This window comes from Thamnophis sirtalis, unplaced genomic scaffold, assembly GCF_051295495.1.
Source record: "Thamnophis sirtalis isolate CommonGarterSnake01/CBP01778 unplaced genomic scaffold, rThaSir2_p1.2 scaffold_3, whole genome shotgun sequence".
Classification (NCBI taxonomy): domain Eukaryota; kingdom Metazoa; phylum Chordata; class Lepidosauria; order Squamata; family Natricidae; genus Thamnophis; species Thamnophis sirtalis.
In genome coordinates this window covers 125,196,336-125,717,457 of record NW_028261383.1, presented here as the reverse complement: position 1 = coordinate 125,717,457, position 521,122 = coordinate 125,196,336, and the positions used below count along the sequence as shown (strand labels likewise).

At 42.7% G+C, this 521,122-nt stretch overlaps 5 protein-coding genes and 1 pseudogene across 22 annotated transcripts; 1 reads left to right on the top strand and 5 right to left on the bottom strand.

The window, feature by feature from the left end:
- Positions 1-2,791: 2,791 nt before the first annotated feature.
- MIF4GD (MIF4G domain containing) lies at positions 2,792-26,881 on the bottom strand. Of its 5 annotated transcripts, none has more exons than XM_087709960.1 (7): positions 14,842-14,876; positions 13,935-14,056; positions 8,134-8,270; positions 7,556-7,665; positions 5,864-6,019; positions 5,411-5,503; positions 2,792-4,454 (listed from the first exon to the last, which is right to left on the bottom strand). In XM_087709960.1, exons 3-7 carry the CDS (start codon positions 8,213-8,215, stop codon positions 4,227-4,229), a joined length of 669 nt encoding a protein of 222 aa, XP_087566086.1. In that variant the 5' UTR covers positions 8,216-8,270; positions 13,935-14,056; positions 14,842-14,876; the 3' UTR covers positions 2,792-4,226. The 5 variants fall into 5 exon arrangements, with proteins under 5 accessions (XP_087566086.1, XP_087566087.1, XP_087566088.1 ...); XM_087709961.1 differs by lacking the exon at positions 14,842-14,876 and adding an exon at positions 14,515-14,751; XM_087709962.1 differs by lacking the exons at positions 13,935-14,056; positions 14,842-14,876 and adding an exon at positions 26,740-26,881.
- A 4,165-nt stretch (positions 26,882-31,046) lies between these two features.
- Positions 31,047-39,719, bottom strand: SLC25A19 (solute carrier family 25 member 19). Its single transcript, XM_014064338.2, has 7 exons — positions 39,575-39,719; positions 39,098-39,287; positions 37,399-37,554; positions 36,377-36,547; positions 34,289-34,472; positions 33,884-34,014; positions 31,047-32,517 (listed from the first exon to the last, which is right to left on the bottom strand). Exons 2-7 carry the CDS (start codon positions 39,227-39,229, stop codon positions 32,317-32,319), a joined length of 975 nt encoding a protein of 324 aa, XP_013919813.1. The 5' UTR covers positions 39,230-39,287; positions 39,575-39,719; the 3' UTR covers positions 31,047-32,316.
- A 23,502-nt stretch (positions 39,720-63,221) lies between these two features.
- GRB2 (growth factor receptor bound protein 2) lies at positions 63,222-149,172 on the bottom strand. 2 transcript variants are annotated; one of them, XM_014072499.2, is made up of 6 exons: positions 149,080-149,172; positions 148,707-148,975; positions 81,721-81,818; positions 72,628-72,750; positions 70,831-70,999; positions 63,222-63,641 (listed from the first exon to the last, which is right to left on the bottom strand). In XM_014072499.2, exons 2-6 carry the CDS (start codon positions 148,941-148,943, stop codon positions 63,456-63,458), a joined length of 813 nt encoding a protein of 270 aa, XP_013927974.1. In that variant the 5' UTR covers positions 148,944-148,975; positions 149,080-149,172; the 3' UTR covers positions 63,222-63,455. The 2 variants fall into 2 exon arrangements, with proteins under 2 accessions (XP_013927974.1, XP_087566085.1); XM_087709959.1 differs by lacking the exon at positions 63,222-63,641 and adding an exon at positions 68,429-69,155 and having other exon boundaries at positions 148,707-149,100.
- Positions 104,365-120,766, bottom strand: LOC148048162 (uncharacterized; annotated as a pseudogene).
- A 45,948-nt stretch (positions 149,173-195,120) lies between the features above and the next one.
- Positions 195,121-301,143, top strand: TMEM94 (transmembrane protein 94). 10 transcript variants are annotated; one of them, XM_087709958.1, is made up of 34 exons: positions 195,137-195,268; positions 216,448-216,533; positions 217,255-217,385; positions 253,757-253,832; positions 254,446-254,565; positions 256,066-256,193; positions 257,417-257,553; positions 260,564-260,766; positions 261,608-261,759; positions 262,081-262,183; positions 263,428-263,514; positions 265,037-265,153; positions 266,540-266,596; positions 268,576-268,680; positions 269,459-269,623; positions 271,863-272,075; positions 274,243-274,558; positions 276,103-276,276; positions 277,680-277,782; positions 278,877-279,094; positions 280,235-280,416; positions 281,146-281,284; positions 284,590-284,705; positions 286,267-286,366; positions 286,968-287,076; positions 288,948-289,137; positions 289,668-289,745; positions 290,340-290,425; positions 291,077-291,158; positions 292,727-292,887; positions 295,309-295,403; positions 295,538-295,631; positions 296,626-296,796; positions 298,828-301,143. In XM_087709958.1, exons 5-34 carry the CDS (start codon positions 254,452-254,454, stop codon positions 298,898-298,900), a joined length of 4,068 nt encoding a protein of 1,355 aa, XP_087566084.1. In that variant the 5' UTR covers positions 195,137-195,268; positions 216,448-216,533; positions 217,255-217,385; positions 253,757-253,832; positions 254,446-254,451; the 3' UTR covers positions 298,901-301,143. The 10 variants fall into 10 exon arrangements, with proteins under 10 accessions (XP_087566080.1, XP_087566084.1, XP_087566077.1 ...); XM_087709951.1 differs by lacking the exon at positions 253,757-253,832 and adding an exon at positions 220,252-220,322; XM_087709952.1 differs by lacking the exons at positions 216,448-216,533; positions 253,757-253,832 and adding an exon at positions 220,252-220,322.
- Positions 301,144-302,535: 1,392 nt separating this feature from the next.
- Positions 302,536-464,991, bottom strand: CASKIN2 (CASK interacting protein 2). 4 transcript variants are annotated; one of them, XM_087709945.1, is made up of 21 exons: positions 464,417-464,991; positions 442,946-443,469; positions 350,455-350,506; positions 341,586-341,683; positions 340,615-340,760; positions 338,960-339,055; positions 336,790-336,920; positions 335,690-335,798; positions 334,508-334,616; positions 334,047-334,141; positions 332,526-332,643; positions 329,641-329,835; positions 328,305-328,426; positions 324,811-324,889; positions 323,724-323,806; positions 322,299-322,409; positions 321,987-322,088; positions 321,120-321,258; positions 308,481-310,601; positions 306,789-307,119; positions 302,536-305,072 (listed from the first exon to the last, which is right to left on the bottom strand). In XM_087709945.1, the coding sequence occupies exons 2-21, from the start codon at positions 443,037-443,039 to the stop codon at positions 304,976-304,978; spliced, it is 4,428 nt and encodes a 1,475-aa protein (XP_087566071.1). In that variant the 5' UTR covers positions 443,040-443,469; positions 464,417-464,991; the 3' UTR covers positions 302,536-304,975. The 4 variants fall into 4 exon arrangements, with proteins under 4 accessions (XP_087566071.1, XP_087566072.1, XP_087566073.1 ...); XM_087709946.1 differs by having other exon boundaries at positions 328,305-328,423; XM_087709947.1 differs by lacking the exon at positions 329,641-329,835 and having other exon boundaries at positions 464,417-464,987.
- Positions 464,992-521,122: the final 56,131 nt, after the last annotated feature.

The window sequence follows — 521,122 nt, the reverse complement described above, 5'->3', positions numbered from 1 at the left end:
TCCAGAACTAGGTTTTTGCATAATTTGTCCAAACTAGGATTATTTGATTGTGATCATGTGTGCTTCATATGAAAACTCTGGGTTGATTTATTCAATGATCCATTTTGGTGTTCTACTACTTCGTTTCCTTTCATCCTCCCTGAAGTCACAGGGAATAGCATTGCTGCACTATTCTGTAAGTATTGACACATCACAGCATCTGAATATTTTGTCCAGTATCTTCATAGCTTGCTCTAGTCTACAACCTATTTCTTATTTTTTGTTTATTAATTTGGCTGAGCCTAAAAGGCAGAAGATACCTTCCTTATCTCAGTTCTAAGGTTGATTGTTTAATCTGGCTGGTCTCGACCAGCAGGGAGGTGACACGCGGCTGGATCCAGACGATTGTGAACACCTCTCTCCGGGAGGGAATCTTCCCACCCCTCCTAAAGGATGCGGTGGTGAGACCCCTCCTGAAGAAATCGTCTTTGGACCCATCCATCTTGAGCAACTATCGTCCAGTCTCCAACCTTCCCTTTGTAGGGAAGGTTGTTGAGAAAGTGGTGGCCTCGCAACTCCGACGGTCCTTGGATGAAGCCGATTATCTAGACTCTTTTCAGTCGGGATTCAGGCCTGGTTACAGCACGGAAACTGCTTTGGTCGCGCTGATCGATGATCTCTGGCGGGCCAGGGATAGGGGTCACCCCTCTATCCTTGTGCTTCTTGACCTCTCAGCGGCCTTCGATACCATCGACCATGGTATCCTTCTGCGACGGTTGCGAGAGGTGGGGGTGGGAGGCACCGTTTTGCGGTGGTTCTCCTCCTACCTCTCGGACAGGTCGCAGTCGTTGTTGGTCGGAGGGCAGAGATCGACCCCTATAAAATCGATACCTATAAAGCCCTACATGGCATCGGACCTGGGTACCTGAGAGACCGCCTCCTGCCGATTACCTCTCTCAGACCAATTAGATCGCACAGGTTGGGTCTCCTCCGGATTCCATCTGCCAGCCAATGTCGGCTGGCGACTCCCCGGGGGAGAGCCTTCTCTGTTGCAGCTCCGGCCCTCTGGAAAGAGCTCCCTGTTGAGATCCGGATCCTTACTACCCTCCCGGCCTTCCGCAAAGCCACCAAGTCCTGGCTGTTCCAGCAGGCTGGGGGGAGCTGAGAAGCATCTACCTCCATAGAAATTGTGAATGTTGGTTTTGTTTTTAATATGTTGTCTTTGTCTTGTTCCCCCCTTTCCCTTGTCTTTTGTGAGCCGCCCGGAGTCCTCCGGGAGTGGGCGGCATACAAGACAAATAATAATAATAAAATAAATAATAATAATCTGTTGTCCTTAGTTTGGAATTCTTTATATTTTGGTTCCAGATTCTTACTGTTCTCCTTGACCCTTATTGCTAGAGCTTGTAGATCCTTTGTATTTTTCCTAATCAGAATAGTTTTATTAGCATATTGGAGGTTATTTATGTCTCTTCCTCTAGTGTTAAAAACATACATAGCATTTTCCAATCTAGTGTCCCTCAATAAATAGGCATATAGGTTGAATAAATAAGACAGGAATATACAGATTTGCCTTGCTCTTTTGCCAATCTAGAGTGTCTGTTTCACCATGTTATGACCATTTTGTGGCTTATTGATCTGTGAATAGGTTTCTCATGAGGACAGTGAAATGTTCTGGGATTCCTATTTTTCTAAGCCCCTTGCACAACTTGACACAATCACAGAATCAATGGCCTTTCTTTAATCAGGGGAAATACATACTAATTGCTTTTCAGTATGCTTTGCCTTTCTCAGTTATGTAAAGTACATGAGGAATAATGTCTTGTATTCCTTGGCTTTTTCTTAAGGCAGCTTGAATATCTGGCATCTATTTTTCATGTAGAACTCTATTGAATGTTCCTAAATGTTATTTCTGTAGCATATCAAATTAGATATAGTGTATAATACTTGCTGTTTAACTGTTAAATCCCCTTTATTTGCTATTGGAATGTAAACTGACCACTTCCAGCCTCCTAGGCATTATGCTAGTTTTCAGATCTGCTGGCGTAGCTTTAGAACAGTTATTCTTTTCTGATTACTTCCCATATTTCTGTCACAATTTCATATGTACACAACCCTATTGTCTCTTTGAACAGTAAATATCCTCACAATTTTAGTCAGCTTTTGTTCTTTCCTTGATAGTGGTAAAGAGACATAAACTTATGAAGTGACTCTGCTGAAATCCTATTAATGTGATTTGCAAAAATACAGATGTGTCTTACTTAGGAATGGAATTTACCCATTTATCTTTGGAATACAATTTGATTGTCCTCTGCCATGATTGAATTAGCCCATAATCCACTTGTATCTATTCAGCAACATACCATGCATTAATTGGATACTTTCTGGTCCTTTAATTTTTCCACATATAGAACAGGGTGAGGAGTTGTTATATGATGCTTTGAGAATGATAAAAGATTATAAAATTAGTGAATTGATAAATGTTGTTCTACATACTGATACCCTTATATCAAGTGCTTCCATGGCAAAACTACTGACTACTTTCCAAAGAATAGTACGTAAGGTTGACATACCACTATATATGAGTTGTCAGTTAAACTCTTTGTAACTATAGTATTCTTGGAGAAACCTTCATGATCATGTAGAAAGACAAAATGAATAAACTGACAGGCTTAAATATTGAATAAGCAGCACTTCAGGTGCTGATTCCATATAGGATACCATTTCTGTCTGATAAAAGGTCATTTCATGCCTCTAGCTGAATGATTATTCCCTGATTTAATTTGGTCTAGAATAATAATAATAAAAAGAATGGAGGCAGAAGTGTAAAATATTTTATAAAAGTTCCAAACAGAACCAAGTCTCTTTCAGATAAATTTACAGTACATTGGTTTAAAGTATTGTGGGAGAGAAATGTTATAAAATGAATTGTTACCTATTCCCCAAAAGGACTAATTCTGCTGTGGCTTTGTAAAAGTCTGTGGCTTTACATCTTCTGGTGGCAGAAGGTGCCACCTTAGCTAAAATCTGACCTAGCTTGGAAGAAAGCTGAAGGTTGCAAGCAGAAAATATTTGCATAGTATTTTCCTACACTTGAAGAAAGATCAAAGTACCCAATCATAGACTCTTTTTCTTTTAAAAAAAGTGCTGTTGGAGGGTCAGTTAGAAACCAGAGCTATCCTCCTGAAGCGTCAAGCATTGCTGGGCAGTAGCTTCCTGGGGCATACTATACTCTGATGGACTTCCACAATCTGGTGCTTTGGATTTGAACTTCCTTAGAGTTGAAATTCATACCTGAAAGGCATTGTGTTGAAGAAACCCACGTTAATAAAAAGATTTGTCCCTTGAATGTAGCCTTTAAGGAACCTAAATTACATGTTTAATTACCATGGTTGTTTTGCTTTAAGGGGAAAAGGGAGAGAAAAACTGTCTCTTTTCTCATTCCCCCCGCCCCCCTAAGATAAGCCTTTTGTATTGTGATAGATTTTGCATTTAAATAGGTAAGGATTAACTATCAAAGTAGCCCTTCTTGGATTATGCCATTTTATATGCTGGTTGGAAGTGATAAGGTTATCCACCAAAATCTCCCTTATTATGCAATATTATCCTCTCCCTGTGAGACGAGTTTCCTATAGTTGTGGAGAAAACATTTTGATTTCAGACTAGTCTTGTCTAGGCACAGCTTGGATTCCAGAGTGATTAATAGTTCCATTGGAGAAAGCTTGGTTACAAAAAAGCAAATAACACTTGAGCTTTGATCACAGAATTATTTTCCTTTTTCAAAAAAGGAATAAACTGAAGCCAGTTATCAAATATTAAACGAAACAAAAGCTTACCAATACAGGCCAGAATGAGTTGCTATTTTTTTAAGTTGATGTGAAATGATTCCTAGGCTGGTTTTTAAAACCTGCCATTTACATTGCTAAATTGAAAGTAAGGGAGAGAAAACCTCCCTGCGTAAAATCCCAGCCCAGCCTGCAAAAGGACATAATAAAAAGCCAGTATTTAGTGCAATACAACAGGAGCAGCAGTGGCCAGGTATCTGCTACTTTTTTTCCTTTTTAAAGTGTTCTCTCAGCTCCTCAGTTTTAGGCAGCAGTTCCCTGGCACAAAGGAGCAGGGCACATGTTCAATAACAAAAGGTTTAGGAATAATAATTTAAAAAAACATTATACAAGTTGCAGCTTTGGTGTAAAGTTTGCTGGTGGAAATGGTGCGAATGCAGGCTTTGCTGGTGGTTCAAGTGTTCAGTCAGTGACCTCACTGTAATAATACTTCTGGGCTGCTTCTGTCATTTTCCAATCAGTGGCCCGGAACTCAATGATCTCCAGGAGTAGCAATTGGGACAGGGAGCTGAGACCCTTCTGCAGAAGGAATCCATCACGCAGAAGGGAAAAGAGCTCATCCATCCTCTGACTGTTCATCTTTTCCAGCTGTTCACCAATGCGATGCAGCTGCAGCACCAGGCAGTCCACCTTAAGGCAAGAAAGCAACATGTATTACCACACATGTCCTTGAGGCTTCTCTTCCAGATCATTATCCACTGACAAAAATAAACACAGTTCAAGGGCTACCTCACCTGTCCTCAAGCTAGTAGTGCCATCCAGATGTGGCTATTCCGGCCAAGGATTATGGCAAATTGTTTCTTTTCCGGGTGCATATAGGAATAGTTTTATACTTAAAGTATGTACTTCTAAACATATTCTCCCTCATTAAACAATACCCATTTTCATTCCTTCTTAGGACTCTGAAAGGTTCAATAACCTTTTCAGTACTCTTGTTACAGTATATATTCAAAATATTTTGCAATTGCATCCAAAAGTTTTGATTTTTTCATTGGAATTCCAATTCAATGGAATGTAACATGCATCTGACACTAACCAATTGATCCAGTTGTGGGATTAAAATTTTTTTTACTACCGGTTCTGTGGGCGTGGCTTGGTGAACGTGGCATGGTGGCCATTGCAGGGGAAGGATAGTATAAAATCTCCTTTCCCATCCCATTCCAGAAGGTTACTGCAAAATCCCCATTTCCTCCTGATCAGCTGGGACTCGAGAGGCAGAGAATAGATGGGGGCGGGGCCAGTCAGAAGTGGTATTTACCGATTCTCTGAACTACTCAAAATTTCCGCTACCGGTTCTCCAGAACTGGTCAGAACCTGCTGAATACCACCTCTGAATTGATCCCTTCTTTCATATGCCCCCACAACAATCTACTTGATACCAATTCATACTTTCTAACATACACTGTAACCCCTTGATTCATAACTACCTTACACCTTGACTTCCTTGCATGTAATCCCCAATTCCACTACATAAGATAAGACTTTCTTCATTTATGTTTATTCCACCTTTCTCTTTTCTTTAAATTCACCCAAGCTGTGAATTAACAGAGTCCATGTTATCCATGGTTTGTTCCAAGAAAACTCACCTCTTCCTCTTTCTGCAGACTATCAGGCTGTGCCAATCGGAAGAGGCAGTCATAAACAGGATTCACCAATGCCATCATGGGCATATTATTGACCTGTTAACAGATTGTGGACTTGTCATATCCATAAGCATGTTTAACCCTCACACACCCCCGTCTTCAACTTCTTATTACCACTTGGAGATTTTAAAAAAACACACTAAGCAAGTAAATGTATTTTTAACTAAAAGCAGTGCAGAAAAAAAAAGCTCACAATGTTTTTCACTGATTTAGATCACAACAAAAAGTGTAAAAAAAATGGCTCTGGTCATATGATGCCTTGGCTTACAGTTGCAACAACTAATGACTGAAATTCTGATCTCAGTTGTGGTGTTGTGGACTAGGCATGAATCAATACCAGGCCAACTCTGAATGTTGCTCTGAGGCATTTGGGTGTTCTCAATAGGATCCCCTTACCCTCAGGTAGTCAAAGACATTGCAGATAAAAGTGACATAGCAGATCCAGGCTTGGAGGGAATGGGCTCGTAACTCATCACGGTCCTTATACTCTTGCTGCAGTCGGTTGAGAAGGCACCGCCGGAAGATACTTTGGCCTGTTTGTTTGCTTTCCACCTGTGATAAACATCAAGCTGTTAAGCCCAAGGGAAAGCTATATAAGCTATATGCAATCAAAAGAAATCGCTGTCCGTGTTCCCTTTACACTGTTCACATGGACACCATTGCAGCAGTTGTTGCGCACAACTCTGACCCAGACAGTGTGCAAACACAGAGACCAAGAAAGGGGTCATGAGGGATGGTGAAGGGAACTAGTGATCCCCAGCTATCAAAAGAGAGTGACATGCACCCAGATGCATCTCCATTCCTTTTGGAACGGAAATTTGAAAGCACCTGACATGTACAATTAGGGCCTCTGAAGTTTTTCTCCTTGGTTTGCTTGGACTATCTCCCAGCTTAATAGGCCCAGGCATAGAGGAAGAATCCAGTATTTTTTCTATGCCTGTAAGTCGTGAAATTAGGAGACCGGAAAAGAAGATTAAAGGTTAAAGTTACTCCAGCAAAATTTCCTATAAACTTCCTCATAGCCAGTAGATAGCAATAGCACTTAGACTTATATACTGCTTCACAGTGCTTTTATCGCCCTCTCTAAGTGGTTTTGCAGAGTCAGCCTATTGCCCCCAACAATTTGGGTCCTCATTTTACCAACCTCAGAAGGATGGAAGGCTGAGTCAACCTTGAGCCGGTGAGATTTGAACTGCTGAACTGCAGCTAGCAATCAGCTGAAGTAGCCTGTAGTACTGCATTCTAACCACTGAGCCACCTCGGCTTATATATTGTATAATCTTGCACATCTGCTTCCTAGTCATGAGGGAACATTGGTGGTAGCACAGGATTTTTATCTCGTAGGCATTTGTATAGTGGTGAGGAAAAGCAAGTGACAAAACACATTTGATATTATAATGCAATTCTGTCCCATGTACTTGAATACACTAGAAATCTGCCCGATTTTTGCTATTTCAGTTCTACTGGGCTTGGAAAGGAGATCTGTGCTCTACCTCCATTTCTCTCTCTCACCCACACTGTCCAAACCCCATCCATAGGAAGACAAAATGTGCCTGAAGAAGCAGGAGCCTCTAGGGACACAAAATGTGGAGGGAGGCAAAACTTAAATGGGTTATTTAATGAGTTTTGCTCACCAAGTCAGGGGTTGTAGTTGAAGGGATAGATTCAGCTTCTATCCTCTCCTCTGGGCTGGATGCCAAGCATGTTCTGTGGGTCAGGTCAAGCCAAGCTCCATCTGTGGAAAGGAAGCATGGCTGCTGAATGACAGGCATGCCCAGAACCCTGCTTTAATGCCACCTACAGGTTCCTTTATATGGAATGAATTAATTACACTGCGTAGTGTTATATTATTATAGTATATGTCATATTATAAGGGGAGGATAGCATTATTGTATTGTTATTACTATCTCATTATATTACTTTATACAAATCTATCTCAAACTGGAAATGGGGACAACATTCCACCCATTCATAGGCATGAAACAACGCTGAGGATTGACAAACAGAATCCAAAGTATACCATAGTTGAATGTGGAAAATGGCATTAAACTTCTTACTAATTCTCAGAAGGACTATTCGGTCTCTCACCTGAGTGATGGCATAACAGATGCGTCCTGCCTCTTTACTGAATACACAATCTTTTAAAGACTGGTCCACAATTATATTGGCCACTTTCTCCAGATCCACGCTGCTGGGATCTACAGAAGAGAAGGCAACACTCAATTCTAGATCGAAAGAAATGTAAATCCATTTGACAGAAATTACATCAGCAGTGCCACATAAAATACCATTCCGAGTGAACTTGGAGACATGCACCAAAACGTTCAGTGGGCAAAATAGGAACTGGACATGCCAGTTTTTTCCTACTTGCATGCCCTACAGGTGTGCTGAAGTAGTGTCCAATAGTTCAATAACATAAATACCAAGTGTGTATTTTGGATTATATTAGTCAATAATTGGATGCAACTGCAGAAAGTCTTACATATGCGTGTGCCCTCCTTAGTTCCTGAAGAAAAAGCCTCTGGGGCAGAGTTTAAGGAATCAGAAGAGTTTCATGGCAGCAGACAATCTCTTCGTTTGTTTATAAGCTCTAAGGATTGCGTGCTTGGGGGCCATGGAAGAAATGGAAAGGAAAAGGGAGGGGGGATAGAGAAAGAGCTACTAACCTTTCAGTGCTGTTTTCAGTAACTGCTGAACTTCTGAATCAAATGAATATATTTTATAGTCCTCTTTGCTTGTCTCCTCCATCCCTTTCCCTCTTTCAAGTGCTATTAAGCCAGGGAAGCTGCTGAGTTAGCAGGACCTATGGAGAGAGGTGAGATCATAGAGTGTTTCTTTGGACCAGGGATATTTGTGCATTGGTTCTTCCCTAGATAGGCTCTCTAATCCGTGCAAAGAGAAAAAACAGTACTACTAGAGTTGATAAAAGGAAATAAAACCCTTGGATAACAAATGAAGAAAAAACAAACTTGGGGAAGATTCTCTTCCAACACAGGCAGCTAGTACTCCAACTGAATAATTGCTGTTCCTGTAAAGCTATCTCGCCTTCCTCTTATTATTTGAAAATAAGATGCTTCAGTGTGCAAAACAATCTAACATCATTGGCTCCCCTACTCCAGTAAGCCAAATACAGTTTCTGAATCCAGGGCCAAGCAGACTGCTCAGTCATCAAAATTCCTCAGTTTTTGCTCAGTCATGCAAAAGTGAGTTGACAAGACATGACAGAATCCACGGAAAACATTTTGGAGATCTGGAATCTACTCAAAGAATAGAAGTTGGAAGGTATGTTCAAAGAAGAAGAGCAGTTGTGTTAATATACTATTAACTTCCCAGTTAACATCTAGTACTGGGGAATCCTGAGTATTCTACTTTTTGGTCCCTACATTTCTAAGCCCCAGTTACAGCCAATTACCTTCCAAAGACTGATTCGATCGCACAGACTAGGCCTTCTCCGGATTCCATCTGCCAGCCAATGTCGGCTGGCGACCCCCCGGGGGAGAGCCTTCTCTGTTGCAGCTCCGACCCTCTGGAACGAGCTCTCCGTGGAGATCCGGACCCTTACGACCCTCCAGGCCTTCCGTAAAACCACTAAGTCCTGGCTGTTCCGGCAGGCCGGGGGGCTGTTGAAGTATCCAGCCCCACGGTAACTATGAATGTTGTGTGTATTTTAAACTGTTGTTTGTCTTATTTATTCCCTTCCCCTTTGTATTGTAAGCCACCCAGAGTCCTTCGGGAGTGGGTGGCATACAAGATTAATAAACTATGACTATAAACTATAACTACAGCATCTCTGTTTCACTTTCCTTGTTCAATTTCGTCTGTTCATTTGTTCACTTTTCCTCCCCAAATGTTAACAATTCTTTGTAAAGTACCATTCTTGAAATCCATCCATCAATATGTTCCTTTGTCTTGAATTCTTCTCCTTTAACTTAATGGAATCCTTGCTTGTATCTCTTCTGCTACCTAACCACTGCCTTTCCCATTTAACATTTTTGAGTTAGGGTAGGATATCAGGAATTCCTGATCATTCTGGTATCATGACTCCCTAAAACAATAAATGGATCTGTGTAATCTTTTAGAAGCTGCAAAACTGCAACTATCTCAGCAGCTCCAGCCTGTCTGGCTAAGAGGGGGGAACGCTGGAGTCAGCGCCCTCAAAAGGCTGACAGGCAATCTATATATGTACTTATTTCTGCTACAATCATACTAATTGAACATGTACAGCTCTTTCTACTGAAGACAAATGTAGAACAACTGGAGTATTCCTTGCCTGGCCCTGTTCCCTGACTTTTTGCAGTTGGGCCAAAGGAAGAGAGAAAATGAGAGAAAAAAGGTGAGCCAGTATTTCCTCTTTTTCATATCTATAACTCTGATTACCCCTTGCCCACCAAGCCCCCCTTCAAGGAAACAAAGCACTGGGGAAAAGTAAACTCCTGCCATCCGCTGGAGATAGAATGATATGTGCAAAGCTGAAAGTCTTTCAGATCACACCTGTATTCTGTCTGGAAAAGCATTTTCTTGTGCAAGTCTAAAAAAGACAAAGTATGTAATCTCCCCCAGATTTGCCCAGGAGTTCACAGGTTCATTGTATGTGATGCTCTACTTGATCGCTCTTGATTTCCAGTAATGCGATAAGAAAATACTGCAAGAGGTTTGCTACCAGTAAATTGAGAAAAATAGGGAGATACTTTAGCACAGGAAGACACACACTACTCTAAGCCATAATATGGGTGGTTTAGTTCTGGCTTAGTATGTTGCATGAACCCTAGATAAATGGAACGTATTCAAAGTATGAATGAAACAAATTATGGCCTAATTCAGTGAACTCAATTCCAAAAAGAAATGGTTGGAGGCCGCAGTCAAAGGCCTGCTTTTGTATAGTATTATGGTATCATCAAAACACAACAATTATTTCAAAAAGCGCTGTTGTTAATATTTTCTAGTTTTTATGCTTCATAACAGCTATTATTAATCATATATAATTATACTGAATTACTGATAAACAAACCATTTTTCAAATGGCTTCCTCCCACCCCCAAAAAAGTCCACAATTTTAAAAAGTCATCATTTGAAATAGATGAATAGCAGCGTAAGAATTCCTTAGCAAAGATAAAACAGATACAAGTTTAAAAAATCCAAAGGTTTGAGAAATTAAAATCTTCCTTAAGCAACAAGATATAATCAAAGAGACACCAAAGCTTTCTGTCTCAGAAAGCTTTCTGTAACTGAGGCATTTTTATGGATATCTCTATTTTTGAGAGTCCATGAAGGGTCACTTCTCAATATATAAAGAAATGCATAAGGAGACAGGACCATGGAGATCTTCAAACTAGTGCCCTGAATTGAGCTGCTGAGTGGATTTGGGGCTTGCTTCATTTTTTACTTTACAGAAGGCAGTCTTTCTCACAACAATTTGTTGCTTTACTGTTACAAAGTTTAGGTGTGTAGAGTCTAGTGTGACACCTAGCTGTTGTTGATGTACTGCTTGAATAAAAAGGCAGGCAATCAATCAAACAAAAGATAAAATAAAAAACTTACCTGTGTAAAATGAGCGAACTGGCCAGAGGTACAGCAGCCTCCATGTACAGCAGGGGTGTCAAACTTGCATCATCACAGCGGAGTCACGTGATGTATCAGGATTTCCCCCTCCCCTTCGCTAAACTGGGCATGGGCGTGGCCAGCACGTGATGCATCCGGCCCATGGGCGGTGAGTTTGACAGCCCTGATGTACAGTCAATCAATATACACCGCCATGAATTTACTAAGGGTATGAGAACTCCCTTTTTACGACAACTGCTGTCATTACACAGCAATGCTATTAATAGAGCACAGCCAGCTTTGTTATTGCATGGAGAATTCCCAACTGATAAGTCAGTTTCAACACATACCAGAGCAGCCATACCAACCTTTCAGAGCATGGGACATCTAGCTATGTTTCAAGAGCAATTACTTCTCTGCACAGCAGTCAGCAGTCAGTATGGCTGCTGATTGTTCTGTGATTGTTCTTTTTTTTCATATTTTTATTTCAATTTCATAACATACAATCACATGTATACTATACATAGCCAATATCATATAGTATTAAATAGCGATTACATCAGTTCCTCTTGTCCTCAACACCCCAAAAAGATTAACACCCATTATTAGCTCTTCTACTCTCCCTACACCTCTTTCTTCTACCTCTCTCTTATTTCCTATCTTCCCTCCCTCTTCCTTTCCTACTCTATTTCCCCTTCCTTTCTCCTTCTTCTCTCTCTACATTCCACTCCTCCTTATCCTCAACCTCCTCATCTTCCCCCATTACCCTCTCTCCTATCCCTCCCTTCCCACTTTTCTTCTCCCTTCTGCTTCCCACTCTTCCTTTCGTTGGTGTATTTCCGCTTCCATACTACTCTATTTCCTCTTCTTTTCTCTTTCTACTCTCTCCCCTTACCACTCCTCCTTATACACCTCATCTTCCCCCTTCCCCCTCTCTCCTATCCCTCTCTTCCTATCTTCTTCTCTCCTCTACTTCCAACTCTTCTATATCCTGACTTCCCTCCATCATTTTCTACTCTACTTCCCCTTCCTTTCTCCTGCTCTTCTCTCCCTTTACCACTCCTCCTTATACACTTCATCTTCCCCTTTCACCCTCCCTCCTATCCCTCTCTTCCTATCTTTCTTCTCTCCTCTACTTCCCACTCTTCCTCTGATTCACTTAATGTGTTTCGGCATCTGAGCAAAATCCCTTTTGTGTTGATGGTATTTATAATTCCATTTCAATATACTTAAAAAAGAAAAAAAATAACAGTATACATGTACAATCATCCAACATCCCTCCTCCAGCTTAGTAAACTCCACTCCCTCCCACCCTCCCCCCAAGCCCCTAACCTTCCCCCACCCTGACTTCCCAGAACCAATACAAGGTATAAATCTTTAACAAAAACAGTTTAAGATATACTTAAGAGAAAACGTAGAAAGTTAATAACATCTTTGAATTCATATTAGCTCCTCCTTGCTAGGCTAACTATAAATAATTTGTATCGTTTCTGATCTTAGTCATAAACTATCTGAAATTTCCTAGACCCATATTATTTTGAATATAGTCAGTCCATTTTTCCCAGTCTGGTTTATATCTCTCATTTGAGTTATCCTTGAGATATGCAACTATTTTAGCCATCTTTGCTAAGTTTGTGATCTTCAATATCCATTCCTAACTAGTAAACAAATCTTATTTCTTCCAATATTGCGCCACCAACAATCTAGCTGCAGTTATCAAATGCAAAGTCAAGTTGATCTCTACTGCTGTTAGAGTCAGTAATTATACATAACAAAGACATGTTCTGTTATTGTTCTGATGTATGTATAGAAACCAGAGTTACTGTTGCCTGATGCCCGACCTCTGGAACATTATCCCTCCAGAGATCAGACTGGCCCCAACCCTATTGGCCTTTCACAAAGCCTTGAAGACCTCAAATTAAATCAAAACTTTATTGTCAATGCACAACATGTGTACAATGAAATTGAATCAGCCCCTCCTTGGTGTAGTCACCCACACCCGCCCTCGCCCCAGGAAACACAGAATACATCTCAATAACTCAAAAAATGAAAGAAATAGAATTCCTAAACCAATGGTGAGTTCTTACCGGCTCGGTCCGGTTCGGCTGAACCAGTAGTAGCTAGGCGGCCTGAGTCGCTGGAACCAGCAGCCATGCCCCTGAACCGGTTCTCCCAGCAGTGCCTATGGCGCCACCATCTTGTTTTTTGCTTCTGCGCATGCACAGAGCAATTTTAGTTGTACTCTGCATATGCACACGCGTGTGTGACACACCCCTGAGCGAACCAGCAGTAGTCTTTGCCGGAACGCACCCCTACCTTAAACTCAAATAAATAATAAGTAACACACATTCCCATATACCTATAAGTATGTAACATTATATTATATTACATTTGCATGAACATGTTGCATGTTGCGCTGGCCCTGCAAGTCTATCATATTAAACCAAATTGTGATGTTATGTTGCGTTCAGAAGTCTGACAGCCCATGGATAAAAGCTATTTTTTCAGCCTATTCATTTGGCTGGCTATGCTTCTATATCTCCTGCCCAATAGCAGGAAAATAAAAAAATGCTGACCGGGGTGTGAATCATCCCTGAGGATCTGACAGACCTGATTCTGTGCCTGCCTCCTCCTCATGTTAATGTCTTTTTATTATTTTCCCAGCTGTGTTATATATACATATTTATTCATTTTAACATTTCGAGTCACTCTTAGAATCATGTATTTGAAATTGGTGCCCACACAGATTAAACATATGATGAATGTGGTTCTATTCCAACTCCTGAAAATAATTTTTGGAGTAAAGGAAAAAAACAAACCTAAAGGCAAACCACTTAAATATTGTTGCCCAGGATATGACACAGATATTCAACAAGTCCTTGGAAAGGAGCAAAATCAGAGAAACACTTCATTTCTTTTTCATACCTACCCATAAAACATTGGCTGACCCAGTCCAGCAAAGCAATCACAATGACTTTGAGTGTGGGTGGATGGCTCTACAGGCCGTCCTTACAACAGTTCATTTAGTGACCATTCAAAGTTATAACAGCACTGAAAAAAAGTAATTTAGGAGCATTTTTCACACTTACAAACATTGCAGCATTTCTACTGTCACATGATCAAAATTAAATAGCTTGGCAAGTGATTCATATTTATGAAGGTTGCTGCCCCAGAATCACATGATCACCTTTTGAGATCTTCTGACAAAGTCACAGGGGCGGGGGACGGGACCAGATTCACTTAACAACAGCAGGGATTCGCTTAAGAAGTGTGGCAAGAAAGGTGGTAAAATGGGGCAAAATTCACTTAACGTCACTTAGCAAACATACATTTTGGACTCCATTGGGGGGGTTAAATCAAGGATTACCTGGGCTTTTAAACCCAGTTTTTCCAACAGGGAAGCCAGTGTATCAAGGGAAGGGGGGTGGGTAAATTGGTTTCTCGCACCCCGAATTTCTCTGGCAGGCAGACCCAAGAAAGAGAGAAGGAGAAGTCGGAAGGACCCCTACCTGCTTTCGCCTTTCACGACTCCGATGTCAGCAGGAGCGCGCCGGCATCTTGCCGCGGGAAAACGCCCCGGGGACCCCTAAACCTTTTTGGGGTCCGGCTCGGGTCGTTGGAGGTATATCAGAAAAAAGCCCACCACCAAAAAGAGCAGCAGCAGCAGCAGGAAAGGCAGCAGCTCAAACATAGAGTGCAAGTGCAGGATGGGCATCCTTCGTGTATTGGCACCGGCGCCCCCCCCCCCCCCCCGCACCGTCAAAAGCGCCCAGCTGACCCGGCCCGAGCAGCCACCGCGCGTCCTACCGGCAGGCAGGCCCTGGCTTTTCACTCACTTTGGGGTCCGACGTCAACTCCTAAAACTCAGCTGCTGACTCGGGTGCGTTTCCCCCCCCCACAACCTTCCCCCTTGTTTGTTTGCACAGCCGGAGGCTTCCTCTTAGGTCATTTCCTCGCCAAACGGTGACAGTATACCGGCAAGCAGCGCCTCCTGCTGGCAAATGGAGGTACCCTCCTTTAAACCAAGGTTCTGAAGAGTTAACCTCACGAATAGACTAGAATAACAGAGTTGGAAGGGACCGTAGAGGCCTTCTAGTCCAACCCCCTGCTCAGGCAGGAAACCCTACACCACTTCAGACAAATGGTTGTCCAATCTCTTCTTAAAGACTGTTAGAGCGCTCACAACTTCTGGAGACAAGCTGTTCCCCTGATTAATAGTTCTGTCAGGAAATGTCTCCTCGGGTCTAAGTTGCTTCTCTCTTCGATTAGTTTCCACCCATTGCTTCTTGTTCTACCCTCAGGTGCCTTGGAGACTCCCTCTTCTTTGTGGCAAACCCTGAGATATTGGAACACTGCTATCATGTCTCCTCTAGTCCTTTTTTCATTAAACTAGACTAAAGTGACCAGATTTTCAGATTGGTAAAGAGGGACACCTTTGACCGGGGATGGGGTGGGTGGGGGTCATTAAAATTTTTATACGGAGCAACAATATTTTCATACAACGCAAAAATAGTATTGTAATATTTTTTTTATTTCAACATAACTACAATTTACAAATATAATACATTTATTTACATTTATATTTATAAAATATATTTACAAAAATTATGTACAGTATTATTTTATTCTTTGGCATATTTCTCATTTGAGTGATTTTTTTTTAGTAGATTGCTGTCGTCGTTTAAAAGGTCATGAAATTTTTCACAAGAATTTATTAAATTATATTTCACACATAAAATGGCTTTCAAAGTCTCAACACTTATTGTGATTTTTCTGATGTCCACACTTTATTTACCGTAGAAAAAACGTGTTCAGTCGCAGCATTAGTTCCTGGTAAGGACAACGCGTATTCCACAATTTTTAGTTTATTATTGTATGGAACAAGGTTTGTTTCAAAATGATGAAATATTTCTAACCATTTGTTCTCTATTGTGATTTTTGCTGATGCCCAAGTTTTAACCTTTTCCTTATCAATATATATATTTTTAATAATGATACTTCATCAAAAATATCACTTTCAGAAATATTACTATTTGGGAAATTTTGAGTAATATGATCGAATGATTTTTGCACATCATTCCAATTAAGTTCTTGTTTTAATGCAACCCAATGAAAATGTTCAATATCATTGTAATGTACCGTCCACTCTTCTAAATAATCTATGCAGTTACTATAGAACTTTTTAATGTGATTCATGATATCTGCACGATTTATTGCACCTTGTTCTTCTAGCTGGCTTATACTATTACGGATAGTTAACGGAATAAAAATATTTTCTAAGCGCTGTTGATACTGAAAATTTAAATTATTAATTTCATTTGCTACTTCGATTACCAAAATTTTGTCACCTTCAATAAGTTTTATAGTATTTTGAAAAAGAGCTGCTTGATTGTGTACAAACTCTAGCCAAATTTTTGAAAATTCTTTTTCAAAAAACTCTTCTAAAATTCTAGGACATTTATCCTGTGATAGAAAGTAGGATTTCAAAGGATCGTATATTTTCAAAATTCTTTCGACAGCTGGCAAAAGCGCTAACCAGCACGTTTTACTTAAGGTGACCAGATTTTCAGATTGGTAAAGAGGGACACCTTTGACGGGGGGGGGGGGGGGGCTTGATTAAAAAATTTATACAGAGCAATAAAAATTTTCATACCACGCAAAAATAGTATTGTAATATTTTTTTTATTTCAACATAACTACAATTTACAAATATAAATTGTAACTGTTGGCAAACATCAAAATTTTGATCACGTGACCATGAGAATGCTGCAACGGTCGCTAAGTGTGAAAATGGTTGCTAAGTGTGAAAAATGGTCATCAGTCACTTTTTTCAATGCCATTGTAACTTTGGTCACTAAGCCCATTATACAACCTTATTCTTAAGTGAATAACTGCAGCTGATAAGTTAACATAAGTGAATCTGGTTTCCCCATTTGACTTTGTCAAAAGGTCACAAAAAACAATTACATGACCCCAGGACACTGAAACCATCATAAATACGAATCTGTTGCCAAACATCAAAATTTTGATCACGTGACCATGAGGATGCTGCAACAGTCGCTAAGTGTGAAAATGGTCGCTAAGTGTGAAAAATGGTCATCAGTCACTTTTTTCAATGCCATTGTAACTTTGGTCACTAAACAGCCATGTTTCTGACTTAACAACCACCATGATTCACTTAACGTGGCAATAAAAGGTCGCAAAATGAGGCAAAATCATTTAACAAACGTCTCCCTTAGCAACAGAAATTGGGGGATCAATCCTGGTCGTAAGTCGAGGATTACCGGTAGCCAATTGCAAAAGGCAACTTTACTTGGAACAGGTGAGATTGTGCCCAGATCCCTTTCATGCCAACATCCCATCCTGTCCATGGGGAGAACTCCACAGGCGGACAAAAGCCCCAATCCCCTCTCAACCTCCAGCTGACTCTGCCATCCGCCATAACCACACATGCCCTTCAAAGGCAAAACTCAGGGGGCTGAATTCTACAGGGGGAGGAGTAAAGGGGGGATTTGAGGGGCAGCCCAAAGCACCATCTGTCTAAATTTGCATCAGGCAGGCAGTAACATTTTCATAGACCATGATCAGAGGAGCAGCTGATCCTATGGAGAGACTCCTCCTGCATTCAGTCCCAGGCCTACAAGTGGAAGTACCCCCCCTTCCTTCCTTCCTTCCTTCCTTCCTTCCTTCCTTCCTTCCTTCCTTCCTTCCTTCCTTCCTCCTTCCTTCCTTCCCTCCCTCCCTCTTTCTTCCTTCTAGCCTTCCTTCCTTTCCATTCTTTCTCCTTCCTTCCTTCCTCTTGCCTATCTGCCTTCTGTCTTTCTGCTCTTTAGATCTCTCTTCCTCCTTCCTTCCTCTTTCCATCCTTTCACCAAAAATCAGGATGTTTTATTAGCATCAGCATCATTCTGCTGAAAATGCCAGATTCTGTGGTACTTCTGGATGAGATTTAGAAAATTACAGAGACATGAGGAACCATTATATAATTTCACTTGGCAAAACTCTGATTAAAATAATAGCAACAAAATGTAAGGTTTTTTCATTTTAAAACTCTAGCAAAACATAGATTTATTTCCAGTTTAGTTAAATAATGTCATTATAAAAAGGAATGCAATGGATTAAATAAAAATGACTTTTTCTTTTATTAAGAATACTTATTCTACATTAAACTAGAAAATATTTCATAGGCCCTTCAACAAGTTTGTTACAGGTTTTCAGGAATGCATGCATTCTTGAAACTGATACCATGTAATGTTAAAAAGCAGATGGCTAACTAAGTACACTAAAAACCATGTTTAATTATTTGCTACTTGAGGCCAACAGCAATGATGAAGAAATTTCTGTCATCCTCAGTGACAATATTTTTAGGGCCCAAAAATAAAACTCTGTATATTGGATCTGTTGAATGGAGAAAGGCCTGCTCCCCCCCCCCCCAATGAGACGCCTTCCACGATAATAGGAGAGGAGAGCCAGTCTGCAGAGGGGAGGGGGAAGCAGGCCTTTGTCAGCTTCTGCTTTGCTGTTGCTTCAGCTGCCATGAAACGGGGAGGGAGGGCATGGTATTTGGGTGGGGTTACTCGATGTGCTGGAGGAATATTCTGGAGTTCTCTGGATGGTCAGACTACGCATGCGTGGGTGTTTCCCGCCTGGACTAACGGCACCGACATTCCATCTTCGTGATGCCTTTTGAAGTTATCTCACACCTGACACTTGAAGGACTTATGATTGGACTAGGCCTATGATGCCAGGGTGTGTGGAATGGGCTATTCTATATATCAACTGCTTTCGCGCCTAATTAATCAGACTTCGCTATGCAACCGCTCTTTAACCATTTTTAATTAGTAAAAGTACATTTGATTTTCCACGTATGGAGTCACATGGTCTTTCTTTCCTAATTATTAAATGGAGAGGTGCTGACAAGTAGCGAAGTCTCAAAATCACCTTTCCAGGAGATCACCATCTACCGTGGAGGGTGCAAATGTCTTCGCCAGCCAGCGGAGAAAAGGAGGGAGAACTCCCCGCCGAACTCTTGCTTCATGAAGAATTGTCTCAGCTGCAGATATCAAGCCCGGCTGATCCACCTCCCCCCCGGTGGTCCACCTCGGTAGGACAAAGAGAGGAGGGGGCAAGCTGGGATGCGGGGGTTATCCGAAGAAGACACCAGGAAAGACCGCTGGAGGCGGGAGCCGAAAGAAGACCCCAGGGGGGAGATCAACCTGATTACTTGGAACAAAGGTACTTTGGGCAAATATGTGGGGAAGACGAAGAGGTCAGGAGGGGCTGGGAGCGAGAAAACCCACGCGCTGATTCACCCCCCCTCGTGCTGATTCACCCCCTCCTGCTGGGCCTTTTGCCAGGCTAGGGGGGCCACCTCCCAGAAGACGCAGAATGGCTAAAATTCCCCCCTTGCCTGTGAGATATGATGGAAGCCCTGCGAAACTGGGGTCTTTTATCATGCAAGTTTATAATTACATGGAGATCTACGGCCCAGATTTTGAATCAGATACCATGAAAATAAGGATGATTTTACTATCATTAGACGGAGAAGCGTCTGACTGAAGTACTGGGTTACATCAATCGACTTCCCCCCTCCTGAGGAATTTCAATAGGTTTATAGAGGCTTTCAAAAGACGCTTTGATGACCCCCTTACTGAGAAATGAAGCAAATTAAAATGTATAACCCTTGAGCAAGACGACAGACCGGTGTCCCAGTATATTCAAGAGTTTCAACGCCTTTCCCAGTACATGAGGGGGTGGAGTGAAGAAGCCCTTTTGGACAAATTTGCTTTGGGCTTGGATGAAGATATCTATCAGCAATGTGTCAATCGAAATCTCCCCAAGCGCTTAACCGTTTGGTTTGAACACGCTGCTGACATCGAGCTGGATTTAACGAGGCTCCGTTGTGCAAGGGAGGAGAGACAGAAAAGGAAGGAGAAAGCTGCAAAATCCATGCCCCCCCTAGCCGGAAAGCCCCGTTCGGAGGGAAGAGCGAGGGGAGAGGTGGCCCCTCGGGGAAATCCAGGCCAGTCACGTGTTTTCGTTGTGGAAAATTAGGCCATCGCGCACCCGACTGCCGTGCTAAATTACCCTCAACCACCCAACCCCCGTCCAAGCGGGAGGAGAGATCTGGCAAGTCCTCAGACAAGAGAAAGAAGGAAGCTGTCTTCGCTGTGGATTCCAGACCCCCTCGCTTCAGCCAGGCCTTGGAGGGAGAAGCGGACGCCCCCCCCAGCTCTTCTGATGACTCGGATGACGACACATCGCCTCGCTGGGTGAGTTCAAACAAAGGCCCCATGCTAATCCCCATAGAATTGAAAGTTCCGCCCGATGGGGGGCCGGAGTCCCTTCACGCCTTACTTGACTCAGGGTGTTCCCGGTCAATGATCAATCCTGCTATAGTGGAAAAGTTGGGCCTCAAATTACGTACTTTAAAAAACCCCATTGTCTTCTGCCAAATAGATGGGTCCATCGCGGACGGGGCCCCCGCTCATTTCTTTACTGAGCCCTTGGAAATGAAAATGGGTTCCCACACAGAACTAATCTCTTTCATTGTGGCTCCTGGGATGGACAGACCACTAATTTTGGGCCTCCCTTGGCTTCGGAAATGGAACCCTCGCATAAATTGGAGGGAAGGCTGGTTACGCATTCGCACGAAAGAGCCTCCGGAAGGGGAGGGCGTTCCTGAGAAACCTGTTAATTGCAATCCTGAGGTGGCCGCCAGAGGGCAGGAGAGGATTGAAGGAGAGGAAAAGATTCCTAAAGTGTATTGGGACCTGAGGGGAGTTTTCAGTGAAAAGTCTTCCGACAAACTTCCACCCCACAGACCTACTGATTGCTCCATTGACATTCTTTCCGGGGTTAAGCTACCAAAACCCCAAATATATTCCATGTCACCCAGAGAGATGGAAGAAATGCGGAATTTCATAGATAAAAATTTGGAACGGGGATTCATTGAACCTGCTCGTCCCAAGGTTGCTGCCCCTGTACTTTTCCGTGAAAAGAAAGATGGCTCTCTCAGATTATGTGTTAATTTTAAAAATTTGAACGGGATATCGGCCCAAAATGTATACCCACTTCCATTGATGAAGGACATGTTGGCCCAGTTGGGGAAGGGCCGCATTTTCACTAAATTGGACCTCAGGGAAGCTTATTATAGGGTCCGCATAAAGGAGGGAGATGAATGGAAGACTGCTTTCAACTGCCCTCTTGGTTGCTTCCAGTTCCGGGTCATGCCTTTTGGCCTGCAGGGCCCCCCTGCAGTTTTCATGCAATTAATCAATGAGATCTTGCATGACCACCTCTACAAAGGAGTTATCGTATATTTGGACGATATCCTTATCTATACTCGCTCCTATGACGAACATGTCGCACTCGTGCGCACTGTTTTGAAAAAACTCAGAGCTGCTGATCTTTATGCCAAATTATCCAAGTGTGAGTTTCACCAAACTAAGATTGACTACCTTGGATATCGCATCTCTCCAGCCGGCATTGAAATGGACCCTGAAAAGGTGAGGGTGGTCTCTGAGTGGGACGCGCCTAGAACTCGTAGACAATTGCAAAAATTTTTGGGTTTTGCTAATTTCTACCATCAATTCATTCCTTCTTTTGCCAAAATTGCGCTTCCTATAACTAATTTGCTGAAATCCAGAGGTGGCCCTAAACCTAAGCCTAGCAAGCCTCTTGACTGGACCATGGACTGCCAAGCGGCTTTCGAGAAACTGAAACGCCTTTTTGCTGCGGAGCCGGTGCTGAAGCATCCCGACATGGACAAGCCTTTCGTCGTCCAAGCTGATGCCAGCGACGTCGCTGTTGGGGCCGTCTTGTTGCAATCCAACGACCAAGGTAACCTGCAACCTTGCGCGTACACCTCCCGCAAGCTCACAGACACTGAGAGACGTTGGGCAGTTTGGGAGAAGGAGGCGTTTGCGGTGCGGTGGGCCCTAACCACGTGGCGCCATTTTCTGGAAGGCGCTAAGCACCCTTTCGAGGTGTGGACTGACCACAAGAATCTGGAGGCTTTGAGAATGCCGCGCCGTCTCTCCCCCAAACAAATGCGGTGGGCCCAACATTTCAACCAGTTCAATTTCACACTCAAGTACATCCCTGGTGGGAAGAATTTCATGGCGGACGCCTTGTCCAGACTCCCTCAATACAACTGCTCTAAACTGAGCATCGTGCAACTGGTGGTTCCCACTTCCAGCCTGGCGGCTCCGGTGATTACTCACCAGCAGGCACGAGCAAAAGTGGAAGTGACTCAAGATTTTCTTTCTGACCTCAAACTCGCCCTTCCCCAGGATGACTGGTTCCAGAAGCATCAAGATGAGTGCACAATGAGGGACGAATTGCCATGGATCGGCGCCAAATTGGTGGGTCATTTTGGTTTTGTAAAAACTTTGCATTTAGTGAAGAGACAATTTTGGTGGCCATCTTTGAAGAAGGACATTGAACTTTATGTTGCCAGTTGTCCCGCTTGTGCGGCCGCGAAACGGCCTCCAGGTAAACCGCAGGGATTGCTCCAGTCTGTCGCCCGACCTGTTGCCCCTTGGAAGGAGATCTCTATGGACTTTATTGTTGAGCTCCCCGAGAGCCAGGGGCACACCGTCATTTGGGTCGTTACGGATTTGTTTTCGAAACAAGTTCATTTCGTGCCCTGCCACAAAATTCCTTCCGCTAAGGCGCTAGCTAAACTCTTCATTTCCCACATTTACCGTTTGCATGGGGTGCCTGATCGCATCATCTCCGATAGGGGTGTCCAGTTCACCTCAGTGTTCTGGAAGGAATTTCTCAAACGTATTGGCTCCGCCCAGGGCCTTAGCTCCGCCTACCATCCTCAGACTAATGGCGCTTGTGAGAGGACTAATTCTGTTCTTGAACAATATTTACGTTGTTTCATCAATTATCAACAAGATGATTGGGTGGACTTATTGCCGCATGCTGAGGTGGCCTACAACAATTCTGTCCATTCCAGCATTGGTTTCATGCCTTTCCGTGTGGTGTATGGTCAAGATTTTGTTCCTATTCCTGAATTGCCTCGTGACCAGCCGCAAGTTCCGTCCGTCGCTGACTGGAGCGAACGTCTCAGCCGTATTTGGCCTTTGACCCTGGCGACTCTGGATGCTGCACATCGTGCCCATAAAAAACAGGCGCATAAAAGGCGTACACAGCCATATGAATACCGGGAGGGTGACTTGGTTTATTTGTCCACGAAGTTCCTTCACACCACGCAGAAGTCTAAAAAGTTGGGGCCGAAATATGTGGGTCCGTTCCCCATCGTGAAAGTCATCAATCCTGTCTCTGTTCGTTTGCAGTTGCCCAAGCACCTTAATCGAGTTCACCCGGTATTCCACATTAACCTCATTAAACCTGTTCGTGTTTCACATTTACGTCCACCCGATGACCCTCCGCCTACTCCTTTGCTGATCAATGGTGAACGACACTTTGAAGTTCGTCAAATACTTGATTCCTGCAAGCGGCGTAATCGCATCCAATACTTGGTGGCTTGGAAGCATTTTCCTCCCTCTCATGCGGAATGGGTTGACAAGTCCCATGTTCGTGCCCCCCGGCTGCTTCGGAGGTTTTATGATGCGTATCCTGACAAGCCTTAATTTTTCTCTTTTCCCCTCCCTGTTTCTTTTTGTGTTTTGTTGTTCGTCTGTTTGTTTGTGTTTTTTTTTTTAGCCCTGAACGCTTTTTTCCGGGGGACGGCCGGATGTCAGCTTCTGCTTTGCTGTTGCTTCAGCTGCCATGAAACGGGGAGGGAGGGCATGGTATTTGGGTGGGGTTACTCGATGTGCTGGAGGAATGTTCTGGAGTTCTCAGGATGGTCAGACTACGCATGCGTGGGTGTTTCCTGCCTGGACTAACGGCAACGACATTCCATCTTCATGATGCCTTTTGAAGTTATCTCACACCTGACACTTGAAGGACTTATGATTGGACTAGGCTTATGATGCCAGGGGGTGTGGAATGGGCTATTCTATATATCAACTGCTTTCGCGCCTAATTAATCAGACTTCGCTATGCAACCGCTCTTTAACCATTTTTAATTAGTAAAAGTACATTTGATTTTCCACGTATGGAGTCTCATGGTCTTTCTTTCCTAATTATTAAATGGAGAGGTGCTGATCCATTTCAAGGAGCTGCCACTTCTTCCACCACCTCCTCCCCCCCACCTCTTAGAAGTCCAGCCAGCTGCCCGCCAAGCTCTCCACCGAGACTCACCCAGAGTTTTCACCGCGATTTGCCTGGTGAGGGGAGGCGGCAGGTTGATGCAGACCAAATCCACAGTATAATAAATACAAGTATAATAAATACCTTCCTCCTCCTTCTCCTCGCTGTGATCTGGATGCCCGATGCGCCTTCCTTTCCTCCGTGTTCGGCCCTTTCGCGTGGAGCCTCAAGATTACGAGCAATGCAGGGTTGCTATGTTAAGGGCGCCCGGCCCCAACTGGGAACTGCTGCTGCTGCGGCACCCGATCCCTGCAGCAGTGGCTGGCTCTGCTCCCGGCCGCGGACCCCTGCCCTGCCGCGTCCAGCGTGTCTTCAACAGCATGACCCGGGATCCCAAGCAGAGCTCCCCCCACCTAGCTGCGTTGTGCACACACGTGGGGATTCAAGGAATCTGGCCGGATTCCTTGAATGCCCGCGCGTGTGCGCAACGCAGCTAGGCGGGCTCCACTTGGGATGACCCGGCTATGCCCTCCATTCTGGCGGCTCCCGGGCGGCGATCCCACCACCATCTGCTCACGGCTCTTCTCGCCCGGACGCCCAAAGCCTCCCAGCCCGCCCGGGGCGAGTCAGCTGCAGTGCAGCCGGTGGTGGGCAGGAAGGCTTCTGGTGGCTATCCCACCGCCATCCGCCCGCTCACTCGCTACACTACTCCGCCCATGCGAGCGGCAGCGGATAGGCGGGGGAGCGAGAGATCGAAGAAGGCGCCAAAATTAAGCGGGATCTTTTGGGAACGGCCTGGGACGCGGGAAAAATTAGGAGAACGTGTGCCTGTCCCGCCAAATGCGGGACGTCTGGTCACCTTAGTTTTACTGTAACCAAGTATTTTGTGATATTCGACTTCAACATTTTCACAAAATTCTTTAAGCATTTCAACGCGCACAGTGTATATATAGAAATAAGAATATATTTTAACAATAATATTTTCCACATCTACGGGCAACAAGTCAGCAGCTGTTTGAATGGCGTTATGTATTATGTGCGCTGCACAACCAACACCAATAATGTTTTGATTAAGGTTTTTGTTTAATTTATAAAAAATATTATTTGTACCTCTTCTCGCTTTTCCTCCAAAATTTGCATTCATGTTGTCTCCACAATATGCAATTATTTTATGTTTTAAATTGTTTTGTTCCAAAATATTAATAATGGAACTGAAAATTATTTCAGAAGTTTCGCCGGGCAAAGAAACAAAATCTAAAATTCTAATTTGTATTCCAGTTTCCGAATCAAAAAATCTAATAATGGTTAGAAATAATTTTACATCCTTATGATTAGATGCATCATATATAATGGATGGATATATGGATATAAAATTAATTTTCTCTAGATTTTTGTTTAATTCTGAAAATGCATATGGGGAAAGCACATTACACACAATTGCCTCGGATTTTGTTCCAGCACAGGCAAATTTTTTGTTGAATAACTTTTTGACAACTTATGATGTACAGTCCATAGATCTGAAGGAATGATTGTGGTTAATAGCATGAAAAGACATAAGTCCTTCTGCTAATGCTAATTTCTTTTCTTCGTCTCCATAAGTAGTTTTCCGAAAAAATTCCTGTATTTTGGAGGAAGATGCAGCAGTATCTAAATATCTTTTATGTTTCTGTGTCTCCAAGTGCTTTGAAATATCATTCTTCCCGACGTGCGAAATAGAAAATTCAGCATTACATTTCTCACATTTTACTATGTGATCGCTTTTGGTTTTTTTAAGAAAAGGAAATTCACTTCTTAGATCATCATTGAATTTGCATCCTCTTTTCTTACTCATTATGTTAATAATCTAAAAAAAAAAAATTATACGATTTTATACGATATAAAATTCAACGAGGGTGAAACACACTAAATCTGCCAAAGCTGCCTTGCACCAACCTGGTCTGCCCATAGAATAGCAGCCACTTTGAGACACATAAACCTGGTCTGAACATATTGCATCACAAAGAAAACATTTGCAAAAAGGAACATTTCTTGTAGTAAATATATTTTATAAACAGTTAAAAAATAAAATTTCCCCAAAAATAATTTTAAAAAGATATTCTATAAATAAAAGAAATCCTTAAAAACCATTGTTAAGTATTACACCAGCAATAATTTACACTGTAACCATTTCAAACTATTCCACACAGAATAAATTGAAGTAAAACCATTTTTAAAAATTCTATACATAATATCTTTTTTTAAAAAGTCTAAGACAATTTTAAAAAAAAGAATCCACACAGAATAAATTGAAGTAAAACATTTCAAACTATTCCACACAGAATAAATTGAAGTAAAACCATCTTAAAAAATTCTATGCACAATACATTTCAAAGTATTGTGCATAGAATTTTTAAAAATGGTTTATTTCAATTTATTTTGGATAGAATCTTTTTTAAATAGTCTAAGACAATTTAAAAAAAGAATCCACACAGAATAAAGCTATTTTAAAAAATCCTATGCACAATAAAAAAAATTTATTTTAAAATACATCAAAAAAATAAAAGAAAAAAACCCGGCTCACTTACCAGCAGGCAGGCAGAATCAGCAGAACTCCTATGCGATGGATCCTCGCAGCGATGGATGGAAGCAACAGGGAGCAGGCAGGCAGAGACGCAGCAGGAACAGGTAAGACACTGGACTGGACTGTGGAGGGACAATAAGGCTAGGGTTACTAAGCAGGCGTGGAGGGCGGGGCGGGGGGGGGGAAGCTAGGCGGCGGCGGCTACTGCCAGCCCGCAGCCTCGTTAGGAAAGGCAAAAGCTAGGCGGCGGCGGCTACTGCCAGCCTGCGGCCTCGCTAGGGAAGGCCTTTGCAAGGGAAGGCCTTCCCTTGCGAAAGCTAGGCCGCTGCCACCCACCCGAAGCCTCCCGAGTCCCACCGCCGGAGTTGCTTACCTGAAGCAGCAAGAAGGCGAAGGCGAAATGAAGACTCGAGTCAAGCAGCGCGAAGCTTAAACTTTTCTGCCCCCAGCCCGCTCACTGATTGGCTGGACTCCCGCCAATCAGTGAACGGCGGCTGGGCTGGCTTAGACTAGTGCGGATGGGCGGGGGAGTGAGCGAGCGAGCTGCAACGCAGCAAAAATGGGAGATCGAGCGAGCGAGCGAGAAGGCGCCAAAATTAAACATGAAAAATCGGGACTTATTGATAATGACGCAGGACGCGGGACAAATTGTAGAAAATCGTGACTGTCCCGCCAAAAGTGGGACATCTGGTCACCTTAAACTAGACATACCCATTCCTGCAATCATTCCTCATATGTTTTAGTCTCCAGTCCCCTAATCATCTTTGTTGCTCTTCTATGCACTCTTTCTAGAGTCTCCACATCTTTTTTCCATTGTGGCGACCAAAACTGGATGCAGTATTCCTAGTGTGGCTTTATCACACTTGGAATGAAGGCAAAATATTGCATGTCTTGGGATAATGTTGCAGGATCCAATCTGGGTCGGTCACCGGGACCAGAGGGCTGCAGGATGAGCTCCAGCATGAGTCCGAAGGCTTGGAAAAACTAACTATCTGGTCCCGGTGACCGATCCAGATTGGATCCTCCAAGAGTTAATCTGTTTGGTTGCCTTTCTGTATTATTGCTGATCCAACAGCCAATTACTGATGTCTCGTGAGTGATATACACTAACTGAAATAATTACTGGTGCAGATTGGCAATATGTAGTCTTTATTTAACTTTCATAAATTCAAACCAACATAGATAGTTTTGAGGATTAATGAGAGTTGTAATATAACATGGGGAAACTCTGACAGAAATTCAGGAGCTAGAGACCATCATAATTAAAACTAAATATAAATGGGTAGATTACTTACCTCTCAAAATATATAATATAAATATTATAAATATATTCATTAACATGCACAACACTTTCAAAGTCCTTTTTAAAATCTTCTCGCATATCACCACATCTCCACTAATGCTACTGCTGCATATTCTCAAATGCTTTTCTTGAATCACCATAGAGGCCAGGGACCGCATCCTCTACTATAATGCGCTACATTACAGTACCTGAATTTAGAAGGAACACTACATTATACCTGTCATTGGACATCAGAATTCCCTTTCTATGGAGATAATATCCCATTTTTTAAAAAAAAATCTGCAAAAGAATACATCAGAAACGGAACACAAGCAGGTGGAATATGCCTGCCTGCTCTGCCCAATTGTATTGGTTGAGCTGAAGCTGGGGAAGAGAGATAGTCTTTTAGATAACCACGTCATCAAAGCTTTATAAGTGATAACCAACACCTTGAATTATCTCTGGAAACCTGTCAATATTCAGTGCAGCTCATAGAGCAAAGGTGCTATGAGCAACATGTGTCATGCCCATAATTGCCTGTGTCACTGCATTCATATCCAGCTGTAGTTGAATGGCAACTCCATGCCCATCACATTGCCCAGTAGCCCAGGTGTAAGGTGACTAAAGCATGTGTGGCTTCTAAAAGAGAAGGGTACAATTGAGACATAGATTGGATTTATGTGAACAATTTTCAGCCACGAACAGAAGCTGTGCTTTCATAAAGCTATGCACAAGCCCCAAATAAGCAAGTGCAACTTAGTTCAGGACTAAAGATAAGATCCCTATTGCTGGAGGTGGGGCACAAAACCACACAGCCATCCAGTCTTATCAATGTTGAACTTGGCCTTTTCCTCCCCTCCAGGTTTCCAACACCAACAGCCTCTCAATTGATATCTTTTTATTTGTAACAGACTCCCAAATACAATAACCAGATTTTAAGGACACTGTTTATAAAAAGCATTAATAGTCTTTCCCTGCCAAACACCAGCTGCCTTTCCCAAGTCCTTCTTAGGTACTGTTTAGGTGCACTACAATGAAAAGGGATGTTTACCTGCCTTACCTCCATTGAATTCTCAGAAGAAGTGTGTTGTGATTGCAAAAAGAAAAAAAGAATCCACAAATTTATGATAAATATATTTATATATTTATTTTTCTTTCAAGACAGACACATGTTCTATGCTAGAAAACTGGATGGTCCAAACTGTCTCAGCCTCACACAAAAAAACTCTTTATATGAAAAATACAGATACAGTGTTATAGATTAAGCATTCATGTTAAACACAGGGAGTGAACAAAAATCTCAGTAATGGAATCTGAAACCTTGCACAACCCTAGATGTCAACAAAGATAATTTAGATTACAGTACTAGGAGTACAAATCTGTACTGGGTTCTCATTGGCATAGGTGCCCAGCTAATAACCATCAACCATTTTGGAGGTTTGGAGAGAGACCTGCTGACTGCTGACCTGGCAATGTTATGTTGTCTTGTAAACACTGAAGTATTAAAGTATACACTGATTTTGGCACCGTCATAAGGCACAATATCTTCCAATTAACATATTTGAGGAAGCAGATTGAAGGAGGCACTAAAGGATAGAGGAGAACTGAAAGATAAGTGACCCAGCTTATATTTGGAGACTACAAATGTGAAGTGCTCCTTCTTTCTTTGGAAGGCTGTAACTTCATGCTTGCCTGCTTGACAATTTTAAGATGGGTGGACTTCAATTCCCATAATTATTCAACCACCATGCTGGGGCAGGGAAATTCTGGGAGAAAGCTGGCTGGGGGATTATGGGAGTTGAAGTTCACCCATTTTAAAGTTATCAAGGTTGAGAAACACTGGTCTAGTCAGTAGTGTTCTTATTCATATTTATTGTCTTTTGTCTTCAATCTATCCAGATTCATTAAGGAGCCAATGGCTTCAAAATTTGATAAATGAAATAATAAATAAAAAACATGTCAAGGACAGTTGTTGCTGCGCCTCTGGTGAACCTGTTGTTTGCCTTTTGATAAAGGAGCCAATCCTTCCCAAGTGCACTTTAGAAAGAATCTGAATCAGCAATTCCAATCTCAGACAACAAAAGAAGGAAAGGCCTATGAACACTTTGGGAAGAGAACCCACCTGTACAAAACAAACATTTCAGAGAGATACAAGCAACCTTTGTTCTTAGGGTACATAAAGCAAAGTTTGCACAAATCAGGGCTGTTCCAATGGTGTGCAATGTAGCTGGAATGTGACTTTCACAGCTCTTATGAAAATAAATACAGATAAGAGTACAGGGAACAACCTGACCCAGTAGGTAAGCAAAAGAAAGTAACTTGAAACTTTCCTGTTTGCTGTCTCTGTGCTTCCAAACATCAACGGTTCTGATCCTACTGATTCAGCATGGTTTGATACCAAAAGAATTAAAATCCATCCTGCCAGTACTGGAAGTTTTATAAAAATAATTTGCAGATACTGCTGGAAACAAATCTATTTTTTTAAACCTCTCTCTTTTCAGAAGCTTTGCTTATATATCTATCAGGTATATATCAAACTGGAGTGTTCTTGTGTATTACTACAGTACCTTCAACTTAGTAGTATATCTGAATGTGGATTGTCTTATGCTGAAAGGAGGTCATGGAGTGGAAATCAATTTCATTGTTGTAAGAAAATTGGTGATTTCCCAACTCTTCTTATCCTGTCAGGTTGCTTTTTCCCGAGATACCATGCAAAGGTTATAGAGTACCAAAAATATCTAAATAAATAAATATACATTATTTTTATGCTTTTAACATTTACATTTTACAGATAAGTGCATAAAAAATGGGGAAAGAATCTTCCTGTGTGTGAAACTGGGACTATGACAACTCATATATTTTATATCAAGCAAAACTGAATTTGTCCAAGAATATTCAACTTGGGAGAACAACGCCTTAAAGCAAATTTACTTACTCAATTGCTGTGAACTTTTTAATGAAAATACAGAGTATGTACCAGGAAATGAGAAATCTATCAATACTTGGAAAGTAAAGGCTGCAATTCTAAATGTGCATAGTGGAATTTATTTCTGAGTAAACTTCGACAAGATCGCACCAATCGATTAATTTCCTTTATAGCTTTCATCATATATAAAATTGGCCAAATTCAGCCAGGTAAATGGTCTTCTTCAACTCCTTTTTCACTAAATGTTAAAGAGTTTGCTGAAAAAAATTATCCTTTGTTATTACAGAGCTTTTTTGGTGGGGGGGGCGGATAACATCAGGGGATAACATTGTTTAAGAAAATCATTACAATAATTTAAAAGATGTATCCTATCACAAAACGAAACTGACCTGTATAGTCAACACTATTTTTTTTCATCACTTTGATTCAAAATGGAAGAATTTAAAATGAAAACTTCTTAAGAATTTAGATCCAGCATGTGTGTTTTAGGAAGAAGGGAGAAGTCGATAGTGCAAAACTATAAGTGTCTTAATTTAAAGGTCCCTTATATGCTTGCCCTCTATTTTTAATTTGGAGTAGTGGCAAAATATATTTATGCATGAGCAGGGCAAGAGGAATCATGAACACTAATTGCCCTGCTAACAGAGAAGGGAAAGCTATACATGCAGAGCTTCCTCTACTTTCTTTAGGTTTTTGGCAACAGATAATTTCCACAGACTCATTAATGAAACACTGCAAAATCACAAGGCCTGCAAGAACCTCGGCCAAGAGACAAGGGATTGGGGGAATCACCTGACAAAACAGCTATTGCATTTTTACTGCCGGGCTGAATGGCCAAGGCAGGTATTTGTCTATTAAGCAAATGTCCCATCGGCACTACTGAATGCCAGGACCTCCAGCTTATCACAGACTTTGCAAATTGCCCATGCTGGAGGAGTCTGACCATCCAGTATCAATATATGGTTCGGTTTAAGGGTACCAAGTTTCCAGGGTCACAAAAGGGGTTTTTGATATGTGAACTGGGGTCTGATTCAAACTCTCTGTTGTGAAACAATAGAAAAAGTAGACACACCTTACACCTTTGCAACAAAGATCTTCAGAGGCCTTGATGATGAACCTCATCAAGACTCACAAATGCAGTAGCTGCAGACTAACGAGACAACCTGAGCAAGTGTTGAGGTGAGCCACCGTTTCTGTTTTGAACCAAACCAACAAGCGATGTGCATTGTGGGCTTGGCCAAAGAGTCACTTGTCTCGACTCTTCAATCCCATATGCCATGCCTCACTCTTCAGTCTCTGACAATGATGACTGCAGCTGCCAGAATTACACTCCAAGAACATCCACTGGAGGCAGGCAGCAACCCTTGCTTACATTAGCCTTCTTGCTTCTTGGAACCACCGGAGTTTTGCATTGTTAGCAGAAGATTGCAAAAGAGCTCATACCAGAAAAAGGTGAAGCCGGTGGAGAAAGCAGCCTTCAGCAAACTTGGGGAGAGGCCCTTGAAGAATCCCCTGGGTCCCTCATCGATGATTATCTGTCGGGCACAGTCCATGATGCTAGTGTATGTTCGAACCTGGAGACACAAGAAGTGAGTGAACCAGAGTAGAGATTCAGGCTGGGTACAAAGTCTTTTCTCCTAGACATAACAGGTCCAGGGGTGGGTTCCGGCTGGCACTACTGCCGGTTTGCTCATGTGCACGCTTTGCGTGCACGCATGCCCAGTGCAATTACAATTGTTCTGTGCATGCTCAGAACTGAAAAACAAGATGGTGGCGCCAATGGCGCCAACAGGGGAATCATTTCGGGGGCATGGCAGGCCTGGGTCACTGCTGGTTCCAAGGACTCAGGCCGCCAAACCACTACCGGTTTGTCCGAACTGGTCTGAACCGGTAGGAACCCACCAATGATTCAGTCTCATGTAATTGTGGGGGAAAGTCATGGCAAGAAATGTTTATGTCCGTGCTCTCTTATGGAAACTGAAGCACCGCACAGCCAGATTATGCATATGGGTCGCCAGACAGAAAATGAAAAAAAGAATCAGGAGCAGTATACTTAAGAGCTATGGATTGAGATTTAGGGGGAAAAAGCCACCAAAAACTGGCTTGTTGAACAAAAAAGAAACTTAGCACAAACATTTATAACACAGGTTTATTGTGAAAGGGTGTATGTGCAATACTTTGAAAGAAGGTGGTTGAATAAGGGGGTACCAACTAAAGGCAAATATAGGTTGTGCCTTATTATTACATGAACAAGATGTGAAAAGCCTTGAGTTCAGGTGCTCCCACTGCTTCTTCTTCTCTTCTTCACACACAATTTAAAATACTAGGCTCTGTGTATAACAAAGCAATCTATGTCAAAATATGGGCAACTGTGGTTTGCACAAACTGTAGTTCATTCAACTGCAAACCGAGCAAAAACACAATGTTATAAACTCCACCATTCTGCATGGAACAGGAGAAAGGGGGAGGAGGGAAAGCATCAGTTCCAGGTTCTCATCTAGAAATGGTCGGGGCGGGGGGGGCAGCAATGGCTCCATTACAAGCAATGCATCCAGCATTAACTTGGAAGCTACAAGCATCAAAGCCACAAGTTCTCAGTGGTGGGCAGAACATACTTCTAGTAATGTCTTCATCAAAGGCAGTGTTTCCCAACCGTAGCAACTTCCAGGTGGGTGGGACTTCGACTCCCAGAATCCCACAGCCCACATGGCCATTGAGGAGAATTCTGTGAGTTGAAGTCCACACACCTGGACATGACATGGTTGAGAAAGACTAAAATAAGGGCAGGAGAACAGGTGAGGCAGAACTCCTCATTCAGATGTTGCATAAAAAGGGAAAGTCTGGTTGTTTCAGCAGATACACACTACTGCCTGATATACTTGGCACAGAAAAAGAGGAAGGGGGACAATAAAGATTTCCACAAGCCAAATCCCCTCTCACCTGCCCAAAGGCCGCCCTGGCTTGTTCAAAGCCACCCACTTGCAGCCGCTTCTTGAACAAGTCAAAGGGATAGGTCAGGGTTTTGCTGAGGACACCAGCACAGCTGCCGCACACTAAGTTTTTAATATTACCTGAAAAACCAAGAGGTTAGAAGTGGAGGGAAGCACTCCAAAGCTAACACTGATCCTGCCCTTCAAAGCCCTGGATTGGTCAACACAGGAAAAGCCCAAGTCACAGGGCTAGGGTTATCTTTATGAAAAAGCTCTCAATGGGTTCCTATTTACTTACTGATTTCACACTTACAGTTTTGCCGCCAACTGATTTCCAACCTTGAGGCAGCAGACTTTCTAAGCCCAACTTAGACCTGCCCCCTTTTCCCTGCCCAGCTCCACCATTGGCACCAACCTTTCTTCATCTCTTCTCTTGGAGCAATCCAGTTGTACACCCTCTTCAGGAGACTGTAGAAGGAAAACTGGAAGCCGGCATAAGGAACAATGGCAATAATGGTTGGGGTCAGTCCCCTATAGAAAGTCAGCAGCCCTTCCTTCTGGTACATGCTGACCACAGCGTGGCGAAGGTTCCTGTAAATCTAAAACAATTTAAGGAGGAGCATCTTTCTTTGACCATGATGCAAATTTTGCTCTCAGTATAGAAGCCAGATTTCAGCTATGCTGTCAAAAAGCTCCAACTATTAAGAGGTGCCACTCCTGCTAGTTACCAAAAATGGTTATCTATCTGTCCCTTAACACTTTTGGTCATCATTATATGTTTAGACTGGATTTGGCATTTTTCTCCACCTATTGAATCCTTCCCAAGGACCCGAGATAGGCAGATGTTGTTGTTTGATGTTCTTAAAGGCATTATTATCATAGGCACAACATGTGAAATCACAGGTATCAGTTCATTAGCTTCGTGGTGAAATTCAATTTTTTTTGCTACCAGTTCTGTGGGCATGACTTGGTGGGCGTGGTCTGGCTTGGTGAGCGTGATTTGGTGGGTATGGTAGGGAAAGGATACTGCAAAATCCCCATTCCCTCCCCAACCTGGGGGAAGGATATTGCAAAATCTCCATTCCCACCCCACTCTGGGGCTAGCTAGATGTGGTCTTTGCTGGTTTGCCGAACTACTCAAAATTTCCACTACTGTTTCTACAGAACCTGTCAGAACCTGCTGAATTTCACCCCTGCATTAACTGCTGTTGGCCTTCATAGTCATTGAGTTCTTCTCAAGAACATAAGACATTTTAATATATTGGAAGATCCTAGCAGTATGGCTATTATCATTCATTTTTCTCCTCTGAAGAGCACTCCAGTTGACTAAGAATTTTTTAAAAAGAATATAAAGCTTCGAAAACACATCACAATAAAATCATTACCAAAAGCAATTAACCAGTTAAAAGCTTAACGAGAGAGAGAGAGAGAGAGAGAGAGAGAGAGAGAGGGAGGGAGGGAGGGAGGGAGGGAGGGAGGGAGGGAGAGAAAAGCATCCCTATGGATTTTCTAAAGACTGATCTCAGGGAAGCCCCTCTCCCATGTGCCAGGCATAGATCTCTGGCAGCAAAGGCCCTGTGACTTTTTGTCATGACCAGACAATGCTCATGCTACCCTTTGCTCTTCCCATGCAGCTGCCTCTCAACGGGGTACTGAAAAGCAAAATGATCTATTATGCAAAGAACGGTTTCTATGATGCCTATCTGCACAACAGTATATAGACTTGCATAGCTTATTCTGCAGCCATAATACTTTTTCTGTGCAGAAGTAAGCATTTCTGAGCACAGAATTTCAAATTTGTGTAAGAGAAGCAAAGACTGTTCCCACAGAAAACTTAACGTCTGAGGGGAAATTTAACGTGTTTTAGAATAAGGAGCGTCTTAAGTTAAAACACATATTTTCTTAGGTGAACAGTGACTTCTTTTACAGAGCTGTTGACAGATAAAGAGACCTTGACATCTCTCCCACTTTGCATCTGAATACTGCACACTAAAATGGCTGGTTTCAAACATGTTAAGCCAAAATAACTCTGCTTTGGTAAATAAGTCATATTGATCTAATTCCCACATACTGTACATCTTGATGGATGGTGGTTGCCTATTTGTCAGGTTGCTTCCCTATCAGGATTATAGCTTTTCTCAAGATGCAGCTGTTTATCAAAGACTTCCCCTCACTTGTCCCTATCACGTGATCTTCACCCTTTGGGACTCTGCATACTTATTTCTCCCTCAGCCCCAAGGACTCCTCCTAGCCTTGCCTGTCAGTTCCCTGACAGATCAACCAAGAATCTTGTGACACATAAAGAGGACATCTCCTCTTATGAAAGCTTATACCATAATAAATGCATTAATCTCTGTTGCCCTAAGACTCTAAGTAGGAAACAAGTCAGAATGGTGTCATTTCATTAAATAAATACTGTTGGTGTAAAGTAAGGAACCAGAATATTGTCCAAGTAGCAAGAGCAGAATTAATCTGGGTGGTAAATCTTTCATCCATCTCTTACCTTCGGTTCTCCTTGGGCAGCCAAGCGTGTGCGCAACGTGTCAAGGGGCTGAACTGTCACAGTAGCAGCACAAGCAGACAGTCCACCACAGATAAAGTGTACAGTGAAATCACGGGCATCGTAAGTTGTGCCATGGTGCACCAGCTTTGTCAGAAATTCAAAGCTGACAAACTAGGAAAAGAAAACCAAAACAATCAGAAATGCACATATTTGATTTAGGAGAGCCACCAATCACACAAGGATTTTTTTCAAAGAATAATTTCTGTTAATGCATGTGGTCCAAAAATTCAGGTTTTACATCTCTGAAGTAATTCATTAATTACTATTTTTTTTTATGCCTGAATCATTTTTTCACTTATTTCATTTATAGGATTTAGGATGGTGGATGTCTCTGAAAGTGCAAAAATCTGAACCTTAATAACTGGGCAAAACCTGCCTCAATTTATACTGTTAGCATTTTACGTGAACATATCCAACATTTGAGAAAGAACTTAAACTCCTCAGAATTATATCAGTTTACAAACTAGTATCCAACATAATTAAATAATCAAAACAAGAAGAGGCAGCTGCTGTGCTTCTCATCATTTGGCAAAAATCAACAGATTTTATTTTGCATTTCAGGATCTGGGATGAAAAGTAGCAGGAAAAATACAGCAAAGAGTTTTTTGGGCTCTAAGAGAGGGATTGACAGAGCACAAAGACTGGACAAAAGAAAATAGGATATTACTCTTGTGAAAACATGGAGATTCTGAATTAGTATTTAAAATTACTTAAATTAACTTATTACCTGAACAGAAAGTACACAAAGAAAAGTTAATATGAAATCCCAAGTTTTGGTAAGAATAAATCTTTAGTCCCAGAGTCATAACATTCCATATTAACAACTCAATTGCGTCATATTAATTTTTTAAAAAGTCAGTTTTTGAAAAGAAATATAAGAAGGCAGCTAAACAGATCACTCTGGAAGTTAAGAAAATTGTCAGTTTTCAGGCTTAATAGATAAAATATTGTTTGATTCTCACCTGCACAGCCCCATATGTGATGGAAAGAAGTTGAGCGGGGACATGACCTTTCCAAAATGCAGTGACCCCTTCCTCCTGAAAAATTTTACCAGCAGCCTGCCAGATACCATGATACTTCGCATGTGGATTTTTGGAGGAAAGCTGCTCTATCTGAAGCTGAAAAATGACAGCATGAGTAAATTTCTAATTCTTATCTGGAAAATTTAAGTCTCCAAAATATCTTAGGGCCATGATATTTATCATCAGAAAGTGTGATATTGTCTGATATATACTTATTTATCTGGAAATAATCACTATTTATCCTGGCAGGAAATATATAAATACAGGTAGTCATTGACTTACAACCGTTCATTTAAAGACTGTTTAAAGTTACAAGGGCACTGATAAAAGTAACTTTTTTATTTACACTTATGACTGCTGCAGCAAAATCGTCATTTACATTCAGATGCTTGACAACTGGTTCATATTTATGAAAGTTGTAGTGTCCAGATGTCATGTGATCATCTTTTTTGACCTTCTAACAAGCAAAGTCAATGGGGAAGCCAGATTCATTTAACAACCGTGTTACTAATTTAACAATTGCACCAATTCACTTAACAAATGTGGCAAGAAAAGTCATAAAATGGGGCAAAACCTCTCTTAGCAAATTTCTCACTTAGCAACATAAATTCTGGCCTCAAGTGGGGTAGTAGGTTGAGGACCTGCAATTACTTTGCTACTTTAGAATAGGCATAGACCCAACCTAGCCTTCCAGCAACTTCTATCACCTGGAAGGTCGAACATACAACATTGGCCTCTAATTTCAGAAGGTTCATCCCAAATGTTGTGCCAATTAGAAAGGGAAAATATTAGACTACAACATCTTCCCCAAAGCTTAGACTATATAGAAAGAAAAAGTTAATCATCTTTTAAAGGGGCCAACATATTTTTTTTTTCAAAAAACAAACCCTGGAGTAAAAAGGCAAACCTTCAAAAAGCCCTAGGTAATAATCATCGGGCTTCCTTACCAAAGCTGCAACACCCAAGGAAAACCACTACACTAAGTTGCACAATACAAGCAGAGAAGCAGCGATGCTAGCTCAGGCAGGAAGTCATTCCTCAGATGCTGGTGGAAGTCCATCTCAAAAACCAGATACATCAGGAAAGATTGCCTTCTACCTTCTCCTAGAAGCCACCTGCCTCCGATTCCATATACCTATCAGAACTACCATAGTAGCTCTGGATTGCTGCATCAGTGCCTTCAACTGAAGAACCACCTTCTGTTCCTTTACCTGAATACCTGACTCTGTGGTTTCTTCCCCAAACCCCAGAAACTTTAACCTTAGACTGTCTACCTTCGACCTCACCCCATTCCAAAGAGGTCTTTTAAGGGGTGTGCATAAGCGCACCAGATGCCTACCGACCCTATCTTAATATTCCCTTGTATTCGCATCCACTTCCTGTAATCATAATCATGGTTATACTTATATGTTATCTAATCCATGCTTGAAGAAATTTAAAAAAAATCTTCAGCTGCGTTTCTGTCTTGAAGCAAACATTATGCAAGCAGCAGAGGGGGGAAAATAGCAGGCTCTGTCATTAAATTAAAGAACTTCTGGAAATGCAAAGCTAATGGCCAAATCAGCTCCTTAGATAGAAGAACGGAGGGTCCACCTTCAACCACCTTCTTCTGGTTGATCCAACGTCATAAAGAGAATACCTGAAATCGAATCTTCAGCACATCAAAAGGGCCGATCATTGCCCGAGTGACCAATCCGGAAGCGGATCCTGCCGCTGCTACCTTCAGAGTCGACAGGGAGCTACACTCGGAATCCGGATCATAGCCAACCATCCCTACCAGGTTTACGGACCTTGCTCTCCATGCACGAGTTCCCCTGCGGGCACCAACACTAGAGGCAAAGAAAGTGGGGGGGGGAGCTTAAGCTACAGCTGAGACACCCCCCCGGGGGGGTTGTCTTTACAAAGAGAAAACAGTGCCTCTGAGCATGGTTAAAGTTGCATTCCTTGCAGCACTGAAGAGCCCCGCGGCGACTCTGCGTGACCGTGAACCGAGCACGCGTCGTCTCCTCCATCAGCCTGCCCGGCGGCTAATTTTGTGGCTGCCTTGCAAAATAGACACTCTGCGACCCGCGACCCTCCCTCCCCGGGACCCTCCTTCGGCTCCAGCGAGGCTCACCCAGAGCACGGCTTCCCACGGCAAAGGGAACGCGGCGACCAATCGGACGGTTGGCGAGGATTCAAGTCGGCTCCGCCCGAGGACCTGGCGGCAGGTCTTGAAGGACGACCTCACGCGGCTCTCGCTTTGCATGGCAGCCGCCGGGCTCTCTGGGAAATGTAGTCTGCGATGCTGTGACGCCTGAGGAGGGAGGCGGGAGAAAAGGGGGAAGCGAAGGTTTTTCTTTTAAAAAGGCTCTGATGAACGGGCACAGGTGGACGCATTTTAAGTGGACTGGGATAGCTTTCTTTAAAAATAGCCAAAGAAACCGCACAACCCGGAGAAGAACTAAAATACACATCCTGCTGGATGCCACTCCCCGGTCATTTATTCTCGTCGACGATCTTCGGTAAAAAAAAGTCTCAATTTCTCTGGAAATATCTGTACGTGGGACGGCACAGCAAACCTTTCCGATGTTCTAGTTGCAGGGATGAGAAAGAAGGGAGGTGTGTAAAATTCCCTGTTTCTTGTGCGCTTTTTATTAAGGCTTGGCAGTATGAGCAACTTTTTGAAGACGCCTTTTCCCTGCCCCCACTCCACATAAAGGTAAGGGTAAAAGTTCCCCTCGCACATATGTGATAGTTGTTCCCGACTCTAGGGAGCGGTGCTCATCTCCATTTCAAAGCCAAAGAGCCAGCGCTGTCCAAAGAAGTCTCCGTGATCATGTGGCTGGCATGACGAAACACCGAAGTTGCACAGAACGCTATTACCCTTCCACCAATGTTCCCTCTAATTTTTTTTCAGTGTGGGTGGAAAAGTATAGTGTTTGAGCGGCACATTTTCATGCTGAGCACCTGAATTTTTTTCACAGATGTCACCCAAGACAACAATGAAATCAGTGTTATATCAAATCAAACTAATAAAAATTTAAAAATTGTAAACGAATAAATTTAGAAATATTTGTTCAAAAGCAAACTCACCACAATTATCTTTTTAAACTCATTTTGGATTAAATAAAAAAGAGCTTTGAAATGAATATATAAATGGCACTTAATACTAGCAATATTAAAATAGTAAATGTTTGATATACTTCATTTTAATATATTATATGCAATTTGCTATTTTAAATGAGTAAAATGATTAAAATCCCCATGCATAAAGTCTCATTCACATCTAACAGTTTTCTTCCATCATTAATTTGTAAACTCAAGGATTTATTGCCTGTCTGTTCAACAATGTTTGCTGATTGTTTAAAAAATTGTGGCAATTTGTTCCTCTCTACACAGGTGGCTTCAGTAACCTATTACTACTGAGCTCTGGGAGACAATTCTGCATATAACTAATGATAGTAACTAGTGACCCAAAATATCCAACAAAATTGCACAGATAAACTGACAGATAGGAAGTGTAATTAGCTTAAAAGCAAAAATATTCTCAATGGCTTTGAAAATCCCAATGAGTTATCAAATATCACGTGATGTCACTTGACCAGTTGGAGACTCAAAGATAGCTGAGATTGCAGCCAGGAGAGGTAGAACAAGGAAGATTTTCTTTGAAAGAGAGAGATGCACAAGGAAACAGATCCTGCTTTCTGCATTTGGATTCTATGGCGTGCACGCTCTAGGTGGGAGTCTAGGATCGCTGCCGTGCCGCCCTGGATTTGCCAATGTGAGCCTCAGGTGGGTAGCATCAAGAGAAACAGCCTTCACTTTCTACCTTGTTGCGTCACTGCCGCCATTTCTCTCGAGCGTGGGTTGCTCTCTGCGGAGCAACCCACGCTCGGCTTAGTTGGCTCGTTCTTGGTTCGCGACCAGCCCCCACCCCCACCCCTTGTGGGCTTTTATGTATTAATCGAGGCACGGATGCTGGAGAGGAAGAGATAGCCGGCTGCTTTCACACAATGCGTTTATCTCAGAGGCTGAATTAATCATGCGGATCAGAAAGACACGGAACTTTCTTTCAGCGAGTTTCGGCCAATCACTCACTCCCCCCCCCCCCAACGAGGCAAATTTAGCCTTCTTAAACTTGTGCAAAGGCAGCTGTGGGCAATGTTCCCTCTAAATAGTTGCTCCAGGAATCCCGAGCCACCTCAAGTCCTCAACCCAGTCACTTTGCTGCCCTGCTACACCTCAAGACTCCTGTTTAGCTGGAGGGGGTTTCAATCGTGATTGTGCAGCCACTCTGCAGACTGCAGTCCGTGTCGGGCAAATTACACTGCACGGCAGTTAGAAACTGCTGCGCGGTGTTTACTTTCCATGTGTGTGCCCGTGCACCCGTAGAGGGAACACTGCCTCCCACCAAAACCTGTTGTTTCCACCGTTTGTAATACCTGGTGAAGCTACTTCAGCAAGCAGTCCCAATCTTATCCTATCAGAGTTTGAGTTTTTATTCTTAACTCCAGGTTAGGTACAAAAAAATAGTATTTAGCTATGCATAATTTGTGTAGTTGAACCTGGTACTCTGCAACTGTGTTTGATTTTAATAAGAGCTGATGTTATAAGAAAGAGTTGAAATCTAATGCCATCTGAAGATGCCAAGTTTGGGGGAAAGTGCAAATCAAAATCACCACATGGCTGAATTCACACATCAGACTAAGCTAGTACAAAATTATCAGTTTGTGAAGTAATGTGTTATATTAATACATTATTCAATAAGGTATGGTTAAACAAACTAGTTTAGGATAATTAGAAATCCATCCAGACTTTTGTGTTTCACTCATCAAACCATTATTAAGTAAATCAGGGTAATATATGAACTTGGCCTCTTTTACCAGGTAATGCTAGTGTGGCAGCTACATCCTTCATAGATGATCTGGAATCCGTGAACTATTTTGGCAATCTAGCTAACAATGTACCATAAGTTTACTCTGATCATAGTATAGAAATTGTACTGTTTTAAAGACATTGTGCAATCGCATAGCAGACTGCTTTGAAGAAGAAGAAAGGGGGAAACTGTAACTTGCCAATAAACTGCCATTTTGAGCGGTCCCTAAGTATCATCACATCATACCATTGAAATAAAATAGCAAACAGATTTGTGAGATGAGATTTAAAAAAATTCAGAAGTATACACTATTTGTTCAGTTCAGTTCCTTTATTTGTATGCCGCCCTTTTCCCTGAGGGGACTCAGGGCGGCTCACAAGTCAGGGGAGGGGAGGACAAACAAGTCATGAACAAAATACAATACATTGTTAAAAGATAACACAACAGTCATACCATTCGGGTGGGGGTTAGGTCCTTAGCCCCAGGCCTGCTGGGATAGCCAGATTTTAAGGGCAGTGCGGAAGGTCTGGAGGGTGGTGAGGGTACGAATCTCCACGGGGAGTTCATTCCAGAGGGTCGGAGCAGCCACTGAGAAGGCCCTCCTCCGGGTAGTTGCCAGATGACATTGGCTCGTTGATGGAATTCGGAGGAGGCCTAATCTATGCGATCTGATCGGTCTGGTGGAGGTAATTGGCAGTAGGCGGTCTCTCAAGTACCCAGACCCAATACCATGAAGGGCTCTCGATTCGGATTTACTGGATCTCCACTGGTGCTCTAGGCATCTCTTTCGGCGCTTCATCTCCCGGAGTTCCTCAGTAAACCAAGGAGCCCTCCTGGATCCACTGCCTCGGAGCGGCCGTAGAAGCGCAATCCGGTTAAGAGACTCTGTCGCTGCCAAATTCCAGGCAGCAACTAGAGTCTCCGCCGGACTGCGGGCGAGGGTATCAGGGATAACCCCAAGCTCCGTCTGGAACCCCAAAGGGTCCATAAGTCGCCTGGGGCAGAACCACCTGGTCGGTTCCTCCTCCCTACAGTGGGGGTTTGGTCTCCGAAAGTCAAGTCTCAGTGGTCTGACCACGACAGGGGTATGATCTCACTACCCCTCAGACCAAGATCACAAGTCCACTGCTCCGAAAGAAATACGAGGTTGAGCATGTGACCTGCCGAGTGGGTTGGGCCCTGAACTACTTGGGTCAAGCCCATGGCTGTCATGGAGGCCGTGAACTCCTGCACTCCATCAGAGTCTTCACCGAGCGAAGGCAAATTGAAATCCCCCAGAACCATAAGCCTGGGGATGTAAACCATTTCAATCAGAAAAGACTGGACAATGCACAACAGGAAAAAACAAAATCTGAAAATATTCATACTAAACGATAAGTTTAATAAAGAAGCCATAGCATGCTCAGATGCCTGTCCATAATCACATCATAAACCAAAGATTCACTTTAATGTTTTTAAGAGACTTCCAGGATGCAAGGAGAGCTGGAGCCTGGCATCTCATCTGAGGAAGAAAGTTCCATAATGTTGGGGCTTCCCTTGGAAAAGTCTGCCTTCTGGCTGACAACTTTGTTCTAGCAATATCCTTAGTAGCCCCTTCTTTGGAATTCAGACTGGATGGGCAGAATCATGTATGGCAAGAAAAATCCCTACAATGGAGAGAGAATCTGAGGTGTATGTTTATATATGTGTGGCATTTGTGTGCTGTTGACTCCCCCAATGATTCTGGGCATTATAATAAGAAAATTATCCAGAAAATTATAATGCCCAGAATCATTGGGGGAGTCAACAGCACACAAATGCCACACATATATAAACATATACACCTATATATATGTCCTATTCAGTCTATTTACCTTACAACCCAGAAATCTCTGATGCCTTCAGAAGCCAAAAAAATCCAATATATAAACTTTGCCATCTCCATGGAGCCATAAACTGATATACAGAACAATGTGGCTAGCTTTATATAGTAGCGTACACTGAGGCAAAAACCAAAAACCACCTTATGGCTTACCATAGTCACCTGAACTTGAACATTGAACCACAAGCCTAGATGAAATACCATTCACAAACCTTGTTTTTGTTAGTGAAGTGAAACTTCATCTTTCCAGGCCAGACTGGATTGAGAAATCCCTTCTCAACAGTATTAACTGGATCCAAGAGTTTGGATGAACTAACCAGGATAGAGAATAGTGTAAGTACAATTCCCTGTATATCCATGACCAATGTTCCCTCTAATTTTTTTTCAGGGTGAGCGGAAAAGTATAGTGTTTGAGCGGCACAGTTTCATGCCTGAGCACCTAAGAGAGCCACAGTTTGAACTTCTGTCTCGTCTGCTGGACATTTGCGCAACATTCCAAGCGCCAAGCACCAATTGTGAGCGAGGTTTCAGCCTGATGAATGCCAGGCATGAAAATGTGCTACTCAAACACTATACTTTTCCGCTCACCCTGAAAAAAAAAAGACTTCTGCTCAGCTTTTAGATCATTAGACTGGCTAGAGAGAGACATGGCACCAACAGGTCCTGGGTCCTGGCATTTTGCAGGCAACCTGTCCTCTCACATTCCTTTGGAATGCAACCCATCACATTTGAATTAGATTTTGCCAATTATCCTATTAAAAAATAATCCTATTATTCTAAAATATGACTAACTCGATATTAAAAATGTAAATATTTAATGCTGATAAATAATAGCAGTAATTGTTATTTAGTATGATTAAAATCAGTATTGATATATCAATATATCTATCAAAATTGACAATAAACACTAAAATAACAATACAAATATATAATGTGGAATATAAATGTAATAAATATAATATATAAATACAACATAAATGTAATAAAATAATTTATCATGAAACTCTCCCCCTTTAAAGTAATAAGATCAATTAAATAGTCTAGCAAGTTTGGACAATATGCTATATGTTATGTTACTTAAGAATATATATGCCTCAGAATCAGATACAACATCCACATCATTTCCAACTGAGTCAATAAAATGATATGCCATGCCAAAACTATTTTAAATAAAGATATGAAATTAATCAAGTATTGCATTTATTTTTCAAAATGAATGTAGAATTTTTATTATTATTTAAGTTTTGTACCCTATCTTTTCTAACTAACGTTAACTTTAAAAAGATGTTACATCAGACTACAATACAAGTAATTAAATGAAGACTAAAATAAGTGTTTTGGCATATTGAGCTTTTTATATTTCTTTCTAATATTGCTTCCTTAGTTGAGAACTTCCTCCTCAGCTTACTTACGCATTAACTGTTTGTTGCTTTTATGGCTTATTCATTCACTGCTCCATCTTCAGTTTTTTTCACAGGGGGCAGGGCTTCCTTCCTTCCTTCCTTCCTTCCTTCCTTCCTTCCTTCCTTCCTTCCTTCCTTCCTTCCTTCCTTCCCTCCCTCCACTCCTTTGGCCACCAATTTTGATCCAACTCTCTCTCTCTCTCTCTCTCTCTCTCTCTCTCTCTCACACACACACACACACACACACACACACACACAGAGACACGTGTTCTTTGGGGGGGGGGTTGAATTACTCCGCCTCACTGCGCAAAGTCGGCTCAGCATGTGTTCGGCCCCTGCTTACGCTGAATCAAATCTGCAGCCGACGGGACCATTTCAAAGCCGCCAGTCCTCTTGCTCCTTCTCCTTCACCGGCAAAGCAGCGGCGGTGGTGCCTCCCCCTCCGCTCGGAGCACCTCAGCTGGGCTCTGGGTTATCCCTGCCATCGCCTCCACCTCCGCCGCTTTCCTACTAGCTCCCGCGGCCTCAAAAGCACGGCAGAGGAGGAAGGGGGAGGGATAACGCGGGGGCCAGCTCAGGTGCTCCGTGTGGAGAGAGAGGCACCACTGCGGGAGCTTTGCTGGTGAAGGAGAAGAAGCAAGAGGACTGGCGGCTCATCAAAACAAGTCTGGGGAGGTCCTTTGCAGGCGGCCAGTTCTAGCTGCCTGCAAAGGACTTCCCCACGTTTGCTTTGGTAGAAAGCTCTGCGCGGCAGTTAGAAATCTCTGCGCGGAGGTTTCTAGCGACGTGCGCGGCCGCGCACGCGCGCACCTTAGAGGGAACAGTGCCCATGACATCAGCTGAAGGACAAGATGCTTGCATTGCTTGAATTAAAGTACAAGTAGTCCTTGACTTATGACTATAATTCAACTCAAAATTTCTGTTGCTAGGTGAGATGGTTGTTAAGTGAATTTTGCCTCATTTTATGACCTTTCTTGCCACAGTGATTAAGTGAATCATTTCAATAAAATTAGTAATACAGTTAATGGAATTTGGCTTCCCCATTGACTTTATCAGAAGATTGCAAAAGGCGATCACATGACCTCAACACCTCAACTTTCATAACTATGACTCAGTTGAATTTTGATCACATGACCAGCTACGACATGGGTGTCAAACTTGATGTCAGCGTTCCAAATACCATGTAGAATCAAATCAGAATCGAAGGCAAAACTATGATTAAAGTTCCAATTTAATAAAGCAGGCATGTTGGCACATAGCTGTGGGGATCCCAACTCTGGAAGTTACATCAGAATCCCACCCAGTTAAAAGTTCATGATCTTGTCCCCACACCCACAGTCCATCACATGGTCCAATCTTCTTCCATGCTGGCGTCCATGCCCAGTTTCTTCCGGTCAGGTGTGAAAGTGCGGAGACAAAGGATGACCTTGACTTCTAGCAAAGAATGAAAACAATACATTCCAAAATTCTAATCCTTCTAATCCCCCCTCCCATTGACTATACTTAAAGAAACAGCATAATGAAATAAGAGAAAGTGTGGCAGGCCAAAATTCTAAAAGGAATATAAATGCAGGCCTGACAGGCGGCCTCTCCTCAGAAGAAAAATCTTTCCTGAAAAGAGAACAACATAAAAGTTAACATATAAAAAATTAACCACCTACTTCCCCCCCTAGGGGACCCTTTGGCTTATCGGGAAACTTCGCGTGGAATTGTTCTACTAACTTTTCCACTTTTAAGTTCCAACTTTTCACCCAAGTGGCTTCAGACAAAGGGTAGCCCTTCCATTGCACTAAATACTGCAAGCGACCCCTATTCAACCTAGAGTCTACAATCTTTTCCACCTCAGATTGTGGTTCCCCTCCTATCACTATAGAATAGATGGTGTTTCCCCTTCTATCTCTAAAGGAGGAGAGAAAGTTTGGGTGGATGCTCTTATGCTAGACCCATTTACTGGTTTCAACAAGCTACAATGAAATTCTGGGCCAAATTTCCCTAGACTTCTGGGTAGACTGAGCTGAACTGTAAATGGGTTAACTATCTTCACTATTGGGAATGGACCTAGAAATTTTGGACCAAATTCCTTGCTAGGCATTCCTAATCTTAAGTATTTGGTAGACACAAAAACTTTGTCCCCTACAAGGAAGGGGTTTTGGAGCGAGCGGTGTTTCTCAGCTTGCTTCTGGTAGGCTTCTGCTGCATCTGCTAGAGCCTTCTTCGTATTCTCCCAACCTTTCTTTAGTATGTCCATCCATTCATTCAAAGACATGGAGGAGGGCGTTTTAGGCAGCTCAGGCATGGGAACAAATTCCATGCCACTGGTAATCTGGAAAGGAGTAAATAAATCCAGTGCTGCTGTGAACCGCATTGTTGTACGCCACTTCGGCGAAGGGTAGCAAGTCTGATCAGTTGTCTTGCTGATAGTCCACAAAACACCGGATGTATTGTTCCACCAACGCATTGGCTCTCTCTGCTGCAGAGTTCATGCTGGGATGAACCTCTGAACTCAGTTCTTGTGTGGACCTCATGGATCTCAGGACCTGGCTCCAGAACTTAGCTGTGAACTGGACTCCACGGTCTGAAATGATCCTCTTGGGCAATCCATGCAGGCGATAAATGTGTTTTACAAACATTTTCGCTAATTTCTTTGCAGACGGCAACTCTGAGCAAGTGATGAAGTGCGCCTGCTTAGAAACCAAGTCCATAACTGTCCAGATTACTCTGTTTCCACTGCTGTCTGGGAGTTGCACGATGAAGTCCATTGCGACCTCTTCCCATGGTCTGTTAGGGCTGGCCACTCGTTGTAGCAGTCCAGATTGGTTTGTTGGGAGCGCCAATTTCATAGCTGTCATCAGCTTATCCTGCCTTCCATTACTATCATGCTGCAGTTTTCTCGACAAAACATTCCCCAACAAGTTTTTGGGTTCTTGTTGGACAGCTGAGGTTTTTGTCTCTGATGCAGGTTCTGGGCTCTTGGATTCAATCTTCCCTGGCTGGCCCTTTTTCTCCATCGGTGGTATTGGCTCATCCACAATCATCAATTTCCTACCACCGTCTTCCCACTTTATCGTAGGTTTCCACTTGTCAAGCCATGCAAGCCCCAAGATTACTTTCTCCGGCATCTCTGGAGCAACAATGAATCTGAGAAGCTCGCAGTGGCGGCCCACTTGTAACTTCACCAGTTCAGTTACTAGCGTGGGTTGGGCTCCTTCAATTAGCCTTCCATCTACCTATTCACCCCGAATGGGACAGGCTAGAGGTCTTGTGCTTATGCCTAGTTGCTTGACAATCAACGTGCTGATTAAGCATCGAGCGCAACTGGTGCTCACAACTGCTTAAACTTCCCCCTCCAACCCCGTCTTAGGCACTTGGAGGTTGACTTGGAAGGCGAAGGGGTGGATGGGTGCATTCACCATTGGGTCATCTTCAGCAATTTCCTCCTCCGAGGTCTCCCCTTTGGTAGGACTCTTTGTCACCTTAAGTTGGGGATCCTCTTCCAGAGGTTGGTTGCCCTTTTCCTCCTCTGAGGCCTCCCCCTTGATAGGACTCTTCATCACCTTAAGTTGGGAATCCTCTTCTAGAGGTTGTTGGGCCAGATGACTCTTTTGTGGTGGCATCTGGGGCCTTCTCTTTTCCGCCGTGGCGGTTGGTGCACACATTTGTGGCAATGGGGCTGGAGCCAAGCACTCTGACGCTTTGTGGCCAAGTTGACAGCAAAGGTGGAATTTTGTTGGGCCCCACGAGGAAAGGGACCTAGTTACATCTCTAAACTTAGGAACTGCCTCATCACAATTTTCCACCATCCATTCTGTAGCTAACCCCTTGGTTATCCCTTCTTCCATTGTTGAGAACCTTTCTCTGTAGGAAGGTTGGGCAAGAACCTTTTGGGGTGTTGCAGGGGAGACTGGAACCGGTGGGGAGGTCAATCCCTCGGTTGGCCACTGCCCAGTTGTCTGCCATGGTGCCATCTGCTGAGGAAGGGCAGGTACCAATTGGAATCCCTCCCATCCATGACCTGGGATTAAGACCCATCCTGAGGGTGCCTGATTCACAGGTTGCAGTTCACCCAATGATGGCTGGTTAGGGGGTTTTATTTGCCAAAGCCCTCTCTGCTGGCTTGGGGGACTTTCCCATGTTGATGGTCCTGGAAGTGCCCACTGGCATCTTAACCATCCACACTCTGGGAAGAAAATCCAATTTAATGGTGGCTGGCAAGTGAAGGATGTTTGCCAAATCCCTTCTTGTTGGCTGGGTTGAAAATCCCATCTTGCTAGGGATTCTGTCTTCAACTCAGTTGCAGGGCATTGGCTCATTTAGAAGGAGTCAAAATCTCCACTCCAAGGTTTTTTCCAAGCCTTGGCTGGGGGGAAGGAGGGGTAGAATGCACTCACATTTAGTTGTCCAGAATGGTCCGGGAGCTCTGTCGGAGCTGATTGCATGAGGGTGGCTAGAATCTCCATTCATCAGATCTGCATTGAGAATAAGCTCCTCCATGCCACTTCTTTGCATCCCCCACAGACAGTGCCGGATTTAGATGAAAAGAGGCTCTAGGCTATTCCACTTATGTTCCCTTTCCCGCGAGGGAGGGGTGCTGGTGATTTATTTTGAAGAGAGAGTTGGGATGATGTCAGCGTTCCAAATACCATGTAGAATCAAATCAGAATCGAAGGCAAAACTATGCTTAAAGTTCCAATTTAATAAAGCATGCATGTTGGCACATAGCTGTGGGGATCCCAACTCTGGAAGTTACATCAGAATCCCACCCAGTTAAAAGTTTGTGATCTTGTCCCCACACCCACAGTCCATCACAATCTTCTCCTTCCATGCTGGCATCCATGCCCAGCTTCTTCTGGTCAGGTGTGAAAGTGCAGAGACAAAGGATGACCTTAACTTCTAGCAAAGAATGAAAACAATACATTCCAAAATTTTACTCCTTCTAATCCCCCCTCCCATTGACTATACTTAAAGAAACAGCATAATGTAATAAGAGAAAGTGTGGAGGCCAAAATTCTAAAAGGAATATAAATGCAGTCCTGACACTTGTGATGTCACATTGCCAACACATGATGTTCCGCGATGTTTTTTCCCTTCATGGAGCTGGAATGGGCATGACCTGTGCATGATGCATGCAGCCCGTGGGCCGCCAGTTTGACACCCCTGAGAGATAGCAATGGTTGTAACTGTAGAAAATGGTCATGTCACTTTTTTCAGTTCCATTGTAATTTCAAACCATTTCTAAATGTTGTAAGTTGAGAACTACCTCTACTGGCATATTTGTGATTGGAGACCCCTGGAGACTGCATCAGATGAGAAGGGCACTCATGCTGGATCAGGTCTATTACACGTCCCCTTCAGATCGCCAGCACATTTGAGGGCTGAGGATCCTAGTGTCTACTATACTTCATGCCATATCAAGGCCCTTCATTCCATTCAACATATGCTATGGCAGTATTAATGCAATTTTATCATGGTGTCTTGTAGATAATAAATACTTATATGCTCTGGTACTTAGATCTGGCCCGTGAGGCCACCCTGGAAACAGTGAAAGAGTGGCCCACGGTGCTTCTGCCAGTGAAAACAGGGCTAGGGAGGGCAGCACGCGACCCTCCCGAGCTGCATTTTATCTGGCAGAGGGTTGCAGGAGGCCATGGCAGCCAAAAACGGGGCTGGCCACACCCACCCTGGCCAATGCAAACACCTCCTCCCGAGGTCAAACACAACCCTGATGCAGCCCTCAATAACATCGAGTTTGACACCCTTGCTCTACACAAAGCAGAAATGACACCCTCCCAATCCTGAAGAAAACAGATTTCTCCTCAGACAGATAGGTCAAAGAATCACCAATCAAACTGTCAGCATCGACTTCATTTAGTAATCAGGAAAGAAACCACTCAACTCCTTACTAATTATAAACGAACAGTTGGAAAGCTAAGCTGAATCTGGTTAATTAGGCGTGAAAGCGAATAATATCATGTATAACTCAATCCCCACCCCTTGGCACCCCAGTCCATAGTCCAATTATAATGCACCCAACTGTCAGGTGGGAGATAACTTCAAAAGGCATCACCAAGATGGAATGCTGGACAGTTAACCTTGGCGGGAAACTCCCTTCTTCCACATGCGCAGTAAGATGGACAAACAGCGTCTAGAAGCTTCCTCCAGCACATCATGATTCCCCTCCAGTCAGCATTGACTTCATTTAGTAATCAGGAAAGAAACCACTGGACTCCATTTGAATTGAAATCAAGTGTACTTTTACTAATTATAAATGAACAGTTGCAAAGCAAAGCTGAGTCTGGTTAATTAGGCGCGAAAGCGGATAATATCAAGTACAATTCAATCCCCTCCCCTTGGCACCCCTGTACATAATCCAATTATAATGCACCCAACTGTCAGATGGGAGATAACTTCAAAAGGTGTCATCAGGATGGAATGCCGGACAGTTAGCCTTGGCAGGAAACTCCCTTCTTCCACATGTGCAGTAAGGTGGTCAAATCAGCGACTAGAAATTTCCTCCAGCACATAATGATTCTCCTCCCAGATACCATGCCCCCCCTCCCCGTTTCAATGACAGCCAAAGCAGCAGCAAAGCAGAGGCTGACATCCGGCCCTCCTCCAGAAAAGGGTGGTCAGACTTGCAGAAACGAAAAGATCACAAACAAACAGACAGACAACAAGACACGAAAAAGGGAAAGGGAGAGGGAAGAAAAACAAGAAAAAGAAAAAGGAAAATTAGGAGAATGTCCAAATTCAGGGCTTGTCAGGATAAGCAGAGTAGAATTTGCGGAGCAAACGAGGCGCCCGAACATGGGACCCATCAACCCATTCAGTGTGAGAAGGTGGGAAATGCTTCCAAGCCACCAGGTACTAGACACGGTTTCGGCGCTTACGAGAGTCCAAAATCTCACGGACTTCGAAATGTTGCTCACCCTCAACCAAAAGCGGAGCAGGCGGAGGAGGGAGAGGCGGCCTCAACGACGACGTGCAGACAGGCTTCAGGAGGTTAACATGGAAAACAGGGTAAACCCGGTTAAGGTGCTTGGGCAGCTGGAGCCGGACAGAAACAGGGTTGATGATTTTGACAATGGGAAACAGGCCAACATACTTGGGCCCTAATTTCTTCGACTGCTGAGGTGTTTGAAGGAATTTAGTGGACAAATACACCTGATCACCAACCTTGTAGTCATGAGGCTTAGTCCATTTCTTGTCAGCCTGTTTCTTATGAGCGCGATGCGCAGCATCTAGAGCCCGCAGAGCCAAAGGCCAAATGCGCTGAATGCAGTCACTCCACTCGGACAGCGACGATACCTGGGGCTGTTCATGGGGAACCTCAGGAATGGGCACAAAGTCCTGGCCAAACACTACACGGAAAGGGGTGAAACCAGTGCTGCTATGCACGGAATTGTTGTAAGCCACCTCCGCATGCGGCAACAAATCCACCCAATCATCTTGCTGGTAGTTGATGAAACAAAGCAAATATTGTTCTAGAACAGAATTAGTCCTCTCTCAAGGCCCATTAGTCTGAGGGTGGTGGGCGGAGATTAATCCCTGGGCGGAGCCAATCCACTTCAGAAACTCCTTCCAGAAAACGGAGGTGAACTGCACACCTCTGTCCGATATAATGCGGTCAGGCACCCTGTAGCATTTAGGGTTCCCGAGGCTGAAGATGAAAGGAATGTCCACTCACGGATAGAATCAACCAAAGTTTATTGAGCATCCAGAATTAACATGAGAATCAACAGCAAAATTATTAATCATGAAACATCATTCTTATAGTGTTTTCAGCTTCTTTGAGCTCTACCTACTTTACATATTATATCATTATTGGTTAAAAAGTCTCCAAGGCACAATAATTGGTTAGTCCTTACATCATTGGTATTCGTGAGAACGTTTACGTTGTAATAGCTAAGTAAATCAAGTGTTATCAAATGAGTGAATAAAATGTTGCAGGTTATTACTTTGTTTCATCCCGTGTCCTCGAACATGCCTGGGAACACTGCAAGCAAAGAATAGCTGACAGGCAAATATTTTCTGCAGATTGCTGCAGTTTTTACTTACATGTGTAACCTCAGTTCTAAGGACCATCCAGATGATTCACTGTAAAAACCCTACAGCACCCCATGTAAGCGGTAAATGTGGGAGATGAACATCTTAGCAAGAGACTTAGCAGAAGGAATCTTGGAGCAAGGGATGAAATGGACCTGTTTGGAGAACAAGTCGGTAACAACCCAGTTGTGTGTCCCTGACTCTCAGGAAGTTCGACAATGAAATCCATAGAGATCTCCTTCCAAGGGGCCACTGGGTGAGCTACTGCCTGGAGCAACCCTTGCGGCTTTCCTGGCGGGCGTTTAGCAGCAGCACAAACGGTACAACTGGCAACGTATTTTTCAATGTCCTTTTTCAAAGAGGGCCACCAAAACTGTCTCTTGACGAGGTGGAGCGTCTTGACGAAACCAAAGTGCCCCGCCATTCGGGAACCATGAGCCCATTGAAGAACAATGAGTCTAAGAGACGCAGGAACGTATAATTTCGTCCCAATCCAAGGCAATTCATCTCTCATAGTGCATTCATTCACATGCTGCCAGAACCAATCATCATCAGCGAGGGCTTTTTTCAGGTTGGAAAGAAAGTCCTGAGACACCTCTATCTTAGAACTCGCTTGACTCCTAGTAACAACAGGAGCAGCGAGGCTCGTCGCGGGAATGACAGGCTGGACCACACTGAGTTTAGAGCAGTTGTATTGAGGAAGTCTGGATAAAGCATCAGCCATAAAAATTTTTCCCCCTGGAATGTATTTCAGGGTAAAATTAAATCTATTGAAATGTTGAGCCCAGCACATCTGTTTAGGAGAAGGTTTTCTGGGTGTTCTCAAAGCTTCCAAATTCTTATGGTCAGTCCACACCTCGAAAGGGTGTTTGTGCACCCTCTAGAAAATGGCGCCATGTGGCCGAAGCCCAGCAAACAGCAAATGCTTCTTTCTCCCAAATGGCCCAACGTCTTTCCGTGTCAGTTAGTTTGTGAGAGGTGTATGCGCAGGGTTGTAAATTACCTTGATTATTAGCTTGAAGCCACACAGCCCCCACAGCGACATCACTGGCATCAGCTTGAACCACAAAAGGTGCGTCCATGTCCGGGTGTTTGAGGACTGGTTCTTCCACAAAAAGCCACTTTAACTTCTCAAAAGCAGCTTGGCATTCCATGGTCCAATCCAGCAGCTTGCTAGACTTGGGTTTTGTCCCACCTTTAGACTTCAGAAGGTTAGTTATGGGAAGAGCTATTTTAGCAAAAGAGGGGATGAACTGGCGATAGAAATTAGCAAAACCTAAATTTTTTTGCAATTGTGCGTCTCCCACTCGGTGACCGCTTTTACCTTAGCGGGGTCCATTTCAACACCCTCGTGGGAGATGCGATAGCTCAGGTAGTCAACTTTCTCCTGATGAAATTCACACTTGGACAATTTGGCATAAAGTTCAGCTGCCCAAAGTTTCTTCAGCACAGTACGAACCAGTTTCACGTGTTCTTCATGTGTTTCCGTGTAAATAAGGATATCATCTAAATAGACGATAACGCCTTTGTAAAGATGGTCATGTAAAACCTCATTAATTAGCTGCAGGAAGACTGTTAGCGCCCCCTGTAGGCCAAACGGCATTACATGAAATTGGAAACAGCCAAGGGGGCAGTTGAAAGCAGTTTTCCATTCGTCCCCCTCTTTAATTCTGACTCTATAATACGCCTCCCTTAAGTCCAACTTAGTGAAAATACGGCCCTTCCACAGGTGGGCCAACATGTCCTTCATCAGTGGCAACGGGTAGAGGTTCTGGGATGATATCGCGTTCAGGTTTTTGAAGTTCACACATAATCTCAGGGAGCCATCTTTCTTTTCTTTGAAGAATACTGGAGCTGCTACCTTGGGTCTTGCCGGTTCAATGAAGCCCCTTTCCAAGTTCTTATCAATGAATTTCCTCATTTCCCTAGGGGACATTGAATATATTTGGGGCTTTGGAAGCTTTACTCCAGGCAAAATATCAATGATGCAATCTGTGGGTCTGTGGGGGGGGGGGTTAATCTATCAGAAGAATTTTCACTAAAAACCTCCCTGAGGTCCCAATACTCCTTTGGAATTCTTTCCTCCCCCTCGATTCTCTCCTGCCCCCTGGCTGTCAATGTGGTGGTAGTAGTGCCAGAGTCTGGAGTCTCAACCCTCCTCTCAGGGGGTATGTTTGTGCGAATTCGTAACCAACCCTCTCTCCAGTTAATGCGTGGGTTCCATCTACGAAGCCAGGGGAGTCCCAAAATAAGGGGTCAGTCCATCCCAGACGCCACAATAAAAGTTATTAATTCCTGGTGGGTACCCATCCTCATTTCTATGGGCTCTGTAGAAAAATGAGCAGGGCCGCCTCCCGCAATAGAACCATCAATTTGGCAAAAAACAATAGGGGTTTTCAAAGCTCTTAATTTCAAGCCCAGTTTTTCCACCATCTCAGGGCTTATCATGCAGCGGGAACAGCCTGAATCTAGCAGAGCTGAAAGTTTTTCAGTTGCGCCAGAAGATGGCACTCTAAGCTCAATAGGGATAAGCATAGGGCCAGTTCTGGAACTTACCCAGCGATTAGATTCCTCCCCATCCAATTCATCAGACGAGCTGGGGCTCACGCCTCCCTCCTCCTCTGGCTAGAAGTGTTGGGAAACATTCTCAGTGGCGAAAGCAGGTTCCTTTCTCTTGCTTGGAGTTTTCACTGATTTTCCCTCCCTCAGGGGGGGGCTGGGGCGGTTTGAGCCAATTTGACGCAGCAATTCACAGCACGATGCCCCTCCTTTCCACAGCGGAAACAAGTGAAAGGCTTGGCTTTACCAGCAAAACTTCCCTTGCCCTCACTTCTGGGGCAGGGTGGGGTTTTTGGGACTGCTGGGGGGGATTTCTCCACATCTCCCCCTTTCATGCACTGAAGCCTGGCTAAATCCAATTCCACGTCTGCAGCGTTTTCATACCAAACTGTTAAACGACGGGGAAGGCGTCTGTTTATGCACTGTTGGTATATTTTTTCATTCAATCCCTCAGCAAACTGATCCAGCAAAGCCTCTTCCGACCACTCCCTCATATAAGCTGACAACTCCTGAAATTCCTCGACATAATCTGGCACAGTTCTGTTTCCCTGCTTCAGAGCCATAAATTTCAGGCGCCCGCGTCTTTCGGTCAAAGGGTCATCAAACCTCCTTCTCATGGCTGCCATAAAGTCATTAAAATTCCTCAGGAGAGGGGAATTGCATTTGTGTAGGCCGACCATCCATTCAGCTGCCTTTTTCTCTAAAGCCATCAACACCATCCTCACTTGCATTTCATCTGTCTCCAAATCAGGTCCATAGATTTCCATATAATTCCAGACCTGAATTATAAACAACCCAAGACTTTTGGGATCTCCATCATATTTTACGGTTAAGGGAGGAACTTTTGCCATCCGGCGTCGCCTGCCCCCCCCTGCTCTTTGAATGACTCTAGCCGCAGGGGGGGGGAGGCTGGTTCTGGGTTTTCTTGCGCACAACCCCCCTCGGCCCCTTCACTTTCCCTTAAACTATGCATTGAGTACCTTTGTTCAAATTCCTCTGTCAGCTCCCTTTCCACTGCTCTCTCACGGTTTTTGCATTCAGTCCAGGCTTCTTCGAGAAGTCTCATGGCGTGGGAAAGCTTGTAATCTTCTTCTCCAGTGTCACCCCAATCAGCTGATTTTTTCTTTGGCCTCCTTCTCATAACTCCAGCATACAATTCCTCAGGCTCCTCTTTTTGTCCCACACCCCAAGTCCATCTGGGACGAATAGCAGGTTCTTCCACTCTTAGTTCAGCCAGCCTTTCGGTTAAAGATGGTCCCGCCGCTGCGCCCTCCTCTTCCTCCTGATCACTTACATGCAAAGACATTTCTTTTCTTCTTGTGAGGCCACCCCCCTCAGTAGGTTTTAGCTCTGGGATGGGTGCGAAAGGAGACTTAATTAATGTCAGCATCGACTTCATTTAGTAATCAGGAAAGAAACCACTGGACTCCATTTGAATTGAAATCAAGTGTACTTTTACTAATTATAAATGAACAGTTGCAAAGCAAAGCTGAGTCTGGTTAATTAGGCGCGAAAGTGGATAATATCAAGTACAATTCAATCCCCTCCCCTTGGCACCCCTGTACATAGTCCAATTATAATGCACCCAACTGTCAGGTGGGAGATAACTTCAAAAGGTGTCATCTGGATGAAATGCTGGACAGTTAACCTTGGCGGGAAACTCCCTTCTTCCACATGCGCAGTAAGATGGTCAAACAGCATCTAGAAGCTTCCTCCAGCACATCATGATTCCCCTCCCAAATACCATACCCCCCCTCCCGTTTCAATGGCAGCCGAAGCAGCAGCAAGCAGAGGCTGACACAAACATTGCAGATCTCTGAGTGGCTTAAACAGTCTTTACATTCACCACATTCTAAATGGGGCCTTTGACCATCTAGCCAAATGATCCTATATATCTGGTTCCAGAAAGAGTGTAATTTATTATATAATTGTTTCTAGGGACCTTTTCCCTTTTGTCAAGCCCTACGAGTTATTCCTAAATTTTATAGTGATCATCTCCCAATTTTGCTTTATTTAAATGTTTTCACTCAAGGAACGCATACCGAGTTCCTTGACTGAAAATATTTAAATAAATCCTGAGCAATAAGGGTTGCTACCAACCCTTATTAATGCCATTAGGAAGAATTTACCATCGGGATAAGTGGACCCCATATTTAAACCAAGTAACTGAGCTATGGGCTTCAGATCACTGATGGTGCCTAAAGTTTGCCCTGACATCAGCTGAGCCTCCTGATGCACTTTTAGAAAATTTTAATGCCCATATCTAAGAGCTCCACCAACATCTAAACCATGGTAATAGTGCGCCCTGAAGACAACAACAATGCCACTCCAAATCATGGTTTGACCAAGACTGTGTTAGTGGCAAAACAACAACAACAACCCTCTTACCAGGCTTGATTATCCAACACAGCATAAATTGTACAGGATTTCCTCCAACAGAAGAAACACATAAAACAATGCTGACATGCAAGAAAAAGGAAGCCATGAGAAACAACCGGGCACATCTCAATCAGGAGGTCAAACCCAAAGACTCAATTCCATCTCATGACATCAATAACAATAGCACTTAGACTTATATAACGCTTCACAGTGCTTTTACAGCCCTCTCTAAGTGGTTTAGAGTCTCAGCGTATTTCCCCCCAAAATCTGGGTCCTCATTTTACCCACCTCGGAAGGGTGGAAGGCTGAGATGAGATTTGAACTACTGAACTGCAGCTAGCAGTCAGCTGAAGTAGCCTACAGTACTGCACTCTAACCACTGCACCACCTCGGCTCCAAAGTGATGGTCCATCCATAGTGGATTTGGGAGGCACATTTTCAGGAACTATATCTGGACACTGTGAAAAGTGAAAGTCCTAGCCAAACTATAGAAAATCCGGCAATGTGTGGACCAGTGACAGTGAGAGAGATCAAGAATCTTATTGTTCAATTAAGACCAGGAAAAACCACAGAAGACCTGATCACTGAAGGGGCCATTAAAAATAACTTGAACTTCTGGGCTCCCACTCTGGGCTCCCTTTTTGCCTGCATAAACACCCATGGCTGAATCCCCAAGGATTGGGCACTTGCAACCATTGTCCCCATATACGTATCTAATCAAAGTGTGTCACATTTTTCTAACATTGAATGAGGATTTTTAAAAAAAAATGGATTTGGTAAGGCCCTCTAATGCTGCAAGTATACAACCAGTCCAATACATATATTAAAAACACTACCAAAAACCTCAGAACTGCCTGGACCAAAATGACACTCCCTAACTCTGCTCCACAGCCACTCCAATCCCAGACCTGGGACCACAGCTAGTCTAAGAGACTTCTAGAAAGTGAGGAGAGCAGAGGAGGCTGCCAGAAAGAAGGCATGCTTCCATTGTACCATAAGATGACAAATTTAAGTGATGGTATTTGGAGAAGACTGACTCTGCCTGAACGCCTATATTGCAAGTTTGTTGTTGCTGTGGTTACTTAGTGTCTATTTAGAGTAGTAGAAGCATAGGCCCAGGAGCAGCCAAGATTTAAATGTCAGCCATATGCCTTCTGCTGCACAGCTAACAATTTAAGTAACAGGTAAGTGTATGTTTTTCCTTTTTAAATATAAGCTTGGATGAATATGTCATCTAGAGAGATGATATTTGCCCAAAATACATTTTGCATGCCGAATGGAACATAATTTGCAAGCAGAACTCAGCAAAGATCACATTGGTAACAGGTTATTCAAGTGAACCTTAAAGAACTGTTTCAAAACAGTTTTGCTCTTGTCTTTTAATTTCCTTGCAGCATATCTCAAATTGGGGTGAGGTAAAGTATAATATATATATATAAATTTCATTCTGTAACAATGCCAAATTAAGAGCTTTTTAAAAAATTTGAAATCAAGCGGACAACCAGTCTCTCCAATTTGTTTGTCTGATGGGCCCATCTGCATTTTGGAAAGTGTGATTTACTCAATTGATATCATTGCAACTGATCAACAAACTGGCTGAGTGCGCAAAACACACTGGATAAAATGTGATTGGCTAATTTACAATTCAGCATGTCATGTACATATACAGCCATTTGGTCATCCAAACTAAAATAATTGTAGCCTTTACCTTGGAATTACAGAAGCTGGTATACAAGGTTATAATCTGATTTGTTGAACTCAAAATCATTTTTTTTGAATCTGGAAAATGTTTAGTTAAAAAGCTGGTAAAATCACAAATAGACCAACCTATATGGTTGTGCAAAGTGTTAAAAAAACCTATTTGCGTGATTAGGTATAATTAAACATATTGAAAGACCATACTATATACTGTGTAATACTTGGTTATTTGGGGAATAAACAAGAATCTTAATTGGATAAAAATAGGCAAATCCTTAAGAAAGTTATGCTTTTATTTTCTGAGCCATTTTGTTAAAATCATAGTAGTGAAATTAAAGCATTCAATACAAGATTAATTAAAAAAAGCAGTCCCCAGGTTGAATGACACAGTACAGGTCTAATAATCTATAATCTATTATGGACCTTTCGTAAAGGTCCATAATAGATTATGCCTTTGTCCTCCAAAACTGGTCCTTAGATATAACAAATTTCTCTCAGGATAGAAAGCCCTCTGCAATGCATTCAATAAAACTGCCAAAGTGCCTCTTCTTTCTAGAAAAGCCACTTTCAAAACTTATGAGAAACCAAGGGATAGCTGTGTGCAGCAAGGAATCATTCTGGATTAAAGCACATAGAGCTGTGGAACTGAACACTAAAAGTAGAAGATAACAAATAGTGAAGCTAATTTTGTACCCTGATCAGATAAACAAACACCCATATACACCCAGGCCCTAATTATCCCTGGTGAGAAAGTGCAGATTACAACCATTCTTTTAGTGACCACTTGAAGTTACAACGGCACTAAAAAAAAAGGACTTTGTCATAAGTTTTTCTCACTTATGATCGTTGTAGTATCCCCATGGTCACAAGATCAAAATTCGGACACTTGGCAACTGGCATGTATTTATGATGGCTGCAGTGGTGTCACATCATCACCTTTTGCAACCTTCTGACAAAGTCAATGGGAAAGCCAAATTCACTTAGCCGTGTTGCTAACTTAATAAGAGTGTTTCACTTATGGCAAGAAAGATTGTAAAATGGAGCAAAACTCATTTAACAATGCTTGCTTATCAAGGAGATATGCTCAGCAGGCTTTCCCTGCTTTATGTGCTCCAAAGGGAAGCTAGAGTAACAATTTTAATTTAAATCAAAAATTAAGTTTTTACCTGGTCCTTCCCATTTCTGAAAGCATGTTACTATAATCAAACCCCCACTGATTCCTTAAATGTGTTATTTAATTGCAAGTGTTAATAAAGAAGACACTGATATTCAAGTGAAGAATTTGTTGTATATTTATTATTCACAGTTAATTACTATCTACCAAATGCTGCTGCTGCGTTAACGGATTACGTACATAGGCCTGTTTTATTTAAACACTGATTTAATATATATATATACACACAAGACATTATGTCTGCAAGGCTGCATGATATACACCAATTCCAAAATAAGAAAAAAACAATCAAATGGTCCAAATGTAGAATGCCATAATTCCTTTTCCAATAATTTTAAAAAAGAAAGTGGGGATGGGGAGAATGGAGAGAAAGACAGCTAGCAAGAAAAACATGAGAAATTAATATGCTACAGGGTAGCTTTCTTTCTTTTTTTCACCTGCTGAGAGAAATGGAAATATAAGGCAGAGTCCATCTCAGGAATAATACCTGTAACACTTAGTCTAAAAAGGCACCCACCAACACAGGGTCCCCCCCTACCCCGATCTGGACAGAACAGCGCTTTTCTGTAAGGGAAGGTCTCTGTGGTAGTTTTGGGGTCCGTTACTAAGGTACAGAAGTTCCAGGTATGCAGCTCAGCAAAAGGAAATAAGGTAACTGGTTGGCACAGGAGCTCTGCAGGTTGCTCTCCCTGGTCTTAGAAGTCTAAGTCATTCATAATATTATGCATGGCACCTATGAGTTTTATCAGAATAAAAAGTTGAATATAATCTCCCTTCTGGGATTTTTGAGTAAGAAAGAGGATTCTTCCAGCTACAGTAATACTGGTGTAGAAAATGGAACTGCTGGAAGGTAGTCACCGATTGCAATTGTGAGTCAAGCCAACTCAAGAGGGGACTGGACTGCTCCTCCCCAAGCATTAGGGTCAACCATTGGCTATAATTAAGCTCAATTTCTTGAGGCCTTACTGTCTTTGGGGAAAATAATTTGGAATTTAACTCTAGGCTTTGTAAAATATGCCAATCTCCCCCCCCCCCCCAAAAAAAAAAACAAAAACAAAACTGGAGGTATTTTCTCTGTCTTGCTCAAGAACCCCAGGCTGCGAGTTTTGGGGCATTATATGCCTTTTTTCCCAACTAGTATGAAAAATATCAAATGTGTATACATATTTTAAAGCTCCATCTGGTAAATGGAGATCTTTTTATGTAATAAAGTTACATTCCTCTCATTCAATTCCTTAAATATTTACATAAAAACAGAAACAAACTGAAAATTGTGAACTGTTTTTTTTTTGTTAAACAAGGGAAAAGGCACTAATTAAAAAACAGAAGAACATGCTTAAAGTCACATGATTAAAAAGAAAATTAAAACCTGTCACGGTTAATGAAAACATGATCTGGTTGTAATGCAGGTTTTCTCAGAAAAATCCTACAACCTATTTACCATCTTCCCCTCTGCTCCACAGCCGAACAACTTTCAGACTGAAAAGCAGTGAGGAAAAAAAATTAAGACCTTATCTTAGGCAAAACACTGAAGGTAGAAGCATAATTGGTGTGTGTGTGTGTGTGTGTGTGTGTGTGTGTGTTTAAACTGGCTAATGTATTTGGCTTGCTCTCTCAGTCCCTTCCCGAAGACTGTATGCATGAGTAGCAGATACCAACAGAGCTTCCTCTCTTCCTGGCATAGCATGGACTTCATTTAGCAGTAACACTTCATACACTGATGCACTGGTGTTGGGGAGAAAAAGGACCAGTGAACAAAAAGGGCCACCCCAGAAATAACCAAAGAAATCTGTTAATATCCATTTTAATTTAAAGAAAAGTTTTGGTGCATAAGTTGGACCCTTCTCCTGTCCCCTCCCCACAAAGTTCCATTCTGAGTGAAAAAAAGTGTTCCCCCTCATGCAGACCTGAGGGGATTCAGTTTTATGGCCTGATGACTGGAGATCTCTGGCTGCTGTTCGGTTCTGAATGTGGACTGTACTGTTTTTTCCTCTTTCCTTAAATAATCTTTAGCCATCTGCTCTAGATGTTCCGGTTCACAGGGGTAACGTAGTTGCGTGGAAACATGCCTGTTTGTCCGTGGCAGGCTCCTTTCCACCAGTTGGGGTCAGAATTGTCAAGGACCTGGATAAAGTCTCCGCGGCGAAAGCCCAGCTCTCCCTCCTCCTGAGGGTCGAAATCAAAAAGAGCCTGTACGTATGATGGTTGCTGTAAAGAAGAGAAGAGGGGATTAATTTATTGAGGCCTCCAAATCACTCGTGGTTTTTTTTTCTGTGGCACGAACTATGGTCTCTCGCCTACAGTCAGTACATCTGAAGCTGTTGATACTGACAGATGACAACAAATGGCATCTTGGTTTGCGAGTTAATTCATTCAGTCATAGAAACAGCATCAAGTCTTACTTCTATATTGCGCTTATTTTGATATACATAAAATGTCGAGACTGAATTTTATAACCAACTACAGCTTTAAAGTGTCTTATGATAAAAAGTGAGCAGCATTTTCAAATTCTTGAGGTTGTATCTAAAATATGAAATAGATCTACAAACATTGGGCAGTGAAGTATTAACTCTTTATCATCTTACTGCGCAGATGTGATTTGAATACGCATGAGGCTGCTTTAACAACAAAGGCTATTCAAATAACTCATTTATACAGGTAGTCCTCAACTTATAACCGTTTCTTTAATGGTGGTTTAAAGTTATAATGGCACTAAAAAAAATGACTCACAACCAGTCTTCACAATTATGTCGCAATGTCATGATCAAAACTCGGGCAATTTTGGGAACTGGCATTTTTTTATGACGATTGCTGTGTTCTGGAATCATGTGATCACTATTTGCAACCTTCCCAGTTTGATTCCGACAAGCAAAGTCAATGGAGGAAGTTGAATTGGCCTAATGACTGCATGATTCACTTAACAGCTGCAGTGATTCAATTCAGTGGTTAAAATAGTTCATAAAATTAGTGTGATTCACTTAACAACTGCCTTCTTAGCAATCTAAATTCTGGTCCCAATTGTGGTAATATGTCAAACACAATCTGCACAAGTAAAATTTTAATGGTGACAGGAGGATTCATGAAATCCAGAGATGAGAAAACTATGCCTTTCCAGATGTTACTTAATGGTAACTCCCTGCATCAGTTACCCCTGACTATGATAGCAATTAGATAATATAATAAAAAACTGGAGCACCACAAATCTGCTACACTAATGTAAATTTAAGCTGTCAAAATAAAATTCATTTTGCATCTTCATGTATCCACCTCTTCCTCTATTTCCTTCCTTCTTTTATAGCTTGATGAGGAACTTCGTATGTGAGATTCATAGACAAAATGAATAAAAGGTTATTTGTGGTTTTATTCTAGCAGACAAGAATATGAGAGATTAAGTCTTTTTCCACAAGTAGTTCATCTAATAAACTGTAGAACAGTGATGGCTAACCTTTTTGTCTTTGTGTGCTGAAAGCGCGCATGTGTGCACATACCTATAACATAATGTGTCCGTGACCTCCCCCCCGCCTCCTGAACATGCGTGTGTGCTCCCCCTTGCTCTCTCTCGTCACTCCCCGTTTTGGGCCTAGCAGGCCTCCGTGAAGCCTCCTGGGACCAAAAGGGGGGGTGCCCCCCGCCCATGCCTAGGCTGTTACAGGTGTTATGTCTGCCTTCTATGCAGATTATTCTTCTCTAGTATTCATCTCCATTGTTTAGTGATGCATTTCCTGCCTCTCTAGAAATCACCTCTACCTGCTCCTGTGAGGCACTTCTGTTGGATGTATATAGTTATATTCTCGATGGCTTGTATAGTGTTTTAATTGCATTTTGATTAAGCAACACATGCTGCAGAGACCCGAAAATCAGCTGGGAGGCGGGAGGCCCGTGCGCATGCGTGGTAGAGCTCAGCTGGGGTGATGGCTCACATGCTGGCAGAGGGCTCCGCGGGCCACCCGTGGCACCTGTGCCATAGGTTCACCATCGTGGCTCTAGAACATGATGTTCTATGTACAAATCACAAATAACTCCAGCTCTGCCTTTGATCAGATTCAGGTGAGCCAGCAGAAATGCTCAACTAATGTCTACAATCAATAATGGACTGTAGGGATTCAGACTAGCTATGATGGTAACAAATTATTCTTTTAGCAAGTGATTCATCTAACCAGAAGTTGTTATTCCAACTATTCTTGCATTTCATCTAAATAACCCGACTCAAGATTAAGAGGGTGGCTGACAGAGCATTGTTATCATTTGAGGCCCAAATGGCATACAATGCCTTCTGCTTTTTCCTAGTGGTTGCCTACAACTATAGATCTGTTGGACAAAGGCAGTCTGACAACAAATATCCATATACTAGCAATCCTGAGATTGGAGTAAGATAAAACATAGTACATAAGTCTTAGTGCAGGTCCATGGCTGCCCTGAACTCCTGTGCTACCTCAGACCCTGGGCCCAGGGAAGGAAGAGTGAAGTCCCTCAAAACCGTAAGCCTACGGAACTTCTCCACCAACCTAGATACAGAGTCCAATAGCCAAAGCAGGGATGTTAACTCTGCAATGAGGAAGGTAAGTGAACAACAATCCTCACTGATACCACACAGAGGGTCTCACAACCACTGTTCCCTCTAAGGTGCGCGCCTGCGCGGCCGCTCACATGGCTGCAATACCCTGCTCAGTAGTTTCTAATTGCCGCGCAGAGGCACGTGGGGCAGGTATCTGGACACGAACTACAGAGCGATCGCAATCAAAACCTCCTCCAGCAAAACCTTTTCTACTGCAGTACATTGCCGCCCGACTTCAGGATTCTCTAATCAGTGTAGGTTGAAAAGAAAAAAGGGAAAGGGGAGCTTAAAGATTTAAAACACTGGAGCAAATGCTTCAGAGGCAACAACAGTTTTCACGGGGAATTAGAACAGTCAGAGAGCCCTGCCTGGAGTTTGGCTCCCCCCCCTTCAGACCTGCTGGGAGATCGGCTAATTTGCTATTGCCTGGGCTGGCTCTCCCCGGTTACATTTAGCAAAAATGTAGCTCTTTTGAGCTCTTTTTCTCCCTCCTCGCTTCTCGGGGCTCCACCAATGGGGGAGCAAAGCCCAGCGCCAGGCTTTGGGCTAACACAGGGGGCTGCAAAGTTGGCTGTTTTAAGACTGGTGGACTTCAACTCTCAAAATTCTGGAAGTTGAAGTCCACCAGTCTTAAAAGAGCCAACTTTGCAGATCCCCTTGGCTAACATGATTGATGCCCTCGGAGTTGGAAAGAGGCGAGAGAGCCCGGTCACATGAGTCATGACACGACATCAGCTTTGTGACCACATTGCTGAGTAATAAAAATTCCAGTCCCACGTTGTAACGAAGGAGTACCTATATTTAATAACTCATTGGGATTTTCAAAGTCATTGAGAATATTTTTGCTTTTAATCTAATTAAACTTCCTATCTGTCAGTTTAAAATAGTGACTTCCATAGAGCAAACTAAAATCACTACTTTATAAACAAAAGGAAGGCGTTTTTTCTCTCTCTTATTTGGTTATGGTAGAGCCATTTTAACAATCTATTTATGTTTGCAAGTAGTATGCAGTTTAGAAATTAGTTTTGCAGTAGTAGTAGGTTACTGAAACCCTCTGTACAGAGAGGAGCAAATTCCCACAAATTTTTAAACAATCAGCAAGCATTGTTGAACATGCAGGCAATAAATCCTTGAGTTTACAAATTAATGATGGAAGAAAACTCTTAGATGTGAATGAGACTTTAATTATGGTGATTTTAATAATTTTACTCATTTAAAATAGCAAATTGCATATAATACATTCACAGAAGCATACAGTGTATAGACAACTTTTGCAATTGAATGTTAACTCATTAAAATGAAGTATATCAAGTGAAATTCATTAAAATGAAGTATATCAAACATTTACTATTTTAATATTAGTGGTATTAAGTGCCATTTATATATTCATTTCAAAGCTCTTTTTATTTAATCCAAAATGAATTTGAAAAGAGAATTGTAATAATTGATAAACCCTAACCCTATAGGTACATCATCAGTCAGTGCTGATGTCAAAACATAAAGCTGGAGTAAATGTTGTTACGAAGAAAAAGTGCAGCTGGAAGTTTAAACTAGAATGGTTGGAAGAGTTAGTAGAGACTGAACTGCCAACTTCGTCTAGAAAACAGTTAACAAAACTGGGTGATATCTTCACTTATCGTGAAAGTAGTGATGACATTGTTTGCCAAATATGCCAAGAAGCTTGTACAGGTGGCACATTCGCCACTGGAAAACGATGGAACGATTGGAAAATTGATTATTTGAAGCATCATATCAATCAGAAGATTCACCTGGATTCGATCACTAAACTACGATGCCAGAAATCTGGAGGGCTGCCGAGGGTACTGACTGAAAGTGCAGAAGACAAAGTGAACAGAAAAGAAGTTTCACTGCGCAGAAATGCTAATGCTGATGAAGTCAAAATTTTGATTGATAATGTGTTGCTGGCCATAAACATGAATGTGTCAATATTATCAGTCAAAGCCATACATGACCACATAGGCAAATATGTATCCATTCCAGAGAGCTGGCGCAGCAAGAATTATGGCTTTGAGTTTGTAGAGTGCATCAATGCAGTTGTTCAGAAAGAAGTCATGCATGATCTATGTAATGCCAGTTGTCATACTCTTATTGCTGATGAAAGCACCGATGTATCAGTCACCAAAATGTTGATTTTGTATGTGAAATTCCGCCCGTCTAATGCTGCAATTTATAAGACCGTGTTTGCAGGAATTTTACAGTTGTCAATATGCGACAGCACAGCAATCACAGCAGCCATAAAAGAGTTCTATGCTACAAACAACATCAATCTTCAAAGGATGGTCATGTTTGGTGCGTCTGTGATGCTGGGTAAGCATAATGGTGTGGCTGCTCAGCTTCGTCAAGATGTATCTCATTTGGTTGAACAGCACTGTGTGGCAAATCGAGAAGACCTGGGGATTGATGATGCATGTAAGCACATCTCACTTATGAAAGACATTGAGACTTTACTGCGCACTGTGTACACTCTATTCTGCCGCTCTTCTGTGAAGAAAACGGCATTTGCAGAACTAGCAGAAGTTCTTGACTGTGAAGCAGTAGCCTTCAGACCGTTGAATGAAGTACGATGGCTTTCCAGACATTTTGCATTGCGAGCATTAATGAAAAACATTACAGTTTTGGTTGAGTACTGTAAAGAGCAAGCAGAATCACACAGTGACCCAGTATGTAAATATTGTTACAAAAAGTTGACGGATCCACAGATTCGTGCTGCATTGATTGTGTTTGATGACGTTGTTCGCGAATTAGCCGAGTTGAACAAGTTGTTGCAAAGAAGCAACCTGACACCAATAGAAGCCGTTCAGTTTGTGAAGGCCAGAATAGCCAAGCTTCGCCTGCAGTATTTAGGTGAAACGGTTTACTGGAATAACGAAGCTCGCGAATATATGGAGAGCAACCCAGACATTGACACGGCTCCTATACTCAGATTTATTGAACGTTTGTGCTTGCATCTTGACAGTTGTTTTCCAGACAATGAGCTGACAGATTGGAATATATTCGAAACTGCTGCTCTGTCGAATGTGAATTCTTTTAATTTTGGGGAAACTGAGATTGCAACTCTGGTTGGAAAATACCAGCATTTCTTTGACGATTTGGATGAAGTCAGCATCACATCAGCTGTACAGTCACAATATCGTGACTTCAGATTTCTGGTGTCAGAGAAATTCAAGTCTGGATTAATGCACTCATTTGATGATGTAGTTCAGTTTGTACTAAGAGAGCAACAGTTTGGATTGCTGTCACGTCTGCTGGACATCTGCGCAACATTCCAAGCATCAAGCACCGATTGTGAGCGAGGTTTCAGCTTGATGAATGCCATCAAGACCAAAGCTCGCAATCGGCTGCAAACTGAGCACTTGGATATGCTGATGCGAATCCGATCTTACCAGACTTCAGCGGTGCAGATTGATCTTGACAAAGTGTACTCGGAATGTTGTTAAAGAAAGACAGACATGAGAAACTTTAAGATGAGACAGACTTTCAGTGAATAACAGTGTACATTACCGTAAACACTATACATAATTAGAAAAAAAATTAGAGGGAACATTGCTCACAACTGGGCCAATGTCCCTAGCAGCTATCAGCGTTACAAATAATACAACCATACTTGGTGCTGCAGACTGAGTCAGCCCCCTCATCCACAGTCAAGTTATGGATGAGGGAAACTTTGTTACAGACTGAATGGATATGAGACACTTACCAAATCCTGGATGACTTTCCTACAAAGTTGCTTACTTGCTTCAACTTCTGCAAGCAACTAGCTGTCAAAGTCCTCTACCACAAGGGCCTTACTTGCCTACATGTTGTCATCATTTCCACGCTACCTCGTTGCAATGCCCCAGATTCCTCAACCTCTTAATTTTCCCAGGGCAATCTCAGAAAGGAGGGTAGAAGCCAAGTGACTGCCTCCCTGCATCTCCTCCTCCTGAGAGAAAAACAGCTGACCTGCAGTACCGCTCAGCTCCCCCCCACCCCAAGCTAGAAAGCTCTCCTCCACAAACATTGTTAAGTTTAGTAACTCCTTGGCACTTGGCAATGTTTTTTTTAAATTGCCCAGGCATTTAAGCATGTTGAGCTGCATCCTGTTAACCTCACCAGAAATAGTGCATTCAAATAATGCTAGGGACCTCACTGCTTTTCTCTTCAGCAGATTCATGCATGTCTCAAAAGCTTATCAGCTACTTCAGAAAGAGGGTGTTCTGTTGTACTTTTTTATTATATAATTTTTAGAAATCCTTGAGAATCTGGCGTAAGGAATGGGTTATATATCTTTCTAAAATAGTGTCATTATTGAAAACAGAATAGAGCCTAGCACAATTTGTCCTCTTAAGTCACCAAGGTTTTACTTATCCTTCATGGAAACACCTCCACACGCAAACTAAAAAAGACATTCCTACAGGCATGCATCTATCTATATAAAGTCGTTGTGTGTATGTGTATGTTCCAGCATAACTCTGGAATGCCTTGAGCAATTTCTTACTCGAGAGAGTAAGTCATCTATGTACCAAGATGACTTACTCTCTGGAAACAAATACTGTGGGGGTAAGACTCCCCTAACACCCCTCGGGATGTGTTTTCTGTTAAGATACAGCCTGTTGTGCCATACTGGCTTCTACTGTACAGTGCAGTGGAGTTGCTATGGTAATGACTTCACAGTATTCCACAAGAGGGCTCCCTCTGGTAAAGGGGAAAATCCAACATTAGAAATTATGTTTGGTCCGGGCATTTTCCCCCTATAAATAAATACCCAGGCAATGCCACATTGTTGGCTAGTAAAGAATAAAAGTAGTATTGTGATTAGGAAAACTCCAAAGATTTTCTTACCTGAGGCACTTGCTCAATGTCTCGGAGGAATATCTGTTGGTTCCTGGAGACAGAGGTTGATCTGTGATAGTCTACCAGCTCATTCAGAGAATTGAATTTTACCACCCAGAGGAAATACTTGCCCGCACCGTCTCGAAGCACCTTGAAGTGCTGCACATCATTTCCGAATCTAAAAAGAAGGGGAAGAACATTCCAGATGTACTCACTGCTTTAACATTTCTCCCAGGAAAGGAATATTCTTTTCTTGCACATCTACAGGGTTAATCTTCAGCCAAGGGAAATGCACATTGGGGTTTTTGAGGATTTCTAAACATGAGGTGGCAGTACAAGCCAGCAGTCAATGTCACAAGTCAAGGAAATAAGTGCATATAAATTGTGTTAAACGAAAACTCTATTACTTTTTGCAAGTCTTGAAATTCTCATTACTATCGCACATTTATTATCTGTGTTTAGCAAAAACTGAATACCGGTACCTAAAGTTAAATCCAAGAATGAGTCCAGTCTGGTTGACCAAGGTCCTTTTAAAAAAAAAACAAAAAACTCTTTTATCTCTGTGTTTTTTTAAGCCATCCATAGTGGCTAAGGAGTTAAGCAAGCTCTATATGTGGATAAACAAAAGCACGATCAGGCTATTAAGCTTGGATATTAAAAAAGGCCCCTCATGCCTTCTTTTTACATTTTAAAACATTGCACAACACAACAATGATTCAGCAAAGTACTTTATTTTTTCTGTTAGGCCACAAGACTGGGAGCAAAAAAACAACCACACATATTCTGAAAGCCTCTTTTGGTAGATAATGCACTTGAATTAGAAACAGGTAAGTAGCTATGGATAACTTTTTAAAAAATTCCAATGCGTGTGATCATGTATCACTTTGGACTGGAAGGCAAAAGAAGGTCTGAATCCTCTGGCACAAACATAGCATGTATCTGCTACTTTTTAACACAATGCATTTTCTTTGGATCCTAGGGCTGCCTCCTATAAAGCACCTGAGTTTTAGGGAGTGGCTGACAATCCTAAATTCATTGCCAGTGGGCTGAGGCACCTTCCCCCCCCTTTCATAACTTCTAGTGCAGTGATTGCAAACCTTTTAGACAACGAGTGCCCAAACTGTGCGCAGACCCAAACTAAAAGACGTGCATGTGCACAAACATGTGCATGCACTGACATGCATGCATGCGCAGCAGAGACCCGAAGACCAGGTGGCCAGTGGGAGGTGGGGCATCTGAACAAAGTATCCTTACAAATTCTGGCAACATTGAATCAACTTATGGCATGCAAATGGAACCTTAAAATGTTAACAGAAAATTCTTAGCTATACTTTGAAAGTTGAGAAAAATGGAATTATAAGAATATAAAAGATGCTTGCCTAGTTGCAGCACTACTTGGTTTTAATAAATGTTTTCAATTCTCCAACAAACTCTATCTTATCAGTTTCATTGTTTGCAAGGAAACAGACGCTCACAAAAGAAACGCCAGAGAGATCTGACCTGGGGCAACAGCCCGCGTGCCAGCAGAAGGGGCTCTGCATGTCACCTCTGGCATGTGTGTCATAGGTTCACCCCTACGGCTCTAGGGTGTCAGTATCCAAAGAGAATCACAAACCAAACATCTTCAGAACTGCAGTACGTTAGAAGGTTTTTGGACTATGAAAGGCTAATACAGCCATCCTTGCACTGGAGGAAACTTTTTAAAACTCACTTTCTTTCTTTGTTCCAGCCAATAACAGAAGTTTCAAAGACTGAAGCCAGGGAATCGTTAAAATCAGATCAAATCAATCCAAAAGTAATACTCACTTGACTGAGAGGGAGAAATCACCAGGAGCACTTTCACTCTCCCTGATGAGGAAGGCACCATCATGTCTTTGTTTACCCAACATCTCCTCAGCCCTTGCTCGAGGAATCTTCCCAAAAAACCACCTGCGCAAACACAGAACTGAAAATTAAGCCCAATTCAAATTACGGGTAAAGAACAAGTTTGGACAGGCTTGTTCCAGAGTAGCAATCTGAGAAATAACACCAGCTAAACTCTTTCTGGAATGGGCATACAGGATATATAACTGTTCGATTTGAGAAAAGTTGGAATAGTTGAGCATATAACATGCTGCTATTTTCAGAATTCATTATCTAGTATCCTTACAAATTCTGGCAATATTGAATCAACTTATGGCATGCAAATGGAACCTTAAAACGTTAACAGAAAATCCTTAGCTATACTTTGAAAGTTGAGAAAAATGGAATTATAAGAATATAAAAGATTCTTGCCTAGTTGCAGCACTACTTGATTTTAATAAATGTTTTCAATTCTCCAACAAACTCTATCTTATCAGTTTTGTTGATGAAGTAATATCAAGAGTCCAGTAATTCAGATCAGCATTGTAGGGAATAATGGAAAATCTACAGAAATATGGCAAAGAAAAGAATCAGTAAACGTCCTAACCAAGCAATGACAGCAAATCTGAAGAATGGTGCAGTTGACCATAGACTGGAAGAGATCAATCTATATATCAGTAACAACCAAAGGAGACTTAATAGGTTGTGCAAACTATTGTACACTATGTATTAATTTAAACACTAACAAAATAATTTTTAGACTCATCCAATGCAGGCTAGACTTTACATGGAAAAGAAGATGACAGATGTTCAATCTGGGTTTAGAAAAAGTGAAGGAAGGCAAAACATTATGGTTGATGCACATTAGATAATTAAGAAAGGCAAAGAATACCAGAAAGAAGTTAGAATATGTTTCATTGATTCATTGGGTTGTGTTCATTATGTCAAGAAGTTGAATGTAATTAGGAAAATGGAAATCTCACAACATTTCACTGAGTTTATGTAAAACCTATATACTGATCAGGATGCCATAGTACAGACTAACATGGAAAAACAGATTGGCTCCAAGTTGGCAAAGGAATGAGACAAGCAGTATACTGTCCCCCTATTTATTCAACCTATATACTCAATATATACTATACTGAGGGAAGCTGGATTGGAAAATGATCAAAGAAACTGGAGGAAGAAACATCAATATTCTGCATTGTGCTGATAACAGTACCCTGATTGTGAAAAATGCAAATAATTTACAAAATATAGTAATAAAAGTGAAGGAGCACAATGAAAAAATGGATCCAAAATCAATCAATCTATCTATCTATCTATCTATCTATCTATCTATCTATCTATCTATCTATCTATCTATCTATCTATCTATCTATCTATCTATCTAATCTATCTAGTCACAACCCCTGGTATGCCCAAATATGGGAGGAAGATCACACTTCCATTCTCTGTCCTTCGACTCGTCACAAGAGACCATCCAGACAGAAACCCAATATTTTTTACTGTTGCCTTTTTGTTACATTGTTATATTTGTGCTGATAAATAAATAAAGGGAGACTAGTATAGATCTATTTCAAGCTATTTAGCTCTCATCAGCTAGCCATACCCTTGCTGGGAATCGAATCTGTGCTCTATTGCCTCTTAGGCAGATGTGTTAACCATATGGCTAGCTGATGAGAGCTAAATAGCTTGAAATAGATCTATACTAGTCTCCCTTTATTTATTTATTAGCACAAATATAACTATAACTATAACTATAACTATATATAACTATATATATAACTATATATATATATAACTATATATATATAACTATATATATATATATATATATATATATATATATATATATATATAACTATATATAACTATATATATATATATGTGTGTGTGTGTGTGTGTGTGTGTGTGTGTGTGTGTATCAGCATAATTCTGGAGCACCTTGAACAATTTCATCCAAACTTGGTACATAGATGACTTATTCTATGGAAACAAATACAGTGGATGTAAGACACCCCTAACACCCCTTGGTGTGTGTGTTTTGTTACGATACAGCCTGCTGCACCTTCAAATGGCTTCTATTATACTGCCATAAAATGGCTTCTACTGTACAACGCAATGGAGTTGCCATGGTAATGGCTGCACAGTACCCCACAAGGGGAAAAATCCAACATTAGAAATTACGTTTGGTCTGGACATTTTCCTGCTATAGATAAATATCCGGACAACACTGGGTTATCAGCTAGTTAAGTATAAAGATGACAAAACGAATGACAACAGGTAAAACAAACAGTGAAGATTTTGGAGTAGTAGATAGCTTCTGCTTTTTAAGATCAACAATTAAAGTACAGTGTTCACTGAAATGCTTGTACTTCAACATAACCTTCCTTTGGACAATAAGAGCTCTGACAGGCTAGTTTTGGGATTAACTGTTTCCAGTCCAAACTGCAAAGGAGGGCAGTCTGATAGATAGCATTTTTCCAATACTTGGGATGTCCCACAGAAAAAGATCAAGAACTGCTTTCTCTTGTTCTAGAGTACAAGACATGGAATTTAAAATATAGAAAAGTGGATCCTGATTATTAGGGGAAAATCCTGGAATCAATAGTCCTGTGAGACTGTGGTTTGTTTCACTTAATGTGTAACAGGAGAGGTTAGATATACATCTGCCTGTGGTGCTTTCAGCTGAATTCTCAAACTGAGGAGAGATTTGGACTTGATGGTCCCTTCCAACTCTATGACTCAATGACTCTAATCATCACTTGCTGTATTGAGCTACAAGTGGTTAACCTAATTTGGGTTGGCATTACGATTAAAATGATTGAGCTACAAATCAGAAAGTCTCCAAGTATGAATTGTATCACTAACTCTTTATACCCTGAAGCTTCTGTCCCTTCCTATCTCTAACAGGGTGATATTAAGACTAGCTTGCAAGTTTATTTTAGGGACCGCAATTAGGGAAGATATGTGTTGTACCCTAATAGCTGAAAAATTATTATGTCCATAGAAAATGCTGCTGCCTTCTGTCAGAAGAGATTTAAGAATTACAAAAACCTGGATCTTATTGGATATAAACAAAAATACACATTTGGTGGATTACTTCCCAACATTATCTCATCAAGAGAACTGCATTTGCTCATTCTGTTTACTGTAGGAATTGCCAAAAAAGCTGGGTTTATTTTCATATCTGCTCCATATAATAGCTTACTTTTTTCAGAAATAAACTGAGTTTTCTTACAAATGTTCTTGCAAAAAAGTTCATCTCTTGCAAATATATAACAAACAAAATAGAACTGTGATATACAGGTCCCACAAATGAATAAATGTATTGTTTCTTTCATTTTACTTTATTTTATTTTAAAAGTTTACATGACTCACTCTCAGTGACTTCAGGCGGCTTACAAAAATAACAATGTCATATGAAATAAAAATAAAAAGTGGTAACTACTGCCCCTCACCCTAACAACCGTCAATCAAATAAGCCACTTAATGGGCTCCATCCCACTCTGTGTTCCTTGGCCCGCTGGCAAAACTAGGTCTTTGGGGCCTTGTGAAAGTGTATGAAAGTGAGAGCCAATCTTATCTCCATAGGGATGATCCATGGATCACAGGGAGGGAGCTACCATAGAGAAGGCTCTTCTTAGTCCCACTGGAAGTACCTCTTTAAGGGAGGGGAACCACAGTATCCCATCCCCCCCCCCACACTCTTGTAGATGTGACCAGGAGATGATGATCCTTCAAATAACCAACAAATAATTTGGCAAATATATAAACTTCATTGTGTGATCTGCTGTTTAAGCAAATCTAAGGGCAAATACAGATTGGGTATTTACAGTTATAGCAGAAAAAAATATGTTACAGCATGTACACTGACTTAAGTTTTTGGCTCCAAAATGTAGCAAATATTATTTATTCCTATCACCACCAAAGAACCTCTGAATCTGTTTGTGGTCAGTCACTACGGTGCCACATTATGCAGGGCTCAATTTGTTTCACATTCAGCATGTGAAGCATGTCAATAGAATGTAATTTTAGGCATGCTATTTATTACTAGAGTCAGCCAATTCAAAACCACACCACACTATTTCACCAATGAGCAAAGCAAACTAACTGAAAGCCAAGAATTACTCATTGCAATTTAATTGCATTAAATAAAAAGATGCTGAGTTTATGATCCATTCAACATTTTTATAGTGGTGCCTAAAATCTATTTTTCCTCATATCAAATTTTTAACCCAGTATAAAATGTAGGAGTTGCTCAAAGCTTATTAAGAAAAAAATCTCTCTCTACCTTTTGGGAGGCTCTTCCTTTTTTGTTGGAACTTTGGAATTAAACAAATAAAGAACATATTTATATTTTGGGGTTTTTAATGCACATACAATTATTTTCAACCTTGGCTAAAAAGAGACATCTCTAAATAGCACTTTGCTTTATTTTTATCCTAGGTAAAACAAGACCTATCCAACTGTACTTTAGAACTATAGTTTTCCAGAATGATTGGCAGCAGAAGAAAATGAGTCAGTTGAGAGGCATTTTGAATATGTATTTTAAAGGTCAGAATTAGAAAGGAGGAAACAATGTTATTTTTTTTAAAACATTAAGAGTACGGGTATTCCTCATTTAACAACAGCCTTGGGGGGTGACTGCTTGCAACCATGACAGTGATGAAAAAGTAATTTTGCATTCAATTCTTGCATTTATGACCTTCACAGGTTTGTAAAGCAAAGGAAAGCTGAGGTAAGATCAAAAGTATTGTCATAGTTTCACTTAGCAACCACTTTGCTTAAAGACTGAGTTGTCGGTCCCAATTGGGGTTGCTAAGGGAGGACTACCTCTGTATATATTTTACTCTAATGCATTATTGGGAAAGAATAAAAATAAAGGATTGCTTATATAAATAGGGTTTAACATTTATTTATTTAAATATATATAATTATGAAGTTTATACTTTTTTAAAATTACTGAACTTTGACCTCTGAAGTAATCAACATTTAAGTTTTGAATGGCCTAAACATTTAACAAATTAATGGCTGTTAAAGCCATAACGCAAGTGCTTAATTAGCTAACAATGACAGTATGGCACCCTACAGTTCCTGGCCCTGTATAACCTAATTTCAATGTAGTTTGCCCCTGTTAACCTCACCATTTCTTGTGCTTTGCAATCACCTGCTGAATCATCTGAGAAAGAGCTAGAACTGAATAACTGGAAATGTTGGCCTGCTGGCCATATTTGGCCAGAAAATATTTCTCCTTCGGCCCAGTCTCTCCTTTCATGCTTAGCCCCTCTTCCGCTTTGGGCCCTGGAACAAATCTGAGCAATCTCTCTGACCCTGCTTTCCAAGAACAGCTTGTTGCTTCTGAGAAAATCTTTCTTTAATAGAAGAATGTGCATGCATGTGCGAGCATGCATGTGCGCATGTGCTTGTGTACCATCCTGAGAGATTGCCTGGGACAAGATGTTTAGAAGCAGAAGTGGCTACAATTTCCTTTTCCTATTCCCTGCCATTCCAATTGTTTACTGAATATGGGAGGCAAACAATCATTCTGGAGTGCGGTGGAGTAGTTCGCGAGTCTCCCTTTTGCTTACAGGACTGGAAAATACCTCTCTTCCTTTTCTATCTGCCCTTTCTTTGCCCCTCGTTCTCCTTGACAAGGGAAGCAAAATTCTAACCCAGAGATAGAGAATTTTATTCTTATGCCTACAAAAGATTCTTCTCTGGTTGGACTAATCTCAAAAGGAAAAGATAAAAAATAAAAATACAGGCAGCCCTCGACTTACAACAGTTTCATTTAGTTGTAACAGTTCAAAGTTACGACGGGACTGGAAAAAAGTGACGTATGACCGCTTTTCATACTTATGACCGTTGCAGCATCCCCATGGTCACATGATCAAAATTCGGATGCTTGGCAACTGTACTCCTATTTATGATGCTTGCTGTGGCCAAAGGTCAAGTGATCACCTTTCGTGACTTTCTCACAAGCAAAGTCAATGGAGAAGCCAGATTCACTTAATAACTGTGTTACTGACTTAACACCTGCAGTGATTCACTTAATGACTGTGCCATGAAAGGTCGTAAAATGGGGCAAAATTCACTTAACTTCTCAATTAACAATATAAATTTTGGGCTCAATTGTGGTCATAAGTCGAGGACCACCTGTAAGACTGAGGGATATTTGCTTCATGTTTCTGTGCAACTAAATTGTTTCTTTCAAGCTCTCTGAAAGCAGTATTTTTCTTTCTTTCTTGATTTTCAGGCTCTGGAGTTACACTGACAGATATTTTGAGGAGGGGGACTTATTCTTCTGTAGGACTGAATCAGATAGTTGGAAGGGGCTAGTTAGCTCAATCACCATTCTCCATTTAGTACAGTAATCCAAATTAAACCAGATAGACAGAGGGCTGTGCCTGAACAGGTGCAATGAGTGGGTGGAGTTTACCACCTTCTTTGATCCACTGCCAAAATGCTATTCTTATCTTTGAGAAGGCTTGGATTTAGATGACACATGATTTCAGAGTAGAGCTACTACATTTTGGATCATTGAGGTATTAGTGGGGGAGGGGGGTTGGAAAGGGGGAGATAACTTAGAGAGTGAGTGGTGTAAGGCACCAGGCTAGAAACTGGAAGACCCCAAGTTGTAGTATTGCCTTAGGCAGGAAACCAGCTGGGTGACCCTGGGCCAGTCACTCACTTTCCCATCCTAGGAAGGAGGCAATGGCAAACCTCTCCCCCTCCCCTGGAAAAAAATCTTGCCAAATAATTGCAGGGATTAGTTGCAGGCAATCACCCAGAGTCAATGTGAAAGCAACCCTCCCCAAAAATATTATTTCAGGAGAATACGGGTTGTAGAGCATGAAAGGCTGAAGATGGCAAAAAGAAAAGGAAAGAGAATGATTTCATTGATTGCTCTGTATTCTTCTGACTTTACCACTGAAGAAAAAGTATAGAAAAAAAGATGCCTAGTTCTGAATTAACATTCAGTTTTGATTTCATTTTACATATGAATTAAGAAACAGCTTCCCACAAATAAGAAATATTAATCACAGAAATTTTAAATATCAATTTCTACAATTTATTCCATCTTCAATAACAGATAATTTCTGGGTGTTGTTATATTACATTATTTCTTAGAGTAATCAATACTTGTGACAGCCAGAAATGAGTGGAAAAATGGTAGCAGGAAAGCAGGACAATGGGCACCCTAAAACCTAAGAGAATTAGAGATGAGAATGAACAAAAGTTGCAAAATATAAGCAGTAAGAACAAATTTGAAAAGCAGAGAGTTCAATATTAACTCTCCCCTGGAATCATTTTTCACTGAAAGCTTTGGAATGTTTACTGCATCATGTTTTTAGGCAGGTCATATGTTTAATTTTTTCTGTAATGATGTGATTTCTATTAACAGTTTAATGAGTGTGAAGCTGCTATTAGAATTTTTCAGTACAGAGACCAGGGCCATGCTTACATTGCACTACTCACATCAAGACAAAACACCCTACGCTTTTGCTACTGCTGACGTGTTACACAAACTTAAGAGCCGAAGTGGCACAGTGGTTAGGGTGCAGTACTGCAGGCCACTTCAGCTGACTGTTATCTGCAGTTTAGCGGTTGTAATCTCACCGGCTCAAGGTTGACTCAGCCTTCCATCCTTCCGAGGTGGGTGAAATGAGGACCCAGACTGTGGGGGCGATATGCTGACTCTGTAAATCGCTTAGAGAGGGCTGAATGCCCTATGAAGTGGTATATAAGTCTAACTGCTATTGCTATTACTAAACTTTCTGAGAAACTAAGATTTTCTGTAGGCTTTGTGTAGGCGTACCAAAAATAATGTTGTCATGGATGAAGGAAAGAAATAAGCACAGGAAAGAATTTTAGTTAAAAAATGTGTCCCCCACCCCACCCCAGCTTTCTTTTGAATACATCACTACTGTCACTAGACCAGAATCAAATATTGTACTGGTTGAAAAGCCATAACTGCAGCAAAAGCAAACAACCTGGCCTTAACTGCTGATTCTGCAATACTAGCTATGAATGCACTAACAAGGAACTCAGGTTCACATGATCTACTTCTCTGCTGCCAATGTAAACAACCAACTCTGTTACTAGCTTCACTCTCCAGCTTGATGGTACCTTCTATTAAAAAATTGTGTACTGCATTAGATCATAATTTTTCTCATGAGACTGAAGATGTTTTTCTTTAGATATACATGTCAGAAGATGCAATCCTCACTTTTTTAACTTAAAGAGTGTTTTCAAATGAATTTTTGGCTGGAGTTATCACCTAAACCTTATGCTTTAATGGTAGAAAATCAGATTCCCTCCTAGATTAGAATTTCCATGAGTCACAGCAAGCATGGCAAGTGACCAGTTATTGAGAAGAGTTGCAGTTCAAAATGTTTTGAGGGTGCTGTTGCTTATCTATGTTAAACATAGATCCAAAGTTTGTGGCAAAGTAACTGAACTATATGATTTATAAAACAATAATTATTCCACTACAAGCAGTCCTTGACTTAACACAGTTCATTTAGTGACCGTTCCAAGTTATTGAACTGAAAAGTAATTTATGACCGTTTTTTACACATCTGACCCCTGCAGCATTTCCATGGTCATACGATCAAAATTCAGATGCTCGGCAACTGACTCATACTTATGCAGTGTCCTGGGATCATGTAATCCTCTTTATAACCTTCTGACAAGTAAAGTCAACGAGGAAGCCAGATTCACTTAACAGCTGTGTTAGTAACTTAAAAACTATAGTGAATTTGCTCAGCACTTGTGGCAAAAAAAGCTCATAAAATGGGGCAAAACTCACTTAACAAATGTCTCACTTAGCAACAGAAATTTTGGGCTCAGCTGTGGTTGTAAGTCAAGGACTACTTGTACATTGGTCAGTCTTGTCTCAATTTATAAGCAACTATGCATTTATTTACTAACAAAATTGCTTTTATATTGCTCTCTGCATTGTAATTTAATAAAGAATTTTATTCCTCTGACCACAGCTCAGTCAGTAAGTGTGCCAAATAATTGAGGAAACAGTAATACTTTACTTACGGATGTGGTTTCATTTCTATATAATTTTTGGGAATGAAGCCATCTTTGCCATTGAGTTCTGCCTTGTACCAATTTTGATCACATTCTTCATTCAAAACCTGGAAAAAAAGGGAAAGGAAGATAGGTTCTATTTCTGGATAATATGGTAACAAACAATATATCATTTCAGGTTTATTTTGCTAACAGCCAGCTAGTTTCAAAGAAAATCTAATTATTGAAATGGGCAGAAGTAAAGGAGAAGTAAAGGAGAAAAAATAACTTTCTAAGATTGTATTTATGGGATAAATAAGTACATTCCAAACAAGTATACCCCAATTTGCCAGTTCCCATATTTAGTCTTTCAGCCTCACCATTTAGGAGTTTGGTTAAAGTAAATCAAATGTTTAAATGTCAAACTTTTTTCTTTCAAGCCTAGTGTCTTCCCTCTCCCCTTGCCTAAAACATTCACAGAGTATTTTCAAATGACAAAGCAATTCACTTATTTTTACTACATGGCCCAAAGGGATATTGCAAATGCATATCTTGCTAATTGAAAAGAGTAAGAATTCCACCCACAAATATTGTCCTTATCCCCCACCATGGGATTTTTTTCAACCAGTCCATAAAAAGTCTACATCAAACCGTAACACCTTTTAACAGTTTCTATTAAACATTGAGAAGAAAAAAATATTAATTTATACAGAAGTCAAAATTATGTAAATATAAAAATCATTATACAAGTAAAATAGAGATTGTGTTTTGTACTTTACTTTTATTCTAGCACATACAATAATTCAAAGATACTCTCAAATGTAGGTTTGAAAACCAGGATAATGTCAGAGGCAAATAATCAGGACAGCGTAGAACAGAACATTTATACAAGCTTGTACACAAGAATCTGCTCAACTAAAGTTCAACACTAAATTGATTGATAAATAAGGATCAAAAGAACTCAGGAGGGGTTTGACCTGGAGCACTTGTGGGAATGCAAAAACTCTAACCTGATGACATGCTTAACTCACCCAGCTCTGCCTGCTCTTCTTCTATGGAAGTGGCTCCCAGCCTTTTTGGGCATTAGGGACCAATTATGTGGAGAAAGGTTTTTTCATGGACCGGAGGGGGCGTGGTTTTGTCTGCTGCCTGCACCCTGCGAATGGGGCTTAGCTTGTTTGTGCGATCTGGTTTCTGGCATCCCATGGACCGGTGCTGGTCCATGGACCGAGGGTTGGGGATCCCATTCTACAGTAATGTTTGTAATGCTTATATGTGTACTAAGTCCCAAAGATAGTGTGTCTTTCTATATTATTAAAATCTCTTACTAAATACAGAATATAAGTTTATGGAGAGTTGATACTTGACTGAAAATTTAACATGAGCTCTTTGTAGAACAAAGTTTTATAATATATTGAGGGAAAATGAGAAACTGTAAACAATGAAGATAAAAGCTCTAAACATGTCATAGGTCAGAACTCTTATCTCTATCTCTACTTATAAAATGTGCCAAAAATAACTGTCTATAGTTACTTATTAATACTTTCAATTTCCTATTAACTTTTACATAGTATAGACATGCCCCATACAACAAGTATCCTAAAACTAGAATACTAGAAAGTAAACCTGTCCTTTTTAAAAAGTGCACAGCTGCAGGATCTCAAGAATGCTTTGTGTGTCATATATGCAAGATGGTGTATGGCTATCACTGAAAGTCAGCAATACGTCTTCTAATGGAGCAAAACTCACTAATTAAATCTAACCAAATTATTGGGGAAGTGAAGCAATTTCTTTTATGTTGGAAGATCTCCAATTAGGCTAGTTTCAGCAGTTACATTTGAGTTATGTGTACAGCAATGATGAAATTGCTTAGGACTCTAAGGCAATCTTAAAATTAATACCCTAAGAAATTTTGATGTTCTGATAAGTATGATACATATGTGTGCAATCAATGATTCTTGTTTTTACTTTTAAAAGCAACAACTTTTGGTCACTGCTTTTGGACCAGTTCTTTATCACTGAGCAAGAATCCTGGTAGAAATCCCTTAAACTTTTCGTTATTTCATGGAGAAAATAAGATGATGTCACCTAATTGGGTACTGAAACGTTTGCAAGAAAACAACCAACCTCAGAGAGCACCAAGGACTCCACAGTTCAACCCTGAGCTACAAATATTCTGCTCTATTGAACCACAGTGTTTGGTTTGTATTTCTTATTTTGGCACAAAACATTCAATGAACATAAGAGTATAAGAAGACTCCTCACTGTTCACATGTTCAAAGACTTATTTTACATTATAAGATTATAATTGTACTGTTTCAATTATTACTTCATTCTGTGTCTGCATTATAGAAGACTGTAAAACTGTAAATAAAAACCACCCTACTCTCTGCAGGCCTCTGCAAGTATATTTATATTAAGTTGTAGCATTAATCCTCTTAGGTCTAATAACTCACTCATTTTAATTTTAATATAGTCCTTCATGTATAATCGTTTCCAATATGCTATATCTCTGAATTAAAGCAAACATGGGGAATTTCACATAGAGGTCTATGATAGACATATTGATACAGTGTTATCACTTCTGATGATTAGGAACTTCGTCAGTGGCAGTTTTGTCAATTCCCAGTTTTGTAATCTTGAACTTAGCAATTATCCACTTCTTATTATTTTGACTTGTAAGAATGAAGTCTACAAACCCCACCTCTCATTATCTGCTATATGATCCAATGTGAAATTACATCAGATTTATATAACACATTCTACTTCTCCACAAAAGTTCCTTACTTGATCCCTCCCTCTCTTACAGACACACAGGGAGGAGGGAGGGAGGGGGAGAGAGAGATTTCTATAAATATGCTCTTGAATCATGTGGATGGAAGACTGTTAGCTATATATGATCCTAGACAATGTCTTCCCAGAACTAATTATCCAATGACTCTGAATTTCAGAAATTTCCAAGATCTAAGAATGGCAGATACAATTCATATTGGAAGATGTTACTGAGTAAGAGGATGAGATATGGAATTTGGTCCACATATTTATATACTGAGAAAATGCCAGCATTCACTGCTCAATCACTTTCATTCTGTATTTATAGTAGTCACTTAAAATATCTTTATTCCTTTCATTGTTTCTGGAAAATGTTCCTTTTCCTGACAAAGAAAACTGAAGAGTATCTCAAATAAGCAAGCCACTGTACAGTGAAGACCAAGAATTCTTCCCCCAAAACACAAGAAAAATTTAATGGAGCATCTTCCCTAATTTGTATGCCCTCCAGATTTCAAAAGACTACACTTTGGCTTTCTCTCACAGTTGGATATTCTGAGGTAGTTTGGATACGTATATGTTAACAAAACATTATACATTTCCTTCCAAAATTCCCCAGCCTACATTTTATTCTGGGAGTGGTCAGGCAAACTTTTAGAACTTAATCCTTCAAATCAAACTGGTTCATTGTGCTCTGAATCTGGGATAATGCTGGAACAGAATTTTGTCTGAAGTAATAGAAAATGCTTCCAATTCAGAAGATTTTCAAATAATTGAGGACGATCCTTAGAATATTCAGATCTGTGTGATTGGGGCAGAAAAGGAGTAATTGGAGCAAGATTCCATTTCTGAACACAATAGGTTTTGTATAACTGTTATTTGCTTCTGTACATTATTCTTCCATGCTGTGGTCTTCTAGCTAAAAATGGAGGAGAATGTTAAAATAAAAAGGAATCGTTGCATGCTTAGATTAAGATCTTCAAAAAAAAAAAAGCTTCATGATCTTTGCAAGGTAGGATCAGCCAGGAAAGGCAATGGAACTCCTCATCTGGTGAAACCAAGACACCAGGAGACTATGCTTTCCTGAAGCTGGAAATGGTGCATTACACTTCCCTGAGGAAAACCTAGGCCTTTTATACAAAATAACAAAAGTTTAACACAAGCAATGCTATAAGAGATTCAGCTACAACAAAAAATATATCAAATTTAGACAATAAAACAAAGTTGATATACCTCCTATGTCAAATTGCAACATGCTTTGGACTAAATACTACCTTATGGAAAATGAATGCAGAGTTGAGCTTTGGAATGACTTCAAATACAGCTTCCTTTTTTTTATGGGCAGAACATTTCGATTCCTACATTTTATTCATCAAAGATTTTTTGGAAGCATATTTCCTGACTGTCGAGAATAGCTGAGGTCCATGTCCATTGAAATTCAACTTGTTGACCTGAGCACACAGACCAGTTGTAAATCTGAGAGTTCAGGGTTCAAGGGAACATTATTTATCTGTCACTTTTATATGCCACTTCAGGGTGGAATACATGGAGAGGCAGGGAAGGGACATCTGAGGATCTCATCAATATATCTGTATAATTCTCTTTCAAACAAGATGCAAGCACTTCATCACTACTCTCTTCTATATGTTCATTGTTGTGTTTCTTTCAATTTCTATGATATGTGCTTTGTATTCTTTGGTGGTCATCCCTTCTGAACCTGCTTAGCTTTTCAAGATCAGCCAAGGATGGCCATGAGTTCCATCTAGCTGGGCAACATATCTTCCAATTTTGTCCTTGCAACCATTTGTTGCAGAGAACCCTGAGACATCAAGACATTTCCTGGTTGAATGGGACCCTGAACCTGGCTCATCCTGTCTCGCATTACAGCAGGCATGTGTGTGTGTGCACATGTGTGTATACACACATGCTCATACTAAACTAATACTTGAATTTCTTTATGAGGCATGATTAACAATGAGGAAATATTTTTACTCTAGAGCAGGCCACGGCCACCCTAGCTACGCAAAGGCAAAAAACATTGTGATACATCATGATCCGGCCCACGACACGATCGAGTTTGACACCCCTATTCTAGAGGGTTAAGAGACCCTCTCACTTCTCATTAGCACCCTAAGTGGAAATATCACCAATGCTGATAATAAAACAACTTAAAAGCTTCCAGGAAGCAATTCCTTTCTATAGTAGCAGTACTTAACATGACAGCTGAATTATGAGTTGTATTTATATCGGTAGTATCATTATTTCACAACAATTCAAAGCAAGCCTAGAGACAAAATCATTTAGCAACCTTATACCATCTCTTATTGATGTACAGATCTTTAAAACAAGATGAAAGGCAGTTTGTCACAAACAAGTTGCAGATTATGCACTGGAAATTGTTATAAAAGGAAAATGGGAATACTAGTTCATTTTCAATTATTTTTCTGAAGTCCTGAATTGTCATGAATATTATAAATAAAGCCAATAAGCCATTTATTGGATATCCTTTTTTTCCTCCTTTCATACATAGTTGAAAGTTTATTTTATATTTTTTTCTGCAAGCTGACTCTAAAAGTTCAGTCTTCCCCATAGCTGCAAGTTAAATTCCAAGAACTTCCCCATAAACAGCTTCTTAAAAAGAGGAAACAGATCTCTTTGACAGAGAAGTGGGTTTTCTGTGTGAAGCCTAAGGCAATAGCAGTTTATAACTAACTCTAGCATTTGGGATTTTATCTCGGAAACAGAAGACAGTACATCCTTCCTTATTTCAAACTCAATCTTCATTTAATAGCAGCAACAAGGAATACTGTGTTTATATAGGGAACAGTACAAAGAAGTCTCTAATTAGTTATATCCCATATATACCCTTTATTTAATTTCTTCTATGCTTTACATCAGGTTCATTTTTTTAAAAAAATGTTAATTTTAAAAAATTGCTTTGGTCAGTTAATCCTTCATGGAAGAAGTCATAGATTTATACAAAAGATATTTTATATACCCCGAGAACATATGCACCAAAGGCAAATTCCTTGTGTGTCCAATCACACTTGGCCAATAAAGAATTCTATTCTATTCTAAAAATAGTATCTCAGGAATACTAGTTTATCAACTACATTAAGTGCAAAATCCTTCAAGTAAGTGGATGGAAGTTAACAAAAAGTAAATTTCTTATTTTATATGTTGAAACAATTTCCCCCCTATAGTAGTCTTTTCTTGCTGTAGGGCTTCTTAAACTGGTCTTTAAATTTCAAATGCACAGATTTCTTTAATTTTATATTATGTCAAAATCTGCAAGTCAGAATACTTCCATCCTCTCTTCTTTCTCCTAGTAATGAAAAGATTTTTTAAAAAAAAATTAGGAGCATGTGTATTTCACCTGTACTTATGGTAACTACATCACTGATTCACTTATACTTACAACACTGTATACTTACAATAATACACTCAAGCATGAGTATAGGAAACTAAGTAAAAAGACATTTCCATGGGTGACATAGCATTTACCCAGATAACTGTACTCTTAAGAGATCTTTCTGTGCCTTGGCAAATTATGACTATTTTGCCATGTCAGTAAAAGTGACTTGGAATTGAATAATCAGCAATGGGTTGTTGTTGTTTTTTGTTCCAGGCATTCTCCACAAAAATCTCTCAATATGTTATAAATTCTTCAAACCCTCATTTTAATGTTGAAATAGTTTTGGCAAATTAACGTTTAAGTTTAATGTTTAGTAACTGATACTTTTAATGTTATTATTTCTTAATTTAAGTGCATTGGACGTTTTAGAAGTGCACTGTGGACCTTTTAAACCAATCAGCCAACTCTCCAGAATGTTAGGATAATGCCAGTGATAACCTTTGTGACACAATTGTAACAAACATTCATTATATTCTGTCTCTCTTCAATGCCTTTTACATAACACAGTACTTGTCACCAGAGGGAAAGTCAATGATCCACTAATTATAGGTCTTTTGTATAATCCTCCATTATTTGCTACTTGTTGCAATTAAATTCAATGTTTGTAGTCCTTTTGTAATCTTCCTTTACAAGGATATGAAAGCAGGCAAATAAAGTTAACTTTAAATATGATTCTAAACAACAAATTTATGAAGTTTAAAAACATGTGTTGGTCTAAAAATGCTCCAAAGGGCATTAAAGATTCAAAGGCTAGATAGAAAAGATATGTTTAAGTTATCTATGAACTGTTTTATGATTAACACAAACAATCCATATACAGCAAAAAATGAATCTGCAAATCCAGAAGGAAATTTACCAAAGTGTATGTATATGTATTTAAAATCTAAGAAAGTCCTACTATGCTTTAAAAAAAGACTTTGTCTAACTTTGTTTCTATTTGGAAACAAACTTGGGCTTCTGGCTAGAAATGGAAAGAAATAAACATTTAATTTTGGGATCTGTCGGTTAGAACTGTTTATGGTTATAGAAATAACACGTATTATTGATTTTAGAGTAAGAGGTTAATGTATATCTGTATTTTACCAAACAATGTTGGAAATTACACTTTTCCCCCTCTTTTCCTTTTTCTTTGCACTCCTAATTTTGCTTTTTCTTTAACCTGTCTTTTTTTCTTTATCCCCTTTTTTGCTTTTCATTTTTTATCCTTTGCCTAAACTTAATAACATTTAGGGGGAGAAATCTAAGAATGTTCTACAGTGCAGTTAGTTTTGTGACTCATTGGATAAAGGATTTTGTAAGAAGTTCTTCCAACCAACAGTTAACGTAATGAGATCAGAGTAATGAGATAACTGCAATCTGCCTCACCCATATACAGCCAGAGTTCTATCTAATCATTCCATTCACGACAAAAGAAGCACAACACAGATAATGGGCCAATTTCTTAGAAAAAACAGCACTGCAAGTTTACTCCTACCATAATTACTGAAGTTAGTCAACCTGTTTTGCCAGCTCCTTCAATTCTGATCTGTCCAAAATTATGAATTAGGAAGTTTTCAATTGCACACGAAGAGAAATCTTTCACTAGCTAGGTAGTAAGTCAAAAAGAGCCTGGTAGCATCTTTTCTGGCTAACAGATGTTATTACAAGGCATAAGCTTTTGTGAGCTGCAGCTCATTTCATCAGAAGGAAATGGATGGTCTCATATTACTATTTCTCAGAAATGCTATTGAGAAATAGAATTGCATCTGATGGTGAGCGGGAGCTCACAAAAACTTGTGATCTTTTATATAAAACATGTTAATCGTAAAAAATGACGGTTAGATTCCTTTTGATCCCCCCACAGATTAGCATAGCCCCCATGGATTAGAATCCTCCTTTTTAAATAGATTGGTTTCTTGTTAGTCACTAAAAATGTACCACATTATATATTTCAGTGAACATATTTTGTTTTGAAATCAAACAAGAAAAAAGTTAGTTCTAAGCAACCGGCAAGAAACCACTGGTTTGCACCCAAGTATGAGATAATATGTTGTTGTTATTATTACAATTAAATTCAACTATGAAATTACTGCTAAGCGCAATTAAACACTTATCATAAGGTCAACCATACTGACTGTAGTATAAACATAAAGGTAAAGGTTCCCCTTGCACATATGTGATAGTTGTTCCCGACTCTAGGGGGTGGTGCTCATCTCTGTTCAAAGCCAAAGGCCAACGCTGTCCAAAGAAGTCTCCGTGGTCAGCATGACTAAACGCCAAAGGCACATGGAACGCTGTTACTTTCCCACCAAAGGTGGTCCCTATTTTTCTACCTGCATTTTTACATGCTTTCAAACTGCTAGGTTGTCAGAAGCTGGAACAAGTAACGGGAGCGCACTCCGTTACACGGCACTAGGGATTTGAACCACCAAATTGCCGACCTTTCTGATCGACAAGCTCAGCGCATTAGCCATTGAGCCACCTAGTATAAACTTAAGTATAAACATAAAACAATTCAAATACTGTAGAAGGGTATTTAAGTAAGAATAAATATGATTACATAAAATAACCATACATAAAATATTCAAATTATGTATTGTCCCCCAAATCTGAAAGTAAGATGCCTTTAACAGCCTATGAATAAGATAACACCCTTTGATAAAAGAGTTGACATGTTTTCTGAGGATAGTACAGTACAGTGCTAGAACATAATGTGAAGGACATGATGAACTGTTTCAAAATTTCTCAAGGAAACCTTTACATTGAGTAGTCCAGATGTGTTTTGAACATTTCCTCCATGGTCTTTAACTCCTCTCTAAAATCTAAAACAACAGTTAATATAGCTAAATCTACAATTCAATACCATTGGAAAATATAGACTACTAAAAAATAATTGGGAGAACGACCATTGGTCTTACCTGAAGGGTCCTTCTCTGCACACCGCGGGAGAGTCCAAGCAATGGGTTATTTCAGTCTGGTTGCCCTGGAACTGAGGAAAGACTTTTCCTTGGCCATGCCTCCAGGCATGCCTAATCCCCAGAAATTTGAGAAACTTTGGCCGTGGAGATGCGGCTGAAGATGACCGTAGAATGGTACCGTGTTGACACGACGACCCCGTATCCCCGGACAGGCCAGGGTGGGTTGGACTCTCCCGCGGTGTGCAGAGAAGGACCCTTCAGGTAAGACCAATGGTCGTTCTGCTGCACACCGCTTGGAGAGTCCAAGCAATGGGACATACCCAAGTTAATGTCCAACTGGGCGGGCAGAATCAGAGTCACGGGGTACGACAGAAGAAGTCACTGCCTGCAGCACCCGCCTGCCAAAGGCCGCCTCAGCCGAGGCAAATGTGTCCAACTTATAGTGTCTAACAAATGGAGACAGTGCAGACCACGTGGCCGCCCTGCAGATTTCCTCGATTGGGGCTTGCGTGGCCCAAGCCGCTGAGGTCGCAGCACTGCGTGTCGAGTGAGCTGTTGTCAGCCCTTCTTCATTCAAAAATCAGGAAAGACAACCACAGGACTCCATTGGTAGCAATCAAGTGTACTTTTACTAATTTTAAATGAATAGAAGCGAAGCTAAGCTAAGTCTGAATATTTAGGTGCGAAAGCGAAGAATATAATGTATAATTCATCCCCCCTCCCCTTGGCATCCCGTGCACAGTCCAATCATAATTCTCCCAAATGTCAGGTGTGAGATAACTTCGAAAGGCATCACCAGGATGGAATGCTAGTCCGTTGGCCTTGGCGGGAAACACTCCTCCTCCACATGCGCAGTAAGGTGGACAGTTCAAAATCTAGAATCTTCCTCCAGCACAACGAGTCCCCTCCCAAATACCATGCCCCCCTCCATGTTTCAATGGCAGCCGAAGCAGCAGCAAAGCGGAGGCTGACATCTGGCCCTCCTCCAGAAAAAGGCGGTTAGACCTGGAAAACGACAAAGCACAAGCAAACAGACAAACAACAAGAAACGTAAAGAGAGAAAAAGGGGAAGGGGAGAGAGAAAATGTCAGGATATATGCCAAACTAGGGCTTCTCAGGATAAGCAGAATAGAATTGGCGGAGCAATTTAGGGGCCCGGACATGGGACCTGTCCACCCATTCGGTATGAGAAGGGGGGAAATGTTTCCAAGCCACTAGGTACTGAACACGATTCCGCCGCCTGCGGGAGTCCAAAATTTCGCAAACTTCGAAATGTTGTTCACCATCAATCAACAGTGGGGCGGGCGGTGGAGCCACAGGCGGATGTAAAGATGAGAAGCAAACAGGCTTTATGAGGTTAACATGAAAAACAGGATAGACTCAGTTGAGGTGTTTAGGCAGCTGCAACTGAACGGAAACAGGATTGATGACCTTGATAATAGGAAAAGGGCCAACATACTTAGGCCCTAACTTCTTGGACTTTTGGGGAGTCTGAAGAAACTTGGTGGACAGATAAACCTAATCACCCACTTTGTAATCAGATGGCTTAGCCCGTTTTTTATCCGCCTGCTTCTTATGTGCGCGATGCGCAGCGTCCAAAGTCTGAAGTGCTAAAGGCCGAACATGCCGGAGGCGATCACTCCACTCAGAGAAACGAGACTTGCGGCTGCTCATGAGGAACCTCAGGAATAGGCACAAAATCCTGTCCAGACACCACCCAGAAAGGGGTGAAACCAGTGCTGCTATGCAAAGAATTATTATAAGCCACCTCCGCATGTGGCAACAAGTCCACCCAATCATCTTGCTGGTAGTTGATGAAACAACGTAAATACTGCTCCAGAACGGAATTAGTCTTCTCACAAGCCCCATTAGTCTGAGGGTGGTGGGCGGAGCTTAAGCCCTGGGCGGAGCCAATCCGCTTAAGAAACTCCCTCCAGAACACGGAGGTGAACTGCACACCCCTATCTGAAATGATGCGGTCAGGCACCCCATGCAAGCGGTAAATGTGAGAGATGAACATTTTAGCGAGAGTCTTAGCAGATGGAATCTTGGTACAAGGGATGAAGTGGACTTGCTTGGAGAACAAGTCGGTAACCACACAAATAACGGTATACCCCTGGCTTTTAGGAAGTTCGACAATGAAATCCATAGAGATCTCCTTCCATGGGGCGACAGGGCGAGCTACAGTCTGGAGTAAACCCTGAGGTTTCCCTGGCGGGCATTTAGCAGCAGCACAAACGGGACAACTGGCGACATACAGTTCAATGTCCTTTTTCAAAGAAGGCCACCAAAATTGCCTTCTCACGAGATGTAGCGTCTTCACGAAACCAAAATGGCCTGCCATCCGGGAATCATGAGCCCGTTGGAGAACTACTAGATGAAGAGATGCAGGAACGTAAAGTTTCGCTCCAATCCATGGCAAGTCATCCCTCATGGTGCATTCAGCCACATGCTGCTGGAACCATTCATCATGAGCGAGGGCGTTTTTGAGATTGGAAAGAAAGTCCTGGGACATCTCCACTTTAGAACGTGCCTGAAGTCTAGTAACCACTGGAGCAGCGAGGCTTGAAGTGGGAATGACCGGCTGGACTATGCTGAGCTTAGAACAGTTGTACTGAGGAAGTCTGGATAAAGCATCAGCCATGAAGTTTTTCCCCCCGGAATGTATTTCAGGGTGAAATTAAAACGATTGAAATGCTGAGCCCAGCGCATCTGCTTAGGAGAAAGTCTCCGGGGAGTCCTCAAAGCTTCTAAATTCTTATGGTCAGTCCAGACCTTGAACAGGTGCTTAGCGCCTTCTAGAAAATGGCGTCATGTGGCCAAAGCCCAACGAACTGCAAACGCCTCCTTCTCCCAGATAGCCCAACGTCTCTCCGTGTCAGTTAGTTTGCGAGATGTGTATGCGCAGGGTTGCAAGTTATCTTGATCATTGGCCTGAAGCAACACAGCCCCCAATGCCACGTCGCTGGCATCAGCTTGAACCACAAACGGTGCATCCATGTCCCAGTGCTTGAGGACGGGTTCCTCGGCAAAAAGCCGTTTTAACTTCTCAGAGGCAGCCTGACATTCCATGGTCCAATCCAACGGCTTGTTAGGCTTGGGCTTCGGCCCACCTTTGGACTTCAACAGCTTAGTTATGGGAAGACCAATCTTAGCAAAAGAAGGGATGAATTGGCGATAGAAATTGGCAAACCCCAAAAATCTCTGCAACTGCCTGCGCGTACGAGGGGCCTCCCACTCAGTGACTGCTTTAGCGGGATCCATCTCCACACACGCGTGGGAGATACGATAGCCCAGGTAGTCAACCTTCTCTTGATGGAATTCACACTTGGACAACTTGGCGTAAAGCTCCACGGCCCGAAGCTTCTTCAGTACAGTACAAACCAGCTTTACATGTTCTTCACATGTTTGCATGTAAATAAGGATATTGTCCATATATACGATAACGCCTTGGTAAAGATGGTCATGTAACACCTCATTAATTAATTGCATAAAAACCGTAGGCGCCCCCTGCAGGCCAAATGGCATCACATGAAACTGGAAACAGCCAAGGGGGCAGTTGAAAGCCGTTTTCCACTTGTCTCCCTCTTTAATATGGACTCTATAATATGCCTCCTGCAAATCCAGCTTAGTGAAAATGCGGCCCTTCCCAAATTGGGCCAGCATATCCTTCATTAGGGGTAGCGGGTAGAGGTTTTGGGCGGAGATTCCGTTAAGGTTCTTAAAATTAACACAAAGATGAAGAGAGCCATCTTTCTTCTCCCTAAACACTACAGGGGCCGCCACCTTGGGTCTAGCCGGTTTGATAAAACCCCTTTTCAAATTCTTATCAATGAATCTTCTCATTTCTTCCATCTCCCTAGGGGACATCGAATATATTTGGGGCTTGGGAAGCTTTATTCCAGGCAAAATATCAATGGTGCAATCAGTGGGCCTGGGGGGGGGGGGAGCTTATCAGAAGATTTTTCACTAAATACTCCTCTCACGTCCCAATATTCTTTCGGAATTTTTTCCTCCCCTTCGATCCTCTCCTGCTCCCTGGCTGCCAAAGCGGGGTTAGAATCAGCAGGGTCTGGGGTCTCAACCACCCTTTCAGGGGGCGCGCTAGTGCGAATGCGTAACCACCCCCTCCTCCAGTTAATGCGAGGGTTCCATTTACGAAGCCAGGGGAGCCCTAAAATAAGGGGCCGGTCCATTCCGGGTGCCACAATAAAAGTGATTAATTCTCATCTTCATTTCTAAGGGTTCAGTAGAAAAATGAGCAGGGCCCCTCCCCCCGTGATAGAACCATCAATTTGGCAAAAAACAATAGGGTTTTTCAAAGTTCTTAATTTCAACCCGTTTTTCCACCATTGCCGGACTTATCATACAGCGAGAACAGCCGGAATCCAGGAGAGCTAAAAGCTTTTCAGTCTCGCCAGCAGGTGGCACCCTTAGTTCAATAGGGATAAGCATGGGGCCCTTGTTCGAACTCACCAAACGATGCGAGTGGTCGTTATCAGATTTGTCAGACGAGCTGGAGCTGACGTCTCCCTCCTCCTCCGGCTGGAAATGCTGGGGGATATTTTCAGCAGTGCACGCAGCCTCTCTCTTCTTGCTCAGGGCCTTACTTGCCCTCCCCTCTCTTCTGGGAGGGGGTGGAGCGGTCTGAGCCATTTTAACGCAGCAATTCATGGCGCGATGGCCTTCCTTCCCGCAGCGGAAGCACGTGAAAGGCTTGGCTTTGCCGGCGAAGCTTCCCTTCCCTTCCCTTCTGGCGCGGAGCAAGGCTTTTTGATCCGATGGGGGGGCCGACTTCTCCTCTTCTCCCTCTTTCATGCCTTGAAGTCTGGTCAAATCTAGCTCAACGTCTGCTGCATGTTCATACCAAACAGTCACCCGGCGAGGAAGGTGTCTGTTAACGCATTGTTGGTAAATTTTTTCATTCAATCCCCCAGCGAACTGATCCAACAAAGCGTCTTCTGACCATCCCCTCATATAGGCTGACAACTGTTGAAATTCCTGAATATAATCAGCCACCGGTCTATTTCCCTGCTTCAGGGCCATAAATTTCACCCTCCCGCGTTTCTCAATCAGCGGGTCATCAAACCTCTTCATTGCAGCCATAAAGTCATTAAAATTCCTCAGGAGAGGGGAATTGCATTGGTGTAAGCCCACCATCCATTCAGCCACTTTTTTCTCCAATGCCAGTAAGACCATTCTCACTTTCATATCATCAGTTTCTAAAGCCGGACCATAAATCTCCATATAGTTCCAGACCTGTATGATAAACAACCCTAAACTCCTGGGATCACCATCATATTTTACTGTTAAGGGAGGGACTTTTGCCATCCGGCGTTGCCTGGGGGCCCTCCCTACTCTTGGAGCGGCCCTAGCTGGGGGAGGCTGGTTCTGGGTTTCCTTGCTCTCAACCCCCCTCAGCCTCTTCACCCTCCCTTAACCTGTGCATGGAGTACCTTTGCTCAAATTCTTCAGCTTGCTCCCTTTCCACTGTTCTTCCAGGGCTTTTGCGTTCGGACCAAGCTTCCTCGAGGAGTCTCATAGCGTGGGACAATTTGTAATCCTCTTCCCCAGCGTCACCCCATTCCGCTGATTTTTTTTTTGGGTCTCCTTCTCGTGACTCCCGCATCCAACTCCTCTGACTCCTCTTTTTGTCCCACACCCAAAGTCCATCAGGGACGAACAGTAGGCTCTTCCACGCTCAGTCCAGCCAGCCTTTCAGTTAAAGATGGTTCTGCTGCCACCCCTTCAGTTTCCTCTTGATCACTCACATGCAAAGACATTCTTTTCCTTCTTGTGAGGACACCCCCCTCGGTAGATTGTAGCTCTGGGTGGGGTGGAGGTCAGACTTAGCTTAAATTGTCAGCCCTTCTTCATTCAAAAATCAGGAAAGAAAACCACAGGACTCCATTGGTAGAAATCAAGTGTACTTTTACTAATTTTAAATGAATAGAAGCGAAGCTAAGCTAAGTCTGAATATTTAGGCGCGAAAACGAAGAATATAATGTATAATTCATCCCCCTCCCCTTGGCATCCCGTGCACAGTCCAATCATAATTCTCCCAAATGTCAGGTGTGAGATAACTTCGAAAGGCATCACCAGGATGGAATGCTAGTCCGTTGGCCTTGGCGGGAAACACTCCTTCTCCACATGCGCAGTAAGGTGGACAGTTCAAAATCTAGAATCTTCCTCCAGGACAACAATGAGTCCCCTCCCAAATACCATGCCCCCCCTCCCCATTTCAATGGCAGCCGAAGCAGCAGCAAAGCACAGGCTGACAGCTGTTATATGTAGATGCACCATCCTCGACTGCAATTCATACGCAGATGCGATACAGGCCCTGCAGCACACCCTAGGAATCTTGCTGAGTGGAAGTGAAGGGTCGCCGGACCAAACAGTGGACAAGGCCGCCACCTGGCGACGGAGCATGGCCGGAGCAAGACCCCTCCCAAGGCCCCCTTGCAGGAAATCCAGCACCCTGGCCACTGGAGCGGTGACCGGGTCGAGTTCTGAGTCCTCACACCATTGGGCGAAAGTAGCCCAGGTGGAGTCGTAGATTCTAGTCGTCAATGGACGCTGAGCCACTTGGATGGTGTTGACGACGTCCTCTGACAGACCTTCAGCCCTTAGCAGGTCCCCCTCAAGTGCCAGACGGCCAGCTGAAGCCACTGGGGTTCCGGATGGACAATGGCCCCCTGGCTGAGGGAGACTTGATCCGGGGGGATCCGCCACGGCAGCGACACCGACAGGCTGACCAAGTCGGCGAACCACGATCTCCAGGGCCAATGGGGAGCCACGAGAAGCACTTCCGCCCTCTCTTCTATGATCTTGATTAGAAGACGGGGGAGGAGTGGAAGAGGAGGAAATGCATAGAGGAGGCCGCGAGGCCATCTGCAGCGAAGAGCGTCCGTTCCCTCTGCTCCTGGACTGTGGAAGCGGGAAAATAAGTGCTGCAGGTGAGCGTTGGCTTTTGTCGCAAATAGGTTGTCCTGAGGGAGTCCGAACTTGCAGGACAGTTGTTGAAAGCCAAGGTGGCGCAGTGGTTAAATGCAGCACTGCAGGCTACTGCTAGATCAGCAGGTCAGCGGTTCAAATCTCACCGGCTCAGGGTTGACTCAGCCTTCCATCCTTCCGAGGTGGGTAAAATGAGGACCCAGATTGTTGGGGGCAATATGCTGACTCTCTGTAAACCGCTTAGAGAGGCCTGAAAGGCCTATGAAGCGGTATATAAGTCTACTGCTATTGCTATTGAAACAGAGCAGGGTCCAGCCGCTATGTCCACGGGAGAGGGTTGGAGCATTGCGGTCATAACAGGGAGAGGCAGATATGGTGGGGACTTTAGGGCAGGCCATCATCGGGGAAGGAGGGCTCGCTGTGTTATAGAGATCCCTCCTTCCGGCCCTAGGAGTCCCACTCCAAGGTCAGATGGCGCGAGTACTCAGGACCCTGGTCTCAGGCTGCTGTCGCTAAATGCCAGGTCTGTCGTTCATAAGGCCCCCCTCATCCGGGACTTGATAACTGATGAGGGCGCAGACCTGGCATGTATTACTGAGACATGGCTGGGCACGGAGGGAGGAGTCCCCCTCGTTGAGATGTGCCCAGCCGGATTTCAGGTGCTACACCAGCCGAGAGCCCAGAGAAGGGGTGGCGGTGTGGCTATTGTAGTCCGGGAGTCTTTAGTACCTCGTAGGATCCCTGCTCCGGAGCTTGTCGGGTGTGAGTCCCTGCTGGTGAAGCTGGATCTCAAGGGTCAAGTGGGTCTGCTGCTTACGTACCTGCCTCCCAACTGCGTTGCAGCAGCCCTCCCCTCGCTCCTCGAGTCAGTAGCCGAGCTGGCAGTTGAGTTCCCTAGACTTATAGTTCTGGGGGACTTCAACTTGCCTTCGCTCGGTGAACACTCTGATGGAGCGCAGGAGTTCATGGCCTCCATGACAGCCATGGGCTTGACTCAAGTAATCCGAGGCCCAACTCACTCAGCGGGTCACACGCTCGACCTCGTATTCCTCTCGGAGCAGTGGAGTTACGATCTTGGTCTGAGGGGTAATGAGATCGTACCCCTGTCGTGGTCAGACCACTACCTACTGAGGCTAGACTTCCGGAGGCCAAACCCCCACCGTAGGGAGGAGGAACCGATCAGCTGGTTCCGCCCCAAGCGACTGATGGATCCTGTTAGGTTCCAGACGGAGCTTGGGGTTATTCCTGATACCCTCGCCCACAGTTCGGCGGAGACCCTCGTCGCTGCCTGGCACTCGGCAGCTTCGGAGTCTCTAGACCGGATTGCGCCGCTACGGCTCCTCCGGGTCAGCGGCCCCCGGAGGCCTCCTTGGTTTACTGAGGAGCTCCGGGAGGTAAAGCGCCGGAGGAGACGCCTAGAACACTCGTGGAGATCCGATAGGTCCGAGTCGAAACGGGCACTTTTAACAGCATGCACCAAGGAGTATATTCGGACTTTAAGAACAGCAAAAAGAACATATATTGCCTCCTTGGTAGCGTCCGCCGAGTCCCGCCCAGCCACCCTGTTTAGGATAACCCGCTCCCTCCTAAATAGGAGGGAGACGGGGGACTCCCTACAGGGTAAGGCTGAGGAGTATGTCCAGTTCTTGGCGGACAAAGTTGCCCGGTTTCGAGCGGACCTGGACTCCACCCCAGTAGATCCAGCCGAGACACAAGGAGAAGACTTGGCAAACCATCTCTGGGTTGAGTTTCAGGAAGTTGCCTCCGGGGATGTGGACAAGGCTATGAGAGCTGTGAGTGCCTCCACCTGCATACTGGACCCGTGTCCCTCCTGGCTGGTTGCCAACAGCAGTGAGGTGACACGAGGCTGGATCCAGGCGGTTGTTACCGCCTCTCTTCGGGAGGGGTACTTTCCCACCGCGCTCAAGACAGCGGTGGTAAGACCCCTCCTGAAGAAACCGTCCTTGGATCCAGCTGTTCTTAATAACTATCGTCCAGTCTCCAACCTCCCCTTTGTAGGGAAGGTTGTTGAGAAGGTGGTGGCTCTCCAGCTTCAGCGTACCTTGGAGGAAGCTAACTATCTTGACCCCTTCCAGTCTGGCTTCAGACCCGGTTACAGCACAGAAACCGCTTTGGTCGCATTGACTGATGATCTCTGGAGAGCTAGGGACGGAGGCCATGCTTCCATCCTAGTTCTCCTGGACCTCTCAGCGGCTTTCGATACCATCGACCATGGTATCCTTCTGCGACGACTGCGGGAGATAGGGGTGGGCGGCACTGTTTGCAGTGGTTCTCCTCCTATCTCTTGGACAGGTCGCAGTCGGTGTTGGTGGGGGGGCAGAGATCGTCCCTGAGGCCCCTAACTTATGGGGTGCCGCAGGGATCGGTCCTATCCCCCCTACTATTTAACATTTACATGAAACCGCTGGGCGAGATCATCCGAAGGCACGGGATAAAATACCACCAATATGCGGACGATACACAGTTGTATCTGTCCGCCCCGTGCCAACTCAATGAAGCGGTGGACGTGATGAACCGGGGTCTAGAAGCCGTTAAAGACTGGATGAGAGCAAACAAGCTGATACTCAACCCAGACAAGACCGAGTGGCTGTTGTGTTTTCCTCCCAAAAATTTGACCAACATACCATCACTCAGGCTGGGGGGACAAAACTTACACCCCTCAGAAAGGGCCCGCAACTTGGGAGTCCTCCTGGACCCACAGCTGACTTTTGACCACCATCTCTCAGCTGTGACCAGGGGGGCATTTGCCCAGGTTCGCCTGGTGCGCCAGTTGCGGCCCTACCTGAATCGGGAGGCCCTCACAACCCTTGTGATCTCTAGGCTGGAATACTGTAATGTGCTCTACATGGGGCTGCCCTTGAAGAGCATCCGGAGACTTCAGCTAGTCCAGAATGCGGCCGCGCGAGTGATTGTGGGCGCACCACGGTTCGCCCACATAACACCGATCCTCCGTGAGCTGCACTGGCTACCTGTCGATCTCCGGGGGCACTTCAAGGTTCTACTCACCACCTATAAAGCGCTCTATGGTAGTGGATCTGGCTATTTGAGAGACCGCCTTCTGCCAATTACCTCCCTGCGTCCCATCAGATCGCATAGAGTTGGCCTCCTCCGTATTCCATCCGCCAGTCAGTGCCGACTGGCGACTACGCGGAGGAGAGCCTTCTCTGTTGCGGCTCCGACACTATGGAACAATCTCCCCGTGGAGATTCGTACCCTCACCACCGTCCAGGCCTTCCGCACAGCCCTCAAGAACTGGCTAGCCCGTCAGGCCTGGGGATAAGTTTACTTTTGCCCCTCCCGAATGTTGAGTGAACGTTGAGTTTTACTATTTAATTTACTTTTGTGCACATTTCTTTTTGTATTGTCTGACACTCCCTTCCCTTTTGACTGTAAGCCGCCCTGAGTCCCCTCAGGGAAAAGGGCGGCCTATAAATGTCTAATAAAACAAAAAACAAAAACAAAACAAACAAAGCCATTCCGCGGAGTCGATGGTGGTCCTGCTCAGCCAGTCCGCCTGGGTATTGTCCACGCTGGAGATGTGGTTGGAGCGGATCGACTCCAGGTGCCGCTCCGCCCAGAGTCCCAAGGCTTCCGCCTCCGCCATCAGTCTTTTGGACTTGGTGCCGCCCTGGCGGTTGATGTGCGCCTTCGCGGCTACGTTGTCCGTCATCAATAGGACATGACAGCGACGTATGTAACGATGGAAATGACGGAGGGCCAACCTCGCGGCTCGCAGCTCCAGAAGATTGATGCTGCAACGCAACTCCGCCAGGGACCACCTGCCCTGGACCACGAGATGATCCATGTGCACTCCCCAACCTGCGAGACTGGCGTCGGTGGTAATGACCAGCCGGTCGGGCTCCTTGAACAGGTGTCCCTTGATCAGAGCTGGAGATGTCCACCACCGGAGGGATCTCTTGATGAACGGAGGTACTGGAATCAGCTGTGGCGAGTTGCTCCTGTTGGCCCTCTGATGAGGTAGGAGTAGCCACTGCAGGGCTCTGGAGTGGAGGCGTGCCCAGGGGACGATCGACAGGCAGGAGATCATCTTCCCCAACAGCTGTGAGAGGAGGACAATCGGAACCTGCCTTGCTTGCATTACCGTGCGGGTCATGGATCTGAGGGCCTCTAACCTGTATTGGGAGAGGAACACCCTGCAGGAAATGGTGTCTATCACCACCCGCAAGTGATTGATCTTGGTGGTGGGGGTGACTTTTTTCAAGATTCAGGGAGAACCCGTGGTGCCTGAGGGTCCTCATGGTAATCTGGAGATCCCGTAAGGCCTGCCGCCTGGACGATGATGTCGTCTGGGTAGCATTGGAGCCTGCGGCGGAGATGGGCCACCACCACTGCCAGGACCTTGGTGAAGGTTCTGGGGGCCGAGGAGAGGCCGAATGGAAGGGCCCTGTATTGGAAGTGGCGGCCCGCATAGAAGAAGCGCAGGAACTTCCGGTGACGGGGGTGAATGGGGATGTATAAGTAAGCCTCCCGCAGATCGATGGACGTGAGGAGGTCTCCCTGGTGGATCCCCGCCAGGATGGACTGGAGGGACTGCATCTTGAACCTCCGGTAGACGATGTGCCTGTTGAGGTTCTTGAGGTCCAAGATGGCCCTCCACCCCCCCGAGTTCTTCGGGACCAGGAAGAGAATGGAGTAGAACCCACTCCCTTCCTGGTCCAGGGGTACCTGCTCGATGGCATTGATCTCCAGGAGGTGGAGAACTTCCTGGTTCATCTGCTCCCTCTTGGTGGGACATGAGGGAGTGGGGCACCTGATAAAGTTCCTGGGAGGGGGAGACAGGAATTCTAGGGATAGACCCTCCCGGACTACCTGCAGGACCCAGGCATCGTCTGGGCCCAATGGGAGGCGAACAGCTAGTCAGCCCCCAATGGGTGACGAAGTCGGGGAGTCACTTGGACTTCCGGAAGGGCCTGTTGGAGGCGCCTCTGCGATTGAACTTGCGGAAGCCAAACTGTTGTCTCGCTCTATCACGAAAGGAAGACCTGTCCTGAGCCCTCTCTCCCTGCTGCCCAGCTGATCTGTTAGAGGGGTAGAAGGAAGTAGACGTGGATGGCTCTGAGGGACGAAAGGACTGCCGCCTCGCATAGGGTGTAGACTTGCGGTCCTGTTTCTTAGAAGTTCAGGGAAGGACCTTCCTTTTGTCCTTCGATTCGATAAGGAAGGGATCCAAAACCTCACTGAATAATTTAGACCCCTTAAAAGGGGCAGAAGCCAATTTCCATTTGTGCTTCTGGTCCGCTTGCCAATGTTGGAGCCAGAGCAGACGGTGGGAGGTGACATTCGCAGCTAGAGCCCTAGAGGCGAATTTGGTGGCATTGAGGGCCGCATCAGCAGCGTATTGCGACGCTGCGATGAGTTTGGTCACGTCCTGATGGAGCCGGGCATCCCCTGCGGGAATCTTATTTAAGATGTCATGTGACCAGATTACAGCGGCCCTACTAAAGAAGGAGGCGGATGTCCTAATGGGGTCCTAATGGCCCAGGCCACCGCCAAGTGAGTCTTGTGACAGACTTTTTCGGCCTTCCTGTCCTCCGCCTTGAGACCTTCAGACAGGTCCGCAGGTAAGGAGGCATTAGAAGTGAGGGCCGTAATGGGTGGATCTACGACTGGGAGGGCCAGGAGATCCTCCAGGACAGGCTCCATGGTATACAGCTTCTTGTCCACTCTGCTAGGAGAGGACAATGTGGCCAGCTGGACCCACTGACGTTGGATGAGGTCCAGGAACAAGCCCGGAACCAGAAGCAATTCTTGTTGGGAAGTTGGAGCGTCAAACATGACTGCATTCGGGTTGACTGGGGCCGAATCAGTCTGGGGTTGAGTGGGCTTGGGCTTAATGCCTACCATGGTGGTGGCCTTCACCTTGCGGAGGACCGACTTAAACAAGCTGGGCTTGAAGAGGCCAGAAAAGGAAGGAGCATCCGGGGAGAGATCCTCATCCTTGGACAGGCCCTGCTCTTTAGGATCCGTTGCCTCCAAGGCCGAAGCCTCACTAACAATGGAGGACTCCAAGGATGGATGACGCACCCACTTGGCCGGAGGAGGTCCACCCTGAGCCGGGGGAACAGAAGGAACCACCTGCTTATCATGCGCCCGCATGGCGTCAGCTATGCCCTTTGCTATGGCATGCTCCACTATCACTTGCATTCTAGGAGAGAGCTCGGAATCTTGGTCCGAGTCAGGGTCAGCATCTGTAGGTCCCTCCCCCTGGGAAGGGATATCCTCCCGTGACCCTCCCCCAGGAATAGCTTCCGGGGCCGGTTCCTGCTCGGGGAACCAAGAATTGACTGGGGAAGGGGGCTCAGAAAAGGACCGGTCCGGGGACAGGTTTTGAGAGTCAACTTCTTCCGCCATGAGAGCTGTCAAGTCCCTTCTCGGGAGTGGCAGGACAAAGGAATCCCCAGAGGGAGCCTCCTTAGCCGCCGGTGACGGGCCTTCTCAAATTGCTTGTCAAGCGCCCGTTGGCACCTTGCGGCATCCCTAGCCTCAGCAGCAGAGGGGACCCTAAGAGGAGGGGTCTGGATGGGGGCCCTGACTCCACTAGCCCCACAGCCCAAGGAGGGGGAAGGAACCTGATCCAGGCCCTGGGAGAGTCCCGGTCTACTGGACAGAGGTCCCAATTTTTCCATGACAAGACTGCACAGGCAAGCAAGTGCAGGCCGAAGGAGGAAAAGCTACAGTAGTTGTAGGCTGCTCTGCAATAAAGGACAAAAAGAGAAAAATGTCATTAATCAGGACACAGCATTTAACACAGATACAAGTCACGAAGGAATTCTGTTAGTGCCTTAACTGGAGGTTTCTGGGCCTGTAGCCAGAGACTGGCAGGCCATGCAGGGATGAGGGGAGGCCTGGGCCCTGAAGGTAGGCCCGGACTGTGAGAGGCCTCCCCAAGGCCGGGGCAGTGGCCTTTGCCTTGACCAGGGCCCCAGCTCTGCTCGCAAGGAACAGTAAAAAAGAGTAGGAGAGAGGCAGAGGCCAGTGGGCCTACTGCCTCCCAGCGGTCCCTGTTTTAGCGTGGCTGCGCGGCCTGCAGCTAGGCCTAAATGGCGCGAATTCGCACCTAAAATGGCCGCCGTGCTGTGAGGGAATCTAACGAGCCATGCGGCGATCGCCCTAGCCGTCGGGCGATCGCTCGCACTTCCGTGGCAGATCCGACGTTTGAGGTGCTTCAAAAAATAAAAAAAAACTCACAAGAACACAAATAAAGGGACCACGAGGGATACGCTGGCTCCTGGAGCCTTCTGCCGCCGCGCTGTTTTAAAGGCACGGCAAACCTCCGAGATCGGCCTGAGGAGATCGAAGAGGGAGGCCCTTCCCCCAGCCAAACGCTTACCTCCTGCCTCCTGGAGGCTTGTAGAAACCTTAACTGTTAGTATAGGTGAAAGAGAAGGCAAGGATTGCCCAAGGGGAAAATTCTCAGTAGGAAAAGTCAGGAAGAATAGAAGAGAGTCCAAGCAAAGAATTATTTCAGCTGGAGCTCCCAAAAACAGCTTCCAAACAAGCCAAACTGCGGAAAATTTCTGGGGATTAGGCACGCCTGGAGGCGTGGCCAAGGAAAAGTCTTTCCTCAGTTCCAGGGCAACCAGACTGAAATAACCCATTGCTTGGACTCTCCAAGCGGTGTGTAGGAGAATTTCTAGTAGAATCCATCCCTTCATAATGTAAAAATACAAAAAGGTATCAAATAAGTATGAGAAAATGAATTTTAAGCAAACTCCAATCACCTGAACTAAATTAATTAAAGAGTTAACTTTGCAAGCTGCCAGACTATAATTTCATGTGGCTAACACTATGGAGGAACAGATCACAGCTTGTAAAATAAAGACCTTAATTATATGATGTAGTACCGATCAACCAATCCAAATGGCATGAAAGATCTTAAAGTGTATTTTAAGAACAATTATCTCTGCAATAAGTATTTGTGCATTTTTTGTTGTATCACTGACCTTCTCTTTGCGTAAGAATATTTTTTATTCATAATGACTTTATCCAAATAAAAGATAAACTTCACCTAAGGGATTGCCTCTCCCGTGACATCTACCTGTCCCATTCAGCAGGAGGGGCATGTTATGGGTTGTCTCTACAAAGAGTGTCATCTGGGAGGACCCAGGAGAAGATCATTAATGGCATCATACCCACCGTTTGATATCTGATTCCACTGAACCTTAGATTGGTCCGAAACCTCCTGGATTTAGGATGGCCTTGATGACATGGCTTTGCTGGTATGTATGTGGGGGGGGGGGTTAGGGTAGGGGTCTAGTAGCCGTGGAGAGATTCTACAAAAGTTGCTGGTTAAGGTCAATTTTTTAAAAAATGTGGTTTTATTGATATTTTAATGTTTGTATATTTGTTTGTAAAGTTTTTCTATTTGGTTGTTGCTCTTTAATTATTGTGAGCTGCCAGAGTCAATTAAGTGACTTACAAATCAAATTAATTTTAGAAGTAAATGAAGGAATTTTTTTAGAGGAATCTATCACTCGTCCTTCTTAATTCAACTATGATGCTTACTTATGTACACATAGCCCTAGAAATCATGTCAATGAAAAGCAGGGACACCAAATCGTGTAAATTGTAACCTTAATGACACAGATTTAAAAATATATATGTTGGAAATGTAGGCAACGCAAAGAGATATTCTATAATGGTGGGTTCATTTTTATCTTTTTCTTTGAATGTACTTATTATATATATAGGGTAATAAAAACTATTTAAAATAAAAATGCTTCAAAATTTTTTTACTAGTTTCTATTGCTCTCATGTTTTTAATATTATATAAGATGTACCATATTTTTTGCACTATAAGACATATATCCCCCCACAAAAAAAGTGGATGGATATGTCTATGTGTCTACAGTGAATATTATGATGGGGGGGAAGGGGGTTGATGCAGTGGCGTTCGTTGCCACTGCCTGTCACCACTGCCACCATTTGCCGCCACAGGGAAAGCTGGAGCCTTCACTGCCGAGGAGCTGATCGGTGGTTGGATGGGCCTGTTGGAATACCACAGATCAGCTTTTCTAGGTGCGGTGGCAGCTATAGGCGGCAGCAAGCAGTAGTAGGCGGCAGCAATCCATGCCACCTAGAACAGCTGATCGGCAGTATTCCAGGAGGCCGATCCAACCACCCATCAACTGCTTGGCAGCGAAGGGTCTAGTGTTCCAGACAGCAGCTCAGCTCAGTTGACCAGTGGTGGGCACAACGAGCGGAGCCCTGACGAGTCACATGCTGGGGTTTCGGTAATGTGCTGAAGCTGACCAGGCTGTTTGCTGCAAGGACACTAGCCAGATGAATATCGGATAGATGCTGGGAGGCAGAGGCACATTTTTTTTTTTTTTTTGCTTTCCTCCTCTAATGTGCTTCTTATGGTCCAGTGCGTCTTATAGTGCGAAAAATACAGTACTTCTGTTTCTATTTTCTTCTACTTTCTCTACATTTATCCCTAAAGAGCTTTGATCCTGTCAAATATATGAAAAAGTAATATAATTTCATTTTTAAAAGTTAGGATGCGAAAGCTTATGAATTCTTCATCCTGTTAACTGATTTTGTTGCTCAGTCTCTTATTTTCCAATGATTTTCCCCAGTGAGTTCCTTTTTTATTCGCTACCCCAAACAAAAACTATGACAACATTAACTGAGAATATGTGAGAAAAACATTTCACTCCTTGCTTGAAGCTTTAAAACAAATAGGGACAATTTTTACTGAAAATATTACACCAATGACAGATTTACTATTAAAATACATATGAACATTATAGGTGACTATTTTTTGCCCAGAATCTTGAAGTCCGTGTCTCACAAAATACAAAACTGCTATACATACAATAAGATGTATATGTTGTTTTTTAATCCCCCCAATAAATAGAAATAATGATGACTAATTTAGTGGGTAGTTGAGAAATTCAGTCTACATTATGCTAAAAATAAGCATACATGCCACAGATTATAGTTAACGATGCTTTCGTACCAGCAATTCCTAAAACAAAATTCCATCTCTTTTTATCCTCTGTACGGTGTATATAAATAGTAGGGATGTGCATGAAAAGGAAAGTTGTTTAGCTTTGAAACAGCTGTGTTTCAGAAATTCTGCCAATCTCTTCTAAGTTGATCATGGGCTGGCAGGGACAAAATCCCAAACAATTTGCCTGCTCTGCTTCAACAGGAAAAAAAGGAAAGAGTCTTTCATTTGGTTTCGTCCTAGGAACACTACAATTTATAGCAAGCTTTGTGGGCTACTAAAATCCAAACCACTTGATAGCAGGCATGGACTCAGCAAACACTGCTCTTCATTGCCATCAAATGGTCATTCAGAGATATGCTAATGGAGGGGCATGCATCACCACCACCACCACCACTACCACTTGCATTGGAGTGGAGGAGGAAGAAAGCTTCTCTTCCAGCATTAAACTCTTGTCTGAACCCATCATGATACTAATTGGTGACACCACTGTTGCCTTCAAGAGGAGTGGGCATAGTCCTAAATTGAGCCTCTTTACATCAACTCTCTACCTTCTAGACTAGCAAGCCCTAGGACTACTTCTCACTGGCTGGCCCTCTAACATGCCCATTCATAGTTTATACAGTAGGAATTTGACAAGGGGGGATAGAGTTTGGCTAATGTGCCTAGCTAACCCTAAATAGTAGAATCGGCAAGAAGCCTTAAAGGCAAGCCTCTTTTTAAAGCAGTAAAAGAAACATTTTTAAATTTTCTTTGCACACGTTTCTAGGAAGCAGTAATGCTATCGGTGCCAGTTTACACAGGCAAAAAGAATCAGAAGAATTAAACCTCCCCAAATTGGCCTTATTTGGAGGTAGGACATTTTTGGAGGGGCTGGGAATGTTCTTTTCAACTTGGAAAGTAAAGGTACAGGAAAGAGCAAGGGAATCTTTATTCCTTTCTCTCCCAAATTTCCAACAAACCCCCCCCCCCGCCCCAATATACCTAATAGAAACAAATTATAAAGTAAAATAAAAGGCTATGAAAGTTGCCCAAATTGAAACAATACTATTTATCACTATTTTACCACTTACCGCAGACTCCAGTAAAGGGATTGTGTCCAGTGGACTCACACAGGAATTTCTTCCCCTGAAGCTCTCTCTCCACAAATTTTTCTAATGGCAGTTAGACCAGAATGAGTCCTTTGGTGCCATGTATTCCTAATTTCTCAGAATGCCTTTTTCTGTATGCATGTATTTATTTAGTTATTCAGATTTTGAGCCTGTTTAATATCAAAAAGGCTGAGGTTTACGCTAATTAGGAACACACCATTTAAAGAAATATGACCATTCCCTCCCTCCCTCTCTTACACATGTGTGCACACACACACAGTAAAAAAAAAAGAGGGTCTCCATAAAAATCTTAACCTCTAGGTCTGGGAACAATTCCAGATTTTAATATACTTGTAGAATGCTTACAAGTGTGGAAAACATCCAGAGGACAGGAATTGCAATAGAAAAGGCAAGTTTCTTTGCCCAGTTGCTAGATGGCAACAATTAAGTGAGGGGACTTAAAGCACACCTTTCTGTGCCTGAGCAGACCAGATACGCAGAAACAGTTGGAGACAGGCAAGTTTTTAAAATAATCAGGGCTCTATATATTGGGAAGGGTTTTATAGGTGACAACCAGAACTTTCAATTGCACCTGGAAAATTATAGTTACCGGTAAGATTAAAACATGGACCGAGCAAGGAATACCTATTGCGGTCCCTGCCACTGTGTTTTGGATCAGCTGCAGCTTCCACATACCATATTTTTTGGAGTATAAGACGCACCTTTTTACCCCTCAAAAGAGGGTGAAAATCTGGGTGCATCTTATACTCCAAATGTAGCTCCACCCACCCGCTCCGCACGTCGCATTTTGGGGGGATTCCATGCGGCAGGGATCCTCACTTTCACATGGCGCCTGATTTCCGAAGCTGCCTGGGGAACTGCGATGAAAGTCTTTTCAATGAAAGCTTTTTTGGGCTGTCCCCTCCCCGATTCCAAAAAAGGAGCATGCAGAGGCCAAACAAGTGCATCGTGTTTCAGGTGGCAAGCAGTTCCAGCACGCGCTGTCACCTGCAAATGCTTTCCTTCCCAGTTCCCTGGCGCACATCGCAGAGCCACGCCTCCTCCTACTCCTCTACAGACTCACTGCCTGTTTTCTCCTGGCCAGCACCGTCAGCTGGAGGAGGCAGAGAGAAAAGCGAGAGGGCAGTGCAGTCGGGCGAGGACGCAGGAGCCGTGCATGGTCACAGGGCAGGACGATTAGAGGCAGCCAACCAATTGCTGGCTTGGCTGCTGGCCACCCAGAGGGCGCAGGCAGCAAGGGAAACCCACATCGTGGCCGCCGCTGCCTCCTGCCTACATGCCTCAAGGAGGCTGAGCAGCAACAGTGAGTTGTTTCCCTGCACAGAATAGCCAAGAGAGAGAAATGGTGAAGCTGCCAGACTCAAGAAAGATGTTCAGGCACAATTTGGGGGTGGCAGGTGGGGCAGGGGATGGGGCACGCTCAAGTCTGGCAGCTCCACTACTTCTCTCTCTCGGCTGCTCTGTGCAGGGAAACATCTTGCACAGTAAAGAAAAACTTCTCATGAAGTTTTTATTTACTGTGCAAGGTTTTCCCTGCAAAGACCAGCCGAGAGATGCAATGGAGCTGCCAAACTGTATTAAGATGCACATTTCGTGGTGGAGCACAATTTGGGGTTGGCAGGTGGGGCAGGGGATGGGGTGCCCGGCATCCCTGCCAGTGGCGAGGAAGTGCCCGGGAGCTGCTGGACTCTCCCATCCCCTCACTCGTTGGGGCAGGGTTGGTGAAACTTCACACGGTGAACTGCTCCTCTCCTGTGGGCTGTTATCCAGAAGAGGGGGCGTGAAACCGTGGTTGCTGGCAGCGACACTTAAGGGCATGGGCATGGGCAGTGGGCTCCAAGAAGCGGCTGCCAGGGCACCCCATTCCCTGCCCCACCTGCCACCCCCAAATTGTGCCCCATCGTGAAATGTGCATCTTAATAGAGCCACGACACAGGTTTCCTTTGCTGCCTGCACCATCTGGGTGGCCAGCAGCCAAGCCGGTAATCGGCCGGCTGCCTCTAATCTGCCTGCCCTGTGTCCGCGCCCAGCTCCTGCACCTTTGCCTGACTGCGCTGCCCTCTTGCTTTTCTCCCTGCCTCCCCCAGCCAATGGTGCTGGCCAGGATAAAACAGGCGGCGAGTCTGTATAGGAGGAGGGCAAATGGGTCTATGATGTGCACTGGGGAACTGGGAAGGAAAGCATTTTCAGGTGGCAGCACATGCTGGAACTGCCTGCCACCTGAAACACGATGCACTTGTTTGGCGTCTGCACACACCATTTTTGGAAGGGGAGGGGACCCTACAGCCCAAAAATGCTTTCATTGAAAAGGCTTTCATCGCAGTTCCCCAGGCAGCTTTGGGAATCATGCTCCAACTGAGGCAGCAAAGATGTTAGCCAGATGAATACTGATGGATGCTGCTGGGAAAGAGGCAGAATTTTTTTTTCATGATTCCCCCCACAAATTAAGGTGCATCTTATACTCCAAAAATACAGTAGTTTTCAAGGGTACCCACCCCATGCAGGGTGCATTGCAATTGTCTAATTATGCAGTACTGGGGCATGAATGACCATCAAAACAACCTCCAAAGTGAGGAAAGGATAGAATTGGCACACAAGGTGAACGTGTGTAGAAGTTCCCCCAGCCACTGCTGCTACGGGCTCTCTGAGCAGTAGCTGGGGGAGTGGAGGACTGGGCTCTCAAAGTTGGAAAAGTAAAATCCCATCCAAGACCAAAAGTGACCCAGACCCAGAGGCCCAAATAGCTACAGCCATTCAGTCTTGTTAGGATTGGACCAAAGTCTCTTCCTCCCCACCCAACCTCTGCTAGCTACCCTAAGTTGGTAGCTTCATTTTCATAGGCTAGGATTGAGGTGTATCATCTGCACATTGATAATACCAGGCTTTAACTGACAGAGGACTCCATCTATAAGTTTTATGTAGAAGTTAAACAGGAGCAGTGAGAATGTTGAGCCCTAAGGCATCCCAAAGTGAAAAATTGCAGGTGTGATTTCTCCTCTTCTATCAACACTGGCGGCAGTAGCAGCAGCAGATGGGAGATAATGTTTTCTAGCGACCACTATACAAAAAACTATGCAGCTAAGAGCATCCTTAGGGCTTGCACTGCGAGGGAGGAAGCCGGGACATGGCTTGAAATTCCCCATCTCTGTATTTCAGGTATGGCTTCAAGGCAGTCCTCCATCCAAGCAATAGAACAAGCTAGGATGGTTTAGAGATGAAAGGGACATTTGCATCTAAGATGTAGCTTTTCAAATGCAAATTGCAAGCAGAAATAGGGAGCAATTAGCAGGCAAGGTTTTCCCCATTGCTCTTAATGATGATCTGATTTTCTCTAGACTTTTCCTATCAGTAGTCCTAATGAATAATTTATTACTCATCAAATGAATAATTTATTATTGGTTATAAATGATGGAAGCCATGTGCTGATGCCAAGAGAACCCCGAGGTTTTTTTTTGGGGGGGGGGCAAAATTTGATGTACTTTTGACGGTTCATGGAAATTGCCAGAGACTAAAAAGCTTTTTGAAAATGTCTTTCCAGGCTCCAATAACTTGGGTTACAAATAGCATATTGCCACTGCAGAAGAACAATTGCATGGCCTATTCTGTTAGGTTCTTGTTTTTTGAACTTTGTTCTTCTTGCGGTAATTTTATTACTAGGCTAGTAATGCAATCATCATCATCAATGTGAGGAAGATTACCACCCACACTGCTGGAGCCACAAAATACAGATAGTCCTCATTTAATTGCCTTCTTTAGCAGCGATTCAATTAAAACAATGATAAAAAGTAACTTTGCGACCAGTCCTCACATTTGGGACTTCTGCAAGTCTGTAAAACAAAGATAAACTGAAGTAAGAGCATATGCATAATCATGATTTCGCTCAGTGACTGCTTTGCTTAATGACCAAGTTGCTGATCCCAATTATGGTAGTTAAATAAGGGCTATCTGTATTCTGATTTGGGGAAATTCATATAGAATACATGAAAGATACAAGTCTGCTTATTTCTGGTTTACACAGTGATTTCCAACAACATTCCATGGGGCCTGTTGAGTAGTTTTGACAAATCACTGAAAACGCCCTGGGTATAACATGTGGATAATCTTTTGGCAAGGACCACATTCTTGAAAGAGTACTTTGTTGGCAACCTTGCTGCATGTCAAAAATGAATGAGATTGAAGCCAAAGGAAGCAAGGATCATAATCACACACTCCTGGATGAGGCCAGCCACTTGTTTTCAATCTTCAATCTTGATGTACCCTTTTTGTCGTTTCCTCAACTTTCCTCCACTACTCCTATGTGTCATACAGTAGGGCAAGGAAATTCCAAGGGAAGAAAAATTCACTTTCCATAGAAATCCATAGCAGTTTGTTTTTCAAACCCTGCAACTTTAAGAGGTATGGATTTCAACTTCCAGAATTCCTGGAGTTGAAGTCCGCATATCTTTTAGTTGCCAAGTTCCAAAATCACTGATCCTTCTGAAGTCCATAAAATGAGGAACCAGATGGTTGGGGGCAATATGCTGACTCTGTAAACTACATAGAGAGGGCTATAAAGCACTGTGAAGTGGTATATAAGTCTAAGTGCTATTGCTATTGCCATATACTCTAACTGTTAGGCTGAGGGCCATGCTGGATTCCAGGTTTATGATTTTACAGCTTCAACATAGGCTGATCCTAGTCAACTGAGAGCATCACCAAGGAACTTGACCATGATGATGCAACAAAATATGCTGAAAGAAAGCAACATAGGAACTAAAACAGGTAGTTTTATCAAGCAAAGTCTGCATTGCAGAACAATATTATTTTTATACCATGTGTTCACTGTAGACAGCACAGTAAAATATATATAAATGGCTGTTTGTATATGTGTATGTTCCAGCATAACTCTGGAACGCCTCGAGCAATTTGAACCAAACTTGGGACACAGCTGACTTACTCTCTGGAAACAAATACTGTGGAGGTAAGACATTCCCCCCGGGGGGGGGGATGTTCTGTTATGATACAGCCTGTTGTGCCTTAAAATGGCTTCTACTGCACAGCGTAGTGGAGCTGCCATGGTAATGGCTTCACAGTACTCCACAAGGGGGTTCCTTCTGGTAAGGGGGAGAATCCAACATTAGAAATTACATTTGGTCCAGACATTTCCCCCCTATAAATGACTATCTGGGCAACCCTGGGTTATCACCTAGTAAACATAAAGACTGGCTCCTGTCCTAAGATGCCTATCATAAAAATTCAGATAGAAGGGAGACAAGGATAAAGATGATGACATGAGTCAAGAAGATTGCAGAAAAATAAGCTTTTTCTTTTAGCTATATCTACAGTGCCCTGGTTTAGTGATTTACAAACTATTGTATTTTTTGAAGTATAAGACGCACCGGAGTATAAGATGCACCAAGATTTTGAAGAGGTAAATTTTTTTTAAAAAGTTTTTGCACTCTGCAGACCTCCCAAACCCCCTGCATGCCTCATTTTTTGGGGAAAAACAGGGCATGGAGAGAGTTTGAGAGGCCTGCAAAGTGCTCCAGGGGGCTGGGGGGGAGGCAAAAATGAGCAAAAAATGGCCCATTTTTCGCTCGTTTTTGCCCTTCCCAGCCCCCAGGAGCACTTTGCAGGCCTCCCAAACCTTCTGCATCTCCATTTTTGTGAAGGAGGTGGGGTTTCCGGAGGTCAAAAATGCTGTATTTAGTGTATAAGATGCACCCAGATTTTTACTCTCTTGCCGGGGGGGGAGGTGCATCTTATACTCTGAAAAATCCAGTAAATCAAACCTGGTAAAGGTCTACACCTGTTTAGAATTTGAAGTACATGCTATCACAGCTTCAATAGGTATGAAGACAGAAAAACAAGTGAGCCACAAATTACAAATGTCTTCTGTTGAGGTGATATACATACTTTACCTCTGTAAAAGGTGGAATCTGGAAATTCAAGATGCAATCCAGATGCTGACATAAAATTGACTTTTATACTTGGATGTTTAAGTAGAGCATGTCTCTTCATGTCCCTGACTCTTTTCCTATCTAATGTAATAGTTAAAATATATTTTATTACATTTCATGCGTATGGATATTACTAATTTTGTAATAATCTCTGCACACACAATTCCCTTTTATCCATCCAATCCAAGTTTTGTCACCAATCCAAATTCCATTCATTGGCTTTTGCCATTATGCTTGTCTTCTGCAGTGTTCTTTTTTAAAAAATTTTTAGTGCTCTAGGCTGGAAAATGAAAATGGCAAACCATTCCTGTAATACTGCCAAGAAAGCTATATGGATGTTTCTAGGAAACCATTAGAATTTGAGATCAGCTTTGAAAAGATTTGACATCACTGCTTTTATTAGCACTGACTGGTACTCTGAGATTTATTTATTAGAATAGCATATTAAAATTAAAATAATTTTAATAAAGAAACAAAACAATTGTTACCAATAATAAGGAACTTCTCTGCCATGTAAACAGCTTCTTTCTATTCATTAACTAGGAAGTTTGGTGATCTATTTGTCATAGAAAAGATTGATGCAATCATTTTTTTACTTCCTGATAGAAATTAAACAAGTAGTCAACAATCAGGGTCACATGTCTTCGGTTATTGCATTTTCATACATAGGCAGGAAGATGGGGGAGAAATGTATTCCACAATTATATTGAGGCATTTTTTTTGTAATGACCTTTCAAACATGAGGAAGTTACAGAAATAGAATGCAAATAAATTTGTAGATGAATGCTTAACATAGAAATTATTTTGTTTAAATTTGTATACCTCCCTCCCCTGCTTCCAAAGGTATAAATATGCTTTGTCCCATTTTATAGGATTTTCTTTTTACCCCAGTCACCTTGTGAGCTATAGTAAAAGACAGTTATTCTTCTCTATAACTTTGCCTGTTTAAATGGAGATCTGAACCAAACTACCTCTTGTCCAGGAACAATAGTTTTCCCTACTACATTATTCGTGACCCGACAAAAGGGCGAACGACAAAACCGCGCCCGACTAAACCGCGTCGCTGACGCCATCAACGTGGTGACAACAGCCAGCGCGGAGAAAGAAGGGCGCTTTAAATAGCACGTTGAAAGAAAGCCGATTTAACTTAAGGTAAGGGTTAGCTTTAGGGTTAGCTTTAGGGTTAGGTTATGGGTTAGGGTTAGGTTAAGGGTTAGGTTTAGGGTTAGGTTTAGGATTAGGTTAAGGGTTAGGTTTAGGGTTAGGTTTAGGGTTAGGTTTAGGGTAAGGGGTTAAGTTTAGGTTTAGGGTTTACAGCGTGCTTCTTTTGCCGCGCTGTTGTCGCACTGTTGTTGATGTCAGTGACGCGGTTTAGTCGGGCGCAGTTTTGTCATTCGCCCTTTTGTCGGTGAACCACATTATCTAAGCTGGGAGAAAGTGGCAAGAAGGTGACAAGCAACAGGGAGAAAGCAGAACTATTTAACTCATTCTTAGCATCTGTCTTTACACAAAGGGATAAAACAGTCCAATCTATCAAAAACAGCACCACAAAAATCAGATTAGGAACACAAGTTGAAATAGGGAAGAAAATGGTAAGTGAGCAACTGTCTACCCTAGATGAGTTCAAATCACCAGGACTGGATGGATTACACCCCAGGGTTCTGAAGGAACTGGTAGACGAGGTCTCAGAAGCACTGAACTATATCTTTCAGAGATCCTGGAGTATTGGGAAACTGCCAGAGAACTGGAAAAGAGCTGATGTGATTCCCATCTTCAAAAAAGGGACAACTAGCCACATAAAACTCAATGCCTTTTTTCAACGAAGGCCACCAAAATTGTCTCTTAACGAGGTGCACGGTTTTGACGAATCCAAAGTGTCCAGCCATGCGAGAGTCATGAGCCCATTGGAGGATGACGGTTCTAATGGACGCAGGGACGTATAATTTTGCACCAATCCAAGCCAACCCATCTTTCATGGTGCATTCATTCATTCATTTCATTTCATTTATTGAATTTCTATGCCGCCCAATCCCGAGGGACTCTGGGTGGCTTACAGAAATGAAAAAAATTAAAAAGAATTTTTAAAAACAATGGGACACAACAAAGTTAAAAAAGGAACACAACAAACACCCAATCGAAAGGGGGCTGGACCTCAAACAAGGGGTCAACAGCCCCAGGCCTGCCAGAAAAGCCAGGTTTTAATGGCTTTGCGAAAGGCCATGAGAGTGGGCAGGGCCTGGATCTCTGGGGGCAGCTCATTCCATAGGGCCGGAGCGGCAACAGAGAAGGCCCTACTCCTAGGCGTCGCCAGCCGACATTGTCCCGCTGAAGGCACCCGGAGAAGGTCCATCCTGTGCGATCTTATTGGTCTAAGGGAGGTATGTGGCAGAAGATGGTCTCGCAGGTATCCGGGTCCTAGGCCATGTAGGGCTTTAAAGGTGATAACCAGCATTTTGAATCGTGCTCGGAGACCAATGGGCAGCTAGTGCAGCTCGCGGTGGATAGGTGTGATATGGGTGTACCTTGGCACACCCAGTATCGCTCATGCGGCTGCATTCTGGACTAATTGCAGTTTCTGAACACTTTTCAGGGGCAGCTCCAAGTAGAGCGCATTACACTAATCCAGTCTTGAGATGATGAGGGCATGAGTGACTGTCTGAAGTGCCTCCCGGTCCAAATAGGGCCGCAACTGGTCCACCAGGCGAACCTGGGCGGAGGCACCCCTGGTCACAGCCTACAGGTGGTGTTCCAAAGTCAGCTGCGGGAGGACCCCCAAGTTGCGAACCCTCTCTGAGGGGGGCAATTTTTCTCCCCCCAGGGTTAAGGACGGACTGGATGGACTGTCCTTAGGGGGAAACATCCACAGCCATTCGGTCTTGTCAGGATTGAGTGCGAGTTTGTTCACTCCCACCCAGACCCTAACAGCTTTCAGGCACTGGGACATCACTTCCACCGCTTCACTGAGTTGCCACGGGGCGGACAGATACAACTGAGTATCGTCCGCATACTGGTGGTATTTAATCCCCTGCCGGCGGATGATCTCGCCCAGTGGCTTCATGTAGATGTTAAATAGGAGGGGGGACAGGACCGATCCCTCCGGCACCCCATAATTGAGGGGCCTAGGAGTCGACCTCTATCCTCCGACCAACACCGACTGCGACCTGTCGGAAAGGTAAGAGGAGAACCACCGTAAAACGGTGCCTCCCACTCCCACCTCTTCCAGCCATTGCAGAAGGATACCATTGTCGATGGTATCGAAGGCCGCTGAGAGGTCAAGGAGTACAAGGACAGAGGAATGCCCTCTGTCCCTGGCCCGCCAGAGATCATCAGTCAGTGCGACCAAAGCGGTTTTGGTGGAGTAACCAGGCCTGAAACCAGACTGAAAAGGGTCTAGATAATCTGGTTTATCCAAGGTCCGTTGGAGTTGGAGGGCCACCACCTTCTCAACAACCTTCCCTAAGAAAGGGAGGCTGGAGACTGGACGATAGTTTTTAAAAATAGCTGGGTCCAGAGAAAGCTTCTTGAGGAGGGGTCTCACCACCGCCACCTTAAGAGGCTGTGGAAAGGATCCCTCCAACAAGGAGGCGTTCGTGATTCTCTGGAGCCAACCTCGTGTTACCTCCCTGCTGGTCGAAACCAGCCAGGAGGGGCACGGATCCAGTAAACAGGTGGAGGCACTCATCGCTCCCATGGCCTTATCCACTTCATCAGGGTTGACAAGCTGGAACTCATTCCAGAAAGTCTGAGCAAGACCCTCCCTCGGCATCTCTGCTGGTTCTGTCCAAATGGAGTCCAGGTCTGTCCAAGTCTGAGCGATTTTGTCCGACAGAAACTGAGCAAACTCCTCAGCTCGACCCTGCAAGGCATCCCCCGTTTCCCCCCCATTCAGGAGGGAACGGGTTATCCTAAACAGGGCGACTGGGCGAGATTCTGCAGACGCAATGAGAGCGGAAAAATGTGCACATTTTGCCACCCGTATCGCCACTAGATAAGTCCTAATAAAGGCTCTTAGCAGTGTTCAGTCGGATTCGGAGTTACTAGCCCTCCAGCATCGCTCTAGGCATCTCTTTTGGCGCTTCATCTCCCGGAGTTACTCAGTAAACCAAGGAGCCCTCCTGGATCCACTGCTGCGGAGAGGCCGCAAAGGCGCAATCCGATCCAGGGACCCAGTCGCCGCTGTATTCCAAGCGGCGACCAGGGACTCTGCCGGATTGTGGGCAAGAGAGTCAGGTATCTCCCCAAGCTCCTTCTGAAATCCCAACGGGTCCATCAGGTCTCTGGGGTGGAACCACTTAATCTGTTCCACCTTCCTGCGTGGAACACATTCATGTGTTGCTGGAACCAATCATCCTTTCTAAGGGCCCCCTTTAGTTCAGAGATAAAGTTTTTTGTAACCTCTAGCTTAGAAGTTGTCTGACTTCTAGTGACAACAGGAGCAGCCAGACTTCTTGTGGGAATGACAGGCTGGACCACACTGAGCTTTGAACTGTTGTACTGCGGAAGCCTGGACAAAGCATCAGCCATAAAATTCTTCCCTCCCGGAATGTGTTTCAAAGTAAAATTGAACCTATTGAAATGTTGAGCCCAGCGCATCTGTTTGGGAGACAGCTTCCTGGGGGTTTTCAATGCCTCCAAGTTCTTATGGTCAGTCCACATCTCAAAAGGGTGTTTAGCGCCCTCTAGAAAGTGGTGCTAGGTTGACAAAGCCCAACGAACAGCAAAAGCCTCCCTTTCCCAAATAGCCCAGCGTCTCTCAGTGTCGGTCAGCTTGCGAGAGGTGCAAGGACAGGGCTGTAATTTACCTTGGGCATTTGCTTGAAGCAGTACTGCCCCCACCGCCACATCACTGGCATCAGCCTGGACCACAAAAGGCGCATCCATGTTTGGGTGTTTCAGGACCGGTTCCTCTGGAAACAGGCGTTTCAACTTTTCGAAAGCAGCCTGACACTCCATAGTCCAGTTCAACGGTTTGCTAGGTTTGGGCTTTGCTCCTCCCTTCGATTTAAGGAGGTTAGTGATAGGGAGAGCTATCTTAGCGAATGAGGGAATAAATTGACGATAGAAGTTAGCAAACCCCCAAAACCTCTGTAATTGCTTACGTGTGGGGCCTCCCATTCAGTGACAGCCTTAACCTTTGCTGGGTCCATTTCTATTCCCTTGTGGGAGATCCGATAGCCCAGGTAATCAACCCTCTCCTGATGAAATTCGCACTTGGACAATTTGGCATAAAGTTCTGCAGCACGGAGCTTCTTCAGAACAGTGCGAACAAGCTTTACGTGTTCTTTACGTGTTTCCGTGTAAATAAGGATATCGTCTAAATAGACCATCACGCCTTTGTAAAGATGGTCATGCAAAACTTCATTACTTAGTTGCATGAAGACTGCTGGCGCCCCCTGGAGGCCAAATGGCATGACTCGAAACTGGAAACAACCAAGGAGGCAGTTGACAGCAGTCTTCCATTCGTCTCCCTCCTTAATTCTGACCCGATAGTATGCTTCCTATAGATCCAATTTAGTGAAAATTCTCCCCTTCCCTAGTTGGGCTAGCATGTCCTTCATTAGTGGTAAAGGGTAGAGTTTTTGGGCAGAGATGCAGTTCAGGTTTTTGAAATTCACACATAATCTGAAGGAGCCATCTTTCTTTTCTCTGAACAACACTGGGGTAGCTACTTTGGGCCTCGCTGGTTCAATGAAGCCCCTTTCCAAGTTTTTATCAATGAAAGTCCTCATTTCGTCCATCTTCCTAGGGGTGAGCCGAGATGAGCCGAGGTGGCGCAGTGGTTAAATGCAGCACTGCAAGCTACTTCAGCTGACTGCAGTTCTGCAGTTCGGCTGTTCAAATCTCACCGGCTCAGGGTTGACTCAGCCTTCCATCCTTCCGAGGTGGGTAAAATGAGGACCCGGATTGTTGTTGGGGGCAATATGCTGACTCTGTAAACCGCTTAGAGAGGGCTGAAAGCCCTATGAAGCGGTATATAAGTCTAACTGCTATTGCTATTGATTGAATATATTTGGGGTTTTGGGAGCTTTACCCCAGGTAGAATATCAATGGTGATATCCGTAGCCCTATGAGGGGGCAACCTATCAGAAGATTTTTCACTGAAAACATCTTTCAGGTCCCAATATTCCTTCGGAATTCTTTCCTCCCCCTCAATTTTTTCCTGCCCTCTGGCTGCTAGTTTTGGAACAGTGTCATCAGACTCCGGAGTCTCCATTTTCCCCTCAGGGGGTGTGGCAGACCGAATCTGCAACCACCCATCTCTCCATTAAATGCGTGGGTTCCATATACGGAGCCAGGGGAGTCCTAAAATAAGGGGTCGGTCCATCCCTGGGGCCACAATAAGAGTTATCATTTCTTGGTGGGTTCCCAGCCACATCTCGATGGGTTCAGTAGAAAAATGAGCAGGACCGCCCCCGCAATAGAGCCATCTAATTGGCAAAATGCAATTGGGATTTTCAAAGCTCTCAGTTTCAAGTCCATCTTCTCAACTATCTCTGGGCTTATAATGCAATGTGAGCAACCAGAATCTAAAAGAGCCAGAATTTTCTCCTTTGTGTCAGAAGAGGGCATTCTAAGCTCAACTGGGATAAGCATGGGCCCCGAGTGGGAACTTACCCAGCAGTCTGTTTCCTCATAGTCACTGTTATCAGATGAACTGGGGCTTCCGCCCCCCCTTCCTCTGGCTCGAAGTGTCAAGAAATCTCCTCCCCCTTCAAAACAGGTTCTTTTTTCTTGCTGGGAGGCTTCTCGGGTTTTTTCTCCCTCAGGGGGGGGGCGGAGCAGTGTGGGTCATCTTGACTCGGCAATTCACAGCTGAAGCAGGTGGAAGGCTTGGGCTTGCCTGGGAATCCTCCCCTTCCCCCTTTCTGCACCTTTGGGAGGGGAGATTTAGTGGGGGGAGGGGAATCCTCAGCTTCTCCCTTTTCCTTGTAATGAAGTCTAGCCAAATCAACTTCAATATCTGCAGCATGTTCGTACCAAGGTTCTAAGCGGAGGGGAATTCTTCTGTTTACGCACTACTGGTAAACGTCTTTGTTCAAGCCATCTGCGAACCGATCTAGCAAGGCTTCTTCAGACCATCCCCTCATATAAGCTGATAATTCTTGGAATTCCTGTACATATTTAGGCACAGTCTTTTTCCCCTGTCTGAGGGTCGTAAATTTTAGTCTAGCCCGGTGCTCGGATCGTCAAAGCGTCTCCTCATTGCTGCCATAAAGCCATCAAAATTCCTCAGGAGAGGGGAGTCACTATTATGTAATCCGACCATCCAGTCAGCTGCTTTCTTCTCTAGGGCCATTAACACTATTCTTATTATAACTTCATCAGAGTCCAGATCAGGCCCATATATTTGCATATAATTCCAAACCTGAATTATAAATAACCCCAAACCACTGGGTTCTCCCTCATACTTTACGCTTAAGGGTGGGACCTTAGCCATCCGGCATTGCCTGCCCCCCCCCCCTTGCTCTCGGAATGTCTCTAGCTGCAGGGGGAGAGGTCGGTGCTGGGTTTTCTTGTGCACATTCCCCTTCGCCCCCCCCCCCCAGTCTCCCTTAAGCTAAGCAACGGGTACCTTCTCTCTAGTTCCTCCACCGGTCCCCTTTCCACAGCACTCTCTCTCTCTCGAGCCCGTAGTTCGCCCCATGCCTCTTCGAGGAGTATCATTGCTTGGGACATCTTGTAGTCTTCATCCTTAGAGCCACGCCAGTCAGGAGCTGGTTTCCTGGGCCTCCTCCTTGTGACTTCAGTTAGTGGTTCATCAGGTTCCTCTTTCTGTCCCACTCCCCAAGTCCACCTGGGTCAAACAGTAGGTTCCTCCAGTCTCAGATCGCCCAGCATTTCTGTTAATGATGGTGCCGCCGTTGCTCCCATTTCTCCTTCCTGGTCACTGTCGTGTAAAGACATCTTTTTTTTCCTGTGAGGGTACCCTCCTCGGAAGGTGTTCACTCCGGGTTGGGTGCGAGGTGAGACTCAGCTTAATGTCAGGTGCTGCTTCATTTAATAATCAGGAAAGAAACCACTCAACTCCATTCTTAGAATTAAGTGTACTTTTACTAATTACAAACGATGAGTAGCAAAGCAAAACTGAGTCTGAGTAAATTGGCGCGAAAGCAATGGATATCATGTATAATTCAATCCCCTCCCCTTGGCACCCCATTTCATAGTCCAATAATAATTCACCCAACTGTCAGGTGGAAGATATCTTCAAAAAGCATCATCAGGTTGGAATGCTGAACAGTTGGCCTTGGCGGGAAACTCCCTTCTTCCACATGCACAGAGAGATGGTCAGGACAGCTTCTAATAACAACCCTCCAGCACATAATGATTCCCCTCCCAAATACCATGCCCCCTCTCTCCCTTTCAATGGGAGCCGAAAAGCAGCATCGAAGCAGAGGCTGACACTACTATTATTTCTTTTTCCATAAATCTAGCGGAGTTGTATTTTATAAGTCTCCTACCTAAACCATCAACATAGCTGGTCTGCATGCAACCAGCGGTAGTAAAATTAGACAGAATGCATAAGTCAAAAAAGGATGCCATTAAGCATGGATCAAAGTGACCACAGCCACATGCCAATCTTGACATTGTATAATAAAGCGACTGCTTGTTATAAGTTGGGGAGCTCTCCGTTATAAGCCCCCATTCTTCATCATTCCCAGTCATGATGTGTAGAGCAATTCCATTTTTTAAGGGCTAAGAAGAATTTCGGAAGCCATGCTCTGCATGCTTTCTCTATCTTGTTATTGTCTTTTGTTTTTCTCACTGAACATGCAACCCAACACAAAATCTGAAGCTTCAAGACCAATTATGCATTTCTAAGAGAACATTTATGACATTCAAAACTTAAATAAGGCAAAATAACTGATCGATATTGTTGTCCAAGTACAAAGAATTCCAAATCCTGACTAATATACTAACCAACTCATTATTACTTAAGCAACACTGCTCACAATAGCTTCATCAGATACTTATGAGGGAGTACTTTTTACATAACTGCACAATTATTATTTACTTAGAAATCATTTTCTTTAGATAATTTTCACTACCTATAATTCTCTATTTTTACATATACTAACCCAACAATCCTTTCACACTGTATTCCATTCATCTGCTGTTGGAGGAAAGCGAGGACAGAGAACAATGCAGACACATATAGAGTCAGCAGACCAATATCACTTCTGTTTATTCTTATATACAGCTGCTTACAGTAATATGGTCATAGTTTACATGCAAAATGCTAAAATGACATCCTCGATAATACCTTAATAGTTCTTTGTCAGCAAACCTTTTTCACCTACTACCCACCTCATTCCACCACCTCCAATTACTTATTTACAACTTTTGGAAAGTTAATTGTGTTCCTTTGCTACCTATTTGTGCTTTTGCAAAAGAGCAAAGATAAATTATTTCCACTTCACCCAAATTAACTGGGTAACCCAACTACCTGGGTTTCGCCTTGCAAGGGTACTCAGTTCAAGTCCTGGTTTCAATCCTTTTCTCCCCCATTTGGTGCAGGGTCCCTTTAGCTGCTTCATACTCTTTGAGTCATGGATCATCCAGGTCTCCTGTTCCTCTGGTCTGGTCTCCTCTCTTCCTCATGGGCTGTAATCTGGCTGTTTCTCACACTCTGTGCATACAGGTAGTCCTCAGGTTATGACCATAACTGAGTCCACAATTTCAGTCATAAATTGTGATGGTTGTAAAGAGGATCACCCCATGACTGGACTGATTTTATGACCTTTTCTGAAGTAGTCATTAAGGGAATCTATTGTTTGCTATGTAGTGGTTTTCATGGAAACCAGAAGTAAATGTCAGTTTGGGGGGGGGAGTTGTATATCACAAGTACAAGTGGGATGTATCAACCAGCCTTAAATGCAGGCCAGTAGTCGAGTGCCTAAATTGTGGCCACATGACTGCAGGGACGTGGGGCAGAACTTCTAAGTCAGGTCATAAGTCCGATTTTCAGGGTCTGTTGCAATTTTAAAGATCACTAAGTGACCAATTATAAAACTATACTTTTATAATGAAATGAGCTGCAGCTAATGAAAGCATATGCTTTTTAGTATAGTTTATTAATAGGGAAAAATCTACCAGACCCATTCCCATTTTATGTGATCATATCAATGTATGATATCAAACACAACTCTCCTATATCTCCTCCAGAATCTAAAAGACACCCCACCTTTATGGAATTCATTCTATTTGGCCTACATATATTATCTCTGGTCTATTTATGTGCAGAACACGAGGTGCTTCTAAAGAGTTTCTTCATTCCCCCCCCCTGCCTACATGTATCTTTCACAGTCATCTCTTTCACAGACAAAAATACCATAGATCCTGTGTGCGCGCACACACACACACACGTCTAATAAATTTCCAATTTTCAACAACAGCATCTCACCTTGCCATTCCTGCTGCAAAAACTTTCATGATAGACAAATATTTATGCAACAAGTTTAAGTTTTCACAAATGTTTTGATGCTTTCTTACAGAATTTTAAAAAATGATAGTAATAATTCTTCATCTCTTTTCTGGAAAATCATAGGAAGACGTCAATGTTAAGAAAAAGGTTGTGCTGCTAAAAAGTATACAGTACATCCTTACAACTATTAGGTTTCCTTACCTAATACCGTGTTTCCCCCCAAAATAAGACAGGGTCTTATTTTCTTTTGACCCCCAAATTAAGCATTTGACTTTATTTTCGGGGAGGTCTTATAAGTTTTGAGGTACAGGAGGCGGCGAGCGTGGTCACCTCATGGCTACTGCTGTGTTGCAATATTTTTGGGGACGGCTTATTTTCGGGGGAGGCCTATTTTCATACACATGCTCAAAAGCCCAATTGGGCTTATTATCCGGGGAGGGCTTATTTTCAGGGAAACAGGATAGCTTGCTTACCCATGAAAGCATCTGAATATGTGTGCAAAAACATTCTACACTGTTTGATTCTGACACATCACTTTGATTCTGATTCAGGTTTGCCAGATAGCTACGAAAAGATGAAAGGAACAATTAAAAAAGCAAACTAAGCAAACTAAGCAAAGCAATCTGAGCCAAAGGAAAGCATATCTAGATAAAATATCTAGGCAAGATAATAGCTTGAAGATGCAAAATTACGGCAGAGATGCTATCAGAAACAAAAGCCAAATAGTAGATATTGTTCCTCTCTTGGTTTTCATAACATTTAAAGGCTTTTATAATCTAGGTAGATCTCACAAAGGCTCAACTGTTAATTTTTGGCATGTCACATCTGTAAAAATTACTCATCAGAAACTCCTTTTTCTATAAATGATACTAATTATTGAGAAACTGCTTTTGCAGCTAGCATTTCTTCACATACCACCCTTCTGAATTAATCACTACGTTTTGTAAATTATTCTAACAAACATTTTGAGGAATCTGGGGGAGATTACTAAATCTTCATTTCCATACACTGAAAGAAAGATTTTCAAAAATTTCCACCATTTAAAAAAAAGTACATTTCATTAGGAGGGATGAGTTGCTATAATGCTTACATAAAACACATATACAAATAAAAATTTATTCCCAATTGAAGTGTAGCCTCAGCATGCAACATAAAGCCCCGTAGAGCCCTTGAGCAAAAAAAAAAAAAAAAAAAGTTGTGCACTCCCTTTTCTAATGAGTTTGGGCAATCAGACTCATGAAGCTCTTACTCATTTTCAAATAATAATTCAGACAAAGGGATAATGACTGCCCATCACCTAGAAAATTGTTGCAGACTTTGAAAGGTTCTTCCTATAATATGGTTGCTCAGTTGTTTTAACAGCTATGATTAGAGATAACGTTCTCCCAAAAAAATGAGTGTGCAATGTAAAACACCTCTATGAAAATTATTTGAATATTACCAAGTGGCCATACCTCATATTAAACAAACAAACAAAAATTCTGAAGAGATCCTTTTTTTCTCACAGCAGACTTTGGAGAAAAGATAGACAAACCATATAATAGGAATTTCATCTTCATAAAACAATGACTATCAAGACAGCAATTACATAAATCAATACACATTATGACTTAGACTTTAAGAAGCAAATAAAAAAACATTTCCAAGAGGCACAGCTTCCATGCAATACAATTCTAAGAGCCATTAAAACAAAGAATTTAGAAATTGGGAAAATAACCTAGTCTGCTTTCTACAGGTTTGTTGTGCTTTCAAGGGCCAGTAACGTAGCACCCAAATCTTATTGACTATAGTAATATAAATATTAAACCCACAAGATCAATAAAGGGCTATCTAATCCTACATATGATTAAGCAAGATTTGAAAACGCCTATGGCCAGTAGCATCATTATTGTTGTAATAGAAGAGCCCAGTGGGAGAACATCTTCTCATTCTTATTTTCTCCAAGATTTAAAACAGAGCAAAAAGGCCTACAAATTGTCGTTCAAATAAATAGCTACAGATGCTTCTTAGAAATCTTATGATCCTTGAACGCCTACAAATTAGATGTAATCTTAACTCACAAGTGAATAATACAAAAGCAAAGAACAAAGGTTTTATTGCTTAAACTTAATTCACTAAATGATAGTTGGATAGCCAACAACCTACTATAAATCTCAATATCAACATAAGTGAAATATATTTCACTTACATTTGTATTTGCTATGTTGTTAGAAATATTTTAAATTCTAACAAATCAGAGGTGAATATAAGAACTTAGTATCTTTTAAAAGCAAAAATCATGCCTCTGTAATATTTAGTTTAACTAAAATGTTGATACTCAATTTAATACAGGACAAGATAGCAGCTGACTCTAACAAAGCAGCAGCAACATTACTAACAAAGCTATAAACCTCATCAAAATTACAGCTATTCGATTAAACCAAATGCAGAAAAATATTTGGAAACTGATCACTTCCATGAAATCATCCTTAATTCTTTTTCATAACTATATTATGTGGAAAATAAGCTTTAAGACAAAACATAGAGTTAGATGTGGTAGTGAAGTGACATTGCTAACATGCTTAAATACATAATTTTAAAAACATATTAGTAATATCAATCCATAGTTGTATTTAACATAATGCTCCATGTCCATAAATTTTAGAACAGGGAGATCTTGAAATATCTATGCAGGTTCTAATGTTTACAAACAGCTGATGATGGAAATACATTTTTAAAACTGTTGTTTAATACACCACACTGATTTCAAAATTCATATGCAGTGTAAGATGTTTGTTGGCATGCTAGAAGAAAAAGTAACTTTTAAACAGGAGCCAAATTTGAAAAGTTTTAAAAACTGGTTGATACAGCATTATGGGAATTAAGGAGGGAATATAATTTCTTTTCTCATAGGCTGAAGTGTAAAATTAAATTTAATTAAGATTGTTGCATGCAACTTTCCAATGTGACAGACCAACTTAGCCCTGAAAAATACAATAAACACATTCATTTTACTATCTTAATACTGAGTTTGTGATTGAACATCTATATGTATTTCTGAAAATTACTCATGATTTTAAGATAGGTCAAAGATTACATATAAGATTTAGGAGACTGCATTGGAAGCCATTTTATATGTGTTGGGTATCATGTGGTCCTTCCAGCATTCAATGAAAAGTCTTTGGTTTATGTAGGGTGTGTAATTAGGCCTCAAAGGATTAAAATCAATGCTTTTAATGTAGCTGTGGTGGATCCAAACTGAAGTACGTGTTGTCCAACAGTTCATTTAGTGATTGTTCAAAGTTACAACAGCACTGAAAAAAGTGACTTATGCCATTTTTCACACTTATGACTGTTGCAGCATTCCCATGGTCACATGATCAAAATTCAGATGCTTGAAATTGGTTCATATTTATGATGGTTGCAGTGTCAATAGAGAAGCCAGATACACTTAACGACCGTGTTACTAATTTAACTTCAGTGATTCACTTAACAACTAGGGCAAAAATATCATAACATGGGGCAAACCTCACTTAGCAAATGTCCCACTTAATAACATAAATTTTGGGCTCAATTGTGGATGTAAGTCAAGAAGTAGCTGTAATAGATAAGGCAATCTTTATCAACTGAAGTTCCATGAAATTTTTAACTTTGCCCACCGCTAATACTCACTACGATGGACATTTTTACGCACCAAGTCTATTGCTTTGCTATTGGTATAAACATTGCATATGGATTGTATTGTACAGCTATGCACAGTGTAATCTTTGTATAGTTTGCTATCTTTATGCAGGGTTTCCCTAATATCCAAAAATTATTTCAAGGATTCTTCAAGAGTAAAAAGATTGAAAGGCCTAGATAGGGTGTGTGATTAAGGCTGGAAAAACCAATGTTCCAAGTCCATCAATATCATGAAAAGCATGCTGGGTTAATTTTGGACTTAACCGCTCTTTCGCAGCCTAATCCACCTAACAATTTGTTGTTGGGGGCGGGGGGGGGGGAATGGAGTAGGGAATGCAATATATGCTGTCTTGAATACATACCATTCTGGAAGAAAGGCAGGATATAAATCAAATTATTAAAAAATGACTTTGTGTTGCTTTTGATGTTATGATTCTATTTTTGGATCAACATGTTTGTACTCCTTTTATATTGCACAGATAATTACAAATGCAGTTAATTAATAATGCAAAAGAATTAAGTAAATACTAGCCTTCATTTAGATGTAAGAATCGGGGAAAATAATAGCCTCTCAGATGTATTTAATACAAACAAAATAACTTGAAAATAATTGCAGTCTTTCAAAATGTAGCTGTAATTGCTTAACCGTCTGTTCCAGGTTTATGCACTTAGCCTACCTTACCTCATACTTTCCATTTTATTGGGTGCTACTGATATATTGGCAAACTACCAGACATTATTTGTATGAGGGCTGGGCAGCACTTTGGACTCAAGTGCATGAAGGTGTTTCAGAGTGCATGGAACCTCTTATGTACAAAACCTGTCTGCAGCTCTTTAAAGACGTCTCTGTTTTCCTTTGATTTTGTGGCTGCCTTCTGCACCTGCAATCTGATGCCCCCAAATCCCACACAGTCACTTTAAAGGTGTGTTTGGCAGGCATTACCTGAGTTCTCCTGCATGCTCTGAAACCCTTTTTTGCATTCAAGTCTGAATTCCTGCAGAACCCTAACCTGTATTGACTGCTTAGGTGCCCTATCTAACTCCTAGCTTATCAACTCCCTCGATATAAAAAGAACGAACCAGTTTTATGTAACCCAAATGCACTACTTTATTAATTCCTGGTATCCTTGAAAAGGTCCAAAAGCCTAATCAAGCAGTGTTCTATTACCCAGGTTTACCCATACTGCTTCCGAGAACAATGTTAAATATTAAATGGCTGCTATCATGAAAAAGTAAAGTTGATTTAGTCAGACATACTAGTATTGTCTATTACAACTGCTAACTCAGCAATAACTCAAGAGTAATCTTTCACCTCCCAAAGTAAATTGCATGAGTGGGCAAGCTCTCATATACAATCCAGAAACATTATGGTACAAATATAAGAAAAGCATTATGCAGACCCACACAAAACTGAATCTACAGACATTTAATTAAATGTCTGGGAATATAATGATACTATTGTAATGTAAGTCAACTGAAAGCTTTTCTCCACAATTAGTTGTTGCAATAACTCCAGCATACTTTGTTTTTTTCTTTATAAACACGCTATTAATTTTAAGGACCAGCAGCACTGCTGGAACCCTATTGAAAAAGTTTGTTTTCATCAACACACACAAGCATGGCAATTCAGATAGAATAGGACAACTCCCTAGCAATCCACAACATAGGGCAGGTAGTGTGGTTGGTCTGTCAGCTGCCTCTTTCCTGGCTTTTGTGCCTGCTTCCTCTCCCCCCCCCCTTCCTGAAGCAGTCCTTGCCTACAAATCACCAAATAATATCTTTGAAGTTTTTAGCTCCTTTTCTAAACCCACGATAGCAATATGATTTCTCCTCTGCCTGCTTAAAGCCTTCCTCTTGCATTACTTTTGAGCTTTTAAAGCAACAAGACATTCAGTTATTTCTCTGCAGACAGGTGGGGGTGGGGAGTGCCCCTTGGAAACCAGCTAAGTTTCAGTTCATACATACTCAGAAATAAACCTAGGTTTTAGGGGAGCCTACAGCCTTGCAAGTGCACGCATAACTGAAGCTTTACTCTGCTACTACTCTATTATTATAGAGTAAGGACTCTACATGGGGCTGCCATGGAAGAGTATACAGAAGCTTCTGATGGTGCAAATTGCAAAAGTAAAGTTATGTGTGCCCCTAAAGTGGTATACCTCTGCTTTGTTGCTAGTTTGTTTTCAGATCCAATTCAAGGTGCTGGTTCTGATCTTTAAAGCTCTTTATGGCATGAGGCACTTTCCTGCCTGTGCCGGATTACCCTCCACCCAACCCATCTGTCTGACAGAGAAGGCATGCTACAGGAAATTGCATTGGCCGAATCACTGGATGTAGGCCTTCTCTGTCACAGTGTCCACTGGAAGTGAGATTAGCTCCATCCCTTCCAAATCTGTGCTAGTCCCTCTAGACCCGGCTATCCTATCAGGCCTGGAGGTCTCAAGGAACCAGAGAGATTTTTTTTTTGATAGAATTTTTTTTTATTTTCCATTTTCATAGCATATAATCACATGTATACATAGTCAATATCATGTTGTATTATTAAGTAATTACATCAATTCATCTTACCATCAACTACCAAAGGAAAAAAAAACCAGTTATTGGCTCTTCTGCTCTCCATACACCATATTTATGCCTTATACGACACTTTCTTCCCCCTCTCTCCTCCCCCTTTCTACATCCTTTCCTCCCTCCATCATTTTCTACTCTACTTCCCCTTCCTTTCTCCTTCTCCTCTCTCCCCTTACCACTCCTCCTTGTACCTCCTCTTCCCCCCTCACCCTCTCTCCTGTCCCTCTCTTCCTATCTTTCTTCTCTCCTCTACTTCCCACTCTTCCTCTAATTCACTTAGTGTATTTCAGTTTCTGAGCAAACTCCCTTTTGTGTTGAAGGTATTTATAATTCCATTTCAATAAAAAGAAGAAATAGCAGTGTACATGTACAATCGTAATACCTTAAAGTCCAACCCCCCTCCTCCAACTTAGTAAACTCCGCTCCCTCCCCCCCTCCCCCCAACCCCCCCAAGCCTTCCCCCTCCCGACTTCCCAGAACCAATACAAGGTATAAATCTTTAACAAATAAAGCTTAAAATATACTTAAAGAGAAAGTAGAAAATTAATAACGTCTTTGAATTGAGCTTAGCTCCTCATTGCTAGGCTAACTATAAACAATTTGTATCATTCCTGATCTTAATCATAAGCTATCTGAAATTTCCTAGACCCATATTTATTTTGAATATAGTCAATCCATTTATTCCAATCTCGTTTATATCTCTCGTTTGAATAGTCCTTAAGATATGCAGATATTTTAGCCATCTCTGCTAAATTTGTGACCTTCAATGTCTATTCTTGGATAGTAGGCAAATCTTCCTTCTTCCAGTATTGCGCCACCAACAATCTAGCTGCAGTTATCAAGTGCAAAATCAAGTTAATCTCTACTGCTGTACAGTCAGTAATTATACCTAACAAAAATAGCTGGGGGGGTGAACTTTATCCTTTTTTTGAGAACATTTTGTATAATCCACCATATTTTTATCCAAAATGCCTTAACCTTTTTGCAAGTCCACCATATATGAAAATATGTAGCATCCATACAATCACATCTCCAGCATTTAGATTGTAAATTCAAATACATAGAAGCCATTTTTTTAGGATCTAGATGCCATCTGTAAAACATCTTGTAAAAATTTTATCTCAGGTTTTGGGCATGTGTAAATTTTACATTTCTCACCCATATCTTCTCCCATGTATCCAACATTATTGGTTCTTCAACATTTTGAGCCCATTTAATCATGCAGTCTTTAACTAGCTCTGTTTCAGAGTCAATTTCTATTATTACATTATATAATCTTTTATATGCATTGAACTTTGGTCTCTAATTTGTTTAAATAAATTATTCTCGACTTGCATAAAGCCAGTTTTTTTATCTATTTTCCATCTAGCCTGTAACTGCCCGTACTGAAACCATGTTTGAATTACCTTTTCCTTTTTTAATATATCCAAAGATTTCAGTTGTGGTATACCTCTCTCTACAATAAGAAGCTGCCTATAAGTAATTATATCCTGTTTTTGTACAATGTTCATATTTTCTATTGCATGTCTAGGGATAGCCCACATAAGTAACTTATCATTTAGTTTATATTGATATTTTTTCCAAACCCGCAGTAAGGCATTCCTTAAAATATGACTTTTAAAGTTCTTATCCACCTTTTTGTTATATAGCAAATAAGCATGCCAACCATATACCAAATCATACCCTTCAATATCGAATATTCTATCAGCTGTTAAGTTGATCCAATCACTAATTATAGATAAAACTACTGCATCATAATATGGTTTTAAATTGGGTAATTTCAAACCTTCTCTTTTGCACACATCCTGCATTATTTTAAGTTTTACTCTCGGCTTCTTACCTAACCATACAAATTTATTAATACCCTTCTGCCATTCTAACAAATTTGCATCATTTTTAAGTATTGGTAGCGTTTGAAAAAGAAATAAAAATTTAGGTAAAATATTCATTTTCACGGCTGCTATTCTTCCTAACAGAGATAACTGTAATTTCTCCCATTTTTTCATTTCTGTCTGTATGCTATACCATAGTGGTTCATAATTGTGCTTATATAACTTCCCGTTTGAGGTTGAAATATAAACTCCTAAGTATTTGACCTTTTTAACTATTTCACAACCTGTCTTCCCTTCTAGTTCTTCCCTTTGTTTAGTATTCATATTTATAGCTAATGTCTTTGTTTTCCCTAAGTTTATTTTAAATCCTGACACTTGACCATATTAATTATATTCATTAAGACCTTACCAGATTCCTGTGGTTGTGTTAATGTTACAACCAAGTCATCCGCAAAGGCCCGTACTCTGTATTCTTGCTGCCTAATCCTGATTCCCTGTAGGTCCCCTGAACCCCATATTTTATTCAACAATAATTCTAATGTTATAATAAACAATAATGGGGACAAGGGACACCCCTGCCTTGTACCTCTCTCGATTTTAAATGAATCTGTTAAGCTTCCATTAACTATAATTTGGCCTGTTTGTTCCTGATATATTGCTTTGATTGATTGTAAAAAGTGGTCTCCTATCTGCATTTTTTGCAATGTTTTCAGCAGGAATTGCCAATTCACTCGATCAAAGGCTTTTTTAGCATCTAAAAATATAAGCGCCGCAGGGATTTGATTGTTCTTCTTTAACATTCTAATATGTTAAGGATTAATCTTATGTTAGTTCTCATAAGTCTCCCTTGAATAAAACCTGTTTGATTGTTATGAATCAATTGTTGAATAACAAACATTAACCTATTCGCTAGTATTTTAGAAAAGATTTTATAATCTATATTAAGTAATGATATGGGTCTATAATTTTTTGGATGAGTAGGGTCTTGATCTTCTTTGGGGATCAGAGATATAAAGGCTGTCTTCCAAGATGCATTCCCTTCCACTTGGATCTTATTAAATAATTCCTTAAGTGGTTCTACCATTTCTAACTGCAAATTTTTGTAATAAACCGCTGTCAGGCCATCTGTACCTGGTGCTTTCCCTGCTTTTAGCTGTTTAATTGCCTGTAGAATTTCCCCCAAGGTTATTGGTTGTTTCCCTCTGCTCATCTTTAACTATGGATATTTTTTCTTTATCCAAGTATCTATCTATATCTAAGCTTTGAATTTTATCGTTCGTATACAATCCTATAAAAAATTCACGAAAAACCTTTTGAATCTCTTCCTGTTGATACATTTCCTTTCCTTTAAAATGTAATTTCGGTATGTTACGAGACTTCTGTTTTTTCCTAATCAGATATGCTAACCATCTACCAGATTGATTTGCATTATAGAAAGTGTTGTGTTTTGCGTATAGCAAATTGGTAGCCACCTGATCTGACATTAACATATTAAATTGCTCTTTTAATAATGTGATTGTTTCTTTGATCTTTTTATTTCCTGGGCTTAAGATTAACTCCTGTTCTCTCTTCCTAATTTCATTCTCAAGTTCACTCCTCCTTTCGCCCTGTTTGCGTCTATGTAGTCTATTCATATTTATCAGAACTCCTCTCATGTACGCTTTACTTGCATCCCATACCATTTCCATAGATGTACCCTTGTTCATATTAAAATCAAAATATTCTTTTAGCAACTTTTTACATTTGTTGATGTTTTTCTCGTATCTAAATAAGTTTTCATTCAGTCTCCAAGACCTTCTTACTCGCATCCCCACCCCCAACTCCATCCAGACTGGGTTATGATCTGATAAGGCTCTGGAACATATCTTCGTCTTCTTTACCCTAGAAAGCAAATCATTGGTTGTTAGTATAAAATCGATCCTAGAAAAGGATTGATGTCTATCAGAGAAAAAGGTAAAGTCATATTCTTCTGCATTCCTTTCTCGACAGATATCTCTCAATTCAAAGTCCTCTATCATATCAAAAAAGGACTTAGGTAGTTTCGCTCGCTTTGGGGTGCTTTGGCGGAGAGCCTTCTTGTCTTTCTTGGTATCCATGACACCATTCCAGTCACCCAGTAATATACAGGATCTAAAGTCCCAATGTACTAATTTAGCATGAAGCATTTTGTAAAATTTATCTTGTTGTTGATTGGGAGCATATATTCCCAATAGTAGTGTCTTTTTCCCTTCTAAAACCAAATCTATTGCAATATATCTTCCATGGGGATCTGCTTCAATTAATTCAGCTTTCAAATCCTTCCTTAAGTATATAACAATACCATTTTTCTTCTCAGTGGAGGAAGCTATGAAGTGTTGTCCAAGTCTTGTATTAATCAGGTATTTTTGATCAGTTGATCTAATATGAGTTTCTTGCAAACAAATTATGTCATTCTTAAATTGTTTAAGATAGTGATTAATTTTCTTCCTTTTCTGTGCGGAATTTAAACCATTGACATTCCAAGTTAGAAACTTAGTTGCCATCATTAGCCCCCTGAAGCTTTTTAAGAGCCACCTGAACATCTTGGAATTTAAGCTTTGGCCTGGCTCCTCCCAATGCTTCTGATGTAACGCCTGTAGGGTCCTGAATGGTGGCTTGTGTTCGTTGCGTTTTTAATTCCTGTTCCATTCATCTAGTAACCACACAGTCTTGCCTTTGTTCCTTAGCTTCTTGTACCTCTGAGAGGACAAGTTGATCCCCCCTTGTTAATACTTGAGTGGTTTGCTTTCCATCATATCCTTCTTGTTCTCTTTCTCTGAATCTAGAGGGAGGGGGTTGTCCAGCTTTCAATATGTTGCTGTAGAAATCTTGGGCCTTCCATACTGTGTTGAGGTGATGTCTTTTTCCAAGGTATCTAAATGCAATGCCGGCTGGCGCGTCCCATCTAAACTGTATCTGGCGATTTTTAAGCTCTTCAACTAAAAAGGCATAGTCTTTCCTAGATCTCAGCATTTTAGGTGGTATCTCTTTCAAGACAGTCACCTCCTGACCCCTGATTTGAAGCTTATTTTTATAGGACTCCTGTAATATCGTGTTCCTCATATCTCTAGTGGCAAAATAAACCACTATATCTCTTGGTAAATGCTTTTCTCTTGCCTGCCAGGAATTAACACAGTAAACCTTTTTGATTTGCCAATCAAGATTCCCTCCTGACCTTCCCACCATCAGGTCGAAGGCTTCAGAGAGAATCTGTTTCAAGTTCTCTTGTGTAATTTCAGGGAGGCCCCTTATCCTTAAAGCAAATTCCATTTGTCTATACTGTAACATTATGATTTCATTTTCTGCATCGCTGACCTTTTGCTGAACCGCCTTCATCTTCATTACCAAGTTCATATTAGAGTCACTAAGATCTTCTAACTTTTCTTCAAGGCCATACACAAAACCAGATAGAGAATTCAGAGCCATCAGAAAATCCCCTCTAATCATTTGGTTACATGTCATAAGTTCTTCAGACATCTGTTTGTTAGAAGCAACTATCTCTTCCTTAAGTTTTGCTTCCATCGTATCAGCATGATTTTTTAACGCATCGATTAATTCCTTCTGCAAAATTTCCCTTGTCAGGGGGTCCCCTGCAGAAGTAGAAGGGAGTAATGATTGTAATTTAGCAGAAGGCGCTGGTGAATTTCCGGCACTTTCGATGCGGGGGGAGGAGGAGGGGGAAATTTTTGCGTAGAAGCCATCTCAAGTTTAATCTTCTTTAGTCAATTAAAAAGTCCAGGCAGTCCAATTATGCAGCAATTGCTATTTGTTTTGATAATAAATCACTTCTTGGTAATAAATCACTTTTAGGCTTCGCAAAAGTTCTATCCGAGTCACGCCCCTCCTACACAGCTCGGCGCCATTTTTTTATAGAACTTTCAACAAGTAATCAGCAGAAGGAATTCTTTGCAAATGGAGCTAAGGATTTATACATACAATTAAGATGTTCACAGATATTGGTTCAGCTCGGTTTGAAGTCCATAGTAAATCATTGTGCTGAGGATGAGCGAAAACCTTCGTTCTGCAGCAAAAGGCAGAATGAGCCTCGGCTCAGAGCAGCTATGCTACAGCCGGTGCCCTCTCCCTTCCTCCCAGCGTTTAGGTGACTTCTGGTGGGCGGAGCCTGACAGAGGGTTGTTATTCTTAACAGATCTGGAATCTTGGCGTCGTTAAACTGTCTAAACAGCAATTTATCAAGCTGTCTAGTAGTTTATTTACCCTCTCTTCGGGCCTAGAAGAGAGAGGTGAGAAGTTATGCATCGGAAGCCCTCTATGGAACCAGAGAGATTTTGTGATGGTTCCCTTACTATGGTTAGTATCATCCTTTCCTATTTCGTGTGTCATTTGATAGTTTTTTAAAATGTATCTATTGATTTACTTTATTTGAGTGCTGTATGCTCTCCAGAATCATATGTGATTTGGGTAGCTATACAAATATGACAAATAATATATATATATATATTGAATGATAAATATGGTAGCAGAATGCCTGTAAATATAGGATTTTGGACTTTTCGTGTGTCAGGACCTGGTGAAACCCAGGTTCTTTGTTGAAATGATTACAGGAATATAAAATGTGAAAGGCTGAGCTATACTAAAAGAAATGCAATTACAATTATTTTAAGAAGTCAGATGCTTGATTTTATGTAATGATTGTAATGTTCTACAGGCACTTTATGAGTCATTTTAGTCTACTTTAAATATACATGCAAATTAAACAAGGGCTATGGTAACCAATATGTTATTAGAAAATTTAAGAAACAGTGTTTCCAAATATAGAAGCTACATTTGTGCATTTATAATGCAGCAGGTTTTTCCTAGCTAAATAATTACCTTCATCATTAATATAGTTTTTGAGTGAAATTCTTCATGTTGCTGTTAAAAAGAAACTGCAAATGAATCTGTCTTAGGTTCTCTCTCTCTCTCTCCCTCCCTCTCTCTCTCTCCCTCCCTCCCTCCTTCCCTCTATCTCTCATTCATTGGCTGTCAATCTTACTACAGGGAGGCTTACAATATCAAAAAATAAAATTATATAAACAAAATGCTACAAAGGTATAAAAATGCAAAATATAAAATACAAAATACGATAGCTAAGAGAGGATGGCACCAAGATGGGGGGTGGGGGTGGGGTGGAGATCTGATATTAATCTATACGCCATCTCCAACATGAAGCCCCTCCTTTGGTGCCCCAAGCCAACTGGCAGAGCCAGGGCTTTCTTTCCTGTTTATATCTGACTGTTCACCTTGCTAACTACAAACCAAATCCACACAAACCACAACACCTTTATTTCACCCTCTGATGATGCCGGTGGAAAACCATGAGGCCTTAAATCAGACTGCCTCCAAAGTGTGCTCTTGTTACATAGCCAGAAGGGATCTGCTGTGTGTTACTGCTCACTTTGCTTTATTGGCTCCAAATCCAAGGTCGATAATTGGCAATTCCATGCCCAGTTCCAGCTCACATAACCGATTGTTTGCAAAGCCACCACCAAATTCCACCTTGCAGTTTCTGCCATTTATTTTATTTTTATTTTTTGCTCCATAGGGCTGTCAATTATACAACCTTTATAAATGAACAATCAATCAATTCCTAAAGCATTTAATTCCATTAAAACAATTGCCAAACATTTAGCACATTATTGCTTTCAACAACTTCAACTATTTTATAAAGCATCATGCCACCATAAAGTGACTAAAAGATGGCAGGTCATTCAATCCCACATAGCCATGTAGCCACTATCACCAGAATGTAACTACAGACATACCTACTGACCCCCTCTCAGACTGAACTGTTGTGTTCAGGAATATAATAAGGCAAGCAACAGCAGCCCAGCCCCACCTGTGTTTGGGGCAATAAAAAATAGTTTATGACATGACATGACAATATCACCGAATACTAGGCAGCCACCGAGCAGAGCCAAGTTCTTACACTATAGTTCATTTACAATTTACAATGTATTTATCAACCCAGCTTTTAAGTATATCAGCTGCCCGGATAGCCACCCTGTTAATCAACAGGAAAAGAAAAGTAACAGTGAAACCTGGAAATCTAATCTTCCTTATAGAGGATTGACAGGTGGGAGAGGCAGGCAGAGGATGGGAGGAAGTCGTCCCATAGGAAATCAGCCAATTGAACCACAATAGTCACAGGAATCAGAAGCTATCATCTCAGGCTACCACCCCAATTTGCACTAATGAGTCCTATATTACTTACATGCAGATTCTTGAGTTAAGATCATATGGAAATCACTGCTACAATGGGGAAGCATGAGAAACCATCTTTTAGCTGCTCTGGCTGCAAGGTGATCTCAAATACAGGTGGAAGTAATAGGCCATATGCAGTGGGATCAGTGGGAGGGGTCTGTTCTTGGCAGGTCAAGGAGGCATTGTGAGCACGGCTACAAAACAGTCCCCTCCCCCTAAAAATAAAGGCCACTATAAGCAGACACGCTATAAAATGTATGGCCCACTGTTGTACCGCATCACCATTTTGATCCCTGGAGAAATACAGTAAAAGGAATGGAAGAGAAGATTAAAATAAAAAAAGCCTAGTGAGACTGTATATAATTATTAGGCTCACAAGATTGGGGTGGGGGGCTGTTACCGGCTTACAACATTATTAAAAGGATGTGCACTTGTTGTCAAGAATGGTATTTTGTCTCTCTGATCAGTCACTGATCAGCTCCAGGAGCAGCATGTTAAAAAGACATTAAGAATTCTAACGTACGGGGATGGTTGCAACATCCATCCATTTCATCTGCATCATGTGAAAGGGGGGAAAATACAATAAACGATGCTGCTCAGCTACAGTTCAGCACTAGCAAACTGTTTCAAAAGAGAGGCAGAGATAGGCTGAACTGCATACAAATAGGGGACCATCAGAGAAAATAGAGATTATATTCACAGGCATTAGATTAATACTTATCGGTTCTGCTCCTCCAACCCAACAACTGCAAGATGATTAGGGGACTGGAGACTAAAACATATGAAGAATGGTTGCAGGAACTGGGTATGTCTAGTTTAAGAGAAAGAAGGACTAGAGGAGACATGATAGTAGTGTTCCAATATCTCAGGAGTTGCCCCAAAGAAGAGGGAGTCAAACTATTCTCCAAGGCACCTGAGGGTAGAACAAGAAGCAATGAGTAGAAACTGATCAAGGAGAGAAGCAACTTAGAACTGAGGAGAAATTTCCTGACAGTTAGAACAATTAATCAGTGGAACAGCTTGCCTCCAGAAGTTGTGAATGCCCCAACACTGGAAGTCTTTAAGAAGATGCTGGATAGCCATTTGTCTGAAATGGTATAGGGTTTCCTGCCTAGGCAGGGGGTTGGATTAGAAGACCTCCAAGATCCTTTCCAACTCTGCTATTGTATTGTATTGTATTGCACACAAATAATGCCAGCTTGCTAATAATGCAATTGTTTTTAAAAAAATGCACCATAGCAAAGCTCCTCAAATTAACCCAAAATTTCCCTTGTCCAGTCGTGTCTGACCCTAGGAGGTGATGCTAATTTCGGTTTCTTAGCTGAGGGAGCCAGCATTGTCCAAACACATTTCCGTGGTCATGTGGCCAGCATGACTATATGATGAGGTACACAGAACACTGTTACCTTCCCACCGAATTGGTGCCTATTTATCTACTCACATTTGCATGCTTTCAAACTGGTAGGTGGGCAGGAGCTGGGACGAGTAACGAGAGCTCAACCAGTCATGCAGCACTCAGGTCTCGAACCCAGGCAGTCAACTTTCAGGCTGACAAGCTTACTGTCTTTAACTGTTGAGCCATCGTGCTTCTAAAATAATGAAAAGCCAACTGAATCTGATGTAATATTTCAAATTTTTCTTTAAGAGATACTACACTGCACTTGAAATAATAATGCAATAGCACATTGTTTCATTCAAAATCAAGTAATTTTTCTGCACTGGATTGTTTTAACCAAAATAAAATAGCTACACAGCATAGTGACCCTTAGCTAACAAGCACCCAATGTCATGACTGCATCTTCTGGTCCTTCTCCCTTCAATATTAACCAGTCTAGGAGACAGCAGGCCCTATATGGTAGCTTTAATTGTAGCTACATTAGGAAGGCATCACCTTTGTTCTCTTCAATGTCATTCCTATGACCAACAAGCCAATCTGCTCCTCTTGGCAATATCGTCCCTAGATCTCCTACAATTCTGGACTCCCAGAAACAGTCAGATTGTAATCTGTCTGTTGTAATCTGTCTATCTTCATACCTTATCTGGGGAGATAGTAAATCCTATAGTTATGTTAGCATCAAGGGTATGAATACCAAAGTTGAGAAATAATGTCCTATAACATAAGTACATTATCTTTTTCTCCCAATAATTTTATTATAAATACATTAAATTATAATTATAAATATATTAAATTCTGTTAATTGTTTTGAAAATAGGTGCAGATTTTTCACTAATTTTATGCTTCCTTACAATTCCAGTAGTGGCTCTCTTACACCCCCAATTAATACTGTTTTTCTTATTTCCTAGAATGGTTACTCCATAAACCCTTCAAAAACATGAACTGAATTTGAATGGTGAAATGTCATTCAGAATTCATGTAGCACCAACCAGAATGGCCTTTAACTATATAAATTTCTCTTGTCCCCAGATTGCACAGCAGCTGCTCAATCTCAGGAAAAGACACAACTGCTTTCAGGTGTTCCTGAGAAGTGCAACATGTTTATACATTCCAAATCAAGTTTTGCTATTTGAATCTAGACCTATGTGGAATCCTAATTATTAACTCCATTATTCATTTCTAACTCAACAATATGGCATTACAGAAACTTTTAATGACAATTCAGTTTTTATTACTTTGTGATTCAGAAATGAATATACAGTATATAAACATGAATCTACAGAGACCATGGAATATGGAGATGTGAAATTTATAACAAACCATACATTTAACTCAATGCTTCACCATATAATCAATAACTACAGATATGAATTCAAGAAATAATTGTGATATATTCATATAAGATTATTTTAAAGATTGTTTCAAGTTTAGAATGTTGCACGAACCTATTCACTTGTTGTAAATCATGGCTTCTGGCTTAACCAATATGATATATTCAATAAACTGTGGTTAAATAAATCATAGTTTGGGGTAACACAGCTCATTAGTTTTAAATATTAATAAAGATGCCATCGCTATGTTGGGAAAGCATTTTCAAAAAAGGTTTAAAGATATTTTTCCCCACATTTTAAATGATAAGGCAGATCATATAGCAACTTTTGGGTCAAAAACATTTCAGAGAAAAAGCTAAATTAATTTCCAGGATGTTAATTTGTCAGGTACAGAGAATGTTTGACATTAAGAAACATGACTAAGCAATCCACCACAATCAGGTTACTATGTGTAGGGTTTCCATCTAGCAAACACAAGAGATGTATTTAATTTGCTGTTTTTAGAAGTGAGCTTTTATCAGACTGCCAACCTCAACATGACTCTGCAGCAAATAACAACCATCACACTGTGAAATGGAAAAGGAAGCCTAGGTAAGAAACCCTATTATTACTTGCTGACCTCATTCATCTTATGTTACACAAATATGTTCCTTATACAGTGAACTTCAAAATGGTTTTTATGCGAGAACTAAAAATGCAAGATCAGCAATAAGTCTTTGGAAACATACGATTCTATTTGACTTCTGTTTTAAAAGAAACAGAACAAGCATATTGAAAAATAATAATGTGAATGCCGTTTAAAAATGTGAACATTAACATACATGCCCTTTGCAAAAACAACAACAACCCAGCTGATATTTGTTGATTAAAAAAAAAAACAAGCAACATATCTTCAGTTAGATGACAATGCATCTTCTTGCTCAGGTTTGTCAACATAACGATCATGGATTTTCAACACCTCCAATATTAGCAGCCTACTAAGCACTTTACACAATGTTTTCTATCCCTACTGATATTATCTAAGTAGTGAAAATATAGGGCATTTATCCCTAGAAAATAAGCTGATGCCTATTCTTATGATGTGCTACAGTATATTAAATCAAGATAAAGGTTGGACTTCATTTCATTATCAACCAGGGGGAAATATGGACATCTATCCTTTCTCCACCATGTGCCAAACCATAAGCAGTATCGATGCATTTTATATCTGAACAGTTGCCAGCTGGCAGAGATCTCAACAGAGTAAGAATTTATTTGCCAGAAGCACATTAGGTTTTAAGCAACAATACCGGGTAGCCTATTGGTCTTCTGAGTTGCAGCCTACAAAAGCTAAAGTATTACCGAAGAAGCATAATGAAAATAGCCTACATACAAGTTACAATAAGACAGCATGGTTAAAAATTGACCCAACAAACACCTGAATATGCATTCTGCTCTTTTCATCTCTAAAATACAACCATATCAAAGATACACAGGAAATGAATGTCGCATTTTAAAATGAATGCATTTATCTGCATGTACTAAAGCACTATATTTCTATGTTAAATTTATATTTACTGACAAAGAAATAAAGGGAGACTAGTATAGATGTATTTCAAGCTATTTAGCTCTCGCCAGCTGGCCATACCCTTCTGGGATTCAAACCCAAACTTACATATTAGGTAGATGTATTACCTCTAAGCATCTCCTCACTTTGTCAGCTATACCATGGGAGAGATTAGTGTTTTTTATCAGGGCAATATGATAAAAATATGGGATGGAGCATAGTGCTTCTGTTTTCGCCTTTCAGCCGCAATCCAGAAGGTTTCATAGGCAGTCGCTTTTGTGACAAACTGTTGTTGGGTTAAATTTATATTTACCAACAAGAAATAAAGGGAGACTAGTATAGTTCTAGTTTTCAATTCCTGCATTGAACACTATATCGGCTGATACAAGTTGTCATGAACATGTTTTATATTCAATTTGGAGGTTTCACCATTTCTTAGGAATGCAGAACTTGCATAATATTAACATATCAAAAATTTTAAATTATTTTTCATTCAATTGACATCCTGCTTTCTACTCAAAAGAATATTGAAGAGAGGTTAACATTTATAAACCACAGAATGAAACATTATACAGTTAAAATACTAACATTAAAAATCTTGGAAAAATATATTTATTATTTGAAATATTTATATAGCTGCCCATCTTAGAGCAACTCTGGGCAGCTATCAATCAAGAATTAAAACACCACTAGTGAAACAACATAAAAACCATATTAAAACTACTAAAACAATACACATTAAAAATAAAAACCTAGCACCATGTTGTGTTTCCAACATGTAGTCACCTCCTCCTATCTCAGAGCTTAGGCTAGGAGGGTAGAAGCAAGAGTGTTCAATAGGGCGGGGAACAGACATGGAAAAGATATGCTTTCTAGCTCCCATAAGGTGGCAATATTTAAGGGAAGCAACTAGGAACATGTAATCTGATATGTATCTTGCCATCTCTTCTAAAGGCAGAGAGGTTGGGGATCAAATGTAATCCTATAGAGGTTATGATCCACAACTCACATTCCATGCATTTTAGGCTCTTGAAAATGATCCAGAACATACTTGAGTTTTAGATGTGACAAAAATGTTGCAGCCCATCTTCTTATAAATCAAAAGTACATTTCTTTATTCTTAAATATTGATCATCAGTTCCTTTGTTCAATTTAACATACTGGTTATATATTTTGTGGCCTAAGGACAAAAACAGGAACAATTACTAGTTTCGAGTTCTAACATAAGACAAACACAGGATGTTTTGTTCCGAGCTCCTACTCTGACTTTTAATATATGATTTTTGTCACTCTCTCATTTTAGGGCTGTTCTCAAATTATATGGTATACCTAATTATTTTTCCTCTTTTCTTGATTTTATTATGTATTGACCTATATGCCTAGTTGGCAGATGTTGTTTATAAATACAACAAATTATGTCAAACAACATGCCTAGTTTAATGTCACTTGGGAGAAGTATGCCATCTGAACATGCCATCTGAACAATACAAAAATAGTCTCTAACATTTTGTAAGGCAAATTAAAAGAAAATCTGTTTTCTTTGCCAGACGGCACTATAGTGTGACAGTTGATTGAGAATAGACAAATTTCCCTATTTTCAAAGTGAGAAGCAAAATTGATCATACTATACTCACACATACAAACACAGAACTGAACAAATTTACACAATTTTCAATCAAAAGTTCATTTGCTTTCAGAACATAACCACAAAGAAGGTAACAGTTGCAGTTCAAGTAACAGCCAAGAACTGAATATGTGCATTTCCTGCAGTGAAAATACTTAAATAACATTTTTAAAGAGGGCTTATTTAAAATCTGTCCAAGAACATACATTTTGTTTTCTTCCCCAAGACTAACTTTTCTTGCCACATTTGTTAAGTGAATCACTGCAGTTGTTAAGTGAATCTGGCTTCCCCATTGACTTTGCCTGTCAGAAGTTTGTAAAAGCTGATCACATGACTCTGGAACACTGCAACCATCATAAATATGAACAAGTTATCAAGCACCCAAATGTAAATCATGTGACCATGGGGATGCTGCAATGATCAGAAGTGTGAAAAATGGTCACAAGTCATTTTTTTCAGTGCCGTTGTAACTTTGAACGGTCACTAAAATAACTGTTTTCACTTGAGGACTACCTCTATGTATTCATCAATATTCTTCAGTGTGGCTATATGAGAAATAAAAGGTTAATTTAGCAAGATTGCAAATCGAAACATATTGTTAACTTCTATGCCCTTCTTTTTATAATTCCAATGTTTTATAGATATATTTTATTAGTTAATAGAAAAGGCAAAAAGAAAATAGATTGGTAAAAAAAGTACAGCATATTTAATATTAAAATAAATTTAATAAATACCAAAATCTAAATATGTTTACTTGGAAATTATTATGCACATATGCATAATAAGAATTAATGAAATTGAATGTATCTTATTGTCAATTCCCACCAAGATATGTTTAATAAAAGATTGATGGAGTAGAGAACAATATCACAACATCTGTAATTACTTGCTAGGTTCCGAACCTCTTGCCTAAATCCCGATCTGAAACAGAAAGGTTCATTAATTTATATTATCTAACAAGAACTGTGAAGCATAATGATAAATGTGTTGGACCCAGTCAAAATTATTAAATTGTCAGATATTAATTCTAATAGGAAATAAGTACAACTGACTTTAGACAAGGGTTTCACTAATATTTTATTGATTTTGACCTCAATCAATCCATCCATATTTCAGAACATTTTCTTCTTCAAGAATTGATGAAAGTAAAAAAAATTTTTTGACTGGATATCAGACAAAAATATCTAGGTTTCAATTATGCTCCCACTTAGTACTGATGAACAAATTTTATACTTTCCAATTGTGATACAGAAAACACATCAAAACCTAACAGCAATAAAATATTTCTCTTTTGAAGTACTAATGAAAAAGAACTTTGCTAATTCAGTTATCAGACTATAAAACTAACTGGATAGTTTGAACCAGGTTATTTTTAATATGTATTGTGAAATTAGATCACGGCTGAATTAAAAGCTAAAATTTAATTAATTCAGTAGAATTAATTATTTTCAATACCAGTTTTATAAACCATATAACACCTATTTTTGGATCCAAGTGTTGGATGAAACCAAGGAAGCAATGCAATATGAGATGAAGTAAGGCTTCAATGCATTTTTTTTTAAATGATTCAACAACTGTGCTCCTATATCCAACTTTGCAGGCAAAGATCATTTTAAATAGGAACTTGAAAGGAATACCATTCTTCAAGGCACAGTTGGGGTTTCCCTATGATTTGATCCCCTTACTAAACCATATTGGAAAGAATCTATGAATATTAGTTTCTCTTCCCCACCTCACCTGTATTAGATGTACCACATGATTAACATTGAAAACCATTGAGTCTTAATGTCAGGATCATATATTAATAAATATGTCATCGGTTAAAAAAATAAGGAAGTTCCAAATATAATTAGTGACTAAACTATTCACATTAATATTTACAATTCAATCCAACATGAACCCAGGAAAAATAAGGCTAATCTGATTTCTTTTAAGCCCTCCAGCCTCTTTTTTTGCTCCTGGAATATGGCATCTGAGTTTTATCTTTTGCTAATACAAAGAAGGACCAAAGACATTTATAGTTTGACATTATAAATCTCCCATCCTAGAGCTTAAGCAGACTGATTTAACTTTTTAAATACATATCCATTTATTTTTAGTCAACTTGTAGCCTCTAGATAGAATACACATATTTTTAATTAAAACTACTTTATTGTCCTGCTGCAAAATTAAATAGTTGTATTTTGTTAACCACAAACTGTTCCAAGACTTTATATACTTATAAAAACTATGAACTATATTCCAGAAAAGATTAAACGTACTATATTCTAAATGTACCTGGATGCTCAACAACTATTACTGTTTTATTAGCTTAACAAAATAAATTGACAATGAAGTTTGTACAGCAAATAACCTATTCCTTTACTTTATTAACTGAATTTATAAGCTGTTTCTGTCTTACTTTCTTTGAGAGGAAACACAGAAGAAAAACAGAGTAGCTTTTTTTAAAACAAAGATCTCCAAGATCTTTCCTCAGTAATTCTAAGAAAACAGACTAAGAAAAATATAAGGAAAGCTGCAATGTGTTTATGGGGTATATTACTAGTAAAAAAGTAGTAGTAGGAGAAGACACTATTACTTTCCATGAACTGTGGCAGTAGTTCCCAGCTAGGGCAACTTCCCAGTCTGTAGGAGGCCTTCAATTCTCAGAATCCTTAACTACAACAACCCTTGCTGGGAATTCTGGGAGTTGAAGTTCACCCACAAAGCTTTCTTTTCCAACACGCATTAATGTGACCTCCGATTGATAGGCGTACAACATGCACATAAGAAACCACAGTGTGAAAAAAATAACATCGCCAAAAGAATCTGGATAGCACAGGGCAGCAGCAGCAGCAGCAGAAGAATATTTCCAAGCAACCCTGTGATAACAGCGCAAAGTCAAACTGCTGTTGTTCGCCCTCCCTGGAGCACACACAACTTAGTAGCAGGGAATCTGACACTACCCAAAGCGGAGGAAACATTTAAAATGGGAAGGAAATAATTGACAACTACCCAAACCTTGCAGTATCACACAGCAATCCGTTTATATCTACATCTATATATATATATATATGAACCTTAGCGCAGCTCGACCACCCCCACTACCCCCCACCCCCGATCTTGATACAAAAACAGTCCAAGCCAAACACTTGAAAGGCAATTTCTACATCAACTTTGAACAAAGCCAAATTCAACGTGTGGGAGGCGGGGTAGCGCGACACCAAGCAAGGGAGGTCTCGGGAACGATGTGACGGAGTTTCTGGAGGCGAAGCCCATTTCGGGGAAAGCCTGAAGAGGGCAACCTCGGCTTCTTTGTGCCACCACCTACCCCTGCCTGCCTAACCTTACTTACCTTCAGAATATCTCCCCGTTTGAAACTGAGCTCATCGTCCGCGGTGGCTTTGAAGTCGTATTTGGCGACAGCTTCCATGCTGGGGTCGCTCTCGGGTGGCCACGAAGAGGAAAAGGCGCTCTTCCCTCTCTCTCTCCCTCCCTCGAAAGCCCTTTTCTCTCCGGGAACGCCCGGTTTAAGCTTTGCCTCTCGTCCGCGCCGCCCTTTCTGCCCGACTTCCGGCTCGGTCTTTCGCATAGACAAGGGAAAGAAGCGAGGGCCAATCCGCCCTAAGAGGGAAGGAAGAGAGGGAACATTGAGGGAAGTAGCCCGGATCAATGACAGGGACCGCGCCCTGCACCTCTTCCCTCCTCTCGACTCCGCTCGGCTTTACCGCTTCCTCTTTCTTGCAACCTCTCTCTCTCTCTCTCCCTTCGGCTCCCGGCGCAGGCAGGAAGCGTCGACTGGCATCCTCTACGGCCAATAGCAGCCCTTCCGAGGGGACGGGCCCAGACTCCCCCCCCCCCGAACAGGATAGGGAAAGAAATCGGGCCTGCTCAAGCCCCTCCTCCTCCTCGCTCTGCAAGCAGCTGGTGCTGCCCGCCCGCAGAAGCGGAGCCGACGCATAAAGCCGGGTTTCTGTCGCTGAAGGGACGCTTCTTTAGAGTAGGGAGCAGCGGCCAGCGAAAAAAGCGACTGCCCGCCTTGAATGCAGACACCGGAAGTTCTTTTTGAAGAGATAGATGTGAAGTTTACACAAACGCACACACAACACACATGTAGATGCACTACCTGACTCTGTTGTTACATCCTCAAACCCCCATAATTTCAACCTTAAACTGTCTACTGTGGACCTCACCCCATTCCTAAGAGGTCCGTAAAGGGAGCGTGCATAAGCGCACCGCCATGCCTTTTGTATCTTGGAGCGAAGGGAAGGACGCGACAAGAGTTAAGAGGAAAGTGACTTTATTCAGCTCATAGTAAACTGCGATTCAACGTGGCGTGTTTCGCGCCCTACATTTATACCCCCGGGTTTGAACGAGGAGCCAATGGGGCGTCGAGTAGCTCGGCCAATCAGGGCGAGGATTGAACCGGCTCCGCCCGGGAACCAATCAGGAAGGAGTCCTTTGTTCGCGCGCTAGTTTTCCCGCGCTAGTATTCAACACCCCTCCCCCCCCAGTCAAAGAGTTCTTTTGGGAAGGGCAAACATAGTCTTGTAGGTAGGCGGGGCGGTGGCGTTCTCGCCCTGACCTTCGTGGCTCCCCGGCGGTCGTTGACGGGGAGGAACCCGCTGGCGGAGGCGTGTCCGTGGTAGGGCGGTGAACCTGTGGTTCGGGCCCGCGGGAGAGAGCTGGCCCCGGGTCCCCTGTCCAATGTCCAACTGTCTGGGGTGGCGTTTCCGTGGCAACCGGAGTGTCCGGTTGCGGTCCCGTGCAGTCTGGTTGGGGTGTAGGTTCAGAGTCTCGATAAGGGCTTCGAGGAAAAGAGTAGCCGGTTGAGGCGTGCCTGTCCGGAAAGTTCGCATCGGCTTGCCTCTCGTTCCCCGGGTGGAAACGGTCCGATGGGGAAAAAATCAACGATGTTGGCTCCTGGTGTGAGCGGGTGTGCGCAGGGCTCGGGCCGTCTGTTTCCGCGGGAAGGCGACGCCTTAATTGGTCCACGTGGCGCCTCCATTGTGCTCCGTCGGCCAGGCCGACCCTGAAGGAACAGGGGCCGGTCAGAGCTGTGATGGTTGCGGGAACCCACCGTGGATCCCCGGAAAAGGAGCGGGCCCATACCGGATCCCCTAACTTAAACGCGTGGGAAGGGAGGGCCCCCAGGTTGCTCGGCAGATCCCCTGCGTAGTGTGGATGGAGCCTGTCTAGGGAGGTTCGCAATCTCCTACCCATCAAGAGCTCTGCGGGACTTTTATTCGTCGTTGGGCAGGGTATGGAGTGCTGGCTCAAGAGGTAAGCCGCCACTCTTTCTTGCCAGTCGCCCTGGCCCATGCGGCCCAAGGCTTCTTTCGCTGAGCGAACTGCGCGCTCCGCCCGGCCATTGCTAGCTGGGTGATAGGGGGCTGTGGCCGCGTGTCTGATTCCTTGCTCGGCCAGGAATTCTTGGAACGTGGTGGAGGTAAACTGGGGGCCATTATCGGAAACTATCACATCCGGTAACCCATGGGTAGCGAACATCTTACGGAGGGCCCTCACTGTACTCTCCGCTGTGGTGGAGGTCATGATCACCAGCTCCACCCACTTAGAGTAAGCATCTACCACTATCATAAAGTTTCGGCCGTGAAAGGGACCGGCGAAATCAATATGTAAACGGGACCATGGGCCTCTAGGGATTTCCCACTCGCGAGGAGCGGCTGTGGGGGGATTCGGCCTAGAACTTTGGCATATTCTACATCGGCCTACATAATCTGCGATTTCGGAATCTAACAAGGGCCACCACACATAGCTACGGGCTAACGCTTTCATTCGCGCTATGCCTGGGTGGTTCTTATGGAGTGCAGGCAGGATTCGTGCCCGCAGGGCTGTGGGGATCACTACCCTATCCCCCCAGACAAGACACCCCCCGTGAAGGGCGAGTTCGGCTTGTCGCACTTTAAATGGACGGAATTCTTCCGCTACCTTTTCCGTGGGCCACCCCCTCAAAACCCATGAAGCAACCTGAGATAGGACGGGGTCAGCCTTTGTGCAGGCTGCAACGTCCGCGGCCGAGACAGGGAGGTCGGATTCGGCGATGGACAGAACAGAGAGCGCGGGCACGTGGGCTGTGTCCGTCTCTGGCAGAGGGCAACGGCTTAGCGCGTCTGCGTGTCCTAGCTGTTTGCCCGGACGGTATAACAGCGTATACGAATACGCTGTTAGGAACTCCGTCCACCGAGTCATGCGGGGGGACAAAATGGGGGGAGTTGGCTTGTCGCCCGCCAGTAGCCCCAGGAGGGGCTTGTGATCCGTGACCAGGGTGAAATTCCTACCGTAGAGGTAGTCATGGAACCGCTTAATGCCGGAGACTGCAGCCAGGGCCTCTTTATCGATTTGGCTGTAGTTCCGCTCCGTGGAGGAGAGTGTCCGGGAATAGAAAGCTATGGGGGCTTCTGAGCCGTTCGGGAGGATGTGGCTCAGAACCGCTCCTACGCCATAGGGGGAGGCGTCGCAAGTCAGAATTAGAGGCATCCTATCGCTGTACTGGATTAGGACTGCCGATGAAGTTAAAATATCCTTTATAGCCGCGAACGCGTGTGCTTCACGGCTGCCCCATTTCCAGGCCGCTGACCGGTCAAGTAGTCGGTGTAGCGGCTCAGCTAGTGACGCCTTGTGGGGGATAAAAGGGGCGTAGAAATTTAAGAGCCCCAGGAATGCCTGTAATTCCGCCCTAGAGGTGGGTGCGGGCGCGTTTTTGATGGCGGCAACTTTGGAAGGAGTGGGGTGGATGCCTTGGGCATCAATGAGGAACCCCAAGAATTCAACTCTGGGAACAGCAATTTCGCATTTGCTGCGCTTTAATTTCAGTCCTGCCTCCCTGAAACGTGTGAGGACCTCCCGCAGTGTTTTCAGGAGTTCCGAGTGACTGGGGGCTGCGACCAGGACGTCGTCGAAGTAGGGAACGACGCCTGGGAGCCCGTGGAGCAACCGCTCCATGAGGCTCTGGAAAATCCCAGGGGCAACCGAGACGCCGAATTGGAGACGGCGGCAACGGAAGGCCCCACGGTGGGTGACGATGGTCTGGGCTGTAGCCGCATCGTCGTCTACGGGAAGCTGCTGGTAGGCCTGTGCCATGTCTAGCTTGGCGAAAATGCGGCCCTGTCCTAAGGAGTGGAGTAGGTGCTGCACTACGGGAACCGGATACGGGTTTGCCTGCAGGGCCAAATTGATGGTCGACTTGTAGTCGGCACATATTCTCACCGATCCGTCGGGTTTGACCGGGAGGACTATGGGGGTTTCCCAACGGGCGTGATCTACGGGCTCGAGTACCCCTTGTTCAATAAGTTTGTCCAGTTCTGCGTCTACTTTTGCTCGCAATGCGAAGGGAACCCTGCGTGCCTTTAGTCTAACGGGAGCGACCTGGGGATCGAGGCAGAGGGAAATGGGGGTGCCCTTATAACAGCCCAATCTCCCATCAAATACGTCTGAGAACTCGTCTAGGACGCTATCTACGGCGAGGGGAACTACCCTGTGTACCCCTTCTATGGTGAGGCCCAAAGCGGAGAACCATTCCAACCCCAGGAGAGCGGGCAGGTTGTTTCTAACGACTAAAACTGGGAGTTTCCCTTTAAAATTCCCGTATTCCACCCGGATGTGGTATATCCCGGCTGTGGGAATCCCATTTCCCTGGTAGTCTAGGAGGGAGACCCGGGCGGGGCGCAGCTTTCTCTGGGGAACCCCGGGGCAAAGGCGGGAGAACAAAGCCCAAGATAGGAGAGAACGGGATGAACCGGAGTCCACCTCCATTTGGCAAAGCTGACCTTCGAGCCGGACGGCGGTGCTTATTTTCCGGTGGCCGGCAGGAACGTGGGATGCCTGGTAGACCACGCAGTCAGCGCTGGAGGGCTGGTAGGTTGAGTAGCAGTCCTCAGTGCGCTTCGCGGGACGTGGTTGCTGGCGGCGTTGCGGCGCCGGGCGCTGGTTGCTGGGTTGCATGAACGACGGGGCTGGCAGGGGAGCCCGGCATACTCTGGCGAGGTGCCCTTCTCCTCGGCAGCGGCGGCAAACGGCAGAGCGGTACGGGCAGGCTGCGCGGCTGTGGCGGCCGCCACATCCGCGGCAAGGTGCGTTTGATGCTGGCTGAACGGGCGCCGGCGGTTGCTGGGGTGGCCTCTGCTTCGGCTGCATCCTCATCTGGCCAACGATTTCCTCCTCCTCCTCCTCGTCTTCGGCAGGGGAGAGATCGTCGACGAGGTTCGTCTGGGTGGACGGCCCCGCGGCGGGTTGTGCGGGGGGGTTTAGCTGGAGGCGTTCCATGTCGGCCGTGGATTGTTCGGAGAGTTCGGCTGCTCGCGCTATCTCCACGGCTTGCATCAGGGTAATCTTGTGATTCCGGAGTAATCGGCCGCGTAAATGTGCGTCGCGGACCCCGCACACAAACTGTTCCGCAAGATTCTCCTCCAGGTCTGCGAAATCACACTGGGCGGCCACGGTGCGCAAAGCCTCCAGGAAATGGCTAATGGACTCGTTGGCCCTTTGTACTCGGCGGCGGAAAGCGAAACGGCGTGCAAACAGAGAGGGTGAGGGAGCGTAGTGGTTCCTCAGCCTGGACATCAGCTCGGCCCACCCAAGTTTGTAGGCTGGCCTCGGGGCGGCCAGGGCTCTCGCAGAGGCGAACATGGACGGCTCACAGCAGGACAGGAAGAAACTGCACTTCTCCTCGTCGGTCTGAGCCTGGTTTTTCGAGGCGATCAGGTAGCACTCGAACCGCTCCATGAACCCGTCCCATGATTCTCCGGTGGCTCCGCCGAATGGCGCGAAAGGAGGAAGCGATGACGCCATCGTGATGTGGAGCCGGAGAGAGGGAGAGAATGACGGAGAAAATTTCGCGTTCGCTGCCGGCGTTCTTGGTCCGAGGATAGCGTGCTAGCTGGTTCAGACGCGGTGGCAGCTGGCTGTTCTTCTCCGTGGTCGCGGGAATCGGGATCCCACCTTCGTCGCCAGTTTTGTATCTTGGAGCGAAGGGAAGGACGCGACAAGAGTTAAGAGGAAAGTGACTTTATTCAGCTCATAGTAAACTGCGATTCAACGTGGCGTGTTTCGCGCCCTACATTTATACCCCCGGGTTTGAACGAGGAGCCAATGGGGCGTCGAGTAGCTCGGCCAATCAGGGCGAGGATTGAACCGGCTCCGCCCGGGAACCAATCAGGAAGGAGTCCTTTGTTCGCGCGCTAGTTTTCCCGCGCTAGTATTCAACAATGCCTACTGTCCCTGCCCTACTGTCCCCATTTATTTGTACCCATTTCCTGTGTTCTTATTTCATGTTTATTCTTATTCCTGTTGTACTTGAGTGACAAACTAAATAAATAAATAAAATAAATAGAGGTTTCTAAAGGGAAACCCTGAAGTCACCTGTCCCAAAAGCAAAACGTGCACGCATTCTGTTCTGAAGAGATTCCAACTCCACCAAAAGTCTAGCTTTGCAGAATTAATTCAAATATAAAGCACCTCCCGTGGTCTTATTCCTGCCCTCCTGTTGTAACAGGACATGGCGTTCCCTTTGCTTTGTTCTATGAAGCAATGATGAGATCACAGTGTGGTTCTAAAGATGCTTTATTAACTAACAACTCTGGTAACAGAACAACTGACAGGAGGTGCCTGACAGCTATTTATATGGAGGCTGTCAGGCAAGCAACCAATCAAAAGGCTGTGATTCTCCTGCCTGAAAACCGGCGCGTCACAGCTGATGGGAACAGTCTTAAACTTGCGCTGGTCGTAAGTCTGAGGACTTGACACTCCTTTTCCCCGGAGCGTGCATGTGTAGTCTGCTAAATAGGCGGGGCGATGGTACACCCACCAAGACCTCCGCAGTTCCTAAGTGGTTGTCGCAGGAGGAGGAGTCAACTCTGGTGAATCAACATCAACTGGAAACTCCACCCTCGAGGCCAAAGCTGCCTGTCCAGGTAAGTTCTCCGCTGAGATCGCCTTGGGTGTTGGTGCCGGCACGTCTGGAGCTGGAGAAGTGGTGTGCCGGTGGGCGGCATCAGGAATTACATCGGCGTCAGTTCTGCTTAGAAAACTCTGGCCTTCGTCCGGCAGGTGGTGGGGCAAATGGTTCACATGGCGCTGCCATAGTCATCCGTCATCGAGCTGGGTCCTATAGGAACATGGTCCAGTTATTTGAGTCACTCGCTGCAGCACCCACTTAGAGTTGCCCGTAAAGCTCTGAGCAAATATCCAGTCCCCAATCTGGAAAGACCTAAGTAGATCAGTCCCACCCTGGGGATCCACTGCCACATACAAAGGGTGTAATCTGTCCAATGTGGTGCGCAACTGGCGGCCCATGAGGATCTCTGCTGGGCTTTTCCCCTTGGCCTGGCATGGGGTGGTATGCTGCGCTAAGAGATAGGAAGCTAATTTAGATTGCAGATTTCCTTTGTCTAAATGGCCTATAGCCTCTTTCACCGAATGGACAGCCTGCTCGACAAGACCGTTCCCTGCAGGATGATAGAGAGCCACTGGGGCATGCTTGATGCCCAGGGTGGCAAGAAAAGTTTGGAACGTGGCAGAACCGAATTGAGGCCTGTTATCGGATACCACCGTATCTGGTAGACCATGTGTGGCAAACAAAATTGAGAGCACTCGAATAGTAGTGTCAGAGGTGGTAGAGATAATAGGGAATACTTCAATCCATTTAGATAGGGCGTCTACGACAGATATGGGCAGGTGTAAGTCATCCACCAGGAGGACCTGAGACACTGGGGTAGATCAGTCACTAATGTAGGCAGCGGGCAACCGCTAAGAGTGTCCGCATGCCCAATGTGTTTCCCTGGCCTGTACATTAGCGAATAAGAATAGGATTTGTGGCATAGGCCGATCCCCTGCCAACAGCCCTAGCAACGGTTTATGGTCGGTCACTAATTGGAATGACCAGCCATAAAGATAATGGTGAAACCGCTTTACTCCCACAACAGCTGCCAAAGCCTCTTTATCGATTTGGCTGTAATTGTGTTCAGCCTTTGATAAAATGCAGGAGTAATACGTGATGGATGCCTCTATGTCATTGGGCAAAACGTGACTTATAACCGCCCCCACACCAAAAGGAGAGGCATCACATGCCAGAATCAAGGGAAGGCGCTCACTGTACTGGACCAGCATAATAATAATTATTTGACAGCCTCAAACGCATGTGCTTCGCGGCTTGTCCAAACCCAATGGGCTGTGCTGTCCAGCAGGCAGTGGAGCAGCTCCGCAACCGTCGCCTTATGGGGAATGAAAACTGAATAGAAATTTAGAAGCCCTAGAAAAGCCTGCAGTTCTGCTTTGTTCTTTGGAATCGGGGCGGCCATAATAGCCTCCACCTTAGCCGGGTTAGGGTGTATTCCCCGGCCATCAATTAGATAACCAAGGAATTCCACAGATGGAACTCCTAATCTATATTTAGCTTTTTTTAACTTGAGACCACATTCCTGGAAGCGATGGAATACGTTCCTCAGTATTCTGACGAGTTCTGGTTGGCTGCTAGCAGCGACCAGAACATCGTTGAAATACGGAATGACTTCAGGGAGTCCTTGGAGCAACCGCTCCATGAGACTCTGAAAAAGTCCGGGCGTGATGCTGACTCCAAATTGGAGCCGGTGACATTTAAAGGCACCCCTGTGAGTTACGATCGTTTGCACAGTTGCAGTAGTGTTGTCTACCGGCAGTTGCTGGTAGGCCTGCGCCAAATTGAGCTTCACAAAGATTTTCCCCTGGCCTAACGAATGTAATACATGCTGGGCTACCGGGACGGGATAGGGGTGGGCTTGTAGCGCCTTGTTCAACATCAATTTGTAATCCCCACAAATTCTAATTGAGCCGTCGGCTTTTAAGGGGATTACAATAGGGGTTTCCCATGTGGCATGATCAACTGCCTCCAGCACTCCCTGTGCTACCAATTTAACCAGCTCAGCGTCCACCCTCTCCCGCAGGGCCAGGGGAACGTGCTGCACCTTTAAACGGATGGGCACTATCTGCGGGTCTAAATTAAGTGACCAGGAGTTACCCTTATATTCACCTAAGGAGTTGTCGAAAATGTCGGCGAACTCCTGGATCAGGGTTTGAAATTCATTCTTGGATTCTGTCGAGTTAATACCCTCAATAGACAAGCCTAATGCTTGGAACCATTCTAAGCCCAGGAGGGACGCCAACGACTTCGCCACCACAATTAAAAGGAGGCATCCCTCAAATTGGCCGCATTAAAGTGCTCACAGCCAATAATAGGAATTGGGTTGCCCTGATAGTCCTTAAGACGGCAAGGGTTGGCGGACAATTGATTTCGATTGACGGAAGGTAGGATTTTGCGGAGCGTGTCCCAGGAAATGATGGACTTGGCCGATCTTGTGTCCAACTCCATTCGACAGTGCTGCCCTTCAATGGTCACATTGAGATGAATTTTAGACCCGCCATGGTAGCTGGTCGTGGCCGAGCTAACAGACCATTCACCGAAAACACTGTCTCTCTCAGAAACAGTGAGGGAGTCTTCACGAGGCTTGTAGATGAGATCACGACAGCGGCCATTGGTTTTATTGTCAGCGGGAACCTGGAACAGCAGAGGCACGTGGCACACTTGGGCTAAATGTCCTTTTCTGCTGCAGCGCCAGCAGACCGCAGACTTAAATTTACATTGAGAGCGGAGATGTTTTCCCCCGCAGCTCAGGCGGTAGAATAACCGCCTCGGTTGTTAGCCATTCTGAGGGGACTGATTTTGTGACCCCCCTCAGAGTCCTGGTAGTCTTCCCCATCTTGATGATGAACAGAGGAAGGGGCCAAAAAGATGTGGTGCACTCTGCGATCTCAGTAGCCCAAGCCTCATCTACGACCAAGTTGAGGGAAAGTTCTGACCGGGCTAACAGCCTGCGTTGGAGTCTCATATCACGGACTCCATAGATGAACTGCTCCAACAACACCTCTTCTAGGTCAAGGAATTTGCAATTCACCGCCGATGCCCTCAGAGATGCGATATATTGGTTGACAGTCTGGTCCTCCCTCTGCGTGCATTGGCGGAAGGAATGTCTGTGGGATGGTGCAGGGGCGTGGTGCCCTTTAAACTTCGCCAACAATATGTCCCACTGCACGGCATGAACAGGGGTTGGTGCTCCAGAACTCGAGCCATAGCGAACATCTCCGACCCGCACGAGCTAAGGAAGAATCCCCTCTTCCTGTCAGTGGACAGCTCCACAAAATCTTGTGCCTGAAGGAAGCACTCAAAGCATTCAAGAAACACTTTCCAAGCTTCCCTTTCAGGGCAGAATTCGGCAAACATTTGAGCTGTGGAGAAAGTCGCCATTCTCATCGCCAGTACTTTGTTCTATGAAGCAATGACGAGATCACAGCATGGTTCTAAAGATGCTTTATTAACTAACAACTCTGGTAACAGAACAACTGACAGGAGGTGCCTGACAGCTATTTATATGGAGGCTGTCAGGCGAGCAACCAATCAAAAGGCTGTGATTCTCCCACCTGAAAACAGATGCGCTGCAGCCAATGGGAACAGTCCCAGAGGTTGCACTGGTTGTAAATCCGAGGACTTGACAATCGGGAAAGTTTGAATCCATTTATTTTCAAGTGAAACACAGGATCGTGCTCAGTTTTCACATAGTAAACTACAAACATGTTATGACAAGTTTTCAGGTGGGAAAAAGCTTTCTTTCAAAAAGAGGCGAAATGAAACTTTTCCCCTATGCTATTGGCCTCTACCACTGGTGGGAGAAAATATTGTTCCCAACCTTCCAGAGCCGCAACGGGTCTTGCTTATAGTATCCTTTGAGAAAAAGAACAGTGGTGCCAGAACTTTAAAAAGAGCCATACTGTAAAGAAGAGGATATTTTGAAAAGAAAAGTATGGGCTGAATTGCCCAGTTACTTTTAAAAATTTACCAGACACTCTTTAGCTTAGTTCTGTTTGAAATCTGATGTTCAAACAATAAAAAAACATTCTTGAATTTATTGCATGAGATGAAAAACATAATATTCAAATATGATAAACATAAACCATAACTATAATGTGGCAGCTTACAAACTAACCCATTCATTACTGCATAAACTTTTACAGACACACTCCCTTCAAAGAAATGGTTTATTTTAAAGGATGCATAATCAACTATAGTGTTTCAGAAAGAGCCTTACTTTTTAGATTAATTATTATATTATTCAATAAATTTGAAGGCAATTAAATCCTCTGCTGGGTCTGAGTGATGAGAAATACCTATCTCAGCAGTACTACTGTGTTTCCCTGAAAATAGACGGTCTTATTTCCGCTCCGCCCCCCGGAAATAAGCGCTTGGCCTTATTTTCAGGGAGGTCTTATTATTTTTGAGGTGCAGGAGGTGGTGAGCATGGTCACCTCAGGGCTTCTGCTGTGTTGGAATATTTTGGGGGAGGGCTTATTTTGGGGGGGACAGCTTATTTTAATGCATGCACTCAAAAGCCTGATTGGCTTATTATCCAGGGAGGTCTTATTTTCGGGAAAACAAGGTATTACCTGTTATAGCAACTTTGGTTTTACTAAGCAGAACACTGAAGTTCTCCCAGCTTTGTAGAATTAAGCTAAAAAGCTAAAAAACAGGAAGCAGGGTGAGGCAGTTCATAGAAAAAGGCAGACATTTTTCATTACTTCCTACCATTTTAATAATACTTAGTTCTTGAAATATGGCATACTGATTTTCTTTATCTGCTGCTTCTTGGTTCCCTCCATAAACATATGTAAAGGTAAAGTCACAGAACAGTGTCTTGCTAGTGACTCCCATCCATGTCTCCGCTATTCATCAGGTAGCAGAAATCCATCCCAACTCTGTCTCAGCTCAACTCTGTCTCAGGACTGATCTATTCAACTACCACTGCTATCCATTTTTACTGTGAATAGTCATACTATATCCAGTAGGCATGACTCATCCAGGGATGTTCAAAGTCCTCTAGTCCAGACTATAGTGCAGGGAAGTCAAAACATTTCAGAGGATTTTCATAATTGAAATCTTACTTTTGCTTCTATCATTTTTCCACAATGACAAATAGGTCATCAGGGGTGAAATTCAGCAGGTTCTGGAGAACCGGTAGTGAAAATTTTTAGTAGTTTGGAGAATTGGCGAATACCACCTCTGGTTGGTCCCCGAGTGGGGTGGGAATGGAGATTTTTTTTTTCAGTTCAAAAGTTTTATTTCTTTTAAAACAAACATTTCATCATTCCTCAATCAGTAAGACATTGAAGTACAATTTTTTGTGTGTCACAATAGTTCTAGTTTACCACCAAATTCTTGTCTAGTCTAATGTATACCCATCCCTCCCTCCCCCCTCCCCCCAACCCCTCTCCTCCTTCCCCCCCGACTTCCCAGAACCCGTACACGGTATGGATTTTTAACAAACACAGTCTAAAATCTATTGAGAAAAAAGAAATAAAGAAATTAATGACATTCTACATTGACCTTAGCTTCTTCTTGCTGAACTAACTTTAAACAATTTAAATCATTTCTGATCTTAAGCATAGGCTAACTGGAATTTCTTGGTCCCGTATTTATTTTGTATATAGTCAATCCATTTTTTCCAGTCTCGTTTATATCTCTCATTTGAGTGATCTTTAAGATATATTTTAGCCATCTCGGCTAAGTTTGTAACTTTCAATGTCCATTCTTGAATTGTAGGCAAGTCTTCCTTCTTCCAGTATTGCGCCACCAACAGTCTTGCTGCCGTTATTAGGTGCAGAATCAAGTTAGTCTCTACCACTGTAAAGTCAGTACATATACCTAGTAAGAATAACTGAGGAATAAACTTTATCCTTCTTTTAAAGATATTTTGCATAATCCACCATATTTTTATCCAGAATGCCTTAACCTTTTGGCAGGTCCACCATATATGATAATATATAGCATCGAGAGAACCACACCTCCAACATTTAGGCTGTACATTCGGATACATAGAAGCCAGCTTTTTAGGATCTAAATGCCATCTATAGAACATCTTATAAAAAAAATTTCTCAGATTTTGAGCTTGTGTGAATTTCACATTTGTTACCCATATTCTTTCCCATGTATCCAACATTATTGGTTCTTCAATATTTTGAGCCCACTTTATCGTACAATCTTTAACTAATTCTGTTTCCGAATCCATCTGTATTAATACATTATATATCCTCTTTATATGCATTAAGCTTTGATCTCTTATTTGTTTAAACAAATTATCTTCAGCTTGATCTATTTTTTGATCTATTTTCCACCTGGCCTGTAATTGCCCATACTGGAACCATGTTTGAACTACCTTCTCCTCTTCTAATACCTCTAGAGATTTTAGTTGTAGTACCCCCCTTTCCAAAATGAGAAGCTGTCTATAGGTAGTTCTATCCTGTTTTTGTGCTATGTTCATATTTTCAATTGTATGTCTAGGAATTGCCCACATGGGTATTTTGTCATTTACCATAATTTATATTGGTATTTTTTCCAGACCCGCAGTAAAGCATTTCTTAAAATATGACTTTTAAACTTCTTATCCAGTTTTTTGTTGAATAACAGGTAAGCATGCCAACCATATACCAGATCATGTCCCTCGATATTCAATATTCTATCATTAGTTAAATGAGTCCAATCACTAATTACAGATAGCGCCACTGCATCGTAATATAATTTTAGGTTAGGTAATTTCAAGCCTCCTCTCTCCCGTACATCTTGCATTATTTTCATCTTTACCCTCGGCTTCTTTCCTGCCCATACAAATTTGTTGATACCCTTCTGCCATTTTAAAAGATTCGCATCTTTTTTAAGAATAGGTAACATTTGGAAGAGAAATAAAATTTTTGGTAAAGTGTTCATTTTCACTGCCGCTATCCTACCCAGCAAAGATAAGTGCAATTTCTCCCACTTTTTCATCTCTATCTGTATACTATGCCAAAGTGGTTCATAATTATGCTTATATAATTTCCCGTTTGAGGTTAAAATATTGACTCCAAGATATTTGACTAGGCGTCCCTCCTAGTTCTTCCTTTTGTTTAGTATTCATATTTATAGCTAATATTTTGGTTTTTCCTAAATTTATTTTAAAACCAGATACTTGACCATATTGATTAATCGTATTCATTAAAACCCTACTGGATTCCTGCGGTTGTTGGGAATGGAGATTTTGCAGTATCCTTCCCCTGCCAAGTCCACCAAGCCACACTCAAAGAACCGGTAGTAAAAAAAAATTGAATTTCACCACTGTCTAGCATTCTATCAAATAACGGATGTATGTATTTATGTATGTATTCAATGTATTTGTTGTTTTAATCTCCATGCAGTAGAGACAAAATAACTTTGAAGTAAGAGTACCTGGTTCAAAGTTCAAAGAAATAAGCCTAAGAAGAGAAAATACCCAATTTCAGGATAAAGTTGCAAGTAACAGCCATTTTACAGTACTAGCATTTTCCCTTCAGTATTTATTTTATAAATTTTATTTATAACTTGCCTTTTGTTCAGAAAGGCAACACACCTATTGTTCCTGCTTATTTTTTTCCACAATGACCACTCTGTGAGGTAGGCAAGACTGAAAGAGAATATTGGTCTAAAATTACTGAGGGCTGATGGAATAACTAGTACCTGAGTGTCCTCATTATTTGACTCAAATAAGACAAATTTAGCTAAAATATTTTACATATGTTAAATGTATAAAATATATACTATGGTAATAAATTCATTAAACATTTTAGTCTAATTAATAGCAAAGTCACAAACGAAACTGCAATCTGTGTATCTGCAATCTAGACATGGAATCATAACAATCAAATATATATCTAAAAGAGGATTTTAATTCCTGTGCCAAATTGCATATATTTTAAAATACATTAAGTAAAGTCTGGCACACATATAAATATGATAAATCTATGGTCTTAGTCATGTTTATAAGCAATTTCCATAGGTTGCTAGAATTAGAACTACAATTAGAACTAGTCATTCTATATAAAAGCACACATAATCTGGAATATAAGCCTAGAATAAAAAAATATTTGTGATTATATATATTACAAATTGGATATAAATTGTGATTAGTTATGCAGTATTTTTCCAAACCAGAATTGGGGGAAATTGTACAATCCCAACACTATTCTTTACCACTACAATTCAAGCAAACATACGTTTTAACTGTAAATCATTCTTCTAAATGAACAGCCATGGTTTTAACTATAGTTTGTTGAACAAGCTGTGATAATCAATCACAAATAGTAAAATACAGTCTATGGTTTCTAAATCACAGTATCTGGAATTACAGTTTCATTAAACCAAGTAGCATATATAGTTTAATGCAATTTGCAAAGCTTCTAAGAGTGTTCCTGCTATTTCTTACCTGATTAAAAACCGCAGAGTAGACTGGACTTTGAGAAACTAACTTAAAACAAGTCACAGCTACAAACTGTAAATAATGTGGAAAGAAATTCAGTCCCAGACATCCAACCCAAATATACTTTATTGTGTTGTATAAAATATCCATTCTATCATCCTGCTTCTTGTGAATTGATTCACTCATAAAATTAACCCAAAATACTTTATGGTTTAATGCAATGTGAGAATCCAGTCAAAATACTTATGCCAGGTTAGATACAGCTCTTTTTCTTTCCTCCTACTTGCATAACAGAAAACTTGAGAGAAGGTTATGATTTTTTTCCTCTCTGGCAAGGCAGAAACCTCCTCTTTTTCTGATATTCTAAAAACTTTGAGGACACTCAGGTGATAATTCTTTTTTCACTTTCTACTACACAAAATGCATTAGTGGTTGCTTGATGGATTTGTGGCTGGTACCTGCTGGCATTAATACATTAATTACAATAGTATAATGCTTGAAAACCAGGTCTACAAATCTAAATTTTATTATTGTTGTGCAAACAGTAATACAATAACAAGACAGTTCATTGTCTACCTGAGCCAAAATGTTTTCAATAAAGAAATGCTGGACTGTTTTGTCTTGAATGGGCTTCCAAGAATCAAACTATTCAGAGACTTTAGCATTACACTAAAAACAACAGCAAGCAGACATATAAAAACATTGGGAGAACAATGGGCTAAGAATGAAGGCAACAATGTTTATTGAGCAAAACAATTTACAAAACTTCTAGTCTTATTTGGATAGATATTTTAGAATATAATTTCACTTTACAAGCATAAATGAGGCATAACGTATTAAACAAATAGTAAGGAAAGCTAGACTTATCAGGAAATTGCTGACATGATTTAATATGACATTTTTCACCCTGTCGCTTAATTTGTTTGGCTATAGAGTATAGACAGTGACTATGAAACTCTGAAGAGCAAACCTTTTGCCTAAGTCATTGCAGGAATGCATATTACAAAATGATCTGTAAAGGAAATGCGTACAATTTCCTCTACTTGCACATGACTCAGTTTCCAAACTGCATTTTTGGTAAATCCAATGTGAGTTAATAAGAGAAATAAATAATGCAGAAGGAAGTTATTTTGAACTTATTACCTCAGTTATTAGTGATATATATGGAAACTAGCCAGATGTGCATGTACAAGCAATTATAAAAAGAATAAGTCCCATGGTACATAATTAAGAATACATTCAAAAAGTTTTTTTGGGGGGAGAAGGGGCATAGGACAGTAATGGTAGCGAAAACAGATAGAAATTCATTTTTTCTTCCCATTTCATAACAACAAAATTCAGACTTATCCAATGAGGCTAAAAAGTGGGGAATAAAGGGCAGAAAAAAACCAATTGTTTTTTTAACAATTTAGGGAGTCTGATACCACAATATGTTATAATAACAGTTTATAAGACTTTAAAAAATAGACAAATTTATTCAGAACATTGCTAATGTGTACTAGCTCTGACTATAATTTCCAATTCCAAGGTTAAAATTCCTAGGAATATAAATTTTATTCATACATTAGAAGTTACTAGCATGACTAGCTAGTTAGTTACTTTGGGATTCTGACTGGCAATTAAAGGAGTAGATTTTTTAGATTTTTTTTTTTTTTAGATTTTATTTAGCATTTATAGGCCGCCCTTTTCCCTGAGGGGACTCAGGGCGGCTTACAATAGTAAGGGAAGGGAAGTGAAAGACAAAATACAAAAGAAAATGTGAAATAACTAAAAATACTAAAACACAACATTCACTCAGTATTCGGGAGGGGCAAGAAAATTTATCCCCAGGCCTGACGGGCTAGCCAGATCTTGAGGGCTGTACGGAAGGCCTGGACTGTGGTCAGGGTACGAATCTCCACGGGGAGATTGTTCCATAGCGTCGGAGCAGCAACTGAGAAGGCTCTCCTCCGGGTGGTCACCAGTCGGCACTGACTGGCGGATGGAATACGGAGGAGGCCCGCTCTATGCGATCTGATGGGACGCAGGGAGGTTATTGGCAGAAGGCGGTCTCTCAGATAGTCAGATCCACTACCATGGAGCGCTTTATGGGTGGTAAGTAAGACCTTGAATTGCACCCGGAGATCTACAGGCAGCCAGCGCAGCTCGCGGAGGATAGGTGTTATGTGGGCGAACCGAGGTGCGCCCACAATCACTCGCGCGGCCGCGTTCTGTACTAGCTGAAGTCTCCGGGTGCTTTTCAAGGGCAGCCCCATGTAGAGCACATTGCAGTATTCCAGCTTAGAGATCACAAGGGCTCGAGTGACTGTCGTGAGAGCCTCCCGATTCAGGTAGGGCCGCAACTGGCGCACCAGGCGAACCTGGGCAAATGCCCCCCTGGTCACAGCTGATAGATGGTGATCAAAACTCAGCTGTGGGTCCAGGAGGACTCCCAAGTTGCGGACCCTATCTGAGGGGTATAAGTTTTGCCCCCCCAGCCTGATTGATGGTACGGTGGTCAAATTATTGGGAGGAAAACACAACAGCCACTCGGTCTTGTCTGGGTTGAGCACCAGTTTGTTCGCTCTCATCCAGTCTTTAACAGCTTCCAGACCCTGGCTCATCACGTCCACCGCTTCATTGAGTTGGCACGGGGCGGACAGATACAATTGTGTATCGTCCGCATATTGGTGATACTTTATCCCGTGCCTCCGAATGATCTCGCCCAGCGGTTTCATGTATATGTTAAATAGGAGGGGGGACAAGACCGACCCCTGTGGCACCCCATATGTTAGGGGCCTCGGGGACGATCTCTGCCCACCCACCAACACCGACTGCGACCTGTCCGAGAGGTAGGAGGAGAACCACTGCAAAACAGTGCCGCCCACTCCCACCTCCCGCAGTCGTCGCAGAAGGATACCATGGTCGATGGTATCGAAAGCCGCTGAGAGGTCGAGGAGAACTAGGATGGACGCAAAGCCTCCATCCCTAGCTCTCCAGAGATCATCGGTCAATGCGACCAAAGCGGTTTCTGTGCTGTAACCTGGTCTGAAGCCGGACTGGAAGGGGTCAAGATAGTTTGCTTCCTCCAAGGTACGCTGAAGCTGGAGGGCCACCACTTTCTCAACAACCTTCCCCACATAGGGAAGGTTGGAGACTGGACGGTAGTTGTTAAGAACAGCTGGATCCAAAGACGGTTTCTTTAGAAGGGGTCTCACCACCGCTGCCTTAAGCTCGGTGGGGAAGTGCCCCTCCCGAAGAGATGCCACAACAACCGCTTGGATCCAGCCTCGTGTCACCTCACTGCTGTTGGCAACCAGCCAGGAGGGACACGGGTCCAGTACACAAGTGGAGGTACTCACAGCTCGCATAGCCTTGTCCACATCCCCAGAGGCAACTTCCTGAAACTCAACCCAGAGATGGTTTGCCAAGTCTTTCCCCTGTGTCTCAGCTGGCTCTGCAAGGGTGGAGTCCAGGTCCGCTCGAAACCGGGCAACTTTGTCCGCCAAGAACTGGACATACTCCTCAGCCTTACCCTGTAAGGGGTCCCCCGTCTCCCTCCTATTTAGGAGGGAGCGGGTTATCCTAAACAGGGCGGCTGGGCGGGACTCGGCGGACGCTACCAAGGAGGCAATGTGTGTTCTTTTTGCTGATCTTAAAGCACGGGTATACTCCTTGGTGCATGCTGTTACAAGTGCCCGGTTCAATTCGGACCTGTCTAATCTCCACAGGTGCTCTAGGCGTCTCCTCCGGCGCTTTATCTCCCGGAGCTCCTCGGTAAACCAAGGAGGCCTCCGGGGGCCGCTGACCCGGAGGGGCCGTAGTGGCGCAATCCGGTTTAGGGACCCCGAAGCTGCCGAGTGCCAGGCAGCGACAAGGGTCTCCGCCGAACTGTGGGCGAGAGTATCTGGAATAACCCCAAGCTCCGTCTGGAACCTAACAGGGTCCATCAGTCGCTTGGGGCGGAACCACCTGGTCGGTTCCTCCTCCCTACGGTGGGGGTTTGGCCTCCGGAAGTCTAGCCTCAGTAGGCAGTGGTCTGACCACGACAGGGGTATGATCTCATTACCGCTCAGACCAAGATCATAACTCCACTGCTCCGAGAGGAATACGAGGTCGAGCGTGTGACCCGCTGAGTGGGTTGGGCCTCGAATTACCTGAGTCAAGCCCATGGCTGTCATGGAAGCCATGAACTCCTGCGCTCCGTCAGAGCGTTCACCGAGCGAAGGCAAGTTGAAGTCCCCCAGAACTATAAGTCTAGGGAACTCAACTGCTAGCTCGGCTACTGACTCGAGGAGCGAGGGGAGGGCTGCTGCAACGCAGTTGGGAGGCAGGTACGTAAGCAGCAAACCCACTTGACCCATGAGGTCCAGCTTCACCAGCAGGGACTCACACCCGACAAGCTCCGGAGCAGGGATCCTACGAGGTACTAAAGACTCCCGGACTACAATAGCCACACCGCCACCCCTTCTCTGGGCTCTCGGCTGGTGTAGCACCTGAAATCCGGCTGGGCACATCTCAACGAGGGGGACTCCTCCCTCCGTGCCCAGCCATGTTTCAGTAATACATGCCAGGTCTGCGCCCTCATCGGTTATCAAGTCCCGGATGAGGGGGGCCTTATGAACCACAGACCTGGCATTTAGCGACAGCAGCCTGAGACCAGGGTCCTGATCACTCGCGCCATCTGACCTTGGAGTGGGACTCCTAGGGCCGGAAGGAGGGATCTCTGTAATATAGCGAACCCTCCTTCCCCAATGATGGCCTGCCCTAAAGTCCCCGCCATATCTGCCTCTCCCTGTTATGACCGCAATGCTCCGACCCTCTCCCGTGGATATGGCCCCCCCAACCACCCCAATGGCCCCCATATAACCCGCCAGGTCCTCCGAATCACTCATACTCAAACTCTCACACAAGCAGTCCTCACTAAAAGAATTAAAACACAAATACAGCTAAATAAAATAAAAGTGAGATCATTCATGCAACCAGACAATCCCATGCACTCAACATACCAGTTAAAATTAGAAAATGATAGGGTTGCGCAGGTTCAAGATAGTATTAAGTTCGTAGTAGTCCAACGTAATAATCCACCCTCTCCTGAGGGGGGGGGGTCACACCCTAATGGGGGGCTCCATTCTTCTCCTTCTTCTATGCCCCAAAGAAAAGTCCACAGCTGGAAGGTCAAAGTTCGATAGTATACAAGGCAATCGTGTGTAATAAAGGGAAGGCAAAAGTGCCTGATGTTTATAAGCAAGGATTGTTCAGTCTTATTCCCTTTAAAGTCCCAAAGAAAGTCAGCGGACCACATAGGAGAAAATCTATTTCCTAGGGTTATATAATGTCCATAGTCCGGTGGGCCAAGATCTGAAGCTGGCCCCAGCTGCTCAGGGTGAAGGGGAGGAAAGCGATGGTTTTCTTGATACCCAAACCTTGTCCCTACTGCTGCCATCATCTGTTGTTCCCAATATTCCTAATAAACAGTAACAAAGGAATAATGATTGAGGCAGCTGTGATGGTAAATGGGACAAGGCTGGGGGAGAGGGAGGGGCGTCCAGGCCTTCTTCCTCCTCAGATCGAAACGTCCTATTCAGGGCTCCGTCTTCCGTCCTCCGTTCAGTCCCCTAGCCAACAGGCAAGCGGCCCAGGGACCCTAGGAGTGGACAGGCAGCTGGCAGCAGAGTCAGCAGGGTAGGACGGGAGGGGGATGTCCGAGGGGGGGGGGGGCTGCGAGATGGTAAACGCAGCCAATCACCCCAACCACCCCAACCACAACTCCCAATGGTCTTCAGCAAGTTAATCCTCACCGGTGGAATGCTAAGCCTTGTAAAAATCCCGGGACTAAATCCTTCCAGGGGGCTCCGTTGGTAGTCCGAATGGACTCCGGAGGCTCTAGATATCTTTAGTCTTTAGCACTGGCTTCTGAGGAACAGGAGGCCAGGCAGCCATCCGAGTCCCGCGCATGCGCAAACAACAAACAGAGTAGAAAGCTCTCTTTCTCTTGTCTGATCTAGAAAGGCTTTAGGTATAGCTAACTGAAGCATCTTTAATCATGCACTAGTAAATTACCAGTTTGGTAATGTCTGTGGAGATTCTCAGTCATCCAGGTCATAGTTGTCTATGTTGTTAGATATTTGTTCTAACTACAGTGGTTTCCACCAAAGTTTAATCCTATTGGTCGAAGGGTCTGACAACTCCCTATAAAAGGGCTGCTGTCAGACTCAACCTTCGCTGGATTGTTCTCACTTGTATTTAATAAAGAGCTGTTGTTACCGTTAAGCCTGTGTGTGCCTATCCATTACCCAAGGTAACACTGGCGATGAGGGTAGGATTGGAAGGCAACTAGGCGAACCAAAAAGAGCGAAGCAATCCAGCAAGTACATCCAGCCCAGAGCTCAGCACAGCTTTGAGCAGCCATTTTTGAGTGGCAAACTCAAAACGCCCTCTGGACACAAAATGGCCATGCACACCCCACCAACTCCATATGACCCAGTCACTGAGCACTGGAACCCGTACATGCTATGATTTGACTGCTTCCTCGAGGCAAACAACCTCATGGGCCTTTCTGAAGGCCGCAAGAAGAACATGTTCCTCGGATACTGTGGCCAGGAAGTGTTCAAGACGGTGAAAGACCTCTCTGAGCCGACACCGCTACAATCAGTCACCTGATCCGTGTTCCAGCAGACGCTGAGGACCCACTATGCCCCCAAGCCGTCCAAGCACGTTCGCCGGCATGAGTTTAACATCAGGAACCAGAAAGAGGGCGAGTCGATAAATGAGTACGTTGCAGCATTTCGCAAGGCTGCTGTGCACTGCGAATTCCGAGACCTGGACAAGCTGATTCTGGACTACATAATTTGCACCGTGCGGGACATTAACCTACAGAGGAGGTTACTTGCCACGTCTGACCTCACTCTGCAAATTGCCTTGGACAAAGCCAGGGCATCAGAATCGGCCGCGAAGTCTGCAGAAACCCTGCAGCGCCAGGGAGTTTCACAGGACGCACGGAAGAGCGCACACTCACATCACACGGCTGAAGAGGCTGAGAGCTCAAAAGGCGAAGAAGATGACAGCTGCCACATAGGCAGTAGCCGCGTCCAGCCGGCGCGCAAATTCAAACCGTGTCTCCCAGCTTGCGCTAGCTGCGGAGACCATGCCAGATTGTTTTACTGTCTCCGTGACGCTATCTGCCAGTGCTGCAAGTGAAAGGGGCACATCACCAAGGTTTGCTGAAGCAAGCTCGCCCCGACGACCTGGCAGCCACGAAGCCAACCTAACCTCCAGCAGAGGCCTGACCAAGGGGCATGGCAGCCACCACCACGGCACTCAGAGGGCGACAACAGAGTCACCTATCACACCTCAATCGGCCAAGCCCGCACAAGGCAGTCAAAGAAGCTGAAGGTCACAGTCCTCATAGAAGGCTCTCCATGCGAGATGGAGATCAGCACCGGGTCATCACTGACCATCATGCCGTGGTCTACCCTGAAGCAGGCTATCCCTAGCCTGAAGAAATAACATCTACGCACCCCTGACATCCGCCTTCATGATTCCAGGGGAACCGAGTCCCCATCGTGGGCCAAGGCACCTTCCAGGTCAACTTCAACAATTTCAGCGGCCAGCTCTTGGTGATGGTGGTCAGCGGAAACCTGCGGAGCCTCCTGGGGCTTGACTGGTTCGAAGCCCTGGGGCTGGAAGTGACCAGTGTCAATGAGAGCACCGACAAACTACTCGCAGACCCTACCCCCGAGGCGCCAGTTTTTTGCATTGACTGTTTAGAGACTGGTTCCATCTCGCTTAGTGACATTGCCCACCACTCTGCCAGAGACCTCCCCGTTGAGATCCGCACCCTCACCACCATCCAGACCTTCCACACAGCCCTCAAGACCTGGCTCTCCCATCAGGTCTGGGGATAGGTTCCCAATTTACCCGCCCGAGTGTTGACTGTTGAATGCAAGTTGTGTTTTTATTATTTTCTTTCTTTTGTTCACATATTGTTTGTCTTTGATAGTGCACCCCCTTCCCTTTGATTGTAAGCCGCCCTGAGTCCCCTCAGGGAAAAGGGCGGCCTATAAATCTCAATAAAATGACAAATGAAATGAAAGAGACTCCATGATCAAACAGGTTTTGAACTGGGTGTGAAGGGGGTGGCCCAAGGGACCTGTTGGGTCTGATTTCAAAATGTATTACCATAAGAGAAATAACCTGTCTGTTGTTAAAGGGGGGACCGGGTCATTGTTCCACCCAAACTGCGCATTGCAGTATTAGAGGCTTTACACATACGGCATCCTGGAATTGTCAGGATGAAGTCTTTGGCTAGAAGTTATGTGTGGTGGCCTAACGTGGACAGGGAGATCGAATAATGGGTGGCTACCTGCACACCATGCCAGGAGTCCAGACCAGCTCCCCCAGAGGTGCCCACAAAGGAGTGGGAGCGACCTCAAGCACCATGGTCCAGGGTGCACATTGATTTTGCTGGCCCAGTTCATGGCCAGACATTTCTCGTAGTTGTGGACGCCTACTTGAAATGGTTAGAGGTAGTCCTGATGACCTCCACTATGGCAGAAGCGGTCATCAAGGTGCTACAGAGACTTTTCTCCACGCACTGCCTGCCGATGTCTTGGTCTCTGACAACGGGCCCCAATTTACGGCCATACAATTTGAGACCTTCCTAGCAGCTCAGGGAATCAGGCATGCCTGATCTGGCCTCCAATGGTCAGGTGGAGAGAATGGTGAGATCTGCAAAAGAGGCCCTCACTAGGATGGGCCCAGGAGATTGGCAAACACGGGTTGACCACTATTTGCTAATTCAGCACATCACACCCAGTGCCACTACAGGGAGAAGCCCCTCATGGGTTGCCGGCTATGGTCCCACTTAGACCGGCTACACCCCAATTATTCTGCCCCATCGCCCCCAGACTCCACAAGCAAGATTCGGACATTTAGCGTAGGGGATTCGGTATACGCCAACAACTATGCCGGGGGAACTGTGGATTCCTGCCACAGTGATAGGCATCACCGGCCCTCGCTCTTACCTCCTAGAGCTCGAGGACGGTAGGAATTGGAGAAGGCATATTGACCAACTCCGTGCCTGCCTCTCCAACTCCACTCTTAGACAACCAGAGTTTACTCCTGCATGAGTAAAGCCCTACCCAAACAGAGCAAACACTCACTCTAACTACAGTGGTTTCCACTAAGGTCCTCTGTTCCAGCGGGAACAAAAGTTTAATCCTATTGGTCAAAGGATCTCACAGCTCCCTATAAAAGGGCTGCTGTCAGACTCAACCTTTGCTGGATTGTTCTCACTTGTTGTACTTAATAAAGAGCTGTTGTTACCGTTAAGCCTGTGTGTGCCTATCCATTACCCAATCTAACATATGACTAGGACAACTATGATCTGGTCTATGACAAATGGTCCAGCCGTACTTTATCAGCAAGGTTTAGATACTTGATAGTTCATGCACTATAAATCACATGTACTAGTGCCATACTATTATGGGAGCCAGTTTGGTCTAGTGATTAAGGACCAGGCTAGAAAGCGGGAGACTGTGTTCAAGTCCTACCTTATCCATGAAAGCCAGCTAGGTGACTTTGTGCCAGTCATTCTCTTTCAGCCCAACTCACCTTATAGCTGTTGTTGTGGGGAAAATAGGAGGAAAGGTGTGTTGGATATGTTCATGACCTTGAGTTATTTGTAAAAAAAGAAAAAGAAAGGTGAGATATGTACAAATAGAAATACATTTATTTACAAAATGATGCTCATGGCTACAAAAGTGATTTATAAATATTTATACATTATTTATAAATATTGAATAGCAAGTTATTTTTTCATCCCCAAATATTTTTTCTATTAAACCATTTTCTCTTGTGTATATGTTTGTAGATTCATGAATAAACAACAGTTGTTTAACCATAATATTGCTTTCCTTTGATGATGTAATTTTCAGTGCATTTATTATTTAGCACTGAACATTAGAGGATTATGAGTTGATCCATATACAGTAAACCTAAAACTCTATCTTCTAAATATATCACTGTTTCAAACTTTGACAATCATCACATATTAGCTGTCTTCACTCAAATAGATTTTTCATTACATCTCTATGATGATGTTGAACTGACACTGAAGAAATTCAGGTTCAAATCTACCCTTAATCATAGACCTTCACTAGATAACTTTGGACAGTGCCAATCTACCTGACAGGGTTGATACTGCAGGAGAAACGAGATCTATTCAATATACAGCTTCTGAATAAATAGTAGTGTATAGATCAAACAAGAAAATAAAAAATAGGAAACACTGATACATAGGCATAAAAAAATTAGCTAGTATAAATAAGGTGACCAGACGTCCCGCTTTTGGCGGGACACCCCCGCTTTTTAATGCATTTTCCCGCGTCCCGCACGCTTTTTTTAAAAAGCACGCTTTTTTTGGCGCTGGCAGCTCCCACCCATCAGCTGCTAGCTTGCTGGGCTGGCTCATCGTTCTGTTCTATCTGCTACCTACAAATTTAAGCCAGCCCAGCCTGCCGCTCACTGATTTAATTGGCCAGGACTCCAGCCAATCAGTGAGCTGGCTGGGATGGAAAATTTTCCATCCCAACCAGCTCACTGATTGGCTGGACTCCTTAGCCTGAGGACGCCTGCGCAAGTCTCCATTTTCCTTTCGTCTTTTGGGGTTGCAGCTGCGCTTGTTGGTGAGTAATCTAATCTAATTCTAATCAGAGAATTTTCCGCTCGCCGCAGCAGGAGGAGAGGGTGGGGGCAGCGGCAGCCGCCCGCAGAGAACCTCCTCTCGCTTCCGGGGCTCCCGCCGCCCGGCGCTCTCGTTCGTGCAGAGAATTATTAGCCTCGGCTGCTGAAGGGATCGGGCCGCCACTTTAACTTTCTCCTCCTCCTCCTCCCCTTCCGCCCTCAGCAAGAGAAACGGCAGCCCGCCCGGGAAACGGACACTTTGGCAGCGCTTGCACAGCGCTGTGCAAGCCCTGTCAAAACGCACGTTTCCCTCCTCGGCTGCTGAAGGGATCGGGCCACCACTTTAACTTTCTCCTCCTCCTCCTCCCGCCCTCAGCAAGAGAAACGGCAGCCCGCCCGGGAAATGGACACTTTGGCAGCGCTTGCACAGCGCTGTGCAAGCCCTGTCAAAACGCACGTTTCCCTCCTCGGCTGCTGAAGGGATCGGGTTGCCACTTTAACTTTCTCCTCCTCCTCCTCCTCCCGCCCTCAGCAAGTGAAACGGCAGCCCGCCCGGGAAATGGACACTTTGGCAGCGCTTGCACAGCGCTGTGCAAGCCCTGTCAAAACGCACGTTTCCCTCCTCGGCTGCTGAAGGGATCGGGTCGCCACTTTAACTTTCTCCTCCTCCTCCTCCCGCCCTCAGCAAGTGAAACGGCAGCCCGCCCGGGAAATGGACACTTTGGCAGCGCTTGCACAGCGCTGTGCAAGCCCTGTCAAAACGCACGTTTCCCTCCTCGGCTGCTGAAGGGATCGGGCCGCCACTTTAACTTTCTCCTCCTCCTCCTCCCGCCCTCAGCAAGTGAAACGGCAGCCCGCCCGGGAAATGGACACTTTGGCAGCGCTTGCACAGCGCTGTGCAAGCCCTGTCAAAATGCACGTTTCCCTCCTCGGCTGCTGAAGGGATCGGGTCGCCACTTTAACTTTCTCCTCCTCCTCCTCCCGCCCTCAGCAAGAGAAACGGCAGCCCGCCCGGGAAATGGACACTTTGGCAGCGCTTGCACAGCGCTGTGCAAGCCCTGTCAAAACGCACGTTTCCCTCCTCGGCTGCTGAAGGGATCGGGTCGCCACTTTAACTTTCTCCTCCTCCTCCTCCCGCCCTCAGCAAGAGAAACGGCAGCCGGGCTTTTGCCACGCCCCCGCGCCGCCGCTTTTTCTTCTTCCCCGGCCTTCCCAGTTAGCTTGCTTGAAGCTCCGAGGAGGCGGGAGGAGGGTCGCAGGAGTGGAAGTGGGGGGAAGTCTCCCCGGCCGGGAACAGCTGAGAGGCTGCCGGCCCCTTTCGCAGGAAAGTTAACTTTTCTTGGCGAAATCCTGCCCCCCCCCCGCGTGGTTGAGTGGTCGGCTGTCCTCTTCCCGTAAGCCGCCCGGAGTTACCTGTGTGTGAGGTGGGCTGCCCTATGCATTTGCGTGTGTGCGCTGGAGAGAGAGTGAAAAAGAGAGGGAGAAATAATTATATTAATTAGATAGATCAGTCTTTCTCCACCTTCGAGACTTGAAAGTGTGTGGACTTCAACTCCCAGAAAGGGAGTTGGGAGAAAGGGAGAAAGGAGGAGAGAATGAAAGGATGATGGAAAGAAGAAAGAGGTAAGGAGAGGAGGATGGAAAGGAGAGAAAGAGGGGGAGAGAGGGTAGAAAGGGGAAGAGGAAGAGCAGGAGTAGGAGAAAGGTAAGGGAAGAAGGAAGGGAAAGGAGAGCAGGAAGGAAGAAAGTAGAGAAGGGAGGAAGGGAGAAAAGAAAGGGAAAATAAGGTGGTGTTATAACAGGAGGAAGGGATGGTAAACAAAGCAACCCAAACTGTATATTATAACCTATTAAATGAAATAATAAATGTATAAGAATGATAAATGTTAAAACACTTGTAACCAAATGACATGCTATATGTGATGATGGGTTTTTTTCTTTTTGTTTTGTTTTTATTGTTGTGGGTATGTGTCGTCTATGTAACAAAAAAAAATAAAAAAAGTTGATAGGCAAGAGGAAGGAGGAAGGAAGGAAAAAAGAAAAAGAGGGAGAGAGGAAAGAAGAAAAGATGGAACTAGAAAGCAAAGAAGGGAGGGAGGGAGGAAAGGGGAAGACAGGGAAAGAGTAGAAAGACAGAGAAGGTGAAGGTAGATAGGCAGAAGGAAAGAAGAAAGAAGAAATAGGAAAGGAAGGAAGAAGGAAGGAACAGAAGCGAAGAAATGGAAAGAGCAGAAAGACAGAGAAGGTAGATAGGCAAAAGAAATGAAGCTGGAAGAATGGAAGGAGGAAGGAAGAGAAAAAAAGAGGAAGGGAGTGAGTGAGGAAAGAAGAGAGGATGGAAGGAGAAAGGAAGGAAGAGAGGGAAAGAGCAGAAGACAGATAAGGTGAAGGTAGATAAGCAAGAGGAATGAAGGAAGAAGTGAGGAGTCTCGAGGAGGGGGAAAACATTTAGTGACCAAAGTTACAATGGCATTGAAAAAAGTGACTGATGACCATTTTTCACACTTAGCGACCGTTGCAACATCCTCATGGTCACGTGATCAAAATTTTGTTTGGCAACAGATTCGTATTTATGCTGGTTTCAGTGTCCTGGGGTGACCTTTTGACAAAAAATTTTTTTTTAAATCAAGCCCCCCCCCCCCCCCCGCCCGGTCAAGGGCGTCCCTCTTTTCCAATCTGAAAATCTGGTCACCTTAAGTATAAAACACTATGTGCTACTGGAGAATGAAGCTCCATGTTTTTGCTGCTGTTCTAGTAATTTCTATGCTGGCCAAATAAGTTGGGCTTTTCCTTTTGCATGCCCAGAACAGCATGACAATGGGCTACAATAACAGAGGACAATTTGTTTATCTGCTGGCAACCTAAATAGCTGAACAAGAACATGATGAGAAGAACGTGATGAGAAGGTGGGCAAATAACCTTCTCTATGTCCCTCACAGACTAGGAGAGTGTCAGAAGATCTATTCCACTTTTGGCAGCCAATTCTCTTACTTGGATAAAATTCTTACCTATTCAAAACTGGTTAATGAGCAAACTGGTTAAATTAATGGCTATTGCAATACACTCACTTTGCAATTAGGAGGCTCATATTTGAACTAATCTTAACAGATGACCAAAAGAAGAAACTATATTACGTAGTAAAATATTATCACCCTCTTATTCAACTGAAAAAGATAGACCTCGATTAAGCAAATACTTTTCATTCTTAAACTTCCTGTACCATCCACCATAGTTTACAAAATACTGCAGGGAGAACAGGCCTTAACCTAGGAACAGGGCAGTAAAGTTATTCATATTTTTCCATGGAACCAGATTAATCCTAGCATGCAAAATCTTTAGCAGCAGAAACAATAGTTCACTTCCTCCTTTTTTAAGGTGACCAGATTTTCAGATTGGTAAAGAGGGACACCTTTGACTGGGGGGGTGGGGGGCTTGATTAAAAATTTTATACGGAGCAACAAAAATTTTCATACAACGCAAAAATAGTATTGTAATATTTTTTTATTTCAGCATAACTACAATTTACAAATATAAATTGTAACTGTTGCCAAACATCAAAATTTTGATCACGTGACCATGAGGAGGCTGCAACGGTCGCTAAGTGTGAAAATGGTCGCTAAGTGTGAAAATGGTCATCAGTCACTTTTTTGGTTAAAATGGTTAAATAGTCCCAGGGAAATATTTTTCAAAGAAAAAAGAAGTGCCACCATTTTTCCCACATGAGCAGACCTCCAAACTTCGTGTCCCTCCCCTCCGGAAAATCCAGGAAGTAACAGTCGCTTCCCTCTCTAGCTAGGTATTTCCTGCAGCTCTATGGTAATGGGTCATTTTTTCTTATAAAAGTGAGTAAAAGGGGCGGGGGGGGGGTTTCCATTTTCTTGCTTTAAAGTTTTAATATCTTCAATGAAAGTACTGAGACAGAGAGAGAGGTTAGTTAGACAGGGTGTCTTTTGTCTTGCCCCGGTTAGGATTTCTTAAGCAAATCCACTGCGCTTTTAACATGAAGCCAGAAAATCGGGATTTTTTAAAAACGCGCCGGGAAACGGGACAAATTGTAATAAAGCTGTTGTCATGCTGAAATCGGGACCTCTGGTCACCTTATCCTTGTTCCTCTAGTCAGTAGTTCCAATAGTAGTAGTCGTCGTCTCCTCCTCCTCCTCCTCCTCCTTCTCCTCCTCCTCTTTCAGGACTGAATATTTGAATGTAATATAAGATAAGATAAGATACTTTATTTGTATGCCGCCCTTTTCCCTGGGGGGACTCAGGGCGGCTCACAGTTCAGGGGGAGGGGAGGACAAACCAAGTTACATATAAGACAATACATCGTTAAAAGCACAACATTCATACTATTCGGGGAGGGTTAGGGTCTTTAGCCCCAGGCCTGTCGGGATAGCCAGGTTTTAAGGGCTATGCGGAAGGTCTGGAGAGTGGTGAGGGTACGAATCTCCACGGGGAGTTCGTTCCATAGGGTCGGAGCTGCCACAGAGAAGGCTCTCCTCCACGTGGTTGCCAGTCGACATTGACTGGCTGATGGAACTAGGAGGAGGCCTAATCTGTGGGATCTAATTGGTCGAGTGGAGGTAATTGGCAGTAGGCGGTCTCTCAAGTACCCAGATCCAATACCATGAAGGGCTTTGTAGGTGACAACTAGCACCTTGAAGCGTATCCGGAGATCAACAGGTAGCCAGTGCAGCTCGCGGAGGATAGGTGTTATGTGGGTGAAACGAGGTGCACCCACGATCGCTCGCGTGGCCGCATTCTGGACTAGCTGCAGTCGCCGAATACTCTTCAAGGGCAGCCCCATGTAGAGCACATTGCAGTACTCCAGCCTAGAGGTCACAAGGGCACGAGTGACTGTTGTGAGAGCCTCCCGGTTCAGGTAGGGACGCAACTGGTGCACCAGGCGAACCTGGGCAAATGCCCCCCTGGTCACAGCTGACAAATGGTGTTCAAAAGTCAACTGTGGGTCCAGGAGGACTCCCAAGTTGCGGACCCTGTCTGAGGGGCGTAGTATTTGACCCCCCAGCCTGAGAGATGGAACACTTGGCCAATTAGTGGGAGGGAAGCACAGCAGCCACTCGGTCTTATCCGGATTGAGCACAAGCTTGTTAACCCCCATCCAGTCTCTAACAGCCTCAAGGCCCTGGCTCATCACGTCCATCGCTTCATTGAGTTGGCACGGGGCGGACAGATACAACTGTGTATCGTCCGCGTACTGGTGGTATTTTATCCCATGCCGTCGAATGATCTCGCCCAGCGGTTTCATGTAGATATTAAAAAGTAGGGGGGACAGGACCGAGCCCTGCAGCACCCCATATGTTAGGGGCCTAGGGGTCGAGCTCTGCCCTCCGACTAACACCGACTGCGACCTGTCCGAGAGGTAAGAGGAGAACCATCATAAAACAGTGCCTCCCACCCCCACCTCCCGCAGTCGTCGCAGAAGGATACCATGGTCGATGGTATCGAAAGCCGCTGAGAGGTCCAGGAGTACCAGGATGGAGGCATGGCCTCCATCCCTGGCTCTCCAGAGATCATCGGTCAATGCGACCAAAGTGGTTTCTGTGCTGTAGCCAGGCCTGAAGCCAGACTGGAATGGATCAAGATAACTAGCTTCCTCCAAGGACCGCTGGAGCTGAAAGGCCACCACCTTCTCAACAACCTTCCCCACAAAGGGGAGGTTGGAGACTGGACGATAGTTGTTTAGAACGGCTGGATCCAAAGATGGTTTCTTCAGGAGGGGTCTCACCACCGCCGCCTTAAGAGCAGGGGGAAAGACCCCCTCCCGAAGGGAGGCGGTAACAACCGCCTGGATCCAGCCCCGTGTCACCTCCCTGCTGTTAACAACCAGCCAGGAGGGGCACGGGTCCAGCACGCATGTGGAGGCACCTACAGCTCTCATGGCCTTGTCCACATGGATGGTTATGTAAACAGACTGCTACAGAGACTAGTTTTTTTATAATATGGATGTTCCCCCAAAAATAATCAATAAGAAAACCAAATAATAATTATAGCATAGCAAAGAAATAGTTTCGAATAAAGTGAAAAGCATTATTATTAGAGAAGAGAGCTTTATGGCATTTCCCCCCTTTCCTTAGAAGCTTGTAACATCCTTCACCTAAAATGTGGAAAGAAGTAAGATATTATCCTATACCTTGCTAACAGTTGTCAAAATATGCACAGAGGTTGGCTTTGGTATACCTTTGACACATATTATATACCTTATCCTGCCATTATCCTGTAGAAATAGTCTTAATGGTTTTGTACAATACATAACAAGAATTTTTTAAGAACTAAGTTTTAATGTCGTTGCAGAAAGTAACTTTTGCAAGACACCACCACTGCCAGTTGCCTGGCGCACTCCTGACGGCTCCCATGATGGCACGCTGCCCTCTTCCACAGCCAGCCTGCCACCGATTGCTCCCCCATTGGCTGATAACTTCTTGTGCTGTGCAGCCAAAGACCCAGGTAAAATGGTGTCTGGGTGAATGGGCAGGGATGAAGGGCGAGGGGCATAGTTAAAGATAAACTATCTGGATCTATGAAGTTTAATACCATACAATACAGTAGTTTGATCTCTTTCGATGCAATCTTACCAGGCGATGCCACTGGAGACTGAACTCTGATTAATTCGCAGTATAGTCTAGCCTAGCATACATCGGACCACTGATTTTGTTGTTATCAGGAATGCCGACAGGCTAAGCAATAAAATTGCCTAGATAAGGCTGCATCTGCTATCACGGGAAAGTTAATAGTAGTTAGGAAAGTACCTAAACAATACAAGAAATAAGTAATCCTAACATCTCTTTGTATTTTCCAGGATTCCCTTTTTTCCAGAAGGCAAAGTATTTGTATGTATTTATTTAAAAGATTTTGATTATTTACCTATTAAGGTGATCAGTTTAAACCTACCATATCATTCAATGTGTATTTCATTCATTGGCAATATTCTATGAAAAATTGGGTTGTTGAACATTTTGAACAGGAAGCACCCTTCCTTTTAGCCAAACCAAGTCCTAACTCACAGAGATAATCAAGACTTAAATATACAAATTTGGCCATACTGTATGTAAGCATAATTTAATCAATTTTGTCCATAAAATTAGTGTAATTCAAGGTGCAAAAAGGATATATTTTCAAATTGCACACAATTACATGTATTTTACAGGTTTGCATATATGCAGTAATTGCAGATATAGTCATACTAAATGTCTATGCATGTGGCTCTAAATAGCCACTACTCTCTAAAATTGTTCCATAGGACATATGCCAGTACAGATAGTCTTCGATTTACAACAATTCACTTAGTGACCATTCAAAGTATCAATGGCACTGAAAAAATGACTTATGTCCATTTTTCACACTAATGACCATTGCAGCAGCCCCATGGTCACATGATTTATATTTGGACACTTGAGAACTGACTCACACTTATGACGGTTGCAGTATCCCAGGATCATGTGATCACTTTTTACAACCTTCTGGCAGGCAAATTCAATGGGGAAACCAAATTCACTTAACAACCATGTTACTAATGTGACTCACTTAATAAATGTGGCAAGAAAAGTCGTAAAATGGGGCAAAACTAACTTAACAAATTTCTCATTTAGCATAAATTTTGGTCTCAATTGTAGTCATAAGCTGAGGACTATCTGTATTAACATAACACTTGAAAATTAGCAGTACTAATAGCGTAGGAAAAAGTTACCCTGGTATCATGTCCAAGAAATGAAAAAATTAATTAGCAATTATACAGGCTGTCAATAAATAAAATACTAGGGAAAATCAGTTGTTAGTGGAGTCTCTATTTCATCCTCACAAATGCAACATCTATATCAACAGTGACTGGATTCATCATGCTAAACTGCAATGTGGTGTGGTTTTGATTTTGTTTTTGCATGTTGTGTGGACATTACTATTGTGGTATAATCAGAAAACCACGGTTAAAAAACATACTTTGCCGATACATGAGTAAGTCCTTTGGATGACACTTTCTGAAGCTTCCAGAGTCATTAAAAGCTGCTGTCTTGCAATTTCATAGAAACCTTTATATAGTACTGTATGTGCAAAAACTAAAAGACAATTTCTCTGCACTGTAATTGTTTTGGATTTGCAGCATTTTAGCATAAACAGAGTTTGTCTTTGTGACAGTTTACTTACACTGAAACTTATTTTGCTTAGCACAGACTTGATTAGGTTAAATATCAGACTTTCTTTGAAGATTTATTGATCCCTATCAGTCTGTACTGCACTAACATAGATTTAGTGGCCTGAACAACTATGACCTGGATGACTGATAATCTCCATAGATATAGATTTGGTGACTGTTTGCATGTTGTCACTTTTTTCCCTTCAAAATTATTTTGTTATTTACATGTGTTGTTTATAGGTCCCTGAGCATGTACATAAATCGTATTTTTCGGTGTATCAGATGCACTCCCCCCCAAATGGGTGGAAATGTCTATGTGTCATATATACACTACAGCAAATATTACCAAACCCCACCCAGTAAGACAAGGTGTGATTCAGAGTAGCTTTCATGATCACCTTAAAGCAGCTGCCCCTTTTCATGGGCTCACATTTTCTGCAGCTGGCATGTGATCTGTTTGTGATCTAATACATTTGATTTAAAGTGCTCCTGATCAATGCTACATGTGTGCCAATGCACATCCCTGATAATTCTACCCTTTGAATCTGAATTGATGTAATATATAGTACCCCCCCTCCCATAGGTTACTAAAAGGTTCACAGACAGTTTAGAGCAGTGATGGCGATCCTTTTTGGCACTGAGTGCCCAAACCGAAATGTGCATACATGCGTGTGCATGTGTGCACACCAGAGTGCTGGAAACCCGAAGATCAGCTGGACAGTGCATGCATGCCTGCTTTTTGGGCCATTTTGGGGAGCTGTTTTTGGCCTCTTTTTGGCCTGTTTTTCCGGCTGCTTTTCCGGCTGTCTTTCAGGCCATTTTTTGGGCCGAAAAACAGCCTGAAAATGGCCCCAAAACAGCCTAGTTTGGGGGCATTTGGGGGCTGTTTTCAGGCTGTTTTCCTGTGCTCTTGCACCTGTGAAGACTAGCTGGCCAGTGTGCATGTGGACCAGAAACCAGAAGAGCAGCTGACGATGGCATGCATGTCCACAGAGAGGGCTCTGCATCAGTGGTGGGTTTCAAATTTTTTTAGAACCTATTCTGTAGGTGTGGCCTGTTTTGTGGGAGTGGCTCAGTGATCATGTGACCGGGTGGGCGTGGACAACTTGTAAAATGTGGTGAAACTCACTTAACAACACTCTTGCTTAGCAACCAGAATGTTGGCTCAGGAACTCTGGCATTTGAAGCATGCAAGTCTTAAGGCTGTCAAGTTACAAGACCCTTGCACCCTTAACCCTTTACAAAAAAACTCCAGGGATGTTCAAACTTGACAGCTTTAAGACTTGTGGACTTCAACTCCCAGAATTCCTCCTCCAGTCATGTTGGCTGAGGAACTCTGGCATTTGAAGTGTGCAGGACTTAAAGCTGTCAAGTTACAAGACCCTTGCACTCCTAACCCTTTACAAAAAAACCCCAGGGGTGTTCAAACTTGACAGCTTTAAGACTTGTGGACTACAACTACCAGAATTCCTCCTTCCCTCGCTCAGCTGCTATCGCTGGGGTGCCGCCAGGACAAGGGAGATCTTGGGAGGGATTCTCCCTCCCCCTTCAGAGAGTCCATGCCAAAAGCTTGGGGAAGGGAGCGCTGGAACTGACTGCACAGGTTCGCCATCATGGGTTTAGAGGAATCTATGTATGTTTACTCAGAAGCAAATCTCATTAGCTTCAGAGACACTCCCTCCCTCTTTGTGTTCTAGAGGTAATCGGTAAATTATATTGGCCATCTAGGCTCCCTTCCACGCATAAAGGCTGTGGCAATCTGGGATTAGTGCTATTCTTGCACTTCCCTGCACTGTGGGTTTTCAGCTGTTTTAGGAAAACTAAGGCAATTAATTCCACAACTTAATAGACTTGGGTCCTATGTTAGAGGAAATGCTACACCAGATTTCATGCTGTTTCCTCAGAGATATGAGATGGGGTGAGTTTTTTATTGGGGAAAGTAGTCTCTCCCATGACACTTCCAGTCTTTACAAAGACCATAGATAAGCGATGGCTAACATTGTCCGAGTGCTGAAAGCGTGTGTGCATGTGCAAAAGTGCATGTGCGTGCATACACACTCATAATGCAATGTGCGACACTGTGCAACACCCCCCGCGCATACACGGCAGAGACCCGAAAATGAGCTGGCTGATGAGAGGCACGTGTGCATACATGGCAGAACTGAGCTGGGGCAATGGCTCGCATGCCCACAGAGAGGACTCTGTGTGCTACCTGTGGCACGTGTGCTATAGGTTCGCCATCCCGGCCATAGATCTTCACTCCCCTAAACCTTTTCTACCAAACCGAGCAGCAGCTTTGCCATAAGTCCTGAAGCTTGCTTTTATAGCCCCTTCTCGCCTTGCAAAAGAGACAAGGAGTGAATATAAAATTTAAGCTTGCAATGGGTCATGCATTATTATTTGTTTAAATGTATTAACCACTCAATTTCCATGGATTCTACTGCTGCTTACATTGCCTGGTGATAGGGTGTGGAAGTAGGAGCAGTTGCTAAGCATCTTACAATAGCATGAAGATGATCAGTACAGTACTACTAAGTACTACTAAGAAAGCAAATCTGGTTGTTATGTTGAAGAGACCTGTATTTTCTCAGATAAAGTTAAAATAAATATTATATAAAATATTTATTCTGAAAATAGAGTGGTGGTACTTTTTTTTCTCCAATGTCCTCACCAGCTTTAAGTATAAGAATTTCAAATTAGGAATTGAAACTTCTAAAATGCATCTTCACTGACAGGAAATTTTTTATTTGCTGATTTCTGCTTATTACGAAACTGTTCACATCACACAAGTCTCTTGAGAAAAAGAACCATTGGTAAGTTTCAGTCCAGTTAAATTCATTTATGATTATAGCATTATAATACTATCCGAGTATCCTACCTTTATTTCAAAGCAATTTAGTTTCCCCCCCCCATGATGGAATTTGTTAAATAAGCATGCTTAGGGCTGCAGCATTACAAACCAATTTTATGCTTCACTATGTCCCATTGTAATAGAAGGGATGACTTGCATTTTAGAACTTCTGCCCTAAAAAAATAATTTCCTTTATCTCCACTTCTACTTGTGTATGCTGTAATGAAAAGCTACACCCATTTTGCACATGCATTGTGACATTGCACAGATATGTAAAAAGGGCATTGCAACACTTTCATAAAAGTTTCTAACCCTGCAGATGCTCCTGATAGATTCTGAATGACAGTGGTTTCCTTAGAAGAGCCCAGAGGTGGTATTCAGCCAGTTCTGGAGAACTGTTAGTGGAAATTTTGAGTAGTTCGGAGAAACAGCAAATAGGCTGGCCTTGCCCCTGCTGCCCCCCCCCCCTCGCCTCCCAACTGATTTTCTTTTGTTGCAAGTTAGTGGGGTGGGGAGAGAATAGGGATTTTGCAGTATCCTTCCCCTGCCTTGCCCACAAAGCTACACCAGGCCCACAAAGCCATGCCCACAGAACTGGCAGTAAAAATTTTTGAATCCCACCACTGCAGAGAGGTGTCAAACTCACGCTGACATGTTGTCGTCATGTGAAGTATCACAACTTTCCCCCCCTTCACTAAAATGAGGCTGGGCATGGCCAGCACATGACGCATCTGGCCCATGGGCCGCGAGTTTGATACCCCTATCTTAGTGGTACATACAGAACTCTTATGTAAGGGGTTTCTTTTTACCTTGCTCCTGGATTGGTCTTTGCTTTTCTCAAGCAAAGGGAGATAAGGTGATGAGCCCAGAGGTCATCGGCAAACACTTAATACTGATTCTGGTTGTGGGATTTGCAGGTACTACACAACATTCTGCTGATTTACCACATCCTATTTTGCTGAGAGGGTCCTTGGTGCTCTCTGAGCTTGCTTGTTCCCTTGCAGATATTTCATTACTCAAACTAGGTAACATCATCAGTGCTCCAAAGACCCCTCATGTCAACCCTGAGCTACAAATATTCTCCTTTATTAGTCCTATTTTGTGCTTGTATTATTTTGTGATACTTTTTTTCATGCACTCACTTAAATTATGTCATTTTTCTCCCTGAGAGGGAGGGATGTCCTTGAGGAGTACCATAAGAAAATAACAATTTCCTCAAATTGCTTGCTTCCCTACAAAGTGTACTCCTGTACAAGAAAAGTGGCCACAAAACTCTGAGACAAATTGTCAAGAATATGCCCTTCAAATAATATTTTCATTTAATTATTTTGTCCCTTCTCACAAAACTCTTCAGAACTTTAATAAGTCTCTTTTGTAGATCTAATATAAGAATGTTATTCAAGTCATTCTTTTGGTCATCCCTTTTAATTATTAAGACAACAGCTATTTTATTTGTAAATCCAGTGTAGCATCTTTTGCTAATATCATTCTCATAGCTTGTCATTTTTAAATCCCTTTTCAGATCAGTCTTAAGTTTGCCTGGTAAAATGTGTTCCATGACACTTTTTAAACATAACCTATCTGTAAAAGCATTCACTCTTGCGTGCATGGTTTAAAAATAGTCTCCGATATATCCAATATGAAAGTATTTTACTCTATTCTGTGTGAGTGAGTCAAATTTAATCTTTAGTTGTAATCTTTAGCCGCTCGGGTTCCCTCTAGTGCCAAACATTTTAAATCCTATTGTGTGTTATTTTAGGAATTGAAAATAGCAGCATTTTCCCATGGGAAAGATTCTTATAGTTAATGTTATTCAAAGCCATCCATCCACCCTTACTCTGTTTATAACTTTCCAGAATTAATGTTCTAATTACCCTTTTACTGATTATTCCAAAAGAGAGGGTTTTGTTTTTGAGTTTTTAAACTTCTATGTCAGCCTCTGCTTTGCTGCCATTGAAATGGGGAGGGGGGGCATGGTATTTGGGAGGGGAATACTAATTGTGCTGGAGGAAGATTCTGCTGCCTGTCTTATTGCGCATGCGGAGGAGGTTTCCTGCCAAGGCCAATGGCACCGACATTCCATCTGGGTGATGCCTTTCGAAGTTATCTCACACCTGACACTTGGGAGAATTATGATTGGACTGTAAGTGGGATGCCAAGGGGAGGGGAATGAGTTATTCTATATATCATTTGCTTTCGTGCCTAAATAATCAGTCTTTTGCTTTGCTACGCTTCTGATCATTTGTAATTAGTAAAAGTACACTTGATTTCTATCAATGGAGTCTCGTGGGTTTATTTCCTAATTATTCAATGGAGGAGTGCTGACAGTAAGCGAAAGACTCATTCACACCCCACCAGGAGTTTTCAACCTACCGTGGGGGGTGTACTCACAAGAAGGACAGAGAAAATGTCATTGCAAGCGAGCGATGATGAGGAGATTGAAAGAGAAACTGCAGAACCAACTTTACCTGGAAGGCTAGCTGGCCTAAGGATAGAGAAACCTGCGGTTCAGCCCCGATGGACTTTGGGAGTGGGGCAAAAAGAGGATTATGAGGATTATGAGAATTTGGATGCAGGAGTCACCAGACGGAAACAAAGGAAAAACCCAGCAGACTGGGAAGAAACTATGACCAAGCGGAGGTCCCGGGAGAGAGAAATGGAAAGAGAGCAAACGGAAGAATTTGCACAAAGGTACTCCTTGCATAAATTTAGGGAGGGTGAAGAGGCTGAGGAGGGATGGGAGCAAGCAAACCCAGAAACAGTCTCCCCCCCAGCCAGACTGTTGCCAGAGTAGGGGGGTCCCCCAGAAGACGCAGAAGTGCAAAAGTCCCTCCCTTACTAGTAAAATATAATGATGATACAAAGAGGTTGGGTCCTTTCGTCATGCAGATTTGCAACTATATGGAAAAATATGGCCAAGGTTTAGAATCAGATGAGATGAAAGTGCGAATAGTTTCACTTTCTTTGGAAGAAAAAGTGGCCGTTTGGATGGTGAGCTTACACCAATGTAATTCCCCTGTCCTGAGGAATTTTAATGACTTTATGACTGCGCTTAAGAGGAGGTTTGGTGACCCGCTGATTGAGAAACGAGGGAAGGTGAATTTTATGGCCCTAAAACAGGCAAATAAGCCAGTGGCTGGAAAGGTTCAGAATCAGTTTGCATTGGGATTAACTGAGAACATTTACAAACAATGCGTTAACAGACACCTTCCTAAGCGAATTGTTGCTTGCTATGAAAATACAGCTGATGTTGGACTAGACTTGATTAGAATTCAACGTGTGAAAGGGGAAAAAGCAGAGAGATCACCCCACCCCCCCAGCTCAAAGGGGCCCATTCCGCATCAGGGGTGAAGGGAAGGGAAGCTCCGCCGGCAAAGACAAGCCTTTCATGTGCCTCTGTTGTGGAAAAGGAGGCCATCGAGCCATGGATTGCCGCGTTAAACTTCCTCCGCCCGCCCAACCCCCTGCCAAGAGGAAAGGGAAGGCAAGCAAGGCCCCAGGGAAGGAGAAGGGAGCTGCGTTCGCTGCTGAAAATACCCCCCAGCGTTTCCAGTTGGAGGTGGAGGAGGGTGGAAATGGACCCCGCTAAGGTCAAGGCAGTCACTGAGTGGGAGGCGCCCCGCACACGGAGGCAATTGCAGAAATTTTTGGGTTTTGCTAATTTCAGTTCATCCCTTCTTTTGCCAAAATTGCACTTCCCATCACTAATTTGTTGAAGTCCAAAGGTGGGCCGAAACCTAAACCTAGCAAACCGTTGAATTGGACCATGGAGTATCAAGCTGCGTTTGAAAAGTTGAAGAGACTTTTTGTCGAAGAGCCAGTTCTGAAGCATCCAGATATGGACAAGCCTTTTGTCGTTCAAGCTGATGCCAGCGACGTGGCAGTGGGAGCCGTTTTGCTTCAGACTAATGACCAAGGTAATCTACAACCTTGTGCCTACACCTCTTGTAAACTCACAGAGACGGAGAGACGTTGGGCGATTTGGGAGAAAGAGGCATTTGCTGTACGTTGGGCTTTGGCCACATGGCGCCATTTCCTGGAGGGCGCTAAACACCCATTTGAGGTGTGGACTGACCATAAGAACTTGGAAGCTTTGAGGACTCCCAGGCGACTCTCCCCTAAGCAGATGCACTGGGCTCAGCATTTCAATCGTTTTAATTTCACACTTAGGTACATCCCCGGGGGGGGGGGGAAGAATTTCATGGCTGATGCTTTGTCCAGACTCCCTCAGTACAACTGCTCTAAGCTGAGTATTGTACAACCCATAGTTCCTGCATCCAGCCTTGCTGCTCCTGTTGTTACTAGGCAACAGGCATGCACTAAGGTGGACGTGTCTCAAGATTTCCTTTCCGACCTCAAAAAGGCCCTTCCTCAGGATGATTGGTTCCAGCAGCATCAAGGTGAATGTACAATGAGAGACGATTTGCCATGGATTGGAGCGAAACTTTATGTCCCTGCATCTCTTCGTCTCGTGGTTCTCCAACGGGCACATGATTCCAAGTTGGCGGGGCACTTCGGCTTTGTGAAGACGCTGCATCTTGTCAGCTATCCTGTTTGCGCAGCCGCTAAGTGCCCGCCGGGGAAACCGCAGGGTTTACTCCAGACAGTAGCTCGCCCTGTCGCCCCCTGGAAGGAGATTTCTATGGATTTCATTGTTGAACTTCCTGAAAGCCAGGGGCACACGGTCATATGGGTGGTTACAGACTTGTTTTCCAAGCAAGTTTATTTCATACCTTGCCCTAAGATCCCATCTGCGAAGGCGCTCGCTAAACTTTTCATTTCTCACGTTTACCGTTTGCATGGCGTGCCTGACCGCATAATTTCTGATAGGGGCGTCCAATTCACCTCCGTCTTCTGGAAATAATTTCTTAAAATGCATTGGCTCTGCCCAAGGTCTAAGCTCCGCCCACCACCCTCAGACTAATGGGGCTTGCGAGAGGACTAATTCTGTTCTAGAACAATATTTACGTTGTTTCATCAATTACCAGCAAGATGATTGCATGGATTTGTTGCCGCACGCGGAAGTGGCTTATAATAATTCTGTACATAGCAGCACTGGATTCACCCCTTTTCGTGTTGTGTTTGGCCAGGACTTTGTTCCTATTCCCGAAGTTCCTCTAGAGCAACCACAGGTCTCATCTATCTCCGACTGGAGTGAGCGGTTGCGGCATATTTGGCCTTTGGCACTTCGCACTTTGGATGCTGCGCACTGTGCGCATAAGAAACAGGCTGACAAGAAACGTTCTCAACCTTATCAGTACAAAGTGGGTGACCAAGTTTATCTATCCACAAAATTCCTTCAAACTACGCAAAAATCGAAGAAGTTGGGGCCTAAGTATGTAGGCCCGTTTCCCATAATCAAGGTCATCAATCCTGTTTCGGTTCACTTGCAGCTACCCAAGCACCTCAACCGTGTATATCCTGTTTTCCACATTAATCTCATTAAACCTGTTCGTTTTTCATCTTTACGTCCGCCAGTGGATCCACCACCTGCCCCCCTACTGATTGATGGTGAACAGCATTTTGAGGTTCGGGAAATATTGGACTCTCGTAGACGGCGGAATTGCCTTCAGTACCTGGTGGCTTGGAAGCATTTTCCTCAGTCTCATGCTGAGTGGGTGGACAAGTCCCATCTACGGGCCCCCCAACTGCTCCGCCAGTTCTATGCTGCTTATCCGGACAAGCCCTAGCTGACTCTCCTTCCTGACTTTCTCCCCCCCCCTATTTTACTTTTTCTGTTTTTTGTTGTTCGTCTGTTTGTTTGTGTTTTGTCGTTTTCCAGGCCTGACCGCCTTTTTCCGGTGGAGGGCTGGATGTCAGCCTCTGCTTTGCTGCTGCTTCGGCTGCCATTGAAATGGGGAGGGGGGGCATGGTATTTGGGAGGGGAATACTAATTGTGCTGGAGGAAGATTCTGCTGCCTGTCTTACTGCGCATGCGGAGGAGGTTTCCCGCCAAGGCCAACGGCACCGACATTCCATCTGGGTGATGCCTTTCGAAGTTATCTCACACCTGACACTTGGGAGAATTATGATTGGACTGTAAGTGGGATGCCAAGGGGAGGGGAATGAGTTATTCTATATATCATTTGCTTTCGCGCCTAAATAATCAGTCTTTCGCTTTGCTATGCTTCTGATCATTTGTAATTAGTAAAAGTACACTTGATTTCTATCAATGGAGTCTCGTGGGTTTCTTTCCTAATTATTCAATGGAGGAGTGCTGACATTCTAACTCTTCTAATATATGTTTCACTAAGGATTAAACCAGAGGTGGTATTCAGCAAGTTCTGACCATTTCTGGAAAACCAGTAGTGGAAATTTTGAGTAGTTCGGAGAACCGGTAAATACCACATCTGACTGGCCCCGCCCCCATCTATTCTCTGCCTCCCGAGTCCCAGGTGATCAGGAGGGAATGGGGATTTTGTAGTAACCTTCACCTGCAGTGGGGAGGGAATGGAGATTTTACAGTATCCTTCCCATCACACCCACCAAGACATGCCACGCCCACCAAGTCACACCCACATAAACCAGTAGCAAAAAAAATTGAATCCCACCATTGGGATTAAACTCAGTTCTTCATAGTTAAAAAGCAATTAAGAAAAAAATTAAGAAATTAGGCTCGGCAAAACTTTGGGTACATAACACTGTATTTCTTTTGAAATGTTGAAACTTTGCAAACTTTCTAGGTCATTAATTCTTCAGTGTTTGTACAGTCTCCCCTCATGGTTTTAGACATGTTATTTTCACATATAACTTTTAAGAGGAAATAAGATTTAACAGCATTGCATCCTAGCAACTGCTCAGAGTTTTAACACTTGACCATATAGATGCATACAACATAAACTAAAAATAATCACTGGTTATTAAGTTTCTCCTTTATGCTTTCCATATCTGCAAAAACAGCAATAATGACAATTACTCAAAAGAAGTTGACTTGGCTCTAAACATTTTTGCGTTTGCTTCAAAGTACTTTTGAAGGAGTGTATGTGCTTGTGTGCATGTGTGCGCGCAGAGACTACCTATAATCTCTGGGTTTCTAGCCTGATGCCTTAATCACATGACCACCATTCTGAATTTGAAGGACTAGAGAATGGAATTGTGACAATACAGAAATGCTCAAAATATTATGAAAAAACAAAGGAGCATGATACAAGAAGACCCCAAGTATTCTTTCTTTTGCTTTAACAACAGGATCCGAAGATAATACTAGACCAATAAAAGTATAAAATGTGAATCTGCTGCTTACATGCTATATTGATAAAAAGATTCATTTATTTCTCTGTCCATTTTAATATGTGTATTTGTGTGTGTATAAAATATATAAGTATGTATGCATGTGAATGGAACATGCTGCATGTTGATCACTTTTCCTGTTCGACAATGGACCCATCCCCGAACAGGCTATATTTATTAGTAGATAGAAATTTGTAGCATTGTAGATTACAAAAGAAGTAAAGCCTAGAGACAAGGTGGATTCTCAAAGATTACACATCCATGAACACATATCCATGTAGTTCTCTTGGCAACAAGAGGAAAGTGGATAAGTAGGCTTGAAATTTCAGCAGCTGTTAGACAGCTATTTATGTGTTTATCAAGGTGCTATGGTAAGTGAGAACTACAGGGCGGGGCATAACCTTTTCCTAGGGGGTCACAGCAACACTTGTAATAACAACACAAATAATTCATACACCATTCGAAAGCCCATCAAAAACTGAGTTTATTGACACGATTTAATAGTCAGTATGACCACCATTAGCCCTTCGAACAGCATTCAAACGAGGTGGATAAGAACACAACAAATCTTCAAACAGTTCCGTTCGATTTTCCAGATTTTTCAACACAGTTTCCAAATTCATTCTCAAAGTTTCAACCGAATATCGATTTTGACCTTGCTCCTGAATCATCAGAGCTTCCACTTCATCCTTAATTATGGCCCCAATGTTCTCTGCCGGATTGAGATCTGGCGAATTTCCCGGCCAGACGTCATTGCCCCAAAATTCGACATTGTTTTCCTTTAACAATTGCTGAGTCGCATTTGCACGCATGCAAGGAGCTTTGTCATGAAGAAAGACAGCCTCACCAACCACCAAGACATTGTCTGGATCACTGAGAAATGGAATGACATTCTCCAATAAAATTTTCTCACGGAAATAACTGCCATCCCAGGATTCCCCTTTATCCTTCAAAACCCAATGCAGTTTCTTGGCTGTGAAAATGACGAAAATCGAAAGGCAATGCATTTTATTCTGTCAATGATCCTTTGTTCTTCCGAATCGAATTTTCCAGCCATTCTTAAAGCAAATTTAACATTTAATAGCTCATTCAATTCAGTTTTTTATGGGCTTTAAAATGAGGTGTCGCGGAAGTTGTAAACTGCTGTCGATCTTGCTGTGACCCCCTAGGAAAAGGTTATGCCCCGCCCTGTAGATTGGCCTTTATTACAAAGAATTGTCCTGTCTTGTTCTAAAAACCAAACAAGACAAAATAGCATTAGAAAATTGTATACTTTCTCTTTTACGATTTCCACTTGTTGCAAGATATGTTGTATCCAGAACAGGTTGCACCTACAAGTTACCAAAATACCTTTTGCCTCAATGTAATAAAGAATGGCTAGCTTCATATCACACTAAGCCATGTTTTTTTAAATATTATGGTTTGTTGAATAATCCAACATGGCTTGCCCCATACATGTTAAGCCATTAACTGAGGTTTATTAATCATACCTATTAAATGCATTACATCCCAATCTGATGTGTACATTAACTCTTATTTATAGGTAAGATTCACAGATCACACTAAACCACGGTTTTTCTAAAGTGCATCAAATATTCTTATTATGCAAATCAATTATGGTTTCACAAGACAACAGGGGAACAGGAATCTTCACAGGCTGTGACCTGTAGATCTGAACAACTGCTAAAATATCAGAAGGCCTCGTATATGAAACACAACGTGGAGTTATCTTGCCATTAGTCACAGATAGGCCTCTTCTCTGGTTCATTCTCTCTCACCTGACATTTTACCTGTATTTTGTCTTTTAGGGACCTATTGAAGCTTCCTTTGTTCATCCAAGGCTTCCCTTTGTCGATGTTATAAATGGATGGTTTTGTTTGGTTATTATTTTAATTTATTGTTATTTATTACTGTACTTTAAATATTTTTTAAATGTGCTTTTCAATATAATTTGTAATCATGCATTTAATAAAAACACAAAGGGAAAAATAAATTGTCAGACCTTGTGAAAAGGAAAATTCACAATATTATACTCAGTATTAAAAAATATGGTGGTTTGATTCTAGACTTTTGTCTATGCTGAAAATAGTGACTTCTGCTTTCTTAATATGAACAATGAAGAGCTACTAACACAGTATTTCCAGTTGTGATAGAAGTTCCTGTGTGAATATAGGATCTCAATGATATAAATAGACGCTAAAACAAATAATAATAGTATCTATCAGGAGGACCGTGCTGACTCATAAGCGAAACACTTTCAATATGAAATAGCCTGTGCGCCAAGGTTGTGAGAAATCATATAATCACATAAAGATCTGTTGCTTAAAGAAACACTTGCTAACTACGATCAACAACCAGCTCCTGTTTCAATTCCTAAACCAGCCACTAGAGCTTAAAGTTAGAGCATATGCAATGGTAAGAAGGGCGGAAGAATAGCGTCAATACTTTCCCTAGTTTAACCTACCACCGCTAAAGCGCTTAAAATATTAGCCAAACACAGCCAATCCAGACGAGGTTTGCTTCACTGTACTTGAAATCATACACATAAATCCCCGGAGGGGAAAGCGGGCTATTTGCCAGTAGTAAGAATGGCGGAGCTAGCGATGTTGGACGAGGTGGAATGAAGGGTTGCTTCGGGGCTTCTTGAAAGAGTTAGTGGGAAGAAGGTTCCCCAGGATATGCCCGCCACTCCACGAACAGAAAAAACACTGCAGATTAAGCTGGTGAGTAAGTTTAGCCTTCACGAAAAAGAGCGAGGGAGAAGGTCGCGCTACCCACCGCCTTGATTTTAGCCCTGGTCTTTGCAGTGGGGTTCAAATTAACACAGCAACCCCACCAAGAAGCATCCCCACAGGCCCCCCTCTTTGGTTGAATGGGGCTTCGCCAGGCGTTAGAGTGAGACGGCGTCGCAAAGCCGAGGAAGCCTTCCCGGAGAAACAGCCAAGAGTCAAGTTCTCCGCCTTGCTGCTGCTTTATATACGGACTGTGCTTCTGCCTCCCAAAATATGGGTGAAATATACGGTAGGCCGGATGGATCCGGCTCTCGCCGCTCAAGACATGCCTAACGGAGACGGAAAGTCATTGCAGGAGCAATAGGAAGTTCCCGCTCAACGCGGTCCCTTACAGCTGCAAAATCCTCGCCGCGTACTATGCACGTCTGAGACGTGCCCTGCAGAAGCGGCGGAGCCGAGTTGTTCTTTGACTCTGGCGCAGCTGCATTCCCCCCACCCCACCCGGCGGCGATGCAGTGGCAAAAATTGCTGGCGTTTCCAGAGTTTGCTATCTACCTCCGGCCACTGTTTTTCCCTTGGAAGAAAGGAGGGGGGGGGGGAAGGCCTGGCTGCCTTCGACATAGTCCAGTCTTAACATCTCCGAATTAGTAAATTCAAACGGAGAGTTTATATAGGATAAAATAGGCGACCCGCATTGCCGCATTACGGTGCGCGTGGGGATTGTTACAGGAAGTTCTGAACAATTGCCGTGTCTTTCAGCGATGGGTTTCCCTAGTTGGCTAGTCCGGGTCTCCGTTGTCGCAAAGTATTCGTTGAGCAATTCCAGCTTTGTACATATAGAAACATTCTCAAATGTCACCCTGGCTTAGTGTAAACTCGGTGTCTGGATTACTTCAGTAAACTATGGTTTAGAGTTTTGTAAACAAATCTCTCTCTTTGGATTTCCGGCTGCTTTTTAAAACTCTTTTCCCCCTAAATTGAAGAACATCTGCTTTAATCAATCGTTTCAGTACCTGAATGCGTTCAGACAAGGCTTCTTAAACTAAATAATGCAGACGTTGCAGACCAAAATGTGCCTTTATGATGAGAATCAATTCTCAGCGCTGCAGTCAACGGTATACTACTTTCCTCTCCAAGTTTAGTTTAGCACTTGCGTTTTAAAATGTGTAGTTAGTAAATTGTTTTAAGTGGATTGTTTGGTGTTTCTAGATGTAATTGCTGGCTATAACAAGAGTAGTAAGCAAAATTACGGTTAAACACTATGCTAACTCTCTGTGGTTTACTTTAGTTTTTCATGTCTGTGTGTTGCCTGGGATAGACACCCAATGCTATGTTGTATGTCTTTTAAGAACCAGTGGTGGAAATGGTATGTTAATTATAGTTTTCTTCTTACCTTACTTTATTCTGGCCAAATGATTGTATTTGATCTTATTTGGAGTGAAATAATTTAAGCAATATTACCATTTTTTCAGGAGATGCAGTTTTGGTCGCCACAATAAAAAAAAGATGTTGCGACTCTAGAAAGAGTGCAGAGAAGAGTAACAAAGATGATTAGGGGACTGGAGGCTAAAACATTTAAAGAACAGTTGCTGGAATTGGGCAAGTCTAGTTTAATGAAAAGAAGGACAAGGGGTAACATGATAGCAGTATTCCAGTATTTGAAGGGCTACCACGAAGAAGAGGCAGTCAATCTGTCCTCCAAAGCATCTGAAGGCAGGATGGAAACTAATGAAGAAGAGAACCTAGGAACCTAGAACTAAAAAGAATTTCCTGACAACAATTAATCAGTGGGACAACTATTCTCCAGAAATTGTGGGTGCTCCAACAAGGTTTTTAAGAAGCGATTGGGCAACTATTTGTCTGTAGGGTTTCCTGTCTGAGCAGGGGGTTGGAGACCTCAAAGGTCCCTTCAAAATCTGTTATTCTGTGAAGTTTTATCAGATTAATAATTTCATTTTTTTATTCTATTAATTTTCTTAGTAGATTCTGGGAATGCTAAAAAAAAACATCTTCAACAGACATTAGACCAAGTACTTTGGAGGTCTTCTACTCAAATCTTCTACCTAAGGCCAGGAAGATGTTTGGATAAGAAATATCTTAAAGTGAATTATCAAATTCTGTGAGGCCATAACCCTCACAGTAATAGATTAGTGTGTGAACCTATTCCCCATTTCAGGCAAAACAGGAACTAGGAGTTTGCACCAAAACAGAATCATTAGAACTTGCCCCCAGAACCAAGACTTGCTGTCAGTAGCCTTTGCATTTGTAGCTACAGCCTTCAGCAGGAGGCATAACTCACTTCTGAGTGCCACCAAGTAGCCCTGTTAGGATCCAATTGCTTTTGCTAATCTTGCCTTCCCCTTTTTTAAAGGCGCAACTGACCTCCTGCAAGACAATCCCCTCCTACAAGAAATAGGAGGGCTGTAGCACTTGGCCCACCTGGGAATGGGTGCAGAAACTCAGCATCAGGATCCAGGGTGATGCTCTCTAAGAAGAAGCTGGGAAGAACTACCCTGTTTCCCTGAAAATAAGACCTCTCTGGATAATAAGCCCAATCAGGCTTTTGAGAGCATGCACTAAATTAAGCTCTCCCCAAAAATAAGCCCTGCCTAAAAATATTGTAACACAGCAGCAGCCATAAAGTGACCACACTCACTGCCTCCCAAACTTCAAAAATAATAAGACCTCCTGAAAATAAGGCCAAGCGCTTATTTCGGGGTTCAAAAGAAAATAAGGCCCTGTCTTATTTTTGGGGAAACATGGTACTCTTGAAAGAGGGGGAAGATAAGTTGGCAAAAGCACTTCGATCCTGACTGGGTTGTTTTGGGTAGCACTCAGGAAGCCTCCCATATGATTTTGTCTGATGCCAGCTGCTTGTCTATGACCAGAATGGGAGTGGGTTGCAGCCCCCTTCCCCAGTCCGTCTGAGAATCTCTTCCTTAGAAGGCAGAAAAAAATCAGAATTAACTTTTTAGAACTGGATTGTAAATAAGAAATTTATATTGAAGAGAGATCTGTGTAATTCTCTTCATTGAAGAAAAAGAAATCATGTAACAAATTATAGAACATGAGACATCAGACACAGTAAACTTACACCTGGCATAGTAGTTGAAGCTAAATATGGCTCAGTAATATGATGTGATTGCTAAAAGGAGGAATGCAAACTTTACACACTTTGTGCTACTTCTGGATCAGTTCTGGCATGACAGTCATCTTCAAAACGGGTTTATTTCAAGAGCTTATTCAACATTTTTCTAATATGCAAATTTAGCTGGAAATGGAACAGCTGAACCCTGCTTTCAGCAAAGCTGAGGCTTGTGACAATTCCTATTTCTGTTGACCTTTTTTGTTAACTTAATCATACCTTTATCATACCAAGTTCTAAGTACAAGCCAACAAAAGTGAAGGTGATTGAAATTTAGGTTCAACCTTATTTTTAAGAAATTGGGGCTTGGAAATGGAGAGAAAGCTGTCTAGCATGGAAGAATCAGTAGGCTGCATCAACAGAAGTACTATTTCCAAATTACATGGAATTATAATTACATTATAATTGTCATTGGTCATACTCCCCTTCAATTAGTGTCCAATTTTGGATATCACAGTAGGATTCAGACAAGCTTGAACAAATGCAGGAAAAAACCCCAAGGTAATTGGGGGATTTTATGAGATTGAGGCATCTGGATATATATTTTTTTCTTTGAAGAAAGTGATTGATTGGGGATCCAATAGCATTTTTCAAACACCTATATGGGCCCCAAAGGTGCTTTTTTCAAGAGACAGCTGGACTTCCTGGTTTTTCTTTGAAGATGTTTCGCTTCTCATCCAAAGAGCTTTTTTAGCTCAGAACTAAGAGAAGCGAAACATCTTCACCCCCCACCCCCGAAATCTAGTTGCCTCTAGAAAAAAGCACATTTGAGACAACCAGGACCTGGATGACTGAGAATCTCCATAGACATTCACCTATATGGGTATTAATAAAGAAGAAGGCCTAATTAATCTCTAATTCCGGGATGTTGAACACAGAATAATGGATTTAACTTGTAGGAGGACAGACTTCAATACAGAGTTAGAAAATATTTCCCAACTCTAAGGATGGTTTGAAACTGCAAACAATTCTCCAGGAGAAATCTTCATTAAAGAAAGCAGAAGAATAACCAAGACAATGGCTATCCACTGGCAGATTTAATGCCTCCCATGTAACAATTGCAAAGGCAACTGGTAGATTTAATCCCCAATAAATAACTGCTTTGTTTTTTGTGGTTTTCACCTGCATTTTTCCTCAGAGATTGCAGAAGTGATAGGTTTGAGTTGATTTAAAATATCTAGGGGTTGTTGTTTTTGTAAAAAAGGTAAATAGATTTGTTTGCCCAGTGATTTCCCACGGAAAGTATTGATTAACTTGGATTCTCCCCAAAATATTTTTCTTCATTCTCATTGATTAACTTGGATTCTCCCCAAAATATTTTTCTTGATTCTCATGTTCAAACCCAAGGTATCAGATCAACAGACTTGTTCCCCTTTTAGTGGGAACAAAACTTTAGCAAAATTCTGACTTCTGTAAGGTACAGTATTGGTTGAAGCCGCACCAAACAATGTGCACTTGCTAATAGTCTGTGTTTTTGATACAACTCTTTTCTTCGACAAAGGAATTGACCCCATTCTAAAAAAGAAACATAAGTACACATCCTAACTGTAGTAGCAAATATGTAATAGGTTATTCCTCAGGAGCTGCTGAGTTTGCTCAAATTTTAGCTCCTGTTGCATAATTGTTGAGCAACGGGCAGCTTCTTTGCAATAGGCTTTTGTGTTTGGATCTCTACGGAATGTCCATGTGCAACTTCTTACCACATTCTTATTCCAACATGTCCCTAATTGCTTTTTGTTTTGTCTCTTTACCAGAAAGTAATACTTTAGTTACAGAGTAGCAGACTCAACAGAGGAGTTTGCTTATGAGCATCTATGAGAGACAAGGGGAGAAAATGGCAATATGATGCAAGTTCCGCCCCTTTGCACTTGTGTGCAAAATTGGGATGCAAGTGTGACAGGGAAGAGCTTCTCTTGTGTAGTCACAATGCCAATGGAAGTGACACTAAGAAAAACAGCAGCCCAGTGGCAACATTGGGTGATACCATCTGTGGCTGGATGGGATACATGAAGAGGGGGAACCATAAACCATTTTTTCCTCTCCTAGGTTGGTTCAGTGGGGCTTAGTAGAAAAAGTCAGCTTATCAACTAAGACTCAGAAAAGAATATATTGGTTGTGGTAGGGAGAACAAATAACTCTTGTTAAAAGGCCTGGCTGCCCAGCTATTTAAAGGTTGCCCTGGTTTTTAGAGTGATACTAACATATATGGGTTTTAGATATACATAGTGCAGATGGTGGAGGCCTGTCTTTCATTTGAGCTTAAAGATTCATCTGGGTGTTAGGGATCTTATAGCCTACCTATAGTAAGAGTGGTTGGTTCCAATCAGTGGTTATGAGAAAGGATTGTTCCAGAAGATGTTTTTAGATAAATTATCAAAGCAACACCCTCGGATAAATTATATGCTGTTCTGGCTTGAGAATGAAACTGTTTTTTTTAATTTAACTTACTATATCATCAATTATTTTAATATGAAAGCTTTTGAGTGCCACTAAACATCTTAAGACTGTAGCAGTATAGCAATCTAATTAGTAAACGAATAGTAATATTGATAATATTGACCTGGAAAGCGGGCCTTGCATCTGCGGAGGGAAAAAGCTAGGATGATGATTGATGGTGATTATCAATAGTAATATTTACATATTATCATATCTGTATACAGTAGATCAATGTGTGAATTTCAGAGCAAGATTAATTTCCAGAGAAGGGCTGTCCTTTAACATATGGGCCATGACAGAGATGGTGGGCAGGAAAAGCCCTTTCCTTTTTCTAATTTGTAGCATAGAGATATTGTAGTAGGAGATTCTCCCCACAGTCAACTTTTCCTGAAAGTAATTTTGGTTTGGTTTGATTTTCTTCCTTTGGGTTCTCTTCCTGCTTTTTATTCTCTAACTAGACTGATGGAGGAAGCAAAGCCAAAAATAGTTTCAAGTTTTAATTTTATTTATAGGCCGCCCAATCCCGGAGGACTCCGGGCGGCTTACAGAGAGGGGAAATAAAATAAAATAAAAATAAAATAAACAAGTTAAAAAACAACACAGATACATTCATTTCAGTCGGGGCTGGACTTCAACAATGAAGTTGGCCGCACAAACCGGGCAACTAGCAACATACTGTTCAATGTCTTTTTTCAAAGAGGGCCACCAGAATTGCCTCTTTACGAGATGCAAAATCTTCACGAAGCCAAAGTGACCCGCCAACTTGGTATCGGAAGCGCGTTGGAGGACGACGAGATGAAGAGAGGCGGGGACATAAAGTTTGGCTCCGATCCACGGCAGGTCATCCCTCATCGTACATTCATCCTGATGCCCCTGGAACCAATCGTCCTGAGGAAGGGCGCATTTGAGGTCAGAGAGAAAATCTTGAGGCATGTCCACCTTCGAGCGCGCTTGCTGTCGAGTGACCACCGGAGCCGCCAGGCTAGAAGTGGGAACAACCGGCTGAACAATGCTCAGTTTCGAGCAGTTGTATTGAGGGAGTCTGGACAAAGCATCCGCCATGAAGTTTTCCCCCCCAGGGATATATTTGAGTGTGAAATTGAAACGGTTGAAGTGTTGGGCCCGCCGCATCTGTTTAGGGGACAGACGGCGCGGGGTCCTTAATGCCTCCAAATTCTTGTTATCAGTCCACACCTCAAAAGGGTGCTTGGTGCCCTCCAGAAAATGGCGCCATGTGGTTAAGGCCCAGCGCACCGCAAACGCTTCCTTCTCCCAAATGGCCCAACGCCTCTCAGTGTCCGTGAGTTTACGTGATGTGTAAGCGCATGGTTGCAAGTTACCTTGATCGTTGACTTGTAGCAAGACCGCACCAACAGCGACATCACTGGCATCAGCCTGGACAACAAAAGGCTTGTCAATGTCGGGATGCTTCAGGACCGGTTCCGCAGCAAAAAGGCGCTTAAGTTTCTCGAAAGCAGCTTGGCACTCCATGGTCCAATCCAAAGGTTTGCTAGGCTTAGGTTTAGGCCCACCCTTGGACTTCAGCAAATTGGTGATAGGAAGCGCAATTTTGGCAAAAGAAGGGATGAATTGACGATAGAAATTAGCAAAACCCAAATTTTTTTGCAATTGTCTGCGCGTTCGGGGCGCCTCCCACTCCGTGACCACTTTAACTTTCCCAGGGTCCATTTCAATGCCGGCGGGGGAGATGCAATACCCGAGGTAATCAATCTTAGCTTGGTGAAACTCACACTTAGACAACTTGGCATAAAGTTCAGCAGCCCTGAGCTTCTTTAAAACAGTGCGCACTAGAGCGACGTGTTGGTCATAAGTGTGAGAATAGATAAGGATATCGTCCAAATATACGATAACGCCTTTGTAAAGGTGGTCATGCAAGATTTCATTAATTAACTGCATGAAGACGGCAGGGGCCCCCTGCAGGCCAAAAGGCATGACCCGGAACTGGAAGCAACCAAGAGGACAGTTGAAAGCAGTTTTCCATTCATCTCCCTCCTTTATACGGACCCTATAGTATGCTTCCCGGAGGTCCAGTTTAGTGAAGATGCGGCCCTTCCCCAAGTGGGCCAACATGTCCTTCATCAATGGTAGCGGGTATAAATTTTGGGCAGAAATGGCGTTAAGATTTTTAAAATTAACACATAAGCTCAAGGAGCCATCTTTCTTTTCACGGAACAGCACAGGGGCAGCAACCTTAGGGCGGGCAGGCTCAATGAAACCTCTTTCCAAATTTTTATCGATGAATTTTCTCATCTCCTCCATTTCTCTTGGTGACATAGAATATATTTGGGGTTTTGGTAGCTTAACCCCGGGTAATATGTCGATTGAGCAATCAGTAGGCCTTTGGGCGGAAGCTTGTCGGACGATGTCTCACTAAAAACTCCCCTCAAGTCCCAATAGACTTTCGGAATTTTTTCCTCTCCTTCAATCCGCTCCTGCCCTCTAGCGGCCAAATCAGAACTGCAGCCAACAGGGTGTGAAGAAACTTCCTCCCCTTCCGGAGGTGTGGCCGTGCGAATCCGCAGCCATCCCTCCCTCCAATTTATGCGAGGGTTCCATTTGCGAAGCCAAGGCAGGCCCAAAATGAGTGGTCTTTCCATCCCAGGAGCCACAATAAAAGAGATTAGTTCCGTGTGGGATCCCATTTTCATCTCTAAGGGTTCAGTAAAGAAATGGGCGCCCCCCCCCAAGCGATGGACCCATCTATCTGGCAAAAGACAATAGGGGTTTTTAAAGTCTTCAGCTTGAGGCCCAGTTTTTCCACCATAGCAGGGTTGATCATTGAGCGGGAACAGCCCGAGTCAAGTAAGGCAGAAAGGCATTCAGACCCCCCGTCGGGCAGAACCCTTAATTCTACGGGGATTAGCATAGGACCTTTGTTTGAACTCACCCAGCGAGGCGAGGCGTCGTCATCGGAGTCATCCGAGGAGCTGGTGGAGACATCCGCTTCTCCCTCCAAAGCCTGGCTGAAGTGGGGGGGTGGGGTGGAATCAGCGGCAAACGCAGCTTCTTTCTTCTTATCTGAGGGCTTGGTGGATTTCCCCTCCCGCTTGGAAGGGGTTAGGGCGGAGGGCAGTTGGGCGCGGCAATCTGGAGCGCGATGGCCAAGTTTCCCACAACGAAAGCAAGTAATCGCCCTGGGTCTTCCAGAGGGGCCTCCCCTCCCCTCGGCTTTGCCTCCGAAAGGGGTTTTGCGGCTTGTGGGGGAAGATTTCGCAGCTTTCTCTTTTTTCTTCTGCCTCTCCTCCCTAGCACATTTGAGCCTTATTAAATCCAGTTCAATGTCGGCCGCGTGTTCAAACCAAACAGTTAAGCGTTTGGGAAGGTTGCGATTAACACATTGTTGATAAATATCTTCATCCAAGCCCAAAGCAAATTTGTCCAAGAGGGCTTCTTCACCCCACCCTCTCATGTAATTACAAAGGTGTTGAAACTCCTGAATGTAATCGTACACTGGCCTGTCCTCCTGCGCGAGGGTCATAAATTTCAGTTTGCCCTGTTTCTCAGTCAGGGGGTCATCAAACCGCCTCTTGAAAGCTCCCATAAACGCATTGAAATTCCTCAGGAGGGGGGAGTTTGATTGATGTAATCCTGTCCCCCAGTCAGAGGCCTCCCCGTCTAATGCAAGCAAAATCATTCTTACTTTCAAGGTATCTGAGTCAAAATCGGGCCCATAGATTTCCATATAATTATAGACTTGCATGATGAAAGACCCCAGTTTCTTAGGGTTTCCATCAAATTTTACAGGCAAAGGGGGAACTTTAGCCATTCTGCGTCTTCTGGGGAGTGGAGCCCCTGGTCTGGCAGCATCCCTGGCTGGGGGGGGGGTGAAGCTGCTCGTGGGTTTTCTCGGCCCCATCCCCTCTCGGTCTCCTCGCCTTCCCCAAAACTTAGCCCAGAGTACCTCGGTTCCAAGTAATCAGGTTGATCTCTTTCCTGGGGTCTTCGTTCGGCTGCCGCCAACGGCCTTTCTTGGTGTTTTCGTCTGGTAACGCCTGCATCCCAGGTGGCTCCCTCCTCAATTTGTCCCACCGACAAAGACCAACGGGGAGGGCTAGCAGGGCACGATATCTCCAGCTGAGCCAATTCTTCAGGAAACAAGATTTCAGTGGTCTCTTTTTCTTTTTCACCATCACTGGTTGGCGCAGACATTTTTTCCCCCCCTCTGTTGTGCCTCCTTTGTAGGTTTTTTTTGCACCTCCCATGGTAGATTGTAGTCTCCTGGAAAGGTGTTGATGAGACTTCGCTAACTGTCAGATCTTCTCCATTTATTAATTAGGAAAGGAAAACCATGAGACTCCATTCGTAGAAATCAAATGTACTTTTACTAATTAAAAATGGTTAAAGAGAATGCATAGCGAAGTCTGGTTAATTAGGCGCGAAAGCAGTTGATATATAGAATAGCCCATTCCCCACCCCTTGGCATCACCATCCCAGCCCAATCATAAGTCTTTCAAGTGTCAGGTGTGAGATAACTTCAAAAGGCATCACGAAGATGGAATGTCGGTGCCGTTAGTCCAGGCGGGAAACACCCACGCATGCGCAGTCCGAACAGTCAATGAACTCCAGAACTTTCCTCCAGCACAATGAGTAACCCCTCCCAAATACCATGCCCCCCTCCCCGTTTCATGGCAGCTGAAGCGACAGCAAAGCAGAAGCTGACATAAGGTTAAACAGGCCATGCAAGAAGCTCTAAAAATGCTTCAGCCAACCAAAGATGACAACTAAGATCTTAACATGGAATGTCAATGGATTGAATTCCCCACAGAAGAGAAAGAAAATACTTCACTATCTCAAACAGTTTAAGAATGACATAATTTGTTTGCAAGAAACTCATATCAAATCAACTGATCAAAAATATCTGATTAACTCAAAACTTGGTCAACATTTTGTAGCTTCTGCTATGGAAAAGAAGAATGGTATAGTTGTATACTTAAGAAAAGACATGAAAGCTGAATTAATTGAAGCAGATCCCTTCGGAAGATATATCGCTTTAGACCTAATCCTAGAAGGGAAAAAGACATTACTTTTGGGAATTTATGCTCCTAATCAACAGCAAGATGGATTCTATAGAAATCTTCATGCCAAATTAGTACAGTGGGACTATAGGTCCTGCATACTATTGGGTGATTGGAATGGTGTGATAGACACTAAGAGAGATAAGAAGACTTCTCGCCCAAATACTAAGATGCGAGCAAAGCTACCCAAACCTTTTTTTTGACATGATGGACGACTTTGAACTGAGAGATATTTGGCGAGAAAGAAATGCAGAGGAATATGATTTCACTTTCTTCTCTGATAGACATCAATCCCTTTCAAGGATTGATTTTATACTAATCACTAATGATTTGCTTTCTAGGGTCAAGAAGACAAAGATTGCGGCTAGGGTCCTTTCGGACCATAACCCAGTTTGGATGGAGTTGGGAAGGGTAGTGCAGGCAAGAAGGTCTTGGAGATTGAATGAAAACTTATTTAGATATGAAAAGTATATTAATGATTGTAAAAAATTGTTATCTGAATATTTCGTTTTGAATATGAATAAGGGTACATCTATGGAATTCGTATGGGATGCAAGCAAAGCGTATATGAGAGGAGTGCTGATGAATATAAATAAAACACATAGATATAAACAAGGGTTAAAACGAACAGAATTGGAAGAGGAAATTAAGAGGAAAGAGTTGGAGTTAACAATGAATCCAGGCGATACAAAGGTTAAGGAAGCTATCACCATATTAAAATCTCAATTTGACATGTTGATCTCTGACCAGGTAGCCACTAATTTATTATATGCAAAACACAATACCTTTTGTAATGCAAACAAACCTGGCAGATGGTTAGCTTATCAGATTAGGAAAAAAAGGAAAACTCGAAATATATCTAAACTGATTTACAGAGGGAAGGAGGTGTTTCAACAGGAAGAGATTCAAAAGGTATTTCGGGAATTTTTTACAGAATTGTATAAAGGGGATAAATTTAATGGTCTAGATATAGACAAATATTTAGATAAAGAGAAAATACCTTCAGTTAGAGAAGAGCACAGACAAAAATTGAATCAACCAATAACCTCGGGGGAAATTTTGCAGGTAATTAAGCAATTAAAGTTAGGGAAAGCACCAGGTACAGATGGTTTGACAGCGGTTTACTATAAAAATTTACAGTTAGAAATGGTAGAACCTCATAGAGAATTATTTAATAAGATTCAAACGGAAGGTAAAGTGCCTCCATCTTGGAAGACAGCGTTTATATCTTTGGTACCCAAAGAAGATCAAGATACTACCCAACCAAAAAATTATAGACCTATCTCATTACTTAATGTAGATTATAAAATCTTTACTAAAATACTAGCAAATAGGTTAATGCTGGTTATTCAACAATTGATACACACTGACCAAACAGGTTTTATACAGGGGAGACAGATGAAAAGTAATGTCAGATTAATTATTAATGCATTAGAATATCTGGGAAAGAACAACCAGATCCCTGCTGCGTTTTTATTATTGGATGCTGAGAAGGCTTTTGATCGAGTTAATTGGCAATTTCTGTTGAAGATATTGCAAAAAATGCAGATAGGAGATAATTTTTTACAGTCAATTAAAGCAATATACCAACAGCAAACAGCACAAATTATAGTCAATGGAAGTTTAACAGACTCTTTCAAATTGGAAAAGGTACAAGACAGGGCTGTCCTTTGTCCCCGCTATTGTTTATTATAACTTTGGAAGTATTGTTGAATAAAATGCGGGGCTTGGATGGTCTAAAAGGGATCAAGATTAGGCAGCAAGAATACAGAGTGCGTGCCTTTGCGGATGATTTGATCATAATATTGGAACAACCGCAGGGATCCAGTAGGGTTTTAATGAATACGATTAATCAATATGGTCAAGTATCTGGTTTTAAAATAAATTTAGGAAAAACCAAAATATTAGCTATAAATATGAATACTAAACAAAAGGAAGAACTAGGAGGGATGCTAGGATGTGAGGTGGTCAAAAAAGTCAAATATCTTGGAGTCAATATTTTAACCTCAAACGGGAAATTATATAAGCATAATTATGAACCACTTTGGCATAGTATACAGATAGAGATGAAAAAATGGGAGAAATTGCACTTATCTTTGCTGGGTAGGATTGCGGCAGTGAAAATGAACATTTTTCCAAAATTTTTATTTCTCTTCCAAATGTTACCTATACTTAAAAAAGATGCGAATCTTTTAGAATGGCAGAAGGGTATCAACAAATTTGTATGGACAGGAAAGAAGCCGAGGGTAAAGATGAAAATAATGCAAGATGTACGGGAGAGAGGAGGCTTGAAATTACCTAACCTAAAATTATATTACGATGCAGTGGCGCTATCTGTAATTAGTGATTGGACTCATTTAACTAATGATAGAATATTGAATATCGAGGGACATGATCTGGTATATGGTTGGCATGCTTACCTGTTATTCAACAAAAAACTGGATAAGAAGTTTAAAAGTCATATTTTAAGAAATGCTTTACTGTGGGTCTGGAAAAAATACCAATATAAATTAAATGACAAAATACCCATGTGGGCAATTCCTAGACATACAATTGAAAATATGAACATAGCACAAAAACAGGATAGAACTACCTATAGACAGCTTCTCATTTTGGAAAGGGGGGTACTACAACTAAAATCTCTAGAGGTATTAAAAGAGGAGAAGGTAGTTCAAACATGGTTCCAGTATGGGCAATTACAGGCCAGGTGGAAAATAGATCAAAAAATAGATCAAGCTGAAGATAATTTGTTTAAACAAATAAGAGATCAAAGCTGAATGCATATAAAGAGGATATATAATGTATTAATACAGATGGATTCGGAAACAGAATTAGTTAAAGATTGTACGATAAAGTGGGCTCAAAATATTGAAGAACCAATAATGTTGGATACATGGGAAAGAATATGGGTAACAAATGTGAAATTCACACAAGCTCAAAATCTGAGAAAAAATTTTTATAAGATGTTCTATAGATGGCATTTAGATCCTAAAAAGCTGGCTTCTATGTATCCGAATGTACAGCCTAAATATTGGAGGTGTGGTTCTCTGGTTCCACCACAATATTGCGAAGCCCTTCTGCGCGGAGACATAAGCGCAAAGGTCTAATCCGCGCCGTCCGAATCGCTGAAGCGAAATCGACCTTAGCACGGAGACATAAGGGCGTAGGGCAAATCCGCGCCTTTCCATACTATCTATTAGCAAAATGCGACGCTAGTGTGGCGTCATCACGCAGGCGCAATCGCGCTAACATGTTGCAGCTGTCAACTGTCAAAGAATCGCGCGCGCGTTGCAACTGTCAAAGGATTCAAACCATCGCGCGCTGTCAAACCTTCGCGTGCACGTTGCAACTGTCAAAGCTGTCAAATGTCAAACCATCGCGTGCACGTTGCAACTGTCAAAGCTGTCAAATGGCAAACCATCGTGTGGAACTTTGCAACTGTCAAACCTTTCAACTGTCAAACCATCGCGCGCACATGCTGCAATTCAAACGGCTGTCAACTGTCAAAGCTGTCAACTGTCAAATGCTGAAAACGTTAAAGAGCAGCTACCCTCACAGGTACAGTTTGCAGTTCTAAACGCTCTGAAAGCTGTCAGGTTGCTGTTCTGAAGCTGTCAAGTGTCAACTGCTTAAAACTTTAAAACGCTGACACAATCTCAAGCTGTGCAAAACCTGTATAATTAACTGCACTGTGCCACTAAAAGTAATTCTCAATATTACTTTAATTTAAATTTAAAGTGGCATGGAGATGATAAAGTCACAAAAAGGCAAACCTCATTTACTCTATGAAGGCTATAGATACCGACAGGACAAATTAAATTTAGATAAGTCTTCTTCATGGAGGTGTATTAAAAAAGAGTGTGCAGGCAGACTTAAAATGAAGACAGATGGCACATTAGAAACATCTTCTGAACACATGCACGCTCCAGACAATGCCAAAAACGAAAGTGAGAAAGTAAAAGCTACTATACGCGAAAAAGCGGAAAACAGTGTCGAAAAACCACGCCAAATTATTCTCAGTAGCACAGCTGGAGTCTCACTAGAAGCAGCCCATCTTTTGCCATCCTTTTCAGCAAGCCAGCGTACTATACAGAGAAAATGGAAGAGGCCTGATGTCACCCATCCAAGACCACAATGTGTTCACGAAATTATTATTCCAGACTCCATGAAGGTGACAACACGTGCAGAAAATTTTCTTCTCTGGGATTCGGGTGAGCAAGACACTAATAGAATATTTATGTTCGGGACTGCAGCAAATTTAAAATTGCTGGAGGAATATCCACACTGGTTCATGGATGGAACATTTAAAGTAGCGCCTGAAATATTTCTCCAGGTATTTACCATTCATTCCTTAATTGACAATCGCTCAATACCACTAATATATGTTCTATTGAAAACAAAATCACGGGCTGACTATGAGAGGGGTTTCCGCAAAGTAATTGAACTGCAACCTTCTGTCACGCCTGTCAGCATTCTAATAGATTTTGAAATAGCAACTATGAATGCACTCACTAGTGTATTTCCAAATGCTACCATACTGGGCTGTCTGTTTCACATTGGTCAGTCCTTATGGCGTCGTATACTGACTTGACTTACTGACTTAATCTTCGTAAATGTCAACGACCATAAGGCAGTGACCGTTGCATTGTGAAGGCCAGGGGCAGGACGTCACGGATTACAGCACGCCATTGCTTCCGATTTAGGGCGGCTTGTTGGGCATCGGTTATCGAGAAATGGAGTGGTTGAAGATCGTGAGCCACTTGGGATATCCACGTTTTCTTTGGGGCATTTCGTGCGATTTTCCACCCATCCGGTTGCAGCGAGTTAATCGATCGGTAAGGTAATCGGCTATTGTCCATACGGCAAACGTGTCCAAACCATCTAAGTCGTTGTCTTCTTAGGTAAAGTTCGATTGTAGTTTGGTTTTTACACAGCTGCAATACCGTTTCGTTTTTCCATCGGTCCCGTAGAGTTATGTGCAGAATGTTGCGCAGGCATCTTAGCTGGAATCGTTCTAATAGGTTCAGGTCGCTTTTAAGTAAAGTCCACAATTCCGAGCCGTACAGTAAGATTGTGCGGATGGAAGCATTAAATATCCTCATCTTGGTCGCAATCGTCATGTCGTATACAACACGAAGGGTTAACCAATTTATATCGTGACGATGATAAATTTAAAATGTACTCAAAGATGCTGATTGGACTGAGTTTTGTTCCTCCAGAAGATGTTGGCTCTGCCTTTGATGAACTTAATGACACTAAACCTGACACTCTACAAAATATTTACGATTACTGGGAAGATAATTACATCGGCCGTTGGAGACGCAATCGAAGAGCAAATCCATTATTTCCCATCACGATGTGGAACATGCGAGAACGTGTTGCTCATGGCTTGCCACGAACCAATAATTCTATCGAGGGTTGGCATCACGCTTTCCAAACATCTGTATCATGCCACCATCTAACCATCTACACATTGCTTCATCATTTCCAGCAGGAGCAAGACATGACAGAACAAAACATCACACGAATTCAAAGCGGAATCACCAACAGTCAACCAGCCAGCAAATCTAAATATATACAACTTTCAAGACGTCTTGCTGCAATTCTGCCCACATATGCAGGGCGTGAATTTACAGATTATCTACATGCAATATCTAATAATATTGACTTCTAAATTAATTGATTTGTTGACATAATAATTTTGAGTAATTTAAAACTTAATTTATTTTATCTTATTTACTGACATAATATGCTTCTACTGTTGACTTTTTGTCTTAGTGACATAATAAGCTTATAGTTCTGACTTTTTATCTTATTTACTGACATAATAAACTGATTTATTGATTCTGTATATTTACTGACATAATATGCTTCTACTGCTGACTTGCTGACTGTTTATCTTATTTACTGACATAATAAACTGATTTATTGATTCTGTAATCGATATCTTTATTCCATTTGATGCAACAAAATAAACTTTTAGTACTACATTTTACTGTCTGTAATTGATATCTTTATTCCCTAATCCTAAACCTAATCCTAAACCTAATCCTAAACCTAAACCCCTAAACCTAATCCTAATCCTAAACCTAAACCCCTAATCCTAACCCTAAACCTAACCCTAAACCTAATCCTAAACCTAACCCTAACCCTAAACCTAACCCTAAACCTAATCCTAACCCTAACCCTAAACCTAACCCTACACCTAACCCTAAACCTAATCCTAAACCTAATCCTAACCCTAAACCTAACCCTAATCCTAACCCTAAACCTAAACCTAAACCTAAACCCCTAAACCTAATCCTAAACCTAATCCTAAACCTAAACCCCTAAACCTAAACCCCTAAACCTAATCCTAAACCTAATCCTAAACCTAAACCCCTAAACCTAATCCTAAACCTAATCCTAAACCTAAACCCCTAATCCTAACCCTAAACCTAACCCTAACCCTAACCCTAAACCTAACCCTAATCCTAAACATAATCCTAAACCTAATCCTAAACCTAACCGTAAACCCCTAAACCTAATTTATTTAGTGACATAATAAACTTAATAATAAATAATAATAAATAAATAATAAATAATAATAAAACTAGTCCTAAACCCTAAACAAAACCCCTAAACCTAACTTATTTAGTGACATAATAAACTTAATAATAAATAATAAATAAATAAATAATAAATAATAATAAAACTAGTCAACAAAACTGATCGATTTGATGCAACAAAATAAACTTTTATTTACATTTCACTGTTTCAAAACATTCAAAAGCTGCATTTTACATTTAAAACATTTAAAAAATACTGCGGTTAAAACAAACGTTAAGTTTAAATAGCATTCAAAAGCTGCAATTTACATTTTTACAATCACTTTTTCGCGCGCTTAAAACAAACGTTAATTCAAAGCATTCACTTTTTCGTGCGCTTAAAACAAACTCAAAGCATTAAACAAACATTAATTCACACTTTTTCGCGCGCTTAAAAGAAACTCAAAGCATTAAACAAACGTTAATTCAAAGCATTCACTTTTTCGTGCTGCCGTCGTCGCGCTGATATCGACGCGGTAATGTGGGCGCGCTAATGACGAAGCATACTTGTCGATGCGTATTTGTCGGCGCTCTTTTGCCTAGCGCGGTTTTGTCGTGCCACGGGTTCTCTCGATGCTACATATTATATATGGTGGACCTGCCAAAAGGTTAAGGCATTCTGGATAAAAATATGGTGGATTATGCAAAATATCTTTAAAAGAAGGATAAAGTTTAATCCTCAGTTATTCTTACTAGGTATATGTACTGACTTTACAGTGGTAGAGACTAACTTGATTCTGCACCTAATAACGGCAGCAAGACTGTTGGCGCAATACTGGAAGAAGGAAGACTTGCCTACAACTCAAGAATGGACATTGAAAGTTACAAACTTAGCCGAGATGGCTAAAATATCGGCATATCTTAAAGATCACTCAAATGAGAGATATAAACGAGACTGGAAAAAATGGATTGACTATATACAAAATAAATACGGGACCAAGAAATTCCAGTTAGCCTATGCTTAAGATCAGAAATGACTTAAATTGTTTAAAGTTAGCTTAGCAAGAAGAAGCTAAGGTCAAGGTAGAATGTCATTAATTTCTTTATTTCTTTTTTCTCAATAGATTTTAGACTGTTTGTTAAAAATCCATACCGTGTACGGGTTCTGGGACGTCGGGGGTGGGGGTGGAGGGAGGGAACATTAGGCTAGACAAGAATTTGGTGGTAAACTAGAACTATTTTGACACACAAAGATTGTACTTCGATGTCTTACTGATTGAGGAATGATGAAATGTTTGTTTTAAAAGAAATAAAACTTTTGAACTACAAAAAAAAAATAGTGTTCGGTCAGATTCGTAGTTACTAGCCCTCCAGCGTCGCTCTAGGCGTCTCTTTTGGCGCTTCATCTCCCGGAGTTCCTCGGTGAACCAAGGTGCCCTCCTGGATCTACTGCCGTGGAGAGGCCGCAAAGGCGCAATCCGATCCAGAGCCTCAGCCACTGCAACATTCCAGGCCGCGGCTAAGGCCTCTGTCGGGTTGTGGGCAAGGAAGTCAGGTATCCCTCCAAGCTCCTTCTGAAATCCTTCCGGATCCATCAGACGCCTGGGGCGGAACCACTTAATCAGCTCCACCTCCCTGCAATGGGGGAGTAGCATCCCAAAGTCAAGCCTCAGCAGGAAGTGATCTGACCATGACAAGGGTGAGATCTCTATTCCCCTTAATTCAAGATCACATCTCCACTGCCCCGAGAGAAATGCAAGGTCGAGTGTGTGTCCCGCTCTGTGAGTTGGACCCTGGACTACTTGGGTCAAGTCCATGGTTGTCATGGAAGCCATGAACTCCTGCGCTCCATCAGAGTGTTCGCCCAGGGATGGCAGGTTAAAGTCCCTCAGTACCATCAGTTTGGGGAACTCCACCACCAACCCGGCTACCGCCTCTAGGAGTGCAGGCAGGGCTGTTGTGACGCAGCTGGGAGGTAGGTACATCAAAAACAAGCCCAATTGAACCCCTAGGTCCAACTTCAGGAGAAGAGACTCACACCCCACAATCTCTGGGGCAGGGATCCTGCGAGGAGCTAACGACCTTCGGATAATAATTGCCACTCCCCCACCCCTTCCCTTGGTGTCGCATTTGGTGTAGCATCTGGAACCCATCTAGGCACATTTCCGAGAGGGGGACTCCTCCCTCTTGGCCCAGCCAGGTTTCAGTTATACATACCAGGTCTGCCTCCCCGTCTAAAATTAAGTCCCGGACGAGGAGAGCTTTATTTACTACAGACCTGGCATTTAGCAACAGCAACCTGAGACCAGGGCCCTGATCTCCTCTGCCACCAGGCCCTTGAGTTGAGCCAGTGGGGCCGGAACAAGGAATCGCTGTAAGGTAGCGAGTCCTTCCCCGATAACGGCCAGCCCTACAGCTCCCGTCATATCTGCCCCTCCCAGTCGTAACTGAAATGCTCCGACCCTCCCTCGTTCGCCATAGACCCCCACCCATCTCCCATGGCCCCCATTCTTCCCGACAGGCTGCGCTCATCATTCATACCAGGACGGGGGGCGAATCTGGGCCGCCATCCACTTCTGCATCTGCACTCAGTGGAGGGGGCCTCAGGTCGCCCACCCGATCCTATCATACACAACACACAGCCACTCTCCTCATACACCCCCACAACAATAGTTAAAATACAGAGTAATAATATAAAAAATTAATCAAATTTAAAAGTTAAAAGTGGGAACACGCTCTCACCCATTCATACAAACATTCCCTCAACAAGCAAGATAAGCGCAATTCTTGACCCGCAAAAGCGGTTGGCGCAAATTTAAAATAGGTGAAGTTGGTAAGAATTTGAGAGAGGGAAGCTCCACGCTATTAATCTTCTTCCCTGCGGAGTCCAGAAAAGTACATGAAGTCTGAGAGTCTAAAATGGCTGAGGGGGTTGACGCCAGTTGGGGGGGGGAGCAGGCTTTCTGTCCACGTTCTCCTCGTCCCATCCTCTCCTACGAAGGTTGTATAACACGGGATCAAACGTAGAACTATCAGCGTGGCCAAAGGTCTCCATGGCTGCAGCAACAGTTAGAATGATAAGCAGAAAAATCCCTAAGGACGAAGGCGGGGGCGGCCAGAGGGCGAGGGCGACCGGAGAATACTTTGATTGATGCTATGCTGCAAGAACCATAATGAACATACGATATGTTTTTCACATGGATGGCCATTTTGAACACTGGACAGCATGAAGCCATCTGAATATAACAAAAAGAATTACTAGGGGATACAGCAAGCTCCTTCTTTGTTAAGGACAAAGAAAAATGCATAATGATATTATAAATTCTTATAAATAAATAAATTCTGCAACTTTTAAGACACTGCAGAGATCAATATTTATTTACAGTATTTATTTTATTAATTTATTCTGCTTTTATGTAATTTGTTTGTTAGAGGGTCTGCCCACAATGAATTCTGGTTAGCAGCGTTCCATTTTCATCCTACTATTGAGATCACGTATGGACATTCTTGAATAATGCATATTAACTTTGTCCCTTTTAGCTCTCTAGATATGCTCCTTTTTCAGCAGTGATAACAATATTGATATTGATAGGATTTTCAGTGGAAGAAGTACATGTCTCCATTGTAAGTCATTTATTATTGATAGTATTAAAATATTTTCCTAGATACTTTATTAGATAGCAAAGTAGAAAGAACTTAAATGCATTATTTCACCTAACTATATAGAGTAATGCAAAGCACTATGAAGCAGTAAGTGCTATTGCTATTGTTATTACTTGAACTGTAGCTATTTGCAGGACGTAATATCTGTAACTATACTGGGGTATATATACAGAATTAAACTTTTTTAAAAAGCTTAGGGTTAATTTTACATACCAAGGCAAAAGAATTCTATCATGCTTTAGCGTCTAATACAGTGGTTGGTTGCAGGCGGTACGCCCTGGTACGGGTGTACCAGAGCCTGCCCGGACCACTGGGCACTCTTATCTGTCCTTTAAAGTTCCTTATGTATCCTTTAAACCTTAGGTGCTTCCACGCACGCGCATAGCGCATACAACACCTGTGTGACACTCTGCTGAGCAGCTGGAGCGTCGTGGAGGCGTTGCTGGAAGGTACGACACAGGCGTGTGCCTCACGCATTCATGTGGAGGATGCCGGGCCCTGTTGCAACCATATCGGTTGCAACAGGATCCAGAACCCACCACTGGTCTTATATATAGGCTAAGGTGCAGATTACGACTAGACCTTGATCCACAGGTGTAAAAATGCAAATTGGGAGAGGAAGCTTCCCAGCTAGACACTGATAGTCCAAATCATGCTTAAAATATGGCATGTTGATGATCTTCTGGCCCCCTTTTTTTAGAACCTGAGGTCTAGCTAATGATACCTCAGATTTAACAAACAAGGTTTAGGTCTGTTTTCAAAAGAAAAAAGAAAGATTTGTTCCTGCAGAGATTATTTGTGCAGAGACTTGGGTTAGAGATTTAAAATAAAAGATAAAACAAATGACCATTAATGATAGCCAGCTCTATCCTATCTGGCATTTAAAACCTGCTATTCTTCCTGCACCTGATGAAATCTGGCTTCTTGTTCTGAGGCAGAATTTGGCAGTTTTCCTAGATATATCAAGAAAATCTTCAAGGTGTTCATCATATTATGCTGTTTTTTTAACCATTTAACCGATGGCTTTAGAAAATGCAGTTAAGAGCTGAAAAAATACAATCAGAGTGATATTTTTCTTTCAGACTATCGGTTTGATCTTAAATTGTGTAAAGTATTTTCCTTAAAGGTGCAAAAGAAAAATAAAGATTCTTACCCTATTTGTTTCCTCAGACGGTGTCACGAGCATCCATTAGCTGACCACATACTTTATTTGGAAGAGGACCTCTCTTAGAGTGGTTCCTGTGGTTTTCGGGGTATGTACAGTGCCCCGAGTAACCATGGACTCCAAGGAGAAGCATCAGGTAGGTTTTCTGATCATGCTTATCTACTGTAGGATGACATCTAATGCTGGTTTAGCTTCAGTACTTGTTTCATTAGAATTTAGGCACATCAAGTGTGACATAGTAACTTTGGAGGATAAAATAAAGGCATATAATTAGTATCTACACACAGTTAAAACTCTTCTGCTTATTTCATTGTAACGTTCCATTGAGGAAAATAGCGTATCATAGAGGGCAACAATTTTTGAATCAATGTACCTCAAATAGGCTGAGAAAAGTGCCCCAAATCTAGAAAAAAACTGTTCTCATCGGATTGAAATTTGACAAATTTGGCTCTTTCATTGCTGCCACACTGCTGCATTGCTGTGGCCAACCATGGACATCATTTCCAATGCTTTCTACCAGCTTCCTACAAGGAAAGTCAATGGAGAAGCTGACAGGAAGTTGGAAATTGCTCCCGCTACCATTGCTTTAAGGAAATATCTCTAAACCGATGACTCAATACCTCATGGGTTGTCTAGTTAAGTAATAAAATGCTTCTGAGCTTTTGATCTACCATAATTTTGTTGTGCAACTCCAAAATCCACTTCTATTTTCTCTTTCTAATCTCTGCATTTTTAATTTCTAATTTAATATGGAAAAACCACCTTTTTGTTACTACTACTCTTAAAATATATGGAATAGACATCTCTTGAGCAGTCTTGTGCATTTTTCCACTGACCTATCCTTATATTTTGACCTCTACTGGTTTACTTGTGATTAATTGGATGTATTTTAAGTAGATTTTAGTGGGCAAAGAGTTGAGTAATTAGGCGCTTTTCATCATTTTAGTTTCCATTTAAGAGAATCTGGAAAATGAATGAAGTTCACTAAGGTGGCAGAATCATGTACAACCTAAAACAAGATAATCCTCATTTAGTGACTGAGTCATTTAGTGACTGAGTAATCTGGATGACCATAAAATGGCATCAAAGCTATATGGAAAACTCTTTAATTTTAATCTATATTTTTGCCTCCTGGAACTGGTAGCCCTAACCAGAAATAAGCTTTTAAGGTCAGGCAAAGGGAAGCTGGGGATATATATATATCAGAAATAAGCTTAGTTGTAAATTCAGTTTCCATGGCTGTTTAATCTGCATCCTTCTCCAAATTAATTTGCTCAGAATGCTGATAGGAAGGAAGAGCTATGAAACTGTTCCTACTTGAAATTGATATTACTACATTCCCTGTCTTAAACCAATCTGGCAGTTTATAAAACCGATCGTATGATTGACTGATATTGTGTTGTAGACTTCAATTTCAAGGCTTGCTGTTGCAAGAGTCAGCTAAAGGCACTTCCTATGAATGATAGCAACGTCTTACTGACAGGACAAATTGGATCTAATTTTTCATTGGACCTATCAGGAAAGTCTTCATTTGCCCCCACTCAGCCCACTTCAATTCTCAGTTAAATTGGAATAGCAATAGCAGTAGACTTATATACCGCTTCATAGGGCTTTCAGCCCTCTCTAAGCGGTTTACAGAGAGTCAGCATATTGCCCCCAACAATCTGGGTCCTCATTTTACCCACCTCGGAAGGATGGAAGGCTGAGTCAACCCTGAGCCGGTGAGATTTGAACCGCTGAACTGCTGATCTAGCAGTAGCCTGCAGTGCTGCATTTAACCACTGCGCCACCTCGGCTGGAAATAGAACTGCTAACATGTTTGAGCATCCTGCCGTTTTGTTGTTTCTTTATTTAATGAAAAGTTTGTCTGCAGTTGCTGTCTGGCAATATGAGATACTGCCTCAAGACAATTGGGGAAAGAGAGACAAGAATAAAAATTACAATCTTGTCACTAACACTTCCCTCAGTGTGAATCACAAGCAATGTTGAGATATCTTTGTTGGATCAAAAGAGGATGTAATTCCAACAGTGGTGTATTCTTGTCTCCTGTCTTCAGAGAGGTGGCTAGGTAGGTTGAGGATGGGTACAGGAAGGAGGAAAGAAAAAAATGTGATGGGCAAAAGGAAGTATGGCAGAAAGACAGGTGGATTTTTATTGGTAGCCATCAACATGCCTGGTTGCTTAGGAACCATTTGAAGTTATGACAGCAAAAAGTACTCATGACCCAGTTTTGAAGTTCTAACAATCATCCCTACCAGTCATTTGAACATATTTTGGGTTCTTAGCAACTGCCCTGTATTTATGCCAATTTGCAGCATCCCCTAGTTACATGATTTACAAAGTTTTTGCCAAAAACTGACATTTATTTCTGACTAGCTGATAATCTGGTGTTGTCCGGGTATTTATTTATAGGAGGGAAAATCTACAGATCTAACGTAATTTCTAAAGTTGGATTATCCCCCTTCCCAGAGGGCTCCTTGTGGAGTACTGTGAAGCTCTTACTATGGCAACTCCACTGTGCTGTACAGTAGAAGCCATTTTACGGCAGTACAGCAGAAGCCATTTTAAGGCACAACAGGCTGTATCTTAACAGAACACACACACTGTGGGGTGTTAGGTGTGTCTTACTCCCACAGTATTTGTTTCCATAGAATAAGTCATCTGTATATCAAGTTTGGTTGAAATTGCTGGAGGCGTTCCAGAGTTATGCTGGATCTCTCTCTCCCCCCCCCCTCTCTCTCTCACACACACACACACACTGAAAACACTCCAATAATGGACAGATTGTTGTAATATTATTGTTGTAAGTCTAGGACTGTGCTGGGAAAAAGAGATTGGAAATTTGCAGCCATTTTCTGCTTCCAGGCTCCAAATCTCAATTCAAGAGGCAGGTAGATGGGTTGTTGAGAACTCTGAGGTCAAGATGATAAGAATATGTGCCAATTCTGTTTGTAATAAATGCATCCTCATCCATGACATGATCAGCCTTAATTTGATCGTAGGTGAGAGGTCACACCTGCATGGCCTGAGTGAGCGAAGGTGGGGAAATTCTCCTGTCTCACTGGAGTTTCAGGTATTGGATCAATCTGATGAATATAATGTTGAGAGAGGCTGTATAAAAAATAAGGTAATAGCTTTTACAGGTAGTCCTTGTTTTAAAACAGTTTGTTTAGTGACTATTCAAAGTACAGTGCCAGTGAAAAAAGTCACTTATGACCGTTTAGCACAATTATGACCATTGCAGCATCCCCATGATCCCATGTGATCAAAATTCAGATACTTGGCTACTGGTTCATGTTTTCTGACTGTTGCTGTATCCCAAGATCATGTGATGCTTTGCTTCTGACAAGCAAAGTCAATGGGGAAGCCAGATTCACTTAACAACCAGGGTACTGACTTATCAACTATAGCGATTCACTTAACAACTGAGGCGGGAAAAGTTGTAAAATGGGGCAAAACTCACTTAAAAAATGTCTCACTGAATCACAGAAATTTTGGATTCAATTGTGGCCATAAGTGGAGGACTACCTGCATTTTAGTAACAAATTGATTTGGTTATCACAAGCCCATTCATGCATCTCTCCCTGGGATGTTTTGCCCTTCAGATGAACTCAGAATTTGTACCTGATGTGGCTCTCCATTATATTATTAGATATATGCATAAGTCACAGTTGCATGATTTTTCATTTGAGGCCAGGAATGTATGCTTTCTTCCTGAGTCATAGATGCATGTGCTATTGAATTATGCATATCTTTTGTTCTAACTGAGTAGCCCCAGGAGCCACATTCCAATGAAGCTAACAAAGCTAACCAAAAAATGGTTCAGTGACCAACTTTAATACTGATCAGTAGGAGACATAATTACTGCTCCTTGAAGAAATGTTTTTATGAGTTCAGTCATGTGGTGCATGTTTCTGTTTGTAAATTGATTGATATGGAAGTACATTTTTTTTTTGCATAATATGAGGCGAATCTGTTCAGGGACCAACCACATATGTACTCACTCCAGTTATTGATGGCAATTTTCATTAGCAACTATACTTTCCCAACAAGTGGCATTTCTGAATGACGAATGTCTCTTGATAAGCATTCAGAGTGCAGACACTTTCAGATTGTGCTAGGAATAAGATTCCCCCTGGGCATTACAGGAGCTTCTTTGCTGCATAAATTATGAAAATATTTTGTATAATTGCTTTTAGCGTGTCTCAATTTGTTTAACATTACTTAATCATAATGTGACTAATAGCTATACATCTTCATAGGTATCAATCATGGTTCTTCGTTCATTCAATTATTTTAAAATCCTGGCTAATGAACACTGTATGACTGTATTTACCACTGACTAGTGAACCAGTTAGCAGAATGCTGTTTTCCTATTTCATCTTTGCCACCATGCTGTCATACTTCTGCTGCCTTAAATACAGGCAAGCTGCTTGTTGCTTTTTCTACTCTTGTTGTGTAATATGCCATCTGATCTTCTTCGTCTCTTTCCTTTTCTTCAAGCTGAAAAACATCATTTTCCCTTTTTCTTTTCTTTTTTTTAAAAAAAATACAAATTTTAAAATACAAATCTGGGGGAAATCAGCGGAAAAGAAATAAGCACAGCAGAAAGAAAATAGAAAATAAATATACAGTTTAAAACTGAATAAAAATTTTAAAGTAATATATTAGATCCGCGCTACAATAAAAACAATCAAGATCATTATTAAAATCAAGTCAGTAATTAACAAAGGCAGCCAGTGTAATGAGACTTATAAGTCAAAATAAATGAAGAAGAAGTAAAATGTTCTACGTTTCTATCTTTTTTTGAGCAATGTTTTTGTTAACTTTCAGCAAAATGTAAAATTCAAAAAGGAAAAGAAAAAGTTTTTAGGGGAAAAAAGAGATTAAAGAAAAACCAGGAGCGTAAAAAAAGAAAGGAAAAAAAGGAAAAAAAGAGAAGAAATTCCAACTTTATTTGGTACAGATATAAAATATATGAATCTCTTATTTAAAAATCAACAATATATAGTATTTTTATAATTATAAACAATTCTATGGTCAAATCCAAAAATTAAATGTTTTTTAGTTTCTAGCAAGAAGTCCAAGTTGATTTTCAAGCAAAAACAATGTTAGACAAAGAATCAACCTAGTCAGTTTAATTATCTTAGCCAATTCCATTAGCTTCACCATTCATTCTTCCATTGTAGGAATTTGTAAATCTTTCCATCTTTGTGCATACAAAAGTCTTGCTTCTAAGATCCTATAGAGAAAAAAAATCCCATGTTTTCTTTCAGTCTGTTTATCAATTAAATCTAAAGGGGGAAAAAATGCTCTGTCCTTCCATCAAGTCATGCAGGACTTATCAATTAAAGCCTTAAGTTAAGAGAAACCTAAACTTTCAATTCTATAAAAGTCTATATCCAAAGTTATAGCCTATGAATGGTTTCAAAGGTGAATTAAATTTTAAATCAGATTTATTTTTTAAATATGAAATTATTATTGATATTAATTCATATTCTCACAGTGTAGTTTACATTTGTTTTAAGAGGAAATTCTATGTGAATGCCAGTAAGACACATAAATATCATGGTAACTGCTATCATACAGTATACAGAGCTATCTCCAGATATTTTGTAGAAATATTAAGTTTGCTGATTAACAAAAAAATACCTGACAGGAAAGAAAATATTTAAAATTTGTTTCATTCTTGAATAATATTTCAGACATTGCCATCAAGTATGAATTGATGAAAGATGAACCAAATGTGCAAAAAAATATTTAAGTTAGTGGACCAGAGGAATGCCGTCAATATAATTTACTTGGACTTCAGTAAGGCATTTGATAAGGTAGACCATAACCTACTACTAGATAAAGTAGAAGAATGTGGGTTAGACAGCATCACCACCAGATGGATTCGTGACTGGCTGACCATCTGCACTCAACGTGTAGTCCTCAATGGATCTGCATCTACATGGAGGGAAGTATGCAGTGGAGTACCCCAAGGCTCTGTTTTAGGCCCAGTACTCTTCAACATCTTCATCAATGATTTGGATGAGAGAATAAATGGGGAACTCATCAAATTTGCACATGACACCAAGCTGGCAGGAATAGCCAACACTCAAGAAGATTGGCTTAAGATACAGAAGGATCTTGACAAACTTGAACATTGGGCACTATCTAATAAAATGAAATTCAATGGTGAAAAGAGTAAGGTTCTACATTTAGGCAAGAAAAACAAAACACACAGGTACAGTATAGCTTGCTCAATAGTAGTAACTGTGAGAGGGATCTTGGAGTCCTAGTGGACAACCATTTAAATATGAGCCAGCAGTGTGCAGCAGCTGCCAAAAAGCCAACACAGTTCTAGGCTACATAAACAGGGATAGAATCAAGATCACGTGAAGTGTTAATACCACTTTATAATGACTTGGTAAGGCCACACTTGGAATACTGCATTCAATTCTGGTCGCCATGATGTAAAAAAGATGTAGAGACTCTAGAATACATGCAGAGAAGAGCAACAAAGATGATTAGGGGACTGGAGACTAAAGAATGAAGAACAGTTTCAGGAACTGAGTATGTCTAGTTTAATGAAAAGAAGGACTAGGGGAGACATGATAGCAGTGTTTCAATATCTCAGGGGTTGCCACAGAGAAGATGGAGTCAAACTATTCTCCAAGGCACCTGAGGGTAGAACAAGAAGCAATGGGTGGAAACTAATCAAGGAGAGAAGCAACTTAGAATTGAGGAGAAATTTGAAGAGAAGATGTTGGATAGCCATTTGTCTGAAACGGTATAGGGTTTCCTGCCTAGGCAGGGGATTGGACTAGAAGACCTCCAAGTCTGCTATTGTATTGTAAGTTTTGTTTTATTCTATAATAAATCACGTTTCAGACATTGCCACCAAATCAGGGGTAGTATTCAGCAGGTTCTGACCAGTCCTGCAGAACTGGTAGCTGAAATTTTAAATAGTTTGGAGAATCGATAAATATGACTGGCCCCACCTCCACCTATTCTCTGACTCCCGAGTCCCAGCTGATCTGGAGGAAATGGGGCTTTTACAGTATCTTTCCCCTGGAGTTGGGTGGAAATGGAGATTTTACAGTAGCCTTCCCCTGTAATGCCCACTAAGCCACTAAGCCATGCCCACAGAACCGGTAGTGAAAAAATTTCAATCCCACCACTACGCCAAATATAATGTTTTATTGGAATCTGAAAGTGTGATCTAACTGGATTACTGTATTTCCAAATGTTTTCAGAAAATAGATTATATTTTTATCGACTAACTAAAACTAACTTTGCAACCAACCCTCATATTTATGACCTTTGCAGATCTATAAAGCAAAGGAAAGCTGAAGTAAGGTTATGAGCACAGTTGTGATTTCACTTAGCAACTCCTCTTTACTGACCAAGTTGCCGATCCCAGTTATGATTGCTAAATGAAGTCTACCTGAATCTGTTCTGACAATCAGCACAGGAGTAACATACAAGTGCTAAAATATTTCGACTCAGAATCAAGATAAATGTATAATTATCTTCCTTTGATATTCCCATTGTTGTATATTGATTGCCCTATTTAGATTATGCAAATATTTAATCAGTCTAACCAGTTTCTGAGACATATTTTGAGTTGTCAATAAGATTGATTTTTTCTAATTCAATCAAGCCTCTAAATCCTTGTTTTTATAATTCTGTTTGGACTATGCTACTCATTTGAAGATATTGAAATTAGTTAGGTGGTGCTTATGATTTTCATGAAAGAATCTTAAAAAATAAACTTTCATTTTTGTTTTATTACGGGTTATGTTTTACAAACTAGATGTGTTACTGTCTCTCTGATTCATTTTTTTATGACAAATGTTTAATATTGAAGTGATCCAATACTTTTTATAGGGTTTATTGTATAATCTCTTCCAAATTATGCATTTCTGTTGTTATTCAGCCAAAAATATTTATGCAAACCATCTGTGATTCAGTAGCCTTTAGTAAAACAGCCAAAGGTGGTATCTGCAGCTTAAAATTTGGTACTGCCAATTCATCTCATTCTTAGTAAAATATCAGGCTTAATCCTTTATTTTTTGTTTGATCATATAAACTTATTATTTTTCTCTCAACTATTTAACATGGAAATTATTGGAATAGTTGGATCTAAAAAAAATTAACCAATTTTTACTAAAATGTACATTAGGTAAAAAAAGTTTCGCTTCAGATGTATCTAGGCCCGTGATGGAAAACCTATGGCATATGTGTCGGAAGTGATACACAGAGCCATCTCTCCAGGAACATCAGCTGTTGCCCATTGCTTTTCCGGGTTCCAGTGCTGGAAACCGAAACAACAGCTGAGCTTCCAATTTCTGGTGTGCACATGCAATAGTCTTTGCATGCACATGCGTGCCAGAAACCAGAAGACTAGGTGGCTGGCTCATATGTGTGCGTGCTGGAAACCGGAAGCTCAGCTTCCGGTTTCCAGTGCCCCCCCCCCCCCCGTGTCCCTGCGTTCCCGTTTCGGCACTCAGTGCCAAAAAGGTTCGCCAGCACTGACCTAGGCTGCACTACTTCAGATTATAACTGGAACACGTTGGATGTTCTTTATCAGAATGGCTTTTTTATGGACGTTTCCCCCCCCCTCCCACATATGGGCAATGGGCTCTTGACATTCCTTCTTGACAATCTGAGTGCTATTTTTTTCCTTTAGAGAGAATATTCAATATTCAAACCTTCACTTAATTCTAAAACACCACAACTAAATTTTGTTCAAACATGATCTGAATCTTTATGGCTTTTTAAGGATCGAGTACAAACAGCTGTGTCCTCAAACATCCAAAAGATTAAGAAGAAGCAGTTGACTTTTAATTCCAAATGTAGGATAACCTCCGAAGATGGTAGGCAATATGTATTTATGTATAGTTGAACATTTCAAAATTATTTTTTTAGAGGTATTGAAGTTCATGAATTCTGCTTTGTGCGTAGCTGCTTTGTAGTGAAGTCCAAGAGTCTGAAACTTAAGAGATTTGATTTCTAGTTCCCATCATTCGTAGCCAACGAAGGATGAGATTCAGTATTTATTGCATGCTAAATTGCCTGGAAAACCGTTTAGGCATCTCGAAACAAGAGAGCAAATACCCTAAATGATTGTTCAGGTATCTCTGAAATCCAGTTTAATTGTCAGCATCCCTCCATTATATAATTAGGAAAGAAAGACCAAGAGATTCCATGTGTTGGAAATCAAAAGTACTTTTACTAATTACAAATGGTTAGCGAGCAGTTGCGAAGCAAAGTCTGTTTAATTAGGCGCGAAAGCAATTGATATATAGAATAGTCCATTCCCCACCCCTTGGGATCATAGCCTCAGGCCAATCATAAGTCCTTCAAGTGTCAGGTGTGAGATAACTTCAAAAGACATCACGAAGATGGAATGTCGAGGCCGTTGGTCCAGGCGGGAAGCACTCACGCATGCGTAATCCAACCATCTGGTAAATACTAGAACATTCCTCCAGCACATCGAATAACCCCTCCCAAATACCAACCCTCCCTCCCCGTTTCATGACAGCTGAAGCAACAGCAAGGCAGAAGCTGACATCAATAGACTCAATTTCTAGCCATTGTCTTCCCCAGCCCCCTTCTCAATTAATTGGGTGTATACAAGCCTTATCTACAGCTGATAAGCTGCAGTATATTCATGCAAAGGGCTAAAACACAAATAAACAATTATAGCTTTATATAGCATGATGTTTAAACTCAGCCTAAATGTTGTATACATAATGAACTTTTGTTAAAATCTGCAGAGGCTGATAAAATCAGCAAATATTTGTTTTTGCTTAGGGATGGGTAAATTTAAATTTTTGTACCTTCTATGTGTTTTCAATAATCTAAATTATATTATATTCAGCTTTTATAGCATGGCTCATTATAATTCTCTATGTTCAGGCTCAATAAATTATATATTGCAGGCCTATGTACAATATTTTATGACCTCCAACGTGGTCTCCAACCTGCCCTTTGTAGGGAAGGTTGTTGAGAAAGTGGTGGCCTCTCAACTCCGACGGTCCTTGGATGAAACTGATTATCTGGATTCCTTTCAGTCGGGTTTCAGGCCTGGTTACAGCACGGAAACTGCTTTGGTCGCGCTGATCGATGATCTCTGGCGAGCCAGAGATAGGGGTCACCCCTCTATCCTTGTGCTCCTTGACCTCTCAGTGGCCTTCGATACCATCGACCATGGTATCCTTCTGCGACGGTTGCGGGAGGTGGGAGTGGGAGGCACCGTCCCTCGGTGGTTCTCCTCCTACCTCTCGGACGTCGCAGTCGGTGTTGGTCGGAGGGCAGAGGTCGACCCCTAGGCCCCACAATTATGGGGTGCCGCAGAGTTCGGTCCTGTCCCCCCTCCTCTTTAACATCTACATGAAGCCGCTGGGTGAGATCATACGCCGGCACAGGATTAAATACCATCAGTATGCGGACGATACGCAGTTGTATCTGTCCACCCCGTGCCAACTCAGTGAAGCAGTAGAAGTGATGTGCCAGTGCCTGGAGGCTGTCAGGGTCTGGATGGGTATGAACAAGCTTGCACTCAATCCCGACAAGACCGAGTGGCTATTGATGTTCCCTTCCAAAGATTGGCCAAATACTCCATCTCTCAGGCTTGGGGGTGAAATTATACGCCCCTCAGAGAGGGTTCGCAATTTGGGAGTTCTCCTGGATCCGCAGCTGACTTTAGAACACCATTTGTCGGCTGTGACCAGGGGGATCTTTGCCCAGGTTCGCCTGGTGCACCAATTGCGACCCTATCTGGATCGGGAGGCCCTTCAGATAGTCACTCATGCCCTCGTGACCTCAAGACTGGATTACTGTAACGCGCTCTACATGGGGCTGCCCTTGAAGAGTGTCCGAAGACTTCAGTTAGTCCAGAACGCAGCCACGCGAGCGATCCTGGGTGCACCCAGGTACACTCAGGCACTGGTTACCTATTGGTCTCCGGACTCGCTTCAAGGTGCTAGTCGTTATTTATAAAGCCCTACATGGCATCAGACCTGGGTACCTGAGAGATCGCCTCCTGCCAATTACTTCCCATAGACCAATCAGATCGCACAGACTAGGCCTTCTCCGGATTCCATCTGCCAGCCAATGTCGGCTGGCGACCCCCCAGGGGAGAGCCTTCTCTGTTGCAGCTCCAGCCCTCTGGAACGAGCTTCCCATAGAGATCCGGACCCTTACTACTCTCCCGGCCTTCCGCAAAGCCACTAACTCTTGGCTGCTCTGGCAGGCCGGGGGGGCTGTTGAAGTATCCAGCCCCACGGTAACTATGAATGTTGTTTATTTTTAAATTGTTTTGACTATTTATCCCCTTCCCCTGTTTATTGTTAGCTGCCCGGAGTCCTTCGGGAGTGGGCGGCATACAAGACCAATAAACTAAACTAAACTAAACTAAACTAAACTAAACTAAACTAAACTAAACTAAACTAAACTAAACTAAACTAAACTAAACTAAACTAAACTAAACTAAACCCAACCCAACCCAACCCAACCCAACCCAACCCAACCCAACCCAACCAAACCCAACCAAACCTGTGGAAGTAATGTCCATTTATACATACATAACATTGCTGTGATGTCTCTTTCCAAACCCCCTTATTTATCTCTTTTACAGTATTAATTTCTATATCTCCCACTGTTCCCTCCCTGGCCAAATGGCACATTATTTTCTGTGGTTTAATTTAACTATTGTATATCTGAATTAAGCCCTGTTAATATATTTCCTTGACAGACAAAAGAAGGGAATGGTTTGCTATCCTCTCCCTTGGTCTTATTTTTCTGAATTGCTATGCATCAGCCTAGTGTTCCAGTAGCCTAAAACTATGATTTATAAAAGTAATAAGAATGTGCAAAATAGTTATATTTATAATGATGTAACGCCGTGATTTAATGGCTAAGAAGCTGAGCTTGTTGATCAGAAAGATTGGCAGTTCGTTGCTTCGAATCCCTAGCACCACATAACGGAGTGAGCTCCCGTTACTTGTCCCAGCTTCTGCCAACCTAGCAGTTTGAAAGCATGTAAAAATGCAGGTAGAAAAATAGGAACCACCTTTGGTGGGAAAGTAACAGCGTTCTGTGTACCTTTGGTATTTAGTCATGCCGGCCACATGACCACGGAGATGTCTTCCGACAGCGCTGGGTCTTCGGCTTTGAAACGGAGATGAGCACCGCCCCCTAGAGTCGGGAATGACTAGCACATATGTCCGCGGGGAACCTTTACCTTTACCTTTACCTTTGTTTAACTATTATATAAGAGAACCATATCTTAGGATATTGAGCCAGCCTGTGGAGGAAATATAGTTTGATCCATTCCTGGTTCTGAACATTGTAGATTCATAAATGTTGAAAAGGATTAAGATAACTCATGAATTCCTGAAATTGTGAGGTTGTGGGTTTTTTTTGCTGTTTATTAACTTTGTTATTTCTACTAATGTTTTCACAAAGAGAACTCATGCCCTTCTATTCTAGAGGACATATTCTGGGCAATAATATAGTTTAGATGGGAAACAACCAAATGGCAACAGTTAAGGGGATGGTGGACAGGTGTTAACACACCTTCAATTAAATGTGTTTTATTGCAAAAAAAACCCAGAGACTAAATTACCTTCTTCTCCTAGAACATTCTTCCTGTTTCAGTAAATTTGGGTTCATACGTGGTTTAAACCACAGTAATCATATGATGAATGAGCTGATGTAGCCAGATTTTTAAAAAATTAGATAAATTCAAAATGTAACAAACCATATTATGGCCTATTGCTGAACTTCTCCTGCCACTTTTGTTGTTTTTTTTAAAATAGTTTTTATTGGACATTTTCAAGTTTAAAAAAGAACAAGGAAAAAAAGAAACTTTAGCACCTGCTGCAGTTATTCCCCTTTTTTCTAAGTTCTGTAGTTTTTACACTCTTTGAGGGTTTCGTCTTCTGAACTTTTGCTTTCAGTATGAGGAACCTTGTGAATTATGCCTTGCTGTTCTTTTCTGCATTGACTGCCAGTCCAACTGCATACAGGACAGTGATGAAGTTCAAATTTTTTTACTACCAGTTCTGTGGGCGTGGCTTGGTGGGCGTGACGGGAGGGATACTGCAAAATCCCCTTTCCCTCCTCACTCCTGGGGAAGGATAGCAGAGGTAGAAACAGGATCTTTGTGATAACTGTGCACCAAACTATTTTGCCATGAATAAAAGACACCCCAGAATTTGGTACCCTTTGTTAAAATTTCAACCTTCCTTAACTGTGATGCTTACACTGTGTGAACAGGATGGAGATGAAATGGCTTTAGGGCTTCAGGTACCTCTTCTTTTCATTTCTTATTTTAATCAGTGGTCCATATGCCACTCCAACCCCCCAGCCATGTCCCTCTGCTCCTTTGGGATAATTCTTATTTGATAAATACCAGTTTTTCTTCTTTTGGATTGACCCTCTTATCATAGACAAGTATACATTGTGCTTTTTAAAGCTCCTCCTATTAGCAGCTCAAATGCTTTTGTGTTGTCTTCAGCTAGAAAGAATCTGGGCTTTTTATCAAGGGAAAAGTTCTTTTCGTATTATTATTTAACAAGTTTTATAAAAAAATGTGCATTTGTGCGCGTGCGCGCGCACACATACACGGGAACCCCCCCCCCTAAAAACAAAAAGAGATCACAAACTTTCCATACATTTCACAGATCAGTCAAACAGTAAACAGAATGTAAATGAATCCAAATGAAAGAGAGTATATATTCTCATTTATTTATTAAGGAAAAAGTTCAGCCAATGTAGACAGCAGGTCTGCTAAGGTGACTGCCAAAGCACTGGAAGAAGACCTGGCTGCCCATCAAGCTTAAGGTGCTCCTATTCTGTTTAGCTGAAACAGCGTAAAAGCATCCCTTAATGCTATCCTCCAGAGTCCTGTCATGCAGTCAGTCAAAATTGTGATGAGAGAGCAGTCACAGGACCATTTGCCAGGGAGCGTTTCTCTGGAGAGATCAAAACTCATTTAACTGCTGTGTTTGGGACTGAAAGTTTCCCAGGCCAGATGGCTTCAAGACTCTCCTCTCCCCCACTTTCCCCCTTTCTTCTGCAATCCCACCTGCCAATAGCTGTGCTTCAGCAGCCCTGGAACTTCCTAAGAATGGTGTTAAGGAATGGGGGGGGGGGTGGCGTTGCTGGGAGGTTGTGGAGGGAGATCTGTGCTGAGCAAAACATTGTGTTCCTTTGTGCAGCTCCAGAGTGTGTGTGTCGTCTAGGAAACACAATGCCCTGGAGAAAGATGCTGCCTCTCTTTCCTTCCCCTCCCCTTTCTTCCCCACTGGGCTCCTTTTGTAATCAGCATCACAAATGTCCTCTTGTTTTTCTTGAGCTTTACTTCTAGAATTATATATATTCTGGCATTTTGATCCTTCAAATGATGATAAGTAAAATCTCCAAGTTGAATAAAAATCCTGGAGGCTACCCAGCCCTGTAGATTTTAAGGTTCTTTGCAATCCACAGTTTGCCTTATCCAAAGAATGGCCAGATGCAGAGCTAAGTCTCTCGATTGCTCTCTTTAACGAGCAACACTTTCAGCATCTCGAGCAAAGCGTATTTTTTTCAAGTCTGGGGATGTTTTCATCAAACCTTAATACTCCTATGATTTTGGACTATGTTGGGAATATAATCTAAAGGTTGGGTTGGCAATATATAAACCATGTAACAATGCTATACCTGTTTCTTTAAATCATACTGTAAAATGTGATTGGTTGCTGTTTTCCTCAATCGGCCATAAGAAGGAGCCAGAATGACTATTAGCTCTCTGTTAGATGCTGGGCTGATCTGATCTGAGTGTTTTGGAAGCTGGCTGTTAGAAAGTGCCGTGAGCTATTGTAAGTTTTGCAACTGCTAGCAAACTTTGTGTACCAGACTGTTTGTATGATTATGGACTATGTTATTTGGATTATCCCTTAACTGAAAGACATTGATGACTGACAGTCTTATCCGTGTATGACTTGGACAGTTTGATGGACTCTGATACCTCTATTTCCACGAAAGTAAAAGCCTATTTAAACTGCAGTGTCGCTGTATGCTGGTTTGTGTGTTCTCCAACACCATTCTCACAATGCTTCTCTGAATGCACTCACTCTCCCAACTTACCAAACAGGCTACTTAAGATGCAACATCCAGTAGCATCTAGGGGCCTGTTGGAAGAAATGTCCATCTAGGTTCAGTTCCAAGTGGGGAGAAAGACACTGGAAACAATGGTTTGGATAGATGGTTTTTAATGGTGGACAGGATCAAATGGTTTGAGGTTCTGGACAAAAGAGGGAAGCGATGCTGAGAGTGCCTGGGTTTTATGACCTCTCTGGGCTTTTGAATTTGAGCTTGTATTCTGATTGGTTGTCAGATTCCCATGGGGCCATGCAGGGGTAACTTTGTAGGTTGTCTGTAGTCCCAGGCTTGGTTGAGCCTTGCTGGGTGATATAATCTTCCCAGGTGCCATGTGGTGAGTTCTATTGCTAGATGGGTAGAAGGTTAATCCTACTTTTGTTGGATCTTGGGTGAGGACATTTGCCTAGGAATAGACCTAGCTATCTCTTTATCTCTTAAGTGCAGACATCTGCTGTGAGCTATTGATGAGGGTGGGGACTATTAAGAGTGAGTCTGTTTCCTGCCTAAAAACATGTTTCTCCATTTCTCATCCAGGAAAATATAATAGTCTGCCTTTTTAATATTCCCTAGAATATTTCATTTTTCTAGGAGAGTGGTGGGTGCTAACTTCCTACAGGCCCAAAGTTTTTTTTAAAAAAGTATGTTTTAATCATCAGTTCTCTGGATTTGAGATTATTTTAGCACAGGGATGGTTGGAAGATTGTAAAAAGTCCCATGGCTTGCTAGTAGTTCACATTGCTTCTTCTTTTCATTAACTGGGGAAAATCCACTCTTCTAATAATAGCCAGTTTGGTCTAGTCTAGTGGTTAAGGTGCTGGCCTAGATCAAAGAGGCTGTCCTGCCTTAGGCACTAAAGCCAGCTGGGTGACTGGGTCCATCACTCTCTCTCAGCCTTACGCATCTCAGAGGATTGTTGTGAGAAAAATAGGAGGACGAGGGTGTGTTGGACATGTTCACCACTTTTGAGTTATTTGTAGAAGTAATGAATGGGTATAAATAATCAAAAACAAAAATGTTCACCGTATTGAATTATTCATACAAATATTTAAAGAGGCATAAAATAAATAAAGTAGTTTTTAAATATCTTTTTGGAGATAAATATTTATTTTGGTCATAATATTGAGCTCACCATATCCTTCCTTTTCATTCTGACTTATGGCCAGTCTAACCTGTATTTTCTTTTTTTAAAATATTTTTTTTATTTTTAAAACAAACACAACACAAAGAATCCTCCTTCTGTACATACTGTAAAAAGTGTAACAGTTGGTTACAAAAGACTTTTGTGCATCTCTTCCACAGTCATCAACCATAATTCATGTTAACTCCAGTATTTTAACTCAGATATTTATACATGTTATCATACCTCCCTTTTCATTTGACTATAATTGTTTAAATGTCCTTCATCATAAAATATACCAAGATTTAAAATATAACCACATACTGGCATTTCATTTGCTATTTCTAAAATCCTTGAATAACACTGAATCCTTATGGCCTATTCTAGCTAAACATCCATAATATTTAGTAACAAAAAATTCTAATCCTCCTTTCCAAATCACTTTACAATTTACATCCACTTTCCTTATGTTGTGTATGTGTATGTATGTATGGGTGTGTATATATATATATATATATATATATATATATATATATATATATATATATATATATATATATATATATATATATATATATATATATATATGTATGTGTATATGTGTTTTTATTTGTGCTGATAAATAAATAAAGGAAGACTAGTATAGATCTATTTCAAGCTATTTAGCTCTCATCAGCTAGCCATATCCTTACTGGGATTCGAACCTGTGCTCTATTGCCTCTTAGGCAGATGTGTTAACCATTGAGCTACAGAGCTCGACTCCTTATCAGCCATATATATATATATATATATATATATATATATATATATATATATATATATATATATATATATATATATATATATATATATATATATATATATATATATATGTTGTTATCATTATCCCTCCTGTATTTGACTGTATACTGTATCATAACATTTCCCCCCTAATAATCAAAAATTAACTAAATTTAACTTAGTTCTTTTTTATTATCCTTTATATATAACCAAAAAGATTTCTAATCTTCCTTTCATGGGTACCTGTTCTGACCCCCCTTGACGGCTCGTTAACAAACGCAGACAATTAAACTTAAAAGGACTTTTCTTTATCAGTTTTCAGTTCAAACTGGCTTCGAGCCCAGAAATAACATAAACATCACTCTCCGATAAGAATTCAAAACAAAAGCTCTTACAAACGCAGCCCTTCTTCCACTGTCTCCACGGATCAGATTTACATGAAAACACCAAAGCATTTATCCAAATGTAACAGGCATAATCACGAGTAATAAGCAAGCAATATTGTACCAGACATGGAACATACGAAGGAACGTTGACTCCAGCCACTGGGGCATGGCAGCATCCCTCCTTTTATCTCCCAACTTGCTTCTAACCACTCCCAGCTGCCTAATGAATCTTGATCCCGAAAAGACTCTCAGCAGAACTGCTGAGTCACAACAGGTACCATTCAATATTCATATCCAATTATTACTTATCATAACAATACATATAGCAATAGCAATAGCAGTAGACTTATATACCGCTTCATAGGCCTTTCAGGCCTCTCTAAGCGGTTTACAGAGAGTCAGCATATTGCCCCCAACAATCTGGGTCCTCATTTTACCCACCTCGGAAGGATGGAAGGCTGAGTCAACCCTGAGCCGGTGAGATTTGAACCGCTGACCTGCTGATCTAGCAGTAGCCTGCAGTGCTGCTTTTAACCACTGCGCCACCTTGGCTCATATGTATGCATTATTATTATTATTATCAATTATTTATTTAACTATATCTATTGTCACTAAATTTCACTAAGTTTAACTAGTTTTAAATTATACACTTTCATCTATCAACCTGTATCTTTCCAGTAGCAAAACAGTCGTGTCTTCTGCCATTTGTGGTATCAGTCCTCTAATCATCTCCTTAATCAAATTTGTATGGACTTCTCTTTGCAACTCATTGCTTATTAAGTCTCTCATGTAATTTTGATGCCCTTATTCTGTTTCCTTAATCAGCTTATCTTTAATTGTCAGTAGTGTTATCAATGGTGTTGCTAATAAAATTTCTCTCTTTAAATCCATAAATTCTTTTGTTTTTTTCTTCTTGTTTATCTTGCCATCTGGGGTAGAGTTCCCTTCCATTTAATTCCTCTTTCAGTGTTCCACTCTTTCTATTTCCAGACACAAACCAATCACCATAGATATCAGCGGATTTAATTTCTTTATGGTCATTTTCCTTTTCGGTTTTTAGGACTCTAACCTCCCCTTTTTTCACTTGATAAACCTCTCCAACTTCTTCATCATATTTTACTGTTAGATGCTCTAGGTTTTCCAACTTCTTCTCCGTCCTCTCAAATGTGTTTGATAATTTCTGAATTTCTAACAATATCTTTTGCAGGCTTAAAGTTTCTTTCTGCTGTTGAAATTGTGCCATTATTTTCAGCTGACAAACACTGCTGCTCTGGCTTGGAAGGTTTTTACAAGATTAACATAAATTCACAATAAGGTCTTATTTTCACTTTTCTCTGGTTAAAGATATACTTCAAAGGAACATTTGTATGCTTTTCTTCTTATCACTCTCTATAAACAAACAATGAGACCTTTTGCGAAGCCAGAATAATCAGTGAGGAAAGTAAAAGTGTTTTGTTTCCAATACACAAACCTCCCACCTCCGAGTAGCAGTGTTTTTCTTTCCCTCTGTTGTTACAATTTTCTTTGTTTCCTTTTGTATCTTTTTTATATTCCAAGTTGAAAAAAAGTCAAATTCTTGAATGAGTTAGAGAAGAAAAGGGGAAAAACACCCGCAGTAATGAAGAAGGAGAATTTTAATCCATAGATTACAAAGAATAATAATAAAAGAAAAAAATACAAGAAGAAAACTTAATCCATTTATTTTAAAAGGCTTGCATAAATTTCATCCATGAACATAGCATTTAAAAAGTAAGATAATCCACTGTCCAAAACCATTCAAAGCTTAACTCCTTATTTCTTCTGTTCTCAAATTTAAATTAACTTTTAAGTTTTTTATAGGCAGCCTCTTTTAAAATAGTAAAAATTCCTCACCATCTGGAAACACTTTCTCTTTCTGTATCCTTCTGTTTTGGAGCCACCCATCCAGTCTAATGGCTGGATTTTTTGTTGCCGGCTTGAAGAACTTCTCTTGGATCGATCAGGGACGATCGATTTACGATGTCCCTGAGGTCAGCAAGACATATTCTTTCTGTTCACCATCTCTGCGGGATGGTTTAGGTCCGATTGGACCACCCAGCAGCAAAAGTATTGGGTGCAGTCTCGGAGCATTGAGACCGCACGTCCGTAGCGTCGCAACGTTGGATCCTCCACCTGTAATTTCTGATATACTGTAAATTTAATAAAGTTGACAATGATTATGATGATTGTGCAGATCAAAGCTCACAAATATTAATTAGTTTTTTTTTCAGGGAAGAGGAGCCTGTCAGGAGTCATTCCTTAGTAGAGAGCAGGTCCATGGGATGTCTCTTTTCATGTATAGGAGATTCTGGGCTCATGCCCAGGGTATCTCTAGGTGGGCCTGACCTGAAGCAGACTGACTGTAATGCTGAAAAAGTGAGCTTGTGCAGGATTTATCTCACATTTTAATGCACCTAAATTTGTTATCCTTTTGGGAGAATAGCAATAGCAATAGCAATAGCACTTAGACATATACACCGCTTTACAGTGCTTTACAGCTCTAAGCAGTTTTACAGAGTCAGCATATTTCCCCCCCAACAGTCTGGGTCCACATTTCACTCACCTCGGAAGGATGGAAGGATGAGTCAACCTTGAGCCTGGTGAGATTTGAACTGCCAAATTGCAGGCAGCTGGCAGTCAGCAGAAGTAGTCTGCAATACTGCACTCTAATCACTGTACCACCGTGGCTGATTTCTTTCTTCTTTCTTTCTATTTTTTATACCATGATGAGTAGTATGTGCATTGACATGTTAAATTGAAAAGATTGGTCCTTTTATTGCCACTTTTCAGCCTTGACAAGATCATAGGATAATTCTGGAAGTTTCAATTCACTCATTCTAAATGCTATGTGGTCAGGGAAGACGGCTGTTCATGTTGTATTCTGTAACAGCCATGATTCCAATAGAAGAGAATATTTGTGGGTTAAACCGTGGGGTCCTTGGTACTCTCCGAGCTTGGTTGTTTTCTTTCATGGCAAGGTAACATTTGAGCAAACCTCACTCCCTTTTAGCACTGATGGTGTTACCTAGTTTGGCAATGAAATGCAGCAAGAAAACCTCCAAGCTCAGAGAGCATCAAGGATCCCACAGATATTATTTTTTCCTCAATATTGAGTCACCTTTGATTATTGTGACTCTTGACCGCACATTGTGTGAAACTTTGGGGCAAGACAATTATCTATCCAGCACTAGAAGAGAAGCTTTGGGAGAAGAAGGAAGAGGAGTTGATTGAAAGAGCTTTCTGGTCCTGAATTCATCAGACTGGTAGAAAGGCTACCAGAAAGACCTTGGGGATATTAAAAAAACAACAACAACCCTTGGCGTTCAATATTCAAAAGAATTGTTAATTTCGCCCAGCAAGAATTTTCTATCCAAAACCACTGCAAACATCACCTGCTGCTTTTTTTCAACTGGGCAAAAAAGTTGGAGATGGTTAGGATGCTAAAGTATGTATGCTAGAGAGATCCTTATAGTTGGATAAGGAAAAAAAAGTCATCCAGAGATTGCTGAAAAAGCAGGTGATCTTCATTCAGCATAACCAACTCTATACTCAAGTTGCTGACGTTGATTGGTCATTCACACAATTTTTGAGTAGGGCTAAAATGTTAACTTTTAACATCCTAAGCCCCCTAAGAGGAGTTGTGTGGCACTGTCCCTTGAATAGGATGTAGCTTAAGTTGGCCTGACTCTTGTCAGTTATATAATTCTTCTTTTTTGCTACTTGAGTATAATATTATGACAGTTCTATTTGTTAGCTCTATGTCCTTCTCGTGTCCCCTGCATTGTTGTCTTGGTGAGTGGCAAGCCACAGAACTATTGGGTTGTTATTAATAACACTATATTGCGTTTTCTTCTGGTGTCTCGTCTTGAGATGATATGAATATTTGATGCTTGGTGGTGGAGAAAAGCTGTTCCCCATTTGGATGACTGCTGGGAAGTCCTGCTGAGAGCAAAAGGATGTTCAGTAGACAGCACTAAATATCCACAGAGCTCGGCAAATTGAGGATCCTCTCTAGACTTTTCCTATTGCCTTGAAATAATTGGCATGAGAAATACAGAATCTGCCATTTGATTGCCCCCTTATTTATGAAAGTATGTTTTCAATTTGTACAAACATTCCCAATCCTTCTCCGCTCCCACGGTTGATTTTTCCCTTTTGAGACTAGCTCTCCTATCTCTACTGAGCCTTCATCAGCTCGACATGTATATGACCTGGTTCTCAGCCTAATACCATCTCTACATAGATAGTTCATGGGGATTATTTGGTTTGATGTGCATCCTCCTGCCCCCCACCAAGGGAAAAGAACTTCTCCATCTTTCTCTTCTCATTCCTCCCTTTCTTCTGTTTCCAGCATTCAGCAGCGTGACTGGCAACAGGCTGAATTAATCAGTGGCTTAGTGCTTCACTCTGCTGTTCCTCTCTCTCTTTCTCTGCAGCGCTGTGCTCTGTGCACTCTCTCTCTCTCTCTTCCTTCCTCTCTCCCTCTTGCTCTCTGCTTCTCTGTGGGTAGCAGCATTGGAAGTTGCTGTTCAAGGTTTCCAGTGGTGTGCAGCAGTCTTAGCCCAGATGCTTTTCAAACAGCCAGATCTATGGATGTCTCAGCAAGCCAAAAGTGGCAAAGTAAGTTAACCTTATTTGGGGTCCTCTTCCCCCCCCCTAATATTTTCATTCAAGATGGCTCCCACCCCCACCCCAAAAATTCCTGGATCGTTTCTTGAGTTACTAACATGTTTCAGGGATTGTCTATGTGTTGTATGTGTGTGAGGGAGATAAAGAGAAAGGGGGAGAGAACATGTGAAAGAGCCCTTAGCCTTGGTGAACTGTAACTGTCCTCCGATTAGGGATAGGATTGCTTTCTTGTAGATGGCATTTTCTTATGTGAATGATACCGGCATTAAATACAGTAGATAAAACCTGTCACGTTTTGTGTTGAAAGGAAACCCTCTTCCTATTCCGCGTTTATGATTTGCCTGCTTCTTCTGATGGCTGTGCACTGCAGCTGAATATTTTTTGCGCTGGAATGCATGGATTTGGGTTAAGGCTGTATTTTAAAGTAGCAAGCATGGTTTGTACTAAATTTCTTGAATTGGAAGGTCTGCCAGCTCTATTCAGGGGAAGCAAATATGGCAAGGATCCATCCTTGCAGATTAATAAATCTAGGATTACATTCAGCAGTGGTAGAAGGGTATGTAATTCTCAACAGTACTCTTCTCATGCTTCAGAGTTAGGGAGCTACAGAGAAGAATATTTCGGCTTTCATGTTAGATTATGCAATACGTCTTAAAAAACAAAACATAAACACTTATCCCCATGGCATGTGTTAGCTAGATTGTGATCTGGCCCTAGGGTGATACATCAGGGGAAAGAGGACCAGAGGGATGGAGCAGAGAGGCTGCATAGCACATGGTTGCCCAAAGAAAGGTTTCTTCTCTCAGTAGTCTTAAATGAAGGGGAAATTGCCAAACAGAAAAAGGCTTAGGTGAGTTTATCTTGACTATTGGCATCCAGCCAATAGTTTTGTACAATCTTGAAAATGTGATTATCCGGGGGGGGGGGAGTATCTCTATCTGTAGCAGGAGTCGTGGCCTATGGAGACAATTTAAATCAGCCCTCTGTAAGGAATTGTAGGTCTGCTTTCTACTGTGTTGCTAAGTTAGAATGGCCAAATTTTTTATGGGACTGTCGTTCCAATGACATGTCTCTTAATGTAAAAGAGAATTGATGCAGTGACCTGGAAGCCAGAAGACCCTCTTTACCAGAAACAAGCATGTCGTCTCATTTTGCCTTTGCAGCTTGTTCTTGAAACTTGGTTTCTTGAGCAGGGCTCCTCTCTAAGCCATAGAGTGCACTCTCTTTTAAGGACAGAATTAAATTGGATTCTGCTGTGGATTTCCCTGAGCTGTGAATTTGATTTGGTTGAGATTGAGTAACCGGCCAGACTCACCCGTTGACCTCCAAATCATCTGACTTGACTTGGGGAGACCCAGATCAACTTTTTAATCCATGTGCCACACAATATAGAGTTCTTGTCTAAACAAGGGGTTCTCAACCTTATTTTGCTCAAGATTCTCTTCTGAGCCTCATTTACCTCTGATGACCCCAATATGCTGACTGCTACCTGGTACATATGTATTGTAAAGTATAATAATTTTCAGTATTTCTGCTGCTGAGATAAGCAGACAGGATGAGATGTGAGGTTTATGACAAATGGATCATACACCTGGGAGTTAGGTTTAGGTGGCTCCCTCCAAAACCTACTATACCCCAAATGGCCTACATTGAGAACACTGATCTAAAACAATACCAGTGGTTTTAAACAAAATAATACTTTCCCCAATGCTCATCAAGCTAATACATTGTCTTCAGACTTAATTAATTATCAAAAGCTATTTCCCCGAATACCTGAAGTTGAGGGGGGAATATCACACATATTTGCTTCTTTAGTGAAGAACAATCTGACTAGTCTGTGTGTCTCACAATAGTTATATAACTGCCATCAGTGTGTTTGTGTGTATATGCATGTGTGGTTTTTGTTGAAATGTTCTGCATCTTGCCTCAGAGGGGTCTAAATCTATGTCTTGGATTTATAGACAATAAAGCAGTGTAAAGTGACACTCTTTGTAGGAGGGATGCAAATAATAAGAAATAGCCAATAGCATTCTTTATGTTACCAAATTGATTGGACAAATATGGAGGAACGTCAGCTTCTTAAAATATTATAAACTTGAGACAAACAGTACAATCTCAGATTGTTTTTGGATCCTGCTCTGATAGCTATGGAGTGATGGCTTCTTTGAAATTTTCAAAGGTGACTAAAGCAAATAGTAATTTTACTTATTACATAATACTCATACCCTGACGTTGGTTTATAAGCACAATTGGCCATAGGATTGCATGCTCATACTAACAATAGTGAAGCTCAGGGTTGGCATTCTTTTAAAAATGGTTAATGCCAACTAGGTTTGCTTGTTAGCCTTTTTTATTTTCCTTTCATTACTAAGGTAAGGTTCTTTCTATTTTCTCCACCTTTAGGATGTAAATATCTGCACCAGAGCCAGTTTGTGTAATGGTTAAGGCGTGAGGCTGGAAAATGGGAGAGATTGAGTTCTAGTCCCACCTTAGGTACAAAACCAGCTGAGTGAACTTGGGCCATTCGCTACAGAGGTATGTTGCTCCTGGTTTGGCCGGGATTGGGCGAACCGGTAGTAGCAGTGGTGGGAAGCTCCGCCCACTCACCTGGATGCTTCTGCGCATGCGCAGAAGTGTCATGCGTGCGCCCAAACTGGTAGTAAAAAAATTGGCAACCCACCACTGATTCACTATCTCTGAGCCATAGGAAGAAGACAATGTTAATTCACTTCTGAAAAATGTTGCTGTGAAAGTTGCAGAGAGTAGTTCAGGCAGTCGCCAGCAATTAAAAACTGGGAAGGATGGAGGAAGGAAGGATATAGGAATTGTTTAATTGTCCTTGCATTGTCTGTTTATCATTTTCTTTCTTAATTTCTTACTTCCTTTCTTAACTATACTTTGCCAGTAAAACTTTATTTTATCATGTTACACTGAAGTTGTGAGCTATCCTGAAAGACCTTGTCAGCATCACTCCATTATATAATTAAGAAAGAAAGACTAAGAGATTCCATGTGTTGGAAATCAAAAGTACTTTTACTAATTACAAATGGTAAGCGAGCAGTTGCGAAGCAAAGTCTGCTTAATTAGGCGCGAAAGCGATTGATATATAGAATAGTCCATTCCCCACCCCTTAGGATCATAGCCTCAGGCCAATCATAAGTCCTTCAAATGTCAGGTGTGAGATAACTTCAAAGACATCACGAAGATGGAATGCCGAAGCCGTTAGTCCAGGCGGGAAGCACTCACGCATGCGCAATCCAACCATCTGGTACATACTAGAACATTCCTCCAGCACATCGAATTACCCCTCCCAAATACCAACCCTCCTTCCCCGTTTCGTGACAGCTGAAGCAACAGCAAGGCAGAAGCTGACATCCGGCCATCCCCCGGAAAAAGGCTGTTAGGCCTGGAAAAAAAAACAAACGAACAGACAAACAACAAAACATAAAAAGAAGGAGGGGGGGGGGAAAGAGAAAATTAAGGCTTGTCAGGGTAAGCAGCATAAAACTTCCGAAGCAGTCGGGGAGCACGAACATGGGATCTATCAACCCACTCCGTGTGGGAGGGAGGAAAATGCTTCCAAGCCACCAGGTATTGGATGCGATTACGGTGCTTGCGGGAATCAAGAATTTCACGAACTTCGAAGTGACGCTCCCCATCAACTAGCAACGGAGCAGGCGGAGGGTCATCAGGGGGACGCAATTGGGAAACCCGAACAGGCTTGATGAGGTTAATGTGGAACACTGGGTAGATCCGGTTGAGGTGTTTGGGTAACTGTAAACGAACAGAGACAGGATTGATGACCTTTACAATGGGGAAGGGCCCCACATATTTGGGCCCCAACTTCTTAGATTTCTGCGTTGTGTGCAGGAACTTTGTTGACAAATAAACCAAATCGCCAGGCCGGTATTCATAAGGTTGAGAGCGTTTCTTATCCGCTTGTTTCTTATGGGCCTTATGCGCAGCGTCCAAAGTGGAGAGGGTCAACGGCCAAACACGACTGAGGCGCTCACTCCAGTCCGCAACTGAAGGAACCTGCGGTTGGTCCCGAGGCAATTCAGGGATAGGAACAAAATCCTGACCGTAAACGACCCGGAAAGAGGTGAAACCCGTGCTGGAATGAACAGAATTGTTGTAGGCCACCTCAGCATGTGGTAACAAGTCTACCCAATCATCTTGTTGATAATTGATGAAACAACGTAAATATTGCTCAAGAACGGAATTAGTACGTTCACAGCTGCCATTAGTCTGAGGATGGTAGGCGGAGCTAAGGCCCTGGGCGGAGCCAATGCATTTAAGAAATTCCTTCCAGAAATTAGATGTGAATTGGACACCACGATCGGAGATAATGCGATCGGGCACTCCATGCAACCGGTAAATATGGGAAATGAAAAGTTTAGCCAATGCCTTAGCGGAAGGAATTTTGTGGCAAGGCACGAAATGAACCTGCTTGGAAAACAAGTCAGTGACCACCCATATGACCGTATGCCCCTGGCTCTCGGGGAGCTCAACAATAAAGTCCATAGAAATCTCCTTCCAAGGGGCAACCGGGCGAGCGACAGACTGGAGCAGCCCTTGTGGTTTCCCCGGCGGTCTTTTAGCGGTTGCACAAACTGGGCAACTGGCCACATAAAGTTCAATGTCCTTTTTTAAAGAGGGCCACCAGAATTGCCTCTTCACTAGATGCAAAGTTTTGACGAATCCAAAATGACCCGCCAATCTGGAATCATGTGTGCGACGAAGGACCACGAGCCGTAGGGATGCGGGGATGTACAATTTGGCGCCGATCCACGGGAGATCATCCCTCATAGTGCACTCGTCCCGATGGTTCAGGAACCAGTCGTCGTGAGGAAGCGCTTGTTTGAGGTCAGAAAGAAGATCCTGAGGCACATCCTTTTTTGCGCGGGTCTGCTGGCGCGTGACCACTGGAGCCGCTAGGAGCGGTTGGACGATACTCAGTTTAGAGCAATTATATTGAGGCAGTCTGGACAAGGCATCTGCCATGAAATTTTTTCCCCCCGGGATGTACTTAAGTGTGAAATTGAAACGGTTGAAATATTGGGCCCATCGCATTTGTTTGGGGGAGAGACGCCGTGGCGTTCTCAAAGCTTCCAAATTCTTGTGGTCAGTCCACACCTCAAACGGGTGTTTAGCGCCCTCTAGGAAATGGCGCCACGTGGCTAGAGCCCAACGAACCGCGAAAGCCTCTTTCTCCCAAACTGCCCAACGTCTCTCCGTGTCAGTGAGCTTTCGGGAGGTGTACGCGCAAGGTTGTAGGTTACCTTGGTCGTTGGCTTGCAGCAAAATGGCCCCCACGGCGACGTCGCTGGCGTCAGCCTGGACGACGAAAGGCCTGTCTAGGTCAGGATGCTTTAGCACTGGCTCAGCGGCAAACAGGCGTTTAAGTTTTTCGAATGCCGCCTGGCATTCCATGTTCCAGTCCAGAGGCTTATTAGGTTTAGGTTTTGGCTCCCCCTTTGACTTGAGCAAATTAGTTATAGGAAGAGCAATTTTAGCAAAAGAAGGAATGAACTGACGGTAGAAATTAGCAAAGCCCAAAAAATTTTGTAACTGTTTACGAGTTTTGGGCGCGTCCCATTCAGTGACCGCCCTCACTTTCTCAGGATCCATTTCAATGCCGTCTGGTGAGATGCGATATCCAAGGTAGTCAATTTTAGTTTGGTGAAACTCACACTTAGACAATTTGGCATACAGATCAGCGGCTCGGAGTTTTTTCAAAACAGTGCGCACAAGAGCGACGTGTTGGTCATAAGTGCGAATATAGATAAGGATATTGTCTAAATATACGATAACTCCTTTGTAGAGGTGGTCGTGCAAGATCTCATTGATTAATTGCATGAAGACTGCAGGAGCCCCCTGTAGGCCAAAAGGCATGACTCGGAACTGGAAGCTTTCTCCTTCCTCTTCTTTCTTTCCTCTTTGGCACAACGGAGCCTGATTAAGTCGAGCTCAGCATCAGCTGCGTGTTCAAACCAAGTGGTCAAACGTCTGGGCAGGTTGCGATTAACACATTGCTGATAAATGTCTTCATCTAAGCCCGAAGCAAATTTGTCCAAAAGGGCGTCCTCTCCCCATCCTCTCATATATTGGGACAGACACTGAAATTCTTGGATGTATTGGGCGACAGGTCTATCGTCCTGCTCGAGGGTTATAAATTTCAATTTGCTCCGCTTCTCAGTCAAAGGGTCATCAAAGCGTTGTCGGAAAGCCTCCATAAATCGATTGAAATCCCCCAAGAGGGGGGAGGCAGACATATGTAATGCCGTGGACCAGGTAGCTGCTTCGCCGTCTAAGGATAGGAGAACCATTCTCACCCTCATGCCATCTGTCTCAAAATCACGGCCATAAATTTCCATGTAATTAAAAACTTGCATAATAAAAGAGGCCAGGCTAGCAGAATCACCATTGTATCGCACAGGCAGGGGAGGGATTTTTGCCATCCTGTGCCTTCGGGGAGGTGGGGCCCCTGGTCCAGCAAAACCTCTAGCCACAGGGGGTGAAGCAGGTCGAGGGGGGGCGGTGAAACCGCGCGTGGGTACTGTCGCTCCCAGCCTCTCCAGTCTTTTTCATCTTCCCCACTCCTTTCCCCAAAATACCTTTGTCCCCAATAATCAGGTAATTCACTCCTCTGGGGTTTTCTCACGGCTCCCGTCTCCAGCGTTCGTTGTCGGGGTTGCCTTTGGGTGACCCCTGCATTCCAGCTTGTCTCTTCCTCTCTTTGTCCTACCGAAGTGGACCATCGTGGGGGGGGGGGGGTCAGGCTGGCTGGATATTTGTAGTTGAAACAAATCTTCATGAAGTGAGAGGTCGGGAGGTCCGGGCTCGTGAAGCGAAAGTTTGGGAGGCCCGGCTCCGCTGGTATCCACATCGCAAGCGGCCCCCTCCTCTTCCCTGATCAGTGAAGACATTCCTCCCTTCACGGTAGACGTAAATCTCCTGGAAAGGGTTTTAAAGAGACTTTGCTTCTTGTCAGCATCACTCCATTATATAATTAAGAAAGAAAGACTAAGAGATTCCATGTGTTGGAAATCAAAAGTACTTTTACTAATTACAAATGGTAAGCGAGCAGTTGCGAAGCAAAGTCTGCTTAATTAGGCGCGAAAGCGATTGATATATAGAATAGTCCATTCCCCACCCCTTAGGATCATAGCCTCAGGCCAATCATAAGTCCTTCAAATGTCAGGTGTGAGATAACTTCAAAGACATCACGAAGATGGAATGCCGAAGCCGTTAGTCCAGGCGGGAAGCACTCACGCATGCGCAATCCAACCATCTGGTACATACTAGAACATTCCTCCAGCACATCGAATTACCCCTCCCAAATACCAACCCTCCCTCCCCGTTTCATGATAGCTGAAGCAACAGCAAGGCAGAAGCTGACAGACCTCTTGGGTAGCTGCTGCCATCATTTTCTGTTTTAGGGCAGTGAAAGTTTTCAGAACTGCTATGTGGGATAGAGAATCAGACAGCAGGATGCAAGTGATATTTCTTGCTGCTAGTTCCTTGATTAGCCTGTATCGCTGTCATTGTATGGATGAGTGTTCTTCAATAGTATTTTGAATAGAATAAGATGTTATTTTCACATGCAGTATTGTGGGCTGTAATTGCTTCATTTTGGGATGTAGTCTGTAGGTGCCACCATCCACATATTTCTTTACATTTGGGAGCCGGGTTGTAATCTAAATTTAAGAATTTTATTTTGGCCCGTCAATTGAGCAAAGAAGGCAGATGCTGAGTTATGATTGATTGCTTCCCATGTTGGAAAACAAACACAGACTAGACAGTAGGCACCAGTACTGGGAACACAATTGCATTGTCGTACTCAGCATTCTCTTTCTAACTTGCTGCATTTATATTGGAACCAATCTTGAACGGTTTTGCCACTTTGCTTTTCTATTATAATTCCCGCTGTTTTCCATTTTTCTTCAGCAGAGAACTGCTATTTTAGCGAGACTCTGGGGAATTATTTCTAAGCCAAAGCACTAAAGTGTAATACATTAGGGCTACAATACTGTTTTTTCATAGACTGCTGTGACAAATTATGGACTAATTAGTTTATTTCAGCAGGTACCATACAGTAGAGTTGCATAACCACTAAATTAGGTCAGTGAAAGGCCTAGTAAATATGTGTGCCCAGCCTATAAATTAGTTTTTCCTAGTTAGGTTTTTCTGTGCTTAATGGGTAAATAGTTTGTTGGATAGTTAATGATTTGATATCTTATGTGACCCCATAAAATGGGTTAATTATATAAATTGTGTAGTATGAAGTTAGCTAACGACAAATTCTTTGCGGTTTATAAGAGTTAGATCTGCTGACATAATTAATTTGCTATGCCTGCATCATGTGAGAAAGTGAAAGTAATCATGGGAGGCCAGAGAACATGATTTCAAGGTCTGAAAGGGAAACTCAAATCAAGGGAGAAATGTGGGGTGGGGGGGGGGGAGGAAATAACTTCAGTGTCGTTCATGTCTGCACTTTGGGCTCCCTCAGTTTCTGGTTCAAGTAGTTCACAGTACTATATAGAGCAGTTCCCAACCTTTTTTTGGCCATGCCCTACCTAAGTATCTCTAAAATCCTGATGACACCCCCCCCCCCGTGACATATAATTTCGTAGTTTTTTTTTCGTAGTTTTATTAGAATTTGTAGGCCGCCCTTTTCCCTGAGGGGACTCAGGGCGGCTCACATAAAACTGGGAAAGGGGGAACATAAACAACAAGATAGAAGACATATAATAAAATAGCAGGCAACATGCATTCATCATTCGGGGGGGGTAACTATCCTTATCCCCAGGCCTGACGGGCGAGCCAGTTCTTCAAGGCTATGCGGAAGGCTTGGACGGTGGAGAGGGTACGAATCTCCACGGGGAGCTCGTTCCAAAGGGCTGGGGCTGCTGCTGAGAAGGCCCTCCTCCTTGTAGTTGCCAGCCGACACTGGCTGGCCGATGGAATACGGAGGAGGCCTAGTCTATGGGATCTTATTGGTCGCAGGGAGGTAATTGGCAGAAGGCGGTCTCTCAAGTATCCAGATCCACTGCCATGTAGGGCTTTATGGGTGATTAATAGCACCTTGAAGCGCATCCGGAGATCGACAGGCAGCCAGCGCAGCTCGCGGAGGATGGGTGTTATGCGGGTGAATCGAGGTGCACCCGCAATCACTCGCGCGGCCGCGTTCTGTACTAGCTGAAGCCGCCGGATGCTCTTCAAGGGCAGCCCCATGTAGAGCACATTGCAGTATTCCAGCCTAGAGATCACAAGGGCCCGAGTGACTGTTGTGAGAGCCTCCCGATTCAGGTAGGGTCGCAACTGGCGCACCAGGCGAACCTGGGCGAATGCCCCCCTGGTCACAGCTGCTAGGTGGTGGTCAAATGACAGCTGTGGATCCAGGAGGACTCCCAAGTTGCGAACCCTCTCTATAATTCTTACTTTATTCAAAAAGTAAACTCTACTGGGTCTCAACTGGTTCCCTTCCCTGGGGCTGTCTATTGGGGGGGGTGCATAGGGTGGGTGCCTCTTCCCTGGAGGATGTCCTTGCGGAATTTGCAGACATTTTCGATGGCCAGCTGGGTTCCTACATGGGCACCCCTATCTCCCTTAACCTCGACCCCCAGGTTGCTCCAATTCGGCTGAAGGCTCGCAGGGTGCCTTTTGCCTTAAGGGCCAAGGTTGATGCCGAGCTTGATAAGCTTTTGGCGCAGGGCGTACTCGAACCTGTCGACCACTCGCGATGGGAGACCCTGATTGTGGTCCCTGTCAAACCAGACGGGTCGGTGCGGATCTGCGCCGACTACAAGTCGACCATCAACCTTGCCCTCCAGGCAAACCCCTATCCAGTCCTTGTTGTGCAGCACCTGCTCCATTCCCTGGGGCGGGGCTGCACCTTTGCAAAACTGGATATGGCGCAGGCCTACCAACAGCTCCCGGTGGCTGCTGCCCAAACCATCATCACCCATCGTGGGGCTTTTCGTTGCCGCCTCCTCCAATTTGGCGTGTTCGTGGCCCCGGGGATTTTCCAGAGCCTCATGGAACGCCTGCTCCATGGGCTCCCTGGCGTGGTTCCGTATTTCGATGATGTTCTGATCGCTGCTTCCAGCCGCTCAGAACTCATCAAAATGCTCAGGAAGGTCCTCCTTCGTTTTAGGGGCGCGGGTTTAAAACTCAAACGCAGCAAATGCTCATTTGCTGTGCCTAGGGTGGAGTTCTTGGGGTTCTTAATTGATGCCCAAGGAATCCACCCTACACCTGCTAAGGTTGCCGCCATCAGGAACGCCCCCACTCCCTCCTCCAAGGTGGAGTTGCAGGCGTTCCTGGGGCTTCTAAATTTCTACACGCCGTTCGTGCCTCACAAGGCGTCACTAGTCGAGCCGCTGCATCGGTTGCTCGACCGATCTGCGGCATGGCACTGGGGCAGCCGCGAAGCGCATGCATTCGTGGCTGTCAAAGACACGCATACGTCAGTGGCTGTCTTAGTACAATACAAGGACAAGCTGCCGCTGACGTTAGCCTGTGACACCTCCCTCTATGGTCTGGGTGCAGTCCTGAGCCATGTCCTCCCAAATGGCTCGGAGGCCCCCGTGGCTTTTTACTCCCGAACACTCTCCACTGCGGAGCGTAATTACAGCCAGATAGACAAGGAGGCTCTGGCTGCAGTGTCCGGGGTTAAGAAGTTTCACGACTACCTCTATGGTCGGCACTTTACCCTTGTCACTGACCATAAGCCACTCCTTGGGCTTTTGGCAGGCGACAAGCCAACCCCTCCCATTCTTTCCCCTAGAATGACACGATGGACGGAGTTCTTGGTGGCGTATTCTTATACGCTGTTCTACCACCCGGGCCAAGCAGCTGGGGCATGCTGATGCCCTTAGCCGCTGCCCCTTGCTGGACCCTGACCCGGCCCCGGTACCTTCTCTGTCCGTTCTGCTTATTGCCTCCTCCGGCCTACCCCTTTCTGCCGCAGACGTCGTGGCTCACACTAAGGCTGACCCTGTCTTGGCTCAGGTTTGCTCCTGGGTCCTCCGTGGATGGCCCTTAGGAAAGGTGGCTGACAGCTTCCGGCCTTTTAAGGCCCGGCAAGCTGAATTGTCCCTACATGGCGGGTGTCTTATTTGGGGGGATCGGGTGGTGATCCCTTCCATGCTGCGCGCCCAGGTCCTGTCTCTGCTCCACAAAGACCACCCCGGCATAGCGCGGATGAAAGCGTTAGCACGCAGCTATGTGTGGTGGCCTTTGCTGGACTCAGAGATTGCGGCCTACATGGGCCGCTGCACTACGCGCCAGCTCTCTCAACCTAACCCCCCAGCCGGGCCTTCTCGTGAGTGGAAGGCTCCGAGAGGCCCGTGGTCCCGCCTACATGTGGATTTTGCCGGCCCCTTCCATGGCCAGACATTCCTGATAGTGGTGGACACCTACTCTCACTGGGTGGAACTGGTCCTCATGGCCTCCACCTCAGCTGAGAGTACGGTCAGGGCCCTGTGCTGTTTGTTCGCAACCCACAGATTGCCGGACGTAATTGTCTCTGACAATGGGCCCCAATTTACTTCCACCACGTTCCAGGAATTCCTGGCCTGTCAGGGAATCCGGCATGCTCCCACAGCACCGTACCATCTGGCCTGCAATGGCCGGGCGGAGCGCGTGGTCCGATCGGCCAAGGAGGCACTTGGCCGGATGGACCGGGGCGACTGGCAGTCGAGGGTGGCAGCTTACCTGCTAAGCCAAGATTCCACCCCCTGGCCAATGACCAACAAAGGCCCCGCGGAGCTCTTGAAGGGCCGGCGCCTGCGGATCCCCCTGGATATGCTTCACCTGCTCTATTCAGGGGATCAGCCGTGCAACTTGGGGGTTTCCCCTCCCCGCACTTTCCTGGTGGGGGATCCGGTTTGGGCACGCTCGTTCTCTGGGGAACCTAAATGGGTGGCTGCCTCTGTTGTGTCCATAACTGGCCCCTGTTCCTACAGGGTTGTCCTGGCCGATGGATCCAAGTGGAGACGCCACATGGATCAACTAAGGAGGCGTCTCCCCGCGGAGACCGGCGCCCTGACGGATCCAGGGCCCAACGACGCAGCTGCCTGCCAGCCGGTCCCAATGCTTCAGTTCGAGGCCTTTCCCCAGGCAGGCCTCTCCTACCCCCTTGTTGCAGGGTTCCAACCTGCTGTTGACTTTCCTCAACCCGACACGGTTTCAAGCGACAGGGCCTTCCCCAGTTCAGGCCCCACCTACCCGGACACCCCCTGTCGGCCGGCGTCCCCACCACAAACTCAATCCGGTCCGGCCGTCATTCCAAGTTCCTACACCAATCCTCCGCCGGTTGCCACCTCCCGGCAACGCGACACTTCCCCCATTGCCACGCCCCCTCGGCCCGGCCTACCTGTTGTGCTGAGCCTGTCTTCTGGGCAGTCCCAAGATGGCGCCGCTCGGAGCTCCACTCCCTTCGGGGAGGAGCTACGACGAGCAGGTCTCATCCCTCCGACGACTCCTGGAGAACTGAGACGTTCTGGGCGGGTCCGGTGCTGCCCCGCCTACCTCGCCGACTACACATGCTCAAGTGTTGGGCATGCGCTCTAACTCGGGGGGAAGGGGTGTTGAGGACTCATAAAGTCCTCGAGTTACGACCGGGAGGCCAGCAACAGACCAGGCTGCACCCTGATTGGCTGAGGCGCAGCATAGCCTGTTGCTAGCCGCCCAAGCCTTCCTGATTGGTCAGGGCGCAGCGTCAGCAGTTGCCAGACGCTGGGAAAGCGCCCATTGGTCTGTTTGTTCTTGCTGCCTGTATAAATACAGTGTCAAGTAAATGATACATTTGAATCGCTGTCAAACTATCTTGAGAATAAACCTGTGTTCTGTTGAAGTCCTGGCTCTCGCGTCGTCTCTACCCTCGATCCACTAAACTACTCACACAGAGGAAGCCTAAAAGACTATTCACTTGGTTTAAACAAGGTTCAAATTGCCCACATTAAAAATCAAATTGCCCTCCCTGTGGGGCATGGGGCCCACATTGGGAACCACTGGTAAAGAGGTAGGGAATGCTCTGGAGATATGGAACTGAAGGCTGTGTAGGTGATCCTGATCTCTCTGGTAGAAGACCACAAATGCTATGGCTCCACAATGGCTAATGTCCTGTATGAACTCAGACACTGTGATTTCTAAACCATAGCTTATCATGTAAATGCCATGACGAATTAAAATAAATCCGGCCAAGTATGACTTTTTTTAGTTAACAAACCATAATTTGTATACATTAACCAGGTTAATAGAAGCTGAGTTTTGCTAATGTCTACAGTGTTTGATCCTAATAACGGGGGGGGGGGGGAACCTATTGAACTATCCTAATGTTGCCTTTTTGCTGCCAGATGAGTATCACTTCTGCACTTTGTAGACTAAAAATCTGAGAGATTTGTGGCAGCTCTTGTTTCTCACATCCATTTGCCATAAATTGCCATGTTTGGGAAACTTGGCCTATACTTATATTCTGGCATTAACCAGATCCCATGTTGCATCAAGAAACCAAATCCATATTTGGCAGAGAGTTTTACAATATTTTACATGTTCAGAGCAGTACAGATAAATAGTGGAGTTATACAATATATAGAGGAGGTGATTAGTGTTGATGCAGCGCTTCCCAAACTTGGATAAATCCCTCAAATTAGTTAGAGGTATTTTTTTCTTTTAACACATGAACCCATTACCCAATCACAACAGGGACATCAAAATTGTCTTTAAATGTTTTACCTATGTTGGGTAGAAAAGATGTTCTGGAAAACAGTTTTGGATAATGAAGGAAAAAGTTTGGGAACATTGGTCTAATGGCTGAAGAAGCAGTTTGTCTGGTGCTCATACTTTTAGTGATCAGAATTCTTGTACCGTAGTTGTAAAAGATTTAACTTAAAATATTCAAGAAGAAATTACCCCTGGAGATATTGAATAAGCGTTTCATGGAGATGGAGAATCTTGTTATGGAATTGAGCTGTATTGAGAATTGGGAGAAGGTATCAAAAACTTAATTGTTCTATAGTCATTCATTATGTCTGGATATCAGTCACCAGGCTTGGTAGCTTCTCCTTACAGATCCTATTTCATAGCTACTTTGTAGCTATGTTTGTACTTATTGAAAATCCAAGCAAGACAATCTTTGTTAAGTGGACCCAAAATGGGATCTGATTTTTTTTTTTGCTTTATGCTTAATATAGGGAAATTAAGTTTATTTGCCATAATGTTGATGCGGTCTGGTTGTCTTCTAAAAAACAAAACAAAAAGGAGCAATTATTTAAGTCCTAGAGCTAGCCAAATAAGAACATTGCATCAGGCTTTATTCTTAGTGTGCCAAATATGAAATATCCTAATTTACCTGTGTGCTATGACAATTCCTTTTTTTACATGTTCATTTTTGTGGCTGAGGGATTTCCATTTTCATATTCCTAAAAAAAGAACAAGGCAGAGCCAGGAGAGAGAACAGCAGCAAATCGTTTGGCTTGCTGGTCAAAGCCAGAAGTTTTACAAGAAGGTTGATTGTTTGAGACACTCGTTCTTTGGCAGTTGTCCTGGGTCTGTCCTTGGCAACTTTGGCTTCTCTAGATCAGCTCAAACATTGGTCTTTTGGACAGGGACAGAAGCTGGGACAAGTAGCTCAGCGTCTTAGCCATTGAGCCCTACGAAAGCACTATAAGACTCTGAAAGATGCAATCTCATACAGGAGCAACTTGGGAACAAAGTCTTTTGGAGATTAATATGGTTAGGGTGGCATTTCTGTTTAGATATGATCAGGGATTAAGTGATCCCTGATAAAGGATCAAGTTCAGGGATCTCCAATCAGGGATCATAATCAGATGTCAACCAAATTTGAAACTATAGTATTGGAAAAAAATAGGAAGAAAAGTAGGATCCCCCCCCCCTCAATACTTTGAAAAGTGAATAATGTCATCCCATAAGAAAAAAAAGAAGAAGTGAAGGTTTAAGCTGCAGTACTCTTGTGTTTAAAGTATTATTATTATGGACCAAAGATATACCAGTTTTTTCAGGAGATAGGTCACTGCTAAGTATAACTTGTTTGAGAAGATGACACAGAACTTGGTAGGAAAAATTGTGAAGAAATACTAGATTTACCTTTTGCTGTTCAGGATGAAATGACTACAAATTTGGGTCTGACCACAACAAAAGCCCTAACTATTCTGAGAGACCAACTATCAACACTGCTGGAGGGACATCAGAAGGAAAGGAAGAAGGTGATTTCATGGAAGGTAAGCTTTGCAACTTTGTGAAGTAGGTATCCCTTTCAGTTTTGCGTGTTTTTATGTTTTTTAAGAGCATCCTGTGCATTTTAGGTAAAAGTTAAACAATAAACAAGGGCACTTATTGTAGAATAAGTAAGAAAGCAAGATTGTTGTCTATTTATTTATTTACTATAGAAATGCATATGGCCATATATCTTATTCAGATACCTCCGGACAGCTACCGTGTTTCCCCCAAATTACGACATGTCCTGATAATAAGGCCATGCCATATTTTTCCTGTGGGCAAAAATAAATGCCGTCCCCAATAATAAGCCCCCTGGACAACCCCCCTCTAGCCAGGCAGAGCACCACTCACCAACCTAGCGATATCCCAAAGGCACAAAGCCACAGGAGCCAGGGGGAGGGGGGGCAATGGGGCTCACATTGCTTGACACCTTTGGTATACCACTAGGTTGGTGGGTGGCGCTGTCCCCAGCTGGATTGGGGGGTTGCCGGGCAGCTGCTCTCATGAGCAGCCGCCTGGCAACGCCCCTTTCCAGCCGGGTAGAGTGCCACTCACCGACCCAGTAATATCCCAAAGGCGCCAAGGCGCGTGGCACTCTGCCCTGCTGGAAAGAGAGGTTGCACGAGCACTTGTTCTGCCTCCAGCTCGTGTGCCTCCCAGCCTCACCATGCCCTGGCCCAGCTCTCACCCCAAACCAATAAGCTCCCCCCCCCTGATAATAAGGCCCAAGCAACTTGGGGGGTGTCAAAAGAAAATAAGACCCTGTCTTATTTTGGGGAAACACGGTAGCAAGCATAAAACAGAAACATACCTATACAGTGGTACCTCTGTACCCGACTGCTTCAAAACTTATCGAATTTGGTATTTGATGCATTGTGATAGGAAGATGGGGATAGCTGCAGAGAATGGACAGGAAGTCAGCCCTGCTGGGAAGGTTGCTGACATAGGAAAAAGGACAGATATGAAGTTCTCAACAGTCAAAACAAAGGATCAGGTGGTAGGTCACATGGTTTGTTTGGTACCCGTCATTTTTAGACTTGTCACATCTCCCCTACACAAATTATCGCGAGTACTGAAGTACCACTGTATAAGGATTGGGAAAAATAATAAAAAATGCCAGATTTATTGTTGTAGAGGTTGCTAGAACCTTTACCATTGAGGGAAGGAAAAGTGATAATCCCAGGGTGTCAAATTTCTATGGTATTTCCTGCTGTTGTGAGGCCAGAATAAAGAACTAGCATTCTTTGTAGACTGGGCTTCTGAACATCTGTCCATCTGTCTGTTTCTTTGGCTGTCTTATCTGTCTACCTATATCTGTCTATCAGTCTATCAATCTATTATGCATGGAATATGGATAACAAGAATATTGCACCTACTGTCCTTGCAGTCCAATGTAACTTAGTTCCACGGTTGTTTCTCTTGATCTTTGCAGGGATAATAAAGTCTAGTTTCCATTTGTGTTTCCATCTAGTTTCCCATTCTTTATACTTTTCCTATTGTAGGAAGTATGGAAGGCCAGTTTTCTATATCATGGCAACCGTTGTTCCTGTTTTCACTGGCCAGGGGCATCTCTGATGCTTCTAACTATGCTGTTACTATTCTGCTGCTATGGGAGCCAACCCCAAGGAAGGCAAGTAATCTATACATTTTCTTACCCTTCAATTCATATAGAAAACCGTTGTTATTCTAAGGAAAACCATAAGCATGTTTGCTTTTTTGGATAATCATACTTCAATGATTTCACACAAATTCAACCTGGATTGTGTAGGATTTATCAAACTCATGAACAGTTTCCACTCAGGTTGAAAGCACATTACAATAATAATATCTTGTGTAGATTATAATGGATTCTTCAAAAGCAATAATTTATATGATCATATATATTTATTTATGGTTTCCACAGTATGAGTCCAAGATCCACCCCAAACCTTCTGCTTTTGCCTTGACCAACATGGATATGGAATAAAAACTGTGTTAAGACTTAAGTATGTGGATAGGCTCATAAGCGACCATGTGATTAATGGCTGGAAACTAGTAGGATTGTTGATTAGGCTATGCAACTGCCTAATCGTTCTTCAAATTTCACACGTTTATTTCCCTTTGTTGGCTGCCGTTGTGTTTATGAAGCTGACCCAAGTATTTTTGACTGCTACAAAGATTTTTTTTCCACCTTGCTTCACAACTGGGCATTCAGTTTGGTGGAGAGTCTTGCGGCTACCAATGCCTGGCTTGAAAGGATCTTATTTTTTTTTTAAAAAGGAAGTTTATTCAAAGAAATTTCGACAGCTGTGGCTTCCTAATCAATTATTTCCAACCAAAGGATTCAAGCTGTTTATTTTCAGGAACCTGAACAGTTTCAGCCCAAGATGCCTTGTGACCTCAAGTGAAGGATAAAATGTTACGTTTAAAAATGTTAAATGAATAAAATGTTAAGGTATTTCGCTGCCTTGAGTTATTTATGGGAAATAAATAAATAAGTAAATAAGCAGGCAAGCAAATAAAGTATTCAGAAGTTGGTCAGACTGGCAGCTTAATTTTATTCTATTGCAGGAGATGCACATATAACTGTTGCCTCACATTCTTTTATGAACAGTCGACTGAGACATAGGGCTCTCTCTAATGGTTGGCTGCCCTGAGAGAACTGAAGAGAAACATTTTATGTGTTATAATCTCATTTACTTTCCTGCTATGGTTGCATGATTTGAATGAATTGAAGTTGTAAATCCTTTTTGGGTTAAAGCAGAGGTTTCCTTACTAACTCCTGTTGGCATTTATAGGTAGAGTCAAACCTGTTCTGGATCTGGTCATAATTCTTTCAGCTACTTAAAAAGCCTCATGTTTTGCTTTAAACAGTGAAGGTTCAGAAATTGTAAATGCCTTGGCACTGTTCTTCCTGGTGCTACTTGACCTCTTTGTGATTGGACGGCAAGAGAGGATGAAACGCCGAGAAATTGAGAGGAGACTTCGGAAAATCATCAGCAGAATAGATGGTAAGATCCCCTCCCTTACTCTTCCTCCTCCTTTATTATTTTTGTTACCCTATGTCAGGGGTGTCAATCTCGTGGCCCACAGTGCGAATGCATCACATGCTGGCTGTGCCCACCCCCAGTTTAGCAAAGGGGAAAAAAGACATGATACATCACATGATGACAGCGTGACGCCATGAATTTGACATGCCTGCCCTATGTAGATGTAGCTACATCCTTTTTAACATCAGATCTTAGAACCTTTGTTGTTGATTTTATTTCATAGATTTATATCCTATTTTTCATTCAAGAGCTCAAGACGGTACATAAATGTCCCTCCCTTCAATTTTTTCTCCCCAGGAATAACCTATGAGTTAGATTGTTTAGGCAGAGAGGGAGTAACTGGCCCACTGATTCCTGGAGAGATATTGTGAGTAGGAAGTAGTACCTGGATCTCCTTACTCATAGTCCAACACCTTAACCACTGCACCATGAAGACGCTCTACTTTTTTTTTTGGCTGAAGCAGTAATCTATTCTTAATTAATGGCTGATAATTCCCCAGAAGATCCATATAGAAATTGTGTCCAAAAGTTATATTCTTCTGCTTTCTTCCTTTGTCTTTATTTTTCTCCATTGTTGGTGGAGATAGCATCCAGGAATGGGTTAACTCCATCTGTTATCCAATTGGACTGAGTCTGCTAACTTCAATGTCCCGCCTTCTCTGGTAGCTCCTCCCAGCTTTTAGACTCAGTCTTCCTTAGGACTGGGCGTGTTATTCTTTCTCTCCTGATCAAATTTGCCAAAACGAAAAGAAAAAACATAACCTTTTACTTCCATCGTTCTTCCCTGCATCCCCTTCCATCTATCTGATGTTTTCATGACAGATTTGAACCAGGCATTTGGTTAGATTTTGTTTTCTCTCATCTGATGGTATTTCATCAGAGACTGTTGTAAAATAGGCAGTCAAATAAATTATACATACAGAAATATATGTAGAAATATCCCCAGTTTTTCCTTATTCCAGTTATTGCAGTGTTGCCGCAGTATTCTGTAACTTATATTTTAGGACAGTAATAGAAATCCTTTATTCCTTTTTTAAATTTTTTCTACTTGTAAATCATGTCTTCATCCAAAAAAGCAGTTTGGAGTCATATGCCCCAATATCAGAACAGGTAGTCCTCAACTTACAACCATTTGTTTAGTGACCATTCAAAGTTATAACGGCACTGAAAAGAGTGACTTATGACTGTTTTCCCAATTACAACTGTTGCAGCTTCCCCATGGCCCTGTGATCAAAATTCAGGCGCTTGGCCTCACTCAGTGGTGGGATTCAAATAATTTAACAACCGGTTCTCTGCCCTAATGATTTCTTCCAACAACCAGTTCACCAAACTACTTAGAAAGTTACCAACCGGTTCTCCTGAAGTGGTGCGAACTGGCTGAATCCCACCACTGGCCTGACTCATATTTATAACAGTTGACGTGTCCTGGAGTCATGTGATCCCCTTTTGCAACCTCCTGACAAGCAAAGTCAAGCAAAGTCAATGGGGAACCCAGATTCACTTAGCAACCTTGTCACTAACTTAACAACAACAATGATTCGCTTTAACAAATATGGCAAGAAAGGTCGTAAAATGGGGAAAAACTCACTTAAATATTTCACTTAACAACAGAAATTTTGGGCTCAATTGTGATCGTAAGTTGTGGACTAGCTATATTAAGTGCTACACAAAAGGAAATAAAAGCTAAGCATCAGTAGCGATCTATGACAGTAACTATGAGAAACATAAATATTTAAACTAAATAAAACATAAGCTTGGAATTTAAAAATTCTTTGGTAAATAAATACATTTTAATCTAGCACCAGAAATGCAGCAAGCATACTTTCTGTGGCTGGATATTCTGAAACCAGGCTGCCATTATAGAGAAGAATGTCTCATATCTATGGACAGAGGATAATCTTAAAGCACATGAAACTTGATAAGGACCCCTGGCCAAATCACTGCTGCTGTTTTTGTTCCCTTATTTCCCTCCATCCGGATCTCCATCCTGTTCTGTCTTCTGTTAACAAACATATTACTTGCCAAAGTTATCCAGATGTTGAGATTTTGGATGCACTACAGGGAAAGCTGCAAGAACCACTGCTGCAGTTTACAAACTCTATAGGAAGACTCGGCAGATTATTTGTAGCATGTATTAAACTAATGAATGGCACTGATGTCCATTAAAATGCATGTTTTTGGAGGTGTGTGTAGGAGTTGTTGAAGAATGAATGATTAGAACACAGAAAACGGGGAGAATATAACTCCCTTTTGCCATGGTTGAAATGAATATAGTTTCTCTAAAATGGCATAGATGCCAACAGATTCTGGAGGGTTGTGTTAATTAATACTGGGGCTGGAAGGATAAGGTTAGGCTTTTAATTTGACCTTAAAATGAACTCAGAATAAATTCCTGCTGCAACTGAAATCTGGATCAATGTTTAGCAGTATGACCTTAGTGGATGGGACCTCATCAAATAATCCCTCATGCATGGAGGATGGCCAAAAAGAATTATTTCTACAACATTGGAAAGAGAAGTCTGCACATGATTTGCAGTGGTGGATTGGCTGTATGTGTTGTTTTTTAACCTTGAATGACATTTTTTCAAGAGAGAGGAAAGGAAGGAAGCTAACAAACTATTTATTCGAATTTTCTGGTACTGTTCTGGTGTTGCCTGTTTCCTCCCTCCCTCCTGGAATGTTTTTCCCATTAGTATTTTAGTTATTATCTATATAACAATGATATGTTGATATTGATTGTTTCCTGATTGCTTATTTGTACCCTTTGACTATCATTAAATGTTGTACCTTATGATTCTTAACGAATGTATCTTGCCTTTTTATGTATACTGAGAGCATATGCACCAGAGACAAATTCCTTGTGTGTCCAATCACACTTGGCCAATAAAGAATTCTATATCTGTTTGATATCTTTATTTTTCTACCATTACTACTTGTTTAATAACCATTTCCTGTTAATCTGATATTTCAGATGCTTTAAAAGATAGCAAAGAACTCATCTGGACAAAAACTATGTACCCTGACCTTCATATGCCCTTTGCGCCATCCTGGTCGCTCCATTGGGTCTATAGGGATGGTCACCTTGTCAACCTCCCAGTAAGCCTGTTGGTAGAAGGTGATATTGTTGCTCTGAGGCCGGGCCAGGAATCCTTCACCTCTCTTAGAGGGATTAAGGTAACTCAGATTTTTCTTCTGGATGCTAATGATGATTCTGATGAACAAATAAAAACAGAAGAATTCGGTATGCGCAAAGTTTGATTCTGGGGTTTTTTGGATTCAAAGTATTTCATATTTTTCTACATACACGTGAGTATTAGAAACATCCATAAATTTTCTTCCTAAAAAGGGCCCTAATTAAACATTTCTTTTAAAAATAGAAACCAAATAGTTCAGAAAACATCAGTATATATAGCTTGTGACAAAGTGGCTTCTTTCTGTAATGAGAAGAACATATTTAAAGCAATAATAAACAGCAATAGCAATAGCACTTAGATGTTTCATAGTGCTTTACAGCCCTCTCTAAGCAGCTTACAGAGTCAGCATATTGCCCCCAACAATCTGGATCTTCATTTTACTGACCTTGGAAGGATGGAAGGCTGAGTCAACCCTGGCTGGTCAGGATCAAACTGCTGGGAGTCAGCAGAGTTAGACTGCAATACTGCATTCTAACCACTGTGCCACCACAACTACCGTGCATTGCATGTCATTGCTTCTTCAGCTTAGTGGACCTTTTCATTTGAACTTAGTTGTGCTTTTGTCTGTTTTCATTGTTTTAGGAAGTATGCTTAATTTGTTGTTGTTAGATACCTTGAAAGTTCTGTGAGCAAAAAAACCAGAGTTCGTATAATAATGCTATATAACTATATATAAAAGACTATTGTGCCAGCTAAGCAACAGTAAATTATATGTTTTAGTAAAGTAAGGTGTATTGTTATTGGTTGCTTAAAGAAGTTTGAACTTTCTGTAAGATACTTGAGTTGCCTGTTTGTTAGACAGTCTCATCTTTTTCTAACAGGATGATGAACACATTGTCTTAGAACCAGGGGATCTGTTTCCTCCTTTTTCTCCCCCACCCTCCCCCAATGGGGAAGTAAAGAAAGGACCCCAGAATCCCCAAATGTTTCGACTCTTTCGGGTCACAAAAACCCCAGTGATTGACAATGTTCGGTAAGTTCTTAATTCTTGGAGAGAGCTCTTCTCAAAGCATAACAGAGATTTGCTGGGTGGTGTTACAATAGGAGGAAGGGATGGTAAATAAAGCAACCCAAACTGTATAGTATAACTTATTAAATGAAATAATAAATGTATAAGAATGACAAATGTAAAGAAGAATAACAATTATGTGAATGTATACTTAAAATGGTATGTAAAAGAATAATAATAAAAACATTTTTTTGAAAGATTTGCTGGGTACAATGCTAGCAAAAGGTAATACATTATTGACAGTGTTTTAAAGATCCTCAGTGACTTTTCATTTGTTTTTTTTAGGTTATGTTTAGACATGGGCTTATCACGGCGTGTGACTGCTCTAGATAATGAGAGATTCACAGTACAGTCAGTGATGCTGAAGTTTGCTGTTCCTGTGGTGCTGGTATGTACAATTGGTTGTAAGAAGCAGCTCTTTGGTTTTGGTCCAGTCAAAGTCTAGGTGACTAAGAGTATCTCGATGAATGATGGTTTTTTGTGCCTTTGAAGAAATAGTCCTTGATTCTTTTTTGCAAGTCCTGAGTATTCATTTGTAGAAATAGGAGGAACTGTTTTATGTACAGGAGAGAGCTAAACAAAACGGATGGAGCAGTTTTGTGGGGAGAAAGAGAGAGAGGAGATAATTGTTACAATTGTAGACCAACCCAGAAGAAGAGAAGGTAGCTTAACTAAACCTTAAGGTGATCCCTCTCTTTCCCTCTTAATCTCTGTAGTAAGATGGGTGTATTGGGTATCCAGGTTTTAAAGGAAGATGGAAATGTATATGCAGAACTAAACCAATATATCTGCAGTGTCCATTTTTAAAAAAAATGTCTGATCTGGATACAGCAGTGCATGACATAGGGACATCTTGTTTTGACTACCATAAATAAGACTGTGTTGTAGACTGGAAATAGAAGATGTCATATCTCTCCCTCTCTATTGAGAGAGGGCTGTTCAAACACAGTCCTTTCAACAGTTTTAAGAAGGCTCCACACTCATTTGCACCACTCAGGTGACCCTGAGGACACAGAGAAACCTCCAGGTGGCCTCAACGACTCTCTGAAAGGATGCAAAGGCTAAAAATCCTTCCATTCCCCACCATTCAGTTAGACCTGAAGAAGCTTCTTGGATGAGAAGCGAAATGTCTTCAAAGAAAAAAATCAGAAAGTCCAGTTGCCTCTTGAAAAAAGCACCTTTGGGACTAGATCTTTTTTGTGGTTGAGGGCAAAATGACTTTTATCCATAGCTGTATTTCAAAATCAAGCTTGTTAAAGCACTTGCTGGCAAATGCTGTTTCCTTAGGGTGTTATTGACACATTTTAATTACATTGTTTTGATGTTTGAAACTTAAGTGCTGTTTGCCTTGAGTGCTGTTTTTCAGAAAATTGCTTGTCTATTTTCTAAAAACTATATAATGAAAATGACGAAGTCTGCATTACCAGGCTCAGAGTCATCTCTCTGTTTAAACTACAGTAGTGGCAAATAAAGTGAACCAATCTCTTTGTGTAATGGGTGCTCTAGTTTCTTGGATTCATTCGAAATCTGGTCCCTGTGTAATAACCTTTCAAAGAACAATTATGTTTGATATAGAAGGGTGGGAGTCTGAAAGCTGAGTTTTTAATGTTGTTTCATTTCTTTAAATGGCAGCTTGGCTTCCTGATTACCAATGCCATGCGTTTTTTTTTCATGGTTGGTGGAACAGTCCCTTGGCAGTACATGTTTCTTCAGCTTCAGGTAAAGAAAACTATGCTCTGGTTATCCCCAAATTATCAAAAAGAAAAAGAGCACTTTTTGCATTTACTATTAAATAGCAATAGCACTTAGACTTATATACCACTTCATAGTGTTTTTACCGCCCTCTCTATGCGGTTTACAGAGTCAGCCTATTGCCCCAACAATCTGGGTCCTCATTTTACCCACCTCGGAAGGATGGAAGGCTGAGTCAACCTTGAGCCTGGTGAGACTCAAACTGCCAAACTGCAGCTAGCAGTCTGCTGAAGTAGCTTGCAGTACTGCACTCTAACCACTGCGCCACCTCGGCTCTTACTTGTGTGATGTTCATACTTTTGTATATGCTATGTTCCACTATTAAGCTGTGTTCGTTAGGGATGCATTTCACAGTGAAAAGGGTGAGAAGGATACTTCAGGCTGTGCAGAATGGGATTATTTGACTTGTTGAAGAACTTTGGAGGAAGCAGGACACATTTTGCTTCTATTTTGCATTCTGATTTTGGGCTTCTGTTTTGTTTTTGACAGCAGAAAGGGGGCATTCGTGGGAACCCAGTATAATTTGTTGCTGCTTGTGTTCAGACCTTTCTGGGAAGGAAGCTCAATACCTTTATATGATGTCCTGAGATTCCAGCTTTAGGGAACTGTGGCACCTGGGCCTATTAGCAGCCCCAGGTCGTTATTCTAGTTCTGCTTATGTACAACTAAACATGGCAAGAATAAGAAAATGCATATTTGGTTGGAAAAGATGATTAAGCAAAATATAGATCTGAAACCAGAAATATTTTTGTTGGGTATAATGCTGGGGGGTTATAATAGTTTTGCATGTACTGACAGCAGCAAGGATTGTGTTTGCACAATATTGGGAAAGATGAGAAGACTCCATCAGATGAGGATGTAATTCGGAAAATAGACTCTGCAGAGATGGATAGATTGACTTCAAAAATAAAAGACAAAGAAGACACAGAATATTACTTGTCATGGAATAGATTTTATGAGTGGTTAGAGATAAGAGGTAGAAATTAGATGAAGAAAGATTAGTGCTATGTAGCACTAATATGTAGCACATATAAAGATGGTTTATAATTATAAATATACTAATATAATTAACAGAATTATGAATAAGCCAATATAAAGAAAAAAATGCACCAAAATTATTCTGTTATATTATTACTATTGTTACCAGTATATGTGTTAATATTTTCTTTTCTTTTTTCTTTTATAAATGATGTACCCTGATAATACATTCTATTCAAATGTTTATGAATTTGAAAAAAGGTCTTTTATGGAATTATATGGTAGGGTTTGAGGCTCTTGGATTCCACCTGTAATTTACCTTCTCTTGCATTTTTCCTTTATTCATGTTTATATTCTCGTATATGTAATTTCATTAAAAACAGGATGCTTCTGGGACATCTGTAGAATGCCCTTATGGCTTTGGTCATCACTGAATATCTGGGGAGGTGCTGCATACTTAGCTATCTATGCAAAGTGGTTGAACTCATTGTGACTTGGAATGGCATTACAGGTTAATGGAGTCTTGCCTATCCTCCCACTCCTGTTTCCAGTCCTGTGGATTCTGGCCACAGCTTTTGGTGAAGCCAGGGTTCTAGCCCAGATGAGTAAAGCTTCCCCTACATCGTTGGTAGGTATTTTAACAATAAAGAGCGGTGGGAGGATGGATTGGGCAAAAAAAAAGGAATGGGAATTCTCAAATCTCTTAATATTGAGAGAGGGCGATCCTATACTCCTTCTTTCCCTTTCCCTTTCCCTGCCTTTTCTTTATCATTCTTTGGAATTGGAGATGTTCCTGAGGGAGCGGTTAAAGGGATAAAGGGGCAAAACTGAAACTGGTTTGGGCTTTGAGCATGAACAAAATGGGAATTGTTCAGAGGATCTGATTGACCATTTGCTGGTTGCAATTCTCAATTGTTTTATTTTCAGACTTCTGTAGAACGTAGTTGGTAAGTTTCCATTTTAGCTTGCACCGTTTTTTTGATTCTGAATTGTTTAACCTCTCTAATGAATAACTAGATATTATATACGTTTTTAGAATTGCAGAACTTATGGGGGTTTAGCAATAACAGGAATAATATTTTTTTCTTGATTGTGTAGGTTCTACTGTCGATCGATGTATATCATTCCTGCTTTTTTCTGCTTCTCCTATTCAATCTTGTTCTGCCTCTTCCATTCCTTCTGCTTCCATCTCTGCTTGCTTGCTGTAGGCATGTGAAGCTTGGTGTCATTATTTTCCTCTTCCTTTCTCCAGCGTCTCCATTGTTTGCTTCAGTGCTCGTATTCTCCGTGTTTCCCTTCTCCATTCCAGAGTCCAGAAATGTTGGCTCTTTGGGCAATATGCTTCCATCCCAAATGTAGACTTGTATCATCTGTAAGCTTAATTGGGTCTTTGCCACTTCTGCTTTGGCTTAGAGTTAGTACTGTCTCTTGTAGCACTTTACCACCAAAATCATCTAGCACAATTACATGCTTCTGTCCTCTTGGTTTATATAGCTCTTTTCCTTTCCATTCTTTCCCTTTGTCTTGGGGTTGGAATTAGACTCTTTGTTCTCCCAGCCTGCATGTTTCTGCTTCTTCTCCCTGTCTCTTTAATTTTGCCTTTAACTTTCCTGACTGGTTTCCTCTTAAAGTCTTCTTCTGAACCACTTTCTACTTGATGCTGCTCCTTGCGTTCCACCTTGATTACCTTTGGCTCATTTTTAATTTAGGAATGTGTTTGCTTTTAACCAAAAGCTCATTTAAAAATTTAATATTAGTCCAAGATTAAGTTTCTGTGTCCCTCAATATCTTTCCATGGTCAAAATGGAGACTCGGTTCTTTTGGGCTGTGTTTTTTTTTTCAATTTGTAAAGGAATATCTGAGGCAGCTTACTTTTCATGTGGAGCTTAGCCTACAGAGATCCCCTTTCATTCATGTATCCTAGTGGTGACAAGTATTTTCAGAAGGATTTTCTTCATGCATCCCTTCCAAATATCTTGATAGTAACCAATTTTATTTTATTTTTTTGCTGCAGCTGGCTAAGTTCTCAGAAGACACACTCAGTAGCTACACAGAGGTGGTATCTTCCCAGGTACTATTTTATTGAACAGTCTTGCATCCTGTTCTGTGTTCTTCTGTGCAGTCCATCCTTCCTTGTTACAAAATGCTTGGCCTCTTCTTCTTATTTTCTGTATCTTTGGCTTGTGGGCACTTTCATTTTGCTATACTGTGACCGTCTGCACGCTTACTGCACACCTTTTCTATATGCTCTTTCCTATAGTGAATGTCGGTTTTGTCTGATTTTTTTTTGAGAACAAAGGGGCATTTGAATTAAGCCTGTGGAATTTTTCAAAAGTTTATTTTAAGGAAGCACATAATTCACATTGCTTGTCTAGCTGAGTGAAAATAACCGACAGATGGTCCAAGGGACTGGAAAAAAGCATCCTAAGAATTTCAGGCTGCATACTCTATATCTGTGTGTCAGAATCAGATTTAGAAGAGTTAAATATGAGAAACTGGGTATTTCTTTGAGATTAGATGGAACAAATGGGTGGTAGAATTTCAAAGTTTATCCAGGTAGTCTGTATGTTATAATCTGATTAATGGGATTCACACCCCTATCACTCATTACTTCAACGTCTTTAATTGTTCTTTCTTAGATGTTCAGGTTGCATCATAAGGCCATCTAAACTGAGAAAAGAGAATATGCTTTACCATTATCTACAAAAGCCACAGTTTTACCAAAGCAAGAAATAGTTCATCGGTGCAACTTGTTGCTTTCTTCTATCTAAATTAAGAAGCAATGTGGATTGCCAATTGCATTCAGTAATGATTGTATAAGAAATGGTAGTATTAGTGGGCAAATTTTCTGTGGTATCAATTCAGGTGGGTGATGATGAACTGGTGTCTACTTTTTAGTGCTTTGGAGCAAACCTTTGTACTTTGAAACAATACTGCAGAGAGGGAGAGGAAGGGAGGGAGGGAGAGAGAGAACATTTATTTTCCCACGTTGAGTTTTTTTTTAAAGAAATGTAGCTAACTTAACTAAATATTTCTTCCATTTTTTTGTGTCACATGAAGATAGACTAAAGAAACTGCATATTTAGCTTTGAGAAAAAAATGACTGAGGAAGACATATGACAGCACTTTCAAATAGCTGAAGAGGTATCTTAGAGAAGAAGGTCAAAACCTGATACCTATTGTTCCAAAGTTGTGGGCATCAAACAATGGTTTCAGATTACAGGAAGATGGATTCAAATTGAATTTTAGGGGGGAAAAAACTATTTAATAATAAGGGCAGTTTGACAGTGGAAGCAAGGGAGATAATGGACTCCTGTTTACTTGGTGTCTTCATGTGGAGGCTGCATATCCTTCTCTTGTGGATGCTCAAGTTTGGATTCCTGCACAGAGCATAGGTTGAACTTAATGAGCTAAATAGTCTCTTCCAATTCTGCAGTTCAAAATGGTATTCTAGCCATGTGTAGATGAACAATGGAATCCTAGCCATAATTGTAGCCATATGAATCCCACTGCACTAGACTGAAAACCTGTTTGTCCAGAATCTGTTTCCCACATACTTTAACAAAATTTAACATAATAGAGGATATGTATCTATGTTTTTTTAAAATATCCCAGATTGAACAATCCTCTCAGAATTGTTCTACAAAGCTGAATCTAAGGTGAAATTCAGAATTCTGCCGACACTGATTTTTTTTAGATACATGTTTGTCAAAATTCAATTTTTTACAGCTGTATTTGTCACAGTACAAAATAAAACAAGAAATATAATAACAGAAAGAAAGAACAGAAGGAAAGAAAGACAGAAAAAAAACCCTCTGAATCATCCTACTTCCTGTACATATTTGAAGTCTGACATTCCCTATTAGCTTTGTCATGCACTAGAGATCTGATTTATTCACAGGCTGCTATACTTAGTTTCCGTGGAAATGTTAAACTGTCACTTGTTACCAATCCTGTCTTTCTGGAAATAACCATGTTCCTATGTGAAGTGTCTTTGAACTTGCCATTCTTCCTCATTTAGCTGACTAATTGTTGTGGCTTTTTTGGTAGGAAATGTTACGGTGTATCTGGAGCCACTTCCTGCAAGTTCTGAAGGGCAAATCACCCACTCTCACCTTCACCTCTAGTCTGCTTCACAGTCTGGGATCTGTCACAGTAAGTCTGATTGCAAGAAGAGTTGCAAAAAGGAGCATAGAATTCCCTGCCCTTTATCTCATTGGCTAGTTTCCTTTATGGCTGCAAACAGTTCTTCTAAAATCTATCTGAATCTGTTAGCTAGATATTGATGAGATAATGGTTCAGAAATGTGGTCAGATTGATTTTAGGATGAGGACCCAAGATATCAAGTTGCTACTGATTGGCAAGCTCTTTATCTTGGCTGGACTGACAGTAGTCTCCTCTATGTAGAAAAAGAAAATGATAAAGCTGTGGTGTCTAGTTTTAAATCAATAAACTACAGATGAGCAGTAGGCATGCCCTTGTCCTTTTCAGCTTTTAGAACATTAACATTTTAATTTATTAAGAATCTATTCTTGGGCTTTACTTTCTACCTATTTTTCACAGGAGTCTTCACTCCTGTCCAAAATCTGAAATGTGATAGAAGATGGCTAAGAGTTATAAAGGACACCACATGCTGCCAATTGTCATTCTTTTTGGCCTTAGCTGATCTCTCACTGAGCTAGGACTGTGCCTTGTCATCTCCTTACTTTGCTTTATAGTGTTTTATGGCATCTGCACATATGGGGAAAGTATTTCTGCATTCAAGCATATTAAAAAAAAGTCTCGAGAGATGGAAGATTATTTGGAAATGGCCTTTTGTCTTGGGTTTAAACGATGGAACATTGTGTCTGGCTCACTGATTCAGACATAGCCTTGCCCAATAGTTTATTGTATATCTCTGGGGTTTTGTCAGGTGTCTTGGGCTTGTTTTTAGGTGCTCTGCTGTGTGGATAAGCAAGGAATTCTGTCCTGGCCTAACCCCAGTCCAGAGACGGTTTTGTTCTTTAGTGGCAAGGTGGAACCTCCTCACAGCAGCCATGAAGATCTGACGGACGAACTCTCCACACGCTCCTTCTGCCACCCAGAGATGGATGAAGAGGTGAGGGATGGGTTCATAAAGGATACTCTGTCAGGGTGCTCTGAGCTGTGTCTTGGTCTTCCTGACCTTTGTTTCATTTGCAAGGTAGTGCCAGTTAAACACTGCAAATGCATGCTCAAATTCTGCAGTTAAATTATAGCAATACAATACCTTAGGAAACTTATTCTCTCATCCAGCTAGTCTACATGAGCAATCTAGAGTATTTAAGGAAATCTGAAACCAATATTATTATAGTATCTTTGAAGACTAATAGAATAAACACAGCATAAGGTGTTGAGAGGTAGAACTTATTTTATGGAATATACCCTGTTTCCCTGAAAATAAGACCTCCCTGGATAATAAGCCCAATTGGGCTTTTGAGTGCATGTGCTCAAATAAGCCCTCCCCTGAAAATAATCCCTCCCTGAAAATATTGCAACATGGTAGCAGCCATGAGGTGACCATGCTTGCCGCCTCTTACACCTCAAAAATAACATGCTCCCTGAAAATAAGGCCAAGTGCTTATTTTGGGGGTCAAAAGAAAACAAGACCTTGTCTTATTTTTGGGGAAACATGGTATATATTAGGTCTGTGTTTCTGTACAAAGCTCAAATGTATAAAAGATAAATTCCTATTCATGTATTTAGTAATGATGTCATATTCCTACCTTTGCCAAATTCAACATAAGAAGTAGGCGAGAATTCAAGTTTTAAAGATTAATTAAATTTATCAGACATTTATTTTGGTTTTTGAGTATGATTATAGTCCACCAAAACCCAAAAGCATATTCTTTGCAGGTGGAATAAGAATTAAAAATTATTTTCTTAATAATATTTATTTTTTCTGAAGACTGATCATGAATTTGAACAGGAATTTTATTTTGAAGAATTATGAAATGAGCATTCTTTTGACATGAGATTTTAAAGTAATATTCCATGTACCCTCATGTATAACCCCTCCTGGGAATAATCCAACTTTTGAACATTTTAGTCAAAATACCGTGAAAAGATAACCTGTGGATAATTCAATCCTGCATTTTTCATGGTATTTTGGTTAAAAATGTGATGGTCTGCTTATCTGTGGATGGGGTTATATATGCATATATATAGGAAATAGAAGTACTTTAAAAAAACTATGACCATATATATCTGCAGGTTACCCCATCCTCAGATAAGTGAAACCTGAATTTTTTTCAATCCTAATCCTTAAAGTTTAATAAGGATCATAAGAAGAGTAAAAGTGAATACACACTGCAAAAAAAAACCAAATAGCAAAATACAAAAGAAAAAAGTGTAAAAAAAGAAAAAAGGAGAAGAAAAAATAACTTTCCCCTTCATCCCAAAAAGTGAAAACAATTTTGACAGCTTATCTCTAAATGCAACATAAACTCTCTTCTCATAGCTCATCTCTTATCCAAATGCTTCATTAATCATTCTTTGTTAACAAAAGTCAAATAAGAACAATCAGATATAACTAAGTTCTTTATCTGGCCTTGATCAGATAAGCCAAAGATAATTTTTGACACCTAAAATACAAGTAGTCCTTGACTTGACTTACAACAGTTCATTTAGTGGGTGTTCGAAGTTACAACAGCAGTGAAAAAAGTGTCCGTTTTTCAAATTTACAACCATTGCAGCATCCTCCCAGTCACGTGATAAAAATTGGGATGCTTGGCAATGGATTCATATTTATAACAGTTGCTATGTCTCAGAATCATGTGATCCTTTTTGCGACCTGACAAGCAAAATCAATGGGGAAGTCAAATTCACTTAATAACTGTGTTACTAACTTAACAATTGTAATTGGGTGGTATTCACTTACTTTCCCTACCGGTTCGCAAATGTGAGCGCACGCCCCACACGCACATGCGCTTGGTCTTCTGCGCATGCGCTTTTATTGCATGCACGGGTTGCACGTATGCACGCGGCTTGAAAACGTGCCCAAATAGAAGGGCATGGAGCTGGGGCAGATGGACAGGCCCACTTGTGATTTCCACTACCGGTTCAGGCGAACTAGTCCGAGCTGGCTGAATACCACCTCTGATGGTAATGATTCACTTAGCGACTGTGGCAAGAAAGATCATAAAATGGAACAAAATTCACTTAATAAATGTCTCACTTAGCAACATAAATTTGGGGCTCAATTTTGGTCGTATTTCAAGGACTACCTATACTCAGCTTATCCATAAATATCTACGATAGTCCTTGTTTCTTCTTGCAGGGGTTTTCTGCTTACCTCTTTTACTTATGCTTTATTACAGCCTCATGAAAGGGATGCTTTGCTCTCAGGGCCCTTGTTGGATGTGATTCGCATCAGCAATGAGCAAGACAGGGCTGAGTGGTCCACCAGCAATACTCTTAAGTCTTCTGATACTCAGATTCACAAGAAACCAGCATGCCGCAGCAAGCACCCTTCGGGATCTAATGTGAGCTTCAGCAAAGACATCGAAGGAGGAGAGGAGGAGACAATTCAGGTAATGAAGGACGGGTCACTTCTGCCCATTTTCTTCATTTCATGCGGGAGACCATGCCAACGTAGAGCAGTGATTTTCATACCTGGCTGGGGAATTCTGGGAGTTGAAACTTGCACATCTTTTTTTAAATAAAATATTTTATTTTATTTTAATACAAACAATTCTTCTTCCATTAAACAGTGTGTCATCTGAGTACAAATGTCTTATGCAATAACAATTAAAATTTACAGTCATGTCATTATTTATCTACTCTTAACTTAATATACATAACACATCTAATACTGTAACAATCCTCATCTTAACTTATTTAATTATTGTGATATATTTTCTTTACTTCACTAATCTACTTTTATTTCTAACTTTCATATTTATTCTCTAGCCTTCGGTAGAATAGTTCCCATATAATATAGTATTCAATTTGTTCCTTTTCTTTAATTGCAAGTGTTAACCTATTCATTTCTGTACATTCTAATATTTTCCTAATCACCTTCTCATCTGTATGAATCTTTTCACTTTACCGGTTTTGTGCAATACAATTAGCTGCAGTTAATACATGAATAATCAAATTTACGTTTTCTTTGCTATGAGTTCCTGGTAATATTCCCAATAAGAGTATTTCAGGTTTCAAATCAATGTGCGGATGTATCATTTTCTCGAAATTAACACAAGTTAAAGTTTCCAACTTAAAAAACACATTGATCCAAAGGAATATGAGTACTGCCCCCCTTACTCTGTGTTAACATTACTTGTATTAGTGAGGATTTCCATCATAAAGTTACCAGACAATAGATTGTGAGGGCTTTGGGATCTGAGACTGGGGTGTGTTATAGACGATAAAGAAAAGACCTGGAAAATATTTGGGAACTCCCATTTTAGAAGAGGTTTTAAAAATCCGAAAGAATATGGTGAGCATCTTTTAAAAGGTTTCAGGGAACTGTTTACTTGGGTTGTGCATACTTCAAAAATTATTCAGAAATGCCTCAGTCTGCAATCGTTACAACAACTACCCCCTTTTTCAGCATCTCTGGAGGATCCATTCAAGAAACAGGATTTTTTTCCTGCCTGTTTAGAAGTCTGAAGGCACAGAGAAATGCTTTGCTTGCATGGAATTTGAAGTGCTTCTGAATCATGTTTGCATAACCATTTCATTTGTAATGTGGGGTCATTTTGGTTAACTTCAGCCACGTGACTCCCAGTTTAGGTTTCTTATGTAATATATAGACTGCAGTTCCGGGATTCCCTTTAATTTTTCCCTCCTATAGAAAAAACATAAAATTTAAAGCTTAACACATGGAAGCAATACTTTCATGTTCAGCTTCATAGACCTGAGGAGGAGAGTACAGCTACTCTTACATGTCCTATTATTTTCACAGTTGCTACTCAGCCGTGACCAGTAAACAGCTGAGAAATCAAATAGGAACTGGTTTGTTCAGTTTGTTAAACAAAGCTATCTGCCATTTGTTGTTTTTTCTTTAAAATCCAATTAGAGACAGATTTCTTCAGGCTCTTGAGGCTGTTTCTCATATGTCTTTTGACTTTATGTCCTGCCTTTATTCTCCAGAGACTTATGACACCAGCAGTTCTCTGGAGAATTGTCCAAGTCTAAAAACCATGCAAACGGAAAAGAGAGTTCAAGTGACCCTTCAAATTTTAGTTTCAATGTTTTTGCCTGTAATTTTTACTATCATCCAATCCTTTTGATTGTTTTCTCTAAATCTGAATCTTGCTTTCTAATATGAAAAAGTAATAATATTATTCTGGGACCTCAATAACGAAATGGAAGAGCCTTAATGGGCATGTGTAATCGCCTATTAGAAACTTTAGGCTAACAGATGAATATTTATAAGGCAGGGGTGGGTAACTATGGCAACGTTACGACCTGTGGACTTCCATTCCCAGAATTCCTGAGTCAGCTGGTTGGCTCAGGAAATCTGAGAGTTGACGTCCCCAGATTATAAAGTTGCCCCACTTACCCACATGTGATATGAGGGAAGGAGTGGCTGGCATTTTCTCTATCACTGTAGCCATATTGATTTCAGGTGTTTAGGTTTAGGTTTAGGTTTTATTTAATTTGTATGCCACCCTATTCCCGAGAGACTCAGGTGAGATACCTGTTTTTTAAAAATCCTGTTAGAATTGACCAAGCCTATCTTTATTACGGGCCCAGGTGGAAAGTGACATTGACGGACTAGCCTGCGAGGCTGAAGACTTTGTCTGCGATTACCATTTGGAAATGCTTAGCCTGTCTCAAGACCAGCAGAATCCTTCCTGCATCCAGTTTGATGATTCCAACTGGCAAATGCACTTAACCTCTCTGAAGCCCCTGGGCCTGAACGTGCTGCTCAACCTGTGCAACGCAAGTGTGACGGAACCCCTCTGCCGCTTCTCTGACCACTTGTGTAACCTCGCCTTGCAAGAGACACATCATGCTGTCTTGCCAGTACACATACCATGGGGGCTTTGTGAACTTGCTAGACTAATAGGTATGGGGCAGGCAAGGGTGGGCTTCAAAAATTTCAGCAATGACTTCTCTGCTCAGTTGCTGGGTGGCCGTGGGCATGGTGGGCGTGGCCTAGTCGGCCTCCTGCACCACGGCGGGGGGACCCTTTTCGTTTTCCCTAGGCTCCAGAGGCTTTCTTCGAGCTTCTGGGAGGGCGAAAACTGCCTCCCCCGGGCTCCAGAGGCCTTCTGGGAGGCCTGTTTTCCCCCCCTTCCTGAGATTCTGCTTGCCCCTGCACTTACGTCGCATCCAAAACATCTTTGGTGGGGTGGGATGGGGTGGCAGGGATGGAGCCGGGTGTGGTGGGTGGGGCCAACCAGGGGTGGGATTTGGAGGTTCTCTGAACAGGCCATAACGTTGGCTACGGGTTCTGCTGAACCCGTAGCAGCCCCTCCCCCCCGGGAGCAGGGATAAAATATCTCCCTTGTTTTTAAGAAGAAGTCTCAAAGTGCACAGCTCCCTTGTTAGCAGAAATGTCCATAGTCATGGACATTAGTGCAGGAGATGCTGGACAACTGAGACATAACATCTCTTTCTTAATTCTCTTAAGGTAGGAATTTTGAAACTTAGAGAGTTCAGTTTCATAAAAAGTAGATTCCATCAAATCTTGATGGTTTCCGTGAGAGACTAAGGGTGGATTTTAAAAAATCAATTTAAACAAATCTTATCTATTTCTATCAATACAACTTTGCTTCTTGTTCAACAGTTTGGGGATTTTTTTTAACTATAAGAGGCTCTGTAGCCTGAAAAACAAACCTAACATATTTTCATTTGATTTCTTAACGTGTTAACATTCTGATAACACATATAGGGAGAAAGTGCCACTTGGTTTGGCTTGTTAAATTCCAAAAGACAATAGTGTTTATAGGTAGTCTTTGGCTTACAATCACAACTGAACCCAAATTTTATGTTGTTAAGTGAGTTTTGCCCAATTTTATGAGCTTTTTGCCACAGTGGTTAAGCAAATCACTGCAGTTGTTAAATGAATCATGCAGAGGTAAACTGTCTGATTTCTAACTTCTTTGTTTTAATCAAGAGATAGCCAAAATGGCTGTACAAAAGAGGATTAGGGCCTCCTATAAATGTTTTCGTTTCCCCTAATTGGTTTAAGCCTTCAACATTCACCCATATCAGAAATGGGTAATACACCTTGCCCATGTCTGACAATCATATGCTACTCTCATTTGTATAGTTACCATATTTTAAGAAAGACTTTTAGAATGCTGCAAATTCAGTTAATTGTAGGTCTCCGGGACAAGATCAGTCACCCACAGAATCATCCCTTGATCCCAATCTCTGATTTTAAGGGCAATTTTACATGGTCGTGTGTCTGTTTTGGCACCCAATGTTTTGTTTTGGATTGCAAAATAGCAGGACAGAAAATTCAGCAGGAGGTTCTATCTGGAGGATGGTGCTGGCCAGAAGGGAAATGGTGTGTGAATGAGAAGAGCTGCTGCATATTTTGTGTGATCTGGGTAATCTTTCCTTGTAGTGTCCTCCTTTTTTATTGATGGTTTTCATTCCTAGGGTTTACACCTGGTGCCAAAGAGCTTTTCAAGCAGGAGAACTACATGGCCCTTTACCGCCTGCCTTCTGATGAGATGGTGAAAGAAGTGATGCTTGGGAAGCTCTCCTTCATCACCAAGAGGAGGCCGCCTTTGAGTCACATGATCAGCCTTTTTGTGAGAGACACTACAACCAGTAAGATTGTGAGACTGATCGCTGCTGTGTCCAGCCTCTGGGATTTCAATTTGACAAGCAGCCCCTGTAGCTAATTCCAAGATTTAAGACATGCACATGAATATATAGTAAAATGCCAGGGGGAAGAAACGTTGCTATTCCACTGACATCACAGAAGGTTTTCCAAAATGAAGATTAACTAACTTTTCTTGATTGATGCTTTAAAATACAACTTTGGGTCTTGGGTCTAATTCCATCTGAGAACTAGAATATTAGGATTTTCCCAAGTATCACATTTCAATTTAATCTCTGTTAATTCCCATTGTCTTTTATTTTAAAGAATTGAGTATATATTCCACACTTGCCCTGAAGGTATGTAAGCTCTGTAAAATGCTAAATAGGTTTGGAAAGCAGAATTGATTTTTATTACAATTATTTTAATGCTTAAAAGCTAGTTGGACTTAACAACTGTATTAGAAATAGTTGTTAACAACGCATTTTGGTTGCCTTCCAGGATTACCAAGAGATAGTTCTCTAACTTCTTGGCACAGTGCAGCTGTATTAGGACAGCAAACCCAGAATTTCCTGCCAGCAGAGCTGTGTTGACTAAGTATTATAGTCTGGTTGCATCTAAAGGGCCCATGAGGGGAATGGTTGGTTTCTGGAGGAAGATAGGAAACAATAGGATTTCCAATTAAACGAATCTTCCTTATATAGAAGCAGAAGAAATTCATTTTCGACACACCAATGTGTTAAGAAAAGAGGACATCTTTGTCCTGTTTTCCTTTATTAATATTTATTGCTTTTTAATTAATAAAAAGTGCTTTAACAAATCATTTTAACAGTAAACTATAACAGTTCTTTATACTTATCTAATGCAAATATTATTCAGGTGTATGTATATATTTCTAATACAAAGCTTTGCCCTGCTTTGAGACCCAATGTTGGAAAGAGATAGGACAGGTGAGAGATGACAATCGATCCCTGGGGACAGCCATTTTTTGCTATATAGGTGTCCTGTATTTGGCACTGAATAGGTTAGAGGTTCGCCTCAAAGAAATGTTGCTTATAGATGAGGTGTGCTTTTTATTGTAGACCTTGCATAAGTCCCTGAGTGTGGAAAAAATGATGGGTACTTTGTCAGTTGCACTAATATGACTCTAATTGACATAAGAAAACAAAACATAATTGTCCAGGAAAGCTGGGGTTGCCCAGCTGTGGCTCCTGACAGGCGGTGATCTCCTGTGATAATTTGATGACAGGCAGTGGGTTATTTTTAGGGCCTGCTCTGTTCGGTCATCATCATTTTCTCCTTTTGTTCAGTGCAAGAAGATGCTTGTGAGTGATGTGGAAGCTGTAAAATAAATGAGCCTGCCTGCAAGCCACCTTCAGGCTTGCTATAGAGGTCCAATTTTCTCTCCTAGGCACAGAGCAGATGCTTTCCCATGGGACTGCTGATATCATCCTGGAGGCCTGTACAGATTTCTGGGATGGCTCGGATATCTACCCACTTTCTGGTTCTGACAGGTAGACAGACTGCTCTTTATGCCTCTTTATGCCTCTTAAGGGACACTGGCTTTGTAATACAGATTGCTGGAGCAATGGCTTCTCAGGATGAATGTTTTGTGCCAGGGATTTTTCCTTCAGTCTGAAGAGTGCTAATGGCGTCAATCGGATCCTGCTTCCAGAGCTCAATTTCCCTACTGAGGAAAATATATTTATTTAGATGCCATCTCCCTCACAGAAGAACTCTTGGTGGAGTTCAAATAAAATGTTAAGAAATAAAAACTGAATATAAAAAAATAAAATAGAGGCAAGGATAGTTAAAATTCAACATTAGTGTCTTCATGACAGAACAGTATTGCAGGTAATCTTCTCAAAGCCTGGAGTTCAATCCTTATTGGAATCAAGGTTGGTTGACTCAGACTTCCATCCTTCTGTGGTCAATAAAATGAAGACCCAGATTGTTGGGGGCAATATGCAAATAATGTTTCAACACTGGAAACTGCCCAGAGAGTGCTTTAAAGCGCTATGGGGCAGCAAAGGTAAAGGTTCCCCTCGGACATATGTGCCAGTCGTTCCCGACTCTAGGGGGCAGTGCTCATCTCCGTTTCAAAGCTGAAGAGCCAGTGCTGTCTGAAAACGTCTCCGTGGTCATGTGGCCAGCATGACTAAACCCCAAAGGCCCATAGAATGCTATTATCTTCCCACAAAAGGTGGTTCCTATTTCTTCTACTTGCATTTTTATGTGCTTTTGAATGGCTAGGTTGGCAGAAGCTGGGACAAGTAACGGGAGGTCACTCAACCTAACCCTCATGAATTACTGCAGCTTTCCCAGGATGCTCCATTCCAATTTTTACCACTACCATGCTTTTCTATTCTCCTTTCCAGCAGACTGACAGCCTCCCTATATTTTCATTCTTCACTAAGCTGTTTTAATCTCCCTGACCTCTCCAGAACTATTGAAGGGATGAATCTGAAATAATATTTTTCAAGGAAATTCAGTATTTCAGCTATTGCTCATGTTAACACATGGGTTTGTTATGCAACAACTAACAACAACAGCAACAGTAATTTAGTGTGAAATTGTTTCTAATTGCTTTTGTCTTCTATTTTCTCAGGAAGAAAGTGCTGGATTTCTACCAGCGTGCCTGCCTTTCGGGTTATTGTTCTGCCTTCTCCTACAAGCCCATGCATTGTGCCTTGTCTTCCCTCCTGAATGGCAAATGCATAGAACTGGTGCAGGTCCCTGGACAAAATGCCATCTTCACCTCTTGTGATCTTCCAGGGACCATACCTATCAAGCAGAGCAGCCGCCGAAATAGCTGGAGCTCAGATGGTACGTGCTTCACCATCGTAGTTGAGATTTGCTGCAGAAACAGAAGCTGAAATAGATTCACCATAGCTTTTAAAAGATGTTGCAGGGAGGAAAATAGTATTTTGGGGGGGGGGGGGGAATAATGAAATTTAAAAATACAGGGTCAGATTATTGTCACCTTCAATTACAATGTTATTTTACAAAATGCCAGTTAAGGTGCTGTTATAGTGAACACAAAATTGCTTGTGCTGCAAAATATATTGTCTCATTGAGAATTCTCTGTTTAAATAAAGTTTATTTCTTATAGAAGGCACTGTAATTGCACAAAGATCTCATTATCTTTGGATTCATTTTTTTTTCATGGTTAGGGTCCTTTCCTGGTCACCATCTGATCTGGCAAATGTGAAAGAATTCTGCTTACCTAAACTTTTGATGTTTGCTTTTTTAATAATATTTTTATTGAAATTAAAAAAAAAAGAAAGATAAAAGCTAATACAGAGTAAGAAATATATATATGTCTGTGTGTGTGTTGTATTTGTGCTGATAAATAAATAAATAAATATATGAAAAAGCACTGAGAAGGGGAAAAAACCTTGATGTTTGGACAAGCTTGCCCTGTCATTGGAAAAAGGTTTAATTTGATCCCGCATCAGTCTTGCTCCTTTAGCTTGGCAAGATCCTCCAGCATCTTCTTTTAGCTGATTGTAAAGAACTAATTTAGACATCCCAGTTAGCATAAGGCAGGAGAAGCAGAATAGCAGTGGTCTCTTCCAAGTCAATTTCCTTACTTTCTGCTGATGTGGATGTTTGCTAAGAAGATATTGGTCATCCAAACCTTCCCCCTAGCTTTTTAAAATGTTCTGGGATTTGAGTGTTCTCTTAATCACTTTGCACATAACTTTTCTGTTACTGATTTTTTAATAATTGATGAGCATTTTTTTTTCTTCCTTTCTGTGTCCCTCTTTCACTGGATACTTGCATATGTGTTGTGCTGGGGTCTTTTGGCCATGACTGATCATACTTCCTTCTTGATCCTTTAAATGGATGTCCTGCATGTTCTCTGGTGGATGTCTGTCCCTGTCCCTGCATTCCACCTTGGCTGCCCATGTCTCCATGGCGTATCTGCTTTCTGTGCATTTGCTCTTGTTCACATGCCCAAAGAAGGGATCGGGGAAGTGATGGAAAAAGAGGACTGTATCCAGGCTTTGAGTGGCCAGATCTTTATGGGCATGGTCTCCTCCCAGTATCAGGCCCGATCGGATGTCGTCCGCCTCATTGAAGGACTAGTTAATGCTTGCATTCGTTTTGTCTATTTCTCCCTGGAAGATGAGCTGAAGAGTAAGGTAAGCTATTCCTTTGCATCATTTTTAGCATGCATTCTTCCTTTAGCAGCCATGTCAAGGACACAGTGGTCCTCTTCATCCTTGGACAGATCCTGAACTAAAGTTAACTTCTTCTTCTTCTTTTGATATGTTTATTGTCTTTTAGCATTTATGGGTTTTGTGGTAGCTAATCTCTTTTAAATTGTGATACTTTCTCCTCCCTCTTCTCTTTCCTACAAATACCCCAATTAATAATTTAGTAATGGAATGTTCTTCGGTTTGTGATCATAATAAATTTTTCCCAAAGTATGTTGTTATCAGGAAGATGTATATTAAGAAAGAATCTCACTAAATGCGCATTAGACTTATTTTAATATATATTACTATAATAGTAAATTTGACATAGTCAATCTAGATTGGCTTGTGCGTCCCAAATGGGAATATATTCATTCTGCTCCAAAAATAGTTCTCCTGCTATAGTAGAGCCAAACAACATTTGGAAATATGTATACATTTGGAAATATGTATACATTTTTAGAATATGGATAGTTTTTAATATACTATTGATGACTTTTTAATCAGAATAACCAGAAAGGTTTTGATCAAAATACACAGTTGAATATCTTGTAAGATGTGATCTTGAAATTGAATCTAGATTGTAGGCCCAAATCAATGCTTTGATTTAATTTTCTCTCTTGCCTTCCATTTTTGCCTAGCATATAAATTTAATGAATAAATAATTTTTTACAGGTGTTTGCGGAGAAGATGGGTCTTGAGACTGGCTGGAACTGCCATATATCTTTAACGCCCAATGGAGATGTGCCTGGTTCTGAAATCCCTCCCTCCAGTCCCAGCCATGCAGGCTCCTTGCATGAGGACCTTCCTCAAGGTGAGCGAAAATAGCTTGGCAGGGTTTGCAGAGCGTAAGCAGAACATTGGCTATGACAAAGGTGTCTGATTTGTTGAAGCAATTTCTAATGTGCTCTTGCTGACCGAATGTTGCTCTATGGGACAGCCCCACTTTACCTTTCTTAATTCCTCAATACCATAAGTGTCTAAGGACTGAAAAGACAAGTCAAGTGGATTAGAGGGCCCCACTGTTTAATCACAAGCACCATCTATATGGGCCTTGAAGTAGTTTAAAAGTAATAATCTTGAATTGTCTATGAGGTCTTCAATCATCCGGATCGTGATTGCACCAAAGGGGCTTTTCCAAAAGGCAAGAAGAACTGAAGAAGCTTTTTGGGTGAGAAGCACAATGCTTTCAAAGAAAAAAAAACCAACCAAGAAAACCCAATTGTCTTTTGGAAAAGCACCTTTGGGACAATAACCTTGAATTCTACCTGGAAGCCAACTGATAACCAATGCAACTCACAAAGTAATAATGTCATGGTCATACTGAGGTGAGTCATGCTGAGGTTTTGCCTGACAACGAGACCTAAGACTAAGACTAACCCCAATTTCCTTTGACAATAGGAGTTTCACATGTATTTTATATGATCCAAGAAGAAGTCTGAACAAAAAGCTATAACTGTCCCTTTCCTTGGAGAACCTCTAAGAATCTATTCCTGAGATCAGTTCTTGACTAAGGCTCCAAAGAGATCTAACCTGACCCTAATCCTAACCTCTAGCTTTAGTATCATTGGAAATGGGAATTTCCCAGGTGTTTTACAGTGGTTGCCAAAGGTGCATTCATAATTAACCTCTCCTGCTCCATTCTGAATTAGCTGTAGCTTCTAGAAGATCCAAAGACAGCTCTGTGTAGAGCATGTTGCAGTAATGAAGGCAAAAAAGGGAATAGATAGGAGTGACTGTTGATAGGGCTTCCAGATCCTGGAATGGTACATAAAATGGATTTCAGTCATGGCTGCCACATATCTTCAAACAGAAGTCATGAGTGTAGGAGTGCCCTCAAACTGCACACTTGTCTGGGGCAGCACAATTCATTCAGAACCAAGGATGGAAAATCTTTGGATCTAGAAAGCAATCTTTACCTTCACCATCCTCCATAAGTATAGTCAATACCATTATGGGATTGGGCCAAAATCTGAAAGCTGACTGGAAGAGATCCAGGTAATCAGTTTCTTCCAGAGATCTTTGAAGCTGCAGTCCAAACACTTTCTCAACAACCTTTCCCAAGAAGGACAGAAACGGATAAAAAATTCAGCAGAACTGTTGGATCCACTGAAGGCTTCTTGAGGAGTTAGTGGGGCATCTCCTCCTTAAGCACAGAAGAATGGCCCCGTCAAACAAGGTTGCATTCACCATTTGAACCTAGCCACAGTTATCTCTTCGGAAGTCTTGACTAACAGGGAGGTATATGAATCCATGAGTAAGCCACTACATTCTCAGCTTTGATAATCCAGTTCCCTTCCTTGAAACCAAAAGACTCAACCTGTTCCCAAACAGCCACACCAGATCATGCTTCCAGCTATTTACCTTCACCTGTGTAGCTGAGGGCTGTAAAAGCACTTGAAGCTGTATATAAGTCTAAGTGCTATTGCTATCACCTGTATAGCTGAAATTCAGCTTATAGTGATTATGGTATTTTTATATGACAAATTTGTCAAAGGTTCTCACAGTGGTCCTTCTTTTGACCCATCCATCCCTTGGAGGGACCAAGTCATCTTAAACAGGGCTACTAGATGGCAATCCATGGAAGCAATAAGTGCAGAAATACAATTGTGTCTTTCTGCTCTTATTGCCACAGTATACTCTTTATTAAAGACTGTGGCCAACATTTTGTCAGATTTGCTCTTCATTGTATGTTGGATCTCAGTTATCTGGGTTAATACTCCACTATGTGGATACCACAGCAGGAACTCCTCCCCCCCCACTACTGCTTCGAGTAGTCAAATGTAGCTCCCTAGATGATGGAACCTGGAACATACCCATTCTGTTGGATCCAGTGGGACAAGTCTATGAAATCTGGAAAAGGCAATTCCTCAAATGACCTGATCCTATGCAATGTGGAGCTTTAAAAGTCAGCACCAATAGCTTGAAGTGGGTCTATAAATAAACTGGTAACAATGCAGTTGTCAGTGTTCCAAGTAATAGATCTATCTCAAGCAAAAACTCTGAGGCAGGTGGATTCCTTAAAGAATAGCTTTATTGGAAATATCATATTGGCACATATCTGGTGAAAACCATCTCTGAGGGGCCCCTTGGTTTTCACGTAATTAAAATGGAAAGATTTCCCTCAATCCCAAACAGTCAGTCACATGGATCAATCAAGGCAGTGTACGTTGGTCTGGTGACATCACTCCTCCTTTCTCCGGCCAGATGTGAGAACGTCCTTGGTTCCCAAGAGAAAGCATTTTATTTTGACTATGTAACCCCAGCTATCTCTAATCCCCCCTCCCTATCCCTCGCTCCAGTGTGGAAATGGCTTCAGCCAGATCAGCCTGAGGGTTGACAGCAGCTCATGCAGCAGAGGTGTAATGTGCCCTGTAACAGAAATACACATAACTGCTGGCACCTTTTGCACTAGCTGAAGTTTCCGGGTAATTTTCAAAGGTGACTGCATGTAGAGCATATTGCAATAGTCCAATTGGGCAGTGCAACAACACCATCTGGTACCAAAGACGATGCAATCCTAGAACCAAAGAGCCACAAATCCCAAAGCCACAGAGTTCAGTTGAAGTCTGTTGTTCCCCATCCAGACTCCCACCTTCCCAAGGGTAATCTGCCCTCTGTCTTCTACTATATCTTCCTTTGCCCATCATCACTGAGATATTACTGCCCGCTACTTCCCCCCTTGTTGAACCAGCACTCCTCCCAAACGTGCCACCTCTTGCCCAAGTCCATGGATCCCATCCAAAATAGAGATATAAAGCAAACATTCCCTATACGGCTACCTGTCTTTTCACTACAGAATGCTACCAACCATCCATCTGGAATCTTTTCTACTTGATATACTCCTTTAGCAACCATTAGATGTTGTTAAAAGTTGGGTGAATATGAGATCATGCTTTTGACACTGACTTAAGATGAGTTATTTAAGACGCCTTTTATTTTAGGAATGTTGAGTGGGATTTGTCAGCTGATGTAACACAGAAAATCAGAATTTGCACTTCTGGGCTGTCACAGTGCCTTGTGAGGAAATGTTGGGGAGGGAATGCCCGATATGAGAGATTCATGAAGAGCTGCTAGAGCAGTCTTCTGTTTTCACATTGTTGTCTTCTCTGTCCTCAGTGTCCCGAGAAGATGCAGAGGGGATTTTGTTGATGGAAGAGGAAGGTCACTCGGATCTCATTAGCTTCCAGCCAACAGACAGTGACATCCCCAGTTTCCTGGAGGACTGTAACAGGGTACGGTTGACATTTCCTTCCTGGCCAGAATAGATTCTCACTGATTTTTGCAGCTTTGGATGCTTGCATAATCTCATGCTTAATAAGTAGGGAGGAAGGTGGGAAGGTATCGAGAAGAAAGCTTTGCTTATTTATATTTAGTGCATGTTACCTAATCTAACATTTTGCTTCCTCAAATTCCCATAGATGTATTAGCACATGTAATGGGAGATTAGAATTCATTATGACACCTTTTATAAACTATCCAAAAAGCAGAAGCCAGGTATACCAGTGAAGTTCAAAGGATATAACTATTTGTCGCAAGGAAGTGATGCCTACTGGCTGCAGAATGTAGCTGTACAACTTTTTTGGCACTAAGAACTCTGAATGTAGAGTCAAGGCAAAGTAGGCAGAGCAAAGACAAAAAAGCTACATTTGATTGATTTAATGAAATTTTAATCCAGTGCAATTAATACAACGGCTCTTTCTGTATTTAACAATATAGTTAATGAGATCTCAGATTCCTTTTTTTCACATTAGAAATTACAGTGCAACATCACTGTACATGAACTTTTGGAGGATTTTCAGAAACTGCAGAAAAGGAGGTGTTTTTCTTTCCCCTTCTGAAAATTATGTCTTGAAAAAGGAGAGTAAAGGTTATTTCAGTGGCTTAGAGAAAAATAATTAGCTATCTCAGTCTCAAAAATTAACTTTAATTATTTGCATATACACATGAACATGTCTACAGTAAATTCTCATTATTTTCTGTAATTATTTTCTGTGAAGTCCTCATGAAAGTGGGTAAAGTAAGCATCTCAGAAGGGGCTCTCCCTAATTCTATGGAAAGTAAAATCAGGGAAGGAGATAAATTCTTTCAGACTTGCAAGCGTCTTATACTATAATCTTACGATTATAGTAAGTATTAGGTAGTTTTAGTATTTGATTTCCTGTCTGGATTACCTCAAAGAGTTGGCAAGATCGGAATCTAGGAAAAATGGATCTAGAACTTCATAATTTATGTAAAGAACATATTTTATTAGCAAAGAATCTCATTCATTAAATACTTTATTAGCAAAGAACCCCATAAATGAACCAAATATTTATCAAAACCCAATTTGGTCTAGTGGTTAAAGCACCAGGCTAGAAACTGGAAAACTGTGAGTTCTAGTCCTGTCTTAGCCATGAAAACCAGCTGGGTGACCTTGGGCCAGTCACACACACTTAGCCCAACTCATCTCACAGTGGAAAATAGGGGGAGGAAGGAATATTAGATGTGTTCACCGCCTCGAGTTATTTATTAAAAATAATAAAAGTGGAAGGAAGGGAAGGGAGGGACAGAGGGAGGAAAGAAGGAAGGAAATGTAAGTTGGATCACTTGAGTCTTTTTGCAAGAGATACCAACTTGATCTGGTTTGTAAGTTCCTAGATTACTGGATGTTAGAACTGAATTATATTGCACTGAGTTTGGGACATCTTGATTGATAAGAGGAGACAGTGGCTTTCTTATATGGATCCGCAGAGCATCTGACTATAGGACTATGGGTCCTAATAAGTTATCTTTCTTTTGCTTTGTTTATTTTAGGCCAAGCTACCACGTGGAATCCACCAGGTGAGACCCCACCTGCAGAACATTGACAACGTGCCTTTGCTCGTTCCTCTGTTTACAGATTCCACCCCAGAAAGTAAGTGAGGGGCAGGCTGGCTGGATTCTTTATTGCTCAGATTGAAAGGCCCTAGGAAAAGCTAGAGGGTGAAACAAGAGCTCTCTATGGATAGTTGTTTAAGAAAGACTTATGGAAGATCGGTGTTCTATATGGTAACTGCAGGCAGATTATTATATGCACAAAGAGAGAGGAATACTGAAATACCCACAGTGAAGGAATGGATGGTGAAGATAGTAGAGCTGGTATTGTTAGCAAAACTGAACTCTATATCAGAGACAGGACAATACACACTTCTTTAAAAGATTGGGAAACCTTTTATGGACTTTTTGCTGAAAATTTTTTAAAAGTGAAATGGTGATTTCTAGATTTGACAATTGGAAAAAAATTAAGCGGCAGGAGGGATTATTATAAGGTACGGGAGGAGGGAGAATGAGTTCCTTTGCAACCGCTTAAAGAAGGATGGAAGTCCCCTCCGTAACTATTTTTTTTATTTCTTTAACTATTCTTTTCTGTGTTTTTTCTTTTCTTTATCATATTTCAGTGCTTATTTGTAAAAATAAAAATTAGTCAAAGCAAAGAAAGCTGGAGGGTAAGTTCTTTTTTCCTTTTCTCTTGCCAGCCATGTGCGAGATGATCAAGATCATGCAGGAATATGGGGAAGTCACTTGCTGCCTAGGTAGCTCTGCCAACTTGCGCAACAATTGCCTTTTCCTTCAGAGTGATATCAGGTAAGAAAAAGAAAGCAGCAGCCAATGTTCTGATTTTGAGAAATATATGACCTCATTCCTGATTTTTTTGCCTTTGGGATGATTTCTCTGCTGTTTCTCAAAATTTTCTTTAAAATTACCATTTTTCTTTGCTTTGCCTCAGAGTGCATTTCATGCCTTTGAAAGTACAAGTTGCATGTTCTCCCTTGCAACCAATAACAGAATGATTCAGGAGTGGGCAACCACAACCCCCAAATTTAACTTTTCTCAGAGCAGCGTAAGATCACAAAGCTGAAGTTTAGCACTAAATTGATTTTTCCTTTCCTCGACACTTAATCTCCTTTATGTGGTCTTGAAAGCTGGGCATTACAGGATGCAGTGGCTCTGTGGCTGAGATGCTGAGTTTGTCAGTCAGAAAGGTCGGCAGTTCAGTGGTTCAAATTCCTAGCACCGCGTAACGGAGTGAGCTCCTGTTACTTGTCCCAGTTTCTGCCAACCTAGCAGTTTGAAAGCACATAAAAAGGCAAGTAGAAAAATAGGGACCACCTTTGGTGGGAAGATAACAGCATTTCGTGCGCCTTTGGTGCTTAGTCATGCCGGCCACATGACCACAGAGACGTCTTCAGACAGTGCTGGCTCTTCGGCTTTGAAACGGAGATGAGTACTGTCCCCTAGAGTCAGGAACGACTAGCACATATGTGTGAGGGGAATCTTTACCTTTAAGCTGGGCATTACATTTTTCTTAAAGTCATGAGCAAATGTACTTCCATATGTAAAGAGATTCTGAACTGGAAAATCCAACCAGAATTGGATTTTCCAGAATTGGAAAATCCAATTCTGAACCTGAAAATCCAAATCTTTTATACTGATGTATAGAGGATACGTTAAGGAGCCATGAACATTATATATTAAGTCAACTACAGTTTTGTCTTCCAGGATCTTTGAGCTTTAATCTGTCCCTCAACAGCCAAATTAGTCTCTTGTAGTGTTATAACATCTAGCCTATTATCTATGGCCAGTCTTCTTAGGTACTTGCATTTATTTCTACTTAAGCCTTCTATGTTTAATTGCCAAATATGGATTTAGGGTCCGGTATCTTTTGTCAGTGAATTCTTAAAAGAATTGTTGTAGTCGAATTGCTGCCTCTGTAGCTTTTAACTATGAGGGATATCCAGTTCGGTCGCCATGTGTATAGACCAGGGGTATCACTCTTGTGGCCTGTGGGCCAGATGCATCACGTGCTGGCCACGCCCACCCCCAGTTTAGCGAAGGAAAAAAGTTGAGATACGTCATGTGACGACAAGGTGACACCACTAGTTTGACACCCCCGGTATAGACTTTTAGCTGCTCTGTTAAGACAGATTGTTGCTGGGGTTACACCATCATGGAGGTAGTCTGCAGTTCATACCCCTTAGATTCCTTAGATATTAAATTATAACATCTATCCCATTGCCATTCTGTGGCTTCATATTATGGCGATTTTATTACAGTTTTATCTTAATTTAATACATTATCTCCTATATTGTACTGACCATGCATCCTATATATGTATACATTTGCTGATGCTTTATTTAAACTAAATTTGTATAGCAGTGATTGCATGACCTCTGTAGATGCCATATGCTAAATAAACGTATGGAGGAGAGCTGAGGTGTAAGGCAGTAGCAGCTGGGACACATTTTTTCAGTGAAATTACATTGGAAATTGTAGCCTCAGATTCTGGAAGTGGTACATAGACACCCTAATTAGTTGCGAATGATATTGGTCAACATACAATCTACAATTTTCATTGTTTGCTTACAACCAGTATTATTTTAGATCACTTTTTATTTCATTGTTTCTGGTATTTCCCCTGTGGTATTAATCTTCCTTATGTCATATTACCTATATAGCATAGCACTGGATCCTCTCTATCCCTCTCGATGCTCCTGGGAGACCTTTGGTTATGCTACCAGCACAAACCTGACCCATATTTCTGATGAGCTCACGCCTCTTCAGCTCTCTGGCCAGCTGAATAGCTTATCCTGCTCCTTGTCTATTTGTCCTGAAGAAACCATTGGGATCATCAGACTTATAGAGCAAGTAAGCCCACTTTTCTTTCAAGAAGGTAGAAGATACCATTGTGACATCCATCAAACTATCATCTTAATTATGAGCATAACTAATTAATATTGCTGCTAGCGTCTAGCCTAAATTAGACAAAAGTATCCTACTTCAATTCAATCTAGGTAAATTTCCGGTATGCTTCCTTTTACTGCTAATATAAAGTGGTATCTGAATATAATTCAGTAGGTTAAGAAATTTAGTGGTTCATTTCTTAAAATTATTTTGAATTCTGAGAAAGCATTTGAAAGGCTTGCATTTTTTTGAAAACTCATTTGGCTTGTTTAATTTTGATTAATTAAATCAATTTATTTTCAATTAATCAATTAATTTTGATTAATATTGTATTAGTTGTCTTCCTCCATACCTTTTTGGAAAGCATTTGCTCTGAAAAATTGCTCCATAATAAAAATATTATCTGTTATTGTAGCAGTAGCCTCTGGTGTAGGTAATAGATTTGCTGGTTTGCTCATACATTCATAATATCCTGAATGTGTATTCACTTTTAGGCCCGCCATGCAACCTATGGCATACGGAAGTGCTTCCTTTTTCTCCTGCAGTGTCAGCTGACCCTAGTCATCATTCAGGTGAGTTATCCTAAACAATTTCACAAAGCAGAAAAGGCATATTGGTAGAAAAATTTACCACCACCACCAGGGATCCAATATTAGAAATTATTTATCTGAAGAATTCAGTTTTAGCTTACTCTAATCCAGTCTAATTTGTTATTTCCTGATTTCCCCCCCCCCCCCAAAAAAAAATGTTAGGGAAATGAAAGAAATGTAGAGAGAACTTTGGAGGCAATAGATTTTAGCAGCTACTTTTTAGGGGAAAAGAAGCATGGCAACAAATGGATGTATGTGTTTCCAGTAAGCAGATATCATATCTAAATTCCTCATGGTCTCTTTGCCAGTTTTCCTGTAAGTGGCATATACAGGCATAATTCTGAGTTTTTCAAGCAGAGCTACAGTATGTCACTATGGGATATGTAGTATGCCACTAATATTTCTCTAAAAATAAGTAAGTTATTTTTCTTTTGAAAATAAATAAAAGTTGTTTTTGAAACCCTCAGAGATAGTCAGATCTTCATTATACATTTCTTCTAGATGCCTTTAATGTTTTGTTGATTCTTCAATTTCCAGCTTTGCTTCTGATGATGCCTTTTGCTTTGTTGTATATAGTTCTTGTCTTGCCTGGCACAACTGCCTCCCATTCTCAGTACCACTGACATATTGTGGCTTTCGTGCTTCTGCTATCCATTGCTAAGGTAAGCTCACATAGTGGGCAAATATTGCATGTCTTTGCAGAACATAAGTTGATAGATTTGAACTGATTTTATTGATTGCCTCTGTCATTGTAGACCAGGGATGGGCAACCTAAAACTACTATAAGCCCCAGTTTGGTGGTCCTCTGAACAGCACCACTAAAGTAAATGTTGGTTGAATAATTTCCTGATTATTGGAGGGTGGTGGGGAGAGCTGTGGCAACTTTTCAGTGAGTTACAATATTGATCACAAAAAGTTTATTCATTTCAAATGTAGAAGTAAATGGAGGCCACCTACAAAGGAGGAGGTGGTATGATGGATTACAGTGAAATGGCAGTTTCCCAGGAAGGAGGGAACATTCTCAGGAAGGGGGCAAAGCAAGCGGCAGCACAGTTCCATGCTGGGTCAAAGACAGAGTTAAGATTACCACTCCTTAAAATCTGCCATATCTGCTGGGGTGAGAATAGTAAAGGTTTGGTCTGGCAAGATTCTGTCTATTGGTATGAGCAAATAAAGAATTGAACTTAGCCTGGCATCTCTTGGAGGTGTTCTTGGAGGTGAGCCTGACAAGATATCCAAACAGCTTCATATGCTTGTTGCATTCAAATGTTCTAGACTATCTTTCACATTAATGACCTCATTATTTTTCCAAGTGTGTCCCTACTGGGAAAACCTCCTCATAGTTCCATTATGTCAATGGCTACTGGGAAAAACTTGATCTTCATTCCTAAAAAGGTAAGGCAACGTTTCAATTGGATGTCTCATTTGCATGGAGTACAAGGAAACTTTACAAAGGGTTAATTTTTTGCCAGTTGCTTATAAATGATCCCTCCTTCCTTTCCAATAGATGCCTTATTGACCAAGCTCCAGCTTATGCAAGAGAGTTCCCTTAGATATCTGGCTGGGACTAAACAAATTTTCGTTCTTCTTTTGCATCAGACAGATCTAAATCCAATTATTTATCAAATTTCTTTGCTGCTGACTCATAAACAATACAGTACTTTTAAACTGTACTATATCATACAATGTCCTTAGTACCAAACATCATGAGCTTCTGCCTATGAGAATGTGAGGGCTTAGCTTGGAACTGTGGGTTTTGGATAGTAGTGGATTCCGGATCCCGTTGCAACTGGTACGCTGCAACGGGCCCCGGCGTCCATCACGTGCATGCACACACTGCACGCATGCATACTTACTGCCCGTGACACTCCAGCTGTTCGGCGGAGCGTCGCACAGGTGCCATACATTCTGTGCGCAAAAGCCCCAATTGGCTCAAATACAGTTAAGGAGGGCGGGTGGTGGGTGGGCCCTCCGGAACACCATACCGGAACGGTACTCTCAGCAGGCACTGTAGTATCCCACCACTGGTTTTGGAGACTATACTGGTGATGTTGAACCAAGCATGGAGGGTCTGTTTTTGAACCTGGTTGGTCTGTGGATATTGATGGTTTCAAATGCTTTTGTTTTTAACTTCAGAGGAATTTATTGCCATGATAACGATTTTCTCAGTATTTTTGTTAGAAGTTCACATCTAATCTCTGTGGTTGATTTTCAAGGGCTCTTCTCAGTAACTGAGAAGTAACTGAATCTTCTGGACTCTATACCAGTGGTCCCCAACCTTTTTATCGCCACGGACCAGTCAGCCTTTGATAATTTTACCGTGGCCCGCTGAGCGTGCGCAGGGGTGAGGGGCGTTGTTCGCGATGACACATTGATTGTTTATATATCAGATTGTTTTGATTAAACTTCCCTGGAGCCTTTGCGCACGGCCCAGGAGCTTTTGCGCACGGCCCAGGAGCCTTTGCGCTGCAGCGATCATGGCCCCCGGCCGCTGCAGCGATCATGGCCCCCGGCCGCTGCAGCGATCATGGCCCCCGGCCGCTGCAGCGATCATGGCCCCCGGCCGCTGCAGCGATCATGGCCCCCGGCCACTGCAGCGATCATGGCCCCCGGTCGCTGCGCGGCCCAGTGCCAGGTACTCCACGGCCCGGCACCGGTCCGCGGACCGGGGGTTGGGGACCACTGCTCTACACCATTGAGAAAGCCACCTAAAAACTCAGCAATGCATTTCCTCCAAAACACTAGCAAGTGGCTAATTTCATCCTTCCCAGACCACAGATCATCACAACTAACAGCAGCCATGTGGCCTCTATGACAATCCAGTTTATTTTAAGTAGCAACCCAATTGTTTAGTGGTACCAACTGGTAATTCGGTGCTTCTGCAATTGCAACTTGGCTAGTGCAGGGAGAGTGTTTGAATCATCTTCCCCACATAACATTGGTCTTGTTGGCATTGTTTGTAGACTCAGCATTACTTCCTCTTCTGCTTCCTGTTGAAGTTCAGTCTCACCATCTGCTCCTGCTTGGCTTGTTTTGGCTACTTGCTGCAAGATTACTGTGCAAACTTCAACTCATCTTCCTTCAGCGTGAATGTCACAGGCTGCTTCTCCCTCGTGCTGCAAAGGTAGGCTTCAGGGATCTCTCTTTTTTTTTCTCTTCAAAACAAACATACAACTCCTCCTTCTTTACATATTGTAGAAAGTGTATCAGCTGGTTACAAAAGGCTTTTGTGCATCTCTTCCACCGTTATCAAATATAATTCATATTAATTCAAATATCTTAACTCAAATATTTATTATATTAACATCATCATACCTCCACTTTTATTTGACTATAGTTATTTAAACATCCTTCATCCTTAAATATACCAAGATTCAATACATAACCACATGCTGGCATTTCATTTACTTATTTGTAAAATCCTCCATTAACATTAAGTCCTCATATCCTGTTTTAGCTAAACATCCATAATATTTAATACCAAAATTTTCTAATCCTCCATGTATATAATTTATTATCATTATCCTTTATTTATTTAACTATATCCTATATCATAACATTTTCCCCTATTAGTTAAAACTTAACTGTATCTAGTTTTGTTTTTTATTATAATTATTATTGTTATTAATAATCTTTATATATAGTCCAAAAATATTTCTAACCTTCCCTTCTCATATCCAATTATTACTTATCATAACAGCTCAACATTGTATACATTACTATCATTATCAATTTTTATTTAACTATACCTATTACCACTGGATTTAACTAAGTTTAGCTAATTTTGAATTATACTCTTCCATCTATCAACCTGTATCTCTCCAATAACAAAACAATCTTATAACTACTGCCATTTGTGAATCCAATTCTCCAGACATCTTTTTAAACAAGTCTGAACGACGTGATCTTTGCACCTTCTTGTTTGTAGTATCTCTCATATAATGTTGACGCCCTCCTTTTGTTTCCTTTATCAACTTGTCTTTAATTCTCAGCAATGTTATCAAATATTTTGCAAATAGTATTTCATAGTCCATAAGTTCTTTAATGCTTTCTTCTCCTTCTATGTCCTGTCCTTTGAAATAAATTTTCTCTCCATTTAATTCCTCTTCAAATATTCCATTCTTTCCTCCCTCAGAAATAAACCAATTGCCATGAATATCAACAAGCTCAAACTCTTTATCTCCATTTTCCATTTTAATTTTTTGAATTTCCATCTTCTTATTTTGTATTTGATGAACATCCTCAGTTTTTTCATCACAATTTGTTGCCAAATACACCAAATAATCCAATTTTCTCTCAATTCTTTCCTCTGTATCAAACACCCTCTTCAAAGCTGAAAGTATCGCTTGGAGAGATGCTTGAAGAGACGCCATGTTTATACACAGTTGTATTTTTTCTTAAAAGCTCAGCAAGACTGAAACACTCGCAAGTGAAAGCAAACTACAAAGGAACAGCTGTACAATCTTATCAGATCTTAAGCAGAACAGCCAAGCAATAAAAGTGTCGAGATGTAAACAGTCAATTTGTAGCTTACAGGGAGTCAGAATTAATGTTAGAGTAATCAATCCATGTAAATAACATTTAAAAAGTAAGATAACCACTGTCCAGAACCATTAGAAAGATCAAAATTGCCGCTAAGTTCTTCTATTCTTTGATTTAAGTTAGTTTTAAATTTTTTTAGGAAGTCCGGTTTTTTTTAAACAATAAAAGTTTCTTACCAGCTTAACACTTCTCCTCCATATTGCCCTGACTTTGTCAGCCTTGAAAGACTGGAATATTTACTGCCAGCAGAAGACTTTAAACCTGCTTTTCTCGGAGATTTTGTGATATCCCCGAGATCAGCAAGATGTAATATTCCTGTTCACCATCTCTTCGGGATGATTTAGGTCCATTGGAACCCCCCAGCAATAAAAGTATCGAGTGCGATCTCAGAGCTTTGAGATCGCACGTCGTCTCATCACGGCATCCAGGCTCCGCCCCAGGCTTCAGGGATCTCTTGAAGTTCCTAAATGTAGCAGCTAGAAGCATTGTGCTGTAGGTATATGCAATGTTTGGCTTGACATCTTTTAATATTTTGTTCCAAGTAGGTACAATAGTAGTGTACAATATTTTTTCACAGAGGTAAAAAAAAGAAGAAGTGCGGAGAGTCATAGAATATATGCTTTTTCCAGGCTGTGTGGCTAAGCATGTAGGCAAAAAATTCAATTCCTGGCTTCTAGATACTGGTTATGTTAATTCACCTCTGCTCTTTCTGGATTTGTGAGATCACCTCAGATTTAAATCTCTCGTTTTCAAGAGGCTGTTGATGCCATAATTTAGTCTAGAAGGTACCTTCCTGACATTGTGATTGTTATCATGTTATAATGCTATATCCATGACCATCTGTGTTTGGCCAGTTAATCCAATAAAAGAAGGTGTCTAATTTGAATTGCAGAACCCATGTCACCTACAGATTACTCATAAGGCCCCTTCCTGATCCATCCCTTTACAGAAAGTGTGTTTATGCCTTCAGCATTGATCCATCCATTTTGGTTGTTTCTCCTAGTGGAGCAGAACGTCCCCCGGATTGGTTTGGAACTTTTTCCAATGTTCTTCTCCTAGCCCAGAAATTTACAGCTGGAATGATCGTCTTACACATTGGTGAGCAGTTTTTATTCCTTACTTCATATTGTGTTGAGGAATGATCTTGCCTGCATAAAATAGGTGGTTGGGTAGATTTTGGCCTACCTGCTGCAAAGCTGCAAATAAAAAAACAAGTTGGTTTTTCTTTGCAGTGTTTATATCAGTCACCCATGTCCATCGTACCAAACCACTGTGGAAGAAAAGCCCCTTCACTAACTTCTGGTGGACTCTGACAGTTGTGGTTGTGTGAGTCTCTTTTCCTAATTCTTAGAAACTGTGGCTGAATCTAGTTAGCCTTTTTAAACAAGTTGGCTTTGTTTTTAACCAGTACTCCTTTCTCACCTAAGTACTTCTTTTGATGTATTCTATATAAATATATATTTGACTGGGAAACAGCATCACATTTCAGTCATTTTATGGATATGTGTTTCTGGAATGTCCCAATTTTCTGTGTCTCTTTTCAGATTCCTAATTCATTTCCTTAGTCTTGGCACTTTTAAGGTATTTCATGGTCTAGACCAGGAATTCTTAATCTTATTGTATAATGACCACTTTGAACATCTGGTGAAACCTACAGATATATTCCCAGAAACTATATGTTTAAGTGCATAACATAAAAGACATAGATTTTATAACAAAAGCAGTCAATATATGCTCAATTTATGTATAAAAATAATTTAAATAATTTTAGGTAATGATATTTATTGAAATTATTCATATTTTTGCAGTCTAGATGCCACATATTGCTTTGTTGTCTACATTCTTTATTAAATGAAGAAGTAAAATTTAATTAGTGGTCAGGAATATAATGTTTTCCCATCCAAATTCACAGGCCTTTCTGAATCTATCCATGGAGACCTTAGGGCTCTCTTGTCCCTAGGTTAAGAACTCCTGGCCTACACCATCATTTTGCAGTTTTTTTGTGGATGTGTCAGGAATGGGCAACCTGTGGATCTTCAGATACTGTAAAATACAATTCCCAACAACTCCAGCCATCCAATCCGGTGGTGAGGAACAATGGTATCTGCACTTCAGCAGCACCTTGAGGTTTACAGGTTGCCCCCCTCCCCCCATATGAGGTGGATTCCACTGACTCTTATTAAAATTCAGCACCAAGGTTTCCTTCCTGCTTCTGTATATTCCACTAGGCATCCTCTTCTGCCAGCAGCCACATTTGAGAGATGACAGTATCTCCTTTCCAAGAATGATGTTACTCACGGATTGTTTCCATATATTACAGGTTGCTGGGCCAGATTGTTCAGACCTTCCTGGACTTGAAACTGTGGGTGAATCTTGAGTCTCCTGTGACTTACCAAATGAATGACATTCCCATGGCCTCCTGGCTGCTGGGTTTGCTCTCCCTTGTCCTTGTGGTGATAATCAATGAGACTGTCAAACTCCACGAAATCAGGTAAGAAATCTAGCACTTCAGGTATTTTGTATATATAATAAGTCTTGGAATTTGTTAAAGCAGGTAGGGTGGTACCTCCTTCTTCCTTACGTTGGATTGATGAGAAATAGAGAAACAGCATCCCTTTGTCCAAAGAATGTGTGACGTGCAAGAGACACCCCCCCCATGTTGACACCTCTTTATGGCCACTGGCTTCTGCACAGTGGTGGGATCCTGCTGGTTTAACACCCGGTTTGGTGATCGTGTGTTTTGCGTGCGCAATTTTAACAAAACTTACCTTCCACCTTCCACGTTACTTCTGGGGAGTAACACAGCTGAGGCGTGGCAATCAGCTCTGCCACGCAAATCAACAGGATATAGGTAAGTAAAGCACAGGGGTAAGTGGGGGGGGGGCACCTGATTGTCGGAGCGAACCAGTCCGCTCCCAGCTGAATCGTTGGAGCTACCAGTTCGCCCGAACCAGCTGAATCCCACCCCTGCTTCTGCAGCACCTTCATACAAAATGATACAAAGCATCCCATCATGCATAGAAACCTTTCAGCCTTGTGAGGTAGACCAGAGAGGAAACATGGCTAGATGAGCTAATTCTACTCAATTGTCAGGTTTCTTTAACAGTATCTTGTAAGTCTGAAAAATATATCTTTCTCCACATTCCCTTTACGGCCCAAGAAACTAGGGATGGTCTCTTGTGAACCTCTCACCCTGCCCACATTCATGCTGTGGGCTAAGTTGCTTTTTTGCCTTGCCTCACAAGGTCATTTCCATATACCATGACATCATCAAATAGACCTATTTATATAGACAAAATGAAAGGCATTTGGTGAAAGTTGAAGATGGGTGGCTGTTGCCCACAGTATGCCTAGAGTAGGCCAGAGCATGTGTGTTGCAAACCTGGACTGCGAATGAAGTGTGTCCTGCTAGTTCAAACAAACACTGCTCTTTTCAGCAAATAGCCTTAAAGCCCGTATGGTATTCTTATCTCCTGTTTCCCCCTTGCTCTTTGTTTCTCTTGTTAAAAAGAAAAAAATCCTATCTTGCTGAAAGAAAAGATCATGATTGTCCTCCTCCTCATCCCTCTTCAAAGGGAGAATAATTTTGTGCTATTTAGCCATAGCAATGGCAATAGCACTTAGACTTATACACCACTTCCTGATGCTTTACAGCCCTGTGTAAGCGGTTTACAGAGTCAGCACATTGACCCCCTATAAACTGGGTCCTCATTTTGCCAACCTTGGAAGGATGGCAGGCTGAGTCAACCCTGAGCTCCGTCCGGATGGAACTCCAGGCTGTGGGCAGTTTGCCTGCAGTACTGCATTCTAACCACTGAGCCACCAGGTGCAGAGTTACTTATTGCACAATGGTAATCTTGTCTCATTGTCAAACTGGAGCCTTCGGAACATCAGAAATACATTGGCAAGGATTAGGGGCAAAAGAGCTATGAAAGGAAAGAAGCATTAACCCATGGCATGGAGGGAGGCCTGCAGTAGAGGCCAAGAAATCAAGGCACCTTTGGCAAATATGCAGTGTGGAAATATTCTGCAGGTCACCATGATATAATTGGAAATCATTTTCTTTCCAATTATCAAAGAAGGCTTATTAAAAAGAGATACTCAAGTCACAGAGCCTCCAAATTGTGCTGTGTATGCAGTGTGTGTATCAGACAGAACTGTTAGTGCACCTAGGTTTTTGTTTTTGTTTTGTTTTACTAATGGGCTAGGTTGCTGTGTTTCACTGCTGACTTCCTTTACTGAACTTTCCAAACAAGCCTGTGTGGTAGCTAATGTGGTAGATCAGTACTTGTATCACAGATTTACCAAGGGGAAGCTGCGTTTGCCGAAAAGCCTATGTTAACTTGAGAAATTTCTAACTTTCCAAAGAGCTTAAAAACAGCTGCAGAAAATCATGTGAATGTTTGTATTGTATATGTATTAAAAAAATATTTGAGCAAAGTTTAGGGTAGCTTAGATTGTAGGAACAACACTACTTCCTGTTTTTTTCTTCTTCATTTGTTCATTTTTTTTCTCTTTGTAGGGTTCGGGTGCGTTACCAGAAGAGACAGAAGCTGCAGTTTGAAACTAAGCTGGGCATGAATTCTCCTTTTTAATCCCCTCAGGTTGGATGTGCCCTAGAGGGCTGCATGCCCCTTTTGTGCCCAGCCTTGTCACTTAGCAGAGAGGGAGAGCAACAGCCCCACACAGGAATCCCTCTATAGTCTGACTGAGAGGTCAGCAGGGGTCCAGGCGAAGGGTTGACATTGGGACAATGACACACAGACAGCTGTCCTTGCCATTATTTATTTCACGACCTCCTCCAGTGATGCTTCTTGCAATCCCTTGGTTTGGCCTGGATCTAAGAGCAGGAAATTGTCCATGATACCTTTTTCAGGCTCCATGATTTGAATCTGTAATTTGTCACTTGGTGACTTCCCTCCTGTTGGTTGCTTCTGTTCAAGTGTGTCTGGCTTTCCAGTCCTGCTAGGCCCTACAGGGAAGGCCCCAAGAAGCCTCAAATTAAACTCCCCTGGGATGTGACGTCTGTTATCCCTAACTAGCAAGCCAGGCCTTTCATCTATATGGTGAGAGCATTGATGGGGAAAGTTAGTTTGTAGGTTTCTCAGCTCTGTCAGGTGCCATATTTTCTTAACGCTCCATACTAGTTGGCTAGATTGGGTTATGTGTGGTAATGTCTCTCACATACGCACACTCAAGGACTGGGAAGCCACAAGAATCCATGGGATCCTGTAAACATGGAAGTCAAAGTGTCCCACAAAGTCGCCTGAACCAGAGCTGTGGCAGGAGTTTGTATTTCCTTCTGTGAGAGCACATTTGCAGGCAACTGTCTCTGGCTGTTTTGAATAAGTTGAAGGCAGGCGACGCTGGCCGTATCTCTTCCTGCCTCAAGTCCATGGGCTTGGCTGGTCACTTGTCAGGCCCAGCAGAGAGACACCTTTAGTTGAATGTTGTCCTTGCCTATACTTCAAAGCATATTTGAGCGGAAGCTCAAGTTAGTGAACTTACAAACACAAAATACCTCATTCCAAAGTCTGTTCCCCAGAAGGGAGATTTTTCTGGTGGGAACCTGCATACCCCTACACCTATCTCTTTTCTTAGAGGCCAGTTTAGCTATGAAGAGTAATTATCTCTAAGCAGAAGTAAGTGCAACTATGTTCTGCTATCACTTTTCACTTCTTCAGGCTATATTATATGTTCCATATTAAGACTCTCCCAGACATAACATACAGGCGAAACGGTGGGAGATGCTTAAATTAAACACTGTTTTGGTCAGATTTTTGAGCTGCAATGTAACATACCCAACTGCCATAGATATGAGTGAGACAATCTCAATTCATTTCTCACTGCTGTATTTAAAATTACTGATTGATTGCGACTAATCCCACAATGCTCTGAGGGGACATTATCTTTCTATAGTGGGCAAAATGATATTCAGCTTTGCCAGGTAATAATCACAGATTGATGCCTGACAGTATTGGGACACTTTTCTGAAAAAAAAAAAAGAGGTTTTCTAGCGGGAAGATTTTTTTAGAAACTTGATCTATGGTCCTCCACATACAACAAGCAGAGTTTACTGATTTGTGACCTCTAATTGATTTGGTCTGGGAAAATGATCAGTAACTTATTACTACATTTCTAAATAGTGTACTGCTTAGACATTTCCTGTTGTTCAACTTTATTGCTCTCCACATAAAGCCTGTCATTTTCTCAATTTATTATTATCTAGATTTCTAAGAATATTGAGGTTTGGAATATGTATTCTGATTTACACAATCCTTTTATTAACAAGCTATGGTCCAGGATCCGAATCCTTTTTGAGGTTGAGAAACCTGCTCAATCCCAGGTTAAAATGTCAGGATGTGGACAAAGGGAGGGATTCCTTTGCTGAAGGAATAAGGATTCTCTTACAGGTTTTTAAAAACCCAAGACAGCCATTTTAATATATAACAGTGGATGAAAACCAAGTCTCCTAGAGAGGGTGCTTCCTATAATTATTTTTCTCTCTCTGAAAGCTGAAAATGACCCCCCCTCCTTTCCTACTCTCGTCTCTCCTTAGTGATACTCAATAAGAATTAAACCATGACTGAAAAGCCTTTTTCATGGCAGTCTCCTGAAGAACTTGCTGCCTTTAGTCAGACAGGGCTTCAGAAAAGTATGAGGCATCGCCTTAGGAATGAATTTCACTTAACAGTTTGTTTTTAAATAGTGTACATTTTATATTTAAGATTTTTGGGATGGATGTAAAAATAGATTTGTATTAAAACTTGTAAATTGTATAAAGAAACCAAGATCACCTGATATGAATGGCAATAAATGATTGTCTTTGATACAGCAATCCCCCCCCCCCCCAATTGCCTTCTTTGGAGAACAAACTGGATAGACTTCATTGTAGACCACACCACTCCAGAGCACAGTTCTGGACATGGACAACATATATAGCTGAAGAGCTCTTGCTCTCAAGAGTGGGAAAATACAAAGATTTTATATTGTGGAGAAAGCAGTTTTATGAGGCAGTTTTAATAGCCTCTTCAAGTATGTTCCTTAATATAACTCAGAGTATGTGCAAAGTATATTGCAGAGGAAGAAATTGAAAGAAATTAATGCCTCTTAATTAGTCCCCAGGTAAAGTAAGACATGAACCTGAGGCTTAGTGATTGCTACAGAATACACGCTAACCTAAGAATAAGTTCCATTGAATTTCAGGGAACATATTTTCAACCAGAGACCTTTGTAAGGTTGATTTTTTGGAGGGATTGACTTATTTGTGATGTGGTTAAGTGACAACTGGCTAGATTTGTTGTTCTCCTCTTCCCACCACCAACTTTTTAAATCAAAATAACATTATTAAATGAGATTTGGAGTCAAAAGGCCTCACAAAGTGGCTAATAGAACAGTGCCTTTATTAGCGGTGGACTATGAGGTCTGATGTAGTGGGCCAGCCTTTCACCACATATAGAAAGGTGCAGGAATTTCTTTAAAATGATAAAGCCTTAGTAAGACCACACTTAGAATACTGCATCCAGTTTTGGTCACCATATTATATAAAAGATAGAGACTCTGGAAAGGATGCAGAGAAGAGCAACGAAGATGGTTAGGGGGATGAAGGCTAAAACACATGAAGAACGGTTGCAGGAGTTGGGTTTGTCCAGTGAAAAGGGCAACGGGTGACGTGAGAGCAGTGTTATCTGAGGGGCTGCCACAAAGAAGGGGGGGGGGTCAACCTATTTACCAAAGCACCAGAAAGCAAGACATGAAGCTGTGGTTGGAAACTAACCAAGGAGATAAGCAATCTAGAACTAAGAAATTTCCTTACAGTGAGAGCAATTAATCAGTGGAACAGCTTGCCTTCAGAAGTTGTAGGTGCTCAAACTAGAGGCTTTTAAGAAGAGTCTGGGCAGTCAGTTGTTTGAAAAAGGTCTCTTGCTTGAGCAGATGATTGGACTAGAAGACCTCCAATGTACCTTCCAAGTCTCTTATTCTGTTAACGTGCAAAATAAGAAGGACCTATTTCTTCTCTTTGGCAGCTCCTTTTAAAATGTTTTACACACTGAGACCTGAGAATTTGTATACTTACACGGTACACGAATTGTAAAGTCAGCACTCGTGGTTTTATGGTCTCCAAAGACAACTTGTAAAGTCCCTTAAGCTCTATCTGCTAAAGCTAATAATATATTATAATATATTCAATTCATCTGAAAGCAAAAAGGAGACCCAACTAGCCAGGCAAGACCATCAAAAGGGAAAATTATTTCCACTATTTAATACCATCAAATTGTAAGGTGTGTTAATGGAAAACAATAAGCCATGATTAACATTTAACAAGATTTAAACTTCAAAACTGTCAGGTGTTCTCATGAAGTAATTTCCCTATCATTTTCTACTCCAAGGCTGGTTAGATTCGGCTGCATCCATACATAATTTACACAGCATACAATATATTTAAAATAAACTATTAGTTCTTTAAAAAATAAGCATTTTTTGAAAGAGCAAATAAAAACCAAACAGATTGGATTCTCTCAGCGATAAGGAGAAAGAATAGCATTTTACTGCCTCCTAGTGGCTCAGACAGTAATGTGGTTCCACCCAGATCATAAAATACCACAGATCTTTGATTAGTAAATATATAACAAACCCACTTTTAAAAAATATATACATATCTTTAATTTTTTTTACAGTTTTATCAACAGTGGGGAGGAAAAATGACTTCTAGCCAGTCAGTAAAGTGTGAAATGTATAATCTATTTAGAAAAAAAAAGTTTTATAGGGACTCTTTTTGAAAAGTGCCACCGGTTGCAGCTATTATTCTTACAGCCCTAGTCATCAACCAAAGGCTGACTAATCCACTTGACACTGGATAAAAAGAGTCAAACACGAAGAGAAACTAGACCTATGGCAAAGAGCTGCTAAAAGGCTCCTTTGTCCTGACAGCCCTATTTGCTACTTTCCTTCCCCACTTTATTTCTAAGAAACCAGCACTTGCATTGCCTGATTCATGGCTGAGAAAAAAAAGAATTGTGCTTTCTTGGTTCCATCAGCAGAGGGCTTCCTCTTGCCATGAAAGGAGAATTTACCCTCCTGGTAAACCCTTTAAGACAGCAAGAACCTTCAAAAGGGAAGGGCACTGTCATAGTTTCAGGCATAATTTTAAAAAAATCTTGGCTGTAAGCCTATTTGTAGCTTATAAACAATTTGTTTGCATCTTCTCCCTTTTTCTCACTTCAGAGATCATTTTTTTCTGAAGTGCAGTAGGGTAACATAGCTGTAGCTTGGCTCTTCTAGATTCTTATTTGTGGGTTTAATAATAAGCTTGTAGGCCAGAGGTCTTCACACTTGACAACTTTTAAGACTTGTGGAGTTGCCAAGTTTGGGGACCCCTGTTGTAGGCACTCTTTGAGCTGGGAGGGTGAGTGAGAAAGGACTAAGGGGCAGTTTTGCAAACGTTTGGAGCCCAAATGCTGCCATTTTTCGTTTCCCTAAAAAGGCAACAGCTCTAATTAGCTGTCAAAAGTGTTTTGCTCCTTGCAGGGGAGAACACTGTAAGTTAAAAAAAATGTCACTTCATATGGCTACAACAGAAACTCAGTTGGCATGTTAGCATATTCATAGCATAGTCATTATCACTAGGGCAGCGGCCCCCAACCTTTGGAACTGGTTCCATGGAGAAAGGTTTTTCCATGGATCTGAGGTGGCATAGTTTTGTATACTGCCTGCATCCCACTGAAGGGGCTTTGCTTGTTTGCACAAAATTGGTTGCTGACATGCTGTGGTCTGGTGCCCAAGAGTTGGGGACCCCTGCATTAGGGGATTTGCTAAACTAGCCAGTATTGCTCTCACAGAGTCTACTGAAAAAGGGGGAAATGGAAGACAAATCTCTTCTCTGCTCTCTGGTCTTCCTATCCCATGCATTGCATAAGTCCAAAGGATTTGGGAGAGGTCAAGTAGCTTCCCATTTTTCCCAAAACTTTGCTTTGAAATGATGTGTGCAATTTTTTTATGAACCACAAGCTATGGCATGTACTTTTTGAACAGGAAGGAGATTTAAGCCCACTGGTTACATAGTGCTTTCTGTATTGATATGCTGAAAAGGCCTCAGGGATTTTGCCTTGTTCTGCAAGCTGCCAACAACCAACCAGTGGACCACTATATCTGAAAAAAAATTGACACAATGCTTCTACTATTGAAATGACAAAACTCAGGAACAAAGAATGAGTTCGTCTTGAGAAGAAATGTAGGTCTGTGTGGCAGGAGGAGACCTTTTGAGGAGAAGCTCACAGTGACACTGATCATCTTATTCCACAATTAGCCTGAGTAGAGATATTTCTGCCGCTTTGTAACTGCAGTGTGGTGTGCACCATTAGTTCATAAGGCAGCACATTTGTTCTGGTGTATAGGTAGAAACCAAGTCAATCTGCATTGGAGTGCTTGCTTGTGGTCAAAGAACTAGGAAGCACCAGAGCATATGTAGCTTTTTGGGGCGGTTTCCAGCTGGAAGTGAAGATCTGGGAGCCTCTATCCAGCAAAACATGATGAGGAAGCAAGATGCTAAAGTGCAGGCAGGGAGAAGAAACTAGAAGTACTTGTGAGACACATCTCAGAGGTTGTCCGTCTGTTATATGTGTCAGGTTAAAAGCGTAAACCTATAATAATGCAAGCCAAGAAGCTGGTGCTCAGTCCAACATGGCATCCAGTTGCTCAGCTAGGTCGTTGAACATGTTGCTGATGTCTTCAAGAATGTTCTTGGCTGAGTGTGTTGTCCCATAACAGCTGCAGAAGAAGAAGAGAAATACCAAATGAATGCAGGGTTTGAGCAAAAATTAACAGGTCAGCTGGATCTCCCCCTTTTGTGGGAACTGAAAATCATTTCATTCACACGCTTGATACAATTGCTTATCTTTGTTATGGGAATGTCTTCCCAAAATGGACGGCTTTCATTCTCGTGACAGATTATATTGTATAGCCGTTTCAGTCTTTAAGATACTGCTGTTAAATTACTGTACATTTTTCAGATTAACAACACCTAGACCAACTCTTCCATCAGAGAGTGAGTGAGAGAGAGAGAGACTAGAGATGAATCTGATCTTAGAAAGAAGATGCCAATTATTATTTAATTTAGTGGGTTTGGAGTTTTATTCCTAGGATTTTGTATCTTGTCCAGCTATCATGCACAGGCTTTGGATAATATGTACCCCAACACATAGTTGCAACATGTGTTTATCTGAAAGAAGAAAATAGGAAAAAAGATGCAGGGCTGAATATGTTGGATGTTTGCCTTAAGGCACATCTTTGAATATATTATAAAATATGTCCACATGAAAAATTCAAAATGGCAATTTTTATTTTGAAGTACAAAGCTCATGAGTAATTTATATTTGCAGCTTTCCATTTCCCCCAGATAGCTCAGAAGACAGTTTATTTGGGGGGGGGGGGAATGAAAAATTACAAAAACAATTAAACCACAAGAAGCAATCAAAGTAATGGGTACTTTTCAGCATTTACATCAGTAACAAGTTTGGCTCCACCTCCTTAGGTATTGGGAGGTAAGGCAAGTTGCATCTCCCTCCCTCTCCCTTTTCTCCTCTCTCTCACACACACTTTCACACAAACAGTTTTCTTTATCTTTTCAAATCATGGGTAGTCTTGGTGGTTAGATATGGCTAAAAAACTAAATCTTGACAAAGTAAAGAAAATGCTGGTTGGTTATCCCACTGTTCCAGAGTGGTAGTTCTTCCTGTAATAGAAGCTATGTTTCCTCCTTTTAAAACAGATACAGAAATTGTCTCCAAAACTCTGCTTTCTCTGGAAATAGATAATAAAGATTTATCATTAATAAAAGGTCATTTATTAGCTGTGTCTTTTATATAAGCTGTGTCTTTTATATACTTTTTCTAGCTCTATCATGCTGATCTATGCCTTTAAATACCGAAGATGACTGTGGCAATATACTTTACAATAAGACTGGCCTAAAGCTGACTTGGAAATTCTGTTAATATAGATTAATGCTATCCATCAATAACAGAGGCTGGAAAAGAGGAACATAACCAGCTGAATTTTTGGCAACAACTTCCAGGCTTGGTATAAGAGATTATCTTCCACCCATATATGCCCAGCTATTGAATAGGTTTTGTTTGCTTTGAAGTCTGAGCAAGAATAGACAGGGTGGTGGTGGTGGTATCACAATTCCTATTGAGAAGAATCAGTGGCCCTTTTACGTTGCTACGTGGTTGCAGTTGGGGAAGATAAATTTGGCGGATGCACCATAGCTTGGGAGAAATGGGAGAGCTATTACAGACAAAATGTGCGTGCAATTTCACACAAATCTACAGCTGAACTTGGAAAAAAATATGCACACATATGGTCCTAATGAATCAGAACGTGATGTCTGCTCCTAAGTGCTCTTTGTAACAAATGGAGCATCTGTATCCTGCATCCTACCTACTCCAGTACCATTCGAAGATGTTTCGTTCAAAGCCTTCTACTCACCTCTCTGCTTTCTCTGCAATGATCTCCTTTTCGGCAGCCTCCAGGTTGGATGCCAAAGATGAACTAGTTTGTTCCAGGCGCTGCTGAGTCTGTATTACACCAGGACACAAGCTTGAAGGCCTTGGTGGGTGGGGCACCCCAAAATTGAAAGCAGGCTTATTGCTGAGACCCGGTTTTATGGGATAGGGACTGGATGTTCCTGACGCCATCTCATGGGCTGCTCTGGAGGGACCTGGGTGGTGGGAGTTTGGCAAGACTTGCTGATAGATTGTTTTGGGTCCTGAAAATACCAGCTTGGTGGAAGCAATGGATGTTGGCATGGCTGTCATGTCTGAAATAGAGAAAAAAAAGCTAGTGCGTAGTGTCCTATCTAATACAGAAGAGTGCAGAGTGTCCCTTGGAGTTCGGGCAATAAGGTGCAGCAATGACAGGTGACCACATTCTCATAGAAAGCAAAGAGTAGCTGAGTCCCCATAGTTCACTAAGCCAAATCCCGTTTTCAAATTGAAGGGTCACCCTCTCTAGACCAGGTGTAGCTTCTATAAAGAAGTGGGCCAGACCAGGACAAAAACTACAGTTAATGTTATATCAGAGGTGGGTTGCTACTGGTTTCGGCGAACTGATAGTGGTATGTTGGCAAGACTTGCTGATAGATGGTTTTGGATCCTGAAAATACCAGCTTGGTGGTTGCCGAACCGGCAGCGACCCAGGCTGGCCACGCCTCCAAACCAATTCCCTGGTCGCCATGGCATGTTTTTTTTTTGGCATTTTTTAATGTTCTGCGCATGCACAGACCTATTTACAGGCAACTGCACAAAGCACACACGCCCCGAACTGGCAGTAACGCCGGCAGCAACACACCCCAGTGTTATATACATTTAAATTTATCAAATGTAAATTAAGTAAAGTTAATAGTGTTTACCAAAAATAATTTCCCCACCAGAGAATAGCAACTTAAGATGATCAAAGGCCCGGAGACCAAAACCTAAGAGCAACGGTTGCAGGATTTGAGCTTGGCTAGTTTCTAGAGAAAATAAGAATTAGAGATGACATGATAGCAATATTCCAATATTTGAGAGGCTGACACAAAGAATAGCAATAGCAATAGCAGTTAGACTTATATACTGCTTCATAGGGCTTTCAGCCCTCTCTAAGCGGTTTACAGAGTCAGCATATTGCCCCCAACAACAATCCGGGTCCTCATTTTACCCACCTCGGAAGGATGGGAGGCTGAGTCAACCCTGAGCCGGTGAGATTTGAACAGCCGAACTGAAGAACTGCAGTCAACTGAAGTAGCTTGCAGTGCTGCATTTAACCACTGCACCACTCAGGGGTTAAATTATTATCCGAAGCACCAGAGGGCAGGACAAGAAACAATGGCTGGAAACTAATCAAAGAGAGAAGCAACCTGAAATTAAGGAGAAACTTCCTAACAGTGAGGACAATTAACCAGTAGAATAGCTGGCTTCCAGAAATCGTGGTGCTTCATCACTGGAGGTTTTTAAGAAGGGACTGGACAACCAGTTGTCTGAAATGGTATAGCTTGGGTTGGACTAGAAGACTCCAAGATCCCTTCCATCTCTATTCTATTTTATTCTTCTTCTAATATTAAACATTTTAGTAGTAATCTTGGCAGTAGCTCTGGAAATTATTGCCCACTTTCCCAATCCAGTGTCAAAGCTCGCAACCTACCTGTTACAGAGGCTGGTATTCTTAACTGGGCTGATCCTCCATGCCGCTCGCTGTGCGATGTCCCTGGACTGGCTGGTTTCAAAGAGACGGGAAGCTTGCTAATTCCCTTCTCCAGGGACAGGATGCTTTTCTCTATCTCAACTATTTGGAATGCCATGTGGTCATCCTCCAATGGGCCTGTGGTAGGGAGCGCTTCCATCATGTGCAGCGAAGGTCCACTGATGCTTACCGCCTGGGCCTGGGCATACTGTGGGGCGGTGGTCATGCCAAATGCCTTCAGTACATTTTGGAGAGGTTCCCTCTCTTTGCACCGGGGCCGCCTCTTGACCGTGTCGGATTCTGTGAGATTGAATTCCAACATTGGGCCTTCTTTTGCTGAATCCTCTTGAGACTCTTTTCCATTGGACTGAGCAGGAGCAGAGTCTGAGTCTGGAGCTGGGGCATCGTTTTTCATCTGCCCCAAAGGCTTTGGTCGCTGTTTGATGGTTAGATTGCCTTCTTCTGCAAAGGGGATGCACTCACTAGAGCTGTTTTGAGAAGAACAAGGGGATTTGGCAGAGTCATCCTTCTCAACTGGACCATCTTCCTCAGTGTCTGATCGGATATCTTCAAGGTTATGCTGCAAAGCCTCCGTCATGGTAACTGCTGATTCACTGAATGTTCGTCTCCTGGGAGTGTTACCTTCCAAGACTTGGCTTCTACCATTCAGGGTATTGGTGTTAACAAGGCCTCCTTGGACTGAATTGTGTAGGCCACCTTTCTTGGTACCTTCCTGACCACAACTAGGGATCTGGGAAGACTGAAGAGGCTGGGCTGGGCTCCCATCATAGATTGGCCTATCAAGCTTAGCAGCTGTGTTTTTCTCCAAGCAAGCTCTGTCATTAGTATTATCCCCATCGTCCTTGGAGAGCGAGGATCCATTCTGTGTCTGTTGGCCTTGTTCAAACTCTGCATCAACTGCTAAAGGGCTGGAGACCGAACTGAGGCGTTTAGGAGGAGGAGGAGGAGGGCCTTTCTTCCGGGCACGGATAGCAAAAGACTGACTGCGCAAGACTTTCGCTTCTGAAGGCGGTTGTGTCCGTGCAACCTGACTGCGCCTGGGTCGCCTGGTTAGGGTAGCGTAAGAACCCACTGAGCTACTGGCTGGTTCTTCCTCATCGGGTTCCCCATCCGACAGTGCATAGCGGTTCAAGCTTTGTGAGCGTTTCTTGTGCTTAAAGCCCTCGCCATTTTGCTGCTCAGGCCTAGGCTTTGGGGGCACCTGAGGTGGCTCTGTAGGGCCACAGTGGGAATGAAGATAGGAGAAAGCTTTCTGGGCAGTTGATTGGAGGGCGGTCCTCTGGACTGACAAATGGGTAGATGGCTTGGCCTGCTCAGGCATAGAAGGTGGAGGAGCCAACTGGGCCTTCAGTGATACATGGGGATACATGAAGACATACGGGGCTGTTCCCTTGCTGGCAGCATGGGGCAATGTGCAGGGGGAGGGGACTGATAGGGGGCTTGATGGCTCTGGTGAAGCACTTGATCTATGAAAGTGATCCATCCCCTCGGGCAGATTTCTCTCCCTTAAGGGACTTCCCACACAACTGCTGGAATAGCCATTGACTCCATCTGGTCCATTGAGCAATGGGATGAATTTCCCATAGTGGTCTGGGTTGGGCCGACCCTGGGTAATGGCGGAATTCTCCACAGGATGGAGCTGGGTGAAAGAATGCCCTCCACTGCTCCCACTGCTCCCTTCGCCACTATCCAAACTCTCCTGCGAATGGCTAGAGGATGTGCTTTGGGACAGCATGTTCTCCTGGGAATGTCCTGATCCTCTAGATCGGGCACCAATGCTCTCTTGGCTCCGTGAAATGCCTTGTGTACTCTTGATGGTCAATGTCCCTTGGCAGCTGTTGGACATGGCTGTCTGGAGCTCATGGCTCAGCTCGCTGTCCTGAAAAGTGGTCATTTTGGGGGTGAGAGGAGAATGACACTCCCCAGTCTCCACGGTCTCAATGGTGACTATTTCCAAGGTACCAGGGATCTTGCGCCTAAGAGTGTTGACTTTAGCCTGGCTCTGACTCTTACAAAGATCTGTCAACCTCTTGACAGCCAGCATGATCTTCTTTTGGTGGCCTGCATGTCACACAAGAAAAACAAACTCAGCATTTGTATGGGAGCCAACAGACTTTTTGGCTTGGAAAGAATTCTAAATATAGGCTAAAATATTAAGCTTTATCTCTATATTTGCAAATTTGTTAGCTTAGGAGGATGAAAATAAATAAACAGTAAATTTGGGATATAGAGCTTCAACAAGACAAAGGTTTCTAGATTGCCCTGTGCAGGGACCATGATAAATATTAGGTCAGCATTTCATTAACATAGCAAATTTAAAACATCAGCAGGCTGTTGGCAGTTCAATATGCTGCTTTTAATGTTTCTATCAAGTAGGTACAAAAAAAAATCCTCTACTCCCTATTTGCCCATACTTCAAAATGAAGTTGAATTTTTCATTATAGATATTTTGACTAATAGTTATTTTAAAGGATCTTTCAGTCACAGAGATTGCATGTTAGATAAATTACCCTTTAGCAGCTGTAACAATGACTCTACCAAGTGAAGCCAAATTCTTTTGTTTCTACATTAGAAGCCATCTGCTATTAGGGTTTAATTTTATATATCTTTGGGTTTTTTCTTGCAAGTATAATTAGCTAGATGTTTGTCATTCATATACAATCTTTTATGCTTCTCGTTATTGAATTAATCCTGGAGAAAATCTATCTGGTTGCTAAGAGGTGATACTAACTTCATGGCACAGAATCAATCAATAGTGAATTAAAGATAAAATTCCTGGTGATATAATTAATATGTCAATGTAGTTTTCCAGCAATGTGCAGTTGGTTTTCCACTGCTTTCTTCAGCAATATTCATTCTCCTATAGCCAACAATCTTGGGATTTCCTGGTTCAGGGCTGTTTAGTTTTTTTATGAGCAACCAAAATTAATACTTGGTTGTGCAGTTAATGTATTGAACCCTAACAGACTTTACTGTTCAATATATAACCTTCTCTCGTTGCCTGAAAGCTTAGTGAACCCTCTGTAGCATTCACTAGGCTCAAGGCTTTTTTCCCCCTGGAGTCTAAAGGGACCTCTCTAAGCAGAGCAGCCTGGAAGAAGCCATTTTAGCTGAGCAGCTAGTAAAATAAGACCCCCTTTTCTGCATCATCTCTTTAAAGGGTCTTTTCCTTAATGCCTCGAGGGTATTAAGTGCATTTACACAAAACAAATGATTCAGCAGTCACCTCCACCTCCACATACATTCATTGCTGAATACCAGCAGTATACAACTTGGAACGAATGGGTTAGCTTTTATTTATCCATTTATATGCCACCTCAACCACTACAATAACTCTACTTTGCCTTTCATCCAGTGGTGGGATTCAACATTTTTTACTATCTGTTCTGTGGGTGTGGCATGGTGAGCATTCCATGGCTTGGTGGGCATGGCAGGGATGGATACTGTGAAATCTCCACTCCCTCCCCACTCCAGGGAAAGGTTACTGCAAAATCCCCATTTCCTGGCAATCAGCTAGGACTCAGGAGGCAGAGAATAGATGGAGGCGGGGGCCAGTCAGAAGTGGTATTTACCGGTTCTCCAAACTACTCAAAATTTCTGCTACCGGTTCTCCAGAACTGGTCAGAACCTGCTGAATACCACCTCTGCTTTCATCTCTTCAGTCCTCATGCATATGTCTCCCCCCCCCTCCTTTTTTTTCTAAAAAAATAACAATTAAAAACAACAACAGTAATAATATTCTTTTGCCCGAGTGGGAAAAACAATGTCAGTGGCCATTTTCTGGTTTCACTTCATTCTTTGCCTCTGTACAACCATGAGCCCGTTAAAACCAGAAAAGCCATAGATATAGAATGCCTAGAGAGGCCCTATTTTGTAGGGATTTCAACAATTATTCAGGCAATGCAGTATCTCTGACTGGAAAGAGTTACTTTAATGGAATTAAATGTCTATGATTACTTGGCAGAGTAAACGAAGCCTTTTTTTCTACTCCTATAACCCAGTTAAGCGTGTTATGTGAGTAGGCCTATGGTATTGTTTTTTTGTTTTTTTAAAATTCATGACTAGAGAATGGGGCTACAGTTCTTGACATTCTATACAAGCCAGTGGGGGAAGCTGAGGAAAGCAGTGGGAAGGGTAAAACTGGAGCAACTGTTTTAGGTGGGTCAGAGGTGGGTCATTTGCTTTTAAAAAGGGGTCCCATCAACAGCTATTTGTCATGTACACCTAATTATGTATACATTTGGCTGTTTGGGGATGAAGCCAGTTGGCATATTTAGGTTATGCTTATGCTCATGGACAAGCAAGGCTGTCTTCACTGAAAACAGGATTCAATTACTCTGGGAATTTGGTGCGGTGCCAAAAATTGCACTAATTCCTGCCTCCGAAGAATAGGGGCAAGCTTTCTCCCCTATTCTTTTTCTTCCTCATTGTAAAATATGGCTTTGGTAAGGAGCCAGCCAAAGGTTGATGGGGTGGCTGAGCTGCCTAACTCATCAAATCAAGTCTTGACAGAAGGCAGGGAAGACAGGTTTACAGGAATGGTTAAATGCTATGGTATCGTGTTCCATGGAGGCATTGCAACCTGTTCTTGTTATAAGGATGGTTTACATCAGTGTTTCTTCAAGTGTAGTCCTAAGACCCCTGGGGGAACCCCAAGCTCCTCTCAAAGGTCCATGAAATCAAAATTAATTACCAGCCTATGTTGAAAATTAATGTAATATTAAAATCCCATCAAGCAATCATTAGTGATAGTGAATGTATCAATTTTAATATGATAAGTGCTGTATTTCCCCCAAAATAGTCTTATTTTCTTTTGACTCCCGAAATAAACGCTTGGCCATATTTTTGAGATGCAGGAGGCAGTGAGCATGGTCACCTCATGGCTGCTGCTGTGTTGCAATATTTTCGGAGAGAGCTTATTTTAGCGCATGGGCTCAAAAGCCTGATTATTTGGGCTTATTATCTGGGGAGGTCTTATTTGGGGGGAAACAGGGTATCAATGAATATAATCCACACAAACAAAAACTCTTTTGGGGTCTTCCATCATTTTTAAAAGTGGGAAAGTATCCTGAGAGAAGAAAGTTTAAGAAGCACTGAACTAGGTGTAACAGTTCTGAGACATGCCTTGAACTCAGCTTCGATGAAACAGGAGAAGGCAGTTTCCTAGACCAAGGTAGAAAAGATGAAACATGGCCGCTTCGACAGAAGGAAGAATGAGCAGGAAGCTTTCCTATAAGCACGACAATCAGTCCCTGAGGGAATAAACACCTAAGCATTTTTCTGCTGGTCCATGTCTGTGTCCTTCACAATTAATGCTCCGTATTGATCAGGTGAAATTTTAATTTTTTGTATTGATCGATTTTAAGGATTGGGATGTTAGGGTATCTAAACTTATTTATTGCAAATTACTTCCAGCTCCTCCAGGAGGAAGAAGGTTAATGTCAGCTGCGACTTCATTTAGTAATCAGGAAAGAAACCACTCAACTCCATTTGTTTGAAATTAAGTGTACTTTTATTAATTATAAACAAACAGTAGCAAAGCTAAGCTGAATCTGGTTAATTAGATGCGAAAGCGAATAATATCATGTATAATTCAATCCCCTCCCCTTGGCACCCCAGTCCATAGTCCAATTATAATGCACCCAACTGTCAGGTGGGAGATAACTTCAAAAGTCATCACCAGGATGGAATGCTGGACAGTTAACCTTGGCAGGAAACTCTCTTCCTCCACATGCGCAGTAAGATGGTCAGGTCAGCATCTAGAATCTTCCTCCAGCACATCATGATTCCCCTCCCAAATACCATGCCCCCCCTCCCCGTTTCAATGGCAGCCGAAGCACAACAAAGCAGAGGCTGACATCCGGCCCTCCTCCAGAAAAGGGCGGTCAGACCTCCAGAAACGAAAATAATACAAACAAACATACAAACAATAATACATTAAAGGAGGAAAGGGGGGAAAAAAAGAAAAGGAAAATTAGGAGATTGTCCAAAATCAGGGCTTGTCAGGATAAGCAGAGTAGAACTTGCGGAGCAGATGAGGCGCTCAAACATGGGACCCATCAACCCATTCAGTGTGAGAAGGGGGAAAATGCTTCCAAGCCACCAGGTACTGGACACGGTTTTGCCGTCTACGAGAGTCCAAAATTTCACGGACTTCAAAATGTTGCTCACCCCCAATCAAAAGCGGAGTGGGTGGAGGAGGGAGAGGTGGTCTCAAAGAAGAAGTGCAGACAGGCTTCGGGAGGTTAACATGAAAAACAGGGTAAACCCGGTTGAGATGCTTAGGCAACTGGAGCCAGACAGAAACAGGGTTGATGATCTTGACAATGGGAAACGTATTTGGGCCCCAATTTCTTCAACTTTTGGGGAGTTTGAAGAAATCTAGTGGACAAATAAACTTGATCACCAACTTTGTATTCATAGGGTTTAGTCCGTTTTTTATCAGCCTGTTTCTTATGAGTGCGGTGCGCAGCATCTAGAGTTTGGAGAGCTAAAGGCCAAATGTCCCGAAGGCGATCACTCCACTCGGACAGCGATGACACTTGGGGTTGCTCACGAGGAATCTCAGGAATGGGCACAAAATCCTGGCCAAACAGCATACGAAAAGGGGTAAAACCAGTGCTGCTGTGCACGGAATTATTGTAAGCCACCTCAGCATGAGGCAACAAATCCACCCAATCATCCTGTTGGTAGTTGATGAAACAACGTAAATATTGTTCTAGTACAGAATTAGTTCTCTCATAAGCCCCATTAGTCTGAGGGTGGTGGGAGGAGGTGAACCCCTGGGCGGAGCCAATCCACTTCAGAAACTCTTTCCAGAAGAGGGAGGTGAACTGAACACCCCTGTCCAAAATGATGTGGTCAGGCACCCCATGCAAGCGGTAAATATGGGAGATGAACATCTTAGCAAGAGATTTAGCAGAGGGAATAGCAGTAGCAGTAGACTTATATACCGCTTCATAGGCCTTTCAGGCCTCTCTAAGCGGTTTACAGAGAGTCAGCATATTGCCCCCAACAATCTGGGTCCTCATTTTACCCACCTCGGAAGGATGGAAGGCTGAGTCAACCCTGAGCCGGTGAGATTTGAACCGCTGACCTGCTGATCTAGCAGTAGCCTGCAGTGCTGCATTTAACCACTGCGCCACCTTGGCTCTTCGTGGCTCGAATCTTGGAGCAAGGGATGAAATGGAACTGTTTGGAGAACAAGTCGGTAACAACCCAGATAACAGTGTGTCCCTGACTCTCAGGAAGTTCGACAATGAAATCCATGGAGACCTCCTTCCATGGGGCCACTGGGCGAGCCACCACCTGGAGTAACCCCTGGGGCTTGCCCGGAGGGTGTTTAGCAACAGCACAAACAGGACAAGTGGCAACATATTTCTCAATGTCCTTTTTCAAAAAAGGCCACCAAAATTGCCACTTGACGAGGTGGAGAGTCTTGACGAATCCAAAATGCCCTGCCATCCGGGAGTCATGAGCCCGTTGAAGAACAATGGTTCTAAGGGACACAGGAACGTATAACTTCGTCCCAATCCAAGGCAACTCATCTCTCATAGTGCATTCATTCATGTGCTGTCGGAACCAGTCATCTCCAGTAAGGGCCTTTTTTAAGTTAGAAAGAAAGTCCTGAGTGACCTCTACCTTAGAAGTTGCTTGACTTCTAGTAACAACAGGAGCAGCGAGGCTCGTCGTGGGAATGACAGGCTGGACCACACTGAGCTTAGAACAGTTGTATTGAGGAAGTCTGGATAAAGCATCAGCCATAAAATGTTTCCCACCTGGAATGTATTTCAAGGTAAAATTAAATCTATTGAAATGCTGAGCCCAGCACATCTGCTTAGGAGAAAGTTTTCTGGGCGTTCTCAAAGCTTCCAAATTTTTATGGTCAGTCCATACCTCGAAAGGGTGTTTGGCGCCCTCCAGAAAATGGCGCCATGTGGCCAAAGCCCAGCGAACAGCAAAGGCTTTTTTCTCCCAAATGGCCCAACGTCTCTCCGTGTCGGTTAGTTTGCGAGATGTGTAAGCGCAGGGTTGTAATTTTCCTTGGCTATTAGCTTGAAGTAAGACAGCTCCCACAGCCACGTCACTGGTGTCAGCTTGGACCACAAAAGGTGCGTCCATGTCCGGGTCGTTGAGGACTGGTTCTTCCGCAAAAAGCCGCTTTAACTTCTCGAAAGCAGCTTGGCAGTCCATAGTCCAATCTAGCGGCTTGCTAGGTTTGGGTTTCACCCCACCTTTAGACTTAAGGAGGTTAGTTATTGGGAGAGCTATCTTAGCAAAGGAGGGAATAAATTGACGATAGAAATTAGCAAAACCCCAAAACTTCTGCAATTGCTTGCGTGTACAAGGGGCCTCCCACTCAGTGACCACCTTGACCTTAGCGGGGTCCATTTCAATACCCTTGTGGGAGATGCGATAGCCCAGGTAATCAACCTTCTCCTGATGGAATTCACACTTGGATGATTTGGTGTAGAGTTCAGCTGCCCGGAGTTTCTTCAGCACTGTACGAACCAGCTTCACATGTTCTTCACATGTTTCCATGTAAATAAGGATATCATCTAAATAGACGATAACGCCTTTGTAAAGATGGTCATGTAAAACCTCATTAATTAGCTGCAGGAAGACCGCTAGCGCCCCCTGTAGGCCAAACGGCATTACACGAAATTGGAAACGACCAATGGGACAGTTGAAAGCAGTTTTCCATTCGTCCCCCTCTTTAATTCTGACTCTATAATACGCTTCTCTTAAGTCCAACTTAGTGAAAATACGGCCCCTCCCCAGTTGGGCCATCATGTTCTTCATCAGTGGCAATGGGTAGAGGTTCTGAGCTGAGATTGCGTTCAAATTTTTGAAGTTCACACAAAATCTGAGGGAGCCATCTTTCTTTTCTCTGAACAATATGGGAGCTGCTACCTTGGGTCTTGCTGGCTCAATGAAACCCCTTTCCAAGTTCTTATTAATGAATTTCCTCATTTCCTCCATTTCTCTAGGGGACATTGACTATATTTGGGGCTTTGGAAGCTTTACTCCAGGTAAAATATCAATGGTGCAATCTGTGGGTCTGGGGGGGGGAGGGTAATTTATCAGAAGATTTCTCACTAAAAACATCCTTGAGGTCCCAATATTCCTTTGGAATTCTTTCCTCTCCCTCAATTCTCTCCTGCCCCCTGGCTGCCAATGTGGGGGTATTAGTCTGGAGTTTCAACTTTCTCCTCAGGGGTGTGTGTTTGTGCTAATTCGTAACCAACCCTCTCTCCAGTTAATGCGTGGGTTCCATCTACAGAGCCAGGGGAGTCCCAAAATAAGGGGCCGGTCCATCCCAGGCGCCACAATAAAAGTTATTAATTCTTGGTGGGTACCCATCCTCATTTCAATGGGTTCTGTGGAAAAATGAGCAGGGCTGCCTCCTGCAATTTGGCAAAAAACAATAGGGGTTTTCAAAGTCCTTAATTTCAAGCCCAGTTTCTCCACCATTTCAGGGCTTACCATGCATCGGGAACACCCAGAACCTAACAGAGCTAAAAGTTTCTCTGTTGCACCACAAGAGGGTACCCTAAGCTCAATTGGGATAAGCATAGGGCCAGCTCGGGAACTTACCCAGCGATGAGAATTTTCATCATCAGATTCATCAGACGAGCTGGGGCTTACGCCTCCCTCCTCCTCTGGCTCGAAGCGTCGGGTAACATTCTCAGCAGCGAAAGCAGCTTCCCTCCTCTTGCTTGGAGTTCTCTCCAGTTTCCCCTCCCTCTGGGGGATGGGGTGGTGGTGGAGCAGGTGGAGCCAATTTGACGCGGCAATTCACAGCACGATGCCCCTCCTTTCCACAACGGAAACAAGTGAAAGGCTTGGCTTTGCCTGCAAAACCTCTCCTGCCCTCACTCCTGGGGTGGGGCGGGGGGTTTAGGAAGTGCTGGGGGGGATTTCTCAACATCTCCCTCTCTCATGCAACGAAGCCTGGCTAAATCCAATTCCACGTCTGCTGCGTTTTCATACCAAACTGCTAAACGACGGGGAAGGCGTCTGTTTATGCATTGCTGGTAAACATCCTTATCCAAGCCATCAGCGAACTGATCCAGCAAGGCCTCTTCCGACCATCCCCTCATATAGGCTGATAATTCCTGAAATTCTTGCACATAATCCGGCAGAGTTTTCTTTCCCTGTTTAAGAGCCGTAAATTTCAGCCGAGCGCGACGCTCGGTCAAAGGGTCATCGAACCTTCTTCTCATAACTGCCATAAATTCATCAAAATTCCTCAGGAGAGGGGAATTGCATTTATGTAGCCCGACCATCCATTTGGCTGCTTTCTTCTCCAAGGCCATTAACACCATTCTTACTTTAGTTGCATCTGTCTCTAATTCAGGTCCATATATTTCCATATAATTCTAGACCTGAATAATAAACAACCCAAGGCTTTTGGGGTCTCCATCATATTTTACGCTTATTTTACGCTTGCCATCCGGCGTCGCCTGGGGCACCCCCCTGCTCTTTGAATGTCTCTAGCCACAGGGGGGGAGGCTGGTTCTGGGTTTTCTTGCGCACAACCCCCCTCGGCCCCTCCACTTTCCCTTAAGCTATGCATTGAGTACCTTTTCTCCAACTCCTCTGTTGGCTCTCTTTCCACTGCTCTCTCTCGAATTTGACGTTCAGTCCATGCCTCTTCGAGGAGCCTCATGGCATGGGAGATTTTGTAGTCTTCTTCTCCAGTGCCACTCCAATCAGCCGCTGGTTTTTTCTTTGGCCTCCTTCTTGTGACTCCAGCTTGTAATTCATCTGGGATGGACGGCAGGTTCTTCCACTCTCAGTTCAGCCAGTCTTTCTGTTAGAGATGGTCCCACCGCTGCCCCCTCTTCTTCCTCCTGGTTGCTTTCATGCAAAGACATTTCTTTTCTTCTTGTGAGGGCACCCCCCTCGGTAGTTGTTTGCTCCGGGATGGGTGCGATTGAGATTCAGCTTATTGTCAGCTGTAACTTCATTTAGTAATCAGGAAAGAAACCACTCAACTCCATTTGTTTGAAATTAAGTGTACTTTTACTAATTATAAACGAACAGTAGCAAAGCTAAGCTGAATCTGGTTAATTAGGCACGAAAGCGAATAATATCATGTATAATTCAATCCCCTCCCCTTGGCACCCCAGTCCATAGTCCAATTATAATGCACCCCAACTGTCAGGTGGGAGATAACTTCAAAAGTCATCACCAGGATGGAATGCTGGACAGTTAACCTTGGCGGGAAACTCCCTTTCTCCACATGCGCAGTAAGATGGTCAGGTCAGCGTCTAGAATATTCCTCCAGCACATCATGATTCCCCTCCCAAATACCATGCCCCCCTCCCCGTTTCAATGGCAGTCAAAGCAGCAACAAAGCAGAGGCTGACAGCTAAGAAATGAGCTAATTAACAAAATAATTGCTGTCTGAGGTGCTAATCAGGATGCGGAATTTGCTTTGATGCTTCCAATTGTTGATGTCCAGTTACACCATCCCATCCCTTAGAGCTGTCACAACTGTGCGGGGGGGTGGGATGTTTGCAAGGGGGGGCGCGTGTGCATGCATGGGGGGGGCGTGGGGCATGGGCCACACACTTTATATTTTGGGGGTTCTGGCATGCATGCGCTTTGGTCATGCGGTCCAGAAAAAGTTAGCCACCACTGGTCTAGGAGGCTGTCTCCTTTTTGCGACTGTCCTTGGCAAGCTTTGCTGAGTCTGTCACTGTGCAAAAATGAAGACTGCATCCTGGGCTAGGTCCAATGTTCTCCCCCAGCTACATATTACAAAATGAATTGGAGTCAGCCAACAAAATTTGGGGAAACTGTCAATCTATTTGAATAAGGAAACACTTTTCTTAGGATTCCATGGAATCTCTGGAGTAAGTTTAAATCAAATAGGTTTTGGAGTGTAAAAGCTTTTGTGAAGTGCTGCATTATTCTTAGTTGGTTATTAACTTTTTATGACTATCCTTCTTGGATTTACTTTAGGCCAAAAAGCTGGTAAACTGACACCATCAATACTTTAGATTTCAACTCCCTTTATGCCAAGTTAGTTACCAAAGGCTGGGAGCCCTGGTGGTGCAGTGGTTAGAATGCAGTATTGCAGGCTAATTTGGCCCACATCCTGGAGTTTGATCCTGACCAGCACAAGGTTGACTCAGCCTTCCATCCTTCTGTGCTTGATCAAATGAGGACCTGGATTGTTGGGGGCAATAGGCTGACATGTGTAAATTGCTCAGAGAATGCTGTAAAGCACAATGGAGTGGTATATAAGTCTAAGTGTCTAAGTACTATTGTTATTTATAATTGCTAATACATTTTCTAAGGTTCTTATCCTTGCCTGTAAGTACCACAGTCACCATAATACTCTTCTAATGGATAGCCAACTATACAGACTGACTAGATTCTCCATTCCAAGTCAATTAAAAAGTTCTGAGCGATGAATCACTGAAACACGATCAAGCTGAGGTGCGGTGAATATTATGTTATGGATCCAATTTCCCCACCCTTACAAGAACAGTCTTGTTAGTTACATACGACCAGAAGTTCCCAAAGCCCCGGTGGTTTTGCTTTTGGCTTTTGATTTCTTCTCACCAAGTTTGTTGATGCCAATCTCTTGCAAATCCTCCCAAGTCAGATCGGTCACAATGTTGATGGAGTCATAACCGTTGCTCACCAGCTTTTTGTGGTACTGTGGTAGACCAATAGCACTCAACCATTCCATCAAGTCATCCTAGAAAATAATACAATCACACTGAGTTTCATTAGAAATCTCTCTGTTTCTCTCCAAGCCTATGCAACTTGGGAGAGTTAGGAAACTGAATGGATCCTAGAAAATACATATGTCAGATCAGGTTTTCGGTTAGAATGCCTGCATTCCCTTGCCACTTTTTATGCTTACTGGAAGGCACCGTGAAGGATATCTTCCATGGATACAAACTAAGCAGGAGAAGCAAAAAAAAAAAAAAGCAGTCTTCAAAATGCCACCATCTTTATATATAGCTCAAAACATTCACTCAAACCATCAATTTATCAGAATAAGCAGCTTATTGGGTTTGCATTTGCAAATACTCTATGATATCTCCATGAAAAGGATGCAGCACTCTGGGGAAAGGAATGGGAATAGAACAATGTTGTAGATGCAACCTCATTGTATGCAGAAATGGTCAACCAGTGGTGGGGTTCAAATAATTTAACACCTGGTTCTCTGCCCTAATGATTTCTTCCAACAACCAGTTCACCAAACTGCTCAGAAAGTTAAGAACCTGTTCTCTTGAAGTGGTGCGAACTGGCTGAATCCTACCACTGTGGTCAACGATATGATAGCATTAAATAATGATTAGATTATAATATGCCTCACAGAGATTCTATAGTGTTTTTTGGGGTCTGGGAGTGTTTGCTTTCAGATAGGATATAGTTGATCACAGGCTTCTTGTAGATCTTGGTAGGTGCCATACTCACAGGAATATAATTTGGGAGCCATTCAGCAATGCTTAGCTGTCCAATCTCTGTCGAAATCTTCTTCCTGTGGCCTGGTTTGGTTACCCCAATTGCTGTGAGATCCTGGAACAAAAGAGCCCAGGTACATATCTACCACAAACCAAATGCATGGAATATAATCTACAATGGAGAACTAAGCATCTATGCAATGTGTGTACAGCAGTGTCTCTTTTGGGAAGATGGAGAGGTTCTTATACACCCCAAATAATAATTGCATGGAGAAACTAAAAGACACTTTCCCACCTTTGCCTGGTCTTCTAATTTATTTTTTACCTCTGGAGTCATGCGGCTGATTGTTGGCACATCATAACCTGCATTCAGGAAGTTGGCTGTATAACACTCCAGCTGGAAATTGCTTAGCCAATTGTAAATGGCTGCAGCATCCTGCAAAAAAAGAGAAAAGAAAAGTCCCTTTTGAAAAAAGACCACAATGATCTTTATATCCCTATTGCCCTTTGGTTATTTTACCAAAATATTAATAGTGTGCTTGAGCATGTGTATTAAAACAAAACAAAACAAGAACAGTCAAGCAGCAAGGCCACCTATCTCCAAATGGGTAAGGATGATGGGAGTTTTAGTTGAAAACACAAGAGGACATTAGGTTACTTATTTTGGCTGTAATTTAAGCCCCACTTTTTCTGAGTGATGAGCCACACATTAAGCTCCGGGAGGGGTGTCTATTTGAAAGTAGCAGATTGTCAGCACTTATACCACCTTGGAGTTAATGTGAAGCTTTGCCATTCATTGGCATGCTTGGCATGCATTTATTTCATGGATGTAATAAAAATTTCTCTTGATAAAGTGAAAAAATATGAACTAATTGTTATTCTTTGGAAAGTCTTTGTAAATGGTCTTCAAGTGCACTTTACAAATCAAAAGCAGAGTACAGAAAGTGCCATTTAATAGTTTCAAATGTACTGATTTAGTTCCAGCTATTAATAATATGGTTTCTTGGAAAGATCTCGGGAAATCTAAGGAGTAATTTTATTATGTAATTCCTTTGTTTACCACTGCAGTCAATATAAATGTTAATCGCAACGTTTTCTTCGGAAGAGTGATCTCTGCCATTGTACAACTCTTTATAATAGCCATAGAAACATCTGCTGCCCTTGGCATTCTACTCTTTCTATTCGGATAGCAATGCCATAAAAAGAGACCTTGCCAGGGAAGGTTTCTAGACCAACTGATCAGGGGTGTCAAACTAGATTTCATTGAGGGCAGCATCAGGGTTGTGTTTGACCTGGGGGTGGGGAGGCATGGCCAGAGTGGGTGTGGCCACCTCAATGTAACTTGGGTCAGGGGCGCCTGTGGTTGCCTGAGCACTCTGCCAGTGAAAACGGGCTCCCGAGCTGCGATGGCCTTCTGCAACGCTCTGCCAGAGAAAATGGAGCTTGGGAGGGCCGCACTAAGCCCTCCCAAGCTCTGTTTTCCCCGGCAGAGGCACCCTGGGCCAGTCCTTCACTGTTTCCAGGATAGCCCCACATGCCAGATCTAAGCACCCCACAGGCTGGATCTGCCCCTCAGGCCTTGAGTTTGACACCCCTGAATTAAATCCATTAATACAGCATGCCTCTTTGCTGACACATTTTCTAATTTTAGGCAAGAGTGGCACCAGATGATTTTTAAGGAATCTTGAGGAATACCTGATATCAACATTTCTAAGGGTTGTTCGTTCTTTGACCAAAGAAATTACAATACCTTCCCTTCCAGGAGCTTCTCTGGGCGTAAATATTGGTGGGAGAAGGGCCTGTCGTTGGAGAAATTCTGATGCGTTTGTGTCCCTGCAAAGAATCAAAGCAAAAATCAGAGCAGGCAACAGAGCCTTGGAAGAATCAATGCAGGACACGGTCATGCAAAAAGGCCTCTTGCTACATAACATTTGTTTGTTTGAACAGGGCATGGAGGAGAATTAGAAACCCATACACTGTGATGGTGGCCCTTTCTGCATTTAGATCCATGGAATTCACCAATAGGGAATGTGCACTTTATCTACATTTCTGTCCTGTAAATGTTTTAATTTAAAAACCCATCTTTTCTCAAAAGCTACCAGCAGTGTCTTGGGGGAGTAGGGGAGTACAATTGAACAGTGTACTCAATTACATTTTAAACAATGTTTTGTTTTAAAGTCATTTCTCACATGCTCTTGAATTTCAATTTTTCATTGCTTATACCAAAGATATTCAGGCATCGATTTTCATGGGCATCTGCAGCAACCTTCTGCACCATACCTTTCAGAAGTGTGGAGCTTCTCCTGTCATAGTTTCCAGTCAATATGGCCAATGGGAAATCTGGGAGTTGTAATCCAACTCAGTTAGATCCAACTCAAGCTGGGGAAAGCTGTTGTATAAAAGCTGCATTTGACCCTGCAGGGCAGATAGCAAGAGCCCTGATCTAAGTCTTACACATATTCTCCAAAGCACCTGAAGGCAGGACAAGAAGCAATGGATGGAAACTAATCCAAGGAAATAATCAACCTAGAACTAAGGAGAAATTTCCTGACAGCGAGAACAATTAATCAGTGGAACAACTTGCCTCCAAAAGTTGTGATTGTTCTAACACTGGAAGTTTTTAAGAAGAGATTGGACTAGAAGACCTCCAATAACTCTGCTATTCTGTTTAGAAATTAATAGCACAGTCTCCCTGCCATTCAAGCATGCCAACTCAGCTGAACGTTCATCTTGTGCAAAGCTTGTATTTGTTGTTATTAGGAAAGAGGCTCTGTTTCCCCTTTCCATCTCTGTGACATCTATTCCTTTTGTCTCAAGATGACAACATCTCCACTTACCCAAGGAGCTGGTTTGACCATTGTGAGAATTTGAACTCAGGATGTGTTGCTGCAGATCCTCCCCACCAGGCAAAAGTGGCTGCAAACACAAGAGTGAAGAGAGCCTTCAGTCATCAAGTTTCCCAGATGTTTCCCAGATTTCCCCCCACATTATTCAAAAGATTTGGCATACAGCATCAGCAAAAGCATATTTACAACTGGGCAATGAACTGGCAGTTCTTTTAACACCCCCCCCCCCCGCAGATCAGCAACACTGATCTATGGAACTCTGTATCAGGGGTGTCAAACTCAAGGCCCAGGGGCCAGATCTGGCCCCTGGGGTGCTTAGATCTGGTACGTGGGGCTGCCCTGGAAACAATGAAGGACCGGCCCACGGTGCCTCTGCCAGCGAAAATGGAGCTTGGGAGGGCCTTGGGCAGCCCTCCCAAGCTCCACCTTTGCTGGCAGAGAGTTGCAGGAGGCCATTGCAGCAGAAAACTGAGCTCGGGAGCCCATTTTTGCTGGCAGAGCTCTCGGGCCACCACAAGCATCCCCAATATGAGTGACATCGAGCTGCCCACACCCTGGCCACGCCCACCCCATCTCCCCCAAGCTCAAACACAATCCTGATACTGCCCTCAATAAAATCGAGTTTGATACCCCAGTTCAAAGCCCAGGTGGGAAAAGAAAGGGAATGGGAATGCAAACCATCACCAATTCATCCCCAAGACAAGGACCGCTGTCTCCACATACCCAGTTTGTTACATCAGAAGAAAACACAACACTGCTTTATGTAAAGGGAGCATATGGTTATTTCTTGGGGATTTTGTCAGATACAGTATCCTTCTCCTATCCAAAGACTACCACAGAACACCCAGTTACATCTTAAATAATAAAGAACATCATTCCCCAACCAGCCGCCTTCTAATATGTTCAGATTGTAACTCTTGGACCTGCCAGGCAATTGCTATCTGAAGACGAGAACAAATATAATAAGAAGGTATTATTATATTTTCCATAGTGGGGAGTAATCTAGTTGTGGAGGACCTGGAACCTGAACAGAAATATAGCCTCTAGGGAAAGAACTACAATAAGCTCTGCCATTCAACAGTGCTTAAATCAAATTCAGAGCTCTTATGTCTGACAAAAGTCTTAAAGAAAACTGCAGCTCAATCTTTTGTTAAATGAGAAATTACTCCTACATCTCATCTAGCTTGGCCATAAAAAGCACATTATCTCTCACAATTGATTTCTTTTTAGGGTTTTTTGGGGGGGGGTCATAACCACCTTGCTATTCACCCATTAGCAAATTATGAACTTGAGCATAAGCCCCAAGTGAGATATAAGCTCCTTAAAATGAGAATGGCTTAAAGGCAGTATCACCTGAATGGAAGTGCATCACAATGTCACAGTCTGATCCCCAGAGCCCTGCTAATATCAGGAATATCGGGAAGAAGCATTCAAGAAGTGGATCCTGTGCTGCTGGGCCCCATCAATGAAACCAAGCCAGCAACCAGCCCAAACATTCCTGTCCTAGACCCAGGTACTCCTCCACATAGCCTTTAGGAACACAACTAGTGTCTGAAAAGACAAGAGGGCTTGGCTTCATCAAGAGAGAGGCAAACCAGGTAAAGCACGTCAGGAGTAATGGGACTGAATGGTCCTGTCAAAGCCAGGTGGGCCTAAGTAAGTTCTGAGACTGCTGAAATTTGGAGAGTCGTTGGGACAGGTTGCTAACCAAACTCAAATGATCATTTTGGAAACATTATGCAAAGATTTTCTTCTCTTAAGGAGTCTCATAGAAAGAGAAGAAAAAATGTGTTGAACAGCAAAGTGGATGGACTCAAACACAATAGCATTGGGTGCATCATTGGAAGTTCCCATAGGCCAGCTTGGAGAAGGCCTAAGAGTTGAGACCAACTTGATGGCATGTGTGTGCTCGGGTTTGCTTTCAAATTAATGTTGATTCCTCACAATTAGAAACAGTTTGGTGTAATGCAGTGTTGGCGAACCTTTTTTGGTACCGAATGCCGAAATGGGAGCATGCATGCTGGAAACTGGAAGTGCCGGTGTGCACATGCAGTTACTCTTACGGTTTTTGGTACGCACATGTGCAAGGGCTACCTGGTCTTCGTGCAAACATGTGGGCCAGAAACCGGAAGACCAGGTGGCCAGTGCGCGTGTGAGAAACTGGAAGAGCAGCTGCCTGGCACGCGCATGTGCATTGGGCAGCTACTCTTCCGGTTTCTGAGGCTCCTGCACGTGTGAAGACCAGCTGGCTGGTGCACCAGAACCCAGAAGAGCAAAGGGCAATGGCTTGTGTGCCTGGAGAGATGGCTCTGTGTGACACTTTCAGCACACGTGCCATAGGTTTGCTATCACGGGTCTAATGGTTAAAGCACCAGGCTAGAAACTGAGAGACGTTGAGTTTTAATTGAGTTGAGTTGAGTTGAGTTGATTATATTTCTATGCCTCCCTATTCCCCGGAGGGGACTCAGGGCGGCTCACAACCAAGTCAAAAGGGGAGGGGGTACAAATAAGAAAAAAACCACGAACAAAACAATACCACAATTTAAAAACACTCAACAATCATACCATTCGAGGGGGGACAAGAACTCATCAGCCCCAGGCCTGTCGGAACAGCCAGGTTTTAAGGGCTTTGCAGAAGGTCTGGAGGGTGGTGAGGGTCCGAATCACCATGGGCAGCTTGTTCCAAAGGGCCGGAGCAGCCACAGAGAAGGCCCTCCTCCGGGTGGTCGCCAGTCGGCACTGGCCAGTAGATGGAATTCGGAGGAGGCCTAATCTGTGGGATCTAATCGGTCTACAGGAGGTAATTGGCAGTAGGCGGTCTCTCAAGTACCCAGGTCCAATACCATGAAGGGCTTTATAAGTGACGACTAGCGCCTTGAAGCGTATCCGAAGACCAATGGGCAGCCAGTGCAGCTCGCGGAGGATAGGTGTAACGTGGGTGTACCGAGGTACACCCACAATCGCTTGCGCGGCTGCATTCTGGACAAGCTGAAGTCTCCGAATGCTCTTCAAGGGCTGCCCCATGTAGAGCACATTTCTGCCTTAAGCATGAAAGCCAACTGAGTGACTTCAGGCCAGTCGCTCTCTCTCAATCCAACCTATTTCACAGGGTTGTTGTTGTGGGGAAAATAGCAAGAGGAAAGAGTATCAGGTATGTTCGCCACGTTAGCTTATTTATTATAAAAATAATAAAGGAATAAAGCATTCATTTATTTGTTCATTCATTTCCTGATCTAATCTCTAACAGTGTTCTTGACAAGATTTTTCAGGTGTGATTGCCCTTGCTACTTCCTAAGGCAGAGAGAGTCCCTCAGCTGGCTTTCTGCCTAAGGACTAGAATTCATGGCCTCCTGGTTTTTCTTGGGGTATGGCTTCACATGTCTTTGAATTCTATTACGCTGTTGCTTTGTTTTGGGTGAATATGAGCTGAAGATCACAAAACAAAAGATTCTCACACTTTTGCACAAAAAATACTATTTCCTTACCTTCACATTCTCAATGAGGAGTCCCATGAATTGTCCATTGGTACCCTCAGTACTTTGACCGCTACCAGCACTTCGGATACTGCCAATACTGCCTTCGCTGCCCACGCTGTTTCTATCACCTGCTGGACAGGAGGGGAGACATTTGAAATGGCATTTTGTGGAGAGGAAACGGAGGGAGATAAGGCTTTTCTTCTATAAGAAAGAAAATGTTAGGCGAAAGAATTGGTAGCAGCCCTGCAGGCTTTATCACAGAGCACAAAATTAAAACCCCAGTTTCTAATTAGAATTAGAAGCCCCAGTTTTCAGGAAGAGATTAGTCGGCAAGCAATGAAGGAATTTAGCTATGTGACACTTTCCTTACATCAGCCTCCGCTTATTCTGAGTTTGACTCTAAACCCACCATACCAGGTTATCTGAGGGAAGATGCAATAAGGAACAAGCAGTAGGAAAAAACATGCTTGGCTCTGCTGATTTTGAAGGAATGCCTAGCAATGCCAAAGTTGCACATGCAGATGGATGGAGACAAAAGTGTGTCACTCTATTAGATGTGTGTGGTAGATGTGGGTGGCATAGCCGTCAGAATTCTGCCCTGAGAAGCAAAACTGCCCTTAAAATAAAAGGAAGAAGCAAAAAAAAATGTACCTTTGGTGGGATTACCAGGCAGGGTTGGAAGTGTCCACAGATGTCTACTACAAATGTAGCAGCATAGTGTTTTAGTTCAAGAATGAGCAAAATATACCGTGTTTCCTGAAAATAAGACAGGGTCTTATTTTCTTTTGACACCCCCCCGCAATAAGCACTTGGCCTTATTTTCGGGGAGGTCTTATTATTTTTGAGGTGTAGGAAGCAGCGAGCATGGTTACCTCATGGCTGCTGCTGTGTTGCAATATTTTCGAGGAGGGCTTATTTTTGGGAGAGGGCTTATTTTATCCCATGCGCTCAAAAGCCCGATTGGGCTTATTATCCGGGGAGGTCTTATTTTCAGGGAAACGGGGAATTCCTGAAACAGTTGCTGAATTGCAACCCTCAGCAACCCTTTCCATTGGCTAAGGTAGCATTCAGCAATATTTGGAGCACAGAGGCACGCATTCTCCATCTTTTGAACAAAGACAGAGGCAAGAACGAGGCCCCAACAGTGCTAATGCATGCACACGTAAATCAATCAAGAACAAGTGGGTGTGCTGTGAGTGAGGACATGTCTCCAAAGCTAAATATTCCAGGGATAAAATCCCTTCTCCTTGCTGCTTTTCTCCCTGCCCTGTGCACTCCTATGCTGCAGTCAGGCAGCCCAACTGCTAGGAAGGCTTGCCCAGCCCAGCCCAGCTGTACCCCTGACCTGGGTTCTCAGGTGCTGGAGCAGTCCTAGTCAGGGTGAGGTGGCCCCAACCTGTAGGGAGGCTGAGTGGTGCCTGTGGCAGAGAGGTGTCGCTATGTAGTTGTAGCCCACCAGGAGGGGTAGCTGTGGTAACCTGCAGTCCCTTTGCATGGCTCTGGCACTGATGTGTGGACACCATGCGGGAAAGAGTCAGGCCTGCATGTAGAGACAAAACATGCATGTCAGAACAGAGCGCATGTAAAGGTAAGGCAGTGGAGTGGGTGTCTGCATGGCCGACCTTTCCCAGTGGGGCACACTGTGCAGGACTACACTGCATGGACCAGTGGGATGTTTTAGAGGGCAACTTTGGTACTCATGGAATACATATGTTCGTCTAAAGGTTTAAAGTGGATTATTCATTCATTATCTAGATGCTTCCAGAATGCTTCTTTAACAAACAGTTTCAGCACCATAGAATGGATCTTAACAACACAATCACAGGTAGTCCTTGACCTATGGCCATTTGTTCAGCGACTGGAAAATTACAGTGCTGCTGAATGAATGGTGGTTATGACAGGTTCTCGGAATTCCGGCCATCTCAGCACTCCTGTGGTCATGTGATTGTGATTAGGCACTAGGCAAATGGTTTGCACTTATGATTGGTTACAGTGCCTTGTGATCACATGATTGCCATTTGCAACCTTCCCTGCTGACTTCCCCAGACAGTCAGTGGGGAAGCCAGTAGGAAAGGTTGCAAGTTGTTGACATAAATCTCCCCCACTTGTGCATCCTCCTCTGTCTCCTGTCTTTGTGCCAACCATTCATACAATCTGTACACCCTCCTGGACTTGTGCCATGCCCTCACGCATCCTCCCCAACCCATGCTGCACTTCACATACTTTTCCAGGCCCAGCCACATCCCTGTGTACCCTCCTTGACACGCACCATGCCTCTTGTGCATATTCTCCAACCCATATGTTCACATACGCACCCTGATCCCGACTGCACCCCTCCCCATCTTGTACACCCTTCTTGATCTGACTCCTGCCTACACTCTTCTGATCTATATCCCCACATACACCCTTTCTGATATCCGCCGCCCCTCTACCCATCCTTAGCAGCCTATATCACACCCTTCCTGCTCTGCCCTTCTTGCACTCTCCCTGACCCATGCTGCATTTTCGTGCACCCTCCCCAATCTTCGTCTCACACCCACTCCAACACTTGCCATACCTCTCCTATAAACCTGTGCACCCCTCACAAAAATAAGAGATTTTTCAGGGTTTTGCATTTAAAACCTCCAACCTTTTTTCCATTAGAAGCAATAATACAATAATAGAATTTATGTCATTTATTTTTTTTAATAATTGTCTCCAAACTTTAATTTCTTAAGAACATGGAACAAGTTTAAAATATGAGTATTTTACTTCACTAGGTATTCAAATACATTAAAACTGGACATCAATAACATCCATCTATAGATTGAAGATAATTAGATATTTGCAACCAGTCTAAAACAACTTGTGTGGATGAAGCAAATAGCTAAATTACCTTTAAGATTGTATTTGCATCTCTGCGGTTCTACCACAAAACCGCGGACGACAAAATCGCGGTCGACGAAAGCGCGTATGTGACGTCATCACAGCACGACGAAAAAGATCGAAAAAGATCGAAAAATGTAAAAATAAAGCTAAAACCTTCCCCTAACCCCCCCAAAGCTAACCCTAAACCTAACCCTAAACCTAACCCTTAACCTAACCCTTAACGTAACGAAAAACCTAACGCTAACCCTTAACCTAACGCTAAACATAACGCTAACGCTCTAACCCTAACCCTAACCCTTAACCTAACCCTAACCCTAACCCTTAACCTAACCCTTACCTTTATGTGAATCGGCTTGCTGTAATTTAATTTTTATTTCAATTTTTCGATCTTTTTCGTCGCATTGTGATGACGTCACATACGCGATTTCGTCGACCGCGCTTTTGTGGAACGCGCTTTTGACGGGTCACGATCTCTGCAAGTTTCCCTTTGATAAATGGTAGTTTGTGTTTATCTCTGGATAATGACATATTCCATTATTTGGGAGATTTTTATGGGTGTCTTTTATCAGTCCCAAACTGTTGTGTAACTATTTCAACTTTCTTACTTTATTGGACTTTCAATGTTAAAAAAAGTAAAAGGGATGAAAAATACAGGACAAGTACAAATGGAATATATGAAGCAGAATGACTAACAATATAAGCTTTGTCTGTAGGGTCTCATGGAAATACAGTAAATTGAAGCCTTAAATATCTAGACGACATCAAGTTCTCTATCCTCTATGCATGCATGCATGCATGCATGTATGTATGTAACAGAGTGGTATGCTGCCGGTTCGCACTGGTTCGGGCCAACCAGTAGTAGCGGCGGTGCGAGGCTCTGCCCACTCACCCAGACATCATCAAGAACTTTCTGTGCATGCCCAGGCGTGCACGCTCCTGCTACTGAACTGGTAGTGAAGAAAATACTGGTATGCATGTATGAAGCTTATATGATCACCCATCTCACATGAAGTGTGAGGCCATAAACGAGCCTTTTCATATTGAAAAGATGGTACGTGGTTGGAAGGAAGGGAGGGAGGGTGAATTTCATATAAAGTGTATGCTGAACTTGTCCTGAATAACTATAACTTTCAATTGGCAACTAAAGGCACAGCAGGTATTGCCATGAGCAACTAGGATTGGAATAGGAGGCTATAAGATTATTATTATTTTTTAAACAAAGGAGTTGGTGAAGCCATGAAAAAACATTGTAAAATGGATGTCCTGGAACATGGAATCACAAATGTCTCCAGCTTTTTCATCCACCCACCCCTCACATCATTGGACTCTCATGAAACTTTCCCTTTATAACCCTGGGCCAACCTGTCCGCTTGCTGATTACTTCTACAATGGATGGAGGAAAGTAGCCAACTCGGTCAGTGCCTTTCTGAGCATCGTGGATATGGCCCTTCCAACGCCCATCTGCATGCTGCTCCAGGACCTGGCCAAACAAAAGAAAAGGATTCCCATCAACAGGTTGAGAAGGCGAAAAGGGTCATTAAGTCCAATTTGCTGCTCCTATAAGTCAGATTTTCTAAGAGGTGGCATGTTGCATAGTGATGGATAGAAGTATGAATCTCTGTTGTTGAAAGCTAACCTTTGCTATGAACTTGCTAGCCGCTTCCCTGTTTGTCTCCACTTATAAAATGGGAGCAAGTGCAGGGAGTCCTCTAGTAGTTCACTTAATGACCCTTCGAAATTAGAACAGCACTGAAAATAGGGACTTATGACCATTTTTCAGACGTACAAACATTACAGCGTTCCCATGGTCACATGATCAAAATTCAGGCGCTTGGCAACTGACTCATATTTATGACAGTTGCATGGAGTTACATGATCCTGTTGTGCGACCTTCTGACAAGCAAAGTCAATGGGGAAGCCCGATTCACTTAACAACCATGTTACTAACTTAACAACTGCAGTGATTCACTTAACTGTGTCAAGAAAAGTCATAAAATGGGAGCAAAACTCACTTAAAAACTGTCTCACTTTGCAACAGCAATTTTGGGTTCAATTGTGGTTGTAAGTCAAGTGGTCTAGAACAGGGATCACCAACCTTTTGGACCTCAGGGACCACTAAATTCATAATTTTAAATCCTGCGAACCACTAATAAGACTTTTTAAAAAAAGATAAATAGTATTTAGTGCAATATAAAAAATTCAAATATTTTTTCTGCGGACCACCAAAATGGACCACCAGTGATCCACGGACCACTGGTTGGTGACCACTGGTCTAGAACTCTAGGACTGTTGTAAGGATTAAAATGAAATAACATTTGTGTGAGATTATTTTATTTTTACATCATTCAGGGGTTCTTAACACTTGAAAGAACTAGTAAATAGAATAATATGGAATAAAAACTAAAGAAATGCTTTTTTAGGATTAGACCCATTTGTCTTGGTTTAAAGGCTAAACATTTCCTTTAAAAGAACTGGAAGCTAAGCTTGTTACCTGACTTTTATACTGCACCTAAAACTGAGATTTGTCACTTGGCTGCAAAAGTTGTGCCACACACAAAATGCTAGACTACAAAGTTTATTATTTAACGAATATTTGTTTTTTGTACATTCTTCTTAAAAGCCCCTTGTTGGCATCTAAACACACTGCCAACTGAGATCCAATTATACTAATACTTTCCCTCAGCTCCTATAGTAAGGATTTGCTACTTCTTTTAAGACAAATCAAACTTGTATTTGTTCTTTTTCTCAGCATAATAATGAAGCCCCTCCATGAAAAACAAAAGACCCATAACAAAGTGAGAGTGATGAGGGAACATTTTCAGGGGACAGTAATAGCCATTAGCCATGTAAGATTTTACATGACTCCTTCTATCAATTTCTCACCGTGATGACATCTCCAGCACGGATGTTAAGAGCTGTTGGATCGTGGAGATTCCAGAAATCCTTTAAAGCACGGACCTTCAGGATTCCTGATGCCTCTGATGACAGGTGATAAGTAGGGAGAGAGAAAGAAGGAAACAGAGGAAGCAGAAATGGATAAAAAGAGAAATGGATAAAAAATATCAAGGAACAGGAAGATGATACTGTTACTTACAAAACAGGTAATTTCTCCTGCTTCCCACAGCTGGAAAACTCTTCAGGCAACCAGTATGCTCTTTCCACCCTCAACTTTCTTACTTAAGATTCAGAGTCAGCAGTGGGGTTGAAACATCCACATGTCTTCATTACTCCCACTCTCACTAAGAGACTTCCAACCAAAGTCCTTTCATGTTGGGCATTTAGATCACAGCAGGTGACCTTCTCGCTTCAGGATCTGCGAGGATTAGTTTTTTTAGCTTGCTCACCTCGTAGGAGCTGCTTGATGTCCTTGCTGGCATGTGATGTGGTGAACTGGTTCACGATATCCAAGGCTGTCTGGTTGTAGGTGTTGCGAATGTTGACATCAATGCCCCCCTAACAGGGAAAAGATTAAATGGAATTAGGAGAAAGATTAAAAGGACAATAGAAAGAGGGACTCTGCAACATAGGGAAAATATTTTTTTTCTTGAGGTAGGGAACTGTGGAGTCCTTGGTGCTCTTTGAGCTTGTTTTGCTTGCAGACATTTCATTATCCAAGTAGATAACAACATCAGTGCGTGGTGATGTTACCTAGTCAGATAATACAATGTCTGCAAGTAAAAAGACAAGCTCATAGTACACTAAAGACTTCATAGTTCAACCCTGAGCTACAGATATTCTCTTCAACCGGTAGGGAACTGTGTTCTGATTTAGCCCTCCGTTTCCTCACTGACTTAACTAAACCAAAGTGTAATTATTGGTTAGATAACCTTCATTAGACAATGTTCAATATTGCTCAGATGACACTGGTTATATATTGATTCTGACAATTCAGAACTTTTTAAAAAGTTCCCTATTAATGGCAATTATTTTTTTGTCTCATACATCTCCAAGCCCTAGAACAGTGATGGCTAACCTTTTTGTTGTCATGTGCCAAAAAAGCATCACAGCATCCGTGCATGACTCCCCCATGCTCCCACCTCGCGTATGTGTATGTGACACTCCACCACGCTGTTTTGGGCCTAGTAGGTCTCCCTGTAGCCATCTGGGACCAAAAATGGGCTGCAGGAGGAAGCGACTCCCCACATGCGTGTGCAACCCTCCCGCCCCTGCGTATGCATGTGCAACCCAAAAATCAGCTGGCCAGCGGGAGTTGTATGTGCATACATGGTGGAACTGAGCTGGGGCGATGGCTTGTGTACCCGCAGAGAGAGCTCTGTGTGCTACCTGTAGCACGCGTGCCATAGGTTCGCCTTCACAGCCCTAGTATATGTACATTCATACAGCAGTTGTAGGAAATGGAGTTATAAATGTAAGTTGGTATATGCACAAAGGATTTTTCTGCATGAGGAAGAATTATACTTCATACGATTTGCCAAATGCTGTGTTGTTATGCCTATCTGCTCATGGTAATCACTAACCCAGCTTTATGGTGCACTTGTTGTGTGCAAACTGCTTCTTTATCTCACCTGCAGCAGTAGGCGCACCACTTCTGTCTTGCCATACAGTGCAGCTTCATGCAAGGCAGTGCCTGTTTTTGTCTGCCTGTTGATCTCAATTCCAGCTTTCAGGAGTTGCCTGGGTGGATTGAAAAATAAACAATGAGCACCAGCAGACCAAGAAGTGATCCACTTGATTTTAGGTCAATTCTAGGAAGCATTAACAAAATCCTGCTTTCTACTCTAAGCCAGCTGGGGGCCTGGATGAAAATAGGAGATCACAGATGAATTCAAGAAATCAATTTGGAGGAAGCCTTTGAACTACAAGAAGAATATACAAGGGATGTGCCATAAAGTAATGTGTTTTAATTTATGGCATAATTAGGCTCAGACTTGAATGATAGTAACTCAGTGGTTGCTACAACTGAAAAATCCAAAATATATTTAATTGTTGTTTCCTAGTGTAGAATATATGACACAGAGAATTGGCACAGTTCAAAACCAACGTACATTGAGCTTACTAGGAATAAATTACAATTTGAAAAGGTAAGTATAAACTGTAAGTATACAAAATTAATTATTACTTTTATTGGCCTAAGCGTTTAGGACAGGGATTGGCAACCTTAAACACTCAAAGAGCCACAAAGGTCCTAACCAGAAGCTCCCTGTTCACTTCTGGAGCTGACCAGAAGTCCGGTTCCCCCACCATAGAGTCTCCTCCTAGCGTGGCGTCCTTTTTCCTCTACATGTCCTAACTGAAAGCCCTATCAATTGTGGAATCGACCAGCTACAGCGAGCTGCAGCAGAGGGATGAAAGAGCCACATGCGGCTCCAGAGCCACAGGTTGCTGACCCCTAGTTTAGGATAGGTTTTAGGAATAGGAAACTCATCGAAAATCCTCCAAGCTCTGTAATCTCCACAATATTTTATTAGCTCTTTGGAATAATGCAACATTACAATACAGCATTCTTTTAAGGATACTGGAGAAAAGAACGGTACCCTCTATTGGCAGATATATTTTGCTAAAACATTATTTACTGCCACCTCTCTTCCCCAAAATAATGGCCAGCAGTAGCCTAATCTATTAAGACTACTGCCTTTCCTCCTCTTGGAAGGGCTTAGAAAATTACCTGATAATCTCCTTGTGCCCATTCTTGGCTGCCAGGTGTAGAGGTGTAGTGTAATTGGGGTCACTTGTGTCTTTGAATTGTCCCTCAAGCAGAGCCACACACATATGGCTGTTTAGAAGCAACTGAGCTACCTAAAATGAACAGGGAATGATACAATGAATAAAATACAATAGACAGCCTATCTGACCAATGATAATTCATTGACAAGACCATCTATTCAGCAATGTAGAACATCTAATCTAGAACATTCAAACTCTTGAATCTCCCTGAAAGGACATAATATAGTTCCTTCCCAATTTGAGATCTGGTTGACTCTCTACTCAGATGGCACCAGTCTCTCTTCGAATATTAGAGGAGGGAAGAGGGAAGGGAGAGATACATTAGGAGAAGTGGTGGGATTCAAAAATGATTACTACCAGTTCTGGGGACATGGTTTGGCAGGTGTGCTGTGGCTTGGTGGGTGTTTTTCTGTTTAGATAAGGAAACTTTCTGAAATGATGACCCAACACAGCATGGGATTTCTAGTCCTTTTTAATGGCTATTTCTAATATGACCATATTCAAATAATGCCCTTCTGACCTCCAAGGAAGGCAAGTGCTTTGAAGCAGCCATTCCTCACATTCCACCAGCCCTGAGAAAGAAAGTGTTGTACATCTGCTGTCCTTCCAAGTCTTTAAAGAGGCCAAATTCTTCAGCCTTTTAGGAATTGGGTCATCCAACTCTGTTATTTTCAGCCACTCAGTTCTCTTTTTCTAGACTCCACCTGCCAATGTCCTTCAGCAGTTCAACCACAAGTCCTGTAATCCTTACAGATGCTCCTGCCCTTCTGCAAGGATGCAGTTTTCATGTGAGGTGGATTAGTTTTTAACACTGATTAGAGTTTGGTTTATATCTCAGTGTATTGAGGAACTCAGTGTATTTATAGTTTGGCATGTTCTACAAATCCAGGAAACTGGGTTAATTAGGAAATCTGGGTTGCCCATGGGCAGAGTATCATGAAAACACAGTCAAGCTAAGGGTTATGCTTAGAGCAGTTTACTAAATGAGAAATGATTTCAACTTCAAGATTGGTTTTGACCTGTCTTTGGCTATAAGTAATCCCTACACCAGAGTTGTCAAACTCGCAGACCACGGGCCGGATGTATCTCGTGCTGGCCCCATCCTGTTTACCAAAGGGGAAATAAGTCCCGATATGTCACATAATGATGCAAATTTGACACCCCTGCCCTACATCATCACAAACTGTAGTTCATGTGCTGAGACCTTGAGTCATTTTATGTCAGATTCATCATGCTATTTATGCTGTGTTTATGTTACTAAGGCTGATGTTCAAAACACTTCCTGATTAATCATGAAAACAATATGCCACTCCCTTAGATTAATGCTCCCCCACCCCACCCACCCCAACTTAGGGTTTATTTATATTTCCTGTTCTTTTCTTTAGCTTGGAGGAAGCTTCCCATCCCCAAGAGTTACAAGAAGCTTCTCCACCTGTCCTAAATATATCAGCCAGGAATCTACCACCAGCTCCCAATTGGGTCAGGATGGAATGCTTGGCTTTCTATCCCAGCTGGCCTTGCTTCTGATTTTATAGCCTGAAAGGATTATTAGGCTCCAGGCATTTGTGGTTTTGTGTGGGAACTCTCAAGAGAAAACTCTAATTGCTTTGGAATTGTAGTGGGAAAAGACATCCGGGGGAAGGATGCCATAGTATGTCCCACTAGTCATAGCAAGGCCTGCCCCAAACTGCTGCCTGCCCAAAGTTTTTCAATCTCAGCAACTTTTGACTTCAACTCCCAGAACTCTCCAGCCAGCAAGAATTCTGGGAGGTGACCTCCATATATCTTAGAGTTGCCAAGATTGAGAAACACTGCTTTAGTGTATTGATTAAATAGTGCATTGATCTGGTTACCACAGAAAACTATAGGGCAAGGGTTGAAACTCAGTGTGATAAGGAAAACAATATATGATAGTTGATTTAAGTCTAGCTTAAGAAGCTTCATGGGACAGGACAAGACAGAACAGGGTGGAATTATATGGTATGCTTGACTGCTTTTCGTGCACCAGAATGCTTTTCAATAGGCAGTGGATATGAACTAGACAGATGGGGTAATCTTTTCTCTGACTTGTTTGTTTTGTAATACAAGGTGGGATGGGTGATTCTGCTTACCTTCAGCCTCCCAAACTCACAAGCCAAATCCAAGGGGGTTTTCTTAGCCTTATTTATAAGACACGGGTTGGATTGGTGCTGAAGCAACATCTCTGACTGCAGGCAAGCATGTAAGAACATGAAAGGAAGTCAGTGAATCTGGAGAAAGTGACAGCACATTTCCCAGTGACACAATCATTTCCCTGTGATGCATACTCAAAGCCTTTATCCAGAAAAAGCCTTATTTGGAACTGACAATACAACACAGCTATATATGGATCATAATGGGCCTGTAATTTGCTCTTCCAGCTCCTCCTAACATAGTTAAATCTCAGACCAAGAAACTCAGAAAGCTCTCCAGTCTTTTTTAGTCACTTTAAAGTTCTTCTTTAAATAAATCTAGTGGAAAGTAAACATCCTCTCATGGACTTTTATTTGCATTCTCACCCTCTCAATACATTTGAAGCTGTGTTTGATTCAGACAGTGAAAAATCACTGGAAAGTTTTCCCACTGGACAAGGAGAAAGGCTGTATTTTCTAAATTCACAAGCTCTTAAGAGTTCTAAGTATAATGCTTGGTATGCAAATAATCTCAGATTCTATCTTTATAAAATTGTAAATAAAATGCTTGTATTCATTTGTGTGCAATGCAAGTCCTGATGAGGGGCTTGAAAACCAAGAGAAATATGACAGAACTTTGGAGCTATTCCTAGAAAAGCTTTAATGTTATAACTAACCAATGTAGGGAATTTTTTGGATGATAGTGATGGCATGTATAACTTTTTTTTTCACCACAGCAAAATATATACAACTCTGCTGAGTTTATTTCAGAATGCATCGCCCTGCAAAACTATGCTACCTATGAGACCAAATGTTTTTTTGTCATCTTCCTTTTTGTTTCCTGATAAAATCTCTATAAATGCTATCTTGGCACTGATTGCAGCTTACTTTAATTCTACTATGAATGCCACCCATGCTTTATACCAAAGCACTATAATAGCTTTGCTATGCAATTTTCACTTGAGGGTGGTCATACGAACATACAAGAAATACATATGAGGTTAAGAAGACAAGATGTTTTGGATTTTTTTTTTTTGAAAAGACAACATAGAATTTATTCATCAGTGAGGTTTGAACACACACACACACACACACACACACACACACACTATATATATGTATGTATGTATGTATGTATGTATGTATGTATGTATGTATGTATGTATGTATATATTTAGTGTCACAACCCCTGGTGAGCCCCTGGTGACTCCCAGTAAGGATATGGCTAGCTGATGAGAGCTAAACAGCTTGAAATAGATCTATACTATTCTCCCTTTATTTATTTATCAGCACAAATATAACACAATATATATATATGTGTGTGTGTGTGTATTCTTCATCTGGTAAGTATATTTTTTAGGGGAAGTGGGGTGACTGAATTGTATTCCAGTTTTTATTTCCTCAGAGAACCAGTTGATTGTACACAATTAACATTTTATTTCAGGATACTACTGTGTAAGGTGAGTAAGAAATCATGTGTTGTTTGTCTTTACAGAAGTACTTCAGCAAATGTGCTTTTCCACACATATGGTAACTTTAGAATGAGGGTTTGACTTATCACACAGAGTCTTTTATTTTTTGCTTCCTTCCTTCCTGTGTGATAATTCCCCACTTACCACTTCATAGTGGCCATACTGGGCAGACAGGTGCAGTGGGACCTGTCCATCTAATGATGCCATATTGACTGAAGCAGATGCCCGTAGCAGGAGGCGCACTGGCTCCACCTTCCCTTGCCAGGCAGCATAGTGTAAAGGGCGCATTCCTGTAGGAAGACAAATATCAGAAAAGAAAAGACAGAGATAAGCCACCTAATGTGGAAACTATAGAGGCCCATCTGGGGAATGTATATATAAAAAATTAGACTTTTTTTTTTTTTAAAAAACCCATGCAGTTATAATCTTTGACTTACAAGCATAATTGGAACCAGAATTTCTGTTGCTAAGCAAGGTGGTCAAGTGAGTTGTGCCCAATTTTATGACCTTTTTTTTGCCAGAGACATTAAGCAAATCATCATAGTTGTTAAGCAAATAATACAGTTGTTAATGGAATCCAACTTCCCCCATTGACTTGCTTGTCGGAAACCAGCTGGGAAGATCGCAAATAGTGATCATGTGACCCTGGGACCCTGCAACCATTGTAAACACATGCTGGTTGCCAAGCATGCAAATTTTGATCGCATGACTGTGGGGATGCTACAATAGTCATAAGTGTGAGAACTGGTCACTTTTTTAAAAACACTGATATGCTGTACCTTTGAATGGTTGCTAAATGAACGGTTCTAAGTTGTGGACTGTCTGTACTAGATCTTTGGATCTTAACCATGGGTTAGGGCTGGTCCAGTAAGCAGACAATCTGTACTGGGGCAAAAGATGGGGTACGGCAGTCCTCTGTTCTCGTTCCAAAATATTGCTCAAAATATTACTTCCCTAGAAGCAATGTTGTCTATCTCATTGTTCATAAATGACACTTTTCATTAGTGAGACGAGAGTGATCCCCCACATTGGCTACTGTTACAGAGAACATTGGAGAAGATATTTCTCCTCCTGGATCATGCATGGGGAGAAGCCAGAATAGGCAGATGTCTTACCATTTGTATCCTTAATATCCACAATGGCTTGTGCCTCCAGCAGCAGGGAGATAAGCTCCAGGCTTCCAACCAAGGCTGCATGGTGCAAAGCTGAAAACCTGATACCAAGAAAAAAAAAAGAATAGGATCAATTGATGGGGCAAGCCTCATTGGTTCCTGAACATACAGCCTGACTCACCCTGGCTCAGGCATGTTCCCTGTTAGGAGATAGGTTGAGAACTCAAAACTACTAAGAGTGATACCACAAGAAATGCAACTCCCTTTAGGCACACGATCCACCCTGGCATGATTTCTCTCTGCACATCTTCTTGGTGGTTATACCGTTTTTAATGATGATTCTAGTCCTCCGTATAGATATGGGAGTAACATAGAAGATTTGAAAGTCAGCACTGTATAGTACAGTATAAACATTGGACAAGAACCAAGTTCAAACTCTTATTCAGTTTTGAAGCTATCTAGCTACCCTTAGGCTAGCCACTATTCTTCAGATGAATCTATTTTACAGAATTGTTATGAGAAATAGGGGGGCTTTATGGGACCACTATTAGTTTTGGGGGAGAAAAGGAAGCATTTTCCCAATATGATGTATTCCAGATGTGGTTGACCGCAAACTTTCAACAAATTTAGATGCTAAGATGGCTGGAAAGTGGTACTTCATAGTATACTTCAGTATTTCTGTAACATGTTAATTTGGGAAAGGTGGAGATATTGGTATTATTACAGAGTCCTGGCAAATAGAGAGATTCTGCAATCACAGATGCTTACAGTAAGAGACTCTGGTAAGCTCTTTTCTTTGTGGAGGTGTTGCCATTTACACTGTTTCAGCATTGACCAAACAAGCCCAGAATGCTTAATGACACATTTCTTTTTCTGGCATTGTCCTGTTAATGTTCCCCAAACTTTTTTGCTTTCCTTTGAAGACCTTGTTAGTCATACACTCTTGCACATGGGAAAGTCTGCTGCCATGGTTCTGCAGGACACAAACAATCCCCTCTAATAAATAGAGGACTTAGAGCAAGCTGCTAAGATGTGACTTGATGCCTGCATTTTGGTACCCTCTTTGCCTAGGAAAACAAGGATGGACATACTTTAGCACTAACTGACTAAAATAAAAGCTATAATCTGAGCCATATATAGTCTTAGAAGTGGACTCTTAGAATAACAGAGTTGGAAGGTTCCTTGGAGGTCTTCTAGTCCAAACCCCTGCTTAGGCAGGAAACCCTACCACCACTTCAGACAAATGGCTATCCAACATGTTTTTAAAAACTTTCAGTGTTGGAACATTCACAACTTCTGGAGGCAAGTTGTTCCACTGATTAATTGTTCTAACTGTCAGGAAATTTCTTTTCAGTTCCAGTTTGCTTGTCTCCTTGATTAGTTTCCACCCATTACTTTTTGTTCCACTCGGAGCACCTCAGCTGGGCTCTGGGTTACCCCTGCCGTCGCCTCCACCTCCGCCGCTTTCCTACTAGCTCCCGCGGCCTCAAAAGCACGGCAGAGGAGGAAGGGGGAGGGATAACGCGGGAGCCAGCTCAGGTGCTCCGCGTGGAGGGAGAGGCACCACTGCCATGGGCGGAGGCGCCAGCGGGAGCTTTGCTGGTGAAAGAGAAGAAGCAAGAGGACTGGCGGCTTTGAAATGCAACCCCCTGGTCCCGCCGGCCGCGGATTTGATTCGGCGTAAGTGGGGGCCGAACACATGCTGAGCCGACTTTGCACAGTGAGGCGGAGTAATTCAACCCCCCCCAAAGAACGTGTGTGTGTGTGTGTGTGTGTGTGTGTGTGTGTGAGAGAGAGAGAGAGAGAGAGAGAGAGAGAGAGAGAGAGAGAGAGAGAGAGAGAGAGAGAGAGAGAGAGAGAGAGAGAGAGAGAGAATTGGATCAAAATTGGTGGCCAAAGGAGTGGAGGGAGGGAGGGAAGGAAGGAACGAAGGGAGGGAGGAAGGAAGCCCTGCCCCCTGTGAAAAAAACTGAAGATGGAGCAGTGAATGAATAAACCATAAAAGCAACAAACAGTTAATGCGTAAGTAAGCTGAGGAGCAAGTTCTCAACTAAGGAAGCAATATAAGAAAGAAATATAAAAAGCTCAATATGCCAAAACACTTATTTTAGTCTTCATTTAATTACTTGTATTGTAGTCTGATGTAACGTCTTTTTAAAGTTAACGTTAGTTAGAAAATATAGGGTACAAAACTTAAATAATAAAAAAATTGTACATTCATTTTGAAAAATAAATGCAATACTTGATTAATTTCATATCTTTATTTAAAATAGTTTTGGCATGGCATATCATTTTATTGACTCAGTTGGAAATGATGTGGATGTTGTATCTGATTCTGAGGTATCTATATTCTTAAGTAACATAACATATAGCATATTGTCCAAACTTGCTAGACTATTTAATTGATCTTACTACTTTAAAGGGGGAGAGTTTCATGATAAATTATTTTATTACATTTATGTTGCATTTATATATTATATTTATTACATTTATATTCCACATTATATATTTGTATTGTTATTTTAGTGTATATTGTCAATTTCGATAGATATTATATTGATATATCAATACTGATTTTAATCATACTAAATAACAATTACTGCTATTATTTATCAGCATTACATATTTACAGTTTTTAATATCGAGTTAGTCGTATTTTAGAATAATAGCGTTATCTTTTAATAGGATAATTGGCAAAATCTAATTCACATGTGATGGGTTGCATTCCAAAGGAATGTGAGAGGACAGGTTGCCTGCAAAATGCCAGGACCCAGGACCCTGTTGGTGCCATGTCTCTCTCTAGCCAGTCTAACAATCTAAAAGCTGAGCAGAGAGCCTTTTTTTTTTCAGGGTGAGCGGAAAAGTATAGTCTTTGAGTGGCACTTTTCATGCCTGGCATTCATCAGGCTGAAACCTCGCTAGCAATCGGCGCTTGATGCTTGGTATGTTGCGCAAATGTCCAGCAGACGTGACAGCAGTTCAAACTGTGGCTCTCTTAGGTGCTCAGGCATGAAACTGTGCCGCTCGAACACTATACTTTTCCGCTCACACTGAAAAAAAATTAGAGGGAACATTGCTGCACAGTGTTTTCTTGCCACGTGCGCGGCTGCACAGCCGTGCATCTTAGAGGGAACAGTGGTCTCCACATCTTTTTAACATCATGGCAACAGTCTTCTAAAGGTTTTGGTTTGGCAGATGAGAAAGGCTAAATAAATGTGGAGTAACCATTTTATTGGATCTAGTTCCTTCAATGTAATTTTAAATCTAAAATAATCTAAATCCAGCTTTAGTTTTTATATTGATGTCCTCCACCTGTTTGCCCTTGCCCCATCTAGTTTTAAACTGTGGTTCCCCCCAGTATGCTTACAGCCTCTCCCAAGTTGTATATTCTGATTTAGGGTGCTCCTGTTAAGATTCAGTAACTGGCACGCATGCACAAGGATGTTCAGCAAGTGTTATATTTTTAATCATTGTCCCATCCAAAAAGGCCTAAGATTCCTGCCTCAAGCCAGCCTTGCAGCTCATAAAGGCACAAGGATTTTTTGCTCATCAAAATATGAGCGGATTTTTTCCGTTTCTCTAATTAAAAAATTAAAAATGTACAATGTCTTGTAGGAAGATTAAGCCATCTGAGTTACTTCTGATACTGGTGTGTGTGTGTGTGTGTGTGTGTGTGTGTGTGTGTGTGTGTGTGTGTGTTCAGAGTAGCACCCAAAAGGTCAGACAGAAAAGCTAATGCTGGCCTTGTGACAAATGATCAGCTGTCTTTCAGTAGGGGGAGCATCTCTCTCCTCCCCCTTACCTCCCCAGACTTCTCCTGCTTATGGCCGTCTCTTTTCCAGCACCATTTTCCTATTGCCAGAGTGTGTGAGGCCACTGAGGATGAATAGATCTTGTGTTTGGGGTTTGTGAAAGAGACTTGTTTATCCAGACCCCTCCTCCCCTGCTGGCTCCCGCCTTCCCCTTGCTTAGTGCCGATTTCATTCATTGGAAAGGAATGGAGGGTAGCTTGGGACCTGCAGGAACCCAGCCTCTGTGGCAACGGTGTCCCGGATCATGGCGTTATCCCCGGCAGGAGTGAAAAGTGTGTTCAGTAGCAGACTGGTTCAGCTGTCTGACACGGTTTCAAAAGCAATGGGCCTCCATCGCAGATTGAAAGCAGTTGTGTCTTTTGGCCTCCTGTAGGAGCCTGCCTGAGAGGTTTTAATAGCAGCCATTAACACAAGGAATAGCAATGCCACCAGTTCCCCTGTGCACGATGACAGTCTCTGTCAGGGAGGTCTTTTCTTAGTCAGAAGCAGCCAGCAAGCAGTCACCTCATGCTGGGTTTCTGCTGCAGGCCTGGAGGCTCCAATTATCCCCACGGTAACCTCTCAATGGGAAGGAGTGCTCTCACAGCCAGGAAGATTGGCCAAAGCATCTGAAAGAACCCTGTGCCCAATCCAAGGGGCAGGCCCAAAGAGCGAGGAAGAATAGTCACCGAGAGCTGCATTGGCATTGCCTAGCAGTAGTTGGTAACCTGTGGGAGTCCCAGGGAGGTTATGGCAGCCTGCCACTCCTGCTGAAATTCTCTGTGTTACTGAAACAATCAATAAAAGGGCACTTTCTGCCCCCTCGGTCTGCAACTAAGCTTTCCTACAGCCCATCAAGCGACTCTGAAGTATTCATTCAGCCCTAAATCGAGACACAACAGAGATTGGAGAATCGCCTCACAACAACTGATGTTATTTGACAAATGGAGCACTGATAGCACGAATGCAGAGATGCCCATCTCATCACTGAGAGATCGCATGATGTATCTTGGGGAAGAGCTATGGGACGATGTTGAGAAAATTGCATGAACAATAACCCACTAGAAGGTTTAACATTAACCAGGCTGACTTGTGTCCAGATCTTTCCCCATATTAGAATTGGCATCAATGAACCTGAAGCAAGTGGTTTGGCTAAGACCACCTAATGAGAAACTGACAAAGTTAGATTATAATCAATGCCTTCTTGACATGTAGCTATCTATGTCTCTTAACTATGAAACCCATACACCATGGTAATAGCTGAAATACATGGCTCTAACTCTCATAGCTTTTATTTGTTTTCAATTCTTTGAGTGTAATATAACACAACATTTAGTCCACAGAAAACAAGGAAACACTAGAGAACAGCTGCTGTTGACAAGAGAAGGATGTAATCAAGAGTTTAAAATGCAAAAGCTCAACAATGGATTCTTAGCTTCATTAAAGAAATGTTAACTTAAGATTTGTTAAATATTTAGAAGATTAAACTCTGCACTAATAAATACATCAAATACATTATAAATTGATACAAATGTAAACTGGCAGAAGCATTGTGAGTTTTAAAATTTGTAAGTTTCAAAATTTATGAGTTTCTAGAACGTTTCTTTCATCTTATAAAAGTGAAGTCCTGACAAATTCCTAGTGGCAAAATAATTTATAAAAGCTACATAAAAATGTAATTCCTGCATTCCAAACATAAATTTATTATGTATTTATGTATATTTGATATGGGTGTGTATGAATGGTTCTTCTCATGTCAACTGCAACATTTTCATTTCCATCATTCTGTAAGTTTGTATCTGACATATAAGGAATAAAATTATCAAGAAGTAATAATGCCCTTGTTGATAGTACAAGTTCTATGCCCAGAACTCAAATTTATTATCACCACCACCATGACATGGAGTATCTACAGATCCCCTTTTCCTGAAAGAGTGTTGGAAGACATGCACTGATAAACCAACTTTCAACTCAGCATGTTTGTGAACAACTGACAGAAAAGTGTTTCAAAAGAAATTATTCTGACCTGCTCCTGGGCTTTATAAGATCTCTTGCTTTGTGCTACATTAGGCTCTAATTTTTTTAAATTTAAATCTAAAATTTAAGTCAGCTTTAGTGAATTCAAGCTTTTGGAGTAATCCTACATTTAATTGTTAAGTTATATTGACTGCTTAATGCCATATTTTATTACTTTACACAGCAAAATGCTTATGCAAGACCACGATCAGTACTACTATGAATCTCTAGTGCAAGGCTCCCCAACAATAGTGGGCCACAGCCTGTTCAAAACTGGGTTGCAGGAGAGATGGACAAGCACGCGCACATGATGCTCCATTCGTGTGAATGGCAGGCAAGCATTCACACGTGAAGCTCCCCTCACGTGAATGGAGGGCACTTGCACCCAAAGCATCATTTATGTGAATGGAGCTTCACAGGCTAGCACCCTCTGCTCACATGAGTGCAGCTTCGCACGCTAGCACAAGTCCCTTCCATTTGTGTGAGGTAAAGCTCCGCACGTTAGTGCAAGTGTTTGCTGTTCACACGATGGAGCTTTGCACAAGTGCAAGCACCCTCCGCTCGGGCACAAAACTCCATTCACATGAGTGGATGGCATACGTGCCTGCCACTCCCACAAATGGAGTTGGGGGTCCATGTGTGCGCTTACCACTCAATGCCTACCCTTTCTGCCGGGCCGGGCTGCCAAGCTAGAAAGGTTTGGGACTGCTGCTCTAGTAGATAGGATTGCAACAGTAGTACATTCCAATTTGAATATCTCCTACGGTCCATTCAAGACTCATCTATGATTTTTATGATGGTTCCTCAGAATTTTTCACCTCATCTCTTTGTCAGCATGCAATCTCTAGCAGGGCCATCTCAAAGACATTTTTCTGCCTAAGATGAAGCAGCAAACTTTTCCAATCAACGTGTAAAGTAAACAAAGTCAAATTATTTTGGCAAGTGAGGCAGAAATAGCTCAAGCACATCCCTCTATTCCTGGCAATATTCCCAAAAACAAAACAGAAGTCTATGTTTTTTTGCCCTTGCTTACTCTCTCACACAGGTTCCTCCTTCTACCTAATAGGAGGCCTGAGCCTGATATCCAGTTTGAGCATCTGACTATTTTATTTGTTCTGTATTTTATTTGTGCTAAGTCCCCACAATTAATTGGGGAAGGGAATATTTGGAAAATTTCCATCACATTTCTTCATACACACATTTATCTTAGACTGCATCTAGCTCAGAATCCAAGTTATTCCTTCTAACTCGAATGTCAAAAGATTAACTGTCACAAAGGCATATTTGCCTCATTCATTTGAAAATTAGTGCGAGTTAGATGCAAACTTCCTGTTAGAACAATTGGTCTGCAAAAATAAAAGGAGATGGCAACTAGAAAATCATCCTGTTCCACTTATATCAGTATTGGGAAATAATGCTGTACTAGTACTAATATAAATAGATAATGATTGAGGATCATTAGCTACATGTTCATGTATTTAAATAGCTGTGGAGTTAACCCACTGAATTATGCATGTATGATATGATCTTAGACCTTAATCCATTGTACTGTAGCTATTCTGGGAAATTATTGTACTTCTTCAGAAGTGATTTGGGATTTTTTTCTCTCTTCAGGAAGCACAGTGATATTTCTTCAAAGGGTCTGTAGCTGCAGATCCCAGATCTCTCTTGATGCAAGCTCAAATCTGGCTTTCTTTAATTTGCTTGCCATGAATTTCCAGCCATTTGGGAGTTACAAACTATACTCGTTTGTAGGATACAAGGACTGAGAGTTTGAACGAAGTATCGGCCTGCAGTATTTTTAAGGACAGATTTTTGTTTTGGATTTGCATTTTGCACTCATGATGTGAAGTGATGGACACAAGGTCACACAGGGAGTCAGGGGCAGGACAAGAGACAAAACATATACAGTGTTATCCTTCAGCTTGTAATCAGAGTAGAAAGCAATAGACTACAAATTCTAAATAGGTCCATCATGAAGAACTGAGTTATTTGCAGGACTGATTCTCCCCTATAATATTTGGTCCTCCCACACACTCCAATTGGGTGGGCACATTTTGTGTCCCCTCCCTGAATCAATGGTGGGATCCAGGAAGCATGGCTTTTCCATTGTGGCAATGCACTCTGGAGTAATCCTCCCAACATTCATTTGGCCCCAATTTTGTTGCATTTAGAAAGGCATTAAAAACCTGAGTTGTTCTCAAGTTTTGGGGATAAGATGATGGTAATTTCCCAGATTGAAATGGGATTTCTTGGTTGCCTATTACAATCAAGTTTTTACATTTTATTTAAAGTAGCTCATTTTGTCGTGTTTTTAATTTATGATATGCTGGCCAGACCCACAATTTTCAAATATATATAAAAAAATTATATATATATATATATATATATATATATATATATATATATGTATATGTATATGTATATGTATATGTATATGTATATGTATATGTATATGTATATGTATATGTATATGTATATGTATATGTATATGTATATGTATATGTATATGTATATGTATATATATGTATATATATGTATATATATGTATATATATGTATATGTGTATATATATATATATGTGTATATATATATATATATACACATACATACATACATACATACATACACACACACATACACATACATACATACATACATACATACATACATACATACATACATACATACTTGTTTTCGTAGATTTTCACGTGTGTATATATGCTGGTCTTGTTGTATTCGGGTCTTTTCCCGTGTAAGATTGAGATTGTCTTGGCAACGTTCGGCGAGGTCTCACTCGCCATCTTCAGGCTGGTGTCATGAAGCCAAAAACACCAGCCTGAAGATGGCGAGTGAGATCTCGCCAAAACGTTGCCAAGACAATCTCAATCTTACACGGGAAAAGACCCTAATACAACAAGACTAGCATGCATGCATGCATGCATGCATGCATGCATACATACACACACACACACACACACACACACACACACACACACACACACACAAACGTAATAAAATTCTATTTAAATCATAAATACTTTTGTCTTTGTTTAATTACATACCCATCCACATCCTGGTAGTTCACATTCAGCCGTTTAGTTGATCCCAAGAGTTCTAGAGGAAGAAAAGAAGAAGAAGGGGTTTGTGTCAGTTTAGTATATAGTGGAATTGTGGGCTCTGTATGTCTGAATGCAAATGTAGAGACACATTTAGCAATGTTTTTCATGGGAATCTGCAACACTATGAAGGCTTTATAAGGAAGTATCTTGGCCACAGATATTGTGTTCAGCTCCAAGTCTGAATATTATCAGAAAAGTAATTTAGTGGCAAACTCGTTGCCCTCAATGTTGTCTCTCAACATAGTTTAGAATGAATGCATTAATGTTTCTTTGAAAGGAACAATCAAATAATCAGTTAGTATGAAAAAGTATACTCAATGCAGTTTTTTCCTTCTGCTTTTCTAGTAGCATATATTTAGATGTTTCTTTGCTTTGTCAGGAGCGGTTCTGTGGTCATTCTGAAATTATAGTTGCCGTCCTAATAGTTAGAACTGATGGTAGTGACAGCAACAAACCTGGTGCTCCAATAGATAAGGGCCATGGGGTTCCTCCTTCTCCCTGTAATTGGCCCTTGTCCCAAGCCTGGCAGACTCACCTTGCTGTGCACAGAACAGCACCTGGCCCATCCCTTCAGTCTCTCTTTCCAATTTCTTTAGCACTGCCTTCTATACTCTGTTCTTTGCGAGTGCCAGCTTGGGACTAGTCCCCTTCTTCACTTCACTTTTCCTCAAAACAGTGGCTGCAAATATTCCCCTCCCCAACTGATCACTTCCACAAAACCAGCAGACAAAAATCCCCCTTTCCCATCAATTTGTGCACTGGTTCAGTATCCTTGCTTCCCTTCTATCAGAGATGCCTGCCTTTATAAAGTGGCATGTCCGGAAAAAAAATGAAAAACTGACATTTTGTTCCCACCACCTCCCTTCAGCTTTCCTGCTGCCAGGGAAAAAAGCCCACACACATCAGATGGCTGGCATTTTTCCTCCAGAGGCAGAGGTGGTAGATCCAGAGTTTTTAAATAAAGGCATTGTGTTTGCCTGACATTCCATTCACCTTGCTTATTCTCCAAGTACCCCACTTTTTGGTGGCCTACTTTGGGGATAACTCCACAATGGAGAGGCCCCTTCTAGTTTCCAAATGAAGTGTGCAACTGAACCAATTATGATGCTCTCTCCCATAAACAGAAGCGAATGCATTTCTTTTCTTTCACACGATAATGGAGCCATTCAGGAATCTGAATGTAAAATAACGGGGCATCAAAAAAAGAAAGTTACATTTATGGATAGGACATACTGTATAAGCAAGAATCATTTTTGTCTGCTAACTCTCTCTTTCTATATATAATTTATTCTCTATTGGTTCGCAAATACTTCATCCTGCAATTTTTTTTCTATAGCACCAACTCTACACGATGGGTACACTGTTACAGAAGTTCCCTGAGGATGAATCTAAAAGCTCGGAAGACTAAACCCCTGGTCTCAGTGACCAACCCAGATTGGATTCTACAAGGTGGATTGATTTGATGGAGAGTGACCTATTGAAAGTAATCCATTGAGTTTCTATGTCTGAAGGTGGACTTGAACTTGAGTCTCCAGAAATAATTCAGTCCTGTCCACTACACCATTTAAAATACATATCGATTCACTCTCTTGAAAACTAATTCGAAGATTTAGCATGTTTTACTGAATATGTTGGGTTTCTCTGAACAGCTTTTGAAAAATGCATAGGTCAACTATTTAACACGCATGAAGGAATCTTGCAAAAAATACATTGAACTTGTTGTGGGCAATTTTCAGCATTCTTAGAAGGAATGGTTGATTGGATTTGGCCCAATTTGGATACCAATATGAGGGAAGGTCACAGGAAAGTTACCACACTTTCTATTAATGTGGCATTTTTTCAGATTCTGTAGCTCAAGATCTGGAGAGGATTTGTGGAGACATGAGGACCATCACCTAACCTTCTCATATAAATTGCAACTGGCCTCATGGTTATGAAACGTGATTAATACCTTTCTTGGTTAAAGAGTCTGTGCTGAGGAAAAAAACACGTTCCTGAATTCGGAATATTTTGTAATACATAAAAATCAGCCTGTTATTTTTCAGTCAGTTTCTTCATAATACAAGATGGTAATGTTTGCACATAAAGTTTTGTAATTAGTACCTTCATCATCATCTTTAGACCAAAAAGCACTTACTCAGTATAATGTGATATGGTTAAGACATCAGGGAGATAGTGAGTTCTAGTCAGGTGTGGGATTCTACCGGTTCAGATGAACTGGTAGCTCTGACGATCAGGTGGGCCCTGCCTCCTGCCTGTGCTATTTTCCTACCTTTATCTTCTCAGTTGATTTGTGCAGCAGAGCAGATTGCCGCGCAAATCAGCTGTATTACTCCTCTGAAGAAACCCGGAAATGAAGATTTCTTCAAACTGCGCACGTGATCATTGAGCCAGTTGTTAAACCGGGAGGATCCCACCACTGGTTCTAGTCCTACTTTGAGCATGAAGTAGCTATCTTGAGCCAGTTACTTTATCTCAACCCTAGGAAGGAAGGAAGGGTAAACCAATTTTAAAAAATGTTGCCAAGAAAACTGCAGGGACTTGTCCAGGCAGTTCGCAAGAATTAGATACAATTGAATGGAAGTAGGGTGTGTGTGTGTGTGTGTGTGAGGCATTAACTGCCCCAGTCCTACATAAGCAGTGGACAACCATTTTAATATGAGCCAGCAGTGTGCAGCAGCTGCCAAAAAAGCCAACATAGTTCTAGGCTACATAAACAGAGGGATAGAATCAAGATCAGATGAAGTGTTAATACCACTTTATAATGCCTTGGTAAGGCCACACTTGGAATACTGCATTCAGTTTTGGTTGCCACGATGTAGAAAAGATGTGGAGACTCTAGAAAGAGTGCAGAGAAGAGCAATAAAGATGATTAGGGGACTGGATGCTAAAACATATGAAGAACGGTTGCAGGAACAGGGTATGTCTAGTTTAATGAAAAGAAGGACTAGAGGAGACATAATAACAGTGTTCCAATATCTCAGGGGTTGCCACAAAGAAGAGGGAGTCAAACTATTCTCCAAGGCACCTGAGGGTAGAACAAGAAGCAATGGGTGGAAACTAATCAAGGAGAGAAGCAACTTAGAACTGAGGAGAAATTTCCTGACAGTTAGAACAATTAATCAGGGGAACAGCTTGCCTCCAGAAGTTGTGAATGCCCCAACACTGGAAGTCTTTAAGAAGATGCTGGATAGCCATTTGTCTGGAAAGGTTTAAGGTTTCCTGCCTAGGCAGGGGGTTGGAATAGAAGACCTCCAAGGTTCCTTCCATCTCTGCTATTGTATTGTATTATTGTATAAGCAGCTTGTTATTCCACCTTTGCAATGTCATTTTAAAGTGTAAAAGTCATCACCTAACTGAGCAAGTTTTCCCATTTTCTTTCCAGATCTCAAAAGAAAACATAAATGTGATAGCTCCCAGAAATTTTAGAACAATCAAACTAATTAGCAAAGCAAAAGCATTAGAACAGTATCCGGTTGATGGGGTTCATTTAATGATGGTATCTTCTTCCCAGGTCTGTTCAAGATGGCTGCTTGAACGCTTTTCTTTTTCTTCTTCTTCTTTTGAATTGCTGCAGCTTTATAATCACTTGACAACCCTAATTCCTGCCAGCCCTTTGTGTAAATGGGGATTAAAATGGCAATGCCTGCTAAGTAAAAATAAACTTGAGGAGTTGGATTCTTCTGACATTACAGTGATCTTAAAGATTATTCCAGTGTCACCAACGTGATCAAGATGCACAGAGAAAAAAACTTTTACTGGTAAAATGTGAGAGAGAATATTAGGAAAGAAAAATAACAGATGGGCAGGGGGAGGCTATGCTCTAGGACAGCCTTCCAGCTCTTTCTATTTTCAACCCCATCATTTACAAGGAGCATAGCTTCTTGCAAGGGATTGAGGCAGGCAACTGCTTCTTTATTTCTGCCCTAAGACTCTTATTTTTGGTAATTATGACTAACAGCTACCCAAAAGACACTTTAGCTTCACCAAACTGTCCAGGTTTTCGAATTTAAAAAGCCACATAGGCCAATAGTTGTCATCTCAAACTCTCTGCAGTATTTTCTTTGGGAGAATGTTCCAGGGATAGAGGGTTAGCAACACATAGGCATAAATGAGGGTCCAGCCAGAGCAAATAGAAATAGCACTTATATAGGAGTGGGATTGAAAAATGTTAGCAACCGGTTCGCTGCCTGGTTGCTGGGTGGGCGTGGCCATGGTGGGTGTGGCCTACTCGGTCACATGCACCACAGCTTGGGGGGCTTTTCCCCCTCCCCAGGCTCTGGAGGCTTTTCTCGAGCCTTCAGGAGGACAAAAACAGTCTCCCCTGGGCTCTGGAGACCCTCCGGAGGCTGGAAACAGGTCCATTTCCAGACTTCTGGGACACCCATTTTTCACTCTCTCAGAGCCTCCGTGAAGGCCCTGCACTTACGTGGCATGATGAATGGGCCGCGTGGAGACTCCTGGGAGGGGAGGGGTGGGTGGGGCCAGCCAGTCCTTGCAATTACCAGTTCGGTGAACCAGATGTAAAATTAACCACCGGTTTGTCCAAACTGGTTGAATATTCCCCCTGCTTATATACTGCTTCACAGTCCTTTTACAGCGCTCTCTGTGGTTTTGCAGAGTCAGCCTATTGCCCGCAACAATCTGGGTCCTCATTTTACCCACCTCAGAAGAATGGAAGGCTGAGTCAACCTTGAGCCAGTGAGGTTCGAACTGCCAAACTGCTGGCAGCCGGCAATCAGTAGCCTGCAGTACTGCATTCCAACCACTGTGCCACCACGGTGCAGAATAAGAGAATAATAAAGCTGTGTTTCAATGATGGGGGATAATCAAAGAGGCAGCACTATCTCCTGTTATCTGCCATCAAAGGCAAACAACGGAACATCACGAATATCATATTCTGCCTTTGTACATTCTACTGCTAAATGTTTTTTTTAATTGGGGATGCAATGTGCAAGGCTATGGCGGGCCCACCTTTGATGACACCACATGGCCACGACATTCCCTGCCAAACCTGTGCCGCCCAGTTGAACGGTATCAGCAGCCTTCCACAGTGGCCATGCACCACTCTCTGGACCATTCCGGACAGTGAGGCTGCGCCGCCCAGCTGATTGGACCCAGTGGCCTCTGCAGCAGCCATGCACCATCCACTGGACCATCCTGGACAGCGAGGAGGACTTTGCCTCCAGCTGGACGTTGGCGGCCGAACATACCATGAACTGCCAGACGGACAGGGGGTGGGGCCCAAAGACTTAAAAAGGTGCTGGGAAGCGGATGCTCTGACTTTATAAGGAACTTGTTTTGTACTTGTCGCATTCTGAGGCTCCAGCCTGTTTGTGGGGATTAAAGCAGAGTTTTGCTGGGCTTGAGTGTGTGTCTTGCTCCCTTTGTTCCTACCAGGTCTGGCCTAGACCAGCTGAGATGGGTGCTATGGAATAGAGACTCAGGTGTCCAAGGCTCCCATAGCTCAGTCTTTGTAGAACTGGCTAAAAAATAAGAATGCCAGAATGGACTAGTGAGGGTAGGCAAGTGTCCCCCCCCCCCCAGAAATGTAGCTTTAAAGTTTGGTTTGCATGGACCACCAAAGTAGCCAGGCAGGATAATCCTAATCCTAGCAACTGAATTAAATCGGACAATACCCAAGTTGGGAGTATATCAGGATGGGTGATAAAGATCAGGGTAAAACACTAGCCACAGAAAATGCTTTGCATCCCTCCTCCCCATTGTCACTGATAAGGTTTCCTTTAGAAATTTCCCAAGCTCATTCCTGCAAATATTACGTGACCTGCATTCAAAGGTACTTCTATTCCTTGGACTATAGTTTTCTGTTCTCCTTTGCTCCAATTACCTTGAGGATGGTGGCTGGGATAAAAGGTTTGTGTTACATAGAGGGACGGCTTTGCAACTCCTCCTACCCTTCTAAATGTGGTGGGCTCACTGACATATGGAAATACGGGCTGAAAGGGAAACTTTGGTAATTGTGGTTTTCCTTGGGCTAATTAAAATATTTTGCAAATAGGCGTATTAATGCAAAACCATTTCCAAGGAGCTGATTATACAACATGCATGACAAACTCAACCAATAGGGTCAGCCAAGCAGAGCAGAAAGGAGGAAATCTAAAGGAAATCAGAATAACTTGTTATTATAAAAGCTTTTTCATCTTCCAAAAATGTTCTACAGTCATTTTCTACTAAAGAAGGAACTGGGTAAAAGTGATATGCCTTTCCCCTTTTATTCAGCTGAGAGCCAAGGGACCAGGTGGCAAAACCTAAACAAGTTTTTATTTGGAAAAGACTGGTATTTTTTCCCCTTTTCACATAAGTAGCCTGAATTCTAAGAAATCAGGCAGCCAGTATGTAAACCTATACAGGGCCATCTCATAAAAGGAATCTGAACAGAAGAGGAAAGCTTCAATGGATAAATAGCTATTTTTCATATGTCAGAGGCACAATGACATTGTTGGGGAAGAAAGCAGTGGGACTTCTAGAAAGGTTATTTGAGTTACCTGAGTCCCATCTCTATCCAGATGGTTGTGGTGAGATAATATAGTCCAGCCTTTCCTCTTCTTTTTTTTTTTTTAAAAAATATTTTTTTATTTATTTCCAAAGACCTTGCTTCTTCTAAATATGACACAAAAATGCAGATATTCAGACATTCACGTGAATGCTGTGATGGCAAACCTATGGCACGCGTGCCAGAGGTGTCACACAGAGCCATCTCTGTGGGCACATGTGCTGTTGCCAGCTGCTTTTCTGGTTTCCGGGGCACACATGTGCACCAGCCAGCTGGTCGTTGAGGTGTTTTCAGCCTGTTTTGGGGGTGTTTTGGCCTCAAAATGGCCTGTTTTGGGGGCATTTTCTGGTGCTCCAGCACCCGCAAAGACCAGCTGGCCGGTGCTCATGCATGCATATTCCGGTTTGGACACTCCGTGCCAAAAAGGTTTGCCATCACTGCTTGAAGGGACTTCAGACACTATGAAGAAATGGATTGGATTGCAGGTAATTAATGGGCCAAAGATTTTCCACTCTTTCTGTAAGTGACATTTAAAGAAGAATGCAAACATGTTTGGTTTGTATGACCTCCTTTCACATGATATGGGAGTGAGAATGTTACAGTTCTCTCAACATCACTAACAACAGATGCCAGAAAATCCAGACAATATGGGGGGAAAACCCACCAACGGATGCTGGATTGTATAATTAGGCAACATCTGGAGGATCACAAATCCCCCAACCTCTGTCATCTGCAAGACTATGCCAGTTTGACATAGTGGCTAGAAACTAGGAAAGTTCTAGACTTTGTTTACGCATGAAAAGCACGGCTGTCACTCAGGCTCAGCCCAACAGACTTCACTGGGTCTAGAAGTAGATTGCTCAGCTATCTATCAAACTCCTATCCCCTTATGAGTTTGAAAACTTTGAAAACTTAAAAAAACAATCAAAGAAATTCACAAAACAAAAATGAATTTCACACAATAGACCCAGAAGTGATAGGCAACTACAACCCTGGATTAAAATAACACTGCCAACTGCCACTACCTCTCATATTCTTTTGTAACCCAGCTGAAGATAAGGCTAAAGCTTGCAATATTGTACATACTGTACAGCTTGCAATACTGTACATGAAGCTCTCCAGATGTGTTGGGGATACAGTGTTCAAAATTTCTATCCACTGTGGCTGTCATGAAAAGCCCGTTCTAACCTCATGAACTGAAGAAATCTGCACTCGATGCAAGGAACCTCCGTCTGGGTAATTGTCTCTCCAATGAATCTACCTTTTAGGTAGATAATACTACCATGTTTAGAGACAGTATATGCAGTTCTAGAAAATATCACTTAATGTTCCACCAAAATTTTATTTTAGATTTAGAAAAACCTGGTCTCAGTCATTTGCCTGGAAAATGACTCCCCCCCCCCCCCGGCCAAAGAAGCAGCATATATTGATCAAAGCCCTGTATAGAGAGCCAGTTTGATGTATTCCTTAAGGCACCATTATAGGAACAAGGGACTCTGAATTCTAATCCTGACTGAGATGCCAAACCAGCTGGGTAACCTTAGGCTAGTCACTCTCTCTCAATCCTAGGAAACAGGCAATGGTGAAGTCTCTTCTCTTAAAAGTCAGTATCTGTGGGCAACCAGGCACAGAGAATCAGGCACAGAGAATCAGGCACAGAGAAAGACATGTGACTAGAAACAACAGATAACTTTTTTCCTGCTTTATGGTCACAAAAAATTAGGGTTAAAACATGAGAAGAAATTAAGGGGGCTGTCGACTGTTCCCTTAACACACTTTACCTGTGGTTAGCTAAGCCACAGTTTTTTTTTTTTTAATTAAATGTTTTTTAATTTTAGTTTAAAACGGGTACAGCATCTTTCTTAATATATCAATCAATTACAGATAAGTTTTGGTACATCTCCTCCACAGTCAACCAACATAACTCATATTAACTCAAGCATTATTATATATCCATTTTCATTTAACTGTAATTATTATTTAAAAATATTGGTAGGAGTAATAATCTTGAACAATACCTACCCACACCGATGGGAAGGGAGAAAAATAAAAAAAAAGAAAAAAGAAAAAAGAAAAAAGAAAAAAGGACAAATAGAAAATAAAAATTAAAATAAAAGATAGTAAATAATACAAAAAAAGACAAAAACGACAATCAGGAAAACAAAACAAAACACAGGTGTCTGTTATGAAAAAAAAGAGAAGTATATCAACTGGTTACAACATGTTTTGGTGCTTCTCTTCCGTTAATTCATATTAATTCAAATATCTTAACTCGCATATTTACCATATCAACATCATTATACCTCCAGTTTTAATTATTATGGTTATTTAAACATCCTTCATCCTTAGCTATGCTAAAGAATTAATCCATAACACATGCTGGCAATTCATTTACTTATTTGTAAAATCCTCTATTATCATCAAATCCTCATATCCTATTTTAGCTAAACATCCATAATATTCAATTATATCATATATCATAACATTTTCCCAGTATTGATTAACATTTGATTGTATGAATTTTATTTAGTTTTTTAATAGTGCTAATTATTATAGTTAATACTCTTTATGTATAATCTAAAGGTGTTTTCTCATATCCAATTGTTAGTTATCATATCAACTCCACATTATATACATTACTATCAATATCAATTATTATTCAGCTATATCTGTTACAAGAAAAAGCAATTAGGTTTAACTAGTTTTCAATTGTATTCATCAATCTACAGCCAGTTCCAAATTATATATATTGCTATCCATATCAGTCATTATTCAGCTATATCTATTACAAATTGAAGTAATCCGATTTAGCTAATTTTAGGTTGTATTCTCCCATCTGTCAGCCTGTGTCCCTCCAACAACGAGATTTCCTCAGTCCAATAGCCATTCGTTGGATAAATTTACCAAATGTTTCCATAAGCAAATCCAAACAAAAATATTTCGGCACCTTTGGATTCTGAATGTCGGTGATGAAATAATAATGTTGTCCTAGGCTTATAAAATTTCCCAAATTAACTTTAATTCTCAAGGGTGGATTTTCCATTCCTCCTGCACTCTGTCTCTTTAAATGAGTCGTCTTTATAGCTCCCCCACTCCTCTCTTCCTCTGAGATAGACCAGACACCATTTCTCACATTTTCCATTTGTGTTTCAGGAACATTTAAGCATTCAACGATCTCAGTTTTAGCTTCATATTTTATAATCAGTTGATCCAGTTTTCTTTCCAGCTTTTGATAAGAATCGAAAAGTCCTCTACACGCAGAAAAAAGAGCCTGAAATGAAATCTTAGAGGTATTTTGGGACGCCATGATGTGTCGTAGTTAAAAATTAGAAGCTCTCTTTTTTTTCCCCACCGGTTTCGAAGCACTTTTTTTTAGTCTCTTACAGGCTGTCAATCTTATCTAGTTGTAAACAGAACTAGGTAGTAAAGTAATAAAAATGTCGAATCGTGACGAGCTAATTAGTAGGAGATAAGTTTTACGATCCACTTAGGGAGATTCAGAGGGGGGAGGATGTCGCGGAGTTTCTTGAAGCATTTAAGAAGTAAAGTAACCACCAGTCATAAATCCATTAGAATAAGCCAATTCGCCGCTAAATCTTCCTGTTCTTTGGTTTCAATTAGCTTAATTTTTTAACACGAACAGTCTCTCTTGGATAATAAAATCAGCTTACCAGATGACATCACTTCTTCCATTCTTAGGGGCAACCTGCAGTTTCAGTTAGCACGCAGCTAATCCAAAAAGGAATTGGCACGAGGAGTTAATACCCCCCCCCAGAGATTTGCGGGTATCTCTGAGGTCCTGGGCCTCTCCCCACCTTCACTGTCGTCTCCGGGACAGCTAGAGTTCAAAGAACCCGTCCAAAAATCCTTCGGTATAGAGGAATTTCAGGAGTAGCCTGAAACTCCATCTTCTCACTGCTAAGCCCCGCCTTCTTCCCAGCTAAGCCACAGTTATTTGGCTAAAGTAACTCAATTTCACAATACACTGAACCATGAAGTCACACATTGGTAGGGTTTGCACATCATACTATGCTAAAATATGGCTTGCTAGTTTGTGATTTAGGGTATCAAGCAAATACAATAAAATGGGGTAGAAAAACAGAAAACATTTGGCAAATTGGAAAACAGATTTTTTTGAGTATTTTGTTAAGACATTGCTCTCACAGCTAATTCCAAGAGCTCCATCTAATGGCAGAAATGTTATTTATTTCTGTATAGTTTTATTTTTTATCCTAGTATTATAAATAGCTGAGAGCTGGTGTCAAATGCTCCTTCATTTACTAATCAGGAAAGAAACCACTCAACTCCATTCTTAGAATTAAATGTACTTTTACTAATTACAAACGAATAGTAGCAAAGCAAAGCTGAGTCTGAGTAAATTGGCGCAAAAGCAATGGATATCATGTATAATTCAATCACATCCCCTTGGCACCCCATTTCATAGTCCAATAATATTTCACCCAACTGTCAGGTGGGAAATATCTTCAAAAAGCATTATCAGGCTGGAATGCTGGACAGTTGGCCTTGCGGGAAACTCCCTTCTGCCAAATGCGCAAAGAGATGGTCAGGACATCTTCTAATAACAATCCTCCAGCACATAATAATTCCCCTCCCAAATACCATGCCCCCCTCCCCGTTTCAATAGCAGCTGAAGCAGCAGCGAAGCAGAGGCTGACATCGGCCCTCCTCCAGAAAAGGGCGGTCACACCTGCAGAAGCGAAAGAACACAGACAAACAGACAAACAACATTACACAGAAGAGAGAAAGGGGAAGGGGAAAAGGAAAATTAGCAGTCCATATAGAAATCAGGGCTTGTCAGGGCAAGTAGAGTAGAACTTGCGGATCAGACGAGGAGCTCGAACATGGGACTTGTCAACCCATTCAGTGTGAGATGGGGGGAAATGTTTCCAAGCCACAAGATACTGAATACGGTTCCTCCATTTACGAGAGTCCAAAATCTCCTGGACTTCAAAATGCCGCTCTCCCTCTATCAAAAGCGGGGCGGGCGGAGGCGGAAGAGGAGTCCTCAACGGAGAAGTATGTTCAGGTTTCAGGAGATTAACATGAAAAACAGGATAAACCTGGCTGAGATGCTTAGGCAATTGGAGGTGGACGGAAACAGGGTTGATGATCTTGATAATTGGAAATGGGCCAACATATTTTGGGCCCAACTTCTTTGACTTCTGAGTCGTTTGAAGAAACTTAGTGGATAAATAAACCCGATCACCAACCTTATAGTCATGGGGTTTAGACTGTTTCCTATCAGCCTGCCTCTTATGTGCGCGGTGTGCTGCATCCAGCGCCCGGTGCGTCAAAGGCTACATCTCCCGAAGGCGATCACTCCACTCGGAAAGTGAGGACACTTGTGGTTTCCTGCAAGGAATCTCCGGAATGGGCACAAAATTTTGCCCGTATACAACACAGAAAGGGGTAAAGCCCATGCTACTGTGCACGGAATTGTTGTAAGCCACTTCAGCATGAGGCAACAATTCCACTCAATCATCCTGCTGGTAGTTGATGAAACAACGAAGATATTGCTCCAGCACAGAATTAGTCCTCTCGTAGGCCCCATTAGTCTGAGGATGGTGGGAGGAACTTAAGCCCTGGGCAGAGCCGATCAGTTTCAGGAACTCTTTCCAAAATAGGGAGGTGAACTGAACACCCCTATCTGAAATGATGCGGTCGGGCACCCCATGCAAGCGATATATATGTGAGATGAACATCTTAGCTAGAGATTTGGCAGAAGGGATCTTGGAGCAAGGAATGAAATGAACTTGCTTGGAGAATAAGTCAGTAACAACCCAGATTACCGTATTTCCTTGACTCTCTGGAAGTTCAACAATGAAATCCATATAGATCTCCTTCCATGGGGCTTCCGGGTGAGCTACCGCCTGAAGCAATCCTTGGGATTTTCCCGGAGGGCATTTCACAGCGGCACAAACGGGACAACTAGCCACATAAGACTCAATGTCTTTTTTCAATGAAGGCCACCAAAATTGTCTCTTAACCAGGTGCAAGGTTTTGACGAATCCAAAGTGTCCAGCCATGTGAGAGTCATGAGCCCTTTGGAGGATGATGGTTCTAATGGACGCAGGAATGTATAATTTTGCACCAATCCAAGCCAATCCATCTTTCATGGTGCATTCATCCATGTGTTGCTGGAATCAATCATCCTTAGTAAGGGGTCCCTTTAGTTCAGAGATAAAGTCTTTTGTGACCTCTAGCTTAGAAGTTGTCTGACTTCTAGTGACAACCGGAGCAGCCAGACTTCTTGTGGGAATGACAGGTTGGACCACACTGAGCTTTGAACAGTTGTACTGTGGAAGCCTGGACAAAGCATCAGCCATAAAATTCTTCCCTCCCGGAATGTATTTCAAAGTAAAATTGAACCTATTGAAATGTTGAGCCCAGTGCATCTGTTTGGGAAACAGCTTCCTGGGGGTTTTCAACGCCTCCAAGTTCTTATGGTTAGTCCACACCTCAAAAGGGTGTTTAGCGCCCTCTAGAAAGTGGCACCAGGTCGTCAAAGCCCAATGAACAGCAAAAGCCTCCCTTTCCCAAATAGCCCAGCGTCTCTCAGTGTCGGTCAGCTTGCAAGAGGTGTAAGCGCAGGGCTGTAATTTACCTTGGGCATTTGCTTGAAGCAGTACTGCCCCCACCGCCACATCACTGGCATCAGCCTGGACCACAAAAGGCGCATCCATGTCTGGGTGTTTCAGGACAGGTTCCTCTGGAAACAGGCGTTTCAACTTTTCGAAAGCAGCCTGACACTCCATAGTCCAGTTCAACGGTTTGCTAGGTTTGGGCTTTGCTCCTCCCTTCGATTTAAGGAGGTTAGTGATAGGGAGAGCTATCTTAGTGAATGAGGGAATAAATTGATGATAGAAGTTAGCAAACCCCAAAAACCTCTGTAATTGCTTACGTGTGCGTGGGGCCTCCCATTCGGTGACAGCCTTAACCTTTGCTGGGTCCATTTCTATTCCCTTGTGGGAGATCCGATAGCCCAGGTAATCAACCCTCTCCTGATGAAATTTGCACTTGAACAATTTGGCATAAAGTTCTGCAGCACGGAGCTTCTTCAGAACAGTGCGAACAAGCTTTACGTGTTCTTCACGTGTTTCCGTGTAAATAAGGATATTGTCTAAATAGACCATCACGCCTTTCTAAAGATGGTCATGCAAAACTTCATTAATTAGTTGCATGAAGACTGCTGGCGCCTCCTGGAGGCCAAATGGCATGACTCGAAACTGGAAACAACCAAGGGGGCAGTTGAAAGCAGTCTTCCATTTGTCTCCCTCCTTAATTCTGACCTGATAGTATGCTTCCCGTAGATCCAATTTAATGAAAATTCTCCCCTTCCCTAGTTGGGCTAGCATGTCCTTCATTAGTGATAAAGGGTAGAGGTTTTGGGCAGAGATGCAGTTCAGGTTTTTGAAATTCACACATAATCTGAAGGAGCCATCTTTCTTTTCCCTGAACAACACTGGGGCAGCTACCTTGGGCCTCGCTGGTTCAATGAAGCCCCTTTCCAAGTTTTTATCAATGAAATTCCTCATTTCGTCCATCTCCCTAGGGGTCATTGAATATATTTGGGGTTTTGGGAGCTTCACCCCAGGTAAAATATCAATGGTCCAATCTGTGGCTCTATGAGGGGGCAACTTATCAGAAGATTTTTCACTGAAAACATCTTTCAGGTCCCAATATTCCTTCAGAATTCTTTCCTCCCCCTCAATTTTTTCCTGGCCTCTGGCCGCCAGTTTGGGGATAATAATTCCCCTCCCAAATACCATGCCCCCCTCCCCGTTTCAATAGCAGCTGAAGCAGCAGCGAAGCAGAGGCTGACATCCGGCCCTCCTCCAGAAAAGGGCGGTCACACCTGCAGAAGCGAAAGAACACAGACAAAAAAAAACACAGAAAAACAGTTTGGTTTTACTCCAGTAGGCTGTGAGTTCTAGTCCTGCTTTAGCCATGAAAGCTGGCTAGGTGACTTTGGGTCCTTCACTTTTTCTCAGCCCGTGATGCCAGACTTGAGCGAGAAGCTGGTGAATCAATTTGTCACAACCAATGGACGAATAAAATAAGGGGGAACCTACAGTTAACACTATGAAGAAATACACACACACACACACACACACATTTAGTGTAATAGTTAGATTTCATCAAATTTTAGCTTTGCTGTGATTTACAATGGTGAAGGGACGTGATATAGTAATATTCCATATACATTGAGAATGAGAAACCTAATGAGAAGGAAGGACTCACTGGAGAAGAGTCTAATCTGGGAAAGAATGAGAGCAAAGAAGAAGGGGATGACAGAGAATGAGGTGGCTGGATGGAGTCACTGAAACAGTAGGCATGAGCTTAAATGGACTCCAGAGGATGGTAGAGGACAGGAAGGCCTGGAGGAACATTGTCCAAGGGTCAGACACAATTTCGTGACTAACAACAACGACATACATTGAGAACACCCATATACATAATATCCCATATACTTTGGGAGGCTTTTGGTAGTGGGGAAAAAAGCTGTGTCTGCTATAAATTCTTTCTGTATGACTATTGAAGGCCCACTGCTCTGTACTTTATGCAAGCTCTCTGCTGCTCCTTTTCCAGGAGACTGTTAAACAAGGTCACTCCTCTGTAGCAGAATATGGAGACGGAAGGTTTTTAAATAATCTTTTCAAGGCTTTTGAAGCAGTGGGCATTTAGTACATAGAAAGATTTCAATCACAAAACTCTGGCAAAGAGCCCCAAGCCTTAACAGTCAGCTAGATAGACAAAAAACTATCACTCTAACCTGATGGGGGAAAATTCTTCCATGTTCTTTATATGATTCCACACCATGCAGAATCCTCAATTGCTACAAGTTCTTCAGATGAACAATGCCTCCAAAAAACGGAGATTCCTTTTAGCTGTGGAGGGCCTCATTGTCTGTGAAATCTCCCCCTAGGAACAGAGAATGCAAAAGCTGGTTTCCCCTTGGCAGGACCCCTGCTTCCTCCTTTCTCAGCCATAAGGGCCAGACTCATGAATGATATGAAAGCTTCTTTGGGTCGCTTCTTCCCCACCCCCATCTGTCTTTTATTGATTCACAACAGATGAGGAACTCAATCAACTCCAAGGATGTTGATGTCATGAACTGCAACAATAGCAAAGCCATGGAGCGCAGCCCATGGTGAAGAATGCAGCTCTTACCACCCCCACCACCCCCACAATCCCACCCTGCTCCAGCTATACACAGGGGAGGCAGGGAGGGCAGAGAGAAAAAGGGCTTCTTCCTTTCAAAAGTTCTAGGCAAGGAAGCTTTGTTCTCACATTCTTTCTGTCAAAGGATTTGACTGGCAGTTTTGGAAGAGAAGATGAAGGGAGGTCTGTTTCCAGCCTTCAGAACTCCACAATTTAATCCCTGCACTGGGTTATATAGGCCTCATTAATGGATTCCTTATCTGCAATTTGGCAGATAAGGGTGTTGAGTCTACTTGTGGAAAGTAGGGAATCAAAGCCCTATTTTGGGAGCAGTTTATAAGTCCCAGGTACCCATTCTGTGAAACGGAAATTTTGTAGCACAGTAACAAACCAAAACAAATCTTTCCCAACCTGGCAAAGGCTAACGTAATCTAACAATGAACAAGAATGTAGAGTCTACTCCTATATTCAAGAGCACACCACTGAAGATTACTAATAAGCCTTAACTAATACAATTTGTGGAGTACAATGGAGCCTTACACAAACAGGTCAATAAGTGGAGCATTTTCATTTCCTGTTTCATGAAAGAAGAGAAACTTTCTTTGTATGTCTTTAAATTCTTTCCGCCGAAAACTTTCTTTCCCACTTCTTCACATATACACCATTTTTTCCTCATTTACGTGCCACAGCACGATACTATCTTGCACCCTCCCACTGGTTTACTCTATCCTAAACCCTGCTGTGCTAAGCAGGTTCCCATGGTTATATTTTGGAGTATGGGTTAAATAGCTAGAACATGGGCCTTTCATTGATCACACAGTTTCCTCTGGCTCTGCTATTTAAGAGGTGTGGCACTGTCCTCGAAGACCACAAGGCTAAGCAAGCCTCTCTCTGAGAAGCAATCTCAAGCCTTCCAGTTGCTTAGGTTCTGGTGATTGACCCACAGGCTTCTCTGATGTGGTTGCCTGACCTTTTGGAGGGATGTTATGGGTTTTAGCTGGTTATCTCCAGCTTCCCATAGCTAGTTATCCAGCTCTATCTGAATTCTTTTCCTGCCACATTCCCTCTTGATCAGAAAGTAGCCAGCTCTGTGCCAAGGAAAAAGGAAGTGTTTGTGTGTGTGTGTGTGTGTGTGTGTGTGTGTGTGTGTGTTGTAAGGAAGGAGTGAACAGCATCCCAACCCCAGAAGAACAATAGGAATCACACAGTATTTTGGATATTTGTAAATAGAGGATGTCTCATTTATTGCACTGGCCAGATTAATGAAACAATAAATGGCTTTCTCATGGTAATTATCAATTAGTGATACACAACATCTTGCACTGGACAAGATAAAGAACAGCTAGGGGAAGGAAATCTCAAAGATGTTTTTTTTCAAAAGGCAACTGGACTTTGCTTTTTCTCAAAGACATTTCACTTCTCATCCAAGAAGCTTCACACACACACACACACACACACACACACACACACACACACACACACACACACACACACCAAAGTCTAGTTGCCTTTTGAAAAAGCACCTTTGGGACAACCATGACCTGGATGACTGAGAATCTCCATAGACATACATTAGGGGCAGGAAAGTATCTTCAATCAGTGTTTCATGAACATATCTAAAAAGGACTTGGAAACATTGTGAGGTTGTAAACTACCCAACAAACAAGTTCAAATATCAGAAACCAGAATTTGCAATAATCTGTTTTAAAAATACAAAGATTCATATATAGGACTCTATGGTTAATTTATTTCTTTGCATTTGATAACAACAATCAAATTATTATTATTATTTGATAATAATAATTTCTTTGCATTTTTGATAGAATTTGTCAGGCCCAGATATAGAGATATCATCTTTTAGTGTTATTTTTCCTTGTGTGTTAATGATTGCATTTGGGGACAGGCTAGGAAACCACAATTACAATTCTTTGGCTTCTGAACCCTTCTTCCCAGGAGCAACCTGACATTTCTTCTTGGCAAACTACCATAAAACAAGACATAGAAGCATTGGCAGTTAAAGCAGCCTCCCTCGATCTGTATCTTCCGAATCTATTGGACCACAATGTCCATAATCCTAACCCAGCAAGACATTTGGACTAAAATTATGGAAAGCAGATTGCACAAGCTAATTTAAAGAAATAGATCTTAAAACAGTCTCCACTCCCGTTTCCTTTCTAGGAAATGGGTTATATGCAATTTAGAGAATTATGCAAAAGTCCAGAAGTCCTGTGCATCCAAATATCTAACTAGCTCTATATCGGTTTCTGTTATATTTATACAAACATAAGCTCAAACATGCATGTATGCATATGCATAGGTACTTTTAAAATTATATTTTAACAAATGTGAGCCTAAATTTGGGGTTTTTGTTTTTAAAGCTGAAAGTTAAAATTCTTGGAGTTATCTCAAATCCACTAGATGTTGGAATGCAAAGCTAAAGTCTGTCATTTTTCATGTGGCTATCGCCACAGAAATGTTGCTATTGGAAAAATCACTCTCTGCAAAAATGAGGATGGAGATCTGGTTTGGATTTGGATTTGGATTTAACTTTATTTGTATGCCGCCCTTTTCCCTGAGGGGACTCAGGGCGGCTCATAATTCAGGGGGAGGGAAGGACAAAACAAGTTATACACATGAAGACAATACATCGTTAAAAAGCACAACAGTCATACTATTCGGGTGGGGTTGAAGTCTTTAGCCCCAGGCCTGTCGGGACAGCCAGGTTTTAAGGGCTACGCGGAAGGTCTGAAGGGTGGTGAGGGTACGAATCTCCACGGGGAGTTCGTTCCATAGGGTCGGAGCAGCCACCGAGAAGACTCTCCTCCGGGTAGTTGCCACTCGACATTGACCGGCTGATGGAATTCGGAGGAGGCCTAATCTATGGGATCTTATTGGCCTAGTGGAGGTAATTGGCAGTAGGCGGTCTCTCAAGTACCCAGATCCAATACCATGAAGGGCTTTGTAGGTGACAACTAGCACCTTGAAGCGCACCCGGAGACCAACAGGCAGCCAGTGCAGCTCGCGGAGGATAGGTGTTACGTGGGTGAAACGAGGTGCACCCACAATCGCTCGCGCGGCTGCATTCTGGACCAGCTGAAGTCGCCGAATACTCTTCAAGGGCAGCCCCATGTAGAGCACATTGCAGTACTCCAGCCTAGAGGTCACAAGGGCACGAGTGACTGTTGTGAGAGCCTCCCGGTTCAGGTAGGGACGCAACTGGTGCACCAGGCGAACCTGGGCAAATGCCCCCCTGGTCACAGCTGACAAATGGTGTTCAAAAGTCAGCTGGGGATCCAGGAGGACTCCCAAGTTGCGGACCCTATCTGAGGGGCGTAGTATTTGACCCCCCCAGCCTGAGAGATGGAACACTTGGCCAATTAGTGGGAGGGAAGCACAACAGCCACTTGGTCTTATCTGGATTGAGTACAAGCTTGTTAACCCCCATCCAGTCTCTAACAGCCTCAAGGCCCTGGCTCATCACGTCCACCGCTTCATTGAGTTGGCACGGGGCGGACAGATACAACTGTGTATCGTCCGCATACTGGTGGTATTTTATCCCGTGCCGTCGAATGATCTCGCCCAGCGGTTTCATGTAGATATTAAAAAGTAGGGGGGACAGGACCGAACCCTGCGGCACCCCATATGTTAGGGGCCTAGGGGTCGATCTCTGCCCTCCGACTAACACCGACTGCGACCTGTCCGAGAGGTAAGAGGAGAACCACCGTAAAACAGTGCCTCCCACCCCCACCTCCCGCAGTCGTCGCAGAAGGATACCATGGTCGATGGTATCGAAAGCCGCAGAGAGGTCAAGGAGTACCAGGATGGAGGGGTGGCCTCCATCCCTGGCTCTCCAGAGATCATCGGTCAATGCGACCAAAGCGGTTTCTGTGCTGTAGCCAGGCCTGAAGCCAGACTGGAATGGATCAAGATAACTGGCTTCCTCCAAGGACCGTTGGAGCTGAAAGGCCACCACCTTCTCAACAACCTTCCCCACAAAGGGGAGGTTGGAGACTGGACGATAGTTGTTTAGAACGGCTGGATCCAGAGATGGTTTCTTCAGGAGGGGTCTCACCACCGCCGCCTTTAAAGCGGGGGGAAAGACCCCCTCCCGAAGGGAAGTGGCAACAACCGCCTGGATCCAGCCCCGTGTCACCTCCCTGCTGTTAACAACCAGCCAGGAGGGGCACGGGTCCAGCACGCATGTGGAGGGGAGGCACCTACAGCTCTCATAGCCTTGTCCACGTCCTCAGGGGTAACAGCTTGAAAATCAATCCAGCGATGACCTACCAGATTATCCCTTAGTGCCTCGGCTGGTTCTGCAGGATTGGAGTCCAGGTCCGCCCGAAACCGAGCAACTTTATCCGCGAGGAACTGGACGTAGTCCTCAGCCCTGCCCTGCAAAGGATCACCCGTATCCCTCCTATTTAGGAGGGAACGGGTTATCCTGAACAGGGCGGCTGGGCGCGACTCAGCGGAAGCAATCAGAGTGGCAATGTAAGTTCTTTTTGACCTCCTGATTGCCCGGATGTACTCTCTGATGCAGGATGTTAAAAGTGCTCGGTTCGATTCGGATTTACTGGATCTCCAATGGTGCTCTAGGCGTCTCTTTTGGCGCTTCATCTCCCGGAGTTCCTCAGTAAACCAAGGAGCCCTCCTGGATCCACTGCCTCGGAGCGACCGTAGAGGCACAATCCGGTTAAGAGACTCCGTCGCTGCCGAGTTCCAAGCAGCAACCAGAGTCTCCGCCGGACTGCGGGCGAGGGTATCAGGAATAACCCCAAGCTCTGTTTGGAACCCCAAAGGGTCCATAAGTCGCCTGGGGCGGAACCACCTGGTCGGTTCCTCCTCCCTACAGTGGAGGTTTGGTCTCTGAAAGTCAAGCCTCAGTAGGTAGTGGTCTGACCACGACAGGGGTACGATCTCACTACCCCTCAGACCAAAATCACAAGTCCACTGCTCCGGGAGAAATACAAGGTCGAGCATGTGACCCGCCGAGTGGGTTGGGCCCCGAATTACTTGGGTCAAGCCCATGGCTGTCATGGAAGCCATGAACTCCTGCGCTCCATCAGAGTGTTCACTGAGCGAAGGCAAATTGAAATCCCCCAGAACCATGAGCCTGGGGAACTCAATTGCCAGCTCGGCTACCGACTCGAGGAGCGAGGGGAGGGCTGCTGCAACGCTGTTGGGAGGCAGGTACGTTAACAGCAAGCCCACTTGACCCTTGAGGTCCAGCTTCACCAGCAGGGACTCACACCCGACAAGCTCCGGAGCAGGGATCCTACGAGGTACTAGAGACTCTCGGATAACAATGGCCACACCCCCACCCCTTCTTTGAGCTCTCGGCTGATGGAGCACCTGAAAACCCTCTGGGCACATCTCTACGAGGGGGACTCCTCCCTCCGGGCCCAGCCAGGTTTCAGTAATACATGCCAGGTCTGCCCTCTCGTCTAAAATTAAGTCCCGGACGAGGGGAGCCTTATGAATTACAGATCTGGCATTTAGCGACAACAGCCTGAGACCAGGGTCCTGATTACTTGCGCCATCTGGCCTTGGAGTGGGACTCATAGGGCCGGAAGGAGGGATCTCTGTAACGTAGCGAGCCCTCCTTCCCCGGTAATGGCCAGCCCTAAAGTCCCCGCCATATCTGCCCCTCCCTGTTACGACCGTAATGCTCCGGCCCACTCCCGTGTCCGCAATTCCCCCAACCACCCCAATGACCCCCGCATTCCTCGGCAGGTCCTCCGAATCAAACACACTCATTCGTTCACCCAAGCAGTCCCCACGTAATAATTAAAACACACAAAATACAACAATAATAGGTTAATAAAAGTGGGATCATTCACTCAATCACATGCATATCCCATGCATATCCCATACAAAAGAGAGAAAAAAGAGAGAGAGAGAAAAAGAGGGGAAAGGAGGATTGCGCAGCTGTTAAAAAAGGTGCAAGTTCAAGTAGTGCAAATGGCTCTTAACGTTCAAGATGGTTAAAGTGACTGAAACCCAGCAATGGTCCAAAGGAGGCGTACAAGGGAATATCTCGTATCTCCCTCTCCTATAAGTCTGGGAAGGTCCAAAAAGTCCGGGGCAGTTGAGGGGAGCAAAGGGCCTTCTTACACACTGTGAGCACCCCCACTCGTCCAGGGTCCAAAGCACTGCAGTGAATGGAATTAAACAAGTGCTGTCCGAAGCAATAAACAGCAAGTTCAGAGGTCCTGGAATTTCTGAAGCCCAGATGGAAAGCAGGGGGGGTGGAAAAAGGCTCCACAGCAGCGATGATGGGCTGAAGGAGAAACTCACCCAGGGAAGAGGTCCAGTCAAGCAAAAAACGGAAGGAAAAGGTGGCAGCGTTGATGTAAAGGCTGAATCAAACAACGGGGGGGGAGGAGCGTCCGGAAGGGCCATGGCGGTGGCAAATACAGCCAGCCACCAGATTCGCCCGTCCTCGGTGGTGCCCAGATCGTTCTCCTCCCCTTCAGGGCGATGGCTGTGCAAAAGGACCGGAATGGAGGAGGGGGGGGCTAGAGAGACTCCGGCAGCCGAGGAATCCACCAGCTGCCTTGCCTCATCCAGCGTCGTTCGAATCACCCACCTCCTTCGATGGTAAAAGGTCTCCAAAGTACAGGCAAACCCCAGGGCTCCTCCCAGTCAGCAGAAAATAAGCCTAATGCAGCAGAAAGTCAATTCGAGGCTGTCCGTGGGTGATTAAACGCCGAAGGCTAAAACGCCAAAACGGAGCCCTCAGTGCAGCGCCACCATTTCCCTCCAGCCTTGCAAGCGTCCTGAGGAACACTCCGGCTGTCACGCAGGTCAGGGGGACGTCTGGGAGCACTGACCCTCCAGGAAGTCGTATTATTCGGGTCCCCTGGATCTCGTTCAGCTGGGGGGACCCCTTTTCTAAAGCTCCGAGCGACCTGCCGGTTTGTTCGCAGCGTTTTTTTTCCGGCTCCACCGGACGGAGCAAGGGAAGCCAGCGGCCATCTATACCTCGCACATGCGAGGTTGCTTTGTCTTATTGCTGAACACCTTACCTGCTCTGCAGAGCACAGTTTTTTATTGTCCTCCAAATAATATTCCCCATCTAAATAATTTATTCTACACTTGTCAATAGGAATGCTTCTAATCTCAAAGCCATCGTTCTCAGTAGAGTTTTACATTTTCTGATTTCTCACTTGAGAAGCATAAGTCTCAGTTCATCATCTGTGGGTACTCAAGGACTCATTCAAGAATAGGTTAAGCTACCTAAGGACTGCTCAGAGCCAATATGGATAAGAGACTCTCTCAATCTGGATAAGAGACTCCCTACATACATCGCTTCAAGTTCAAAGGTGAAAGATGGATTAGAATCAATAAGTCAGGGGACATAAAATAAGTATATATGGCTGGTTCTCTGTCTAATATTTAGTAATCATTACTGAAACATTCAAATGAAATAGCCATCTTTTAAGGCCCTATAATTTGATTTTGCAAGCATGTGTACACAACATTAGTCTTACACTGTACATACAAGTTTATGATCTAGCTCACCAGAGATTTAGCTCACAGAACTATTTCTTACTATATATATATATGAACCTTGCAAAAAGTGAGTGTTTAAATCATACTTTAAACTACTCCCTGACAATCTTCCCATTCTCCGGTTATGTCCCAGACTGTTGAACAAGTCATAGGTCTCGTTCAGACAATATGTTAAGCCACAGTGATGGGATTCTGGATTACAATTTTATACGACTTGCTAACAATGGTTTGTGCAAATTCAGCCCACTTAAGGTTATACAGCAAACCATGGTTAACAAATTTTGCCTTTCTGCAGTTATTATGAATAACACCCTAGAAGAGTGATGGCGAACATTTTCGGCATTGGAATGCGCATGACGGAGTGCCGGAAACCCAAAGGCCAGCTGGCCAGTGCGCCGGCCAGCTAGGCTTCAGGTTTCTGGCACGCGCATGCATGCTGTCCAGCTAGTCTTTGTGTGTGGCAGAGTGCCAGAAACCCAAAGACCAGCTGGCGATGACACACGTGCCCACAGAGAGGGCTCTACATGCCACCTCTGGCACGTATACCATAGGTTCGCCATCACAGCCCTAGAAGAAAAACCATGGTAACCCATGGTAGCTAAAGTTTAACCACTCTGTGAGTCTCATGAAGTGAACTGCAGCTCACCAAACTTACCCTTTTTAGATAAAAAGGTGTGTTAGTCAGAAAAGATGCTACCAGACTTTCTGATACTATCATTTGACTTTGGGGACACGGCCCCTCTTAGTATTTCTAGGTAACTATATCTGACCCCTAAGCTGCTGCGGGCTAGGTAGTTGGGGGGTCTATCTTTTTCCAAAGCACAGCCAAGGATAAGTCCTATTGGCTTTCAAAAGTATCCAGGGATTACCATTGTGACAGTTGTGGTTGACTATATTTCATTATAATCACACACACATAGTAGTGTACTGTTAAATGTTTAAGAATTGACTCTTCTGGGAGTTTCCAGAAAGAAAAAGATGAATTGAGGATGGCTCTAAAAAAAGTGGATCTCACAATTGCTGTTTGCAATTCCTCTCCAGACAAGGAGAGGTCTTGAGATTCCCCTTACATGCTCCATACAGAAGCTCCTTGTGAGGAAACCACAAAACAGGAGTTTCCAGCAGGTTTAGAACTCTGGGAGATAAGGCAATTGCCATCTTGTTTAAACCACAGTCAATGGACATTGCTTTCACTTGCTTCCTTTTCTAATCACTTTTGGAAATTGCTTTTTGACTGCTTTTCAATTATTAGAAAATTTTTGCTTAACATGTTTTATGGCACTGAGTGACTTTCCTTCAGTCCTTAGCTAAAATAGTTTTTAGCTAAAATTAAGGACTTAATTTTTACCCTGGAATAAACAGCAAAAGAGTACCATATTTTTCAGAGTATAAGACGCACCGGAGTATAAGACGCACCAAGGTTTTGAAGAGGCAAATTTTTTAAAAAAGTTTTTGCACTCTGGAAACCTCCCCAAAATGGCCCGTTTTCCGCAAAAACGGGCCCGCTTTTTAAAAAGGCCATGAATAGCCTTTAGGAGGCTTGTAGAGTGCTCCTAGGGGGTGGGGGTGGGCCAAAAATGAGCAAAGAAAAGAGCATGGATTGGCTTTAGGAGGCTTATAGAGTGCAAAAACTCTATAGAGGGGGAAATTGAGCAAAAAACGGCCCGTTTTCACTCATTTCTGCCCTCCCCAGCCCCCAGGAGTACTCTGAAAGCCTCCTAAAAGCTATGCATGGCCATTTTGGTGAAGAGGGCGGGGTTTCAGGAGGAAAAAATGCTTATTCAGTGCATAAGACGCACACAGATTTTCAGCCTCTTTTTTGATGGAAAAAGGTGCATCTTATACTCCGAAAAATACAGTAATTAACAGATTGATTTTAGAAAGTTACAAATGGGCAAAGGTTCTAGGTAAATTCAAAATAAGATTTTGGAATTAATTATAAAGAATCCGTTTCATGGGGAAATTCTTTTTTTAAATTCTTTTTCAAAAAATAAGACTTTAAAAATTGGCCACTGTGGAATAACGTTTGCAATTAAAGGAGAAAAAAATTAAACTTGCTAATATAGACTTACTAATATAGAATTTTAACATTGGACATATTGGAGTATATTTTTGAACAATGGGTCCAGAAGTTAATTTAAAGAGTATAGATAAACTGTGTGTAAAAGATGATACAGAAGAGGAACAAATATTACTTGACATGATTGAGACTGATTTGAAAGTGGATATAAAAATGACAGGCTACAATAATGACATGGAAAAAGATGCTACACTGTATATATAACTAAATCAGATGGTGTCCAAATAATTAGAAACTAAAAGGGGTATGCAAATAACAAATTCGAAGAATCTTGTGAGAAGGGATAAAGAACAAATGAAAAGAAATCTAAATTAGGACATTATTTGAAGGAAATAAAGACTAAAATTGTTAGAAATAAAAGAATGAATGTAAAGTTGGTTTGTTTGATCAAGATTAGAATAGATATTTTGTTATCTCTGCTAACCCTTAATGGGCTTTTGCTGTCATCAAGACTGAAAGGATGAGATTTTATGAACTTGTTTATAGATAAGAGATGGGCATGGGAAAAAGAAATCATTAATTACATTTTAGGAGACAGTGAGAAGTTAACTAAAAATGTTTATACTAGTGATGAAGATGAAAGTTACTTCTTCATATATTTCTTTTCTTTTTCTTTACTGTATTCTAACATTTTCTTTCTTTTCTCTTTTTTCTCTTCACTTTTTTTCTTTTAATTTTTTTAGTTGTTACAGGTAGTCCTCGACTGATGACCAAAATCGAACCCAACATTTCTGTACTGAGACATTTGTTAAGTGAATTTACGGCCTTTCTTGCCACAGTTGTTAAGTGAATCACTGCAGTTGTTAAGTTGTAACATGGTTGTTAAATGAATCTGGCTTCCCCATTAACTTTCCTTGTCGGAAGGTCACAAAAGGAGATCACATGAACCTGGGGCACTACAACTGTCATAAATATGAGTCAGTTGCCAGTGTCTGAATTTTTAATCATGTGACCATGGAGATGTTGCAATGATCGTAAGTGTGAAAAATGGTCTTAGCTCCTCTTTTACAGAGCTGATGTAACTTTGAACGGTCATTAAATGAACTGTTGTAAGCTGAGTTTTTATTGTTGTAAATTTTAATCTTTAATAACATTACTATGACACATATGAAAGAATTGGCTCTGTGGGCTATGTTTTATTTGAGAGACCGCCTCCTGCCAATTACCTCCCTGCGTCCCATCAGATCGCACAGAGTAGGCCTCCTCCGAATTCCATCCGCCAGCCAGTGCCGACTGGCGACTACGCGGAGGAGAGCCTTCTCAGTTGCAGCTCCGACATTATGGAACAACCTCCCCGTGGAGATCCGTACCCTCACCACAGTCCAGGCCTTCCGCACAGCCCTCAAGAACTGGCTATCCCGTCAGGCCTGGGGATAGGATTACTCTAACCCCGCCCGAATGTTGAGTGAATGTTGTGTTTTTACGATTAATTTTCTTTTAATCACGATTCTTTTCTTTTTAAGTCTTGTCTCGCACTCCCTTCCCTTATTGTTGTAAGCCGCCCTGAGTCCCCTCAGGGAAAAGGGCGGCATATAAATTTCCAATAAAATCTAAATCTAAAAAAATTTTAGTTGCCCTGCTTGTCACCAAAATGCTGATTGGTGTTCTAGGCATCCAGGCTTACCTCTGCTGTCAGCCGGATTCATGACGGTCCAGAAAATTCAACAATTAGCTCTCACATGCCGGTGCAAATTGAGTCCAATACACCACATGCCTACTGCACGTCTGTGAGCCATTCATTCATAAATCATAAGTTACACAAAGTCTTCAATCCATAGAGCATTCAGGGTCATAAACATGTATTTCCTGTGTTGTAGTCTCCCGGCAACAAGAAGGGAACAGAGAATCCATTTCCATTTAAATATTGTAATTCTTCATTGAAACTTAACAATAAACATTTAGGTGAATGTGTGATCAACCATTATACTAATAACCAGGGGTGAAATGCGCTGAAGTCTGCTACCAGTTCGCTTCGCTACTGGTTCGCTTAGCAGGCACAGCATTGAAAAAGCAAGATTAAGAAGCCTTTTCTGAATCTGCAAAGGTAAGTAGAACAGCGAGGGGGAGAACAGCTGTGCTGCGCGATTTAGATTAGCTAAAAAGCAGGATTTAGATTTGCTAGAAAGCAGGATTTCCTGCTTTCTATCGAATATAAATCGCGCGGCACAGCTGATTGTCGCACAGCTGATCGTCGGAACTACCAGTTCTCCCAAACCGGTGGCATTTTTTTTATTACCTCAAACTGGTAGCATTTTTTAACTACCTCCGAACCAGTCACATTTTTTACTGCCAGTTTGGGGGAACCGGTCCGAACCAGTAGCATTTCGCCCCTGCTAATAATTCCAGTGAGATACTACCTTGATCTGGTTGTCGGGCTTGTATGGTCTAGGGAGGATGAGAGCAATGTCAGAGGTTTAAGCATGCTGGACAGGTCTCATCAGAGGATCCAGATGAAGAGTGTCACTCCCATGAACAATATAGTGTGATGTACAATAATTTACTGAAACCCGTATCAGGTCAGTTATTGCTTGGATCAAGAAGAATCACACTATGTGTTGATGTTCTTGAACATCTCATAACAAATGGACTACACAGCTCAGGACTGGGCCAGCAGTTACAGGAGAATTGGAAGAAAAGCAGTTGCCAAGCCCTTCCACAACATATTCAATGAGGTGAAATTGAAGCTTGACTAACATTCGGCAAAACCTACTGGATGATGAAAGCTCCAACAAAAGAGGTAGCACCAGGAAATTATAGGCCAATTAGCTGCTTACCAACAACTTTCAAATCTCTAACTGGTATGGTAGCTCCAACAATATCTACTGAAAACAAGCTCTTTCCACCCGAGCAATAAGAAAGTTGCCCAAATAGCACAAGAACAAAAGATTAGCTTTTAACTGACAAGAAACTGCAAGAGAAAGAAGATTGGCTTGAATGCAGCTTGGATTAATTACAAAAAGGCATTTGATTCCTAGCACCGGGATGGCGAACATATGACACGCATGCCATAGGTGGCACGCGGAGCCATTTGTCAGGGCGCGTGAGGCGTTGCCTTGTCAGCTGGCATGTGCGCGCTGGCCAGCTGAGTTCAGCCTTTTTAAAAGCCATTTTTGCCCTCCCCAGGCTCCAGAGGCTTTATAGCGAAAAGAGCCTCCCCCACCCCGAGCGCAAAAAAATGGCCCTATGGGCAAACCGGAAGTTTGGGAACGGACTTCTGGTTTGCTTGTAGGGTCAATTTAAGCCCTGAAGATCCCTGAAGCCTCCGGAGGGCTTAAACTGGCCCTACGAGCAAACCGGAAGTGACCTCCGGGGGTGTGGGGGGCTGTTTTCGCTCTCCCCAGGCTCCTATAAAGCCTCTGGAGCCTGGGGGGGGGGGGCGAAAAAAAGCATGCAAAAAATGCGGGACCACCTCTCATTGCACATTGCATTATGAGTGCAGCACGCCCGTGCACAACCCCCCCCCCCTGTGCTCCCCCCCCATTATGGCATGCAAGCCAAAAAAAGTTCACCCTCGCTGCCCTAGCACGTGATTGGATAATCAAATGCCTAGAAATAATGGGAGATAGTAGAAATGACAGAAGTTTTGTGCAAAGATCAATGGCACAATGGAAACTACTGGTCAAAAGTGATAGAGTGGGAGGGATTAATATCAAGAAAGGAATCTTTCAAGATGACTCACTAGCACCACTACTATTGGTCATTGTAATAACATTTGTGAATAATACGGAACAAGTTAGGCCATGGCTACTATTTGTCAAAAACATCTGGTAGGCTATCCTATCTCCTTTGCATGGGCTATCTAAATTTTATGGAACAACAACTGAAATAGAATTGCTTTTCAACACTGACCGTATATACAGCCAAGATGCAGGTGGTCCTTAATTTATGACCACAATTGAGCCCAACATTTCTGTTGCTAAGCAAGATAGCTGTTAAGTGAGCTTTGCCCTACAAGAAGTCCTCAACCCAGCACATCTGGGCCCCAAATTTCTATTGCTATGTGAGACATTTGTTAAGGGAGTTTATTCCCCATTTTACAACCTTACTTGCCATAGTTGTTAAGTGAATCACTGCAGTTGTTAAATTAATAGTAAGATTGTTAAGTTGATCTGGTTTCTAAACCAACATTTTGGTTGCTAAGCAAAAGCGTTGTTAAGTGAGTTTCACCATATTTTACAAGTTGGCCATGCCCACCTAGTCACATGTCTGCCAAGCCACTCCCACTTGGTCACATGGCCGGCAAGCCACTCCCACAAAGCAGGCCACACCTACAGAAGAGGTTCTAAAAAATGTTGAAACCCACCACTGCTATCTATGCAATTAGAACTTGGGCGATTCTAGTCATTAGATACACACCTGGAATAGAAGGCTGGAATCTAGTAAAACTAAAAACCCTGGCTAGGAGGACCAGAAGAATAATGACAGTGAATCATGCTCTTCATCTACATAGTGATGTTGACTCTACATACCAAGGAACGTAGATGGCTGTGGAATGTTGCAACTATATCAGGCAGTTGAGGAAGAAAAAAGGGCATTGGAAAAATATCTGAAGAACAATGTGGGATATGCGTTGGAACTAGTACACCATGCAGTCTTACTGAATACTGGAGAGACCGAACTGATTCACAAGAAAGACAAATGAAGAATAGAAAAGAGACATGAAAGACAAAATATTAATGGCTAGTGCCTTAAAAAAATAACTAACAGACAAAGCAGATAACAAGATCTGACAATGGCTAAGAGCCGGAAAATTAAAAATAGAGACAGAGGGGCTAATTCTGGATGCACAAGGCCAAGTCTTAAGAACAAATGCATATAAAGCCAGAATTGAGAAGAAGGCAACAGACAGCAAACAGTATCTCTGCAAAGAAGCTGAAGAAACAGTGAATCCTTAAATTATCTGCTGCAATAAGATTGCATGGAATGACTACAAGTAACAGCATGATAAAGTAGCAACAATGGTGCGTTGGAATATCTGCAAAAATATACCATTTGTTTGCAAGCAAGAACTGGCAGGATCACAAAGTAACAGAAAATGAACATGCGAAAGTGTTCTGAGATTTTAGACTTCAAACACACGTAACACCTCACACTTGGCAATTGTCAATAAGAAAGATAAAAAAAGATGTTCAAGTACCTGGGGACAGCAGATTAGAAGAGAAAGAAGTGGAGAAAAGAACAAAATACAAAAGACCTGCAAACAGAAGTATGATGACAGTGACAAAAGAAATCAAAAATAGTATCAATAATAATAAACACCTCTGGTATAATCCCAAAACACCTGGAGCACCATTTGAACACCATTAGCATTGACAAAATCGCCATAAGTCAATTGCAAAAGGCAGCTTTACTTGGAACAGCTTACATCCTGCGACGATACTATTAATACCATCAAGCAGAAGGACCAACCATAATACTATAGATTAAAATATAAAAGTAAGAAAAGCCCTTGTGTATATTGTTGTCATTCTTTTGCTTTCTTTCCTCTTTTCTTTTTCTGTTCTGTTTAATTAATAAATCATCCTCCCCCAAAAAAGTGTGAAGGATAAGGTATCTGATCTTCTGCTCCACACTTTCCAAGGGGAATTTAAAGCCTCTGTTGCTGTTAGTTGCGAAGTCGTGTCCGACCCATCACGGCCCCATGGACAATGTTCCTCCAGGCCTTCCTGCCCTCTACCATTCTCTGGAGTCTATTTAAGCTCCCGCCTACTGCTTCAGTGACTTCATCCAGCCACCACATTCTCTGTTGTCCCATTCTTCTTTTGCCCTCAATCTTTCCCAGCATCAGGCTCTTCCCTAGTGAGTCCTTCCTTCTCATTAGGTGGCCAGAGTATTTGAGTTTCATCTTCAGCATCTGGCCTTGTAAAGAGCAGTCAGGGTTGATCTCCCCTAGGACTGACCGGCTTGATCGCCTTGCAGTCCAAGGGACTCACAGGAGTCTTCTCCAGCACCAGAGTTCAAAGGCCGCAATTAAAGCCTCTAGCAGGTTCCTAAATGAACTCTTACTTACCTCTCTCCCTCCCATTATTGCACTGTTGCCAAAGGTTGAAATGTTTTTACTCCACGCCTATGGCACAGGCAGGGCAAAAAGGGTGGCAGTTGGGGCTGTGTGGGCATGCCTGGCTCAGTGAGTCACACTCCACTCTTGCCAAGCACCCCAGAGCCTAAACTGGCAGGGCCCACACATTGCTGCATTTGGGAAGCTGGCCACAGACTGGAGCACAGAGGATACCTCTGTGGCCTGGAGAAACAAATATGAGTCCAGCAGGGGGCAAGCTTAGGCCGATGGTGGCTAAAACATGGAAGCTAAAGAGTTACAAACCTGCACCCAGAGCAGAAAGATGCAAAGGGAATGTATTTCTCCTCAGACACATTTACAAAAAGCTCTCCACATTCCCATCTTGCTTGCCACACTCCTCCTTAGCCGGTTACTGGCACTAAACAAATTTATCTTTCTTTGAGTACGCCTGGTCTTGCCCTCTTCTCTCTCTCCCCACTTACAAACACTAGGTTCAGAGGCTTCAGGGGAAGAAAAAAACAACAGGCCAACTTCCACTTGGGCAATAGCAATAGCAATAGCAGTTAGACTTATATACCGCTTCATAGGGCTTTCAGCCCTCTCTAAGCGGTTTACAGAGTCAGCATATCGCCCCCACAGTCTGGGTCGTCATTTCACCCACCTCGGAAGGATGGAAGGCTGAGTCAAAAGGCTCTCTTTGGGGAAATTCCTGCCAGTGGCTAGTGTGCAAGGTTTGAGGCTTGTAGGATTAGAAAAAGAGCAATTACATTCCAGTTTCAAAGGCCAGATGTTGCCCCACAGGCGTTAAAAGCCCTTGTCTTTCTTGAAGACAAATTTATCTGGGTGACTGGTAAATTGAATCTGCCCACACTTGACTCTTAGTAAAGCTGAGGTGGTTTGATAGAGGAATGTCAGAGTCCACTGCCACAGCATACCCACAGTCAGTGCTAACAATCGTGCCGCGGAAATCTCATTACTTTGGGATTAAGTGAGTTGCAGGTGTGTACACACCCGCACTTAACTTACACTTAGGTGTAAGTGGGTATCCAGTGCATGCACCTGTGTACACTTCAATTAAATCTGAGGCCTCGATGTATCTCTAGGTATTTTCTGTAGTGTCCAGTATCCTCCCTACCCACCTGACATATTTTTAATGTTTCTTTAAAATAAAGCAATTAAGTAATTAAATAGGATGTTGGCATACTGGAAATTACAGCATTGGCTTGTAGGCTATGAGATATTTTCTGCAATACTTTTGGGCTACAATGCAGTGGTGGGGTCTACACCTCCGAACTGGTTCCCCAATCGCTGCTGCCATCTTGTTTTTGGCTTCTGTGCATGCGCAGAACAAATTTTATTGTATTGCACCTGCGTGCGTGCTGTGCGTCCACGAGCAAACCGGCAGTAGTAGCCGGAACCCATCCCTGCTATAATGGTTGAAAGAATCTGGATAATTAATTTATCTTCTGATAAAAAGCCTTCACATACTCATCAAATTCTTAACACATCTCCATTCCACAAGGTTTGCCTATATTTGAACTACATCTGCTCCCAGGAATGATTACAAAATACACTGTGGATGATATGAAAATGTAGCATGTCAAACTGAAAGGAGAGGCTCTTTGATTTTTCCTAGTCCTTGTTGCCAATGAGCTCTGGTGGGATTGTAATTCTCAGCCAGAGTAGCTATGCGAGGACCATTTCTCCCATTTTCCTGAAATATATCTTATTAAAGTTCTAGACTAGGACTAAAACACTGCAAACTAAAACACCTGTTTTTATAATGGAAGGCATAAGCAAGCCATGTGATTACTACTACTGATTTTAAGACATCTCTGCCTTTGAGCCCACACAGTATCTACACCAGCATCACTGGCAGTAAACGTGTCTCCACTAAACAGGAGCATGGGGTATGAGCAATCTGACAACAGAGTCATACTGTTGATGTTCTATGTTGATAGTAAACTACATGGTCCTTAAGCATCATGCTGAAGATGAGTAATGTTAACATTCTGCGCTGAGCCTTTAAAATACAGCAAGCTGTGATTTCCATTATGGCAGCTTGATATAAAGGAAGCTGTATCCCCAATACATGGGGGGAAGAATAATGTATGAGATCACTTACTGCAAAGCAAGAACTGGGCCAGTATGATATTTCAAAACTTCAGCGTTGGTACACCCAGTCTTATTCCAACAACTTTAACGATATTCATTAATGCTCCATAAAAGGATATATAATGCTTTCTGAACTGACTTGGCCTACATCAGAACTTGGCAGAGCCAACTTAGTAAAGGCTGGGAACTTCATCTTAACTTCCAGACTGCTGCTGAGATGAGAGACTAGATTTGAAATTTTTTTGGAACGATCATTGCTTGGGGAGATTTTACAGTGTTGAGTGGGCCTTTCTGCTCTCAGAGGTCTTGACTGGGTTTCCTGTCAATCTCTGAATTTGAGAGTACTTCAGATAAAGATTTTTGACTGTTGCACAGGAATAGGAAAATTCCATCCACTAAAATTTTCCTTCTGATAATGAATAAGATGTACGGAAATTCTGTTGTTCTTTTTTACCCTGATTACATTTATAGCAAGAGAAAAAGAAAGATCTACAAAGAATCATCCTCTGTTGACTTTGTGCCTTCTACATGTTGTTGAAATACAATTTCCAATAACCCTGATCAGCATCGGTTGTTGTAGTTAATTGGTTGTTGTTAGTGCTAGCTTGAATTCTGTAGAACAGGTTGACAGGAAATAGTTAACTCAAAAGGTAGCACGAGAAAGTGCATGTGCCTTCTTATGACCTTTACCAGTAAAAAGCACTTGGAGTGTACACAGGATTTGGACAAACAGATGGGCGGGGAGGATCCAAGAAGCCAACAAAACAGGCAGTTGGAATTGTTCATTTCAGCCTGGCACACACCTGCAGCTACGTGCCACTCACCCACAGCTAGAGTCCAAAAAGCAAAGAGGATTTTTTTAAATGATAGCAATATAGTCTTACTACTCCCTAATCTTTTCCAGGAGGAGTTGAACTTTAGTCACTGTAGGGCTGCAAATAATCCACCCATTAATCTGTATTCCTTAGTCAACTCAATAAACATAATGGAAGTTTTGATTGGGTTGTTCACTATTGAGGGGGGAGTTATAAAGCTACATGTGCATTAAAGCGGATTTATCCTACCTCTTCTCCACATGCCTACATCCACAAGAAAGATACCTGCCCCTATTTACCCAAAAGCAGCCATTAATTAAGCTGGCTAAAAACATCACTTGTGATGAGAGAATGTAATATTAACTTTAATTACATAATTAGTTGCTTTAAGGCAAAGAAGTATTGTAGAAAATTTCACTACTGCACTAAAAAGTAGCTTCATGTGTGGAAAAAGAATGCTACAAAATGATATAATGGGAAGGGGAATGAGAAGTAAGAGAGCAAAGTCGTTAACAAAGATCTGGTTATAGAAAATATAAAGGAAAACTATGTATGATAGCAGCACAACCTCAGGTATTTGGCATTAAAAAATATGATGCATTTACTAGGTCAAGCAATTAAGCTGCTCCACATTATTCAAGAGCACTGAGTATTTAGGAATGAAATCTCATCCCTGCCCCAATATCCAAGTTATTTTTTCCCCTGTAGCAATAAATTTAGATGAGCAAATGAAGCACACTGAGAGCAGTGGCCTAGATCCCTTGCAAAGTTGCAGGATCCTAAGCAGTCGTATAAATTATGCAGTTATCTGATTAGTAATTAGCACTGATTTAATAACAGATCTATGCTTGGTATTTCTACCAAATACTGGAGTTCTCCGGACTTTTTGAGAGTTCCAGTTCCCAGAAATCCTAGCTTTGCAAAGGGGAAAGAGAGACTTTTATATTATATTATATAAGTGAGTGTGTTTACACACACACACACACACACACATGATATATATTTACATATAATTTTATATATTATAAATTATATATAATTTTATTTACTGGTATATGTTTCATGCTTATGAATATGCTTTTGTGTACAGGGCGGGGCATAACCTTTTCCTAGGGGGTCACAGCAACACTTGTAATAACAACACAAATAATTCATACACCATTCGAAAGCCCATCAAAAACTGAGTTTATTGACACGATTTAATAGTCAGTATGACCACCATTAGCCCTTCGAACAGCATTCAAACGAGGTGGATAAGAACACAACAAATCTTCAAACAGTTCCGTTCGATTTTCCAGATTTTTCAACACAGTTTCCAAATTCATTCTCAAAGTTTCAACCGAAACAAATTTAACATTTAATAGCTCATTCAATTCAGTTTTTTATGGGCTTTAAAATGAGGTGTCGCGGAAGTTGTAAACTGCTGTCGATCTTGCTGTGACCCCCTAGGAAAAGGTTATGCCCCGCCCTGGAAAATCTGGAAAATCGAACGGAACTGTTTGAAGATTTGTTGTGTTCTTATCCACCTCGTTTGAATGCTGTTCGAAGGGCTAATGGTGGTCATACTGACTATTAAATCGTGTCAATAAACTCAGTTTTTGATGGGCTTTCGAATGGTGTATGAATTATTTGTGTTGTTATTACAAGTGTTGCTGTGACCCCCTAGGAAAAGGTTATGCCCCGCCCTGTATATCCAAAGCAAAAAGGGAGAAAACCAATTATAGCCTATAAAGATTCTGTGGAATCTATAAAAATATTGTGGAACAGGCAGGTGGTGATCAGAGTCAATGCAAACAATTCTCTATGGATAAAAAGGGAAAGCTATAGAGGGAGGGCCACAATATTAGGTGGCTTTGTTTCTGTGTTAATGTTTATAGGGTTTGAAGCAGAGGTGGTATTCAGCCGGTTCGGACCAGTTCACCTGAACCGGTAGTGGAAATCGTGGGTGGGCCAGCCCACCTGCCCAGGCTCTATGCCGTCCTATTTAGGCACATTTTCAAGTCAAAGCACATTTACGAACCGGAAGGTAAGTGAATATCAGCCCTGATTTGAGGCCAATCGATCCAAATCACATTTCTAAAAAAGATTAGGGAAAGAAAAGGAGACAGAGATTTGCAGGGTATTCTAAGCTATTCACCCTCCATCAGCCTGTTCTGCAAAATATAAATATGAAAGGTGTGAAGAGCAAAAGGAGGAGGAGGATTAGACTTTTGTAGAAATAATTTAAATCAAAATTACTGTGAAAATACTGTTGGTTTGTAGGTAGTCCAGGATCTTAGCTTCCTATAGAACAGTTCCCTCCTCAAAAAGCACCATAAAGCCCAAAGCAGAACAGGAAGGAACATCCAGGTAATTTCAAAGGGTCTCAATATTGAGGAGAGAACAATAGAAGGAAACAAGGACTGGAAAGTCCACTCTGCCAGAAACAGGGAAGGACACTCCCTCCCCCCTCCCCCAAAGTGTGTGATTTATTATCAGGTCTAGCTCCATAGTAGGAAGGGGGACAAAGAGGTCAGGATTTGTAATTGACAGACAGGAAGCCATTGGGCAGAAACAGCGTTGAGAAAAATAGTTACAAAGAACATTACTAGGCGGAGACAGTTATGCCATTACTTAGTCTATCATACTGAAAACTACTTTTTTTTTTGGCTGTATGTGCCTGGAGTTATATCTGCATTTCTTGAAAAGAAGTCATAACACATACACTACAATGAAGATCATTTCAACCTTCTCAGTGCATTTCTCCAAGAAATTAAAGCCAAAACAATTTCAATAGACTAGCTTGCAAGTGAAGGAGGTTTTTTTTTGTCTCGGGCAAGAATAGTTAAAACTAGCACTTAGATAAGTTTAACTTTATGATTCTGATCAAAATAATGATTTTTGAGAGGATTAAATGGCTACCCCCACTCGAATGGTATGACTGTTGTGCTTTTTTAATAATATCTGTCTTCATGTTTGTAACTTGTTTGTCTCCCCCTCCCCCTGAACTGTGAGCCGCCCTGAGTCCCCTCAGGGAAAAGGGCGGCATACAAATAAAGTATACCAAATACCAAAATCTCCATTCCCACCCCACTCTGGGGCCAGCCAGAGGTGGTATTTGCCGGTTCTCCGAACTACTCAAAATTTCCGCTACCAGTTCTCCAGAACCTGTCATAATCTGCTGAACTTCACACCTGCTTCTAATGCTGTAGTTCAGACATTAACCTCTTATCTCATCCAGATAACCTTGGATTTGTCCATGTGAGGAAGATAATAAAGAAAGTCAGGCTAAGAAATAGAAAAGAACATTGCAAATTAGGATTAGGGTAAGAAGAGATTTCTCCAGTGAGTTTCTTCCAGATGGAGTATAATGATAGATCCTAGAACAGTCTGGCTGGGTATGATGGAAGTTGAACTTCCAATGCAGTTCAGGAATATCTGCTTCAATTTTCAATTTTGGATATAATATACCAATTGCCAATGCAAAAAGACGAAGGAACAGTTTTCAGATCCATGAGGATATTAGAAGAGAATTGTGGGTTCAAAATGTAAAACACTTGTTTTAAAAAAATCTTTGCTGAAGCAGCTTTCAGAAAATGGATTAAATTCAGGTTTAATTGTATTTAGAGAGATACAATGAAATCAAAGAGACCAAAATAAGATTAATTTAAGCCTCACTGATTTCATTAAATTTGTTATTATTATAGTTGCGTCTCTCCGCTCATTTGCTCACCCATAACTATTACTGCATTCAATTCATACAACTGCAGATTTGGCCATTCTACATCCTCCAACATAATAAGCTGCAAATGTTGGCTGTCTTGTTCATATATTGAAAAAGGTACACTTTTCACTGTTGCGAAGGGGAAATAATTAAAAACTAAAAGAAGGTGGATGTAAGAAGACAATTCTATTTAAAATCCCAACACACACACACACACACACACACACACACACACACACACACACACACACGGTATCTGTTTCTTATTTGGTTACTTTAGAGCTGTGATGTCATAAGTATCAAGAGCAGCATTTTTACTAGAGTAAGACAGCTGACAGTAACTGTTATTTATGTTCAGGAGAAACATAAAGAAGCCAGAAAATTGTTTAACTTGTTACTTTTATTGCACTTTTACTTCTAGGGAGGTGGGCTTAGGAAGGTTGAAGGCAAAACATCTGGGCCAGCCTTAGGTTCTAAACTCCTTAACTTGCTTGCAGGGATATTGTCTTTGCTATTCTGACTCGGATAATAACATATCTTTGAATGGCATAATAGGTACCAAAAACATTGCTCATGACGTTTAGTGCAGTTATGACTAGTACAGAATTAGAGGGGAATTGTACTTCCCCAACATCTTATTATTATAGTATAAGTACAACACCCACAAAAGGAACGTGGTGGCTCAGTGGTTAAGATGCTGAGCTTGTCAATCAGAAAGGTTGACAGTTCGGCGGTTCGAATCCCTAGTGCCGCATAACGGAGTGAGCTCCTATTACTTGTCTCAGCTTCTGCCAACCTAGCAATTCGAAAGCACGTTAAAAAACCAGTAGAAAAATAGGAACCATCTTTGGTGGGAAGGAACAGTATTCCATGCACCTTTGGCGTTAGTCATGCTGGTCAATATGATGATGGAGACATCTTTGGACAGCACTGGCTCTTCGGCTTTGAAACTGAGATGAGCACCGCCACCTAGAGTCGGGAACGACTAGCACATATGTGTGAGGGGAACCTTTACCTTTATCTTATGACACCCACTTGATCTTGATTAATCTTGGAAATCAAAGTAAGGTTGGACTTTGTTACTACTTGGATAGAAACCATGGAGAAATATGAGACTAGACTGGTACTTGGACAAAATAATCCCCAAAGAAGGCTATGGCACATTTGTACCCTGACCACTGAAGTTTCCAGGAATCACGTTTGCCTCAAAAGAGATTTTCAACTTCTTCTTTTTTTTAATGTGATCTCTCTAGATATCTGAATGTAAACAGCTGCTTATCATCACTGAATAAATAGTGCTTGGTGGAAAAAGGTGGTTTGGCAAAGTCCAAAGTCAACCATTCCAATTCATTTATTGCTAGCAGGATGCAGCTGAAAACAAGGGTTGATTCAATCTTTCCTGACTTTTACATTTCAACAGATATTATAATCTTGTAAGTAGTCTCCCATGCCTAAGGAAAGATTCCTGGGCCTTTAGGTAGTTCGTTTCGTAAGCAGAAGAAGTCTGCTTTTCTCTTGGAATCCAAAATTTTACCCGTTTCTCACTCCACTACGGAAACAGCTGGGGAAATCATTGGGTGAGGAGGGGGAATCAAGCCATTCCTTCCAAAATATGAAATGGTCTTTTTTTTTCCAGCTGGCAAGGAAACCTGTTACCGGCCTATGAAGTCACTCTTTCTTCTGGGATCCAGCTACTCCTCTTTTCAGGATGCGATAGCTTAGCAGCCCTTCATTTATACAAGGAAAAGGTGGAGCCTTGTCTATTTCCTTCATCCTTCCGAAAGGGCAGAACAATTCCAGGAGGAACTGAAATGCATGTGATATGACAGGGGATCTGGCTCGGTTGAAAAATGTTCTCCCAGTGCTGGAAAGAGTGGCTCCTTTTCCTTTAGAGATTTCACAGGACCTCTATTCTGAGAAAACCTGCTTTAACATAGCTATTCCAAGTAAAATTTAGCAAAACTGTGAAGTTGAAATCCCTAAATGTTATTGGGTTTCTGGATCCTTGATTCTCCTTGTCACGGGCCCCAACTTTTGTGAATGTAGTTAACCACTGCTGTGGACTGCACAAGAAAAAGTTGTTTTTTCTGTAGCCAGGTATACAGTTAAAAGTGTGTCTGGTACAGTTGGCCATACACAATTAAAAGATGACTTCAGACAATCATATACAGTTTCACTTTCCATTAAAAGAGAAGCATCCAAAACACTCCAGGACATCTTTATGAGTGCCAGATGTCTATGTAGATAGAGCCTGCAGATGAATTTGCAATTGCAGCCACATGTTCTTCCAATCACTCAGTAGTAGCGTGGCTTCCAAATGCCATTTAGCCAAATTGCTTAATTGAGCAGAAACTAATATTCAGTACCAAGCATTGGAGGGAACTAAGTACGTGATGCTTCAGGAGTTACAGCAGCACCTGCTGGAACTGCCTTGAGACAGCTGTGGCTGGAACATGGAGGAATTGCTGCAGCCAAATGAATAGATGTAGAAGATGGCGATGGCTCCTCCCACCCATTTCCATGACTCCTGAAAAGAATAAGGCTCTCAACGGTTACAATAGGAATGGTCCACAGGTGAAATGCTACCAGTTCGGACCGGTTCACCCAAATTGGTAGTAAAAATGCTACCAGTTCAGGCGAACTGGTATTTCTGACAATCAGCTGTGATGCGTGATTTATATTAGCTAGAAAACAGGATTTCCTGCTTTCTAGCTAATCTAAATCGCATGGCACAGCGGATTTACCCCCCCCCCCTTGCTGTTCTACTTACCTTTGCAGGTGCACTCAATAGCAGGCCCCGCTAACCCGTCTGGATATCATCATGTCCATTTTTTATGCTCTGTGTATGCACGGAGATGGTACATGCTCTCACATTTGCGAACCGATAGCAAAGGTAAGTAAATTTCACCCCTGGAATGGCCCCTGTAGCCCCTGTAATTGTGTCAGTGCTTTTTATTGAGAAAGCATCAAAATCTTGAAAGCTTGACCACCTGTGCCTATTACACAGAACTAAAGAATGTTAAGAATGTTTCTAAAAAGTAGGTAAGCTTACTTTCTTTGTAATATTCTCTTCTTTCCCTGGGCTTAAATCATTCCTATTGCAAGGTCATACCTATGATTCTCTACAAATTGCCTCCTCTGTGATTAAGCTGATAAATACGTCATTACATTAAATGTGAACTGATCTTTCATCAAATGCCTGAGGTTCATAGGTGTCACACATATGATTAGGTTAAACGTGAAGATTAGGTAAATTGCGCCACACCAACCAAGTTTTTATGCAGTATCAGAGATCTCTGAAGGAAGATGAAAAGGTGTAGAAAGTGAGGAGGATGATCCTAATGGAGATATGCAAGAACCCTTCCGTAGGCAAAAGGGGTTGAAGCATTTTTAAGTCTGAAAAAATGAGATAACATTTGGAAAAGCCTCAGGCAGAAGCCTCCCTAATTCACTGAACTGCAAGGATACAAGAATTGCAAGATTCTCTTATGGTAGCCAATCATAGTAAGAGTAGTTTTTTCTTTCTATGGAATTAATTTCCTCGTTTGGTCTACCAAGTGGGGCAGACAGGAGGTAACACAAAGACCCAAAATGAAGCTTGGAACTATACTTTACCTTATTTCATGTTCCTGATACAAATGATAAGAGCGAACAATTTATGCTTAATTAATTGTAGCATTGGAATTGGTCCTTAATTTGAGAGCTAAATCCTCAAGAGATTTTGAGAATTAAATCCCTGTGGAGATTTGCCAAGCAGAATCTCTTCCTGTTTCTATAGGACAGGAATGGCAAACATGACACGTGTGTCGAAGGTGAACCCTCACAATATTTTGGGTGACTTAACAATGTTCACCAAAACCCAACAACACTTCTTGAAAGCATGGACCATTCTTGCATGCGTTTCGGAGGCTGCAGAGGCTGTGAGAGAATGGGGTGTGCTTTTATGCGGTCTCCAAAGCCCTCTGGAAGTCATACACAAGAGCTGTGCTCTTGCATGACCTCTGAAAATCATGCAAGAAGGGGGCATGCTTGGTTTTGGGAAGGTGTAGAAGAGGCAGTTTTGGGTAGACTATCTACACATATTCGAATGGAGAAAACAAATCTATGAAATTTCGGAAAATTAGATGCAACTCTGCAGATGAACAGATTTCTTACAACTTTATTGTATTTAATTTTGCAAGGGGGGAGCCATTATTGTTGCAATAGCTTTGTCAGTGTTCAATAATATGTGGTTTTGTCTTCTGTTTTTTAATTCACATTTTTACTGTTTTTGCCTAATTTTGTCTATTTTTTTCTTTTGTGTTTTAATCTTCTGAATAAAATAAAAAATTGTGGAAAAATGCTTGTCTAATTTACATTTTAACATTTGTTTTGTCTTGCACCTGAGTTTTCTTCCTTTTCTTTTGCTATAAATTGTCAATAAAAAGTCTGTCTGTGTGTTTGTGTATGTCTCAAAGCAGCTTTCTGTGCTAAATGAGATTTCAGTGCAGCAGACTCGTATTGGCAACTTTGCGGTTGGATACTACCTAAATTCTTTAAATCAACCTGTCTTTCTGCATGCATTTTTATCTGACACTCAAATGCTAGCAAGGTTTTATGAATTTGGCATCTGTATACCTATTCTTCAATGCTCAATGACACTGAGATGTCACTGGCAGGTAAGAGTACTTTCAGGAATTCATGATAAAAGTACATTAAGGTGTTAAAGGAACTGCTTGGTAAAGAGGGAAAACCATTTTTGTTAAAAGTGCAAAAAGTACAAATAGTGAAAATGGTGGAAGCATTAAACCCAGTACAGTATTATAGTAAAAGTAATTTAAGCCATATTATATGGTAAATATATCTGCAGGTGAAGAGACATGTGATGTTTGCAGAGACATGCATCTTATAAACACGAACTAGGGGTAGGACAAGAGAAACGAAAGTCTTCCCAGTTGGCATCAAAAAGCACATAAGATGTTGTGTATGCACATACTTTGAAACTCCTGTTACAGTTTTGTAATTGGTTTAAGTCTATTGTTGTTTAGGTTAATGTTTAATGGAGAATAAGTTAAATGTTATATAAAGTTAGACAAAGTAGAACAAAGTAATGAATTATACGTATGCATGCTATGGGATACTCTAAATAATTTTATTTACTAATTTCCATTTGATCATAATTCCAATTCCACAAAATGTGTTTGTAGAATGCATACAGAAAATAAGAAAGCAATTTGTGAAGTATGTTGTGTGTGATGTGTCATATAAATGTATTCAAGAGTTTATATAGAAACCATTATTTGGGTTGAGTTTACATAATATGTTAAGTGATTGAATAATCGCTTATGATTAATAACATTAATATGATTAATTGTATTAATCATAGTTTGATGATACAGCAATACTATTAACCTTGATTTACAAATCATAATAATTGGATTCACAAGATTTGGTCAATCATAATTACATTATGGGTTAGTGCAATATGTGACACCAATCACTTAATGGTTTTTCAGTGGTTTTGGTTACAAGGAATTACAGTTAATTTTCTTCCTCTGTAGCACTTGAGAGAGAAAGCAGTGATTCAATAATATGGTTTTTATATAATAACAACCACAACAACAATATAGTTTTATTATTGAGAACCAGTTTACTGCGGTGATTAAAGCAGCAGCAGGTTAAAAACCCAGGAAAAGACCATTGGCTTACCTGAAGGGTCCTTCTCTGTGCACCGCGGGAGAGTCCAAGCATGGATTATTTCAGTCTGCTTGCCCTGGATTGAGAAGTCTTTTCCCTGGCCACGCCTCCTTGCATGGCTACGTTCTCCAGAAAAAATAGAATAGTCTAGTCCGTGAGGATGTCATAAGGAGACCAAGTTCAAGTCAGTAGACAATGTCACCACATATCCTGGGACAACTGGGCGGGTTGGACTCTCCCGCGGTGCACAGAGAAGGACCCTTCAGGTAAGCCAATGATCTTTCTCCTGTGCACCGCTTGGAGAGTCCAAGCATGGAACATACCCAAGTTACTGTCCATCGGGGCGGGCAGAGAGATGGTCCCGGGGCTCATTCACATGAACAACCGCCTAGAGTACTCTCCTGCCGAAGGCCGCCTCAGCCGAGGCAAATACGTCAAGCTTGTAATGTCTGACAAAAGGAGAAGGTGAAGACCACGTGGCCGCCCGACGGATCTCCTCAATCGAAGCCTGGGTGGCCCAGGCTGCCAAGGTGGCGGCACTCCTCGTAGAGTGGGCAGTGATGTTACGTGGAACCACCCGAGCCTGGCCTTCGTAGGCGGAGGCGATGCATGCCCTCAACCATCTTCCCACGGTGGTAGAGGTGACCTTCTTGCCCAGAGAACCAGGCTGGAAAGATATGAACAAGGCCTCAGACTGCCGGAAGTCTGAGGTTCGATGGAGGTAGACCTTCAGGGCTCGCCGAACGTCCAGTGTGTGCCAAGAGCGCTCGCGCGCATGGGAAGGGCGCGGGCAGAAACTCAGCAAGATGACTTCTTGCGCTCTATGAAAGCGGGTGTTAACCTTCGGAATGAAGGATGGATCGAGTCGCAAGATGACCCTGTCAGGATGAACAATGCAAAGGTCCTGACGAACCGACAAGGCCGCCAACTCAGAGATACGGCGGGCAGAGGTGATGGCTATCAGGAAGGCCGTCTTCAGTGTGAGGTGACGAAGAGAAATGGAACGCAGAGGCTCGAAAGGTGGGGCGGTGAGCACCTGGAGCACCATGGACAGCTGCCAGGTGGGGTATCGATGGATGGTGGGCAGACGTAGGTTCGAGGCGCCCTTCAGGAAACAACATACCCTGGGGACCTTGCTGAGAGACAAGGAAGGATCCCTGGCCCAGACAGTAGACAAGGCCGCCACCTAGCGCCGCAGCGTATTGGGGGACAACCCCTTCTCAAGAAGTCCCAAATGCGGCACACAGGCGCAGTAACAGGATCCAAGAAACGGTCCTCACACCATCTGGTGAAGGAGGCCCACGTGGCATCGTAAATTCTCATCGTGGAGGGATGCCGAGCAGCTTGTATGGTGCGTCCCACCTCCTCCGAGAGACCGTTCCTCAGCAGGTCCCCCTCAAGTGCCAGACGGCCAACTGCAACCACTGGGGATCTGGATGGACAACGACCCCCTGGCGGAGGGAGACCTGACTCGGAGGGATCCGCCACGGAGGGGACACCGACAGGCTGATCAGGTCGGCGAACCACGATCTTCGGGGCCAATGGGGAGCCACGAGAATCACCTCCGCCTCCTCCGCAATGATCATGGATAGGACTTGCGGCAGGAGAGGAAGCGGAGGGAAGGCATAGAGCAGACCCCGGTGCCAGCGGCACCGCTAAGCGTCCATTCCTTCCACCCCCGGGGTCGGAAATCGGGAAAGGAATCTCTCCAGCTGGGCGTTCTCCCTGGTGGCGAAGAGGTCCATCAGGGGCAGACCAAACCTGCAGGTCAGGTGGTGGAAGAGGGCCGGGTTGAGTTGCCACTCAGCAGGGTCAATGGTAGTCCTGCTGAGCCAGTCCGCGTGGGTGTTGTCGACGCCCGAGATGTGATTGGAGCGGATGGACTCCAGGTGGCGCTCCGCCCAGCGGCCCAGTGCTTCCGCTTCTGCCATCAGCCGCTTGGATCTGGTGCCACCCTGGCGGTTGATGTGCGCCTTGGTGGCCACGTTGTCCGTCATCAGGAGGATGTGACGTTGATGAACCGACAGATGGAAGTGACGAAGCGCCAACCTCGCCGCCCTCAGCTCTAGAAGGTTGATGCTGCAGCGGGATTTCGACGCGGACCATTTGCCTTGGACCACGAGTTGGCCCATATGCGCTCCCCAGCCGGAGAGACTGGCGTCGGTGGTGACGACCACCCTGTCGGGGTCCCTGAAGAGGTGTCCCTTGAGGATCGCAGGTGACGTCCACCATCGGAGGGACCTCTTCACGGTCGGAGGAACGAGAATCAGCATGCTTGAGTTGCTCCTGTTGGCCCTCTGGTGGGGCAGAAGTAGCCACTGCAGAGCCCTTGAGTCCCCTGGCCCAGGGGACAATCGACAGGCATGAAATCATCTTCCCCAGCAACTGCGACAAGAGAACCACCTGAGCCTGCCTTGCACGGATCACCTTGTGTGTCAAGGACCTTAGAGCCTCTACCCTATCTTGGGATAGGAACACCCTGCATGAAGAGGAATCATCACCGCCCTCAGGTGGTTGATTCTGGTGGAAGGAGTAAGGTGGCTTTTCTCCAAGTTGAGAGAGAAGCCGTGGTTTCTGAGGGTCCTCATGGTGATGCGCAGGTCCCGCACGGCCTGCGGCCTGGACGACGACTAAATGAGGATGTCGCCAGGTAGCACTGGAGCCATATGGGCCTGCGCCGGAGGTGGCCAGCCACTACCGCCAGAACCTTTGTGAAGGTCCTGGGAGCCGACGACAGGCCGAATGGAAGGGCCCTGTATTGAAAGTGTCGACCGGCATAGAAGAAGCATAGGAACCTCCTCTTGTCGCAGTTGCTGTGGACGGATGGGAATATGGAGATACGCCTCCTTTAGATCGATAGAAGTCAGGAAGTCTCCCTGGCGTAACCCCACCAGGATGGACTGGAGGGACTGCATCTTGAACCTCCGGTAGGCAATGAACCGGTTGAGATTCTTGAGGTCCAAGATGGCCCTCCACCCCCCCGAGTTCTTGGGCACCAGGAAGAGGATGGAATAATAACCCCTCCCCTCCTGCCCGGGGGGCACCTGCTCTATGGCGTTTATCTCCAGGCGGTGAAGGACCTCCTGGTCCATCTGCTCCCTTTTCACAGGACAGGAGGGAGTGGGACGCCTGATGAAGTTCCTGTGGGGAGGGGAAAGAAACTCCAGTGAGAGGCCCTCCCTGATGGTCTGAAGCACCCAGGCATCCTCTGCCGTCTGGGCCCAATGGGAGGTGAACAACTGGTGTCGACCTCCTATGGGAGACGACATCGGGGAGTCACTTGGACTTGCGAAAGGGCCTATTGGAGGCCCCACCGCGATTGAACTTACGGAACCCATATTGCTGCCTCCCCCTGTCGCTAAAGGGAGACCTCTCTGCGTCCTCTCCCCTGACTGGCCCGAGGATCTGTTGGAAGGATTAAAGGCAGCAGATGTGGAGGGCTCGGAGGTACGAAAGGACTGCCTTCTACGATAGTGGGAGGATTTGTGGTCCTGCTTCTTGGAAGTAGAGGGCAAGACCTTCCTCTTGTCCTTGGACTCTATGAGGAAGGGGTCCAACACCTCCCCAAACAGCTTGGCACCCTTGAAGGGCGCCGCGGCCAGCTTCCATTTGTGTTTTTAGTCCGCCTGCCAGTGGCGGAGCCAAATAAGGCGGTGGGAGGTGACATTCGATGCTAGGGCCCTGGATGCAAATTTGGTGGCATTAAGTGAAGCATCCGCGGCATACTGGGCCGCCGCAACCGTCTTAGACACATCCTGGTGAAGACGAGCATCATCAACTGGGAGTTTGCGTTGGAGTTCCCGCAGCCAGATCACGACAGCTCTATTAAAGAATGAGGCGGAGGAGGCCGCTCTAATGGCCCAGGCCGCCGCAAGATGGGTCTTGTGGCAGGCCTTCTCCACCTTTTTGTCCTCTGCATTGAGCCCTTCTAGGAGGTCTGCGGGGAGGGGCGTGTTAGAGGTGAGAGCCGTGATAGAAGGGTCCACTTCTGGCAGGACCAAGAGATCCTCCAGGGCGGGCTCCATTGTATACAGCTGTTTATCCACCCCACTGGGGGAGGATAAGGTGGCTGGCTGACTCCATTAACATTGTATAAGGTCAAGGAAAAGTTTGAGAATTGGCACCAACTGCTGGTGGGAAGGAGGAATCTTAAACATGGCTGCATTGGGATTCACCGGAGCAGCCCCTGGAAGGGCTGGAGCTGGCGTGGGTTTAACCCCTTATCCGGTAGCTATCTTCACCTTTTGTAGGAGTGATTTCAATAGGCTGGGCTTGAAAAGGCCCGAAAAGGCCGGGGCATCGGAAGGGAGGTCCTCATCATCAGACATCTGAAAGAGATCCTGGCCAGGGTCCTCAAGGGCAGAGGCCTCACTGACCACGGAAGACTCAAGGGAGGGGTGGCGCACACGCTTTGGCGGGGGAGGACCTGTCTGAGCAGGCTGAGAGGGGCCTGAGAACGGAAGCTCACGCTTCCGCATGGCAGCCTCGATGCCCTTTGCAATGGCCCGGGCCACAACCCCTTGCATGCGAGGGGATAACTCAGAATCCGAATCCGAATCCATATCCAGATCAGCAGGCTCCCCTTGAAGAGGAAAAGAACCTGCAGGAGGGATAGATCCGGAAGGCCCCACAGGGTCTTGCCCCTGGTCATAGGACCAGGAAGGAGTAGGGGAAGAGGGAGCCAAGGATCTGCCAGGAGATAACTCCTGCGACCCAACCTCCTCGGTCAACAAGGCTGCAGAGTCCTCCCTGGAAGGGGGCAGGGCTAAGGATCCCCCAGGGGTAGAAGATGGGGGGATATCCTTCTCCGCCAGGCGCCTGGCCCTCTCAAACTGCTTGTCAAGGGCCCTCTGGCACCTTTCGGCATCCCTAGCCTCGGTCTTGGGGTGTTTACCCTGGCTGACCACCCTAACCCTGCCTGAACCTTCCCCCACAGTGTGGGGGGGAGCCTCGCTTGGAACCTGCGGGGGATCCTGTCTACCAGCGAAGGAACCTGAAGTAGAAGGATCCATGGTGAATGATCACACAGGCAGATCAGGCAAGTGCAGGGAGGTGGCAGGAGAACAGGAAGCTCTGACTGGCTACTCTGCAACAAAGGAACAAAGAGGAAAACATAAGTTGAAACACTCAAATGATCCAAAACCACAATAAACGTAAATACACGAGAGTGCCAGAGACAGAGCAGAGAGGGTGGAGGCCAAGGAATCTGCGTATAAGAGCAAGACCAATCGGGAAAACCAGAGGGATACCCAGGAGCCTGCGAAGAAAAAAGAGGGGAAATTTAAATTGCCAATCATGCAGGCCCCGGGGCCTCTCTGTGCCAGAGCGCAGGCCACGGACGGCACTGGCACTAGCGCTGCATGGCGATCGATGAGGATGGCAGAGGGACAGTTGAGGGATAGTTGAGAGCCACCGCTGTACCCCCTGTTCACCCAGCGGCTGCCCAATGGGACGGAGCTGAAGCGGTGGGCCTGGGTCTAAAAGGGCGCAAAACACCTTCGTCCAAAATGGCCACCGCAACAGCGTGGGAGGAAGAGAGGACGAGCGTGGAGCGAATGCGGCTAAAACCGCCAGCCTCGCTCGCCTCTGCGGCACGCTGAACCTTCACTGGGGCCAGAAACGAAGAAACTGCGGTAAAACAACAAAGGATGGCAAGCGCAGCCTCGCTGCATGTCCTAGAAGCCTCGCCGCCAATCGTCGCGCCTTTAAAAGGCAAGCGGCAGGCCTCCGAAGCTGGCTGCAAACACGCAGCCTGGAGAGCCCTCCCCCACTCACCCGTCTGCCTCCCAGCCTCCGAGAGGCTCAAATGCAGCAATCCAGGCTGCTCAGGGACAAGGAAGAAAGAGGAAGAAAGGCAAAAGAATTCAAGAAGGGAAAAGACCAGAATGGAGAGTCCAAGCCAAAGGGAAAAAAACCAAGTAGCTGGAGTTCACAGAATTCAATCCAATCGGGCTGGACTGAGAATTTTTTCTGGAGAACATACCCACGCAAGGAGGCATGGCCGGGGAAAAGACTTCTCAGTCCAGGGCAAGCAGACTGAAATAACCCATGCTTGGACTCTCCAAGCGGTGCACAGGAGAACCATGAGTTCCAGTCCTGCTTTAGGCACAAAGCTAGCGGGGTGACTTTGGGTCAGCCACTAATTCTTGGCTTTGTGAAGCAGGCCAGGGCAAACCACTTCTGAAATCTTGCCAGGAAAACTGGTGGGACTAGTTCAGGCTGCTGCCAGGAGTCAACGCTGACTCAAAAGCATACACATACAAAATTACATTAGTATATTGCTATTTAGTTTATTGTATAATTTCACATTTAAAAAAAAAGAAATGTGAAAAGAAATGTTTTTGAAGTTTAGAAAAATAATTGTAATGGCACATTCCAGGGAGGACTCTGCCTGGATATTTTGCAAAATGGGAGGCTCATTTTTCTTGAAAAATTACGATGCATTAAAACAATGCAATTTACCATGTAAAGATATTGTTCAGGTTGGTGCTGTTCAACAGTGGTGGGTTCCTACCAGTTCACACTGGTTCGAGCGAACCGGTAATGATTTGGCGGCCTGGGTCGTTGCCTGCCATGCCCCTGAACCGGTTCTCTGGCGCTGCCATCTTGTTTTCTGTTTCTGCACATGCGCAGAACAATTTTTATTGGCCTGTGCATGCCCACGCAGTGCACGCATGGGACACACACACGAGCAAACCGGCAGTAGTGCCTGCCGGAACCCACCCCTGTTGTTCAGGTACCTTAAACAGACCTTAATGTAAAACAAATGTTTGTTGTCTTTAAATGCTGTTGTTGTTGACTCTAGATCTGTATCAACCTTCTACCATTTCACTGCATAATTCAAAATGCTCTAAATCAATCAGGCAAATTAAAAAAAAACATGTTAGAACTGGCCAAACAATTCTCTTTCTATATGCTACCTTCCTGCTTAATTTGATATCAGCCTAATAAAGGGAGGAACAAAGTTGCAGTATATTCACGTGACAAAAAAAATTAACTTAGTCCTACAATAGAGCAATCGGCCATGTGCTCTTTAAATTCACTACATGCCCCAAAGCAATTTCAGATCCTGCTTCTTTTTGTTTGCTTTTAGAAAATATAAATGGTATAATCTGCAATGCGTGGAGTGCATGGATTATGGGAAAAACAGTTGTGAGACTGTTTCATTCATTACTTCAGGGACAAAAAAACAACAACCCAATGATGCAAGAGGAGTCCAGTCCTTAAACCTATCTGTGAGCATGAAGATTCTACCATTTAGATTACATCTGTTGAAAGGGGTGGGTGGGAAATGAAGTGGAAGAGAGATGAAACAGCTTATCCAGGATTGCCCAAAGGGTCACCTTGGGTCAGAGTTTGTATTCTTAACTATTCTGCCTTCCTTTTCTCATGCTGGGAATGTCTGAAAATCAGGAGCAAAATCTCTCCCTATCCATAGTTGGGAATAAAGGTATTGTTTGGGATTGTGAAGGCAATTTCAGATTCACCGACACTTTCCAGCAGTTTTACTTATGGCTGTAATTGTCAAATGGTTGAATGTTTTAAAATGCGACAGAGATGCCTGTCATGAACTTTGACCTGACCAAGGTTTATTCTACAAACAAATTCCCCTATTCATCAGGAAATAACGGAAAGCTTGGCTAATATTTCCCTCCACTCACTGTAACTGCCAAGGAGGTTTCTCCAAGAAAGAGTTGTTGCTATCGAAGCGTTATGCAAAACAAGGTCTGTTTATATTAGCATAGTTGTAACAATAGTTTTCGCAGTGATCTATGACTGTATGTCAATATCAGTAATATTATATCCCCTTACTTCCCGCTATCCTCTAGAAATGCTTTGGAGGACACTAGACTGGAAATTCCCTCCAAAATTTCCAGCTAGCATAGCCAACAGCTGCGAATTTTCACTCTTGAAGTTCTAACCTCCACACAAAATAGGCTTAGCCTGATATTCTTTAACCACAAGATTCCAGCCATTTTATAGTATTCATCCTTGCAAAGATCTGTTGGTACTTGCAGATATTGTTATGCTCTCCCTTTTTTTTTTAATGAGCCGGCTTTTATATACAAGCAGGGCTTTTCCAACAAAACTTTCTCTTCCTTATTTTCCATGCAATCATTGAGCAGCAGAAAGATTCACCTGGGTATTTCTTGTCTCAATTCCTCCATTTTGGACAAATTAGAAGGAGAGCTCCTACTGCTGACAAGAATAATCAACACTTCTTTCGTGGCAAACTAAGCCTTCTGACTGAAAGGCTGAACAGCTCTGATAGACATCATCTTCATCAGATCAGGAATCATTAATTGTATTCCTAAGAGCCATAAGGCATGATTGTCTCCATGCATTCAAACACTGCTGATGAAGCCAATGATAGATATATGGTTCAAAGCCAGATATGAATGTGTCCAATTACCTAGGGAGTACTTTATTTTGTGGAACATTACTTAGATCCATTCTAATTGGACTTCCAGTGTTCATCTGGGACAGATATTATCTTAATGAATGATAGAATAAAAGAGGGAACGAAATAATGGATGCAGGAAGTACAATGTTCCTGGACCATGTTTCAAGAGTAGACTATATGAAAGGGGTATGCTTCAGGTCCTATCTGGAGGAAAAGATTCGAAGAATGATACTTTTTCATCAGAAACTACATACTTTAAAAAAATCTATTTTCATTAAACTACCAGATGGAAGTAATTTAAGACTCAACCATTTATATACACAGAATTGCATTTAAATTTGATCTAATTTCAAAAAGATGAAAAAACTTTTTTGAAACAGATTTCCACGAGAATAAATGTAAAAATGGCAGAAACCAAAATAATAAAGGTCAGGACTACTTAATATGACTGAAAGTGTGCAAGATACTTCTAAATAACTTGGATATTTTACATGCTCACTAGGGAGGCATAGGTACTATCAATATATGAGAGTGCTTTTTTAACAGTTTTGAAATTTTATCCTGAGTGACCCCAGGAAAAGACACAGGTACTTTAAAGTATTGCAGATTCATATTACATATCTCCATCTATTCTGAAATATCTTATTAGAATCAAAGTTGAAATGCTTAACATCCCTACAAGGTACATCTAGGCTTAATTACTGTTACCTGGAGATGCCCTTGAAGATGGTCCAGAAGCTCCAGTAAGTTTAGGATAGAATATCTTCTGTGGTGGCCCCACATCTCTGAAATATCTTCCTAGAGAACCCTAGATATCTTTTCTTTGATTTGGTTCTAAGAGAACTTTATGGGAAACATTCTTCTCTACATTTTATTAATGTTAATATATTATTATATATAAAGTTTCATCCATAGCTGTCATTTATGGGCCAGCTTTTTAATATTTTAACAATTTTAATGAGGAACATTCATTTTTATAAGCGGATTATTTCTGTTATATTTTTAAAATATGTGTCTGCCTATTTTTGAGGACTGAATTAGAATTACTTTCCTGTCTAGAAAATTCTAAACTCTGTGGGAGCCAGATCTTATGGTTTGAAGAATAACAGGAAGATTTAATGTCAAACAGTCTGAGGTCCTCATCTAGGAATAGGTAACAATAGGATTAAAAGTCCCATATTTGTTTCAAAAATCCGCCTAATGCACTGTGAGTATGCGGGGGAGGAAAAGCAAGAATGGGCAAGTAAGAAAGAGGTTTTTTTCTTCCCCGCCCCCATCAAAACAGGTGAAACAGTCTCAAGCCTTCTCTACTGGATCATCCTTCCAGGGCATGTCAAAAGGGAAACATAAAAGCATGGGCACATTTCCTTGTATCTTCCCCCAGAGATGGTAAAGAAGCACTAAGAGGCAACTGCTGTGTTTCTTGCCCTTTCCTTCATTACTTTGTTTTTTGTTGTTGCTGCTGTCTCCGTCAGGTCTTTACAGAACAAGATCACAAGGTGTATATATTCCCCCTCCCTAGATAATCAGACATCCTGTTCTGTACTGTATCGCTGTCTTGTTCTCTTTAACTTGTGTCCTTTAATAGGAATCCGAGCCTTTCTGCTTCTATCTCTAGCTCTTATGCAATGGACCTAGGACTTCATGTTATTCTGAGCAGCATCTGTTCTCCTACTAAATCTATAACTATGCCATGATGAGGGATGGCTCTTTCTTTATTCCTCCTACAACACCTGCTCTCCTGGAGGTAGGATTTATGAGTTTCACTCTTGGTTCAGAATCCCTGCTCCATATGCTGTTATCTGCCTCATCTGTTTGTACAAAGCGTGATAGACCCCTGACAGATGCGGTCAGATGCAAAGGGGAACATTGGGCCGAAGACATGGTGACAAAAGAACGATTTACACATGGTTAAATACAGCAATTAAGGTTAAAGCTTTGGTGGCAAAAGTGAAAAAGACTACGATCCTCACCCCCTTCTCCTAAATTTTTGTAAAACTTCTAAATTCTAAAACTTTCTAGACTCCTTTCAGTCAGGCTTCAGGCCTGGCTACAGCACGGAAACTGCTTTGCTCGCGCTGATCGATGATCTCTGGTGGGCCAGGGATAGGGGTCACCCCTCTATCCTTGTGCTCCTTGACCTCTCAGCGGCCTTCGATACCATCGACCATGGTATCCTTCTGCGACGGTTGTAGGAGGTGGGAGTGGGAGGCACCGTCCCTCGGTGGTTCTCCTTCTACGTCTCGGACAGGTTGCAGTCGGTGTTGGTCGGAGGGCAGAGATCGACCCCAAGGCCCCACAACTATGGGGTGCCGCAGGGTTCGGTCCTGTCCCCCCTCCTATTTAACATCTACATGAAGCCGCTGGGTGAGATCATACGCCGGCACGGGGTTAAGTACCACCAATATGCAGACGATACGCAGTTGTATCTGTCTGCCCCGTGCCAACTCAGCGAAGCAGTAGAAGTGATGTGCCAGTGCCTGGAGGCTGTTAGGGTCTGGATGGGAGCAAACAAGTTGGCACTCAATCCAGACAAGACCGAGTGGCTTCTGATGTTCCCTCCCAAAGATTGGCCAACTATTCCATCTCTCAGGCTGGGGGGTGAAATTATACACCCCTCAGAGAGGGTTCACAATTTGGGAGTCCTCCTGGATCCCCAGCTGACTTTAGAACACCATTTGTCGGCTGTGACCAGGGGGACCTTTGCCCAGGTTCGCCTGGTGCACCAATTGTGACCCTACCTGGATCGGGAGGCCCTTCAGACAGTCACTCACGCCCTTGTGACCTCAAGACTGGATTATTGTAATGCGCTCTACATGGGGCTGCCCTTGAAGAGTGTTCGAAGACTTCAGTTAGTCCAGAACGCAGCCGCGCGAGCGATTGTGGGTGCACCCAGGTACATCCACGTCACACCTATCCTCCGTGAGCTGCACTGGCTACCCATTAGTCTCCGAATCCGCTTCAAGGTGCTGGTCGCTACCTATAAAGCCCTACATGGCATCGGACCTGGGTACCTGAGAGACCGCCTCCTGCCGATTACCTCCCATAGACCGATCAGATCTCACAGGTTAGGTCTCCTCTGGATTCCATCCGCCAGCCAATGTTGGCTGGGGACCCCCCGGGGGAGAGCCTTCTCTGTTGCAGCTCCAGCCCTCAGGAATGATCTCCCTGTCGAGATCTGGACCCTTACGACCCTCCCGGCTTTCCGCAAAGCCACCAAGTCCTGGCTGCTCCAGCAGGCCAGGGGGCCTGTGAAACATCCAGCCCCGCGGAAATTGTGAATGTTGCTGTTTTGTTTTTAAAGTGTTGTCTTTGTCTAGTCTTCCCCCTTCCCTTGTCTATTGTGAGCCGCCCGGAGTCCTTCGGGAGTGGGCGGCATACAAGACAAATAAATACAAATACAATACAACTTGTAGCTGATAAGCAGTCTTCTTCTTCTTGTTGTACCATATCCATCATCGAATGTTGATGATCATGTTGGCAATCCTATTTTTATCAAAATCTGCACGAAAAAGTGCTGCTGGGTTTCGTCCCAACCAGTCTCTTAGATTTTGAAGCCATGAGGTTCTTCTTCTGCCTGGACCTCATTTGCCTTCAATCTTTCCCTGGAGGATTAAGTGAAGCATGGTGTATTTTTCCAGGTGTTGCATCACATGTCCAAAATATTCTGACTTTTGCTTTTTAATGGTTTTGATGATTTTCCTTGGCTTTCCCAGGCGGCTTATCACCTCCCCATTTTTGATTTTGTCAACCTAGCTTATACGTTACAACCCAGTCTGTAAATCCACAATAAGCAGTATACTGATAAAGCAGTATGATGCTAAATTACCCGGATGTCTTGGAGAGATACTACCTTCTTAATTTAGTTATTGTTGGTTACCTCGAGTGCATTCCAAGGCAGAAAGATAGATACTAACTGAATTTTTAAACAACAGCAACAATAATAAGTAATAGTCAAGAGTCCTTTCTGTTTTGTTCTTCAATTTCTTTTCCTTCTGCTCAGATTCTTTTCTTGGAGATGGGCTGGCTGGCTAGCTATCTGGTAGAGAGAGGATTCACCTGATCCATTTTTACCTCACCTCATCTCTTTCCAATGTGTAACTCAGGAGTATGTGCCTGAAGGGTGCTCATCTTACATTTTACAGTATGGATTTAGGCTGAAATTCCTTTCCTTTGTTCCTTTTGTGTGGCTTGTAATGACTGGTCCCCATAAATCTCTTCAAAAGGCCTTCTGTCAGCAGCACAGGCATCATGAATACCCTAGCGGTAGCTGGAATCCCTTGATTTTTTTTTATGGCAGTGAGTTGACTGAGGGGCTCCTAGTTGGCTCCTGGTCATACAAATGGGGCTGATCTGCTGGGCAGGCAGATTTAGACACGGCAAAAACCCCATCTAAAAGTGGCAGAATCATCTCACATTTCCACATCTACAGGCAACTCAGATGGAGGGTGGGTACACAACAGTAATAATGACAATAAGAACAATTTTGACCTTCCCACAGATTTGCTATCTTCCCTCCTTTGTTGTTTGTTTTTTCCGGAGGACGTATTGAGCTCACTAACCAAAGGCATACTTTGCCAAGGGAACCTGATCTGTTTGCAGTTGGTTGGTGAAATGCCAGCGACGTGCTATGAGAAGGGTCACCACATACCTGGTCTAGAAGAAGTTCATCAATGGGACATTCTGAATGGGATACACCCAATGGATTTTGCCAAGGCTGACATAACTCAATGGGATGAGGAAAAGGAGCAGCACAGCTGTTTCTACTTACATTCTAATAATTGCACAGCTTATACTGAGGAAAAGAGAAGAAATGGCTAATGAGGGACCAAAGTTTGGTTTAAATAAATTCAACACAGTCAAGGTTCATTTTTAGCAAAATCATGTAGCAGAATTCCTTCCTGGCCTGTAGTACTTCATGTTGTATATTTCTTTTTTTTTCTTTTTTTTAATCTTCTTTTCCAATGTATATTTTATTATGTTTTCATTCTATACAATCACATATTCACTGTGCTTGATCAGGGCATATAACATTGAATAATAAACACGGCCCTCACTTATATAGAAAATGCCCTCTACAATACAAACCCAGTATACCACCTTGGCCTGCCATACACCCTCTTTCAACCCCCTCCAACTTTCATTCTTCCTTCTCACACACCCCTCTACGCCTACTTCCCCTCCCCTTCTTTCTAACCCTATCACTCCCTCTCCATTCCCTCCCTCCCTTCTCCTCCTCCTCTCTCTCACCCTCTCCACCCTCCTTCTTCTTTCACTCGACTCTTTCCTTCGGTATCTATTACCTTCCAGTATATTCGGTTTGTACTATTTTCGCACTAACATTGAAAAGCCACAGTATACAAATACAATCATGGAATTTAACACATATTGTATTTCCCCCCTCCCCCCTCCCCCTAAATCCCCACCTCCCTTCCCTCCCCCCGACTTCCCAAAGACCATACATGGTATAATTTTTGAACAATCACAGTCTGAAATATCTCTACATTGAACTCAGCTTCTTACTGTTACCCAAATTTTAAACAATTTAAATTATTACTGATACTAAGCATAAGCTATCTGGAGTTTTTTAGTCCCATATTTACTTTTTATGTAATCAATCCACTTTTTCCAGTCTCTTTTGTATCTCTCGTTTGAATGTTCTTTGAGATATGCTGAGATTTTGGCCATTTCGGCTAAGTTCATAACTTTCAAAGTCCATTCTTGAATTGTGGGTAAATCTTTCTTCTTCCAATACTGCGCCACCAAGAGTCTTGCTGCCGTTATTAAATACAGGATCAAATTAGTCTCTGCTACTGTAAAATCAATGCATATACCCAGTAAAAACAGCTGGGGGGTAAATTTTATCCTTCTTTTAAAGATGTTTTGCAGGATCCACCATATTTTTATCCAAAATGCCTTAACATTACGACATGTCCACCATATATGAAAATATGTAGCATCACAAGAACCACATCTCCAACATTTAGGTTGAACATTTGGATACATAGAGGCAAGCTTTTTAGGATCTAGGTGCCATCTATAAAACATCTTATAAAAATTTTCTCTCAAGTTTTGTGCTTGTGTAAATTTCACATTTCTTACCCAGATTCTTTCCCATGTATCAAGCATTATTGGTTCCTCGACATTCTGAGCCCATTTTATCATACAATCCTTAATCAGTTCCGTTTCAGAATCCATCTGTACTAATACATTATATATCCTCTTTATATGCATTGAGCTTTGATCTCTTATTTGTTTAAACAAATTATCCTCAACTTTTACAAAGCCAGTTTTTTGATCTGTTTTCCACCTAGCTTGTAGTTGACCATACTGAAACCACGTTTGAACTACCTTCTCTTCTTTAAGTACCTCTAAAGATTTTAGTTCCATCACCCCTCTTTCTGAGATAAGAAGTTGTCTATAAGTGGTTCTATCGTGTTTTTGTTCTACATTCATATTTTCAATTGCATGTCTAGGAATTGCCCACATGGGCACTTTATCATTTAGTTTATGTTGATATTTTTTCCAAACCCGCAATAAAGCATTTCTTAAGATGTGATTTTTAAATTTCTTATCCGTTTTTTTGTTAAATAACAGGTAAGCATGCCAACCATATAACAAATCATATCCCTCGATATTCAAAATTCTGTCATTAGTTAGATGAATCCAATCACTAATTGCAGATAATGCCACTGCGTCATAGTATAATTTTAAGTTAGGTAATTTCAATCCTCCTCTTTCACGTGCATCTTGCATTATTTTCATCTTTACCCTCGGCTTCTTTCCTGCCCACACAAATTTGTTGATACCCTTCTGCCATTCTAAAAGATTCGCATCTCTTTTAAGTATTGGTAACATTTGAAAAAGAAATAAAAATTTTGGTAAAATGTTCATTTTTACTGCCGCTATTCTACCCAGCAAGGACAAATGCAGTTTTTCCCACCTTTTCAACTCCAACTGTGTACTATGCCAAAGTGATTCATAATTATACTTGTATAATTTCCCATTTGAAATTGAGATATTAACTCCAAGATATTTAACTTTTTTAACTACCTCACATCTTAGCGTCGCCCCCAGTTCTTCCTTCTGTTTGATAGTCATATTTATAGCTATTATTTTGGTTTTTCCTAGATTTATTTTAAATCCCGAGACTTGACCATATTGATTGATCGTATTCAATAATACCCTACTAGATTCCTGCGGTTGTTCCAATATTATAACCAGATCATCCGCAAATGCACGAACTCTATATTCTTGCTGTCTAATTTTGATCCCTTTTAGACCGCCCAGGCCCCGTATCTTATTCAACAGTATTTCCAAAGTTATAATAAACAATAATGGGGACAGAGGACAGCCCTGTCTTGTACCTTTTTCAATTTGAAAGGAGTCTGTCAGACTTCCATTGACAATGATCTGGGCTGTTTGCTGCTGATATATTGCACCAATTGACCGTAAAAAGCCATCTCCTATCTGCATTTTTTGCAATGTCTTCAGCAGGAATTGCCAATTAACTCGATCAAAGGCTTTCTCCGCATCCAAAAATATGAATGCGGCCGGGATTTGATTGTTCTTTCCCAGGTATTCTAAAGCGTTGATGATTAATCTAACGTTATCCTTCATCTGTCTGCCCTGTATAAAACCAGTTTGATCGGTATGTATCAGTTGCTGAGTTACCCCCATTAGCCTATTTGCTAATATTTTAGTAAAAATTTTATAATCTATATTAAGTAATGAAATAGGTCTGTAATTTTTTGGTTGGGTAAGGTCTTGATCTTCTTTGGGTATCAACGATATGAACGCAGTCTTCCACGAGGGAGGCACTTTCCCTCCCGATTGAATTTTATTGAATAATTCTCTGAGGGGTTCTACCATTTCTAACTGTAGATATTTATAATAAACAGCTGTTAAACCATCTGTGCCTGGTGCTTTCCCTAACTTTAATTGTTTAATTGCCTGCAAAATTTCACCAGAGGTTATAGGTTGGTTCAGCTTATGCCTATGTTCTTCTCTGACTAGGGGGATTTTCTCTTTATCTAGGTATTTGTCTATATCTCCGTCCTTGATTTTATCCCCTTTATACAACTCTGTAAAAAATTCCCGAAATACCTTTTGAATCTCTTCCTGTTGAAACACTTCCTTCCCTCTGTGACACAATTTGGATACATTTCGAGCTTTCCTTTTTTTTCTAATCTGATAAGCCAACCACCTACCGGGTTTATTTGCATTGCAGAAAGTATTATGTTTAGCATATAATAAACTAGTAGCTACCTGGTCAGAGATCAGCATATCAAACTGAGATTTTAATATAGCAATTGTTTCCCTAATCTTTGTATCTCCCGGATTCAATGTTAATTCTGACTCTTTCCCTTTAATTTCCTCTTCCAATTCTTTTCGTTTTTGCCCTTGTTTGTATCTATGTATTTTATTTATATTCATTAATACTCCTCTCATATACGCTTTGCTTGCATCCCATACATATTCCAAAGATGTACCCTTGTTCATATTGAAGACAAAATATTCCGATAGCAATTTTTTACAATCATTAACATACTTTTCATATCTAAATAAGTTTTCATTCAACCTCCAGGACCTTCTTGCCTGGGCTACCCTTCCCAATTCCATCCAGACTGGATTATGGTCTGAAAGAACTCTCGCCATAATCTTTGTCTTCTTCACCCTACAAAGTAAATCATTTGTAATTAGTATAAAATCAATCCTTGAAAGAGATTGATGTCTATTGGAAAAAAAGGTAAAGTCATATTCTTCTGCATGCCTCTCGCGCCAAGCGTCTCGCAATTCAAAGTCGTCCAGCATGTCAAAAAAGGGTTTGGGTAACTTAGCTCGAAATTTGGTGTTCGGGCGAGCTGTCTTCTTATCTCTTTTGGTGTCGATCACGCCATTCCAGTCACCCATTAATATACAAGACTCAAAATCCCACTGTACTAATTTAGCATGGAGATTTCTATAAAATCCATCTTGTTGTTGATTAGGAGCATAAATTCCCAAAAGTAACGTCTTTTTCCCTTCTAAGATTAAATCTAATGCAATATATCTTCCAAAGGGATCTGCTTCAATTAGCTCAGCTTTAATGTCTTTTCTTAAATATACTACTATGCCATTTTTCTTTTCCATGGCTGAGGTCGCAAAATGTTGGCCCAGTTTGGGGTTAAACAAATATTTTTGATCGGTTGATTTGATATGAGTTTCTTGCAAGCAAATTATGTCATTCTTAAACTGTTTAAGATAATGAAATATTTTCTTTCTTTTCTGTGGAGAGTTCAATCCGTTAACATTCCATGTCAAAATCTTAGTTGTCATTTTTGGTTGCCTGAAGCTTTTTTAGAGCCTCCCGCAAGGCCTGTCTCACCTTTGGTTTGGCTCCTCCCACAGCTTCTGAGCTTGTTGCAGTAGCTCCTTGGTCAGTGGCCAATGATTGTTGAGATTGTTGCATAGTAGCTTGTTTATCCGTTTGTCTGGTGGTCTTGCGGTTGGATCTTTTTTCCTTGACTCCTTGCCCTTCCGGAAGAGGGAGATGATACATTTTATCTAATGGTTGTGTGGTTTGCTGTTTATCTTGTTCGTCTCGTGGTTTTTCACCATATCCCGAAGGTTCAGGGTATCCCATCTTCAGAATCTTATGATAGAAATCACGAGCTTTCCATACAGAGCTGAGATGATATCTTTGTTTGTCCATTGTAACTATAATACCGAATGGGGCATCCCATCTGTACTGTATCTGGCGCCTTCTGAGCTCTTCCACCAGAAAAGCATAATCTCTTCTGGCTCTTAGCATCTGAGGCGGTATTTCTTTCAGAACAATCAGGTCCTGTGCACCAATTTGAAGCTTAGTATTGTAGGACTCTTGTAGTATCATATTTCTAGATTCTCTTGTAACAAAGTATATTACCACGTCTCGGGGAAGTTGCCTTTGTTTTGCCGCCCATGAGTTAACACGAAAAATCCTGTCAATCTGCCAATCAAAATTGGATCCCGGTTTTCCCACCAGACGGTCAAAAGCTTCAGAAAACATTTGCTTTAAGTTCTCCTGCTTTTCTTCACGCAGCCCCCTCACTCTTAATGCAAGCTCCATCTGCTTATACTGTATCATAATAATTTGTTTTTCAGCATTATCAATTTTTTGTTCCACCACTTCAGTTTTGGATATCAGGTTAGTTTTAGCTTCATTGAGAGTTTCTAAATTATCTTCCATTCCAGAAATATATTCTGTTATCACATTTACAATTCCCATCATATTATCATTCATTTTAGTGACCCTGGTATCGAATTTGTCATATAGAACTTCCATCTCATTCCTTATTTCATCTTTGAAATCTTTAATCATTTCTAGATTCTGTTCTCTGAATTCTTTAAACATTTCTAAGTTCTGTTCTCTGGATTCTTTGAACATTTCCAGAAAAAATTCTTTTGTTAGTACATCTCCACTAGGGGGCATAGATGGTGGGGGCTGCAACTTTGTGCCAGGTAAGGGAGACGTTTTCGGAGGTAATTTAACAGAGGTTGATTTGGATGCCATTATATTTTGGTTTTAATTATTTATTCTAAATTACTAATCCACTGTGCTATGTGGAGAAAAAGAAATTCCTCCCCCCCCCCCTTTTTTCCCTTCTTTTTTTTTTCTTTTTTTTTTCCAAGGGGTTTTACGGAGGATTTCAAAAGAGAAAGTCCGTTTAGAATGTTTGGAATGTGTCTGAATCAACAAAGAGTCTTGAAAGCTTTAAGGGAGTAGCTCTAATTAAATTATAAGAGATTATTTCTTTACTTCTGTAGCAGGAAGCCGGAGATAACAGATGCAGAAGCTGTAAACGCCATTTTGAAGACAATTAAGCAAAAGAGGTTTTTATAACATTGAAGCTGGTATTTCAGATAGAGAAAGGTTTAAAAGTTCACAGGTTGGTCTTTGCTCGTATTGATTTTTAATAGTCTCTTTTCTAAAGATTGTCCTGAGGGGGAGGGGATCCTGTCTCGTGCTGTGAATAACAGCTGTGAAGTTCAGGTCGGAGTTGAATGACTCAGCTTTGGGTCGATCCTCCCCCTCCGTCCACAGCTCACAAAGAAACAAACTGTGAACTTCAAAGAAGATTCTTACCAGCTGAGATTCCTCACTGCTTTTTTCTTGTCTGAAAAAAGAGTTATCTTCTTGATATTGAGTAGATAACGATCCTGAATTCTGGGGGCAGCTCTGTTAAGCTGCCGACCGGCGACAGGCCACTCCCCGGAAGCGCATGTTGTATATTTCTGAATGCTCTTGCCTCATAAAACAAAAACAAAAAAAGACAGAAGCCATTCCTGAATGTAGAGTTGTACATCAGATACTTGCAAGGAGAGGTTTAGTCTCCTTGGTGTGCTAGTTTATATTTTTAAACCAGCTTTCTTTATTTTTCCTCTTTATTGATACAAGATTGTACTGTATGGTTCACAGTCTAATATCTGTCCGGGACACTTACAGCATTCTGCATATAGAGCTTGCAGATACTGTATATGGGAATATAATGCAGTTCATATTAAAACTGAAAGGGTGCTTTAGAGCAGGCATGGATGCAGTGCCACTTCCTCCTAAAAAAATGAAGCCTTTTCCCAGTCTCACATGAAAGCTGTGCAATCCCACAAAAACATGTGTTTGAGTTAAGAAGACACTGACAGGATACAAAAAAATTCTTCCAAGTGGACAAAGACATTCTTGCTCAGGCTCAGGTCTCCTGAGCCGATGTGAAGAAGACATAAACAGAACCTTAAGAATACAACAAGGAGCCAGGAAGTATTGCTAAATATAGTCCAGGAAACAGATGCTATAAGACACAGAATCTGAGGTTATTAAAAAACAACAACGGAACATTAGATTAGAGAACTGGCAGCCAAATGTAAGGAAACAGTACACACCTTTTCTAGGGCTGAACAAGAACTTGAAGTAGTGTGAGCTCACGTGTGGGTATCAATCACTGTAGAACGTCCCACAGCATTACAATCAGGGGTTCTTCAGATGAACAACCTCTGTGCAAGCTGAAAATGATGGGAATTGTAGTCTAGCACATCTGAAAGGCATTCAGGGTGGCTTACGTCTCCTAAGAACATTCTGTGCATATTCATAAGCAAGTATTTTGAAGACTGATGCTGGTTCACAGTTGGAAAAGCATATATTTTCTCATCAATCTATAATTTCTGTAATAGGATATCTGATTTGGGGATAATCAACTGATCTAGAAGATTCAGTCGGTCCAGATAAATCTTGTTTTAATATTATACAAACCAGCTGGGAATTTGTAGTTTTCAAGAGGGCTTACTTGGATAAGATTGTTCTATCAGTTTCTTAACATTCCTTCTAGCAATCATTGTATTAGGCTGGTTTTGTAGCTGACTACCAATCTCCAGTTCTGACCTGGTTGCCTATAAAACTCAAAACCACTTAGTCTTGTCTTAGAAAAGCTTATGATTGTTTCCAAAAACACCACTCTTGTTATTGCTATTATTAGCAGTAACAATAATCTTATTTTTTTAAAAAAAATATTTAATCTTAAAACAATGGCATATTGTGAAAAAAGTTTATTTAACTTTCTCACAGTCTCAAAGTAAATGGCTCTGTGTCATCTGGTACATTGCATGATGTCCTCATTAAGAAGGGAGTTCGAAATCTGCAGGGACCCCATGGAAGATCTTTTCCATATAACCTTGGAAAAAAGACAATTCTGACTTGAAGGCCTCCCATGCAAGGTGATCAGTGAGAAAAAGAAAATTATCTGTCTAGATTTCTTCATCCAAATCTGAGATACCCCTCCCAGCTGTACATTTATGCATTTTTAATTTGTTTAAAAAAATAATAATGATGATGGAATTGTTTTCCCCCCTCAGCTGACCATCACCCTCAATAATACAGTAATGATTGGAACAGTTAATAAACATAACAGTGAAATGAAATCCTATGCGGGGGTAGCATTTCTTTTCAGTATTCACAGATCCATTTTTTTTATAGATAGATTTTGAAAAAGACCTCAACCCATATATGTGAGATAAAACATAGGATGGTATTACGGGGCTTTGTAATATGGATGAGTTCCATGTTTGTAATGGTCAAATTAAAAACATCTGAAAAAAAGCATCCTCATTCACATCAGGTATGGTGATAAATCTGGGCTCTTTGAGATTTTGCCCCATATTCTGGAACTTGCTTACAGCAGAAACTTATAGACATGAGACAATTACATAAGCAGCTTTATTACAGCTGTGACAGAAATCATACATGCCCCAAACAGCTAACTAATGCAGAACAGAGAAATCAAGGCATACACTTTCTCCCTTTGTCTGCGCAAGAGTTTAAATTATAGACTATTTCTTCCTGCTTTTTGAAATCAGAGGAAATGTGGAAATTCTCTTCCTACCCCTGAGACTGAAAGATATCTGTTCATTGTTTATGTAACGGTGCTGTCTAGCCTGAGAACTACAGGTTTCCTCCTCACCAGCTTTAATCTTTACAATGAATACAAAACAAATTATGTTATGAAAAAATCCCAGGTAAACCTATCACATTCATAGGATAGACAATTTTAGGCAAACATGACATACATAATGACTTGAACTGCATGTTATCTGCTGTTCAGACTATCGTATTTTTCTAAATGTGGTACCAATTGATGAGAAAGCGAGACCACAAGGGGAATATGTACCCATTTCTTTATTTTGTTTCATGGTAAGAAAATGCTAGTGTAAAAGATTAAACTTCCAAGCAGCAGATCTTTCAAAAGCAGTTATTTCTACACAAATTATATATGGATTCATATACAATGTATAGATTTCACTACTTTATATTGTTGTAGATTGCAATTCTTCAACTAAATTAGAGGCTAAAGTTGTTAGAAGGTAAGTTTAGCCACAGAAATTAAAGGATGCCATAACTTCTTTAGTATATTCTTATATTTTTGGCTAAAGAAAAGAAAACGTAAAACTCAGGAATGGAAATATGTATGATTCTAGGACAATTTTGCCAATATTGCACAGCTATTTCATCTTTTCCTTCTCAATGTATTTTCTGTAGTACAAAAAGGATGAACAAATGGTTGGAACAATTAATTAAGCATTATCTTCTAAATGACTTGTAAAAACCCACAAATGAGATTGCACACTAAAAGCATCCTACAGATTCTATAACATTATAAGAGCATCCAGTTTGCTACACCTTGTCTAAGAAGAAAGCATCTCTTTCTTCTAGTTAGCTGGCCAGTAAGCATTGTTCTATTTAAATAGCCAACAACAAGGTAGACACTGAGTTTATGCAAATCCTACATTGGTAATAATTAGCTAAAGTGTTCTGGAACTCTAACCTCTATCTAGACTGATGATGCTTCATCTTTCATAAGCAGTACAAATTATTATTATTATACAATTGTATCACAGCGGCCAGTTGTTTCGCCGGATTTGGCATTGGTTACTAGTCGGGCCCCACCCAGGGGCCTAGGACGTCGTAACGTATTTTTGTAATATGCATGCAGATCCAAGCAGTGCGGCTTTTTGCATTTGACTGATGGTGATTTTGTCAATTTTTAACTGTTTTAAATGTAATTCCAGTGCTTTTGGAATAGCACCCAGTGTGCCAATTACCACTGGAATTATCACTGCTGGTTTGTGCCATAGTCGTTGAATTTCGATTTTTAAGTCCTGGTATCTTGCGATTTTTTTCATGTTCCTTCTCGGCGACCCTGCTATCACCTGGTATTGCGATGTCTATGATTGTGACCTTATTTTTCTCAACCAGTGTGATGTCTGGTGTATTATGCACCAGTATTTTGTCCGTTTGTATACGGAAATCCCACAAGATCTTGACCATCTGATTTTCGGTGACTTTTTCAGGCTGATGTTCCCACCAGTTTGTTGCTGTTTTAATATTAAAATTTTTGCACAAATTCCAATGGATCATTTGTGCTACTGAATTGTGCCGCAATTTATAATCAGTCTGCGTGATTTTTTTACAGCAGCTGAGTATGTGATCAACAGTTTCATCAGCTTCTTTGCAAAGTCTGCATTTGGCATCATCAGAGGATTTTTCGATTTTGGCCTTACTGGCATTTGTGCGGACAGCTTGTTCTTGCGCAGCCAGGATTAGTGACTCTGTTTCTTTCTTTAATGTACCTGTTGTTAACCATAACCAAGTTTGTTCACTGTCCACTTTATCTTTTATTTTTTCCAGAAATTGGCCATGCAGTGCTTTGTTCTGCCAACTCTCCATTCTTGATTTTATCACATCTTTTCTGTATTCTTGTTTCGTCTGTTGGGCCTTCAGTAGATTTTTGTTCTTTACTTCGATTAATAGATGTTCTTGACTTTCTTTTAAATAATCAGCCAGTTCATGTTTTTCTTCTTCAACTGTTTGCTTCACTTGTAATAATCCTCTGCCACCTGATTTTCGGGGCAGGTACAGTCTATCAGTATCACCACGTGGATGTAAACTGTAGTGCACTGTCATTAGTTTCCTGGTTTTTCGGTCCAAAAGGTCCAAATCAGCTTGTGTCCAGTTAACTATACCAGCTGTGTATCTTATAACTGGTATTGCCCAGGTATTTATGGCCTTGATTGTATTTCCACCATTCAATTTAGATTTCAAATTTTCCTAACTCTGTTGGTGTACTCTCGCCTGACAATAGTTTTTACTTCTCCATGCTTGATGTTATCCAACTGCAGAATGCCTAAGTATTTGTAGGCTTCATTTTCTTTGCATTTAATTAATTGGCCATTGGGCATTTCAATTCCCTCACATGCAGTGATTTTGCCCCTTTTTATGGATACAGTGGCGCATTTTTCCATGCCAAACTGCATTGAAATATCGGTGCTGAATACTCAAACTGTGTTTGTTCAATGATTGGATTTCTATTTCTGACTTTCCATAGAGTTTCAAATCATCCATATATAGTAAATGCGAAATTTTTTCAGCTTCTTTGGCTGTTTGGTAGCCTAATTTCATTTTTTTTAAGATTACTGATAGTGGGATCATTGCGATGATGAAGAGAAGAGGTGAAAGTGAATCACCCTGGAAAATTCCTCGCTTGATATTAACCATTCCGTAGATCTCATTCCCTACTGCCAACTCAGTTCTCCATTGTTTCATCACCTTTTCAGTAAAGGATGTACTATTTTTGCTAATGCCAGTTGTTTCTAAGCATTTTATGATCCAACTATGTGGCAGTGAGTCAAATGCCTTTTTGTAATCAATCCAGACCATATTCAAAGTTCGTTTTGCTGTTCTTACAATTTTCTAATTATTATTATTATTATACAATTGTATTACAGCGGCCAGTTGTTTCGCCAGATTTGGCATTGGTTACTAGTCGGGCCCCACCCAGGGGCCTAGGACGTCGTAACGTATTTTCATATTATGCGTGCAGATCCAAGCAGTGCGGCTTTTTGCATTTGACTGATGGTGATTTTGTCAATTTTTAACTGTTTTAAATGTAATTCCAGTGCTTTTGGAATAGCACCCAGTGTGCCAATTACCACTGGAATTATCACTGCTGGTTTGTGCCATAGTCGTTGAATTTCGATTTTTAAGTCCTGGTATCTTGCGATTTTTTTCATGTTCCTTCTCGGCGACCCTGCTATCACCTGGTATTGCGATGTCTATGATTGTGACCTTATTTTTCTCAACCAGTGTGATGTCTGGTGTATTATGCGCCAGTATTTTGTCAGTTTGTATACGGAAATCCCACAAGATCTTGACCATCTGATTTTCGGTGACTTTTTCAGGCTGATGTTCCCACCAGTTTGTTGCTGTTTTAATATTATAATTTTTGCACAAATTCCAATGGATCATTTGTGCTACTGAATTGTGCCGCAATTTATAATCAGTCTGCGCGATTTTTTTACAGCAGCTGAGTATGTGATCAACAGTTTCATCAGCTTCTTTGCAAAGTCTGCATTTGGCATCATCAGAGGATTTTTCGATTTTGGCCTTACTGACATTTGTGCAGATAGCTTGTTCTTGCGCAGCCAGGATTAGTGACTCTGTTTCTTTCTTTAATGTACCTGTTGTTAACCATAACCAAGTTTGTTCACTGTCCACTTTATCTTTTATTTTTTCCAGAAATTGGCCATGCAGTGCTTTGTTCTGCCAACTCTCCATTATTGATTTTATCACATCTTTTCTGTATTCTTGTTTCGTCTGTTGGGCCTTCAGTAGATTTTTGTTCTTTACTTCGATTAATAGATGTTCTTGACTTTCTTTTAAATAATCAGCCAGTTCATGTTTTTCTTCTTCAACTGTTTGCTTCACTTGTAATAATCCTCTGCCACCTGATTTTAGGGGCAGATATAGTCTATCAGTATCACCACATGGATGTAAACTGTAGTGCATTGTCATTAGTTTCCTGGTTTTTCGGTCCAAAAGGTCCAAATCAGCTTGTGTCCAGTTAACTATACCAGCTGTGTATCTTATAACTGGTATTGCCCAGGTATTTATGGCCTTGATTGTATTTCCACCATTCAATTTAGATTTCAAAATTTTCCTAACTCTGTTGGTGTACTCTCGCCTGACAATAGTTTTTACTTCTCCATGCTTGATGTTATCCAATTGCAGAATGCCTAAGTATTTGTAGGCTTCATTTTCTTTGCATTTAATTAATTGGCCATTGGGCATTTCAATTCCCTCACATGCAGTGATTTTGCCCCTTTTTATGGATACAGTGGCGCATTTTTCCATGCCAAACTGCATTGAAATATCGGTGCTGAATACTCGGACTGTGTTTGTCAATGATTGGATTTCTATTTCTGACTTTCCATAGAGTTTCAAATCATCCATATGTAGTAAATGTGAATTTTTTCAGCTTCTTTGGCTGTTTGGTAGCCTAATTTCATTTTTTTTAAGATTACTGATAGTGGGATCATTGCGATGATGAAGAGAAGAGGTGAAAGTGAATCACCCTGGAAAATTCCTCGCTTGATATTATTATTTTTATTATTATTATTATTATTATTATTATTATTATTATTATTATTATTATTATTATTTAGTTTTGTATGCCTCCCACTCTCGGAAGACTCAGGGCAGCTTACAAATAAAAAGGGAGGGGGAATATAAAAAATAAAACAACAATTTAAAATTACAACAACATTCATAACTTAGGATGGGGCTGGATAATTCAACAGCCCCAGGCCTGCCAGAACAGCCAGGTCTTGGTCGCTTTACGGAAGGCCGGAAGGGTAGTAAGGGTCTGGATCTCAATGGGGAGATTGTTCCAGAGGGCCGGAGCAGCTACAGAGAAGGCCCTCCCCCGGGGAGTCGCCAGCCGACATTGACCGGCAGATGGAATCCGGAGGCGGCCTAGTCTGTGCGATCTAATAGGTCTCTGGGAGGTAATTGGCAGGAGGCGGTCTCTCAGGTAGCCAGGTCCCATGCCATGTAGGGCTTTAAAAGTAATGACTACCACCTTGAAACGTGTCCGGAGACCAATGGGAAGCCAGTGCAGCTCGCAGAGGATAGGTGTAACGTGGGTGTACCTAGGTGCACCCACAATCGCTCGCGCGGCTGCATTCTGGACTAACTCGAGTCTTCGAACACTCTTCAAGGGCAGCCCCATGTAGAGCGTGTTACAGTAATCCAGTCTTGAGGTGACGAGGGCGTGAGTGACTATCCAAAGGGCCTCCCGGTCCAGATAGGGTCACAATTGGTGCACCAGGCGAACCTGGGCAAAGGCCCCCCTGGTCACAGCCGACAAGTGATGTTCTAATGTCAGCTGCAGATCCAGGAGGACTCCCAAATTGCGAACCCTCTCTGAGGGACGTGGCGGCGGGGGCGGCTAAGAGATGGAATAGCTGGACCATCCTTGGGAGGGAGCATCAATAGCCACTCAGTCTTGTTGGGATTGAGTGCAAGCTTGTTCGTTCCCATCCAGACCCTGACAGCCTCCAGGCACTGGCACATCACTTCTACCACTTCACTGAGTTGGCACAGGGCAGGCAGATACAATTGTGTATTGTCCGCATATTGATGGTATTTAATCCTGTGCCGACGTATGATCTCACCCAGTGGCTTCATGTAGATGTTAAATAGGAGGGGGGACAGGACTGAACCCTGCGGCACCCCATAATTGAGGGGCCTGGGGGGGTCGACCTCTGCCCTCCGACCAACAATTGCGACCTGTCCGAGAGGTAGGAGGAGAAGCACTGAAGAACGGTGCCTCCCACTCCCACCCCCCGCAATCGTCGCAGAAGGATACCATGGTCGATGGTATCGAAGGCCGCTGAGAGGTCAAGGAGCACTAGGATAGAGGAATGACCCCTATCCCTGGCTCGCCAAAGATCATCGATCAGCACAACCAAAGCAGTTTCCGTGCTGTAACCAGGCTTGAAACTAGACTGAAAGGAATCCAGATAATCAGTTTCATCCAAGGACCGCCGAAGTTGAAAGGCCACCACTTTCTCAACAACCTTCCCTACAAAGGGGAGGTTGGAGACTGGACGATAGTTACTCAAAATGGCTGGATCCAGAGAAAGTTTCTTCAGGAGGGGTCTCACCACCGCATCCTTTAGGAGGAGCGGGAAGGATCTCTCCCGGAGAGAGGTGTTAACTATCGTCTGGACCCAGCCACGTGTCACCTCCCTGCTGGTCGAGACCAGCCAGGAGGGCATGGGTCCAGTATACAGGTGGAGGCACTCACCGCTCCCATGGCCTTGTCCACTTCCTCAGGAACAACAAGTTGAAACTCGCTCCATAAAATCCGCTCAAGACCTTCCCCCGGTACCTTGGCTGGTACTGTGCAATTGGAGTCCAGATCTGTCCGAATCCAAGCAACTTTATCCGTTAGAAACTGAACAAATTCCTCAGCTCTACCCTGTAAAGGGTCATCCGCATCCCTCCCTTTCAATAGGGAGCGGGCTATTCTAAACAAGGCGGCTGGGCGCGATTCAGGGGATGCAATAAGAGTGGCAAAATGCGCACATTTCGCCACCCGTATTGCCACGAGATAGGTCCTGATATAGGCTCTCATCAGTGCTCGGTCTGATTCAGAGTTACTGGCCCTCCAGCGGCGCTCTAGGCGTCTCTTTTGGCGCTTCATCTCCCGGAGTTCCTCAGTAAACCAAGGAGCCCTCCTGGATCCGCTACCTCGGAGAGGCCGCAAAGGCGCAATCCGGTTTAGAGCCGCCCCCGCCGCCACTATATTCCAAGCAGCAACTAAGGACTCAACCGGACTGTGGACAAGAGTGTCAGGTATTTCTCCAAGCGCCGTCTGAAATCCCGTAGGGTCCATCAGGCGCCTGGGGTGGAACCACCTGATCGGTTCCTCCTCCCTACAGTGGGGGATTGGTTTCCAAAAGTCAAGCCTCAGTAGGAAGTGATCAGACCATGACAAGGACAAGATCTTAATGCCCCTCAAATCTAGATCACGTTTCCACTGCTCCGAGAGAAATACGAGGTCAAGTGTGTGACCCGCTGAATTGAGGTAGTGGCAGTAGTTCAAATGAAACCATCAACCACTTGATGAAGCGGAACATGATATGACCAATGCGATATAAGAAATGAGCCAAAGTGATGCATCATTACCTTTGTTTTTCTACAATTTAAGAAACTTTTAAGATGGTATCAGCCAACATCTTTATTAAATACTATTAAAATTCTTTCCTCTGTGGGCTAGTTCCAACAATACTTATCCCCTCCTACATTCCCAAGATTCTGAGTATTTGCAGATTTTATGACTTTAACAACAAGGAAGTTTTTTTTTCTTTTTCCATCCATCTCCTCCCTTTACCTGACACTGAGACCAGTCTTCTAGCACCATGCACTCCATTCCTGATTTTTACATTTTCTTTTCTAGCACCTTGCAGTTAGGACTGCGGCTCCTAAAATTCCCAACCAGCATATAAGAATGTAAGTATGATCTAGGCTGATGGAAAGTTCAGATTGGCTAACAATAGTATGAACTCTTTGCTGTAAATTATAGTAATGGTTCAGAGATCTCAGATTTTGGATAGGAAATGTACTTCAAGTGCTAGATTAAAGTAATAATTCATATGCCAGGAAATAATTGCATTTCCCCCATAAATTACACTCTACTTATTATTTACTTCGTGATGTTTCAATTATTTAGCCTTGTAATGGCATGTTCCTTTGTTTTACCACTGTGCTGCTTCTGAATGTCTTCAGAATATCTGTATAATTTTAATTTCCTACATTTATCTCAATATTAGAGTTGCATGAACCAAGGCACATATTGTGTATTTCAAATCCGTTTTATCTTACATTCCTCCAGTTAGATCAGTTAAACAGTTTATTATTTAAAGATTCCCAACTCCATAGTGTGCTTTTGGGCTCCATTCTATTTGTATATAATTTAATCCATCATTTATGGAAGCCTGATCACTGTGTAAAAACAATGAAACCTTTTCTGTTATGCCCTTATCAATTATATATCTAGAAAGGTCCATGTTTATTTTAATTTTTACAAAGTAGAATTGTACATCCCATAATGCATTTGACAGTTGATACAGTGCAGGAAGTTACTGTATATGTTTTTTCTGGATGTTTTTTTAAAGATTTTATAAGTATATAAATAAAATTAACATGGATATTTAGATTGACAAGATCATTGACAATAAACCTGGCAATAGTGTGTTTGTGCAGTTCAAAGAGTGAATCAGTTTGAGCATCTTTTTCTTTTACTACTCGTAGAATTAGCTTCACTCTTGGTAACACAAACACTACATTTAAACAGAAATGGCACCTGCGCCATAAATATAATTATTGCCTAATGATGACAGAAGTGTCCCTTCTGTAGAACCCATTACCAAATATTTACTGCTTCCTATCTGCTCCCTATATTGTACAAGACATGCACACAAGATACATACCATTTCCAACAGGAATGCAACTTTATTAGTTTTGTTGCATTATTTATTTCTTTATTTACATATTTATTCCCACCCCCAAAGGAGCCCAGAGTAGTGAAGCTGCCTTATGTTTCTTCTTACTTCAAAGCTTAAGGGGGAAGAGGGAGAGAAAGAATCAACTGAATATTTTTTACTTCAAAAGCAATAAATGTCTAGTATCTACAACAGTGAAGAAATAAATAAAATAAAATATTCACAACTATTCATCCAGAAAATCAACATGGAAGATTGAACTGCAAAGATGTTAATTTGAAAATGGCTCCAGTTCTGTTTCTGAACTTCTTGTTCGACCACTAGATTTCTGGGGCCATTCGCATGAACAGATCAATTCCATCCTACCCTTCTTTTTTGAATGGAAGAAGGCATAAATTGATGGGCTGTCTCTCTCTCCTTTAGCATGACCTCTGGACAGAGTACTTGTAGAACAATGCTTATCCTTCCACTGTCCTTGCAATTGGCCATCTGTCCAGTCAATCTACCACCCAGCCTCCTCTATCTATACAGAGCCGAGGTGGCGCAGTGGTTAAATGCAGCACTGCAGGCTACTTCAGCTGACTGCAGTTCGGCTGTTCAAATCTTACCGGCCCAGGGTTGACTCAGCCTTCCATTCTTCCGAGGTGGGTAAAATAATTTGTTGGGGGCAATATGCTGACTCTGTAAACCACTTAGAGAGGGCTGAAAGCCCTATGAAGAGGTATATAAGTCTAACTGCTATTGCTATTGCGACTATTGCTATCTCTGTGAGTATAGAGCTTCTGCATTCAGTTTGCACCAATTTTCTCTAGCTTCAAGCTCTCCAGATGTGTTGGGCAACTGGTGCTTGCTGGCACTGATGGGAATTGCAACCTGCACAGCTGGAGGTGCCAGATTGGGTTAGTTTGGCTTTACAGACATTGGCTAAAGTTACACATTTGATTCTGGAGAGTGGCCGGGGGGGGGGGGAGTGAATATCTAATAATGAGGGGAGGAAGGTGAATAATAATAATTAGATTTTTGACATGCATATTTAGATGTTCCCATTTCTTTACCAGTTGCACAAAAATGGAATTTTCTTCTCTCATTACAAGTTCAACATTTCATCAGCTAAACTGTTTTTGTCATTGCCTTAAAGGGGTTTGCTGTCATCCACTCTGTTGACTAATGAAATGCCTTCTTTCAGCTGTTCTCCAAATGGGCTTTTCAGAATTATAATTCACTGGTCTTTCTGAAACATTCACCCATAGCATATTTGGTTCCAAAGAGTAAGATGCATCAAAAGAGGGATCATTTTTTTTCACCAGCCTCATAAAAAATTATGTAAGTATCCGGCTTAAAAGTCACTGGAATGAATGTTAAAATATTGAATCTGATGAATGCTAAGCCACTGTGTTTATGCATATAATTTTTTCCACTGTATATGAAAGAGCAATAGAGCACACTCAGAAACCTCTCCAATATCTCAATGATTTTGTTATTACAACATACTAGAACAATCTGTTGGTAAGGTTGGAGGAACAGAAACAATTGTCACTGAAGAGACATTAGCTCTGGCTAGTGATTCACTTAGGTACAGGGTAATCTTAGCTTTACAGGAGAAAATGTAGCCCCAACAAATCATACAGGCTCTTTCTGGGGGGGGGAAATGTCTTCCCGTTTATTCACAAGTGCTGAGAACCTCTGGACTAGTTTCTTCAAAAGCCAATCTACAATCTGCTCTGCTGCTTTTCTGTATGGTTTCTGTTAGAATGCCAGAGCAAGGTTCTGTGCATGCGCAGAAGGAAGACCAAGAGTCGGAATGAAGACCAAGGGTCCAACAGGATGGCAATTTTGAAATGGGAATGGATGGGCTTGCCCGGATGATTATGCAGCATCCATCTCAGGGCTTGGCTTATGTCTCCTCTATATCCTTTCCACCAGAAAACAAATGGGATATCCAGTCAATCAGCCGAAAAATGAGGCATGTCCACCTTGTCTAGTTCTACTCCAGCTTTTGCCTTAATGTTCTGGCCAGGTATGTCTCAGTTATATTCCATGTGGACCTCACTGGAATTTGAGGCCAAACTCACTTTGCTATGGCTTTATGTACATAACAAAGGCAGCTCCTTCTGAATTTTATGGTGTTATTTTTCTAGCAAACTGCCAAGCTCAGAAACAGACAATTACTTCTGTAAAGGAGTAAACAAACAACAACAACAAAAGGGCAGCTATGCAAAATCCCCAAAGTTGCCCACCGTCAGAACCAGTGGAGTTGGAGCCATCAGTCAACATAAGCTTTAGTCCTCATTCAACAACAGCAGCTAACTCAGAACCAACAGGACATCTTAACTATGACTTTATTTATTTATCTTGGTGTTGTAGTAGAAGGACAAGCCTGATCCTTCTTCACTGAAAAATACATGATACTTTTGTAATGCAAAGACATAAAACCTGAATTTTAGGAAGACAAAGACATGTATAGCAGGTTCATACACCACATTCTTTTTACATATTCTGAGGCCATCCATGGTGGCCTATAAAAGGGGGGGGGGAAGGTAGGGGTATCTCATGACAAATGATGCCAGTATGCAGCTCTTTCCTTATCTGTGGCTGCTGGTGCACGCACATGTAACATCCCTGGCTCAACCACTGAGTTGCACAGGCGCTTGCCCGCCTTTTAAGGTCTTGATTGGGATGATATCATCTGCACTATTGCCAGAAGATCAAACTGTTAAACTAGAGCAGTAGCTAAGAGGCATTTCCTTATAAACCACTGGAAGGTTTACTAATGCAGGTGGAGTGTAAGCTCTACCCCAGCCCCAGAGGCTGTCTCCAAGCTAAAATCTGAATTCAATTTTTTTGTGGGGGGGAGTGGGGGGTTTCAGCCTATATAATAGCGGCCAAAATTGTGGAAACCTTTTGGGAAAAGTGTATTTTTGAGGTTTGATGGCTAATAACACCTCTATTTTGGGGAGTAGTACCATAAAAGTATATATGAATGGAAAGATAATGTAATCAATAATGTAATGTAATGCAACAAAGTTTGTTCAATTATCTGAAAAGTTATAGCCAAATATAGCCAGCAATAAAACCCAGTTAATAGAAACAATAGTTCAATCTTGGTTTCACATTATAACAGCTGCAGAACTAAAAGACTTAGTTCACTGCATGGGAAGATATTGTAAAGCCGTAATTCATGCTAAAAGTTACTCAACTAAGTATTAACTGACATGGTGATAATTTTTGTAAATCTAGTTTTTTTCTATGGTGATAATTTTTGTCAGAAAAAATGTTATCTCATTTTTCTCCTTTTTTTTAACTTGTCTTCTTTATAACTGCTATTCTAATAGCAAATCCTTCATAAAGGTTATTGCATTTCATTCTTGATTAAAATATCTTTCCATTGATATATAATTTTATGGTACTAATCCCCCCCCCCAAAAAGTGGCGTTATTAGCCATCAAACCTCAAAGATACTGTACACTTTCCCCAAAAGGTTTCCACAATTTTGGCCACTACTGTATGTTATTGTTGGGGGGGGGAGGAGTATTTCCCCCTCCCTATCTCCTTTCTCAGGTTTGGAAGTGAAAGTAGGCAGTAGGAAAATTGTTGCACTTTCATACTTCTGAAGCACCATGTACTACTACCAGCCCGCTCTGGGCCTGGTCCCCTGCCAAGCCATGCTGTGCGTCTTTCAAAACACAAGCACTGCAAGAATATGAACATATAAAGTAACTTGGCAGATTCAGTTCCTTTCGAGGTCTGATTAGAAACTCATCTGCACTGCAGCAAACATTCCAGAGAATCCTTTCCAGATGAAGCTATTCTTCTGCGGGAAGCACTGGGTCAACGGGAGATGCAATTCCACATAACAAAAAGAACCAAATGAAAAGAAAGATCCTTACCTCCCTTCTCTTTTCAAGAAACGCTTGAATAATAAAAAAAATATTGCTAGTTTACCTCCCTTCAGCCTTATGAATTTCTTTCTTGTCATGAAGAGGCTGCAGCTCTGGTAGCGTGCAGAGTCTCATTCATGTTCAACCCCTGGTCTCTCTAGCTAAAATTGGGAAAACTCCAGGAGGGGTTATCAATCAGTGTTCTGATTCTATGGAATGTTCTGACACTGTGAACATTCTCCTTGAGAGATGGTGTAGATTTAAGCACTTTCACAAATCCAAATCAGAGGGATTTGTTCTGTTATACATCGACATTTGGTAACCTGGAAAATAGCAATAGCCATATACTGCTTTACAATGCTTTACAGCCTTCTCTAAGCCGTGTACAGAGTCAGCATATTATCCCCAACAATTTGGGTCTCATTTTACCCACCTCGGAAGGATGGAAGGCTGAGTCAATCTTGAGCCTGGTGAGGTTTTTGAACTGCCAAATTGCAGGCAGTCCGCAGAAGTAGCCTGCAGTACTGCACTCTAACCACTGTGCTACCATGGCTCATTTTTGGAGGGTATGGTCCTTCAACCCAGCTACATAGACATAACACAAACTCTATCCTTCTTTGTATGTGTGTTGTAATGTTGCATACACAGATGAAAGAGAAAGAGCTCCTGTCCTATCAGAAAACACTGCTTTCAACGTTTTGAAGAAAATGATAGATCAGATCCCAGAGACACGTATTATGCCCATCAACACATTTCATTTGGTTCTAAGCAACAACAATTCCAATCAAGGGTGGGTTCCGGCAGAGACTACTGCCAGTTCGCGCAGGGATGTGCTGTGCACGTGTGCATGCTTGATGCATGCTGCGCGTGCATGCGCAATATAATTACAATTTCTCTGCACATGCGCAGAAGCAAAAAATAAGATGGCGCTGCCATAGGCGCTGCCGGGAGAACCAGTTTGGGGACATGGCAGGCCTGGGTCGCTGCCGGTTCCAGGGACCCAGGCCGCCAAGCTACTACTGGTTTGGCCGAACCAGTAGGAGCCCACCACTGATTCCAATCCAATAACAATTACAGTATAATAACAACATTATTATTTCAAGATATAGAACAATGATGGCGAACCTGAATCTGACAACATTGTCCGTACCATTACCTGTGATGACTGTCCTCTCCGTTCCACAAACGCATTATGTTATGGCCTATAAGGAGCGGCATGTTTATGCTCAATTCCAGTTTGCTTAACCATAGTTTGAAAACTCTGGTTTATAAATTCAATTCCATTATCAGTTACAATGGTAACTGCTTTAAGTTTTGTTTTCCTCTCAGCAAATTTTATCCAGTTATAAAATTGCTGGAACGTTTCTGTTTTGTCCTTTAGTAATAGCAGAAACCATATCTAGAATAGTGGTCCATAATGCTTAATACATAACGAGCACCTCTGATACTTTGTTTCATAGGACCAATTAAATCGGCAAACACAGCCTCTAAAGGTTTCTTAGTTTTAAAACCATTTAGCCTGTTTGCAGGAGTAGCCTTACTTTTTTTCCTTATTGCAAACATTACAGTTTAAATATTTATTACATGGCTTTAATTTGACTCCTTCTGCTAATTTAGCAGTTTGCTGTAATGCTTTAAAATTAATATGCCCCAGACGCCTATGTAACAAATTTACACATTCATCATGCGGTTTAACATTTGTATACACCGAATTAAGTACACATGCATCAGGCATTGCATACAAACCATTTCTCAAATTAGCAGTAACCTTTGTACCTGCTTTCTCTATAATACATGTAACTCCCCTAAATGTTATTGTGTAGCCAATATTGACTAAAGCTCTTACGGAAAGTAAATTAAACTTAAGTCTTGGCACATATAACATATGTAACTGTTCCTTTACACATGCACAGTGTGAAGTAGGATGCCTTTTGCTTTCATCCGTTCGCCAAAGACACATGTTGTCCGCTGGTGGACATTTTGATGAAATTTTGTCTATTTCTAGTGATGCACAGTGACGCTCCACTATCAATTATCCACAAATCGTGGATTACTGGTGCATTTCCCGACTTAGCCAAATGAAGGTTAGTATTCTTCCTAGTTTCTCTGGTCTGTGATTTTGCCTTTCTACAGAACCTGGCTATATGCCTCCTAGCACCACAAGCAAACATTTTTTAACAGTATATACAGATGGAGCTAAACCTGTTCTCAGGTTGTTTCTCTCTCATTTGTTCTCTTTCCACCCTTCTTCTTGACTCTTCCAACAGTCACGAAGTCACATCAGTTAATGTTAGGTCCTGTCGGTTTAGAACTTCAAGAGAAGATACAAACACATCATAGCTTTCATCCAACGAAGAAAGAATAATGTAGACCTGGTGTAGCTCAGAAAAAATCAACTCCTTTTCATGTAACTCCTGGAAAATTGCTTTCATAAAGTTCAAATGAGCTAATATATCTCCACCTTTCTGGAGCCGTGTTCTGAACAGTTTACGTGTAATATGAATATGTCACGTACATAAATCCTCTTTAAAGTACCCCAACACCTCGTAGCTGAATCTTCACCATGAATATGAACCAGTTATTGGTCAGCTAATGTTAATCCAATGATACACATCGCTCGTTCATTGGCACGGTGAAACTCCACTATCTTTTTGGCGTCATCATCATCCTGTGGATGCCAGGCAGATACATCTGGTGGGTTCCACACAACATCCCATAGCCCTTCTCTACGCAAGAGCAGACTGCACTTCATGGACCAGGAAACATAGTTTGTGCCATCCAACCGGGTGACCAATGACAAATTCGTTGCTTGTTCGTGCGCCGTCTTCATAGGGATAGGTGTTATCACGAACAGCTATCTGGATATGGTGGTGTGCAGCGACTCCAGCTCCCCTATCGCTACTAATGGCACTCTGGGCCCATAACCAATGTTAAGTATATCTCCTTTTGGAGACTAGAGTTGAGTAGCAGAAGGTAGCAAGGAATGTGCCGCTGAATAGTCACACTATCAATCACAGCCGCCAAAGTTAAAACAAGGATAACTTTACTTGTGTTGACAAAAATAAAGTAGGATAAACATTCTCCAAAACAAGCGATAAGTAGTCTTGAATTATATACACAGTCTATGATACAACACGTTGGTTTACAGATGCTCAACTCATGATTCACCATGTAGACAGGTAATTAACATACAGAGTAGCCACCATCCAATATACAGTATTCAACTCCAATAACAAGCACGGAGTACATACAGGAACAACCAGGAACAAACAGTAGTAGTTCCTACTCTCTCTTATGGCTGATTAAAGCAACAGCATCCAATCACATCTCACTTGAGCATTTAAAGTGACAGATACATTATTTCAATCATGGCAGCGATTCTGTCTATTCTGTGCTGTTCAAATATTTCCTGCTTGCATATATTCCATTCACCACTCCCTTACTGCATGGCAAGGTAGCCCTTGTACCGCAATTACATATCTTGGCTGTCTCTTGGGTGAAAGGAAAACGGAGCTTGATAAGTATGAGAAAAAAGGGCAAGGAAACAATACTCTTTAGATTAGCCCTATCATCATCCTTCAAGGTGGCTCTCCCAGACACAATGTCAGTGCAGGGGCTTATCGGGGCTTATCTTAGTTTGCTGAGGACCCCATGCTCTTGATTTGAGGCTTAACAAAGGAAGTGCAGTTGGTGATATGAATTAGCAGAAAAAAAGAAAGAGAGGTGGCAGGGCAGAAATATATGATTCTTATCCAAATCTGGAAAAAAAATCACAAGAAAAAAATGGGGATAGAGCTAGCAGGAATTTTTTTAAAAAATATTCTAATTAACTTGCATTCCCTCTTCCACTTTTTATTATAACTTTTCAACATCCACATGTTGAGTGTAGAAATTGTCATATAGTCACTGTTATCAATCCAAAGGCAAGTTGGTCAGACAGGAAACAGCTAATTATATTTTCCCTGCTACAGAGAAAGAGCTGAAAAGCTCACATCCCACAAGAAGCAATCTGGATTCCAGAGATCCCAATGTAAGAAGGAATGTTTTTGCTGGCACACATCTCAGCTGTTGCCGGACAAGAACCCCTCCAAGGGGACAAGCAGAAGAAAAAGAGGTGGAAAGTTGATAAGTCACAATTCGGTAACCCGAATTATTGTTTCAAATGCTGATAGGATTTTTCTTTGAAATGCTTTTCCCTCCATGTCATCCGGATGTGATCTGTTTGCTGATGGGGGAAATGGCTGAACCTAATCACACTCAAGGGGTGTGTGCAATGTTCACCATGAAAAGATTAGCCCTCTTTGATAGACCATTAATGGATGAAGTTTTAACTTGATGGTGGGGTGGAGGAGATTTATATCCCAAGTGTAAATAGAGGGGTTCATAGCTACCCTGTGATGTAGACACAACTCAAGTTCTGCAGACTATTTTCATAAAAGCAGGTCTTAACAAAGTCAACTGTTCCCGATGTATGTGGTCCATTTCTTAACTCCTTTCAAGGGCAATGTAATTGAGCAAGTTCTTGGCTCTTTTCTACTGTTTAAGAGATACTTATATCTAGAAAAATGAACTTTCTGCATGTACTCTCTCCTTCCAACTCTAAGTTCAAGGCTGCCATTTAAAGCCCCTTGCAACATATATCAGGGGGGAGAGAGTGTTCTGCCACCCTTAACACACAGAAAAAAGAGCAAGGTCCTATTGTTGGCCTCATTTAGTGGTGGACACATGTGGTCATTCCAGAATGGAAGCAGGCAAGCTGTAGACACTCTGTAATGGTGCCTCAGTCCTGATTTATTATCTTTTTATCTCTTTTCTTTCTTGGAAATGTGATTAGAATACAGACAGTTCCCTTCTTACAAACAGGTTACATTCCAAAAGGCTGTTTGTTAAGTCCATTTTGCTCATAGGTCCAACCAAGTATAAAAGACATGCAGAATACAGTTCCTACCTAATTTAAATAGCATTTAGGATTAAGTCTAGACATACTGTAATTCAAGTTACTACACAAAGGAAGAACACCTCAAACTAAATACCATGAGATTAGTGAAAAGACAGGACGAGGTAGCATCCAAAATGGAGCATACTGGGTCTCATAATTTGTGGTGGTGGTGCCAAGTGTACATATGCAGTGTGCCATAAACTAACCTTTTCCCATCTTTTCCTACCTACCGGGACTTTCTAAGTTGGAGTTGTGGACAGTTTTCTTTTCCATACTGGCAATCATAAGTTCATATGTAGAGGACTCTGTACTGAAAGCTCAATGCTAAGAGGGTGGTTCAACACTTAGTTACCAGGAAGAATTAAAACACTTGTAACCAAATTAAAACACTTGTAACCAAACGACATGCTGCATGTGATGATGGTTTTTTTTTTTTTTTATTATTTCATTGTTGTGTCTATTAAATATATAACAGAGAGATACGGTGTGTGTGTGGGGGGGAAACGTAGTAGGGATGGATTGCCACAGGTAGGGGAATAAGAAATGATACTAAATTATAATCTATTAAATGAAACAATGAATGTATAAGAATGATAAATGTTAAAACACCTGTAATCAAATGACATACTGTATGTGACGATGGGTTTTTTTCCCCCTCTCTCTCTCTTTTCGTTTTTCTTTTCTGTTTTTCTTTTTCTATCCTTGTCTGTACATGTTGTCTATGTAACAAAAATAAAATAAAAATTCTATAAAAAAAAGACACACACTTAGTTACCAGGAAGAGGTACAAGTGGTGTATAAGTCAAAGCTGACATTACTGTTATATTATTACCCAATTTCAGCAGGATAATTTGCCATCGCACTTTACTGTATTTATTTTTCATTAATTATTGGGTTGCTTCAGTGCCCTACTCAGATAATTGGTCCTTGCCACTCTCTCTAGCCCCTTCCCTAACTCCCAAATCATGTTGTCTTTTTATGCCTTATGTTTATAGGCAACAACTGAAAATAATCCTATCAAAACAAAGACTTTCCAAATTAAGTGAAAAATCCAGATTCTCCAAAAATAAATCCTCATATGGACAAGTGAAAAGTTCTTTAGAAGAGTAAAAAAATGACCTCAAAAAAATCAAAGTACATGAATTAAGCTTCCTTAATGATCTTCATATATCAGTGCTGGTTGGTTGCATGATGAATGGCTGAGAAGATCTACCCTTTTTCTACAGTTATTAAAATCTATTGCACAATACAGGATACAAATCTTGAAACATGGTATATTGAACAACAGGCCACTGAAAACATCAGGTAGAATAATTTAATTTCAGTTGCTTTCTTGCATTGGAAATGCTACAATACATATAAATCCCTTCTATATTACCAAAAGAAATGGAGCAGAAATTGCGACAGCAAAAGTCTTTCTTGCCACATATTTAATGAGATATTTGAGAACTCTGGAATGTAAAACAATACATGTTACCAACTGTATCTCCTGATCCCTTTCTACAGTACATAGCAATCTAAAAAGACCCACAAAGTAAACTTCCTTTACAATTGGAGAACACTGCTTTGATCTTTCTGGATTCATATTCTGATTGCCAATGAACACAAAAGGATTTGTGTAAGTATTGAAATAAGAAAACCTATAACAAGAGACTATACAATACATCCAGCAGACTTCTGAGGCTTGCAATTGTTATCAGAATCCAAAATCAAATCCAGAAAAATTAAGTTAATTAATGTGAAGACTTACCGGTAATTCTCTTGAGAAGTCCATAAAACAGAAGAAAACAGAAGAAAAGTCCATCCAGCCACAAGATGGACAGAGTTAACTATAGCAGTGGTGAATGCACCATCTGAAAAGCCAAACTGGGGACAAATCATGGGGAAAATCTTCATGGGGAAAATCTGTCAATGGTTTGCTGAGAATCAACATTGAGTTAATAGCACATAATCAATCAATTCAGCAGGATTAGCCCTTAGCTGGTAATTCAAAGAAATGCTATATACTTTTCGGTATATAAATAGTTAAGATGATTCAAAAGTCCACCTGAAAATGTAATATATCAATGCAACACACTACTATTTTACAACTAATTGAATATATCAGAAAACAATATAATAACTGCAGCCCCAAATTCTAATTTCTTTGAAAATTATCTCCTGTTTTGTACTTTCTGCTTTAGTTCTCTGTTAGCTAATAAAGGATATCTCTAAGATATTCTAAATGCATATCTAACTACATAAAGTATTGGTATGTCAATCCATAATGGCAAACATTGCTTCTTATGAAAAATATTCCAGTGATCAGGGTTCAGCTGTAGCTCTCTATTCAATATACAGTGTGTGGCAAGCTCAAGTTTGCCTTTGGGAATGTATGAAATAGATTTAAAGTGGCTTATGAATCTGGTCTGCTTAAACTAGTCAAGCTTAAACAAATGTGAAGGTAGTACCACTTGTTCAAAAGAAAGAGAGAATAACAAATGTGTCTATAGTCTGAACTCTGAGTTAGCATAAGGCTCATTTTCAATTATATCCTCTTACTGTTTCTAGTCTGGAAATACACATAGTCAGCATACAACCATTTAAAATAGTGCAGCTTACTATGTATTTGATTCACTATCCTGGCAGAACATTCAGATGTCACTTTTGTCCTTGACCAAGAAATAGAACATACTCTGTTACAGAAGATCTCTTAGGTGGTTGCCCGCCAGGCTTTTTAAATATAATCTAGCCACTTCTTTCTTGCCAGTTGAAGAACTAAATGTGACAGAATCTTTTCAGATACATAAGACTAGGCACCAGTGACTAGCAAACACCTCAACTTTCACCAGCATTTTCAGAGGTGAACCACCTCAACAATGAAGTTGCAAAATTAACACAATTTCCAGACAGCATCACTGTGGCTCTCAAAATGAGGAGAAATTCCCAGTCTTTCCACAAATGTCTGAGCAAACACTTGACAATGTCTTCTGTAAGAATTATAGGATGATGGGATTTTGCTAGGAGCAGTGATGGGAAGGAGAGAAAAACAGGTCAAGTGCGGTAACATTCTCAGAGAAGAAATGAAAACTGTAATGTGTTTTAGAAAGACCCCAGTTCTTAGGAGGCAGGTGAACTAGGTTCTCCTTTTCTTTTGCAGAGCAACTCCTAGACATTGTCCTTTTCAAGGCATAATAGCCACCAACCCCCTTCCTGCCCCCAGGAATGTCAGGCTGAGCTTGGATTTTCCCCTTCCTCCTTTGGGGCTATGGTGCTCGCCCCAACCCAGCCAACTGGCTCTTTGTTAACAAGCGCGTCCAGCCGAGAAAGTGATTGATCATCAGGGAGAAAGGCCAATGCTTTGATGGGTCGTTTAACAATTTCAATTAAACCGCTCAGCATTCAAACGCAAAAAAAGAAGAAATGTTTGAAGGGGAGGGGGGGAAGGAGACTTTTCCAGAGCTATTGTGGGCAAAGCTCCTATGGCAACTTAGCAGGGTCAAAAAGGCCTTCCTTAGAAAAGGTACAAGGTTTGCAAAATGTATTATTTGTTTGTTTGTTTGTTTGTTTATTAAATTTATGTGACGCCCATCTTGTCCAGAGATTGTTGTTTTCCCTTTCTAATTGAGCTGGGGTAACACATTGCTCTTCTGCTCCATGCACAGCTAGATATCACTTTTGCCCTTCTTCAACATTGCTTACAAGCCCCATAATCAGTAATAGGCATTGTGACCCATTTGTAGACCTATCTTTCAAGCCATGCACTGCTTAAGAATATGCCCGCTGAATATTAAACTACATGTCCTCAAATTCCTGTAGCTGGGATTGGCACTTGACTCTTGATTATGTGCAGTGACTTTTTTTAGATACATGAGATCCCTGAGGGCTGATCAGAAAGACACAATTCTGAATCCACTAAGACAGGGGAAGGGCCCTGGCAAGGATTTTGTTGTTGTTGTTTTAAAAAGGTCAGCATTTCATCCTGTCTTATAGAAAGAGGCTGCTGCTGGCTGCCTCTATGGCCAACTACATTCACAAGGCACACAGCTCATTTGAGGTTCCTAGACTGGATATACTGATAGGTGAGAAAGGCCCTTCATCACTGGAGAGCCACGTAGCAACTGCTCAGCCAGGTCAGCCCTGAATGGGAGCCTGAGAAGGTGATGCTTAAAGTAAAAGTAAAGGGAGTGGCAGATCCCTGTCAACCAGAAAGAAGATACAGGAAGTCCCTTTAGAACTGAGATGAGTAAGGTAGCCTCATTTGAGCTGTGTGCATTTCTCCTCCTGCCCTTCTTTTCCCCTCTTCTTTCCAAGGCTAAAAGGCTGGGCTGCCAACCAAGTAGGCTTACCAAGGAAAGCCTTTCCTTCCACAGGACACTTTCCTGAGATGCTTGGGTGGCCATTACAATCCTCCCACCTCCAAAACCTTGCTGTAAATTTGTGAAATTTGCACTCATGGCATCAATTGAGAATAATCAAGCTCCCTACCAAATTAGTTCTTTAAAAATGAGATTTCATTGTATATATCAGGGGCCAGCCATTTGCAACTCAAAAGGCCCTTGATTTGATTTGATTTTATTGCATTTATATGCCGCCCTATTCCCGGAGGGACTCAGGGCGGCTAACAAATCAAAGGGAGGGAATACAGACAAGGGGAAAAACAACAAACAAGCAACTACAAAAGAATTTAAAAACAATCAACAACCACACAGTTCAAGCGGGGACGGGAACTCGTCAACCCCAGGCCTGTTGGAACAGCCAGGTTTTAAGGGCTTTGAGGGTCCGAATCTCCACGGGGAGCTCGCCAGAGCAGCCACAGAGAAGGCCCTCCTCCGGGTGGTAGCCAATCGGCATTGGCCAGTAGATGGGATTCGGAGGAGGCCTACTCTGTGGGATCTAATAGGTCTGTTGGAGGTAATTGGCAGCAGGTGGTCTCTCAAGTACCCAGGTCCAATACCATGAAGGGCTTTATAAGTGACGACTAGCACCTTGAAGCATATCCGGAGACCAATGGGCAGCCAATGCAGCTCGCGGAGGATAAGTGTAACGTGGGTGTACCGGGGTGCACCCACAATTGCTCGCGTGGCTGCATTCTGGACAAGCTGAAGTCTCCGAATGCTCTTCAGGGGCTGCCCCATGTAGAGCGCATTGCAGTAGTCCAGTCTTGAGGTCACAAGGGCATGAGTGACTGTTGCGAGTGCCTCCCGGTTCAGGTAGGGATGCAATTGGTGCACCAGGCGAACCTGGGCAAAGGCCCCCCTGGTCACAGCCGACAAATGGTGTTCTAAAGTCAGCTGTGGGTCCAGGAGGACTCCCAAATCCAAACCCTGTCTGAGGGGCGTACAATTTCACCCCCCCAGCCTGAGAGATGGAATATCTGGCCAATTATTGGGAGGAAAACACACAAGCCACTCGGTCTTGTCCGGATTGAGTGCAAGCTTGTTTACCCCCATCCAGAACCTAACAGCCTCCAGGCACTGACACATCACGTCAACCGCTTCACTGAGTTGGCACGGGGCGGACAGATACAACTATGTATCGTCCGCATACTGGTGATATTTTATCCCGTGCCATCGAATGATCTCACCCAGCGGCTTCATGTAGATGTTAAACAGGAGGGGGGACAGGACCGAACCCTGCGGCACCCCACACTTAAGGGGCCTAGGGATTGATCTCTGCCCTCCAACCAACACTGACTGCGACCTGTCTGAGAGATAGGAGGAGAACCACCGAAGAACGGTGCCTCCCACCCCCACCTCACACAACTGTCGCAGAAGGATACCATGGTCGATGGTATCGAAGGCCACTGAGAGGTCAAGGAGCACTAGGACGGAGGCATAACCCCCGTCCCTGGCTCTCCAGAGATCATCGGTCAGTGCGACCAAAGCAGTTTCCGTGCTGTAGCCAGGCCTGAATCCAGACTGAAAGGAGTCTAGATAATCGGTTTCATCCAAGGACCGCCGGAGCTGAGAGGCCACCACTTTCTCAACAACCTTCCCCACGAAGGGGAGGTTGGAGACTGGACGATAGTTATTTAGAATGGCTGGATCCAAAGATGGCTTCTTCAGGAGGGGTCTCACCACCGCCGCCTTTAATGCGGGGGGAAAGAACCCTCCCGAAGGGAGGCGGTAACTATCACCTGGATCCCGCCCCGTGTCACCTCCCTGCTGTTTGCAACCAGCCAGGAGGGGCACGGGTCCAGCGCACACGTGGAGGCACTCACAGCTCCTATGGCCTTGTCCACTTCCTCAGGAGTAACAAGTTGAAAATCAATCCAGAGATGTCGCTCAAGACCCTCCCCCGGTACCTCGGCTGGCTCTGCGCAATTGGAGTCCAGGTCCATCCGAAGCCGAGCAACTTTATCCGCGAGAAATTGGACGTATTCCTCAGCTCTACCTCGTAAAGGATCGCCCGTATCCCTCCCATTCAGAAGGGAGCGGGTTATCCTGAACAAGGGTGCGACTCAGCGGATGCAATCAGAGCGGCAATGTATGCGTTTTTAGCAGTCCGGATTGCCAGGAGGTAAGCTCTGATGCAGGATTTTAATAGTGCTTGGTCTGACTCGGATTTACTGGACCTCCAGCGGTGCTCTAGGCATCTCTTTTGGCGTTTCATCTCCCGGAGGTCCTCAGTAAACCAAGGAGCCTTCCTGGATCCACTGCCTCGGATCGGCCGTAAAGGCGCAATCCGGTTGAGAGCCTCCGACGCTGCTGAGTTCCAAGCAGCAACCAAGGTCTCCGCCGGACTGTGGACGAGAGTATCAGGAACAACGCCAAGCGCCGTCTGAAAGCCCTGAGGGTTCATAAGGCGCCTGGGGTGGAACCACCTAATCGGTTCCTCCTCCCTACAGTGGGGGATTGGCCTCCGACAGTCAAGCCTCAGTAGGAAGTGGTCCGACCATGACAGGGGCAATATCTCACTACCCCTCAAACCAAGATCACAACTCCACTGCTCCGAGAGGAATACGAGGTCGAGCGTGTGACCCGCTGAGTGAGTCGGGCCCCGAATTACTTGGGTCAAGCCCATGGCTGTCATGGAAGCCATGAACTCCTCCTCTGCGGCTGATGAAGCACCTGAAAACCCTCTGGGCACATCTCAGTGAGGGGGACTCCTCCCTCCGGGCCCAGCCAGGTTTCAGTAATACTTGGCCTAGTTTCATATATCCTCAGCCTAATTTGAAGAGTCCTTTGCAAACAAACAATTTAGCTCCCAAAACAGGTTTGCTCTTTCTCATTACCCAAAGAGTTTAAAAAAAAAGATGCCTCAGAGAAAGAAAACGCAGGCCACGTTCACGTTTGATTGTGATCCTTCTCATCACTAGAAAGTATTGCAGCTCCCACCATATTAATCTCACGGGAATGCAGTCCTTAGCAGAAAAAAAAAAAGACTGCCTAACTCAGCTATCAGCAATTAGATATGGGGGATTGAAGGTATAATCCAAATTTATTAGCGTCTATCCCAGGAGAGATGAAGTGTCCCAATATGTAGGACATGCGTCAGCAAGCTTTTCCTTTGAAGGCACTGATTTTTCTGCTTTAATTCTTTCTATGTAGAACTAGTATTTTTCCCTATACACATTATTCTTTTCCTCCAGAACTGATATAGCTCCCAGGATCGACTTTCACCCAGAGATTCATTAAATGGTTGGTATCCACCCAGTAAACATTAACAACTTTGCTGGTTGGGAATCCTAGGAGTTTTAGTTTTAGTTCCCATACTAGGTAAGGATGGCATTTGTGAAGCTGCAAGGTAAATACATAGAGTCCTCAATTTAGAATTGTTTGTTTAGTGACTGTTTGAAATTATGACAGCACTGAACAAACGGACTTATAACTATTACCCGAAATTCTATCTACTGTGTTCATGTGAACAATATTTGGGTCCAATCACCCTTACAACCGACCATACAGGAGCTGAAGCAACCACTGCCTAGCTTCCTCTGCTTCATGGCCCACTGAATCCTGACAGGCCTCGGGCCTGCTTCCCACCCTGCTGGGTCCAAAACCCTCCTCCCCGTCTTGTCACAGTCCAGTCATTTACCTTTTCTGTATGCAGGCCCCATTTGCTGGAGGCGACCCCAATGAATTGTGACCCAAAACAGGGCCTGCTTCCGGGATGGCACCATGCAGTCTCCATATTATACAGAGAGGCTGAGGGGCAGATCAGAGATCATGTTCGGGAAGGAGATCCAGCCAATCTGCCCCTCAGCCTGCCTACAGAGTACAGAGGCTGAGTACCACCATCCTGGAACCAGGTGCCATTTTGGAGTGACCACAATTTATTGTGGCTGCTCCCAAAATGGCATTCAATTCCAGGATGGTGCCTGATGGCCCCTGCATAGGAAGGCTGTGTGGCAATGCACCTACTTCCCAAAGAAGACCTAAAAAAATGGACCGAGCCATGGTGGTAGTGGGACTCAGTGGATTGGAAAATTGGCCTAAGGCCTGCAGGGACCCAGCAGGATAGAAAAAGCAAGCTTAAGATCTGCAGGGATCCAGTAGGGTGGAAGGCAGAGCACAGGATGCCTCAGGAGGTGGGAGAGACCCAAGTCAAGCCATGTATGCATTGGGAAAGTGCTACTAGGGTTGACCTCTGCTAAGCTTCCTAGGGCTTCCCCCCATACCTCAGGCATCCCATGTTCTGCTTAATTATCATAATTGGGATTGTTAAGCAGGGTGATCATATAAATGCCTTACTTACTTATAGCAGTGAGGAAGAATGTCGTCACATCACTTCAATGCCTGTTAACCCTTCTATTCAGTTATTATGTGATGATGGGCAGCTTAAGAGCCTTTCTTATGGTTCTCTACTTTTAAATCAGGCATGGGCTGGACAATCTTTCCAACAGGGGAAACTTCCAGAGAAGATAGACCTCAAAGATTGCCTACTTAGGTAGAACTTATATCTTGCTGGAAGATATAAGTTCTACCTAAGTGCTAGGAAGAACTGGACTACTGTAACGCGCTCTACATGGGGCAGCCCTTGAAGAATATTCGGAGACTTCAGCTTATCCAGAATGCAGCCGCGCAAGCGATTGTGGGTGCACCTTCGTACACCCATGTTACACCTATCCTCCGCGAGCTGCACTGGCTGCCTGTTGGGCTCCAGATGCGCTTCAAGATGCTAGTCGTTACTTTTAAAGCCCTACATGGTATTGGACCTGGGTATTTGAGAGACCGCCTCCTGCCAATTACCTCCCTACGACCAATTAGATCCCACAGATTAGGCCTCCTCCGAATACCATCTGCTAGCCAATGTCGACTGTCGACCCTTCAGGGGAGGGCCTTCTCTGTCACTGCTCCGGCCCTCTGGAACGATCTCCCCATGGAGATCCAGACCCTCACCACCCTTCAGGCTTTCCGCAAAGCTATCAAGACCTGGCTGTTCTGGCAGGCCTGGGGCTGATGAGTTCCCAGCCCCACTCGAATTGTTGCGACTGTTGCGTTGTTTTTAGTTTGTCTTTGTATTTGTTTTTGTCTTTGTTTGTGGTTTGTATTCCCCCCCCCCTTGTTTGTTAGCCGCCCTGAGTCCCTCGGGAATAGGGCGGCATACAAGTGTAATAAACATACAACATACATAACATACAACATACAAGAAATAATTTATAAATTAAGACTCACCTGAGAGTCATATCTTACTATTAGTCTCTATACACTCTATAACCATAGCCAGTCTGCCAAAAGCCACATAACTGTAAGTAATTTACTACTGAGCCAAGTGAAAGCAATGTATCATATTAGGGTGTAAGGAGATACTCACTACTTTTAGACACCTTGATCTTTGCTACCAATTTCTGCACACCAGGTACATCCTCATTTTTCACAGCCTGGATCAGTTCCTGTTCTCGCCCCATGATGAACAAGGGCACTGCTCCCAATTTATGAAACCATCCAGATGCTCCGTGTGTGAGATTCAAGAGAAAGTCCCAAAAAATGGTGGGAGCAAAAAGCCCAAGAAACAAAAATATTTTCAGAACTCTCACAGCACATTAAAAAAAAAGTCTAGTAATGATGATAAATACTATTGGGCATTAAATAATTTGGTGCTTGATGACTGGATCTCAATTGTGGGAAGAAATTGGGAAGGAAAAACGAAAAATGAATAGGTCAAAGCAACAGAAACAATTATATTTGGCTGTTCTTGCTAAATAAGTGCATTCTCTCCAAATCTCCAGTGCTTCCTAGGCAGGTAGAGGTTCATCTTGAGTGGTAGGAATCTTCTGTTTCCCCAAATCAGTAGATGTAGAGCCTCTGCAGCCAATGTCTGAGTTGTTTCTCAGGTACCTATGAAAATAAAAGGCAGAATGAGTTTTTGAAAAGACTTCCGAACCCCTGGAATAAAAGTAGTTCTCGACTTATAACCACAATTAGGACCAAAACTTCCATTGCTAAGTAAGGTGGTTAAGTGAATTGCACCCAATTTTATGATCCTTTTTTGTTATGGTTGTTAAGAGAATGATTGCTGTTAGGTGAATCATGAAGTCATGAAGAGAATTCAGCTTCCTCGTTGATTTTGCTTATCAGAAGTTGGCTCGGAAGATTGCAAAATGGTGGTCACATGACCCCAGAAAACTGCAATTGTCTTAAATGCACGCCAAACATCTGTATTTCGGTCATGTGACCTCAGGGATGCTGTGACTATCACATGTGAAGACTGGTCATATGTCACTTTTTCCAGTGCTGCTGTAACTTTGAACAGTCGCTAAAGAAATGAATGCAGGTCAAGGACTACCTGTATTGTGGTAATATAAATCCTGGATTGCAGGCAATTTGCTTTTTTCAGTTCAAGTACAATTCAATACTAGATAGACTATATGCTCCATGAAATGAATGTTTCATTAGGTACACAACAGATGAAGGGGAGGGCATGCAAGACAGAAGTAGCAGCTGGGCTGAGAAACCTGATTTCTCAACTACTATAACCCTCCCTTAATCTTTATGTGCTTTTCAAACTGTTTACCAGAACTCCTTCATGGGTATTTCCTCTTAATGTCTTGAGATCTAAAGGCTTTCGTTGTTAACATAAGCCAAAATCAAGGGTCTCGAAATTCTACAGAAATTATCTGTAATATCATTAAGTGTGTCATTAATCATATAATTGCAACCATATGCATTGTTAGATCGTAGGTAAACGGGACCTTTTAAAACAAAACAAAGCAAATATTCACCAATTGGACTCATGTACTCATACAATGGTTCAATAGTGAGAGGTCTGCTCAGAAATTTAAAAAGTTAAATTTTCAAATTTAAAAGAAAGAGACAAATAAAATTGTCCACATTGTTAAGATGAGAGAAATGGGAGAAAACAAAGCCAAACAATCAGAATCAGAGCATTTGAACTTATTTGCAGACAGAAGACAAAATGTTGTTCCTATTGCTGTTTTACAGCACCAGTAACTGGATACAGTACTGAACAGCATATTACTGTATCTGCCTCTCACAATGTTATTTGTGTCTGTGCAAGTTTTAATAATAAAAAAAAAACAAGCACAACACTCTGAATTGAGCTTAAATTCGCTTCTGAACAAAGCCAGGCTTTACTAAAGGATGCTGTAAAGAGATTGTGAGCAACATCTGTAATATGCGAACAAGAGAATTGAAATGGCCTTAGCATGTTGTTCTCATGCTTGTTTATTGAATATTCAGTCCTATTTCTCATTCATGCCCAATGTCTTACTATAATCACAAACTTTGTGATATAGGAAATCTGGGGGGGAAAAGAAGGTCCCGTTGGGCCTGACATTAAAAGTTGTGAATTAAACATTAAAGACCAGAAGAGCCTTTCCCAATATGGATCTTACTAGTTTAAACTAGTAATTCTATACAGTATGACCCCCTCCCCACATAGCCAAGGGAAGTGATGTTTAGAATTATTGTTTAAAACAGAGTTCCCCAACCTTTCTGCCTTTGCGGACCAGTTGGGGGGGGGAGGAAGAGGGAATGGGTCCACAAAAATGGTGGGCATGTGCGCACAGCTCCATTCACATGAGCAGTGGGCAAGCCCGTCCGCCCCTGACACAAATGGAGTGCGTATGTATACGCTGACCCAGTGCTTGTGCAAGTGGGGATGTGCATGTGCCTGCCACTTCCATGACCCAGTTCCGACTCAAGGCCTGATAGTGGACTGAGGCCCGAGGTTTGGTACCCTAATTTAAAACATCAGAAAAAATCCTAACTTTGAGAAAGCTACCCTAAAAAATGTGAAACTTAAGACACCACAAATAATATTTAGCCAATAGCTATTGTAACAAAAATAAAGGGGTGCCAGGTAAGTTTTAGGTATATTCTTTAGGTCTTTTAGACCAGTGTTTTTCAACCTTTTTTGTGCAAAGGCACACTTTTTTCATGAAAAAAATCACGAGGCACACCACCATTAGAAAATGTTAAAAAAAATTAACTCTGTGCCTATATTGACTATAGGCAGGTGTTTTTCCCACGGCACACCTTACACTATGTCACGGCACACTAGTGTGCCGCGGCACAGTGGTTGAAAAACACTGTTTTAGACAGTGAATTTGAGTGACTTCTCTTACAGCAGATGGTTTACTCCTTCCCCAATACATAAACACTTCATTCCTTAAAATAAAAAAGGCTTTAACTGAACTTTGCTTGGTGATATTCATATAAAGATAAAAGCAATGTAGATGTCATCATACAAATAAAATAGAAAGCAGTTAACTGTATTTATCCAGGGTAGTTAGAGAATTACCATTAGAGTTGTCTTAATTTGTTTATGTCATTCTTCTTGTAATCAGAACAAGGTTCTTATGAGGAATTGATCACCTCTGTCACTTAATTTCCTAAACCAGGAAAGGTCACACTAATCCATTTCTACCCTGTCCTCTATAAGGATTATGGATCTGATCTCTGAAATATTGAACAAACACTAGTGAATTAATCTGCCTTTAACTCTCCAGTGTGCATTTGTTTGAATCTACTGCCTAACAATACAATGCAGACCAGAAGACTGCAAAGCTATACGATCCTTTCAACCACCCACTCCCAATCCTGTTGGAACTAATCCTTCCATCACCCTACCATCCTGCCAGAACTGATGAAGCTTCTTGGATGAGAAGCGAAACCTTTTCTTCTTCTTCCTCAAGGGAAAAAGACAGTCCAGTTGCCTTTTGGAAAAGTACCTTTGAGACATGATAAATGACCAGCACTCTTTTTTCTCCATAGTGAGGGGAGGAGTATCCAGGATGGGTTGACCTTATCCTCTCGTTGATTGGACTGAGTCAGATAAGCTCTTGATTCACCAGACACTGCCCAGTTATTGACTCAGTCCCTCAACTGGATGGTTTGCCATTCTGGATCTCTGATAAATTTGAAGAAATTTAAAGAAAGCGAAAAAATTCAATTGTCTCCCTACCGCAACAGCCGCATGCGAGCTGAAAGCTCCCTGAGCTGAGAAAGGATTGTCAAAAGCCCCCCCCCCCCAGGGGCAGTATGCTGCCCAGGCCTCTGAGTGAGACAAGCATCAATCAGAAAAGAAATCTGCTGGGCAAGGAGGAGACAAAGGGCACAAGCCTTCCAAAGGCAAGCCCTGCTGCGAAGGCACCAGCAGTGCTGGAGTGCTCCACCGCTCCCCACAGGGTCGAGCAGCAAGCTGCGGCTTCCCCAAGCGCCGCGGGGTGCAAAGCGGATCACCGGCAAGCGAGGGTGGTGCTGGATCCCTGCCCAGAAGGTGAGCCTCACTGCGGGAACTCTGCCGGGCACTGGAGTGCTCCGCTGCTCCCCGCTGGGTTGAGCAGCGAACCATGGCTTCCCAAACGCTGCAAAGCGCTCGCACCCTTTTCCACATGGCCCATGTCATTGGACGGGGTCCACGGGCAGAGCCAAGGCTCTAGTGGCGCCAGAAAGCGGAAAAACAGTGGCAGAGGCGCACAACAGCTCCTTGGAGCACAAGCCACCAGAACAGAAGTTTTAAAAGAGGTGCCCTTTGTCTCCTGGCACGGGCGCCATCTTGAAGCCATGAGGAGCCACATGTTCCAAGATGGTGGCGCCCAGTGGCAACGAGGAGACCAGCAGGACTTGAGTACCTGCAGCAACAGCCAGCAGCCCCACTAGAGGGGCAGAGGATCAACCAAGGTTAGTGACCACCCCAGAGGCTGCCCAGAAGGGGAGGGGAGCAAAGGCTAGAGATAAGAAGAAGCACCTTTCCCTCAGGGCGGAGCTGGAGGCAGAGGGTGGTCACAAGCCTTCCAAGCCAACTAAGTATGAAAGGTGAAGGCATAGGAAGCTGGAGCAGCTCTACAAAAAGGCAAGTGGCCTTAAGTCCATTCCAGGCCTGGCACAGAATGGGAAGGCCCCTGGAATCCCTGCAACAGGCGGGACTACAGGGGTGGCACCCACATTGCAAGCAAGGATCCCTATTAACATATCAGGTCTTTGGGGTCTTCCTCAGGGGTGGCAATCCCCCCCACATATGGCTTCCCTGGGATCAGCCCTGCCCACAGGGCTGCCACCTCTGGTTTCCCCCCCACACACAGGTGGACATGGGTCCCAGCCAGCAACCCCCCACAGGGGTCCCCAAGATCTTATCTGACTCAGTCCAATCAACGAGCGGATAAGGTCATCCCATCCTGGATATTCCTCCCCTACTATGAGAAGAGGCATATCAGGTAAGTACCAACGCCCTTTTTGACCATCTTCTCTTGTGTTTAGGGTGGGGGTAGATTCCTGTTCCATTATTAATATGTGTATATTGATCAGATGATATAATTTGTCTAAACCATAATCTAGAAGGATTGTGTAACTGTGCAGCAAAAAGAGGCACACGTTATTGAAACAAAAATCAAAACCCAGATGTGTACATTTGCCAATCTTTCATTTCTCTGGTTTTGAACTGTAACTTGCACTGTCCTACCCACAAAGGCAATTGCTGTGCTGGCTGGGGATGATGAGACCGGTTGACCATTGATGGAGGATCCTAACTTGGGAAAGGCTGTCATTGTTTATAGCTATGGCTCTTTTCAAACAAGACGATTTTGGAAGGACAACCAGCAGCCATTCCTCATTTCTTGACCTCATGCCATCTTCTCCAAGGTTACTCAAAGGCTTATCCTATGTGGCATAAATAAAAAAGTATTTTAGTTGAGCTTGACCTATTCAGATAGGAGCATGGGGAGGAAGTATTGCAGGGCCAAATGTGTGTTTACATTGAAAAGAAAGTCTGCCAGCACATTAAAAAAAAAGCTGCAGCACCTTTTCCTCTGTTAATAGACATAATAAGGTCATAATAAGTAAGAGTCTGTTGGGCCTGAGTTGAAGTAGAAGTGAGAGTAAGGTATGGACTCTCTTACTCAGACAGTACTACCCCAACAGCATTCTTCTTCTTGTGCATATATAGCTTATACTTTCAGATAAGATATCCAGACATAGTGTTAATATTCTGTGTATAAATTTATAAAATGCAGGGATTGTTTGCTGCGGTACACCAAACACATATAGCAACGGGGAATTACACAACAGATTGACAATCCGGTGTGTCCTTTCAGTATCCCAACTGGGACCTTTTTCTAGGCAAGACCTTTTTTTTTTAAACTACCAAGACATAGCTGAGAAATTATTATTTTTTTCTCTTTCAGGCAGAAGAAAACAGAAGCTCCCTTAATCCACAGGAAAGCTCCCAGAAAGACTCCACTCAAAACATCCCCAGTGGCTGTGGTTTCTTCAGATCGTGTAAGATGATTATGAAAATATGCTTACTGCTTGGCACAGTTGTCACCAATAATGGACCTCCTTCTTTTTCTGTCTCAAAGGGAGTCGGGTGTTAAGGGCTTGTGGCACATAAATCGACAAATAACAATAAGAATAATTAGGAAAGCTCTGAAGCAAACAGTTTTTAGGTCGGAGGAGTTGAACATTCAACATACCAGCCATTGAATATTCCAAAATCAAGCAATGGTCTGGACTAAATATAGTAAGGTGTGGGGGGGGAGACTTTTTGAGCAGACTGCTGGACTTGCGCCAGGGGGTTGCTCTGCTTATGTCCTTATGTTCAAAATGGATAACATATAGGAGAGATATAAAGTCTGTTCATGCTTTTCACTACCCTCTTCCACCCGCCGCTTTACAAGGGAAAGTAACTTTAGGAGACTATATATAACTGGAGTGAAGAACCTTTGGGAGAAACTATTATTTAGCTTTCAGGGAGTATTAAGTCACCAAATGATAAGATACAATAAATAAAAAACAACTTATAAACAAATGCCTGGAACCTAAATGGAACCTCTGTGTTCAGAGAAATCTCTCTCTAAATAATGGACACCAAGAGGAAACTATGCAGGGTGGGGGAAGGGATGCTGAATCCCTAGAAGCATCTGACTAGCTCTTGTTAGAAACAGTAAAGGTATAGGCTTCTTTGAATCAACTAAATTCCTGGTGAACACATGTGGTTTTCATGGCAACAGTATGTAAATGTTTGCCATTGCTTTCTTCCTCAGGTCCCCACCCACCCACCCACTTCTCAGCTTTGTCAAGAATCTTGGGTCTCCCACCCAGGAATGAACTTGTTTTCCCACAACACACACACACACACACACACACATTCACACAGAGTAGGAGGCAGGGAAAGAAGGGGGAGGGAGAGAGGGGGGGAGGGAGAGAGAGAGCACTTTCTAAACTCAGCAAAGTTGGCTAAGTGCTGCCCTTTGCTGTGTCCAAAGGTTGCACTAAGTGGAGCTTGCATTTGGTCCAGGGGTACTTCTTAACTGATGCTCAGTTAACTTATAATTAGGATCTAGACAATGCAGATGTTAGGCACAGACAGATGTTTGCATATAAAACATTTTAACTCACTTGCTATTAATAAAACAACATATCACATAGGGCCACAGCTCGAGCACTTTGTACTCTAGCTTCTCTCCATCATCTAATAAACTTGATAGAAATAGATAGGACTTAGAGCTCATTCCTACAGCAGAAATCCTAATGTAACAGATCTATCTTATTAATTCTGAAGGAGAATGTCTATATCTATTACACTGGGATTTCAAATATTATGTATGTGCATCCGCATATTGTCCCCGGGTTAAGAACGTCTGACTTAAGGACAATCCCTAGTTATGGATGGGCTGCCTATTACAAAAAATGACAGACAGTGTTCTCTTCCTTGAGTCGACAAAGCGCTGAAGCTGTACAATGCTTTCAGGAACTGCTGAAGCCGCACATTTTTAATATACAGCCTGTTCTCAGCGGTTTCCTGGAAGCATCGCATGGAGAATGCTGTCCGCCATTTTTAATAATAGGCACTCCATTTGTAAGTACAAGTTCCAACACAAATATAAATTTGGATTACAGAAAGAGTTAGGAATGGGACTCATCCTTAACCCGGGGATTGTATGTATATGTATGCAGTATGTACAGACAGAGCCAGTGTGATGTAGTGTTTGGTTCAGGCGCTAGATTAGGAAGGGGCAGCCTTGAGTCTAGGCCTCCCTGAAGCACAAAAGCTTCTGGGTGACCTTGAGCCAGTTATTCCCTCTCAGTCCTAATCAGTGTCAGGCTCTGCTGGCTGATAAACAAAACCTCTTGTCGCTTCATGCATTGTAGCTTTTTTATAAAAAACTAAGCAAGCACACTGCAAAATCAAGCAGACCGTGCAAGACAAATACAAGAAAAGCAACAACATATAAAAACACACCCATATCTACATCTATATAACTAGGATGCGATCATTCCTTAGACTGACACAAACAAAAAGAGTTTCAAAGAACTACCAGCAGCAAGATGCTCAGAAAATGAAAATCCCACAAGATTTGTCAAATTAATCCCTTACTGTGAAGCACATTGGCCTATAAAAAGTTAAGCAAGGAAAACCTGACCCCTGTTTGTAAATTTCACCACCTTCTTTTGTTTTCAAGAACTTAAGGAATGTACTGTAGTACCTGGGAGAGTAAGGAAAGCAATCTGCATATTTAAAAATACTCACTGTACAATTGTTATTGTAACCTCCTGTGGTTGAACACTCACACTGAAAACAGGTTCTATAAATAATTTTCTGTTCACCTGTCCCAAGATAAGATCTTAGGTATTACTTGCCAGGAACCTTTGATATAGAATGAATAGTCCTCATAATAATTTAGTGTATGTAACTTTGAACACGACAAAGTCTCCAGCACACTTTTTAAAACTTCCCTCAGCTTATCTCTTCCCCTACTCATTATTTGAGTCAGCCAGAGTTGTTGAGAACTTGCCGCATGCAAGTTGTTGTTGTTTGTTGTTGTTGTTTTCTCCAGTTTGTTAACTCATTAGCTTGGTTCAGAAAACATGCCAACTCTGAAGCCAGTTTAATAAAACATAATTACTGTTTTCTCCGAGTAGGCTATACTCAAGTAAATAAAACTGAGTAATGGCATAAAGTGAATGGCATGGTTCACTCAAGAGAGTAATAACTTTATGCCCACAATATGCTAGAGCTAGTTGATTGCAAACACATAAGTCCTTTGTCTCTTGAGGTGATTTGTACTGCATATAGACCTATGCTCATGTTCATGCGTCAAGAGGAAATCAGCTGGCTTTGAAGAAAGGCAGGCTGGCTGGATTTAACAGTGGTGGGCAAGGAGAGGACTACCAAAGACTATGCTTCTTGAGTAGTAGGTGCTGCAAAAACACTGAAAGGGTCAAAGAACTCAAGCTGTGTAGGGAGATCCGGAACTGGGAAAAACGGTAAAGCCCCAGAAGAAAGAAAGCCATGACATAGACCAGACCAAATTCCAATGGTGAAGAGAATTTGGCTGATAGATTGGCCAACACAGGAATATTTGGGAGGAAAATCAGCAGACTTAGTAAATTCAGCTGGCAGATCAGTCAATGGAAGTTGGGAACAGGGCTAGGAGACTTTACTAGCAGATTGGCCAGTACAAAAATATGGGTTGGCTTTTCATGAGAACTTTCAATTGGGAGTACAATTGGGAGACTGGCAATATCCAGGTTTTCAGGCTAAGAAAACACCTAGAAAAGCGTTGGGAAGTTTGGCCAGCAGGATCAACAGTGGGAGAATATGATAGTAGCAATGAGATATATTGTCAAGGCAGCAAAGAACTAAAGCCTGATCCAAGTGAATGGAGACCCTTCCTCCTTCACCAAAAAGAGAGGAACAGAGGAAGACCTCAGCTGGCTGGTCCTTTCACTGCAATTAGGGCAGCCAATTTTCTGCAGGTCTAGTCAGGGAGAGAAAGAAGTTGGTGGGGACACCACCAGATCCACCGAGAGATAGCTTCAACTCCAATGCAATCTAAACCTAGGCAGGACAATAGGAGAAATTCCTAGTTGGGGACATAAGAAGCTCGCACAGGGGGCTACTTTAAGCCCTACCAGAAGTAACAGTAGAAGACCAGCCCAGACCACCACCAGTGGCAAACCAATCTGCCCTATCAGTTAGACAGCTCAAAACCAGGTTGTGTACTAAGAAGCCCAGCAGCAATAAAGGATCCCATCTAAAGCAGAGCCAACCCACCTGCCTTGCCAATGACCACAAACTTTGAGCAGAAACTAGAAGTCACCCCAGCAATAGAACCAAGCCAGAACCAGACTATAGAGCAGGGGTGTCAAACTCAATTAATTGAGGCCCGCATCAGGGCTGTGGTTGATCTTGGAAGCCTGGGTGAGCGTGGCCAACTGGGTGGGCATGGCCAGCTTGACGCCACTTCCCAAACTGCTGGCATGTTTTTCTTCGCATTGAGTAGAGCAGGCCAAAGCTACGCTGGCCCAATCTTTCCTCTTCGCATTGGGTGGACCAGGACAGCCCTGTGGGCCAAACCCGGCCACATTGCGGGCCGGATCCGGCCAATGGGCCTTAAGTTTGACACCTCTGCTATAGAGTGATGGCTGAGGATTGGGAGGTGGGAACAATGAAGATGAAAATCTCATAGTCAAAGCGCAGCCTGGTGGTCACAGATACAAGGAAGGAAGGAAGGCTGATAAGGGCAACAAAGAAGGGTAAAAAAAAACCATCCTTGTTATAGGTTTAAAGTGGCAGGTTGATCTAGTCCAGCAGCAATTGCTCAGTGAAGCCACCTACAAGAGGAAGCATAGGAACATAGTGAGGTGGGAAAATCTACTTTCCCACACTCAATTGTTTTGGAAACAACCAAGGTCAAACCCAGCCGGCTACAGATTAGCAGTGGTTGGTCTGAGAATTGAACAAGAGGTAAGAACTCTTAATAATCTCAGGAAAGGTAAATCTGAAGGTAACTGACAAATAAGAATGCGAAAGGGAGACAACTTGCTAAAATAATAGGCACCCCTTGGGTATTTAATAGGCACCCCTTGGGCGCATGTGCGAGATCCGAGATGGCTGCTAGGCGTTCTTCTCCGTTCTGACTCAGACGGAAAACGCTGGAAACCTTAAAAAAAAAATCGATTCGAATTCCCCGTGAAGAGGTCCTAGGGATGTCCGGAGTCCGGGGGATCCGAGGAAGCCAGACCTCTGCGGGGGCTGCCGTTCTCGGACGCCCCCGGCTCGTTCAAACATCGGAGGTCTGTGTGCTGCCTGGCGGTGGGGGAGGCGAGGCCACGCTGAGAACGGCGGTAGTGGACTTCGGCGTCTTTCGCTGGCGGCGACGTCCCTCGGCGTTTTTTAAAGGTTTTGGTGCCCTCGTGTTGCTAGCTGCACCTCCTGGGGACTTTCTCTGGTTACCATCGCCCCGGAGTGTAAGCGGACGGACGGAGGAATTATTGGAACTGTCGGCAGCGCTTTTTGGGGGCTTTGCTCGGCCGCCATTACTTCGGAGAGAGAGCGGACTGATAAGAACACTGCTGAGGGTGAGCGTGTTGGCTGTGTTTTCTGGGGGCTTTGCCGGACTATTGCTGCTTCGGAGGGAGAGTGGACGATCACTACTGTTGGGACTGAGGAAGCTGGGCGGCTGGCTCTGCCTGGTGCCGCGGCAGTCCCTCTGGATGGCTCTCCCCCCCGTACGGCCTCGTCTTCGCCCCATTTTTGCCCCCCCCTCCTCCGCTCTTGCCTGGTCAGGTGGCCCCATAGAAGCGACTCCATCCTTGCTTGCCCCCACTGTTGTGAGGCTTCCCCCTGTGTTTTCTGTTTGGCACTGGACTATCTTTTATTGTGGCACTTCAACATCCGGCCTTTTTCTGCCACGGCCTTCGGATTCCTAGGCTTGTTGGCACATTTCCATGGGGGTGGTTGAGGGGACCAGAGACACGGGAGAGGGTCGGAGTATCACGGTCGTAACAGGGAGGGGCAGATATGGCGGGGACTTTAGGGCAGGCCATTACCGGGGAAGGAGGGTTCGCTACATTACAGAGATCCCTCCTTCCGGCCCTATGAGTCCCACTCCGAGACCAGATGGCGCAAGTAATCAGGACCCTGGACTCAGGCTGCTGTCGCTAAATGCCAGGTCTGTGGTACATAAAGCTCCTCTCGTCCGGGACTTAATTTTAGACGAGAGGGCAGACCTGGCATGTATTACTGAAACCTGGCTGGGCCCAGAGGGAGGAGTCCCCCTCGTAGAGATGTGCCCAGAAGGATTTCAGGTGCTGCACCAGCCGAGAGCCCAGGGAAGGGGTGGGGGTGTGGCTATTGTTATCCGGGAGTCATTAGCTCCTCGTAGGGTCCCTGCTCCGGAGCTTGTCGGGTGTGAGTCTCTGCTGGTAAAGTTGGACCTCAAGGGTCAAGTGGGTCTGCTGTTAACGTACCTGCCTCCCAACAGCGTTGCAGCAGCCCTCCCCTCGCTCCTCGAGTCGGTAGCCGAGCTGGCAATTGAGTTCCCTAGGCTGATGGTCCTGGGGGACTTCAATTTGCCGTCGCTCAGTGAACACTCTGATGGGGCGCAGGAGTTCATGGCTTCCATGATGGCCATGGGCTTGACCCAAGTAATCCGGGGCCCAACCCATTCAGCGGGTCACATGCTCGACCTCGTATTCCTCTCGGAGCAGTGGATTTGTGATCTTGGTCTGAGGGGTAACGACATCATACCCCTGTCGTGGTCAGACCACTGCCTACTGAGGCTTGACTTCCGGAGACCAAACCCCCACTGTAGGGAGGAGGAACCGACCAGGTGGTTCCGCCCCAGGCGACTTATGGAGCCGTTAAGGTTCCAGACGGAGCTTGGGGTCATTCCTGATACCTTCGCCCACAGTCCGGTAGAGACTCTGGTTGCTGCCTGGCACTCGGCAGCATCGGAGACCCTTGACCGGATTGCGCCACTACGGCCCCTCTGAGGCGGCGGATCCCGGAGACCTCCTTGGTTCACCGAGGAACTCCGGGAGATGAAGTGCCGGAGGAGACGCCTAGAGCACCTATGGAGGTCCGATAAGTCCGAATCGAACCGAGCAATGGTAACCATCAGCACCAAGGAATACACCAGGGCACCAGGTGGCCTTCCAGCTCCAGCGGTCCTTGGAGGAAGCAAGTTATCTTGACCCCTTCCAGTCAGGCTTCAGACCCGGTTACAGCACAGAAACCGCTTTGGTCGCATTGACCGATGATCTTTGGAGAGCCAGAGATGGAGGACATCCCTCCATCCTGGTCCTCCTTGACCTCTCAGCGGCTTTTGATACCATCAACCATGGTATCCTTCTGCGACGACTGCGGGAGGTGGGAGTGGGAGGCACCGTGCTGCGGTGGTTCTCCTCCTACCTCTCGGACAGGTCGCAGTCGGTGTTAGTGGGGGGGCAGAGATCGACCCCTAGGCCCCTAATATATGGGGTGCCTCAGGGTTCGGTCTTATCCCCCCTACTATTCAACATCTACATGAAACCGCTGGGAGAGATCATTCGCAGGCACGGGATAAGATACCATCAATATGCGGACGATACCCAGTTGTATCTGTCCGCCCCGTGCCAACTCAATGAAGCGGCGGACGTGATGAACCGAGGCCTTGAGGCCGTTATGGACTGGATAAGGGCTAACAAGCTTGTACTCAACCCGGAAAAGACCGAGTGGCTGTTGTGCTTCCCTCCCAACAATTCGACCAGTACTCCATCGCTCAGGCTGGGGGGTCAAATTCTATACCCCTCAGAGAGGGTTCGCAACTTGGGGGTCCTCCTGGATCCACAGCTGTCCTTTGACCACCATCTGACGGCTGTGACCAGGGGGGCATTTGCCCAGGTTCGCCTGGTGCGCCAGTTGCGACCCTACCTGAATCGGGAGGCTCTCACAACAGTCACTCGGGCCCTTGTGACCTCTAGGCTGGAATACTGCAATGTGCTCTACATGGGGCTGCCCTTGAAGAGCATCTGGCGACTTCAGCTAGTCCAGAACGCGGCCGCGCGAGTGATCGTGGGTGCACCTCGGTTCACCCACATAACACCTATCCTCCGCGAGCTGCGCTGGCTACCTGTCGATCTCCGGGTGCGCTTCAAGGTGCTATTAGTCACCCATAAAGCCCTCCATGGTAGTGGATCTGCGTACTTGAGAGACCGCCTTCTGCCAATTACCTCCCTGCGACCAATTAGATCTCACAGACTGGGCCTCCTCCGAGTTCCATCTGCCAGCCAGTGCCGGCTGGCAACTACAAGGAGGAGAGCCTTTTCAGTTGTAGCTCCGACCCTTTGGAACGATCTCCCCGTGGAGATTCATACTCTCACCACCGTCCAGGCCTTCCGCATAGCCCTTAAGACCTGGCTAGCCCGTCAGGCCTGGGGACAAAGATAATTGCCCCTCCCGAATGATGAATGAATGTTGCTCACTATTTTACTTTATGTTTGTCTACGTTATTGTTTGTATTCCCCCCCCCCTGATTTTATGTAAGCCGCCCTGAGTCCCCTCAGGGAAAAGGGCGGCCTATAAATGTTAATAAACCTATAAACCTATAAACCTATTTAAAGAGGGGGAAGCTTTACTGTATATGTGACTGTTGCAATAGAAAGAAACCCAGGAGTTGGTCTGTGTGCTGTCTGTGTGGGCACCATCCCACCAAACCTTGTCATACTCCCTGCCTCCCGCTTGGTCTAGTGTATTGTGCAAATTCAGTCACTGAAAAAATCCAAAAAGGTGAAGAAAAAACATGGATGCCCAATAATTGGCAGGGTGGGCTACAAATGTGAGCCACTGCTTGTTTGCTCATGAGCTCCAGTCCACTGGCCTTGCTGCTTTTCATCAGAGGGAGGCCACTGGGTGGCTGGAGCTAGAAGATGAGCCTTTTCACCAATAGATTCAGAACTTCAAAAACTTTATTCTGCCTTTGCCCTTTCTTTTGATTTCCTCAAAGCTTCAAAGGTTCCCTGCATAGTAAAGCATCAATAAGAACTAAGATATTCTGAGGATGCTCAGTCCAATTGCACGTTTACTGTGAATTTTACTCATGCATGTTTTCAGGGGAACATTTTTTTAAGAAGTAAAAAGCCAGATTCTTATCACTTTCAGAGTTTAGCTTTTCTCTCAGCTTCTTTGGAATAAACATTTGAAGCAAGGACATGGTAGTCCTCTTGAAATCCATTTCACACCAAAAAGCATTATCAGGGTGGGAAGAGAATATTGAAGCACAAGGAAGCACAGAAGCTGATTTCTAGCAGAAAATGTAACAGCTATTGTAGGCCTACAGGAGCCTCTAAAACATTCTTGACTATTAATGCATTGGCTAAATTTTATCTGCATCTGTTTTGAAAAGTTTCTAAATGAATCTTGCAGCTGGCAGCAAGATAGCCAGTGTCTAAGCAGCACATAAGCAGAATGTAAATAATGTTAACCCAAGCATTTTGTTAAGCATAAAACTTAGATTTTGACTAGCAAACAGATACAATACATTTTGTAGTATAACCTTCTAAAGATGTATCTGAGTATACAGTATTAGCTCTGTGATATTTCAGCTTTGTTGTGTGCCTGCTCATATTTCTCTAGCAGTACCTGATGTTTTAAATCTTATTAGCCAACTGTTATATTCTTTCATTTTTTTAAAAAAAGTCAAGAGAAGTAAAAAGGGGGAAACAAAACAAGAAGGTATACCGTATTTTTTGAAGTATAAGATGCACTAGAGTATAAGATGCACCAAGATTTTAAAGAGGCAAATTTTTTAAAAAAGATTTTACACTCTGCAGGCCTCCCAAATAGCAGTTAGCAATAGCAGTTAGACTTATATACCGCTTCATAGGGCTTTCAGCCCTCTCTAAGCGGTTTACAGAGTCAGCATATCGCCCCCAACAACAATCTGGGTCCTCATTTTACCCACCTCGGAAGGATGGAAGGCTGAGTCAACCTTGAGCCGGTGAGATTTGAACAGCCGAACTGCAGATAACAGTCAGCTGAAGTGGCCTGCAGTACTGCACCCTAACCACTGCGCCACCTTGGCTCTTTTTTGCGAAAATGGGCCCGTTTTTTGTAAAAAATATATATAGCATGCATAGCCTTTAGGGGGTTTCAAGAGTGCTCCTGGGGGTCAGGGGGGCAAAAATGAACAAAAAACGGCCCATTTTCGCTCATTTTTGCCCTCTCCAGCCCCCAGGAGCACTCTGGGAGCCTCCTAAAGGCTATACAGTACATGGCCATTTTTGCAAAAGGGACAAAGTTTCAGAAGGCCAAAAATGCTGTATTCAGGGTATAAGACGCACCCAGATTTTCACCCTTTTTTTTTGAGGGAAAAAGGTGCATCTTATACGCCGAAAATACAGTACTTATGGTTTTAACCCAGATTTCTGATTGAAACTTTCCAACAAGTCACTGCCTGAGGCTCCTGTGTATTAACCTGTTTCTTTGCCTCTTCACAAGACCATCTCCCTTTTCTCTGGGAGTGTCTATGGAGATTACCAGTCATCCAGGTCATGGTTGTCCCAAAGATGCTTTTTCAGAAGGCAACTGGACTTTGTTTTTTCTTGAAGTCAGAACTGAAGAACCTTCTTGGATGAGAAGCAAAAGGTCTTCCAGGAAAAACAAAGTCCAGTTGCCTTTTGAAAAAGCACCTTTTGGGACTGTCCTCTGGGAGAAACAATCAGACAAGCATAGACTTTATGTGAAGTGGAGAAAGGCCCTGTAATAATTCAACAAGACAAATCTTTTCTGGTATTAGAAGATTAACATGCTCCTCTTTCCATTACCTCACACTTCCTCCAAAGTTCTAATGAACTGATGAGTTCTTTACAATCTTTCTTCTGAATTTGGCTCCTTTATAAGATAGATAAATCAAAGACATTGCCTCATCTGCCAATACTGAAGTGATAAAACAGCATCTTTACCATTCGCCCCAAGAGATTCTTCACATCTGAAACCAAAAAAAAGAAAACCCCACAGACCCTTGGACCAGCATAGGGGTGTCCAGAGGAGAATTCCCATAATCCACAACTGTCAAGGTCATTGGAATCTAAAAGTAGCAAGTTGGGGAAAGAAGAACAGAGTTTATTGACGAGGCATTTGATCTTTCAGATGCAACAGGATAATCTGAATGTTCCAGGGGGAACATTCTTCTTGCCTATCAGGGATCAGGACTCCCCTTCACCAAGGTTTATAATGTCATCATTGCAAAGATATTGAATTTTGTGGGGATCCAGAAGATATCCTTTCGTAACACCCTTGTGTTGGCCCAACACGGCTTCATCTTTTTTTTTTACGCCCGTACCCATTCATTAAGAAGTTTAGATGGATTACCCACAGTATATTTTGCATTGAAGCATCCTTGATTCAGGAAAGGAAAGGAAAGAGAATTGAAAAACAGAGGAACAATTTATACAAAAATGGGAATGAGTATAGTTTTAAAATTTGGAACCAGCTGCTTGGTTTGAGGATTACTGCTTGAACAAACTTTCACTTGTTGCACAATTGAAATGTAGAATATTTAAGATGACAGAGGAGTTCCTTAAACCCCTAGGAGTGAAATCATATTGAGTCATAATGCAATGCAGAAAATTGCCCAGCAGTCTCAACCATCATAAGGCACATTCCCAAATTAATGTGGAGACCTTCCTGTGTGTACAGTTAGTTAAGAGAGAAAGGTTCATTGAGCTACAAAAATGATGTGAAGAACAGAAAACAAAAATTACAAATGAATTTTGAAGATGTTATAACAAACTTTCCCGACCACAAAGACTCCACACACAATGGGGTGAACATGTGTTATCTTTACTGTTGGAAATCAGGCTAACAATGTACAGATTAGAACATTTCTGCCTGGAGTTAACTAGGCTATTTATAAAAATCTGCTTCGGGTTTAATTGATTTCAAGAGATAGAGCAAGCCCCCTTTCGTGTGAGGAAAAATATGACCATACTGCATAAGAATGTGTTGCTGGCTTACACATTGGATATTTTAGTGTTCCTTCTTAAAATCTTAAACACTCCAAAGACCACATGCATCATTTACTGACCCTGAAGACAAAACCACCTGATGCTTTAGTATATGAACTAGGTTCTTTATCTGATATTAGTATTGCCCATCTCCACAACAACCACTCGGTTATGATCAAAATGACAAATGAATTGCTTGTCCAGGTGAAACAAGATCTGGTTCTCTATTGGAAGCTACTTTATCATCCGCACTGCTATTTTTCCAAACAAGTACAGGTTCCCTGAAAATCTCACATGAACTAAATTCACATAAAGTGAGATATGAAACCAGTAGAAAAAAGGGGGCTGGAGGACATGACATCAATTTTTGTAATCCAAATACCTTGACCTGTGCCCATACATTTTTAGAGCCTACTACATTATTGAAACATGTTTTGTTCCTTGTTTCATATTCTATGTACAACGAGAACTGGATTTCTAACGGGCATGATCATCATAGCAGAGGGCTTCAGAGGACTATGAATTTTGTTAGCATTCTACACTTTATTTCATTCAGGTTAAAAGCTCCTCTTGGGCCTGAGGATTCTTTACGTATTATGGCATGACATAGTAAGTCTAACTTTGCTTCTAAGGTTAAAGGTAAAGGTAAAAGCTCCCCTTGCACATGTGCTAGTCATTTCTGACTCTTGAGGGGTGGTGCTCATCTCCGTTTCAAAGCCAAAGAGCCAGTGCTGTCCGAAGACATGGTCATGTGGTCAGCATGACTAAACGCTGTTACCTTCCCACCAAAGGTGGTTCCTATTTTTCTACTTGCATTTTTTACATGCTTTTGAACTGCCAGGTTGGCAGAAGCTGGGACAAGCAACGGGAGCTCACTCCATTTTTCGGTGCTAGGGATTCGAACTGCCAAACTTTCTGATTGACAAGCTCAGCATCTTAGCCACTGAGCCACTGCGTCCCTTACGCTTCTAAAGTTAGAGAGGTCCTTTTCATTTTTGGTAAATGAGTTGGACAAGATGTTGAGGTACATTTTGACTCCATAATAACAGCAGTGGCTGTTGTAGGTATGGAAGTAAGAGGCAGACAGGATACATAACTAGAACTATACAATTTATTTAAAGGTTTTGTAGATCAATATTATTGATCTAATTTTGTAGATAAATAATATCGATCTATAAATCTAGTGAATAAATAAATAAAACAAACACAATGGTGAAGAGGAAAAAGAAAGCAAATATTTGGAGAAAAATAATCAATTGCATACAGTAATTATTCGAGGGAAAGCCTGTACAATGGTCTATGGATGAAGGAAGAAGCTTAAAATGGGTAAATTATAAAAGATCCAGGATCAGGGCCAAAATTCTCAGAAACTGGAACTTGGGAGATCTAACTCACAGAGCTCTCTGAAGCTATAATGGACTTGCATAGACCCAAAGGACTTTGTGGGCAAAAGTGACCAAGTTCAATCACTACTAACTCCAACTGAAAATAACGGATAACAGAAATTCTGCAAAGTTTCTACCCGGAATGAAATGAAAGTTTCTATGATTACCAGAACCATAAACCCTTCATATCAGTATTAACAAGTAACCAGCAAGTGGTCTATGGGTTGGGTGTAAATGTAAGCAGGATCAAGATGACCTTGAAAACTATAAAACCTTAGAGAATTTCCATAGAGTATAGATTTTAGGTAAGTTGTGGACAAGGTGACTGGGCTGACCTAGCTTGAAACATCATTAATGAAGAATATTTGAACTGGTTGGCTTGACAAAATGTTGTTTGGGAATAACTACCTACTGGCTGTAAAGGAGTCGTATTTATATTTATCTCCTACAGCAGCTGTGACTGCAGACCATTAATACTAAGTGGATTAGGCCTTTCGGAATCTTATTTAAAAATACAATATCAACATACACACTTTGGATTGGATTCAAACTGGGGTTACCTTGTTGCCATACAGATAGACAAATATTGTAGAGTACAACAGAGCATCTTATTCATTTGCTGAAAAAATCAACTTAGAACATGTAAAAACCATAATATACATGAAATATTACAGCTCTGTTCAAAGAATGTGTCTAGAATGACTCTGTTGGGCATAATAGATCACTCTTGTTCTTTCATTATTGAGACACAATTAGTATGGTTTAGTAATCTGGGCATCTAGCAATAACTTGTAGTTGGTACACAGCTTGTTAAACACACACACACACACACACACACATATAACAGTTCAAGATGGCAAGCGTTTGCCTACACAATCCCTGAGATTGAAAGTCTGCCTTATGGAGCCCATCTCAGCAGAACTACGCAATGTGATCTGAAAAAGTTATCCCCTGAGATAACTTTTTTCCTCCAGAAACTATGAACGGGATCATATTTACTCAAGTTCCACAACCATAAGCCATAGCTGCACTTCAAATAAAGCATCTAGGTTATATTTATTATAAGTAATACATAAACTGGACTCCAAAAAGCTGATTCTGCACCTTCTTAGAATAAAGTAATTAGAGTTACTGCTCAAAAACCAGAATTGGCTTTGGTAATCAGTCCTCCTATAAGTAACATAACAGCAAGAAGCTCCAGAATATGCATGAAGAGAATACATTTCTCTGCGAAGCAAGTCAGGCAAGCCTGTTCTACCCATTTTCAGGCTCATATGCTCAACTGATGAGCTCTGGCATATTTCATTCTAAAAATCAAGCAAGAGTTGCTAATAGATCCCCAAAGGGATTTTCATTGTCAGAGTGCTTTTTTTGGCTGATCACTTTCTGCTCAACTAATTATTCAGTTTTCTGTAGGTTTTAGATCTGAAATAATCTCTGTACCCCTTGTTCTCATCCCTGGCCTCTTACAATCAAAGTACAGTAAAATAATTGTTTTTGTTGTAGTTTTTGCATGAAACATACTACTCAGTCTGAGATCTCCTGCATTAAAGCAATCTTATGAACTTTGCTGTTGCACATAAAGATCAACAAATGAACAAAAACGGTGCTCCTTTACAAGTCAGTGTTCTCACCAGGAGAAAGTGAGTTAAACTTGGTGTGCAGTTTTGCACCTTTTTCAGGCTACTTTTTCAGTAGTACTTTTTCAAAACATCCATCTTGCTTAAGAAATCTAATACACCACTTCAGGATTCTATACCAGCTGAACTCAAGTATCTGAAATTTTCCTTTCTCAAGCATAGTGTAAAAAGTTGGTTGGGTGGTGGTGAGGGACCAGGAAAGTGAGCAGTAGACTAAAGATGCTAAACAACAATTTTTAAAAAATACAATCCCTGGAGAGGGAAGACAAGGGGCAAACATTCCCTCCACTGGAAAACAAAGCCTAGAGCAAAGGTTACTTGGTAGGACTTGGGGAACTTTTTGTATCACAACAGTGGTGTCATTTTTCAGGCATGCTGCAATGTCAGAGTTCAAAGAAAAAGATGTGAGGCTTTGGAGATATACTATAGTTCTTTTTTCCTTAAAAAAAAAAACAATTTCACCAAGCTAAAGATCCTCCAGGGGCATTGCAGGACAACCCTGACTAATCCCAGGCCAACATGATCAATAATAGGTTGGGGATAATGGGAGTGGTAGTTCAGCGCACCTAGATGGGTCAAAGGAGGCTCCCCCCCCAAAAAAAAAGCGGATGGGGTTATCCGGGAAAAGGAGATGCAGCAGAGCAGGAGAGAATCAAACCCGAGAATTATTCGAGATAAAAAAGTTTTATAAACCAGCGCACATTATACAGCGCATCAGAGCGCGGTATTATCTACCTGGCGAATATAATCATTTGAAAAGTTCGCCTGAAAACATCCAAGCCAGCAGTCCAAGCGCCTTGAACACCCAGGATCGAAGGACGGAGCCCAGTTTTGGGGGGAAAAGCAAAATCGGAGTGTTTTTAAATCCAGAGTCGGCTGCACAGAAGTGCACAAATAAGGCGAATAAAGGGGCGCCGAGGGCGGGAATGGGAAGAGAAACAAATCTTGGTCGGCAACTTGGAGCCGATTTATCCCTTTCTTTCCCCCTCCACAACTCCAGCCTTTTGGCTTTCCTTTCCCACAACTCACCACATCCAGGGGCTCGACGCGTTTTCCAGGCGCGCACACAGGCACAAAGTTGCGAGCGATCCTGTCACCGGCTGGTGGCTTTTTCCTCCCCCGCTCCTCCGGGCGAGGAGAAACGGCTGCCCCTCGCCTTCCACGTCACCCGGCGACCAGGGCTTCCTTCTCTCCCTCGCTCGATCGCTCTCGTCCCAGACCTGCCGAGCGCCGAAGACTAGTTATACCCGGGAGCGAGAGCTGAAGGCGGGCGGGGAGGAAGGAAGGAAGAGATGAGAAGAGAAGCAAGAGGGTTTGGAAGTCCGCGGGCAAAAGTCTCTCCCGCCCCCCGCGCCCGCTTTCTCATTCTCCGGCTTCCTCAGGGCAGTGTCGCCCACCCCGCGGAAGGGGACTCCGTCCGGTCAGCTTGCGAGGCTCCTGGGAACTCTGCCCGAAAGTTCGCCTCCGCCTCTGCCGCCTTTTTGTTTTCTTTTTCTTTTCCCCCCGTTCCCCTTGTTTCCCCCTCTGACTCCCTACCTCCCTCGCCTGGGATCGCTCAGCAGGAAATCCCTCCCAGCCTCCCGTTCTCCCCTCCTGATTGGAAAAGCGAAAGCGGGGACGGCCGGGCGAGCTGGGCAGGGCTTTGCGGAGATCCCGCTGCCTCTTGCACCGGGGTGGAAAGGCGGGGGGGCGAGTAAAGGGATTCAGGGGTGAAGCGTAGAGGAGGAGGGGGGCGGTCGGGGGCGTGTCGTGTCACCAGAGAACCTTGGCCCGGTGCGAAACGTGTGCGCACAGGTAAGGGAGGCTGTGTGTCTGGAGCGGGGAAGCCGAGCTGCCGCTCCTCCTCTTCTTCCAAGAGAGACACCCCCCTTCCCCCCAGGGCTCAGGAAAGTCTCAAGTGGCTCTTTTGTGAGGCTTCGCAAAAGAAGCGGCCGATCCGTTTTCAAAGTGTGTCTTTAATTTAAAAAAAAAGTCTGCCAGGCACTCATGGAGGCTAGAAATGTTTGTCCTCTTTGGTCCTTAAAACCCTTAACACCCCCCTCCCTCCCTATTTTGTTTTTGTTTATCTTATGATTCTTGATGCATGTATTCTATTTTATTTTTATTTATGTACCTTGAGAGCATATGCACCAAAGACAAATTCCTTGGCCAATAAAGAATTCTATTCTTTATTCTAGAATAGAATAGAATAGAATTCTATTCTATTCTATTCTACTCTACTCTACTCTATTCTATTATTCTATTCTATGTTATGCTATGCTATGCTATTCTATTCATATTGGGTTTAAACTTCTGTGTAGTGCTGCTTGCTTATTTTCACAGGTGTACACTTCTTTGTGCTAGAAAAATGAAGAATCTGCAGGGTGGTTTTTTTTTTTTTTTTGTCTTCTCTTTTTCCTCTGGGCACTTGTATCTCCAGTTCTTAAGCATCATGGACTTTGTACAGGTGTTCAGATGTTTTGGGACGTGCCTCTTTTGTTGGCGGTGGAGATTCACTCTCCACCATATTTCTAGCTAAGCTTCACGAAGTATCTGCCTCCCGTTTCATTGTGATTTATGCCAGTGCCTTCTGGCTTTGTTTGCATAACATCTCCCCCTGCCCCCTGTGATTAATGAACAATAATTTACTCCACTCATTCATTTGATTCATACAACACACTACACACCATGAGCTGTTCATACAGGCTGGGTTCAGACACTAGTTTGTGATTGGTTGGTTTGGATCCTATTGTCTATATATTTTAGTTTGGGTTAAGGTGGTATGGGAAAGACAACCTTAATCAATTATCTTTCCACCTACTCTGCTTCCAGTCTCTTTTTCAACAGCTGTTCTCGCAGAGAAATTTACAGGTCTACATTTAGATCTTAGTTTTTCAGTACCTGCAAGGCAAAACTGATACAAGCAACAGGATGAGGGGGAGAGTAGTTATTACAGTCTTAGTGAACATACCATATGCAGATAGACTTCCTTTGGTTATGCAGCGTATGAAACATCTTTAATAAAAGAGAGATTTTTACTGTACATAGAAAGTTATTTTATACTTTTTCAGCTCCTCCTTTTCATTGTATAAATCTACAATTTATAGCATTGTATTACATTTTTAGATTTTAAATTAAATTAAAATTGGAATTTCTATCATTCTGGAATTCTTTTCAGAAGAAGAGCATGATGATCTAAAACAGGGGTGTCAAACCCACGTCATCACGGCATTCACATGACGTATTGTGACTTTTTCCTCCCTTCGCTAAACCGGGTGAGGGCAGAACCAGCCCATGACACATCCGGCCCGCAGTCTGCAAGTTTGACACCCCTGATGTAAAATAAACAGATAAAATCTCTATGAGGTTGTCTAATCAGTAATTTTAAAGAAGAAAAACTCTCGTCATCTTAAGGAAAATCCTATTTCTGATCTTATCCTCATACTTGTAGGGTCAGCTTTAAGTGTTAACTTTATATCCTATATTTTTTCCAGCACTTTGGGGCAATTTAAATTGGAATCTTCTTTGATGTTACTCACATAACAATGATAAAATAGATTGGTCTGATATAGAACTACTGCCCCAAACTCACCCAATTTTTCCATAGCTGTAGGTGGACAACCCTAGGTCTTCCCAGCCCTAGTTCACCCACTTAATCACTATTGCACAGTTTGACTATAGATGGACATGTTAAGGATCTATCTTGGCCCAAGCAAAATAATGACATCATCTAGGGTAGATATTCAATCATGTGTTATACTAACTTGGAAAGGAAAAAGATAATTAAAGAAATGTCAATTGATGACTTTAAGCAAGGTAGCTGTCAGCGTTCCAAATATCATCCAAAATTAAATCAGAGTCTAAGGCAGAACTTTCCTCAAACTTCCAATTTATTAAGAGAGACATGTTGGCACATCTGTGGAAAACCTGAATCTGAAAGCTTCCTGGGTTTTCCACCCAGTTGAAAGTTCATGATCTTGCCCCCGCACCCACAAGTCCATCACATGGTCCAATCTTCCACTGCCACGCTGGCAGTTCCGCCCATCCAGTTCCGGTCAGGCTCAGAGGTGTAGAGACAAAGGATGACCTTGGGCTTCTAGAAAGGATTTTTTTTATTTTGACAACAACACATTCTACTCCTTACTATTCCCCCTTCCAATTCCCTACTAATGAAACAGACTAGTAGAAAAGAATATTAGTGTGGCAGGCCAAAGATCCTAAAAGGAACCAGCTGCAGGCCTGACAGGAGCATCTCTGCTCTCTTCAGAAAGGCACTTAGGATGTTAGCTGTGGCATTGCCAACATTTTCTGAATAAAAGTTACAAGCCAGGTTTTGCCAATCCTTGTTATCACAATTAGAAGTCATTCCAGTCAAATGCTATAAAGAAGTAAATTGATATTCTCATACATGACAGATGGCATTCAGAATCCCCCAGTCACTTAGTTAAGCTGGATGGCTATTGAAATTGAATGAGTGAATGAATGAATGAATGAGTAAATGAATTAATGAATGAATAAATAAATAAAATTAGACTAGCACAAATATGAGAGATTTTACTGCCCTCTGCAAATTGAAAGTGCTAAATCTTTAAAAGTTCTATATTAAAATCCAGGGGTTTTGGGGGGGGAGGAAGCCTCCTCACAACTTGAAAACCCGAACAAATATAATTTTAAGGGGAAGGATACTGCAAAATCCCCATTCCCTCCTGATGAGCTGGGACTCGGGAGACAGAAAATAGATGTGGGTGGGGCCAGTCAGAGGTGGTATTTACCGGTTCTCCAAACTACTCAAAATTTCTGCTACCGGTTCTCCAAAACTGGTTGGAACCTGCTGAATGCCACCTCTGATATGGACAGGACACTTACTTCTGGGTTTAGTTCCCAGATGTCTTGTAATCCAACTGAATCCTCTAAAAGCTTTGGGGATGGGCTGTCCTTTCTTCTTCAAATATGAGATACAGCTATTAATGCAACTTTAACTCGATGGTGATCCTGCTACTATAATGTGGTAATCAGAGATGTCTCACCCACAGAATATTTTCCTGAACAGAACAAAATATCAAATTCAGTTTGTAACAGTGGTGGGTTCCTACTGGTTCGGCCGAACCAGTAGTAGTTTGGCGGCCTGGGTCGCTGGAACCGGCAGCAAGCCAGGCCTGCCACACCCCCGAACTGGTTTTCCCGGCAGCACCATAGGCGGCGCCATCTTGTTTTTTGTTTCTGCGTATGTGCAGAGCAATTTTATTTGTTCTGGGCATGCACATGCAACGCATATTTAGCACGTGCATGCACAAAGTGCCCATGAGCGAACCGGCAGTAGTGGCTGCCAGAACCCACCAATGGCTTGTAACCTGGGACCAATAGATCCACAATTATCATGGCTGCTACCATGAACTTCTGAGTTACTCCCATAAAATAGCTGTGAGAGTTCCAGGGTTGTATAGAAGATGCCCAGAGAATGTGTATGTTCCAGTTTTCATTAATTTGTGGATGAGAAGTGGCTTTTCATAAATATTCATAAGGCTATAGATATTCTGTTTCTGGAACATTTTGAAAATCCCCTGCTCATTACCAAACCATTAGCAAGCATCTTTGTTTTCTCAAAGAGATCCAATATCAGCAAATTACATCAAAGATGAGAAACCCACAGCTATTAGCAACCCCAGCCAAACAGTAATTAGCTGTGCTGGGATAACAGAAGGTCCTTAGTTGTGGCCCATTGGTTTATTTCCTTGAAGTTTATTCTTTTTTTTCCCTAAGCAGCAACAGTGGCACTGTGTATGTTCTCTACTTAGTAGGGAGCATGCTGGGTTGGCTCAATTTTATGATATGTTGTTGTTCATAGACGTTTAGGATTATGGTCTTCATGCCAGATCTTCAGGCTATGGGGTGGGGGGGTTGTCAGATGTGGTCCTAGTTTATGGAGATATCAAAATGGATGCAAGAATTAAAATACAAAGAAGATGGCAATGATATCCATCTATAAAATAGTCATATGGTTTTCAAGAATATCTAAGTTATGCAGAATAAAACACTCTTATCATAGGAAAATACAGATTTAGCAAACAGAAGTCATAACTGTTGCCGAGGTGGCGAGGTGGCGCAGTGGTTAAATGCAGCAGTTCAGCAGTTCGGCTGTTCAAATCTCACCGGCTCAGGGTTGACTCAGACTTCCATCCTTCCAAGGAGGGTAAAATGAGGACCCGGATTGTTGGGGGCAATATGCTGACTCTGTAAACCGCTTAGAGAGGGCTGAAAGCCCTATGAAGCGGTATATAAGTTTAACTGCTATTGCAAGTAGGGATTGTGCTAGTGTAGATTATAATAAAACTAGCAATCAGTGAGGTTTTCCTCACTTACCTCTCACTGTGGCACAAACATATCCTGGCAACTATTCTTTTTCTGCAGTGTCCTCATGATAAGGCATTATCTGGTTCTCCAACCCATGTGTGAAGCAAGCCATCCTTACTGTACTTTGCTGATACTGAAATAATGTTTTCTTCCTTATCCCAAGACAACTTTGCTGTAGAGACAATCTGCTCTGCTTCATGGACCAATTGGCTGGTAGCACAATCAAATTGGATTCTTCTCTTCTTGCAAATATTTTGTTAGCAGGCTAGATAACACAGTCAGAACACAGGTCCATGATGGCAAACCTAGGGCACACATACCACAAGTGGCACGTAGAGCCATATTTGCTGGCATGCCAGTCGTCAGCTCCAGCACATATGCATGTGCCAGCCAGCTGATTTTTGGCCTTCCGGAGGGCTGGGGAAGGCCATTCTCACCCTCCCCAGGCTTCAGGAATGCTTCCAGAGGCTAGGGAGGGTGAAAAACAGGCCCAACGAGCCAATGGGAAGTGTCCCAAACATCTGGTTGGCTCATTGTGCCTGTTTTTTACCCTCCCGTGCCTCTGGAGGTTGCCTGGGGAGAGTGTGGTAGTGCACATGGACACAATTTTGGCACGCCATAAGAAAAAGGTTCGCCATTACTGCTATAGGTTCTCCAGTATTGCAACAGCAAAAGGCCCTTGGGGGTGGGATCATCCCTATACCTATTGCCCAGTTTAATCTGGTATTGGTATGTTCCCCAGCTTCTCCAGTCCCTGTGAATTTCTGGTATAGCATTTAACTCATCCCCAGAAGGAATCCAGTTTAATCTGGTAGCCCTGCTCTTTTTAAAAAAACATAAAACCCACAAAATCAGAGTGAAGGTTTGTTGTTGTTGTTGTTGTTGATGATGATGTTGATGATCTAGCCATCTGTCAAAACTTGCTTTCTTCTCCAGTCCTCATTCCATATTTAAAATGCTTTCGTCTCCAGCCCTCATTCCATATTTAAAAGAATGATTGGTGAATGCATTTCAACCTGCTGGTGACATGGAAGAGAGTGAAATAAAGCTAGGAAAACGCATCATTTACCGTCTTCCACATGCCCTGGCTACGACATTAATAAGCACCATTTCCAACATTGTGCCTGTGGCATGGGAGGGATAACTCAAGATAACAGCTAATTTTATGTCAATATCATTTGCAGCTAACTCAAGAATTGGAAGATAACAGTGGCTTGGCCATAAGGAAGAGTCCAGTATGTTATGGAAATATCGAACCACAAGATAAGTAAGAAAATAAGATGCATAGCAGTAATCCACCCTTCCTGTTAGTGAAGAGTGTTAGATGTTAAAATTATATCCTGATTTTATTTATTAACAACATTTGGAGGTGGTGGTGAAATGTTTTGACAGCTGCCAGATCATCCAAGAATGTCTGTAATTGCAAAACAGCAGCATCTGGATAGGTCTGTAGCCTCTTTTGCTATATAGCCATCAATGATTAATTACCATTTATTTAATTCCACCGTGGAAACTGTATCACGTAAAGGGCAAATAGTGATCCCAACAAGATTTAGATCACTGAATCTGGCCTATATTGCAAGGGCATTGTAAAAAAAAGCAAACTATTATCTTTACATATGTTTGCCCTTCTGTGCATTTCGGGGTGGGGGTGGGGCTGCTGCTTTGCTTTCCAATATATCAGTTTAGCATTATTTTAAATCAGATTCTTGTTTTTAATGATAATCTGATACATTGCAAAGGATACTGAGGCATCTTGATCTAATAGGGGGCAGCCATCATAATCAAGTTTATCTGAAGTAACCTCTCTTTTAGGTTATTTGTGTGGTGTGAATTCAGGCAGCGGGGTTCAGTTGTATAATATAGTTAACCATGGCTTACCTCTTTTGAACTGATTTTATATGTTGTTTAGAATACAACTTTGTTGTAACAACACATTGTAAACTCAAGGATGAAAATAAATAATATAATAAATGTATAGATTGCTATGTTGCATTGCACTCCTATACTATACATCTGTATCAAGATGCATTGAATTCAGTGGGTCTTGCTCCTAGGGCTGTGTTTGAGGAATTTATTAGGACCTGTTGAATACATATCCAGCACAAGACTCTTTCAATCATGTATAAATAAATATTTTTGCTTCACTTGATTGATTGTTCTCATAACAGGGGTACTTGGCAAAGGCATTGCAGCCAAGATATAGAAACATTGAGGGTGAAGAGAGAACTTGCCAGATGTTCTTCTGGAGTATACAGTATAATGAAAGGAACCTTCCCTTGTCAACTGGGTAGAGTCAGGCACAAATAACCAGGAGAATTCATTGAGTTGAAAGCATAGCAGAGTTTATTATCGCTACCTACACACAAGAATCTAATCAACTAATGGTGAGAGCTAATTTGGTGCTTGATAAGGGTCAATAGAATTCATGAGGGCTGGATTTGGATCTTTTGTGGCAACGCAATGACTCTAAGCTAATGACACGTTTAAGCTTGCTCCTTCCAGTTCAGCTTGCTCTTCTCCCTCAGGTAGCTTTCTAATACTAAATCAGCCTTCCCCAACCCATTCTTCAATGCCTGGGGCTCTTGGTTTTATGTTATGAGCTGCTCTTAAGAAGTTAATCACATGATCATATTGGATTCTATGGAGTTCTATCTTGAGAAATGTCTACCATGCTTAAAATGAGAGTGGGAGGTACGCAGCTGTTGGGCTTAATTGAACAAACATAAATATAAATTCATGGATTGGGAAGGAGTGAACTCCTTCTTCCTTCTTCTCTTGTGCTCAATAAAGTGATAATTATGTATGTTTGGATATAAATGTCAGCATTTTATGGCTTTTATTTGGAAGAACTCATGTCTATAAAAAGATATGCTTGGAAACATTGCAAGTTGAAGGTCTTATAATTCATTATCTGACTTTGCCATGGCACTTGTCAAGTGCACTGACATTTATAATGATCTTCTGAATTTATGTGGGCACCCATTATCATTTAAAAAAATCTTAATTAAGCTTAGCAACTCCCCAAAGAGATATTTTCAAGAGGTGCAGAAACACTATACACACAAATCAAGGCCAACCAAGTGTTAAAATCAGGACAACGTACAGGAGGCACCTTGATTCCTGGCCCTATTTGTAAAAAAAAGTTGGTTCACATATTCCTAGTGACAGCTTTGTAGGATGAGATCAGAGGTGGTATTCAGCCGGTTCGGACCAGCAATCAGTTGGCCCCACCCACCCACCCCCATCCTATCCTGTCCTTTATTTCCTTTTTCTAGCTCATCTCAATTGCACAGCACAACTGATTTCCCTCCCCCCTCGCTGTTCTACTTGTTGACTTGGAAGGTAAGCAGCTGAGCTTCTAAATGCTCCATTTTCAGCACTGCGCTTAAGCGCTTTGCGTGCGTGCAAAGCCTGCGCTCACTGAACTGGTTGTTAAACCGGCAGCATCCCATCACTGGATGAGATGGCACAGTAACATCATGCTTTTGCTCTTTTTAAACCAGAGGTGCTCAACTTTGGCAACTTTAAGACTTGTGGACTTCAATTCAACTTCAATTACCAGAATTGTGGACTTCAGCTTTCAGAATTTGGGGAATTAAGTCTTAAAATTGCCAAGATTGGGCACCTCTGGTTTAACAAGAAAGACCAAAAGTATCATTTCAGCAAAGGTGAGAATTGGGATATTTGGGATATTCTATTTAATTCTTTTTAACTTTTGTAATATGTGTTTTTTTAATATTGTACGCCGCCCTGAGTCCTTGGGTGAAGGATGGCATATAAATTCAATAAACCAAACCAACCAACCAAGAATGTCTGAACCAGCAAATCCAGATGGTAATATTGAGGTTGTTGATTTTTCCCTCCTTTCCTCTTGTGATAATTTGTAAAGCTCTTTCCTAAGGCTCCTCCTTTCACTGTGTTCTAGAGATGGGAAATAAGATGGATGAGCCCTTTGAAACAGTACTAATGAAAAAGCCATTCAGTTCCTTATCTTTGCAATCAGGATATAGGTGACCTCAGTGTGGCAAGAAGAAAGATAGCTTCCTGAAGAAAATGTAACATGAGGTTCTGGCCACCCTATTTATCAAGACTTCCATTGATGGCTGATGGTGTTCTGCAGCTACTCTCAATACAATTGGATCAATGTCTTAAATTTATATTTATCAACAAAGAAATAAAGGGAGACTAGCATAGATGCATTTCAAACTATTTAGCTCTCGTCAGCTAGCCATACTCTTCTGGAATTCAAACCCGAGCTACTTACATATTAGGTAGATGTATTAACCTCTAAGCCACAGGCTCTCCTCTCTTTGTGAGCTATACCAGGGGAGAGATTAGTGTTTTTTATCAGGGCAACCTGCTCTACCCAAATATGGGACAGAGCATACTGCTTCCATTTTCATCTTTCAGGGATTGCCCCATAAAAAATACTTATTGGATCAATGCATGTTCATCACCTTTTAAAGTGAGGCTAATTAATGTAATGTAGTGTAGTGTAAATAGGATGGAATAGTTTGGATCCTCTTCACGAAAATAATGCTTTTGGAAGGTTTGGTATATTATAATGTATGCTAGTATATCTACATGCTTTTCTTTTTCAGAAAGGGGGCATAGCTTGTGCAGAGAAGCAGTCCATGAGGTGGAAAAATGAAATATTGTTTACAAATGTTGATTATGTATGGACATTAACAATGAAATATTGTATTGTATTCAGTCATCCTTTACTGAAGCTGTTATTTATAAATCTATATTTGTATCAACTTGGGAGAAAAGTCTTCATATATAATTGTATTGTGGATGTTTTGTTCTCTCTCTGTCTCTTTAAACTTTTTCATTTCCTCCATTTTATGCTTTCTTTTTCTCTTCTGTTTAAATAAACAATTTAATGACTAACTAACTAACTAAATAAAGAACAAACTCTCCTTCCACTAATCTTCATGAATCATTGTTGCCATCTAGTGGTAAATGCCAACCTTACAATTGAACTAAAGCAATTCAATAAAAGTTCACACACTGTTAAGTGTTTATTTAACTATGGTTTACAAACCTTTTGCAAGCCACAGAGTTTTCGTTTGCTGCTCAGTACAATGTGTGAAATACAGATTTGAATGCTTTTTAATTCAGGTAAGCTTTTTCCAAGAATAATATTTACTGCTTTATCAATGTGAGGCATTTCCAAATCCATAGTTTATTAGAATACCAAAATGAAGTGATTGCATTAAAATGTAATACTCTTCTCCGGAATGTCCCTAAATAAATAAATGAAAGCCAGGTTTTTTTTTGGTGCGTGTCTGTGTAGGGGGAGGCGGGGGACATGACTAAGGTGACCAGATTTTCAGATTGGTAAAGAGGGACACCTTTGACCGGGGGAGGGGGGGGCCTTGATTAAAAATTTTATACGGAAAAATTATACAGAAAAATTATGGACTGTGCCGAAATGGATAAATTAATGACAGAAATACAGCTGGGTGAGCTCTCCGGTGCTGGGCGCTTTCCTGCCTCCTTCCATCACGAACCGGATCACAGACAGTGGTCACATTGAGGAAATGGGGATTTTATAGCATCCCTCCCCTAGAGTGGGGAGGGAATGGGGATTTTATAGTATCCTTCCCCTGGAGTGGGGAGGAAATGGGGATTTTATAGTATCCTTCCCCTGGAGGGGGGAGGAAATGGGGATTTTGCAGTATCCTACCCCTGGAGGGGGGAGGAAATGGGGATTTTGCAGTATCCTACCCCTGGAGTGGGGAGGGAATGGGGATTTTATAGTATCCTTCCCCTGATCAATACGATTTCGCCACCGCCAGTTGCAAGGAGTGGGAAGGAGAGGAAGGAAGGAGGGAGGGGGGAAGGAAAAGAAGAAGGGATCTACATGGCTCTCCAGCCAGAGGGAGCCGCGCGGGGGGGAAACGGGCATCTGTCAAAACCCCAAATCCCGTCTCGGCCTCGGATGGCTGCGGCAGAAGCAGCGAGCGCAGGGGCGACGCTTCACCGGGAGCGACCTCTCCCCGCTGCATAGGGATGTGGGGAAAGGGCTTGGGCGCGCGGGGGGAAATGGGCATCTGTCAAAACCCCGAATCCCGTCTCAGCCTCGGCAAGGTGGCCGCGGGAAGGACCGAGGGAGGAGGAGAGGACGAGGCTGCTTGGGAACGGAGAGGACCAGGGCGCAGAGGGAAAGAGCAGCGCGCGCCCAGCCGCCGCTGCCGCCTCCACTTCGGAAGGTTCCTCCGGCGGATTGTCTTCCCCACGCCGCCCTCACTCTGGGAAAAGAGCAGCGCTCCGGCGAGCCCTGAGAGATTCCCCCGTTCTCTCTCTCTCTCGCTCTCCCGGCCCTTCCAAGCTGAGGCGTCGGGGGCGGGAAGAGGAGTCCGAGGGGGAGGGAGGGAGGAAGGGGAGGTGGCGGCGGTGGCTGGGTGATGGCGGGATGGTGGGAAGTGAGGCGCCGCCAGCAGTGGGAAGCGACCACGAGTCGAAAGAAGGGAAGCGACCACGAGGGAAAGAAGGCGGCGGGGGGGACCCGCAGCTCGGTGGGCGTCTCCTCGCGGGACGGAACCCTCTCTCTCACTTTCTCTCTCTCGCCGCCGCCCCATCCTGTGGCTGCCACCATGGACGGGGAGGAGGAGGAGGTGGAGGAAGAAGAAGAGGAGGAAGCGGGATGAATCCTTTTGAGAGGGGATGGGCGCGACCTGGGAGACACAGGGAATCTCTGCAAAGGGGGAGAAGGAGAGGAGGGCCGTCTCCTCCCCCCAGCGCCTCCCAATTCCCACCGGTAACATTACTCACCAGTTAAGCAGCAAGCAAAAGACGAAATGAAATGGAGCGTGCTAAGCTAAGCGGACTCCAGCCAATCAGTGAGCTGGCTGGGATGGAAAATTTTAAGCACGCCGTGTGCTTAAAATTTTCCATCCCAGCCAGCTCAGTGATTGGCTGGAGTCCAGGCCAATCAGTGAGCGGCAGGCTGGGCTGGCTTAGATTTTTAGTGTAGAACAGAACGAGCGAGCAAGCTAGCAGCTGATGGGCAGGGGAGCGAGCAAGCTGCGAGTGCCAAAATAAAGTGGGGCTTTTCGAGAACGGCCCGGGACGTGGGAAAAATTATGGGAAGGCATGCCTGTCCCGCCAGATGCGGGACGTCTGGTCACCCTAGACATGACACAATATTCCCCTGTGCAGGGTTGGGCTGCTACAGGTTTGCCCGAGTTCGGGAGAACCTGTAGCTAACACTATTGATGTTAAAACCTCCAAATCCCACACCTGGCTGGCCCCACTCCTCCCACCCAGCTCCTCTCCTCCCAGGAGTCTCCACATGGCCCATTTTGGATGTGAGGTAAGTGCAGGGCCTGCACGGAGGCTTGAGGGGAGGGAAAAACAGGCCTCCTGGAAGTTCCAGAAGGCTGGAAATGGGCCCATTTCTGGCCTCCGGAGTCTGAGGGAGGCAGTTTTTGCCCTCCCAGAGGCTTGAGGAAAGCCTCTGGAGCCTGGGGATGATGAAAAGCCCCCCTCTCTGTGGTGGTGCAGGAGACTGACTAGGCCATGCCCACCATGGCCATGCCTACCCAGCAACTGGGCAGAGAACGGATTGCTGAAATATTTGAAGCCCACTCCTGCCCCTGTGATAGGACAAGGGAGCCAAAGTTCTGACATGGTTCCTCAAAATTCCATCATTGTTCTAGCACAGACACAGCATGTCCTATCTGTAATTCTGAATGCAAGGACCTGGGAATTCATAGAGTGCCTCTTAGAAAAGGAGGAAGAAGTATTTTTCCACTGCCATAAAAACTGCTTCTGGGTAACCAAAAAGCACCACTCAGCAATTTGACAGATTAAGGATGCAGGCTAAATATGATGCTCTTTCCCGTCTCCTGAAAACTGCCGGTTAAGATAACACAGCACCAGAGGGCTGCTTGTGTCATAGAAATGAATGAAAGTGTTCCAATACGAAGCAAAACTTTAAAGGGAGGGGGTAGATGCCAACACTTTATCTTTAAAACACACACAAATTGTTATATCCGCAGAGACAATATTTTCGTCTTGAGAATGAACAAGCAAGGACGTCGACATCTCCCCTGGTTTTTGTTCCAATATCATCACTTCTAAATTTTCTGCTAGGAAATGGGCATCATGTTGGTGCCCATTTGATCTCAGAGGATTAAAAACATTGCCAAATGTAGTGCATGGAAAACCAAAATGCTCATTTGGCCAAACTCCCACACTTGGATGGAAAGATGCAGAGATGACACATGAATCATGACTATCAGTGTCTGAGGGATGGATGGATCATGATGTTGCTGTTCTATTCCCAAAGAATTACCATATTTTTCAGAGTATAAGACACACCAATATTTTGAAGAGGCAAATTTAAAAAAAAAGTTTTTGCACTCTACAGACCTCCCAAAAATGGCCTGTTTTTTGTGAAAACGGGCCCATTTTTTGTTAAAAAAAGGGGGGGCATGCATAGTCTTTAGGAGGCTTATAGAGTGCTCCTGGGGGCTGGAAGGGGCAAAAATGAGCAATTTTCTTTGCTCATTTTTGCCCTCTCCATCCCCCAGCAGCACTCTTGAAGCCACCTAAAGTCTATGCACGGCCATTTTTGCAAAGAAAGGCAGGGTTTCAGAAGGCCAAAAATGCTGTATTCAGTGTATAAGATGCACCCAGATTTTCACCCTCTTTTTTGAGGGAAAAAGGTGCATCTTATACTCTGAAAAATATGGTACCACCGAACTCCCTCTGAATATTTTCAAAGCCAGGAAGAATACGAAAAGTTAGCTTCTACAGAACATTTGCGCATGTGCAGGATGGTATATGGCTGCCCGAGCTGAATGCTCGGGCTTGCGAGGAGTAACCATTGGTTTCTGACCGCCATTTCTGCATGAGTCCACTTGAGTGGAATTTTTTAAGATCTGTGCAATTCTTTTGTGTATGGAGTGTGTATGGTGTGATTGTTTGATGAATGAACCCACCTAATTTTAATTATCTTTACTATTGTATTTTTATATGTTTTTAATGGACTACAGTGGGGTATGTATGAGAGAGTGACTGAGAGTGCATCTGAGAGGACTGAGGGCGCAGCCTGGTGCCTCCCCCACTGAGTGCATAAGCAGAAGTGGTAGGGGGCCCCAGGCCTACCCCTCATCCTAGAATGAGTGATAGTTGCGGCCTGCTGGGAAGAGCGTGGGCCATGGGAGGGGGGGTCTACAGGGATGGGGGCGGGCCAGAGCATCCCGGTCATAATGGGGAGGGGAAGGTACGATGGGGGCTACTGGGCTAGCCATTACTGGGGAAGGAGGGCTCGCTACGTCACAGCGATTCCTCGTTCCAGCCCTGTAAGCTCAACTCTAGGACCAGGTGGCAAGAGAAGCCAGGACCCTGGTCTCAGGTTGCTGTTCCTAAATGCCAGGTCTCTGATTCATAAAGCTCCCCTCGTCCGGGACTTAATACTTGATGAGGGGCAGACCTAGCATGTATTACTGAAACCTGGTTGGGCCCTGAGGGAGGAGTCCTCCTCTCCGAAATGTGCCCGGAAGGGTTTCAGGCGCTCCACCAACCACGACACCAAGTGAAGGGGTGGGGGAGTGGCAATTATTATCTGAGGATCATTAGCTCCTCACAGGAGCCCTGCTCCGGAGATTGTGGGGTGTGAGCCCTTCTTCTGAAGTTGGACCTAGGGGTTCAAGTGGGCTTGTTTCTGACGTACCTACCTCCTAGCTGCGTCACAACAGCCCTGCCTGCGCTCCTGGAGTCAGTAGCCGGATTGGCGGTTGAGTTCCCCAGACTGTTAGTACTGGGGGACTTCAACCTGCCATCCCTAGGCGAACACTCTGATGGGGCCCAGGAGTTTATGGCTTCCATGACAGCCATGGACTTGACCCAGGTAATTCAGGGTCCGACTCATAGAGCGGGACACACACTCGACCTAGTATTTCTCTCGGGGCAGTGGAGATGTGATCTTGAGTTAAGGGGAGTAGACATCTCGCCCTTGTCATGGTCGGATCACTTCCTGTGGAGGCTTGATTTTCAGAAGCTACTCCCCCACCGCAGGCAGGTGGAACCGATTAAGTGGTTCCGCCCCAGGCACCTGATGGACCCGTTGGGATTTCAGAAGGAGCTTGGGGAGATAGCTGACTCTCTTGCCCACAGTCCGACAGAGTCCTTGGTCGCCGCCTGGAATACAGCGGCGACTGAAGCCCTAGATCGGACTGTGCCTTTGCGGCCTCTCCGCGGCAGTGGATCCAGGAGGGCACCTTGGTTTACTGAGGAACTCCAGGAGATGAAGCACCAAAAGAGACACCTAGAGCAATGTTGGAGGGCTAGCAACTCTGAATCCGACCGAACACTACTAAGAGCCTTTATTAGGACTTATTTAGTGGCGATACGGGCGGCAAAATGTGTGCATTTTTCCGCTCTTATTGCGTCCGCAGAATCTCACCCAGCTGCCCTGTTTAGGATAACCCGTTTCCTCCTGAATGGGGTGGGGGGAAACGGGGGATGCCTTACAGGGACCAGCTGAGGAGTTTGCGCAGTTTCTGTTGGACAAAATTGCTCAGATTCGGACAGACCTGGACTCCATTTGGACAGAACCAGCGGAGATGCCGAGGGAGGGTCTTGTTCAGACTTTCTGGAATGAGTTCCAGCTTGTCACTCCTGATGAAGTGGACAAGGCCATGGGAGCGATGAGTGCCTCCACCTGTTTACTGGATCCGTGCCCCTCCTGGCTGGTTTCGACCAGCAGGGAGGTAACATGTGGCTGGCTCTAGAGAATTACGAATGCCTCCTTGTGGGAGGGATCTTTTCCACAACCTCTGAAAGAGGTGGTGGTGAGACCCCTCCTCAAGAAGCCTTCTCTGGACCCAGTTTTAAAAACTATCGCCCAGTCTCCAACCTCCCTTTTTTAGGAAAGGTTGTTGAGAAGGCGGTGGCCCTCCAACTCTGATGGACCTTGGATGAAGCAGATTATCTAGACCCTTTTCAGTCTGTTTTCAGGCCTGGTTACTGCACCGAAACCGCTTTGGTCGCACTGACCGATGATCTCTGGCGGGCCAGGGATAGAGGGCATTCCTCTATCCTTGTGCTCCTTGACCTCTCAGCGGCCTTCGATACCATCGACCATGGTATCCTTCTGCGACGGCTGGAAGAGGTGGGAGTGGGAGGCACCGTTCTATGGTGGTTCTCCTCTTACCTCTCCAACAGGTCACAGTCGGTGTTGGTCGGAAGACAGAGGTCAACTCCTAGGCCCCTCAATTATGGGGTGCTGCAGGGATCGGTCTTGTCCCCCCTCCTATTTAATATCTACATGAAGCCACTGGATGAGATCATTCGTCGGCACGGGATTAAATACCACCAGTACGCGGACGACACCCAGTTGTATCTGTCCGTCCCGTGCCAACTCAGCATAGCGGTGGAAGTGATATGCCAGTGCCTGGAAGCTGTTAGGGTCTGGATGGGAGCGAACAAACTCGCACTCAATCCTGACAAGACCGAATGGCTGTGGATGTTGCCCCCTAAGGACAGTCCTGCTAGTCCGTCCTTAAGCCTGGGAGGAGAAAACTTGCTCCCCTCAGAGAGGGCCCGCAGCTTGGGGTCCTCCTGGATCCACAGCTGACTTTGGAACATCACCTGTCGGCTGTGACCAGGGGGGGCCTTTGCCCAGGTTCGCCTGGTGCACCAGTTGCGGCCCTATTTGGACCAGGAGGCTCTTCAAACAGTCACTCACGCCCTCGTCACCTCAAGACTGGATTACTGTAATGCGCTCTACTTGGGGCTGCCCCTGAAAAGTGTTCGGAGACTACAATTAGTCCAGAATGCAGCCGCACGAGCGATATTGGGTGTACCAAGGTACACCCATATTACACCTATCCTCCGCGAGCTGCACTGGCTTCCCATTGGTCTCCAAGCACGATTCAAGGTGCTGGTTATCACCTTTAAAGCCCTACATGGCCTAGGACCCGGATACCTACGAGACCGTCTTCTGCCGCATACCTCCCTAAGACCAATAAGATCGCACAGGTTGGGCCTTCTCCGGGTGCCTTCAGCTGGACAATGCCGGCTGGCGATGCCTCGTAGTAGGGCCTTCTCTATTGCCGCTCTGGCCCTATGGAATGAGCTACCCCCAGAGATCCGGACCCTACCCACTCTCATGGCCTTCCGTAAAGCTATCAAAACCTGGCTTTTCTGGCAGGCCTGGGGCTGTTGACCTCTTGATTGAGGTCCAGCCCCCCTTTGACTGGGTGCATGTTGTGTCTCTTCTTAATGTTGTTGTATTTTATTGTTTTAATTCTTTTTTAATATTTTTCATTTCTGTAAGCCGCCCGGAGTCCTCCGGGATTGGGCAGCCTATAAATTCAATAAATGAAATGAAATGAATGAAATGAAATTTTTTCTTTCCTTTAAAAAAAAACCTTCCCCTTCTGCATTTTCTTACTGTGAATTTTTTTTTTGCCCAAAATGCAAAGAATTTACAAGTTCTTATAATAAAAGTTGAGCACGGTGAAAAAAATGGGACTACAATTAAATATAAATTAAAATTAAATATAAAGACTAATGAAATTAGGCACAACAACCAACTTAACTGAAAGAACCTCTGCCTTTTGTTTACTATCAGCAGTAAAGAAAAGAGCAATTTCTGCTCTGTTCTTAACAGCTGATAGTTAACAAAAGGTTCTTTCAGTTAAGTTGGTTGTTGTGCCTGTTTTCACAATTTCATCAAGACATAAAATTTCTTGACTTTTCTGACTAAAATTTGGTACATGGGATATACCTATAAAGATCATAATACTTTATAGCAGGGCTGTCAAACTCCATGGGCTGGATGTGTCACATGCTGGCCACGTCCACACCCAGTTTAGCGAAGGGGGGGGGGGAAAGTCCCAATATGTTATGTGGCGCCGCTGTGATGCCGTGAGTTTGACAGCCCTGCTCTACAGAAATAAAATCTGAACTGTGAAGAAGCAGGATAGAAAGAACATTTTGAATTTTGGTGGAGAAGACTTCTGTGAATACCACTGACAGTCAAGTGATCATCAAACATCAACAGAGAAGCACCATCAAAGTAAAAATGACAAAGCTCAGGTTATACTATCTCAGCCATGTTATAAAGCTGCCTTGGTCTCTGGAGAAAGCGCTAATCCCGGGAAAGGCAGAAAGAAAAAGAGGAATCACCAGCAGCAACATGGATGGACTCCATTATAGTGATGATGGGTGCTCTGGGTGTGGAATGGATGGGTGGGTGTGTAAACTGAGAGTCTGGCTGATCATCAGAGTGGGCCATCCATTCCTTTCTGAATTCAGTGACTCCCAGCCCATTGCAAATTCACCCCAAATTTGATGCAAAGCTGGTGTTTTCTGACCACAGCCATCTTAAGCCCTTCAGAAAGGATGGTTTCCAGCAATTTGTTCCATTCTAGTAGTAGTGCAGGGGTGGGCTTCAAAAATTTTAGCAAACTCTGCCCGGTTGCTAGGTGGGTGTACATTAATTCCTCTAACCCATGCCGCTGGTGCAAAGCTGCTTCTGGTAGTGCTGATGGCGATTCAGTGAGTGTGCAGTAACAAAACAATTTCCCAGACAAAATACCCCACTGCCCAATCAGGGAGCACAGATGTCATCACATGTTATGGGACTACATTTCCCATAAGGTAGTTACATTTCCCATGAGATAGTTGCTTAAAGGAGACAGCTTCTAATTCTTAAATTAGCTACATACTGTTGGGACAGCACACTCCCCACCTGGAATTATAAATTCCACTATCAACTAACCTTTAACTAAAGATAAACATAGGCATGGCATAAAAATGCAAACTGACTGCCTGACTAACTGAGATACACAAGGCATAGCATCAAAACAGTGTGAACAATCATGTAAACACAAAGCATGCAAAGCTTGAGGTTCAAACTTCTAGTTCAGTCTTTCGTGGCAACAGTTCTGGGTCGCTGATTGGTCTGATGTAGAGTTTCTTGGTGGAAATCTGCTTTGCGACCTGAGCCTCCATCTGACAAACTAGTTCATCATTACAGGGTGGGGCTTGGTGCACAAGTCCCATAGGCCATGAGTTCCCGTGGACACAAGTCCCTTAGGCCACAAGTTCCAATACATGTATTTGGGAATGAAGTTCCCTGATGGTTCTGGCCAGTCACCTGTCTTCTGGGTCAGTAAGGTGGCTGGGGTAAGGGCAGTTGGTATTTCAGGATCCAAAAACTCTGGAACCAAGGCTTGAGAGTTGATGATGGCTGCACCCTCTACCACGAGGGTGGTGAAGATGATTACTGCTAAGCCCAACATGAGAGGCTTCCGTCTGGAGAGTTGTTTGAAGCGAGTTGATTCTTGGGACTGGTTGACGGGTAGTTGTGGTGCTAGTTTCACATGATGAGACTGATGTGGACGTTGTTCTCCCCACCATAGATGATGTGAATGTTGTTCTCCCCACCGTACATCTTGATGTATCCTACAGCTGTTACCGCCTTCGTTGTGGCGATAGGCAAGGTGGGAACATACTTGCGCTGGACAGGAACGCCTTGGAGACAACTCAGGGATTCTCGCCATATTGGCCATTCTTGCTTCTGTTGGTTGTGCTGTCCATTGCTGGACCACATGAAACATAGATAACTTTGATGGTTTTCTCTGACAAGGAATAAGTAGAACATCTGCTGGATGTTGTCCATGATGGCTATGGCTTCCTTTCTGGGCTGAATGAGCATGCTGAGTAGACTGTTGGTGAGGTCGGGACTTTTGAAGAACACTTTGTTCAGAGAGGGGCCTTGGGATTGCACGCTGGTATTGAAAAGTGCTCGAATCTGGTCTGGCTCTTGTGGCTGGCACTTTCTAAAGGATGATGAGTGCCAGTATTCTTCATCAATTTCTAGAGGTGGAGCAAGTTCTGCGTGTCTGTTCTGGACCATCTTATTCATGAACTCTACTAAATTAGCTTTCATGTATATGATTTGTCTCAGATTGAAGAGGCGAGGGAAAGGTTGCTCATAGTTATTTGGAAACCATTGTCTTGGTATGTAAGAGGGTATTGGAGCCATCCAATTCTTGGTGGCCTTCTGTTGGAATTCCTTGACCATGAGCCTAAGAAATTTGTTCTCTATTGACAAGGCTAAGTCATTGTCTTCTTTGCTGGTCTGGAATACTGTTGCTCCTAAAACTGGCTTAATCGATGAAGTTGTGAAATGTTCTTGGCATGGTTTCAAGTGGGATGTTCTCCCATTACTGAGAGTGGAAGTTGTGAAGACATTTGTCTGGGTTGGGACCTGCGGCCGATTGACACACACCATCCCAAAGATGCCCCTTCCAAGTTCTGTCTCGAGGGCGGATGGGGAGTCCTTTGGACCTTTGACCACTTCTTGAGGGATGAAAGTGTTGGAGGTGTCTGTTCCTGGCAAAAGCAGGATTTTGGCTTTGGGATCTATAACAGGAGAGTGTTTACTCATGTGCTTCAGGTGAGGTGGGATGCTTGCTACCTCTGGTGTCTCAATCTGACTGCGATCATCTGGTGGGTTGTCCCATTCTAGTAACGGTGGCAGTGGGAGCTGTGCACTACCATCTAATGCTTCTCTGCAGAATCCATTGACTTCCCTCCCCACCATGCACTGGGACCCGGTGCATGTTGATGGCATGACGTGCGTTTCTTCATTTTGGACATTGATGAGACTGTCGAGTATTGAGTCTCGTGATCCAGATCGAGATTTTCCACCTTGTTCCTGTTGTGGTGGGCTTGGGTCATCCATGCAGGCCTTAACATGCTTGTGCTGGTTATCTTTTTCCAGCTTCCTAGGACTGAAGTTGAGGGAGGAACAGTTAGCCTTCATCTGTAGAACTTTGGTCCGTATTAGTCTTTCTTTCGCTTCCCGCTTGCGCTGAAGGTATTCCAGTTGAGCCTGAGCTTTGGCTTCTGCAGCTGCCCACTTTTCTTCCATGGTTGCCTACTTCTCCTTCAGCAGCTGCTCTTCTCTTGCTGTCTCTAGATCTATCTCTGCCATCTCAGCTTCTATTAGTGCTTCCCCAGCTGTAGATATCCATGACCTTTGGCTGTAACGGGAAGATTGCTGCGAGACGCTGTTACCTGCCTTTGATCGGAAAGATGAGGCCTTTCTGGAGGCATGGGAGGAAGCTGCATGTGACTGTTGAGATGTCATGTGTGAACAATGAGATCTCACTGATGCAGTCTTCTCTCCCTGTGTAACTTTTGGACTAGATGAGGATGTTCTCTTAGAAGCGTGAGAGGGGGTTTCATGTGACCACTGAGATGGTGCTCGCGAACGATGAGACACTTCAGATCTGGCATTTGTTTCTGATGTGTCCTTGGGGTGGGATGAGGACGCTTTCCTGGAAGCATGAGAGTGAGCTGCATGAGAGGGAGCTACATATGACTGTCGAGATGTTTTAGACTCAGACTTCTCATCTGGGGCTGTCTCCCTCTTCAGATTGGATTATATAAGGTCTTTGCTGCGTCGGAACTGCTTTTTACGCTCTTTGTTTAACATATGAATGTGCAGCATTTCCTTCTGGAGTTCTTCATCACCATTTAGTTGTAACTGGATAGCAGTGAGGCGGTCTCCGTAAGATCTCCATAGCTTGTAAATTTCATCCATATCTTTACTTAAAGAACCGAGGCATTTTGGGGGTAAATCGTCTTCGAGTTTGTCGCAGAGATGCTGCAACTGCTTCCAGCCACTTTCCTGCTTTTGATAAACTCTGTCCCATTCCTCCAAGAGGTCTGACCGCGTAATCTGCGTAATGTGCTATCTTAGGTCATAGTCTATTTGACGTGTTTCTGCCTTTTCTGATACTTGTACATTTGATTCTGAGTTTTGGATGACCAATTCTGAGTCTATGGTGGGTTCAGCCATGTCTGACCCTCCTGCCATGGTTAGAAAGGTTCTATAACTAGGATTAATTCAGAAAATGTCTAGAATGCGTTGTCAATTTTTTTAAAAAGTAATCTTTATTAGTTATACATTTTTTAAGAGTAAAACATACAAATGCAAATACAATTTTAAACATACAAACCCCTCTCCCCTCCCCCCCGCAGTGACAGTCATTCACAGCCCAACTTTTTTCTTTCCTTCCTCATTGTTAGGTCTCTAAGCCACATCTTCTCATTACAAAATTCAGGGATCTATTACAATACCCATGTTCACTTTTAACTTTCCCCATTTTAAGTCCCTGCTGTTCTCCTTGTTGCCCACACATAAGTTCCAGCTAAGGTAATGTTCCGTTTCTCCTTTGTCCCTCAGCCAACCCGTCATTCTGTCCATTTCTGCACATTCATAGATCTTTTTAATTATAGCATCTTCTGACGGTATGGTAGTGGATTTCCAAAATTGTGCATAAGTTATTCTTGCGGCCACAATTATATGTAGGCTCAAATGCCATATTAAACTGCTCATGTTTTCTGGTTTAATGCTTAGTAGAAGGTTCTCGGGTCTCCATTCCATGTTTGCCCCGGTAACCTCTTTTAGCCATTTTTTAATCCTTTTCCAGTATTTCGTGGCCTCAGTACAGGACCACCAAATATGGTAGAATGTGCCATCCTTTCTTCCACATTTCCAACACAATGGAGATAACCCAGCGTTGACAATTTTTGAGTCCAACTCCCTTCTTTGGCCACTAGGTTGCGTTGCAAGACTTGAAGATGTAGCCGCAGTTCCCTTGTCAGCCACTAGGGTGCATTGCAGGACTTGAAGAGGTAGCTGCAGTTCACTTGTCAGCCACTAGGGTGCGTTGCTACACTTGGAGATGTGGGCGCAGTACACTTGTTGGCCACTGAGGTGCGTTGAGAAGCTTTGGAGATGCAGGCGCAGTTCACCTGCCAGCCACTAGAGTGCGTTGAGAAGCTTTGGAGATGCAGGGGCAGTTCACCTGCCAGCCTCTCGAGTGTGTTGCTAGTGTTGGCTTAAGGTACTGGACTGCAGTTCTAGAGTAGCTACTAAACGGCGTTTGTTGTGTCTATTGTTTGGATTGATGGCAATGGCTGTTTCCTATCGAGGTTTTTGCTCAGCTGCCTCTCTCCAATGTTGGGATTCCTAAGGGTGAGCACCCGGACTCGGACCCCTCTTGGACCTGGCTGGCTTGATACCTCCTAAGGGCTTGCACCTTTTCCCACTTCACAAACAATAACAAATCAGTAAGAACATAACATGCACTCTCTTTTAATTCATTCAGCTGGTCTGCCTCTGCCTTATGTCTGTTTTGGCTTTCTGCAGGTTTGCATTGGTTGTCTTTTTTTTTCCCCTTTCTTTTTTATTATTTATAGGCCGCCCTTTTCCCTGAGGGGACTCAGGGCGGCTTACAATTCATAGGAGGGGGAGTGCAAGACAAAACATAAGACAATACGTGAGTAAAAATAGAAATAAAATAATAAACACAACTTTCATTCAACATTCGGGTGGGGCGGATTAAAATCTTTATCCCCAGGCCTGACGGGATAGCCAGATCTTAAGGGCTGTGCGGAAGGTCTGGACGGTGGTGAGGGTACGAATCTCCACGGGGAGATCGTTCCAAAGGGTCGGAGCTGCTACTGAGAAGGCTCTCCTCCGCGTAGTCGCCAGTCGGCACTGACTGGCGGATGGAACTCGGAGGAGGCCCAATCTGTGCGATCTAATAGGTCGAAGGGAGGTAATTGGCAGGAGGCGGTCTCTCAAGTACACAGATCCACTACCATGAAGGGCTTTATGGATGGTATGAAGCACCTTGAAGCGCACCCGGACATCAACAGGTAGCCAGCGCAGCTCGCGGAGGATGGGTGTTATGTGGGCGAACCACGGTGCACCCACAATCACTCGCACAGCCGCATTCTGGACTAGCTGAAGTCGCCGGATGCTCTTCAAGGGCAGCCCCATGTAGAGCACATTGCAATATTCCAGCCTAGAGGTCACAAGGGCTTGAGTGACTGTTGTGAGAGCCTCCCGGTTCAGGTAGGGTCGCAACTGGCGCACAAGGCGAACCCGGGCAAATGCCCCCCTGGTCACAGCCGACAGGTGATGGTCAAAAGTCAGCTGTGGGTCCAGGAGGACTCCCAAGTTGCGAACCCTATCTGAGGGGTGTAAAATTTGATCCTCCAGCCTGAGCGATGGAACACCAGCCAAATTATTGGGAGGGAAACACAACAGCCACTCGGTCTTGTCCGGGTTGAGTACCAGTTTGTTAGCTCTCATCCAGTTCTTAACTGCCTCAAGACCCTGGTTCATCACGTCCACCGCTTCATTGAGTTGGCACGGGGCGGACAGATACAACTGAGTGTCGTCCGCGTATTGGTGGTATTTTATCCCGTGCCTCCGAATGATCTCGCCCAGCGGTTTCATGTAGATGTTAAATAGTAGGGGGGATAAGACGATCTCTGCCCCCCCACCAACACCAACACCGACTGCGACTTGTCCGAGAGGTAGGAGGAGAACCACTGCAAAACAGTGCCTCCCACCCCCACCTCCTGCAGTCGTCGCAGAAGGATACCATGGTCGATGGTATCGAAAGCCGCCGAGAGGTCGAGGAGAACCAGGATGGATGCATGGCCTCCATCCCTGGCTCTCCAGAGATCATCGGTCAATGCGACCAAAGCGGTTTCTATGCTGTAACCAGGTCTGAAGCCGGACTGGAAGGGGTCAAGGTAACTAGCTTCCTCCAAGGACCGTTGAAGCTGGTAGGCCACCACCTTCTCAACAACCTTCCCGACAAAGGGGAGGTTGGAGACTGGACGGTAATTGTTAAGGACGGCTGGATCCAAGGATGGTTTCTTCAGGAGGGGTCTCACCACCGCCGCTTTAAGTGCGGCGGGGAAGTGCCCCTCCCGAAGGGAGGCGGTAACGACTGCCTGGATCCAGCCTCGTGTCACCTCACTGCTGTTGGCAACCAGCCAGGAGGGACACGGGTCCAGTACACAGGTGGAGGCACTCACAGCTTGTATGGCCTTGTCCACATCCCCAGAGGCAACATCCTGAAACTCAACCCAGAGATGGTCTGCCAAGTTATCCCCTTGTGCCTCAGCTGGATCTGCAAAGGTGGAGTCCAAGTCCGACCGAAACCGAGCAACTTTGTCCGCTAAGAACTGGACATAATCCTCAGCCCTACCCTGTAAGGGGTCCCCCGTATCCCTCCTATTTAGGAGGGAGCGGGTTATCCTAAACAGGGCGGCTGGGCGGGACTCAGCGGACGCAACCAAGGTGGCAATATACGTTCTTTTTGCTGTCCTCAATGCCCTGATATATTCCTTGGTGCAAGTTGTTAAAAGTGCTCGGTTCGATTCGGACTTATCGGACCTCCACAGGTGCTCTAGGCATCTCCTCTGGAGCTTCTTCTCCCGGAGCTCCTCGGTGAACCAAGGAGGTCTCCGGGATCCGCCGACCCGGAGGGGCCGTAGTGGCGCAATTCGGTCAAGGGACTCCGATGCTGCCGAGTGCCAGGCAGCAACCAGAGTCTCCGCTGAACTGTGGGCGAGAGTATCAGGAATAACCCCAAGCTCTGTCTGGAACCTCAGAGGGTCCATAAGTCGCCTGGGGCGGAACCACCTGGTCGGTTCCTCCTCCCTACAGTGGAGGTTTGGCCTCCGGAAGTCTAGCCTCAGTAGGTAGTGGTCTGACCACGACAGGGGTATGATCTCATTACCCCTCAGACCAAGATCACAAGTCCACTGCTCCGAGAGGAATACGAGGTCGAGCATGTGACCCGCTGAATGGGTTGGGCCCCGAATTACCTGGGTCAAGCCCATGGCTGTCATGGAGGCCATGAACTCCTGCGCCCCATCAGAGTGTTCACTGAGCGAAGGCAAATTGAAGTCCCCCAGGACCATAAGCCTTGGGAACTCAATTGCCAGCTCGGCTACTGACTCGAGGAGCGAGGGGAGGGCTGCTGCAACGCTGTTGGGAGGCAGGTACGTTAGCAGCAGACCCACTTGACCCTTGAGGTCCAACTTCACCAGCAGGGACTCACACCCGACAAGCTCCGGAGCAGGGATCCTACGAGGTGCTAAAGACTCCCGGATAACAATAGCCACACCGCCACCCCTTCCCTGGGCTCTCGGCTGATGAAGCACCTGAAATCCGTCTGGGCACATCTCTACGAGGGGGACTCCTCCCTCCGTGCCCAGCCAGGTTTCAGTAATACATGCCAGATCTGCCCTCTCGTCTAAAATTAAGTCCCGGACGAGGGGAGCCTTGTGAACAACAGACCTGGCATTTAGCGACAACAGCCTGAGACCAGGGTCCTGATTACTCGTGCCATCTGGCCTTGGAGTGGGACTCATAGGGCCGGAAGGAGGGATCTCTGTGATGTAGCGAGCCCTCCTTCCCCGGTAATGGCCAGCCCTAAACTCCCCGCCATATCTGCCCCTCCCTGTTATGACCGTGATGCTCCGGCTCACTCCCGTGCCCATGGTCCCCCCCAGCCACCCCAGTGACCCCCGCATTCCCCGGCAGGTCCTCCGAATCAGGCATACTCATCGGTTCACCCAAACAATCCCCATGTAATGATTAAAAACACAAAAAGTACAACAATAATAAGTAATAAAAGTGGGCACATTCGCTCAATCACATATATATCCCATACATATCCCATACAAAGAAGGAAAAAAAAGAAGAAAGAAAAGGGAGGAAAACAAGAGAGATTACGCAGCTTATTAGAAATGCGGTTCAGGTAGCTGTGCACCAACCGTGGGATATAGGGCATATAGATGGTATATCACGTTCTTGGAAGATATAATAATGGGGGTCCAGAGTCTAAAAGTCCAAAGTCTAAAGTCCAGGGAGGCCAAGGTGGGTCGTAAGGAGAGGGGAAGTATGTTAACCGCATTAAATCCCCTCTTACAGATTTTTCCACCTGACGGTAAGGTGGTAATAGTAGTCCGGAACAGTCCCCAAAGGTTCAGTAAGTCGGTCAACCGGGTGGGCGCAGTCAGGAGATGTTGCACGACCCCAAAAATCATGAGGGATGCCGCCATCGTCCATATGTCACCCGCAGCAGCGAGCAGAGAAGGGGGTGCACCAGAGAAAGGGGGGGGGGAGAGCTCGAGAACTAAGGTGGCCAGAAATCAGGCACCAGTCTCAGCCAGTCTCAGCCGTATAGGAATAAAGGATCAGCCACTCCCTTCTCAATGAAATGCTGGTTAACACAGGCCCAGGTCTTTAATCTTAATCTCTCACAGTTCAAACAAATGCTCGCCGTCCGCTAGCGCCACCCACCAGTATGGAATACGCCCTTGTTGTCTTCAGCGTTTGCACCGATCACTTGGTGCCTCTCGCCCACACCAATTCGAGTTGCAAGTTGGCCTCTTTATTGCCTCTCGTTGCCAGGACAACTCATCAATAAAATTCAAAGGAGTTAGGAGGTCTGCTCTGGGCTGCTGGCTTCTTCCTTACTCAAATTTCGTTTGCATGGAGATTTTTCCATGAGGCATTTACTACACAAAGAACTTCTTTTTTGTTAGTTTTGGGAATGAAAGGGGGGTTGCTTTATCATGCAAATCCTGATTTCCTTTTAACACACTTTCTCAATCACAACAAAGTCCTTCACCTCAGGAGAGATAATCGGCCTTTTTTGCTGAAACGGGATGTTTCTCTTTGCTCCAAAAAAGGCCGGGAAAATCCTGGCAGCTTTTCTCAGTTAAATGCAAACGGAGTTTAGGATTCCACCTCAACGTCTTATTTACTCAGGAGCTTCTGGATGACGGGATGTTTCTCTTTGCTCCAAAAAGGGGCGGGAAAATCCTGGCAGCTTTTCTCAGTTAAATGCAAACGGAGTTTAGGATTCCACCTCAATGTCTTATTTACTCAGGAGCTTCTGAATGGGGGCAAATCATTCATCATTTTTTTTTACTTGAGGGGAATAACTTCAAAGCCTTTTCACTCTGAGGAGGTTGAAGGATTTCTACTGTCTTTTACTTCGGAGCTCAGAGAGGAAGACAAAGGAGGTTAAAGGAGTTTTAATGTCTTTTTACTGTTCTGCCCCGGGCAATGAGGTTCTGCTTGGGCAGCCAGTTAACTCCATGCTTGGGAATATCTTTCAGATCACGTTTATCAGGAATCCTTAATAGCAAAACTTACAGTTCAGTGTTAAGATTCTTCTGACTTTCCCTGATCTGTCCCATCCCATTCCTCTAACCCATGCCGCTGGTGCAAAGCTGCTTCTGGTAGTGCTGATGGCGATTCAGTGAGTGCGCAGTAATAAAACAATTTCCTGGGCAAAATACCCCAATGTCCAATCAGGGAGCACAGATGTGGTCACATGTTATGGGACTACATTTCCCATAAGGTAGTTACATTTCTCATGAGATAGTTGCTTAAAGGAGACAGCTTCTAATGCTTAAATTAGCTATATACTGTTGGGACAGCACAGTGGGCATGTCCATGGTGGGAGTGGCCTAGTTGGCCTCCTGCACCACGTTGGGGGGGCATTTTACCCTCCCCGGGCTCCAGAGGTTTTCCTCAAGCCTCCGGGAGGGCAAAAAAACCCTCCCCAGGCTCTGGAGGACCTTTGGAGGCCAGAAATGGCCCCGTTTCCAGCCTTCCTGAACATCCAGTAGGCCCATTTTTTGGCCTCCCAAACCCTCTGCACTCGCTCTGCACTTCACTGCATCAAAAACGGGGCATGTGGGGACTCCTGGGAGGGCTGGGGCAGGGTGGGCGGGGCCAGACAGGAGTGGGAGGTTCTCCGAACTGCACAGAATCTTAGCTAGAGGTTCTCCTGAACCCCTGTGAACCCCCAGCAGACCATCCCTGAGTAGTTTCAGTTTCAGCTAACTGTGGTATCTAATACATTCACTCCCACAGTTGCCGGTTGCTACCCTAGGCATCCATTTAATCCTGGACTGATGGTAGCTTTGTTCTTCACATGTTTTCATAATCTTCCAGATGATACAACAACGGCCCATTAAGTCGATGAATAATCCTCATATCTACAATCTCATGTTCCATTCAAACCTTCCATCTCCCTCTTGTTTCTGCCTAAGCTGGATGAAATGGGGGACATAGGCTGGCTTTCTTGCCTTCTGCCCACAGTAGTAACAAAATCTATGTTTCTCTTTGATCAAACAGAAGCTTAAGCTATTATATGTAAGGTGACCAGATTTTCAGATTGGTAAAGAGGGACACCTTTGACTGGGGGGGGGGGGCGGGGGGCGGGGGGGTTGATTAAAAATTTTATATGGAGCAACAAAAATTTTCATACAATGCAAAAATAGTATGGTAATATTTTTTTTTATTTCAACATAACTACAATTTACAAATATAAATTGTAACTGTTGCCAAACATCAAAATTTTGATCACATGACCACGAGGATGCTGCAACGGTCTCTAAGTGTGAAAATGGTCGCTAAGTGTGAAAAATGGTCATCAGTCACTTTTTTCAATGCCATTGTAACTTTTAAGTGAATAACTGCAGCTGGTATTTTGGATAGAATCTTTTTTTAAATAGCCTAAGACAATTTAAAAAAAGAATCCACACAGAATAAATTGAAGTAAAACATTTCAAACTATTCTTTCTATGCACAATATATTTCAAGTAATGTGCATAGAATTTTTAAACATGGTTTCACTTCAATTTATTTTGGATAGAATCTTTTTTTAAATAGTCTAAGACAATTTAAAAGAAGAATCCACACAGAATTTTAAAAAATCCTATGCACAATAAATAAAATATTATTTTAAAATACATTAAAAAAATAAAAGAAAAAAACCCAGCTCACTTACCAGCAGGCTTGCACTCCAAGTAAACCCAGAATGATGTAGATGTTAATACAAAGAACTGAGAAAATTGAAATGGTGAAATTAGTCAGGGAAATATTTTTCAAAGAAACTTTGCCACCATTTTGGAGCAGACCTCCAACCTCCATGCCCCTCTCCTCTGGTAAATCCAGGAAGTAACAGTCGCTTCCCTCTCTAGCCACGTGTTTCCTGGAGCTCTATGGTACTTGGTCATTTTTTCTTATAAAAGTGAGTAAAAGGGGTGGGGTAGGGGTCCGTTTTGTTGCTTTAACATTTTAATATCTTCAATGAAAGTACTGAGACAGAGACAGAGAGGGATTAGACAGGGTGTCTTTCGTCTTGCCCCGGTTAGGATTTCTTAAGCAAATCCACTGGGCTTTCAACATGAAGCCAGAAAATCGGGACTTTTTAAAAACGGGCCGGGACACGGGACAAATTGTTATAAAGCGTGATTATCCCGCTGAAGTCAGGACGTCTGGTCACCTTAATTATATGGGAACATTAGTATTGTGTTTCTATCAAGCTGAATTATCCGTTCATGCTGGATACAAGATTTCTGTGGACGTAGAGTAGAACATAGGACTGAAGAAACAATGTGTTCCCTGTTGCTTTGATTATTGTAACATCAGAGGAATGATGGTACCATACTGGGGAAAAGAAAAAAGAAAAGACTTTGCAGATGTATCAAAGGACTTTATGTGAGAAGGGGAGGGTATGAGAACAGCCGTGTGTGGGGAACATTGGGAAATCAAAGGGAAGGTACAGGGACTGTTGAGAAGGGGACAGTAATTAAATGGAGAAGGCAGACTGGTCCACATGGCGTGTGTTCCCTGCATGGAAGGAGAGGCAGGAAACAAGGGAATGGCTACACCAAATCTTGCACTAGACATAACCCAGACCTATCGCCAAATCACTGTAAACCAACCAAACTAGGTTAAAAGAAAAAGAGCAGGCCAGGTAATACAGGTAGTCCTTGACTTACAACAGTTGTTACACGGCACTGAAAAAAGTGACTGATGACCATTTTTCATACTTACGACCATTGTGGCATCCCCATGGTCACTTGATCAAAATTCAGATGCTTGGCAACTGACTCGTATTTACAACAGTTGGTGTTTTCCAGGGTCATGTGGTCACCTTTTCCACCTTCAAAGTCATTTGGGATGCCAGATTCACTTAACAAACATTTTACTGCCTTAACAGCTGCAGTGCTTCACTTAGCATCTGTGACAGGAAAGGTCATGAAATGGGGCAAAACTCACTTAACAACTATCTCTCTTAGAAACAGAAATGTTGGGCTCAATTGTGGTCATAAGTCGAGAACCACCTGTAAATAAATAGCCACTTGGCAATGTTAGAAGTAAAAAGGATATTTCCTGTATATCTTTGCTTTTTCCAATAACTTGAGGAAGGTAAATATGTTCTATGAAGGTGCACAGCAATGTGGAATGTTGAAAGCCCAACATATTTGTTTTTGGCCTTTCAGTCAGACAAGCCTCTGTACCAGAGATGGGTTCTGGATCCCGTTGCAACTGGTATGGTGCAACGGGGCTCGGCATCCACCACATGGATGCGTGCAGAACGCGCGCACGTGTCCTCATCTCCTGCGACGCTCTACAATGCCTCTGCAACACTCCAGCTGCTCAGTGGAGTGTCGCACAGGCACCGTACGTTCCGTGCGCAGAAGCGCTGAAGAGCTCAGATACCGGTAAGGAGTGGAGGCGGGCGAGTGGGCCCTCTGGAGCACTTTACAGGAACGATATCTGGTGCATCCAGCAGGCACCGGTATGCCCGTACCAGGGCATACTAGTTGTAACCCACCACTGCTCTGTACTCTTCATGACTAGATGTATTTCATTTCAGTGGGATTATCTGCCACTAAGAGCTTCTTTGAGTGACACATGTGATATCAATGTTATTTAGCCTCTTCTTTTGTCATCATATTATATGGCCCAAATATTTAAGTTCCAGCTCCCTCAGTTGTGTTTCTAGTAATCAGTTTAGTTTTACTTCATCTGATATGGAATGACTTTCCTTTCTCAAGCACAATAGTTCTAAAGGCACCAATTCTTATTTATTCAGATTTTATGTCAATCCAAATTTCACAACCATATGTCACAACTAGGAAAACCAAAGACTTGACAAAATGTAGCTTTGCTGCCAGTGTGGTATCTCTGCACTTTAATATTTTGTCTAGACCTATCATAGCTTTCCTCCTAAGTAGTAGGTATCCATTTATTTCATGGCTATATCCTCACTCTAGCCTATTTGGAGTCTTGAAAGATAAAATCTGTTACTGTTTTGAATTTATCTCTGCTTATCTGCCGTGGGTTGCCTAACCCCTGTGAGGATATTGTTTTATTTTTAATATTGAGCAGGTCAACTTCTGTGCTATGTTATTCTTCCTTCATCAAAACATTCTTTAAATATTTCTAACCTCCAGCCATCAAATTGTATCATCAGCATATCTGAGATTGTTGATGCTTCTTTTCATCAATTTTAATTCAGTTTGCTCTTTCTCTTAATACGTATATATTCTGTAGATCAGGGGTGGCCTGCTACGAGTTCACCCGAGTTTGGGAGAATCTGTAGCTAACATTATGGCTGGTTTGGAGAACCTCCAAATCCCACCCTTGTCTGGCCCTTCCCACCCCACCCCTCCCCTCCCACCCCATCCCGCCCCTCCCAGGAGTCTCCACCCGGCCCATTTTCGATGCGAGGTAAGTATAGGGCCTATATGGCGGCTCAGGGTGGGGGGAAAATGGGCCTCCTGGAAGTTCTGGAAGGTCGGACACAGGGCCGGGGGAGACAGTTTTTGTCCTCCCAGAGGCTCAAGGAAAGCCTCCAGAGCCTGCCATGGTGCAGGAGGCTGACTAGGCCATGCCCACCCAACAACCGGGCAGAGAACCCATTGCTGAAATTTTTGCTGTAGATGGGTTACTTGCCCAATTTTGAAGTGTTTAGTTGCTTCACATTCTCTTCTAATTGTTGCTTTCTGGTCACCTTACAATTCTTTAATATGCAGGTGAGGTGGTTTGGCACACTTATGCCTCTTAAAGCCATCCAAATTTTGTTGTGGTCTTTACATAAAAGCTTTTGAATGATCACTAAAGCAAAGGTAGACATCTTTTGGAACCCCAGTGCTATTTCCATTATATTGGCCAGATGTTAGCAATGTAACCGTGGATGCTCTTGCTTCTTCTAAATCAAACATTTTCTTATAATCCTTACAAGAGCCTAAACAGCATGATTATTTTGTTCGTATAATGCAACTAGCCAGCTGAGACAGACAAAAAAGTCCCACTGTGGTCAGGGGATTTATTTCTAAGTCTACATACAGTAGAGCTTTAAATGTATCATTTCTACTTTTCTGGGTAACATTAACATTAACAAGGAACACAAATCAGCATAGAAATTTATTTTCCATGACGTTTTTGCCTAGTTTGTACAAGATGCTAAGCCCTAAAGTAGCTTATTTAAGTTATGATTTGGCATTGCATTGTACAAGTCTAGTCAACATGTTTTATTGAATAACTTATGATTTAGCACACTAAAACCAGCTATTAAAATGACCACAACTGGCGTTTTGTACAAACACATTCCACTGATTTGCTATAAACCAGATTCATAAGTTTGCAAGAAAACCCTTACAGGCTAAAAAGAACTGTTTCTGAAGAGAATGTCCTGTGGCCAGTTTCTGTTTGACCCTTGTCTCATGTTTATTAGGTTGAATTGTACAAGGATTTCGGAGCTGCAAAAATCTAGATAAATACTATATAGTGGCCATCTAGTGGTCATCCTGATTTTATACTGGTCACATCTGGTAACTCTAAAATGGGGATCAATGCAGAAACGGTGACCTTCCAAATCTAAAGAAAGATGTTTGGCTTGGATGCCCCAGAATGAAATTTCTTCCAATCTTTTTTTATCTGAGTAGTCCTTAGTGCTCGCTGCACTTGTTTGCTTTCTTGCTGACGTTTCATTAGGCAAACTAGATTACATCCTCAGTGTTAGTCTAGCACTGATGATTTTACCTAGTTTGGGTAATGAAACGTCTGCAAGAAAACCCCCAAGCTCAGAGAACATCAAGGACCCTTCATTTCAACCCTGAGCTACAAATGTTCACCTTTATTGGTACTTTTCTATTGGTCTGTGCCAGTGGTGGGATTCAAAATTTTTTTACTACCAGTTCTGTCGGTGTGGCATGGATCAGTGGGCGTGGCTCGGTGGGCATGGCAGGGGAAGGATCCTGCAAAATCCCCATTCTCGTGAGGCAGAGAATAGATTGGGGCGGGGCCAGTCAGGCTACTCAAAATTTCCATTACCGGTTCTCCAGAACTGGTCAGAACCGGCTGAATACCACCTCTGGTCTTCAGGGAGGAGCCGAGGTGGCGCAGTGGTTAGGGTGCAGTACTGCAGGCCACTTCAGCTGACTGTTATCTGCAGTTCAGCGGTTCTAATCTCACCGACTCAAGGTTGACTCAGCCTTCCATACGAGGTGGGTGAAATGAGGACCCAGACTGTGGGGGCGATATGCTGATTCTGTAAACCGTTTAGAGAGGGCTGAAAGCCCTATGAAGCGGTATATAACTGCTATTGCTATTGCTATTGCTACTTGCACTGCCTCTAGGTTCTTCTACTACCATCCCTCTCTCCTTCTTAGTTCATATTACAGGCTCCCATAGAGCTTCAGAAAACCCATCCATCTAGGTTGCTGCACACCATTTCTTCATGCTTGTTTTTCCAGTACAGATAAAGTTACCAACAGAGTAAGGAGGGAATCCTGCTGAATGAGTGAGAACCAGACGGCTCTGAAGGCATACTTGCTGTGAACCAGATGTCTCTAATTTTCAGAGAAGGCTCTCAAGTCGCTGCTTCTTCAAGAAAAGGATTAGATCTCCCCACCCCCTTTTGGGATAACTTCAAAGACACAGTACTAAAGATGCTCTGATTTTTCAGAGTGTTTCATTTTGTAAAATTTGCTTTGGCTTCCTTCGGAGTGTCATCACGAAGACTCTAGCAGTAACAGATTACTTTCTCCACTCAACTAATGCTAAATCATACGATGGGATTGATGAGTGCTGGGAGAAACCTCCTGGTGTCGAGACATTTTAAACGTTTGATTGCTTTTTCAGAAAACTTTGAGACTTTCTAGAGAGGTATTGGTTTTCTTTTCTCTTGATCTGCCAGTTAGCACTTCTTTTGCCCCTAATGGAAGGAGAACCCCCAAAACAAATGGCACCAAGTAAAAATAACATGCAGTATAAACAGATGATATTTTTTCATTAGCATCCCACTTTTAATGCATTTTGGCATCAAACCTAGTAGATCGGACTCAATCCTAGTGTACATTAAACCCAAACTTAGTAAAATGTAAGAGGCAGCATTTGCCCTTGCTGAAAACAGCAGCCCTCTACCTTGTTTCCCTGAAAATAAAACCTCCCTGGATAATAAGCCCAATCAGGTTTTTGAGTGCATGCGCTAAAATAAGCCCTCCCCCAAAAATAAGGCCTCCCCCCCCAAAAAAAAGATTGCAACACAGCAGCAGCTATGAGGTGACCATGCTCGCCGCCTCCTGCACCTCAAAAATAATAAGACCTCCCCGAAAATAAGGCCAAGCACTTATTTCGGGGGTTAAAAGAAAATAAGACCCTGTCTTATTTTTGGGGAAACATGGTAGTAACAGATTTGAGAACCCTGCCCCAAAGACCCAACTGGCCAATGGCTTGTGAGGTCATAAGATGATGTGGGTTTTCTTTTAAAAAGGTAATTTCTGAACAGCCTGTAGCACTTCGCAGGGTCTGTTCTAATTGCCACAGTTGATCTTGCTTTTCCTTCTCATCCTGCAGGGAACAATGCCATCCATTCAGAACCTGGGGTGGGGGGTGGGTTGATGCCTGGGGCTTCATTCAATAGAGGTAATGCCAAACAGAAAGGACTTGACCTAATCATGTTTTGAAATAGCCAGCCTAGCATACATAGCCATCTGCAGAAAGTTAGCACCTCTCCTATAAAAATGAAATATTTTAGGAAATATTAAAAGGGCAGAATATTTCCCCTAAAAGGGGAGGCAGAAACTCATCTCCCCCACCTTTGTCAATGGGCCATTAAGGCCTGGGCCAGTCTATTCTACATAACAAAGATCTACCTCCTTCAGGCAGAGCCATAATACGAATCCCAAAGCAATGGAATCCCGTTGCATCATCGCCCAGCAACAGCTCAACCAAGCCTGGGACTCAGGACAGCCTACAGAGTTGGCTGGGAGTCTGACAACCAATCAGAATACAAGCTCAAATTCAAAAGTCCAGAGAGGGCATAAAACCGAAGCAGTCTCAGCATACCTTCCCTTTTTTTCTTCACCCAGGATCTCAAACCATGTGGTCCTGTCCACCATTAAAACCATTTTTCCAAACAGCCACCATGTTTCCAGTGTCTTTTTCCCCACTTGGAACCAAACCCAGGTGGACATTTCTTCCAACACATCTATCCTCATGAAGTCACAAACCCAGAGTTTAAATAACACTGATGAACCCCCACAGAGGCAACCCAGATTTTAAAAGGGATAGAGTTTAAGTGAAGAGGCCATTGCTCTTAAAATAAGGTAGGAGACGCCTGAGTTCCAACCTATCCAGCCTTGGGCCCAATTGATCAGTAGTAGCAGCAGCCATAAAAGCCATGCTAGTAATGGCAGCTCTTATTTCCAACAAACTGGCTTGGGTGATGGGATTTGTGTACTAACATGTCTAGAGTAAGGTGACCAGATTTTCAGATTGGTAAAGAGGGACACCTTTGACCGGGGGGGGGGGGGGCTTGATTAAAAAATTTATATGGAGCAACAAAAATTTTCATACAACGCAAAAATAGTATTGTAATATTTTTTTTATTTCAGCATAACTACAATTTACAAATATAAATTGTAACTGTTGCCAAACATCAAAATTTTGATCACGTGACCATGAGGATGCTGCAATGGTTGCTAAGTGTGAAAATGGTTGCTAAGTGTGAAAAATGGTCATCAGTCACTTTTTTCAATGCCATTGTAACTTTTAAGTGAATAACTGCAGCTGGTATTTTGTATTTTGGATAGAATCATTTTTAAAATAGTCTAAGACAATTAAAAAAAAGAATCCACACAGAATAAATTGAAGTAAAACATTTCAAACTATTCCACACAGAATAAATTGAAGTAAAACTATTTTTAAAAATTCTATGCACAATATATTTCAAAGTATTGTGCATAGAATTTTTAAAAATGGATTCACTTCAATTTATTTTGGATAGAATCCTTTTTTAAAATTGTCTTAGACAAATTTAAAAAAAGATTCTATCCAAAATACAAAATACCAGCTGCAGTTATTCACTTAAGAACTGTGGCAAGAAAGGTGATATAATGGGCTTAGTGACCAAAGTTACAATGGCATTGAAAAAGTGACTGATGACCATTTTTCACACTTAGCGACCATTTTCACACTTAGCGACCGTTGCAGCATCCTCATGGTCACACGATCAAAATTTTGATGTTTGGCAACAGATTCGTATTTATGATGGTTTCAGTGTTCTGAGGTCATATAATCACCTTTTGACAAAGTCAAATGGGGAAACCAGATTCACTTATGCTACTAACTTATCAGCTGCAGTTATTCACTTAAGAACTGTGGCAAGAAAGGTGGTATAATGGGCTTAGTGACCAAAGTTACAATGGCATTGAAAAAAAGTGACTGATGACCATTTTCACACTTAGTGACCATTTTCACACTTAGCGACCGTTGCAGCATCCTCATGGTCACATGATCAAAATTTTGATGTTGGCAACAGTTACAATTTATATTTGTAAATTGTAGTTATGATGAAATAAAAAAATATTACAATACTATTTTTGCGCTGTATGAAAATTTTTGTTGCTTCGTATAAAATTTTTAATCAAGCCCCCACCCCCAGTCAAAGGTGTCCCTCTTTACTGAAAATCTGGTCACCTTGCTTTTTAGGATGCTGTCTAGATTTGCCATAGCTTTCCTCCCCAGGAGCAAGCGTCTTTTAATTCCTTGGAATTGGGTATGTCCAGTTTAATGAAAAGAAGGACCGTATTGTGGTTGCTGCAATTAATATACTTAATAACTCCATTTTTATTCTTTATTTTTTAATAATAATTTTCATAACAGTTACTCCTGCTTTTGTAATTACTGTTTTATATTATTATTTTAGTGGATTGTTGTCACCTCTGAGAGTCATTTCTATTGAGATGTACACATTTGAACAATAAATATATTTATTTTCATATTTAAGGAAAGGCATCATCTATAAACTAAGCAAAGGTGTAGCTTCCAAGATGTGTCCTTGGGATCTTGAAGTTGGTGGGAATCTACTCAGAGATTAATTGAGAAAAGCTTAATAACAGGGAGTTCTTAACTTAAATCCACACAGAATAAAACTATTTTAATAAATCCTATGCACAATAAATAAAATATTATTTTAAAATACATTAAAAAATAAAAGAAAAAACCCACTTACCAGTAGGCAAACACTCCAAGTCAATCCAGAATGATGTAGATGTTAATACAAAGAACTGAGCAAATTAAAATGGTTAAATAGTCCCAGGGAAATAGTTTTCAAAGAAAAAAGAAGAGCACCATTTTCCCACACGACACGAGCAGACCTCCAAACTCCGTGCCCCTCCCCTCCAGAAAATCCAGGAAGTAACAGTTGCTTTCCTCTCTAGCCAGGTGTTTCCTGCAGCTCTATGGTAATGGTTCATTTTTTCTTATAAAAGTGAGTAAGGGCGGGGGGGGGTGTTCCGTTTTCTTGCTTTAAAGTTTTAATATCCTCAATGAAAGTACTGAGACAGAGAGAGAGGTTAGACAGGGTGTTTTTTGTCTTGCCCCGGTTAGGATTTCTTAAGCAAATCCACTGGGCTTTCAACATGTAGCCAGAAAAAAATCGGGACTTTTTTAAAATGCGGAGGGACACGTGAAAAATTGTTATAAAGCGTGCTTATCACGCTGAAATCGGGACGTCTGGTCACCTTAGTCTAGAGATGCCCAGGTTGGAGAAGATTATTGTGGAGGAAAATAACACAATTGCTCTCTTTCTGTTTCTTCCAAGAATGTAAAACTATAGGTCAGGAGAGTAAGAAGCGGAGAAATCTTTTTTAGACTAAAGACATTCCTATTTTCCCCAAATCACTAAGTAGCAGAATTGCTTCCTTCCAACCTTCACGCTCTTTGCCAAGCTTGCTAGCAAAGAAGCCATCATACGTTTGGAGTTACCATAGTTAATGGAGATCCTGCTTGTATAACCACATCTCTAAAAACTTGAACCCCCATCTGGCAAATAATAACCTGGCCCTGTTAAGGTAAAAGTAGGGTTGCGGTGGCTCAGTGGCTAAGATGCTGAGCTTGTCGATCAGAAAGGTTGGCAGTTCGGCGGTTCAAATCCCTAGTGCCACATAATGGAGTGAGCTCCCATTACTTGTCCCAGATTCTGCCAACCTAGCAGAAGCTAGGAAAGCATGTAAAAATGCATGTAAAAAATATAGGGACCACCTTGGGAAGGTAACAGCATTCCGTGCATTTAGTCATGCCAGCCACATGACTGACCCTGCTTGTATAGCCCTATCTCTAAAAATGTGGCCCCCAAACTAGCAAATAATAATCTGGCCCCGTTACTACCATTTATCTTTCTAGCAAGTTACATTTTAAGAAACACACTGATCATTGCAAAAAATGTACCCTCAGACAGATACGCTCAGAATCAAGACATTCTGTTCCTTGGTGTGAAGTAGCACCTGCTCACTTCTCCCCCGCCCCCTCCACCTCAATTTTCTGCCAATCTCTTATGCAAGCCAAGGAAATTCTTTTCCTTGTGTTTTTTTTTACCTCCAAAGCTTTCTTGCCCTCTCAGCCTCTTTTGCACATTCCTTCAATGTCCAAAAGACCCCCTCCACACTTTTAAGCTTTTAATATTCCCTGTTTAACATTCTCTGCAGGCTGTCAGGCGGGCTCAAAACAGGACTGTTGTTTCTGTTGCTTTGATGTCTGTTGGGTTTTGCACTCCTGGCAAGGAAGGCAGTGGTGTGTGTGTGTGTGTGTGTGTGTTAAAGAGAGAAATGCCTCTTCCCATAAGTCTTGAAGGCCCCCTGCATCATCTACCAATAGAAGCAAACAAGTGGTAGGGGGGAAGTGCTTATTAGCATGAATATCAGAATCCCAGAGCTGGGCTGTTTTCTGAAATTTGGAAGTAGGTGGGAGGGGGAGATAGAGACGGAGAAACCTCAGCCCGACTTCTTAATGTGGACCTTGCTTTCCAGAATGCTCATTCTTCTGCGCAGTTGTTGGTAGTCCTCAGCCATCTCCCCCTCTTTCTCCCCCACCAAGCACTTTGAAAGTCCACTGGTTACCTCCTGTTAGGCTAAAAAAGAGCAATTAATCATACTGTGGCTGGTGAGGAGGAAGTGCATGGAGGAAAGATGCCTCATTCAGCTGTCTCTAAAATCATTTTAGCAACTGAGCTGCCCCACAGTGGGAGGAGGACCACCAGTGGTGGGTTTCTGCCGGTTTGCACTGGCTCTGGAGAAACAGATGGTGAAATTTACTGATCTGGTGAGAGGAGGTTCGACCAGTGGACCCGGAAGTAACTTCTGGAACGCCTGTCCCGGCCCTGTCACTCACTCGCTCCCCTTTGCCTGTCCAGATGCTGCTCCATTGCTCGCTCCCCCCGCCCGTCAGCACTATCCTAGCCAAATTCGGTGTCAAGTCCCATATCTGGGAGTGGAGGTGGTGAATGGAGAAGCATGAAGAGGTCCAGCGGCACAATCCAACAGACAGCAGCGGCAAGCTCAGGAATTTTCTCCTGGATTCCTCTCTGTCCTGCCTCCTCCGATCTCCCAAAGTTCTTTCCCCAACGTGTGATAGCTTTCTACTGGATTCCCCTCTGTCCTGCCTTCTCAGATCTTCCTAATTTTGGCCCTTAATCATCCAGTTGTCTATTTTTGGGAGGCTTTCCCCTCTTTTCCCCCCTTCATAGGAGTCCCCCCAAAAAATGCCACATGGCTTGGTGGTCATGTGACTGAGTGTGCATGAGTGATGGCAAGTTGGCCATACCCGCCTGGTCACATGACTGCCAAGCCATGCCCACAAAATAGGCCATACCCACAGAATAGGTTCTAAAAAAATTTGAAACCCACCACTGAGGGCCCAGTCTGAGGTTCAATAGGCAGACCATGGTGCTTTAGGATCCCAATCGAGAACAGAGGCTGAAAACACAGGGGATTCCCCCTTTTGGAAGCGCAGGGAATCAGGGCGAAAAGGAAACTCCCCTTAAGAGTGTTGGAAAAAATTTCCCTGGTTCATTCCCAGCTGGGACACACCACAGATGCTGAGAAGAAATGGATGCAGAACCCAGCTGCCAAAAAGTGGAATTCTTTTAATTTGGAAGGCAAGTAGCAAGAGATGACACAGCTCTGGATTGCAAGCAACTTGGACATGTGAATCTGAACCTTTTATGCTTAATTCCCCCCCTTTTTTTATTAGTATTTATAGGCCGCCCTTTTCCCTGAGGGGACTCAGGGCGGCTTACATAAAATAAGGAAGGGAGGGTACAAGATAATAAACGCAAAACAATACATAAAAGTAAAATAGTACACAACATTCATTCATCATTCGGGTGGGGACAGATTATCTTTATCCCCAGGCCTGACGGGCTAGCCAGGTCTTAAGGGCTGTGCGGAAGGTCTGGACGGTGGTGAGGGTACGAATCTCCACGGGGAGATCGTTCCAAAGGGTCGGAGCTACTACTGAAAAGGCTCTCCACCGTGTGGTTGCCAGTCGACACTGACTGGCAGATGGAACTCGGAGGAGGCCTAATCTGTGCGATCTAATTGGTCGCAAGGAGGTAATTGGCAGGAGGCGGTCTCTCAAGTACGCAGATCCACTACCATGGAGGGCTTTGTGAGTGACAAGTAGCACCTTGAAGCGCACCCGGAGATCAACAGGTAGCCAGCGCAGCTCGCAGAGGATAGGTGTTATGTGGGCGAACCGAGGTGCACCCACAATCACTCGTGCGGCCGCGTTCTGGACTAGCTGAAGTCGCCGGATGCTCTTTAAGGGCAGCCCCATGTAGAGCACATTGCAGTATTCCAGCCTAGAGGTCACAAGGGCCCGAGTGACTGTTGTGAGGGCCTCCCGGTTCAGGTAGGGTCGCAACTGGCGTACCAGGCGAACCTGGGCAAATGCCCCCCTGGTCACAGCCGTCAGATGGTGGTCGAAAGTCAGCTGTGGATCCAGGAGGACTCCCAAGTTGCGAACCCTCTCTGAGGGGTATAAAATTTGACCCCCCAGCCTGAGCGATGGAACACTGATCGAATTATTGGGAGGGAAACACAACAGCCACTCGGTCTTCTCCGGGTTGAGTACAAGTTTGTTAGTCCCTAACGGCCTCAAGACCCCGGTTCATCACGTCCACCGCTTCATTGAGTTGGCACGGGGCAGACTGATACAACTGAGTATCGTCCGCGTATTGATGGTATCTTATCCCGTGCCTCCGAATGATCTCACCCAGCGGTTTCATGTAGATGTTAAATAGTAGGGGGGATAAGACCGAACCCTGCGGCACCCCATATGTTAGGGGCCTAGGGGTCGATCTCTGCCCCCCCACTAACACCGACTGCGACCTGTCCGAGAGATAGGAGGAGAACCACTGCAAAACAGTGCCTCCCACCCCCACCTCCCGCAGTTGTCGCAGAAGGATACCATGGTCGATGGTATCGAAAGCCGCCGAGAGGTCAAGGAGAACCAGGATGGAGGCATGGCCTCCGTCTCTGGCTCTCCAGAGATCATCGGTCAATGCGACCAAAGCGGTTTCTGTGCTGTAACCGGGTCTGAAGCCCGACTGGAAGGGGTAAATTCTAAGCAATTCAGAAGCAAATTCTAACATATACTTGGGTGTAACTCCCCAGGGAAACACCAGATCACAAAATGGAGTGGTTTTTTAGCATTCCCGACTCAGGACACTACTAATATGTGTTTGTTTTTCGAATCTGAGCTTTGGTTCAAAAGTAACACGTTCTGGTTGAATTGAGTTTTTCCGACAATTCTAACATATACTTTGGTGTAACTCCCCAGGGAAACACCAGATCACAAAATGGAGTGGGTTTTTAGCATTCCCGACTCAGGACACTACTAATATGTGTTTGTTTTTCGAATCTGAGCTTTGGTTCAAAAGTAACACGTTCTGGTTGAATTCAGTTTTTCCGACAATTCTAAGATATACTTTGGTGTAATACCCCAGGGAAACACCAGATCACAAAATGGAGTGGTGTTTTAGCTTTCCCGACTCAGGACACTACTAATATGTGTTTGTTTTTCGAATCTGAGCTTTGGTTCAAAAGTAACACGTTCTGGTTGAATTGAGTTTTCTGCAAATTCTAAGATATACTTTGGTGTAACTCCCCAGGGAAACATCAGATCACAAAATGGGTTGGTTTTTTAGCATTCCCGACTCAGGACACTACTAATATACGTTTGTTTTTCGGATCTGAGCTTTGCTTCAAAACTAACACGTTCTAGTTCAATTAAGATTTTCTGCAAATTCTAAGATATACTTTGGTGTAACTCCCCAGGGAAACATCAGATCACAAAATGGAGTGTTTTTTTAGCATTCCCGACTCAGGACACTACTAATATCCGTTTGTTTTTCGGATCTGAGGTTTGGTTCAAAACTAACACGTTCTGGTTCAATTGAGATTTTCTGCAAATTCTAAGATATACTTGGGTGTAACTCCCCAGGGAAACATCAGATCACAAAATGGGTTGGTTTTTTAGCATTCCCGACTCAGGACACTACTAATATAGGTTTGTTTTTCGGATCTGAGCTTTGGTTCAAAAGTTACACATTCTGGTTCAATTGAGTTTTTCCGACAATTCTAAGATATACTTTGGTGTAACTCCCCAGGGAAACACCAGATCACAATATGGAGTGGTTTTTTAGCATTCCCGACTCAGGACACTACTAATATGTGTTTTTTTTTCGAATCTGAGCTTTGGTTCAAAAGTTACACGTTCTGGTTGAATTGAGATTTTCTGCAAATTCTAAGATATACTTGGGTGTAACTCCCCAGGGAAACATCAGATCACAAAATGGGTTGGTTTTTTAGCATTCCCGACTCAGGACACTACTAATATACGTTTGTTTTTCGGATCGAAGCTTTGGTTCAAAAGTAACACCTTCAGGTTGAATTGAGTTTTTCCGACAATTCTAAGATATACTTTGGTGTAACTCCCCAGGGAAACACCAGATCACAAAATGGAGTGGTTTTTTTGCATTCCCGACTCAGGACACTACTAATATGTGTTTCTTTTTCGAATCTGAGCTTTGGTTCAAAAGTTACACGTTCTGGTTGAATTGAGATTTTCTGCAAATTCTAAGATATACTTGGGTGTAACTCCCCAGGGAAACATCAGATCACAAAATGGAGTGGTTTTGTTAGCATTCCCGACTCAGGACACTATTAATATGTGTTTGTTTTTCGGATCTGAGCTTTGGTTCAAAACTAACACGTTCTGGTTCAATTTAGATTTTCTGCAAATTCTAAGATATACTTTGGTGTAACTCCCCAGGGAAACATCAGATCACAAAATGGAGTGTTTTTTTAGCATTCCCGACTCAGGACACTACTAATATCCGTTTGTTTTTCGGATCTGAGGTTTGGTTCAAAACTAACACGTTCTAGTTCAATTAAGATTTTCTGCAAATTCTAAGATATACTTTGGTGTAACTCCCCAGGGAAACATCAGATCACAAAATGGAGTGTTTTTTTAGCATTCCCGACTCAGGACACTACTAATATCCGTTTGTTTTTCGGATCTGAGGTTTGGTTCAAAACTAACACGTTCTGGTTCAATTGAGATTTTCTGCAAATTCTAAGATATACTTGGGTGTAACTCCCCAGGGAAACATCAGATCACAAAATGGGTTGGTTTTTAGCATTCCCGACTCAGGACACTACTAATATGTGTTTGTTTTTCGAATCTGAGCTTTGGTTCAAAAGTAACACGTTCTGGTTGAATTGAGTTTTTCCGACAATTCTAAGATATACTTTGGTGTAACTCCCCAGGGAAACACCAGATCACAATATGGAGTGGTTTTTTAGCATTCCCGACTCAGGACACTACTAATATGTGTTTGTTTTTCGAATCTGAGCTTTGGTTCAAAAGTTACACGTTCTAGTTCAATTGAGATTTTCTGCAAATTCTAAGATATACTTTGGTGTAACTCCCCAGGGAAACATCAGATCACAAAATGGAGTGTTTTTTTAGCATTCCCGACTCAGGACACTACTAATATCTGTTTGTTTTTCGGATCTGAGGTTTGGTTCAAAACTAACACGTTCTGGTTCAATTGAGATTTTCTGCAAATTCTAAGATATACTTTGGTGTAACTCCCCAGGGAAACACCAGATCACAATATGGAGTGGTTTTTTAGCATTCCCGACTCAGGACACTACTAATATGTGTTTGTTTTTCGAATCTGAGCTTTGGTTCAAAAGTTACACGTTCTGGTTGAATTGAGATTTTCTGCAAATTCTAAGATATACTTGGGTGTAACTCCCCAGGGAAACATCAGATCACAAAATGGAGTGGTTTTTTTAGCATTCCCGACTCAGGACACTACTAATATGTGTTTGTTTTTCGAATCTGAGCTTTGGTTCAAAAGTTACACGTTCTGGTTGAATTGAGATTTTCTGCAAATTCTAAGATATACTTGGGTGTAACTCCCCAGGGAAACATCAGATCACAAAATGGAGTGGTTTTTTTAGCATTCCCGACTCAGGACACTACTAATATGTGTTTGTTTTTCGGATCTGAGCTTTGGTTCAAAACTAATACGTTCTGGTTCAATTTAGATTTTCTGCAAATTCTAAGATATACTTTGGTGTAACTCCCCAGGGAAACATCAGATCACAAAATGGGTTGGTTTTTTAGCATTCCCGACTCAGGACACTACTAATATCCGTTTTTTTTTCGGATCTGAGGTTTGGTTCAAAACTAACACGTTCTAGTTCAATTAAGATTTTCTGCAAATTCTAAGATATACTTTGGTGTAACTCCCCAGGGAAACATCAGATCACAAAATGGAGTGTTTTTTTAGCATTCCCGACTCAGGACACTACTAATATCCGTTTGTTTTTCGGATCTGAGCTTTGGTTCAAAACTAACACGTTCTGGTTCAATTGAGATTTTCTGCAAATTCTAAGATATACTTGGGTGTAACTCCCCAGGGAAACATCAGATCACAAAATGGGTTGGTTTTTTAGCATTCCCGACTCAGGACACTACTAATATGTGTTTGTTTTTCGAATCTGAGCTTTGGTTCAAAAGTAACACGTTCTGGTTGAATTGAGTTTTTCCGACAATTCTAAGATATACTTTGGTGTAACTCCCCAGGGAAACACCAGATCACAATATGGAGTGGTTTTTTAGCATTCCCGACTCAGGACACTACTAATATGTGTTTGTTTTTCGAATCTGAGCTTTGGTTCAAAAGTTACACGTTCTGGTTGAATTGCGATTTTCTGCAAATTCTAAGATATACTTGGGTGTAACTCCCCAGGGAAACATCAGATCACAAAATGGGTTGGTTTTTTAGCATTCCCGACTCAGGACACTACTAATATGTGTTTGTTTTTCGAATCTGAGCTTTGGTTCAAAAGTAACACGTTCTGGTTGAATTGAGTTTTTCCGACAATTCTAAGATATACTTTGGTGTAACTCCCCAGGGAAACACCAGATCACAATATGGAGTGGTTTTTTAGCATTCCCGACTCAGGACACTACTAATATGTGTTTGTTTTTCGAATCTGAGCTTTGGTTCAAAAGTTACACGTTCTGGTTGAATTGAGATTTTCTGCAAATTCTAAGATATACTTGGGTGTAACTTCCCAGGGTAACATCAGATCACAAAATGGAGTGGTTTTTTTAGCATTCCCGACTCAGGACACTACTAATATGTGTTTGTTTTTCGAATCTGAGCTTTGGTTCAAAAGTTACACGTTCTGGTTGAATTGAGATTTTCTGCAAATTCTAAGATATACTTGGGTGTAACTCCCCAGGGAAACACCAGATCACAATATGGAGTGGTTTTTTAGCATTCCCGACTCAGGACACTACTAATATGTGTTTGTTTTTCGGATCTGAGCTTTGGTTCAAAACTAACACGTTCTGGTTCAATTTAGATTTTCTGCAAATTCTAAGATATACTTTGGTGTAACTCCCCAGGGAAACATCAGATCACAAAATGGAGTGTTTTTTTAGCATTCCCGACTCAGGACACTACTAATATCCGTTTGTTTTTCGGATCTGAGGTTTGGTTCAAAACTAACACGTTCTAGTTCAATTAAGATTTTCTGCAAATTCTAAGATATACTTTGGTGTAACTCCCCAGGGAAACATCAGATCACAAAATGGAGTGTTTTTTTAGCATTCCCGACTCAGGACACTACTAATATCCGTTTGTTTTTCGGATCTGAGCTTTGGTTCAAAACTAACACGTTCTGGTTCAATTGAGATTTTCTGCAAATTCTAAGATATACTTGGGTGTAACTCCCCAGGGAAAGATCAGATCACAAAATGGGTTGGTTTTTTAGCATTCCCGACTCAGGACACTACTAATATGTGTTTGTTTTTCGAATCTGAGCTTTGGTTCAAAAGTAACACGTTCTGGTTGAATTGAGTTTTTCTGCAAATTCTAAGATATACTTGGGTGTAACTCCCCAGGGAAAGATCAGATCACAAAATGGGTTGGTTTTTTAGCATTCCCGACTCAGGACACTACTAATATACGCTTGTTTTTCGAATCTGAGCTTTATTTCAAAAGTAACACGTTCTGGTTGAATTGAGTTTTTCTGCAAATTCTAAGATATACTTGGGTGTAACTTCCAAGGGAAACATCAGATCACAAAATGGGTTGGTTTTTTCGTATTCCCGACTCAGGACACTACTAATATACGTTTGTTTTTCGAATCTGAGCTTTATTTCAAAAGTAACACGTTCTGGTTGAATTGAATTTTTCTGCAAATTCTAAGATATACTTTGGTGTAACTCCCCAAGGAAACATCAGATCACAAAATGGGTTGGTTTTTTAGCATTCCCGAATCAGGACACTACTAATATACGCTTGTTTTTCGAATCTGAGCTTTGGTTCAAAAGTAACACGTTCTGGTTGAATTGAGTTTTTCTGCAAATTCTAAGATATACTTTGGTGTAACTCCCCAAGGAAACATCAGATCACAAAATGGGTTGGTTTTTTAGCATTCCCGACTCAGGACACTACTAATATGTGTTTGTTTTTCGAATCTGAGCTTTGGTTCAAAAGTTACACGTTCTGGTTGAATTGAGTTTTTCTGCAAATTCTAAGATATACTTGGGTGTAACTCCCCAGGGAAAGATCAGATCACAAAATGGGTTGGTTTTTTAGCATTCCCGACTCAGGACACTACTAATATACGTTTGTTTTTCGAATCTGAGCTTTGGTTCAAAACTAACACGTTCTGGTTCAATTGAGATTTTCTGCAAATTCTAAGATATACTTTGGTGTAACTCTCCAGGGATACATCAGATCACAAAATGGAGTGGTTTTTTAGCATTCCCGAATCAGGACACTACTAATATATGTTTGTTTTTCGAATCTGAGCTTTGGTTCAAAACTAACACGTTATGGTTCAATTGAGATTTTCTGCAAATTCTAAGATATACTTGGGTGTAACTCCCCAGGGAAAGATCAGATCACAAAATGGGTTGGTTTTTTAGCATTCCCGACTCAGGACACTACTAATATACGTTTGTTTTTCGAATCTGAGCTTTGGTTCAAAACTAACACGTTCTGGTTCAATTGAGATTTTCTGCAAATTCTAAGATATACTTTGGTGTAACTCCCCAGGGATACATCAGATCACAAAATGGAGTGGTTTTTTAGCATTCCCGACTCAGGACACTACTAATATACGTTTGTTTTTCGAATCTGAGCTTTGGTTCCAAAGGTACACGTTATGGTTCAATTGAGTTTTTCTGCAAATTCTAAGATATACTTTGGTGTAACTCCCCAGGGAAACATCAGATCACAAAATGGGTTGGTTTTTTAGCATTCCCGACTCAGGACACTACTAATATACCTTTGTTTTTCGAATCTTAACTTTGGTTCAAAAGGTACACGTTATGGTTCAATTGAGTTTTTCTGCAAATTCTAAGATATACTTTGGTGTAACTCCCCAGGGAAACATCAGATCACAAAATGGGTTGGATTTTTAGCATTCCCGACTCAGGACACTACTAATATACGTTTGTTGTTCGAATCTGAGCTTTGGTTCAAAAGGTACACGTTATGGTTGAATTGAGTTTTTCTGCAAATTCTAAGATATACTTTGGTGTAACTCCCCAGGGATACATCAGATCACAAAATGGAGTGGTTTTTTAGCATTCCCGACTCAGGACACTACTAATATGTGTTTGTTTTTCGAATCTGAGCTTTGGTTCAAAAGTAACACGTTCTGGTTCAATTGAGTTTTTCTGCAAATTCTAAGATATACTTGGGTGTAACTCCCCAGGGAAACATCAGATCACAAAATGGGTTGGTTTTTTAGCATTCCCGACTCAGGACACTACTAATATACGTTTGTTTTTCGAATCTGAGCTTTGGTTCAAAAGTAACACGTTCTGGTTGAATTGAGTTTTTCTGCAAATTCTAAGATATACTTGGGTGTAACTCCCCAGGGAAACATCAGATCACAAAATGGGTTGGTTTTTTAGCATTCCCGACTCAGGACACTACTAATATGTGTTTGTTTTTCGAATCTGAGCTTTGGTTCAAAAGTAACACGTTCTGGTTGAATTGAGTTTTTCTGCAAATTCTAAGATATACTTTGATGTAACTCCCCAGGGAAACATCAGATCACAAAATGGGTTGGTTTTTTAGCATTCCCGACAGGACACTACTAATATACGTTTGTTTTTCGGATCTGAACTTTGGTTCAAAACTAACACGTTCTAGTTCAATTGAGATTTTCTCCAACTTCTAAGATATACTTTGGTGTAACTCCCCAGGGATACATCAGATCACAAAATGGAGTGGTTTTTTAGCATTCCCGAATCAGGACACTACTAATATGTGTTTGTTTTTCGAATATGAGCTTTGGTTCAAAACTAACACGTTCTGGTTGAATTGAGTTTTTCTGCAAATTTTAAGATATACTTTGATGTAACTCCCCAGGGAAACATCAGATCACAAAATGGGTTGGTTTTTTAGCATTCCCGACAGGACACTACTAATATACGTTTGTTTTTCGGATCTGAGCTTTGGTTCAAAACTAACACGTTCTAGTTCAATTGAGATTTTCTGCAAATTCTAAGCTATACTTGGGTGTAACTCCCCAGGGAAAGATCAGATCACAAAATGGGTTGGTTTTTTAGCATTCCCGACTCAGGACACTACTAATATACCTTTGTTGTTCGAATCTGAGCTTTGGTTCAAAACTAACACGTTATGGTTGAATTGAGTTTTTCTGCAAATTCTAAGATATACTTTGGTGTAACTCCCCAGGGATACATCAGATCACAAAATGGAGTGGTTTTTTAGCATTCCCGAATCAGGACACTACTAATATATGTTTGTTTTTCGAATCTGAGCTTTGGTTCAAAACTAACACGTTCTGGTTGAATTGAGTTTTTCTGCAAATTCTAAGATATACTTTGGTGTAACTCCCCAAGGAAACATCAGATCACAAAATGGGTTGGTTTTTTAGCATTCCCGACTCAGGACACTACTAATATACGCTTGTTTTTCGAATCTGAGCTTTGGTTCAAAAGGTACACGTTATGGTTCAATTGAGTTTTTCTGCAAATTCTAAGATATACTTTGGTGTAACTCCCCAGGGATACATCAGATCACAAAATGGAGTGGTTTTTTAGCATTCCCGACTCAGGACACTACTAATATACGCTTGTTTTTCGAATCTGAGCTTTGGTTCAAAAGTAACACGTTCTGGTTGAATTGAGTTTTTCTGCAAATTCTAAGATATACTTTGGTGTAACTCCCCAGGGAAACATCAGATCACAAAATGGGTTGGTTTTTTAGCATTCCCGACTCAGGACACTACTAATATACCTTTGTTTTTCGAATCTGAGCTTTGGTTCAAAACTAACACGTTCTGGTTCAATTGAGATTTTCTGCAAATTCTAAGATATACTTGGGTGTAACTCCCCAGGGAAACATCAGATCACAAAATGGGTTGGTTTTTTAGCATTCCCGACTCAGGACACTACTAATATACCTTTGTTTTTCGAATCTGAGCTTTAGTTCAAAAGGTACACGTTATGGTTCAATTGAGATTTTCTGCAAATTCTAAGATATACTTGGGTGTAACTTCCAAGGGAAACATCAGATCACAAAATGGGTTGGTTTTTTCGTATTCCCGACTCAGGACACTACTAATATACGCTTGTTTTTCGAATCTGAGCTTTGGTTCAAAAGTAACACCTTCTGGTTGAATTGAGTTTTTCTGCAAATTATAAGATATACTTTGGTGTAACTCCCCAAGGAAACATCAGATCACAAAATGGGTTGGTTTTTTAGCATTCCCGACTCAGGACACTACTAATATGTGTTTGTTTTTCGAATCTGAGCTTTGGTTCAAAACTAACACGTTCTGGTTCAATTGAGATTTTCTGCAAATTCTAAGATATACTTGGGTGTAACTCCCCACGGAAACATCAGATCACAAAATGGGTTGGTTTTTTAGCATTCCCGACTCAGGACACTACTAATATACGCTTGTTTTTCGAATCTGAGCTTTGGTTCAAAAGTAACACGTTCTGGTTGAATTGAGTTTTTCTGCAAATTCTAAGATATACTTTGGTGTAACTCCCCAGGGAAACATCAGATCACAAAATGGGTTGGATTTTTAGCATTCCCGACTCAGGACACTACTAATATACGTTTGTTTTTCGAATCTGAGCTTTGGTTCAAAAGTAACACGTTCTGGTTCAATTGAGTTTTTCTGCAAATTCTAAGATATACATTGGTGTAACTCCCCAGGGAAACATCAGATCACAAAATGGGTTGGTTTTTTATTATTCCCGACTCAGGACACTACTAATATGTGTTTGTTTTTCGAATCTGAGCTTTGGTTCAAAAGTTACACGTTCTGGTTGAATTGAGTTTTTCTGCAAATTCTAAGATATACTTGGGTGTAACTCCCCAGGGAAAGATCAGATCACAAAATGGGTTGGTTTTTTAGCATTCCCGACTCAGGACACTACTAATATGTGTTTGTTTTTCGAATCTGAGCTTTGGTTCAAAAGTAACACGTTCTGGTTGAATTGAGTTTTTCTGCAAATTCTAAGATATACTTTGATGTAACTCCCCAGGGAAACATCAGATCACAAAATGGGTTGGTTTTTTAGCATTCCCGACAGGACACTACTAATATACGTTTGTTTTTCGGATCTGAACTTTTGTTCAAAACTAACACGTTCTAGTTCAATTGAGATTTTCTCCAAATTCTAAGATATACTTTGGTGTAACTCCCCAGGGATACATCAGATCACAAAATGGAGTGGTTTTTTAGCATTCCCGAATCAGGACACTACTAATATGTGTTTGTTTTTCGAATATGAGCTTTGGTTCAAAACTAACACGTTCTGGTTGAATTGAGTTTTTCTGCAAATTTTAAGATATACTTTGATGTAACTCCCCAGGGAAACATCAGATCACAAAATGGGTTGGTTTTTTAGCATTCCCGACAGGACACTACTAATATACGTTTGTTTTTCAGATCTGAGCTTTGGTTCAAAACTAACACGTTCTAGTTCAATTGAGATTTTCTGCAAATTCTAAGCTATACTTGGGTGTAACTCCCCAGGGAAACATCAGATCACAAAATGGGTTGGTTTTTTATTATTCCCGACTCAGGACACTACTAATATGTGTTTGTTGTTCGAATCTGAGCTTTGGTTCAAAAGGTACACGTTATGGTTCAATTGAGTTTTTCTGCAAATTCTAAGATATACTTTGGTGTAACTCCCCAGGGATACATCAGATCACAAAATGGAGTGGTTTTTTTAGCATTCCCGACTCAGGACACTACTAATATGTGTTTGTTTTTCGAATCTGAGCTTTGGTTCAAAAGTTACACGTTCTGGTTGAATTGAGTTTTTCTGCAAATTCTAAGATATACTTGGGTGTAACTCCCCAGGGAAAGATCAGATCACAAAATGGGTTGGTTTTTTAGCATTCCCGACTCAGGACACTACTAATATGTGTTTGTTGTTCGAATCTGAGCTTTGGTTCAAAAGGTACACGTTATGGTTCAATTGAGTTTTTCTGCAAATTCTAAGATATACTTTGGTGTAACTCCCCAAGGATACATCCGATCACAAAATGGAGTCGTTTTTTATCATTCCCGACTCAGGACACTACTAATATACCTTTGTTTTTCGAATCTGAGCTTTGGTTCAAAAGGTACACGTTATGGTTCAATTGAGTTTTTCTGCAAATTCTAAGATATACTTTGGTGTAACTCCCCAGGGAAACATCAGATCACAAAATGGGTTGGTTTTTTAGCATTCCCGACTCAGGACACTACTAATATGTGTTTGTTTTTCGAATCTGAGCTTTGGTTCAAAAGTTACACGTTCTGGTTGAATTGAGTTTTTCTGCAAATTCTAAGATATACTTGGGTGTAACTCCCCAGGGAAAGATCAGATCACAAAATGGGTTGGTTTTTTAGCATTCCCGAATCAGGACACTACTAATATACCTTTGTTTTTCGAATCTGAGCTTTGGTTCAAAAGGTACACGTTATGGTTCAATTGAGTTTTTCTGCAAATTCTAAGATATACTTTGGTGTAACTCCCCAGGGAAACATCAGATCACAAAATGGAGTGGTTTTTTAGCATTCCCGACTCAGGACACTACTAATATACGTTTGTTGTTCGAATCTGAGCTTTGGTTCAAAAGTTACACGTTCTGGTTGAATTGAGTTTTTCTACAAATTCTAAGATATACTTTGGTGTAACTCCCCAGGGATACATCCGATCACAAAATGGAGTCGTTTTTTATCATTCCCGACTCAGGACACTACTAATATACCTTTGTTTTTCGAATCTGAGCTTTGGTTCAAAAGTAACACGTTATGGTTCAATTGAGTTTTTCTGCGAATTCTAAGATATACTTGGGTGTAACTCCCCAGGGATACATCAGATCACAAAATGGAGTGGTTTTTTAGCATTCCCGAATCAGGACACTACTAATATGTGTTTGTTTTTCGAATCTGAGCTTTGGTTCAAAACTAACACGTTCTGGTTGAATTGAGATTTTCTGCAAATTCTAAGATATACTTTGATGTAACTCCCCAGGGAAACATCAGATCACAAAATGGGTTGGTTTTTTATTATTCCCGACTCAGGACACTACTAATATGTGTTTGTTTTTCGAATCTGAGCTTTGGTTCAAAAGTTACACGTTATGGTTCAATTGAGATTTTCTGCAAATTCTAAGATATACTTGGGTGTAACTCCCCAGGGAAACATCAGATCACAAAATGGGTTGGTTTTTTAGCATTCCCGACTCAGGACACTACTAATATACCTTTGTTTTTCGAATCTGAGCTTTGGTTCAAAAGGTACACGTTATGGTTCAATTGAGTTTTTCTGCAAATTCTAAGATATACTTTGGTGTAACTCCCCAGGGAAAGATCAGATCACAAAATGGGTTGGTTTTTTAGCATTCCCGACTCAGGACACTACTAATATACGTTTGTTGTTCGAATCTGAGCTTTGGTTCAAAAGGTACACGTTATGGTTCAATTGAGTTTTTCTGCGAATTCTAAGATATACTTGGGTGTAACTCCCCAGGGATACATCAGATCACAAAATGGAGTGGTTTTTTAGCATTCCCGACTCAGGACACTACTAATATGTGTTTGTTTTTCGAATCTGAGCTTTGGTTCAAAACTAACACGTTCTGGTTGAATTGAGATTTTCTGCAAATTCTAAGATATACTTTGATGTAACTCCCCAGGGAAACATCAGATCACAAAATGGGTTGGTTTTTTTATTATTCCCGACTCAGGACACTACTAATATGTGTTTGTTTTTCGAATCTGAGCTTTGGTTCAAAACTAACACGTTCTGGTTGAATTGAGTTTTTCTGCAAATTCTAAGATATACTTGGGTGTAACTCCCCAGGGAAAGATCAGATCACAAAATGGGTTGGTTTTTTAGCATTCCCGACTCAGGACACTACTAATATGTGTTTGTTGTTCGAATCTGAGCTTTGGTTCAAAAGGTACACGTTATGGTTCAATTGAGTTTTTCTGCAAATTCTAAGATATACTTTGGTGTAACTCCACAGGGATACATCCGATCACAAAATGGAGTCGTTTTTTATCATTCCCGACTCAGGACACTACTAATATACCTTTGTTTTTCGAATCTGAGCTTTGGTTCAAAAGTAACACGTTCTGGTTGAATTGAGATTTTCTGCAAATTCTAAGATATACTTTGATGTAACTCCCCAGGGAAACATCATATCACAAAATGGGTTGGTTTTTTAGCATTCCCGACTCAGGACACTACTAATATACCTTTGTTTTTCGAATCTGAGTTTTGGTTCAAAAGGTACACGTTATGGTTCAATTGAGTTTTTCTGCAAATTCTAAGATATACTTTGGTGTAACTCCCCAGGGAAACATCAGATCACAAAATAGGTTGGATTTTTAGCATTCCCGACTCAGGACACTACTAATATACGTTTGTTTTTCGAATCTGAGCTTTGGTTCAAAAGGTACACGTTATGGTTCAATTGAGTTTTTCTGCAAATTCTAAGATATACTTTGGTGTAACTCCCCAGGGAAAGATCAGATCACAAAATGGGTTGGTTTTTTAGCATTCCCGACTCAGGACACTACTAATATACGTTTGTTGTTCGACTCTGAGCTTTGGTTCAAAAGGTACACGTTATGGTTCAATTGAGTTTTTCTGCGAATTCTAAGATATACTTGGGTGTAACTCCCCAGGGATACATCAGATCACAAAATGGAGTGGTTTTTTAGCATTCCCGACTCAGGACACTACTAATATGTGTTTGTTTTTCGAATCTGAGCTTTGGTTCAAAACTAACACGTTCTGGTTGAATTGAGATTTTCTGCAAATTCTAAGATATACTTTGATGTAACTCCCCAGGGAAACATCAGATCACAAAATGGGTTGGTTTTTTTATTATTCCCGACTCAGGACACTACTAATATGTGTTTGTTTTTCGAATCTGAGCTTTGGTTCAAAAGTTACACGTTCTGGTTGAATTGAGTTTTTCTGCAAATTCTAAGATATACTTTGGTGTAACTCCCCAGGGATACATCCGATCACAAAATGGAGTCGTTTTTTATCATTCCCGACTCAGGACACTACTAATATACCTTTGTTTTTCGAATCTGAGCTTTGGTTCAAAAGTAACACGTTCTGGTTGAATTGAGATTTTCTGCAAATTCTAAGATATACTTTGATGTAACTCCCCAGGGAAACATCATATCACAAAATGGGTTGGTTTTTTAGCATTCCCGACTCAGGACACTACTAATATACCTTTGTTTTTCGAATCTGAGTTTTGGTTCAAAAGGTACACGTTATGGTTCAATTGAGTTTTTCTGCAAATTCTAAGATATACTTTGGTGTAACTCCCC

Bases quoted from the DNA above. Each gene is read 5' to 3' on its own strand.
- CASKIN2 (XM_087709945.1), bottom strand. From the start codon at position 443,039: ATGGGGCGAGAACAGGAACTGATCCAGGCTGTGAAAAATGAGGATGTA. The intron at 350,507-442,945 runs GTGAGTATCTCC...TTCTTCCTCTAG, and splicing joins GATCAAGGTGTCTAAAAGTA to AACTCTTGGGATCAACTAAA. The intron at 322,410-323,723 runs GTATTGTAATTT...CTTTTTTTGCAG, and splicing joins AGAAGCTCCTGGAAGGGAAG to GATGCTGCAGCCATTTACAA.
- MIF4GD (XM_087709962.1), bottom strand. From the start codon at position 8,215: ATGGAGGAGACAAGCAAAGAGGACTATAAAATATATTCATTTGATTCA. The intron at 6,020-7,555 runs GTGAGAGACCGA...TGTTTATCACAG, and splicing joins TCTGTTATGCCATCACTCAG to GTGGAAAGCAAACAAACAGG. The intron at 4,455-5,410 runs GTGAGTTTTCTT...TCTTGCCTTAAG, and splicing joins GTCTGCAGAAAGAGGAAGAG to GTGGACTGCCTGGTGCTGCA.
- GRB2 (XM_014072499.2), bottom strand. From the start codon at position 148,943: ATGCGAAAGACCGAGCCGGAAGTCGGGCAGAAAGGGCGGCGCGGACGA. The intron at 81,819-148,706 runs GTAAGTAAGGTT...CTTTTTTTCCAG, and splicing joins AACGGGGAGATATTCTGAAG to GTTTTGAATGAAGAATGTGA. The intron at 71,000-72,627 runs GTGAGTATTACT...CCTTCTTTTTAG, and splicing joins GATTTCTCCCTCTCAGTCAA to ATTCGGAAATGATGTGCAGC.
- TMEM94 (XM_014066900.2), top strand. From the start codon at position 253,686: ATGACAATTCCTTTTTTTACATGTTCATTTTTGTGGCTGAGGGATTTC. The intron at 269,624-271,862 runs GTGAGGGATGGG...GCTTTATTACAG, and splicing joins ACCCAGAGATGGATGAAGAG to CCTCATGAAAGGGATGCTTT. The intron at 286,367-286,967 runs GTAAGTGAGGGG...TTCTCTTGCCAG, and splicing joins TACAGATTCCACCCCAGAAA to CCATGTGCGAGATGATCAAG.
- SLC25A19 (XM_014064338.2), bottom strand. From the start codon at position 39,229: ATGGTTGGCTATGATCCGGATTCCGAGTGTAGCTCCCTGTCGACTCTG. The intron at 34,473-36,376 runs GTAAGAGATGGA...AAATTGTTTTAG, and splicing joins CTGCCCAAGGAGAACCGAAG to ATTTACAGGAACCTTCGCCA. The intron at 32,518-33,883 runs GTGAGAGGGGAT...TTGTGTCTCCAG, and splicing joins CCAGGGCGGCCTTTGGGCAG to GTTCGAACATACACTAGCAT.